The 571,964-nt window shown below is 40.4% G+C and overlaps 34 protein-coding genes across 65 annotated transcripts; 8 read left to right on the forward strand and 26 right to left on the reverse strand.

Moving 5' to 3' along the window:
* Window positions 1–17,696: 17,696 nt before the first annotated feature.
* On the reverse strand, window positions 17,697–24,870 carry hyal1 (hyaluronidase 1). Of its 2 annotated transcripts, none has more exons than XM_069145315.1 (4): window positions 24,782–24,870; window positions 23,554–24,464; window positions 23,376–23,465; window positions 17,697–20,012 (listed from the first exon to the last, which is right to left on the reverse strand). In XM_069145315.1, the coding sequence occupies exons 1-4, from the start codon at window positions 24,831–24,833 to the stop codon at window positions 19,686–19,688; spliced, it is 1,380 nt and encodes a 459-aa protein (XP_069001416.1). In that variant the 5' UTR covers window positions 24,834–24,870; the 3' UTR covers window positions 17,697–19,685. The 2 variants fall into 2 exon arrangements, with proteins under 2 accessions (XP_069001416.1, XP_069001425.1); XM_069145324.1 differs by lacking the exon at window positions 24,782–24,870 and adding an exon at window positions 24,592–24,612.
* Window positions 24,871–25,485: 615 nt separating this feature from the next.
* Window positions 25,486–30,976, reverse strand: hyal2a (hyaluronidase 2a). Its single transcript, XM_069145336.1, has 5 exons — window positions 30,956–30,976; window positions 30,757–30,839; window positions 28,605–29,577; window positions 27,994–28,083; window positions 25,486–26,600 (listed from the first exon to the last, which is right to left on the reverse strand). Exons 3-5 carry the CDS (start codon window positions 29,532–29,534, stop codon window positions 26,208–26,210), a joined length of 1,413 nt encoding a protein of 470 aa, XP_069001437.1. The 5' UTR covers window positions 29,535–29,577; window positions 30,757–30,839; window positions 30,956–30,976; the 3' UTR covers window positions 25,486–26,207.
* A 4,292-nt stretch (window positions 30,977–35,268) lies between these two features.
* tusc2a (tumor suppressor 2, mitochondrial calcium regulator a) lies at window positions 35,269–38,047 on the reverse strand. Its single transcript, XM_069145359.1, has 4 exons — window positions 37,936–38,047; window positions 36,807–37,047; window positions 36,079–36,199; window positions 35,269–35,978 (listed from the first exon to the last, which is right to left on the reverse strand). The coding sequence occupies exons 2-4, from the start codon at window positions 36,953–36,955 to the stop codon at window positions 35,913–35,915; spliced, it is 336 nt and encodes a 111-aa protein (XP_069001460.1). The 5' UTR covers window positions 36,956–37,047; window positions 37,936–38,047; the 3' UTR covers window positions 35,269–35,912.
* Window positions 38,048–38,315: 268 nt separating this feature from the next.
* LOC138195701 (ras association domain-containing protein 1-like) lies at window positions 38,316–50,870 on the reverse strand. Of its 2 annotated transcripts, XM_069145346.1 has the most exons (7): window positions 50,621–50,870; window positions 48,300–48,652; window positions 47,295–47,419; window positions 40,300–40,404; window positions 39,921–40,206; window positions 39,676–39,791; window positions 38,316–39,558 (listed from the first exon to the last, which is right to left on the reverse strand). In XM_069145346.1, exons 2-7 carry the CDS (start codon window positions 48,616–48,618, stop codon window positions 39,412–39,414), a joined length of 1,098 nt encoding a protein of 365 aa, XP_069001447.1. In that variant the 5' UTR covers window positions 48,619–48,652; window positions 50,621–50,870; the 3' UTR covers window positions 38,316–39,411. The 2 variants fall into 2 exon arrangements, with proteins under 2 accessions (XP_069001447.1, XP_069001456.1); XM_069145355.1 differs by lacking the exons at window positions 47,295–47,419; window positions 48,300–48,652; window positions 50,621–50,870 and adding an exon at window positions 42,455–43,016.
* A 253-nt stretch (window positions 50,871–51,123) lies between these two features.
* Window positions 51,124–56,556, reverse strand: zmynd10 (zinc finger, MYND-type containing 10). Its single transcript, XM_069145363.1, has 12 exons — window positions 56,458–56,556; window positions 55,588–55,696; window positions 55,353–55,469; window positions 55,219–55,272; window positions 54,936–55,073; window positions 54,734–54,822; window positions 54,496–54,590; window positions 53,110–53,282; window positions 52,510–52,635; window positions 52,271–52,392; window positions 52,046–52,171; window positions 51,124–51,744 (listed from the first exon to the last, which is right to left on the reverse strand). Exons 1-12 carry the CDS (start codon window positions 56,544–56,546, stop codon window positions 51,645–51,647), a joined length of 1,338 nt encoding a protein of 445 aa, XP_069001464.1. The 5' UTR covers window positions 56,547–56,556; the 3' UTR covers window positions 51,124–51,644.
* A 1,039-nt stretch (window positions 56,557–57,595) lies between these two features.
* nprl2 (NPR2 like, GATOR1 complex subunit) lies at window positions 57,596–62,792 on the reverse strand. Its single transcript, XM_069145377.1, has 11 exons — window positions 62,340–62,792; window positions 61,042–61,133; window positions 60,774–60,942; window positions 60,551–60,659; window positions 59,718–59,854; window positions 59,286–59,383; window positions 58,993–59,029; window positions 58,647–58,740; window positions 58,426–58,543; window positions 58,191–58,333; window positions 57,596–58,100 (listed from the first exon to the last, which is right to left on the reverse strand). Exons 1-11 carry the CDS (start codon window positions 62,415–62,417, stop codon window positions 58,033–58,035), a joined length of 1,143 nt encoding a protein of 380 aa, XP_069001478.1. The 5' UTR covers window positions 62,418–62,792; the 3' UTR covers window positions 57,596–58,032.
* A 506-nt stretch (window positions 62,793–63,298) lies between these two features.
* On the forward strand, window positions 63,299–70,729 carry hemk1 (HemK methyltransferase family member 1). Its single transcript, XM_069145390.1, has 11 exons — window positions 63,299–63,560; window positions 64,499–64,672; window positions 64,783–64,874; window positions 64,945–65,038; window positions 65,142–65,279; window positions 67,296–67,360; window positions 67,614–67,663; window positions 67,753–67,858; window positions 69,208–69,303; window positions 69,570–69,680; window positions 69,929–70,729. The coding sequence occupies exons 1-11, from the start codon at window positions 63,480–63,482 to the stop codon at window positions 69,960–69,962; spliced, it is 1,041 nt and encodes a 346-aa protein (XP_069001491.1). The 5' UTR covers window positions 63,299–63,479; the 3' UTR covers window positions 69,963–70,729.
* cisha (cytokine inducible SH2-containing protein a) lies at window positions 70,635–73,180 on the reverse strand. 2 transcript variants are annotated; one of them, XM_069145402.1, is made up of 3 exons: window positions 72,504–73,180; window positions 71,824–71,987; window positions 70,635–71,607 (listed from the first exon to the last, which is right to left on the reverse strand). In XM_069145402.1, exons 1-3 carry the CDS (start codon window positions 72,521–72,523, stop codon window positions 71,111–71,113), a joined length of 681 nt encoding a protein of 226 aa, XP_069001503.1. In that variant the 5' UTR covers window positions 72,524–73,180; the 3' UTR covers window positions 70,635–71,110. The 2 variants fall into 2 exon arrangements, with proteins under 2 accessions (XP_069001503.1, XP_069001511.1); XM_069145410.1 differs by having other exon boundaries at window positions 72,881–73,179.
* Window positions 73,181–80,192: 7,012 nt separating this feature from the next.
* Window positions 80,193–86,827, reverse strand: twf2 (twinfilin-2). The gene is made up of 9 exons (XM_069145420.1): window positions 86,486–86,827; window positions 83,488–83,666; window positions 82,695–82,790; window positions 82,462–82,566; window positions 82,285–82,299; window positions 81,930–82,055; window positions 81,620–81,770; window positions 81,229–81,350; window positions 80,193–80,840 (listed from the first exon to the last, which is right to left on the reverse strand). The coding sequence occupies exons 1-9, from the start codon at window positions 86,580–86,582 to the stop codon at window positions 80,673–80,675; spliced, it is 1,059 nt and encodes a 352-aa protein (XP_069001521.1). The 5' UTR covers window positions 86,583–86,827; the 3' UTR covers window positions 80,193–80,672.
* Window positions 86,828–87,784: 957 nt separating this feature from the next.
* On the reverse strand, window positions 87,785–92,144 carry wdr82 (WD repeat domain 82). The gene is made up of 9 exons (XM_069145433.1): window positions 91,734–92,144; window positions 90,745–90,842; window positions 90,002–90,068; window positions 89,773–89,872; window positions 89,524–89,640; window positions 89,270–89,425; window positions 88,936–89,005; window positions 88,482–88,624; window positions 87,785–87,989 (listed from the first exon to the last, which is right to left on the reverse strand). Exons 1-9 carry the CDS (start codon window positions 91,892–91,894, stop codon window positions 87,960–87,962), a joined length of 942 nt encoding a protein of 313 aa, XP_069001534.1. The 5' UTR covers window positions 91,895–92,144; the 3' UTR covers window positions 87,785–87,959.
* A 166-nt stretch (window positions 92,145–92,310) lies between these two features.
* Window positions 92,311–97,063, forward strand: glyctk (glycerate kinase). 2 transcript variants are annotated; one of them, XM_069145470.1, is made up of 5 exons: window positions 92,311–92,608; window positions 94,248–94,619; window positions 94,704–94,855; window positions 94,954–95,129; window positions 95,227–97,063. In XM_069145470.1, exons 2-5 carry the CDS (start codon window positions 94,264–94,266, stop codon window positions 96,115–96,117), a joined length of 1,575 nt encoding a protein of 524 aa, XP_069001571.1. In that variant the 5' UTR covers window positions 92,311–92,608; window positions 94,248–94,263; the 3' UTR covers window positions 96,118–97,063. The 2 variants fall into 2 exon arrangements, with proteins under 2 accessions (XP_069001571.1, XP_069001581.1); XM_069145480.1 differs by lacking the exon at window positions 92,311–92,608 and adding an exon at window positions 93,648–93,708.
* Window positions 97,064–97,444: 381 nt separating this feature from the next.
* tcta (T cell leukemia translocation altered) lies at window positions 97,445–99,740 on the reverse strand. The gene is made up of 3 exons (XM_069145491.1): window positions 99,066–99,740; window positions 98,934–98,985; window positions 97,445–98,073 (listed from the first exon to the last, which is right to left on the reverse strand). Exons 1-3 carry the CDS (start codon window positions 99,274–99,276, stop codon window positions 98,034–98,036), a joined length of 303 nt encoding a protein of 100 aa, XP_069001592.1. The 5' UTR covers window positions 99,277–99,740; the 3' UTR covers window positions 97,445–98,033.
* Window positions 98,942–105,904, forward strand: mon1bb (MON1 secretory trafficking family member Bb). Of its 2 annotated transcripts, none has more exons than XM_069145456.1 (6): window positions 98,942–99,013; window positions 101,066–101,160; window positions 101,261–101,845; window positions 102,311–103,103; window positions 103,710–103,857; window positions 104,529–105,904. In XM_069145456.1, the coding sequence occupies exons 2-6, from the start codon at window positions 101,082–101,084 to the stop codon at window positions 104,754–104,756; spliced, it is 1,833 nt and encodes a 610-aa protein (XP_069001557.1). In that variant the 5' UTR covers window positions 98,942–99,013; window positions 101,066–101,081; the 3' UTR covers window positions 104,757–105,904. The 2 variants fall into 2 exon arrangements, with proteins under 2 accessions (XP_069001557.1, XP_069001549.1); XM_069145448.1 differs by lacking the exon at window positions 98,942–99,013 and adding an exon at window positions 100,338–100,490.
* A 2,020-nt stretch (window positions 105,905–107,924) lies between these two features.
* brpf3a (bromodomain and PHD finger containing, 3a) lies at window positions 107,925–120,349 on the reverse strand. 4 transcript variants are annotated; one of them, XM_069145509.1, is made up of 13 exons: window positions 119,994–120,349; window positions 116,574–118,100; window positions 116,154–116,310; window positions 114,550–114,678; window positions 113,981–114,109; window positions 113,568–113,880; window positions 112,699–113,046; window positions 111,784–112,338; window positions 111,638–111,695; window positions 110,759–110,847; window positions 110,453–110,550; window positions 109,804–109,958; window positions 107,925–109,716 (listed from the first exon to the last, which is right to left on the reverse strand). In XM_069145509.1, the coding sequence occupies exons 2-13, from the start codon at window positions 118,079–118,081 to the stop codon at window positions 109,533–109,535; spliced, it is 3,723 nt and encodes a 1,240-aa protein (XP_069001610.1). In that variant the 5' UTR covers window positions 118,082–118,100; window positions 119,994–120,349; the 3' UTR covers window positions 107,925–109,532. The 4 variants fall into 4 exon arrangements, with proteins under 4 accessions (XP_069001610.1, XP_069001601.1, XP_069001615.1 ...); XM_069145500.1 differs by having other exon boundaries at window positions 114,550–114,681; XM_069145514.1 differs by having other exon boundaries at window positions 110,453–110,526; window positions 114,550–114,681; window positions 119,994–120,348.
* A 1,811-nt stretch (window positions 120,350–122,160) lies between these two features.
* On the forward strand, window positions 122,161–126,961 carry LOC138195847 (glutamate receptor U1). Of its 2 annotated transcripts, none has more exons than XM_069145523.1 (10): window positions 122,161–122,318; window positions 122,458–122,550; window positions 124,039–124,070; window positions 124,179–124,358; window positions 124,566–124,789; window positions 124,963–125,060; window positions 125,215–125,432; window positions 125,510–125,729; window positions 125,830–126,074; window positions 126,389–126,961. In XM_069145523.1, the coding sequence occupies exons 2-10, from the start codon at window positions 122,487–122,489 to the stop codon at window positions 126,491–126,493; spliced, it is 1,386 nt and encodes a 461-aa protein (XP_069001624.1). In that variant the 5' UTR covers window positions 122,161–122,318; window positions 122,458–122,486; the 3' UTR covers window positions 126,494–126,961. The 2 variants fall into 2 exon arrangements, with proteins under 2 accessions (XP_069001624.1, XP_069001622.1); XM_069145521.1 differs by having other exon boundaries at window positions 122,161–122,281.
* plch2b (phospholipase C, eta 2b) lies at window positions 126,638–137,429 on the reverse strand. Its single transcript, XM_069145527.1, has 22 exons — window positions 137,315–137,429; window positions 137,094–137,266; window positions 135,933–136,079; window positions 134,915–135,158; window positions 134,648–134,777; window positions 133,498–133,668; window positions 132,941–133,034; window positions 132,643–132,846; window positions 132,421–132,541; window positions 132,135–132,306; window positions 131,911–132,021; window positions 131,709–131,792; window positions 131,499–131,596; window positions 131,324–131,412; window positions 131,028–131,213; window positions 130,813–130,920; window positions 130,607–130,731; window positions 130,425–130,509; window positions 130,191–130,337; window positions 128,390–128,469; window positions 127,218–128,313; window positions 126,638–127,127 (listed from the first exon to the last, which is right to left on the reverse strand). The coding sequence occupies exons 1-22, from the start codon at window positions 137,419–137,421 to the stop codon at window positions 127,123–127,125; spliced, it is 3,777 nt and encodes a 1,258-aa protein (XP_069001628.1). The 5' UTR covers window positions 137,422–137,429; the 3' UTR covers window positions 126,638–127,122.
* A 1,782-nt stretch (window positions 137,430–139,211) lies between these two features.
* On the reverse strand, window positions 139,212–173,410 carry skib (v-ski avian sarcoma viral oncogene homolog b). Its single transcript, XM_069145534.1, has 7 exons — window positions 172,073–173,410; window positions 143,209–143,322; window positions 142,862–142,965; window positions 142,511–142,749; window positions 141,754–142,028; window positions 141,425–141,655; window positions 139,212–141,302 (listed from the first exon to the last, which is right to left on the reverse strand). Exons 1-7 carry the CDS (start codon window positions 172,964–172,966, stop codon window positions 141,081–141,083), a joined length of 2,079 nt encoding a protein of 692 aa, XP_069001635.1. The 5' UTR covers window positions 172,967–173,410; the 3' UTR covers window positions 139,212–141,080.
* A 2,340-nt stretch (window positions 173,411–175,750) lies between these two features.
* tmem51b (transmembrane protein 51b) lies at window positions 175,751–182,999 on the reverse strand. Of its 2 annotated transcripts, XM_069145564.1 has the most exons (4): window positions 182,729–182,999; window positions 182,318–182,430; window positions 178,346–178,757; window positions 175,751–176,943 (listed from the first exon to the last, which is right to left on the reverse strand). In XM_069145564.1, exons 3-4 carry the CDS (start codon window positions 178,741–178,743, stop codon window positions 176,490–176,492), a joined length of 852 nt encoding a protein of 283 aa, XP_069001665.1. In that variant the 5' UTR covers window positions 178,744–178,757; window positions 182,318–182,430; window positions 182,729–182,999; the 3' UTR covers window positions 175,751–176,489. The 2 variants fall into 2 exon arrangements, with proteins under 2 accessions (XP_069001665.1, XP_069001658.1); XM_069145557.1 differs by lacking the exon at window positions 182,318–182,430.
* A 286-nt stretch (window positions 183,000–183,285) lies between these two features.
* On the reverse strand, window positions 183,286–299,229 carry kaznb (kazrin, periplakin interacting protein b). Of its 7 annotated transcripts, none has more exons than XM_069145575.1 (18): window positions 298,689–299,229; window positions 298,478–298,563; window positions 277,775–277,932; window positions 250,578–250,803; window positions 213,815–213,922; window positions 197,977–198,168; window positions 196,326–196,462; window positions 195,119–195,289; window positions 194,064–194,244; window positions 193,771–193,904; window positions 193,299–193,422; window positions 190,522–190,712; window positions 190,272–190,390; window positions 189,628–189,859; window positions 189,312–189,413; window positions 188,619–188,785; window positions 188,251–188,344; window positions 183,286–187,116 (listed from the first exon to the last, which is right to left on the reverse strand). In XM_069145575.1, exons 2-18 carry the CDS (start codon window positions 298,551–298,553, stop codon window positions 186,955–186,957), a joined length of 2,574 nt encoding a protein of 857 aa, XP_069001676.1. In that variant the 5' UTR covers window positions 298,554–298,563; window positions 298,689–299,229; the 3' UTR covers window positions 183,286–186,954. The 7 variants fall into 7 exon arrangements, with proteins under 7 accessions (XP_069001676.1, XP_069001683.1, XP_069001699.1 ...); XM_069145582.1 differs by having other exon boundaries at window positions 250,596–250,803; window positions 298,689–299,227; XM_069145598.1 differs by lacking the exons at window positions 277,775–277,932; window positions 298,478–298,563; window positions 298,689–299,229 and adding an exon at window positions 258,054–258,108.
* Window positions 299,230–304,608: 5,379 nt separating this feature from the next.
* On the reverse strand, window positions 304,609–320,519 carry prdm2b (PR domain containing 2, with ZNF domain b). 3 transcript variants are annotated; one of them, XM_069145632.1, is made up of 9 exons: window positions 320,421–320,519; window positions 318,812–318,874; window positions 318,590–318,712; window positions 317,647–317,750; window positions 317,114–317,266; window positions 314,526–314,652; window positions 311,805–311,909; window positions 307,128–311,638; window positions 304,609–306,322 (listed from the first exon to the last, which is right to left on the reverse strand). In XM_069145632.1, the coding sequence occupies exons 3-9, from the start codon at window positions 318,702–318,704 to the stop codon at window positions 306,305–306,307; spliced, it is 5,133 nt and encodes a 1,710-aa protein (XP_069001733.1). In that variant the 5' UTR covers window positions 318,705–318,712; window positions 318,812–318,874; window positions 320,421–320,519; the 3' UTR covers window positions 304,609–306,304. The 3 variants fall into 3 exon arrangements, with proteins under 3 accessions (XP_069001733.1, XP_069001746.1, XP_069001739.1); XM_069145645.1 differs by lacking the exons at window positions 314,526–314,652; window positions 317,114–317,266; window positions 317,647–317,750; ... (1 more) ...; window positions 318,812–318,874; window positions 320,421–320,519 and adding an exon at window positions 313,965–314,154; XM_069145638.1 differs by lacking the exons at window positions 314,526–314,652; window positions 317,114–317,266; window positions 317,647–317,750; ... (1 more) ...; window positions 318,812–318,874; window positions 320,421–320,519 and adding an exon at window positions 313,658–313,882.
* A 10,263-nt stretch (window positions 320,520–330,782) lies between these two features.
* On the reverse strand, window positions 330,783–406,429 carry foxj3 (forkhead box J3). 4 transcript variants are annotated; one of them, XM_069145663.1, is made up of 13 exons: window positions 406,122–406,429; window positions 384,302–384,414; window positions 375,960–376,455; window positions 353,160–353,234; window positions 349,879–349,962; window positions 348,256–348,357; window positions 344,214–344,342; window positions 341,959–342,133; window positions 339,342–339,836; window positions 338,653–338,754; window positions 337,887–338,078; window positions 337,208–337,306; window positions 330,783–337,069 (listed from the first exon to the last, which is right to left on the reverse strand). In XM_069145663.1, the coding sequence occupies exons 3-13, from the start codon at window positions 376,278–376,280 to the stop codon at window positions 336,957–336,959; spliced, it is 1,887 nt and encodes a 628-aa protein (XP_069001764.1). In that variant the 5' UTR covers window positions 376,281–376,455; window positions 384,302–384,414; window positions 406,122–406,429; the 3' UTR covers window positions 330,783–336,956. The 4 variants fall into 4 exon arrangements, with proteins under 4 accessions (XP_069001764.1, XP_069001756.1, XP_069001777.1 ...); XM_069145655.1 differs by lacking the exon at window positions 384,302–384,414; XM_069145676.1 differs by lacking the exons at window positions 344,214–344,342; window positions 384,302–384,414.
* Window positions 405,220–413,241, forward strand: ppcs (phosphopantothenoylcysteine synthetase). Of its 2 annotated transcripts, none has more exons than XM_069145709.1 (4): window positions 405,220–405,362; window positions 410,963–411,500; window positions 411,589–411,692; window positions 412,268–413,241. In XM_069145709.1, the coding sequence occupies exons 2-4, from the start codon at window positions 410,966–410,968 to the stop codon at window positions 412,586–412,588; spliced, it is 960 nt and encodes a 319-aa protein (XP_069001810.1). In that variant the 5' UTR covers window positions 405,220–405,362; window positions 410,963–410,965; the 3' UTR covers window positions 412,589–413,241. The 2 variants fall into 2 exon arrangements, with proteins under 2 accessions (XP_069001810.1, XP_069001801.1); XM_069145700.1 differs by lacking the exon at window positions 405,220–405,362 and adding an exon at window positions 409,411–409,494.
* utp3 (UTP3 small subunit processome component) lies at window positions 413,041–419,048 on the reverse strand. Its single transcript, XM_069145688.1, has 16 exons — window positions 418,859–419,048; window positions 418,486–418,573; window positions 417,711–417,767; window positions 417,567–417,623; window positions 417,364–417,481; window positions 417,209–417,277; window positions 416,980–417,101; window positions 416,701–416,856; window positions 416,505–416,576; window positions 415,006–415,046; window positions 414,823–414,919; window positions 414,422–414,559; window positions 414,166–414,302; window positions 414,021–414,087; window positions 413,256–413,363; window positions 413,041–413,130 (listed from the first exon to the last, which is right to left on the reverse strand). The coding sequence occupies exons 1-16, from the start codon at window positions 418,873–418,875 to the stop codon at window positions 413,041–413,043; spliced, it is 1,434 nt and encodes a 477-aa protein (XP_069001789.1). The 5' UTR covers window positions 418,876–419,048.
* A 1,302-nt stretch (window positions 419,049–420,350) lies between these two features.
* Window positions 420,351–426,277, reverse strand: fam83e (family with sequence similarity 83 member E). 2 transcript variants are annotated; one of them, XM_069151972.1, is made up of 10 exons: window positions 425,781–426,277; window positions 425,072–425,218; window positions 423,128–423,252; window positions 422,912–423,048; window positions 422,626–422,779; window positions 422,254–422,313; window positions 422,082–422,132; window positions 421,762–421,987; window positions 421,469–421,672; window positions 420,351–420,784 (listed from the first exon to the last, which is right to left on the reverse strand). In XM_069151972.1, exons 1-10 carry the CDS (start codon window positions 426,246–426,248, stop codon window positions 420,602–420,604), a joined length of 1,755 nt encoding a protein of 584 aa, XP_069008073.1. In that variant the 5' UTR covers window positions 426,249–426,277; the 3' UTR covers window positions 420,351–420,601. The 2 variants fall into 2 exon arrangements, with proteins under 2 accessions (XP_069008073.1, XP_069008064.1); XM_069151963.1 differs by having other exon boundaries at window positions 422,626–423,048.
* Window positions 426,278–427,568: 1,291 nt separating this feature from the next.
* On the reverse strand, window positions 427,569–435,427 carry emp3a (epithelial membrane protein 3a (MAM blood group)). The gene is made up of 6 exons (XM_069145752.1): window positions 435,373–435,427; window positions 431,782–431,880; window positions 429,771–429,899; window positions 429,364–429,466; window positions 429,074–429,214; window positions 427,569–428,178 (listed from the first exon to the last, which is right to left on the reverse strand). Exons 3-6 carry the CDS (start codon window positions 429,846–429,848, stop codon window positions 428,003–428,005), a joined length of 498 nt encoding a protein of 165 aa, XP_069001853.1. The 5' UTR covers window positions 429,849–429,899; window positions 431,782–431,880; window positions 435,373–435,427; the 3' UTR covers window positions 427,569–428,002.
* LOC138196046 (coiled-coil domain-containing protein 30) lies at window positions 433,440–446,471 on the forward strand. 3 transcript variants are annotated; one of them, XM_069145729.1, is made up of 19 exons: window positions 433,440–433,856; window positions 434,479–434,652; window positions 434,752–434,872; window positions 435,284–435,471; window positions 435,696–435,791; window positions 436,212–436,377; window positions 436,717–436,788; window positions 437,405–437,520; window positions 438,852–438,950; window positions 439,251–439,349; window positions 440,107–440,226; window positions 443,351–443,442; window positions 443,542–443,668; window positions 443,859–443,962; window positions 444,198–444,339; window positions 444,800–444,936; window positions 445,117–445,234; window positions 445,931–445,986; window positions 446,078–446,470. In XM_069145729.1, exons 1-19 carry the CDS (start codon window positions 433,842–433,844, stop codon window positions 446,289–446,291), a joined length of 2,256 nt encoding a protein of 751 aa, XP_069001830.1. In that variant the 5' UTR covers window positions 433,440–433,841; the 3' UTR covers window positions 446,292–446,470. The 3 variants fall into 3 exon arrangements, with proteins under 3 accessions (XP_069001830.1, XP_069001823.1, XP_069001839.1); XM_069145722.1 differs by lacking the exon at window positions 433,440–433,856 and having other exon boundaries at window positions 434,237–434,652; window positions 446,078–446,471; XM_069145738.1 differs by lacking the exons at window positions 433,440–433,856; window positions 434,752–434,872; window positions 435,284–435,471; window positions 435,696–435,791 and having other exon boundaries at window positions 434,239–434,652; window positions 446,078–446,461.
* Window positions 446,472–448,213: 1,742 nt separating this feature from the next.
* Window positions 448,214–452,565, reverse strand: LOC138199778 (alpha-1,3-galactosyltransferase 2-like). Its single transcript, XM_069151984.1, has 6 exons — window positions 452,475–452,565; window positions 451,238–451,321; window positions 451,029–451,118; window positions 450,607–450,702; window positions 450,249–450,386; window positions 448,214–449,078 (listed from the first exon to the last, which is right to left on the reverse strand). Exons 2-6 carry the CDS (start codon window positions 451,240–451,242, stop codon window positions 448,394–448,396), a joined length of 1,014 nt encoding a protein of 337 aa, XP_069008085.1. The 5' UTR covers window positions 451,243–451,321; window positions 452,475–452,565; the 3' UTR covers window positions 448,214–448,393.
* Window positions 452,566–453,635: 1,070 nt separating this feature from the next.
* znf362a (zinc finger protein 362a) lies at window positions 453,636–467,271 on the reverse strand. 3 transcript variants are annotated; one of them, XM_069145782.1, is made up of 9 exons: window positions 466,989–467,271; window positions 463,129–463,192; window positions 462,079–462,280; window positions 461,288–461,413; window positions 457,743–458,070; window positions 456,733–456,957; window positions 456,339–456,417; window positions 456,043–456,201; window positions 453,636–455,949 (listed from the first exon to the last, which is right to left on the reverse strand). In XM_069145782.1, the coding sequence occupies exons 2-9, from the start codon at window positions 463,189–463,191 to the stop codon at window positions 455,830–455,832; spliced, it is 1,302 nt and encodes a 433-aa protein (XP_069001883.1). In that variant the 5' UTR covers window position 463,192; window positions 466,989–467,271; the 3' UTR covers window positions 453,636–455,829. The 3 variants fall into 3 exon arrangements, with proteins under 3 accessions (XP_069001883.1, XP_069001874.1, XP_069001865.1); XM_069145773.1 differs by having other exon boundaries at window positions 462,079–462,286; XM_069145764.1 differs by having other exon boundaries at window positions 462,079–462,319.
* Window positions 467,272–470,815: 3,544 nt separating this feature from the next.
* Window positions 470,816–474,218, forward strand: LOC138196079 (uncharacterized). 2 transcript variants are annotated; one of them, XM_069145803.1, is made up of 3 exons: window positions 470,816–470,867; window positions 471,501–471,650; window positions 472,946–474,218. In XM_069145803.1, exons 2-3 carry the CDS (start codon window positions 471,503–471,505, stop codon window positions 474,082–474,084), a joined length of 1,287 nt encoding a protein of 428 aa, XP_069001904.1. In that variant the 5' UTR covers window positions 470,816–470,867; window positions 471,501–471,502; the 3' UTR covers window positions 474,085–474,218. The 2 variants fall into 2 exon arrangements, with proteins under 2 accessions (XP_069001904.1, XP_069001895.1); XM_069145794.1 differs by lacking the exon at window positions 470,816–470,867 and having other exon boundaries at window positions 471,398–471,650.
* Window positions 474,219–478,696: 4,478 nt separating this feature from the next.
* On the reverse strand, window positions 478,697–514,837 carry trim62.1 (tripartite motif containing 62, tandem duplicate 1). The gene is made up of 6 exons (XM_069145815.1): window positions 514,800–514,837; window positions 513,027–513,570; window positions 492,168–492,263; window positions 487,861–488,117; window positions 485,598–485,713; window positions 478,697–481,685 (listed from the first exon to the last, which is right to left on the reverse strand). The coding sequence occupies exons 2-6, from the start codon at window positions 513,432–513,434 to the stop codon at window positions 481,135–481,137; spliced, it is 1,428 nt and encodes a 475-aa protein (XP_069001916.1). The 5' UTR covers window positions 513,435–513,570; window positions 514,800–514,837; the 3' UTR covers window positions 478,697–481,134.
* Window positions 514,838–516,786: 1,949 nt separating this feature from the next.
* tnfrsf1b (tumor necrosis factor receptor superfamily, member 1B) lies at window positions 516,787–525,809 on the reverse strand. Of its 2 annotated transcripts, none has more exons than XM_069145839.1 (9): window positions 525,540–525,809; window positions 524,094–524,199; window positions 521,471–521,596; window positions 521,193–521,351; window positions 520,639–520,732; window positions 520,306–520,565; window positions 520,106–520,186; window positions 519,852–519,910; window positions 516,787–517,862 (listed from the first exon to the last, which is right to left on the reverse strand). In XM_069145839.1, exons 1-9 carry the CDS (start codon window positions 525,588–525,590, stop codon window positions 517,185–517,187), a joined length of 1,614 nt encoding a protein of 537 aa, XP_069001940.1. In that variant the 5' UTR covers window positions 525,591–525,809; the 3' UTR covers window positions 516,787–517,184. The 2 variants fall into 2 exon arrangements, with proteins under 2 accessions (XP_069001940.1, XP_069001930.1); XM_069145829.1 differs by having other exon boundaries at window positions 516,788–517,862; window positions 520,106–520,192.
* Window positions 525,810–527,247: 1,438 nt separating this feature from the next.
* Window positions 527,248–533,090, reverse strand: miip (migration and invasion inhibitory protein). Of its 2 annotated transcripts, XM_069151995.1 has the most exons (9): window positions 532,821–533,090; window positions 532,077–532,279; window positions 531,488–531,593; window positions 531,298–531,409; window positions 531,135–531,214; window positions 530,913–531,039; window positions 530,069–530,165; window positions 529,582–529,695; window positions 527,248–528,588 (listed from the first exon to the last, which is right to left on the reverse strand). In XM_069151995.1, exons 1-9 carry the CDS (start codon window positions 532,999–533,001, stop codon window positions 528,460–528,462), a joined length of 1,149 nt encoding a protein of 382 aa, XP_069008096.1. In that variant the 5' UTR covers window positions 533,002–533,090; the 3' UTR covers window positions 527,248–528,459. The 2 variants fall into 2 exon arrangements, with proteins under 2 accessions (XP_069008096.1, XP_069008104.1); XM_069152003.1 differs by lacking the exons at window positions 531,135–531,214; window positions 531,298–531,409.
* Window positions 533,091–541,832: 8,742 nt separating this feature from the next.
* Window positions 541,833–562,208, forward strand: mmel1 (membrane metallo-endopeptidase-like 1). 2 transcript variants are annotated; one of them, XM_069145853.1, is made up of 24 exons: window positions 541,833–541,970; window positions 547,326–547,502; window positions 547,896–547,940; window positions 548,245–548,304; window positions 548,446–548,607; window positions 548,713–548,793; window positions 549,424–549,519; window positions 550,005–550,123; window positions 551,234–551,299; window positions 551,478–551,612; window positions 551,896–551,985; window positions 552,093–552,229; window positions 552,325–552,418; window positions 552,509–552,637; window positions 553,201–553,299; window positions 553,391–553,474; window positions 553,564–553,667; window positions 554,135–554,193; window positions 554,336–554,455; window positions 554,626–554,759; window positions 554,886–554,951; window positions 555,175–555,270; window positions 555,505–555,581; window positions 557,097–562,208. In XM_069145853.1, exons 2-24 carry the CDS (start codon window positions 547,346–547,348, stop codon window positions 557,194–557,196), a joined length of 2,310 nt encoding a protein of 769 aa, XP_069001954.1. In that variant the 5' UTR covers window positions 541,833–541,970; window positions 547,326–547,345; the 3' UTR covers window positions 557,197–562,208. The 2 variants fall into 2 exon arrangements, with proteins under 2 accessions (XP_069001954.1, XP_069001962.1); XM_069145861.1 differs by lacking the exon at window positions 541,833–541,970 and adding an exon at window positions 543,665–543,725.
* Window positions 562,209–562,870: 662 nt separating this feature from the next.
* On the reverse strand, window positions 562,871–571,167 carry prxl2b (peroxiredoxin like 2B). Its single transcript, XM_069145875.1, has 7 exons — window positions 570,973–571,167; window positions 570,082–570,286; window positions 569,784–569,835; window positions 569,382–569,445; window positions 569,190–569,265; window positions 568,036–568,154; window positions 562,871–563,133 (listed from the first exon to the last, which is right to left on the reverse strand). The coding sequence occupies exons 1-7, from the start codon at window positions 571,033–571,035 to the stop codon at window positions 563,107–563,109; spliced, it is 606 nt and encodes a 201-aa protein (XP_069001976.1). The 5' UTR covers window positions 571,036–571,167; the 3' UTR covers window positions 562,871–563,106.
* Window positions 571,168–571,964: the final 797 nt, after the last annotated feature.

Genomic DNA, 571,964 nt, shown 5'->3' on the forward strand with positions numbered 1-571,964 from the left:
CACAGCATACTAGATTTTCTGGTGAGACTCTCTCTTGGCAGTGCTGTTAGCAAAAGGCCAGTGTCCAAAGAAAGGACCTGGGAGATCCAGCACTGCTGAAAGCTTGGCTAATGTGACCCCGACTGGCTGTCAGTTTGATAACGTTGTTTTGTGAGTTCCTTTTAAAAATGTTACGATACAAATGTTTTAGGAGACCAATTCAATGATAATTGTTCTGAGAGGCTAGCAAGGGTAGCAAGGCTTCCAGAGAGTGGTGGGTAGACACCTACAGGAGCCTTTTGCTGTGGTCCATCCATTAAGAGTCTCTCAAAAGGATCCCACTGTCTGACCTCAAGAAGCATCCTCTGAAAAAAGTCTCCAACCAGCAAAGGAGCTTCACTGTAGTCTGGTATGAGCAAAATGTATAGCTAAAAATATTACAAAAGAATAAACATTTCATATGTGAGCATGTGAGCTATGTGGAATAACGTTTTCTAAAGTTACATTTTTCTGCCTTCACCTGTCTCCTAATTACATTGAGGGTCAATTTACCAGTTGTATCAGAAGGCTATGAAATACTTGTTTGAACTTAAAAAAAAAGTATGTTTTTGACCATGTGTAAGGGCCTGAATATACAGTACTCCCTGGTGGAGGCGTAAACGGGCAGCCGTGGACACCACAGACGTGCATTAGTTCTGTGTATTCTACTTTCTGATCCGCTTGGTGGGCAGATGACTATGACACACAGTTTCATCTTTTTCCTCAAGCTCTGCAAGTAATGTCCCTCCACAAATTGTTACACATTTGATTGTGTTTATATTGTTGTAAAGATTAATTGTAGAGCTGCAGGCTCTCTTCAAATTCAATGTCCATTTTGGATTTCTAGTATAATGTAGTTGCTGCGCAGACAACAAATTGGAAGTACTTGAATGTTTGGACAGAGCCAATGTGGACTGGTGTGGTGCGGACCAGAACCCAATTTCACTCCATGAATATATGGGTCTGGGCAATTGTTTGCAGTTGTTCCATCCTGCTTGGCGTAGACCTCCGGTTAATTTTAACTAATCAGCATGCGCCAAAACCGGCCAACACTGCCACCGTTGCAACTACCTACGGCAATTGTCCACCCAAGCGTTTTTTCCTAAGTACAGCATATTTCTTAAATTTTTTTTAATTGGATGCCAACAGCTTGATGAAGTGCTGACCGTTTAATTGCAATTTTTTTCCCCGCTCAATGACAGCTGAAAAATATTAGCACTGCGCTTGTTACTGTCACCAGACGTCCAATCATAGTGAAGGAGGGACGGAACAAACACGGTTAACCGCCGACACTGCTCGCTGATTGGTCCGCCCTTCAGAGTGGCTGTGCAAACTGTGCTAATAGATTACGAGTTCCCAGACGGTTATCACAGTGAAGAAAACTGAAGCTGTGAGCCACAGTCGGCACAGCCAGGCTATATGTAAACACCCTGACGATGAAATCTACATCACACAGACCCCAGCGGGCCCTCACAAACACCGGCTGAACACCGGCTTAATACTTTTGAATCATCAGAAGTGTTTGTTGGAGTTATGTGGTCTTGAAACTGCTTGTAAATGACACTTGTTAGTGCCTAGGCTTGTTAATTTACCGTGTCATCACGTTTACTTAAAATTCAATAGCCTCACTATTGGGGCCCAAGCAAGAAAAAAATATCTGGTGCTGCCTATGCTTATTGTATTATTGTGTTGGCCTTGTAAACTTGACTGCATCATGACCTTAAACCCTGTGATTGGCTGTTGTTTTACGCATGTCATTGCCTTGACGCACCTTTGACAGTAATTACAGCCTCATGTCTTTTTGAGTATGATGCTATAAGCTTGGCACACCTATTTTTGGGCAGTTTCTCCCATTCTTCTTTGCAGGACCTCTCCAGTTCCATCAGGTTGGATGGGGAGCGTCGGTGCACAGCCATTTTCAGATCTCTCCAGAGATGTTCAATCGGGTTCAAGTCTGGGCTCTGGCTGGGCCTCTCAAAGACATTCCCAGAGTTGTCCCGAAGCCACTCCTTTGTTATCTTGGCTGTGTGCTTCGGGTCGTTTTCCTGTTGGAAGATGAACCTTCGCCCCAGTCTGAGGTCCAGAGCGCTCTGGAGCAGGTTTTCATCAAGGAAGTCTCTGTACATTGCTGCATTCATCTTTCCTTCCATCCTGACTAGTCTCCCAGTTCCTGCCGCTGAAAAACATCCCCACAGCATGATGCTGCCACCACCATGCTTCACTGTAAGGATGGTATTGGCCAGGTGATGAGCGGTGCCTGGTTTCCTCCAAACATGACGCTTGGCATTCAGGCCAAAGAGTTCAATCTTTGTTTCATCAGACCAGAGAATTTTGTTTCTCATGGTCTGAGAGTCCTTCAGGTGCCTTTTGATAAACTCCAGGTGGGCTGTCATGTGCCTTTTACTGAGGAGTGGCTTCCGTGTGATCACTCTACCATACAGGCCTGCTTGGTGGAGTGCTGCAGAGATGGTTGTCTTTCTGGAATGTTCTCCTCTCTTCACAGAGCAACGTTGGAGCTCTGTCAGAGTGACCATCGGGTTCTTGGTCACCTCCCTGACTAAGGCCCTTCTCCCCCGATCGCTCAACTCTAGGAAGTAGTGACTGGTGACTAGACTGGTGGTTCCAAACTTCTTCCATTTACGGATGATGGAGGCCACTGTGCTCATTGGGACCTTCAAAGCTGCAGACATTTTTCTGTACCCTTCACCAGATCTGTGCCTCGATACAATCCTGTCTCGGAGGTCTACAGACAATTCCTTGGACTTCATGGCTTGGTTTGTGCTCTGACATGCACTGTCATGCAAAGGCTGTGAATAGTTATGTACAAGTGATTTTTATTTATTTTATTTTTTTTTTCATTTTTTATTTTTAATAGATTTGTGTAAAAAAAAAAAAAAAAAACTTTTTCACATTACCGTTATGGGGTATTGTGTGTAGAATTTTGAGGGGGAAAAAAGTATTTAATTCATTTTGGAATAAGGCTGTAACATAACAAAATGTAGAAAAAGTGAAGCGCTGTGAATACTTTCCGGATGGACTGTATGACGGGTTGCCGTCCAGCTCAGGAAGTGATATACTTGATAGATGTCCACGCATTTCATGCTGTCACTTGGTCACTAATGGACCAATAAACAGGATGATGGGAAGAGACGGCAGATGATGGAGTAAATGTCTCTTTCTCGCTCTCCTGCGAACATAGTCTGCGGTGTTATCACGCCTCGCTTCAAATCCATATTCCTATTATGGATGATAAGCCTTATGTCTCCTATTAGGGTCTGCTGAGCAATGACCCACCTAATAGTTAATGTGCGTTTGAAGCTGTAGTTAATATCTCCATATAACATTAGCAGTAACCTTATTAAATAAAACTATTAATGTTTTAAGGCAGATGAGGATGGATGTTAGCCTAAGCATCACAGCTGAAGTCCACTTGTCACATATTGATTCATGGTGAAAAAAGGCAGAAGGAAAAACTGCCTTCTATTCAATGAGGTTTGACCACGCTGAGGTGTGTGTTTTTATGTTTGTGTATTGTTGTGCGAGTGTGTGAGTGATGCAGCAAATTGTCCATTTGCAGTATATCCGATGGGCTCAGGGATGTCATTAGTCACAGCGTGCTCGTTCTCATTAAACGGCCCAGTCGCCATGGCAGCCGCACAAAGGCCAGCCCCTCCCCTCTCGCGCACCGAGAGTGACAGGCCAATTAGAGCAGAGCGCTGTGACATGCAGTCTGCTGTGATTACAGCTCCGAGGAGACAGGAGCCAAGCAGGGGACACCATACACTGGCAAGGTCCCAACAAGATCCATCTCCAAACAAACACAATGAGCCGGGGCCCTGGAGGTCATGTCTGCTCAGAGGACGCCATATCCTCATCCCTCCATTACATGTGGCACCAGCCATCAAGAGCAGTTGGCTGCCGTACCAACGGGGAGAGCAGTGCAAACTACACCACCCAGAGGGCTTTGGGTACACACCGGTTGTCCTCAGGTTGATTGTCCGGCATTATTCTGTGTTGGAGATCTTCATCACCTGTCACACACCACACACACTGCTTTGCTATAATCCTCTGCAGCTCTGTTTGCAGGAACCGTGTTAAAGACAAGTCATGGAGACGCAGCAGGAGACTTAAGAAACTATTCTAGTCTTCGCAATGATGGGATGATAATAGTGAGGGAAAGCGTGACACAAAGTGTGGCATCGGATTTGTCAGCCTCTTTCTAAAATGCATTGAAGGTATAACACACATGATGCCACACACCAAACAACATAACGGCTCATGACTGTAATCTGATGCTGAACAAAGCATAGTTTATACATTTAGAGAGAGAAGAACAAAATAACATAACAACATAATCAACTATCATCAGCAAACTGGCCTCTAGAGAATAGAATGTTGACTGAACAATCTCATCACAAGATCCATCTAGCTGCTTTGGAGCTTTTGATCACATCACATGATCTTCCTCAGCAGTGTGAAGTTTTCCCAGTTGTCGTGAAAGTGTAAAATTTACATTTTGAGGATTTATTAGTCATGTTGGCTTAAAAATTTAAGGTGAAAGTTCATTCTTGGGACCTTAAAACAAGAACTGACAAAACCGTCTCAGGAAATAGGGTCATTTAGTGGCTGTTATAGTGCTTTCCATTATAACGCACACATCTTTGTCAGCAGAGTGAAAGATCTTATTTCAATCTAAACTTTAAGCAAAATTGGACAAGAATTCCATAACTTGCTCAGAAAAACTAAAACTAGACAAACTGTCTGCTGAGGAAGACAAAAACATCAAGAACAGCTACCAAACAGATCTTGTGCTGAGATTGTTTTGTCAGCTGCTGTTTCCATTGTCAAGGCTAAACTTTCAAACTCTATATAAATAGAGCAATAGATAGAATAAAATACAGTCATAAAATATTGAAAACTGAAGGTTTATTTGCTTTTGTTGGGGCTTTTGACAATATATATGCTAAAACCTTCTTCAGTGATTGGACCTCGCTCAGGAGTCTTTAGGTGATTAAAGTACAGCCCTTCAGTTTCATGATAACAGTTTGACAAAGTGGTCAAAGTCATCAGGCAGGTGTCAGTGGACGCCTCCAGGAAAAGTTAGAGGTGTGCAGCACACATATGAAAAAATCTTTAACACCAAATCCTAAAACTGATCTGACTAAATTAAGTCATGTGTGTTAAGAAAAATTGTGTTTACCGCAAATGAACCACGAACTAAGTAACAATCTCAAAAATCTTTTGAAGTTTTGTTCTCTTTAGCAGCAGGCGATAAACAGTAATTGCAGCTTTTGAACTTTACTTCCCAGAGATCCAAAGTGTTGCCTGTGTGATGTCAGTCAGCTGACACTTGTAGGGAGTCTGTTACATTACTTATTCGCACGGTCTCTGGTGCTACAACCGTTGCCAGGTGATGGAAAATGTGTCTCTAAGTGTGTGCAGTCTGTAGTTTAACTGTGGACATGTTGGCAGTGACACCTGCTCATTCAGTTTGAAATAATGTAAATGCAAGGGCAGTCATCACTGGGCCACAGGCTGAAACTCCTGTTTGTTACCTCATTTGACGATAGATTGTATATAGACATTTATTTGTATGAAAATCTTGAAAATTGTACGATGTTGTTCTAGAGCTATTTGAGTCCACGGAAGGAGAAGGACGGGCCAGTGAATGGGTCACATGGACTGTTTTCTACCCATTTCAAACCAGTTGTCATATCCAGACATATCCAAAGTGAAGTCAGACCATAAAATAAGTCCATGGGTTGGTCTAGAAGACAATTAAGAAGAATATATATTGTTGTACTTATGAGGGCCAGGTTAGGTCTGTCAATAGTCTTTAAGACATGTTGTCCAACTATCCAACTATTGGAAATCAAATTAGTTTATCGTCTATCTGAACTGACACGCCACCGGGTTGAGTGAAAAGCTGTCTGTCATAAAGAGCAAGGGGAGTGGGGGGCACCATATTGATTAGTAATGGAGAAAATAATGTACATTTTTAGACAGTTTCTCCAGGGTGACATTCATAGCATCGCATTTCGTTGCTATACTTTGTTGATTAACAAGTGAAAAAAGAGAATGAAGAGCACAGCGCTCAGATCGGCTCACCTCCACACAGCAGGACAATCAGCGTGAAGGTGGTGTGAATGTCTGTTTCATACAGGTAAAGATGAAGGCGACGCGGACACCTTTTATCCGACCTCAGAAAGAAGCTTTCAACATGCAGGTTGGAAAGACCACAGATCCCAATCAAGAACAGAGTTTGGTACTTGAGTCACTTGATGACACCTAACCCAGATGTATTCGCTGCAAATGGCTGTAACATATTTGAATGCTCCAGAGAAGGCACGCTTGGGAACCTGAACCTTAGAGTATTTATACATTTGTGAAGAACAAATCTGATTGAACAGAATGGCATGAGAACAAAAATATCTACATGTAATACATGCTTGTTCACATGTACATGGAGAGAATATAGCAGATTTTAGCTGCTGCAGGCCATGTTTGCAGCGAGTAGAGGAGTTAAATGCCACTTAAAGCTTTTTCTTTGAGCCACAATAGAGAAAATAAAAAAAGGGAGAAGAAAGGAACACTTCGTCTGGGCAGATCGAGCCATCGGCCTCTCTCACTGCACATCTTTTATGTTTCAGAGAGAATGGTTCACTGCCTTTTGACAATAAAAGCCACGGGTGGAAAAGACACATAATTTTCTTGAGGCAATGCCGTCTTCAATTGCTAGCTCTTACACGAACATCCTCACAAAAAGGTAGAAATTCACATTTTGGTTGCAGTTCTGAATGAATTGCATTTCTACTCATACTTAAATATACAGATTTCCTTTCATCCTGAGGAGGCGGAGATGACATGGCAGAGCAGAACGGCTGCAACAAAGTAGTGATTTAATTGCTGGCAGGGAGAGAGAGAAAGCAAAGGCGGTAAGATGTTTATCGTGTTGGCGAATAGAATTACACCCAAACACAAAGCTACAACTACAACAAAGACAAGGTCACAAAAACCTATTTAAAAGTGGAGCTCATGGGAATTTGTATTTTCATTAAGCATAATGTGTTTTTATACATGTAAATCAATTCTCACTTAAAGGGTTTATTTTTTCGTGATTTTTAGGGTAATCAGCAATCAGACTGTTAAAACCCACATTCAAACTGTTGCTAAAGAAATGATTTTGTCAGTATAATCTGAAACTACAACTTCAAACAACAATCAAACATGTGACTGGTAAACATTTAATTTCTAAACCATGATATGCTACTGTAAAAGCTGCCACTCTTCTGAGGAGACTTCCCAGATGACTTTAGAAACTGTCTGCAGGGATTTTCTCCCAGTTAGACACAGGGCCACTGAAGTAGAAAACTAATAACAACTTTAACAAATGACACCATTATCACTTGTGAGTGAAAAAAAGATATTGACTTTGTATTTCATGAGAGTTGAATGGGAGTCTATGGAGCCAACCCCTAGCGGCACTCGGACGTATTACACTTTATAGCACTTGTGCGTTGGCTTCACTTTTCAGACGCGAAAGCTACAGCCACTTATATGCAGTCTATGGTGCCACCAAAGAAAACAAAAGAGATTTTTGAGATTGTAAATTAACTGCAGGATGGGATGCAAACTCTGATCTCCCACATGAGAATGAAGATTGCTAAACTGCCGTCTATCGCCATCCACACCCTTCCTTTCTGCCTCCCTTTTTTTTAAATGAGCAGTATGTAGGATTTAGTGGGGTCTAGCAGAGAGTTTGCAGATTGCAACCAAACTCCTTGCCTCATCATCTCCTTCCAAGCTTATAACTATAATCTATGACGGCCGCAAAACTAGTTAAAAGTGAACATAATTCTTCTGGATGCAGGGGCTCTGCATCCAGATGAACGGTTATCTCAATTACCCGTTATTATGCATAACACCACCTATAATGTATGGCAACTTATTTCATGATTGGGTTTAAAGAACATCTCTCTTTTATCTCCCTGTTTCTTTCTGTCTTTTACTCTTTCTCCCTGAGGACAGAATTGTGACTGAAATTTAAGATGACAGGACAAGGTGAGTGAGGGGAGAAGAAGCTCTAAGTGACTTTAGAGTAAGAACTCAGAGGGAAGAAAAAGAAAAGTCAGAGTAACACAAGCCTGAAGTGAGAGTTGTAAGAAATGTCTTTGAGTGGCAATAGAGCGAGGGAGTCTGGGGCTTTGAAAATGAAAGTTAAAGTTTAAAGAGAGAGAGTGACAGAGACAAAGAGAAAAAGAGAGGACAACAGTTGAAGGGTTAAGGGCGAAGTTGGAGTCTATGTGACAGTATCAAAGCCACAGGAGCAGCAGAGAAAAGCTGTTAACGGGAGCTCACCGTGCCTTAATCGATTGTGAACAGTGCTGCAGAGCACAGCCAATCACAAGAGCTCCTGGAGACTTCTCTGGGTTAGAGCACTTACACGCTGTCTGCCGCCCGATCACGGAGACGGTGCAGGGAGAGAAGAGTGAAAGAGACAGAAAGAGAAAGAGGGGGGGGAAAAAAGAAAAAAAGAAATGAGGATGGAGGGGAGTTTTAGTCAGGGAGAGGGAAAAGGGGGACTTCAAGATTTTGGTTTTGGTTTTTCATCTTATTGACCTTGAAAGCTTTTGTGAGGGAATATATGTTAGGAGTGAGTACACACCAAATGCCTATCTCTGTGTTTGATTATTTTTCAGCTGACTGTCCTTAACTTCACCTGGGCCTTTTTTGTAGATGACCACATATTGTACGCATGACCTTTACAGACGTGTCACATGGCAACAAGAGAAGATTTGGACACTGTAACAGCACGTGACATTTTGCAAAGAGCTTTTGAATGGACGAATTCATCAGACATAAAACTTCTGGGAAATCTCGCAGCATGTAAAAGAAACAAAACAGCAACAGATAAATCCTGAATACAACATCTGTGCTCGTCACAGAAAAAATTGAGCTCTACAAAAATCTTTCTCTGACACAAAATATGTAAAAATGTAAACAGATGCAGCAAAGCAGCATATATCATGTTATTATTTGTTTAATCTCCTATTTTGGAAGTTTTGACTTTGTGTCTTATTTGCTTCAACAACCCACAAAGCATCCATTAAAATCAGCAATTGACAGACTCATGAGACTTGAGACATAATTAACTGAATAAACCTTTAATGTGTCTTTGTGATGACTCCCGGACTAATTTTCATACAGCTTCAAATCTTCAGTCTAATTAACTTTGGCTTGCTGTAATTGGAAATTTGTAAATAAATGTTGTAACAGCAGAAATGACTCCATAAATTGGGGCCCTCTGTTTATTTTTGGGCGTGTTACAGTGAAATCCAAACAGTGTCGCGCTGCCCCGGCCGTGAACCCTGAAAGTGAGTGAATTTGTAGATAAAGCTGTTTTCAGTTTTGCAAAATATTTATGGTTGTGATCTTTCTTTCAGTATGTTGCCAATAACATTTACTAACTGTAAACATATTTCTCTGCAAAGCATGAAATAATCTACAGGGTAATGTGGTAACAGAAATGAAATATAACAGAACCATATGATCCAAGTTGGAAATAGGGCTGAATTTTGAGACACTAAAAATAGCTTCACCTGCAGACATTTCACAGGAAGTTAAAGGTTCAGGAAATAAATTGGGTCCAATCTGCTGTATCTGTCCAATTTATCTAATAGCTTTTAAATCTAAGTTTCCCTCAATGCAAAGATTGGAAATGAAAGAGAAATAGCCTCTTCTCTTTGTTCTCTGTACAATCATAACAGCTGTATTTTATTGGCTTGATAGTGGGAACTAGAGGAGAACAATGGGACTTAGGTCATGCTACTTGTTAAACAGAATCCAGGTTGAGTCACACAATTTGATCCTTTGATCACTGATAATTGATTACACAGCTGACAAATTCAAGAATGCACTTCCTGTTTTGATGCAATCTCTTCAAGCAGATTTGTATTGCAGTGATGTATTATGTTTGGTAATTGGGAAGACCAGCATTTTGCAATGAATATGACAATATGACACTGCCAGACTGAAAAAAAAATTAAGCATCACTCTCATACGCCGTTTAACGTTTGTTATCGCTTTGCTAAAAATGTATTTATGACCCATGCTGGAATCAGGCCATCATATCCTTTTATGAGACTGAGTGCAGTGCAGTTTTGTTAGGTAGAAGGGTTTTGGCCCACAGAGACTAAAGTCTATAGGAATAAAAAAAAAATGGGTTTGTAGTTCTGTGTTAAAGTAACCCCATTTCTCAGCTAACCATGAAGAGATTGTAAGAACTGTGGTCAACTAGTGTCTTCTGATATCAGTGGAAAGTATTAAGCATTAAAGAAGTTAAAATCTGACACTGAGCAAGTATAAATCCATCATAAAAATAAGAATACCTTGGTCTGGGCTGCTTTGATTTTGACTGGTCTCTTACAATCTAAAATGTTTTGTGAGTGCCTCAGTTCAATGGCAGAGAAATACCAAATCGCAAAAGGACTACTGTAAGGCAGTGGATTACAAAATAACATGCTTTACCTTGTTATTTTATTAGCGTAAGAGAATCCTATATCTGCTTTTCTAACTCTGTCATTTCTGTGGAACTCTTACACTAAAATATCAGGTTTCACGCAAGAAACCTGTGCTGCTATTCTGAGGTGAGAAATCCCATTATTTTTGCTTGACTGGCTTCACTCGTTAGTGAATAATTTCACCAAAATCATCAGTAGGAAACAGGAGCTGGTTTGCCAGATTAAGACATCAGGCTCTGTGTTGATAACATAAAAGAGCATTGAAGGAGGACAACACCAGAGACCAGCAGAGGAGGAGGGGTGAAAATTCCCCACAACATTTATGTTAGGTGGTTTAATTTTAATTTGGGGGTGAGTATGGTGCCAATGTCTACATAAACTTGTTTTTCAGTTACTCAACTGGATCTACAACTACACCTACACAAGTGCAGTGCCGTCAACTGATTTTGGCAGCACTTGGGGTTTACCAATTTCAACCCCGATTGAGGCTGATTTCCCACATTAAGCATAAACTATGACTCAGATCCATTCTCAGTGGGAATGTCGGCAAAATGAAGCCTCACCAGCTGATTTCTTTTTTCAACGGGTTGCTCCACCCAAAAGAAATAGTTCATGTGCAGTTTTCAGCTACAACATCTGCTATGAACTGCCATGAAGTGAGTGAGTTTGCAGAGCACTTGAGGGAAAAAAAAACTCAAACAGTCACCGTTTTATATTGCAAGCAGAGTGCTGGTCAAGGGCAAACAGTAAATAACCAGAGTCCCCCTTTAAATGTCAGTTGTCTAGGAAACAGGTGCAGAAATGGAGGATTTGGACAGTGGCTGAGCAACCCAGGAGCCTCTGTTTAGCGACGCCCATGAACAACAGCGTGCTGAGCGAATGTCACCCTGCTGAGCCACACTGCTCCACTGAAGCACTGAAAGCTGCAATTCAAGCAAACTGGGGGGGTTGAAGAGCATGAAATACAGCAGAGGGACCACTTGATGGTATAATCCTCATCTTCAGTATAATTCATGAAAAATAAATGTGAAACTCACAAAACAGGCATGATCAAACTGTTTGAAAGGAATAATTCTTAAAATGTTCATAGGCTTAGATAGGCTATTGAAAATATTCCTGCAGTTTACATGTCTTTAAATATGTCTTGGAATTAAAGGATGGGTAAATAATGATTAAAAAGTAAAATTTATGTTGTTGCATTCTTTGCCACCGGGTCCTGAGTGCGAAATTCTGTCATGTGGCTGCAACAGGCTGGCATCTCCTTGTGTTTTTTCAAAAGTACCGTCTCCAATAGTATATACTACACAAGCACACTTTTATCCCTATAGATGATGTTTAGCATTCACTAGAAAAAAAATAGACTTATGACTGCGCTCTGAAATACTGAAAGGAAATAGGCATCTTGGTGGAGACTTATTCACCATGTCTCTCAGCAGAAACACTATTCACTACTGCCCCCTGCTGTGACCATAAATGCTGACCTGAACCCTAATGGATCACATACTGCGAACACTCTCCAGAGGAGACTAAATTGTCCCACAAAAACGTACCTGGCAGTTGCGTGGCTAAGTACTAAGGTACAAAAGTAGCTCATTTGAACACATGCACAGGTTAAATAATTAATGAATTAATCTCAATGTTCCTTTACAAAGAACCTTTCTCCAAATCAGTCATTCAAAAAAATAGACAATAATCTTGGCTAAACAAAATAATTTGGACATCCTATTCATTTTCACCATCCCATGTCTAATACAACCTACAGGAGTATTTTACTAAATTAGAACCCCTGTTTAGGTTTAGGCACAAAAACCTCTTGGTTAGGGTTAAAGAAAGATCAAGTTTTCAGTTCAAATGATGACTTGAACCGTGTTGTATGTTTGAGTTATTACTTCCTTAAAGTTATGCAACCTTCATTGACATGGCAACAGTAAATGCAGTTTAATAATAATACTGATTCACAGTTGGTTCAATTTGTGAACCTTCTGAGAATTAGTTTGCTTTTACATTGACCACAGATCCGCATCCTTACGTCACTGTATACATCTCCACTTCCCCAGCAATGCTCATGCCAACTTCAGGCACAACAACATTGGTGGACTACAGCACATCTTTCGGTTGAGGACCACGGTGCAAAGGGACAGTTTATATGAACTGCATCGTTGAAAAAGAGGAAACAAATCCTTTTAATTGCGAGTTTCACCTAGCTCCAAAACACTTTTCCCCTTGAAGACAATAAGTTAAATTTAAAAGTAGGTCATGTTGTAATAAATATTTGAATTCTTTTTGAAATGCTGAGTAAACTTTACTTTTACTTTTCTGTCTATAGCTGTTGTCGTGATCAGGGTGACAAAAAATGGCTAAGGAACAATCCCTGCAGCTGCCTTTTTAAATGTAGCATAGTTTATGTAATGCAGATCTCCATTTGTCTATCCAAACTGACATCAAGGACACCCTGTGATCTCTGTGGTTTAAGAAAGGAGTTGGCATTGTCAGTTTCATAACTCATGACCCATAGTGACAGATACACATGTCAGCACTTCTGCAAACAGATCTGCATTTAATAACACTGACCACATCCATCTTTTCTCCCAACAGCCTTTCTCATTTCCTACACTCTTACCATTTAAGCACAAAAAAGAGCAGCTGAGAAATGTCAAGTGGATTTTGTTTTTCATTACGATCCATTTCTGTGTCACGTTTCTTCACATCATACATACTCTCATCTCAAACACAAGATGACCCAGCTTCTATTCTCCAGCCAGAGCTGATTAATTAAGGGCAGGGAGATGCAGATACAGTGGGACAGATCAGATCCTTGAAACTTTGCGGCATGCCGTAGTGCTGGTGTTGCTGAACTGTGGAGGCAAGATAGCCGGTGGGCATGACTTGGATGGGGACCTTTCAAATCCAATCGCATCGCATTGGTCCCCGTCCCAGCCTGGCCACGCTATCAGAGCAGATAACGTGCTCCAGTAAAGGTTACGACTCACCATGACATTTCTGTTGAGACCCAACAAACCCTTATTCCTGTGGACTAATCTTGAATTCATGTAAGTGCGTGGTTGTGCGAGCGCTTCCCTGCTGTGTGAGTGTGTGCATGGGCCCCCAACTCTGTTTATAATAAAAGGTTATGGAATAAAGAGAAACAGTTGGTAAATCAAAATAGAAGGAACAGACAGTCGATTAAGATAGTGAAATAGGAGTCAAGAATCCCATTGACTCACATTTCAAATATTTCAGGCTCAGAGATCATCAAGAGAGAGCACTTTCGAAAGGCAGGAAATGACTGCTGCAGCACTTTGTTGACCTTATTTATAAGCATGTAGTATAAAAATGGAATTGTTCCATGAAACCAACATCAGTGCTTTTTGTCTCTGGCAGAATATGAATTTATTTCAGGCTCACTATAATATGTTTTTTTCATGGAAATGGAGGAACTGAGCATTAGTCAGTTAAAATGCATGGCATGCTAACAGAAATCAAAAACATGATAAGACGACAATCATTTCAGTACATTATAAATCTGAAATAAGATTTTTTTTTTTTTTTTTTTTTTAAGCTTCATCTGAGCCCCTTTATCCATCATATGTACTGTCCGTCCATGCATGCTAAATCAAAACTCTCGCCGTGAGGTGAAAGAAGGCTCTCAGCCAAATCACTCCTAACCGTGAATGAGGAAGGGATGACCATAGGTTGAAAAGATGGGTTCGGTTCCAGTGTCACCATACTCCTATCCTCGTTGACAGACTAACCCAGCATCAGGGCGAAGCCTGAAATAGATACACCCATCCACTACAGCAAATAGTGATGTAACCACACTCTGGTCTGTCCAGATGTGAAAATGACACGTTTTGTAAACGTAAAACTTGCATTTGGACATAACATTATTCCAAAGAAAAATACATTTATGGAGGACGACCGAAGCACTGACAGATGTCTGGTGAGATGCTCCACTCATTCTCAGGCAGGCCGCCCCTGGATATCCTTGTCCACCTCTACATTGAGAGTGTCTGGAATTTGACAGAAGCAGAGATGGCGATCCTTGGCCAAACCAGACCAGATGTCCAAAAGTATGTGATCTTTTTGCCAGTTATTTAATGTTCATCATGGGGGCGCAGTGAAAATTTAAGCAATTTACATGAACAAATAGAAAGTCAGCTACCAAAGAAGCATCAGCTTTAAGACCCCACTTCCTACTTCTAAAACAGCATCCTCATCACTTGACATTCAAATTAAACTTGGTCAAAAAACAATTACAAGTCATTGTTGGTTTTCTGCATTAGATTAAATCTGCTATCCAATCAGCAATTTCCCTGCTGAGGTGACCAGTGTGACAGTCCTTTGAGCCACAGCAGTCTCCACTCTCATAACAAAAGCATTTTTCTTCTGAGATTCACTTCATTACCCAGACTAATATGGAGCAAAATGTTTATTCAAATGAGCCAAGATCAAATCCTATAAAATGAATGAGAAAACGTCGAAATGGATTATATGCTTGCAGAAAAAAAACCATATTTGAATTAATTACAAACTGAAAGGGCATTAGGTTTGAAAAAATGCTTATTCTTCTTTCTTTCCTCAGTTATTTTCTTATAATCTTGCATTTATTTATCATCATCATTCATCACTAACTAGTGTCATCAATATGTGTCCATGAAAACAGGGAATAATTACATTTCATCAGGATAAACATGACAGCAACAAGCACTGTGAGGAACCGATTGGCCGTTGTTTCAAGGAGAAGGCACATTGTGAGGTTTTGATTGGCCTCAACCAAAGGAAAAACTTTCTATTAGCGATTGATTGGGCGGTGTAATTTTCCACCTGAATGGTTCCTGGGCACACACAGTTATTGTGCGACTTTGGCAGGAGCCACCTTTGTATAGTCAGTGTGTGAATTTGAGTTTTATCTCTCTCCTAAACGATATTCTCTGAGCTCTGATGGGGTCTTGTGGGGCGAGGGCTGGGGTTGAGCACAGGGCTGCCTATCGCACGATAAGTCACATGTGACAATCTGTCAGGTCACCTCTCATCAGGAGGCAAACAGCAGAGAAAGCAAATCCTCAACGGCAATAACACACACACACACACACACACACGCATTACACTCTACACACAATGACATAAAACACACACAGGGATCAGTTGTTGCTGTACATACCAATGATCTTTTTCCTTACACTAATTTATGTGCAAATATATCGATCACCATAACCAGCTGCTGTGCCTTCAGCATGAAACACACGACTGCAGGATGAGGCCTGGTAGAGATTCAGCTAGTTGACAAGCAGCTTCTATGTGTCGAGATATCAGAGCTCCATTTAAGAAATAGGGCGCTGTGACCTGCCCACCTCTCTTTTCCTTTTTACGTCTGTATTTCAAGTCTCAATTTACTGCTCTGATTTTATTCACTTATATGGAAATGAGATAACATGTTATTCAAAGACTACTTTTACATCAGCTGTTACTCTTACAATCAGCTGCTGTTAATTTGAAATATGACCAATTTCAGTTCATACAAAAAGGTGCCATTTGCCAAATACATACAAAAGATTGTGTGCTGCTTTTTAACATGTTATAATAAAAAGCTGAATGTTCTTAAGAGCTTTCACGAAAGGAATAAAGTGAAAAAGACTTCAAACAGAAGAACAGCTACATCTTGTTTGTTTAATCTGCACAAAAACCATCTGAGGTTCAAACAAGTCAATGCTACTAAAAAAAAGAAGCAGTCAACCACAAGTCCTCCAAATTAACTTCAGAATGAACATTTTTATAGATCTGATGCCAGGTTTGACCGTATAAAAATGGTGTTTTAAGCCGAATTCTGAACTTACAGTGCTATAGTTTTAGGTTTGGCTTGGTTTTAGCCCATAAAACACTTGGTGAGTGACAGGGAATGATCATGATCTGGTTAGAAAAACTACTTTGGTAGGGAACCTTCATCATCATACATACAAAAGTAACCACTTGGTTAAAGTCGTGGAACAACTGCAGTCAAAATTAAAAGATACCAGTGTGACTGAAAAGAACAGATGTTTTGTTGACCCATCCATCTAAAACTAAAACTAAAACTTCCAAAGTTTTAGTGCCAGAAATATTGTGGTTTCCAATTGTAGTCTATATAGCCTATTATTGACCAATCATGTTTGAGTGGGTTTTGGTTGCATGCAGGTTAACAGTCCTTATAGAGACACAAGAGGCCAAATGCATTGGCTGAAATGCAACTTGGAACCCTCCAACTTTTTTTGTTTTGTTGGTTTAAACCAGTACAACAAAGTGTTAAATGGCAACTTAAGAAACAATCCAGTTGTAGACTTCATTCACACCTACTGAGTTGCAAAAAGACTATAAACAATGAACAGTGCATGGAAGATGAAGGGTTGGATATCCACTGGCTACACTAGAACCACTGAAATATTGGCTTTTGCCTCCGAAGGCTAAGTCATCGTCACACAACAGATAGCCGATGGGTTCCCAAATGTATTGTCAGCGAGACAGGTGTACTCTTGAAAATGGTGAACTATTCCTTTAAGTCACCATTTCAAGACAGGTCTCCTGCATTCAATAGCCTGATCAATGCACAACACTGTGGCTGGGGTGACATACACACACATAAATCATGTAAACAAGTGTGCATCAGATCTTTAAGAAACCTGATCAGAGAGTCAACTCCTCTGAAGGACAGACACAGAGCGTGACAAAACAGTTATTAAACTAAGAGCGGGCAAGACGATCTGTAGACCGAGCAGCAGGGAAAGGGGAGACGTGACCATGGAGGGGTGACAGAGCGAGACGCCAAAATGAAGAAATGCAGAGATGAGAGGATAGAGAAATAGAAGGCCTGCAAGACCTGACACGGGATGGGGGGAAAGGAGACGCCCACTCGAAGCAGATAAACAGATCAGAATGTCCTTCATTAACGTACACACACTGAGAGGTCATTTCCAAGTTTGTGCTGTCATTTAAAAAAGGCTGCTTTAAATGCATAAAACTCAATGTCGTGACATAATACCACACTTGAGGTCAAACTGATGTAAAATGTATAAGTGCAAGGTTTCGTGGTCTAAATTTCAAGTTTAACTGCAATATTGTAGCCTAGTGTTTTTTTTATATTTTAAACAAACACACTTGGAAAAAACAAGCTTATTAAAATCAACATCAGGCTATAATTTTCTTTATTTGGACAGTGGAATGTGAATTTTTGTTTGCCAGGTTGAAGAAAATAACAATAATAATGATAAACAGACTGTCAAGCAGCACTGAATGTCAATCAGTGCAAGAGCCCTCTTGTCAAGTAACTACAGGTAAACATAGTGTTTAAGATATATATATATATATATATATATATATACACACACATTAGATTTTGTCCTTGGTCTTTGAAAAACAGCAGAGCAGCTTATCTTATTCAGAAAACTCATGCACAATGAATTCTTAAGACCAAACTACTTTTTTAAAAGCATTGGCTACAGATATCTCACCACCACTTTTAAAAAAGAGCTTATCTCCTCCTCATTTCCTCACAATCCGACCAGTTATGATAAAGCCGGAAGTAGGAAACAAGCAGGGCCTTGTGGGAATCAGTTCTTCAAGTGCGCCGAGCCTCGGGGGACAGAGGAGGGAAATTACTATCAACGACAACAGTTTAGCAGTGGGGTTTATCAGATAAGACAACATTTTACATGCCACTTGTAAATCAATCAAGGTCACTTTATGCTCTCTTTGCTCCCTTGGTCCTGCGTTATTGTGGGTTGAATTCACGGTAGACACTCTGGCTGCTGCAGATTTGGGGTACGAGTTATCAGAATCTTACATAATGAGTCAAATATGGCTTTTCCTCCGCAGTTATTTGTCTCTCCCTGTGATTACATGCACCCAGAGTTCTGACCTTGATGTGCAGTGCCTTTCTTCTAATTAGCTGTCCCACAACACCACCTACTGGTTAGAAATAACATGGAAAAACTCAGCATACAAGGCAAGTGGTGTTTCATTGACAACTAAAATTCCAACATACATTTTATTTATACTCAACTATTATTAAATCACAGTGGAACAAGAAATGTTCAGACGCTTCCCTTTGGTAAAACTAACAATATAGACCATAAAAACATCCATTACCAACTACAGTCAAAATTGTACTCAAGTACAAAAGTATTATCAGTGAAATGTACTTAAAGTATCAAAAGTAAAAGTACTCCCGAGGTAAAATGGCTTTTAAAATGTATATAGTCACTGTAGAGTCAGTTAAAATACTATATGGGTAGATCAATCTTTATAGAAATAAATCATAATTTACTGGCTGATTGTATATTTTATATGAAAGAGCCCAAATCTGCAAAGTAACTTTGAATGTTAAATACAAGTACTTTACTTAAGTACAGTCCCTGAGTAAATGTACTTAGTTACTTTTTACATCTAGTTGCCTTGGCATCACCTTGAAAACAGGATTTTTATTTTTATTTTTATTTTTTTTTTTTATTTTTTTTTTTCAAATTAAGTTGTCTTTACTTTAAAACTAAAATCACCAACATAGTAATAAAGACTTTTTTCGAAGCAGACATTTTGACAGCACAAAACAGGAAAAGCACAGGTGTAAATAATAACATTAATGATGGCTTTATTTCATTATTACAGTAGGTGATGTAGGTCTGGGTTTTGGTATTGTACATTGTGGAGCAGTGTCATCGTTAATGTTAGTCGTTCTACCTGTGTGTTTTTTGCTATTGCTACATAGTGTACTATATAGTGAACAAAATCAACGCTGATTGGCCACTTGTCCACTATATAGTGTCCACTATATAGTGGACAAGTAAGCAATCCCAACACAGCATATAAAGAGTCAATATGTCTGCTGTGAAAAAGGTCTGCTGAAATTAACATTACCATCCTTCCTGAAATGTTTGAAGACATAATTCTCTGCTTTGAACACTTGTTTGTTTTTTCCCATGAAAACCTTCACTTAAACAGTCAAAATTTGACACATTTTTTATCAAAAAACAAATATAAAATGTATTAAAATAAATTCGCTGTTTATATTGAATACATTGTAAACAACATTGGTTAAACATCCACAAATTTACATTAATAAGAGATCTCATCAGAGTTGATTATTTCCCCACTTTGCTGCTGGCTCGTTCAAGAAAAGTCTCATCCCTGATTTGGCTCGGAGCAGCTCTTACCATCCCACCCGGGGTAACACTTGCACTGAAACTCAGACTTCATTACTTTTACCTGACGTGGCCGCATCTGTCCTAAGACTCTGTAGTTCTTCCTTCCCTCTGGCGTCTTCTCAGACACCACCTTCCACTCTGCAGGGTTGAGGTGGAGGTAGGCTCTTGAGTTGGGGTCCCTCCTCTGGCACCTTCCCTGAGAAGAACACATGGTCTGGCTGCAGAGAAGAGCCGCTGATGTTACATTAACCAGGTAAGGACCCAGAGTCTCATCGATGTAAGATTTGACAGCGTCACAGGTCGCCTGAAAAGAAACAGCAGACAATAAACATAAACTGCGGAGGATGTGTCAAAAAAAAAAAAAAAAAAAAAAAGCTTTTACACAACTTTTTTTCACTGAAATATTGATCATTACTCGTATGGATGACAACAGCTGATATCATAATTAATTTCCCAGAAGGTCAGATGTCATGCAACTTTGCTCCACAGCAAGGAATAGTTATAACAAGCCAATTCAAGATGTCTTCAGTGGTCTGAGCAAAAGCCATCTGCAGAGAAGCCACCTTCAAATTATACCGCAAGTCTGACAGACGTTGCACACTCTCACTCCCCAGTAGTTGTTTGTGAATGAATCTGGTGATATTATACATTTTTGCTATTATTCTTTAAAAAGCCCATACCCGACATCATTTGATCCATGTAGCTAAAAAAAGATCTCTGCTGTTGTTCAAAAACACAACAATGAGCCACATTGGGTGGCATGTTCTTTCATTACCATGAACACAAGCACTGTAGGTTATTATGACTCAGTCTCACAAACATCATCCTGCTGCCATAAATATTTTTAATCTGCAGTCTCCACCACATACCCGCTTTGTTCCTGTTTGAGCAATACAGTGGGTATGGAAAGTATTCAGACCCCTTTACATTTTTCACTCTTTGTTTCATTGCAGCCATTTGCTAAAATCAAAAAAGTTCATTTTATTTCTCATTAATGTACACTCAGCACCCCATGTTGACAGAAATAAACAGAAATGTAGAAATTTGTGCAAATTTATTAAAAAAGAAAAACTGAAATATCACATGGTCATAAGTATTCAGACCCTTTGCTGTGACACTCATATTTAACTCACATGCTGTCCATTTCTTCTGATCCTCCTTGAGATGGTTCTGCTCCTTCATTGGAGTCCAGCTGTGTTTAATTAAACTGATTGGACTTGATTAGGAAAGGCACACACCTGTCTATATAAGACCTTACAGCTCACAGTGCATGTCAGAGCAAATGAGAATCATGAGGTCGAAGGAACTGTCCAAGGAGCTCAGAGACAGAATTGTGGCAAGGCACAGATCTGGCCAAGGTTACAAAATAATTTCTGCAGCACTCAAGGTTCCTAAGAGCACAGTGGCCTCCATAATCCTTAAATGGAAGAAGTTTGGGACGACCAGAACTCTTCCTAGACCTGGCCGTCCAGCCAAACTGAGCAATCGTGGGAGAAGAGCCTTGGTGAGAGAGGTAAAGAAGAACCCAAAGATCACTGTGGCTGAGCTCCAGAGATGGGAGAAAGTTCCACAAAGTCAACTATCACTGCAGCCCTCCACCAGTCGGGGCTTTATGGCAGAGTGGCCCGACGGAAGCCTCTCCTCAGTGCAAGACATATGAAAGCCTGCATAGAGTAACTTTTTGGCGTTAATTCTAAGCGGTATGTGTGGAGAAAACCAGGCACTGCTCATCACCTGCCCAATACAATCCCAACAGTGAAACATGGTGGTGGCAGCATCATGCTATGGGGGTGTTTTTCAGCTGCAGGGACAGGACGACTGGTTGCAATTGAAGGAAAGATGAATGCGGCCAAGTACAGAGATATCCTGGAAGAAAACCTCTTCCAGAGTGCTCTGGACCTCAGACTGGGCCGAAGGTTCACCTTCCAACAAGACAAATGACCCTAAGCACACAGCTAAAATAACAAAGGAGTGGCTTCGGAACAACTCTGTGACCATTCTTGACTGGCCCAGCCAGAGCCCTGACCTAAACCCAATTGAGCATCTCTGGAGAGACCTGAAAATGGCTGTCCACCAACGTTCACCATCCAACCTGACGGAACTGGAGAGGATCTGCAAGGAAGAATGGCAGAGGATCCCCAAATCCAGGTGTGAAAAGCTTGTTGCATCATTCCCAAGAAGACTCATGGCTGTACTAGCTCAAAAGGGTGCTTCTACTCAATACTGAGCAAAGGGTCTGAATACTTATGACCATGTGATATTTCAGTTTTTCTTTTTTAATAAATTTGCACAAATTTCTACATTTCTGTTTTTTTCTGTCAAGATGGGGTGTTGAGTGTACATTAATGAGAAATAAAATGAACTTTTTTGATTTTAGCAAATGGCTGCAATGAAACAAAGAGTGAAAAATTTAAAGGGGTCTGAATACTTTCCGTACCCACTGTATTTGCTAAAAACCACGGGGTCCAGCTATGCAGAGAATTAGTGAGGCTTTTTAAAAATAAAACCATATGAGTATATATTTAAAAAGAATACCAAACCAAATAAAAATTCAAAGACACAGTTAAAAAAAACAAAGAAAAAAAACAAGTTAAAACATACTGGGACAATATAGTTCACCTGAGGGGATCATGGTGTTGTTGTTTTTAAATACATTTCTAATTTTGTGAACACAGAGTGATCAGGTGCAGACTAATGTGTATATCTACCAAACTTGTATGCAAAACTCCTCCAAAGTGTACAAATCATTAATTGAATCTTTTTAGAACATCTTTTAGAAAAGAAAATTACAGGAACATACATGAACATAAATCCAAAACATATACATTTACAGTAGGCTATAGTCAATGTTTAATCTGGCAATAGAAAAAAAAATAGGTTGAATAACCATTTTCAAATAACAGACTGCATATTTGAAAATCTTCAAAACCAGCGGTTCGCAGGAATAGAGAGAGAGAGAGCCCATCCACATGAGACTGGAGGCAGCAGGTCTTAAGCAAACACAACCTTTTGATGTTCAAAAGCAAGGTCTACTCACAAAAAGCTGTAGCTGAAGTAAAAGAAAAGGCAACAGAAAAAGTGGAAGCTGGGTTGTGCTGAAACTAAAAACACTGCAGAGTCCAATATACAAAAGGAACAAAATGCACCGAGCAAAACGTAGAACTGGAAGAACCTAAACTAAGAGTAAAACTTTCATGGAGACTGAAACATAAAGCAGAAATTATCCCAGTGGCAGACATGGACAAAGAAACAGACACAGTGAACTGATGCTGAAAGAGGGGAACACAGAGACTAAATACACATGGGAAAGGAGGACAATTAGGGACAGATGAAACAAATGAAGATGGGGGAGGCAATCCCAATGACAGAAAATGCATGAGAGGAAGTAACACAGAGTGTTCACAAAGTAAAACAGCAACACTACAAAGCAAAAGCATGACAACAAGTGTATTGAAATCTCTTCTCAATATCTGTCTAGTGTTGACCTAAAAATACCCGACGTCCGTTAGCTAAAGTTCCTTTTGTCAGATAATGGTCTTAATATAGACAAGTTTGCCAAAAAATGTCTATGACGGCTTAAATCAGGCTCACAGTACTATCAAAAGATACCGTGTGCACAGTTTCAGTAGTCCAACCAATGAGATACTGGACAAATCTGTTATTGTACCTGAGATTTGGAAAAGGCGTGGTCACCCCAAAGCACCACCCCTGCAGATCCTAATGCAGCAGTCTCTCCGATAGTGTAGACCAGGTGCTCCTGAAGGCCAAAAACAAAAGGTGAGCACAATGTTCGTACTGAATCATGACAATAAAAAACATTTTAAGTTCAAAAATCTGCTACTTGCCTGAGAGAGGAAATCTAACGTGTAGGTGTAGACAATGCGAGCGTAGGGGAACACAGGCAGTGCTGATGGAGTCCCCTGAGCGCCTGCTCTCATGGCCTCCAGGATTCGGTGGTGAGCGTAGAGGCGCACTTCTTTGTCGAGGCCTCGCAGCTCGAGGCTGAGGTAGATGTCAGGATACAGAGCGGAGGAGGCACTCCACAGCCAGAGCAGCTTGTCATTCCTTTTCATCTCTACAGCTGGACACTCCCCTGTGTAGTTAAAGCTTTTGTCATTGTAGTAGTTGTAGCAGTTGGGGAAGCCATAATAACCCCACAAGCCATTTGGTCTTGCATCGAGCCCCAGTTTCACAGTTTCCTCCATGAATTCCCTCCCAGCTCCCTCAAACTCCACCAGTGCTTCAGCGTCTACCTGAGCGGGGCTCCAGTCTGGATGCATCGACCTCACTACTGCTCTTGACCCCTTCCAGTACACCTCCTTACTGTCCCAGTTTCTCTCCCATAAGGGTCTCCAACTCTCCCAATCCACCACAGCCAGGCCCTGGAAATCCCTGTCAGGGATAAAGGTATGGATATTTTTTCTGGCAACTCTGAGGTGTTCATTGAGGCTGCTGTTCTGTGGCACCCCGCCGTTAATGGCCTCTCCTTGATTGGAGTACCTCGGATACAGACCCAGCTTTTCCGCATAAAAGATGGTTATGTTGTCACCCATGAAGGTTTGGTTCTGGTTCTGGACGATGTTGAACATCCCCAGGTCAAGGTCCACGCCATACTGAGAGAGGCAGTTGGCAGTGGGGGCGTTCCACACAGTGAGGAAAGGCACCTGGGAAAAAGATGATGTCGCAAACTGCAATCCAGAGACGAGACTGACCAGATTAAAGAGCAGCAGCCCCTCAGTATGAAAGGACCTCATCTCTGAAAAGAAGGAACAGACAGCGTTGTTGGGAAAGAGGAAATTGCAAAATAGCATTTTATCTTTAAAGTGTTTTCAGTTGTGTTACAAGATCAAAATTAAAATCAAACAAGGTCTTTCAGTTCTCACCATCTGCATTCAAAACCAAGAAGTTAGACTTTTGAACAAATATGTTGCTTTCTGCATCTTTCAGTGCTCCAATTTTTTTCCAGATAATCACACAGGTTGTTATGTAGCTACATTGGACAAAAATAACAAGCTATGACATACATATTGTGTGAAATTTAAACTTAAAGCAAACTTACAAACACTGACTTACCTAGTTTACAAACGGAGAGGGATTTTAGTGTGTGTGGTGTGGGTGCGGTCATGTGACCAAAAGTCTCATGATCAGGATAGTACGTAGGAAAAGAGGAAGGAAGCAAAAAGACAACCAATCCGAAAGATTTCTACCGACCAGTAATAAGAGACATGCAAATAATTTTGTGGAACAAGCAGATTTAAAGTGACAGACAAGTTAAAACATCACGTCATCATGTCTAGCTTAGTTTTTAATTTGTTTAAATACAAAAAAAAGAACATAGCTAAAAATAAACAGTTAACTGAGGAAATCTGGGAAGGCTCCACAGTTCCTTTATAAATGACTGTCAAGCAAAGCCATAATGAAGTCTTCCTCCTCCAAATTTAAATGAAGGCTTTGCTCAGCTCTTAAAAGTAGTAAAAAATAACTCTTGGTTAACGCCACCCTATAATTACATGGGGAAGGGGTATGAGGCTGCAGCCTGAAAAAGTGGGTCCCTCCCTGAGGACTCGCTGGCTTGGACTCCCCTGGCCAATGGTGAGTCACTGAGGTTTCACCCAGAAGCTTGTTTTTTTAATTACTGCAGACAACAAAAGCATAATTGTATTACAGTAAAACCAATATTTAACTTTAATACTTCCTTTGATGCGGAGAAGATTGTGCAAAAACATTTGGTATCCAACTCCACTTCTGTAAACCTTTCATGAAAGTACACAAGAAGCTTGAAAAAGAAGTTTATTCACTTTGACACAAATTTGAGAAAACAGCGTTTACAAATGAGAGGCATCTATTTCAGTAATACAGTTGATCATACAAAGAATCCAAAATTTTATTTTTAAATTGTGCTTCTGAAGTCAAACAGCTGCTGAAACATGAGACTGCTACTTTTGGCATAGATATGGTGTTTTAAAAGAAAACTAGTAGTCATGATTTGGACATAAAAATAAGAAAATATCATATAAAACACCTAAAAATACATTCAAATAATAAATAGTAATCGCCATAAAAACATTGGATGTCAGATGTTAAAAAAAAGATCAGGCACTTCAAATATATTTTGCTATTAGCAGATTTAAGTGCATCACTTCCACTTTCACCACACATCAACTCATTCATCACATTTACCACAGAAGCATCCTCTTGATGAGAAACACGGAATCTGACACCTTGGGAAACATTGACTGAAGGAAACTGAGAGCAAAATGTAAACAAGGTCATTTCTAGAAAATCCTCCAATGTTTATAAAAGGTTAAAATTCAAAAGCAAACATTACTTTATATTTTCCATAGTGTTTCTTATCAAATTTCACTTCGTGTCATCCATATTTTACAGCAACTGCCGAAAAAAAAAAAAAAAAAAAAAGACAACTCTCGCCATAAAATGACTAACTTTTCATGTCTTGGGCTCCGATCTTCGCAGCTGTGTCTGCCGTATGCATGGTGTATTAACAGAAGAGCAGGACAACAATCAGTAAGATCCCACACTGCAGAGATGATGCCGCAGGTTGACTCGCTCTTCCTTTCTGATGTAAAGGGTCCCTCCGATCGCAGCACTCTCCCTCATAGCCACTGTAGCACTGGCACTGAAACCCTGTATGAAAACTCGTATTCTCCACCTCGCCAAACGCACTGGTGACTGTCGGCTTGCCGCCCTTCATGACGATACTGTGGGTTACGGGGTTCAGATGCAAGTAAACATCACTGTCTGGATTTCTGCGCAGACAGCGGCCGTGAGAACCACACAAGGTCTGGCTGCATAGCTCCGCTGCCGTGGAGACGTTAAGGAGGTATTGACTCAGCGTGCCCCGCAAATATGCATCCAGGTCGGTGCAGCTCTCCTGGAGAGGGGGGGAAAAAAATTACACTCACTTTGTGGGGGTTTAACATTCTCACTGTCCCAATTTTTTTTGAACAGATTTAACACAGGTGTGAGGTTCAGGTGAAAAATCATTACAAATCGTTGGAATGAAACCACAAGTTTCTGTTTATTATTGAGCGCTCATCTAAAGTCAAAACGTGGTTATGATGAACCTCTATTTCATTGATTAGATCAAAACTTTTTTATATTTTCCTTCTAAAATCCCCCTTCACTCAAAAATTGTTTTTTCTTCTTGTTCCTGCAGTTGAATGTTTGGGATTCATAGAGCAGAAAGAGTTGCAAAGTTTAAAACTCATAAATGGGTCATAATTGTGCCGATTGTGTTCTTCTTAATGCGTCTTGTTCTCAGGTCTCAATTTTAAAAGAGATCTTTAGCTGAGACTTCCTGATTAAATAAAGTGTAAATGAAAACATTTCCATATTCATGTAAAAGGACGAGTCATTTCTATGCTTGACATGACACCGATCACTCGCTGTTACAAAGCAGATATTGACGAATGTGGAAGGATGTGGTCAATGTGTTTGCATTTAGGTTTCCTGCAAAGACCGACTTGTAACAACTGAGAACAAACTCTTCATGGCTGATTTCAATATTTTAGATTAACGGCCCAAAATAAGATTAAAGTCCCCATCAGCCTAGATGTGACTAAAAAGAAGTCCTTCAGACAAATGTCTCCTGTGTATCGAGGAACATCCACGTGACTTAAGTCGCTAACTGTGAACCGGAGCCCCGAGGTTTGGTATCAAATGACTGCACACATGACTGACAACAGCAGCAGGTCAAAATTTCAGATGGTCAAAAAATAAGCAGACTGATTAATGTATTTGTTTCATAATTGTTGGGAAAAATAGTAACTCATTGTCAGTGTGTAAATTAAGTTACTGTTATGTGTGAAAAGTTTCCGTTAGTCTATGTAGACAACTGTAGTTGAAAGGTCACTACTACATACACAAATCACGAGTTCCTCTCTTGCAACAAAGGAACTGGCTTATCTAGTTTAGCACACACATTGATTAAAAGCTAACATACTCATATAGGGTGCAAAGAGCATTGAACCCCTATGCACTCACGGTACACAACATGTGACCTTATCTATAGTAATGTAATCACATGATGTTTTGTAACCCCATACATACAATAAAAGGAGCAAAGAGGGAAGTCTGATTCGTTGTTGGCTGATGCCAGGTGAAGAGCTTACAACTCTAAGACCCTGCACGGACTTCCCTTGCTGCAAGTAAAACTCAGATTTGGTGCCAAGCCTTGTGTTTGTCTGACTGTGGGTTTGATTCTTATGCTATCAGCGCTATGTTACGGTTCTGAACCTAACAATAATTAGTGTTTTAACGCTTACTTTGCTGCTTGCATAAGCTGCTTCTCCCCACAGGATGATTCCTGCTACTCCCAAAGCCACGCTCTCCCCGATGGTGGAAACAAGGTCAGTCTGCAAAAGATGATACAGCACTTTACATTTCTGAGAGTACAGGTAAAACAAAGGGACAATACACTGATAAGTGACTGTACAACAGGGTTAGACTGTTAGCAAGTACGGCATCAGTTCTTATCTGTTCATTCCCCCATAACAAAACAGCCTATAGGGTGTTTAGCCAGATTTTCAACTTGACCAACACCCATCCTGCCTACTCGACACAAATGAACGACATGATAGCTCTGACTGCTACCAGAACAGGAAAGGACCGTGGCTGCCGATAAGGAAAATAAAGTGCTATAGCTCCATGCAGCATGCACTGATATAGAGGGTGAGTAGTTGTGTTGTATGTTAGAGGCACAGCGTGAATGGAAATTAAGCAACAAGATTCAGGAAATAAAAGTGCATAATGTGTGCTTAAGAACAGTTTAGTGCACAGGAACACAGAAGTCAGATTAATCTTCAAAAGAGTTACAAAGAAAGAGGAAGAGGATCCAAATTTAGCATTGGCAGTGTTTCTAAAGTTAGAAAGTCACCTCTGTCAGATGTTCCAGAGAGTTGGCATAGGTGGGCCGGGTGTACACAAAGACAGGGCGTGCCAACCCGTTGCCCGATGAAGCCAAACGCATCCCCTCCTTCACACGGTTCCGCACAAACTGGCGTCCAGATGCTGAGGAACGCAGCACGGTGCCCATGTAGATGGAGGGGAAGAGGGCCGTGCTCTCAGTCCACAACCACTTCAGCTGCTCGTTGCGTGCCACCTCCACGTCTGGACAGCGGCCTGTGTAGCTCTCCAGAGTGTACCTGTAGTCATGGTTGTAGCAGTCGGGGAACAGGTAGAACCCCCACAGCTGGTTGGGCCTCAGATTTTTAGCGTGCCTCAGCGTCTCCAGCATAAACTTCCTAGAAGACATCTCAAACTCCTGCTGGGCCACTTTTGTCACTTGTTCAAAGGGCCAGGTGGGGTTCTTCTGGCGTACCAACTCACGAGAATGTCTGCGGTAAATGTCTTTGCTTTCCCAGTTACGTATCCAGAGGGGACGCCACTCCTCCCAGTCAATAACTGCTAACCCTACGGCCTCTGGTTCACGTATATACCTCCGAACACCTTCTGGCATTTTCTCTAGGTGCTGCGAGAGACTAGCCACCTGCGGCAGTCCCCCATTTACCGGAGTTTCATCTGGCTCAAAGTAGGGGTACGAGCCCAGGCGGTCATGGTAGAAGATGGTCAGATTCTGTCTAACAAAGCCCTCATTGGGTGAGGCCACGATCTGGAACTGGTCCAGCTGAAAACGAATGCCGTGCCGCGGGGCACAGTCCTCAGTCGGGGCATTCCAAGCGAGGAGCAGAGGCTTTTGGGAATACAGTGGCCATCTCGTGGGCTTCAGTTCCAAAGTACAAAGGCCGTCCCACAGCTGAACAATCAGCAGCAGTACTCTCCAGTCAGACAGAGTCCAGTACAACATGTCTTCAGATGTGGATTGACAGAAAGGACTGTCACGATCTGCTCTACAATTCAGATTGAAATTCAGTTTTTAAGTTTGGTATTCTGATAGAGGCAGCTCCCAGTGCATTCATTCATTATTCATTATTCATAAAGTTACCATTTGAAAAAACAAATGAGTCATTAATTTCTGAAGGAAACATTGTAGGCTACTTTCTAGATTACATCACATTTATTTGACGGCTTTAGTTATCAAATCTTCATTTTAAAGATATGAAGATTTGACCCAAAAGACAATATAACAAGCTTTTAAAATGCACCACGTTGTTGGAGATTAAATTAGTGGTTTCCAGACTTTTCAGCTTCTGATGTCTTGCAAAAATCAGTGTGTAGTCATGGTCATATTTTAGATGTCAATGAGCTGTTAACAGCTACATCAAAAAGTTTTTTTCCTCTAAACTTCTCACATAGTTTAATTTCAATAAATGTTAAAATGATCCAGTAGCTCACCAAAATGTAAAGATTAAAGGAAAAAGTCCAAAAACTGTTTTTTCTTCTTTGCTCTCCCAATAATCATCTGATGACCCCTCAGATTTATCTGCTGTCCTCGTTTATAAAACTGGATATAAAGTAGGTCAAATTAGCTCCAACAAGCTTCTTACACTGATGCTTCAGCAATAATAATCTGATTTTAATCTGATCATATATAATAACAGATCAGTCAGGGAGACCAAACCATTCTTTAAACTACCATACTTTAACTAACTTTTTCTGCTAATACTTATGTACTTTTATATAAATAGGATTTATTATGCATGACTTTTGCTTGTAATGGAGCATTTTTACATTACTGTACCGATGCTTTTATTTGAACAAAGGATCTGAATACATCTATCACTGAAATCAATGCTGAAATCTCAGGCTGAGGTGATATATAATTTAAAAAGGCTTTTGTACTTTTTTAAATAGAAAACAACTTTTATTTCGTGAGACTTTAAATTGCCAAAAAAGTGACAATCCATGTGGGGTTTTTTTTCTTTGAGTAAGTAGGACAAAGTTTTGAAAAAGCATCTTCACAGTTATTTATGTACTGCACTTTAAATCGGTTCCCTTATAGTTAACATAACCTGACTTCAATTAAATTATAGTTTGAGGAGCCTTTTTTTTTTTTTTTAAGCCACGAATGAGCAAAACAACAAGGAAAGGCAATGCACTTCATTTTTCCTGCAGATGGATGAACTTACCTTTACTGGCAGACTGAAGAAGCATTACCAAAAACCAGAAGCCTGCAACTTCAAGCCGCGTTTTTGCGTCGCCTCAAAACAAACTGCAGAAATTAAAAAATGCCTAAATGTAAGAAAATGACGACGGGGGGGGGATTACAACGGCATGAGCAGCTATGTTGCTCTCCGTGGGCAGTAAAGTGAAGAGAAGTGAACTCACCCCCTGCGATGTTGTCAGTTGCGACGAGTTCACTGAACCGAGTGCCAAACTACTTTCAGGATGTTCCATTCTGAGAAGGGCGGGGGGACGACGAAAACAATAAACCGGAAATCCTAACAACTATCAGCTCGTGTTTTATAGCAACGTGTTTCTTCACCTCTAATCCTCACATAACCACAGGTATAACCTAAGCGGGAAGTGGCTTTGAGTCTGTTTCTCTTTTAAAAAAAACACGATAATCCTCGTGTGCCGGTGCAGCGCTAAATGAGTCGGTCCAAGAAGTTCGCCACCGCCACCGTGAAATAGATACAGCAAGGAGCAACGTCAAGATCCACACAAGGTCACAGCGGGCCAGTACGCCACCACACATCCCTAAAAATAAGATCATACCCACAAATGACCTTTCAGCTACATTACAGTCAAATAGAGTGTGTGGATAATATGGCATTTAGAAATTAGGGTGAAAGATTCCAGGGCCTTAAAACACCTGAAAGTATTCATGTAACATAGGCTGTTTAAATACCATCAAATAAGGAGCTTAAAAAAAAAATCTTTACTTCTACTTTAATTAACATTCAGGATCTCTTAGCCACCCCACTGTACTGATGAGATGTAAGCAGATTTGATTGTGTAAAGTGTAGAATAAGCAACCCCTTGTGATTTTTTTTTTTTAAAGTAAACTCTTAATTGAAATATCTGATATTCTGCACCCACTTCATACCGGTAAAAATAACACATATTAAAAAAAATAATAATCCCATCACTCGAGATTTTCAACATTGCTCTTACTTTGCCAGATAATATGTTCACACATGGCACCATTGGAAACAAAGTTTTTCAAGGTCTTTAAGCCTCCAATAAACAATCTAAATTCAAAAACAGAAGCAGGAAAAGTTCATAAAACTCAAGTCTGTTGACTAATGAACATAATAATATATGAAATGGTAAGAGTAGACTGGCACTAGGGCTAATGGTGGAAGAAGTATTACTAAAAATAGTAATAGTAGTACTTAGGTAGAAGCATTACATAAATATTTGAGTTTTAAAATGTAATGGCATTCAGAACTTTACTCAGACACAAATGGATTTCTAGCAACATTTAATACAAGTATCAATAGTGAGTAATCAGAGTAGAAATTGATGAATGAACATGTTCACAGTAATTTAACACAACCAAATATTAACATGTTTATTTAGCATATTGTTTGTTTGGTTATTCTACACTGGTGCATCATATGTTATAATGTGACCAAAGGCTTTATGGGTAAATATCTAAATATAAATATAAAGTCTTCAGATAAATGGGGTAGAGTACAAAGTACAATATTTGCCTCTGAAACACGTATGAAGCAGATGTCTAAATAAAACTACTCTGTGACCCTTAAACTGTACATGAAGACATGCATGTTGTTGTAATACACCACTGACTTCAACACTAAAAGTAATGTGTACACCCACAACTGTCCAGTTTGGAAGAATAACAAAACGTTTCCTTTGTATACCAGAGTAAAGGTCGTTTGGTTTCATTGAAGTACTCTTATGTTGGTAAGCTGCTACTTAAGTGAAAGATTACAATGTTTTTTTCCACTAATGCTTTGAGTGCACATCAGACAGTGGGCACCAGGCATCTGGCAGGCAGATGTCACTGTTGCCAGAGGCATATGTGATGACAGCCACTGGCAAAGGCTCATTGAAGTAACCAAGTACCACATTCTGTCCTGTTGCCAAGTACAGTAGATAAAGATGACAGAGGCCATGCACTGCACATAATTAACCCAATTTAACAACCAGGGCTGTGTTGAAGTAGGAAATCTGAGTGTAGACATACAGCTAAAAATGTTTCTGCCATGACCAATGAAACTGTTTCCTTGGCTTACAGTCATCCATGACTGCGTTTTTTTTTTTTTTTTAAAGTCATTTCTGTAAAAGTTTGACTTTTCCTTGAGCTGAAAGGTGTCCGAGCGTATGATCAGGATGAGATGGGGACCTGGAAGTTTTGAATGTTTTCCTGTGCCAGAATCCGTTCCGCTATTTGTTTTCAGAACTTTGCTGACTCAACTCACCATGTCATGAGTTTCTCTCTCTGTTCCTATCTGTTTCTCCTCCCCTTCTGTGTAGTGTTTAAGGAAAATATGGAGCAAGAGCAACCCATGTGAATGAGGGAGGGGAAAGGAACAAAGGAATTGCCCTGTTTCCCTTTGACCTGTGCCTCCAGAACATTACATCAGCAGAAGTCAGGGGGCTGTCAGGAAGTGAAAACAATGGCAGGGAAACTGGAAATACACCCTGACACCTTAAGTTTTTGTCCCAAACACTTTATGAATTGCGATGCCTTTGGATAATCATGAGTTAGTAAACTTGGTTTGATGAATTTCATTGGTCCAAACATCCAATGTGTATTAAGAATGAAGTGAAATATATCTAAAATTGTGCTATGAGGCCTAAAAATGCATTCATAAAGTCATAAATCGATGTGTAAAGAGATTTTGCTGCTTGTACCAAAGCTTACTTTCAGGAGGCTTTATGTGTCAAACAAATAAACAGGACATTAGAGTCACATTCTCTATATATGATTACTCTGTAACACAGTGAAGCATAACATAATCCACCTTTTAGGTAACAAGGGTTCAGTAAAAACTGCTGTTTCACTTTAAACCACTATAGTTTGTTAAAAAAAAAAAACACAAAAAAAAAAAAAAAACCCTGAGAAAACAATAATCTCTTTAACTGTTTATAATTCAAAGCTTTTTAGACTAGCTGATCATTTAAAACAACTGTCTCTGAACCACAGCCACATGGACAACTTTTCCCTGCACAAACACATTGTTGGCTATACATTAGGGAGCACATTGCAGAGATCAAAACGGTTGCGTTTAGTCATGAAGTTCATTACATCTTTATGGTTTTACAAGGAGAGGTTCATCTTTTTAATACAGTCCGGATTTTAAGCAAAACATCAAAAAGGCCAGTGGAGGGGAAACACATCAAAGTGGCTGACCTCTGGCCCAAAGAGGCACCCGACCACATTCCACACAATTACAGACACCAGAGAAGGCCTGCAGAGGAAGCCCTACCCATTTATTGTGGGGATTTGTCAACTGCGCAAGCTGAAATATGTTTATATTGTCATTAAAGTTTGATACTGTGCCAGCTGGCAACAACAACCTCAATTAGGCACGATTTGTGTCTTTTAAGTTTTTACCCAAGACGACATTTAATTTTATCTTCAGCCTTTCGGAAAGTCTCAGTATTATCATGAGAGGAAGGCAAGTAAACATACACCAGAAAACTAACAAAATTAGTCACAAACACAGTCAAATTAGAAAAGGTATTGCTTTCTGCCGCCATCTAGAGGTGACACTTTGCATTTTAAAGAATAATTTGATTAGTTAATAAGCACAACAACGAAAAAAGACACAGGCTTTAGTTGCACACGGCGACATCACAGCTTAGCAAAATAGAAATTCAAGAAAGCAATGACAAAAGGCTAAAAATAAGGCAGAATTGGAAGATGCAGGGTTACTCTCTGACAGTGGCGGCTGACCACATTTTCAAAACCATTTGATTGTATGGTCACGTCCCTGACTAAGGCACTTCTCCCCCGATCGCTCAGTTTGGCCGGGCGGCCGACTCTAGGAAGAGTCCTGGTGGTTCCAAACTTCTTCCATTTACGGATGATGGAGGCCACTGTGCTCATTGGGACCTTCAATGCTGCAGACATTTTTCTGTACCCTTCCCCAGATCTGTGCCTCGATACAATCCTGTCTCGGAGGTCTACAGACAATTCCTTGAACTTGGGCTTGGTTTGTGCTCTGACATGCACTGTCAACTGTGGGACCTTTTATAGACAGGTGTGTTCCGTAACAAATCATGTCCAATCAACTGAATTTACCAGGTGGACTCCAATCAAATTGTAGAAACATCTCAAGGATGATCAGTGGAAACAGGATGCACCTGAGCTCAATTTTGAGTGTCATGGCAAAGGCTGTGAATACTTATGTACGTGATTTTTTTTGTTTTGTTTTTTATTTTTAATAAATTTCCAAAAAACGTTTTTCACTTTCTCATTATGGGGTATTGTGTGTAGAATTTGAAGGGGGAAAAAAATGAATCAATTTAACATAACAAAGTGTGGAAAAAGTGAAGCGCTGCGAATACTTTCCGGATGTCTACACTGGAATGCACAACATGCCAGTTAAGTACAAAACAAAGGGTGATCACATAATCGAGTGGAAAGGTAAAAAAAATCAAAAGTAACAGCTCACAGGAAACAGAAGCCCACATAAGAAAGGATTTCTTGACTCATTTTCCAGCTCAGTAAACCATTTATTCAAGTATTTCCAACTAAGAAATCTGAAGTTATTTACAGTACATTATGTTCACTAGTGCAGGTCTGAGCTCCAGTAACTGAGACAAACTCAGACGTGACAATACAGAACATCACCGTATATACAGTAAAATTCACAATCCTTCGTTAGTCCTACCCTGTAACTTCTCGTGTCCCTCTTTCACACATTCACTCAGACAAAACTAACACATGTACACAGACACATACACAGTCTAACACTCTACGTCTCACAGAAGGCATGAACCATTAAAGCCTTTTTCACGTCATGGATGATTTTCCCTGCAAAAAACTCACAAGAGGAATACAACTTGGATCTGATGTATTCGCTATGACTGCTTACATATCAGCTGGGTAGTGGAAACACAACCTTTACCGTCACTACTTGTGTGAATGTTAAATTATGGATTTTAGTGAACAGGGCACTGTCTGAATTCAAATGTAAAACATTTCCTTCAATAGATCATTTGAAATGCGACAGGTCGAGTTTTCCTTTTTGTCTCCACACCAGATGTGCAGTGTCATCCATAGCAATTCGGACAGGAACAAGACATTGCTCCGAGGAGAGTACCTGAGGCTGCACCTCATGGTAGGTCAGTCCTGTGCAACTATTCACACCTCACAGAGGACGATGGGGAAATCTACATGAATACACGGGTGGTCCAGCTTCACAATACCCTGAAAAATAAAACGATCAATATTCAAAGCTCAGTCGGATTAACAATTTTGACAACAATAAAAAAACATGCTACATCATAACCACGTGTCTCTGGCTCACCTGTGGAATGAGATTTTTCTGGATCCTCTTCAACTTGGACTTTTTTCTGCCATTTTTTGTCACCACCGTCTCCTCATAAAATTCATGGGCAAGGTCGCCATCCTCATCATAATACAAAGAACTGCCAACACAGCAAGTGGAAATCTATTTCAAACTACATGTCAGAAGGTGTAGCTTTCACCAGCTCATTAGGTCAGCTCACCCAAAACACACACTTCCTTACTTACCTGCAGTAGCACTAAACCTGATAGTTTGGTTTTAGTTAATAAAATATATATAAATATTTAATGTTACTTTGCTCTGACGTGTGTTTTTTAAATTTTCCCACTGGAATTTTTTTTTTTTTTTTATCTGCCTTTTAAACCCAGGATAATCTGCACATTTAATTGATCCCAATGAAAGCAGACAGTGAGGTCTGACGCCCGTGTAACCAGTAGATGGTCTTCAAAAACACACAGAGCTGCTGTGGGAAACAAATACTTTGTTGTGGGCGACCCTGTGGCCTTTGGGTCGGTGCTATGACCATGACCCGTGTCCCCTGATCCATCCGGCCTGGGACCTTCGTTAAAAGTCACCATTCATCCCTCGCTCCCACCATTTTGTGTCATCTCTCTTACGTTCAGCTTCACGTTGATACAGAATACCTCAAATATGTCAGAAACATGTGATTTTTTTTTTTTGGGGGGGGTGGGTCAAAGTTCAACCATCTGGGATCCAGTTGTATTTACCTCCTCCTGGTAAAAACGAACGGCGTGGCAGTCCTGGGACCTTTGAGACGCGCCACAGACTGCTCGTTCCCATCGCTTCCCGAATCGCCTCCACCTCCGCTGCCTGAGAAAGGCCAGACACCTTTGGCTTTGGATCCGCTTCCTCCCATCCTCAGAGATAAGGCATAGTTTAGTCCTCTCAATTAGAGCTTTCAGTCTGGTTCGTGGCCAGATGCTCTCAGTTGATTACCAAGGCTAGGACCTGAAAAGTAAAAAGGTGCACAAAGACAGAACATCAATCAGTCTTAAATGTCACTGCCGCAGGAGGTTGCTGGTGATGGAGGTGATGATGGTGGTGGTGGTGATGGAGGTGGTGATATGATGGTGGTGGTGATATGGTGATATGGTGGAGGTAGTGGTGATATGGTGGTGGTGATGGTGGTGATATGGTGGTGGTGGTGGAGGTGATGGTGGTGATATGGTGGTGATATGGTGGTGGTGATGGTGGTGATATGGTGGTGGTGGTGGAGGTGATGGTGGTGATATGGTGGTGGCTACTTTAAATCTGCTGCAAGACACTATTTGTTTATTGACCTTTGCTAAATTATACACCGCAATAAATGCACGGATGCAAACGTGACTGTGTAAATTTACATGAAAACTTAACTCTGTAAAAAAAAAAATCCAGCAGCTCATTAAACTTGTTATTTATCAACGCCGTCAGTTTTATATCGCAACGCTACGTTGTGCTAACTTTATCGGACGCTAACCAACAAGGCCACAAATACCCGACATCATCCATCTGCCAGTAATCTGCTTCATAACGCCCAACATGTCGCTGTAATCATTCGGAAACGAAGCCCTAGTTTCATTTTTAATGTACGCCGTCATGTTGACCTCAATAAACGCGTTTTTTTTTTTTGTTCCCCCCCCTTTTATTAATGCGGTAACCTCCATGTGGCTCATAATAACGCGCTGACGGCAAACCAGCACGTTTCGGTGAGTTAGCTCGTTAGCTTCGGTCGCTGACGCAGGTTAGCTTTTCAAACAGCTCAACGATGCCGGTCAAGACGGGTCACACGTCCGAGGACACGGACGAGCCTCGTGTCCCCCACGGCTAGAAAACGGGACCCTGAAACGGGTGTCCTACCTCGGGAAACGCTGTTAAATCGACGTGCCCGGTCATAACTTCTACTACCAGCTACGCGGAGCTGGTGTGCCAGCTTGTGCTGTTTTGGTCCGGAGCGGCGGAGAGAGGGGCGATCAGCTGATCTGACCCGACGGGCGGAGACCGCGCAGTTAAAGTGACAACAACACGACGACACCACCTCGTTTCATTCACGAGAACCGGGGTCCTTCACCTGCGCTCGAGGGGGGGGCTTCGATGCCGGTGTTCCTGCGGTGTCTTGAGAGGCACCCGCGCACACTGGATGTCAAATCACATGAAGTCTTTATTTAACTCTACAATATTTTAATATTACTTTATTTCTGAGGGGGGGAGGGAGGGAGAAAAAAAAATGCAAAACTTGATCGACTTGGAAAAGTGTTTACTTAACACAGTGCACATTTGTCACGACATTCTTTAAAGATTTCTACAATGTGTGCATAGACTGACAAAACGGAAGTGAAGTGAAGAACATTTTGTTTAAAAGGACAGAATAAACAAAGATATAAAAGAAAAAGGAATGACAATCAGTTTCAAGGGAAACACACTGTAGAGCAATATTCATTCAAGATTCCAGTCAACCAGAGTGACTTTGACACTTGCTCTCCCTTGAGATTCGTAACTGCACACAAATGTCCACCACACATCAGTCATACTCACATATTGACAAGCAAAATTAAGAGTTGCACCCATCAGGGGTGTCGAGAGGACGTGGCAGACGTGCGGGCCCGGGTCAAATGAAAATCCAAAATACCTTTCAGCGACAATAGTGTTTAACTTTCTAAACAGGGTAAAAGTCTGGAAAATGTCAGTGAGGTTAGATCTTCACGGTGGGTTGCTCAAGATCAGACCGAAGGTGTGATTGAATGTAAAAGGGCAAGAACACCCCGTTTGACATGTTACCAATTTTTTTTTTCTTCTGGAAAAATAACAGGAATGGAACATGATGGGGTTTTTTTTTTTTTTTTTTTTGCTGAACTACTTAGCAGTGCTTGTTTTTGTACTGTTTCTACAAATGCATTATTGACACGGGGTTTATTTCAGGTCTTGAAACGGCAAAACCCTCACTGACATTGATTTTAGTTAAATGTTAAAGTGACAACGCTCAGGTACAGGATAATCAGATGGTACCCAGTAGCTTAAGACATGATTGGATTCAACCACGGTCTCATCTGCCAGTCTCTGAATCTCTCAACTCATTCTCTCAGGCACATCAGACTCTCCGGGTGTAAGGCACTTCTCATCTCTCGCATCATTTCACACGCACATTCGCGCTAGCTCTCTCTCTCGCTCTCTCTCTCTCGCTCTCTCATTGTCTTGCGCCCTTGTCTCACTCTCTCGTTCACCGAAGAGGTGTTTTGAGTTGTATTCTCTGGGATCTTTGGATGCAGCGTTGACCGGTCATCGTCGGGTGATTGTCCAGCCACGAGGTGCACGTCGAACCCCGAACACCGAGTCGTCTCAGCCAGGGGTCGAGCCAGCCAGGGCCTCCTGCATCTTAGTGCGGGCCAAAGCGTAGCGCTGCACTATCTGCTTGACGTGTTCCTCTTCCTCACGCTGCAGGATGCGCAGGAAGTTCTTTAACTCTGGCATGGAGAAGGCATGCCACTGCAAATGAGAAGGGGAGAGAAAAAAAAAGTGAATTACGAGCTTGTAAAGTACTTAAACTACTCATTTGTGGGACCCAAAGCATGGTTTGGATTTTCATACACATGTTGCACTCACATTGACTTCACCAGTTTCGTTCTCTTTGAGCACAAAACTGAGGACTTTCTCATTGGGCCCAGCCTGCAGCCGCAGACGAAGAGGACGCTCGTCATCAGAAAGCTTGCGAACATAAACTGGAGGAAGCAGGAAATAAAAAAAATTAAAAAATATATATTTGTTGTAGAACAAAGAAACCTTTATTTTAAAAGGTAAATAACGTGGCAGGAGTTCAAAGTGCAAACAACATGAAAAAGAAGCAATACCTTGTTCGTGACGCTCGCTGCGCTCAAACAGAGCAAACTTTCCAGGATTGTCCACGACAGTGAATTTTTTCAGTAAGGCCTCGATGACCTCACGAGCTGAGGTGCGTGAACTTATGTGCAAATGCTTGGATGCGTCCTTTGGCAGGTAGAAGGAGGTGCGGCGCTTCACTCCAGTGGCCCTCCTCCCTCCGGCATCCTGACCTCCCTTCTTTGGGGTTGGAACTGACACAGGTCGCGCCAACTTGAACTGCACCTTTATGAAGCCGGTGAAGGACGCATCTTTGTTCTGTTGAGAGAAATAAAAAACGTTTTTACACTTAATGAAGAAAACAGATTTAAATTTAAGTGCATGAACTTGTTGTGAATAATCACTACTCACCGTGTTCATGAACAGATTGCTGTTGATCTGAGCGTTGTATTCCTTCACCTTCTGCTGAATATCTGCAGCTGTCAACTCCTGCTTGCCCCCTTCAATTTGTTCATCCTAAAGGGAACAGTACAGAGTTACAGTGTTTAACCACCAGGTGTCAGTACTCCCCTCCAAACCACAACACCAGCGAGCCAGAAACCACAGCACAACACACAGCAGGGAGGAGTACAATGGAGAACATACATCATGGGTTAGAGAGTTTGTTACTTTAAAATTTTAGAGATACTTTACATGACCTTGTTACAAAACAATGCCAATCAAAACATGCTGCTGTTGTGTGATATTATGGTTCGTCTAAATTGTTGTAAGGGATTTAGAAAAAGTATTTTATTGCATAAACTTAAGATCATGAATAAGCGAGAAGAAGTGGCGGAGCTTTCTTGTAAAAGCAACTTTGATTTAAACAAACTCCTCTTCCGACAACATTGCTTGAAGTTTTACACAAGTGATATAAACGCCAACACTTTGGTTGAGGTGTCGCTAATTGACTTTCTGTTTGTCTCCATTATTTCTAATAGTCAACACCAGTTGCATCAGCCTCTCTCAACTTCCTGACAACGTAGCAAAGGGTAATGATGATGTCAGCTCTGTCCAATCCTGGACAATTGCGCTGATCCCTCGGTGTAGGAGGTCCAAAGGGAGGAGGGAGGAGGAGGAAGAGGGGAGTGGAGGGGAAGGGAAGGGAGAGGAGGGCAGGGGAGGAGGGTGCAACTTGCAGCTGTTTGCAATGGTTGTGACCAACGGCTCTGCACTGCATTCCTCAACTTGGTATTCATGTAAAAATAGCCACCCCTCTCAGACTCTCAAGAGTGGGAGACACAATGCCCTCCCTTGTTTTACAGGCACATCCTGTGAAGTCAGCTGCCTCATCAACCCCACAATCCCAGTCATGTTTCAGTCATGCACATTTGGCCTCCAGTATCTACATGACTGTTAACCTCAATTTGGGCTTTTGCTGTGTCAATCAATTAAATTGACACAAATTTATTTTTCATTCTACACACCAGCTAATTTTTCATAGAAGCAGGGGCTTCCAGAGGAAGATTGTCACATCGTTTTACATAAAATGTTACAATTCAGTTCTTTCTAAATTCTCTTTTGTCAAGAGATTAAATTAACTGTTGAACCCCAGATTGTTTAATAAATAAGTGGCAAGCATTAACAGAGCTTGGGTAGCATATAAATCAATGTCAAGTAGAGGAAGATCAATAGTCACAATCTTAGGCAGATTGAAAGGCTGCAGGCTTAATATGCTGCTGTTAACTAGTCAATAAATCAATGTGAGGGCCAAGTTGAGCTTTCCCATATGGTAGAAAAACAACATGAACAACAACTGTGCCTCTACTTGCCCAGAAAAGGAGTGGCATATTAACATTGTGTAGGATGTGCCAACAACTTCTTCTGGACAGAGATAGAGGATGGTGAATAACAAATATTTCTACAATAAACTGCACCCGTTTCTCGGTAAAGAAAGATGATACCCAAGTGGGTGTGCGCTAAAAGAAAATGAACAAATTCAAAAACATTCCATGACATCTGTGATTGAGAAATTAAGTGTTTAAAACCTGAGATGAGTCAGTGAATGGTGGGTGTTTAGCTGGGAACTTGAGAGGCGGGTATGCGTCACAAAACATGACATTTGGGTTTATCTCTGCGTGTTCTAACAAAAAAAACAAAGATAAGATGTGTTTATGTGCATACAAGGCATAAACAGAATTTCCCCAGTGTTGATATGCATTGTCATAAAGTTTCCGCAACTCAAGTCATAAAGTCTGTTTACTTAAAACTGGAGGAACCAGAACTCCACCCCTCAGTCGGCAAGCATCGTATCTGGTACTAAGGTGCCCTTGAGCAAAACCTGCAAGTCCCAGGAGCAGCTACGGACCAGGCTAATAAGCCACTGAAACATATACCTCCACAAAATGTGGATAAACTCCCAAGTTAAACCATAAAGCGACAGCACGAGAGCAGAAGTGTCAAATAACGCGAGATTAAGAGCTCCGCGAATCAGACATCTCCCCCCTGGTCTCGCTTCCCTTTTCAGCTGAAGTTGAGACTTTAATTAAGGAATAATAGTTCTTGTTCTAATCATTATCCCTCTCACCTGCTTAACACTGGCACTGACGTTAACTTTCCGGGTTTTGGGGAAGAACGATGTCCGGGCGGTGAAGTACTGCTCGAACTCGGAGTCGGAGTCGGAGTCGCTGCAGTAGCCGCTGCTGGTGGAGCTGCCCCAGGTCATCTCGAAGGAGGGGGTTTTGTCCGAGCTGCTTACCGCGTTTGTCATGCTGACTGCCGCTGAAATCTTTTAAACGCTAAATTCAAGAATCGGAATTTAACTTGAGACGACAAAACGGTGCTGGAATTAAAAGCACTTCTGGCTCAGCTGGATGTAGATTCACCGAATTAAACACAAGTCCCGGCTGAACAATTATCGGTCGCTGCCTTTATCGTTTCGTTTAACTAATCTCGCAGACGACGAAATGTCTCTGTAAAGCCTCGATGACGATCGACAAAATCTGACTGACTTTTTTTTTTTCTCTCTCCCTCTCTCTCCCTTCGCTGAGCTGTAACTACCGGCCACGTTTCCACAGTACAAACTCGTGTGAAACAGGATGTGTTCAGGCCCCCGCCCTGCCTGCATCGCTTCCTTCCTTCCCCCCGCCGAGGCCCCACCCAGAGGCGGTCAGTTGAGTTTGGAAAATACACAAAACGCCGCATCCGGCCCCGATTGGACGCTGAGAGGAAATGCCAAAGCCTTCATCACTTCCTCCCTCCTCCCTCCTCCTCCTCCTCCTCCCTCTATGGATGGATGATGTAGCCGCTTACTTCCTCTTTGTCATGGGATAATGAGGTCCTGTGGTCACACTGTACAAAACCTGGGTCAGCATGTGAGTTTTATTATTTACCAGCATGTGAAGTGTGCATGTTCAACTTTAAGTTTATGCACCACACATGAATTATGAAACTTAAAGGAGCAGTGAGATTTGCAACCAAATGGACATCCCTCATCTCATCCTCGCCTTTCAAGTGTTTGAGAGGCTCTGCCCTGAAACTTGCAAAAACCCAAGGAGCCAGTGTTTGGTTTGTCCCATTTGGGCTTCTGTCAAAAATGGTGGTGCAACTATAGACTGTAAAGTGGTCGTAGCTTCTGGGTCTGAAGTGAGGCCAATGCGATGCCACAAAGGTCACTAGGGGCTGGATCAAAAAGCCTCTGGCTCGAATAGACTCCTATTCAACTTCTGTCATGCAACACAATGGTGACATTTGGTAAATCTTCTGCTTCTGATTCATTTTCTGGTGGTCAATCTGAAAATATTTTCATGATTAAGTCGATATTAAGCCTCAAAAAGCATAATGTTTGGGATCTTGTCTTTGTTTGATTGATAGGCCTGGGATACAGTCAGGTTTCCACTTTAGTTATAGTGTCTTTAGCTTTTAAGTCAGGTCGAGTCTGGGGTTGCTCTTCCCCGGCTCAACCGAGTATGGTCAATTCTAGCTCCAAAGAAACAAAATGGCAACTGCCAAAAGGCCAAACTCCTGGTCAAAACCAATGGGTGGGGTCACAGTTGATTGCCGCTGGGGTGCGACATTGCTTGCTCTGTGGAGGAGGACCCACTCCCTCTGAAGCTATTAAGGGCGAATTCTAAGGTAACGAACATGCAACAATTTTTAAATGCGGGTGGTTACTTACAAATGAATAAACAATTATGATTATAATATTCCATTTCTGCCATAGATCCTCCAGAATCCTACACTGAACCTTTACAGCTGGGGTAGGCAGTTTTCTGCCCTTCACCCTCGGTCACATCTGACAGAGGCTTCTGTGTGGGTCTCCCGAGGTTCACAATGTCCTCCGCCAAGTTCGCAGGCGGGAAACATCGGTTTGCTTTGCCATACGGACATCACGGTCAACACCACTAGTGGCCCTCGGTCCCGACCAGGTGACCCTCAGTCCCCCATCATCTCCACCTAGGAACTTTTCTTTGAAATGACTCATGATTTGCCAAAAGTCACCGTCACAGATTAATATTTCTAAAGCGTGAATACAACAGGTTTTTCCTCATGTGACCTTGTCTGAAAAGCTTGAAAGTGTTAAAATCCCTATCTCTATCTGGGGGAATTGGGCCACTAGGTATCATGTAGGCATGTAGCCGAGAAGATACCTCTGATATACAACCAGAATCCCTTGATATTTAGTCCAACAAATCAATTAGTTGGGTGACAGAAAATTAAAGTGGTACTATGGTGATTTAGTATTAGACATCTACAGAAAAACAGGACCCACAAGAGGCAGAAAACAAAATGAATGCCAAGGTATTCATATTCTTAGTGCCTTGTAGACCCCTAAAGACTGGAGCCTATTACTCCCATAATGCAACTCAATTTGGCTCTCATTATCCCGTGTTCATGTCATATCTGACTTTGTAAAATAAGATTCTGACATTTTAAAAGCGCCCATTTCAACTTCCCAGTTGTAAATAGAACAAGGAAGCTCAGATTTTAGGGAAATGCCTGAAGCAAAACAAATACGAGCTTCAGTTCATACTGAATGGATATGGTGTTACATAATAGATGCACAGTAATTTAAACACAAAAGGAATCAATCTTACCTCAACTATCCAACCCCGGTGACATGAACACAGCATTAGACCATGTCTGCCTCCTAAAAGCCCACTTCTTTCCAAATCCTCCAGTTTGTAACACAGGCTTTCTTTTAAAGTGTTTTAGGTCTAAACTCAAGCTGACATAAACCAAGATAATTTTCTCAAACTTTAGAAAGCCTCTTTTAGATCAACAGAAGACACTGTACAATTGTGAGAGACTAAGTAAGTACCCCACATGACAATACACGTAGCTTCATTATGTAAAACCGGTTGGGTGCTCCTTTTATCAGTCCCTATTTTCATAATTAGTTATTTATTTGAGTCACTTTTTAATCAAAAATCCAAAATGTTTCTGTAAACATGTAACTTACATGTAGACATATTAGTTTTAGTGCCACAGTAATTCCTGGCCTCATATTAAATGATAATATATTCAATAAAAAACAGCTCTGGTACCAGATCAGTGCTAAAAAAAAAAAATAACATACAGTAATTGTTACTGTAGTTGCAGCCCAATTTTCAGTATTCATATGCAGCAAAAAAACAAAAACCTTATGAAGCACAGATGCGCTGACAGTATAATGTGACTAAAAAGAGCAGACTCAGTTCCAAGTTTATAGATTTTGAAAGATGAATCTGGCTAATTAAAACTGCAGTTAAGCATGTTGGTCAAATTTCTTCTAGAAAATGAATTTGTGGTAAATAGACAGTCCCCTTTACCTATCTGGAACATCCCACCCATAATGCATCCATTTAACTGACTCAAGTAATAAACACTCAGAGCAACATAAAACCAAGAGCTCATGTCCAACTGGTGAAGCTTTTATAAACATTTTAACCAGTTTTCCTACATACTGAAGAGCTGGTCACATCTTTGTCCAGAACAGTAGTGGCTACATTACAAACTTCTGAAGTGAGGGTAAGACTCAGCAGATATGTACTGGCACAATACTTTGGAGCCTCCTAGTGTGAACTCTTATGCATGCTGCTGCACCCAGAAATGCTCCACGCTGTTCTTAACATTGAGCAGGCTTCAAACTCTGGTTGAACCGAGTGTGAAACATTTTAAATGATACAAAGATAACAGAAGTTATCTTTGCTGAAATCTTTATGAAAAAAAAAAAAAAAATCTGCTATTTTGTTTGTTAGATTTTTTTTTTTCTTTGAGTCTTTTTTGTACAAGTTTGTCCTCATCAAAGATATATAAAAACACAGATGCGTTACCTATAATACTGTTTTTGGTTGCATTCTAGTCAGGTGAGGTAGGTTGAGGCCTCGGGCACTGCTCATGCGGACTCACTGGCAGGACTCACTGGTACGCTCCAATGTAGCAGAGCCATCATTAACATTGTTAGTTCTATCAGTGCTCTTCCTCCCACGTCACATCAGGGTTTTTGCTGTGTGAAAGGGTTAGAGTACGCACACGAAAGCTCATGCCCAAACAAAGTTTCTAGCCATGTCTTCAAACTCTTGCTGAAGTTTAAATTCACATTCGTGCTTTGATAAGCAACAGGCACTTGATAGAGAGAGAATAATAGCAGTTATCAAGAGACCAAACCTGCTGTTCTGAATAAGTACTGCTCTTCTCACCTTATGAATTATAATACTGTGGTTCAAATATGCCAGAGTAGGCAGTTTTCTTCTACTTATTTTGTTTCTGCTGATAAACCATTTATAAAAGGATATGAGATCCTCTCTGACCCCTCATCATTATTTAGCGCTGCATCCTGTTTTTCTGGGTAGGGAATATTAAAATTGTTTTGCTACTTGTCCAAGTTTATATAAATTGTGAAGATTGGCCTAAATCATGAAACTCCTTCCGTAGACAGGATGATACATGTCTGCATTTATATTATGTATAATACAGTGATTTTACATACTCCAATAAATATACTTTATGATAGAAAATGAAAAGAGATAAGATATCTTTGTTGTTGTGCTTGTTTTCTTGAATGTATAATAAACTGTATTTATATGGGTGTAACATCAACCTCAAGGACAAAACAGACTTTTCACTTCAGTGACTGAATAAACTGAAGCAGATCTTGCAAAATGTGTCATTGTGTATTTATTGACACGTGTAATGGTTCTTGTTTTTGACCATAAAGCAATTAATTTGTTCCCTAAAGCATTTCAGCACAATTTCCACGTGACATGCACAGTACAGAGGCCTGTAGAAGTCTGTATTTTAGGTGAAAATATGTTCTCTTGATATTGAAGATACCATAAAATTTCAGTAAACACTGACAACAACCACATTAGATGGTGGTCAACTCTGCATGCGAACTACTGAAGAATGACAAGTCAAGCACGCTGCCAACAAACAAAGGTACCTACCACATTCGTGTCTGTTTCTATGGTGTGCTCCACGACACATGTGTGGTCGGCCGCAGAGCCTCGTTCCCAGCTGCAGTCTAGGCGAATCAGGGCACGACAGCGGTAGTGGCACGTGAATCTACAATCTGTAAATTTAGAGAATGCTTGAGTTTAGACGAACACTGACAAATGACAAATATACGGTAGTATATAAAACGACAAAGTCATCCACAAGCAGTTGTGAGTGAGTGATTTTTTTTTTCCCGCTGGCCATTGAAAGCCACCACAGGTATTGTGAGTTTGGTTTCACCTACAATTGTTCTCTGTGTTTGTCTCAAAATATGGTGACAAATAAATTGAAAATGCTTGTTTACAGATGTACAAACAGCAATCACTCATCTGTTTAACGCAGCTGGGAAAACAAATATATTTTCAGTTAGAAATAAAATGTGTCTGATGACCACACGTTTAAACTTATTTGATATAAGTACACAAATCTCTATGGTTTTCAGTCATGGTCTTTTCAAAGACTACTTGCTAAAATCATCAGTATAAGGTTGTGTCCATGTTTCATTATGATGTGATTTGAAGTTGAAAGTATTTTCTTCTCCATTCTGAATGTTTTGCACAAACCACAGTGAATGATTGCAGCTGGTTTCAGTTGATCAGAAGGAAGTTAAAGGCTGCTGCAGCTTTGAAATGCTTCTTATGTAAAAGAAAAGCATTTAGGTGAGTAGCCAACCCCGAACCTTGACAATGACCAAACCAATAACACCACTGAAACAAATGCATGCATGTTAAGATACAGGAAAACATTTATGTTTGTGCAGTTAAATTTGTCAAGTTTCGTTTTAGTAAACAGGCTGAGCAGGATTATCTGGACCTGCAGCTACAATGGTGGCTTTCTCTGTTTAAGCAAAGTTCCTCTTTCTCTCAGTGTTGCTCTCATTTCTGATCAAGCATATGTACTGAAGCAGTCATATGGCAACACCCAGATGCACAAACAGCCTACGTAAGCCAACTCACTGACACACCGCAGGCTCTGCTTGTAAAAGCCCCAGATGAAGTCTCCACACAGATCACACCACGTGGGTTGAGCGTGGCTGCAGGGTTGGAAGTTGTGTCCCTCTCCCTTCTCCTCTGTGAGATGGGGGTCCAGGGTGCTGCTTAAGACTCTGATGATGCCCACCCGGCTCAGCAGGTCTGGGACCTTTCCCGGGCTGATCCTCAGGGCGTTAGTCCTCTCCAGACGTGGAGGTGAGCATGGTGAACGCGTGCCCGTCAGCTCGATCGGCTCTTTGCTCGACCTCAGGTCGCGGAGCTCAATAAACTCCCCCCAAGACATCGTGTCACTCAGAGCCAGGAAACCTCCATCATCACTGACAGACAGAAGGACAGACTGTAATAGAGTTCAGCCTGCCAAACACACTATTGGGCTCCTGTTTTTAACATAGAAAAAAAAATGTCGATTTTTGTGAGTTAGTCACAGATATCTGGAGCATTCTCTAAGTTGCTGTTAATGTTTAAAATGTAAATTGGCATTTTCCCATGGCTCTGCAATTACTATAAAATGCTTTTCAGCGTATGTTTTGATTTTTTTTTTACCTGACCACAGATTTTGAATATTGAATGCTTGCACAACCGGGAACCAATTGAAAAATAAAGTCTCGAAATATATTTATTATTACAATCCCCAATTGCAAATAGACCAAAGACAACATATTGTGTTGAAACTGAGAATTTTTTTTCGTTCTACGACAAATATATGCTTATTTTGAATTTGATGCCAGCAACGCGTCTCAAAAACGTTGGGACAGGCGCATGTTTACCACCATTTTGCATCACTTTTTACAACACTCTGTAAATGTCTGGGAACTGAGGAGTCCAGTTTCTGGAGTTTTGGAAGTGAAAAGGTGCCCCGTTATTGCATATGATATCATTTTATCTACTCAACAGTTCAGGGTGTATTTTTCATTTCAATAATGCGCCAATTTTTTTTAAATGGGTGACAGGTCAGGACTGCAGACAGGCCAGTTCAGTACCTGGACTCTACTACTACAAAGCCATAGAGTTGAAATACGTGCAGAATGTGGTTTGGCATTGTTTTGCTGAAATGAGCAAGGCATTCCCTGAAAGAGACGTTGTCTGGATGGCAACATATGTTGCTCCAAAACCTGTATTTACCATTCAGCATTAATGGCATTAACTTTTCCAATCTTTTGTTGACCCTGTCCCAACCTTTTTGAGACGTGTTGCTGGCATCAAATTCAAAAAGAGCATATATTTTTCATAAAACAATAACATTTCTTCATTTGAACACTTGATATGTTGTCTTTGGTCTATTTGCAATCACATTTGTTTTTTTGAGATTAGCAAATCATTGCATTTAGTTTTTATTTACATTTTACACAGTGTCCCAACATTTTTAGAAATGGGGTTGTATATACAGTGAAACTATTCAGATTTTTACTCAAGAAAAAAATAGACTTAGTTCAATTTTATCATACGCACACAAACAGTTCAAGTAAGAGCTTAATGTACTTTAAATATCAAAAGTGAAATAACTTATTATGCAACAGAATGCCCCATTTAGATTAGTATTTAATAGTAACGATGCTTAAACATTTAAACAGCATTTTGCTGTTATTGTTGGTCAATGTGAAACAAATTTCGATTTGAGTAGCCGGCTATATAATTGGCAGGTTGCTTTTAACATCATACTTAATAAACCGATTAGTTTTGTGTATAAAACCATAAAGTCTGTAGAGTAACTACAGCGGTCAACTAAATGTAAATGAGTAAAAAGTAAAAATTTCTCTTTGTAATGTATAAAAGTATAAAGTAGCCTACAACTACCTCAAAACTCTGCTAAAGTACAGCACACAAGCAACTGCGCTCATTTTCTACCACTGATCCTATGCGAGAATAATGCTTGTTCATTTTTACATATTTATTGCCTGAGGTCACAAAGCCTGCGGCAGCACTTCAGTCAATGTAGGCTATGAAGTGTTTAACTGTGCTATATAAATAAATTGAGTTGACTTTCCAAAACAGTAGAGCAGAAGTTTACATGATGGTTTGTCAGGTATAAGAAGCTGCAACATCTGCTACAGTAACAGGTAAAGCAGCATGACAGCCTTATGGAAAACCATTACTGTACCACATGTAAATGTACAGCACGACTTTTTCCCCACCAGTATAAATAAAACAAACGTGCATTTACTGGGGCACGGAGGAGAATACAATAGTAAGTCTGAAACAACAATCTTGGTATAGGCTACTATTAACCATGTCCCTTTTGAAAATCTAAGTAGAACCAAATCTACAGTATCTTCGGTCAAACTTACCCAGTGAGCGGAGAAAACAGCTCCGTGGCAGCCGCTTTGTCTCAAACTTTCTTCCATCCGAGGAGAAAAACTTTCCGCAGAGCTTTCCGACTGTTTCAGAGTAACGGAGGTGTGCAGCCTCGACTACATCTCTGGAAACAACCTATCATCACGGGCTGGCCGCAGTTAACCAAAAAACAAGGCCCTGCTTTTGACGGGAACATCAGAGTGACAGCGGTACCACAGCACTCCTCAAGACACTGCAGCCATCCGTTTTGTCGGGCTGAGCTGAAGGAGGAAGCGGACTATCATGAAACAGAGAGAGATGAGACTGAGCTGCACCGACATCCGGAATGTTTTCACATAGGGGGTGCTTCTGAGTCCGCAGCAGAGCCGAGTGGGCGTACAAAGTCCCCCATCCCTCTCCAACCACTGTCTTCAAAGCGTAATGGATCTCGGTTTCATTTACCACAGCCGTGGAATCTGTAAGCATGTAAATAAAGTGCAGCCAATCCTACCATCGGGTTTATTTCAGACTTCTCATCTGTCTTTTATGACACATCAGACTCTGCACAACGTCAACAATCAAAAACACTGACGGTAAATTCTGAACATAACTAGAGGGGATATTAACTTCGAAGAAATCCCTAACTTCTTCAGTGTCTCACTGTTTGAAAATACCTGCAAGGTAGAGAAAGTTATTCAACGAGTTTTATTCACTGCTGGTGTCATGAAGTGATTTGCATTTGCTCCCCCACTGTGTCACAGATCAAAGAAGTATAAAATCTGTCGACGGTGAAGGAAAGAAAGAGAGCTCCTCGGGCCCTTTCATGAAACAAGTAAACGCTTGAGTATGAACCTAGTAACAGAGCAGTTTAAAACTGTATTACAGTACGTTTAAAACCAAAAAATAAAGTCCAGAATCATGCATAAAGCTGTCCGGCATTAAAAGAAATGAGTGTCTATAGAAAATGTGCATCATACAGAAGCAGATTGGTTCTTTTATTATCTTGTAACTCGAGACTATCCAGTCCGTACAGTCTCCTCAGCTGCTAACGTGCAGGTCTCTCTGGATCTTCTCTGTGGCCTCGACAATGAGCTGGCAGGCTTTCTTGTGTTTCGGCCAGTGCTTCACCTGACATTCTCTGTAAAAAGCAAAAAGATGTTCGCCTTGTTTACATCAGCAGGAAAAACGTGAAAAATATGTGATATGCGTTACTGAAAAGTACATTTCCACACACTCTTATCTGTTTCCGAAATGAAAACTACTTTCAGCAGCTCATGTGAATCGTACTCTTTCAGTAATATCAAAAGCTCACGACTGTTTGGTAAGAGTTGGAGGACACGAACAATTCAATTTGAGCTTTGTCTTCAGGCTCGGCTCCCGCTTCCCTATGTCAGTCCAGTGCAGTGTTCACACTAGTGTTGGACCTATATCTGCCTCACCTGTGACAGTACCATTCTCCCTGGCATCGAGAGCATCTCTTTGTAGCCTCTATTCCACAGGATCCACACTTGGGTTTCTCGGGGAGTAAGCTCTCCATCACATCCAAGTTGTAGGTCTGGGCCAGTCTAGTCAAAACAAGCGATGATTATCCACTGATGCGGTGCAGGATTGAATCTCTTCTCCGTACCCTCACCACCCAGTTAGTCCTGTGTTTTCAGTATTACCTCCGGGCCTGCTGTCTCAAGTCACTCTCAGACGGGTTGAATGTTTCTTTGACTTGATACTTTGCTATTGCTTTCCACTTCCCAGAATTCTCTCCGACTATGTGGTTCCACATTTCTGGGATCTGTAAATAAAAAAAAAAAATTAAAAAAAAAAAAAATTAAAAAAAAAAAAAGGCTAAATGCACAGGAACGTACTCAGGTGTAGAGATTTGTGCACATTTGTGTGAGTGTGACTGTACCTGCTCTAAAATTAGCTCTTTTTTTGGAGGGGCTGGGTCTGTAACAGAAAGATGAGCGAGGAAACGCTGCAGTTCCACCAGGTTTGGCAACTGATCAATCAACACGTCTGTTAAGAAGCCCCGAAGCTGTGGCACATGGAGGGTAAGAAATAATGCAGCAGCAAGAATAACAATCTTAAAATCATCAGAACACAAGTTACAGAACGCATAAGAAAAAAAATGCGATTACAGGAGGATGCACAAGGCCCTCTGTTTATATAGTTAATGCAACAGGAAGAGGACAAGAAAGCTGATAATAGGAGGAAACTTCTTCGTCAAAACAACCTTTGGAAACTGAATCTGAGGTCTCACAAGGGAGGAGATTAGATACGATTTTGGAAGCACAATGATCTGGCACTCACACACTTCCGAAACATCAGTTTACGGCTTATATCCAGGAGCCACTTGGATGGAAGAGGAATTGATGGATTTCATTTAAAATCAGGTTAGACATTGAACAACTATACCACATAAGCAGACCAACACAAAGACCATAAAAAAAAAAAAGATTAAATCAGTCACGGATGCAAAGAGTCAGTCCACATTTCATTTACTGTTTACCTTGAGAAGCTGATTCTTGTTGAAACTGTTGAAGTCATATTTTCTTTGGCAGTCCTCCTTCAGCAGCAGATTGTAAAGGGAAAGCCAGACCTGACCATCTAGTTTAGTCATCTTTAAATGGTCCTCAACAGGAATCTTCTGCCATTTGCCATTAATGAACTTTTGTACCTCACCTACAGAGGGAGACAGTGAGCAGGCAATAGAATAAGAAATGATTTAAGAGGCAAAAAAAAATAAAAATCCTTTTTTTAACATAGACCTCTGAGGGATCGACTGCTTTTCTTTCATGGTCAGTTAGATGAGAAGATTATTATCACTGCCATGTTTGTATAGCAGTTAAAAGTTAAGTTACCGTCATCTGAAAAAAAAAAAAAAAGAGGGAAACATTGAGCCTGGTTCTGTCCAAAGATAACAACATCTACCTACCAGCACCTGAAAAGCTCTCTACATTATATCTTGTTGAATTTGCATAAACAAACAGACAAGCTATTTCAGCCTGTTTCCTTTATAATAAGCTAAGCTAGTTGGCTGCTGCCGGTCGCCTTATAGTAAGTAGAGTAGGCCTGTCGCGATCATGACATTTTTGTTTATGATCAACTGTCATACAAATAATTGCGATTAACGATTTAATTGTCATTTTCTGTTAGATTTATGGCACTATAATAGTGTAAGCCTAATCATAGTTTAATAATACACTGCGTGAATAAGAAGAGACATTTGTTGGCTGTGGTGTTTGACTTTGTTACTAAATCTGTGATGTTAATGTCCATAGATGCTCATCGAAATGTTGTCAGTTAAAGATTAGATGTTAAGTGCCTTGGGATAAACAGCTGGTGGTGCTAATTCTCCTTTGAAGGAACCATTAAATCACAGCAGAAGAAGGAGGTACAATGAGATGAAGTATTTAAAAGAGTAAATTCTCAAGTGGTGGAAAAAGATTTGGACATACTGATGGACATGGGAAATGTTCTGTTAGTTTCCTCCATTCATTCAGCGCTTTTTATAAACATGAATGGAAACGATTCAAACAACTGTGCAAAATGATGACAAAGCATTATTTCATGGCATCCTATATAATCGGTCAAAACAAATTCCGCTGCTTGTTTAGAAGAAAAAGTCCTCTGTTGCAATTGATCTGTCTACGTCCAGTCTATAATTGGTGTGGTAACCTCGTAGTTTCAAGCACTGAAAGTATAGATCTTTTGTTTCTTTCAGTAAGTATGTACAAATAATTGCAATCAGGCGATAATGTAATAATTGTAAGAGGTCTTTAGGAGAGACGTATCAAACTTTTCATCGAACTCTTTGAGAGAAAGTAAATGAGCGCATTTCCCACATTAGATGAGAAAATTTAAAGACATTTAACATGCAAGTGGTGTGATATACCTTCTCTGCAGCGACTCCACGGGCAGCAGTCAATCAGCTGGACCAGTACACAAGGCATGTTATGTGTGCACAGCATACGACTGATAACACTGATACTGTAAAGAAAAGCCAGATTAACTCATTTCGTCAGCAGCACTACGTTTCTCACCAATGTTGAGTGCGTGTTCATTTTTACTCTGGAAATAAAACATGATTTTGTCACATATAATTGTAAGTGAATTCTCAGATGCGGCTGTACCTGTCAGTGTGGTCTGTGATGTAGCGCAGCACAGATACGGCTTTCAGGGAGATTTCAAACTCCAGTACAGCGTTCTGCATCTGCAACTCCTTCATAAAGTGCCGTAATAGTGTGACTGATTACTTTAGGAGAGAGAAAAACTTCTGCAGCAGACTGAACAATGTGTCATTAAATAAAAGAGCCACAGATATCAGACTTTTACCTCAATAGAGGATACCAGCTTGTGTTGGTCATGAGTCACGGCAGCATCCCTGGTTGCTTCACTGGCCAGCAGGATGAGTTTGCGGTGGCAGTAATCCACCAGATCAAGAACAGAGTCATCAGCTGCCTCACATGAATCCTGCACAACAACGCACATGACTATTTCAGGATATCACATAAATCCTAATTTACAATCATGTCTAGATGTGTCTAATTTAATCTTTAATAAATTAAAATTGTGCGGCAAACAATACATCATTGGAGATTTTCGAGTACGTACTGACCTTATGAAACATTATCGTTTCAAGTAGGTTTATGATTGTGGCTTCATGGTGGATCTGAGAGGGAGATAAAACAGAACGCATGAGAAATGAGCGCTGCCAGCTGATCATCATTTTACATCTCATTTTACACTCACCACCATGTAAATGTGAAATGTATTCTTGGGATTGAAGTCCTGCAGCTGACGTAAAATGGGAAAGACTTTGCGCTTCCACACCTCGACAAGGATCATCTCATGTACCAGAACAGGTATCTAGAAAAGGGGAAAAAAATAAAAACCACTCAGCTCAGGACACTTGCTGGACAACTGCAGGGCTTGTCTAAATCCTACAAACATTTTGACATCATGTGTGTACGGTGTTGGCAGTCACCTTTCTGTAAGACACCAGGAGCTCCTTGACAAACTCATCATGCATGGCAGACGCAGTCAGGATTGCCTGCATATTAAGTTTCTCTATATACTCATGCTGTCTGAACCACCTTTTAACACACAAAGACATAAATAGAGTTGAAGCAGGGGTAAACACTTCACGAAGCGCTACGTGATGAACTGTCCAGACCCCACAGGTTGTCTGCCACAGGTCTATTTTCTGTCCCTCGAGGCAAATATAAAAATATCTGAAATAAGGATACCTCAGTTCTTTTAAAATGAAGGCTCAGAAATGTTCAAGTGTAGTGAATAACTGATTGTTAATTCAAATCTTGCTCATATATTATCCATCAATGTGTTTTATGTCTTATCTAAAGCAATTTCAGTTGCCTTGTTAATGAAATACAATTAAATAATAGTTTATTTATTATTAGAAGTAGGACAATATTCTCAACCCAAAAAGGAACATTTAAGCATTTAGTTATAAAAAAAACAAAAAACTTTGCAAATTAATTTAAATTCTCAGACAAGTCTGTGAAGTAAAATGTACAGTATACTAGTTTTTGGAATATATTGGAGTAGAAGTATAAAGCTGGATAAAATGGAAACACTCAAGTAAAGTACAAGTACTTTGAATTTGTACTAAAGTAGATGTAAGTACATTTAACTCGTTCCCAATCAGAAACGACCTTCTACTCAGCAAAGACCACAACAGGGTTTCAGCACTTTTGTGTGTTTTCTCAGGACCTAAATGTGTTAAAGTTTCTAGTATACATAGTACATAAATGTACATAATAACAATATACACCGGCTGGTACATCAACTTTAACTAAGGTAGCCCCTGCTGCTAACGTCAGCTGGTTGCTCTTACCTCGAGGAGCCCACTTCTTTGAGGGAGAAAGTTTCCAGACTTTGAACAAACCCTTCAGCTTCGACAGGCAGAATCACCGACGAATCCATTTGGTTAGAGATTACTAACCAAGTTAGAGATTACTCCACAGGATACCAGAGTTAAAAAAAAAAAAAAAAACCTATTAATTTCAATACTTGTACCGGTGAAGTTATTTGGGACGGTAAATAGCGTTAGCGGCACCTGTTGTTTCCGGCGGTTGTCATGGTTACTGTGAACTAAGCGCACGCGCACACAGCGCAGTTTGTGCTTCCCGCCATAGAGGGGTGGTAGATATTTGCCAATGGCTAAATCAGAGAATAAAATAGTATAACAATCCAGAGGGGACGGTGCAAGTAAGTGGATTCGCTGACGTACCTTGTAATGAACAAATAAAAGTACTGCATTGAAAATGTTCATGTTTTATCGGCTAAATTATTTTTTTTTTAAATGGCAGAAAATAAATATTACAAAAAAAAAAATAGCTGAATATATATATATAGGCTATCATTATTGATGCAATTATTGATGTGTGTAATGGGAATGTTACTGTTGTTAAATCATTTTGTGTTTTGCTGTATTTATTAACCCATGAGCCAAAAATATGTTTTTTTATGTGAACTTTTAATAGCCTATGTAAATTAGGGAATACTTGTCACGCAGCTGGGTAAATCCCCTAGTCAGTATATGGATTTTTAAACTGAAAAACATGAAATATCAACACTCATAAAATTACATCAAAACTGTATTGAAAGTATGATAGGAAAATGTAATTTCAAAGTTAGCAATATTTTTTTCCACAGTCTGATAACATCAGACCCTCTGTATCTACCTACTTATTTCAGTTCTACTCTCTGACGCGCTTTTTAATGGCTGCGAGATTATATTGAAGAGCAGATGTTTTGTGCAACATTTTCAAAAATGTTCAGTTTAATCCAGCCTGTCATATTTGGGATCCTCAGTATCTAGGATATTTATCTGATCTTTAGATAAATTTCAGCTTTGTTTGAATGCTGGTTATTGTACCAAATTTATTTCCACATTAATCAATTAAAAAATGTCAATGTCTGCAGGACTGAATTTTTGTTTTGCCAAAGGGCTTGTGACACAGCAGAGATAATCTGATTTATTGTGTTTAATAGAGAGGGACTCCTTTCTGTCTGATATTGGTTATGTAAAAGTTAATTACATCATTTTGGTTTGTTTCCACAGTCACAGCAATACAGATTAAACTGAGTATGAAACAAACAGAAACAGACATTTCTAGCTTTTGCTGTATTTAAAAATATACTGTATACGACCACATAGAGGGGGCTGATATATAGTGATTTAAGCCAAACTGTCACATTGTATTGTATACTCTTCTGAATAATATCAATAAGATTCACAGTGATCACTTGATTTAAACAGAAAGTTGATTGCTAAAAAACTAAGCTAATAAAATTACAAAACACTACTTCATTTTCATTGTTAAACTGAAGAAAACACTTTCTTTCACTCAAGGCATCTTTGGTTGAGGCAGCTTTGTATCATTCAGTCTCATGGCTTCATGTCACATCACTTCCAGCACACGACGATGTTGGGATCATTTTCCAATCGTTCATCCAACTCCTGGTAACTAATCCCTGTAAAATCAAGACAATGTAAGCAGACTTGTTTTCCACCAGCAGTTAATATTATGTCAGACAATCAGTATGGAGCGCTTCTGAACCTGCCTGTTTTGCAGCAGATCTCATCATAACTATGACATCCGGTATAAAGTTGAGGCGGCCTACTTCTCTCGTCGCGCAAAACCTTCACGGGATACTTCTGCAGCCGTCGAATGAGCGACTTCATCAATCCAAACTGGATCAGCCTCCTGCACAAACCCATATCACGCGCATGTAAGCTAATGTCACTCTGATCTGTGATTGAATCTTTTCAGGAACTGATAGGGTGAGCGACATTGACCTCTCATCAACTCTTTGAAGCTGCTGCGAGTAGCGGGAGCAAAGGTCTCGGACTGTGGTTCCTGGACTCAGACCACAATACAGCTGGAACACATCTCTCAAGCTCGCACGTTTCTGACCTGATAGTGATGGGGGGGGGGGGGTGGGGGGGAACAGTACAGTTAACGTCACACAATTTAGGAAAATGAACACTTGTGTTTAAGAGTCATGGCCTTCACTCACCCTGCTTGGTGACGTAGCTCAGGCACTCCTCCTGAATGGACTTGTTATCTATGAGGCTCTGGACTTTTGGGGTGGTGCAGTACACATTAGAGTACTACGGGAAAATAAGAGGGCACGAGACAACCACCAAAATGAATTAACTCTCAATTCTTACAAGTATTAAGATTCACAATAATTCCATTGAAACTGACGTTTAGTGAATTTAACTTTATCTATGTTCGATGAAGTACTGTCTTTTTCAACTAAGTGTCCCTAATGCTCATTCATAAGCAGCTCCACCTCACTATAGATACACAACTTGTAGTGGAAATTCAATGTGTTGTGTTGTGTAAATTTTATTTAGTACCTGGAATATTGATACCAATGTCACAACACCATAATATCTGTAAAGGAAAAAGTAGATTTAAGTACAGCTTAATATAGGTTTTTTTTATGTAGGTTTAAACAGCAACACAGTGGCTGCGTCACAAAGTATTACATCATTTGAAGCAAGTAAAAACAACAAAAATGGCTGCCTTCTAAAGTGCTGATGTTCCTCATTATTAAGAAATAAAATAGTGTCTTATCCTGACACATTTTCCTGTTGCCGGTGTTTGATCTTACTGTAGTGGAGTATTATATTTACGGCAATATACTTACAGGAGGTTCTGCACCGCAATACGAACAAGATTCAGCTCTACGTCTGCCTCAGCAGAGATTTTTTGGATGTGTCTAAATCCATCAATGTAGGGCAGGATCTGCAGTAAATGATATAAAACAGACCGGTATGGGTTTGTACTCAACTCCATGTCCTCAACTGCTAGATTAATAAGCAGTTTAATATATTCGTATGTACCAAAACATTTGAATATGTGCCTTTATTACAGCAGTAACACTGTATTGTACCAGTATTTGGCATCCTCTCCTACACTAATGCCTCCCTTCCATTCATGTTATAATAGATATGAAAAATTTTATACACAGCTGATAACAATAAGCGCTTAATCACTAATTTGTCCGCTGTGCTTCTCAGAATTGTGGCACGTGTCACTGGATATCAGCAGCCACATGCTGCTGACGGTGAAGGCCTACCTGTTGAGTGGTGAGATCCCACTGAGACTTAATAAAATGGTCTTTACACTGGGTGAAGACAGGCACATCGTACTCTTGGACTATCGGGGGGTCCTTTCGCAGCTGGATCAGCTTGAGGTGGATTGTGTTGGACTCATCTAAATCAGATACAGAAAATGAAAGGAGACATGTTGAAAAATTGCCTGGTTTTAAAATGGCATTTTTGATATTTTTGAGACTCAATGCTTTTTCTAAAAAGAGTCAAACACTCTTTCCAAACATTTTTTTTACTTTCTTTTTTTTTTCTTTTTTGCGAGGGATGAGCTTCTAACAATCTTGGGGTCTTGTTCCTATGTTACATACCAAACAATATAATTATATAGAAGTTAAGCTTTACAAAACAATAAACACAAAGCTTGAACACTGCCTTCATACAGCTAGTAAAGTAGTGTAACTAAATTTAACTTAGAAACAACCTGTTTATTAATGAGTTTCTGAAAAAAAGTTCATGTTTTCCAGTCTTTGCAGCACAAACTTCCAAAGCTATGTGCAGAGTGGTGCTGCTCTGTCTTTGTGTTGCCTTATATGTACTATAGGTAATAAATTAAATCGCCAAATTTCACTCAGGACCCCTTTTGGTCAGTGACTTTTAGTGCTACATCAATATCTTAAAAATTGATTGCAACAAAATTAAAAACCTGAAGATGATTCCCATACCTTTTTTTTTTACCACTTTATGCACAGGGCTGCTTGTATAAAATACATTAATTTTTATCAGCATGTATGTTAAAGAGTCAGATGGTTGTTTGATGCAGACAAAACTGGAATATACACAGTAAAACGCAAAACACTACCTATAGGTAAGGTGCAGGCTCCTGTTGCATTAAGTTCTTCTAACAAGGTGGACATTATGGGTAAAAGTTTTTGCTTGCTCTCTTCATTGGATATAAAGCCACTCTCCAGCTGCAACACAACAAGGCAGAAAAGTACAATAAAATCATCTCTAAGATATTTCAGTGAAAACAACACAAATATCAAAGCAATCACATGTAGATGCCACAATGCATCACTCACTACCTCCAGAGTCGTGAGGTACCCAGACAGCTTCTTGACAATCGGCTCGAGGGCACATGTGTTGGTCTGGGCATCGCAAACAAGGCCGAGGTTGAAAAGGAGTGCGTTTCGGCTGTACTTTTTATGCTCGATGCACACAGGACAGCCGATTAACTTTTTCCCCATCGCAGTGCTATAACAGAGATAATAAAAAACACAAGATGATGTTGAGTTTGATACAGGCAAGAAAACAAGACAAAAATACAAAGGAGAGCCGTGTTGTATTACTTACACCGTTATTAATTTGTTTTGTAGTTCTGGCTTGGTGATAATATAAACCTGAACTGTGTCAAAGAGCTCCCTGGAGATATATTCTTCTGGAACCTGTCAGGAGAGGACACAGTATATTATTGGGTTATATATATTTACAGGCCACTTTATTAGGTACAGCTGTTCAACTGCTCCTTAAAACAAATATCTAATCAGCCAACCACATTACAGACACTCATTGTATTTAGACATGTAGATGTGATCAAGAGGATCTGCCTAAATTCAAACCCAGCGTCTGAATGGTGGAGAAACAGACATCACCCCGATAAAGAAAAATCATCTGGTAATTGGAGGCTCTCTGTGTGAAAGGCCTTGGTGATGGCACAGGACAGACAAGCATGGCCCGGCTGGTTTGACTTAATACATTTACTCAAACAACCACTTGTAAAATCTAGGGTGTGCAGAAGAGCATATATTAATGGACAACACATGGAACCTTGAAGCAGATGGGCCACAGCAGCAGTAGATCACAACAGGTGCCGCTTCTGTCAGCTAACAGGAAACTGAGACCAGAGTGGGCATAGGGCTCAACTACACTTGCCAATGGAAGATTGGAAAAACGCTACCTGGTCTGATGAGTCTTGATTTTTGTGACATTTAGATGGTAAAGCCAGAATTGTGTTGTAAACAACATTAATTCATGGATCCATCGTGCCTTGTTTTAACAGTATAGGTTGTTGCAGATAGCAGGTTATCGTGTCATGTCGACTGAGACTGGTTTCTTGAGTTTACTGCACTCAAATGGCCTCCACAATCACCAGATCTCAATTTAATAGAGCACCTTTGGGATGTGGTGGAAGAGGAGATCACGAAGGTGCTGAGCACAAGAATCTGCAGCAACTGCGTAATGCAATCAAAATCAATAAGGACCAAATTCTCTGAGGGTTGTTTGCAGCACCTGGCTGAATCTATGCAATGAAAAACTCAGGCAGCTCTAAATGCCTACAGCTGTCCAACCTGGTACTACCAATGTGTACCTAATGAACTGACCAGTGAGTGCAGCAGTTAATACCAAGAGAATATATAAAACTACAAACCTGTTTTACAATGAATACGAATATTTGAATTACTTTGAAAATTCAAATAAACACAAAGAAGCTAAAAAAAAAAAAAAAAAATCATGTATATAGACAATCGTATGGTGGTGGCTATGAATATGAGTAATACAATTGTAGTCATTTTATTACAACAATCCCTGCTAAAACAGGTGAACTGTGAAGTTGATCCCCACTTTACCAAACATGATATCTGCACACTTACCTGATATGTTATTTTAGGGCCCAGAGTAGGATGAAACTCACTGAAAAATATACACTCGATGCGAGAGGTCATGCCCATTATAGAGGGTTTTTTTTTTTTTTTGACAATGCGAATTTATCAAGCGGTTTAACAACCTGGTTGGCTCTACTAACTTGAGCCAAATCGTTTCAGTTTCAGGTGACAGTCTCCTGTGTGTCTTCCCTGTTTATCGTCAGCTGCTAAATAACAGCACGGGTTAGCTTCCAGCTTTAAAAGACAAAATGGAGACCTCCTTCAAATGTATATGAGCAGTTCTGTCGTCGGACGACGGGCGAGCAAATGTGTTATTATTGGTTTAAGAAAAAAAAAAAATTGCTGTCGCCCTGATACTAAATTATTCAACAACTTGACACATCCGTGCAGAGTACACACCAGACAGAGGAACAACAATACGGCTGCCTTCAGGGACTCCCCGTAAATTATTGAGAGAAATAAGGGACGTCTTACACGAAGTTAAAAAAAAAAAAAAAAAAAGTGGACGTCGTAGCCTGTGTACCATGAAAAACTTTTGTAAAAACAAACAGCTTGTACAAAAATAGCACAAAATCTGCTGCAGGTTACGTAATTTACTTTTTGGTGCCGAAGGAAACGGAAAAGTTGTCCTCCAGATACTTAATGGTTGATGCGCTTGCTAAAAAGTGACCGCCAGCCCCTCGCACGATACACATTAACTCATCTTAATGTGATAATTTAGCTGTAATGTGCCGTGCAACTTATCTTAATGTGATAATTTAGCTGTAATGTGCCGTGCTTTCCAGCGCTATTTGGCTTTTTGCTGCGTACTATGCTGAGAAGTTTAATATTTCCCACAGTACTTAAATGCACCAAGGTTCACTAGAGTCAGTGCTGCGCAGAAATCCGCCGCATGTGGAAGCGTTGTGCGTCTGTGTCTGGTCACGTGTAAAAGTGTTTGCGCCATGTGTAGGAAACACAACTAACACTGACAACTAGTCCGATCACAGACAATGTTGCTTACGTTACATATACGGCGATAAAAGTAATATAGAAAGGGTGCTTATGGGATCACTCCCTGTTAACAGACAACTGCCCGACTCCATACAAGCTGCGCTGCTGTGAGTGCTGATAATTGAATGAGTACTGATGGTGTTAACGTTAACCATGTGGAGAAGATCGCTGTGTGCAAGCTTCAGAGGTTTTGGGTGCAGAATTGGTGGACCAAAGGTAACCGCTCGTGTAAATTTTTGTCTTAAGGAAGTGGACTCTGAGGATAGATGTTTTGACCACACAAGGACAAAATGACAACACTGGTTTGTTTATAATGAGTCAAAAATAACTGGCTGTAGCTGCTTCTCTGTGACTACTACTTTATTTTTCTAATTGTAGCAGTTTAATTATTCATATAACACACGGATCACATGATACCACAAATCATGCTTTTTTATTTTTATTTATTGAGCTTGGTTATGTAAAGAAAGGTGATGACTATCGGACTGAAAGTGGGGGACAAACTGGATCTAATCTGTGCAGAAATTCATTGTGAATACCCAGCAGCAGCCTGAATCCCTGACTTCATCAGCTACTTACACTTAACAAAAATATAAATGCAACACTTTTGTTTTTGCTCACACTTTTCACCAGTCAAAATAAGTCGAAGAGTTTTTCTGTGCACACAAAAGGTTTATTACTCTCATATTTTTTTTCACAAATTCTTTCTCAGTGTTTGAGATGGCTCACAGTAGTGAAATGAACATTCAATTTACAAGCCACAGATCTGGAGGAATCCCTGTCGTGGACTTGCCAATTTCACAATCTTTCAAAACTTGTGACATCTGTGGCATCGTGTTGTATGATAAAATTACTCATTTTAGAGTGGGCTGTGCAATATTCATGCTGTCCAATCAGCATCTTGTTGAATTATCTTGGCAAAGGTGAAGTGCAGAAATTTGTGAACAAAGTTTGAGAAAAAAATAACTTTTTGCGTGCATAAAAGACGTCATGGATCAACTCATGAGAGCAAAAACAAAAGTATTGAATTTATATTTTTGTTGAATCCAAATATGTGAATGAAAGGAGTAATAGGCTTGCATGTTTACAGTTGTAGTGGGAATTCCCCTTAATGTGGAGTTATGTAAAAATGATCTTTAATGTGATGCTTTTAGGGGATTTGGATCTCCCATGCTGTGCGTACATGCAGCGCTCCAGCTGTACCTGCAGGCAGGATCACAGCACTTCAGGCAGTGAACTTATGGAAGAGGTACTTTGAGGAGAAAGGTGTGACGGAGCCTGAACAGTCCAGCCAGTACATCGTCGCTCATCTGCTTGGAGCTAAAACTGTAAGTTGAAATTTGTTGAGCTCATTTGCATTACCTTATGAAATGTCTCTATAGCCGCGTTCAAATTAACTGCGTCTCTTCCTGTTCTTACATGCCATTTCTTTATACAGATAGAAAGTCTCGAGGCGGAGAGGTTAACAGACTTTCTCAGTCGGGAAAAAACAGAGCAGGTGTGGAAGCTCTGCACTAGACGTCTGTCTGGGTAGGTTTCTACTTAAATCTTTGTATAAACACCACACAATTCAAACACTTACTGTGTGTGTTTGGTGTAGAATGCCAGTGCAGTATGTGATTGAGGAGTGGGACTTCAGAGACCTTACGCTGAAGATGAGGCCTCCCGTCTTCATACCGAGACCTGAAACAGAGGTTGGAGTGGACAAAAACAGGCTGCACATGTGCACAACATAAAGTGATTCATCACACAACCAGAAATGTGGTATTGTTTTGTTTTTTTTCTTTGTTGGTGCAGGAGTTGGTTGAACTTGTGCTCACTGACCTGCAGATGAAGACTGAGACTCAAGCGGGTGCAGACACTGAGCTAACATGCTTGGAAGTGGGATGTGGCTCCGGTGCTATTTCGCTTAGTCTGCTGAAGAGTCTGCATCAGGTAAAGTTTGTGTTCCTCACGTGAAATAGATGTTAAGCCACATTTTAGCTAGCCGAATGGCGACAACAGTTGGTCGGATGACAGCCGTTGGTATTAGGTTACCCCTCAGTCCCTCTCACACCATCAGCAGGTCGAAGTATTCACTTGTCCGGTGAAATATCTCAACATCTCATAGGTGGTTTGGCAAAACATGTGCACAGACTTTCATTGCTCCAAGACTATGTGTGCTGATTAGTTTCATCATTTTGTGTGTAAAAGTTGGCAGGGGGCCTTCATGTTCTCCTCCTCAGGATGAACTGGAATTACTTTTAATCCTCTGACATTGCCTCTAGCACAAATAATGACATAATAAACACGTTAACACACTGCACTAACATGTTGGGCATGGTGAATATATCTGCTGATCGTACTCGTTAGCTTTCCCATTGTAAGCATTAAGCAACGCTGACATTAAGAGATTTCTTCACCAATTTGGCAGTGCTCTCTTCTAACAGGGTCAAACTGTTGATGGAAAGTTATTCTGCACATTGTACTTCTTTGTAAGAACCTGGTACTCGCATTACCCATAATGTAAAATGACAGCTTTAATTTAGTTGGCTATTCAGGGGTGATATACTAGCAGCTAATGTAGGGATTAGGAGGCGGCAGAGGTCTCGTAAACTCACTTCTTTGTAATGCCACACCTCATTTCAAGTTGTGGCCTTCCACCTTAACCAACGAAACATTCATCAAAGAGTTTATACAGCTTTTTATAGCAGCAGTTCTCCCCAAGGCCTGTAAGCAGACTTTGATCTGTAAAATCTGTGGCGTTACTATTTAACATTTAGCATGACTGAAGACCAGGGATCTCCAACCCGTAGATCGCAATCTACCACTACAACGCGACCCAGTTCTGAGTAGATCGCGGAATGTTGTTGAAATTATGTATTTCCATTGAAAAATGAACAAATAAACAATGATACAATAAACTGTCTTTTGTAAATCTAAAAAACTAATAATATAAGACTGTCAATACGAATGATTAAGAATTACAAGATTAAAGATTCAAGAATCACAAATCAAAGAATTACAAATCAAAGAATTACTGAGTCAATATATTTCAGTTGAAAGGACAGGCTCATGCACAGAGGGTCAGCATGGTGAGTCTGACTGCCACCTTCGGATACAGTCACACACACACATATATATATATATATCACCTTAAGTTAAATAGTATATTGTTATAAAAGTTTCTTGTTAAAACAACTTTCCATTTGTTTGGATACTGAATTGGTGACACCATATTACTGTGCCAACATAAACTGTGGTGCCTTTAGAGATGTTCTGTGCTGTCAGGTTGAAGATGAGTGTGAAGCATCCACATTTTGGAATTTGTAGCTTCTTTGCAGCAACATCTACATTTGAAGCATTATTCTGTCAGTCGGCTTTATTGCCCAAGCATGTGAACACATTAAGGATTCCTTCCAAGTCTTTACTAAGTATTATAAAAGTCTGAACAGACATGGACGTACACTGCCACTTAAGTTCTTGGTCAAGGTTTAAAACATATGAATATTGTAAGTTTTTTTTATTGTTTTATTTAGGCTAGACTAATTTGGTACTTTTTGGTACATTGTATTAGCTTTGTATTAATTTAGACATTTTAAAGACTAAATTATTTATTGCTTAATAGAAGATAAAAGTATTAGGTTAATTGCCAATGACACATTTTTTTTTTTATTAGCTATTCATGAAATACCCATGGCTCAGTGAAATAGCTTTGTGGTTGGATACACCATTTTCTTCACATCACAATACTCTGTACATATTCTCAGCTCACTGCTGATCCAAACATACTATCTACTGTCCGGTCATAATCTGATGCTTATTTTTCTTCTTTTATGATAATAAAGTAGTAAAAATATCTTCATTTTCTCGAACAGACAAATACAGCAAAAAATGAATTCCACCAGAGGTATTAGTATCCAAACAGTAAAGAGCAGTTTGTAAAGGTGGTGTTTGTTTCTCTTTCACCAGCTTAAAGCCTTTGCCTTGGATCAAAGCCAAGATGCGGTGGCTTTAACAACAGAGAATGCATTAAGGTAATTGCATCATATAGGATGTAAACAAAGTTCTAAATGTCTTACTGATTTGATATCGTTTAATACTTACAATACATGTTATTTAAATTGGGGCATGAAGTAATATAATAGAATTTGATAATGCAGTTTGATTAAACAAAAATTCTAACGTTGTAAAGTTGATTTGTCAGGACGTTTCTGTGTTAAGTGTCCAAGACGACTGTTGTTGTGGTTTGGTGCTATCTAAAAAAGAAAAAATGACTCACTTCTACAGGTTGAGGCTACAGGACAGATTACAGATTTATCATATAGATGTAATGAGAGGTAAGTGAAAAAAAAAATGAATTCTGTATTTTTGAAATGACAAACTTAAACACACTGATGATAAAAGGTTTAAATATGTGTTTTGTCAGATGCAGAAACTGTGCTGAGCCACTGTAGCCCCGTTTCCGCTTTGGTCAGTAATCCTCCGTACCTGTTTTCAGAGGATATGACAGCTCTGGAACCTGAAATTTTGAGGTGACTAAAATGCCTTCAGCCTTGAAAATTGACTTGTATTTTACCTAAATAAAATAATTTGTTAGCAAATATTTTACACATTCAATTGAACTATAATTAGTAGTTTAAAAATGGGACTGTATAATGGCTTTTTCAACAACAATAACTCCTCCAGATGAGTGTCTGTAACTGGTGTATATGAATAACTGATAGAAATGTTTAAGATATACAGTAAATAATGCATATAAACAAATCTTTGTGAATAAAGAAAGTATCATCAACTCATTCACAGGTGGATTCAAATTGTAAGAACATAATTCACAAATATGTCTTGAAGCATTAATTACCTGGTATGTTGTGCCTCAGACGAATTTATAGTTATGTAGAAATTTATTTTTAAAAAGGGATACGAGTTTCGGGGCTGTCGAGGTAAGCCCATTTTCCAGATGGAAACATATAACTTTAATAGACACAGAGGCACTCTGCCTTTGGAAAAACATCTGGGAATATGAAGATTAAGCAAACAAAATACTACTTTTCCTCTACCATTAGTTTATATATATATATATACACACACACACCTTGAGATTAATGTAACAAAATTAATTTACAGTTTATTACATCCACCCTCAATTATGAATTACACTATTGGCCCGAGCTGAAACAGCAGTTACTGCTTTGTGCTAAACTAGGCTACCGACCTGTTAGCAGGCCTAATTTAGCTGATTTTATTGTCTCGGACTGAATTTGGGAATTAATTTATATGTGTGCCACAACAAACTAAATTACCTCAATTTTGGTTAATCCATATCGCTATATTTAACTTAAGAAACCGCAAAAGAGTGGAAAACAATGAGCTTTAGCCATGGCTGGCAAACAAGCTGGCTTTGCTCATTTGCTTAAGTTCATATTTGATTTGGCTTTTGTACGTGCTGCAATTTTAAGACATTTTACTTGTAATTATACATTTCTATAGAATAAGTAAATTGCATATGCTCAAAAAAAGATGACAGTACACTCTGGCCATAACTAAATTTAAATTAAACAGGTTGTAAATGTATTGGGTTTTTTTTTTGGTTGTGTGTGTGTGTGTGTGTGTGTGTGTGTGTGTGTGTGATAGAAACCTTTGATCAACTGGTTATATAGACTGAATGGTAATGAGGGGGTTAAAATAAAATGATTTGGTTTTTTTTATAATTATTAACAAATTTAAAAAAAAAATATACATATTACATTTGATGTTTGTTTCAGAGTTACCAAAATACCAAGTAAAACTTATAAAAATTAATAACATAAGAATAAAACTTGTTTTTGTTTTTTTTACCATGTATGCATTTTAGTGATGTGTCATTACTGTCTGCTGCTCCCAGATTCGAGGACCACGCTGCTTTAGATGGCGGCAAAGACGGCCTCAAAGTGATCAAACAGATTTTGACTCTGGCTCCACAGATTCTGTCACATCATGGGTAACTGACCAATACAAACACACACACACAGACAAACCCACATGGGTTTAATTCCCAACGGTGGCGGCAGCTTGTCACAAGAACAGCATGTTCTGGAAAACACATGTATCGTGTTCCCTCTTTAATGAGTTAAGCTCTCTAAAAGACTTCCAGTGAATACAGTTCCAGATATGTGCCACTGCTCTCATCTCATTGCTTTTGATAAGCCTGTACTGCCGATTCATGCATTTGAATCCATTTCGTCTTCTTTTTCTGGTAAATAACAGTCGTGTTTACTTGGAGGTGGACCCCAGACACCCTCCGCTTATTCAACAGTGGGTGGAGGTGAATGTGGAAGAGCTGCAGTATATTGAGACGCGGCACGACATCACCGGCAGGTTTGAAAAACCTATTCATATCCGTGACCTGGAAATCATTAAATAATTTAGTCATCATCTCGCATGCTGTGATTTCATGATGATGTTGTATTCATGTACATCATTTTTGGCCATCACTGTCGATTTGATTTAAACTAAAAGGCTGCACTGACAAAAAAAAAAAATCTTCTGTCGTCTTACTTTGTGTTTCTTTTACAATGCGAGTTCAGATTCAGCATCTGTGACACCAACTTCATTTTGTTTTTTAGGCCACGATTCTGCATCCTTCAGAAAGAGAAGTAAAGCAAGGACCGAAAGCTGGATCAGGACTGGGGAAACGGAGATCCTATTACACTGGCTTTAGCTTAGGTTGCCGCGGACTCAGCTCCCCCACCCCCACTGAGCCACTAAGCACACACTCACACTGATTTGATCACTCAAAATTCCCAATTTGCACGAGCACATACAATTTCCATCTCACTGTTGCACTTTTAATCCGTTAACATTTGTGATCACATTCTGCGTCACAATAAAAATGTGTGCGAGACAGCACAAAAGCGGGCTCAAAGCTGAAGTTAATTACCGAGGCTTTTCTTAGAACCCTCCCTCTCAGAATCTCTCCCTCCTCCCAGGAAGCATTCAGTAGTTCTGTGAATCTGCTGATCAGCGGTCCTCCCCTTCGCTTGTCCACTCGCTGACTGAGATGCTGGCGGCACGCATTGTTGAGCAAAAGCATACACAATGTGGCCTTACTTCCTCACACAATCTGACTCTCTCACTTGCTTTAAGCTCAAAGTCTTTGTGTTTCAAAGGGGATTGAGGGCAAAAAAAAAAAACATTTCGAAATGTGTCACAAGTGCATTCATCATGTGGCGATTAATGCCGATGATGATGATGACAGCGTTTCCCTTTACCCTGTGACTAATAGTGGTATTTTAAGCATTACAGATTAATGAGAAAACAATGTAACGCAGCTTAGATTCCAGTTGGGTATTTTAATAGAAAAAGGTACACATGTAAAAAGGTACAAAAAATGCTTTACTGAGAAAAATAAAATGGTGTAAAAGGTGTCTCAATGGAATAAGCATACTTCTTAGCGAACAGTGTGTGCATCCAGAGGGATTATGGTAAAATAGATGTGGACAATTTCCACATCCATCATAAAATAGGTGTTGATTACAGTACTGCGTTCTGCTCACAAGTCTTTTTTTTTTTTTTCTGGCGTGCTTCGCCACCCAGTCCTCGACATATTAGTTCTGAAACCAGACACGTCAGTATCAACAGAATTTGCACATATTTTGTAAGCAACAATGTGACCCTGTGTCCAGTTGTGACTGGCCTCCAAATGCTGAAGCAGCAATCCTTTGCAGGCACAAAGGACCCGTGTGACAGTTCTTCTTTACCTTTAAGTCAGCTGAAATTCAGCCATAATAATGGATTTGCCGGACCCCTCATACCTTGAAGGGATAGTCGTGCAGGTAACGCAGCAGAGGCCTCGGGAGTGGTAGCTGGTCAGGGCAGTCGGTGTGTCTGTTAATGACGAGGCGTGTGAGGTGCTGTAGAGAGGGGAGGCTCTGAGGTTTGTACACGGCACGCTTCAGTTTTAGTACCACAGACGTCTCCTGAATTGTCCGCTGAGAAGGTTTCGAAGGAGCCGTCTCTTCCACCTTCCCCTCCTCTGCTTTCCTCTCTGGTCCCATGTAGTGCTGCACCAGACTGGGCACGCTGGGAAAGGACGACAGGTTGGGTCGGGCCGGGGAGCTGGAGTCGAGCAGAAACTGGGCCCCGCTGTACTGGATCCGTATACTTGTGGGTCCGCGGGCAGTCCTGACGGAGAGGGTCAGCATGTACAGAGGATGGCTGCTGTCCCGTACCAAAAAGGCTCCTTCGGAAGCCTCTTGAAGTGCAGCATGGGCCTGAGCTGCAGTCACAGCTCCCCAGTACCATCCTACGCACACAAATTCCTAGATATTAGTCACTGTGAACAGCCTGTCCTATCCTGTTACTGTCCTGTATGTGGCTTGATGTTTCACCAAATCATTTAAATTAAACCGCTTACAGCAGAAAATGAAATGTAACAGATGGTGCCTGTAACAGGTTGTGATTTTTAAGAATCGTATTTCTAGGAATCGGCGTGAAATGTGAAACACTTTTATTACTGTACCTGAATTCTCTAAATAGCAAAAGTTGCTGGCGATTGCGCGCAGATCCTTTGTGGGGTCCCATAGTGAAGGGGTGCTTTGAAGGCAAGGGGTAGGAGGTACTGTTCCTGCTCGCATGCCCCGGTGGGCTTCAGTAGACTGAGCAGTGGGCAGAAGACCTCTGGGACTGGAAATAAGATGGAGGATGTGGTTGAATTGACATAAACAAGCACAGCAGAAGAAATGATTACAGCAGGTCGAAGGTTTCCAAGTTGATCTAACCCTGTGAGAATATTTGGTCTTTTTCATAATATATAATCACATTTCTGTTCAGACTTGTTTTGGGCAAAGTTTTTTTTGTTTGTTTGTTTATCTGTAGCTCATTGGTATTGCTGCCTGAAAAATCGTAACTTCCCTGGTGAAGTAAAAAAATAGGAAACTGTGCCATATGTTAAAATCAATAACCTAAGTTACGAATAATGATGTTTTAATTAAGATCAGCGTTTAGTTTTGGTATTGTAGGCCTGCGTTTTGAATTTTCAAGACGACTTCTAGTTTTCACCTTTAGAATACGAACCAACTTTTACATATCACTTAACACAAATTAAGAGCGCATTACTTCCAACTACTATATTTCTTTTCTGCTGTGATTTAACACCCTCAAGTAAAGGAAAACAGAGAAACAAAGGAAAGGTCAACTCACCCAGCTACACAAAGAATCATGCTATTTTCTTGAACCCCCTGGGTTATAACCTGGTCAGAATTCCTCTTCCAAGTATATATGTAAAGAAAAAAAAAACCCACCTTATCTACTAAAAAAAGATAAGATGGGACATCGGGTATATATATATCAACAGGAGGCTTATAGGCGATAAAAAAAATTTAAAAAAAAAAATTAAAAAAAAGACACGATCTGTTTCGCGTATCCGATCAGGGTTTAGAATAAACCAGTAAAAATTAAAAGCAGGTTTGGTGTAGATCATGGAGAACTCCGCAGCAGCGGTTTGGAGTGTGTTCTCGCCAGAATGGGATCCGTATGTGTAAAGGACAGTGTGTAAAGGCTTGGCTTTTAAAATTTACCGTTTCCTAGAAGTCTATTCTGAGAACTTCACAGCACCGGCGGCTCTGACGTCATACCGGCCGCACCAACTCCCATTCCGCACCAACAGCCGCGGCTACGTCGTTTCGCCTCCTGACGGCTCGCGGCTCCGCTATTAGCGCCGTTTCTGGAGTCACACCGGTCTGTTTTTCCCGACTTATTCTCGGGATAACCGCGCAGAGCCTCGAACATTTTGTCGGGTCGCGTTTTGTGGCGCATCTCCACCCCCAGTTCCACCCGGCGGCTCCAGCCTTCGCTGAACCGGCCGCGCGCTCCCAGGAACCGCGCGGCAGCTTCTGCCTATCGGCTTTCCAGGAATAATTGCAGGGTTTGACTCCGCCCCGCCGGGCGGCCCTGACAGAGCCTTCTTTCTGGGAATTCACCGCCTCAACATTAAAGATAATAGGAATGCACACAGGCTATTTCCAGTAATATAGATTTCCCCTCAATTCTGGTGGAAAAACACGGCGAGAGGTTTTCTTGGGAGGACTGGAGTAATTATACTCTAGAAAACAATTTGTTATTGTGACAATAAGCTAAAAAAAATAATAAAAAAAAATGGGTTCACTCTACTATTAGGCCAGAGAAAATGTCGTTTTACTCACACTTTCTAATGGCTTACTTGTGCCGGGAGTGTGTACTGAAAGTACTTGCAGTTGCATTTGTGCTCATTTGATCTCTCCTGACATTTCTTTTCCAGGGAATCTATCGAATCTATCGCTTCCACATCAGCCTGTTTCTGTCCCAGCTGCATGTTGACTTGATATCTTGTTTATTTTTACGAGAATCAGGCCAAATAAGGGCCATTGAGGATGACAATGATGCTGTATTTATTGTTATAAATCTGAGGCACATCCTGTTCAGGGCAAAAGTTTTCAAAATGTTGCTTCCAACAATAGTCTGAGCCGTCTGTCTCTCACTCACACATGGTTGGAAACAAAGCAAGAACTAAAATATGTTGTATCATAATCATAACCATATTCAGGACAGCCTGCTGATCCCGAATAGCTGATTCTCAACTTTTTCCAAGAAATCCTGGAATGAGCTCCATTCTAAGAATTCGTGTAGATCAGATCTGTCCCACCTGGATGCAGTTAAAAAAATATGTTTTTGGTTTTCTTTTTTTGTGGCTCATGAAGCAAAAAGGAACATTACAATTACTTTTGTATGATTGGGTTTTGTTATTCATCCTAAAACCAGAAAGCCTGAAATACTTCTAATAAATGATATTTTTAAGAAGTTATATTCCTCATTTGAATGCTTGATATGATGGCAGTGTTTCCAATTTGTCTGCAATTTAAAGGCCACCAATCCTGGGTTGCATAATGCGAACAGGTAGTTTTGCCACACATTAAAGATGATCTAACTGGATAATGATACAATTTGGTAACTGGATAGCTCTTTAGGAGAGATTACTAAGAATTTTTAAGATTAAAAGTTAGAGTACGTGCACCACCCCACTTCCACCTTCCAATTGAGGTCAATTACTTTAATACAGATAAGTAATACTTTATGTTTTTGTGTGAAAACTTTTGAAGAGATCATTGCACTCACAACAGTTCTAAAGCGGGAGAAAGCCAGAGAAATCTGGGCTCTGCGCAGAGCTTCATGTGAATGTGGAGATCAGTTATTTCCATGGCTCATTGACAAATTATTTGGTTATTAAGTGTCAGCAAAAAGCAAAAAATGACCAGCAAAGGTATATAGAACCAAAACTGACATCTTAAATTGTCTTATTTTCTCCAACCAACAGTATTTAACCCAAAGAGATTCACTTTGAATTCACAGAAGACAAAGAAACCTGCAGATAAATTCACTTTTAAGAAGCCTGAACAAGAATAGTTGCGTCCTTTTTGTTAAAAAGATTACTTGAATGATAAATACATTTTTAAAAATGGTCATAGATTAATTTTCTAAACTGCAGCTAATTGTTTAGGATTAATTGTTTAGTTTTTATAGTGCAGAACTGCATTTCATACTTGCATAAATAGCCCAGGTGTGGCTTTGATTTCAATCTCTGAGAGTCCTTTATGCCAGACATCTTCCTTTGGTTATATTATAAATATAATTTGACCCAATATTCAGGCTGTACCTCTTTCATGTTTTTAAATTTGTGTCATTTAAACTATGCTGGCACAGGCAGTCATTTAATCAGTAGATAAAGTGATCATTTTATGGTTAGTGATCCTCAAATAAAAAGCAAAGGCGCTTTATTCATTTTATCTCCTGGTTTTCTGAGCAATCCGGTGACTGTGCTTTTTTTGCATCGTGACAATAAGATTATAAAGTTGCTGTATGCTTTCTGCTCAAGCCATGAGGTCAAACAACTACGTATGTTATGTTTCAAGGCAAAAATGCTTTAAAAACTAAGCTTTGAGGCTTTGCACAGAATGTCTATGTAGATCTCCCAATCTCTTTTCACAGAAAATACTTTCACTCTCCTGGTAAAGCAAAAAAATATCATTATTATTTTTCAACTGAAACCTTTTTTGTTTTATTTCTACAAAATCGAGTAAATAATACTAAATGACTTGTTTTTCTTGTGAATATGTGGACATATTACAGCCATTGTTTGGCCCATGTTTGCTCTGTTTCAATTCTACACTTATTGCCATTATATTCTAAGATGAAAAAAAGTCTGCCAGCAAAAATCCCTCTAACTGCTGCAATTTTGGAACAATATTGTCAACTTCATTGAATATTCTTGCTTCATTTTTGGTTTTACAATATCTTAAAGTTGTCTCACTACCCAGTGCACAGATGTATTTTATTAATAATACACTACACAAATCAACACCACAAATTTGCAAATATCTTGAATATAATCAAGTTTTCCTGTGAACACGTTACACGTCTAGAACTTGCTAGTAGAGTCATTGAGAGTGATGTCTTGAACACAGTGAAGAAACGCTGTCTTCCTCCAATGTGGAGGGAAAAAAAAGGTGATTCAGGAAGATTCTGGGAAGAGCGTCACATCCAGGAATCAGCAACATAAATTCATCCGTTGTACATCAAGGGAGAAAAATGTGTTTGTCCTCAGAGCTGCAGAGAACAGACCTGTGAAGAACTGCTGATCAGGGCTGGGTTCAACTGAAGAAAGTGTTTGTCAGCTGATATGAATTCAGCTGACAAAACAAGTCATGATGTGTCTTTGATCAAATCTGTGAAATGGTCTCCCAGGTTTTTTGTTTTTTTTCAGATGCATGTCGTCATCCGGCAGGACTTCAAATGCAGGGTTTAAATCATTAACAGGAAATCCATATATATATATATATATATATATATATATATATATATATATATATACATTGGTGCTATATTTTGTACAGATGTTCATGGTTTCTAAACTATACTGAATATCCTTTTAACTTCTCTCCCAGTGCCATTATCAGGTAAAAAAAAAAAAAAAGTACTTTATGATCACATAGGCCTACCTAATAACATTTGCATCTGCCTCACCACTAGCTTGTTTATTAATGGCAAATTTAGCATGTTTATCCCATAGTCAACATAGTAAACATTGTACCTGCTAAACATGAGCAAGCTAGCATTGTGTGTGGGTGGGTGCTGGCATGCTCGTGTTTACATTTAGCTTAGCCTTGCATTGACCATTTTCCAGCACTGGCACAGCACAAAGGAGTATGGTTTGGCTGCAATAATAAATCTCTCGGCTATAGGGGTAATAACACACGCAGGCTTGTTTATATTTCTTTAAATCTAATCACAGTAATCCATCAGCAGTGCTAAGCACAGGATGCAGCGATTGTGCTCTTGCCAAATAGTGTCTGGGAGAGGTTTTGGTGGAGCGGCATTAGGCGGTGGACAATGACTAATTCCCAGCCCGAGTGAAAAGAACCAAGCAGGCCAGCTTTATTGCATGATGCACACGTTTGTCAAAACTTGCCTGTTCCACCGTATAGGTCGCGAGGTCGGACTTTATTGTCTCTTGTTACGACAGGGATTTTGCAAATGGTAACACACAGGTCAGGGAAGGGAAGGCAAACAGCAACTGAAATGGTTGGTAAATGACAGGTTTATATACTCATTCCTCATCAAGTGACTCAGACTATATTGAACTTAAAGGAGCAGTGTGTCAGACTTAGTGACATCTGTTGGTGAGGTTGAGGATTGCAACCAATTGAACATTCCTCACCTCATCATCCTCTTACAAGCGTGTGAGAGAATCTATGGGGGCTGCGAAAAGCGCAAAAACTCAAAAGGCCCTCTTTGGAATCCACGTTGGATTTGTCCCTTCTTGGCTACTGTAGAAACATGTCGGTGCAGGACCGGTTTCCTGCACGTGGACGGGCAGATACCAGTCGAGCACTAGGACCCAAGCAGACAGGAAGGGAGGAGAGAGGCTACAAAGGGAGGCAGGAAGCTCACCTGGGCCTCTTTCCTGCACACCTGTGCTCATGCTGAGGCCTTCCTTCGTTTGGTGGTGATTTTGTCTCCAGGCACCTGCATGTTCCCAACTGAGGGGAAGGGCTTTGTTTCAGGCCTGGAAGTTCTTTTAACAGATACTTCTAAGAGAAGCCAACCACTGTTCTTTTCCCACCATTTGTTAGGTTTTAGTTTGTTTTAATACAAAAATGTTTGGGCTGTTTTTTTCTGTTTCATTTCTTTCCAGTGTGGTTGTGGTTGGGCTGCCAGGGAGAACAAAATGGTGGCAGTCTTTATGCATGTTTTGTTTGAGTTTCTTTTAAGTTTCAGCATATTGTAGTGCTGTTAAATAGTTTGGTTTCGCTCCAATTAGTTTGTTTTGCAGTGGCGTTTATTTGTTGTACACCTTATTTTCCACCAGCCTCCCTGACAGTGCTGTTTGGACCCACATTCTTTATTTCTTTGGTGGTTGATTTGATTATTTTTTTTGTACTAAATATAGTTATTTCAACCCCTTCATTATTCCCTGTGTTTAGTTGGATTATCCAGTACACTGGAGCTATGTTTTATTTTTTTATAATGTAATAAAGCTCACATCTTTGTCTACATCAGTCTCAAGTTCCAGTTTATTCTGGCCGCTGTGTATTATCACTTGGTCACATACAGATATGAAGGACTCATTCTGAGGTAATGAAAGCACAACAATTCTTAGTTTCAAGTGATTCAACACTAATGAAAAAATAACTACTATAATATGTTTTTTCCAGTTGGCCCAATAAAGCCCCTTAAATCCTACATACTGGTCCTTTAACCCCTTACATCCATTGCCTTTTTAAAAAAAAAAATTACTAAAAAAACTAAAAGCTTGGAAGAATTATGTTCGCTGGACTCTTACAGTGAAAATAGTACACAGAACAACGTGATTAAAAAAAAAAGTATGTGCCCCTACAAATGACAGACAAGGTAAGAAATAGGTTTTTTGTTTTTTTTCTTGGTACACACTCTTGTTCCAAATAAAATGAACTATTGAGGATGTGATTTTGGTATCTTAAAAGGTTTACACTGTTTGAATCACGAGGCTTTGTGCTTTCAAACTGTGCATAATTTGATTCCATGTAGGCTGTGATGCTACTAAAAATACAGCTGCAGGATTCTCACCTGACACGTGTATGCGCGTAACGAACGGGTTAAAGCACCATGGTGTCTGAGTACAGCCTCACAGCACTGATAGCAAGACAATAACCTCTTTGTTGTTGTTGTTTTTTACAATGATTACTAAATATTATCAACCATGAAACAACCATTAATCTACAAATCAGCTTAACTTATTTTAGAGATCCATGAGACCCAGCTAACAAATCAACTAAGAGAGAGCAGCCATTGTACTCAGGAGTGGTACAACCACTTCAGTATAGGACTGATGATAATTAGTACTAATCTAAAACATGACCTTAAGCTCCTAATCAAGTCCGTTGCGGGCCATGTGCTTGGTGGAGTTATGTGGAGGATATATCAGAGGAAGATTATGAAGAGAGGAAGTTTCGAGTATCCACACAGGCTGATCCTGCGACTGAGGTGACTGCAGTTGTTATGTGTGAGAAGAGCGGCTGGCAGTCTGTTTTGCAAACAAAAATCCTTATGGTGTGACATGTTTGCGGATTTGTGTGGTATACTCAGAGTTCACAGTCCAGAGAGGTGGCACTGCGAAGCAAGTTCAACATACCCGGGCTTTCTTTGCCTGAGCTGGCGCAACAAAGCGGAAACTCTCAAGTCAGATAATCGGCACTACGACGGTAGTTATCAGCTTTCTCTGTTAACTCCAGGCTTTCAGCTTTCACATAAAAGAGGTGTTTTGCAGCATCTGGCCAATCACAAACACGGACAAGTGTACTGACAGCAGAGCCACATATTTTAAAAACGAGGAGCAAAAATATAATTTAAAGAAACGTAATGAAGTTAAACACGCAATCCACACTGAAAGAAGCACAGTTGCAGCTGCTAAATGATAAAAGATGTGAAAAAAATAAATAAAAATCGCCGCCTGTGTGAATGTGTATCACCTTACCATAAAGTGCACAGGAAGATCGGACTAATTGTATGTACATAATTCATGAAATTAATGTATTATTAGATTTATTCTCATGACGTTAGTCTTATCATTTTACCTGCAGCCCGGGAGGTGTCAAACGAACTAAAGACCAAATAAGAAATACATATAAAATCATAATTCAAAGCGAGGTAGATTTATTTTCAGATCTTATAAGTAGGCAACAAGTGCAATGCTTTAGTGCATCAATCAATCCCTGATATCAGTAAAAAAATAAAATAAAATAAAAAATAAAAAATGAAACGAACCGTACCGAGCTCCACTGGATCTTCTCTGATTGGTGGGGACAATTTTCAGAGAGAACTGATTGGTCAGTGGGTGTTACTTTCTTACGTTTTAATCCGATATCTCCAACATAACCTGCTCAGGACCGGGTTAAGTTTGCAGCATAAGTTACCATGGTGATCGAGCCACCTTAAAAGAGGGCCAGCTCCGTGACACTGACAACCCTGGCTTTATTCTCAACATACTAACCCACTAATCTCGCTTCGTAGTACACCCCTCAGAGCTCCACGTGAAATGATTTTCATGGGAGTTCATTTATCACAGTGCAGTCTTTCAAAGGCTTTAACATTAAAATGTGTCATTGCAAAAGACCTTTGTTTATGTTGTTGGCTTGGGGAGGTTTATGCATGTACAGCTGCTTGTCTAATTCAATGCGTATTTGTGGGGCGATTTAATTATCTCGTGTAGCACGTCAATAAAATATTAACAGACATATTAATCGAGATAGCATCTCCACTTGGATTCAACTCTGCATGCAGCCTGGAAATATATACATCTATATTAAGAAGATCAAATGCCACAATATAAACAAACATTTATTTGGAATTTCCTTTCTCAGTTTTTTTTTTTCTTTACCAACATAGTTGATACAAAACTTGTACTGGAGGCTGCATACAAGGACTGAAACATTTGACTATGCATTTATAATTCAGCTCTGGTCTTTTATATTACAGACAGCAGATTTATTTAGTGAGTATGTGATCAGATTAGCTTTACAACAATAACATGGGCGTCTTTCTGCATTTCAGCCTGCTCTCTTTCCAGATTTCTTTACATGTATCTGCCTGATTTGTCATTGAAAGATAATTTATCAATTACATTTTATACATTTCCACTAAAAACACATTTGTTATAGTCTTTGAGGGATTCAGTACACAGAAACATGGCATAGAAAAGGCCCCTCTGTGCTTGTTTCTCTGGGACGAGGTGTTAGTGGGTCTTGAGAAATGAGGGCGAAGGTGAGGGACCTTAGACGCAAGGAGAACTTCTGTCCGCCTCTAGCTGTCCTGCATAGCCTCTCCACTCCCCTTAATAAGGCGCTTGTGTCCCCTTTTTCCTGCAGGGCCCCGGGGCTTAGCAAAGGCCTGTTTGTGGGCGTGCTGCTTGGGATGGACCTCATCATACAGAAATTCGTCTGTCAGTTCATCTCCATTATCGATCTCCAACTGTGTACAGATGCAAAAAAAACCCATTAATGAATAGATAAATAGGGTAAAAATGCAGGTGGGAAAAAAAAAAAAGTGTATTCAGAATTTAGGTTATCCCGCGAAATCCCACAAATATAAATAATTTTGATATTTCGAAGTGCCAGGAACAAAAAGTTCTGGAGAATTAACACTGAATCCTGTATATATCTATCTCTGTAGGTTTAAAAAGTAGCTCTGTATAAATATATTGGGTCTAAAATAACTTGACTCATCTTTTAAAAAGCACACCACGTGTTGAAAATAGACTTGACACGACCTCAGTATCCTTAATTGTAGCCATGACCCTGCATGAAACTCAGTTATCTAATGTTCTGTCCTGCCATCACCCCATCTATCCATCTGTTACCTTTTTAGCAATTTCCAAATGGTAATCTTTCTCCACTTCCTCCAGGAGCCGACTCTTGCAGCTGGAATACAGCATCCGCTCCTTAATGCTGCAGCTGTATCCTGGCATGGAGTATATGAACACTGTAGACAGGGAATAATTGTAAAGATTATAAAATCATATTTAAGAGATACCAAGATTATATTTGGGTGACTGAATGATTAATGAGGGGAAAAAAACATTAAAAAAATAAACTTTCTGGCTTGAAGTTATACGAAGGAAAACTGACTATGCAAAAACTGTTGGGCAGCAGTGATTTAAATATTCTGAAATGGTCCCATCAGTGTCTGTAATTCAGTTGCACAGATGTGAAAACAATAGGATTATCACAGTACAAGGATCAGTATCATACCAACAGATTCCAGGTAGTCTCCTTCGTGGGAGTGTTTGTAAAGGAAGAAGTGGTATCTGGGAGTGTCTTTGGGAACTCTGCGGGGTAAATCTCGAGTTTCTGTCGGGTTAGAGTGGACCAGCTCAATCGTCTCTTTCTCTACATCCAGCCTCTGAAACACAATGAATAAGCAGATGCCTATTATATCAACACTCCAGATGAAAACTGCTCCTGTTATTGGGGTTTAAGTCAACTTTATAGCCTGAGGCTGGACCAATGTCACTGTCATGGTTTCAAGAGACTGTAAGTTGAAATCAAGTCATAGGCTCACCAGCTGAATATAGTTGATGCATTTTTGGGCCAGCTGCAGCAGGGCTCTTTTTGCTGTCTCCTGTAGGGGAAAAGCCAGGCCCTGAAGTGTCTGGTGCTTGCTCTCCACGTTGATCTCTGTCTTCACCTGCAGGGGGCAGCAAGCAGACATGTATCTATTGTCTGTCTTTTCAAGTCTCTACAGGAAAATCCAAAAAGTGTTTAATGGGGTAATATAAGTTTTTATTTTCCTGTATTGTAGATATTAAAAACTGATCACTTATTACAACCAATAAATGAAGGTTCTCTCTGTGTCCGGAACTGTTACTGAATTCATATTGAAAACACACACAAACAATCATTATTTATCAACATACCTGTTTCACCCGGCCCTGAAAAGGCAATCACAACAAACAGTTACATTTCAAATTGTACAAGTTATATGGAAGACACAAGCAGACTTGGGCACGTGTTAAAAAAAAAAGAAGAACTAGCTCACATACAAAGCTATGTGCAATGATGTCAGCCCTGCTGAGGGCAAGCTGACCTCTTACCTCTGAGATTTTGATCTTTTGGAGCTCCTGCTCAGCTAATGTGAGGGGTGCAGGACCTGAGCAGGATGACACATGATGCTGGTAGCCCAACAAACAGATGTCCTCCTAGTGTTGCAAGCACAACAAGAGGCCCTTTTACGATAGGCACGGGACAAATGCTACTGAGGCATGTCCTCTCAGCAGAACAGAGTTTTGTCATTGTAAAGTGTGTAGTGAATTTAAATGGTTTTCACCTCAGCTGTGCCAAAGATCTCATATTTCACGTGGCCACCACCAAACTCTTTCTTCACTGTGGCCCGGGTGGCAGCATACAGCATCTTGTGTTTCACCTGCAACCGTCACAGAGGAAAATGTATGTAAATATCTAGCTGCTGGATGAAACCTATATACAATTCTGGTGAACAAAAAAGCATGAATTCACGAAAGAAATGTTAAGACACTGAAGTTGTGATGTGTTGTCATCAAGTTGATATTGGATAATCTGAGCGCGACACTGCAGGCATTTGACAGAAAATCAGATTTGCAATCTGGAGGTGTGGAGTGTGAAAGACGTGGGCCTTTACAAAAAGAAAGGTAAAAGTCAGCCGCAAATGATTAATATCAGCGGTATCAGGCCTCAGTCATAAAATCGCGACCCAAATTTTCACGTTTCTAGAATCTAAATTGAACTGTACACATGAAATGAAAAGGTAGGTTTCTAAACCTGCTTACAACGCTCGGATGAGAACTGCCTTCTACTGTGACGATGCGGTGGTCAATTCTGTCATGACAACAGAAAATGACAACCGCATAAGCGCTGCCTCATGGGAAACCTATGTTGTTCAAAATATAAGTGCAGCATCAGAAATTCCTGAATTAAAAGTCAGGATACTGCAGCATCATATTTTTTTTTTATCAGATTCCCATGACTCTATTGAAATGCAATACTAAATAGTTGGAATACCTCAAAATGTAGAAATTTAAAGCCAGTGTGCTTTTGTGACTCTGGTATGTGGAGCAGAATAAAAAATAAGTGGCATGTCTTACTGGAGACTGGTCAGGAGACCATGAGATGAAGATCCACTCATAGCCTAGTGCATTCTGGGAGTCGAGGCGGTACAGGATGTAGCAGGGCTCCTGTTCGTCCAGGAGGGGAAGCAGGAAGTGATCATAGTCCTGGTCCCAGCTCTGCTGCGGCTCTCTGTAAGCCCCCAGCACCAGCTGCTCTGAAAAGCAGACCACCATTCATCACGTACCTCCCAACCATATAATACGCTGTACATTCCCACTTACAATATGAGTCAGATAACCCTGGCATCCATGGACAGTCAGCCATGATCAGGCAATAATAGTTTACTTAAACAATAATTGTAATTTGATTATTATCAGCAATTGAACTTGTTCTTCTGTAGAACTTGTGGCTGGTTACTTATTCAATATCCTTTAGAATGAATGCAATTTACCTCTCAGGCATTTATTTACTTTGGTCTTTAAGTAATTACACAAACTATCTAGGTAGGTAGGTAGGTAGGTAGGTATTTACTTTATTAATCCCCGAGGGGAAATTTTTTTTTTTTTTTTTTTTTTGTAGGTAGGTATTTACTACATTTATCTAGCATGAAAGAAAAACTGCAACAAAACGGAAGAGTAGGAAATGGTTCAATTTCTAAGTCCAAAAATATCTCCATCTTGTTTTTTTGAAAAATTCAGAATTTATTTATTATTAATGTTTCTTGCAACATGGAGACATGTTGATTTTTCATACTATCACTCTGATTTATTTAATGTTTACTGCAAATAATGTGGACACTGAAGAAATCATTTCTTTCTGACGTTTGGCACGACCTGCACCACTTGGACTCTTATCAAGTCCAGTTCTGTATAAACAACTATAGTCTAAACACATGTGGTGACATACAAACACAAACTCGGAGCTTGGTCTATGTTGTCAAGAAAAGAAGATATAGTGTTATCAACCGTCACCCCTTTATATTTTGGCCAGCTACAGTTGGAACTAACTGATAATTCATTACTAGTATTTAGTCAATTAAAAGATTCGTTTTTTGGTCTATAAAATGTTGGAAAATAGTAAAAACTGCTCAACATTTTTCCCTGCAGTCTTTCCTAAGCAGTGACATGTTCAAATTTCAGACAGCTTATAGTGTTGTAACAGAGAAAAGCAGCAAATCATCACAGTTGGGAACAAGAGAAAGTTTAGGCTTTGTCATCAAAATATTTGCTTAATAACATTTAAAGTCACTTTTCTGAAGTCAGTCGAGAACTGTGGCGAAAGAAACAGAAGCCTCCTGTGTTAAAAAAAAAAATACTGCTGGATTAATTTCTTGACGAGACGGGTTAAATCTCTCTGTGGCACTGACACCAAACACTGATGAAACCCACAGAAAACATCACACAAAACTAAAGTCTGATGTCCTTGTGGGGTGCAGGGGGATTTCCTGACCATCTCTTGGGCAATGTTGCTATTTTGAGCCGCAACACATTCCAGCTCTGCACACATAGTTTCCATCAGCCATTCTCTGCCGTCTGTATAGGCCCACGTTCATATAAAACTGTATGTCCAGGACCCACTCGAGGTGCTGTGCGTTGTCTTTTCTTCCGCAGGTTTAAAACTAAATGGTATCATGAGACTCTCATTTGGGTGAGAGGAAGTGGTGCACCGATGCCAGCAGTGATGAATTCTATTTGAATGATCCGTTTCCTCTTTTGACACTGGAGCAAACATGAGCGTCTGGGCAGCAGCTATGGACAGCAGCCCGCGACCATGTCAAGTCACATGTCGCTCCAAATAGCCAAGTGACGCCACACAGAGATCAAAGTGCTTTAGTAAGGAAGTAAAAACCGACCAGACACCGTTCAGCAAGCTCGCCCGTGTTGACATTAATACTCCAAAGGTTAATATGATAGCGCAGTGCACAAAGATAGGGTACCAAAAAGTCCCAGAAAGCATCTGCCCTGAATCATATAACCAAAACAAGATGTAAACACCACGTGAACATTTTAGTCCACTTCCATTTATCAGCTACCTAGAAACACATCGCCTCACTGATCCTTTTTTCACAAGCTCCTCAGCTGACACTGAATGACCGCTCTCACACAACAGCTGCTACAATCCTCTTTTCTTACGTCACACAAAAGGTCTGTAGCAATTCCAGACTTGTTCCTGTGCTCTTGACCCCTTACTACACACTCATGTCCACTTGTATCTCCTCCTCACTAACTGTACAGCTTTTTAGTGAGCAGTTGAGCTGAAGACAGTTTAGGGTGCTGCCATTACATCGAGTCAGAGGTAAACACCAGTTGTTGTTTTTTTTTTATGGAAAATAAACCCTCTTTCTTTGAAAAGGCCAGAAGGTCATTTAAAAACATTTACTACTGATATGAAAGTATTTCCAAAATTCTTAACAATCTCAATGAACAAATATTATGTTTTGAGGGCTTTCTTTAAAATAAACTCTCCAAGGTTGAGCAGTTCCCAATTTATCTCAACGCAAAGGAGATAACCTGTGATTAGTCGTCACAAGTAGACGTTGTTCAGTTAAGGCCTCGAACAATTAGTCAATTAATCTTTTTTGTTTGCTAAATAATCCCTTGTTTTAGTTTCTCTGCTCGTGTTTAGAAAATATTAAGCTGCAATATCCCATTAAACACTTCCTGAAGTTTCCTTTAAGGACTTGGAAAGACAGGGTTTAGACTGAAAACAAGATATTCAGGCTTCAGGATAGTATGATTGACATTTTTTAATTTTCATCTATTATATACAAATTACTCAGTAATGAAAAAAGTTTGATCCCTAGTTTAATTTGAGTCAAGTTATTTACATATCAAGAACTTATTTCCCCAAATGACTCGAGTGACAATTTGTATTTTAACAAACTGGACAGTTCCCTAAAAGCTTGTGTAAAATGTTTTTTTTTTCCCCTCACAGTTGTGCCAGACTTACACAACGTCAAGTTATCATCTATCAACCCTCCGAGAGACAACTCATGTTTGACAGCTCCACTCTACAACGTCCTGGGTCACTCACCGTCATGGATGCGCACCTGGATGAGGCGCACCCCTCCACCTCTTGCCCTGGCCAGGAACTGCCTCAGCTCCGGTGTCACCACTAGTGCGAGGAACATGGCGGGTCAGCGGCGTCTTCCTCCCACCAGGGGCTGTAGCAGGGGTGTCGACAGACGGAGGAGAAGCGGTGGACAGAGATGGAGCTCCACAGCACCAGGCCAAATATTCAGTCTAGTCAATAAATACTAAAGTCCAAAAGTACAACGTCAAAATGTCCTTCACTTCAGATAGTGACTACAAGCAGTGTGCTGACCACTGAAGAGGAGGATCACTAAGTGTGTCTGGACTCACTGGTAGTGTGTGTGACAGTGAGCGACGGGACATTGCTCAAGTAACTGGGACGGTATCATGTGCACACAGAGAGGGAACCTGATCACTTCTCCCAAATTTAGCTACCAGTGACTGTCCAGGCCTGTGAGAAGCCCACCACACGTCAGGGCCGCCACTAGAGCAGGAGAGCATGATCTGCAAATATAATGACTAAACTTCTGTGTTAAAATTACCAATGTGATGCTACTGCCACAAGCAAATTTATTTACCATGTTTTGTTTGAGTGAAATACAAAAATTCTGCAGATTATGGATGACAAATTAAAAAAAAACTTGGTGGTAAAAAAAACACAAGCAGGGACTTAATCTAAAAATGAACCAAATTAGATCAAACGGAGCAAATTGCTTTGGAATGTGCATTCAACTATTTCAACTTGAAACTTCCTCTCCTCGCCACATGACGGCTATGATTGTCAACAGATTGTGAAAGGTGTTTTTGCCATTTTAAAATGCAGGCCACTCCTACAGCATTTTCCCAATCCGATAAACACATTTCAAAACTGATGAAGTGGGGTTAAAAATAGCCCATATTCGAATCATATGTTTGTACAATTACATTAAACCTGAAAGTCAACATCACTAAATCAAACTTAAAATGAACTATTCACATATAATAATTTGCTCTAATATATCAAAGTGCATTGGGACAAAATTTACTCATTTCAGAGGGTTTTTAATTTTTATATTCATTCAAAACAATTAGCTGTTAACTAAACAATTAGCTAAGCATTATAATCCTTTTGAAGGGAGGATTTATTGCTGGACTGGTTGTATTACACTTAATGCTTCACCTGAAAATGTTTTTTAATGTTGTGGCTGATTGTGTATATATACACTGGTTAAATCAGAAAACTATTTCATGGACTACAACTCTGTAGTAAAAATCTAACACATGTAATTAATCCAATCAACTCAATAATAAATTCAAAATGCACATCTTACAAAGAAACAGTTTAATGTTAAATAGAAATATAAAAAAAAAAAAAACCAATAGACAGGTAAACTATTTCTGCTAACTTCATATTTACAAATCATTTTTCACTCTTCCTGTGAGATCCACACAGAGCTCTCTCTGTGCTGAACCCTGCTGGTCACTCTGCTACAACATCAGTCATCGATGGTGGGGAGCCAGAATGCCTGAAAGATTAAATACAAAAAAATATTTTGGGTCAAATTTCAGTCACTATGTACACGTGTTGTACTTGAATACGTGCATGTGTATGCAGTCCCATATTTTTCTCAAATAAGTGGATTTAATTCTTCGTTTGTGACTAACCCATTTTTTTTTTTTCCCCCATTACATCCAGCTGAGTTCCATCCTGTTAACTTTCACACAGCTTTGTTTTTTTTAATTGTTTTTTATTTTTACTGATGTGATGTCTGGAAAAATTCACTGAGCACACGTCTCTCTCATGTCATGTTGTAACCCTCACACTCTGACATAGTGTACTGTTATTTCAGGCGTGTGCTGTTTTGAGGATGGAGGGAAGAGCAGCACAGTAACAAAACAATGTAATGATGCAAACAGAGGTAGTGACGTCACACTGCATTTGTCTTATTGGTACTAAATTCTCCACGGACAATTGAGATCGGCAGTCTTTTAAGGATCCACTTCCTCGATCCACTCACCATGTTGGAGCAGGCACTTGCAAACGTCATGAACTTGGGGTTGAACTGCAGGCAGGTGATCGGGCCCGTGTGCTTCCCGTCTAGTAACGCCACCTTCATTCCGCTTTCTGCGTTCCACACGTGGATCTTTCCGTCTTCGGAGCCTGAAATAAATGAACAAACGTTTGATAAAAACATAATATGCAGTGCTACATGACGAGCCCTGGCTGGCCTTCTGTCATCAGTGAGCTCAGAAACGGTGCATCTTCAGATGCAAAATATTTGCTCTGTAATATCACTCCAGTTTAAGAGTAGATTTTTACATACTTCCTGTCATTTGTGGCTTCAGTAAAATTCTAAATCAACCGTTTTTAATGTTTGTCATAAAAGTACTAATTAAGGCTTTGTTCCTCACATGAAATAATGTGGAAGGCATTGCCAAAATTAAGCAACAACAAGGGAAATCTTAACTTACCAATCATAACAAACTGAGAATCCGGCGTGAATGACGCCTCCAGTGTTACACCTTTACTGTTATTGTAGCCCTGTGGGACAATAAACAGCAGCGTCAATGAGCAGTTATTCTGTGAAAATATAATCTGTAACAGCGAGCAACATGATATAAAATGAACATTAATAGTCCCTTAGATGTTGGGAACCATGTCTACATTACATTAAATCATCTATGACTTTCAATTCTGCTGGATTTAAAAGACTTGACTATGACCAGGTCTTCATGTATTTTGTCATTTTCTTTAACATGATACATATTTTCCACACTTTGTGCATGGTAATGACTTGTCTCTTACCCCAAAAGAATGTAGCACAGCACCCTTAAAAGCATCCAAGATGCGAAGGGCTCCGCCATTAGTGGAAAGAAGAATGAGTTTGCCGTCATTACTAAACTTGAGGCCCGTCCACTCGCATGTTCGATCATACTGAAGCTTGAAGGTTGCAAAGGGACCCTATTGACGAGACAGAACGTGATTATTTTGTCAAGTTATTTACAGTCATCACGAATTTGCCTAATATACCAAGTCTCACACACACAAACACGTCTTACCTTGTCAAACGACCTCAGATCATAAAGTTTAACCATCTCTGAATTTATTCCGGCAGCAAAAATGAGACCCTCTGGATCAAAGGAACACACTGGCTTCCCCTGCAGGTGCATCAGGCCCTTAAATTTAACAAATGACAAGAGAAGGTCAGTTATCAGTTAACAGACCTCTATATCAATATTATAGTATAAATTAGATACAGGTGCAACACCAATGAGAGCTCACCACACTACAAGGAAAAGTACACTAACCTGGCAGTTTGGTGACCGCAAATCCCACAATCTGATAGTTTTATCTAGTGAGCCAGAAATAAACGTGTCATCCACAGGAGACATGGAAAGAGATGTCACTCTGCTCGCACACAAAAAAAAAAAAAAAAAAAAAATCAAAGAAAGAAAGAGTCAGGGGAGAGCAACTTCCAAGACGACAACAAAATCAAATCAAAATACACAGACAAACCAGCATGTATCCAGTTCTCACCTTTTGTTATGCCCAGGAAAGTAGCGGATGTATTTGTTGTCATGGAGGGACAGGTACCGGATCGTATCTTGTAGACAAAGAGCGACATCATTAAACCCGAGAAGAACATTAACCGTGGCCAACAGCAGCAAAACAAAAGCAAGTATTCCCGTGAGAAGAGGTTTACAAGCAGGTCTGATGAGTGGACTCAACCGTGGGCAAGGCAGTCACTTGTACAGTTAGCTCCTGTATGGGGCAGAATCACAGACCCTCAAACTGTACAAACAACTACCTCAGACCACAGCTAGTAATGTGACTCCAGTGATGCAGCAGTCGTCCACATTTGTACGGCACCCTGTCAACATCAAACCACTGGAAAATATCTCTACAGTTCGACCAGTAAAACATATGATACTGCTAGAATAAAATTGCTGAGACAAGATCATATCTGGAAACTTAATCTAATATTTCAACAAAAACCTAAATGCCGCCCTCTTCTGCATTTGTCTGAATGTATGAAACGGCTCTAGCTGATTGAAATGCACAACAAATACCTGTCCTCGTTTGCCACTATACTCCCATTACTCAATCAGGAACACAAGTTATCATATCATTAATGACATTAATGCACAAAATACATTATCTATGATATTTGATCCTGTAATAAATTGTTCATTCTGCCAACATACTTTTTTGTACACAAACTTATTCTTGCAACATAAACAAATAAAAACTACTAACGAGTATTTTACGCATCAACATACCATCGATTTTGTTGGAACTGTAGACCACTGTGTTTGCAGCATGCGTGTACCTGATCAGATCCACTCCATACTTTTTGCTGTAAAGAGTCCTCTTGGGTCTGCCATGAGTCAAAATTACATGAGAAAGGAAAAAAAACAACATTAGGTACAAGCTTTCCAATCAGATGCTATCAATCTGTTGTGACAAATATCGAGATGTTGTCACCAATTTTAGGTCATTCATATAAGCGCTGACATTTTACGACCAGCCTGGGTTACTAAAGCCAGTAAATTGATCATTTACAACACATTAAGGCAGAGCTACGATTTGCAATCATTTAAAAAAAAAAATTTGAATCACTGGACACTTTGATTGGGTTGAAAATTCATTCCATATGATTTCACAATTGACACATACACAGTCTGCTATCTTAGAGAACCAAAAGTATAAGAAAATACTCTCATTTAGGAAGCTTGAATCAGATTTATATATATATATATATATATATTAAAAATGGCTGAAAACGGTTAATCGATTATCAACGTGGTCGGTGATTCATTTCCAGTCGATCAGTTATTGGCTGACTGTTGTAGCTCTGTTCTGCACCATTTATTAATCCAACCTAAATGCTCTTAATGCCGTCAGGTTGGTTCAGTAGAAGTTAGTGGGAGTCCTTGTTTATTCAATGGTTTCAAACAACTCGAGCATTTTTTTTTTTTTTTTTTTTTTTTTTAAGAGCAAGGACAACTTCGAGCGACATGAGTGGACTATTATTCACCAGCACGTAGCCTAAGATAAAAAAAATAAAATAAAAAAAAAAGCGGACAAAATTGATGTTTTGCAGGCACACTTCAAATTGCAGGCAACAGGGTAATTTCAGGTATTTCAAATCCGGACCAAGTCGCTGCAGAGCAATAGCGCAGTGCACTAGGCCTCGCTAAACTTAGCATAGCGAGCAGCTAACGCCAAAAAAAAACAATAGGGGAGTAAAACAAGAAGTCGCTCTTACTTTCCCTCCTGGCAGTCGTACAAAACTAACGAGTCGTCGTCGCTACTGGAAATAATCGTTTCTCCATTCGAGCTGAAATCGAAGCAATTGATTTTGTCTGAGTTTTCTCGGAACACTTTAGCGACCCTGAAGCTCCGCAGCACATTGTCCGTCAGCTTCATGGTGGCCCGTCTGCGGCGCTGAGGGGAGGCAAGGCCCTCGCTGTACTTTAAAAAAAACAACCCAAAAAAAAAAAAACGATTTACAGATCTCACGTTTAGCGATGTGATCCACGAAATTGCTAACGGGTTTGTTTGTTTGTCCTTTTTTTTTTTTTTTTTACATATATAGATGTATAAATATTTTTTTTTTTAAAAAGAAGTAGAGTTCAAAAACAGCGAAGAAATCCCGCCTGTGGTACTTTTTTTTTTTTTTTTTTTTTTTTTTTTTTTTTAGCACGGCAGTGAAGGAGGGAGGGAAAAGCAAACGCGTTCTCGACGTAGTGACGCGCACATTGATCGTCGGACATGCGCATTGGCCGGAAATCACGAGACATGGCAGATACTAATTATCGCGATATTTGCACCTTATACCATAAACAGAAGCGCCGATATTTTAACAACAACACCCTGCTCTCCAAGGCAGGTTAAGAAAAAAAATAAAAAATAAGACGATATATTTTTTTTTGTTCTTCCCAGTCACATTTTTTCTCGTGCACTTACTTGATCGAGTCTGTCTTAAATTGTCCGAGGGGAAAACGCGTGTCTGCTTCCTCCCGAGTCCACCAGCACTTTCTGACACATTGAACAGCGTGTCATCAGCCTATTGTTTTCTTTCAGCTTGTAGGTATTGCTGCAGGCAGCAAAATGGACACAGGAGGACCAGTGAAGAAAAAGGTAATAGCAGCAGGGTTTTCCTCACAGAGAGGAAGGTCAGAGGAATGAACTAACTTTTTGGTTTGGTTTTGTTGAATGTCATGAAACGCTTCTAGGCTGGCGTCGTTTCGGTCAATGTTTCATAATTATAAACACCTGTTTGAAGTAACAGCATGATGTGATGTAATGTGTAAACAAAAATTCATAAAGTTTTTGGTTTCGTTTTTTCTTAAACATAGCCAATACAATATGTCTATTAAACTTTTTGTGGCTGCAGGAGTTCCGGGTATATGTAACTTTATAGCCTATTATAATAGCTACCAGGCTTTTCCTTGTTTTCTGTTCAGGTAACAAAGGTTGGGCAGTTATTTGACTAAAAACTATCATTTCCATGTCATTTTTGACTATTATCATTCCAATAGGCTGTTATTATTTAAAAAGGCATCATCTGCCATAACAATAATAACCATCAAACATTGGTAAAATGGAGCTTATAGTAAAGCAATAGTGGCTTTGGTGCTCTGAAAAAAAAACAAAAAAACTGGAATATCCATGTAATACATTATCCGGAGGATCAATTTAGAAATAACAGATAATGTCACCAGAGGTTTCTGGCTCATTTAGTAGGTGCGGTACCTGACAAATCAATATTATCAAAATTAGTGGTGCAAAAATCAGGTAAAAGTTTATAATCTGCTTTTAAGACTTATCTGACATGTTTACCAGTCATGAAAAGAATCTCTACTGTCATAAACAAAATGAGCATTTGCAGTATCTTTACATGCCTCTTTAACATGTTTGGCTTTCATATGGAGCATAAAGCTTTTGGCTGTGTACCTTTTTCATTATGCTGCAGCCTAAATGGCTCCAAAATCTGTCTGATATCGCGCTTATGAACTTCACTTTGTTCAATCAGAACTAAAGAACTAAATCAGCTGGGTGGTCAGCGCTTTCATATGGCCTGTGATCCTTTTAAGTCAATCATTAGACACAGAGTACACAGCTCCAGTCGGTGTCTGCTCCGATTTTTGCAAAACTGCCTCACTGCTGAGCTGGAGCACACACATACCAGGCTTCCACAGGAATACACAGCCTTTATATACCTTGTTCAAGCTTCACAGGTAGGCAGCCTCATAAGTCTTCGGAGAGCAGTTCTGAGGACTCAACATGGAAAATGTATTAACTTACTCAGGATGATAAAGGCAATTATGTTGGTGAGATTTGAGTTGACATAATCACACCGAAAGTAGGTAGAGATCTGAATACTTTCTTTACACCCTTCAAAAGTAAACCAACAGTTATGCATGAAGAAATGCGTTTGTAGTAGGCGTACAGCACCACCCACTCGTTTATTCCTGAAGTCTTCATATTTAACCAGACAAGCTACTAATCAGTGCAATGACTGAACACCATAAATGCTGTAATATGGTGAATTTGAGTCCACACTGCCTTGCAGAATGGTTCTTTTGAGTTGGTTTAGTGTGTACCATAATGAGGTTACCTTCTGATTTCTCTATATTTGCTGGAAGTGATCTTGAACCAACAAATACTTGTGAATGACTGTAGAATATCTGACCTTTTTCTTTTCTGTAATGTGGCTGTTCTGTATGTGGGGTCTTTTTTAAACTAACTTGGTTTTATGCTCACTGTTTTTGTTCAGACCCAGTGAACTGTCGATGGCCCGTGTTCTTTCTCTGTTCCGGCCTCTGCCTTTTCTGGTCCTAGCGGGCAGGAGAAAACCTACGTTGTGCAAAATGTCAATGGACTCAAGGGCACGTGAAGTGTTTGTAGCGGCAGTGGAAGCTGTGCAGCCAGACACGGTGGTCCGGCAGAGTATCGAGCGCAAGGAGGACTCAGTCACCATAGACGGTCACAAATTCACACTCAAACACAACCTTCATCTGGTGGGCTTTGGAAAAGCTGTGCTGGGAATGGCTGCTGAGGCAGAGAAGATTATGGGTGATCATTTAGTAAGAGGAGTCATAAGTGTACCTTGTGGGATTCAGCAGACATTACAGCAGCATGGGAAAGGGTGAGCAAATTCCTTTCCATTCCTTCAGATGTAAATGACTGAAAATAAGATTATCAATAATATAATTTCTTACTTCCAACGCAGCCATCTGTTGTTAAAAGAAAAGAGCCGCATCAAAGTCATGGAGGGAGCGAAACACAACTTGCCTGACGCTGATGCCCAGAAAGCAGCTGAGGTGATCAAGCAGTTAACCAGTGAGCTAACAGAGAAAGATGTGCTACTTGTACTAATTTCAGGTAAGAATTTCACTTTTTCTGTATTCTTTAAAAAAAAAAAAAAAAAAAAAAAAAATCCTACCTTAATCTTTAACACAAGGTGGTTCGTCTTTGTCTAGGTGGAGGCTCTGCACTGTTACCTGCACCCATTCCACCAATCTCGTTGCAAGACAAACTAGATGTTACCCGCAAACTTGCAGCTGCCGGTGCCACTATTCAAGAGCTGAACACTGTACGTCGCGCACTTTCTTTTTTAAAGGGTGGAGGGCTCGCACATCATGCTCACCCTGCACAGGTAATGGACTATTTCTTTTTTCAAACAGCTTTTTATGGAAGTGAAGTCATTCCAGCTTTGTACTTTGAATATCACTCGTCTAATCACTTCTTCACAGGTGTTTGCACTGATACTGTCCGATGTGATCGGGGACCCACTTGACTTGATAGCTAGCGGCCCCACAGTGAGGAGTGAGGTGTGGCCTGAGGAAATTTTGTCCATCCTTGAACGTTACAAGCTGCTGGACTCTCTGCCGGCATCTGTAAAGGATGTCCTTGGGAGACCAGGTCCCCGGTGGAAAGAGAATACGGACGAATCTGATACATCAGGAAACGTGCACAACGTTGTGATTGGCTCTAACAGCCTCGCCCTTAAATGTGCAGGTCGCCGGGCTCGAGAGCTAGGTTTCCGACCGGTTGTGCTTTCACCTGGAGTGTGTGGCGATGTAAAGTCTGTCTCCAGACTTTACGGCCTGTTGGCCCGCTTTGCCTGTTCTCAAGAGGAACCTCCTCCCGAGATTGCCGCTGAGTTGCTGAGGCTGGGGCCTGAGGTGGGTGTGGAGAGCTGGGACCTCTGCCGTACCATGCAGGTCTTGGATGAAGGGCGTACAGAGGGATGGGGAGCCACGTGTCTGTTAGCTGGAGGTGAGCCTACTGTGGAGCTGACAGGCAAGGGTCGAGGTGGTCGAAACCAGGAGCTGGCTCTGAGAGTGGGACTGGAGCTGAAAGGCCTGGAGCTGCCACCTAAAGGTCCTGTCTTCCTGAGTGGTGGCACTGATGGCCAGGATGGACCCACTGAGGCAGCGGGGGCCATTACTGATAGTAGGCTGTATGACGAGGCACAAGCACAGGGGCTGAACATCGACAACTTCCTTACCAACAATGATTCCTACACTTTTTTTTCTCATCTTTCTGCTGGACAACGCTTACTTGTACCTGGCCTCACCTGCACAAATGTAATGGATGTGCACATGCTACTTATTCCAGCAATTCCCATTAACATATGTTAATCCCAAAACACACCAAATAAAATTATTAATTGAATCTGGATTTTTTTTTTTTTTTTTTTTTTAAACCTTTACATGATTACTTTGTAGAGTAACTGCTTTTTTAATTTTTCGCACACATTTTTGTCCCATACCTTTAATGAAAAGGTGTTTCAGTAGTGCCATTAATGTCAAACAACCATAACTTAGAATGGCATCTGTTTTGTTATAATCATACCTTTTTTTCATTAATGCTGATAATCTTTTGTTAATCAACACCAAATACAGCTGTAGTAATGAGAGACATCTATGACATCACTATTTTCAAGTACAATATACAAATTTAATATCAAGTTATTTGCACAGTTGTATAATCTTCCAGCTTTGCTGCTGGTCTCTTCAGCTACTTTATCAGTTCATCTGACAAGTACTATGTACATCATTAAACATTTCTGTTCAATTTTCAACTCCTTCAAATCACAGATTGGTCCTTGGTCCCTTACCCTAACTGGTACCTCGTTACAAATTTATTCATGTATTTGTTCATATAATTTAGAGTTGAAATGCCACAACATGTGTAAATGGGGTGAATATGATTGCGAATAATTATGTTGTGACATATATTTGTATTTAGTTTTGATACATTTGTAAACATTTGTTTCCACTCAGGTGCAGGAGTTTAATTTAAATCAACTTAAAAAAAAAGCACAGGAAAAATCAAAAGGGATGGAAGCTTTTGACAGAAAATGTATCTCCCATTAAAAGTATGCAATGCTCCTTACACTTGAGGATGTAAGAAAAGAACTGCCTTTTATGCATCGGTCTTCCAAAGGGCCAGCACTTTATTCTGGAAATGGTAGTGATAAAAATAACCCTCTCCACCGCAAAGACATCCACGGCAGTCACCGTCATCACTCACTTACTCCTGCTGATGCAATTCAGTCTTACATTAAAAAATATGTCTACATGATCCTGTTTCAAATCAATTTATTTTCTTTTGTATGGTGGAAGAATGGAAAATTTTAGTCCTGTTATCAGATAACTGCTGTGTTCCAAATGACATACTTCCCTTAGTACACTAACAAAACATGTTCTTCCTGGTGTGGTGCAGGAATTTTGTTTTAAACTGTACACTGGCATTCTGGACTTATCGAAAATAACTGCAGCATCTGAATGGATCACCCACCGAAATATCTGCAGCTTTCATTATTTTACCCCAAAATTAACGTGTTTCCGTGCCCTCTGTTTAACACACTCAATAAACACAATGATGGCTTCTGTCCAGCAGCAGTAGTGGAAGAGAAACACTTTTGTATGGTGTTAATGAACAGTGACGACTTCCTCAGACGCCTTAATTTGAGAATTCTTTACGTCGGTGATCCTGCCCCTTCCCCTACATAGCCAAGATGGCGACCGCTCAGGGTGAGAAGTGTCCAGCGTTTCACACTTGTTTGGACCTTTTTGAGTGCATCATTCACTTACTTGTAGCTCACTGCACGTTTCTATTCTTGACAGTATGAATGCACATATGCAATTAGAATAGTGAGTGTTAGTAACGCTGCACATGTTTTCTTAAAGCCTGCCCAATTCAAACCTATAAATATTTTCCACATTTGTTCTGAATCCACTGGACCATGAAGCCAAATGGAATAATTCAGCTTTTTATGCAGAAGGTTCTGCTCAGTGATCAATGTTGACTGGCCAAAATAAATATTTCCTAAACTCTTTAGAGTTAAGTAAACATCAATGTAACACTGTTGATTTGTATATGAAGTGATAATGTTTCTTTGAGTGACTGGCAGAAGGTGAAGCCATCTTGAGACCATCTTCAAAGCAATGACGACAATAATTTACTCAGAAAATTTTAGTGTAAATTCAATATCTGGCAGGTCCAAACGGTCCAGCCTTCACTTGGACAATGTCCAAAGATCAAGGTCCTGTTAATCCCGATGAGTCTTCAGAGGTTCTCCTTTACTTTCCCTACAGGAATAGACAACAGAATGTAATTTTTAACAAAGCGATACAAAATTGCAAACCTAACATCATTCAAGTATGATCAGTGGAGGAGGACTTTCACATCTTTTAAAAGTACTAATGGCACAAAGTGAAAATACTCCACTGCAACTAAAAGTTGTGCATTCAAAATTATTATCATTATTAAGCACTGTCAGCAAAAATGACTTCCAAAGAAAATGCAGAAAATGGTCACTGTCTGTGTTTTACAATTATATATTCAATTTTTTGACTTACTATTACTACTGCTGCAGTATTGTCTGTAGTATTTGACTGCTGTAGCTATAATAATTTGTCCTAATTTGGACTACTTTATATACTTTTGGTTAGTTTAATGACATTAAATGTGTAACATTCTATAAGATCATCACACGTTCATAGTCTCGCTGTCCAAGTATCTCTGAGTCAACAGGTCAAGAAAAACAGCCCCTTTTTCAGCTTTGTGACAAAGTAATGCATCTTTCAGCTAATACAAGAGACAGTTGGTCAGTTATTCAACAGTTTTATTTATCTTAAAACAATGAAAACATTCTTAGCCCAAAGAGGAACACTTCAGTTTAAAGGGGGAAAAAGTCTCCTTCAAAAATCACCAAATTTGAAGATGCTGGAAATTAGTGTGGCAGCTTCAGCTCAGACAACATGTACCACTATGGTTATGAACATAACAACAACAACAACAACAACAACAACAGGCTCTAAGGAACTGAAACCCAGCCTCTGCCTTAATCGTAACTTAATCCAGACGGTAGCTTTTTGAGCACCAGACAGTGTGAGGTGATTAAAAACTACGCCATAGAAGCCACGTGACAACACGATCAAACACCTACCATCCACTCAGGTGAGGAGCTGCGTCAGGTGTGCCTCCGTTCTGTCCCGTCCCTGGACATCAACAAGACAACAGATTAAGGTAACGTTGCTTCGGCAAGCCACGTGTCACCGTAAAGACGAAGAGAACTCACCTTGTCGATAATACATATCGTTCACTGTATTGCCGTAGACTTTCCACGCGAAGTGTATTGCGATAAGACTAAAAATCAGCCAGCTGAGTAGGATTTTAAATATGGAGACTCTCATATCGTTGGCGAGCCAGTCGTTCACAAATTCGGAGAGAAAAGACAGGCAGCTGTCGGCGATGCGGGACAGAAATTCGAAATCCCACGGTTCTTCCATAGTGTCCGGTTACACAGTCAACGCCGCACGAATTGGTTGAGCTGTCTGGCCGTTGGGTAATTGAAAAGCCATCACTTTGGTTTGGTGGCGTAAGATATTCTGTGCGCCATTTCTACTGTTGCGATGTTTACGTGGGGAAGATCGAGGAACCGGAAATAACGTAAGTTACGTAGCCTACTGACATCATTACGTGTAGCGTCCCCAAACGCACCGAAACAGTTACATTTTTGCCTTAACTTGACTTTTACGCACCCTTTATGACAAATTATATGAACTGCTACTGCCAGCACAGAGGAGTAGTCCAGCTCGCAGCCCCTTTAATGAACTCTGCGTGCCCTGTGCAAGTCGGACAGTACTTTCTTGTACCTGTTATCCAGTAGTGGACTCCATCTTTTGAGAGCATTTTCGTGACGGTACCGGTATCTTCTGTATGACCTTAATGGTAAAATGCTTTGTCCGTTTAAAATCCCCACACGTCCACACTCGGCTCCATCTCTATGCTGCACTCGCTACCGCGGACAGTTGCAGTAAGGTGCGGATGGCGGTGTAGAAATATAGGATTTAAACGTTGGTTTAGTCCCGCAAGCAATATTTGATCACCCCCCCCCCACACACACCTCCTGACATGCATTATACTTATGTTGTATGACGGTATCATCGGCACACAATATATTGTTCCGCTGGATACGACGTATAACCACTTTCAGTTCATTCTCCCTAATATTCTGCTATAAGACGGTCACTATTACGTCATTATACGCACAGGGCACAAATGGGGCTGCCTCTTCGAAGCAACAACACATGTCAAAATGTTTTCTCTGAAAAGGCAGTTGACTGTCACTATTTTATAGTTTTGTTAAAGAGAGTCTTTCAATATATTGTAATCACTAAAACACTGTTGTTGTTGTTGTTGTTTTTTATTTCGGTTACCCTGTTATAAGTTACGGTATTATTTTACGCAGTGCCGGTGTGGTGCGTAGGGATGGGGATGGGGGGGGGGGGGGGGACTGGGTTGTTCCACAGAGGATTTTGATTGGCCAGCTAAACTTGTCATCAGAGATTCCGGATGTTGGCTTGTGGCTAGAGGAACATTTGTTTTCTGCTTCTCATTCCGGACAGCTCGTTTGCTACGAGGCTCTTATCGAAAGTTAATGTAGCAAATTAAATATTCAACACAACGTTTCGAAGGCACAAAAAAAAACCAACCCAAAAACGTAAGTGTTCGTCTTTTATCTGTCTTAATTGTAGATAACCGCGATTGACTCCGCGGCAACTGTTAAGCCGAGGCCACGAAATTGATCCGTGCGTCGCTTTTGCTGAGCAGGTGGTGTTAGCCGTGCAGCTCCAGCCAACATTTACCGAGTTGCGCAGGAAATCGCTGTCAAACATTTATTGTGACGTAAAGGTGCGCTTTTTCTCCCGCGGTGTGCACGTCGGCGAACATGACAGCGCGAACCGTTTCGGCAACTCCACTAAACAAACCTCGGCTGCCCTTGATCCGGCGATCGGCTGGAAGGTACTTTAGTGTCTGCGTCCATCCAAACTGTTGTTCATCTGTAGATTTTCACGAGACGGGAAGCTGCGAACCGGACTCACGATGTGTAGCGTCTGTTTGGTATGTTGGAGTTGTAAGCTCTCCTCAGTAATCATGTGACCCTGACCGCTGCTCCGGCACTGAGTGCTTTCTACTCATAAGAGACTTGACACGCGTGGTTTATCAACGTTCAGCTACAACCACTTAAATGCATTGGTTATACAGCTTGTTTGTTGTGATTTGTTATATTTCCAGTGACTGGGATGATATCATGGAGACGGACAGTCATCCAGAAGGAGAGGCACAGGAGGTGAAGATTTGCGATTCCCTGTCTGAGAGCAATCCAGCCGGTAAACAAACGATGTGGTGTTTCATTTAAAGCTTTTAATTGTAGTCTTCGTGTTTCAAATTTGACATCATTTTTTTTTTTTTTCCTTTTTGTCTTTTTAGCTGACACCTTGGCGACTTCTCTCTCGCTGCTGGGGAACCACATGTTTCCCGATCCGGTGGAGAGAAACGACAACGGAGACGAGGCTGCGAACTCGCACCTTACGGACGTTGCAGCGGAAGAACACCGTGTGGATGCAGAGCCCCCTTCCGACCGGGCGACAGAGCCGGAGACCGAGAAGACGGCCAGCTCGGCGTGTCAGAGCAACGGAGCCTCCCAGCCAGCCGACGGAGGGACTGAGGAAGCTGCCGTCGACAATGACCGGAGCGACTCTGGGGAGTTTGTCGTTGCGATGCTGGCCAAGGCCAAGCTGGAGGAACAAGGTATCGGCGTGAAGGGGAGGTCGTCCCCCTTGCTGGAGGCAGGCACCCAGGACTCTCCGGCATTTATTTCTCATCGTGAGGAGGATGTTACAGCCGACAGCTGGCGGCAGCACAGGAAGCACGTTTTTGTGCTAAGTGAAGCCGGCAAACCCATTTATTCCCGATATGGCAGTGAAGAGGCTCTCTCATCTACAATGGGAGTCATGATGGCGCTGGTGTCTTTTGTCCAAAGTGGAGATAATATAATCCGTTCAGTCTATTCAGGTGAGAGCGCAGCCGTTGCAATATTATTATTTATGTCCACTGGGTTCACAGGTTATCTGACTTTTAAAAAAAAAAAAAAAAAAAATATTTTTTTATATGCATTAATACGAGCAAGTGTAGACAATTTTTCATAGGATTTGGGGACCTAGCTTTCTGTATTTGTGACCATGATAGCTCTGGCTCACTAAGGAGGGAAAGATCATTATATCGTCAATTCACAAAAGGCACCGCATCTGAGACAAGCTCATGCAGTCCCGTTATGTTTTTACATGAACTTTGTCCTCAATTTAAATACGTTTTGTTATGAAAATGGCTGTCAAATTTACATTGATTTTCAAGTCCAGAAATGGCCAGATATTTACGACCAAAGAGCCATGAATCAAAGGCAGCACTTCAAGTAGACGTTCATTGTCGCTTCCTGTATAATCTTGAACTTTTCCCCATGTTTTCCCTCCCCTCCATCAGAGGAGCACACCGTGGTGTTCCTCCAGAAAGGGCCCCTGGTGCTGGTGTGCGTCTCCAGCAGTCGTCAGTCTGAGCAGCAGCTGCGCGGAGAGCTCCTCTACGTGTACTATCAGATCATCAGCATGCTCACCCAGGCCAGCATATCCCGTATCTTTGAACACAAGAAGAACTACGACCTGAGGAGGCTCCTCGCCGGCTCCGAAAAGATCCTGGACGGCCTTCTCAACCTGGTGGATTCTGACCCCAGCTTCCTGCTAGCAGCCGTGCACTGCTTGCCTCTCGCTTCCTCTCTTCGGGACTCGCTCAGTCAGATCCTGCAGAAAGCTATCACGCACAATCTTGTTTTCTCCATCCTCATCGCCAAGAATCAGCTGCTAACCATCGTCCAAGAAAAGACCGTCATCGAGGACACGAGGCTGGAGCCGGCTGACGTACACCTCCTGCTTAACCTCATTGGAGCCTCCTCCGCCTTTCAGGCCGGCGAGATCTGGACTCCCATCTGCCTCCCGCTCTTTAATCCCGACTGTTACTTTTATGCGTACATTTCCTACCTGGACCCTCCAGAGTGCACGGTTTGTTTGCTGCTGCTCTCGACAGAGAAGGAGGCTTTCTACGCTGTAGCTGAGTGCAAGAGGAAGATAGAGGAGGCCATGGTGGCTCAGAACTCCCTGAGCCTCATTGCCAAAGCCCAGTCGTACAGTGTGAGCCAGGTGGGCGTCTCAGACCTCAGACACTTCATGTACAAGCCCTTTGATGTACCAGACAACTACCGCCAGCTCACTCAGTTCACCAGGTGTGTGTTTATGTATTGTCGTTGTCCGTGCAGCCGCAGTAGGGCAATATATGTCTAAACTCGTGGTTTATGTTTAAAAAAAAAAAAGATAGAGTTTCTCATAGACTTTACTGTATGTAGACAAGTTATTGATATTTGTCTTCCGTGGTATCTCTTGTGCTCGTGATAAAACGGTATAAATAATTTCTTTTTGGATGAGAGTGAATACAAAAACATTAGGAAGTCCTTATTTCTCACCTTACTGAAACAAGGTTCAGGGAGAAATACGGCTGCGCTGTTGTGTTTACAAGTGGTCGAGTCCTAGTTGATATTGGCTTTAAAGTGAGACGGTTTATAGAGAAAGACATTAGAAATGGTAAGAAGTTCATACCGTCTCCCATTATCGGCTATTATACAAATAAAGAGTCCACCTATATTGATAATGATCTATTAAACTTAATAACTTTTCAGAACAACGTTACAATAATTGCGGAAGCTCCTCCCAATCGCGCGCCTTTGTCCCGCCGGTGTAACAAATTAAGTTCAGCGCGGTCGTCCCCTTTGTCTCCGTGCGTCACGGTGTTGTTGAACTTTGTATGTTGTTTTTTTTTTTTTCTTTGTGTGTAGCCCGGAGATGGAAGCCCCGTACAGCAGTGACGAGGAGAAGATGAGACTGCTGGATCTTTACCGCTACATGCACAGCCGCATCCACAGCACTTCACGACCCCTCAAGCTCATTTACCACGTCGCTGAGAGGGAGACTCTGCTGGCCTGGGTATGAGGGTTGGTTTATGCTTGTGTTCCCCTTGTTGGAGACGATCGACGCCACTCTCGCACGTCTGCTCCGTATGAAGCCGGAGCCGGGAGGCGGTGCACCCAGCTTAGCGCAAAGCCTGTAAACGGGACAAGAGCTAGTCCAAAGATTTAGCTGAGGGTGGTTTTACAGGGACTATTTCCTGTCATGGCAGAGTGACCATACAAACATAACCTGTTAATTAGTGAGTTTTAAAGAAGCCGGAAGGTGGATTTTTTTTTTTTTTTTTTTTTTTGCACAGGGCCAGGCTAGCGGTTTACCCACCGTTTCCCGTTTTTGCCGAGGTCGCCAGCTTCATGTTCATTTTGTACGCGTCAGCCTTCCCTGTTAATGTGGTCCGGAAACCCTGTTCGCATCAAGGTTTTCTCAGTCACTCTGCACGGTGGACCAATCGGCGACGAGTGGGGATAGTTTGGTGATAATGACATTTGGAATGAAGCATTCGTCTCTAAATGCAGTTCGGGCGATCGCAGCGGCGGTGCAGCTCGATGAAGCGACGCGAGCAGTCGTAGCAAACGGCTGACTTTCAGTAATTGAACAATGCAAAACGATACCGGGCTAATAATTATGCCGTTGTTTCGTGTTCTGACTCGTAATGTCTGTTTTTTTTTTTTTTCCCCTCTCCCCTTCAGGTCACGAGTAAATTTGAGTTGTACACCTGCTTTAGCCCCCTGGTCACAAAGGCCTGCGCCATCACTGCTATCACTAAGCTCCTGAGATGGATTAAAAAGGAGGAGGACCGTCTCTTCATCAGATACCCCCCAAAATATTCAACCACTCCAAACCCCAGCAAGAGCTCTCGAGGTGGCAAATCTGACCAGCAAGACTCTACAGATAATGGCTTCTTGTCTCTTCTATAGGACTCTTGTTAGTGCTGCAATGTTGGCTCCGCCTCATTCAACAATAGTTTGTACACTGGCTCCAAGGTATTTTTTGAACTCTCTTTTGACACTCGTTGGACTTGATAGACGTTGACTACTGGAATCAAACACTACATTTTACACTATTTAAAAAAAAAAAAAGGACTGGTCTCTTTGAAGCTAGTATTATTCCTTTACCTTAACAAGAAAGCATGTCACCGCATCACTGCTTTCGAACAGAAACTGTCAGCGCTAAACAGCATTAGTGCGTTTTAAATTGAACCGTGGTAAAACATAATTGCAATGATATTTAAATGTTTTTATATTGTTTTATTACAACGACAAGAGAGAAATTTTCCTCAAGGACAGTGAATGTATCGAATGTTCATTCATATGCTACAACTATTTGTTGTCTATTTCTTGCTTCCTTGTAAGTTAATACGGGGAGAAAAATTAACTTAAACTACCTTTTTCAGGTTAGGTCAGACATATAGTTTTTATGTCAGCATACAAAGACATCCTGATGTCACAAAACATAAAAAAAAAAAAAAAAAAAAATTGGAAGTGCGTTGTGTTTTTTTGGGATCGGCGTAAACTGGAATAACAACAACTGGAACTGCCAGAAGAGGGATGGGCCACCGTGAGTCATTCACGGCCACCGTGAGTCATTCAGGGCCACGAGTTCACAAATCGCCCTCTTATGAATCTGATCACTCATCCCTGTGAAAACATGGCGTTGTTTCATTACCCTGTTGATGTTTCTACTCAAGTGAAAACGAGGTTTCAGGTGTAATTTTATGTTACATTTTGTGCAGAAAACAAGTAGGAAATCCCAGCCTCATCACATCACACGATCATTGTCACCGTCAAGTGTTTTCCTTGGAAGAAGTCGAACCTTATCGCTGATTATCTGTCAAGCTAAGATGCCACAGAGCTCATGCAATGTTTTTCTGAGGATCGTTTGCGTGTGGTTCTCATCTGGCACCTAATGTCGGGCGTTCAGGTGACCTATCGTTTTCAATAATAGCTTTGTAAAGATGGACTATAAACAGTAGCCTCATCCTTGTGTCCTCTGAGGAGTTTTGCTGTCAGTTCAAGTCTTAAGAGTATGTCTGTAGTATTATGAAATAAATCCCAGGTTGCACAAATTTACAGTTGTCCTAATTGAATAGACTTTTTTTGTTTTTTTTGTTTTGAGAAATAACATTTACAAACAGTAACACTTGGTTTCTTTGTTGCATTATTTCAATAATTATTTTGTCAGTTCCCTTGAAATAACGAATTTGATCCTAATTCTAAGAAAAGGTAGACTTCCAGTTTAGTGAAATTAATGAATATTTACTTGGGTTTCAGTTCGAGTTATTCTTTAAAGGAAATATATCACAATCGGTACCACATCCCGAAGTTCCCTCCAGGAACGACGGGATATGATTGGTAAGTGAGGCACCCATCGAAAAAAAAAAAAAAAAAAAAAAAAAAAGCATTACCAGCATTTACCCAAGATTCAAATTGATGTCACGTCGTTGATCGGTGTCATGTGACACATGGTAAATAAATACTGTATATCGGTAACGGTTGTTGCGTAATGCAGTGTGACTCACGACAAAGCAGACGTCAACATTGTGTTTATATCCGGCATTGACTTGTTTAGTTCAGGTAATAGAGTACAAGTTCATGGGGGGGGGGGTCCAAGTTTGTGGAGTAACTAGTTCCATGTAAAGGTGATGCGTAATTAAATTGCAAACTAAAAGTAACTAATTAGTTACAGTTACTAAGCACAAATATGTAATTATATTAAAGTTGCTCTTCAAAATTTTGGTTGTTACAAAGGGGTAATATAGTTTTGGTTAAACTATAACACTGATTCTGCTGCTTCGCATGTTTGTGCGGTTGCAGAGATCACTTCCGTCTGGCGCTGCATTTATTTGGCAGAATGTGTACCAATTTTTCGCCTCGTTTTTTGATGCAGTGTTTGAATTCGCACTGCCTCCCGTATACCAATTAAATCAATGTGCGTCGCTCTAAGTAACTAGTCAAGTACGTTGGCAATATTGTTGGACAAGACTGGATTACAAGATTATGCGGGGAACCAAAAGGAGAGAAGAAAAACAACAACAACAACAACAAAACAACGTAATTTTTCAGCCACATTTGGAGCCTTTAAAAGGCCACAAATACGGACCAGGAGGAAGGTACAGCCATCATGAGCGAGCGTTACAAATTTCACGGCTTGATCAAAATCAGAGCCCGAGTTACGCAAGTTTTTTTTTTTGTGGGCGCTGTGTCTGTCGCGTCTGCGATTTTTTTTTTTTTTTTTTTTCCCATGCACATGACGCATGACACGCATGGGGATTTTCTGTTTTGGAAGATGGTAACGGAGGCCCTTAAAATACACCGGGACGCGCACGGAAGTGTTTTGAGTCACATTCGCATTTCCAAAGAGCAGAAAGTCCCCGTCCCAGACATCAAGTCACGCGCCCAACTTGGTGGTTTTTTTGTTGTTGTTGTTGTTGTTGTTTTTTTGGCATCCGCAGGGTGGTGGTGCGCCGTGATTTTGTCCTCCGCGCTCTGACGGTCAAAACAGCGAGTTCTACTGTGATGTTGTGAGGCGCGTGACGGAAAACGTTCAGTGCAGATGACTTGGAACTGTGGCACCGTGCCATGTTGGTTCTCCAAAATGACAATGCGTTGAAAATGCACACTAGTTTCTCGCTGGATTTGGCTCCCCGGAACTTTTTTTTTGTTTCCCCGGAACTTTTTTTCCTGTCCCCCCCCCCCCCAACACCCCTCCCCCCCCAAAAATAAAAAAAAAAATCACAAACTTTGATGCTGCTCAAGTTTCACGCGTGTTAAAACATCACAGACGTACCCGGACCCCTGCTCGCAAAATAATGTGTAACGCGGGGGGGCGGGGCTGATTTTGATGAAGCCACGAAATTTACGTACCCATTATAGTTATAGCTTCCGGCTGCTCCGTGCACGTATCATTTGCGCACAACAGGAACAATCTTGTTACTTATTAATCCATCTTTTTTTTTTTTATATATATATCGTCCGGACAATTTTATTGGTTGACATTGGCTTATTACAGATGTATCGTTAACATACATGTCGGTTGATGTGAAATCACTTTCATATCTTTTCTTAAAAACACGGCGCAACATGCACTTGTTTCAAACAGCATTTATTCTTGTGTGAGAAAATATTGTCTCAGGCAGATTATAGATCTTGCAGTACAACTGAAATGACAAGATCAAAAAAAAAAAAAAAAAAAAAAAAATCTCCTGTGCCACAGAGGAAAAACAAAAACAAAACAAAACTCATAGGCGATAACGGCCACTGCTGCCTACAGAGAAAAGGGTCTTGTGCCTCCTCTTTTCTAGAGAATATGTTCCGAATACCATCACTGTTACAAAGATCTACTTAGCATCGTACGTACATCTTTTTCAATATTTTACTTTTTAAATAACACTCTCGACTGCCACAAATTATAAATTAAAATCTAAACTTGATTTTTGCATTCCTTAAATTACTTCATGTAAGCCAATATAAACATACATTTACATATTTACAAAACTATACACATGCACTTTTACTACACTTAGGTTGTATACATATGTGTATAAGCTGTACACGCGCGCACGCACACACACGCACACACACACACACACACACACACACACACACACACACACACACAGGTTTTGCCACACATATGGCTCCCGGAGGCACCAACCCGACAAGTTTGTTAGAACAGACCGTTTGTGCTTTTCAAATCTTTTCAGCCAAGCTTGCAGATTCTTCAGTGACTGACCGCAGTAGACTTTGTCTTAAAAATTCTCTTTACCTCCGTAGTGGCTTCACATCTCATAAAACCGGGTAGCTGCACCGGGTACTCCGACATTCTAGTTACATATTACAGTTTCACAATATGGAAAAATAATTAAACATCTCTGGAGTCTCACCAGCGACACGTCATAGGTGGACTAAAAGTTCAAGGATGTTTGCACTGGCAGCCGTTTGGAAAAAAAAAACAAAAAAACATTCTTTAACACTTATGTTGTATCTACTGAGCAATTCTCAGAATTGTTAAATAAATGCAAACCTCGCCCAAACCATTCAAATGTAGAGACAGTTATGCTCCATTTGGGGCTGAGTTTTAAATTAGATGGAAGTAACAGGTTTGATGTAATCCCTGGAATTAAGGGTGGGCGATATGGCCCAAAAGGAATATTCAATACTGTATATTGATTCCATCTTACAACAAGCTTTTGAAGGCAAAAATGCAAATGTTTGTCCGCGGCTGTCCGAGCCAAACTTCCGTAGAGTCCAGATATGACGTGAACGTTAAGTGGGACTTTCATACTTCATTATACACAGTGACATTTTTATGGCAAATACAATGTAAATATGTTTTGAATCAAGACACTCCCTTTGACGATTAAATAATTACACATTTTCACTAAAGTCTTGACTCACTTTGGCCAAAAATAAAAACTCTCTGAACATATAGCGACAGTGGTTGTGTAAAACTTTTAAAAATTACAGAAATAAATGAAAAAAATGAATTTATGAAAGTCTTTAAGCACTTCGTTTCTTCCATTTTAAAATTGCGAGCAACAGTCTTACTCAGAAAACCTTCAAATACCATCAACTGTTGGAAATGTAATCCTTTGTTTTACTTTCCCATATTTTTTTTTTTTAAGAGCATTGAATAAGCTTCTATACGTTTAACCAGGCAGCTTGTTTAAGATGATCAAATCTTTCAAATCAAATTTATATAAAATTAGAGGGAGTGAAGTTAAGATTTCTTCTCACGTGATTTAAATGCACCATAGCCCGATCATATGCAGTGTGTACAGACTTGCGAACGCTGGGTTTCTTGCCTTCCATTAAGCGCAGTTTATCTATTGTGTCATCCATACCCAGCAGCAGCAGTTTGTTGCGAGGGAGCCATTGCCTGAAAACCAAGAGAGACCATTTTCAAAGTGACCAAGACTACTGGCAAACGGATTTAAAATTGCTCTCCGTCCTGTCTGAACCTTACCATGTTCTCTTGGTGTCGAAGAAAAGCACCAAGAAAAGCTTTTCGCCCTCTTCTGATTTTCCCCATTCACCCAGTTTGAGCACCTCCACAGGAGGCACTGGAATGGGGATGCCGTTGTGGAGAAGTCCTTCTTGGGGCATGTATGGATCAACAATCTGGAACAAATCATTTTGTCAGCTACAGTGCATCGAATAATTATTCTCTTCCTGTGGTTTTCCCACAGGTTGAGGATTTCCTTGTAGTGGTAGGTGGGGTGGGGGTAGGGGGGGAGGGGGTGACTGATGTTAATGCAGAGACTCATTCAGATTAGAGAGGGAGAGCATTTCTGAAGTTACAATTTACAGCTCAGTGTGCGAGTCTCTACTGTGTTTTGCTGTCATTGACAGTCTACCTCTGCTCTGCTCTCACGCTTCACTCGGACGAAGAGCGAGGGGAGATTGTCCGCTAGAAATTGATCGCGGATGGCGTCGTTCTATCCGACAGTTCCAAAAAAAAAAAAAAAAAAAGTATTAAAATGGGTCGGCAAATATACTCCCGAGTGCCGGCCCAAGTAAGGTTTATGTGTGGGGAAACACTGACCTTCTTCTTAATGCTTGCTCTGAAATCTGAGTATGTCCACCGTAAACCGTAAGATCAAATACATTCTCACCATTGCTGGGTATGATGGATATCCTCTGGATTTGGCCCAAACAAGGTCCAGTGGTGCAAGCTGGGTCTCACTATCTAAAGACAGAAGTGTAGACTTTCCTGTGAACAGGATATTCCAATATATTCAATGAATTTCTATTCATGACAGCTCCTGAGCCCAAACTGAGAATTTTATGGAACTATATTGCTCATGACAACTACATGTTTGTTTTTTGTGTGCAAATTCTTACATTATGCTTCAAGTAAACACACACAAAAAAAAAAGAGGCATTTAATTGTATTTTGATTGCCTTGTCATGATACACACCAGACCCAGAGATGTCTCCATTCTCACTGCTAGGAACTTTAGCCAAAGCAGGTTTACCCCGACTACGTTTGGGAGGGGAGGCACCACAGCTGAGAGGTGAGAAAAGCAAGAGGTGGGTCATTTTTCAGTTTAAGTACAATTTAAAAGCGATATAAAAGCTACAATTCAGTGCCTAATAATTTCAAAAACAATCAGCCACAAAGGAGCATTTGCATATTCTTATTCTAAATGAACTTTTTGTCTTCAAGGCTTGATTGTACAAATGTTTAAGTTGGTCATTTAAGGCTGATAAATACAACCTTATCATGAGAAGAAGCATGTTTGTGAGGTTTCATTTGCGTCTAAAGTTGCTATATAAGGCTGTTTGTTCCAAAGAATAAAAAAGAAGACTTTCACACAGCCGAACTTCAAAATCTGCTGCTGCAGACATAAAGGCAAATTTAGCAGTGTCAGCTGGGGAAGCGACAATAACGGAGATATTGGACGAGAGAACACTATAACACACAATAGGTGATGTTATACTGTTGGTACCACAGATGATGGTACCGGACAATATCTGTCTGCAGCTGTTGGAGCGACAAACATTTTTCTAGCAACTACTGAAATGCAGAAGTTGTTGCGCAGAAATATGATCTATAAATGCAAAAATTGTTTCGCATCGGGTTTGTTTTACACAGCATTTGTTGTTAATTTAATGAAGTCTTCGTAAGTCAAACAAACATGACTTTTAACAGGGATGGCTGCTTGTAAATTTGGATGAGAAAATGTGTGAATGTGAATAGCACTAATTCCCTGACATTGCTCGTACATGCCACTAAAGTCTGTTTGTGCGAGTTGTTTTTGCATGAGGGTCCATTGCGTCTGTGACCCTGCACTCACCTTAGGTTTGGGTCGTCATCATCGTGGTCCGCAGGGGAGTGCTTTCCATTTGTCAGGCCTAGCAAAACCACAAATGAAATGGTGACAAATATGGACCGGACGGGACAGTCGAATGTCTGCAGTGCTGCAATCTGTTCTGTCCTTACCTTCTTCTGTGGGTAGTGGAGGCAGTTTGACTGCTTCACTTTCTGAGCTGGGGCCTCTGGACCTCAGGTGGTGTGAGGAAGGAGAGGGAGGGGTGGGGGAGGCGTTTGGAGTCGGAGGTAAAGTGGTGATGTTGTTTACATTGGGTGAATTTGGGCTGCCAGGGGTGCTATCCAACCCATTGGTTTTATCCTCAGAGGATTTCCCGTTCTGCTGTGGGGGGGATTTGCTTTTGGCAACCCGTGCCCCATTCTTAGCTTTCTTAAACAAAACGGATGTGCGACGACCGACTCCAACCAAAGGCAGAGTCGGGGGTGTGCCCAGTGGTGTGACCTCATGAACAGCCTCTGGTTGGGAAGATGGCGTTTCTCCGACTTCCGCCTCGTCTTCACCATGGCTTTTGCTTCCACTGCGTGACGACCTCTGACGTTTGTAGGAGCGCCCGGGGGACCTTCGCCCTCCCGTTACAATGCCCAGGACTGGGGGCTCCAGAGGGGCATCTCCTGGGAGTGGCGACGATACAGGGCAGGTAAGCTCCAGCACGGGTGGAGAGTCATCTGGATCAAAGACAAATTTATTTCAGGATCATGAAAACAGCTGAAACCAAATTTCGATTAACCTTAGAAGTAATTTATAACTTAATATCTTCAGACATTTCACTGGTAGTGGCATTTACATTTTTTTTTTTTTTTTAAATATATCAAAAGTCAACCAAAGTAAACCAAATGTCTTTGCAGGCATGGTATTAGGAAATGCTCCTATTCGACGTGTTGTAGACGAAACAATAAAAAAAATAACCAATTATCAGATTAACTGATCATGTATTAACAGTACCATAACTTAAATAACTTAACAGTGTATTAAGAATGTCATAAAACCAAATGGCATAAAACAAATAATACAGAGTAAAACTATACCTGTTCCAGAGTTAGACACCGCTGTCAAAGGTCCATTATCCACATTTGTCTTATCCTTTTTCTTCTTCTTTTCCTTCTCCTTGTCCTTGTCCGCATCTTCCTCCCCCTCTTCTTCGTCTTCCTTTCCTTTGGCCTCTTTGTCATTACCATTTACGGGCTGGGCATTTTGCTGCTGCTGGTTCACCTTCTGATTCAGAGTGTTGATCTCTCGGCGCAGCAACCTAATGCGTTTGGTGCGGCCACCGCTGGTGCGCATGGATGTGACCACGTCCAGTTTATCCAGTAAGGCCTTCAGCTGCTCATCTGTGGTTAAGTGCAGCCTGTTGTTGGGGTCCAGGAGTGAGTCGACTGCATTGATTGAGAGAAAACAAAAAGGAGGAGAAAATAAAAAAAGAAGAAAAAAGAAAGCCAGATAACCAAGTGCAGCTTGTGGGTTATGGTCATGAAACACATTTTAGCGAAACGGTTAAGACCCAGCTCACCCACCCTTCTGATTTATGATCGCTCTAAAAAATTGTCATCATAAACCTCCTCACTCTTCTTCCCGATCATCGAGTCTATTCATTACGACATTAAACAGCGTTACAAGTGCTCTCCCATGCCTCCGGGTGAATGGAAAGTCATAAGGTTTTTGAAAGTAAAACTTATATGCTGGTTGATTATACAGAGGGTTTTCTTTGCGGTTGTGTAAGTATTGTGTCTAAAATTAGCGCATACATTGTGTAGCTTAATATTTGTTGTGTGTGACTAAGACTAACTTTTGTCAGGGTTTTCCCCTGGCACCTCAAAAACAACAACAACAACAAAAATATAACACTAGTTTCCCACCTGTGCTGTCACAATACGTAGTTCTCGTACTCTCAACTCACCGTCATCCCACGTACAGTGGTAGAAGCCGTGTTTGTTCGGAGCCTCTGGCAGGTGCATGCCAGTGCTGGGGTCCAGGCCGATGCTCTGAGACTGCCTGTGGGCATGACGCAGAATGGCTCCCCCCACCTCCCGCAGTTGTAAGGCTGCTCTGTGGAACATGGTGTCCTTGGAGTTGTACTTGAGGCAGTTGGAGATCATGAGGTCAAAGTCCTTCTCTAGGTCCGCAATGGAGCAATAGGCATGTCCCTCCAGTTTAGTGAACATGGTGGAGAAGTCCATGGGTTGGGAAATAAACTCCAGGTAATCTGGGACCTCAGTAAATCATAAAAATAAGAATGTCAGCTGAGTCACAGTAAAGCAACGGCAACCATGCTGCTGAATGTATTACAGACGGTTTTCTGACTGCACCAACCTCTGATAGGTTTACAGGCTGAGAGAAGATTTTGGCCATGTCCTTCTCTTGTAGTTGCTCCAAGGTGGATCGCAGAAGCATCAACGCAGGGGTCAACTTCAGCTCAAGAGCAGCCTGCTGAATTTTCATCTGAGAGTGATGATGGTAAACACACAGGGGAGAGAGAGGAAATACATGGTCACTGCACAAAGTTCAAATGAATGACAAATGCTGCAGAGAGCCGAGATAAAGGGTGCCTCAAACTATTATTTCATTATCAATTCACAACTGATTATCTCATTTGAATCATGAATCTTTTGGTCTATGAAATGTCAAAAATAGTAAAAACAAATGCCCATCCCAATTTTTCAGACATTATATGTTTGTTTTTTCTGACCAAAACTTTAAAAAATTTCTCAAATCATAGACCACTACAAAATAATCCAATGATATTTACACTCAAGAAGCTGGATTTTGGACAATTTCACATGAAAAATGAATTGATCGATTAACTGATTATCACAGATGTTGCAGAGGGTTTTCACCGTTGTTACAGCTCTAACATGCCTCAGACCTCCTCTTTAAAGCACCTGTTCTCTCTTTAGCCTCTCTCTCTTGCGGATGAGTTCCACCAATAGCCGGGCTCTTTCCAGGTCTTGTCTCAACTTTTGCCAGTATCGTAGCTCCTCTCTTGCAGCGCTCAGCTTCTCATCAGGCTCCTTCTAAACACGAAAGAAAAAGATGTCAGACTTCTGGTGCAGCTTTAAAATCCAGAATTAATGTCTGCTGCAAGATATTTCTGCGGCAGTGAGGAAGTATTATGGGCTCAGAGACCCAGGTTTGCTCCTGGGTCAGTTTGAGGACGATGCCAGGCTCTTATTGCAAGATTCATTCAATCTGTCACTCAGTTTTCCAACAAAAAAAGACCCAAAAAACCCAATAACTGTCAAGTCACAAGTCAAAAATATTTTGTTACGAAGCTAGTTACAAAAAAACAAAAGATTGGCAAAATTTCACACAAAATTATTTCATTTGCACAAAATACACAATTGCATCTGCAATCTGCATACTTTTTTTTATAGGTTGCCTTTTAAAACAATGGAGGAAAACCACCGCTCCACCCAGCTGGACTAGATAAGTAATAAGCGCAAACTCAGTAAAAGAGATTTACTTAGATCCACGCAGGACATCACTTTATTCTAGACCTATGTAGTATAAAGTGATATATTGTGTGTGGACATCTCTTCTTCCTGGCGTTTAAAATGATAAAAGGGAATTCTGTAATGAATTATATTTAAACAACTGTGGATAAATCTTTATTACCGGCACTTTCACCTGACAACCTAAATGATTGGGCAATAACTTAAAGTCCAATATTCGCCTCCACGGCAGCAGGACGTCCACTGCTAGAACCGTAAGACTGTGGCACCTACCTTTGAGGTTGCGGAGGTGTGGGTGTGTCGTGACCTATTTGTATGCCATCATGGTTGCCAGTTAACGTCATGTGCTCCCTCATGGAAATGTTGTACAGCTCAACACAGGTCATTACGTCAGTCTCTCTTCTACCTCCCCACTTTGCTTGATAAACAGTGAAATGCTGTCTGATCGCTGGCTTACGTGATTAGTGTGATGTCGGTTGGGGTTTTGGCAAAAGTTTATCCTTCAACCTTTTGGCACGGGCGCTTTTTGTCTGCACCCCATGTGGCCTCAACGCTCCATTCAAATTAATAAGTGGATGGCCGTTATTACCATGTTGCCTGGTTAGGCGTAGATGCAGCCCGAAGGGTTGTGTGGATTTTGCCGTCCATCTTAATCAGCCATCCCAAAGTGTGACGTCTGCTTTTATGTATGATTTCAGCACGTGAGGATACAAACAAGGTGTGTAGTGGTTTGGTTCCGGTGACTTGGCTTACACCGCTTAGAGCAGACTGGTTCTCTGAAGGCCTCATACTCTATTTACAGTCTTATCATGACAGTAAAATGTAAATGAGAGGGTTTAATTGCCTTATAACATTACACTATGGCTGCATGAATTTCTGTAGAAGTCTAAATAAATGTTTGACCCCCCCCCCCCCAATTTTTTTTTTTATTTCACTTAAACCATCTGCAACCTACTCAAAATGACCCAGCGACCCACTTTTGGGCCCCCACTCGCCAGTTGAGAACCAGTGCTGTAGATAATATCTCTCCTCACCTGTTCTGCAATCCTGTGGGCCTGTAGATGGGAATGGAGTCGGCGGATTAAAGGCATCCCATTTCGTGACTGTCGTTTCAGTAACCAGTAGTTATGAAGCCTCTGCATGAACTGATTCTTCCTCTGGACTTCAACTCCTGTGCAGATCTTGTTCAGCCTGTCGAGATACAACGCAACAGTTAAAGATTGAAACCTGTGTGGGGGATAGCAGTAGTTATAATAACACCACCACGTTGTGTGGCTTTACGATAAGGTCATTTAAAATATCAACGATTGCCTGTAAAATTCACTGGATCAGAACCGATGCAAGATGGCAAAAGGGTTCTCTTTGGATGGAGGAATATCAATGACAACTTTAATGCAACACAGACAACAGCAAAAACAGGGCATGCAAATTTTAACAATATGCAAATGTCACACCTGTGAGACGGGATCTGAGGCACAAGCAGCACAGGAACGGTGGAGCGACGTGTCGACCCACCAGACCCTTTTGTATTCTTCTTTTTTTGGCCTTTGGTAGCCTTCTTGCTTGGTGGCGAGGGGGGACTTTGAGTGTATGACCTTTGACCCCGATTACCCCTGCCCCCCACGAGCCTCCCTTCCACCGACTCATCTCCAGACCCGTCCCGCCTAGACCCAACAGGAGAGTGATGTTCACAGAAAGCAGTCTTCTTCACAGAGAAGGTGGTGCCGTTGACACCCATCTCCCGGACTGGATCGATCTTCATAAACAAGCCGGCCTTCTGGGCGCAAGTGACGTGAAAAGCCCTGTAACAGTTGGCTTTGTGGCACTGAATAGACGCACCCCTGCCTTTCTGCTTGCACAGGTAGCAGGTTAGCTTCCAGCGAGCGGGGGGGATGTTCTTCACCCCCTCGACGGGCTCCAAGAACACAGTGTTGGCAAAGCAAACCTCTGGGATCCATATGGCACAGACAACATGAGCCCAACGTCCATCACTTGTCTGTTTGAAGGCACCTCCTCGGTTGGGACAGAGCACACAGTCTACAGGGCGGGAAGGGGACTGCAGGCAGCAGCGGCACAGCCACTGGCCCTCAGGTACGTAGGGCACGCCGTAACACTCCTGGTGGACGGCCAGGTTGCAGATGTCACAGAACAGGATGACGTTACTGTTCAGACATTCATCATCCAGACAGACGCAGCAGAAGGCGTCCTCGTCCACGGCACTCTGGGACAGAGCCTGGCTGCGGGACTCTAAGATGGACTCCCTCTCAAGGCGGTCGATCAGCAGCTCAAAAGTGTCCGGAGATACAGAGGCATGGCCGTCAGTCACCCTCTTTTGGTTCACCATCTCCAGCCAGGCCAAGTCCTCCTCGTCCATGTCGTACTCGGCCACACTGTCCTGCTCCTCCCCGGACTTTTCTATATAGCGGTAGTAGGCTACTGGAAGAGGAGGCGCCTCCGAAGGGGAAACTGAACTCAGCACGCGGAAGGTGGGCTCAGGCAGAGGACTTTGGTGGGCCGGGTGCTGGAAGGAATGAGTAGATCCCGTGTGCTGATGGGAGCCAGACCTTTGGTTCTGGTGAGATGTATTTTTAACACTCCTCCTGGTTTTACTGTTTGAGGGCTTCCTCCACGATTTGCTTTTATTCTGTGTCTGCTCGCTGTTCTCCTTGTTACTGTTGCACTCAGCAATGTCCTGGGCCATCATCTCGTCTTCCGTAATAACCGGCAGAGGATCTGAGATGTTAATCCGATGGAGCCTCCCTTCTAGGTCCACTTCCACTATTTTCTGGGCCTGGGCGTACGTCAAAGTCTCCCTGGATGGGGAGAGCTGCAGTCTGTAAGGCGAGGGGGGCCGCAACTGGCCAGACGATCCCCTGCCCCTTCCTCTGCCTCTGCCTCGACCCCTACCCATGTTGAGTCCGCTAACAACTGTCTCGCATTCCCACTTCCTCACCTTCCGCATGGGAGTTTACGCCAGCTTCCTAACGGATAGAAAGGAGGAAATCATGTTTGATGCAATGACTCAAGCTTCTGTGTCAATACTGTTTTCTACTTTGTGTAATTAATTATCTACAAAGATTTACTATAGCTGCTGTATATTCATATGGAAAAGTATGAGAAAGATATAAAGGCTTGGATAGGGACAATGGGGTCTGCAATGTTTGTTAACGAGTGTCACATTGATCGAATGTAAAAATTCAAGCATAGTAAATCATCTGAAAAAATACTTGCAATTTTTTTTTTAATTCAAACTCTGTCTAGTGTATGTCAAAGGTTTATTTTACATATTAATCAGAAAAGTCAAATGTTAAAGGTGATTTTGGTGCCTTACTTCCTACAAATATTTTACTTTTGTCAAAGTAAGTTACGGTGCACTTCAACTGTATTGGGTGCTACCGTAAAATATTTGTTGTACATAACTAATTTAATATCAAGGTTATCAGGCCGTGGGTGCAACCATAAATGCTACATTTCAAATCAATATTAGCCATCGCTGTAGGTACTCTTATTGTGCCATTTCAACAGAAAAACTACTTAAGTAATACCATGAAAATATTAGAAAATGTCTCCAATTACTCCCTCATGGACTGGTCAATATACCATCGTTTAAAAATTGACAAAAAGCTGTCCCACATGTGGCTCCAAATGTGCAGGGTTTTCCACTGGTCACAGGGTAAGAGGGATTGTCGAAAACTATGCATTTTCACATAATTGTTGAATATCATAAGTACAATATTTATAAAAAAAAAAAACACATTGTGTCCCATAGGAAGAAAATAATAACAAAACATTGGTAAAGCAAAGCTTATAGCGAATTCATTTTAACTGCAATTTCCTCACATTTTCTCAGGCAGCACTCAAATGAGTATTTTTCTGTTTATTTGGCTGAAATGCTATGGGAAAAAAACCCACTTGGTTGTGGCCCTTAGGTGTTATAGTGGTAGGGAAAACTCTGAATGTTTGTTCTCCGTATGCAATTTTCACGCTGTTGAATGTATATTCCTGGGGTGAGAGAAGAATCCCAAAAAAACAAAAACAGTGTGGTAAACAAGAATTTCTAAAATGCTTTCTTTTATTCATTAATAATCCAAACAAATTGGTGAATAAGTTGTCCTAAAACCTTGTTGTTGTATTTATTTTTTATTCTATCAGTATGTCTGTGCTGTTCTTTATTCCTGGACAAAACAGTCACCGAGTAAAAGGGGTCAACTCTGGGGCTGCACTCTGAAATAACAGCATTTTAACCCTCCAAGCACTCTTGTATCACAAACACAACTCCAGTCAGCCGCGCATCGCATGCGGTGTAACTCAGCTGTCTCTCCATTGGTCCAATCAGGAGTCAGCAACACGGGCACCAGGTCTCTGCGACCAATCAAATGTTCGCACCGTGTTTTTTTTTTTTTTTTTTTTCCTCCTCCCCCCCCCTCCCACTCCTCCCCCCCTTGTTGCTGTGCATAGTTAGGTTGAGAAGCGCTAAATACCAACCCGAGTATCTAACATCTGTCAGCCATTTTAAGCGCACGACAGCGGAGACGACGCTCGCGTTGCAAGTCGATTAGCAGCCCAATTACACCATGCAAACAAAAGCAACCAGAGAGCAGACGCATTGTACTGTGCCTAAATGCGTAAATTGATATGCATGTACACATGAGATCACGACGCTGCAAATGTGCAGCGTTTCGGGTTTTGCTTCGTGCTCCGGAGACACCCCTTGCAGAAAGACGGGTCTCTTGTCTCCTCTGTCTCTCTCTCTCTCTCCGATGTGAGACACGCACACGGATTTCGTGTGACGAAACTACAGCTTTTTTTTTTTTTTTTCCGAGTCATGCTGTAAAATGCCGAAAACACCAGAGGTTGTTTTTTTTTTTTTTTACCTTTGTGCTGTCGTCCTCCTCCGCAGCGCCAAACAAGAATAAAGTGCACCTAGCTAAATGTCAGCTAGTGACAGGCTGGACCCGCCGAAGGCGGACATGCTAGCCGTTAGCTTAGCTGGCCGGTAATTTCAGGAGCGACAGCGTCATCTTTCAGCACCTCGCTTCTCCGCCGTGACTCCGGCTACACACATGAACTCGACCCGGTTTCATTGGCGTGGCTTAAACCTTTCTAACGACGGTGGTTAACATCTTGGGGACCGCAAAATCCCGAAGATATCAAATTAATGTACCTTGGATGAGGCTAAATATTCAGTCAAGATGGCTTGAAAAAAAAATACGCCCCTTTAGAAAAAAACAAAAAACACCTCAGCCAATCGAAACGCTCCGCTTCGCCTCGCGCTCAACGCGCACCGATATCTGATTGGTCGACGCGATAAAGCGAATTCATCAGACCGCGTCAGAAGCTCATCACAGACCGAACCGAGGAGAAAAACAACGGGACATTTATTGCGCGCCTTCTGGCTTCATCTGCATCTCCACCAGACGTCTTCACAAACCTTTTCTAGGAAAGATATGAAGACTATTTTATTTTGAATATATGTGATGTTGACTCTTTTGTGTGTGTGTGTGTGTGTGTGAAAACCCCACATCTGGTTTTGAATTTCATTTATCATGCACACAATTTCTTTAGGCCTTCTCCAGCTGAGTTGCCAAAAAGTGATGCCATTAGAAATATTGCAGCGAATCTTTTTAACCAGTTGGTGCAAGATTTGAAAAGTAATGATATGGGTTTGAAGCTTTCCAAAGCCAGCAAAGATTTTTACTAAATTCAGTACATTTACTGCTGGGAATAAATACACTTACAAATGACAAGATAATCATATATGCTGTTGCTCAGTTACAATAGAACGCCAGCTGGCTTTTGGTAAATGTATTACTTCCTTTGTAATCTGCAAAATCCAATTCAGTGTGCAAATCATATACTGATGAGATGATCGCTGTCTGACTCAGTTCTTATGGGCTCTACTTTCTCCAGGAGCTATAAAACACCCAGTGAACACTTTTGTCAGCTGTTTCTGCAAAAACTGTTCCTCCTGCCTAAACACATTGAAAGTATTCACTTTTTTAAAGCTATATTATGTTTTTCAGCCTTTATCGGAGCACATGTTTCCATTATGGCTTGAATATCTAACCTACATAAGTTTACAGGAATGGGCAGAGCCTACAAACCTTCTATAGTAGTTGTTAATGGTGAACACAAATTACAACAAAGTGAAACAAAATAAGGTCTACTGTGCTGAACAAGCTTATGTGCAAGCCATCTTTTTTGCTAAAGTTCAGAAACATATTCAGTTGTGACAAGAGTCTCTCAGAGACCCAAATGTGAAAAGGAGGATTGTACCAAATGTTGACTTTGTAGCTGCACAGGAGAAACAATCCCTCTACTCCTGTTATTTTTCTAGTTTTTATCTGAGCCATTGGATAGCTTATTCAACATAGGAATCCTCATATGTCTTTCCAAGGTCAGTGAGCACTCTCCGATAAAGATAATCAAGTAGGTTCTCTGCAAGAATGTCTTCTTTTGTTGTTTCCCTGTGTATTGCAACAATGCGGTTATCCTTCAGAGCTGCGTTTTAAAATAGTAATAAAGAGCAGAGAGTGTAATGCTTAAAAAGCTGAAGTTTTTCATCACTGAAGCTTTTAACTTTTCTCTTATGACGCACTTTTTGTGTTTTGTACATCTTTGTAACATCTCTAAGGCACTAAATAATACCTTTCAAAAAGGCCTGTGTGTGGTTCTCTTTATGTTATTTACATGTCTTTGTCAATCTTTCTACAAATGTAACTTCATACTTCTACTTCAAAACCTGCTCATTTATTCATGAGATATGTATCTCGTCTCATGAGCTTAAAATATCCAACTTAGTTTAAGTTGAATATCAAGCAACTAATGACACTCATCGTAACTACAATACAAGGATAATGTTACTATTCTGCCACAATCATATGCTTTTCATTCATTTGCAAAATCAGGGCAGTTACCCGAGTCTATAAATTTACCACATTTTATTCCATGGTGGAAGCTCTATGTTTTTACTTCGTGCTGCGTCTCTCCACCCCTTCAAAATTAGTCTTCATTCTCCACCCACAAACACTTCGTTGGCTGTCTCTTGACACATCTGAATCTGAACAACTTGGGTTCACAGTGCATCACAGTCAAGCTCTCTGGGGTCTGCCTGAAACTGATGTGCTAATCCAGCAGTTACATCTTGGACTCCTTTCAGGCAGTAAGGACTTTCATCATATGTACTCTTTGCACTTAATGTAAGTTTTCAAACTAATTTTTTTGTTGATTTGATTCAGGTTTTTACAATTTCAGTAAGAGAAGTCTTAATGTGTATTTGTTAACTTAATTCATGTCATCCATCTGATGCACCTTCAACTTCTAAATTCTTTTGTTCAGCTTGCAGGTTGCATAGCAAGAGAGACAGGATGGTGTTTGGCTTTTTGCTGCTGTGTTCTGGGTTTTTCCTAGACATGGGAATTTGCACTGCAGGTAAGAGACTATTTATTTATCCAAGGTTTGTAGTTATGTAGAGACAGCGCTAACACAAAGTCAATATAACAGAGTTATTAACGAGGCTTGTGTAAATTCAGATCTCGTGAGTGTGCACTGATGCAGAATATATGATTGACATTGAAAAATGTCTAAACAAAAAAAAAAAAAGAGTTTTGCTTCTGAACACGGATATTTCAAAGTTTGACCCGGTCACTGCATTTGTATCCAGTGTGGTGGCAGCTTGCTTTCTTTCTTTGCCAAATTCCTCATGTTGTCTCCGCAGGATTTGGTAGAAATTTCTCGGGCTTGACAAGACATAAATACATAAACTGTCAGCTCGGATGAATATCAAAGTGTGTCATCACATCCTGTCCAACTCTTGTGGGAAAACAGAAAAGGAAGCAAGCCAACCGAAAATCTCATAAAAAAAAAAGTAATAAATCAACTCTATGGAGTGAACAAAGACTCTGTGTTTCAAAGTGTCCAAAAAGTGACAGGGGCTTGAAGAGCTTGTATACGTGTCATCTTTTGAAAAGGAGGATCTGATGGTTGTCAGGATCACCCTGTGGTGATGGATCCCCGAGGCCTTGGCCTGAATTGAAGCTTTTGATACTCTTTGACTGCCCTCCCATCTCACAGTGCCATGGCATTGAGACTCCTTCAATTAACACACTGCTCTAAAAGGATTGTAAGAGTGCAAGCAGTTTTCAAGTAGGAGAGGAGAGTGGCCAGATCTCTAGGATACCGGAAACCCCTTTTGACCAGAAAGTCAATACACACACCCTAAATTTCACCTCAGACATGTCTGTGTGTCAGAGTGAAGTCTGAAGATGGCCAGTGCACAAAGGAATCTTTTATTCGGCTAAATTTAGGGTAAAACATCTGAGTGAAAAATTAACCCGGTTGTTGCTCTCTTACTCTAATGTATTCACATTATTTGTTGACTCCTCATACCGACCTTGCTTTTTCAGTTTTCACATACAAGATGAGTAGCACTTGTGGCGCCTTAAGAATTGGACAATGGAGACATCTTAGAATATTTTTTGCCCCAAAAAAAGACTGAAGAAACATTTACAATATCCACCGGCCCCAAGACGATCAGAGTAAAAACTGCTGCTGTACTTTGAATGTCATTAGCACCTGATTAGTTTAAAAGCACAAAGCCTCGTGAAACCAAACTATTTTAGTATACAGCAACAAAGGTTTCTCATTATTTTCACTGGAAGGGTTTATAGCACTAAAAGTCAAAATCATATCAACAAGGTAAGAATTTATATGTTTATAAACTATACATTTAAACGGTGCATTCTGAGGCTGCACGTAGACACAGTAATCCTTTGAGGATCACAAGGCTGCATTGTCTGGGAACTTTTGCACCAATCACCATCAGAAGAAAGTGTGCTGTGGTTTTGAGAAGTTTGGGAATCATTGATTAAAATGATGTTGCACTGACTAACTTGTTTCTTTTTTCCCCCTCAACATCAGTACAATCAGAAATGAGAATAACAACAATAAAGGTAGTTCAGTTATGTCTTTCATTCTGGTTTATATTGAAATTTCAGATCACTACAAGATTAAAGATTGCATACATTCCACTGACTCTTTACTTGCATCTTTTCTTTTAGCAAGAGCCATATACGATGTCCAAAGGTGTGCAACTGGAGGGCTTTTGCATGGACCTGCTATCTGAAGTAGCCAAGAAACTGGGCTTCAAATACAGAGTGCAGCTGGTGAAAGATGGTTCATATGGCAGACAGGACGAGAGTGGAAACTGGAATGGGATGATTGGAGAGGTGGTGAGAGGGGTGAGCAAACGAGAAATAGAATTTGGAGCAGACAAAAGGAGGGAAACACTCTGCAGAAGAAGTGAATATGTTAAGAGGGTTATTCATTGGTGAAAAGGAAATCAACCTGATGTTTAACCTAAAAACTTCAAGGAGTTTCTATAGAGCACATTACATTACATGTAACATAGTTTACACGAGCCAAATGTGTTTCTGCATTCCCTACAGGATGCAGACCTTGCTATTGCGCCGCTGACTCTCACTGCAGCTCGTGAGAAAGCTGTGGGGATGACCAAACCCTTCATGCAGACAGGAATCAGCATCCTGCTGAGGAAGGACATCTCAGAGGGAGCCGGCTTCTTTGATTTCCTGACCCCCTTTACAGCAGAGACCTGGGTTGGCATACTCATTGCCTACCTGGGTACTGCTGCTTGCATCTTTATAGTTGCCAGGTTGGTGATGAAAGACGTTTAATTTATTTTAGAAGGTGATTATTATGATTTATCTAATGAGGTTTATTTATTAGCTTCTGTAAATTGTAGTCTGTGAATATTTTGACATTTCTTGTGGCTGTGGAATACCTTTGAGTACGGCCACATTAATAAATTGTTTATGCAAAATGCAGGCTCAGCCCATGTGAGTGGAGTCAGCCTCAGAGTGAGGAAAACAGATTCAGTCTCCTCCACAGCCTGTGGTACACAGCTGGAGCTCTGACTCTACAAGGTAAACAGTAAAACCAGACACGAGCAAATGTGTTTGTCAGCACAATACAACAAACAGAGAGGAGAATCTCTGAATTTAATTTTTTTCCATATCTGCAGATTCTCTCCATCTTGTAGTTGCATTTTTCTTACTCTGTTTTTGTGTTTTGCTTCAGGCGCTGGTCCTCATCCCAAAGCCCTTTCTGGACGTGTCATCTGCAGCAGCTGGTGGTTGTTTACAGTTGTCCTCCTGGCTTGTTATTTCTCCAACCTCAGTTCCTCTAAAACCTCAGAGTCCAGTCACCTGACGGTGAAAGGGTTTGAGGACTTGGCCAATCAGGACATGATTGAGTATGGCTGCCTGGCAGGCTCTTCCACCCTCGCTTTCTTTAAGGTGAGTATTCCAGTCTTGAGCTGTGTTGCTAAGAAGGAATAGAAAATGCTCTAATTATTTTTCTTTCCATCATTCAGAATTCAAATAATCCATTGTACCGCAGAATCTATGAGCATATGGAGAGAACTAAGAGTTTTGTGTCATCCATGGATGAAGGCGTTCGGCGTGCAAAAGAGGGTGACTTTGCTTTTATTGGAGAGTCTGTCTCTCTGGACTTGGCAGTAGCCCGCCACTGTGAACTCGTCCGAGCTCATGAAGTCGTTGGCATGAGGGGATACAGCATTGCTGCCACTCTTGGTGAGGCTGCTCATTTTGAAACCTCATGAAATAATGAAATTTAAACAAAGATTTTGGGATGCAAAAATAATATCATGCTAAAACTGTCAATTTCCTCCAGGTTCGCCCCTCATAAAGAACCTCAGTGTGGCAATCCTACAATTGAGCGAGGCAGGAGAGCTGGCTTACCTGAGAAGCAAGTGGTGGGCCAGCAGCTGCATAGCAGACAAGGCCAAGGCTTCAGCTGTGCAGCTACACAGCCTTAAGGGGATGTTTCTGGTTCTCTCTCTGGGCCTTGGGCTGGGAACGCTGCTGGCTGTCCTGGAGCTCACCTCCAAGAGTCGCAGAAGTGCAGCAGAGCAGAAGGTATGCGAGCGCTTTCAAATCTCCTCTAAAAAAGCTGTGCAACTAAATCGTAGTAACTTAGCCAAACAGCTTTTTTGGAGCCCTACAATGTGTGTGCGAGTGTATTTACTCTGTAGAAATGTATGTTAATTTATGAGCATGAAGGCCATTTGTTATTGTTAAAGCAACCCTGTCATTTATGAACTGGATTTCACAAAATGTAGAAAACACAGCCAGATACTTACTAATGTAAACACCCATGTTCCACTGAGTTTATCAGTGTAATAAAATGTTGTGGTTCCCTGCTGTTTATTGTAAAAATGTCCTTCCCACAGAAGTCATACTGCACTGTTCTGACTGAGGAACTGAGTCTGCGCCTGAGGACCAGCAATGCAAACAGATCCCAGGAAAATGCAGATAAAGACAAAGAAAAAGCCTAAAACCAGTTTTGAAGCATTAACTGGTCTAAAAAGTGTGTTTCTTTTAACTTGTAGCTTTTTTTTGTCTCCTAGCTCTTTAAAAGTATGTTCAAATATTTGACAGGAACATTAACATTGTAGTTTTTGAACTTCTTTACTTCTTACTTTAAAAAAAAAAAAAAGATTTTAATGTAAAAACTCACTTTTAGTAAAATATATAATTTATTGATTTTTAAATACCAACTCTAAAGTTTCAATGAAAATCAAACAGTTAATCTTTATAAAAAAAATAATCATTGATTAACAAATAGTGCTCATATATCTGGTATTTTCTAACTCTTTACAACTCTTCCTCATGCTGTTTTTTTTTACAGTTGGCATCATGTGATTTAAACAATTGCTTTTTCAAAATGTTTTCATGCATAAAAACTGTGATGACTGTAAACATTCCAGCAGGACTAAAATAATAAAAACTGTCTAATTGTGTAATTCTGCACCATGTCTTTATCTAGAGAGAAAATTAGAATTGGTTCATGATTCGGTCCCCCTCATCCTCCTTATGACTCCTTTTTGTGGTTGTTGTTGTTGCTTTTCTTCTTATTTTTCCAAAGGACCTTGATGTCTTTGATGTTGCAAATATAATCTGTGATCTAATCTAAAAAAACAGAACAAAAGCCAGGGTTTCATACAGACTCTTAGCTTTTGTAATTGCAGTTATTTTTATTCTTTTGCAAATGTAACTAACCTTCTAGAAAAAGCGGTGATTTACAGCGGATCTCTCTCAACTTCTGGTCAAAAAGGGCTTTCATCTCCCTCTGCAGGGTGCCCTCACGCTGCTCTTCCCCAGCTGGCACACAGCAGGGCACAATCTCCAGGCTGTCGGTGCTGCTCCCACTGCTGCTGCTGTTGGATGTGCTGTCCGACAGGCAGAGACCATTGGGTATGCGTCTCACCTGGTTGCTGTGACGGCCATAGTTTTGCCCTCTCTCTGGCTGCCATTGGAAAGCAAGCTTGCGGTTTACCATTGGTGTCTGAGGAGAGGTAGTCTGTTTTCGAGGGCAACTGCGTGAGCGGGCCTTCGATCGTATTAGGGTGGACAGTCGGGGGGCAGTGGGAGTCTCCAAAGTTCGTCTGACCCTAAGAGGGGATGATGGTGGGATAAGTGGAGAGGATTTGGCTTCAGGCTGTGGCACGGGCTGAGGCTGAGGGAGTGACTCAGTCTGACTCTGACTCTCTGGTGGTTGCTCAGGTTCAGTTGCAACATCCTCGTCTGGCTCTGATTCTGGTTGCAACTCCTCAGATGGTTTAGGCTGCTCTGGTTCAAATGGCTGAACTGTCTGCTGCTCAGCACAGTTTGACTGTGGTAATTCATTAGGTTCATTCTCTAACTCCTCTTCAATTGTTGGGTTTTGGCTGTCAGGAGCAGGACTGTCAGGATGAGAAGCCTGGGAAGAGGTCTCAAGGTCGAAGCTTTCCTCCATCACACAGGGAGCAGCCCCAGTGCAGTGGGAGTCTGTGGATGACATCCGGCTGAAAATCCCTCTTCTTGTCTCTGGTGGTTCATGAATTTTAACTCTGTGTGCTCGCCTCACTGGCTCACTCATGGCTCCTTTGTGGATGGCAGCCTTGGCTGCTGGCCCTTGTACCAGAAAAGACAGTTCCCCAGTTTTGCTGTCCTGAGAAATGGTGTCCAAATCCTTGCGGAAGAAGAGAGCGCGTCCATCTTCTGAGGACAGGACAGAGAAGTCTAGAGACGGCTGCCTATGGTGACTCTTCATGTGCTTCTGTGCCGCTTTTTGGATGTGTTTTCTGGCTGCTTGCACAGCATTTGTAGGTTTCAGCTGTTTTACAAGGGAAGAAAAAGTTCTCAGATGAGGGTTAAAATTAGATCTGCAAGTTTATTTTGATATACCATACCTTTCCTGATAAGTCATTAATAGCAACATGAACAAAGATGGATGACTCTGCCATTCCCTCCAGGTAGATGTGCCGATAACCTAAAAAAAAGAACGAAGTAAGACTACATTTTTAAAATGTCTCTCTCCCTCAAAATGAGAATAACAATTTTTTTTAATTAAAACTGAAAGCAGTGATATGTGAAAAAAAAGTCATACTATAGCATGTCTTCAAAACATGACAAAAAAGTCAAACTATAGCATGTGTTCCAAAATATTTAAAAAAAAAGTCATACTATACCATGTCATCTGAGATATGAAAAATAAGTCATATATAGCATGCTGTCCAAAATATCTTTAAAAAAAAGTCATACTATATCATGTCCAAAAAGTCATATTTTGGATGACATGCTATAAGTATGACTTCCGTTGAAAGTATGGAAGCCAGCACAGTGGTGCAGCTGTCAGCATTGTTGTCTCACAGTCTAAAGGTCCTCGGTTCAATTCCCACGTAGGACTTTCTATGTGGAATTTACATGGTCCCTTAAAACTAATAACCTACAAGAAGAGTTTGTAGTCCATAATATGGATGACTAACTTATGCATGTTGTCATAATGTAAAACATTACATTCAAGCAAGAACATGCAATTCTTCACACTAGGTTCCAGGCCCCCTATCTAACTTATATGACTTTTAAACATGTTATGGAAGAGCAATCGATGGTGCAGTGGTTGGTGTTGTTGCCTTCCAGTCTGAAGGTTCCAGGTTTGAGACTTGCCCTGGAAAGGATGAAGTTAACGTCCCATATGAAAAGCCATGTCAAGGGCAAGAATGGAACCTGGAACCTTCTGACTGGGGGGCAACAACACTAACCACTGCACCACTGTGCTGTCTTCCATAAAATGTTTAAAAGTCATATAAGTTATATAAATCAGACAAACATGCAATTAAGGCAGCAAAATTTTGCAGTTACTACTGTTGTCATCTGACAATCAGGAAGTATTCAGGTCAATAGGGGGACTGGAACTCTGTCTGTGGAGGATTGCATGTTCCTGCTTGTAGTGTGACTTTGTCACATTTACGACTTCATGGATGATGTTTATTTTACATCATGGACTATATGCATGATAACATGCATAAGTTACAATTCACTTTTAGGTTATTACTTACACAGGAACATGCAAATTCCACATAGAAAGTCCCAGGCAGGTATCGAACCTGGGACCTTCAGACTGTGAGATGACAACACTGACAACTGCACAATTGTGTTACCTGCCACAACTTGAACGGAAGTCATACTTAAAGCATGTTGTCAGAAATAGCACAAAAAGTCATACTTCTTTAATGTTGTCCAAAATGTGATAAAAAAGTAATACTATAGCATGTCATCCAAAATCAGAAAAAAAGTCATACTATAGCATGTTGCCCAAAATATGGAAAAGAAGTCATACTATTGCATGTCATCCAAAATCTGAAAAATAACTCATACTATACCCTGTGGTCCATATTATGACAAAAATTCATACTATAGCATGTCTTCCAAAACATGACAAAAAAGTAATGTCATCCAAAATATCTAAAGAAAAGTCATACTATATAGCATGTCATCCAAAATCTTGAATAACAATAGTGTTTTTGCACCTTTGGAGCTCAGGCCATAATAATATCTTGAATAACAATAAGGCCCTAATGACTTGAGGGCATTGTCATTTTTTCTCATTTCAAAAAATATTCCATAAAAATTTAACTTCAAGCAGAAAAAAACATGTGAGTTTTAGACAGTTTTATTGCTTTACCAAGCACACTACAGCGTGATTTATACCTGGCATCATGCTGGTGAAGGCTACAGTCCTCTGTCCAATGAAATCTCGTCCAATGGGATCATGATCCCACACCTGGAATCGCACCAGGGCGATCTGTGGCATTTGGATGTTGAATACGAGGGTCTCCTCCCACATTGGGTTGAAACCTGAATGAATGAGAAGTTACCAAGACTGAAAAACACAAAACCTGGTGTAATATGATTTGAACTGCAAGATGTATTTTCTACACATACCATTATCATCCACCACTCTGGTCTGCTGCTTGGAACAATCAACATGTAGACCGATAATTTCAACTTCAACAAAGGGATCAATTATCTGAAAGGACACAAAGACAACCAGAACTTTAACGTTTTTTTTCAGGGTGCATCACCGCTGAAGCTCTGATTTTAAATCTACTATATTTCAGCCTCACCTCTCCTCTGTCCCCAAACATGGAGTCTTTGGGTTTGGGAAGTTGTTGTCCACTGATGATCTTCAGCACTAACTGAGTCTTTCTGTGTCCTGATAGAGGATCCTCCGACATGGGATTAAAGGCAGCTATGAAAAAAACAATAGTATTTACTACCTACTCACACAGGGGCCCTTGCCATTCACTCTGCAATCTGCCTAGCTACATACCTTTACACATGCACTTAGGCTTCAGAATATATCCACAGTTTCCATTGCTTGAGAACTTGGCTCGGTTCAGTTCAAGCATGCGACCTTCTGTTTGATAATTCATTGCAACTAAAATGAGACGACAACATGTACCCAAATGAAAAGCTGCTATGAATCAAAACAAACCCTCAGGGTAAAATTAGGCAGCATTTTACTTTCTGTGACAGTCTTATTACCCATATGGCATCCTGCGTTCCAGTATGGTTGTGGGTTGAAGTTGCTTGAATCCACTCTGTAGTTGGACGGGTAGACTCTCAGAAGCTGGCGCTGGTTGAAACGCACCAGCTGACCTGCATTCATCTGTAAGATCTGGTTCATTACGGTCTCGTTTAGAGATGATACCTGCCAGCTGTTTCCAAATGCTGCCCAACAGAGAAACACAACATCCTCAAGCAGCCATTCCCAAACGTTACAATGTACTGGGATATTTCTGGGATAGTATGATTTTTACTTGAATGAATCTTGAATTTACCTTGTGTTTCAATGCCATGCACACGGACAGATTTTGTGTACTTGACCAGGTCAGACAGAGCTCGGGACAGCCTTATTGTTTTCTTTTTTCTAAAGAGAATTGAAGGCATGCAATTTGACCTCAGACACAAAAAACTTTAGAGAGATAAGCTACTGTATGCAATGACAGGCCTTACTTAGGCTGGTAAACAATTTGGGTCCTCTCCCTGCTGCTGCTATAGTCCGATTCACTATCAGACATTGCTTTGTTTTTCACCCGCATTTTCTTTTTTCTCTGAAAAAACAAACAAACATATTTTAAAGCCAAACTAGTCTGAACTGTATTATTTTCATAATTTATACTGCATACATTTTCGTTATTTAAAGGAAATGAACAAATGGCTGACCTTTCTTTTGAAGCTCCTTATGATCGATCTGCCAAATCGTCTCTTCTTTTTAGGCTGACTAGTAGATGTGGCACTATTTCCATCCTGAAATAGTCAAATTGTAAACAAAGGCATCAATTAATCAACCAACCAATGAACCAATCTGTTCGTCCATCCGTTTGTCTATTCATCCATCCTTTTTTTTTTTTTAAGTTGAGTTTGCCTGTGAGTTAGCGTCATCATCGTCTTCCTCCTCTTCCTCATCCCCTGTGTCTTCATCAGACACATCACCCTCCTCAGCATCAGGATCAAGGTTTGCTGGCAGCTTCTTTCCCTGAAACCCGTAAGTCCATGTGTCACGTGGCTTGTTTGGTGTTCTGGATATCACTATCTACTGTGGTCAACTTGAAACAGCATGTAGCGTTGCATATCACAGAAAACTTTTACCTTGACTAAAACTTTCCCTTTCAGGATCTCAGGCGATGGCAGCTTCTTGCATTCATGCATGTTGACATTGGTTAGGTCCAGTTTGTCCTGCAGCACCTCTTTCAGATACTCTGCCATCTTTTTCTGCTGAGGTACAGTGCAGTGGTTCTCTATGGACAAGATCACCGGGTACCTGGGGGTGAGGTGATGATACCTGAGCTACTGAGCCAGCATGACATTCAAGCATAACACTTTTTACAGTATACAGACAAAATATATACCACTATCAGGACACAAAAGCACTCACTGTGATTTTGTGAAGGCATATTTGTTGATGGTTTCAACGACATCTTTGAAGAGAATTTTGGATGTCAAGGTGTACCCATGATGGATAATGGGCTCGCCATCTGGTCCATCCCAGCAGTCCACTGAGACAGGAGAAAGAAAGAGCAAAAGAGATGATGACTTGTCTGTAATGTCTAGAAATCACAATGAAGAATGCTGAAGTTCTAGTTTTGCAGGGTCTTACCCTCCACACAGCGACAGCCTGCCTGCAGAACATATGCGTACATTTCCACTCTGGACTGAGAAAGCAGCTGGTCTCCCGTCAGATAGGTGTTGTGTGACGTAGCAATGAAGTAGTTGCAAAGGGGCTGCGTCATGTCTTGGTTTACGTGATTGTGCTCAGGGTTGAAGATGTCGCCTGCGGGACTCCGCATGAAGTTGGTAAAACCTGAAGTCAGCAAAGTTTGAGCCAGATGTTTTATCTGATGTCATGTCTGGTTCAAGTGAAATATTATTGACGATTTGTTACAATGATCACGTACCATCAATACCCAGTACCATACGCTGGAGGTTCTCAGGACACGGCTCAAACTTAGCTACTATGTCAACGAGATGCTCTCTGGCCAGGCCTCGTATCTACAAATAGAACAAGATCAGTAGTGTTATCCACTTTTGAATCCAAAATTTTAGACATATGTTGTAGCAGTGTTTAAATGCCTTTTGCAAACTAGCAGCGGTAAATATTTTGTTGTGCATGTAGAGTAATCTAATAAATTCTTATAAAACCGCTGCCATTCAAAAAAAATGTTTTTGGTTAATGCTATTTCTCTTTTAGCTTCGCTGTGCAGAATGATGTAGGTGAAGAGTTTCATGGGAATAATGGACTGGCTTTCAACAATAAAAATGACAGTAAAGACACATAATGGAAAAAATGGAAAAAAATAACTTGCAATTGTTGAAAGAATGACAGCCATAAGTAGAATCAAAAATAACGTGTGATTCAATAAAAATCTTGAGGATAATAAGTTTCAGATAAATATATGCAATAAGTAAACTTTCCACCTGAAATGACGGCTCAGCGATTCTTTGTGATTTGTACCTTCTGTTCATTTTCCAGGAAGCGTGCAAGGCTGGGTAGATCCATGACTTCTTTCTGATTGCTGTAGGAGATCAAAATCAGGTAGAGGTCTCTGCGTGTGGAAATCATCTTGTAGAAGGAGCAGAATTCTTCAAAACCCAGAGAGCCCTGGTTCTCATCCGTGTCTGCTTCCTGCAGATAGTGACAAAAATATTTCATGAGCCAGAGATTACTCTCCCACTGAGAGTGATTTGAGATAACCACCCTGCCAAAGAAAATATGTACCACCATACACCTGGAGGATATATATCTCTCACCATCAACATACAGCTTCTTCACAGAGACTACTGTCATCATGAAGGGAGGCAGTGAGCTACCGAACTAAAGCAATATTACAGTGCAACTTAAGCCATCTGTGGTGGCCATATGGTCTTCCTGTTGCACTCTCCCGCAGTGTCCTGCCAAAATACTATATAAACATATTTGTCTGCTGGAACCATCACCATCTTTCTATCTGCTTCTCTAACTGAAATGATGTTAAGATCACATAGAGATTATGTCTCTCAAGCAAAGATCAAAGATTTTCCACCTTTTGTCAGTGTACCCTGTAATTCATTTTTCAGCCTGGTTTCTTTTGTTGCCAGTTCGTACAATACATTAACAAATCATTTGAGTACTTTCCTGTTGATGCTATATGTGTTTATTTTCCTGGTTTCTAAACATTTTGAGCCAGATGTTTTATAGCCATTTAATTGGCATGCCATGGCTCTACACATGTCAATGTCAATCCTTTTGTCAGTCAACCCAGGCTGAGATAACTAATGCCAAGAACGTTTGTACTGGAGGCTGTAGATTGAATCCTACTCCATTTGGTGATCCATTGACAAACAAGCAAAACAAAGGTGGTGAATGTGAAAATGGCATGCTAACATGCTAAACAAACATGATGACCATGCCAAACATTACCTGAAAAAAACATCAGCATTATGAGCACATTGTCATGCTGACTTCAAATCTCTAGCAGAATTATTTTGTTGTGTAGCACAGTTTGAATTATGTTTTGTAGCCATGTAGCCTGGGGGGGGGGGGGGGGGGGGGGGGGGTATCAAAAGTAATTGGTTATATCCACAGTCAATCTATTTCAGCGTGCAAAAAGTGGTTTTAATCTTACTTGAAACATCTCCCTGACTTTCTGCTTGGGTAAATTCACATTGAGTTTGTGCAGGAGCTGGTGAACCTCTCCAATGCTCAAGGTGCCATCCCCATTTTTGTCAGCCTCAGAGAAAGTCTGCTGTAACCATGTACGACTGCAGTTAAGGCTGAACCAATGCTTTAAGGTTTGATGATCAGTTTAATACAAAGTGACGTTCGATGTGAGTGTGTTATCATATTGTCCTTTGGAGATTAAACATGTGTGTAAGTGCTGTGTAAAGGATATTGATCACGGGTGCGCTGCCTCCGGGCCAAGCTGTCTTCATCACTGATACCAGCCATGAGGTACTTCAGCCCGGTGATCCAGGTGCGGGCCTCCTCTGAGTTGGTGGAGACCAGATCCAAGGACTTCACACGCTCGCCGTAGTAAATACTGAAGCAGCAGTTTGGGTCGAAACGGTTGTCTGCATACCGCCTGAAGATCTCTGACTTTTTCCCCTCACAGACCTCATGGATGGAATCGATAGTTACTGAAACAAGAAAAGATGGTGATCATTCCACCATTTTAATGGATTGATCAAAGTAGCCTAATCATTGAAACTATTGGTGGTTGTTTCCATCATTGAGGAGAGGGTTTTTCTTGTGATTCCTCGTTTTGTATTGAACTACTTGCGGATTTTGTTTATTGTTTATTTCAGATGTGATTACATTTGAAACCTGCATGCCAAAACTGCTTTGTTCTAATTCACCAAGTTATCATGCCATCATGATCATTTATAATTATATTTGCATAGGAAACTCAAACTAATCTGAAATCTGACCGCCTTTTCATGTAACTGAAAGAGACTATAGTCCTAAAATAACATCTTAACCGATAAATAACATGGGTAAAAACTTAACATGTAGGCCTAATGAATCAGTAATAGCTTTGACTCAATTGAAACCACAAATTGCTCTAACTTGAGGGGTCAAAACTCAACACCTAGAATGTTAAAGACAATCATAGCCAGAGACATAAAAAGGGGCACAATCAGGTGATAACATGATGTAACAATAGTTTAATGTTCAAGCTCAGTTGAACAGCAGCCCCAGAAAGAAAAGTAGGGTCAATCTCTTTATTCTTTTGCTCAATTCTTGTGAGATGGAAGAGTTCTACTGGTTTTACAGTAGTGAGCCTAGTGTCTTGCCACGTGATCAGTGCTGCATAACACGCAAAGCTACATCATCCATAAGAGCAGCCAGTTGATAGATAGGCTACATAATCAGAAATTATATTCTGTATTTTCAGAGCCGTGATCACTCACTTTTGGCCTTGTCATGTTTCCTGGAGGGCCGCCACCGGATGCAGGACTTGTGCTCGTCCAGGTAAAAGAATCGGACCAGTCCTTTCTTTTTCCCCTTCAGTTTGGTCATCTGAGTGCCTGTCTGCATGGTGCACATACACCTTTCCACTACATGGGAACACAAGGACACACAATTTATTAAGGGTTGTGTTCCTCTCTGTCAAGCTTGTTAGAAATCCACTGAGACCATCACATTGTCATTTATTTACAGCCGGCATCAGAGGAAGCCTGAGAATATCAAAAGTCCAATGTAATATTTACAAATAACAACAATTAAACCTGGATATTTTGGGGCCATTCAGTAAAATGTATCATGTTGGTGTCTAAGCTGGACCATTTCCAAGTCAGAATTGTCTTATTGTTATTGATGTATCTATTTAATATTTGAGAGTGCGGTGTTGTGATTATGTGTTGGAACACTTGATGACAACTTAAAAGGAATCCCTGAAGCAGTCACAATAATTAAAGGTTTACCATCAAGCGTTAGTTTATAAGATTATAAACTGCGTCACACGGATTTAAGATGCTGTTTATGTGTTAATAATAGGAGGAATTCTTTAAGAAGAGTATACATATTCCTAAACTGATCATTATCTAAAAAGCAACACCATTAACTGCAATCAGATGCATCACGGCGATCCAGATTGTTTTTCTAGACTTTTCTTTAACGATACTTTATGGAACTTTTGAAAGTTGTGTGCACAGTTATTATACTGAAACAAGATAAAATAGATTAAAAAAAAAATTGTGTGTTGTGAGCAGGTAACCTTTGTTTGTAATCTGAAGCTCATGCTTGTGACGTAACCTGGCACATCATTCAGGCTAATCCTAAAGGATTGTCTACAGTCCATATGCCAATTATCTGCTTCACTGCTTCTCTGTTTTGTTGTATGTAAAAAGTCCCACATTTTACAGGACTATTAGTAAGAAAAATCATGGTGGAGGTTTTCTATTCACAAGCCCTGTTTCACAAAATATCACGTTAATGTCGTATGTTTCCAGTTAATCCCCCCTTCAGTTTGGAGCAGATTGTAAACACTTCTGCTCAGCAACCTGTTGATACTTGGCAGTAACTTGACTATTTGAAGGCAACATTATATATTAACAGTGAGTGAGTCTTACCTATCTGACCCAGTCTCCATCTGGGTTGTGCGACCACACTGCCACCAATCCAGAAAAACTCCTCTGCGAGTCTGGAGATGGATGCTTTCTGCCAGAGTTTTGGGGAGGTCATAATAGACGGGGAGTGTGCATTCAGGGGGCTCGAGGCCTGTTTCACCTGATGAGAGGAGCCCCTAGGCAGCGAGGGGGAGAACATTCCAGATGACAAAGATCCCAAAGACTGAAAGGTGGTCTTCTTGGGTGACAGAGAGGACAGTGGTGGACTGCCACTCAGCCCGGGCGACATTGGTGCCATCGCTGGGCTGATGTTCATCCCTGAACTGTACATTTGGTCCCAGCTCTCCTGTCCCATTCACACCACATCAACACACCTTCCCCCTGGGCTATTCAGAAAGGTTTCTTTATAGTACAGCTTCTCTCAACGTCAGCATATTCTCGTCTTCCAGTTAGTCTTTCCACATGGGATCAGAGAACAAGATTCCCATCCGGTTCATTTCTTGTAATCTTGAGTCCATTGATCCAGTGGAGCAGCCATTGGTTCTTCTTTATATACTATTCGCACAGAGGGAACGCTCTCAGGGAGGAAGCGCACAACTTGTGTGTGTCTCTAAATCTTCCTCGAGCTGTAATCCTGCAGTGAAGCTTCAGCCTTGCTTTCATGGAGGGATTTTCACGCAACCAGTAAGCCTCTGAGGAAAGAGAATGGGATAGAAAGGGTTAATATCTTCGTTTAACTACACATAAGAGAGTCATAATCATTATTGAATACATTCTAGTAGATTTAATAACAGGGGTCTATGACAGACACTATTAGGATTTAAGGTTGGAGTCATTTGGCTACTAACAAGCTTGATGTGTCCTCACTACAATTGCGTGTAATGATTTCCCCCTAGAGGCAACTGTGTGACATACAATACCGTATATACTGTATATACCAAATGCTGTACATATCTACACAATATTAGGGAGATTCATTCATACTTAAGCCATGAAGGACTGGAATTACAACAAAACAGACATGTTTGATTTTGTAGATTAGACTTTCAGCAGGTACAGATTCATATCTTCATTGAACTGCAGTTTAAAAGTCTCACAACTGCAGTTGTTCACGTGACATTAATATGTTGATGTTCAGGTTTACAACCATTTTATCCTTGAGATATCATCATCCCAACTGATTGCTACCCAAACCCACATTTATGCTTCTGTATTTTTTGGAGTAACTCTATTTTTATTAAATGCATTACGTGGCTGATGTAATTCTTTTTTTATTATTAGGGATATATAGCCTAGAAACACATACTTTGCAGTAATAATGAAGTTTGTGTTTTGGTAGTAGTAGATAGTTTGCTCACGCGTTGTTCGAATCTCACAGAGCTATGTCTGTACGAAATTTTGTGAAGGATGTCAAAGTTTCATACAAATATGTGACTACGGGGCGCTATGTATCTAAACGTGTGGCATCCCCTCTCAAATAGCTCAAAAGGAAGCAGTGCATCTCAATCCTTTGTTTGATGGTTCAGATCCTGATATTAAAAACGTCTTTCTTTCTTTGTGCCTGTATTCATTGTCTGCAACATAATCTACTGGGCTCCTTGGTCCCCAATCATTGCTGGTTGTAGCTATGTTTGTTATTGTTTATATTGCATACACCAATATTTAAAAATGTGATTTGTCCAATTAAATGTCAAGCCTTCAATGCGAAATCGCATGTTTTGAATGTAAGATTTTTTTTTTAATGTGTTTTAATATTTTAATGTAAGAATTCCAAATTTACAGCCAGCAGCTCTGTAAGGCTCAACATTTAGCATGTTGCTTTGAGCTACATGCTGACATCAGCACAGAAAAATGCTTATAGTAACAATACTAGTATGCTGCTGTTTAGCAAGTGCATGTGCACTATCTTAGTTTAGTGTCTAGCATGCTAGCACTTGCTAATTAACACAGAACACAAAGCACATCTGCGGCGGATGGGAGTTTCTTTGATGTTGTTGGTATTTGGTCAAAAACCAAAGGACAGATCAATTTGTCTGACCAAGAGATGCTAAAAATACATGAATACACACACAAACATGCAAATCCAGTGTGTTGAAAACAAAACAAAAAGCTTCTCAGAACTCTGTAGGATTGATTTTGATTTTAATGGGTATTATACAAGTTTTCCAAAGGAAAAAGAAAACATTGAAACAAGAGGCAATTGAAACCCCACTTCCAAACCAAAACTACAACAGCATCAGCTAACAAAATGGATATTGCTATTACACTGTACCCAACAAATACTGAGCGAGGGTATAATGATAAGACATAAAAGTGTTTCTTGTCTAAAATATACGAGAGCACCTAAGGTTTAAACCATGAGAAGGTGTCATTTCTACTCTATCTGACGAGGGAGCTGCAGGTGCAGAGAATTAAAATCCTTTTTTCAGTTTTTGGTCTGGTGTAACACATAATGAATCAAATAAAAGAAGATCTTTTTTTTTTTTAATCAATGGAGGAATTATATTACTCTGTTGGTGTGTCAAACCTACAAAAACTACTGATAGGTCAAGCGCACAACTGCTGATGGTTTAAACCAACGAGTACATCTGGTCTGGTAAATGCCCCGTGATTGTAGTGATACTCAGGGATCAGCAACAATGAAACTGCAGTTTTGTAAATCCAAATATAGTCTTTTTTTGGTTTCAAGTAAGAGCAAAAAATAATATTCAAATCAATTTAAGTCTGGAGCAAGCAAACATACCATACCAACAAATATCTTATTTACAATATCATTGTATTTACATCAGAGGATACTGAGGGAAAGTGTATTCAAATTCAAAGTTTATGTTAACTTGTGATTTGAAAAATGTAACAGGGAGTACAATGCACAATGCAAGGTTCTTTCTTTAAAAAGTGCAATTCCTTTTCTTAAAGTAAAAAAATATATATCCATATTTTGTATATATGTAGAAATGTTGTTTATATAAACAGCAATTGTTGATTTAAGAGCCCTAAAACCAGTGACTATAAATGAATGCTTTCCGTTAATAGGCAGCAAATTATTGTAGAATATAAATTATTTTACAATACTCCATAGAAAATCAGAAGTACCGCATTTTAACATAAACAGACAGCTATTCAAGGTTTTTTTTTTTCCTTTTAGGAGTGTTTATCAACTTATAGAGTAATGTGGGCAAGAATTTCTGCTATTTACCACATGGTTTGGTTGCAAAAACATTACTGGAAAACAACAACAAAAAGTAACACATCCATAAAATATCTAAGCGTAAAACAGTGGTGGACCTGAGGGCCGCCTACAGAACCTCCAATACTTCAGGTTTATAAAATACAAAAGGTAGATAAGCTGGTATACATGCCTACATGTTTGTATATGGATGGTTTTGTTTCTTGCCGGTGGAATAACAGTGCTGCGCAAGCAATATTTCTTAAAAAGTACATCCTCTACACAGTTATAAAAAGCAAGCCGATATTGAAAGTAAATAGTGGTAAACGTGTGTGTCTTGTTTCCAGTGGTCTGCAATGACACCTTTGAGTGTACCAATATTTTGTGGCACCAAAAGTTTCATCATCAGCTCATGTTTCACCGGGCGCGACATGTTTCTTCCCTTCATATTCAAGTAGTGTTATGTAGCTATATTTGCACAGCTCAGAATAGCTTATACCAAAACAAAATCCTTGGACAGCGTCAGGTGTCAAACCGAGGGCTCTGACGTCACTGGAAAGATGTGTTCATCACTGAGGAAGTCTTTCTTAGTTTCACGCTCTCTAACATGCTCAGACATCATGCTACTTTCCAGTTCATTTTATAAAATTCATATTGTCGTAATATTGATCTATACCATATCATATTATATATGACAAATTTTTCCTTTACAGAACTGACTTTGTGTTTTGCTGAGTGTCTTTTTCCCAACAGGAGGTGTAACAAAGTCCTTGAACATGTCTCTTTTTTATTGAGTCTTTCTGTCCAGTTTTAAATGTGCAACTTTAGGATCCGTTGGTGGGTTGTGTGGTTTGTCTGTGTGCATCTGTGTCTGCGTCCTTGGAGTCTCCAGGAGGACTGCTGTTGGCCTGCAGGGCCAGCTGGGTTTGCAGGTCTTTAACAACAGTCTCCAGACTCTGCCGAGCTTCTCTCTCCAGCTGCAGTTCCTGCCTCAGCTGCTCGCGATCGGCCTCGGCCTGCTGTAGCTGCACATGCAACTCTTCGATCTACGCGACACAACCCAAACAGACAGCAGTCAGTGTAAATGAAACACAAATAAGGGAGAAGATCAGTGAACACAGATAAATACACTATTCTCTGGTGGTTCTGGTCGCATCTTATATCTTACCTGAGTTGAGTACTTGACCCGGAGACGTTCAGCTTCACAGCCTTTGTCACAAACTCGCAGCTGTCTCTCCCTCTCCAACTCTCTCTTAAGCCGCCCACAAGACTCCTCTGCATCCCTCATCTTCTTCTCCCAGTCCACACGAAGGCGTTCAATCTCCTTTCGCAAGTTGCGCTTCGCTTCAATTGCCTCACGAAGACGGCCTTTCTTGGCTACCCTCACAAACTCCAACTCCTGTAAAACCATTGAAGTTGTTACGTGTTTAATATTCAATGAAACAATACTGCCATTTATTTCTAATCACTGGGTATTACAAGTATTACAAGTGATACCTGCTGAAGGCTGCGTTTAGCTTGCACAGCAGCTGCCAGCTTCTCCTCCTGCTTCACTCTCATCCTGACGATCTCCTGCAGGACTTTCTCCCGGGCCTCTTTGCTGTCCATACCGGCATACAGCATCTGTCTCATGGTGTCCAACTCTGGGCAAACAGTCCCTGGCATCCAGGAAGGCCGCTCCTGAGCCCGAGCAACGCTCTGAGGAGTCAGAGTCTGAGACACACTGGTGCTGGCTGAGGGAGGTGAAGCCAGGGAGGGGGCTGGTATTGGACCTGTGGAGAGAGATTTCACATGATAAAGATGCCAAAGAAGCTACAAGAATACGGTTGTGTTTAATCACCAGCAAATGAGGATGTAATGTTGGGCTGTGACAAAGATTAGTAGGACGAGAAGAGAAAACAGTACAATACAGTACAAAAAACGAATTACAATTTCCTGTTCTTGTTTTCTGTTTTGTGGTCTAAGTTACCAACTCTATGCGAACCAGTCAGAAAAACGTGTTTTTATGGCTACATGACAGAAAAATGTGCAGGCAACAAATATTTCTCTTGCACTTCTTCCATTTGACACCAGGTGGCGAAGCTGGGCTTTAATCACTCTGAATCAGCTCTACTATGGCTCATTTCCAGTGAAGCTTACTGTGTGATAAAAGTTGGAACTAAAGAATCTGTGTCTTACACTGAATTGTGTAATGCTGGATTACTCGGTTTGCTTTTCTGATTATTGTTAAAGTAAAAAGACGGATGGTACTTACAATCATCACAGTCATCCACATCTATCTCTCCATCTGTGTCGATGTCATCGGCTCTGTTGGCGGTGCTGGAATCGGCCGGTTTTGCTGTAGGCTGTGCGTCGCCATTATGCAGCTCCTGCCTGGAAATGGCTGCGGGCCCCCTGCCAGGAGTGTGGCTGTCCTTGGGATGGACCGCAGGGGCCAGGGGAGCTAGTGTCAGATTGGGAGCAGCCAAAGTCTCCTGAATCTTTGAGCCATACCTGTAGAAAAAAAACACAAGTACATTTAAAGCCTTTAATTGGTAACAACGATGATATTCTGGTGTTCTGCATTTAAAACCTAAACTATCCCAGCTTTGTTCAGACAACTCACCTCTCCACCTCATTTTGAGGAGCTGGCTTCTCTTTTTCTGCTGTTTTAGGAGACCAGGGGCGGAAAGCAGAGGGCCTCTGTTTCAGTTGGACCTGTTTCAGATCCTGGAGCAACAAACAAAACAACACGCTTGTATAAACTCAGTAAACTACCACTAGAACATGAAATCAGCCATGACCTATGCTTTCAAAGCCCTCTTTATTTAACAAGGCCAAATGATGAGAGGTCATACATAGATGATAATGAAATGATTGAAGGAAAAACAGCGTATACGTCACTCTTTTGACCTTTAATCTTAAAGTCAACTCCAGTTTCACACCGACAACATAAAAACAAAGTGTACAAACCTTGTGTGCCGACTTTGACAGTGATTGTAACCACTCAGGTTTCCTGTCTTTGTCAACTGATGGAGACAGCAATTTGTCGAATTTGGACCTCTTGGTCGGGATCGGGCTGGGAGACTGAAGAGAGAGGAGAAAATAGACGATTAATCATCGCAATCCTCGTGGAGATAAAAGTGCAGATATTACATCATGGAGTACAGTGGATATTTCAAGAGCCCACAACTTCTAAAAATGCTACTGTATGACTGTAAATGGCATTATTCATAAGCAGCTTACAGATTTGTCAGAACATGAAGTGATGTTTTATAGTTCTGTTCTCCAGTAAAAGAGCAGAAGGTCACAGAAAGGGAGGAAATTATACAAACAGAAGAGAAGAGAAGAGAAGAGAAGAGAAGAGAAGAGAAGAGAAGAGAAGAGAAGAGAAGAGAAGAGAAGAGAAGAGAAGAGAAGAGAAGAAAAGAGAAGAGAAGAGAAGAGAAGAGAAGAGAAGAGAAGAGAAGAGAAGAGAAGAGAAGAGAAGAGAAGAGAAGAGAAGAGAAGAGAAGAGAAGAGAAGAGAAGAAGCCACACAGGGGCAAAAAGGATAGTAGATGCATCTGTGTAGACGTTCAGTCTTTGAGCATGTCTGCTTGTTTGTGTGTGTGTGTGTGTGTGTGTGTGTGTGTGTGTGTGTGTGTGTGTGTGTGTGTGTGTGTGTGTGTGTGTGTGTGTGTGTGTGTGTGTGTGTGTGTGTGTGTGTGTGTGTGTGTGTGTGTGTGTGTGAGAGAGCAGAGCTTTGAGCTAAGCAGACACTCAAGCTGGTCTGGCTGGCAGCCAGTAGGGCTACATTGCTCCCTGCCAGGCAGGAGAGGCGCCGTCAGGTGGAGCAGATCGACTCCCTGAACCACAGAAATATTGCAATACAGAGACAGAGGCAGACAGAGAGGAAGACAAATTAAAGTAATTGCACTCCGATCTGACAGACGATAGACGTGAAGCTTTCTGAAACAGTTGCACATTAACGCAGGGCTGTGCACTGTTCCAGGGAGATTTGAAAACCTGAGGAGGGAAGCAACTGCCTTTTTAAGTGTGCCACAAAATGCTGAATCCCACAAGCTTTTTCTTGGATATACTGAACACCTGTGTGTGGGACAGGACGATGAGATAGCTAACCACCTCAGCCCTCAGGTCTGCACTTGTCAGACAGAGGACATGTTTACCTACGCAGGCACAGAGGCCAGCACAGACCTGCCTGTCGCTCTCTTACTCACTACTATGACATCCTGCCTCCAGGAATGGCAAACACTCCCATCTCCTCATCTGTGTGTGCTATTCAAGACAAATGATTACTCTGTCTACCTTCAAAATCTTCAATGGAAAACACTGTAGGGTTGCGTGTATTTGTGAAAACCCTAATTGTCGCTTGATCACCTAAAGATGTAAATTGAAGACAAACTTCATTTCGCGAGAAGCCAGGCTGGTAATGAATCACTTCTCACAGATTTTCATACACGAAGCGAAGCCAGACTCTGCGTGAGTGTGTGCACACACAGCTATGAGTGGGCGTCGGGACGAGTGGGGAGGTGGGTGCGGGTGTAGACACGCATATGTGAGTGTGGGAGGGTGTATTTGTAAGAGTGAGTGTGTCTGATACAGTGTGCTCAAGGGTGGAGGTGTTAAGTCAGGTCTGACACCACATACCTAAAATACAGATTCTGGGTCTGCAACAGCAGTATCTACTACATATAGGTTTGAAAAAAAACTCGTCATTTGACTGGTTTTACGAATTGGAAATTGTTCAATAATTAAAAAAGTAGTAATTGATACGAGTCCAAATTTCACTCTTTGTTTTTAATAATTCTTTAATAAAGCTTTTGTTTTCTGCTTTTCACCATTTAATATCACTGAAAATGTACTGAATTGTTGAGATTTGGAGTGTTGCATGGACAAAACGTGTTCCTGTTAAAAGAAGAGCTGCAACATTCTGGACAAACCATAAGCATTGGAGGATGGCCTGGCTGATACCAACACAAAGGGCATTACAGTAGTGAAGTTGGGATGAGATAAATGTATTTATAACCCTTTAAAAAAATCGCTAAACAATAAAATGGGCTTGACCTTAGAAATGAGCCTCAGTTGGAAAAAGCTGGATTTGTTTTATTTTAAGATTTAATTTAAAGTCACTGTTCATTTTTACACACCGATTATTTACAAGGAACATAGGTCCTTATGAAGGGAATCACAGGCACCATATACCATTCTTATTTAAAGCCATCCAAGCTTTGATGTCCTCGAGACAGTCCAACAATGGTTTTAAGGGTTTGTATCTTTCTGTTTCAAAGGCAGGTAAATGTTAGTGTCATCTGCATAAAAGTAGAACAAGATGTGATAGTTTCTATGAATGGACCTGGGTAGCATGTAAAGAGAAAACAGGATTAACCCAGAATAGAACCCTGTGGGACTCCACAAGGGGGAGACGCTGAGGAGGATACAGAGTCACCAGGCTGACAGAAAACCTTCTGTCAGGCAAGTAAAATCTGAAACAACCAATAAACCAGTGCCTTGAATGCCAACAAAATGCTCAAGGCGACTGATGTTGAATGCATCAAATGTGGCTGTGGTGGAAGCTGATAAAAAATGATTGCAAACTTTTAATGGGTGCAGATTTAACGTTGTGAGCGGTTTTAAAACCAGACTGAAACACCTCAACAACACCATGTAAAGCATGTCTAAAACAGATTGGAACTGTATGAGTTCAACATTCTCAATTCTGTCTTTTTTAAAAAAGGGGAGTTTGGAAATTGGTGTAAAATTGGTGAGGACTGAGAGGAAGACCAAACTGGATTTTTTTGTTTTGTTTTGTTTGAACAGCGATTGCACTGCTTAATGCAGAACATTTGCTGGTACAAAAAAAAAAAAAATCATAATCATTGATTTTTATTCCTTGTTTTTTGTTTTCATTGTTAGGTTCTGTGTTTTTTTGATGATACCTTTATTTTGTCTCTGTAAAGCACTTCAGCCAACAGTTGTTGCATATAAACTTGTGCTAAGAAAACTGTAAATTACCTGTACTATTCAACCATCAGTCACCAATAAGCAGCATTTAAAACATTTAGGAAATTTAACTAAACTATAATGTAGTTAGACGTATACATATTTAATAATGTATTTGACAAAACAAACTAAATTTATTTGACAAATTTCTCCCCTGATGGCACCCACAGATGGAGACTAAGTATATTCAGCAACCAGAGAACCACATTGTAAAAAACAGTTGTAATAATATACAAATATGTCTTCATAACTGGTGGCAAATATTTCACATCAATAAACATTTAAAATATACTTACAACTACATTACTGTGTCATAAAACATTTACTCAATGTTTAATGCTTATTCATGTAAAATAGGGCAGGGGATTAAAATAAAATGTTCCAGAGGAATTAATAACTAAAATAAAACTTCATTATACAACTTTCCCTAATTTAATTCTGCCTGTACAACTTTAGGATTGAAGTTTTATGAGGTGTACATGACATGTTTGTCTGGTTACTCCCCTCACGTCTCACAGTCTTACAAATGTCACTACCTGTCTAACCAGTCACCGCATTACACACACACACACACACACACACGCACGCACGCACGCACGCGCGCGCGCACACACACACACACACACACACACACACACACACACACACACACACACACACACACACACACACACACACACTTACAGGCAAAGGCTACTGTTTTGGTTTTGCTTGCTACTGTAGGTTAATTCTTTTAACCTGGACCTCCTCCTGACAGTGTCGCTCTCAGCACTGGTGACTTGACCCCTCACCTGGCTGACTGGAGGCTGGTGGTGTACTAAGAACTGCTGCCCTTGTGTAATCAGACTCTGTAATTACTGATGTGACTTGTTTTCCTGACAAAGGATGTCTGCCTGTCTGGTACTATTTCTACTCTGAGGTTTGCAGCTCCAGGAAGGCTATGAGCACTAGACATAATAGAGCCAGAAAACAGACACTCCCAGACACCACAAGGGACCTGCTGGCTAAATATGACACTGACCTCACAGGAGAGCAGCCGCACGGGCTTAACTCACTACCACATCAGACATAGCATGGCCACGGAGTCATAACACCCTCCTCGCACATCCTACTCCCTTGCAGGTCCCACAGAGCCAGGATAAGACATCCATCCCTCTCTCTCTCTCTCTCTCTCTCTCTCTCACACACACTAGTAAGAGAGGGAGACTTCCTCTGAGGAGTTTGCTTTGGCCAAGTCCCCTGTGGGAACTGAGTCTTGAGTGGGAGGGGGGTGGGCCAGGAGAGGGGGACCACAGAGGAAGCACTGAGCTGAAGGAATGTATACTTGAAGGCCAAGTACAGCCTCCCCTTTCAAACTCCATTCAAGCATTGCCCTTTTCAACTTGCTATTGTATGATATTTCTTTGAGGTGCTGTAATGAGCGAGCAGTTCAAAGCAAACCTGTAGGCTAAACAGGGTTTAATGGCAGATGGGCAAGAGGAGACATGCTTTATTTTTTAATTAGTGCTACATAATGGCGTGGTAAATACAAGGATAAGCTCCAGCGATTTTCATGCTGGAATGGCAGATAATCACAGAAACAGAACACATTGCAAACATATCAATATCTGTTCCAAGAGCACAGCGTTTGACCTGTTTGAATGGTAATTTGTCGATAACTTCCTAACAAGAGCATGATTTGGATTGAATTGTTTTTTCTACTTGTACATGGAGCTAATCAACAATATGTGTTTACTTAACGCTGATGTAGTAATTCTGTGATAAAACAAGGACTGGAGGTTGGTGTTGAAAAAGGTTTTAAATAAAAACAAAGTCTAATCCCATCTTGATCTCGGCTAGCTGAGAGGAGCTTCAGCGAATACCACACCACATTAAAGGTTCAGTTTAGGCAAATTACAAAAAAAAAAAAAAAAAAAAAACCATCTTCCCACTAACCCGCCTGACATCTCTCCATTCAAATACAATTGGAATGGAAGGACTATGTTGGTCACATTATTAAAAAGATATATTTAAACTTGTCTTCAGTAATTGCATTCACAGAATACATTGTGAACAGTTTTTATTGGGACTATTTTCTCAACACACACTCCAGTTGCCATCAGGGCGAGATGCCATAAGAGGAAGTGGGAATGGAGGGGAATGTAAGAGGAGGAAAGAGAGCATGAATAGGTGTGTAAAAGGCAGGGAGGTGGATGAACGAAGAGAGAAGTGGTAGCACATTGGAGTGGGATGGATATACTGAGTTAAACAGGATGGGTTAACCAGGTATCAGGCTTAACAGGTGGTAAGATGTTACCATTACTGTTGAACTGCAATTTTTGAATAATTTATGTTGTTAGTATTATAATAACTTTTTATTATAAGCTAATAACCTCTAAGGTTTGTGATTACATAAACTACTTTATTTGTAGGTAAACAAAAATAACAATCTGTCTGAAAAGTACAGAAGGTCAAAGCCATGGAAGAACGATGGTCTGCAAACATGTGATGGACAGTTTTGGTAACTTTACTGCTCACCATCTTTTCTAAAACCTGTCTGATTGGGTGTTTTTCTCTCTTTCTGCAAAATACTTAGTTTGTTATTAGTAGTCTTATATTGGCATTAAGAACAATGTCCAAACAAGATATACCATGCTATTAAGTGAGCTTTCAGGCATATGCATATTGGCTCAGAATTTCACTCAGTTTCTAGTCTTAATGCTAAACTAAGCTAAACGAATGCTGTCTGTAACCATAAAAACATGAGAATGGCATCAATATTTTCATCTATCAGCAAGAAAGTGAATGAGTGTATTTCCCAAAATGTTAAACTATAACTTTACTTCTCTTTATGTAGTCAAGACATGTTAACAAGTCTTTCAACTGCCATGTGTTGCATCTGTTTTGGCACTAAAAAAAACTCTAATGAAATTATCAACAAACAAAACATGGGGAAGCACTCATCTGGTGAGACAAAAATAGTTTCCACTTCCTCGGGCAACGGTCATACAATACCAACGCACGCTGCATGATAGCACGGCATTAAGAAAAGTGCACAGCAACAAGACGCAACAGTTTCAGATTACGTCCTCCTTTCCCGTCCTAAACCCCTGAATGTAATCCCCAGTTAGACATGTGCTTAGTGGGGCGCTGTCTCACTCAAGGGCACACCAACTGGCACGGCTCACTCGGGAAACAGCCTTAGTTGGAAGTGAGAGAATACTAGTTTTAGTAATCTGATCCCTTTAGTTTGGTGTGGATGTTCACAGGGATGCCTTGAGCTCTCTATTCAACTCTCACTGCATAAATTGTATGACGGTCGCTTGATTTATATATAAAGCCCTGTGGTCACCTCGTAACAGCTGGGGGAAAATTATTGGTGTCTGCCCAGAATATCCCTGAAACCTCATCTCTGAAACCTCATCCTTATTCCACACAGATAGAGCACCAGCTTCCATTTCCCCGCTCTAAATCTTAGTTTAATTTATCAATTTACTCTGACTCTATTGTGTCCAGTTTGAGGGTATTTTGTTTATGCAGCTGAACTGAGCCATGGCAGTATGGTCGTACAGAGACAGACACAGGGCTTGGCATAAAGTCGGCATTACGGTAAAGCTTATTGGATTGTCCTAATTGTCTTTGGGATTGAGGCTTAATGAGGTCTAAGGTGGATGCAGGACAAGGTGCAATTCCTAAAGGATGGAAAATCTCATCAGATCCACATAGCTTGACACAGCTTTGCTGCACAAAAACAGAGCATTAAAACAGGGCTGTGAAATGGTCAACCACTATTAAAATGAGCTGTGACTGGGAGATACTACACAAGACCTTTGGGTAAATCTCAAAATTTGCTTTCATATTGTTATGCGTTATGTAATAATGCTACTTCTATACAACATGCCCTCCTCTGGTGAGTGTTACCTTGTCTGAATCAAGGGACATAAGGGTGTCATATGACTAACAGATCATAAAATCATCTGCAGCATATTTGTGATGTTAAGCCAATAAGATAAAACTGATTTGACTTCTTGAGGCACCAATAATTGCAGTTTTTTGGCCACTTGAGACATTAACAGGCTGTGCACACAACATGAGCCTTGTGTCACATTAAGAGTTTGCAATCCACATTTATTTGGAACTGAATTGTAGTTCCCTGACAAATTTAAGTCAAACATTGACATTCGTATTCTCCTTTTAGCTCTGTTTTGGGCTCCTCCATCTCCTAAGGAAACTATCTGACTCTTAAGCTTCTAAATGCTCTAGAGAGAGAGAGTATAGTCTTTTCTTACAGCATTTTGCTGAACAACAGATACATGCTGTGTCCACAAAATGGTAAGAAGTGTTAAAAAAGGATTCAAAATGGCAAAGTTGGGCACCATAACAAAACAATGAGCTGAAAGGCATCTAAAAAGCCACTCAGAACTGAAGGGAGTGGCAGATTTTCATGCAAATCTGGTTGTGCAATGCTAAAACCGAATCCTTTCACATACAGGTAATGTGTTTAACATGAATATAAAATCCCTTTCTTACCAAGTCATATTTTTCTTTAAGTTAAGAAGTTAAGAGAATATCTGCCAGCGCAGTAAGAATATTCAACTAATAATCAAGGTGAATCCAATTGTTTGAAGCATTTCTAAATATACATTTCATTTTCTTGATTTTTAGTGCCCAAATATACAGACATTGACTCTGAAAATGCTGGTCATTGTTTTGTATCAAGAGCTAAGGTTTTGTGGGCTCAAGTATTTATCTAGATTTGTTGCTGTGAAGATAAACTGTGGGTATAACATCATTCAATGCCAACATACAGCACATCCAAATACGGATTAAAACTATTAAGAGACACTGAACTGTCTATAATCTTTTGCTGACAAGTTTCCTTTCCTGTGTCCTCATCAGGAAAAAACCTGTTCCTGAAAGACGTGAATTGCCTGTGTGTGCAGGAAAAGATCAACTCGCTAGTGAGAGCAAACAAAAAGAAAGATTACTGTACTGCTGCGTGACGAGAAATGAATTCCATTTCAGGTCCAAACATGGCAACCATAACAACGGGACATGCCCTCCTGCCTTTCTTACAGTATGTTGACAGTGGTGTCTAAATCACTCCCTCCCTCAGAGGATGAGCTCACAGTGAAAAAGAACCATAAGTTATTTCAACAGACATGGAAACCCTAGACTGAAAGTCATAAAACAGATATCACTGCAGATTATATTTTATTAGCGTTAGCATGCTTGGTATAGTTGTGAGTTGTGGTATAGTTATCTGACAGATAGCTGTCTGAGCCGCCCTGCTGTACTTTAGGAACAAGAGAATTAACAGCAGGCCACATGATCTGACAGGAAGATGCACGGCTTTATTTACAAACCAATAAAGGAAGAGAAACACTCACTCTCTCCTGCACACTTGCTGGGACATACCCCCCCCCCCCCCTCCCCACACACACACACACACAATGCTTTTATGCTTCTATTAACATTTAGCACACTTACAATGTAGGAGCAGCTGCAGTGCTGACTAGGAGACCGGAGGGGATGGAGGTTAACGAGAAAGACGGAGAAAGAGAGAAAGAGCAACGACAGACCCTGCGCTTATCATTTAAAACCCACGATGGAAAAAAAAACAAATATTACAACTCATACTCCAAACACATTCACACAACTTTCAGGAACATCACAAATGTATGAAAGGAGTATCTGTGAGGAAATTTGCTTTGTAAATCAAACCACACTTTGGGTACAAAACATGCCACTGTAATTATTTCCAGTTTAAAGCAAACAAACAGAATATTTAGTCATCTAAATGCAGCTGTTACTCCTTTTTTCTTTTCTTTGCAGCTTCCATTGATTACAGAAAGAGCTCTGACCTAGCAGTTTTAGATGCTGGAATACACAGCGGTGATTCAGATTCTCTATGTGCTCTTGAATTGAATTAAGGGAAAGCTGTGGGAAAGTCTTTGTTGGGGCGACGAAAATGGTTTCCAGACAGGCATGTGAATACTCCCAAACACCTGAAATGAACAAATTCTTAATGCATCCCAGCTGTTTTTACCATTATTCCTGCATTACACACTAATCCATATTTTCTATAATATCAGAATATCATGCAGTAGTGTTGTAGAAAACTTTACAGCATATCTGTGGCTGTAAACGTGTGCGTGCCTCCACAGAACTTGATCTCTGCTGTGCAACGGTGCCAACGGCATCTTTGCCATGCAAGCTTAATCCCTTGGCATTACACTGACCCTCATCTGATTCTCTGCCAGTGATGCATCTTTGTGTTATAAATTATCTACAACCTTATCTTCGCTTAATAATTCGGGCCATAAATCACATTGTTTAAAATGCTTACAGACACTGTGTTCTATCTTTCTAACAATGAATAACGATGGGGTGATTTTTAAATATTAAATGAACATAGATCAGTTTGAATTGCTGAGATTATTTTTGAAATATTGGACGCAGAAATCATGATAGTATTTCTAGGAATGGGAAAAAAAAAAGGTCTGTTTTGTGACCAAAAAAAAAAAATCCTGTTTTGGGTGGGTTGAATTCATGTTTTTCTATGTAAATATTTGTCTGCAAAAACATTTTCATGTATTGCTGCATTTTTATTTCAACAAGAGGTTGGTTTTTTTTGCAAGTGAATTAAACTGAGTTTTATGATTGAGCAGCTAAAAAAATATCTCGGCCAAATAATTAAAGAATTCTTGGTATTTCAGCAATTTAGTTTTGCACAAAGCAACCAAGGTCCAAATAGCCTCTTCTGGTTCCTCAAAAAAGCATTTTCCATACAATTCAATGGCAACTATTCTTCTGCTCTCCTTGTCAGTAAAAAATATCCTGATCTTCATTTCCCCAGTTTCTGCCAAATACTGAATTCATATTATGGTTGTTTTCTCAGACTTGACAAAGACACAGAAGTCACTGTCATGGTTTTCATAGGCTGAAAAGTACTTTCCACTGTGAGTATACTCACCTTCATGTGCATAATTGGTAGACTGTCTCTATAAAAATCCTTTCAAAAAAGAAAGAAGAAAATAGGTATTTGTCGTGATCAAAGAGTAGAAAATCTGTGGGTTTGTAACTGCAGAGTAATGAAAGAAACAAGTGCATGTCTTTGGTTTATCACTGATAAAAAAACAACTCTATTTCTTCCAAGAAAGTTTGATGCTTTAACAGACCATCACCTCATCAGAGGTCTAATTCTCCAGACTGTAAACCCTAGTTTGTAAATAATAAGCACATCCCCACCTGTATGCAGGAACGCGTGCACTGCACTCTCACTGTTACCAGGCTCCCCCTCTGCCCCACAACAAGACAGCAAGTCCAGGGTCTGACTGCCTGAATTTTAATCCTGCAGATTAATACTAATGCTACGGCAAAGAAGGCAGAAAGACGATTAAAATGTCACTGGATAACCTCTCGAAAACCGAAACAGTTACAGCTCCAAATGCACAGACCATTATATCACTAGCAGTACCTGGTACTGGGCGACTCCTCTCCGCCTCCCTCAGAGGGCACAGACCTTGAAGAAGTCAGGATTGGAGTAGGCCGTGGGGATTGACTGAGGGGAGGTAGAGCAACTGCATGATGACTGCTAGTTAACAGGTCTAGACATCCAGTCGAGACTGACAGGCCAGCGAGACAGCCAGCCCTCCAACTTAATCACTGCATGGGATAAAACAGATCACTCTTGTCCCTAATGACACTTGACCCGAGAGCTTAGACAGAATTTTATTTGAATACATAACTCTCAATATATCACGTAATATTTGACTTTCCCTATCATTTTTAAACTTTTGTAAGATATTTGTCCTACATGAATTACATTTACATTAATATGTATGATCCTCAAATGGGATTTTTCTGGCTGTCATTTTGTTGTCTTTTCATACTGTTTCACTAAACTAGAATAGAGCTCGAAATATATTTTTTTAAGATCAAGATTAATGACAGAAAAGACAAAAAAAAAAAAAGAAAGAAAGGCTGTTGGAGCTGTCTTAAAGCCCAAAGTCCTTATATTATATTATTTATTATATTTTCAAACTGACAGTCCAAAACCAAAAGATATTTGGTTTATGATGTCATAAACAAAGACAGAGAAAAGCTAGAAGCTGGAAGTAGAGAAAGTTGGAAGTAGAGAAAGTTTCACAGTTTTTCTTGAAAACAATAAAAGATTATTAAAGAACTTGTTGATTGTTCAGCTTTAAGTTTTACCTTCCTTGATTTATTAGTCATTTTAGTTCAGCAGTTAGTATACAGTCACGCCACTGTTTTCATGAAATGAAATATTAGCTGTAAAAATAGAAAAAAGGTCATCTGACAACAATTAAACACAGATGAACAATAATATTGGCTTACTCATTTTGGGTGACACAGCACAAACATCGAGAGCGCCCGCAGCGATGGGCTGAGTTACAATATCTTCACAGTGGAAATCGTTTGGTAAAATGAGTAATTTAGTGTCCTTTTGAGTGAAAAAAAATCAATGTCATGACAATATCAATTTACAAAACACAACAAAAAAAATTTACATTTAGTCTCGAGTTACTCACTTAACTAATATGAACAGCAATGGGTTGCCACGTTTTCACCATCTCTCATTCATGGGTACTTGGGTGGCCAACTGCTATTTTATTCTCCACCCGGGTGATTATAAAAGGAGATAACGTCTGTCTGCCATGTGCGTCTGCTTTCATCCGCGTTCCACTAGTTTCATGTTGTGCAACAACCAAGTAAGGCATATGATTTTTTTACTGATTCAGACTGCATCCACTATCCTTTTCCCATAACTAACAACTGGTTTCCAGTTACTTATTGGGCCATTTTTGCCTCATTCTACATTGGCATACAGGCTGCCAGTTAACCTGCTTTGTTAATCACTCCATTTTGGTAACCAAATGTTGTTTACATTGCCCGCACCTGCTTGCCAGTAACTCATTCTCTTCTCAGTTCAGAAACCTTCTACTACTTCTGTAATAGACATAAGGTTGCCAGTTATGCATCCAGCTGATCTCATCATTCCAACAACCGCTGCATCCCCTGTAATAACTATCATTACAAAGTTGCAAGTTACTACAGTTATTCATTCAGCTACGTACTGCAATTACCAGAACCGGGTGGCCAGCTACTAATTTGTTTATCTCGGCACACTTAAGTAACCTTCTGCCGTTTCTGTTTCTGCATCTCCATTCACCTACTTTGGCCTTAATTTAATCAGTGCACACAGTTTGTGTGTTCACCAACGGGTTGCCACTTTCTCATTGGGTTGTTGGTGAATCTTTTCAGTGACAGCTCATCATTTCTGATAAAGGCACTGGGTTGCCGGTTAGTCAGTTGCCTATTTTCATGTCACTTTGGTAACAATCGTAACAAAATTAACCTGTGGTCTACGCCCAGTAGGATTCCCTTCAAGCACACCTGGACCCAAATATCACACACTGAATTTGGGTTTTATAACACCAGGTTTCCATGTTACATGGTAACCAATTCATTTGATGACAATGCATACCTGGTCATCACAACATAATTAATTACTCCCTTCCTTGTGCTCTTCTTGATGAAAACTGCCCGGTCAGCAACGAGCCAAATAATCCCAGCTCACTTCGACTCACCACTTCTATTCTCAAAAATGTATATCTATCCCAAAGACTTCTGCTCACTGCAGCCGTCGTCCCGCTCCTCCATTCAATTACACTACTCAGACGTTTCTTCTTCAATAAGCAATTCATTAATGTCTTTGTTGTGAAATAATGGAATAATATGAGAAACAATAATTGTCAGCAAAGTAAAACACAGCTAATTTCAGCCATAAACAAATCACAAATGACCATGTGACCAATGAGCCATCGAGGGCTGGGTATATTTCAAAATGCTCAGGCAGCTCACTTGTCAGCTGAGCTGCGGTTTGCACTGTCGTGCCTTCATGGTAACCCGAGCCACATGACCACATGCCCCCTGAGCAGCCAGTGGAGAGGAGGGCAGGTGGCAGGCTTATTTGGAAAGATGAAAATGGGATGAATACCAGAGGTTAAGAGGTGTGAGGGGACGGGGGACGGGGCGGAGGGGGGAAGGAGGGGGGCAGAGGGGGATTTAGGGGAGGAGGCCATAAAAGCTGTGAGAGGGCGAGGTGAAATTAGGGTCACTGCTCACTCAGAGTCCCATGTGATGTCATTTCACCAACACAGTATATATCCTGAGAAACTGCTCAGGAGCTAATTGGTTGAACTGAGGTAATAAATCCTGCTGAAATTTATAGATACCATCCTGATCATTCTGTTGAAATGCTGCCTTCCTGGTCACTAGGATAGAAAACCTAATCTCTGCTCCACCACTGTCGTTCCTATGATAATTTAAACAAAGATATTTGAGAAGTTTGAGAAGTCAATGCTAAAGACACCTTATGTGGCTTCTGAAAGCATTCTTTTAGTTTAATTGGCTTTGAACTTCTAATGCAGCCTGCAGCTTAAAAGCCTAAGATCCTATCTTTAAATACTGCACTACAACATATTAGGTATGAAAGAACAACCAAAAAAGCTGCAGTGTTTGAAATGTGCTAATGGTCCCATTCAGACAGGAAATGGTGAGAAGAAAAGAACTCACAATAAAGAGCAATAACGAAGCTTGACGTAACTGAAGAGAATTACAGATCCAGGAAAAATACAACAACAACAATAACACAAGAAAGCCAGTTGGTTTTATAAATGTTCAACGAATTAAATGCCAAAACAACATCAGAAATTGCGGCATCTGAAAATGTTCTGTTCTTCCTGGCATAGTAACAGTCTGGCTCAAACGTGCAACGGCCTCACAGTGTGAGTTTGTGTATACAGTAATATTTGACAGAGATCAAATAGCATTTCACTTGTTTCCACTTGTTCAAAGAATTGTCTGTAAGGGAAATAGGGGATAAAACACCCACAACATCCGCTCCTAAGATCACACATTCCATCCTTAAACACTAGTTTTGTTTCCCTCCTCCGTTCATAGGAAAACATATCTGCTTACAGAAGTAATTAGGTGAGAGGGCTTGAGCCTTGCAGCTTCCATAAAATGAATACGAGCACTCTAAAATGGAGGGCTGAAAGGGGTGGGTGGTGGACCGCAGCACCTCATGAATTCTGCAATTTGCCGTCTGTTTCTTCACTCTGAAAAATTCTTGGAAATGTCTTTTCCTGGATGATTTTATTGCACAAGAGCCTGTGTTTTTCTCCATGGCAACCACATAACAGTAGAGCCCAACTAAGCTCTGACTCAACAAACAGAACTCCACAAAATACCCATTTGAGCGCCAGGGTTTTCCCCCCTCGCCCAGCAAACCCTGCCTGGGACAGCTTTAAAACAGAGGTCGAATGATCGCATTGACTATGAATGAAGGCACATGCTGGAATTAATCAGAACCCATATGTGACATGCTACAGGAAATATGTGCAGGGAAGAAGGCTCGCAGGCTCCTGACGAGCCTCAGGTGTTGCATGGGTTCAAGCTTTTTGTGGACCAGAGCCATGGCCAGTTCAGTACAGTAAGACAGGCAGCAGCTGGGTACTGTTAACCTGCGGCAGCCCTGCTTAAAGCAACAGCAGGTTTAGAACAAATACTCCGGACTGAGCATTACATAAAAGTCTGTCTCTCTCTTGGTGGGCTGAGCTGGAAGGATGCAGGCACTTCGTGGCCCTAATGTAGCGGCTAAAGGGGAATGCCGGCTAGGGATTAGTGTTGCAGGCAGGCACAGGCCTGAGTGGAGGGCATGATGTATGTCGCTGTGTAATCTCCATGGTCTTTCCCCAGACAGAAAATCTCTGAGACCAGAGGTACTGCAGTAAAAAGTCCTTCAAAAACTCACCCGTGCTACAAATAACCCTGGAGAAGCTGCTCATGAATTGGTCAGTCCTCTTCATGATTTAACAATTCACATTTTCTAATTCACTCTAATTCACTGAAGGAGTCCTCCCACCTGTCCTTGAATCACACTCTTTGCCTAGTATGCCAAGAGAGGATTTAGTTCCCTGCTCTCTCATTGGTGAGCCGTCAACCTTCTTGTCTTGACTAGTTAAGGCCATTCCTATAAAAACAGGACATCTCCGCTAAATTGTAACTCAAGACAACAGCAATCGAGGCCGCAGTTTCAGCTGCTGTCGAGCAGCTGTAAGGCTTTTAGCATGTGTGGTTGCTCTCAGTCTTACAAGGCTTTCAGAGCTTTCACCCTTGCAAAAACACAGAATCAAATGAAATTATCCTTTTTTTTGTTGCATGTACGGTCATTGCAAAGGGGCATGGGAGCCTGCCAACTTTTCTCTTTGCCTCTGCCGTAGCCTGCTCCCTGTCTACCTTGTAGTGAACACAGAGGAGTATACCACAGGGAGGGGAGGCCCTACACAGGAACTCAATAATAACTTTCAGCAGTCTAGCCAGGAGGCTGGAAGCCCAGACTGCGGCTGTTCCCTTCTGTCCTCATTCCTCCCTCCGCATAGCCCCACGCTCCTCCCTTCACCCCCTCCTCCTCCTGCTGGCCTGTGTCTGCTCCACAGGACTGATGCATTCTGCAGACAGGCCAGCGCTCTTAAAGAGACACAGGCCACATTTTTATCCCCTGAATCACTGCAGTGGACGGAACCACTAAAGCAAGAGCAGAGTCCCTCATTACCAGCCTCTAAATCAAGGGCCAGCGCTTCCTTTCTTAATATCACAGACACTGACATGACACATAATGTGAGCAAATAAATGACCAAAACTATGTTGAAAGGCACTCTTATTATTGTCATGATAATTTTTGGAGACACTTCAATAAATCTAATAAGGATTTAGGAATGACAGTGATACCACTGAGGGTACTGCTATATAAATGGCTTCTATTGTTATACTAGATTACACTGTGGCATCTGCCTCGGAGGGTAACATAGAAACAACTGCAACAAACAATAATTAAAATCACTGACTAATCTGTAGATTTGACTTTTGGTTAATTGATTAATGACTAGTATAAAACTGCAATCATCAAATGTCTTGTTTTGTTCAACCAACAATCAAAAAAATCGGATTAGTCATTTTCTGTTCATGTTCGACAAGGTTGAGCAGGACTTTGATGATAAATAGTTGGCAATACATTTTCTATTGAGCCTCTAATTAATTAATTGCAGTCCCGGTGTCGACAATTAGCAGTTGTTTTTTTTTACTTTGGCTCAGTTTCTTTTTTTATCACTCAACCCCCTATAAGAGGTCAAAAGTTTGTCCTCATTGCGTGGAACGTTGCTAATAAATCGCCTAATTAATGCAAATAGAAAACAGCACCTCAGAACTTTACTGTGTCACTTTCTTTTTTGATCTAAAATTTCTTTCTTTTCCGCCTATTTTATGATTTGAATGGAGCATAAACAGTTTGTGACTGAGCAGAGCCATGTTGAGCGCTATACCATGGCAAGGAAACGATACAAAATTTAACAGAGCTGAGTGACACAGAAACCTACAAGGGCGTGCCTGCCAAACACGCTCTCATTTTTTTTTAGCTGTCAGCATATTTCCTTGCTTCATATACAGGCTGTGTGAAGCGGCAGAGGGTCTGAAATCCCAAACCTCATATTGGCGAGAGAAAGAGGTCAATATAAATATTTTTTTATTATGATCTGTACTCCTCTTTTTAATGGGATGGTTAGTATTACACAATAAACACATATGGTGACATGGAAAGGGTTTCACAAAGTAATCACAGAGTGCCATAGCCCTCTATTACCTAAATATCGGGAAGGGGATAAAGGGTTAACACGTCTCAACTGCAGCATAACAACAAATGAAATCTCTATGGGAGGTATCAGTGCCAGAGTCAGCAAAGCAGCAAAGTCCTCTGCAATGATAACCCCATTCTGGAAAACCTATAAGGCTGAGCATCCAGCTTCAGATGGCCCAGACAGCTCCAGCTCAGGCTCTTAAAAACTGGGAAAGAAATCATAACTGCGACTCTCAGGAGTGTCTTCATCCCTGAAATCACCATGAGAATCTCACTGGCCTCAAACTCCAGTATTTTCATGGCTTAACAATGTTGTTATTCCCACTTAAATCAGATATGCAAACAAAATAAAGCCACCACCTGACTACAAGGCTGTTTCTGGACAAAAAGAGAGAGCCTGGATCTGTAGTCACACAAAACAACTCACTGTTCGTTACTCTGTGGCGTGCAGGGCGCTTTGAGAGGGTGACGCATACCCAAACAACACCAAGCCATTGAATCACCAGTGTTTACGCAGCCTCATAATTCTGCACCATCTGTAGGACTCAGGTCCGATCTTCTGCGTAGCATAACGAGGGGACATACTCGCTGAGCTGCAGTCCTCTGAAACACTTTAAAAATACAGCAAGCTCATAAATCAAAACTTGGGTCTCTTGCTCAGAATATATCTTTATTCAAAGCGGTGATAACAACTTCACAGTGATGTCCTCTCCTTTGCCCTCGAACTCTGAACCAACCGTCATCTCCGTCACCTTACAAGGCAGATGCAAGATGAAAAAAAAGGCAATGAACTTCTGACCTGTCATTCAGACTGCAGAGGAAGCTTTGCAGCTCGGGGGCAACCAGAGTCCACCATCCTCTCTGTCTCTCCTCCCCTCAGTGTCTCACCCTACCATCCCATAAAGCCCCACTAAAAACCTCCTGCTCCCCCTTTTATGGCTGCCAGATGGTGGGGAGGCCTCCTTGCCTCTGGACTTGCCTCTCTAGTCTAGTAAAACCAGTTGACCTCGGCAACATAAAAACTGCTATTTATGAAAAGGCTTGGAACAAAACACACAAACATCCTGCCACTGAAACAATCCAATGCCATCTCATCTTCCAAAGAGCCCTTTTACAAGATGAGAGTCGGATATGGATGTGTACCCTTAAAGCGGGGTGGTGGTGAAGTCCAGATGTAGCGACTACACCCAGGTACATTTTTTTTTTTTATATGTGTGAAGGGGTTTTATTTGCGTGCCTTGGGTGTGAGCGCAGGACTTTGGCAGCGCTGAAAATTCTCCCTGAGAAACGGAGAAGCAAAACAAACAAAGCTGTCTGCATTCAGGTTGAAGCTGAACCGCAGAACCACAGTCTGGCCTGCGGTTCACGACATTCTGTTCCAGCTCTGACTTCATCTCAAACAAACACTCTCAAGACCTGTCCACCTCAGCCAGAGGGAGAGGAATCTGAGGAAAAGTTTGGATTTGAACTCCATTAACAAATCACACTCTCACACAGCTACGTCTCTGACCGATGTTTTCACCAAGTGCTGGGCAAACTCAAAATCTTTTCACTCACTTGTCACTTGTGTAGGAGTTGTGCCCTTTGACGGCATGCTAGGGCAGAGTCCAATGTTTGAGAGTGAGCCGGGTTGGGTGGGAAAGAGGGTTAAAAGGCCATAGATCGCCTTGTTAAAAAAGAGCAGTCAAATCAATAGCTTCTTTTTTTTTACTGCGAATCAATTTAAGTGATTATCTGCTCTTCCAATAACAACTTTCTTCCCCCTCTACTCACCTCAGATGCCCCTTCTTTTCTCTTCTTCCATTATTTGTTCTACCGGTTGGAATCTCCCATTTATGTCCTGCAATTCAACCTGACCTCCAGGCAACCCCTGGCATGGCTGGCTAAGCCATTAGGGTAGCTGTGTCTGTGGGTTATTAGTGTGATAAAAGTTTACTGTCCCTCCAGCCACTCTGCACGGCTGCTGCTTAACGCCTCTGAGGAACAAGTCTAGGGGACCTTTCACACAGCAGATTGGCCATGAGGGCATTTGGTCCGTAGGCCAAGTGACAAATACACCTAAGAGGGAAATAATTTATCCAGACAAGGGACACAGACAGTGAGGACAACAAAAAGAATGCAAGAGGCACCGAGCAAACCAGCCTACATCCAAGTGAGGATGATGAATAAAACTAGAGCATCCCCAGTGCGTTGGCTTTGTGGAAATACAGTATGTAGACAAGAGGGCTTAGGGGGGTGGTGGTTGTCTGTGCTATGTTTTCTCCTGTGCGGCAGAAGTTGTGGGCAGCCGAGCTAACTGCAGCCTCAGCACTTCTCTCCATATTCTCCAGTTTCAAGCCAAGAGAGAGAGAACAAAGGCAAAGAGCTAAGCTGCAGCAGAGGTAATGAGGACAGAGGCATGCAGCACAGGAGTGTGTGCCCTCAATAACGAACGAGTGCTGCTGCAGTCTATGATGGAGTCCTGTTGGACAGCATGAATAAAAATCCATGCAGCTGCTGGGAGCAGCCACTTTGCCTGACTGTAGTCTTCCCACAGACAGCAGTAACCGACTGACTGCAGCCCACCCCTTTTTACACTGCAGCTCTGTCTACCACAAAATGGAAACCACAGTGTGACTGGAATTTGCTTGGAGACACATTGAGATCCATGTAGCGAGGCAGTAAAACTCCATTAGAACTGTTAATTCCACAAAGATTCTTTGGCAACACATTTGTTTTTAACTTTTAAAATCTTTGCAAAAACAACAGTTCTTTCATTACATTACAGCAAAAAAAAAAGATTGAAATAAATAAATATCTGCATGACATTGAAAAAAATCCCATAAACACACATAACAAGATAAATCTGATACTAATGATGTACTGTCAAGAAATCAAGTAAAATGTGTCAGAAGGCAGAGCTGAGTTTTCACAAATGACACAAGCTCATCTCTGAGAATGACAAACACTGCGGGCTGTGGTGTGAAATATTTTAGGAAGAATGGTGCAGAGAACTGAGGAAATCCACATCATTGCTGAAGGAGAATCCCAATTAAACTTGAGGACGCACCCTTAATTCAAAGCATGTGCCAAAGTCTATACCCGACTCTCCAGCCCACCAGTTGGAATCAATAATGTGATTAAAAGGGAAAAACTGTTTGAACGGAAGAGTTTTACAGCAAAAATAAAACTTGAAATGGAAAAAGAGAAACTCCAAATGGAGTCCTCAAGATTTTGTATTCATTATGAAGTCCAAACAATGCTTGGCAATTTTTCCTGCAGTTTCCCCGTCTCACAGCTGAGAACATTTAAACCATGCATCCTGCATGTTAAAAAAAAACTAATTAAAGTAATTATTTGTTTTTATTAGTTATTTTTAACAGGTAAATATAAGTATTCTAACATTATTTAGCCCAAATGTCTTTAATTTGAAGTTGGATGCATTCCACAGAAAGGCCGTTTTGGCAGTTCTTGGCTGTAAAGCTGTGTCAGTGCTGGTCCATGCCAGCCCCACCCCATTAAGGCCGAACCCTGCACATCATGTGTTTCCACTTTACTGATAGGGTGGAAATGACCTCAACGCAGTAAAAGATGACAGGGGTGCTAGCGCTGTTCACCAGATGTGAGCAGAAAAAGAGAGAGAAAAAAGAGGAGGAGGAAGGGGAGAGAAAACCATTCGCCTGAAGAATTTACTGCAAACCCCTGAGGAGCCCTGTGATTGAGGGTTCAAGTCGAGCTTGCAGAGGTTCCTGGTGTATCTCAGCGGCACTCAGGGAGCACATACCCTCCTTACTGAGTCAGACACAGAACTACATACACACACACGCACGCACACACACACACACACACACACACACACACACACACACACACACACACACACGCGCCCACACACACACACACACACACACACACACACACACACACACACACACACACACACACACACACACACACACACACACACACACACACACACGGTCATGCATGTACGCACACACGTGTACATCCCTAAAACTCCACTGTCATTCCACTGCACCTGCTTGCAACACAAAAGCCACTTCCTCCCACTGTGTCCGGCCAAGCCCCTTTATCCCATTTAGTACAGCCTGCACCACAACAAAGGCAGAGAAATTAGGGAGTTGCGATGATGATAGGGCGACTAATCTCTTTGGAGGGACTCATTATATCAGCAGGCTGTACAGTTCAGCAGCTGAAAGGGGTGAATTAAATATGGACATGCAGAGATGGGTGTCTTTGTGAAGATGAGCACACCAACAATGTCCTGTTATTACCCCTGGAATAATTCATACATTCCATATGGGACAGATGCTCCAACCTGACTATCATCTCTGCGTTAGATTCAACACATTCGACTGATACAAGGTCACAAGTGGACTGATTATCTTAAATATGTGGTTGTTATGTGTTGGGGCAGTATTTTTCACTTCAAAACTGGTTGTCTTCATATTTTTTCTAGCCCTGCCTTGAGTGAAGGGTTTCATTAGATGTTGAAAGGTGACATGACCTTGCACTAAAACACATACTCCTGTACAGCAGATTAAGGGTGTTGGCGCCAAAAGGAGAAGTGATTAGTTTTGATGATAATCTGAAAAGCAGCTTGACGTTTTTTAAGATGATGTGTGTGCTCGCTCTTCTCTTGACACCGGCCATACACTGCTTAGGACACGAGGCTTATAACAGTCTCCTCATTATAGGATAAAGGGACACAGACACAGACAGCCATGGCCTGAAATAGAGCAGGCCATGGCTGTCTGTGTCTGTGCTCGTCGGCTGGAAATAAAGCCAGACGCTTGTCAACGCCACAAGGAAGGCAGGCTGTCCTTGCTAGGCAGCCGGCAAAGTGAGCACAGTGCGGGGCAATCCTGCAACTATTATACATCTGCAAAAAAGAAGGGGAGTGTGAGGAGGTGTCCTCAGCATGTGAGCGACCGTGGCCTATCTTTACGCCTGTCTATTTAAATGCAGACCCTGCTGGATTGATATAGAAAGAAAGAGCAGAAAGTGAGAGCTAGGTGGGGCAGGTGGCCCACTCTTTAACAGGATGCATTTGCAGAGATACAGTCCATTTTGCTTTTGAATGAAGCAATAAACAAGACTAGCAAGGTCAAAGAGGGAAAAGGTCCACCTGACCAGATGATGCCGTGGCAAAGAGTGACCATGACGGATCCTGGGGTGACTGTAATACTGAATAAATAACGTTCCCCCCTCACTGCAATAGAGTCTGCTAGGACAGCTGTGCTGAATTCATTTGATACGGGTGCCTGCTGACAATGCTGCATTGCTCCGTCTCTGCAAGAAAGCATGTTGAGCTGGTCTGAGGAGCACACAGGGGCTTGCAGCTTTTTAAAACACAATGATTGTTTTGCTACACAACCCAAAAGCTGTGACCCCTGTGAAAACCAAGGTATGTGAAATAAACCATGTTGGGAGTTGGTCGAATCAGAGTTGCACAGTATGCGCAGATCATCAGCGAGAAGACACAGTGCTCTTAGGCCAGATTTTGAGTTCTGATGGCACTGCAGATACATGAGATGACAGTCATCTGTAATAGCACACAGCGAAACAGGAGAGAGACAAAAATGTGGTTCCCACTCATGTGTTCATTTAGTGGGCTCTTGAAACCAGCCTGGAGGATAGTTATGAGGTCATCCTGACAAAGTAGCAGTACCTCCATTTACATCCATTTATCTCTATCTATCTATCTATCTATCTATCTATCTATCTATCTATCTATCTATCTAGCTATCTATCTATCTATCTATCTATCTATCTATCTATCTATCTATCTATCTATCTGTCTGTCTGTCTGTCTGTCTGTCTGTCTGTCTGTATATCTATCTATCTATCTATCTATCTATCTATCTATCTATCTATCTATCTATCTATCTATCTATCTATCTATCTATCTATCTATCTCTCTATAAACAAAGTGTAGATTAAAGATCGATGGTAAATTTTGATCTTTCGAAGCGAGACAAACATCCCTCACACTGCTGGAACAGCACAGTGATACATGTGCGGCGTACTGTATGTAGGCCAGTCTGAATACAGACTGATACAGCATGTGCTCACTACAGTGGAGGTGGAGATCTAAGTATAATGCAGTGTGAGGGGGAGTGCAGTAGGAGATCTCAGTGGAGGAGAGGAGGAGAGCCTGTGTCTGCATCTTTGTGTGTGTGTCCTACAGGGTCGAGGAGGTGTCAAACTGAGGAGGTGAGTGATAGTGGTGAGGGAGAGGAGGTGTCAGTCAAGGAGGTCTCGGTGATGGAGAGGGGAGCTTTACACGGAGCTGACCTGTGGGAGAGGTGTGTGTGTGTGTGTGTGATGCAGAGTGGAGGAGGACGAGATGGAGAAAGGAAAGCAAGAAAACAGCAGGAGGAAGATGAGGAGGAGGAGGAGGAGGAGGAGGAGGTGGAGGAGGAGGAGGAGAAGGAGGAAGAGGAGGAAGAGAGTAGTCGAGTCAGCGCAGAGGTCACAATGAAAGAGGACGGGCAGTGAATGGAGGAGGGTGAGGTCTCTAATGTAAGAGGTCTCTGCACTGTGAGGTCTGTGAGTATGTGTGTGTGTGAGTGTGTGTGTGTGTGTGTGTGTGTGTGTGTGTGTGTGTGTGTGTGTGTGTGTGTGAGTGTGTGAGTGTGTGTGTGTGAGTGTGTGTGTGTGTGTGTGTGTGTGTTCTGGCGCGCTTCTTTGAGCTCACCAGCCAGAGAGCACGAAGTTCTTATTTAGCACAGGAAGAGCAGCTCTGCTTAGCAACCACATGCACCCTCCAATCACAAGCGTACGGAGCAGACTATGACTGAGGATGAGTCCTTTTTCAGAGTGTGTGGAGTCTGACAGAGGCCTCGAAAATGTTGTGGTCCACGTTTGCCCACACGCAGAAACATATACAACACATGTCTCCAATGCAAACCAATTTTCCAGAATTGAACTTTTATGTCACCAGCCCACAGAGACAAAAGTACTTTCACACCCCTGTGTGTCTCCTCCGCTTCACCGTCTTCTGAACTCAGCAGAGAATTCAAAGTTAATCTAAACCATCCTAATCCTAAAATAAATTATGCATATCCCAAAGAGCAAGGGAGTCGTGTAAATCCCTAAAACATTCATTTTCCTTTTCCCACAGCCACGGCACGCAGCGCTGTACAGCAACTTGGCACTGCACCAGTTGCAAGTGAACCGATAGCAGCCCCCGATTGTGATCTGCCAGCCATCAAAACAGGAGGCACGAACAAGATTTGGACCAAATGCCGTCTGAACACTGAGCAGTCTGTTTGGTTTAGCTGCGTGAGCTAATCCTCCTGATAGCTTTGAAGGTGGTCGGTGGGCGGATTGTAGGCGAGAGCAGCATGCCGATTTGTCATATGGCACCAGCAGGGCCTACTTCTGCTCTGGCTGGAGCGCCATTAGCACATGTCCAATGTGGTCTAACAGTTCTGTAGCTTAGAGCTGCAGGTCAATAAAGGGAGACAAAGAGGGATAAATATTGCAATCCTGTTTGTTTCTCTTAACCTCTAAAGCCTTATCAGACAAGCACTTCAGTTGGTACTGTATGTGCAGTTGCACTGTTGGTTTCTCCATGTAATGTACTTTCTGTGGTATGTCCAATTCATGCTCTAATTACAAAATTCCAGAGGGACTGGCTATAAATTGTGAGGATGCTTTGAGTGGGCTAGAGAAGGAGGAGCAACGCCACGGCTGAGTCTATCTGGGTTCCTAAAAACACTGTCCAGGGAAGATGACAGTTTTGATGTGCACTATGGTCTCTGCATTCCAGGAGTTATGTAGGATTATCAGAGTTTAAACCCCCCCAGACTGCAGCAGCTTAGTAGCTCAGCCAGCAGCAGATGCAGACTTCAGGATTTCCTGTCTCCGCACCAGATGGGCCTGACTCTTAATCATAGAGCTGGAAATCAGGAGGTGATCGAGGAGGAATTGATGATGATTGTGGAATAGCACTAACTCAATACAGGCATCTGTTCTGCCACTAACGGACCGACTGACTGGCTTGACTGACTGCAGTCACAGCCAGTGCTCATCTCCTCCCTCATCTCATCATCACTGATCAACACTAATCATCTTCCTCCCTCACTCCAAGAGTTATACAAGAAGTCTTTCACACATTAGCACTGTGCAGTACCATGGAGGTTTAGAGAGGAAAGGAGCAAAACAATGTCCACATGAAATGATAAAAAATAGAAACAGGAAATCCTGTATGTCTGATATTCCAGAAATGTTTTCTTTTGTAGTTTTAGGGATTTCTGTTCATTTGCATGCATGTGTATGCAAATATATGATATATTTTTCAATAGATGCCAGGTTGTTCGAGAAAGGTTATATGATTAAAATAATTTTCTCATTTATCAAGGTTTTTTGTTATTCTTGATATGTAGCAAGATATAACAAATCCATAGTTATATATACAAAAAAAAAAGACGTTTAAAATTTGTTCAAGGCTAAACTCTTCATTTGGAGTAATCAAACCTTTCAATTTTTCAACTTTTGTTTACTAAAGTTCAGCTTTTCAGGAGTATTACATTTATAAAACAGATATTGAATAATAAGAATATTATGTTATAATGCTATAATCACAATATGATTCTGCTGAAAATCCATTAGTGACCGTATTAAATTATTTCCCAGGCCTGTCACTATCAGACATGCAGACACCACTACAGGCTCCACATTGTCTTCGAGCACATTACCAGAAAACCAGTGACATAGCAAACGCATAAGCATGGATTTCCCACCCTGGGAAAGGTTAGAGGTTACAGACCTATCCACACAGCACCTAAAGAAACAAGGCAGAAACAAAGAGAGACTGCTGCACTTCACAGCTTTTGAAAGCCCAGCCCCAACACAATGGAGGCGGCAGGTCTTTAGCACACATTACCCATGACAGAACCCCAGCTGACACTCTTTTAACATGGGGTCATCCCTGCCCGAATGGAGGCCACAACCCCTGGGAGCTCCTGACACCCCCTTTGCCTTGACACTCTGTCCGTACTTTGGCCGAAACGCTCTGGCCGGCAGTCACTGACGAGGTGATGGTCTTCTGGGGAGGGGCTGGTCAGTGGGGAGTGGGGAGTTGTTGGGACTGTGTTGACTGCTCTCAAAATAATTAAAGTCAAGGACAAGAGAGAGAAGGCCAGTAAAACACATGCTACAAACCAACTAAATTGTGAATTAGCTCCACCAGGAGCAGGATTGAGAAATATGCTAAATTTGAATCACATGTGACTCCCTCTGGGTGATGTGGGTGAGTTGGGTCTTAGCTGGCTGGGTCAGACAGACCATCGAGGACCAAAGAGATGCACCATGTCAGCTTTCAGGGCTTCCCAGAGGTCAGCAGACAGATGGGAATGGAAATGAGCCCGCAGTGAGCTCATTTTAATCTGGCTCACACAGCTGATCCAGTCATTACACTCGCCTGTTTACATGCAAACGTTTCTTGTATACTCCCTATACATAAAGACACCCACGCAGAAGTGCAGGTAAACACACAGTTACTAGATAATAACAGAGGTAGAGAGATTCTTCATTCATTCGTTCACTTCAAATCACAGCTCATAACCAAAACACATAACCCTTTAGCCTTCAGCACACACTTTGGTTTCAAGTTTGAGGCTAATTGCATCGAGTGAAGAGAACAACGGGAGGAGAAATGGCATAAATTGGCGTCAGTTGACTGGTTTTAATATCCATTCCATTAAGAAGGGTCTACGCAGTTCTCCAGAGTCTCCTTTTACTCTCCACTCAGTCAGATGATTGATCGCATTGCCCTTACTTCTTAGGGATTTTTTTTCTTGCAGTTAATGCTCAGAAGTATTTGACTTGGGCCTGAAGAAATAAAAAGGTTTTTTTTTCAATTCCAATCCTCTTTCTTGAAGATTTCCATGCTAATCAGAAAAGTTAATATTTAAATTATTACATGCAAGGTTTGGCACAATGAAGAAGGTCATGAATTGAATCAAAGTTCAGGTTTCCATACAATTTACAGTAATAATCATCTAGGAACTCAAACAAACAGCAGTAATTTGGTGATGTTGAACAGGAATTAAGCTGCAGTTGAGAGAAATGTTTGTTATCAGCGTCTTGTATATCCCTCCATTCTTTATCAGACAGCCATCTGGCCAGTGGACTGGACACAAGGGCATGTGATTGGATGGCGTAAAAAGAATGGGGGTAGCCCGGGTCAGTGTCTTTGGGGAAAGGTCAGAGGTCATGGCCCTTTGACAACACATGTCAAGGCCTGGCTCACACACCCTGCATCATCTGAATGAGAGTCTGCAGCGCCCTTTCTGCAATCTGCCCTCATCTGCACATTAGGCAAAGGGCTAAATGACCAAATGCTGGATTTGATGCAAAACAGACACAATGATTCACCGGTCCCATTCCCTCCTCTGATCCGGCTTCTGCTTTTGAGAGCAGGATGCAGTTTTCACTGGTTATGTTTAACTTTTGGGGCTCATGGTTTATCAATAAAAACTGGAATCCTTATCTCAATTACACTTAAAGCTCTACAGAAAACTTCAAAACGGCCCCACAATAAAACCCAAATCACTTCAGCAGCTTCTTCTCGCAGTGCAGCGTCTGCGCCAACCACATGTACAGTAAATGAGGAGGGAGTCTAGACAGATGATACAGGCAGAGGAGGTAACCTTTGAGGCTGTCTCTTATTAATAAAACAGTCTGACATTATAGGGAGGCTGAGGCAGACCGATAACATTGTGTTTTTATTTCATGGGTAAGCTGAGCCAAAGGCGGTCTTCAAGCCCCGGTCCAGCCTTTCAGCAGCTTGGCCTGTCAGGCTGATGTATGGGGAGAGTGCTGGTGTGCAGCTCCCTGAGGACCAGGCCTGTCTGCTAACTGGGACACGACTGACAGTGAACCACAGCAAACATGCACTGCCCCCTCTGCCACGCTCCCTCCACGATGCTCAGGCCCAATGTGTATCACACACACTGAAAGACTGCCTCTCCTTTTCGAGGAAACATATAACTCTCAGCTGATACATCACGACCTGCTGACAGCAGTTAGGACCAAAGGTATGAGACTTTTTAAAAAATAATTTCAAGGTAGATGTTTCTGGACTGTACAAAGTAGTTGGAGCATCCAGTTCATGGAAAAACATGATAGCTATAAATCAGCAGTGAACGCCTGTGAGTTGCATTCAGTACCCCCAAACACAAATCAACAAGACCTCCTCTTTTCTGTCACTTCTTCCTTATAGCCTATTATTTCAGACATGTTTCTATAAACCAACAACATTTTCCTTCAAAGTGAGAACTGAGGTTTCCCTGTGAGAAATTTCCCAGCTCCTGCTCCGACTGGAGCAGCGCCATGGAGATGCATCCAGAGATGTCCACTCATTAGCAGAGTCCCACACAACAGCTGCTCTGTGACGAAGGAACAGCCACCTCATCTCCTGGCCCTTTGTCCGTAACAAAAATCTCTGACCCACGCAAGGAGCCACAACGGCAAAAGACACACACACACACACACACACACACACACACACACACACACACACACACACACACACACACACACACACACATTTCCATATTCCAAACCTCATTAAACTCTTCTCCCCTTCCCCACCTTGTGGCACCATAATGTCCTCCTCTGTCCCCCTCTCCTCTCGCATCACACCAATAAAATATATCATCGAGACTTAATTTATCATAATGCAGATGCCCTTGGGTCACCCTGGGTGTGTGTGTGTGTGTATGGTGGGGGTTTAGATGATGGGATGGATGCTCAGCGGTGTCAAGCTGATGGTTAGAGGCTTCTGTTTCACCTCTGCCAGACATATATGAGGTGAGTTAGGCTTTATATGAGGTGTTTCATGGTGCAAAAGCAGAGACGGGACAGGCGCAGAAAGATATGTGACATGTGATTTGCATTATAACTCTGCTGGGGTGCTAAATAAGACTGGAAACATTTTGAAAGGATACAAACAATCATTCAAAAAAGACAGCAGGTATAATGAGAAGGAAGTCTCAAAATCAATGCTTATTAATGCAGATGAGGTATTAGGCCTGAGGCTGTTGAACTATCCACAGATGCAAACACACAAAATGTTGAAACATATTTCTGATGGTTTTAACAAGGTGAAACTGAACAGACTTACTCTGCAGGATTTACTGGACAGTTTCCCAGTCAGATCATATTTTCCTTTTAACTCTTTAAGCAGCTGCTCCAGATGACTCTTCTCCTCTTTTCCGGTGTAGTCCGGGTCTAAGAGCACATAAGCCCGCCAGTTGGCGGAGTCGAAGCCCCAGTGGACAGTCCGGTTCTCGAGTCTCTTGTGACTGTGGACCACAAACTTGTGAGGGGGGTACATGAGTCTGCAGTCCATGCATTGGATGCAGGCGGCAGCCGGACCGGTGTACAGTTCCGGGACAAACAGGCCTTTACACCGGCCGAAACATTCGTGATACACTTTGAAGCTTTTCTCGGTTCGCTCCAACTCCAGGGACCCCAACTCCTTGTTGCAGTGAGGAGGGTAAGTACCGCCGTAGATGAGAGCGTTGCAGAGGCGCTCAGCATCAGTCTGAGTGATCAGCCCGCAGGACGGTGCCGAGAAGGGCAGGATACCCACCACTTTGAGGATCTCCAGCTGGTCCGCCGTGCACCTGGAGCAGTAGATGTGCAGGTCGTCGCACACCGAGTTGATCTGCTGGAGGGAGAAATCTCTCAGGACGCTGTTGAGGATCTGCGGTAGGCACAGCCGTTTCTCTCCGCCGACCACGAAACAGGAGATGGGCTCCCGCTCCAGCACAGTCTCGCACCTCTCCGTGGAGCGGTCGGATGGGATAAAAAGTGGACCGGACATCACTGGGGGTGTCTGAGCCGGCAGGGTGAGCATCATCTCGGCGGATTTTCCATCTTTACCGAAGAGTGAGTCCTGGTGCCACCGAGCGGAGAACGCCGCGGGTCCACCGAGAGAGCGCATGGAACTCAAATGAAACTGCTTCAGAGTTTGTTGAAGTCCAGGATGGGGCTGAAAGCTCGTGCCCTCCATGTTGTCGCCGGTTAGAAAAGAGAGTTCGAAACTCAAAGTGAAAGCTAAAATTGACTTATTGGATCGGGCGTCCTCAGCATCCGGCTACACGCTCAATAACGCGCATATCCATGTCACCAGAGAAGCTTCCCAGCGCGTCCATTCAGAAAACTGACGGCTGCTGAAACATAGGGCAGTTCCTGTGAGCAGACACAATTAAACTCGACAACTCAGAGACTCAAAAGTCGTATTATCCAACGTACAATCACCGGGTATTGTTTCGATGCTCCTGCGGTTTTACGCACTCCTAATGTGCGCTCGAAATATGCCTCGTCTGCTCAGTCTGGCGTACTCTCAGTCTGTCTCCCCACTCCCTCAATGTGTGAGTCTCTCTCTCTCTGTCTCTCTCTCTTTCTCTCTTTCGCCCTCTCTCTCTCTCTCTCTCTCTCTCTCTCTCTCTCTCTCTCTCTCTCTCGCCCTCTCTGTTTGTTTGTGTCTGGTTCAGTCATTGAATCCCAGCCAGGAATGTGACTGACTCCCCGGGCTGGCTCTTCCCTCAGCCAGCTGTTCCTCCCTCTGCTACATGGCAGCTGCACATAAAAAAAAAAGGGGAAAAAAAGAAAGAAAAATCCTTCTAAACCGAGCTGAGGGTGGAGCTCTGGAAAACGGAGTTGATATAGGAAATATAAACACAGACTTACCTACTTCAAACGTATAAAGATCAGCACGTTTGTTTTTTCTGTTGCAGAAACTGTTTTGTACATTTACTGAATATATTTGCTGCTGCCTGAAGGTCAATCTGAAACAGCAGAAACTTGGAAACACTGGTACATGTATTACTGCGTTTTAAGTAGCCTACATATTTGAAGGACATGGACTTTACTTCAGTATTTCTATTTGATGTAAGTACACTTACTCAAGTAAAATAACATGGTGTTGTATGTGTCAGTTTATGCTTCTACACCACAATATTTTAGAGCAAAATACTGAAGTTTTCATTTAATAATTTTAGTTACTCCTTAACAAGTTTATTTATTGTGTAAAAACATGGAGAATCTGTAATTTAAATCTTGAAATGCCTAAACTGTGCATACAACAGAGATGAAACAACTAATTAGCAACAATTTAATACTCAGAAGTCATTTTTCATGCAATAATAGCAAACATTTAATTGTTTATGCTTCTCTAATCCAAGAAACTCCCACGTTTGCTTGTAATCATTTGAATAATTTGAATTTATGTTTAATAATTGAAGTTTGTACTATTGATTGAAAAAAAAAACAAGCACTATAGATGCCCCTTTGGGCTCTGGGTAATTGTGATGGGCATGTCCCACGAATTTCAGAATTCTTTCAAAGCTAAATATCTATTAATTAATCTAGAAAATAATCAGCAGATGAATTCATAATAATTATAATAACCAATAGTTGCATTCCCAAACAAAATAAATATGACTTCCACCGCAGTAAAATGGCACCTAATGCACAAGTAACAATTATAACGATAAAATGATATATATTTCAGTATGGTTTTAGTATTTTTAATAAATAAAGATTTGAACCACTGAAAGCCTTTATAATACAGCCGGCTAAAATTCATGACAAGGCCCATCAATTTACCTCCATCATTTATATATGTAATTCTTTCACATTGCATTTCCACTTGCCCTTAATGGTCTTGCTCTTTATCTATTCTATAGCAAATAACCCATTCAGATGCAATAACATTTGAGAAAAGATGACCGTGAGCTTTGCATTACTCCAATTTGGATAGTTATCATTTCGAACCACTGGAGGGAGCTAAATATTAACCAGAGACACCGTTTCTGTCCTTCTTACCTGTTCTTTTCCTACTCGCGTTCTCTCTCTAGCCACCCTCCCCCTCCGTCTTTGCTCTGACAATCACATACAAGCATATTGTAATCAACAAGAAAATAAGGTATTTGTTAAGTAAATAAATGTGAGGGCAGGATCACCATTTGTTATTTATGCGCAACCACTGAGAAGTCCACTGCAATGAACGCATGTAAAGCAGAAGCTGCCCTATTTTACTGCAACTATATGGTCTTGACTACAGTACCCGTCTGTCTGTTTGTGCTGTCAGTCAAAAGGCAAACCTAACCAAACGAAGTAATTTATAATCTAATAATAGGCACAAACTTATCCATATCAATTCATAACATTATTCTGATTGAATATTGGGTTACTGTGGGCAGTGCAATCGGGTCATTTTGCCATTTCGACTCCCCTAAACCTGCAAACTTTACATTTCCAAATGAGCGAGGGTTTGTTTCAACGTCTCAATCCACTATGTACCACAATACCCAATTCTATTAGAATAATAAACTTTGAATAAAAACATTGCAACTACTTTATCTATAGTAATGAAGTGCTTCAGTTGGCCTGTTTTCTGGCAAGTGTGCAATCAGACTAGCTCACAGACTAGCTGGTTATCTCAGTTAGCGCCCTAGAAATAATTTTTTTGTTGTTGACATTATTCAAACTTAACCACCGACTTTAGGCTTTTTTTTTTTCCTTCTTTTTTTTGTGCTAATGAGTCACTCACTTGCTCCTCCTCATCCGTCCTCTCTTGTCCTTCTCCTAATAACCATCTGAAAATGGAAGAATAATTTGCATTTGCAAATTAACGGGGCACCAACACTGCTTTCCTTTGTGCCCCTGTATTTAGTAGGTCTTTTTGTTTTTAAGTGATCTTAGCATTTGACAACAGGATGACTGAATGAAAGATTGAACTCATTTTCACTGACATTTTGTATCAAACATTTAAACAAATCTTGATGTGGTCTTCACTGAAATAGAAAAACATTTAATCACTGCCTTTCTTACAAATATTATAACAGTGGAAGACATTTTAACATTTGCAAAAGTTCTATTAAGCAATAAATGTTTAATTACTAATACCACATTACCAGAAAAGCCAATTTACCTCTGGTTTTACTATTGCAAAAAATCATTGTCTTCTTTTAACATCCGTGTCAAAACGATCAATTCAACCACTTTTTTTTTTTTTTTTTAATGTACAAAAAAGTATTCCCAAGCAAACAGACATTTAGCCTCATTGCATTTTTTTTTATTTTTTTTTTTTTACAAATTTCAAAGGGTTGTGATAGCTATGATGTTGAATACAATTTAATTAATTTCCCATTTCTCCCTTTAAATCACAAGATATGGTTTCCCAAACTTCACAACTAATCAGAAACAAAATACAGCAACTACATCTATTTTCTGTAAAGTGAAAACCATATTACAATTGTCTATTAATAAAACTGAAAGACTGTCCTATGTTTGACATAAGTGACAGCATGACCTTAAAAAAAAAACCAAAAAAAAAACCCTCAAAGCTTTGCCAATCACAAGCTTCAGGGAAACAGAAAAAGAGGTTCGCTTAAAATATTATCATTTCAGGAGTGCTTCTGCGTGGCCTCCATCATGCTGCTCGTTGCAAAATGTACCTACTTAATGCCAACCTTGAAAATGAGTTTTCAAAAATGTCATTAGTCCATTAAATCCGTGAGATATACACTCTACTGTAATTCAGACACCTTATTTTCATACTGTGGTGGTGGAGTGATGGGTTCAATGGTCACCGGGTTCTGAGTGGGGCTGCGGATTTGGATGCGGAAGTCCTTCAGATGCAGTTTGTCTGACTTGATTCTCCTCACTCGCAGGGGCCGCAGTAAACGGCTGGCCCGGCTACTGCTGCGGGTGGGCAGGCTAGGGTTTGATGTAAGGCCAGCATGTTTAGGTTGAGACTCAGCGGCAGGTTGAACGGGAGCCGGTGTGGGATCGTTAAGAGGGGTGTCCTCAATGGGGTTGCTAGTGGGCTCCGTTCCCTCGTTTTCCACAGCAGCTATGATGTCCTCGTAGGACGGCAGCTGCGAGATGCTATGGTGAAGGTTGCTCTCACGGACGGGGTAGTCGCTACTGCCAACAACCTCGTCATAGCTGGGCACGTTGTACGATGTTTGGTCTGGTGATCTGGAAAGGAATGCAAGAGGGGATAAAGCATTGTAAATGAAACATGAAAAATAATCATACTTACATGATCAAACTAATTTTTTGGGATCGTTTGGGTGCAGCTGCAAAAGGCTGTTCTAACAAGTAGACTTGTTAGTAAACTCCAACAGACACAATACTAGCATTCGTCTGGATCTCAAGTCTACTTTATGCTCGCTTTGCTTTGCTTTTTTTGTCTAAACCTTGCGGCCTGCTGTCGTCCAAAACAATTGAAGATTAGAGTCGTGAGAGTGAACCAAACAGTATTGTTGAAGACCACCAAACCAAAGCTGAAAGAAGGCTAAAAAGTGTTGTAGAGCTGAGGTCTTTGTGACAACACAAATGACCCCTTTCACATTACAGCTGATCCGTTGTTATAATGAAATCACTGATTATAGCCACCGGAACTATTTTTGAGACTCTCTCAATATTTCGACGTTGTATAAATTGAGTTGTTCCAATGTATTTTTGATGAAAAAGCAGGTCTTGGTGCTTTGTGAGGGGCAATCAAAAGGGTCAGAGATTACACCTGCTGCATATGAATGTTGATCAGCGCCATGACGTGCACAGAGCTGGGGCAAGCTATAACCTTCAATGGAAAGTATTTCAAGTTTCATCACCCGATCAACATCCGAGTTACATATTTTTTTGTGTCCAGTGGTATGTGCGCTTCTGCGATTCCTCCCTGCACTGGAATTTTAGACAGTGAGGGCACATTAAAGTTTGTGTAAAAGTTGCAGGAAACAGAAAGACGTTTTCAATGCGCTGTGAGTGAGCGTGCTGTCATGTCGGAGAAGCCAAACATCATTGCACCTCGGTCCAGAACATTTGTACTGGGTTTTTTTTCCCCTCAGACGCCTCAGAACATCCCACTAGAACTCGGTATTGACGATCATTCAAAGGTCTCTGCTGGTAATTCACAGAGTTTGACAAAAAAATTTGATGTACGCCCTCTGCTCCATGGAGATATCGCAAATGCCCCCGACCAGTGGTCACAAAAACATGTGTAACGCAGGTACTGATGTTGATCAAGCAACAAAACTTGGAATAGTTATTCACAAAGGTTATAGCTTATAGTATATTTCTTATCTGTGGACTTTATGTGATTACAATAAGTTTTCAAAAAAATGTTGGTGGCCTACATTTTTGTTTGTACCAAGTTTGAACAGTCCTGCACTCTGTATGTTGCTTTTAGTACCTTCATTAGTTCCTGGGTCAGTTTTTTTGGGGGGGGAATTCTACTACTTAAGGGGAAAGTTTTTTCAAATTTCAAGATGTGGAAAACAATAAATTGTAAGATACATTTCCCATTATTACAAGCTGGAAGTTGACAACATCTAAGAACGATCTGGGTATAAAAACGGAACCAAAAGTCATCACTCACGTCTGCTCCCCTACATGGTCCATTAAGGAGACTGCTGTTGCCACTGGCTGGTTACTTCTGTTGCGAGCTGTCCTCTTGCTCCTCACACCGAGGCAAATGGACAAGAGCAACATAATGACCCCTGCTCCAACTAGCACCAATGCTACTGATGAGGACTTTGTGCGTTCTGCATCCTCATCATCATCATTCTCGCTCCCAGGCACAGCGGTGGAGTTACCCGATGGAGAGCCATCACCGTCTATGGGTATCACAGTCCACACAATCATAACAATGCCCAGGGCTATGAGTCCCACTCCCAGGGCACATAGAGCATAGTGGGCACCTGAACCGGCACTCTCTGAGCTGGAGGATCTGTTTGGACGGTTGTTGCCGCCACAAATACCCCGACTGGAACACATACCTGCAGGACAAACTGCAGAAGAAAAAAAACAACAACACAAATTTGTCTTAAAGAGCTTTTCAGTCAGCACAACACAGGTCACCCTTCATGTTACACCTTTGCAGACTTCAGCAATTTAAGTCCCTATTGACATTACACTGTGTATTACAATGCGAGTTGATGTTCCAGATGTTATATGTCAGCTCTGCCAGGGTGGGAACGATCTCAGACAGTCCGTGTCACACTTCTAAAGACTTGACCATGACGTGCATTACACGAAAATAACCATATCGCCAAACTAAAACGCATATTACTATTGCAACAAAAGGTAAAAACCTCAGTGTGAGTGTTCTAACTCAATTTCTGTATCACTGTAATGAATCTAGCTCTAACTGTGAAGTAGTTCCAGCTGGTGTGTGCTTAAATCAGCAACATTTTTGAGGAGTGAGTGAGCAGCAGCAGCAGCAAAGCATCACGCAGGGTAACAAAACAGGTTATAAGAACAAACAACAAAAAAATGCAGCGAGGACCCACACATGTCTCAACAAGGCAAACATGAACCTGACAGGCAGTATCAGGAAGAGGAATGACACAAAGAGGGAAGTAACACAGTTGTCTTGGAGATGATGATAGTCTTTGGCAGCAGAATTCACAAATATATAATTCAGCATTCATTGTGTTATATACACATGGGAAGTTACAATCAAACCAGATGCATCAGATGTACAGGTAATAGATAATACCATGAACGCATTCACAATCAATTGCATATCCATACAACAGCACCGCCAAATGACTAATTTATTTTTAAGCTTATAACGTTATTTTTTGAAACACTACCGAGGTTGTTTTTCAGCTTTGGTATCTTGCGAGGCCATAACTAGTGAGCTGTACTTCTACATGTTCACATTTTTCAGTCCTTGTGCATGTTAAATACAAACCAAACAAACCAATTCTGAATTATTTTTCAACCGAGAATAATTTTTTTCTGAAGGCCTGAAAAAAAGGAAAAATACAAATAATTTTTTTTTCTGTGGCAGAGATACGCTTCAGGGGCTCCCAATAGACAATTTGGGAACCGTTGCTGCTGACCACCTCTTCTGAAATATCTCTACTTGAGTGAGATTGACTAACAATCAGCAAGTTTAATTAAAGATGCAACTGTATGAAAAGAAGCAACGTATTTGCATTTCTAAGTTTTCAACAAACTTGGTGCTGTGTAGGAATTTTTCTCTTTCCTTTGCACGATTTCATCATCCAGAGCACCTGCCTGAAGGTTTACATTGATTAAATCACGCTGAATTTAAACCTCTGGATGACGCCAGCTGAAAATAACTGACCTCTGGTCCAGAGTGATGGACATCAATCATTTGGGTGATTTTTCAAATGAAACTGATACAGTGATTTACAGTTATATTTACAGTTGAAACTACAAACATCATTTTACTTGTACGCATAGAAATAGATCAAATGTTTTCACTCATCTCTTTAGAGCAGGACACAGTAATATGTGAATACCTCAGGGCAAACAGATGAGGTCAAACAGAAAATCAGTGACTTGACCTTTGGTTATGACACAATGACAAAAACGTCATCAAACAAAATATTAAACTTATGAGTTAAATCTTTGTGTACCTCAGGTGTAAAAAGTTAAAAAAAAATGTATCATACCACTGGAGACTATTAAAACTTAAAAACTTTACACAGGAGTTAGCACAAATAGTTACAGGATTTTAACATGGTCTGTCAATGTGCCATGAACCATTCCAGCACACTGTGTTGGAGGGTCACCTTCCCTCATTTGGAAATTGTATTTTCTACATATTTGCCAGTGAAAATACATCTAATAAGCACAATAAAACCCAAGTACTGTACACACATTTACATGCAATCCTGAAATTTTAGTTGATGATGAATTGTCATATAAATATCTGTGATTAATAATTTGACTATATTTTTCTGTTCATTTTACTTTAACTGCCAACTTTGTGCTGCAAATCCAACAAATTGCCTTCTTCAAATTTATCTGTCTTTGGCATAAAACCAAAATGTGCTCAGAGCAGTAATGTGGTTGACCTTGCGGATAAATCCATGCCGTTAAATCCATGATGTCAATAGATGTTCATCGAAATACAGTCAGTCAAAACTGAAAAGTTTAAACAGATAAAGGGTAGCACACCGAGATGGTGTCATTAAATGATTGCCAGTCAAACCTCCACCGTGGAAAACAACATGTAAATAGAGATGGAAATGTGGTATTTCTGTTGGTTTCCTGCAGTTGTCTTAATTGTGACATATTACATACAACCAATTCAAGTAAGTAACTCAGCTAAAACCTCCTGTATCCGTCATTATCATACCAAAACTGCTGCTGTGTTTTCTTGACAAGATGATAACACTATTATGATCTAAAAGAGGATTTAATGTGTTTCAATCACGTCAGCAGCATCCATAAATTCAAACTAATTAGTCCAGCTGTTTACTCAGAGCAGCATCTGTCCTACCTGCTCCAGGTTTAAAAAGACAGTGAGAGCTTCTAACTGGTGAAATCAATGACGCTGTGGTATATCATGGTTTTGTCTTTGTTAAAATGTTAGTCATGTGTGTATGATTGATACTTACACCAGCACTGCATTGCATTTCCTAGTGATACTGAAGCAAGTGTGTCTTTCCTGTCCTGTGGACATTTTTTTTTTTCTGCTTCATGCCAGCTCAGCTTTTTGCTGCTTAATGGCTGTTTGACTTTGAAATAATGGCACACATTATGTCTGTGTTAAAGAGATGCACAGTAGCCCAACTATGAATAAAACCTATTGACAGGACTTCAAGTAATTGAATACATAATTCAGAGCTGGGTGATGATTTGATATTATTGTCTGTTGACCATAATAATTTAAAACTTTTGAAAATTCTGATCAATTTATCTTTAAATAGCCGCTGATAAAACAATCTGGACTCTTATAAAGTCTCATCATCCACAGTACAAAAAAATGTGTATGGCCTTGGTTGAGGTATTGGAATTAGCACATGGAGTGATAATAGTTGATTCACATTCACTTCGGTAAGCATTATGTGATCTAGAGCTGCGTTGATTAGGGCATGAATAAATTAACTGATTGACAAAATTAATCACCAACTATTTTGATAACCCGTAAATTCTTTGGAGTCCTTTTTTTTTTTTTTTTTTTTTACAATGGAAAATACTCAAACCATTTTAAATCGAGCTTTGTTAATGTGAATATTTTCTGGTTGTTTGTACTAAAACAATCAATGATTAAACAAGAAAAAAAAAAAAAAATCACAAAAGTGAATGGATATTGCAGCCTTAATGTGTTTTTAGTTGTCTGTAAATCTGTAAGAATTACGAAATACATACAGTGTATAATTGAGATCTAATTTCTGCTACATAAATCAATCACTTTGAGGATGTTTTTTCCTCCTCAGTTGCAGACATACATTTATGAATGGCAGATGACTGACTCGAGCAGAGTAACATGGACTATATAACTTTCATTTAAGGGCAAAATTAGTTGATAGTATGGTTCCACAGCGTTACAGTCTCCGAGTCTGTCTGACTGGATGAAGATACATACTTTCTGTTATCGTTTCATTTTTCTCAGTTCACTTTTCGGCATCTTGCAGCCCTGTCAGCATGTATGGGTGTGTCCGGTTCAACATAATTTCCAGCTTTAAAAATATGTCCTTCCTGTAACAAAGATGGACACAATCACCGCTTCTTAAAAGCGCAACTTGCAGGACATTACAGGCGCAGGTGGCTCAGAAATGCTGCGAATGTCTCCTTTCATTGTGTGTGAAGGAGGAAGGGATTTCAGAGGATATGTCCCTTCACAGGAACGACGTTATGGTCCCATCCGGACACAGCTCCGATTAAACACGTCATAACCACACACACACAGATAAACATTTAAAACCCATCTAAGAGCAGCGATTAAACGGTCTTAAATGGTCTCTCGTGGTGTAGGTGATTTAGAAGAGGGCCTTACCTTTTCACCGCTCAGTGTCCAAGGACTTCCCTCTTCATCGGTGAGTTACCTGAATCACGCAGGTGTTTCCAGGAAGACCAGAGGGGCGAAAGAGAAGGGAAACGCAACCATTCATAACCCGTCCAACTCAGCTTTTTTTTTTCTTTAAAAATCACAGGCGGGTTTATTCTAACAATGTGTACCACGGAAAACAAAACTAAAGTTGACAGGAACTTTGTACAAGTTGCGTTCGCAGAAACTTCCCCACTCCTGGTTGTAAAGTTTATCTGTGACCAGCTTCCTCTTGGTCCTAGCGCTGCTCAGGTAAACTTCCTGTGGAGACAAATTAGTGGGACAAGACCACGCCCACAAACAGATTTATTGAAATAAACTGAAATAAATTGCATTGTACAAAATAGCATTGTAATTAAGATCTTAGTTACGCCATGTGTTTTGGATTTAATCTTAATAAATTAAATTTCTTTTATCTTTTTTCATTACTGATTAGTCTGTTAGTTCATGTATTATTCATTTGATTTATACAATTTTCAAAAAAACATGGAAAAATCATCCAAATATCTCAGAGCCCAAAGGAACAGCTTTAATTACTTTTTCAGGCAACAGTGCAAAACCCAAATATCTCAACTTTACTTTTACACAAAACAGAAAAGCAGAAAAACCCCACGGATTAGTTGCAGATTGATTTTCTGTATTTCTGATTTACTGATTGGTTAACTGACAAATTATTTTATCTATAATTATCAATACAGATAACAATTACAAATCAAACTGTATCTTTACAGAGGAAACCTACTAATGTGACATGTTGTGGTCAAGCAACTCAAATTCTTTATAGTCGGGTATTATGGCTTCAAAAACATTTCAAGCCCATATAGGGTCCGCCATGAAGCTTTCAGGTGTATCAAATGATCTTCCTCAAAAGATAAAATGTTACATTTAAATCCAAATTTGAAAGACAATATGAGCAATAATGAGCAACATTCTTGAAACAATTTAAATTTTGAAAGCCTGTTCTGTACATTTTGAGGACAAATGGACCATCTTCATCTGCTGGGGAAGATAAACAAAAAAAGCTCCAGAACAGCTGGACCTTGTGGTGAGGTTGTTTTTGTCAGCTGTGTTTGAAAAGTGAAGAATAAACTTTTATAGATGTGGAAAAGTGGAGGAAAGTTCTCAACACTGGCAGTGGTTTGGATTTTATCTTGTATAACTTGCCAAGTATAAATGTTTAGCCTGTTATAATTATGTATTGGCAAATGTTACATCCTACTGTTTTGAAATAGTAGGCAACAGCCTTTCAGTCATGTTAGCTGCTGACCTGGCAGGCAGTGGGTGTTCAGTTGCAATCTGCAGCCTCACCACTAGATGCCACTGAATCCTACACACTGCTCCTTTAAGGAGTTGCGCGTGCAAAGCTCATTTCAATGATGATGTCTTTTTTGAAGTGTTCCTAAAAAAAAACCTCGCCTTTGGTGAAACATAAAGTTTGAAGAGAATCACTGATAAAATGTTAAAAAGAATTGTGATAGATTTCAAAATTCAAGCACTTATAACAAACAAAAGGTAACTTGCGAATTTGCAACCTGTTTTGTTGTATACAAATACACACAAATATTTCACAGGAAAATAATGTGGGTCTGGATAAAATTTGTCATTTTTAATTTGTGAATGTAAATTTTAATGCATTCTTCTTGAAAAAAAATAACAACACCAGGCCTACACTGTACACAACAGTTGACAATTATTCCACCTTTAATTTCGGCGTAATGAAAATCTCTGAGTGAAGCGATGCAAATGTCATATGTTAAAATGTGTGTTAAAAGCAAACAGTCCGTCCGTTATGCAGGTTTGAACTGGTCTGATCTTCCCGCTTTAACAACTTTGCTTTGGTGTCAGGAGGAGACGCCCAGAGAGCGGCAGACAAACCTGTTTTATAATGTTTGAATTAACCTCAGAGTTTCAGCCGCACACTTTGTGGCTCGCCACAAGTTCCAGTGGTAACATTTAATGAGTGTTTTCATGCTCAGGAACAGCAAACTTTGTACAGCTGTGTTACAGAACATGGTGAACGTGTACAAAATGTGCTATTACATTCTCTCTTGTTTTTATAATGTAAGGGCACAGAACTTTGCCATTTTCACTTATACAGTATAAACATATGGATGCCATTCACTTTTATACATTAACACTTTCATAACCCAACATTCAATTGCATGTTTTTATCTACATATCACTGGAGGATTTCGGTAAGTACAATTGTGTCATTACTTGCATCCACATAAAAATCACAGTTGATCACTTTAACTGAATGTAACACCAATGAAAAATGGATCATGCCAGCTTTCAAAAGTAAAGATAGTCTTGTGTGCTACAAATTGCTGTTTCATAAAAAATAGTACCTCTTGGTGGTAAATCAATTTCCGCCACATATTTCCCATCTTTTACTGGTGTCATCTCACTCATGTAGAGCTGATGAAATTATGCAGTTCAGGGCACAATCTTCACAATCAAACTTATTCAGGCTAACGTAAAGTTATCAGGCTAGTTTAATCTAGTTAATTATCATCCAGCCAAATTAGTTTAAGCATTTTGATTAGTTAATTCTGGATGAAGTTACTGTGAATAACAGTCCACTCCTTTTTTGAAGAAAAGGCAAAATGGGTAGAGAATTGAAACCATCATCAGTTTTTATATTATTAGCTGAGTGCTTATCATGTGACTTTATCTACATGAGGTAGGTGCTGGGACCCTCCCAGAATGCACCAGGGCAGTAGATTCACAGACATACATCTTCTTTCCTGTGTGATAAACATGAGATATTATGAATGTGCTCAGACTCAGAAGAGGATTATTTGGTAAAATTCTCTCTAATGGCCAACCATGAAAATTTTAAGAGGTGATCACAATCCTGCAGACGATGTCACCTCATTAAGACACAGCTTTAATTGCGTGAACAATTTTCAACAATGTGAGTTTTACAGTTACTCGTCTTAAATCTTTTAAACTGGATATCATACATTTGGGCTTTGCCGGTCTTTTAACTGTGAGAATCATTTGTTGACTTTGTGTCTTTTTGGCCACCATAAAGTAAACTTGGCCTGGTTCTAATTTACTTTACAAACTTGTATATTTTTTCATGTATACAGTATGCATTTGGTAACTCTTTATTATGAAAATTATATAGTGAATACTAAATGACTAACATGTTCTCATCCAAATCCTAATTGTAAAAACACTTTCATTTATAATCCAAACATGTATCTGAAAGTTATTTTATGGGCTTAATAGCATTTTGTTATATCTCCACCATCTGTGAGCATTTGTTCTATACAACATAACATGCTATTATTATTATTTTTTTTTTTTTTTAAATCTTGAAAGGATGCTATTTTGAATGATATCAAGCTCTTGTTCCTTGGTGGTTTGAGTGTATTATTTGTTACACAAAAGTGTTTCTGCCAAATAAATGTAAATTAAGAGTTTCACCTAAAACATCTGTCACGCGCCAGCCGTCAATCTGCTGGCACTTTTGCAGGTCTGGGCATCAGGATTTGTTGCTTTGAGAACAACTCCTAATGAATTTGATGACAAATCATTAACTTTTCAGTTTGGATAACTCAGTAATCCATTAATGAAGAGCAGGGCCCTGATCTCCTCAGACTAACAGCGGATATGTAACTCTACCATGAAAGCATATTATAATGACTATTTTAAAATACCTTTATCATAATTGTTCATTGAGTTACATCTGCACCAACAGCAAAATTAATCAACATGTTAAAAATAGTGTTATAGAACTGCTGTAAGGATTGTATTAGACATATTTTATATAAGGCATCAAAGGAGCACTGAATTCAGCTATTTTTGTATGTTATTCTTAAGCCTTCTCATCTATCATAACAGTAGGATTTTTTATTGATATATAAAACTCATTTGGATTATTAGGTTTAAAAAAATGAAAATGACTAAAATAATTTTCCCTTTCATTATATTTACAATAGCTTCATTAAATCATCCAAATTAATATTTGTTTTTCTTCAGAGTTGTTACTATGTTGGTCAAAATAAAACTATATTTTAATTATTAAATTAAGTGGTATACCCCTTAAGACATCTTCTTAAAAGTCCAGTGTGGCTGAGTGTAGGTCTCTCTCAGTAGTAAACAACTTCAGTAAAATACAATAATAATGTAAACAATGGATAAAGAGCTAGATGGCAGAGGCGGCTTCAGACGTTGGTGATTTCTACACTCTTGTAAGTGTGCATCGGGCTGCCTTTGGCTCGGGGAACGGCCTGAACCCTGGCCTCTCGGGGCAGAGAGCCACAGCTGCCATGGAAGCCCAGACCTCGCTCTGCAGAGTGGCTGTTTGCACGTAACCTCAGCGGACTCTGGAAGAATAGAAAGACAGAAAATGCAATGGGGAGTTTCTTTTAAGGCTTTGTCTTTCTTTTAAGAGGAGCATCCTGATGACGAAGTGTTTAGGATAACTGTAATCTCAGCATCCTCTCCAACTGGGAGCCTTTTGTGTGTGTTATCATCCACCTATTTCCTGTCAGCTCTCTTTTGTCTAATTTCTATTAAAGGGAAAAAACACTTCCTCGAAAGACAGTTACTGTCATATGAGTTTGGATTTAATTATACTTTGTATAGTATACAATTTGTTGTTATTTTACTATATAAAAAAAAGTTGACCTTACAATGTACAAACCAATTAAAAAGGTTTTTGAACAAGTTGAAATTTTTTAAAGGATCCTATCAAGTGACATGTTCCATCTGGACATTTCTTTACAATACATCATATTAAGGAGTAACGTGCTATCAAACTAATGCTGCCTCTGTAATGATGTTTGGAATACATTTTGTAACAGTTTCACTACCACTACTCTTTTATAGTGGTTAATATTGTTTTGTATTATTATACAGTAGTAGTCAACAACAGTGTTTGTATTTGAGCTCTCTGAAAACAGACACATGGGTATGCGAGGTTATTTTGCAGTCTTAAGCAATGTTATGTGCACCTATGTAGTATGTAAAATATACGTTAAAAATAGATACAAAGGATGATCGAAAATGATATATATTAAAAAATGTGAACAAATGTTGAGTAAAAATGAATTACCCAAGTTAGTGGGTATAATTTACCCTCACATTTCTGAATATTACAAACAGTAGGCACTGTAAAAGCATAGTCAGGAAGCTGTCAAATATAATGCTATGTTTATACTGAAATTATTGAACTCTATAACCAATGTCAGTAAACAGAAAGAAAAATTAATCATATAAATATTTGGTGTGACCACAGTCCTTATTTGCACGCAGTTTTTCGAGGTTCTTAGCATGATGGTTGTTCCAGCATCTCTGAAAGTTTGCCAAAGGTTGTATATAGCTCTTTATGACTCCAGCTGTATGTTTGGACCTGTCACCTTCCAAAGGGTATTGCGCGATCATAACCTTTTTAAAACCTAAAAATGTTTGCACAGTCTTTAGTATTCCAATGATATGATTACGAAATTAAATGATACCTTTGCTGATCTTCTCATCAACACCTCATCAGCAAAGCGGTTAACAGCCACAAGCGAAGAAGAACCCATAAGCTCTGTGCCCTGCTCTGCATTACTGTAAACACAAGGCATTAAAAAACATCCTCATTCATTTATTTGTTATTTTCATTGGGTAACACACACACACACACACACACACACACACACACACACACACACACACACACACACACACACACACACACACACACACACACACATTCAAGGGAAGATGGTGATTTTTCAGGATAAAAACTAACTGGAGTGAATACATTTTTAATATCATAACCTTTGCTGTGTTTAAAGGGAAATGAATGAACCCAAAGAGGGTTGAAGAGTTTTTAATCTACCTGTGAGGGACAGCAAGTGATTTCATCTCTTCATACAGGTGCCGATGCAGCATGTGTTTGTTGCTGGGGATCCCCAGAGCTTTGGCCATGGCATCTGTGTCAAACGACTGATCCAGAGCCATCACTGCACCATGAATCCCTTTACCCTGCAGATTGTCTGCATACTCCTGCAGAGCACAACAAAAAGGCAGAGCAAGAGTCACACTGAGTTCCTCAGTGTGCAGTGCAGCTGAGAAAAATAACTCTATACAGAGTCAAAAATGTCTACTTGGTTCAAAAGTAAAGTTTGATCACAATTAAAGTCAAACCATGACGAAGCCTTTTTTTTTTTTAAAGACAGAAACTATATTCTTATTTCTCCTTGTGGGGCATACAAAGTGTTTTAGTTTCTATTTCTACATGGTCAAAAATAAGCATATCAAGATATAGAAGACTAAAAACTGAAGAATCTAAATATTACTCTGTGAATGTAGACCCAGAAAAACGCTCATGTTGTGTGGTCTTTTACCCGTTGTAGTGTATACACTACAGTTTTTTTTCTGTATTTTTTCAGCGGGGTGAGGCATCAAAGCCACAAAGCTATCATTATTTTTGAGGGAGCCCTACAAACTCATACTTTGTGGTGTCGGTTACCAGTCTGGCATGGCGGGCTCCAGTGCAAAGGGGAATATCAACACTGACCGCCCCACCCACCTTGAGGTCTATGTCTCTGATCCACTTCATCACCCTGTGACATGTCCAAACTATAGGGTCCCGGTTTTGGTGCTCACATTTTGTCCGTCGTGCCTGCAGGGCCTTTAAAAGCACAACAAAAAAACACATGGATAATGGTGCAAACGCTGATGTGGTAGGGGCCAATAAAAATACAGAGAGTTCAGCGGAGGATGAAGGCCGGCTGAGATGATGCAACACTACGAGATTCTGTGAGCCTCAAGTTGCAGTGATTGAGGAATTAATGTTAAATATAACTTCACTCGTTCATCTATGGTGTTATGATCTATAGTCTGACCTCTTTATCAAAGTTGATCATCTGCAGGAGCTGGATTGCCAGAAGTAGACTCATCTGGTGGAACTGGTCGCTGATGTTAAGGAATTTCTCCAGGTCTCTGCGACTCAGAGAGTTCAGCACTCGTCCATCCACTAAGTGACTCTGGAAGGTTTGGGAGTATTGAGGCAGCCCCACGTCACTCAGCCATGATGTTCCAACCCAGTGATGGTCCATTTCCGATGCTTTTGACAGCCTGGAGGATGATCAGACACCACTAAGCAGTAAGTAAAAGAAGTATTCAGATCTTTCTTAAGTAACATTAGCAAAATTGAACTGTAAAACGTCTCATAACATGAAACAGCCCAACATCCAAAATAGTGCATTAAAGTACATAGGTTTTATTCGCAAAATATACTTACAGTCTCTAAAGTACTCAAATCCCTCCTTTGAGTGTTATACTGTTATATATTATCATTATGGATACTGATGCATTAATGAGTAAGTAGGATATAAATGTTGCAGATGGCTGAGATGAAGCTAAAACTGTACTTAAGGGTGGTTCAATTTGTAGACACATCAGATTTTATAGGATCATTGTGTGTTTTCTATTCATGTCCTTCTATACATTTACAGTATTTTTCAGTGTTTTATAGACTGTTACTCACCCCTGATCTCCTTCAGCTCTCCTGTAATCTTCGATGGCCAGTCTTACTTTCCTGCGGTGAATGGGATTGCTGATGCCAAGACCGAGCTCTAAATCCTCATCTGTCAGACCAAGCAGCACCTAAAAAGCAGCAACCCAGGTCTTTATGAAACAAGAAAATTATCTGAATATGACCATCTGATAACACTGAACCCTGCTTTCCTGCAAAAGACAAAAAAACTGCAAAACAACTGCATGCACCAAACGCGTACCTTGCCACTTTTGACGTTTTCAGAGCAGGCTCGGATGTACATGGGCATTCCCATGACAACCTCCAGCCAGGCCTGGACTGCACCTGCCCTCCACAGTGACATGCACGTGTTTCGAGTGAGCTCCGCCTGCTGGAGGCGGTCCAGCTGCTCCTCTCCATCCGACAGGCTTTGCTGTGTGAGGCTGTCAGAGTCTGGATTGGTCAGGAGAAGTTATGGCATGGCATACAGGAGAGGTTCAGGGTCAGAGGGATATGGAAATTAAAAAAAAATGACTCATCTGGAGACAATCTGTCAGCAAATCAGAGGGTATCAGAATAAAAAATACAACTCTAACCTCAGTGTGTAACAATACACAGCAACAATTTGGATGCTACACAGAAGTATCAAAGTGTTTTTTGTATATATCAAGAACAGAAATGGGCCTTTCTTCTTTTGGCTCTGCAAAGAAGGATCAATCAAGCCACTAGATGGTGCCAGAATGTTTCACTGGAAAGACTCGTCCACTGTCTTTGAATGAACTGTATTGTATGGAAATGGCTAATAAGGTTTACTTAAAAAAAATTCAAGGAGATAAAACTACATGGCAGAATCCATCTAAATTTTAAATTGTGTTGAAATTTGGTTATTTCTCTATGAAAGTGCAGTGGTGTTGGTCAGTTCTAAAACTACAATGTTTAGTAAAGATGTTAAAACACTAGTATCTATCTGATGATTATGAGGGGACTTAAGATAATGTATTAAAGACACAGGGATTATTCATACAACATCATGCTTCTGCCCATTAACCGCTCATCTCCAAGACAGGAAACACTGAATCATAATGAACCGACGAATCCAGGACGAACTCTGTATTCGTCTCCACATGCTGACAAAACGCTTCATGCAAATTCCAACATCTTTCCAAAGAGTCCTCCAAAAACAACGACACAAACTTGTATTTTCCAATGGACATGAGTGATATGAATAATCCCCAGAGTGCAGAAACAGACAGCTGGTAATCACAGATGAGGAGTTACTCACTGGCAGGAGAGAGTTGCCATTAGAAATGGCAGGAGGAGAGGGAGAGACACGTTAGACTGGGACACAAGAACAAGAATTACTCATGGAACAGAAAACTGTCACATTGGATGTCTTCAGTTACTAGTTTTATTTTTAAAATAAGATTTCATTTCAATTATATTTCATTTTGAAAATGTTAAAGCCTCCTCAACATCTGTCTGCAACAGCTGCAGCAGATAAATATTTGAAGTTACCTCTTGTTTGTCTCATTTTTTAAATAAAATACTTCAATAGATTTGATCTTTTATGCAACATTTCCTAAAGTACAAAGCATTTAACAGAGATTTATTAGTGCCACATTTGCAAGAAATGAGAAGAGATTCTACACAAAACAAAACAGGAAAAAAAATAAAATAAGAGAGGGGGACCATGCATTCAAAATGCAAGGAAAGATAACTCCATAAAAGGGGAAAGGTAACACAAGAGCAACACAGGATTGTGGAGATTATTAATTTGATTGGTGATGAATGCACGTCTAACCAAAGCAACACAGAGGGATCATGCATGTGTTTAATGCACATTCCTTTGTCTCGTGGGCATGTTAGAAAGCTCTCAGTAAGAAATGAGTCCGACAGAAACAATGTTACAAGGCTAGTGCTAACAGTGACAGAAAGATACGTTGATTGTTCAAAGATGAGTGTTAAACCTTTGGCACTTGCACATGGTTTTGACAGCAGGCGAGAGGTGTGCCAGAATATGCAGAATTTTCTGACATTTATTTGTTTGTGTATTCAGATCGGTACAATTATCTATGAAAGAATGACTCTAAAAACCCTTGTTGGACAGTTGTTAATTATAGTAACTCAGAACATTATTTTCATCATAAAAAGGATGAGGAGTCCTTCACAAAAAGCCTCCCTGCAGCCCACAGTGATACATGATGTGAATAAATTTCAGCAGATTGACTGTGAGCCAGCATTAAATGAACATGGTGACAATCCTGTAACAGCAATATCTCTCAAACAAAGTACCCTTTTTTTAAGGTCAACAGGCAATTTCAAACAACATAACTTTAAACTCCAATCAATTTTTTTTTAAGTCAATCGGATAAAACCTCCTTTTTCCTGGTAAGAAAGTAGCCTGAAAGACTGGGAATAAGAAAAAAACTAAGAAATAAATGTTGCAAAGCATGATAAAAGCAACTGTAAAGTAACAAAAACCAAATGACATTTACAGAAAAGACTAATTTCACAATAGCTCCTATTTACATATGAACAGCAGTCCTTCAAGTCTCCAGTTATAAAAAACATAAAACATTAAGACATTAAGGAAGATAATACAGCATAAACATGTCTACACATAATAATAACCCCATATATATATATTTATATGCATGTAAACATATATACATATGCATACATGTACAACTATAAATATATATCTAATTTACAAACATACAATTTTAGGGTAGTATACTGTACATTTATGGGGATAGCAGTCTCTTTTAGGGCGTTTCTTTAAAATCCACCTCCCCTCCCCCCTCCAGACAAACCCACAAACAAAACGGTCCTCACACACAGTTACAGCCAGGTGGATACCCACACAAACTGAACACACACACACACACACACACACACACACACACACACACACACACACACACACACACACACACACACACACACACACGCGCGCACAAACACGCGCACAAACACGCCCACACACTCAGTATCACCAGTCGGCATCCTCCTCTATGTAATAATCAGGGGTGGCTGTACCATCAAACAAGCCGGGGTCCAGGGACTTGCGCTGCTTTCCCCGAGCGAACACCCGTGATAGGGATCCCAGAGTCATCTTCTCCTTCTTCTTCTTACGCTTCTGGTCCTCCAGGTCCTCCATAGACTGAGGAGGGAGAGGAGAAAGAGAGCTCTGTTAAAGCCAGGCTGTAGATCCACATGTTATGAAATCTGCCCCGTTGCTCTCTTGATGAGAGTTTGAAGAAAAGACTGATGTTCTCCTGTGTGTACAGAGAGCTGTCAATCTTCTTACAAAACTAGGCAAGAAATACAACCTGTCAAACTGCAGCGATGTCAAAATATTGCTTTAAAAATAACTCCACCACCACAACCACAAAGCAGGCAGGCTGAACCCATCAGGCTGACAGAACAGAAGAAGACAAAGAGGACGGTGGTGCTAATAGAAGACTGTGGAGGTGTGATTACTCGGTCAAGGGGAACAGGCAGCTCTTACATTGCAGAGGGAGTGGGTCCGGTGACGTGGTGAGTTGATGTCACTGGGTGTGGACGAGCGGTCCCCATCAGCCGCAGAGGCATCAGAGATCACGGAGGGCTGCCGAGAGTGGCAGGGGCTGATCCTGACCACAGCTGAAGTGTCACACACACACACACACACACACATATTCACCCATATTGAAAAGTCCCACAGTTAGTATGAGAAACCGCCAGGAAATCCTCTTGTTAGTAAGCTGAGTCTGTAAAAGCAAAACCAAGCAGCATGAAGATAGGGTGGATAAGAAAGCCTACCCTGTCTGTCCGTGCAGTGTCCGTGGTAGAGGGTCTGTTGGCTCTGGCGGATGGCGGCCGTGAGCGGCAGGTCAGCCTGCATCACCCACTCCTGACTGCCATTCACCACAGGCTCTGTCGGCATGGCAAATGAGTGCCGTTTCGGTACGTCTTTTGTCAGAGTAGCCAGAGACTGCTTTGCCTGGGGGACATGTGAAAAACAGAAACTAAGTAAATAAAACAAACATTCCTTCAGAGTGCCACAGTTTAGCAGGACATTCGTGAGACATGCGGACAAAAAACTATTTAATACCCTGAATTTTTTTTGTCCAAAAAAAAAACCACTGGAAGCATCTGAGAGGGCAATCAGAGGGCATCAGTTTAGTGGTAGAGGAAGAGGAGGGAAGGGTAGATTACTGCCAGATGAAGCGGCCTTTGGGAACATTTTTGCCGCTCAAGTTAACAAATGGGAAACCTGATTGTCCCATGCAAACGTTTTCCAAATGGTACATTGTAGTCATATTTTGGCATTTTTAAATGCTTTTAATGGCAAGAGAAGAGAAGAGAAGAGAAGAGAAGAGAAGAGAAGAGAAGAGAAGAGAAGAGAAGAGAAGAGAAGAGAAGAGAAGAGAAGAGAAGAGAAGAGAAGAGAAGAGAAGGATTTTTCTTGTGGCTGGGTTGCTTGACAGCGATGCAGCTCTGGCACTGATGTGCCAACAAATCTGATCTGTGATGCAGCTTGGTGTGAGGATCTGTGGGTGGTTGTGTGCCAAGGGAGGAGAGATTAATGACACACAGAGTGACAACTGTACCTAGGAGGGACCGACACAGCACCAGAGAAAAAAGGCTTGAATTTTTTTCCTCAGCCTGGAGAAAGACTTAATGCTCTGAGAGACGAAAGGGATGAGGATATACAGCAGAGCAGCTTACTGCATGTGTTTGAACTGATATGAATACACAACTCACCTTGTTTGCATTTATGGCACACACACCAGATTGTGATGTTTAGGTGACAACATTGTGTTTGAAGTCATTCGGTAAATGTTGTTACTATGTCCACGTGCAGGGTGACTCACCATTGTGAGCTCAGCCTCCAGTTCTTTAATCCTGTTCTCCTTCATGTCCATCTGAGAACGCAGGATGTTGGCCTGCTCCGTGGCTTCTTTGGTCTGCCTCCTCAGGTCCCACTTCTCCCTCTCCAGCATGTCCTTCTCCTTCGCCAGGGCTTTCACTGCATCCTCACTCTCCTGCAGGAAATACACACACACACACACACACACACACACACACACACACACACACACACACACACACAGTTTATTATGTTAATTCCCTTCAAACTCACTTTGGATAATCAGAAAAGCTCCAAATATGAGTCAAGAAGCAAATCATAGCTACAGTCTGTGTTAAGATCTGTTGAAACTGTGTGTTTTAAAAAGGCTGATAGACAGGTAGTGACAGACAATCTTTTTTAAGAGATTTTAAAAATCTGATGACACATCATCTGACGGTCCCTTTTTTTCCACATAGACAAACATTTCTGATAACCGTCCTTTACTGTTATATATCTATATCATATTTTTTATATATCAATTTTTTGAAAAGGATATACTTAATTTAAGTAAACTGTACTATACTGTATGTGTGTGCAGTTACAAAGACATTTTAAAGTATTTTTTTCATGTACAGTATTTTTCAAGAATTCTAACATTTTCTATCATTACTGCTATGGATATTGTCATTGTTTATCTATATATACAGAGCAGCCTCCACTAATGGGTGTTGACAAAAACAGCTATAGTTGTTAACTAATATATGAATACAAAGTTACAACTGTTTACAAATGTTTATTAAAATATTAGTTAATGACTTTAACTTTTACTGATGGTACCCATCAGTGGAGGCCACTGTGAAAAAAGATAAACAACGACAATATAGTCAAACATTTAAAAAAAAAATTATAATTGTTGACAAATACTGTACACGAGTAATTCATGTAACTGCACATGAATAGATAATAGTTTGTTAAACCCTTTGATGTGTGTATACTGCTTATAAAAGTGAAGCAGTGGGAGTTGAATTGAAGTGTTTCAGATTTGTTGACAGTTTACAGTTGAAAAATAAACCTGTCACTGTACCCTGGAAGATGAAATATGTAATGGAGACATGACTACAAAATTACCTGAAATATGTTTTGGTATTTCTGCTGTGACATTTGTTATCGGTTGACATGGACATGTCTGCAAGAAGCTAATACTGATAAATCGTCCGGACTGGTGTTACCTTCCGATGCTGGTCATAGTTACGGATGAATTCCCGCAGCTGCTCCTCTCTGCTCTCCAGTGTTGTGTACAGCTGCTGCATCTGACTCACCAGGTCAGCTTTCTCCACTTTTAGACGCTTTCGGTCAGCTTTCATAGCTGCAGCACACAGACAGACACATTCACACACACCAGGCAGTGCATATTTTTAAATATCAATGCGCATTATAAAACTACATTTTACTGTCAGAATAATATAATATTTTACAATATGCTTGTAAATTAGAAACAAAGCTTCGTAATCGCAGCTGTGAGCCAGTAGGGGACACTGTGTCTTCTGTTAATGAGGGGTGCAACTGGTGTTTCTTGTTCACTTTAGAAAGAAAGAATTTGGGAACAGAAAATGATGTAATCATGACAATAGATAAGTGACACAGCGGCACTTAATCATTCATGCAAAAAACTGTTTTGGCCGTCATGTGGAGACTGTTGGCTCATCTTTGAGAAAAGTTATTGGAACTGATTTCTTTCAATTTTATTCTCTCACACAGATATCTTTACAGAAATGATGTAACTGGTCGGGGTCTTTGCAGACAAAAACAATAATAACGCTCTCCTTAGAGCCTGCGATCAACAGAGACACAACAGAGAGGCAAGACTGGAACCTGTATTTTCCATAACTATGCGATTGTGTCACTCAGTGAGCATTCCTCCTGTCAGCGTTCAGCCTCTTCATATTTTACACCCCACATTCAAACCGGTTTAGCAGCAATACACGGCAGTTTAATGAATGCAGTTTACCACCTGTGACTCTCCGAGCAGTGGAGAGAACCATGCAGGGCAGTATTGTTTGACTAATCTACAACTGCCTTTTCAGATTTATTCTTCTATTTTGGTTATCAATTTTACTCTCAAAGTTTATAAAAAAAGGATTGTGCAAGTGTTGCATAATGGCATGATTGATGGATATATATTAAAATGAGGTGAACCTGGAGTCTACTTGGCTGCTTATCAGGTCTGATGCTCATTTCTAAAACAGAATAATGTCTAAACATGTGCACACACAGAGTTATGATCTTTTTAATCACTGTTATTTTACTACTCAGTATTAAAACTGGAGGTCATGTCAGTCTGGAGGAGGAAACTTAAATCAATCAAGAAAATTCTGCTGAATGAAGTAAACATACAAATTGAGAACATTATCAATGTTCACAGTTGCAGAACAAAAAACACGAGAGAATAAGTCAGTGAAAAATGTATAGGATATAGACTTAATGGACATAAAAACTATTCTAATTCTAATTATTTGGCGTCCTATGTATCAAGGGTAGGTAAAGAACCCACAACTACTTTATTTGAATGTATAGACTAAAAATAAGTGAGTTTCAAAAAACCTTTGACATGAAGAAAAATTGTCTATTGATTTGACATTAATGAACAAACAAATTCTGTGTTGCTGGAAGATTTCTAGTTATACTTTTAAGTTTGATAAATATAGAGAGCAGTGCCAGACGTTTGTCATGACATGGAGATAGTGGCTGATTTTCTTTGGTGAGATAAAGTAGATAGTTTACAAGAGTAAAACTGAAAGCTCGGACGGCATGTAGCTATTTGAAACAAGAGGTTCTGGTGGATTAGCCGAGACAACAGGACGTCTGTGTTTGCCTCCTGACCTTGTAAGGCCTCCTTGGCACGGTCCAGCTCCTGCTCCTTGTCACCCAGCTGCACACGGAGCTCGGTGGCAGAGAGCAGATTGGCAGAGCAGCCTCCCTGGGTCTCCTCCAGGTCCTTACTCAACATGTCCTTCATTTGCCTCAGCAGGTGGACCTCCTCCTGAAGCTGCACCACCTCCTCACGCAACAACACTGAGGGAGAAAAGAGTTTGGGAATTTAAAGTATGCCGAGGAGGAATGTGGAAGGTAGGAATGTAGAGTTGTGTGAGAGGAGGAAATCAGAAGAGAGACAAGAGAGACAGATACAATAAAATAAAAAAATGTAATACATAAAATGTAATAAATAATTTGGAGTTTTGAGATGTTCTTTTACAAGAGTAAAACTGAAAAGAACATCTCAAGACTCCAAATTATTTATTACATTTTAAATCTAAAGAAAATTAGCAAATTCCAAATAGAGACGGAACAAGCGCACTTGCTCAGCTTAAAATTTTCTTTCGCAGCAGGCAATACACACTGGAAAAGCTAGATTCTGTTAAAGGCATTTGATTATGCAACTTGAATGCATGTTGCAGCAGGAGACAAGCTCTAACGTAGCTGCATTTGCTCAAGAGAATCTAAAAGAAATAGCAGGAAGGAGCTAATAACATTAGCCAAAGACAGAAAAATGTTGGTAAAAGGGGAAAAAGATACAAGAAAGACCAACAGGAATTTAAAAAAAAGCTAAATAAGCAGCAGGAAATGGGGAAAGTAATATTAAACACCTTAAATTAATGAGGAAGAGTTTACAGGAAATTATATAATAAACGAACACATCAAAGCCTTCCTTGATTCGCAGCGCAACTCAAGCTGTGGCCACGGGTGTTTTAGAAATGTAGTTAAATTGAGTGACAGACTCAGGACTGGGACTGGTGATGGCAGTGGACAAGTGAGAGACAGCAGTCTGATAAGACTTAATAAAATATAAGCAACACAGACTTGAGCTCTGCTCCTCGGAGCTGCTGTGTTTTCCATCCGTTGTGCAATACCTCCCAACCCTCAGGGAAAACAGGCAAGCAAACAGGAGGGGGAGACTAAGGAGAGGACACTGTGAACTGAAGAGTGAACTCAGCGACAATACTGTAGCTCATGGACACGTTTGCAAAGCCAGAGGACAGAAACGATGAAAAAGTCCAGTAAGGGAAACTCACACTGGCAACAGTGTCATAATGATTTATATTGCACACATAAGGGTGGAAGGTCTGTTCCAGTAGAGTGCACACTTTTATGAGAACAAAGAAATACGCAGTCAGCCAAAACATTCAACCATAGAACAGAATCTGCAACCCCAATGACAAATTTGAAGAATAGCTCAATGTCAGAAAAGGTTTGAAAGAGCACACCAAGAAAGAAACGTATGAATCAGTTATTTAATCAAGTTGTAGATGAGAAAAATAGTTTGATGAACAAATGGTTGTTTAAATGTCATTTACCAACTTCTCAGTGGGATACAATATCTTTGGGCTTTCAGACAAAACACTCAAAATTGTGACAGCTTGCTGACAACTTGAGCTCCGGGAAGTGGTGGTGATTTTTATTGCATTGTTTCATTTTAGACAATAAATTATTAGTTGGACGTCTAAACCTGGAAACTTGGAAAATGTGCATTTGTGTGATTTATAAGCAGTAGAAGTCTGCAGACAAGCTAGCGTGACCGGAGGCTGTCACGTCCTTTTTAAAGAAAAGCTAAACGTTTGATAGACACTATAGCCAGTGTATTTGTCAGAAGTTAGAAAAAAAAATAAAAAATTAATAAGTAAGAAAATAGTTTTCTGCTAAGTGTCCATGTCACATGTGCATATTTTTTAAAACACAAAAAGTATTCAAAGCTAAAAAAAAAAACCAGACTTTTGGTTTTAATAATGATTCCCATTGGAAAAGTGTCAATCTTCTGGGGACCACTACAGTACAAAACTTCATGGCAATCTATCCAATAGCCGTTGAGATATTTTGGACCAAAGACGTAGACTGACTCACCACCAAACACGGCCACCCATGGGCTTCTAGCACGACTTAAACTTTTACCAAATAAAACTGTCAACTTTTTCCTTAACCTTATGCAGATCACTATAAGACTCCATGTAAAACTATATAAAATCCAAGAGCAAATGTGAATGCAAGGAAGTGTGCATGTGTGTGTGTGAGAAAAAAAAGAAGAAGAGAGGGTCTCTGCAGGCTTGCAGCCAGTTGTAGTGAGGCTGCAGCAGCTCCGATAAGCATGGTCGGGACAGTCCATCGGTCTCTGTCAACGCAGGACTATAGAAACACACCAGGCAGCGCTGTGCTGCATGTGACAAAAAGAGTTTGTTTCCTAGAGAGAGCAATCTTTCATGGCCTTCTTGCAGCTTAAATCCGCTTATTCATCTGTTTACCTACAGGCTCTCCTATTTTTTTGTTACGGGTAGCATAGCTGCTGCCTTTGGTGAAGCTGGACAAAGTGGTGAATTTTTGAGGTGCTTTGTTGTGTTCGTCGTAATCCTCAACTCTAAAGAAACTGTTTAAATTATCAGCCGCACTTACTGTGATGTAAAGGTTGATCTGCTCATGTCATTAACTTTCAATTTACAGTAATTCTCAAGTGATCCAACCTGAACATTATCCTCTATGCTCAGCCTTTCTGATGGTTTTAACCTATAATTACGTATCACCACACATGCAACATTTGGTTCATGTGTTCAATGTGTTTTACTGTAAGTTAATAAGAAAAAGTATGAGAATTGTGTCTTGAGGGGTATTAACAGTGGATTTAGTGAAAAATGTGTGACTTCCAGAGAAATCAATAACACAATTTTCACAAATCCAATTTAGCATTAATTTTCAGCATCATCCTCTCCAATAATCTACGCAGACCCAAAAGCATCCAAACACAGAGAGGCTGAAGTATGCACAAATCGACGTGCACACTTTTTCCGCTTGCAGGTTTTCTGACTAAGATGGTGGTTGAAATCAAAACACAGTGAACTCAAGATTTTTCCATCTTCCCCAGATATGCGGCCAGTGTACATCTAAGAAATGAGTGAAGGGACACACAGAGAAGCTGCTTCATTTCATACTGACTGAAAGGTTTTGAAAGAGGTGAGCCACTGGCTGAACTTACAGATAATTTACGTCGACATAGGCTGTTTTGTAAGATCTAAAAATGCCATTTAAATTGACTGGAGTCAAACAAACTGTGCAAGACAGTAGCCTATAAGCTCTGAGCTTTGAGTGGTTACACAGTGGCTGAGCTATTAGAGTCCTCCCACATAAGAAGAGAAACCCACTCTTCTTCCTACGCAGCAGTGGAACATTCAGTGAACTTCTCATACAAGCCTCCCATTAGTGTGTCTGTCAAAAGCAGTCAGGAGCAGGTCACTCCCTATCCCTTTCCCCTGCATCGCAAAGCTGTCAAAAGCCAGCACACACACACACGCACACAGATACGCATGCACACACATATGCACGCACGCATGCACGCATATATATATATATATATACACACACACACACAGAGCTGAGGAGAGAGAGCAAATAGCGGCTGCAGGCTAATGATTAGGTTTGAGAGAAAGCAGAGGCGCTGGAAAGGTGAAGTGGCGGTTGGAAATGTGTTGATTGGTGATCACAGACCTGAACTAGTCTCCTGTGAACCATATGCAGGATTAAAGTGGCTTCATTTATACACATGAATGAACAAAGATGTTTAATGTGTTGGAATATTGAGCTCGGACGAGAAGGAAAATTTAAAGTTATTGCTCACTCTATATTAAAAGCATTTTCTGACTAACTACTCTCAGCGCATCAGAATTGGACTCGGTCTCGACCGGCTCACATCATTTAACAATGAATTTACTACCAGACAATTTTACAGCAAGTGAATAACTCACTGACAAACTCTTGGAAAGCCTCACTCAGCAGGTTTATCTCATCTGAACCTGAGCATGCAGGATTTGGGAAATTTTAAAACTTTTTTTTAAAGAAATCAGCCTTATATAAATTCAACGCTTCACCTGTTAGGAGTCAGTTTATTGAAATTACAAAAAGCAAACAACTGACAAGCAATTAAAAAGGAACACTTTTTGTTTTATTGACCCAACTTTTGAGATATCTGTGTGAAAAAGCACTGAATCAGTGCTTCAGTAAGGACTGCAGCTAATTTTGATCATCATTATCAATTAATTTGTGGGTCATTGTCTGATTCGACAATTGACTAATTATCTGATAGCCTACATAAAATGTCAGAAAATTATTTTTAAAAAAGTGAGTAAGTAAGTTTCTCAAGTCCAAAGTCACATCTTAAATGTCTTGTTTTTTGCAGTCTTCACTCCTAAACCAAAAAAATATTCAGTTTACAATTAAGTAAAACAGAGAAAAGAAATAGCTATAATGGGAAAGCTGCATTTTGGAAGCTTTTGATAAAAAATTATATCTGACAACAAATCAATTATTTAAAAAGTTACAAATAGTTTTTTTTAGGAATCAACAAATTGATCACTCAAATAATTTTTCCAGCAGAAAATAGTTTCATTAAAATAAAACTTCAACAGCAACATCTCTGTCTATAAACGATGTCACAGTTTCTCTGAATGACTGTTTTATTTCTTTGAAAATAGAAGGTAGAAATTAGCTTCAGTGAAAATTGTTGACGGTGAGGTCTGATAAGTAACTTGGGGGTTACCACATGTATTGGAGTAATTGTTTTCAGGTGAACTGACCCTTTAACAAGTTTGTTTTTACTGTACCACATCATAAAGAACACCAGTTTTATGAACCTCAGTATATTTGAAAGCAAAACCATGAAAGTAACATTTGTGAAGGGTATCAAAAATCTTTGTTGTGACAGCAGCCAACTGTTCTGTCCTGAGGAGTTACGATGTACATGGCTGTCACTTTTCCAACTCAGTCTCCCTGACAATTCATATCTGTGTAATTTTAGTCATTACACTGGATTCACTCTGCTATTTTAGTCCAAGACAAATCCAGGGGCGATGATGCTGCCTGTTCCTCTCCTCTAATCTCTCAGGTACAGTAACTGATACTTGGATAACAGGGTCACACAGCATTTTACGAGAGTATGCTGCTATAACTGTGCTGTTACAGCAACAACTTAACACACATTCACCTGTTTCATTTGCCCTCACATGGTTTCACAAATTATCAAATCATGGACGTTTCTCTTTCACGTCATCATTATTTCCGAAGGGCAAAATTTCTTCCAGCGACTTTGTTACCAGCTATATAACATACAAATTGACATAGAGTGGCTGCATGTCAAGACAGGAGGGCTGCTCATTGTGGTCCAACAGCTTTAACTATCATGAAACAAACACTGTTCAATATATGACTGCTATTATTCCTGCTGCTGTCTGTATGAGACAAAATGTTCAAAACTTCACCATGTTCCTATATAATCTCCATGAGCTTTCATTAAACCCTACTACATGTCCTACACATTATACAAATAAAACACAGAGTGTTGTTCCTCTACAGCTTTAGAATCAAAAGTTATTATAATCAGCCAATGTGTATAGGGGTTGGATTTGTCAGTTTCCACAATAACCAGGAAATACAGAACCAGGAGAAGTTTTGTTTACTCGCTGTTTTCTTCCACCCTGTCCGTTCCACTCGTTTTGGTGCACAGCTATAATATGCGATCTGTAATGCAGGAGAGGGGTTGTGTGTATGTGAGGAAGGTGTTCAGGGGAATTGGAGCTGAAGGATGAAAACGGTAATTGCTTTCTACAGAAAGGGCTGAGAGATGCTCTGCTGTAGCAATGCATGGGAATCAGCTAATATAGTAGGTCATCAAAGCATCATTGAATGGCACACATTTCGAAGCAGCAAGCCATCAACTAAGTAAACATAAGGACACCTATATCAAAGTTTTCATTAAACAAAACTGTAAACTATAAGACAAATGTTCACAGGGGATATAAAAACAGCAATATAACAAAAGCTTTTCTGTACCAGGCTGATATGAGCTGAGCTGTTTCAAACAGCCAGAAAAGTCTTTAAATTCCTCATCAAAGCCTCCAAATAAGCTGCACTGTCATAAACTCTTCTTGGTGATAAACTCTACCAAGAACGAACCAATAAATATATCAAAAACATTTTTCCCAGTACAGCGTCCTATACCCAGAGGCTTCCTACGAATTGAGAAACATTACATAAGCATGTAGCTGCATTGCAGGTGAGTGTGTTGACTCAAACTGTCAGTCTCCTTGAGGGGAAGCGAGCTAACTCTGTGTCTCTGTAACGACTTGACTGGGCCAAATTAGCTCATTTGTATGTTTGACCCGATGACACAACAGGTAGTATCTTCCTGAATTTCATAATCTCGGACTAATTTCCACTAATTAGTAGGGATGCAATTCCTCATCCAGAAAAAAACAAACAATAATCAAATCATGACCAGAGTATCAGAACCAAAATCATAAATACTGAAAACTATTGATGTAAACATTTTACAATGAGTATGATTATTTATTTATAAACTAAATAAAGCAAATAACTGTACTTAATATGCATTAAAATGTTGGTCCTTAGACTACAAGCAGCTGAGAATCCGCTGAACAAAAAATGCACTTCTACATATTTAATCTTCATATTGCACAGAGCATTAACTTGCTCCGCAGTTAAACTTTTTCCCCATGTCTTCAGTGTCCATCAACTTATTATAACTGTTCAACATTTTCTAAATCATCAAGCATTTATATAATTGAGTGGATGATGCAGAGATGAAAAGCCAATTAATTTCACTCCAGCAGCACATATACAGTACTTTACTGTGCAGTTTGGAAAATAAACACTGGAAGGCAAACAGGTGCTTTGGCATCATGTATGTAATATTGTCTAATCTGTTATGAGCACATACTCATCATTATGCAATGAAGTGTCTCTCTCGTTGAAGCTGGATTACTTGATATGTGATGGTGTGTGGGTGTTTGTGCAGCTTTGCTCCCAGCTGGCTATTTCTGCTCTGTATTATGAGGAGAGCATATGTCTGCTGAGCTCTGGCCGCCACTAATTACAGTATAAAGATCAGTTGAGGTTGTCATGGGAGAAGACAGCAGTGTTGGTCAGCACTTGATTAAACTCATTATGCAGCTGACACTGTAGCTTTGACAGATAGGAAATACACAGCGGGGATGTGTGCTGAAATAACTCATGCATGGCGTGTATCAACATAGAGCGCGTCATAAGCTACATCTTAGTAATATCTTTAGAGTGCTTCCTCATATGACAATGTCTGTCTCAGTAATATGAAGCTGATGTGCACAGACTTTCATGGTACCAGAGGATGCATCTCAAGGACTTTGGTGATGACCTGACATTTCCTCAAGCACCACATTTGTGATTTGGGGTTAAATGGGACAGCTACTGGATGGACAGCCATACAATCCGGTGCAGACATACAATATGTCACTTAGGGTGAGTTAATTTCCTCCAGTACTTAAGTTAATGTTCAAATATCTGCAAAACTAATGACATTCTCATCAGCCTAAACTACTGTTTACTGCTAATTACAAGATGTTTGCATGCTAACACGATAAACTTGGATAAGATGATACAAATATTGGCTAAATATCAACATGTTGTTAACGTGAATATTTTGCCATGCTGGCATTGTCGTTCAGATCAAAGAGGTCACGTGCTGAAGAAGAGCTTGTCAGAGCTGGTAGGATGACTGTAGACGCTTTGTCTTGTTACAAAATGAGGAAGTCAAGCTAACAAGCAGAATGAAACTTGTGCTTACAAAGCCCCAAAAAATTAATAAAAAAATAAACACATTCAGAGTTGTTCCTAAAGGAAACACGGTGTGATCTCTGAGCAACCTGTTTACTGCTCAAGACAAAAAGACAACCCAAATGCTGTTTCAGAATTTATGAATGAGAGCATCAAATCAGTTCCAGACCCAAATCTGACAAAAAGACAAAAAGGACAGAAAAGAAGACTAAGAATAGAAAGCTTCACAAATAAACACATTCAATCTGTCATTGACTCCCTGCTGAGTCTCAAATCAAGGGGAGGCCGGGTGGGTGGATGCTATAGGTAGGCTGCAGTGATTAGTGGGTTTTTTTCATAGCAGAACTATATTTAGCATCTTTATTGTTAATTTGTACTAAAGGCAAGGGAGGAACTTGTGCAGTAATGGAGCAAAGGTTGTATAGAGAGCGTGGGCTGTATAGAGTCAGATTTCACATGCTTTAAGCTACGAACAGCGCGCAAACACTGACAAGCATCTATCTTATATACCAGGAGAGCAGAAAGAGCCCAGAACTAACACCTTATTCCTGAAGCCCCGACACACTGAGACTCCGAGCACTGCGCTTTTTGCATCCTGGAAATACCTGTATGTAAGTGTCAGGTCCATTCCCCACTCAGGGTATTATAGTGCCTCTCTATAATCCATATAGCCATAAATAATGCATGCTGCTGCCTCTTAAATCTATCTGACCAGAGTATTCACCACTTAATGGTAATCCATCTGGGTCTGTAGATGAAAGATCACTCCGAAACATCAGGTCAGTACAGCTGTAAAATTCAAATATGTTGATGCTTAACCTACTGTACTGAAGAACAGATAACATGCTAACATGGATGTACGATGTTTGCCTGGATTAACTGAGTAGATCAAAATAAATCCAGTAAACATGAGGTCGTACATATTGTATGTTTCTATGTACATTTTAAATTATGTGTGTTTATATCTGTACAAGGGCACCCATGCATAGCACATTCAAGAGTTGATGTATTTGGACACTTGCAGTTTTTGTGATCAAGGCTCTGTGCTTCACATTCAAACATAATAATGGATACTACATTAAAGTGCCAATTTCAATTAAAAAAAAAAAAGTACTGTGTCAGACATATAGCCCTTGTCATACAAAGTACCAACGGTCTAAGAAATTCAACAGACAATAGCAGATGATTTGTATCTTTCCTTCAGCTACCTTCACCTCTTGTTTATTGTGGGGTCTTTAACTTTAGTTAAGTCTCGAGCAAGTAAAACACAGCTCATTCAATTGAGATTGGGTACTTCTTCACCCTCAAAAGTTTTTTGGCTGCTTAGGTCATATGTTTGGGATTGTTTTATTGCTCTAAGGGTTTTGATGCATTTTACTGAATCTGAGCCTACAAAACGCTCCCGTATGCCTCTGAATTCAACCTCTTGGTTTTGTTTGTGGTGAAATCTCAGTGTGCCAGCTCCACTGGCAGCCAAACACGCTCAAGTCATAACAGAAGCCCCAACCACACTTTCTTCTTTCAATCATCTTGACGGGTAGATTTCCTTTTGTCAGTCCATAGAACTTTGCCCTGTAGCTTCAGTTTCTTTTTGTATGTTTTTAGTTTTTTGAGGCGCACCTGGGGTTTACATTTTGTGTTTATTCCTGTGTTTGTGGTTACAAAGTCTTCTCCTAATCATTGACAAGGAATCGTGTGGGCTGATATCCTGGAAAGCATTCCTGATGTGCTGTGGAGTCATAAAGGGGTTTTTCTTCACCATGCAAATGATTTTCCTATCGTCCACAAGGCTTGATCCCCTTTGGCTGGCAAATCAGGAGCAGGCCTTTCTAGTTTTCCTGTGAACACATTTTGTAGCCAAGTGTCCAACCTATGGGGACTATGAGTAAAACAACTTGCGGTTGACTTCATGTGTTCAATTACTTTTAAACCTCAAATTGTTAGGCATTGCATGTTAAACGGGCTTTATCTTACACACAGTTGTTTCTATGTTGAAATAAACCTCAAATTAAAGCTTAGGCTTGGCTCATTATTGTTGTGTCAAAACTTCCAAATGCTTACAAAGTGGACAGTATATCTGTGCAAGTATCTATTGGGAACAGCTTCCATTAATTAATTGCCTGTGGGTTTACATTACAACTAAGGTCAGTGCAAGGATGCCAAGTCCAGACGGCTGTAATTGATTCACACGTTTATTATGTGCAGATTAGGCAGAGTGCCAAGGATGTGCTACTGAGAATGTGGACAAGGCTATTCAGATTTCTAATACTGTCAAGAGCTGTATTTAAAAAAAAAAAAAAAACATAACCTCCCTGTCACTTGACCCTGGCATCATTCACTGTGCATGGGTTTGGTTTACATATGGTGAATAAGCCAGTGATTAAGAAAATTAATCTGGCTGCCTTAGACAATCTGAAAAGGAGATTTATATTTATGCTGGCAAATTATATTAAGGTGACCTGCAGGATTTATGATCGCTGGATAACTCAGTTTTCAATTCAATAAGTCAAAATGACTTATGTCCCTCTAAAGGCCCACCATCTAGTTTCCTCCAGTTCTTATGGGTGTGACGTCTGAGCAGACAATCAATGATCTCAAGCTGTTTTGACTCAAATTCGGCATCAGTCTACCAAAAGCTCTCAGCACTGAACCCTCACACACTTTAACTGACCTACTATAACCTGTGTCAAGTGTGTGAGTGCAGGAGGATGAGCGGATTGTAGGAATAATTTATGTGACATTCCTGTGGACATTAAAATTTGAGGCTAATATATCATGCTGTATTTTCTTTAAAGAAATATTCGGCCAATTTGGGAAATAGTGTTTTGAGATGGATGTTAACCATATCTACCATATGGATGTGGTAAATAAGATGCTGGAGCCAGGCCCGGCAAATAGGCGGGAAACAGTTTGCCTAGCTGGGCCAAAATGAAACTAAATTTGCAAACCAGCACCTTAAAAAGCTCACAAATAAATGTCAAATAAACGGCAATTTATTCTCCAAATACAAGAGTACAGTTTAACCAAATCATCATATATGAAAGTCATCATCATACCACCATATCAAGGAACTGAAAAAAAGCAACCAGTGTCCTCATGCACTTGCAGATTTTATAATGATAAAAGTCGTGGACTTACATGCATCAAAATCTTAACACTGGATAAACACAAAAATTGAGCCATAGTATCTACACAACACTGGCTGACCAGTGTAATCAGCAAAGTCCCTGATGATGACCACTGAGGAGCAAAATGCTACAGTGTCTAGTCCCTATTATAGATCTGTAGAAGGGATTGAACATCTGTTACAAACAACAGGATCTAGTCTGTGGAGAACTGGAAATCTACATTAATTCATACACAATGTCCCTCATGTCCTGGGGCACGGCACAATAATCCCACAAACTGCATGTGGCACCTGTTCAGAAGCTGCTACTGAAGCTTGTGAGTGAAATTTTAAAAGCCTTACTGATGAGTATAAATCAAGTACAATATGGCAACAAATACCTGTTCGGTGCTTATTACCATTCGGTGTTATACTCGTAGAGATGATAAAGGTAATAATGGTCTGTGATGAGCTCAGCTAGCTCACACAGAGATCAAACAGACGTTGTGTCAAAAAAACAAACAAGATAACTTGATGCTCTGGATCAAGATGCACCACATGTTGTGTCTAATGGTTGTGGTGAAAGACTTTACAACAAAACTGAATATGACACTGACACCGATGGTACCATCTGTCTGTTGCAAAGCAGTCGGTCAAACTCATTACCTTGTGCAATTTTGAGCAGTGACCTCAGGGTTCAGAGTGCCTGAGCTGCAGTAGGAGTCCTGAAAATCACTCTGGGATCAAACTCATCTCTATTCATAAACCACCACGACACACACGAGTGCATATGAATGTGTAGGCACACACACACACAGACGCACACACATCAAAAACCTGTTCATGACATCTAAGCGAAGGATAAATATAATTTCCTCTACCTATGAAACTCACTACAAGTCAGATACCGATAGCTTCTCTTATCATCTTCAGTCAACCATAGTGCATTTTCATTTACTGGATAATATGTCTGGTTCTTCCATTAATCCAAACACAAGAGCCAACGTCGATATTATTGTCCGTCAGTAATATTTGCCCTCAGATTAAGTAAGCCTCAGTCAGTCTGCTGAGCTACTAACATATGTAATACTGCACAGTGTTGGACCAAACACCACATGTACAACGCTTGTAGGAGATTAAAAGATCATCCATATGAACATGTCATATGTAGGTCAGCATTTACTTCTTATCTCAAGTGAAACAACAAATAAGACAGGGAAATGGAATAGATTTGAATAAATCAGCCAGCCCCAACAGTGAAGTGCGGCGTATATATATTAGGTGTTAAATAAGCCTCAGTCAGATCATAGTTCATAGTAAATAAGGAATATTTAAATTAAGAGTGATAATAACACAGTGTCGATGCACGTCAGCCAAAATAAAACCATTGTTCTCCATATCTTATCAAAGTACAGTAATATTAGTAAGCTAGTATTTTTATGACATACTTAAAGTAATCTATATATTTATTTTATTTTGTTGTATAATATTGGATTAATATTGGCATTATGTCACATTAACATGTAAACAGGATTGTAATGTTGAGTCTGGTTGAGATAGGCCTTATTCTACCTGATGATCTGTTTATCAGAAACTTAATCATTAGCTGTTTTGATTCTGGTAATTTGCATTCCTCAGTAACCTTTAAGTTGTCTAGTTCCAGCTTCTTAAATATCAATAATCTCTAGTTTTTGTTATCTTCTGCGATAATAAATTTGGTACATTTAGGTTTGGGTTGTTTGTCTGAGAAAACAATCAGTTTAAGACATCAGCATGGCTTCTGGGAATTTGAGTCCCTCTGTACTGACATTTTATAGACCAAAACTTAAGTGATGACTCAAGAACATAAACAGTGGATTAAACAATTGTGAAAGTAATCCTTAGTTGTAGCCCAACTTTGATTTTCAAAGGACTGAAAATATGTTTTGAATCAAAGTCTTAACTTGGAAATTACAAATTAGTCCAAAGTACAAGTTTTCCATCTGATTGGGGACTGAGTACAAGTGTAAAGAAACACACAAAACTACTGGTGTCTGAGGTGCATTACATAAGGTAAATGTAATTTAAACCTTAGCCTACTATTGTATATATCAATATAATTGTATATAATCATTTCCATGACAAACAAGGAGAGTTTCAGAAATTAATCAGTTTTGTTGTAACTCTAAAATTCCGCTTATATAATAAATACAGGCAAGCACACACATCTCCACATGTGAACCTACGCAACGCCTGCTCAAGCCACTTTTATGGCCTACACACCAACACACAAACGACTGTCTATCTCTTCCGTCTGTCACTCACCGGCCTTCCCCTCCTCCTTCTCGGACCTCATGTCCTCCTCGGCTCTGCTTGGCTCCACTGTCAACTGTGGTGTGAGCTCTCATAGCAGGTGAAAAAAACCCTGAAAACTCACAAACACACAGACCAGTGCACACACCATTCAAACTCCACACACAGCACTGCCACAGCCAGCCGCTCCCAGCCCTGCTCACTGTGGCTCCACCCAGGCAGGTTACCAGGAAGTTGTCCCCCTGAGAGCCACTCAGCTGCCTTTCCTCCTCCTTTTCTTTCTTCCTTTACTCTCCTTCTCTCCCGCTTTCTGTTCAGCGACACGCCCAGGGGCAGCTAGGACAACTTTCACCCACGCCTACTCCAGCTTTTCATCTTTCCCCCCTCTGAGCTGAGGAGGTGGGGGGAGGGGAATACAAACTGCACCTCAGGCTTCAGGTAACAAACCAGGTGAGTCAGTGGAGCTCTCACTCCACCTCATGGCCGAGAGCTAGCAGAAAACACTGTGTACAGTTACATTCACTTGCTGAATAGAGAACAATACACCCTCTGTACAAAAACTATGCACTCCCACTGAGCCCACAATGCCTTTGTAGCCTACGAGTTTATTTTACTTACTTCCTGAATGTGAATGTGCATTTTGTCCAGAGGAGTTAGGAATGCAAACCCTGGATGTCATGTAAACGCTGCATGTGTAAACATCTAAATACATGCCTTTAAAATTGGATCAGGGGCAGCGGTGAAGTAATCTGAAATTCATGCTTCAAACTAAACTCCTTTACCACTACGGACTGAGATTAGATCATCAATATGAACTCTCCCATGTTATCTTTAACTCTCCAGGGATTCAACTGCTCTTCTGCTCAGTGCTGACTAAGGACCAACTGTGTCATATAAGAGTAAATGTGATTAAAGCTGGTCCAGTTTGCCTCTCAGGGCTTTTTAGGCCTGAAACCCTCAGGCAGGTGGTTTGAAGTAGAGATAGGGTTGTTGCAAATTAATTAATTCAGCATCCAGCCCACCTATATAAACTTAAAATGGAATTTGTGGTTCATGACCACTTCAGTAACACAACTAAAGTGTCAGCCAAATGTGTTTGTGCTCGTGTGAGTGTTTGTGCGTCAGAGAAATTTGTGTTGCAGCAGTTCAGAGCAACCACAGCATTTGTCCTGTCTGTCAGAGGTTGACACGCAGCGTTTTAGTTCCGTCCAAAGATCAAACGTGGTGAAACCAGATACTTGTCACATCAGGCAATGGATCTGTCAATCACACATTAACATTTCAAGGATTACTGCCAGGTTTATTCCCTCTGACAGATCAGAGCTGAGACAAAAGATTGCAACGATAGTTATCCAATAAAGGAGGATCTTCATTATAAGATAATCCAGATGTTGCACATGCATGTTTTTCTCCACTGTCCATTACTATATTCTATCATAGACCCAAAATATTAGAGCTTAAATAATCAAATTATATCCTGCTGCTTTTTACATGTCTGAAGAACTACAGTACTTTATATGAATTGGAAATTTTGACCAAATTAAGCACTTCCTAATTCCAAAGTCATACTATAGCCTGCCTCTCAGCTACGCTGTTTTTTTATTCACAGTATTGCTTTTATCCTGACACCTCTTCAGTCTGAAATTTTCCACTCCTCAGTGTCCTTATTCTTCGGCTTAACTCCGTGTATCACTATGTCATTCATTTGCTTTGCTCTCATTGAAGCCAGAAGAAATCCTAAAAGCCTTCTCTTTCTACCCTCCATTGCTTATTGCTTTCCCTTCTCACAGCTGCTCACGGTTGACCTGTCACTCTGCATTATCAGTGCTGGAGAGTGCTGATAGAGAGTCAGGATGGAGCAGCATTAAAATATTAGCTAAGTTACAGAGAGAAGAGAAGGAAGGCTGAAAGCCCTGGTAGGCAGCGGTAGAAGAAGGAGAATGAGTAGCTGAGGCCACAACTGTTACCGCTCACTGTTGATGGAAATGACGTGAAGTTTGCCTAGCAGCCTTAAGCGTGCTCTGCCAGCTTCAAGAGGCTTGACCGAATGAAAATATTGGAATTACAATTACAGCGTAGGCTTTCTTGTTTGATATCAGAACAACAGAGAATAACAGCAGTCATTATGATTAGAAAAAAAAATTGACACAAGGCTTTTTAATTCCTTTTGTGATATGTATACGTATTGGTCATTTTGATTCACATGGGAGAAATTGAAAGAGACTATTATCCTAAGCTACACAAGGCTATCTATAAAACATTTTATTTTTTATACTGATGGCGGTGGTGGAAGAAGATAAGTGGTCAGCACATTACAATACAACTTTAGTGCAATTAAGTTAAATAAAGATCCACTCAGAATACAGCAGTTTGCAAAGTGAAATGGTTTTCTCTGGAAGTCAGTCATGTTTCACACCCTAATACCAGCTCATATGGGATGACAAAAGATGTTTTTTAGTTGCAACTAATCAAAGCCTGCAGTGAACAGAAAGGCCCTCATGTTCAGGTACTGAGTCGTGTTATCTGATTGCTCTCTCACTCTTAGTCTTCACAGGTCTTCAATGTTAACCTCCCAGTCGAGCTGACAGTTCTGTGTCGTTTTAACTGGCAGGATAAATCACCATGCTCACTTCCTGCTGTCACCAAGGCAACGCCTTGTACCTCGAAGCAACACCGTACCTTTGCCTAGCGAGCAGTCTGGAGTGCCAAAGTCCATCAGGCTCGATATCTCTGTCGGGTAGCACATGTCTGTCACCATCGTCTTCTGCCTGTGATGAACTGAAGTTTCTGCAGGAGAGAGGCAATAATCACAAGTGTGATTTTACTGAATAAAATGTTTCGTAAAAAGTTCTTATGTTTGGTCATCAAAACTTCTTGTTCTAAATGTGAGCTTCATACTAATTGATGATTAATTTTGACATGAGCTTGTTGCAAATATGAATCTTCCCACAAACAACTGCAATCGTGATCCACAGAGCAATATTAACACACAAATGTTATTAGTATTGATGCATGCTTTTTAAATTATTTTACAATTACAATGTTACATACCCTCCCCGAACCCCACCCCCTCCTCCACCTACACACACACACACACACACACACACACACACACACACACACACACACACACACTGTTTAATATATACATATTTTTTAAATCTTTCATATACCTTTCCCCTTTCCTTTCTGTCTTGTGAGGGTAGAAGACTCTAAGTCAGGGGTGTCAAACTCATTTTAGTTAAGGGGCCACATACTGCCCACTTTGATCTCAAGTGGGCCAGACCAGTAAAATCATAGCATAATAACGCATACATAACGACAATATTTCTCTTTGTTTAAATCATTGGTGAAGGTTTTTGGATGATAAACCCTGTTTTAAGGTCTTTCTACAATAAACTAGAAACATAAAGACCAAAAACTCAGACATCAGCCCACTGTTTATCTGCCCCGGCTCTCCTCTGCAGATTCCCTCGCTTTGTGACGCGTTTGACGTCAAACGTGTCACAAAGCGAGCAGCAAGCGCGGCTGCCTGTGGCACCGAGCGCTTCTTCCTCCGGAGCAGACGTCGCATTTACGCTGTTTTTGAAGCAATTACTGGATCGATTAAAAAAAAAATAACAAAACGTTTGTACTCATAAACCTCCATATTCTCATAGAAATGCAATTTATGTCTTTCTGTAATTTTCACACTTAGCAAAGTCATCCGGCGGGCCGAGCTGGACCCCCTGGCGGGCCTGATCCGGCCCGCGGGCCGTATGTTTGACACCCCTGCTCTAAGTGCTCCAAACATCGACAGATTCACCTAATTACACTGATCAAGGACTCTTTTGAGCTGCAATACAGATTTTCTCTCCTCCTCTTATTATTTCGTCACTGAGGACAAGAAAAAAATGGATTGATGGAGCATATATTTATTTTTAAATCAAGATCCCCTTGTCCACTGACTCTACTCCGCTTACTTTTATAAATGTAAGTACTTAAAAAACAAAATGACTGATTATTAGAGGCAGCAATCTGCTCTTTGTATCTCCACTTAGAGAGTGGTTTTGTAGAGCAGGCACCGTAGCATTATAACAGCATTGACTTCGTTCTGAAGTGGGCTTCAGATCCCGCTATTGATCTGAGATCTTAAAACTGAGAGTAATTCTGCTGATCTTATACATCCTCTGAAGCTGCAAATGTCGGTTTTTATGCCAGATAAAGGTGTGAAGCCCCTCCTGTGTACATGCAAATTCAGTTTTTAAATTAAAGTGTTTTCTAGTTTAACCATAACCCTCATCCATGAATACTGCAATAAGCGTCTGCCCTCAGGTGCCTTTTGAGCAGTACCATCTGCACAACCACTCTTCCTCAACAATGATCTCACTCTTCTCTCCTAATCTGCATATTTTGACAGTTGCAATTTCACAACCGCATGGTATTTATCTAGATTACTGACCTTCCCTGTCCTTCTGCCCCTCCTCCGTCCTCCTGACCTGCCAATAACTGTTTAGGTGTTGTTAAGCTGACCTTTTCTTTGGTCCTTAATATGGAGATTGGACAGCAGGCAGACTCATGCCCAGCCACTCTAAGTCCTCTTTACTTAGCACCAACAATAATGAGAGAGAAAGAGAGGGAGAGCGAGAGCGAGAGTGAGAGAGAGAGAGCGAGAGAGAGAGAGAGAGAGAGAGAGAGAGAGAGAGAGAGAGAGAGAGAGAGAGCGAAAGACAGAGAGGATGAAGCTGCTAGCCGTGAGACAAATTCACAATCTATGCCAGCGCTTAGTTAAAGGTGTCGGCTCTTTGTACACTTCAAAATATAGCTGTCAAATACATAAATTTACAGGCCTACTATTTAGACGTCTTCTCCATGTGTGTGATTTGCGTCATGAATATGCTTCAGATTCTGTCTCAACTCATCTCAACATATTTTGGGTGTATGAGGTTTTCACTGGGTTAAGTGACCTCCCATTCCCTGGGGGCTTTGATTAGCCACAGTCCATTGTTTTTCAAGAGGGAAACACCCTGTAATTGTGTCAGTGCTGTGAATGTGCACTGAAGAGAGCAGTATATCAAACCATATCATTTCTGCCTGGTTGGACATCAACTGTAAGAGGTTAAAGGTTATGGAAATGATGAGACCAAGATGTGCAGGTCTCCTGAACAAACAGACAAAGCAGGGCAGACTACTCATAGTGACTTTAAACTGTAATATCTTCCAGAGTTTCTGTTTTCCTCCCTCACATCTCTCAGTAAAATATCGTCTGTGAAAATAGGACATAATTATTGGCCTCTAGTTTGGAAAAATCATATCAAATAGCAATTATAGTTAAAGTCAGCAGAAAACAAATACTTTTTGCAGTCAAAGTCACAAAAGACTCACGTTTTTTTTTTTTTAAAGTTACTTTTACATTTACTTGCATTTATTCTTTAAAGAAATAAAGAAGATATTGCTGCCAAATTCTGAGAAGTCTCTATTACCTCCAAACCTCGGAAGGAGAGCGCTAATGTTGGGTCTTTTACTCACAGTTGACACAGTTCTCTGCTTGTTTTAGCTTCTCTCCCTTTCTCTAGGTGAGTCAAATACATGTACTTTAAACTGATAATTTAAATACTGTTAAAGGAGCAGTGCGTTGGATTTAGTGGCATCTATCAGTGAAGTTGCACATTGCAACCAACTGAACACTTCTCATTTTCCCGTTCTAAACATGTAAGAAAATCCCAGTGGCTGTGAAACTTGTGCAAAACATGAAAAATACTCTCTAGAACCAGTGTTTGGTTTGTCCCTTTTGGCCTACTGTAGAGATATGGTGGTATGGTGGGCTTTTTGAAGAGGACCAGCTCCTTATGTTGATATGAAGGGCTCATTCTAAGGACAACAAAACACAACAATTCTTAGTTTTGTGTGATTCTCCACTAATGAAAACATATCAAACATCATGAATATTATACTCCATTTTTGCTTAAGGATCCCCCAAAAATCCTACACACAGGTCCTTTAAATGGGAATCTCTATCAAAGTGGACTATTAAATGGAATACCTTGAAAATATGGTATATTAGTGTGTGTGTGTGTGTAACGAAGAAAACTCACTTTGTAATACTGGTTGTCTGATCTGATCTTATTTCTCCATCAGAAAGGATGACCTACTTTTATTTAAAGGGCTCTGCACACGCGCACATACAGACACAAACACACATACACACACACACACACACACACACACACACACACACACACACACAGACACAAACACACATACACACACACACACACACACACACACACACACACACACACACAAAGTGTTGCCACTTGCTGCTAGTTACACCTCTACTGCGATTGGCGTTGGCACGACACTGAAACTTGACGAGGTCAACAAACTACACAAATCCAAGGGCCTTTTCAAAGCAGACATCTTGACTTGTTGTTGTAGTAACGCAGATGTTACTAATGGCATTATCAATAGCTCCATTCGGTGGTTCAAGTGTCTCATTTAACTTCGGCGGTGGGAGTATGTGCCAGCATGCACATTACCAGGACCCTGAAACTGAAGCAGCTGAAGCAGCTACAATCATGATCGATCGACACCTGTGAATTTCTTACTGTGACACGTTAACATGACTTAAATATATGAATGTGGGAGTACAAGAGATGTAAGGCATTTAAAGCACATTCACTATCTGTATTTTTTACTTGATTGTATAACCTAGTTGATGCTACAGATAGTCCAACCTGACAGTTTTTTTTTAACTGACAGAACGAGTCACCTCATTCGATAGAATGATCTATGCAGATTTTGAAACACTTTATTGCATTGGTAGATTATGAGAGGGAGGATGGGGATGCAATTTTAACAAACTTGCTTATGAAAGGTGACCGACAGCACCACTATATGAAAACATAATTCAAAAAACATTTTGATTGGTTATATGCAAACAAGTTCTTCATCTAGAGATGAATTGTCACCTCATTGTTTACCTTTTGGTAAAGCATTATTTTCCTCCAAAGGGAAAACAAGATATCTCATTCACCAAGCAAACCTATATTATAAATGTGCATTTTTTTTTTAAATTTAAGTTGAACTCAAAAGTGGTGATACATCTTTTAAAAATTAAAGCGACTTCTTTGCCAACGACAGGGTAAGAACAGAAAAACACAGCCTTGATAAAATCACAGGGGAAAACACTGACTAGTTATAGTATTAATGAGAATGTGCAGAGAGTGTGTGCCTGTGGAAACACCTCGGAGGTGTGGAAGGAAGTCAAAGAAGCTATTCGAACATCTGACACAACTTTCTCTCCTAACTAAGGATGCAAACAACATGTATGGTGCATGATCGAAAGAGGAGACAAGCATTCGGCGGGAGCCAGAGTAGGTATTCAAACAGAAAATAGGAGACAAGTATCTTTGGTGTGCAGACGGCTCATCTTTGCCCACCCTCAGCCAACCTTTAATTACGCTGGCATTGAGTCCATCATGCGGCAGACACATTCATTCCTGTATCACTCATCTCAGCGGAGAGGAAGAGAACATTACCACGCTACTGGGGAGTCACAAAGCCCTAAAACGAAGTCCTGCTGAGCTCAATAACACAGCTGCATGTGTTGTGTCATTGTGAGACACTGACACAAACATGTAGAGACACCACTTACAATAATTCATAATGACTGGACACACTGTGTTATTACCAGGTCGTCCATTGTGTGTAAAGGAGTGGGCTAACTTCAAGAGCTGACACACCGATCAGAGTAGATCCTACAGAACAGATGTTCATTGTAATGTTTAGTGTTTCCAAATATTCTAAAGCACTGAAAGGTTGTTGGTCTTTGTCGGGACAGGTTAGCTAACAGGCTTAATAGGAGTTGTGGTGCAGATTAAAGTACAATGATTTACTGCCTCTTCATAAACACTGAGGGGGAATTCCACACTAAATGCTTATTTGTGCTTTGTCCATGTACTTTACAGAGAGAAATGAGAAAAAGGAAAGTATTAGAACAACTGTAGTGTTTAAATCTTTAAATAATGAGAAACATAGCAAAGAAAATTATGTTGAAGTTGTCCGATGGAGCTGAGATGTTTTATGGTAAAATCCCTCTGTCATAATCACAAAATGTCCAGCCCTGAATGATTTAACCATTTCCTTCGGTACACAGTAATTATTACTCACTGGCATTAGAATAACCAGAGTTAAAAATTCTATTACTTCCTCTCATGTATTTAAATTGACGCAACATAATGTGAGAAGGATTTGAAAGACTATTTAAATGGATTTTCACAGCTGTGCAGGCTGTAATAAATTAACAAAGCTAAATGATGTGAAGCCTTTTGGGTTTCTAACCTTTGGCACAACATAGAGCCAGACAGACCCTGCCTGGTTACATAAGACAACGAGATTGAGGTGGGTTGAGATATTTAGTGTTTGAATATCTCACAAGGGAGACTGCTCATCCTTGACCTCAATGCTCACAGGTCACTTCTGGTATTATCAGGCACAGACACATGGAGCTCATCCAAATCCCAGTGTACAGAGCGCTGACATGACTCTCCCACAGCACTGTGCATTGCCACTGTTAGGTACCATTAACAGCCTAGTAGAATCTACGCAGGCTTGTAAACATGTCAAATAGTTATTTGACAAACAGCAGTGAATCACTTTGGAGGAGAGCTGACTTTGTATTCAACACAGGATTTACATTATAATAAAAGCAACTCAAGAAATTCTCCCTGGGGACAGATTGAAATTGAAACTACATGCTATACATTGAAAGTTGAGCTGTCACTTCTCTATTATACAACCCAATCATGCAGCCAAAACACTGAAGCAAAATGTCATTCCTCTAACATTTTACTTTGCCTGGAGCTAAAAATTGACTGTCTATTAATCTGTGTTTATAATCATCCATGACACAGTGAATCAATACTCCTGGCGCTCATATAACATAAGCCTGAAAGGCTGCTCCAAGGCTGCTGTGATCCATAGCCTCTGGATGCTGTCTGTGTGCTGCCATTAGGAGCACAACAACAGCCTGCCCTGAGGAAACACGGGCGAAAAAAGCCCCCACAGGGACACATCCATTACATCAATGAGGAGAAATTGCGTGAGGAAGATGAGTGTCCAGGGTTGTGCCTGGCGCTGCTCAGCTTAGAAGTCTGCAGGTTTGTTGCATTTCTCTCTCTCTAATGATGTCAGTGTGCAAGGACACATTTAAGGAAGGGTTTTAAGAAGCTACCTGCACAGAGATAAAGCATGCTAACAGGTACCCTTAAACTGTGTTCAGTAGTGTTGAACTGTAAATGCTAAATTTCCATTGCAGCACTTCAGGGTGGGAGGTAGAAAGATATATTTCAAGACATTTTTACATACCGTTCATTAGCTGTTGCTGTGCCTTTAATATCTCAGGATATATGAGGCCATTGTGGTTAAGTAATATAGTTTCATGGCTTTATCAATGTGATAATGTTTCATGATCTGTTAGTTATCTAATTCACTGCATCAGATAAAACAGACATTATCATCTGGTTATTATTAATCCATGACTAAGAAAATGAATGCCGCTTTTGCTTAAAGAAAAAAAAAATCTAAACCCTGCTGTTTTCTTTTTATTATCCTTTCTTTTCCTCCTAAAGTAAACTCAATTGATTATAAATAAAATTTACAACATGACAATATACAGTATATAAAGTAAAAAAATAAAAAAATAATAATAATAACGGGTTTTTATCCACATCACATAGTCCAAGTCATAAATATAAATTTGATTGTCAATTTTATATTGATTTATTTGAGGGGATGGGGGTGGGAGGCAATGTGTTTATTTAATAATAAAATGAGGGGGAAGAGAGCAGAGGAATGAAATGCAGTAAAGGTCAGCATGTCCCAGTAATCACACCGAGCATTCACTGCTCAGAGCATATGCACCCATACAATATAAAGTACACCCCAACCACTCAGCTATTGTGGGAAATTCATTATCTCAACAATAAAAACCATAACTTCTTTGGTCAGTATTTCTTGTGAGTAGTCAGAGAAACTTTTGAGTGAGTATCCTTTGAGTTACTTATTCAGTATTACAAGCCACACCTGCTCAAAGCAATAGCAATATCTCAGAGCTCAATCCTGTGATTAAACTGAGCAACGTTGTTATGTCAAAGTCAAAACAGCTGAAGGGTTAAAGAGAGCAGAAACTACCTCAGTTCATTATTCATGACAACGCCATCAGGAAAACAAGGTTATGGGTTGATGCCTAACCTCGGAGTCACCGGGATGATATAGTCAAACATCATATCACACTAACTGATATGATCTTCTCTGCTGGCTGATGAATAATCAAAGTGGTGCTGACCTGCCAAAGTGAAATAGCAAGAGACCAGAGCTTAACGATAAGCTATCCATGCACAGTTATAAGAAAACAAAAATCACATCATCCTTCATGCTGGCTACCTTATAGATGTAGACATAGGACAGATGTAGGACAGTCCACCAAACATTTGAAATCCTTATGATTGGTGGCTCAACTGGTGAAAAATGTGGAGTCGATTATGGTTCAGATAATAAATGTGTCTGTAACTCTGGTGGATTAGCTCCCGTCAGTAGGATGCTATTTAATCCAACGCGGCCTCCTCGAACAGCAGCACAAAGAGCTCAAGGTTCAGTTGGATTAGCCAGCGTCTGACATGGGTCACAGTGGTGGAGAACAAATTCCAAACTGCTGGTTTTCACAGTCTAACTATATATATTAGCGAATTCTCATGTAAAGAAGATATTTTGATAGCATCTCTAAAATGTCATAAATGACTCAGTATCCACACATTTACAAGTTAAAAGCACATGGACACAATATACTGCATGTATGAAGACAAGAACAAAATGCATGGAGTTACACAAACAAAAAAACAAAAAAACTCTCCTACTTACACACACATGTAAGCTTGTGTACATACATGCACACAGACTGTATGGCTCATCTGCTTGATCTTTGGGTCACAGCTGATCATTGCAGGGCACAGTCTGCCCTGCCATAACCCATGGGCTTTGCCGGACTAGGAAAGCTAGATGAGGACGGATTTAAAGCGTAGATTAAGCAGGAATATCTGCCTGGAAGAAATCCAGCCCTGACACAACAAAAAAGAAAATCCTCCAACTCCTTGTGCCAATGCTGTTCCTGCCTATAGTAAAAAGCTCTGATGACAGAAACAGGAAGGCCCGGCTCAGCTCAGGGACATTTGGAAAGTATGAGACATTTTGCTGACCTCTATCCCCTTTTAGGCCTGAGAATTGATTAACACTCTTTTCACAGATGCCAGTCCTGCCACACCTATCCCGGCTGCCTCTGCAGGCTCCCCGAGGCACCTTCTCTTTGGATAGCAGGACTGGGACAGAGGTCAAAGTAGGCATCATCTGTCTTAAGAAAGTCTTTGTTGTTAAGGTTAATTAACTGTTTGTGAGGTCAGGAAGGGTTCACAAGGAAAGAGTGATAATTTTAAAAAACCTGACAGTAATTAAAGAATGAAGTGCTGCAGAGGGAGAGCAGAGCTCCTTATCCAGGGGAAACCTTCACTACTCATCAAGCTGCATAATACAACACAGTAACACAACTCTTGGAGTCAGTGGTGGGCGTAACACACACAGAGGTTTTCTGCTGGAGCTGCTATGTAATAACTATAGTAAAAGATGCATAGTTTGAAATGCTGAACAAGAAAGAAGTTACTGTAGGTAAAGGTGTAAATAATAGAACTGAGACTACTATGTTCACCGGGCCTCCACAAGCCAGCTAATGATGGAAGGGCAGGATTCACCCACGCAGGAACCCATACTGTCAACTCCGTTAGGCCAACATACTGTCTTCAAACTGAATTGAATATAATCTGCAATGTACAACAGCTCAATACTGCAAAGCTTAACTCAAGCTATATATATGCCTGCTGGAGTGAAAATAACAGTCAACTCCGACGGCAGCACGTTTTATTGATTTTAAAAGATATAAGCTATTGTGGTGTGACATATCTTGCTCTTGTTATAAATGAGGCTTGCCCGCTACAGTTGCCATGACTGTCTATTACAGTTGCTAATTGCGGGAGAAAAGCAGAGAGAAAACAAAGCCATGCTGTGCTGCTGGCATCAAGCAAAATATGAAAAAAAAAGTCACAAGTGCTCATCTTGGAACCGACAACAAAGTCTCGAGCTATTAGTCAAAAATGTGTTCTCTTGCTGTGATGATACTCAAACTGGCAAGCACACACAGTCTGACAGATGTGAAAAATTTGTATTTATATAAAAAAAAAAAAAAATTCTAGCAGATCTGCCATCTCTGACTGTAATACTGTAATTTCCATGTAAAATGATGAATTTACTAGCTAAAACTACTGATATCAAATCTAAGTGATTCCTTAAAACTTCCCCGATTGCATTTTTACTCCAGCAGGGGTTATGAATATATGAATGTCTGATGCAGTTGTACTTTATTCTTCTTGAATTCATCTTATTTGTGAAATAAATGTCTAGGACAAGGAAACAAAGAAAACAACAACAACAAAAAAAGCAAATTCCTGTGGTTTGGCGATTTACCACAAATTTATGTTGCATGGAATGGACTCGTTTTATCAGCACATTGGTGATCAACTGGATTGAGGTCTGGGGACGCATTATCCCGCTGATAAGGGAATAATGTTACCATGAAAGGGTGTACGTGGTCTGCAACAATGTTCAGGTGGTACGTGTCAAAGTAACGTCCATAAGGTTCCCAGCAGAACGTTGCCCAGAGCATCACACTTGCCTCCGTCAGCTTGTCTTCTGCTTGTAGCGCTTTCTTGTTGCCACCTCGTTCCCAAGTAAACGACGCACATGCACGCGGCCGTCCACATGGTGTAAAAGAAAACATGATTTGTCAGTAGAGGCCATTTTCTTCCATTGCTCAATGGTCTGGCTCTGACGCTGACCTTCCCACAGCAGGTATTTTGAGCAGGGGACAGGGGTCAGCGTGGGCACTCTGACTGGGCTTCAACCCCATAGACAGCAAGCTGCAATGCACTGTGTTTCTATCAAAGGGTCACAGGGTTTTCTGCAAATTGTGCCGATTGTCTGCTTTCAACACATTAACCTCAACAAGTGACTGTTCACCTGATGCCTATATGTTACAAGTGCCATTGTAACAGCTCAACCCCCTGTTATTTACTTCACCTGTCAGTGTTTTTGTTGTTGTTGTTCTGGCTGATCATTAAATAAAATTGACTTGACTTAAAGGACATTTTCAACTCTTTCTCACGGTGATAATCAGGTGCCCTGTACAGTCCATCCGGAAAGTATTCACAGCGCTTCACTTTTTACACATTTTGTTATGTTACAGCCTTATTCCAAAATGGATTAAATTCATTTTTTTCCTCAAAATTCTGCACGCAATATCCCATAATGACAAAGTGAAAATAGTTTGTTTAAAATTTTTGCAAATCTATTAAAAATAAAGAATGAAAATATAACATGTACATAAGTATTCACAGCCTTTGCTCAATACTTTGTTGAAGCACCTTTGGCAGAAATTACAGCCTCAAGTCTTTTTGAGTATGATGCTAAAAGCTTGGCACACCTATTCTTGGGCAGTTTCTCCCATTCTTGTTTGCAGGACCTCTCAAGCTCCATCAGGTTGGATGGGGAGCGTCGGTGCACAGCCATTTTCAGATCTCTCCAGAGATGTTTAAATGGTTTCAAGTCTGGGCTCTGGCTGGGCCTCTCAAAGACATTCACAGAGTTGTCCCGAAGCCATTCCTTTGTTATCTTGGCTGTGTGCTTCGGGTCGTTTTCCTGTTGGAAGATTAACCTTCGCCCCAGTCTGAGGTCCAGAGCGCTCTGGAGCAGGTTTTCATCAAGGATGTCTCTGTACATTGCTGCATTCATCTTTCCCTCGACTCTGACTAGTCTCCCAGTTCCTGCCGCTGAAAAACATCCCCACAGCATGATGCTGCCACCACCATGCTTCACCGTAGAGATGGTATTGGCCAGGTGATGAGCGGTGCCTGGTTTCCTCCAAACATGATGCTTGGCATTCAGGCCAAAGAGTTCAATCTTTGTTTCATCAGACCAGAGAATGCAGTTTCTCATGGTCTGACAGTCCTTCAGGTGCCTTTTGGTAAACTCCAGGTGGGCTGTCATGAGCCTTTTACTGAGGAGTGGCTTCCGTCTGGCCACTCTACCATACAGGCCTGCTTGGTGGAGTGCTGCAGAGATGGTTGTCCTTCTGGAAGGTTCTCCTCTCTTCACAGAGCAACGTTGGAGCTCTGTCAGAGTGACCATCGGGTTCTTGGTCACCTCCTTGACTAAGGCACTTCTCCCCTGATCGCTCAGTTTGGCCGGGCGGCCAACTCTAGGAAGAGTCCTGGTGGTTCCAAACTTCTTCCATTTACGGATGATGGAGGCCACTGTGCTCATTGGGACCTTCAAAGCTGCAGACATTTTTCTGTACCCTTCCCCAGATCTGTGCCTCAATACAATCCTGTCTCAGAGGTCTACAGACAATTCCTTGAACTTGGGCTTGGTTTGTGCTCTGACATGCATTGTCAACTGTGGGACCTTATATGGACAGTGTGTGTCTTTCCAAATCATGTCCAATCAACTGAATTTACCACAGGTGGACTCCAATCAAGTTGTAGAAACATCTCAAGGATGATCAGTGGAAACAGGATGCACCTGAGCTCAATTTTGAGTGTAATGGCAAAGTCTGTGAATACTTATGTACATGTGATTTTTTTAGTTTTTGATTTTTAATAGATTTGCAAAAATTTCAAAAAAATGTATTTCATGTTGTCATTATGGGGTATTGTGTGTAGAATTTTGAGGGAAAAAATGAATTTAATCCATTTTGGAATAAGGCTGTAATATAACAAAATGTGGAAAAAGTGAAGCGCTGTGAATACTTTCCGGATGCACTGTACATGTTAAAAGAGGCTTTGCCTGCGGTAATCAGTCCTCCTATTCATACAGAATATGAATCCGTTTCTTTCTAATGTGTAGGTGATGGGGGACAAATCCAGAGTCAAACATTTTCTAAAACCACAAACCAAATTTGTGACTTTGGCAGTCTGGCAAGTAGATATCTTCTAATTGTACAACCTTTTAACAATAAGATTCCCTCTTTGTTCTTCCCCAGGCAGCTTGTCCCTGTTCCTGTGGTGAAAGGACCATAACAAAAATTGGAAATTAGGTACTATATATAATATACTACTATATATTAGGTAATATCCCAGAAGAAACACCAACAATTAGAGCAGGAATCCTTTAACCTATTCCACTTGAACTACATAATAAATGTTGATAGAAAAGGGACATATGAGTGTGAACGATACAAATAGAAAAACAAACTTGGAGGATGAAATATGTTACACAGAATTATATTCTTCTGGTGTGGTGATGAATCACCCATCTTGGAGGTGAGTTTTACAGTAATAGTGAATGAAAAATGTAATGAAAAATGACCCTGTAAGCTACACACACACACACACACACACACCATGACTTCTACTCACAGCAAATGTTACAATAGATGCTCAAGTCTTTAAGGCCACTGCCTTCTTTCTGCAGTACCTTACAGTTCAATAAGAGCCTGAATCAGCTTTTCACTCAGCAGTATGCACCGCTCAGAATGACTAATGCCTCAGCGCAGGCCCAATCTCGAGAAGGGAGTTTACCACTTACTCCTTTTCTTCCATATCAAAGAACTGCAAAGAGAGGAGTTCCTGTATAGCAGAGCATCCACACTTAAAATGTAACCACCCTCTCCTCTCTGTCATAGCTGCAGTCTACATGAGACTGTAATTAGTTGGATGTCAGTGGAAGTGGTAATTAGCATCCCTGCTAAGTTTTACAACTTAACCACAGTGCTTCATGCACATGTCATGCACACCACAAACTGGGTCGCTCTTCTCGACACAGTGCGCTTCACAAATCTACCAATTACTGAAAATGTACATACCTGCAGCTGCAGTGTAAACATTTGTTAATTTATAAGGATGGTCTCTAGTAAGTGTCGGAGAGTTTGTTAAAAGAAATAATGTTCTCATTATCCTTACAAACTTCTCCCACTTCATGTTAGATGAATTAGATATGGCAGATTTTATGTGATAACCCTAACTTTGGAAAAGCATATCCTAAGGTATCCATCCATATACTGTGGAGCAAACTGTGAATGTTAATCCAACAATTACCCTTAGGTAGATTCTCTTCCTCCTCCCCTCTCATCTTAGCCTTCTCAACAAGTTTATGTAAGTAAGTATATTAAATATAGCACCTTTCACAGACGAATGACACATAACAGAAATAACAGCAGAATACAACAAGATTAAAAGCAACCTAAAATCACAGTAGACAACAACAGACCACTGAAATTAAAGCACTAGATATCAAGAGGTGAGACAAAGATCAATCTGAAAAGACATGTCTTAAGACGTCTTTTGAAGGCGTCAACTGACACTGCCAAACGTAGATCGAGGAGAAGAGCCTTCCATTATGACACAGACTGAGATCAAGATCCATTACAAAGAGTGTGATAAGCAACAAACGTACATAATCATCAGACGCCTATGGAGGCGCCTTCATTCATGTGTGCTTGATATACATGCGTTACATTGTGTCCGTTGTCAATTACTGTTGCAGGGTTTATTATTCCAGTGTTGATATTAGTATTGAAGTAGCATTAATTGCAGCACAGTAGTTCAACAGGATACATAGGAGAGACATGAGTAAGTCTTGTATTTATATGATATCCTTATTTTAATGTAAACTTACAGGCCCTGCACATCCACGTAAACCCACTTGTTTTGACTGATCAGACTGATTAGTTTGGTGGAACTTTGCTGTCCCCCCATATGGATCAATTTTAGAAATTGTGTCGCTGTTTCACAATTTTTTCAAGCTACTGCAGTATACTGATTCATTGATATCAAGGAACACGTCTTCTATAACATACTAGCAGGGCAATTCTTCAGTATTTTATCATAATCTACTCTGCAGTCCTTGATTCTGAGTCATTAAATGAATACTCGTAAACTAACTACACATTATGCCGTAGGTACTTCCTTCTTGCTTTCCTTCAACATTCCTTAGTAAATACTGTGTGACTTGTCGTAAAGTATTTAACACATAAACAGTTCAATTAAATGGCATCTGCATGTAAGGGAATTCTAATTCAATGTTTGCTAATACAATTTAGTGAATAATGGTGTGGAAACAGAAACCTCATTTGGGAGAGAGGCCGACTTTCACCAGCAGCAGAGGAATGTGAGGAGAAAAACAATTTACAGAGATAGTATATGTCAGTGGTGAGAGATGAAAATGTGAAAAAAAAAAGAAATAATCTAACGTGAAACTTTTACGTCCGAGTTGAAAGAATTCATCTCATGAAACTATGTCTTTTTGGAAGACAGAACAACCTCCTCAGCAATGGTCCGAAAAACAGTGTGATGCAAGCTGTTGTTGAAGGTTTCTGTTCCAAAAGCAGATACGTCCATTGTTTGCTGTTTATGAAATAAGGACAATGTGGTTTGTTAGAGATGTGCTGTTGTATCATTATTGTGGTGCCATTCACAGTGGTATTCAAGTTTACAGACAAGCATCTTTTTATCCTCACTTTATTTGTTCGCCTGCACTGCAGGCTGCAATGATAATTACTGATAAGAAGCAAAGCAAGCAGGCTCCTCCACCTTCACTTGTCCAGGAAGCTGACCTTTTGTGTGAGAGAGTATATTGAAAATGCAGACAATAGCCTACTGCCGTAGTGGTCCACTGAGTGATTGATGTCATCTCATTAGCTACAGGAGTTGAAACTGCTGAGAGCAACACAGTCTGTCTTTCTGCGTTTGTCAGTGTGCACACTCTTTACCCGCTCTCCTTTTCATGTCGCTACCAGCGCTGCAATAGTGCAATGAGTCCAACAGCCACTCCACTCCTTCTCTGCCCTCTCTCTGCCTGCACCCTCCTTCATCAATCAACCTCTTCTCCAAGTTTTAAAGCCCCCAAGTCCCTCAACTCATCTAGTTCTTTCTCATAGGATTTTTCTCCTCATGATTATTAAGATTCCTCTCCTATCTCTGTACTGTAACTCCTGCAGTGATAGATATTCTCTCTCTCTCAGTCTGTCACTGTTTCTTCCTACGCCTTTAATGCCCCTCCACTATCTCCCTCCTTTTGGTTCCGCATCACTGATCACCGTTCGTTCGATCCACTGAGGCTTTTTCTCAAGAGGGTAACTGCAGTAATAAGACCAGAGAGGTTTGGAGATGTGCTTTGCTGGCGCCCTGCAAAGCAGGCTGTAACAGAGGGCCATAAAGTCAGGAATAATTTAACAGAGTCAAACAGGAAGAGCACGAAGACAATGAGAAAGTCTATGAATTCAACTTTTTACAAGAAGAATTATAAACGTTCACTTTGTTTTCCTCATAATTTGTGCATCTGCTTAGTGAGACCACTGTGGAGTATCAGCATTGTAAAATCACTGTTGCTGTAAATAAAACAACTGTTTAACGTTCCTGTGTCTCCTCGAGGCACTGCACTCTTAGGAGACAGAGTTGGATTGACTGGAGACCTTCATCAGTTTCCTCTTCCTCCGCTGTGTTGTCTCATTATTTAATGAACAGTCAGCTCATATTCTTACGCCACTGTTTTGCTTCCTATTTGCACCATATTTCTGGAGGCAGACCTCCCAAGACATTCCTGAGAACCTGGCCAACCTCATACAGTAATCTTTTTTTCACTTTTAAAGAGCCAAAGAAAGTTGCTATTTTCAAAACTAGAGATCATCTTACCATGAAAGTTACTATGTGAGATTTGTCTGGGGTAACGTCTGCTTGCTCTTGTGTGGAAAGGAAAATTATTTTAGAATTCACAGACAGGAAAATCTGTCTCAAATGCCTGACGGAATTTGTAGTTATAACTCACTGAAAGAATATGAAATAAATTTTATGTGCCATTATTTCTGTTGGATATGATAACATTTTATCCACTAACTGCATGTTAAGATTCAAGATTCAATTCAATTCAGCATTTATTTACACTCAAAAAGAAACAATCAGAAATCGCAATCCTTTTTCACTGTGCCAAGTTTTAAATTTAAAAAATGACAACTACAGAAGCAAATGCACAACTCCTCTGCCAACCAGTCAAGCTGGAATTCTGGGATTCTGATAAAGGACAAACTTGCAGCAATGACAGTATAGACAATGCTTCACAAACATCTCCAACCCGACAAAACATGTGTTACAATCACAGTTTCAAATTGGATACCCAAGACTAGTGTCCCCACTTCAGTATCTGACTGAATGTGAAATATTTTTGCAACCTCCCCCTCTGTTCCTGAGTTGTGGTAATGCATAATTTTTCAGAATTTACGATGTCTCAGCGAAGTTTACCTTTGAACTTTTGGATATAAAACATAATCACCACATTATTTTTATACTTTTAGTTATTTGTGTGACATTTTTTCATAATTGGGTTATGAATCCTTGAATTATGGCAAGAAATGTGTTTTGTGAGATTCCCATGACCTTTGACGAGCAAATTCTCATCAAGTCATCCTTGAGTCCAAGTAAACATTTTTGCCAAATTAGAAGAAATTCCCTCAAAGCGATCCTGAGATATCAAATTCGAGAACCTGAGACAAACAGACTCTCGTTCAACGTGAAAACATATGCCCCTACCATGCAGAGACATTAAAAAACAAAAAATATGCAAATCTATCAAAACAAACTGATATTCATTCACTCGTTCATTCAACCTTTATTTATACTCGAGAAATCATTGAGGGTGACCCTCATTTACAATGACATAGAGTCATTTACTGAGCAAAGAACAAATAAAAGCATTGGCAGTGATCACAGCAATAAGACAAGTTGACAGAGATAAGATATACTTAACCATTTACTGTCAGATGAAGGAAGATTAACCTGAAAGAGGAATTAAAATCAACAAAAACATAAAATAAGGAGGTCATATAAGAAGCATTAAAATATAAGTTATATAGTTTCAGTAGATAAAACGGAATAAAGTACAGTTATATAAAACAATTACAAGTACAGGTTGGAGATTTAAAATCAAGCTTTGGAAATGTGTGAAAGGAGTAAGTGAATTGATTTTAAAGAGATTCTGCAATTTGTTCCAGGAGTCAGGTGCACTAAAGTTAAAAGCAGACTTTCCCAGATCAGTCCTAACATGTGGAACACGCAATAAGAGCAAGGTTAGCAGGTCTGATGAGGCCCGTCTGTGTATACGAGCATTTCAGACAGGTAACAGGGCAGTTTTCCAATCAGAGATTTATAAATAAAGAGATGCCAGTGAGTGTCACGTCTCTGTTGAAGAGAGGACCATCCAACCGTATCATATAGAAGGCAGTGACGGGTATTGTAGCCGTTACCTGTAATAAATCTTAGGGCGGAATGGGAGACAGCGCCCAGAGATTTAAGTGGTGAAGCTGATGCGTGTCTATAAATCACATCACCATAGTCTAGGTTTGACATGAAGACAACCTTTTTCCTACAAAACATGTGCAACATGGTTTTGTTTCTATAGAGGTAGCCAACCTTTTGTCTAAGTCTGCACACAATATTATCGATGTGAAATTTTAGTGTGAGTTTTTCATCAATCCAGATGCCAAGATATTTATATTCTATGATTATTTCGATTGTAAATCTATTCAAGGTGGAAATATTAAGATTATTGTAATATGTGGATCTGCTTCTGGAAAATAACATAAACTTTGTTTTGCTTGTGTATAATAGAGGTCTTATATCTTAAAGAGCTTGCCGGAGAGCAATAAAAGAGCACTGCAAGTTTTCCACTGCCACTTGTACAGAATAGGCACAGCATTGTGTCGTCCACGTACAGATGTCCACGTACCAGAGATGAAACAATATTGTTGATGTAGATAGTAAAAAGAACTGGTCCTACAATTGAACCCTGTGGAACACCTTTTGTTACTGGTAAATACTCAGAGTGGTGGCTTCCCAGTTTAACATCTTGTTGTCTCTCTGATAGGTAGTTCCTGAACCAATAACATATATTAGAGTTGAGTCCAATATTATGCAGCCTCTAAGAGTATGCAATGATCAACAGTATCAAATGCTTTTGACAGATCAACAAAAGTGCTGTAAAGTGCTTTTTTTTTTAAATCCAATGCTGATGCAATGTCGTTTAGAACCATAGTAACAGCAGTTACAGTACTGTGGCTGAAACGGGCTCAAGATGGAAGCTCTGGACAGAAATACCTTTAATTGATAATTTATTAAAGATTCCAGGAGTTTTGAAAGGCAAGGCAGTTTGGATATGGGTCTGTAATTGTTAAGCTCATCCCTGTCACCACCTTAATGTAGTGGTGTAATGTGAGCCATTTTCCAGACAGGAACTATGCCAGAAGCAATGGAGAGATTGAAAATATGGGATATTGGTATTGTGATTATTTGGGCTGAAAGCCTGAGGAAAAAGGGATTGTCTTCTCCAGTGCACTTCCTGGGATTGATTGTAAGGAGAGCATCTTGGACTTCATTTAGGGAAATGGGGTTGGAGGAGAACAGAGGGCTACGAGAATCAGTAGCCAATAGTGCATTATCGTAAATTGGAGAGTGGTTTGAGCCCCCATTTTCAAAAAGGTGACCAGCTGGTATAATATGTTTATTAAAAGCTAGGCCAATCTGTTTGTGGTCAGACAGTAAGCAGTCATTTGCCTTGATCTGAATGAGAATTGTGGAGAGGTTTTTGTTATTAGTGTTTACGGCCTTCCAGAAGTTGGCAGGATTTGAATATGAACTTGAGACTAAGTCCAGAAAGTACTCTGATTTTGGCTTTTCTCACTGTGGATGTGCATGTTTCTTATTTTTCTAAAAATAGAACATTTCTAATAATAATAAAAAAATATGAGAAAGACTCAATCAAAATCATCAAAAAAAGGTTTACTTATTTCTATTTATCAATTAATTTTGGTGAAGAGAACAAAGTAAAAAGCTTCACAGTTACAAGCAAAATGGGTAGAAGGCAGTATTTTGTAAATACTGAGGTTAAAGTCTTAGAAGTGTTTGATTCGCCTTGAGCAAAAAACAATGATTATTTTTTGTTTCTTTGAATTTTATACATTGATTTAAGTGTTGAATCTTATTTTTTTCAAAATGTAAGCTCTTCACAGTTAATCTAAACCCTACTTCAATTTCAATTCCATAATGATTTTAAGTTTGTGGAAAAAATACAAAATCCCTTCACATTGACATACATTTCACACATATTATATAAACTCACCAACAAGTGCAAACTGTAACCTTCTCCTTAAAGCCTCCAGACAATCAGAGACAATACCAAGGACATGTCATCCGTGTCCTCGATGAGCTACAGCCCTAAATTATTGCAGGTGAATGGAGCCTCATGAAAGTAAAACTCCATTATTTGCTATTGGAGCCTGTAGCTGAAAGCTTTCAACAGATTGAGTTTAATAATCTCTCGTTCTCCATGTGGAAAGATAAATATTCTTTATTTGCCTGCTGTTTGTTCTGCTCTAGGTATTCTTTATGATTGTAAAGACATGTTGGAACCATGTTGTTTGGTGATTCCACACCTGAAATAAATGAATTGGTTGAAATAAAATAGTATGATGCACACTGAAAGAGTGCAGTAAAAAATATGAGCAATTACTTTCATTATTGTTTAATAGTTTGACAATTTTATTGGTTGACTTAATTACTTGATTCAAAACCAACAGATATTCTATCAAAATACTGTCCGAGCAACAAAACAGAATACAGCAGTAGTTCCTCAAATTTGAAAAACTGGATGCAAAGACTGTTTGCTATTTTTTCTTTATTAAATGACTTAAAGTGATAAATTGACTCATAAAAATCTGTTAATTGTCTGTAAATTGAAGCAGTAGTATGTCTTATCCCAAACTATGCATTATATAAGCTATTTTATGGCTAACATGACTGAGTTAACCTATCAGATGCCGGCTATGAAGCTGATGTAACTGGCCACACTTGCACACTGCCATCTTCAAAACAAGAAACCGGGAGAAATTTATCGTCCATTCTCGCTCTTTGGCATTCCTTCCTACCGGGGTTGCTTAGTAACAGTTGTGCCGGCAACCTTTGGTTAAAATGTTAATCTTCTCTCAAGAAAATGTTGAGGAACATCAGAGAAAATAGAGCCTCTGAATAATACAGCATGACTGATGAGTAGAGGGTGGAAGGGAAGCCACCAGACGATTGAAGTTAGGTATTAAAAGACAAAACTCTTCATAAGTCCTGCTCAGAAGCCTCACGGTCACCATACACAACTCCCAACTCTCATTAAACTGTACAAGCACTCTGAGCTTTCAACTGCTGTCCTTGATAGACTGAAGCCCTTAAAATTAACCTACCAAGATCTCACATATAATCTTATTTGAGTAACTTTTAATAATATTCTTTTTCATATTCTACCCACGCTGCTGTTTGTTATGTTTCCTACTACTGCTGTATTTTTCAACATCCCCCTCACAAGTTGTTTTGAAATATTAATTTTTGCTTTCTCTGCACTTTTATACTCAGGCTAAGAGATACATGTACACTGTATAGAATCTATATACAGTATATATGATGGACAGCAGCAGCATTTTCTGCAGTGTTTTATAGTGGAGGTATGCAATCTCACACAAAACACTGCTTCAGCTGATAAAAAACAATGTCTTTATACTGTTAGAATAAACAACAACCATGAGTGAATAAAAGCAAATAGTTTTATTTCACACATGCTAAACAGTTTTCTTCTGAGCAATTAAAAAAACTTTAAAAGTATTGATCAATACAGTACATGAAGCAGGATAAAGAGCTAGAAAAAGAAATAGTTGGTTTGCTTAATAAATACTAGGCTTACTATGACAAAAACCTAATGTAACTCTCCCGTTAGGTGAAACTGATAAAGTCTTTAATTTCCTCTTAAAATGTATATTGTTTTACAATAAAACAAGACAAAAGGACAAAAGACATCATACTGCGTCTATAACTACATCAACAGTTTATTTGAGTCATTTAAAAAAGGATGAAACGGATTCTGCCTAAGTCCTTCCAGCACCTAATTGCTCTGAAATAACAAAGTCAGTGGGTGGCTGCCCTTTCTTAATTTAGCCATCTTTCATCTCCGTACCTGATCCTGGCCCAGAAATGTCAGGGAAGCAGGCAGCAGTTGGATCAGCATAACACAAGCCACAGCTAATTTTGTGCACAAGAATGTCAGGAAATGGCAAAGCCTAAAATCTCATTAAAAATCTATATTTCAACAGATTTAACAAATTGATCACAACAGGGCACACGCTGATAGTAAGGTCAGCTGTTTCTAGATTGCATCATCAAGAAGTTGGATCCACAGAAAAGGAGGCACAAAGAGGAACTGAAGCCTCAGTAAGCTCCTCAATATTGTGTCAAACTGTTGTATCAGTACACTGAGCAGTATCATATTATAATTCACACTCATCTACTTCCTGTTGTGTGTCACAAACTTAATTAATTTAAAATTTAACATCCAAATCATGTGCATTCAGCCATATCCACACACACATACACGCACAGACATTGTCCCTCAGAACAGAGTAGAAGCTTTCGGTATCAGATGTCCACATACAGTATTGCTGATCACAAGGTTAAATGATAGCATGGTATGTATATCCATGCATATCTCATTACAAGGCGGTAGCAACACAACCTCAGAAATCAAAAGTTACTGCACTGCACCTGCATGACAGTCACTGAGGTCAGAGGTGGATAACAGCTGGTGCGCGTCGAGCATCACTACATTTCTGACCGTGGCACGAAATGTAATGCATTGCTGCTATACCTCCATTTATCTCAGCCCCATGCATTTCCCACGGTATACAGCTGGGCCGCAGCATCTTCTCAGTCCTCAACATGAATGAAAAATCCATATCTGTCCTTCCTCCTTTCCATTTCCTCTTGCTCTCCTAACCGTTTTGCTATTCCTGCAGCATCAGTTTACTGCTCTGAGGATCCCAGATGACGGATGGGACACAGATTACCGTAGGGATCAGTCTACAGCCCTCCCTTTACTTCCATCCCCCATCTACCCGCCTTATCAACAATGGTAATGCATACCACCATGGCACGGTCTTGCCCACCCCCTGCTGTTCTAACCCCCCCACAGATCTTGCTCCACCAACAATCCCAATATGGCAGATGGGGCCCTCCTGCACAGGCCAAAGACACTCATAGTTTTCTGGCTTACAGTCTTTCCTAAGCCAGAACCTTCACCCTCCAGCTGTGTAATCAGACAGTTGAAGTAGACTGTATTAGAAACCTAATACCTGATAGTGACACAGAGACATATGTAAGGCCCAAGACAATCTTGGTGTAATCCTTGGATATCAGCAGTATTAAAGGATTGCATCCCCTCCACTTAGAACATGCCGTACTGTACAGGAGCAACAATGACTCCACTTCCTGTCATAACAAGAGCACATTTGAACACGAACATGAGGCTCTCATTGAGTAACAGGCATGTTAACAGCCACTTCAGCATCTCACACCCCAGTTCCCAGTTGGAGAGATCAAATGACGTCAATAAGCTGTCTCCCCTGAGAGTAACTAACGTGTGCTGCAGCAACTATACAATGTGAGCTGAATATATTTTCTCCTCATCATGTCTTTATTATTATTATTCTGGACATTCATTTGTGAACACACTCCTACCCCCTTAAGTGTTTTGAAATGACAAAAAAAACAAAAAAAACAAAACAAAACATTACATGACCTCTCCTGTGACGTCTACTTTCCAAAGCGTAACTAAGACACACTACCCTCCAGAGGATTGGCAGGTGTAATGCATGCTTTGCCGTGATACTGGGCTGTACATTTAATCTCCATTCAATACTTACACTTCAGCTTTTAGATCTTCACCTTTTAATAACAAAGAAAACTTCTTCAGCCCATTTTCTCCACTCTTCATGCATTCCAACTCACTTCGTCTACACTTCGAATGACATTTCTTCAGCACTTTCTCAAGACTTTCCCCAATTATTTCAGCACAAAATCGTTGTATGTTCAAGCTAAAAAACCCACAGCTGCCATTATGAATGAATCAAACCAGAAGTCCGATGACTGGTGACAGGAGCTATAGACCTATAATGTGCATAAAGAGGAGGTTGGGGTGGATAGATGGGTCAACAAACCAATAGACATTAACAAGGGATGTTTCAATTGCTCTTCTTCTCTTGTTCTTCTGGGCAGGTACAAACAACATATTTTGTCTTTACTTTGGAAGACTTGTTGCTTCCAGTTCATACTTCTTAAACCAACAATTTTACCTGAGTCAATACTTCCGTTTAAGCACAAACTTCTCTTAGCACTTCCATTTCAAGTACCATTTTGTAATTGTATTTTGTTTAATTGCCACTTTGAATTGAACTTGTTTCCATGCTTCAGTGATTTCAACAATTTTTTTGTTTTAGCAGTCAGCACATTAATTGCTCTGGAAGAAAATATAAAGTCTATTGTATTGTCTATATTAAAGTTCCAAAATTTTATCAGAACAATAGACGTGGTGACATCTAGAGCTCGTTTAACTTTCGTCTCTGAATGTAACCACATTACAGTGTAACCAAAGAAATCTGATAGAGATCCCCGAAACAACAAGGCTTTGGGTTTGTAAGGACCCATTCAGCCAACCACGAAGCCAAGGTTTCTGTCAGCTAAACGAGGAAAAAGTCAGGAGCCATGTCTGGAGGAACGAACCAATTAGTTCTCTCTCCACGGCTTGTCACCTGACAGTCTGCTCATCCACAGCCTGATGGAAGGGCCTCTTCAGCCTGCTCGCTCAAACCAATTAAGGTCTGGAGGTGTATTACCACACACTCATTACCTGTCTCTCACTGTGCTCTGCTGCTCTTCAGATGGCGGCTCACTGGTCTGTCAGACCAGTCCTTTTAAATCTTCTTGTCTGTTTCATAATTTCTGTGTTCCTGACTTTCTTTGCTGTGCTCTACATTCTTTCCCTTATCTGTTTGTCTCTTTCGTTTTCCCTCTCTCAGAAAGAAATAAAGGCAGCAACCAAAAATATTATCTCATCAGCAGACCTGCAGGGAAAAGCCACTGTAAATCAGCTTGGACATAGGTTACAGTTTAGCTTATACTCAGCATACAAACAATAAAAATTGTAGGAGCGTTTTTGTGAGCTCACGGGAGTTAAAAATATGGAAATGGCCTACAGTGCCAAAAGAAACAATGCAGAGATATCAAAACTTACACAAACAGGGACAAAAGACTTGCTTCTCAATATTTCCCTTCGCTGTTGGCACACAGAACAATAAAACAAAACACTCAGATGTTGCGGTACAAAGGGCTGAACTGTTGTCACAGGCAGAGTGTTTGTATGGCCCTGCTTAAGCTGTCCAAACAATTTATCCGTGTGAGATGGATGACATATCTGGAACAACCCAAATTCCCACATTCCCTCTTGCAAAACATGCTACAAACCATAAACCCCTCAGAAATGAGCTGCAATTTTAGAGCATACATTTTGAAGTCAGCTCTGAGATGCCTGCAATTTCCCCCATGACAGTAATGGTGCTGGGGAAACAAAAAGAGACTATTCCTCCACAGCAGCTTAAGGCAGCAGGACTGTGCTGTTTCATTTCAACAAGAGTACCTTATGTCATTTCTGTTTCACGAGAACACTCACAATCAGCATTACACACTGATGTAAGTCTATTAAAGTGAAACCAGCACTAATAATTATTGTACAGGTCTCCTGCCCTAGGTACTCACTTGCCTTTTCATTTATTCATAAAGGCAGCGCAGTGTGAGCACAGCCCACCGAAATCCCTACTGCGCTTGTGTTAACTTGTTAAAAGGTCAAAACACGACTAATAAGGAAAACTTGCATTGATTAACAGGAGTTATTGGTGGCTTGAGCTCAACAGAAAATACCAGGACTTCTAATTGAGTCCAGATGGAGCAGTCAGTGAGTCCTCTCAGGCAAGCAGAAAGCTTGCAGAGGCCCTCATTGGTAAGTGGGGATTTTTAGATTTAGGCTTATTTTTATTTATTTATTTTACCCTTATTTATTTATCTTGCTCAGCTAATTACGTCAAACATCTGCCATGAAGTGTTAATTATAAAATAGATATTACCCATTTTGTCTGCTTCCTTCACAAGGGTGTGTGGATTTACACACTTAAGCTGTGCTTTTGTCGTGTGATTGTTTCACACCTGATTACTTGATGTATGAGTAGTTTACTGTTAAGTTAGCCTACTTGTACATTGTCTACTATTTGCTACTTTATATTTCTGCTCCTCTACATCTTACAGAGAAATATTGTACTTTTTACTCCACCACAATTGTTATGCACGTGTTGCTGGGTTCTTTTAAATTTGAGAATTTAGAAACACAAAATATGTGATCATGTTATACTGTAGAGGTTAAAATTTGCTTCAGTTCTGCCAACATTCAAGTCTTGCTTACCTAATAAATTAACTGAGATGATTGTGTATAATGAGTACGTTTACCTTTATTTTCCTATTTTTTGCGCTTTCACTTAATAACATTGTAAATATAAAACTAATTTGCTTTTGTCTTGAGTAAATTATCTGAGTCCACTACTCCACTACTGCTGGTGAAAGATTCATTTTTCAACGTGGTTATCATGTGACATCAGTGGAAGCATTTTCATAAAGAAAATGAACAAAAGGGGATGACAAAAAAATGGCTAACATGGTTCAGGTACTCTGTGATGGTAATTGGTTAACAGCAGCATGACAGAAATCGTCTAACCACCACCTCGGCTCTTTCTGGAAAAGCAGTCGCGTTTACCACACATTATGCACTAATAACACCATAATGATGCCACTGTTAGTACAGTGCTGAGGCAGTGTGCTTTATGGACTGACCTCAAAATCAATTCAGCAGCACACAGGATCTAATAATGGAGCCAAGTCAAAAATGTCTCTCCTCTCCTCTCCTCTCCTCTCCTCTCCTCTCCTCTCCTCTCCTCTCCTCTCCTCTCCTCTCAACCTCTTTTCTTACACCTCTAAAATGTACCGTGTCTCTCCTCACCTCTTGTTTTCTAGGTTTTGCTGGACAGTAAACTATATACGTTCCACCTCTTCTCCTTCAGTCGAGTCTTTAGACAAAGCAGCAGATATTCCGCCGTCACTGTGGTGCACATTAACCTCATAAGGGGAAAGTCATTGAGCCTGTCAAAACTGCCCCACAATACCGATGAAAAAACACAACTCTGGGCCAACAGGTAAACTTGACTGAGTAAAACATGCCAGGTGACTGATCCTTCCACAGCAGACAAAAGTAATGGTCCAACTGTGTAGTACTGTGAAACTAAATGCCTGAGTTTTCTTCTCATTATTGCGTCTGGTGTGCATAATTTGGAAATAAGGAGGTTTTGCAGCAGGGATGGAACAGTAGCATACTTGGGGGTTTGGGAGCACATTCCTGGACTGAGAGAGTAGCTGAGTCTCTTGCTGTGGTTAATTAGGAGGGAGTCTGTGGGAAACCCCTGAATCTGAAACCCTCTTCCAAAAAAACCCCACACCACTTCAAGTATTGGTGGCCATGTTGAATGGAACTCATTGTTCAGGAGCCAGATAGGAAGATTCCATCGCCTGCATCCAGTCGTCGGAGCTGTCATCCCAACTATGAGAGGGCCAATAACAGAGAGTGTTTGCGGTAATAATATCAGAGGACAGAGAATGGAAGAGTAGGAAGATGGTAATGTATAAAAGGGACAACTGATTATTTTACTTGTCAATGTGAATTTACTAGTCACAACTATTGCTTAGCTGTTGAAAACAAAGCTTGTTTAAGTCTTGGAAAAACAGCCTTAACATATCTACGGTTATCACTTTGCCCGGTTGATATATGCATAGGAGGGGCAAATGAAATGGCACAATCGAGTTGCATCAGATTGGAGACAAATTAAAGGAAACACCTGAAGGCTTGAACCCAAGAGTGAGGGGACCGGGCTCTTTTATGCTGTTGGGGACATTTTTCTGACATAGTTTGGGTCCACTTGGGGCCATTAGAGGAAAGGGTCACTACAAATCAACACAAAGTTGTTTTGCGTAATCACCTTTATCCTATGATGGAACATTTCTATCCTGATGGGTGTGGTCTCTTCTAGGATGACAGGGCCCACATCAATAGGGCAAGAGGCTGTCACTGAGTGGTTTGAGTATGAAAATTAAGTTAGTCAAATACTGTGGACTTTGCAGCCACCATCTCAACCCAGTTGAACACCTATGGGAGATTTTGGACCGACATGTTAGACCACCATAATCAAAGCACCAAATAAGGGAATATCTTTTAGAACCATGGTGTTTCATCCCATCGTTAGATTTGCCGAGACTTTTACATTCAATGCCAAGGCACATTGAAGCTTTTTTGGCAGGATGTGGTGGCCAGACATCCTAATTAGACACTATATGTTGTTTTTTCCTTTAATTTATCACCCATCTGCATCTAAGCTCCTGCTGCATAGTAAAATATATTTTGAATGTTCAAATGTTGGGCAAGCATGAATTAGGGTGCCTAAAAATCCCTTTTAACTGGGACACAAATTTAAAAGTCTTAACCGTACAAAGCAACTCAGCCTGAGGTATATAAGTGCTATCAGGGTGAAAGGACAGTAAGTAATGTACAAAGACAACCAATGATGGGGACAAAGTTCCATGCCCAAAACATACAATAACACAAGTATTTAATGGCCAACCAGCTATTTGCAAAGTCTGTTTTCACTGCAGATACATCCAGATGCACCAACACCCATCAGATGAGAAAATGACATTCCACTGAATCCAAAAGTGAATGCATGAATCACAGCAGCAAGGAGCCATAGAGATTAATTTATTTTTGTTATGCATGAAAACTGACATTATGTTGATACAATGTCAGCAACGGCCTGATGGAAGCATTAACGCGGCTTTCTATATTCTTGGCTTATCCTATTAGTCTAAATTGGAACCATATACTGTAAAGATAGAAAGACAAAAATGCTGAACAGAATAAAAACTGCTGATTGTTTAATTTCTAATTTCATTCCAATTTGCATAATTCTGGACAAAATGGCCTACAGCAGTTTCACAGAGTAGCCTTTTTTTAGATTAGATTACTAATACATTTGTAATTGAAATGCCATGATCTGAAATAGATTAGCAGGTTTAATTTGAGCTTGTTTTCATTGAGGATAAAGATGTATCCTAATCTTTAAAATAACAATGAGTGTAATTAATCTGTGCGTATTGGAGATTAACAGGTAGTTAGTAATCAGATCCTTTTATGTGGAAAATTAAGGTTGAAAATAGATGCTTTTTAGGAAAAGAAAGCAGTCTCTGACAATTGATCTGACTATCTTTTAGCTGTGAGCACGTTTTAGAGGCCTGGTGATAAAGATGCCTCTTTGAATTGGCTTTTTCTATAATGGGAATGCACAAAAATGCTTCTCATAATACAAATACAGTTTGGAAAACAGCTTCCTGTCTCCTGGGATACCAGTTGAGCACAGATGGTTTGAGGTAAAAATTTAGCCAGACACTTATTGTAAACAAAAAACAGATTTACAGGAATGCATATACACAACCCTAGCTACAGAGACAGTGTTTTTCTTTTTGTGTATATGCCTGGGAACACAGGGTACAGTAATTGGCGACCTGATAAATATTTGTGCAGGACCTCCTCAGCTGGAGAAAACAGAGAGGCATGCTTTCAACACTAATGCCTTCAGGCTGCACACCAAAAATAATTCAGGGATGGAGCCCACTTTCATGCTTGATGTCAACATTTCAGGGGGCCTGGGGAGATGATGATGATGCGTCAACAGAAACATTAAAATGTAATGTTGTGCTGTTTTGTAATAACTCGCTAAGGGTTTAAACTAGAATTTAACAAAATAAACTGTATAAGTATAACAGAAATGTTTACTAAAAACAAGCAAAGTTAGATTTATAAAGGGGAGTCAGGTATTGGAAAATGATTGCTTCCCAATATAGTTTTACTCCAGACACAGAGCCAGATAACGTTCAGTCAAAAACTCTCACACTTTAATGTCGTGTTTCGTCAGGAGTATGTAATCTTATTTGTGAAATCCATCTCCTCCCAAATGATGAATTCAAACACTGAATGAACGGATTCATTTTAGAGTAATTGGAAACAACCTGAGCAGCAGGGCTCTGAGGATTGCCCCAAGAAACTAAACAGTGAGGCGTTTTGCAGTGTGAGCCATCTGTTGTAGTCTGGGAGAAGCAGTGTGGAGACCCAACATGGAAAGATAATTACAACTACTACATGTGGACATTTATTCTGATAAGGGTGCAACAAATTATGTTTTTTATCATCAATTGTTTTCCTGGATCAACAAAATGCTCATGGCAAGTTCTGTAAACGCAATGCATCACGATTTAATGATGACCTGCTTAAAATGCTGGTTTTGTCCCACCAGATACAAAACTCAAAGATCTACAGGTAAGAGTAAGCGTAAGAAAAGAATTAAAAAAAAAATACATCTAGAAAGTCTGTGACTTTATGTTTGGCATTTTTGTATAAAAACATTCAAATCTAAATTGTTTGGCATTAATTTCCAATTGATAATCAATGAACTGCCTAATCATTTGATCTCTAAGCCTGACATAGCTTTATGTGATGATTCAAAGACTGGAGAATAAATTTGCGGCAGACTTGCGATAGTACATATTTATGCATCATAAAAGCAGCTCTTTGGTTAAAATTCTAAACTGATATGGACATAAGACTAATGTAAAGTTTGATTTTACATCCTCCAGTATACCCTGAGATATGATTTTATGTTTCTGTTGAGATAAATGATAAATATGATAGTTTCTTGATTTGAGGATGTATTTATATTTATGTATATGTGTTAATTTATGGATGGGTGTCGAATGTTCAGGATGTCTTCGGCCCATCAATCTTGTTAGAGGCCTGCATGAAGCTGATGATTTGGAGAAGCAGAGAAGTGTTCTGCTTATCCTCTGCTCTGCTGGAATGTCATGCTTTGCATCCTCTGGATACGGTTGGGGGTGGGGGAGCGGCGGGGTAGTTGTTCTGCACTTCTTCAAAACTTATTCTCCTCCATGCCTAGTCCATTCTCTACTGGGAATAGATTTAAACTGCAACCAAGGCAACAATATGTACCAGCAGCAATAAAAAGTCTCCGCTGCTAAAGCAATGAGGCATTTTAATAGGATGAGCTGAGACTGTTGTGAAGGCAACCAGGCTTCCTCTCCCTCGCTGTCTGCCTCTTACTCTCTTTCTGAGAGTTGCAGTTGTTTGAAGTTTGGACTCAACAGGGATTTGGATGATTTAAGGTGAAAATGACGGGCTGGATGTGTAGAGTGGAGGCTTGGGGGAGACGGGGGAGTTGGGTTCTTAAAGTCTGATCATTATCTGCGCCTCCTGTTGTGAAGCAGGCACCACAACACCCAGGCAGCGGCCTTGAAACACCCCACTTGGGAGAATCCTACTAAACACTCTGTCAGAGCTCATTTCTTTGTCTCAGCGTGGATGTACAGTGAATCTCTTTCACTCATGGGCCCAGTGTGTGTCATTAATGGAGACACATCCTCCACCACATTTGAGTGTGCTGCACAAGGCTTCAATCCAACACCTGTTCTATCATCGAACCTCAGCCTTCTACCAAGTACACCGTGTCTTCAATACCTCAGTAAGAGCCAAGCAAATCCTCTTAAGTGAGCTGCTTGTTGCAAGTTTCCTCATCCTGGAGCTCCAGTTTGATCCTCTCCAGACACCCACGATACAGACCAAACATCTAGTAGGTCCATAAAAGAAAGCCAGGAAGTAATATTTCACTCAGTCCAGGACATGAATTTTCTACTCTGACAAATGGTAGTGATAAACATAATAATGAAGTTATTAAAAGTTTTTAGGCTCTCATTTTCTACAGTCAGTTTCTTTCTCCAATGAAAAAAAATACAGAGTGCTTTTCTGAATGCAAAGTTATGATGAGGGCCCCATGTGACGGAAATGAACGAGAAAAGTACTCTAAGAAGAAGAGATAACAGTGAGAAATATACTCATTAGTCAATTACTCTCTCTCTACTCCCCGACCAATAAGAGCCACTCTCACAATGTGCTCTTAACCCAAGTCATGACCTAACACAGGAAATCCATTTTAAATGCCATTTTCATCCAAAATCATCTGGGAACCCAAAAATGTTCAGAGCCATTGGGAAGGAAATAGTTAATAAGCACTTTGGCTTTCATGGGTATAATTAGCATACAGAGCCATATCAGTCGCACTGATAGGAATAATATCATCTCAGAGGTAGAGTGTCATACCGGAAAGCAATTCAATGCTCAGTGTCATGATTAAAGTAGTCTTCAGTTCTCCTTGAAATGGCTTTCACCAACTCGTTCTGTGAAGTTTCATTCAGATAAAGCTTGCCTGGAAAATGGAAGTGCAGAGGAATGTTTGTTGGAGTTGTACCCTGTCTTAGAGTTGATGTCTTTCTTGCAGCTCCCTTTGCTGGTTCTGCTCCATTGCCTGCCTGCCTGCCTGCCTCCCTTTTTGCTGGCTCATTCTCTCCAAGGTGGCAATTTACAACATGGGCTGCATGGTGATGGCACTGCAGCCATCTGCCTCCCAAAACCAAGGGAATGCCGTCACCAGCTGGTGTCCAGGGCGTCACTTCTGTCACCTCTGCTAATAGACCTATACGACATACTGAGGTCAGCTGTCACTTGTCACCTTTGACCCTTCACGAATGCTGCAGCATGAAATCAGTAACACCTTCCAGGTAAACTACTACTGCTCCCACTGACAGGGTACGCTGCACTGTCAGTTCATTATTGGGGCTTCCATTCCATTACGAAGAAAAACAAATAACGACAGAATCATTATTTATTTAAGGCCATTAACAGCCTTAGTAGAACAAAGGCCGCCAATGTGCCAGTAAGTACTTTTAAGCTCTGTTCAATTATTAACGGCAGACACTCAACTAAACTTGAAAAAATATGGAACACAAAATATATCAAACACTTAATGAAAAAGGGCTTTAGGTATGAAATAGTTAAACAGCAAACGTTGCAATAAAGCTGGGTCGTATTACTTGAGGGTACAGGCCAACTGGCAGCATTTGTTTGCTCATTCATTGTTGGCATCTGTCATTTCACTTTTCCTTGTTTTCAACCTGTTTTTGTTTTTTTTTACTTTTTGATAGTTTGTATTGATTTACATATTTTGTTGAAGTTGTTCTCAGCTATTGATATATTGATCTAGTTACATAATCAATATAACAAGTGAATTTTCTACTTGCAAATCATCTTTCAGCAAAGTCATGCAACAAATATGCAACAAATTCCTATTTAAAAAAAAAAAAAAAAATCTGTTTAACATCATTTAAGAGTTTAAGTCTTACTATTCATCAAGGCCTCTGTGTTTGACAACATCACTGTTTTCATCTTTTCCAAAACTAAGAGCATATCCATCTGGTATTGGAGTCCCTGCTATGCTGTGATTAGTTCTTTTACTAGAGGAAGTCTGGTGTGGAAGAGAGGGAGAAATGTGAGGGGCTGCCTCTCTGGCTATTGTTTGGACACAGTTTCTCTCACACTGCATTGACCACAGACAGGGCGTGGCTGAGGGAGCTCAGGCGGGGAATATGGTGGGGGGTGTTAGAGTGGTGGTGTATACAGGGGGAAGCTTACAGCACAAGGCATACTTGCTCTGCATGTGGACAGCGAACAGGAAGGCGGGTGGTCCCTGGAGAGTGTTATGGAGAAATAGAAAGAGAGTGAATGGGATTTTACCCCTGGAGTTTGGCGCTGCGTTCCCAGCCCTGCTCATGTGCACGATGAAGTAATGAGAGACCTGGGCCTCTGACAAACTCAGGCCAGATGGGGAGAGGATTCTTCTCTACAATTACTCTTCGGCAGAGAGCATTAAAGCTAGAGCAGCTTCTCCTCTACGGAGAAAAGATAATCACTGGTTCTTTTAGAGAACACTTAATCAACATGCATGACTTACATAATGCCGTACAGTTTGAAGAGAATGTCTTTTAAGGTTTCCCCTGTGTTATCCTCCTCCATCTCTGAATACAGTATCATAGTATTCTCCAATGTCTCACTAGCAGCTAAAACAGAACTGCGAAGTTGAAGGAGCTGCTGATTCTCCTAGGTATTTGTGTTTGAAAGATTACTTTTAATTATATTTTTAATGTTGCTTCACAACATTTCGAGATTGAATTTTAGTTTGTTTTTTAAGGCACATTAACACACAATAGTGCACTTTGAAGAAAATGTTGCAAGAGTCTCTTCTACAACACTATAATGCCCATTGTTGTTCATGGTTTAATTCTGTTTACACAAATCCAAGTTTTTTTCTGTAAATTCAAAACACACTGTCATTGCACTTGGGAAACAAATTCACAGCTATAGTTGCCAGTTTTACACAAAAATGACCCCAAATCTGAAAGTGAACATATTTAAAATGCTCAAAGTTGTATTAGGTCTCTTTATAGCTTCCTGTTGTTGTTGGCAACAAACGTGAGATCATTTTTCACAACAAAGTTCACATTGGTAGTTGTAGTTGACATATAATCTTGTACTTTGAGATTTCTATCAATCAACTAAATATTTTAAAACAAAATTGGTCATATTTTGTTCAGTCTGAAGAATTTCATCCATTTCAAAGCCCTGGAAATGTTCCAGTTGAAACTCACCAAACATGTCAAAACTTACTTTTGCCTCTGTAACCCTGAATGTTTGAAATAACTTCTTTCACTTTGTAAAGCTACAGTCCTAACCATAACATAAACTATAAAGTGAAAATGTATCAAATCATACATACATCACTGATTTCTCCGGCTACGTTTATCACATTGTTCCTTCTTTTTAAGGCAGCCCAGGGTCAGCCATAGTTCCCATGCTGTATGACTCATTAACAGCTGCCTTATAGAGAGGCTTATGGATTAGTATCGGCAGATTCCCATGAGTCTGCAATGAGCACTTTCTCATCGACCGATTACAAGGCACTGATCTTCTACATATACATAAGGTTAGCCCACATTGATTTTAGAGGACAACATATTTCCATGCAGCTTCTGTTCCCCAACACAAATTGAGTGCAAGCTTAATGCATGTTTTTTTCCTCACAAGTCACTTAGACATTAGGTGTGGCAGCGATGCAGTCGATTGATGCGGAAACATCAGCATCGTTTAGGAATGTTAAACAAGGTCTTGACATCGATGTGATGGATTAAGAAGAAGGGCCAATAATAAAAGGTTCCCATCACCCTGGCAATGAATACATTAATGTCAATAACTTAAATAAAAGTAGGCACATCGTGTCTAACAGTCAGCCAAAGACCTTGACTCTACTGTAATCTAAAATGATAAGACATACAAAACAATCTCTTGTAAACAGGGATTTACTTAGCAAAATTAAACAAAATATACAAAAGAAAAAGATAATTAAGTTAATCCTGTTTCACTGTGTATCGTCTGGAAGTTTTGGGTGATTTCATCTATTTTCCCTAGAAGTTAGTTCAGTAAGCTGGACTTCAAGAGAGACTCCAAGGCCAACAGGAACAGCAGGCTGAAGTGCTGTGTTTATGAACTTATTGGACATCTGTCAGAGATGCTATTGTAGCTCCACAGGGAGGTGAGCATTAGCAAAAATTCAGACATTTTGGCACAGTGTAATTTATTTACAGGAAGACAGTTCATGCATATTAAAAAACCTGCTTTGATCCTGCATAGGGCAGAGCCAACAAATGGACAAACAAGCAGCCTGGCCTGGAGAGGGATACACACCTAAAGAACATTTAATCTCCCTAAGCCACTGGATGCTGGTGCTGGCTCATCACACCCCAAACTGCCTAACCCGAGAGGTCTCTCAGACAAATCATCTTAAACTTAGAATCTTAAAAAACGTGTTTAAGCTAAGCGGGTTTCAGCCTCAACCTTTTTTATGCAAGCGTGGTAAGAGCTTAGCTGTGTTAGTTTCTTAGATTGAAGGAAAAGAGGGAGGTGGAGGACTGTGTGGCTGCGTTTGGTTCATCAGTCACCTGACTGCAGGCCTGGCCTCTGGGAACAGGAAATATGACATCACTGCCCTGGCATTCAAGAATGTGGGAATGTCTGGCTGCCTGTTAACACGGCTCGGATGAGACAGAGAGCAAGCTGGATGGACACAACAGATAACTCACTGAGTTATTCCAACCCCAAAGACTAAAGACTATTGGCTGCATTCATACTAACTTTAACCCTGTGTTCCAAAAGGGAGCCCCCTTGCATTTGAATGGGAGCATTCTGCTGACACAGTCGGGCTGCTGATGCAGAGGTAAAACACAGAGGCCTGTAAAAAAGTTCAACCAGATTCATCTTTTGTCATGATGTCATCCAACAAGGTGCTGAGTTGACCAATCAAATACTTGCAAGCACATAGATTACAGGTCTTTGTTTCTCCATTTTCACTGTTTCAGCAAGCCAAACAAAAATATTCTGTTGAAAGTTTGTAATGACTAATCAGTTGCTGATTAGATGACAAACAGAGGTAATTTCAGATCAGTTCACACATCATGAATACAAGATTTCCACTTCACTTTTGCTCCAGTCAAACAAAATAAAACTTTTCATTAATGAATCCAAGATGTCAGCAATATAAAAGTAGCTTACCAGAATATGTCGTAAGAAGGTATAATTAGACACAGGCCATCATCTTATACAAGCAAAAGCAAATATAATGAGATAGAAATTGCCATCAAGCGTTGTTAGTCATGCAACAACTAAATGTATTTTCTTTTAAGCTTCTTCATGGGCTCATTACTTATAGCAACAAGAGGGATATTAAAAAGTATACCATGAAGCCAGAACAAATTATTTTGAGCCAATGAAGCCACAGTAAGCAGTCCCATGAAAACCCCAGTTTAGAGCTCATTCCTCATTCATCACATCTCTTTCCCAGCTAAGTGATGGTGCCATGGTGCTGCCAGCCTCCTTCAGAGATGTTGGCATACAATTTCTGGGCGTAAAGCACAGTCTCTCTACGCACACTCGCTGCCAGACTCAGGGAGAAAGTAGAGAAGGAGCCAGAGCGGGAGGGAGTGCAGCCCCAGAGGAGCCCAGCTGCTGCCTGGGAAACCAAACCCTGACTGACTCTGGCCCACGCTCTCTAACCCCAACCCCTCCTGTCTAATAACAACACTCAGTCTGCCTCTTGTTCACTATCCTTTCAATCTGCTGACTTTTCCACTGTCATTCCCATGCTGAGTTTAGGGGAAAATAAGTCAGTGGAGGAACAGTGGAATGATATTAGTCACCCCGCTGCACATTCTCCGAATACTTCCCACTGTTGATTTCAAAACAGGCACACATGTTCATGTTCTCACTCTCATGCACAGAGCAGCAGGGGATTATATGTGAATGTGTACTCATTCACACATGGTCACATACATGTACGTGCTGTGACACTCACCCCTGCTGTGACACTCACCCCGGTAGTGGAGGCTGTCATCGTGGTGGATGTGCGGGTGGTGGTTCTCCAACGCAGGGGGGCTGCTGGCACCCAGCTCGGCCAGTCTGCGGCTGGTGGCAGACAGCTCGGAGCGGAGGTTGGTCACTTCCTGACTGGCGGACTGGATGGCCCCATCAATCCTCTGTGCCAGCTGTTTGTTGTCTTCCATCATTTTAAGGATTTTCCCCTGAGGACCAAATCCACACAGAGCAGCATGGTGTCAAGAGGAGCATTACAGGGGGTGAAGCCAAGACCCTCTCCTCCTCCTCCTCCAACTCTTATCCCGTTCTTCTCCTCCTCCACCTGTGCTTCTTCCCTCACAGTTTACTTCGCACATAAAAAGAATAAAAAGAAAAACAAAATGAGAAAAAAAGCCACCGGTTCCTCTTTTGCTCTGTGCTTAGCAGTACAGAGTTGATGTCTACCTGTTACTGCATGAAGAATAATGTCTGTGTGGCCAAGCACTACACAGTAAGAGAAAGCATGTGTGCACAGGGCAAAGGAGAAGAGAGTGAGTGAGCGCGGGAGAATGAGAGGAAGGAAGAGAGAAAGCAAAGAGGCAGAGAGAGAGAGAGAGAGAGAGAGAGAGAGAGAGAGAGAGAGGGAGAAAAGACAGAGGAGGAAAAGAGATGCAGCCCAGCAGGCGGAGGGGAAAGTGAATGCTCCCGCCGAGGAGAATGTGCTGCGAGCAGCTGCTCTCAGAGAGGACCCTGCACACACTGAGATGACATGCAGCCTTTTAAATGGACTGTACCATGTGCTGGAGGACCAGGGGAGAGAGGGGGTGCAGTTGGTCTGAGCAGCTCTCCAGCAACTCTCTCTCTCACTACACAGTGTGGTGTGTATCCCACACCCTGTGGAGTCTGTAATGAGTTAGCAATTGGGTCTGTAATAGGAAAAAAGTACAGATTGTTTCTCCCTACTTCTTCCTCTCCTTATGTCCCCACACTCAGAGCTTGGCAGCAGTATTGAACCCTTTGACAAGCACTTGTCAAGCCCGCTGTATCTTTTCACTTGTGCTCCCACTTTCCCTTCCTCCCTCTCACTCACACACCCGCTGTCTTTTTGTCTCTCTGACCCCCTCTTTTTTCAGCCATTATATATTCATCTCTTTGTCCTGGGAAAGCTCACCCCCACATCAGTGGAAGGAGAAGGGGGCTGGCATAAGGCGCCCAAGGGGAAAACATTTCAACTCTCGGAGCAAACTTAGCAAAGGACAGAGCCCTCTAATGGGCTAAACACAAAGAAAAGAGGCCTGGAGAATTACAATCGAGCTGTGGCAAGAACATAGTGGAGCTTTACTTCTTTGATCAAAAACAGTTGAAAGGATTATATTTCAGTTTATCTGTAGGCCCCGTAAACAAACGCCACCACCATCAATTCTTATTATACAGCGGAAAAATTACATCACACACACAATAGGTTAGAGACAGGCGGCTAGATTGTTCATCTTCACTTAAAACAATCCTGAATGTTGCTGAGCCATCGCAACTTAAAATCTGCATTTGACATTTTCATTTTCCAAACACATCCTGTCTGGCAAGAAACTGAGGCAGAGGAGTGATACATCACTCAGATACTGTCATCTGAGGCTCAGATGATAACGGCTCAATGTTCATTGGTATTCACACAATGGCAGAGAGAGACAAACAGAGATGGGACAGCAAACATGTCGTATTAACAATCAAATGAGACACAAAACTTGTACGTTACTCTGGTAGTTCGTTCACTGCACACTGCTTTATGATGAAGTCTTTACAGTGTTGGTTTTATGGATTATGTCTGCGTGACTATTAGCCAGCCAGGGCCAGCATTTGACTCTGCTATTGTACTCTATACAGTCAGTGTAGAGCACATTGTTGAGTACGACAACACTCTATAGACCCTGAGACAAAAGAGACTAAGGATGCTTGAAAAAAATCATTGCAGATAATCCTCCAAATCAATGAAGACTACTTTATGGCAACATTGGTTTTACAAGAGTACCTGTTAATGCTTTCCCCATAAAATTTTCAGCATATATACCTCCTGTCAATATCTATGGCGAGAGCGGCAGAAAGAAAAGGGAATTGATTACAGAAAAATGAAAGGCACACAGCGTTATTCAACTACAAAAGTTAAAAATCATATACCTTAAAGACTTTTGAAACAGTGAACCCAAGTAGCACTTCCTCCAGATCATCTGAAATGATTATTCAATTAACATTAGTCTGTCAACAGAATCTTTACAACCATTTTGATAATTGATTGACTATATAAGTCATCAAGTAAAAATGCCAAACACAACTTGCTGTTTATCAGTGTTTTATATTAATGTGAATGCGGGAATTGTTGAATTGTTGGGTTCCTTTGTATAATGTTGTAAAGTTCTGTTGCAAGGACTTAAACATGTTAAGTGCTCTGTAATAACTTGTGTTGTGATTTGGTGCGATATAAATTAAATTAAATTGAGTTGAATTTAATTTAATACCTTTCTCACTATTTATCAGACAAAGAGAGCAATTCACTTAATAAAAATAGTCATCAAAAAAAACGATTAACTTTCCATTTCCATGCTCCCATTGACAACATTAATCATGTTCACCATCATATTTTAGCAGGTTAGAACGCCGACATTCGCTAATTACTGTAGAAACAAATACAAAGTGCACCTGAGGCTGATAGGAATTTGGGCACAAACTAAAGTGCTGAACAAGTTAAAATTTAGAAAAGATGATATCAACGTTATTAGGATTTATACTCTGGGCAACATCAATCCCCAAAATTCATAGTAATGGCTTCTGCTGTCATGGAGAACTTTTCATGAAAAGTCCAAAAGACAAAAAATGTCAACCTGCTGATGGTGTTAGAGGTAAAGTTAAAGAATTGCCAATGTAAGCAGGTGTAATGTCCTGGAGACCATGAATGTCTGCACACAATTTTGTGGCACTATATGCAGTAATTTTCAGCCAGGCTAAAAAATGATAACTTACAGACCTTGAAACATACAATGTAGGGTCATATATAGAAGAGCGTCTTTTGTTGCATATCTCTGTCTCCTCTACAGCTTTCTACATATGTCCTCTCACTCAGGTCTCTTGTGCGTAAAATCGTTTTGCAGTGTCTGTCATAACGTCTGCTGTTCAACTCACACAAGCAGTCATTCCCAAACAGGACAATTATTACAGTCACTAGAGTAGAACTACAGCAGCTGGCATATTTGATCACATGTTAGCAGATCATTATCATCGTCTAGACAGTCACATCCCTGCCCCCGATTGGGGTGATTTGTAGTTCATCAGCAAAGGACAAATATAACACGGTCTGTGACACAGGGCAAGGATGAGGGCCACCATCTCCCGTTCCTGTTGGGTTCCGTTATTCCAACATAATGGTTTTCTGAACCAATGTGAGAGCAAAGTCTTCCTTCGTATGAAGTCACAACCACAGTCTGCTTTGAGCTATGTGGAGCCAGGCTTTCATGCACTCGACATTGGAATGCGAGGAAATGAATGATTTCAGGGTCAAGGGTCGCGGCGTGTCCCAGATACACATCAATAACCAGATAAATACTTTGAGGACACATAATTGTGCCATGTCCAAAACACACAAAGTCCTCCTCTGTCTCTGCAACTGGACTACAAGCATGTATGGCCATGGCAGAGACCTTGCAGGAGCTTGGCTAACTCCCTTAAATGACCAGTTCTCCAATTAGTGCTTCTTTGGATTTGGCTCCTTTTTCCAAACTTGGCTCAGTGTTTGTGTTGTTAGTTTGCTCAATTGTTTGATGCTATTAATGGGAAGTTTAATTAAGTGTGCCGAGGGTGTGCAGTTAAAAAGAGGTATTGATAAACAGTCACCATGACTGTCTGCCTGGGTTAATTGAATATCGACTAATCCTCCACACACTGGAATGCTTTCCATTTTTTCCCAATAACAAAGTGATATAATGCTGTGCCCAACTGTTTATGCAGGTTTTATCAAGGGCTTGAGGAAAATATCCACTCCACTCTACTGGAGGTGCAGGTGTAGAAAGGGAACAAGTATTTTTAAGGAGGTGTGCTAGGAGGGGTGTTTTGTCATCTAAATTATGTGTTTATTACTCTGTGCCTGGGAATATCTTCTCCTGAGTCATGAAGAATATGGCAATCCTCTTTCATGGAATAATTTCCATCTGAGTGATGCTGTGAGAGCAGCAAGATCCATTCAGGATGCAGAGGAACACTTGACCTCAGCAATGTGATGGTCAAGGACTCTTCCCACAGAGCTGTCTGGTGGCACACAGTGCAGGGTTAAGGCTTTCACATCCATAGGCGTACAGTTACTGAGAGGAGATGTTTTTCACTTTAAGGGGAGAGTCATGAAGACACGCTTTACAACCAGACTGCTGTAGTAACATCTCAGCTAATGGCTATCCTCTGGTACTGAATAGCCTGGCATCACTAGAGCCAAATTCACTTTGTGAATAGATAGTCTGGCCACGCTCCATTGAGGATTGTTTCCACTCGTTGCATCGTAATGGTCATAGACCTCGAGTTAATTCTGAAACTATTGGAGCAGCCCTTAACCAATCTGCATTGACCTCCATATACTGCTGCTGGGTGCCAAAACTCACAAAGCTGTAAACAACACAGCTCCTCACCTGATGCAATCAGAGCGCAGTGGCATGTTGGTATTGCATACTTTTTTCATTTTTTAAAAAAAAATTTAGTTCTTATTTTTGCTCCAGCTTCAGTTGCTTAATATTTGGTAGCTGTTTGTGTCACTTAATTGAGCTGTCCCATTGTTGGAACTCCACTTTGAAACAAATGCTTGACTTCAACTTTGTTGCACTTAGCCACCCTCACTGGTCGCTGATTGATCCGCCCTTCAGAGTTGCTGTGCAAACCTTATTGCGAACAGGGTTTCCAGACGATAATTACAGCAATAGCTGAACCTGTTAGCAACAGGCGGGCAAAGCCAGGCAAGGCACTGAAGCTCAAACTTTATAATTTAAGGCTAACCACTAAGGTAACCAATGATACCACAAGGTCATAACTTCACTTAAAAAAGGTGAAATTTGCATGAAAGGAACTAAAAAAAACAACAACAACCTATGCATGCATTTTGAGAAACATTAGCATTTGTTTAGAAACAAATTTCTCTCTTTTATATCTATAAATTATTTTGGGGTGTCCACCACTTTCTGAGCGGAGCGTCCTGTTCTTTAGCTGCTCAATGCTCCACTTTGCTCATCACGTTTGCAACTTGTCCAAAGCGAATAGCACACAGTGGAGTTTTGGGGCTTTTTTGGATAAAACAGGTGTCAACCGTGGCAGAAAACAGTGATGTTATGAGAAGGGAAAGTGAACCACTAAAATAAAGTTGCTGGAAGCTAATCCAAAAAGTCTGAAAAACAATGAGCTGAGAAAATGAGAGTAACTGCAGAGATCAGTGATAATTCTCCACGGGTTAATTACATTAAATACATAGTTATTTGATACCTTGGTAATATAGAAGATATTGATCACTGTCATTTAGGCCATTGCAGGAAATGTTGAAGGTCTGTGCTGGTCCGGCTCTTGATATGAGTCATACCAAATCTGTCACTGGATTAGCCAAAACAGACATTCCCAGCTGGGCATTATGAATTGTATATGTAATATAATTACATATATTATGACAAATGATTTTATCCATATTTCTCTGACTACATCCTATCTCCACAATATTCTCTGAGAGGTGACAAAGCCTCACATCTCACAACTGATCATTGAGACAGCATATGTAAAAGAGATACTTCTAATTTGATTTCCAAATCATTGTTTATAATTAGGGAAGATCTGAAATCTGAAATATTTGGGGTTCATTCTATGTTCAAGGAACAATAGGCCTCCTTGCTTACTTGCCAGTGAGAAGGACAAAAAAATGTCTTCAAGAAATGAAGTTAGGGACCAGCTCTGGAGAGCTTTTATACATCAGGATGCTAACATTACATGTGTTTATATATTCCAGATAGAACTGAGAGTATGTGTCAGACTCCATACAGAGCTGCTCTGAATCTGAACCTTTACAGACAATCATTCTGGATTTGTAAATTTCAGTATGTCAAAATATTAAGTCTGTAGGGGGACTGAAATGAAACAGCGGGTTTTTGGACATTTTATCATGACAAAAAAAAGGCTTTCTCAGTACAGAGCACAGTCTGCCAACATCAAAGAGTACAAGAGTTTTCATCCTTTACTTGCAGCCAGGTTAATTGGCACCGCATTTGGATTTTACTTTGTCTCTTTGTTGTCAGTATGGTGGGTGTGTGTGTGTGTGTGTGTGTGTGTGTGTGTGTGTGTGTGTGTGTGTGTGTGTGTGTGTGTGTGAAACAGAGGGGACAAAAAACAACAAAGTGTTGCGTGAAATAGACAAAACATGGAGTTTGAGTGAGTATGTCTTTATCAAAGTTGCAAATTAAAAGTGTTTACCGTGCCAATACCCCTTGTATTCTTTTGCCAACATTTAGGACAAATAAGGCACTTTGGACAAAATTGGCCTCTTTTAGTCTATTTGAATACAACACCAGTTTCACACAGCAATAAGGCAGCAGTGAGACATTTGAACACTGTCCTATGGTGGTTGATACAGAATATGTGTAGTGTGTTGCTATTTTACTGCACAGCAAATGTGAATTGTTTAAAGTGATGCAACATAAAAAGACCATCAGACATGTCTGACAGAACAGAAAGAAGACTGCCAGTTATAAACTATAGAAAGCTGAGTTTCTGGCTGATTTGAATGCTCTTACAGAGTGCAGATTTACTAAATGGAAATAGCACAGTTGGAGGAAAAAGTTGGGTATTTATGTCGGTGCAAGTGTCAAAGAAAGAAAGCCTTTTGCCCCAAGTCGTGGCACACAGGGACAAAGAGGCATTGATGCAGTAAACTTGCAGAGAGCGGAAACTCAACGTTTTAAAAAATATATTTTTGAATGTTTTGTCCTTTTACTCCTTCTCTGTCACTCTCTTTGACTTTATACCATTCTTGCTTCACAAACTTTCAAGTTAGTTTATGAGTTAGTTAGGAGCTAATTTATCCCTGATGAGGAAAATCTGACAATCTGGCAAATTGTCTGTGGTTTCACCATACAGCAAATAATCATGAACAACAGATCACATGATTGTGTGTAATGTGAAAGGTATTGCTTGTGGTGACAAACCTACAGAGACTTATTACCTGACTGTAGTTCCCCACAGCTCTGCGGAGCGTCGTTTAAACTTATCGTCTTGGTTTTATTTCCCACAAATGGCTGTGTAGGTTCAGTATCACTGCTTTCATCAGTGTTGTTTTCAGCCACAGATGTTTCAAGCGAAAAAGTTTTGATGAACCCACTGTATGCTACCTAAGGACGATGACTTAAAGTAGGCATTAAGAAAACTTTTGATGCAGTGAACAATAGGTACTCAGAAATTAAATGAAACAACTTCTCACCAAGCTGCAAACAGGCTTATGTCCATAAATTGTATGTGGAAAAAAAAGAAAAAGATGGACTCCAGGGTCTGAAAAGTGAAGCCGATGGGGAGGTGCCTTCAACTGCAATAGCACTGAGATCCTCGAAGGATTACTACTGACTCACCCATCTACATCATCAGCTTCTGATATTGCCATGACACAGTGGTCTCTACTCACTGGATGCAAGTGTTGGGTAGTAACTAGTTACATATAATTCTAATAAAAATGTATGTAACTGTAATCATTTACAGTTAATAAAAAAAGAAGAAGAAATTTAATTTCAGTCACTATTCAAAATGTTGATTACAAAAAGGGTAACAACTGAATATCATAATTTTTTGTAAAACGCTTAATTGCAAAATAAAAATTCATTCTGTTGCTTTTCTGTCTAAATCTTAACAGGCTCCATTTATTTAGCAGTATATGCGATCAAATTTTCATTCTTGATTTTGATTGGTTCTCTTGTTTGAAATTGCACCGCCTCTTATCTGCCAATCAAATCAATGTGCATTGCTCTAAGTAACCATGGCAAAGCAGTTGGCCATGTCATCGGATAAGACAAAGAGGTATTTAAAAGGGGTCATTCAGTATTATTAGTACCCAGGCCTGTTGATAGTTCCATCGTCACTCAGCATGGAGTTGACGTGAATATAGACTTTGTTTGAGGTTCTGGGAAAAAAAAATTCTAAAGATTTTGCTGCAGTCAGTTGTAATCTACATATTTTTTTATTTTTTTTTGGTGGATGTTCTTCAAAATCAAAACATTTTAATCCAATATAAGGCTACATTGAAAAAGATTTAATAAAAGTTTGACAGTAATCAGTTTTGAGTACTGTTGTGAGGTTTACACCGTCTAGTTTACATTTATTTGATTGTTTTTCATTTTATTTCCCAGTTTAAAACATTTGTTAGTTAAGCAATCAAATGTAAGAAGTTAAATTACTTTAAAACATAAATTAAAATAGTTACATTACCTACTACATTATTAAGATGGTAACTACTAATCTGTAACCTATTACATTTCAAAAGTAACTTTCCCGACACTGCTGGATGCACATTGAAAGCTTCAGATTTGGGGCTGAACAGTGAAAAGCAACAGCTCCACCCCTCTTGTGCAGCTTAAAGTATAGCAACTCTGATCCCTGAAGCTTGCCTATGGAAGCTGAGATAAGACCTGGAGGGAAGCAACTATCATCTGCTGTCAAACTCAGCATGTCTGTCATCCAAAATCATCCCCAAGTTACACTCCAACTCCTTGCTGCTATGTCCTTCTCCCATCACTGATAGTGTGGTAATAATGAACAGTTTGACAGCCTCTCCACTTGGAGATAACAGTCGACAGGGTTGCGTATGAAACACTGCGAGAGTATCAAGATAAAGGCTTGTCTTCAGAACTCTGGGGGAATCGAAGGGAGAGAGGATGCATAGTTGTGGGAATAGGGGTTTGGTTATGATGAACATTAACACCTGAGGGATTGGAAATAAGACATCTGATGACGACAATAAACATGAAGTTTTTGCACCGTTTCACATTCCTTCTCTCTACTGAGACCCATTTGGTGTTTTGCCTCATTTCCCCTCAGTCTCACTTCTGCTCCCTGCTGACAGTTTTCTGCCATTGCTTCCTCTGCCAGTGGCCCTCAGAATCCATTGCAAGGTCACATTCACATTCACACTCTATCCCAGTCATACTCTTGACTTCGGACTGAAAAATGCAGGAACGCAGAGGTGACTGTTGCGGTTAAATCTAATGACGTACAGATCAAGGGTAGCTCACAAACAGAGCCAGCGTTGATTCAAAAGGTGCACGTTTTGCACTACCTTACTCCGATATAAATGAATTCCTCATCCCCCACCCCCATCACTGCTCTGTTCTACAGGAGACACAATTACACAGTGATGCTGAGAGACTGAGAGATGTGCCAATAGATTGCAGGTCAGATGAGAAAAGTAGTTGACCTTGTTAGTCAACATAATTAAAGTGTCATTTGAATGAATCCAAATAACGTGGAATCATTGGAGTATCTATTGAGCAGCTATTCAAGGATCCGTCTCTGAGCAGCACTACAGAAAGATATCTCTCAAGGTAAAATGTTTTACTAAAGCACACGGAGAACCTTATCCATTGCCAACCCTTCCTCCATCAATCTCTCTTTCTTTCTTTTCTCAACAGCAGAGTGATTTTCAGAGAGCAAGGTAGTGGAAATCACTCTGACAGAGCTCTCCCTTTTGATTTATAGTATACGTTTAGTTATTTATTGGCTAATAACAGCGGGCTGCTGAGAACAAGTTTGAGTACACCTCCAGAAGACAACTGGGCAAGCCTTTTATAGACAGATGACAGGGCAGGGCTGCTGTTTAATGTTTTCTGTGAAGAGCAGAGACTTTGCGAGAGGGTTAATTTATCTCCAGTTATAATTATAATTATAATTATGATTATTAAAATCAAACATAGGCATGAGTGGTTTTGATATTCTTACCTACAGTGTATTTACCAAATTATCAAACCATTCCTTTGCCACATCTAGTGACCAGCATACAGTGGGGGAGGCCTCTGCAGTCTGCAGTAAAAAATTGAGCTGAGACCAGACAGGAATTTTCAGCACCAAAGAAGACCACTGCCAGATTTACTGTAGCACTGCAGGCAAAAAACTGACAGATAGGATTGGGGGGGAAATTATGTGCAGTACTGAGGACAGATTAATCCATATCTGAGAATAGTTTAAGTACAGTGAATTGATAAGGAGCTTATCCCCCTTGTTGGTGTATGTAGAGGTACATTCACAGTCTATTGATTAAGACTCATCTCATGTGTTCCTACTCGAGAGGACAGCTCCAATAAATAGCAACACCAGAGACAATGATCACTCCATCACTGCTTTATCGCTGTCCCCACACAGCTACTTTGTATGCATGTTAGTACACTGTACAGTTTTTCCAATTTGTTCAAGTCTAAGTGACATCCTCAGTCTGCCTCTTATGCAAATAAATGCATAACACAAGTAACTTTCATTGTCCAGTAATTGTCTCAGTGACTTCTATAAGCTCTAAATTTGTGCACAAGATGACATAAAAAGAATTTTAAATATATGTGTTTTAAATAACAACACATCATAAATCCATGTTTCATTGTTATAATAACAACCCTGTGGTACCGCGAGAATTCAAAATTGTTCCCAAGAAGTACAAGTCACCATGAAGAATTACCATCTCTATTTGCTAAAGCTAATACAACAAGATATTAAACTCTGTCGAACATGTTGAAAAATGAGCAACAGGGGAAGCGGAGAGAAAGATAAATACAGCAGAGAAATGGAAAGGCACAGAGACAGTGTGAGAAAGATGAGGTTGGAGCCAAAACATGTGAAGTTGCAAAGTCATTTATTATATTTCAACATTTATCTCTGAGAGAGAGAGCCTAGTTATCAGAAGGACTAAATTGAAAGACATTCAAGCGTGCAGTAGAGTCAGTATAAGGAACACTGATGACCAGGCCTGCACAAACTCTCTCAGTATTCCAGGCTTAGCATACCGTTCTGCATTGAAAGCATTTCATGCACATATACGTTTACGCACACATCTGTACTCCCATACATATGCACACACAGATAGCTCAAACATTAAAATGCAAAAGCAATTAAATTCAAGGCACAACAGTGCCTAAGAAGTGCCAACCTGACAGAAGGACTTTGATTATTTTAATTAGAGCAATATGGCTGACTCATCCTTGAAAATAACTGAAGAAAGAGGAGGTTCATTTTCCTGCTTTAGACCCTGACTTCAGTTAGAGAGTGCGACTACTTTACACTTTTTGCTTTAGGGTGAAGCACTTATGCAAATGTGTTTAGAGAGACAAACTGTGCTGATGAGCCGCTTTTATATAATGTCTTTTATTTAATAGATCCAACTTATTCTAATTGTAAATGTATGTGATTTAAATGTGTTTAATAAGCTGGCTCCTGCAGGAGCTGGGAATTGCATTAATCTGCATGCTAAATTAGTTTGTCTGACTCCGAAACTTGTCTGGCTCAGGGAGTTGAGCTCTTGTAAGGGATTAGAACAAGGCATTAATACTAAGATCCATGGAAAGCAAAACAATGCAATGTTCCTTTCTGTTTCTAAAAATGCTGCATGTGGGCAAGCTAATTACCATAGTATCATTTTACATGCTGAATAAATTAATACACCCTGGGGTATGTACCCAAGCAGTTTCCTTGCAGACTTGTCCCTGTGTGTTTACTGTCCTAGATGACTAAAGTTATTGTACATGTAATTTTGTTTTGTGCACCTAATACAACTTTGTATGCTTTGTATGCTTATCCATGTCAGGGAGAGGAGATGAAGATTAAGAAAAACATGCAGTCATATGAAGTAAAGAGGAACTGCAGCAGGAAGGAGGATGACAAAGAGCATTTGTTGATCACCACAGCTTAAAGCACCAATCAACTGTAGTTTGTTTACTGAGGATAATAATCATGTTAAACGGCATTTTTTTCCAAAGTTTTAAAGACCACCTTTCATTATACAAGTCCTTGAAAGCTTGATGGTCATTCTGCTACTCCCTGAAGAGACATCTCATGGCTAAACATAAACCACAGATGAGGTAGAGAGGCTGGAGAGCATATTGAAGAGCTCTTACAGTTTAAATACACAGCCACAAATTTGGTTTGCAATTCCATTACCTGGGATAAATATACAAAATGTTCTCCTCCCCTTACCCTGCTTGAATGTGTAGACTGTCATTGTAATGTCACTTAAAATCTAAACAATGTGATGTAATTACATATTAGAAACACCTGTATTATATATTTATATATGCATATATGTCAATAGAAGTGCAAAGTTGTTGCTGAGGTTCTATTATCATAATGTTGCTCTCTTTATTTCTAGAAATAAATTTGCCATTTGAGCTTTACTACTTCCCCCCATTATATTGTCGCTGAAACAGAGGTTTTGTGTACTGAAGCCCACATGTACAATACTTAATATTTCTTAAATAACAATTAGCAATATAATCTCAAAGTATATATAGTTATCATGTTGTAGTGTATAATTTAGTTATCGATTTAGGGCATGGATGAGGTTGGGAATATTGAAGTAATATTAAGTTCTTTTCGGAGTATAGAAGATTAAAATCAAACGCAATTGTATAGGTTTGCTTTGAGTCCAGTGACATACAAGATTGGATCATCAGCATACAACTGGGCATTACAGAGCTGAGTTGAAAAATATATATTGTTTATGTACAGAATAAACATCAGTGACACAAATATCAATCCTTGAGGTACACCACGTGATTCAAGACCATCACCAACAACAGGTTGAACAATGTTGTATATTTGAGAGATATGATATATGATATGGGCAAATCACAACACACTGCAGACAGCAGGCTGGACTACACCTACAGAAGACAACTGGGCAAGCCTTGGATATAAAGATAAAGGGACAGGGCTGCTGTTTCACATTTTCTGTGAAATGTAATGACAATCCATTCAATTGCTGTTTGAGATCTTTCGGTCGGAGTGTAATTGTGGGTTGACTGACAGAGGGATCAACATTGCCCTCCACAGACCCATAAAAACATAATCCAGGAAGCATTATGTTTCTGTGATTGGATTTATGCTATGTTTACTCTATTTGCAAAGTCTAAATTATTAATAGAAACAGATTGCACTGTATTACAAATAGATTAAAATCCTCCTTTTATGTGAAGCTTACATTCCAATGCTTTATTTAGGTTTTCATTCATTTATGCTTGTATGCACTGACTTTTTCTTTTATTATAGCAGGATTTGAATGTTTAACACAGTTTAAGAATTTAAACAAAACTAAAAGCTGTTTTAGCCATTCAGAGTAACTGTTCTCAAACTGTTCCACTTTAAGTTGATTTCCAAAACAGTTATGCTCCAAATCAAATGTGGATGTCTTGCTGGAAACCTGCTGAGCTTCATTTTGAAGGATCCTGTTAAGATTATTGAACTGTATAATGTATCCTGTAATGATTTAAACTCTGTGTCTCATAGGACTTTAAGTAGAATCATGGGACCTGAAAGTAAAGAAATTTGCATCTCATTTTTTTGACTGCCATTGTTTACTGCAATATTAGGAAATATTTCTTGCAATATTTCTTGAAAATATTCTTTAACCATTAAATGATCAAATACAGGGAATATTAGCTTCAAACTTGAATCCCTGGGTTATTTTTTGTTGTACAACAGAAATATTGAGCCTCTCCTTGCCTCTAATGAACAACAATTATTGCAATTTCGAAAGGAACCTGCCTGGCAGTTTATGTCAGAGTTACAAGAGGACAAGCACTGTGTTAAAATATCTTCTGTGGAGTTCATTAAAATACCATCTGCTCACTCCAAAAAGCACAAAGATTCATGACAGAGCAGAATGGGTCTCCAGAGAATTGTAAAAAAAAAAAAAAAAAAATTGCAGAAAAAGATTCAGTAATCTGGCAACAGTTGTATTAGATGGTGAATGATTATGCATGCTGGTAGGCTTTCAGCAAAAATCCCTGGAAACATGTTCTCACTGAAGCAGTCAAACTGCAATAAGTGGAGCATCCAGGCAAAGCGTAGCACCACAACCAGCCAGCACCACACAACAACAAAATTACACATGTGAAATAGTAAAAGAATGTAAGAGGATTCAGAGAAGGGGAATTGTAATCATACTCATGAATACTAACAAGACTGGAAAACAGCAAAATACCACATTGAGAACATAATTCATTAACACAGCACAATCACACCAACTGCTTTCATTTTAGTAATAGGCTTATAGAAACACATCGAAATTGGGTTTTCATTATGAGCGTTTGTGTTTGACATTTCTGATCCCATTTCCTGCATTTACACTTCACCGTGCTTCCTCAGTTAATCTTGCCATTTCAATGTTTGTGGCCGTTTACGACTATAACACATCTTCTTCACAGGAGCTGATGATATGCAGCAGAGAAGTGTTAATATGTGAGCAATATGGTAAATTGAATGAGAAGCACGTGGATTAGGGCTAAGTATAGCATAAAATAGAATATCATGAATCCAGAGCAAAAACAAACGTATCTAAATTAACTAAATATGAGAGATTGAGGAAGAATATTCACAGATTTAATCATTCAAGTCTGCACTTATACTTCAAGTTGTTACTGTATGCTCTTATACTGTAGGTAATATAAGATTATGTGTATGCTTCACCCGCTAACTGTTGTAGTATCGAATTAACTTTTTACATGTGTGTATCTACATTTTCTCTCATGTTTACTTCATGACAGTGTAATAACAATTGCTACAAAGAAACAGTTAACCGGTATATGATTAAGCTTACTTGTCTTGCATTATTGGAAAGGAAAATATTAAACAGCTTTCCTCAACCTTCTCAAAAATGCTCTTATCAAGTCTTGTCTGATAGTCATATACTTTTGCAGAAAGTCGTACTTTCTTAAAACGAGTAAAAAAAAAAAAAATTCTAAGAATTCCAAAGAATCAAATGTCATTTATTTACTTACACTTGTTACAATAAAACATCAACTCTAAATATCTTATGAAGATGTTTGTTTGTTGTCTTCACAGCCAGCAAACAACACCCACACTAGAAACACACAAGAAGATATAAGCAGACCAAACAATCCCAGGCAGACCATTCAGCATTCGAACAGTTGTAAATGACAAACAACCACATTTTAAAAAGGTGCGCATACGCCATGTAGCCCTCCAACACATAAAGAAGTTGTATTCATTACACTTTCATTCAGTTACTCAATAAAAATAGATATTAACATTTAATGTGCATGCTGGTGTGTGTAATCTCATTAGGGATATTCTGTAAGGGGGAACATTACATTTGTGTAAGTCTTAGTGAAATGAAAAATGACAATATTTGACAATAATTAATTATTTTCTATATATAAATTTTTCCCGAACTCATATTCAATTAGCTGAATAATTTGGTTTTGAATTATACCCCACTTGAGCATCATAAATGATTCAGAATCAATAAAATGAACTCAACGGTAGACGCAAATTTGCAATTCCTTCAAAGAATAAAGTCTGAACCAAACTATGTCCAACAAGAAGTGGACATCAGTAAAATCCATGAAAAAGTCAAAAATAACGTATTTTTGATTTTGATGGATTTCAGCAATTTGACCTAATCTAAGGGTCAATTCGGTGCTTTGTGTAATGACCACCTGATGGCGTGCTCTTCACAGGGCACTACAATGGTGAATCAAGTGTGTCTGGGCTCAAGAGACAGGTGATGGGTAAATGGACTAATCCTGAGTACCAGCGCGAAGGTCTTGTGGTCTATAACACCCTGCTCCTCCTGAGCCAGATTTGCACGGTGGGATTTAAGCCAAATACCCTCAGCGTTTAATTGTATTACTCCAGATTACATGACCAGATTACAAGGCTGTGAGGCAGCAGATCCTGAACACTGTACAGTTTACACGATTACTATCAGAAGGAGCAACCGTTATGACCCAATGATGTGATCTCAAATATGCTTTCTGGATCTAACTATTATGTATTAAATTACTTTACTTGTATTATTTTACTACCCTGACCATGACATACAGTAAAATAGAGACTGAGAAAACAAACAAAAAAAGACATGTTTTTAACATGTTATCGAATCTCATGTTTAATCTGAAAATCCTATGTTATGTAAATTTGAATACAAATTATTTCCACGCTCTATAATAATACATATAGATTCATATTACCTCTATTACCTAAATGTCTTATTGTGTTTTACCACACAATTTTAAAGTTCAAAAGAAACAAGTGAACTCATCAAATCAGTCAGTGACCAACTTAAGGTGCAGCCGTCAAATCTAAAAACCTAGGAGTGTGTTGGTTAAAAAAAAAAAGGTGTCTGAAGCAGCTCCTCAGTCCTCAGAGCAATTGCTTCTGGCAGGGAATCAGATAGAAAGGAGAGTCATTTATATTTCTTGCAACGCCCCACGAGCTGTGGAGGCAGGGAGCATTTAAATCTCTTCTAAGGTCAACAGGAAACTCAGTGGCTTTGATAACAAGTATCCCATCTTTGATTCCCCACTCTTCTCACCTCTACAGAAATTCTGCTTTTGATGAGGGGTTTTGCGAGAAGGTTAAAGTAAACAAGATAGCATGGACGACAGTGAATTACTCTGTTTAGGAAGCTGGGCTGTCGTGTGGAAAAAGGTTGAGATAAGGGAAACAAAAGGCACACCAATGTCGCTCGACGTTACATTAATGTTTCCCCTCATGCCTGCTCTGCACACAGTGGCTGATGTTTTCTCATGAATTATTCATGTTTCAGTTCAGTGGAGGCGACTCCGGCACCACATGGAAGCTCACCTTAGGCTGAATGCTCAATAATGGACTAATGGATCAGTTGGCGTTTTCTTTTCTCTGAATGAGTCAAAACACAATAAACTCACATATCTGCTGTGAAAATCTCTCCAGGAACTTTAAGCTTCCTGTGGTTGGCAGAGAAAGTCACAGGAGCTGCCGCTGCCCCGGCTCTCAGGCTCCTGCATAGGTGAGACACTTATCCACATCAGCCAGACACAAACAACCCCACAACAAAAGCCTGCAAAGTGTGCAAACTCTGTCTGTCACTCAAAAGGAGATTGGCAGGGAGAGGGGCTCTTTCATACCGCCCAAACTCCCTCTGAAATTGAGGTGAACACCTCTGATCTGCAGAGAGATGCGTGTAGTGATCCAGATCAGCTTTGTGACAGTGATCAAGGTTTCCATAGAAACGTGGGCACCCCAACTACACCAGACTAAAACATCCTGAACTGCATCAACAGATGGCTTGTGGAAAAGCTGAAGGATGATGAAGTCTCACAATCTGGCATGCATCATTTCATCTGACAGAGGCCATATTGTCATCTTAAAATATCCACAGTAAAACTTTGAGCAGCGGAATTACACCTTCTTTGGGTACAAAAATAGCATTTGTGTCATCGGATGCGAGATTACCGTCTGTGTCTATTAATGTGATGGGGTCTGGGGAGCAACGCAAAATGAATGCGTCTCCTTCGTGGCATTTAAAAAACAATCTCATCCGTCATGCCATATCAGGACATTCGAATCTACACTGTCATTTTATCCCTGCACTCTGGTTTGCCTACTCATCAGCTGCGGCAGACGTGTTTTAAAACCTCCTCTGCAGTCAGCTCCGATACAGTCGGTTTTTATGTGTATTCATTAATCTTTTTTGCTCGCCCGGTGTTTCTGAGTGGGTAGAAATGTGGAAACAGACGAATACCATCGGAAACTGCTGCTGTTAAAAAATAGCAACCCTAGCTCTTTGAAGTCCAGCCCACTTCAGCTCGAGCTGTAACACAAAGGATGTAACATTAAAATAGATTTAAAGGATTAGGGATGGACGGATTTTCATACAATACGGTAAGGGGGGGAAAAAAAATCTCTAAATGAAAAATGAGATGAAAGTTTCAGTTTCTCCAGCATGTTCAGATAATAACGGCTTCTTTGTGTCCAAACACCCAAAGATACTTATAGAACAAAGACAGCCTTACATGAAGGGGATCTGATAAATGATAACCTACTTTTCCTGCAGGCAGTGAGACTCAAAATGGCTGAATAGAAATAACAGAAATCATGGGTCGATTTCAGGATAAGGGTACACTTTTGCTGCAATCCCTCGACCACCTTGTCCTCTTTTTATCTGCTTCCCTGCCTATTTCTCTTCCTCTGTCTCTCTTTTGTTGGGTCAATACTTTATTAGTTCATTAGGTAGCAGATCTGAACTGATCCATTTTCTGAGCTGCAGCACAACCCAAACCTTACACCCTGGATCATCAATTTAGCCTCCCAATCTATTTTACTGTGGGCTTGATCTCATATTGCTCCTTTAATACCTCTCAAGTCAATAATGAATCAAGTTAGATCTGCCAAAATTGCAACTGAAATGACGAAACTGGTGGCTTATGTCTCTGCCAAAATCAGTTATGATTACAGGTTTATATGAAACTTTTCAATTACATGTTCCCTCATTTGTTGCTAAGCTTTCTTTTAAACACAGTCTCTATGTAAAGATTTTTCCTCTCTGAGACTGTGATGCTGCAAAGATGAGGGAAAAGATAAACTGTCAGTTAAAATGCTGAGTATGAAGAGTGCTGTATGAATTATAAATGTAAATAAACACATTTTCACTCGACTTTAACTGTGGAAACTAAAGTTCCCATTAAAAGATGATGAAAAGACAAAACGACTTCATAGAGCGCAGACGAGGTTGTTAGGAATGTCATTACTTTTGGATCATAAACCAAAGCATTAAACAAATTCCCACTTTGACCTGATGATGGCGCTGAATGAAAACTTAAAGGATGACCATATTTATTACAGCTCAAAACTGTCCAGATAATTTTTTTTGGACAACCCATCCAGTGGATTCTGAGATATTTCGCACATTTAAAAAATTTCACAGCATTGTAGGGACGCCTAGTATTAAATTTTTTGCTGATTTCCATTGTGTCAATATTTTTCAACTCTAAGCCAATTGCCAACATTAACACATACACATATGTTTTTGCATCTAATTGCAGAGAACCTTAAGTGTCCTCTGTGGTGAAATTAACATATTATTATGCCTGCTCTTATTGTGATGGCCCACTGGCAGAATCAGATACATAATAAGATGCTTGTAAAAGTTCACTGGGTAAAATAAGAATACTATTTCAACATGTAAAAAACACCATATTTAGTTCTATGTTAGATTTTATTTCAAACAAAACTGTTTAGAGTCATCTTACTTAATCAAGCTTGGATGATGCTTCAAGGGACAATCCTGACAAAAGTCACAAGTCCAGAAAAATCTGACCTGTTTCACAAGTTGCAAAGGCAGTAAATGTAATCTGTCAGCAGGGACCATGTGAAAGTAAAATCATTGTACAGCAGTAACGCAATCAAAGCCAGCTAAAAGAACATTATTATTTAGGCACAATTACAGCGTAATTTTGATCAGTCAGTCCTACTGGCAGAAATGTTCATTTCAGGCTGATGCCAATATTTCATTTTAAAGCCCTTATCGACCAATGAAGATGACATGCTGATATTATTGGGCATCCCTACATTCCATTTAATAGTTTTTTACAAAACCCCTAAAATATGAGAGAAGAAGTCTTGGCACTGTCAGTGTCAGCAGATTTCTTCCACCGGGATTCATAAATGTCTGTAAAAAAATTCCACTGTAATACATCCAATAGTTGCTGAGATAGTTCAGAATGAACCAAAGGGGTTGACTGAATGACTGACATTACCAGCCCTGGAGCAATGCCACTAACATGGATGAAAAAAGAGAAAGAGCTGAGCAAGATGTGCAGATTCACAAACTTCCAGTTAGCAATTATTCTGAAGTAATGCTGCGTAAGACCCTAATGAAGGCCAATGTGCTGACACAAGTTGGCATATTTTTGACTCATATCTCTTAAAGTTTTAATTTTTTTATTTTAATTATCTGCCGAAGGGCCTGGAAGTTAATGACAATAACATATTACTTTCTCTGTTCAGTTCTCTGGTCTGAAGTGGAATGGGCCACCCAGCTATTCTCTGACAAGGCTAGAGAAATCTGTACGGAGCCCCCTAAGTGTCACAGTGGAGATTTATTTTCTCTGGTATGATCCACTAAGAAAGGCTGAGCAGTATTATGATACTGTGGATTACCACTGGTTGTATCCACAGCGTACCTTCAGCTGTGGCTCATTAGGCACAGCAGTTAAAAAGACAGCTAGAGGAGTCAGTTAACCCAGCCCTTTCACCATCTCCTGCTGAGGCATATTGAGACAGACTTATGACTGTAGGATGACATAGCTGTCACTGTAGCTGTCGCAACAGCTGTAGGTTGGCTGTTACTGGCTGTGACACATACAGTGTACAGTATGTACATATAATACGTCTAAAACTAACTACATGCAACAGTTGTGTGTTTAATTGACATGGTCATGCATGCAGTCAAACTCTGAGTAATAACCAGATCCTGGCACAGCAGCTGCAGTTGGGATCACAGCCAGTGGTAAATCCTGTCACAGCTCAGCCTTTTTAAAATAAGGCAATACATGCATCATGTAAAGTATCACAACATCTCTTTTCTCTGTGGTATATGCTTAGTGTGTCTGCTTAACTGGCAGTACATTGGGACTTCATATGAGCGAGAGGAAATGCAGAATTAGACCAGAAGAAAACTCCCTACTTTGACCTGTAGGGGGCTCCAGAAATCTCCTAAAAAACGGGCACTGAAGTCAAGAACTTGAAGTACCCTGCACTGTTTGTACGGAATTACACAGACTGACTTTCTGAGACTGAGAGCAATACAAAGCTGAGTATTTGCTGTTAACTGATCTACTGTCCCAGATTGAGAACAGGACTTTGAATGAAAATACACTTGTTTGCTATTTCTGGAGAGTTATGGTAAGCAGTGTCTTCTCTGTCATGACATCATCAGGCCACAATTGTAGCCCTGCTGACTCCTTAACCAAAGTAGCTAATGCAGTGCAATGTTCCAGTACATCAATTCACAGCTTCCACACCCACTGAAATGCATTTGATTAGTCACCCCAGCATAGCAACGGGGACATAAATAATGCATCTGTGCAAATGACAAATGAGGCAATCAATTCTGGGACAGCATTCAAAGAGAAACTATTCAAATCCCCTCTAAATTAATTTTCTGCCTTTTAGTGGCCGTAGACTTGAAAATTTAATGCTGAATTCATCAGATGAGATGTTTTTACCCCAACTTCCACAAACTAAAATCCTTTGGTGTCATAAATGTTTTTAAAAGATATGCATAACACACAAAGCATCAAGGTTGGGTGACTGACAGGAAGCCTGGGAGAGTCCTTTATTCTTCCAATGCAGCAGTAAAAGTCTCTCCAGACCACTGTCAGTCCTAAATACTGGACAGAAGAGTGTCTTGGTAAGTTCCCTCGCCTGAGCTGCACAGAGAACAGCAGGCACTTAAAAACATCAGACCAGGTGTTAAAAGAGTAAAAGAGAAGGGCTGGATTAATTTCATATTCCATCTGACAACGGTAACACTACTCTCCATGAATGCAGAGCTCCTCTTGATGAGCAGAGCTCTTCTCGGATGAGATTACACTTGATTTTGACCTCTGAGGATCGGAGAACAAAGAAACCTGATGCATAATTTGGCCACAATTATTCTGTACATCCGTTGCAGCTGGACTGATTATAGGGAGCCTGAAAGTTCAAACCTGCTACTCAGACAAGGTGAATTAAGTAGAGACTACGGCTGAACAATCAAATCTAAATCTAGTATCAAATCTAGTTATTGAATCCAAATTCTGCATTGCCTTCAGCCTTTACAAGTAACCAAAGTCATAAATCAGCTCAAAGATTTCTAATCAGCCTGTTTTGTGAGAAAGCAGAAACACTAGCTCCTCCAAATTAAATGACTAAACGCATTATTGTCTGTGCCCTCTACAACAATGTTGGGCAGAAATGCATTACTTATTTAAGCAATATTACACAAGAGGGTGTACACGTGATTATTGATATGACAGTGATGCGGTCAGGACCGAGGCGCTTGCCGTTTCCATGACAATATATGGGGTATGACTAACAACTGGAAAACAATCAGTCATGTCAGTAGAAGTGAATGTAAAATATGCTGTATTTGCCACTCCAGGAAGTAGTCCGACCTTTAGCAACGACGTAGCAACAGAGGTGAGATCTAGTCTGTTTTATTGCTTTCTAGAAATCGTTTCTCAAACTGAATAAGTACAGCACATAGAAACACTAAACTGCTTAGCTCGCTCAATCTTGTTGTAACTAAGATATCCGCTGAAAAAAGATACCAATACACTCATGTATTTTTTTTATATTAGCCCCGTGTCATGTGTTTGGCGCCGCTATCATTTTAAACGCCTGACTATCTGTAGTGTTATGGTACGGGTGATCGGAGCGACAAAAAAGGACCAAAAGAGACCCGATTTCACGAAATGGGTCCTATAACAAGTAAAACAACATTATACTGCATATTATATGAAATTCAATTCCAATTATATATTCCCATTCAGAAGGGTGTGGTTTATGGTGATTTGAGCACGTTCCAAATGTACAGTTGACCAATCAGATCACTGGATCGGAACTACTTGTTCTATAATAAGGTGTTATAGAAATGTGTTTTTTAAGCATGGAGTTGAGTAAAGGATTACGATCTGAAATTCAGGAATGAAATCATAGTTACTAATACCAGTAAAGCTCCTTTGCTTTGGTTGCAGAGGCTTGTGGTTGGGTCGGTGGTAAATGTTTGTAATTTCATTGCTCTTATTAGAATGTGGTGTGTTCTTGGTTGAGTTGTTAACATGGCCACAGGTATAGCTCTACATTTAGGAGTTACCTTCTGATTATAGATCAGTCCTCTAATTTGTAGGACTGTCTGTTTGCTAAGACTAACTGGCTTGTTTACTGGCATTATGCATATTTAATAGAAAAGATGTGAGAACGTTTATCATATACAGAACAGAACAAAAAGAGCCTGTGGGGAATTTTTGATTTGTGATATTAGAATGAATAAATCAATAGACCTCACTTTATTGTGGTGTGGAAGATTTGGCGTAATGGAACATTACTTTACAGCTGAGTAACTAGTAAAGTATTGTAATTAAATTTGTTCTGTGTAGTTGATTACAGCCCAACACTGCTGTCGAACAACACACATAATCTGGTGCAGTTATAAGCAGGACATCATGTGTCTGCGCTATTCCAAAAATATTACTAATCACTGTGAGAAAATAATACTGTCAACACTGTGGTCAAGATTAGACACAAAAATGAATGGATTAGATTAAGTAGTACATTAAATATCAGGAGCAGCTACAGTCAAGGTTTAAAAAAAAAAATGGCAGTCCTTAAACATCTACAGCAGTAAAATCCAAAAAGCAGTCCATATGTGGTCCTAGAACAGCATTACAGAATAAAAAAAATTGACATCTTGCAAACAGTTTTTGGCTGAAAACTAGGAAAAGACAATTAATTAATATTGTGTCTCTTTTCCTGGTTGTTGAATGTTTTATACCTCATAAAACTGAAGGCCAACATTTTGTCATAAAAAAACAAACAACAGGCAAATGTTGCTACTTATGGTAAATTGTCACATTAATCTTCTGTAATCTAAATCCATTCAATTTGATTGATTCAAGCACAACAAACAAATCCATGCTTGTGTTTCCAGTTTCGGTGATGTCCAGCTGCCTTATCCAACATGGAAACCAACAAAACAGAGTCCCATGCCATGTCTCAAATGTATTGATAAATACTGATTCAATGCAGTGTACTAATCATCCTACTGTAACAGAAAATGATACAGTACTTGCAAAAATTTGTGTCAATCAAACCATGACATCAGAATGAAACTGAAAATGAAACTTCTGAAATAGACAACAAAATATTTTTACTCGGATTTCATATTTTTATGTTGTTGTTTTCTGAGATTTGCCTAAAGCTGTAAGCAACATTTTTAGCTGCAACCAGCTTGTCAACATCTTTTGTGCATTGCATTGTGGGATAAAAGTGCTCTTTGACACGATATTCAGAAATCGAATATATTTAGTATATAACATGTATTTTGAAGCTAATTGTAGCCCTGGAGTAAACAAGCATTTCACCATAGCTACTGTCAGTATCCCCTGGTGGTTTTTTTTGTCCTCTTGACAGTTCAGAGCAACAAGCCTCCAGCTGACAGAGGCCTCCATTTGACAGCCCATTGAAGAAAAAAAATAGGGAACATGTAAAGGCTGTGGGTGTACCGTCTGACACAAACGAGGCCAACAGGCAGAGGAATCCGTCATGCTGACTGGTGTCTGAGCGCTTCACTTAACATTGAACTACCAGCAAACTTTTTCTTTTTTTCAAATTCAACTTCTTGGGGAGATAATCGTCGCTCTATCCGCAGCTGAGGTCCCTACTCATCCATCACCTCCCATGGCTACAGTCCTGACTAACAGGAAAAACAGACTGCAGGCTAACAATCTTTCACTACAGCTTCTATACCACTGAGTTGAGGTGAAAGCAATGGCCTTTTGCTGAATTACCTCCCTTTTAATCAATGACACAGCGCCTGAGAAAATATCTCCGGGAGAATGGCAGGAGAACTCTGTATCCATCAAGTTTGCAACGGTGCTAATGGATGACACCAATGCATTGCTATGTCAAGATTCTTCAACCATTCATCAACATGTAAAAGGAATATAAATAAAAAGATGAATGGTAGCCACACTATATAGATGAAATATCATTCCATCTGAAGCAGAGCTGAGAGAGGAACATATTTCATTACTTTGCTATGTTTTCAAAGGAAAATTAAGCCACAACATATTTTTTGCTTTACCCTAAAGACTAAAAGAGGACATGAAGCTCTGGAAGTAACTCGAAAGAAAAAGCAGCCAAGAAGAGGATTAACAAGAAGAAACCCTCCCCATTTTAACTGTAGGTTGTTCACTGCATCGATGACGCTGGCAACGTTTTCACAGTGTTGGACTGGGTGTGCTGTGGGCAACAATATTAACTCTTTGGATTCAGTCCTGAGCAGATGTCACACTAACATGTTGTGGGAAAATAGACGTACTCCTTCCTCATTTTACTGGAAACTTTTAAGTGAAATATAGAAATTCACATACAAAATCATGAAGGTATGAAAGAGTGAGAGGAATAATGAATACAAAAAACCTGCCACCTAACTTGTTTTTGATACACTTTATGCAAAAGTTGGGATTTTTGAAGCATCAACATCTTGAGTCTTGAGTCCACTTTAAATTGTAACAAATATAAAGGTATAAATGATGTTAAAAAAAATTCTATTCACTTTCAGAAATAAAATTCTATGAAAACATGAAATAAGGAGGTTGTGTTTTTGATGCTGTTTGTTTGTTTGTTATTAAACAGGATTTTTATGAAACTCGGTGGCAGGGTGTAGCATGGTCCATGGAACAACCCATTGAATCTGTATCACAGATCCACAAATTATTTTTAACTTCCATTAATATCGCAAGATACGACATTTGGCCCATTAAATGCCATACATCCGAAAATCAAGTTGATGGCAGGAAAGATCAATAGTGACAAAACATCGGCCACCGTAGGAATACGATGACTCCATGTCACAATTCACATTCATAGATACCAGTTGTCTCTACGTGTCTACATGCTCAAACCTAATTACAGCACTGGCATGGTTGCAGTTGCAGATATGCATATCATAGAATAGCAGCATTGGCTTGGCGGAGGTCTGTGCTTTCTGAGGGAACGTCCTGTTTATTTATTTGGTTGTATGTTAGCTTAAAATGTGAGAAATTCAAAATTTTGAGTCTAAAAGTGTGGGTGGCACTGATATAGGATAACAAAAAAGACTTCTAATGAGTTGGCTTTAAAATGAAAGCAATTTAGTTGTAAAGAGAAACTTTCATTTGACAGCCCAGCAGCCAGCTGGAAGGCAGGCCAATTAGTAAATTACAGGGACTGGTTCAGATGATGGCATCTATCTCATCCTTATCTGTTAGTTGTTTACCTGCAGATCTAAAATTAGTTAACAATGGCAGCTAAATGGCTGATTTCTGGAATCAGGTGCATTTAGGAAAGCAATTACTGTTGATTGGTTACATAATTGTTTGTGTTTCTAAAGTTGAGGTGAACAGTTTGAACAGGTGAAGTTACTCATACATTTGTTCAATCAGGTCTCGTTTAAGGCAGTTTAACACAAGTCCGTATTTCTTTCATACTGTACAAATAGTACTGTAAGTATTTCGGAAAATAATTTTTTATTGAAATGGATAAACAAAACCCTGAAATTATTTTGAAGTACAGAATCAAAAATGGAAATGGTTGCTTCATTTTAATGTGTTGATTTTTCGAGTATTAAATCGTAACTTTTGCCAGTGATTTATGGATTTTGTTGTCTATGCTGCACTGTGGTTCTGGCTTATACCGGTTGTGTTTAATCCAGTACCGGGCCAAAGCGTGTAATACACTCATCAGTCCATTGACGCGTACTGTTTCGGTGCCATGCTTTGCCCCTCGTAGGTGTGAAAAACCACATGGTTAAGTTTGGAAAACAAAACTACATGAAAAGGGGTTATCCACAAAAACCTCAAAAACTTAAGTCACATGACCTTTATCACATGAATTTAGTCACATGACCTCATCCTTCCCTGGTCATACATGCGTTTACCTTTCACACCAAGGCAAGGCAAAGCATGACACTGACTGTATTCTCTGGAGGACTGACAGGTCTATCACATGCTTTGTCGTGAAACTAGACATTTATGTAAGCATGACATAATAATAAAAAGATGAACAATTCATAAGTTCATCAGTCTGTTGACCAAAGGCTGATTGAGTAACCAAAATGTAATTCAGAACAAACTTAAACCAATCAGAGCTCGGACCCTCACCTGACCACACTGAGAAGGGGGAAATGAGGGCTGAAGGTGTGAGACAGCTGTGCTTGGTGAAAAAGGAAAGTTTCTTTAGTAGTATTCGGTGAATTGTTCCCCTGTCTTGCATAAGGAACTTACAATTATCTATCTGTAACTATCCCAGGTGCATTATCCTTCCTCATGGGCTGAACATTATTTGTAGTCTTTCTTAAGAGGATGTTAATAAGAGGGAAGAGCATTTACTGAGTGACCTTTAACCCTGTTGAGAGTAAGGAAGCTGTACCTGGGCATCCATGAGCAGGTGTCTCATTAGAGTCATAGACTTCCTCAAGGTATCCCTCTCTCCTGGCATGAAGGTCTCATCCTCATCAGCCAGGCTACAAGGTCGGGTCACCATGAACTGAACAATCTGGTCGTTCAGGCTGTTCAGAGACTGGACGGCTGTGAAAGAGATAAAAGTGAGTTGAGACGGTGAAAGGTCAAACCACATTAAAACATGGCAATTAATTTAGATCAACATGTAGATCAAGGAGCTCCAGACAGTCTTGACATGCTTTATTTTGCCTCTCTCACCAGTGGGATTTTCTGGATCAGACGTGTGTGATCTAAAACACTTCACACAACTAAACACTAATCCTTCTTTCAGGCAAGGGGGCATCATTAGGCTAAATCCATTACCAAGACACTGAAACTCACAGTCCATCCATTACATAATCCGTTCTGTAATGGAGACAGTCCCAGTAATAATGCAAATTTGTTTTCCCACTTAGAAACTATATTGACACAATGTGCGGTTCAGAAACTTCTTAGCGAGAGGCTGCTCAGAGGTCTCCATAAAGCTCTCTGGCCAGTGCCTGTGGGTGTTAATGTGAAAATATCTTGTAAACACCAACAAATTTCAGTGAAATATACTCATTTACGAAGACATTTAAGTAATATAACAGTTATGTTGTCAGAGCAACACACCAGACAGAAAAACATTTACTGTATGAGCTTCACTACTCCAACTGTAACTAACAGATTATACTGTTAATTATTTCTACAAACTCATGCTGTGCAAACAAACATTGAGCAAAGCCAGAACTTTACTCTGGTTGAAATCTAAAAGTTCCCAGAGATGCCAAGAACATCAGCCTATAGTTTAGGAAAAATCTGTACAACATGGGGTAAAAAACACATACCATAAAAACATGAAGGCTTTATGTTTCAATTAAGAGTTACAAGTTAATGCTGAAAAGTGTATGCAGAGTGGGTTAAGATTAGTCTTCTACCCTTGAAAGAGTATGTTTACTTTTTTCAAGTTTCTTTGCTATGCTTAGCGGAGGCATAGTCACACAGAAAAGAACCAAAAGATTACCTTATCTGAACAACAAAATCCAAAGTGATTAGAATTACAGTGATGGAAAACAGAAAAAAACCCAGCAAATCCTCACATTCAATGAACTAAATACAGCATTTGTCATTTTCTTTGCAAATGATCTAAACAGTTATTTTAACCAAAATTATTGTTGTAGAGTTGAAATGATTCGCAGATCATCATAACCTTTCTTTTAAATTAAGAAAAAAGATGATAAAGATGAATTAATATGTTTTTAAAGGAGCCGTGTTTTGGATTTAGTGGCATCTAAAGTGGTCAAGTTACAAAACACAATCATTCTTAGTGTCAGGGGATTACACACCAACATAATTGTCAATATGATATTACATTTCTGCCAATAGATCATCTTAAATTCACTGAACCTTTAAGTTAAAAATCAGTTGTTGGTTTCTGACTCATTTATGATAGTAAATACATTCCTTTGACTTTTTGACTGTTGATTTGACAAAACAAGTGATTTAAACAACTTCAGCTGCAAGAAATCATTACAGATTTTTTTTTTATGATATTTTCTCAACCAGACAATAATCAACAGATTAAATAATAATGAAAATAATCGCTACTTACAGCCCCTAACTGTATTTTTTCTGTCAGTGAACAACCTATAGTGTAATTAACTAATCCGAAATTTTGCAAATATTTTCTCAGCATTAGTCACGACGTAGAAGTCAAGCTTCACTTTCTCGTACACACCACTGAGCGGGCTAAGAGGTCAATTTGGGCAAAAGTGACAGAGCGACTGAGGCAATGTGTGACTCAGTGATGACAGTCAAGGTCGACTTTTCAACAGAATGATCAAAGATTTATGGCCACACCTTCCAGCCTTCTCTTGAACTGCAGAGGTACGACATAGAGAGGCATGTTTACGAGCACACAGCAGCCCTGCAGGCAACGAGGCGTACATCAAATCAGAGCAGGACGGTTGGATGCATGGAGGGGAAAATAAAATGTTTACGACACATGTTGACGACTGGATTCTAATTTCACATTCAACGTTTACAAGGTGTACCTCTCTGCCCCAAAGACTGCCAAACACGTCGGGTAATGGCACGCTGCTGCTGAAAATGACATGCTGTCAAGCCGGGAGAGCGGACACGCCCTCCTCTCATCTCTGCTCCACTTTAAATTTTTACCCCACACATTGTCACACTGTGATACATGATGAAGGCGACAGGTGCCTTTCTACAAAAGCAGTGTTGTTTTCGCTACCCTGAATGTGTCAACGTGACATATCATGAGCAAAATGCCGCAGCTTTTGACCAGGCATAAAAACTATCAGATATATGACAGAAACATCACATACTGCTGCATTTTGAATTTGTTGAACCATTTGTAATAACTGATTGCCTCTCACTCGTGAAATTACAAGCTGCTGACACGCTCTCTTCTCCAGGCCGCTGACATCCCTGATCAATGTTTGACGGCGGTTCAGCTCTGACGTGTACATCTGCAACTCTCCAACATTTCCACATTTAATATTCTTATTGGAGCAAACCAGACAAGGCAGCAGAATAGATATGAGTGCACAGCAGTTCCCTGCCAAGAATGTGCAAGTGAGGAAACAGTCAAACCATGTTTTCACATTGCTGATCACAATCAATAGCTAGTGTAAGTATTCAGCAAGGCCTGGTGCAGCTCCTAATTTGAGAACTCTATCATTGTATTAATGCAAAGATTATGTCAGAAGGGGAATCTGCTGCTATGAATCAAAAAGTATTTAAAAACAAGCAAAAGAAAAGCTGGCAGGGAAACACAAAAAGAATACATTTATAAATCCTTACTGAATATCATCCAAAATATTCTCAAAGAATATTTCAAGGTTGTAAAAGTATAGTCTTATGAGCTACACACAAATACAGCATGGAAGAAACTATAATACAGTAAAGTTAAATGTAAAGTAGTTGGATACCAATTTTGGTTTTGTGCCTTTTTCATTTAAACATCCTGTCTGCCACTGAAAAGCACCAAAAATATTCTGTTTTAAAGTTATATTTCAAAACAATATAATGGTCTGCATGAATGAGGGATTTGGTGAAATCCAACATCAGCACTTTGTTTGTTTCTACATGATGTGTAAACAGTTTGTTACCATAAATAGAAAATGCTCAGTGTATGTATAAAATGTCTTCAACACGTCCAGGATTTTATGTCTAAAAGCCTAATTCTGGAGCATTTTTTTGAAAATGTGCACGTACAAGATTGGGTTTTGTATTTTGTATGAAAAGTAAAATGTACAATCATTTAAATCAGAGGGATATTGTAATTTTTTTGTGAAGCCCACTCCTACATACAGGTGGCTGCTGGGAGATGTGGACAGCTCATTACAGTCTTTGAAGCCACCCACAAGAGCAAAACAACATCAACAATGAACTCTAATGAGGTATGTTTGTGGTTTGTCAGCCAGTACAGTCTTTGTGAAAGGAGTATATAATATGCATGAGAAGAAAAGAAGAAAAGAAAAAAAAACAAAAAAAAAACAGCTCACTCATAAAATGCTGTCCCAGCTCTAGGGGGAAAAAAAACCCATTCCAGTTTCTGTATAGTTTATTTGTTACTATGTGAAATCACCAAAAATATGAGCAGGGGAGTTTTATAATGCAGATGTCTGAAATACAGTCAAATATGCATTCAAATGGGCTCAGTGGTCTATCACAGCAGGAGGTGTGATGAGGAGAATATGAAAATGACTCTTTTGCTTCTGCTTTCCATGGGAGACGAGCAGTTACAGTAGCCAAAAAGACTCTGCCAAGCCAATTTGAGGAAGCTCCAAAAACGTCACAAGGATGGGTGAGTCTGTAAGAATCTGAAGCAATCCCAACTGGAAGAGCTCGGCTACATTTCAATTACACCAGTGCCAGATAAATACACAACACAGTCTTGCGGAGGGACACTGAACTTAAACCAGGACTATAACAGCATCTCCCACACTCAGGATGAGAGCGAGCAAATGTTTATAAGGAAGCTTTGCAAAACATGCCACTGTAAAGTTAACTGCAAATGTGTTCAAGCGCAAGGATTTGGACAGATCCATTATAGCTTAAAAAAAAGTTGATTTTGCATAGAATACAAATAACTAGACCCCTCTCTGAGTCTGACAGCATCAACACGGGGCTGTAATTTTCTTGTTTGCCTCATTGTGCTGCAAGCACTATCTGCAGGAGGCTCCAATCCACCCGCTGACTGAAATTGGACACTTTTCCCCCAAAGAATACTCTGAAAGCGTCTCAAAATGTCTGGACACAGTGTCTCTGAAACATATAACAAATCAGATGGCTGTGCAGATCAATAAGAACACCATTTGTACGGCCCAGACCATAAGTATTTGGACGATTCAATATGTTTTTCTTTCTTCAGTCTGAAATAAAATTAATCAATAATACTTTTATGTTCCAAGACTCAGCTTTCAATTGAGTGGGTTTACATCAATATAGAACTGTGAAGGAGCGACATCCTTTTTTTTTTTTTTTTTTTTTTTTTTTTTTTTAAATCACATAGAGCCTAAACTTTAGGTTCGAATAGTTGAAAAGCCTTTCACGAAGCAATCAAAGTGACAGAAATCTTTGACGCGTCATTGTTGGGAGACTGGCAACACTACAAGTATGAGCCGGACCGATCATCGTTCACATACCTGACTCTATATTACCGGGGGTGGGGGTCAAGAAGTTGTCAAAAATGTGCACTTTGTCCTGCTATTGGTCAACGTAAATGAACATGTTGTAGAATATGCCAAACTAGGTAGGTAAAAACAAAACAATTCTGACATGCTGTATCTTCGCAGGGGTGTCTAGTGGTGTCCCAGATGCCGCGTCGCTGTTCTTCAAGTATGTTACACTACAAGACTCGTTTGTTGTTCCCGACGCTCGTTTGGGACCGGACACTGAAAATCTGTCAGCGATGAATAAATTATGTCAAAATTAGGTTGAACTTGTGTAATCAGAGCCCGGCTTTAATTACCTCATCTAGTATTTTGCAGAAAATCCTTCGACCCACAGACATAAACAGTCACTTTGTATCTTTCCCAGTAATAATCTTCCAAGACCTTCGTTGCGGCGCTTGTTTGTTGCGGGATCTCTATTTTAACTCTGGTCCTCGTCACGTGGATCGCAGCTCAATCGGATTGAAATCAGGTGATTCGCTCGTCCAGTTAAAGATATTCCACCTCTTCACCCTGAAACGCTCTTTTGTTGCGTCTGTCGTATGTTCAGGCTTGTTGTCGAGCTGGAAGTTGTCACGTGAGGTTTGATGCTCATCTGTACCTCTGCATTCATTCTGTTGCTTCCGTAAAATGTACAATCACCAACAGATGTCAGTGTGCCAGTTTAATTGGTAGCCATACATACCCAGGCAATAACACACGCATGGGACACTTTGGGCTCCTTATTTCCTCATTTTCAATTTTTTTTTGTTTCATCAGTCCAGAGAACTTATCTACACAACCCTGGTTTGTTGTTGTATGTTTTTACAAAGTACAACCTGTCCTTTCTGTTTTTGAGGCTTGGGTGACTGTTAACAGGGAAACGTGCATCTACATCCTGGAGAGCATTTTTGACTTGTCGTCATAAAGGATTATTTCATTCAGCAGGGGAATATGTGTACATTGAGTGCATAATTGTGACAGTGGATTTGGAGTAGGAGATTTCCCAGGACAAACTGCATTTTTTTTTTTTTTTTTTTTTTTTTGCTGTCATGTTCCCACAGAACTAAAGCTCTGAGAAATTAGAAAATCTGCCCGGAACAATCAGACAGACTGGAAGTAAAACAGACTGCCAGGCGTCTCTTCTCTGTCCACGCAAGAAAGTCCCTCAAGTCCACATTTCATCCTCATTTCCACAGTTCCCACAATGCAACAGTCATGTTTTGGCTTGTTTAGGTACAAAACTGTGTCAGATATAAACATATCTGCATCCAGACAGTTATCTCAATTCAATCAGTTCCAGAGAGATAAATTGAACATACTACTTTACTGCTTATAAGAATCATCAATTATACATGTTTAAAATATGTAAAGTAAGATTTTAACTGTTTTAGTTACTAATACGTATATGAAAGGTAACATCAAGTCAGTGAGTTAATGTGTTCTCTTTAATACAGTAATAAAATGAGCAAGTAAAAAGTGTGATATAATGTAATAGCACGGTCTACAACCACACTAACAAATGCTGTAACCTGTCAGCACTTTGGCAAAATGCTTACGTCTGCACGGTAAAATGTTTACCATGAAATTACTTTATGACAGTCTCTTGCAGGTATAATTTTTTTTCACCGTCTTAGTTTAGCATTATAGCATGCTAAAATATGCATATTGTTACAAAACACACAGTATAGCTGAAGCTGCTGCGACTCGGTTCATTCAGCGAGTGAAACTGTTAAAGATAAGACAGTGAAGTCCTTGAGGGCAGCCTGGAGGAAAACATCTTCACAATGAGGCCTGCAGGGCAGAAAAGTTTTTAGCTCTCCCTACAGATTCCCCACGCTGCAGTTTCACCATACAAGACCAGATCAAAATTTTAAAAAGAAGTGTAAAAGCTTTCCTTTGGGAACTCACAGTTTTATAATAACCTCTCGTATCCAAAAAGGGCTCTGCTGGTCAAATCAAGGATTCAATAACCTGATGCATACAAACACAGGAATAATTTCTTTAGTCCAGACCAATATGTAAATTAAAACAATTTATGTACCAAATTCAAACCACCACAGAGCAGAGTGTAATGTAATCACTTCTCAAGATTGCCTGCAGGAGCAAGAAAGCAATGAATAAAAACAGATGAGACTAAAATCTAAGCTCTAAAATGTTATGGCGACACCACTGTTCTCCCAGACCAAAGAAAGCATTTATTTTAACTCGGTTTTGTTCTCTGGGTCGATTGTCATGAACTGTTGCTAAAAAGATATCCAATAACATCACGTTATAGCATTACGAGATTTTTTTTTTTTCCTATTCCTGCCCTGACAGTATATAAGGTTAGAGGACTTGTGAAAACAGATTCAAGAAAAAAATTATTGAAATCGTGGAGGTCAAAAGATTTTCCTGACTTTTACTCCATATTATCGGTCAAGTTCCAAAATCCATGAACTCTACATATCTCATAATGTTTCTCAGTGGCCTATGAAATGAAAACACATGAATGCCGCCACTTTTCTAACTCCACACCTCCCATTTTGAATGCAGACTTTCTGTAAATAATTTGTAGTCTTGCGGCATTTTAGACACCAACCATGACATCTGTAATATTCCTGGTTTAAACCCAGAGGGGGATCTTAGCTGCATGTCACTCTCTATGTCTCTCTCACCTCTGTGTCCTGTTATGTCTCAACTGTCTGCTATGTATTATTAAAAAAAATACTTGTGAAGTCCCAAAACTACATAATCACAGTGATTTTATTTTAAAAAGCTCTCTCTAGAACCACAAAAGACACTGTGCAGCCTATTAATGCAGGCTGAGTGTCATGAAAAGTAAACTGAGCTGCAGCTGTAAAAAAAAAAAAAAAAAAAACACCTCTTAATGATTTCCCTCATAATGGAACTAAAAGGACAAACCCAAACTGGAAAACAACTCCCAACAAAAAGCATGTAGAAAGGGGCATCATGCCAAACCGTGAGGATCAGCTCAGACTCACATAAATCATTTAGGTTATGATGCAATGTTTGATTTGCATATCTGAAAAATACCAGCTACTGGCTAGCAGATCAAACACTTCTCTCAGCTTGGGACATCAATGCTAAAGCTTTCGCTCCCAATAATCTCCCACACTATCCTTCAAAACAGCATCTCTGCAGTCTGCACACATCTCTAATCTATAAATGTACAGTATGTGGGATAAAAAAATTAAAAAAATTACAAAAGGTTATAGGTAGCAGATGAGGAAAAACCCTTTCTAGCACTTTGGGATGGAGCGAGCTGAATCGCACTGTGACAACAGGTTCCTACATTACAGCATGAAGCTGACGGATTGTGTGGAAGCCAAAACTGCAGGAGGGATTTTATTTTGCCCACAGCAACATTGCCACCACCTGGTAGCTTTGATGTATGCTGCAAATGATGTAATGAAAATATCCGTCTCTTGGCCTGAAAGGTTGCTTTTTAAAGGAAGTGGTGTGTGTGTGTGTATACATGAGTTCGGCCCTTTAAAACATCTGCCTCTGCCTCCACGAGCACGGCAAAGAAGCTGCCTTGGAGAAATGACGCCAAAACATAGCACATTAAAGAGGCAAAAAAATATTTCAATTATTGATTACAGCCAATCACATGGACCTTTCATCTGTATAAAAACTCCAGGTTAGATTTTTAACATTATCAGTGTTAGTATCTCCAAAGAATAACAGCAATCATCTCCAGAAAAAGGTCATCTCTGATCTTTCCAAATCTTGTTACTGATGTGTGATTAAAATATAGTCCTTAAGCCCTCTCCACTATGTAGAGGGTGAAGTGCCCTTCACTGATTTTACATAACTTTGATTGGTGTACCACCCAGTGTGACGCACAAGAGATCAGCAATGAGCAACCTGAGTGTTACTTTGAGTCAAAGTCTTTAGAAAAACTAATCTCAGGGGGAGTGTTGAACCATTGACTGAACATAAAAGTCTTCGATGGCCCTTTGATAATATGCCTAAGGCCGTCTCTTCAACACCTGATGTAACAACTCTGATAAATTCCTCCACGCAGCCGAGAGAAACACACACACACACACACACACACACACACGGGTAATTAATTTACAGAAAAGGAACAGCGCTCAGTGACATCAGGTGCAATTGTCTGTGTCTGTCTTTACAGTCGGGGTAAACACTGCTTGTAATGGCAAAAGGAGTAGGTAACCACCTGCTAGATCAGAAGGTCAGGGGTCGGCAGATAGACTGAAAGTTTCCTGAATCTCGGGGTTAAAGATTAATTATTGTTAGCATCCATAACAAGTCTTTGGTAAGACCTCAATTCTCTTACAGAGTAAAAATAAGTAAAGCCAGGACAGATGAAAGTGAAATCCTCCCTCAGCTTCTCTTATATAATGACTCCTCGTTGTTGTTCAGTGCACTCTAGGAGTTACTGTGTTTTGATTTATACTATTGGTGTACCCACTTTACTGTAATCTGCCTCATCTACTTGTACATCAGTTAGAAAACTTCAAATATCTCCCAAAATCACTTTGACAAGAACAGGCACAAACACGTCGCAAAGAGCTGTGTGGGAGGAGAAAAATAGCATCGGTGACAGGCACAGCTGCAACAGCTGCAGAGAAACACAAAGGCTTAGGTTCAACAAAACACATCGCTGAATGTGCTTTGTGTTCTTTTAAGATTATTGTCAGAGAAATTGATACATTTTCTTCATATAAATTAAAGTTCTCCATTTGAAATTCACCATTAATATATCAGATAGCTGACAAAGTTACTGCCAAAGTTGTAACTGTGCTGCTAATGTCCCGACGCAATGTCGACATTTGGCTGGTTATCCATAGGAATAAATAAATATGCCGCCCAAAATGGACCCAGGAAAGCAAGGTGCATCGCTAATAGCTCCGACCTTAAGAAGAAACTTTGAAGATACAGCTGACAGACAGAAGAGAAGAAACTTCTGTGAATCGGCTGAGATGAGGAAGGAAAATCAGGATCATCTCGTCTCTTTACAGTCGGGGTAAACACTGCTTGTTAGAGCAGACCTGTGTGAGCTCAAACGTGACATTTCAAAATCCGGAGGCTGCACGCTGGAGTGCCTTTCGAAAACCGGGGCAACATGCGGCACCGGTGACAAGGCTGTAGCCAATTAGGACTGTTTGTGAGAGAGTGTGTGAACCCGTTGTTCAGGAAATATGAAAGTGGGTCAGAGCTGAAGCCTATCTTTGTACAATGGCAGGTAGCACACAACTCACAAACTTGAAATAAGACAGATGGGGATTAGATGGCTGAACTTTAAATTTGCTCTAATGTAGGGTGACAGTTTTGAATCCATTATCATTATCAGCCACTTTGATGTTCGAAATTCAGTTTCACAGCAGGTTTCTAATAGTTGAGGATCCACTGAGTTCAGACCGCAGGTATTACCACTATCATTCATTAACACGTTTCTGTGCAGGTAAACAAATCCTGAGTTCAAAGGCACATCAACTGAACATATTACCAAGTTAGACAGTCCTGTGTGGAGAAAACAGTTGCCAACACATTTCTTGGGCTTTTTCACTTCCCTCTCACATCAAAAACTTCAAACTGGGCTCACTCCATATTCACATGGCTGCAACTCGTGAGCCCGGAGAGGAGAGAGCTGAGCGCTGTTTAATGATGCTGAGCATGTCTCTCCAAGTACATGTCTGTGGAGGACAGCTCCGACCCAAATGACATCAGAGCGGTGATACAGAAACCACTTGTCATAATGGCTGGTCTGACGCAGTTGTGAAGCTGGACGGAGCCAGTGCTTCTGATCTGTAGTGTGTGTTCAACGTCTCTGATCTCAGCTCTCTGTGGTGCAATTCGAAAAAGCCAAAGGGCAGTCACAATAACATAACAGATTCTTGTAAAACTGACTTAACACAAACTGAATCCATGGAGCAAACTTATGTGATGTTCCGCATACTAGCGGGGATGTCTCTGATCTTGTCGGAGAAGGAATGATAGTGATGGTCATGTATAACATTTATGATCTTGTGGCCTTGAGCAAAGATAACGATGCCAATGAAGCCACAAGTCATACTAGCGTAGACGTAATACAGGTAGAGCAGGGGTGTCGGGTGTGAAGCCGCTGTTAAGCCTTCCAGAGGTGTCGTGGGCCTAACTCCACGAAACACCAATGACGTGAGGTGCCAAGTTGACAACCCCATTAAGAGACTGCACACTCCCACATAGTTACAAAGGCCTTGTATTAAGTAGTGTCTCACGTTGGTGTATGAGCATAGCATGCATAAGTTAGCATAGCATCCTGTGAATTAGTGAGGCATTTGATAGGTTAAGACAGGTAGTAACATTGAGTCAGTCGATGCTTGCCGTGTTATTCAGTATGACACTTTGTGTGTACGTTAAAACAGACATTCATTTACTATATTTTTGAAGCCTTCCTATACATTGCCTGCGTTCGTTGTAACTTATGATTTGCCTGCGTGTGATTTTCCAGACAGTTCCCAGTTGGCATATGAAATCAAATCAGGGCAGACTAACTGAAGAGGAACACAAAGAAGCTATTAAGAAATACACTTCAGAGCTGAAACTAATCAATTAAGTAATTAGTCCATTGACAATAAATTCATCTAAATTCTGATAACAATGTATTTGTCAATGTATTTGTTCAAGCAATAATTACCCCAAAAAATTAATGGTTTGAGCTTCACAAATGTGAGAATTTGCTGCTTACCCATTTTATATCACTGTGAACTGAATACTGTGTGTTGGTCAGACAAACGAAGACTGTAATGGCTGTAATGGCCATTTCATTTCACTCTTTTCTGTGATTATAAAACATTATCTTTAGTTGCACCCATTGACCGTATATAAAAGGGCTGCACCATTAATAAAGATGTTTGTCATAATAAGAGTCCAATAAGTAAGTGTGTACTGTGTATACCATATTCACTGTAATTTATAATCCTACTAATAAGGGATGCTGTTTTTCCACTAACCAGTGCATTTGCATTGATAAATTGAGGTTTATTTTTGTCCCGGGATTGCAATCTAGTGGTTAAAAAGGCAAAGTCGGTGGAGCAGTGTTACTTAACCTGCTGGACGTTACAGTGCATTGGGAGGCGAATCACAGCTGTAATGTGTCTCATCAGATGAGCACAAACGGTGCTGTCATTGACACAAGTGCTTTCTGAATCTTTTACTTTAGCTGCTCTGCATCAGTCTAAGACGTATTGGGGTATGAGGTGCAGCGAGAAAGAGACGTCCCTGCCGCACTGCTCACTTATGTAGAAATCACCCAAGACTTTTGTGAGAGCATTAAGTGTCTGACATGGGACCTCAGTGAGGCGCTGGCTCCTGCAAGTTTGGTGTTAGTAACAAATCCATTAACAAAAGTAGCAGCTAATATAATGTGACGTGACATACTATTGACTCTTTACCCGCCTTAACACATATCCAGGAGTCTGTAAAGCAGGCCCTGAGCCCGATAACAGTCAGGTGGTTGGCTGGTTAGTTAATACATGGTGACATTAATACACTCTTTCAGCTGGCAAACACATCATTTCACAGCCTCCTTGTAAACTCCCTCCAACAGCATACCGGCGTTTCCTCAGTGGGTTTCACAATTACACTTTCCTTATTTAAAAATTCTTGTGATCCAGTCTGCTTTAAACCCAAATCATTTCTTACATCCAAACTCAGTAGACATCTGAAGAAACTCTTGGCATTAAATATATTCTTCCTTTTGTGGCATAACTTGGTGGAAAAGCACATGTAAAGTCAATCGTCTCAACTCCCACTCGTGATTTACAGAGCATGAATTCAAACACAGCTCTGCTCATTAGCTTTTTCACTGTCAAAACATCACTGAACTTTATGCATTTTTTTTTAGAAAAGTGTGCGACTTTTTCTCATCTATAATTTATAGACATGATCGTTAAGAACCACAAAAACATTGGGGGATATTTTATTGGAAACAAAAGGCTCAATTTGAACTAGAAATCGCTTCTATGGTCATTAAAATGTTCTGTTCATAGGTAGATAGGCAGAGAGACATTGCAACAAAAACTTGCATTTTAACACTGAAATACACAGTGTACACTGTCACTCCCATCTGTGAACTGCGTGCCCTGTATGTTAAGGCGACGCACCCAGGAGAATAGGCCATATTTCATCACCATAGGAGCGGCGGCACTAACTACTGATGCATATTTATACAGACACCGAGCACACCAGATTCTCCTCAGGATTATTTTATGCAGCACATTGCTGTGGTGCAGTGACTGATAAGGAGGGGGAAGTCTGATGGAATAGGATAGTATTAAAATCATGCTGAGCTGTATAACAAGGTTTAACCACTTTTCAGCTCAGGTATTCTATTTTAGCTGCAGTAAGGTGAGAGCATTTCAAATACACTTTAAAAAAAAAAAAAAAAAAAGAATTTTCAAATGTATTGTTTTCTGTAATTTTTCAATTTGAGTGTTGCGCTGTGGGTGTTGACTGCTTTCTTGTTCCAGTATTCCGCTCCTTTTTGTTTCTTTGTTTGCTCTGTGTTGGATTGTTTAAAGATTGTGAGACAAATACTGATGTTTTAGGAAGCAGCTCGGCACTTGTAAAAGTGTAACAATGGAGGAGAGGGTGTTAAAAAAATTTAAAAAAAAAAAAGAGGCCAGAAGTACTGGGCATGGTGAGCCAGATACAGTATGCAGAGTCAGCACTCAGGCAGAGGGTTCAATGACGCAGAAAACACAGCAGGGATGTGAACGGCACACTGGAAGCTGCACTCCAGGTGTACGAATGTATTAATACCATTTTTCATCTGAGCAGCTTTGTGTTTTGTTTTTCTGTCCAGCACCTGATTGTGCTAACATGTATGTGTTTTTACCCTGTTAGACACTCAAATATTCACTCAAATCGACAGTAGGCACATGCAGTCACAACACATGTTGACAAATACTAGTGATACACACACTAATCATACGGACGTCAAAATGAGCAGGATTAGCCTCTCGGTAAAATCCGCTGTTGTTCATACCTTAAACACTCTCCTGGCAGCTCGGTGTGCACACGGCAGATTGAGCAGTGACAAATTTAGCTGCTTTAAAGTGGTGGAGATGAGTGACTATTAAATCTGAGAGATGTGTTCGCTGAGCGCACAGTATTCAGCTTATGTGCATCCACTTAAAATTTTGCAATACCCTCACTTTCCTGTGAGTGTGTGCAAAAGAGATACAGAGAGACAGAAGAGATTAAGAAAAAGAGAGCAAGAGGCAGAGCAATTGAAAGTGCTAGAGACTACCACAATCCTTTAAAACAATGCAGCAATGTATGAAATGCCTTAGAAACAGCAAAGCACTTTGTCCAGAAGATCTATAAAACACAACGTTTTGTGGGGCTGCAGCAACCACCAGGTCGAGATTTGTTTAGCACAGTAAAGTCAAAAATTATGTTGTTATTAAGAAATATAAAATATATAAATCATACATAAATATAGGACATTGACACGGTAATTTTGGAGGCAGTAAATGGCAGAAATCATACAAAAAAATACATGTTTATCTTTAAAGGTCCCATTTGGAATGATTTATTTTTTCCGTTTCCGTTTTGATTGTAAAACAGGTCCAGCTGCTCTGTAAACACCGTGAAAGTGTCAAAACACTGAGTCCATGGAGAGAAAAACACAGCCTGTATTCACCAGCTGTGCTGTTTGCACTTCCATAAGTTTGTGATGTCACAAACTCACATTAATCTCACATGTCCACCATTAGCACTGCCCACTGTCCAAGTTCATGTGATAAAGAAAATATCAAGTGGTCATTCTGTGGCAAGCAAGCTACAAGACAGAAGAAAACCATTGGTTGGGCGGGGCTTACATCACTTTGAAAGGAGTCAGCTAATCAGAAGAGGGGGTGTTTGATTTCAAGGTACCTTAACGACACAGACACTGAAAAGTCTGTTCTTTGTAGGGCTCCAGAGGGAAGCTTTAAAGAGATGTAAAACTATAGAGATATTTTTTGCAATTTGAAATCACAAAAATCTTCTTATGGATAAGACAAGACTGCAAATAAAACACCAGAAAATTAAAAAAAAAATATGGGATCTTTAAGTAACTCTGTTAAATTGAATTCTTAAATTCAGCCCTATAACAATGTAGTTGGCCATCTTCACCTTCTGCCTGTATGAAACCAGACACACATTCACTGAGATAATGTGGTACACAGACAAGGAATGTGAACCCCCGGGTTCACTATAGTTCCACACATTTAAGAAGAGATTATCACATTTACTTTATAAGTTACTTTATAAGTTTACTGAAGTTTCATGAATATTTTGATTGATTTTGTACAATATTCACGTTCTCAAGATGACAAATTTCCTCGAGTTCACTTTCCTCTAAACCTCTAAACATTTACTAAACTAAATTGGTACAAAATTTGTTGCAGAAATATGTGGTTGGACGTCATAAAATTCAACTTCCATTCAGCCCGAAGCACCGCGTTCTCCCTAAACCTCACAGGGCCTCTGGCGTGGCTGTAGTCTTTCTGCCTCTATAAAAGAACATCCAGAGTCAATTTTCAAATAAAGGAAAAATGTCAAAAAGATAATAAAAGAAAACGCAATATCAGAATCTTGTAACATATTGCTGTGGCTGAGGATCTCTCTTGTCATGCTGTCAGTAACTGGTCAGGAGTCAATGAAGCTCAACATCTCTTAAATACAGTGTCTCCAGTCAGTGCAGAGACTCCTGTCAGTCAAGTGAAACAAGTCGCTCTCCTGTCAAAGACCTGACTCTTTGATTCTCTAAGCGAACACCACAGTCAGTGAACTCCCATCGGTTTATTGATCATCATGAGGGAAAGTGTGCTAATGAAGATACATGGGATCCCTGCCCCCTGAGGAACTAAGGGCCACATGCAACAAAATGCAAATGATTATACACAACAACAAGGTTGAAATTCAGCCCTATGTAAGATAATAAACACATTTTATGAATCTAATTATATTCTACCAACAAATAATTGACTTTCGATCAAATATTTACAGTAGCTTATCTGGAGCTTTGCAGCTGCACTGACCTGCCTGAGCTGCTGCTGTAAGTCAGGATATATAACTGTCTGATAAACATGTGAAGTCCGCTCTACTGAAGTTCACAAATCCAATGTGGGGATAAGAAAAGGGAGGGAGATCTAAATTAGGCTTGTATTGACCCTGAGGAAGTGATTTTCAGTGCTGCTGGGGATACTAGGGAATAAGTAAGATCAATAATGTAAGTACAAGTATATAAACCAGTATGAGGGACATTAGGAAAACTCAGCAGTGGCCGTATACATTGTTTGGACTGTATATTTAATAAATCTGATTCTGCTTTTACGGAGGAAAGGGAAAAATAACTTTTCATTTTATCTGGCAAAAATTCTGGTTGCTCTTAAGGGATTAGTCTCAGCACACCTGCACTAAAAGTGATTCAGTAAAAGAAGCACTTAAATAGCCTTTCTCTCTGAATTATATTACTATTAGGGTCAATGGCTGGCAACACTGGAGTGTAAGAGGGATGAGAACATTGGCCATAAGCAGAACCTTGACCTTCCTTAGCAGAGACATGAGGATGGCTCCACACAAGAGGGACAATGAAGACATCCAGAGTTATAGGTCTCTGTGGACCTACTCTGTGGATGACGCTGCCGACAACCCTACACTGTGCCTCTCCTCACATCACTTTGGTCCAGTGGAGCAGAAAGGTGACTGAAACCACTGCACTGTCAGGAAACGGCCATTTGGGCAAGAAGACGCCAAGCTTGAGCTTGCAGGGATTTGTGCAAACGCAGTGATAGCACACGAGGCTTTTTTTTTTTTTTTTCGTGTAGCTGTTAAACCTCCTGAACTTTTTGTTGCAGCAAGCAGTTTGAGGGCAAAAAAGTAGGACAAAATGTTGGTAAAATTAAAAGCAAAGATAATGAGGAGGGTGAGGAGTCAAAATGTAGTGAATAATACATGTAGTTCTCAGAAACAGAGGCTTCACTTGCCATTTACTTAGGGCAAATTTACAGTTGTACCAAAATGCACAAGTGGGGAAAATGTTGTTAGGAGAAAAGGACAGTCTTGCTCCAGTTTTGCTTTACATATGTTGCCTGGGAACATATTAGACAAAGCACTTCACACTTCTGCTGCTCTGCACAGGAGGAGGGATTTCATCTCTAAAAGGCTGCAAAGGATAGAGCACATTTAATTTTAAAATGCTGCTGAGCTTGTATACTAAAAGCTCTTGTTCCTCATCATAACTCCATTTTCTCACAGGATGTCATTCTTTCTTTTGTCTGTATAAAAAAAGTCATTTGGCATAAATACTTCAGTTCAATACATCAAAATATAACACATCAAATACAACACCAGCCTGGAACTCTGATTTGCGTTATCTGTTAGATTAGCGTCTCTTGCTTGTGCGTCCACTGACAATTAACCCATTCTTTGTGGCCCCATCAAGCAGAATTTGCAGGAAGCAGAGAGTGAACACGCATCGTACCAAACTCTCTTGTGGCGTTTTAATGCTAAAACAAACACAATGAGTTGAATGAAACAGAGAATAAACCAGAAAAGAAGAAAGTATGCCTTTTTCTACGTACAAACTACAAACTGCTCATTTTTATGACATTTTTTTAAGTCATTCAGATATTGTATAGTTGTGCCTCTTCAGGCCTCTAAAGCACAGCATAACCAAACTTACTTAAAAGAGGACATCACTTTGGTGAAACAAAAAATTTGGCCACCTGGGCAAATTACATATTTTGTTTAGAAAAAAAAGTAAATACCGCCAATGTAAGAGACATGAAAAATGGGCTTGAAAAGTGACGCTTTTCTTCAAAAGTTTGTGCACTGTTATTTTTTTCATTTTGTCAACTTAACTAGGTAGTGACCCAAACTTTAGAATCCCTACACAACATGTTTAATATTTTCAATGTTCAATCTGTGAAGGCCATTCCAGAAGCTTCAAAACGCAACTGACTGCATGATGTTTGCAATCAGAATTTGCTGATATTTAGTGGAATCCTCATCTGTGCTACTGGCTGCCACACATTCACAAAGCAGAATATTTCCACCCTAATTCCAAACAGTTGGCGAGGTGTTCTTTTCATAAAATTCTGCCCCATTTTTTTCTCCAAGCATACCTCTTGTGGTTTTGGTCCAAAAGCTCAATTTGAACTTCATCTGTCCACAGAACATGTTTCAAAAAGACTGAAGGACATGTTGCTTTGCAGAATTCAGTTATTGATTTTTGTGTTGAGCGTTTCCCTTTGATGACACTTATATATCAACCTTGTTTGTGGATCAATGCTGCACAGTGGAACAATACATTGCCACTCCTGTGTCAGCTAAACCTTCCTGCAGTTTCTCTGTAGCCACATTGGGGGGGGTTTGCTTTTCCTTTCTGCCCAGAAGACGTGCAGTTTTTCTCAGAAAGTTTTCTCAGTCTTGCAGATGTTTTCTTAGTTTCCCTATTTCTTGCTGCTACGATATCTTTTCATAGCCTTCCTCTGGTCAGTGGGCATCAAATGGTTTAATTTTCAGATCCTCAACCAGTTGCCTAGAGGAGCCCATGGTGTTACCACAATGTTTGAAGAGTCAGATAATCTATGAACTTTGGATATGTCATCAGCTGACCATCTCTCGTCGCAATTCTCACAAAGCCTAATGTCATTAACATTTGAATAAAGGGACATTTTTTTTTATGTTTGTTTGCTGCACATACTTCTTTTCACTTTAAAAATCAACAAAACGTATCCAGGGGTGCTCTTATTTTTCCATGCAACTATATGCAAACAGTGATTATGGGCCACAAGTGGCTAATACATCACTTTAAAATATCACAAGTCAACATGACTGAGAATCAAAGTATATTGTTTATATCTATTGCATTTAACAGTTGTAGTCTTTGTTGACTGTGTAATAATTTCACTATACTTTTTTAATACATTTTGAATATTTTTAAACTTGCATGCTTTTACTTTGAAGGAGAGACTGTCTTCGCTGTCAGCCATGAGACAATGTAATATGACTCTTAGCACTGACACACCCTCTTCTTGTTTTACCTCCTTTTATACTGTGATGCCCTGCAGATAAACTGACACAGGGCGCATAAAGCCCTGTGAAACATGCATTCATGCAGATTAACATTAGAGTGGTGTATGTGAAGAATTCAGCATACATTTGAGCACATATAACTTGCATTATATGTTTGACATGTGCTTTGCACATGCTGCTAGCACATCCTGAGAGGGTCACTCTCTCTGCTTGCCGTAAAAACATGAAATCCGAGAGACACGCAGCAGATCAGCAGCGCTCCAAAACCATTCGTTTCCTAAAGATGCTTCCAGCACTGTGCCCGTTTGAGGCTGAATAATAAGTAGGGCCCTTCAACCTTTCAATAGCAATATGTTCCAATTAACACAGTATCAAGCAAGGAGATACATTCAAACAAAGCGCATTATTCATAAAAAGGGCAAGAAGTGGGTGAGGAACATCAGCAAAGACAACAACAATGTACTCTGCATGTTTATCTCCTCAAATAAGTCCATGATTTAAGATCCCTATAGATGAAATCCTGCAACCAGGCTTCATTAAGAAACACGGGTTGAGAAGCATGACTTTTCCAGCACAGGAAAATGAATGATGTGTTTCCATTATTAGCTCCACAAAGTGCTGCCTTGGCTGGGTTCTTCTTGATAGCACTTGCTTCTAAACTCCAACCAGACACTCCTCTCTCCATGTGGTAATGATGAGAAACACAGGAGTTGAAAATTGATGTGACAAAGTAAATGCATATGATGCAACTCTAAAGGCAGCTTTATTTTGATATCCGCCTGGGCTCTCCTTATTATCTTTCATAACACTGTGTGAAGAATCACTTTGCATTTACGACCGAGTGGAGGCATCAAAGGCATTAACTAAGTTCTCACAGCACGTCTCCATGAGGAGAGATACCAGGCCAGATGAGGAGATAAGGAGGAAGCAGCTGACACTTTCATTCTGGAGACAAGTCAATCTCAGCTCCTTTTTTCCTCTTAGGGAAATATGTATTCTGACCATGCGCATTACATAATAAGATATCACTAAAGTATGCTTCATTTGCAGCGCTCCAAGGTTGTGTTCAGTGTTTCTATGGTCCTGAAAATCTTGATTGATTCAGTTTTCAATAATTTAGCTATCACTCTGAGAGCCTCTCTGATAGTGTCTAATCCTGTCAGGCTTAACCATACTAAAACTGCACCTGCATTACAAATATACTGACAACTAGAATCTTTGTTATTGGTGCTCAACCTCATAATAAAAATGTCAAGATCTACTACTTAAAATACAATGAAATTAAAAGAAACATGTAGAAATGTTCTTTGCTAACAAACCTTTATAACTGCTCTGTTACTAAAGGAACAGAAAGCAATTCATCCTTGTGTTCAAGTCCCAGTAAAGTGCCCTTTTTTGCCTAAATTCAATCCCCGGCACAGCTGAGCCACAGCCCCAAGCTCATCCAGAGCATTGCGTGAAAATAATGTGCTTTTGTAGCCCGCTTCTTATAACACAAGGCTACAGAAGTTAATGCATCCAACACAACCCTCAGAAACTTGCTGCACTAACATCAGGAACATCAAATAGAATCACAATCACACAATCTACTGAGGATGAAAAAAAAAAGCCTTGAAATGGTTCTTGACCTTTACACAAGCAGGCGCATCTGAAAACCCTCCCTTACTAAATAATATAACCCAGTTTTTATGATGTGTTTTTTTTTTTTTTTACAAACTATGTTTTGTCACAGTAGCAGACAACAGATATTTTAGCTATAATACTGCAAGAGATTCATTGCACCTCTTAGAATCACCTGAATTAAAATGGCAATAAAGCTGATGATGAGATCGTAGAGAAATGCTGAGGGTGGAGATCATTTGCGCTGACATGCGGGATGCAGCTGGCTAATGATTTTTCAGGAAGCATGAGGTGTAATTAAGGCTACTCACTGGATTGCATGAGCTGTCCCTGGCGTCCAAACACCTGGGAGAAGGTGGCATGGCTGCAGGTGAGGGTGTCCTCCATAGCTGTCCCACTGAGGAGAAAGAGAGAGGAGAGTGATAAGGGAAGGTCAGCAACACTGCGTCACAACAAGACAGGAAAAAGAGGAGAATGTAAAAGAGAGTGGGGAAAAAAGAACGAGTGAAGAAGGAGGCTTGCCTGTAGTTGCAGAAGCTGGTGTGTGTGTGTGTGTGTGTGTGTGTGATCTCTAGTGATGACCACTCTCCTCTGGACCTGTCCTGCTGCTGCTGCTGCTGCTGCTGCTACTGCTGCTGCTGCCGCTACTGCTGCTGCTGCTGCTGCTTCTGCTTCTGCTGCTGCTGCTGCTATTGCCGCCGCCGAGGAGCGAAATGCAGTCCCTCGCTGCTCACACCAGTATGAGCAGAACTGCTCGCCGCACAGATAATGGGAGGAGGTGTGCCTGCCTGCTTGTCATCATGTAAGTGTGTGCGCGCAAGGGAAAGTTCTCTGAACGTGCGCCTGTGAGAGCATTTTGGTATCCATGTGCGAGGCAGAGTAAAACAGGGTGGTGGAGCAGGTAGCGGAGCTGTGGGCACACTTGCTCTGCCAGCACTCTTATCTTGTGCTTCGTCTGTACATGCTGACGGTCCTCTGCGGCTCCAGACAGGCTGCGTGGAAAGGAGGAGGAAAAGAGAGGGAGAGGCAAGGGGGTGACTGCAGCATCCACAGCAGGTAAAAGTAAACCCTCCGCGCAGCCCTCTCAACCTCAGTGTAAGTAGATGATAGCGTCTGTCCTCTGGGCATAGGACAGGACTGTTGTTTTCTGATCTCTTTGAGTGTGCCCCCTTTTCACTCCTCCCACCCCCTCCTCCCCTCTCTACAGTCCTCATTTGCTGTGCCTCAGCAGTAACATCTCTCTCGCTCTCTCTCTCTCTCTCGCACTCCTGTTCTCTCTCACATCTCTCCAACCCACCCCATGCAAATCCCCTCGATCCATCTTAGAGCTCGGGCCGCTGCTGGGAAACAGATTCTAGCAAACGAGTGCTTCATCTTCCCCCAGTGCTGAGGGAAAAAAAAAAAAAAAAAAGGAGGATGAGAAAGTGGAGGGGTGGTATAAAAAGTGAAAAGTAGGGCTGGTACAGCCGGTAGTTTCCAGAGGCTTCATCTTGAAAAGGAATTGTAGAAAACTGCCGAGTATAAAATAAAAATTAGCTCCCACTCGACTGAAAATATAACTCCTATAAACTTCTACTTGCCTCACTATGTGGTGCAGCAGCTCTGGCAGCTGTGGTGAAGCAGTGCCTGATGAAAACTGAGATGTACTGGCATGTGTGAAAACACCTACCACATACTGCAGCAAAGAGTTACACGAAGGTGTCGTAATGAAAAATTAACGATACCACAGGATCAAATGGGCATATGGTACGGGATCTTAAAATACCCTCCCAGCCCTTGGAGGCACAGTTGTATTGTACCCAGTATTCAACGGTTGGCATGGAGACCTCCACCACGGACAAGACTGACACAATTATTCCAACGTATTATCACAATCATCTTTACATTGTCTAACCTCTCTGCCGCTTGTAAACTAGCGTTAAACAGTCAAATTTCCTCCCAAGCCCAAAAAAAAAAAAAAAACTTTGCCAGGAAACCCATTGTCATGGAGCCATCTCCCACACCGCTGCTCTGCAAGGCGAGCTCACTGGGGACCTGACCACAGAACTCACATCCTCGCATCACATCCTCCTGTTTTGAAAGGGAACGGCAGGACACTCAGTGGACCACAGTGGGACGGAGGCTCGATCAGCGGGTCGACCCCAGCAGGTGCTTCTGCAAGTAAAAAGACATAACGGGAAGGCATGAAAACCGTGCCAGGCATTTACAGCATTCAAAGCAAATAACAGTAAAAGCATACTCGCAGAGGAGAGGGTTAACTAGCCATTAAACCATAAAGTTGGAAGCAGCAACAACAATCATGTGGCTGCATGCAGACACGACTGAAATCTGCAAAATGCTAAGGTCAAACTGAACGCTGGCATTTCACAAACGATGAGAAGACTCGAGGCACGACTTCACTTTCAAATCTTAGAGACTAATGCCCAGCAGAATAAATCTCCTCTCCATCTTCATCAGTTTTAATGCTATTCTCTTTGAACAGGAACCAGGGGCATAGTGAGCTTCTCTAGGAGGCTGTATATTGTCATGTATGAGCAGCTGTAATTCCCGCCCACTGTGTCTCTTGTAGCTATGTCAAAAGCAAAATACAAGCTTACATTTCTAAAGCTTGGATTTGATAGATCACAATAAAGTAGATAGTGAAATTCAATCAAATCATCAAAATTGATTTGAATTATTTAATGATTTATCAAAATTGTTGCCAATTAATTATCTCCAAAAATGCCAAGAGGTTGAGGAGAGGATCTACTCTATTTTATATTACTGTATCAAAACTGGTACATTATATTGTGTATTGATAAATGTCAGTTATATTTTTGAGCTATGAGCAAAGCAAATTTAGGACCATGTTATCAGCAAAGTGATAAATAAGAAATAATCACCAATTTGCAAATATCAGTAATTATCAATGATGCCAGAAGGATTTCGATTTAGAATATTTCCGTAGAAATATAACATTGCCTGAATGTTATATCGTCTAAAAGGGTTGTTTTTTTTAGACAATATAAGGTGGGGAGCATAATAGTAAAGTTATTGTCCTGTAACGACTGTGTAACTACACTGAAAGTCAACCTCTCATCGTTTCTGCCACACTAATCTTTGTGACAATTTTTGCCATGCTGCTGGATCTGTGGAAGGCCGTGTCAGCATGCTGTTCGATCCATCCACCACACTGATCCAGACTGAAATATTTGCACAGACATTTATGCCTCCCTCAGGAGACGTTGCGATGCCCCGACTCTTCTTCCACCAAGTCAAAATTTCAACTCTTCCAATGCTTGCCTGCAGAAGTAATGACATTCCCAACACTCACTGCAGTCAAATCTTAGCATGCTATGACACTAAACTAAGATGGGGAGCAAGGTACATATTATGCCTGCTTCTACCGTGGCCGCTAAATACTCTGAATCCTGATCGTTTGGAAGGTGCGGATTAACGTTTCGTAGCCATACAATTCAACTGAACACCTATGGAGCTGAGGTGTTTGCCTTTGTAAACTAACGCACCAGTATGAAAGTGTGTGAAAGACAATAACAGATGACATTGAACTCACCCTTACTGTGTATCCACCAACAACAACCACAAAAAAAAGATAGGTAGCCTCACAGTACTGATGTTATTTTAAATGTGTATCAAGTCCGAGTGAATCTGGAAGTCCAAATTAACTAGTGGGAGAAAGAGTTACATCAATGTGGATGTAAATAATGTTGGTGCTGATTCTGAGAAAACAAAGAGAAGGCCCTGAGGAAGAGCAACCAAAGCTGTGCAGAAAAACAAAAAGATTTGAAAAAGTCATAGGTAAGTGTTGATGAGAGCAACAGAGTGACAGTAAACGTGTTGGATTTTATGCCTTTCGAGTTACATAACAAAACAGTTTATCCTGAAAAAAAAAATTCAAAATAATTTGGAGATTCATTTTTTTTTTCCTGAGCAGCAACTGTATCAGGTCATCCCCACATTACAATTACACTTTCTTTCTCAAGTAAGCGAAATGTTTTATTACATTTTATTGTTTGAGTAAACCAGCTTTAGCTTGCCTTATTCCCGCAAATAGATGCTTGCCCTGATCCTTCTGCATGAGGTAATTGATAGGTCGAGTTTGGTAAGTGTTCTACTCTTCTACATCCTAAATCTGCCTCTCTGGCCGATCATAGTCTATTTCATCAAGTCAGGCACAGAGTTGCGTGGAATTGCATTTTTATGAATAGAGCTGAAGCACTGTACACAGCAATCAAGAGAGAGTGCAGTGATATTTCACCCTGACAGCATGAGTATGGTGCAGCACTCTTCCAAGTTCCCACCCCTCCACGAGCACACACGCACGCACGCACACACACACACACACACACACACACACACACACAGCTGAACACCCATAAACTACATGCAGCCATAAACTATACCAGCATGGCACCGGGGCAAATAAACACGTCTCCCCATCGCACTGAATAAAGGAAAATCCGGCCTGTGGATCAAATCCAACACACAGATTGAATTTAATTCATAACCCCATCCATCAACATGATGACCCCATGTGTTCTGTGAGAATTGAGTCCACCAGACATTACAGGTCTTCGGCGAGTTTGTTTCCAAAGCTAGGAGCACATTTCCGTTACACCGCCTGTCCGGCGGGCTCGATAGCTCATTAAGGTACGCGAGTGTGACGGATGGGGTCTGGCCAAAAATAATCTCAGCAGATGCACACGAGCCAGATGAGACCTTGAAAGGTATTCATGGGGACGCATGCACCATCAGAGCTTCTTTTGTCTTCTATCCAGGTCAATAAACCCTTTTTTTTCTTTTTCTTCTTCTTATATACTGGATGATGTTCCAGAAACCAAGTTGTATTATTAACCTTATTATTTATGTTATTTATTTATTATTTTGTTCGGGGATATGTATATTTTTAAAGTTGCTGGAGTGGATTCATTTATTATTTATCAACTCACATTCTCTATTTTGAAAAGATACAAAAAAAAAAAGGCCTTGAAAGATATGAGGTGTTTATGGAAGCCGAGAGTCTATAATAAACACACACTGAATTATTAATATTTTTGCATCTGATACTTATCCTAAGTTATATTTTCAGTTTTCAACACAATAATAATACTAAAAATAAGATGTAGTGTTCTTCTTTACGTCTGGTGCATTTCCAAATGTGTATTCATGTTAATGTGTGCGCCTGGCGATAAGGGCTGGCGGTGGATCGGATCAGCGGGAGGGACCTTCTTGCCTGTGATTGGTTGTTACTTCGTGGGCGGGTTGGGGTTAGGGGCCAGTTAACTGTCAGTGAAAAAAAACAAAACAATGCCTGCCGCCAAGAGTTTGGAGCATGTCTCCAACAGCAATCAGTGATGAAGGAAAGGTTTGCTTTTTTTAGATTCTCGTTTGTTATAGTTAAAAAAAAAAAAAATCTAACACTTTTAACGTGCTGCTGCTTGAGATTATAACAAACATGTAGCACTTTGAATTATTCCGAATATATTACGATTGTGTGCACAATACAGAAGAAAACAGTCCGTCTGTGACCTACGACCAAATCAGTTACAGCGATCTGACCGGTATCCACAGGAAAATATAACTTTATAAATAATATTCGACGTTGCCTACCTCCCAGCTTAACACAGTGGTGTTTAATCAATAAGCTCATGATTCAACCGAAAGAAAACTTGACATTTAAGAATATATTCAGCGGTTTTAAAATCGGACTTGAGTAGTTCATTCAACAAAGCGGTCGTGTCAAATGCGACATTTTGATAAAAGTTCTGAAAGCACGTTATAAATCTTTTCAACTCTTTTTCAATTTGCTCCCCATTTCTGTGCAGTGACACAAAACTATACAGCAGAGGTGAGAATTTAAGGTACTGTATGACTCGCATATCAATCTCCCTGACAAGTGAACTGCTCCCAAAATAGGTACAGATCTAGCAGCCACGAGCAAGCTGACGATGGCCATGCCCCCCCCCCCCTCCTCCACGGTAGCAGCTTTCTGACCTGTGGAGTCAAGGCAGCAACTTAAAATGTGATTTATGTGAAGGACCACCTTCTATCAAACTCAAATAAAATGAAAACTAAAATTCCCTGCCAAACCATAAGTGGAAAAGGCAATCAGCAAATGTAATATAGAGAACTTTATTACAGCCGCAGTGGCGGGGACATCTATTATGTTAAAAAAAAAAAAAAAAAGTTCTCTATGTAAGAGGAGTCAGACCCACTTGTGAGTGCAGTTCATCACATGTTCGCTCTGTACACCCACACTGCACTTCTGAAGTCTAATGTTTACATCAGTTGTCGTGTTAACATTAAAGCTTTTTTTTTTTTTTTATATCTAGCTCAACGCCAAAGCACCGTTCCCGCCCATTTAATTTGTATTTTAATCGTACCCACATAATGGAGAGCTATAACTGAGACTCTCGTAAACAAAAACAATAAAAGCTTTACACAAATTGAAAAACTTTTCTTTTATTATGTCAATTACAGCAATGTTTTACTTGAGGTCATTTGGGATTTTTGTCTTTGTTCTTCCTTAAATACATAATCTTGATGCTGAAAGGCAAAACATGAAGATTTCTCAAGGAGATATAAATTAGTTTCAAATCATATTGTTCAATTTACTTTCCCATAACATGCTACAAGTGTTGAAGCACTGCCCGTGTGTTTGCTATCTCTGTGGTATAACTGGATATGGTCGAGAGTGAAAAGGGGGGTGAACACTGGAGAGACTATGAACTAAAAATAAGAAGAAGCTTTTCATTAGTCGGGCCATGATAATATTTTCATCATGTGCCGTCTTACCAAATCTGTCAACTCACTGAAACAAAGATGACTCAGAAGAAAATCTTTGTTGCATTACTGCAACATGGCTTTCGAATGAAAAGCGACACATGAAACAATTTTGCACACGTCCACGTAGAACGAACAAAAGCAAAAAAAAACAAAAAAAAAAAACAACCCCAGCTGTGTTCTGAATATCTTACTTTCATGCATTTTGGCATATAAAAGTTGGCTCATGTATCGTTGTCATGTGTCAAATTGTTTGCCGAGAGGCTGTCAAAATAACATCCGAGATTAGATAAATGATTTGCTCCACTTTGGGGCAAAATACATGACATTTTTTTTCCAAGGTTTACATAAGCCAATCTTACTGATCCAGCTAGAAATGTTGGCAGCTTTTTTTTTTTAAAGTGCTGTAAGAACACTGGGCCGTATTAGTGATATTAAGAATTATTTTCAAGACGGACATTATTTTAAGGAGACTACAACATCATTCCTGTCATTTTGCGACCGGAATTATCTGCTAACACCCAAAAAAACCAAAAAAAAAAACCAAAAAAAAAAACAAAGAGAGAGAGCAAGTAAAAACATGACACATACTTGAGATTTAGACTTACGGAATAGCTGTCAGGCTGCACATCCAACCATAATCATACACATACTTACCACACGCATATACAGTGTTCCTGAGGACCAATTGTTGCAGTAAATAACTGCCATTTTCATTTTTGTTTCCCAAACAAAAATATGCCGATAAGATATACTCTACAATATAATGACTACAAAAATTTAAATCAAACATACATACTTTGCAAATCATGTATAAACTGAAGTAGGTGCCCATTGGGAGAGACATGGGAACTGGCTTTATCTAGGTTTTAGTCTATTCAGCACATGCATCAGAAGACTCTGGAAACATCCAAAAAATCTAAACAACCAAATGGGGGAAGATCTGGAGCAAAAGAACTAACAAGTTCCCCTAACCCTAACCGATACATGATTGCCATTTGCAGGATATCAGCTGTCCAAAATAACGGCACCCTAATCTTACTGTTTTGGGTCAAGTAATGACACATTTTGAATATATTAAGTCATTGTCATTTACAGGTTTCTTTTTTCTTTTTTTTTCTTTTTTTGCAAGGCTGGCTAAAAATCGAGGCTCAGTTCAGTTAATAATATAGATGGAAGATAAAAAGAGTTCCCTCCTTAAATCCAGCAAAGGCAGTTGAAACAAGCAGACTTGACTTGTTTTGAGTGAATAAAATCACCACAAAAGGTCATCCTCAGTGCCTTAATGAGTCCAGAGTGTTGCCTGTTAGGTAAACACCGCGTTACCAGGAAGAGCTCGACAACGTCCACGTGGCTCACTTCATCAGCACCTCCTGTAACATACAAGTTGACAAAATTAATCAGCAACAATTCCGATTGTTTGTGACATTTTTAAAACAAATACGAAATGAGACCTGTTTCTCGCCGTGTTAAAATTATTGTCAAACAAGTATCTTTGGATTTCAGGCTACTGGTTGGAAAAAAACAAAGACTTGATGTCGTCACTTTATAATCTGAGAAATTGTTTATCGTTAAAATTTTTAAGGACCTAGTGGTTGAGAAATAATTGTGAAAATAGTATACAAAATTTAAAAAAAATTCACCATCAGTTGCAATTCATGAGGCTGTATTATCTTCATGTAAAATAAAAAGGGAAAAAAACCCCACTCATAACACATGACATATAAACACAAGACTGTTAGAAATACTTGTTTGGCCAATATGTAAGTTTTTAAAAACCAAAAGTAATTTTTCTTTTATAAAAGTATTTCCAAAATGTCAAATTTTCAGGAGCCTATAACTTGTTTTGGTTTTTTTTAGCTTTGTGAGAGGAAATGTTTTTTGATATTCCAGGTAATTGTTTATTGGCTAATTTAAATCATTCCGTTTCTCTCAGAAACAAACAAACAAAACAAAAATCCCCTAATTTGTGGTAAAACACGGTTGTTAAAGTGGCTGAATTTGTCGGTACTCTGAGGGAGTCACTTTAGAAAAAAAATTACAACCATGTCTTTGGCGTTTCTGTTGTCCAACGTCAAGTAACAGCCAACGTATACAGTGACACCAATACATCTGCAAAGCCCCAGTTTACATAGACATAGACAAAGTAACCAGACAAACAAACACAGGATATCTTACCTGAGTCTCTTTTGGCTCTTGAACTGTTGGTTCCTCAGCTTTCACCTCAGCAGGAGGCGCCGTGTTGGCCATCTGTAAGCTCCTGGTGACGGGGCCACCCACTCGCTCCCTCGTTCGGAGGGAGAACCGTTCCTCTTTCTTCAGTTGTTGTGGTGGTGATTTGGCCTCTGCTAATCTCTTGGGCGCTGCCTCTTTGCCCATTCGCTGCATCCTCATGGTTGGCCGTTGTGCAGTGTCACTGGGAGTGTTCAGGCCTGAAAGGGTGGGAGGTAGAGACTGAATCTGGCCCTTCTTGGTTTTTTTGCTGGCAGAAACGAGTGCTGGGAACGAGGCAGGTCTCTTTAGTCGGGCCGTTGTAGCTGCGTTTTTTCCTTTGCTTGCCTGGAAGGATTCTGCGTCTGCTGCATTATAACTACGCGCTCTGGTCTTTCCCAGAGTTTTGGACTCTGTCGCTATTTCAGAGTCCAAAGCTTTCTTCCGAAGACTCGTGCTTTTGTCGAGCGCAGACCCTGCCTCTTTTTTCACCTCAGCGAGACCTTTTTTGCCCTTTTTCACAACAACAACAGGCTTCATGGGACAGCTGATTGCCATATGTTTAGTCAGACTTGCAGGATAAGTAAACTCCCGACTGCAGTGGGGGCAGACGTTAGAGGCCTGCTCTTCTTCAACTTTGGCAGTGGCCTTCTTTACAGTAGTGGCAGCTTTATTTTTAATTGCCTTCTGGACCAGTTGGTTCTTTTTCTTGCTGAGGGCACTCATTTTTGTTTTACCAGTATCTTGATTAAAGTTAAGTCTCTTTGGCTGACCCATTCTACGGAAAGCACTCTGGCCTGCAGCGGTTGCTGTGGGTGACACGACTCCGTTTGGACTCTTCACTATTTGCTTGAGGGGGATGGGATTTTTCTTAGGAGTGTAACGCTTCTTATCACTAGCATTGGCACAGGCCAATATGTGCTTGTGCAGTTCAGGCATGTTGTCAAAGCTGTTGCCACACTTGGTGCAGCGAATGGCAGTGCTGAAAGTTTGCGGTATGTTGTGGGTGGTGAAGTTTGTAGCCGAGGCCACAGAGCCAGCATGGGAACGGCTATGATAAGGAAAAGGCGGTGGTTTATAACTGGGGTAGTGTTGGTTAATGCCAAGGCGGACGTCGGGGCCTTTAGGCTTCCCTCCTTCTGAAGCCATGATCTTTATTGTAGTGTAAAGCTCCTCGTTGGGGTCCTCTGTTCCATCATCTGCATGATTACCATTAACATCAGGTTCTTCTTTCGCTAAATCCGAGTCACCGGGTGGAGCATTTTCAACTATCATCTCTGGTGCTGGTGCTGGTGTTGAGGGACTGCTTTCCTCTTTGGCTCTGGATGGATCTGTGTAATTTTGTGGCCTAAGTTTGCCACTCTCTACAGTAGTATGTGAACATGTCTCATTTGGATGCAGATCCTTTTGGTGCTGCTGGAGGTTACAGAGAAAGGCAAACTCTTTGGAACAAACGGAGCACACAAAGATCTGGCCCACTCCGTGCAATGACGTCCGGTGAGCCAGCAGGGCCGGGGCATCACCGAACAGCTGAACGCAAAATTCACACTTGAAGGGCCAGTCTGCAGCGTGCTCTGCGATGTGTCCACTGAGCTCTTTGATGGAGTTGAACGGCTCCTCGCAGACGTTACACACAAAAGTTTTGCAGTATGTCAAATCGACTTCCTCTGCCTCGGAGGTTTTATCCGATGGTTTATCAGGAGCAGCAGGCTGAGAAAAGTTAACGCCATCCTGAGGTGCATGATTCATAACTGACAAGTCATCTACACAGTGCTGAGGCTCTTCTTTGATTTTAATCTGAAGGAGAGACGGTGACACGAGCGATGGGGATGAATCACATGATGCAGGAGATGTTGAGGAAGGAGATGATTCTGGTTGGGATGATAAAGAGGCAGAATTTAACGATTTCTCTGTTACTGAGACAATGCCTTGGTTCAATTTGCCATTTAGCAGACTGTTGCAACTTGTAGTGAGAGAAAAATCCTCTTCTGTAGTGGGTAGATCTACTGATGCAGACCCAGGAGGGCTCGATGTCACCTGAGGAGGAGTGTTTGGAGAATCCAGTGGCTCAGAAATACTGTTCTCCTCCTCCTCATCTTTGCTGTCCCCGGCCAAGAAATTCTCCTCCGAGTCTAACAGGGGCTTGTGTTCAACTGATCTCGGAGACATTTTTGGCGAGAGGACAGGAAGAGGTCTCAGTGCAGACGAGTCTGAAGGCTGAGAGAGGGGAGAGCTGGGCATGGCGGGTGGAGATGGTATTGTAGGTGGTAGTACAGGAGGAGGCGGTGTTGGGGACGTCACACTGCAGGTGCCAGGTGAGGAGGGATTCATGGTGACAGGGGTCAAAGAGGGTGGAGATGGGTGGGCGGACTCCGATGCAACATTTGGAGAGCGAGAATGGAAACAACTTAGGTTTGCCAAGGCCAAGGGGCCTTCCTCGCCTGGCACAGCTAGACCAACATACTCATTCATTAGCACCTTTTCAAGCATACTGGTGTTCGGCTTTCTCTTTTTAACTAGTGGCTGCGGTGCTGGGTTTCCCTTTAACTCGGGCTCAAGGGTGGTCTTCCGATGCAAACTTAAATCAAGAGCTGAATCCCCGAGCACCTTGTTTAAGCTGTCACTTCTCCTGCTGACAGAGTTTGACAGATCCAAGGGCTGCTGATTACAGGAATTCCCTCCTGCACTTGAAGAAGGCTGGCCGTGCATCGCATTACCAGCAGGGCTCATGTTGTCCCCATCATCTTTGTCCTGCAGGCTGTCGGGAGGGGACCCGCTGTGGCTTTCCAGCTTTGGCACCTTAAGGGTGTATGAGCTCACTACTTCTGTTTTACAGCTCTCCGTTTTACATGCAGGACTGAGCTGTGGAGATGATGGGGGAGAGGCTGTTCTTCTTTTAAACTTTCCTGAAGCCCCTTGCAGCGGCGTGACTGACAGCGGCGAGGCCAGTCTATGGCTTTCTGTTATCAGGGCAATGGTTGATTTCTGAAAGTCTTGTGTCTGAAGGAGCTGTTTGAGCTTAGGCGAGAGGTAAACGGTTTTCTCTCGCTGAAATGCTGCTGAATCTGCAGCTTGCTGGAACAGTCCTCCCACCAACAAGTTAGACGATGAAGATGTAGAGGACGACGATGAAGATGACGGCGTTGTTTCTGTCTCCACCTTAAGGCTGGGAACGAGCGGGGGTGTAGATGTTCTCCTTTTTGCCATGGGCTGCCCAGTGTTGGAGATTTGCTTGGCAGCACTTGTTCTACCCTCCACCTTCAGCGCTTGACTGATCTGATTCGGGCTGATTATGACCGTGTCCAGACCCAACAGGGCCGCAGATCTCGAGTCCACCTCTATCACCTCGCAAGTGCTCACCGCACTGGTGGACACGATCTTGCCATCAATGTAGAAGCTCAAATTCTCGGAGATGTTTTTGGATATGTCAATGGCATAGTCGTCACGGTCTGCCTCATCTTCTGTGTCTGCACTGGGCACGTAGACGGGCGGAGGGCTGGTGCTGGGGGACTGATCGGGCAGCTGTTGCTGCGCTGATGCCTCTTGCAGCAGCATGCCTTTCCTGCGGACTCCCTTTGGTAACAAGTGCCGCTCGTGTATTCTGCGTTGGTGTCTCCGCATGTTAGTGTGTGTTCCAAATGCTTTATTACAATACTTGCAGGGATGGAGTTCCTTTGACTCCCCATTTTCATCCAATACAAAGGGACGGTCGGCAAGAGGCCCTAACTCCTTTCTCTGCATCTCAGAGTTGTGCAGATGTCCTCCTGTAAACTGGGACCCTATGGCTATATAGTGAGTGTTTGGGTTGGTGCAATCAGGACTTGAATCCTGCTGCACCGCGGGACCGAGTAGACCGGCAACTCCAGCCAGGGAGCCGGGCCTTTTTTTAGACCCACTCTCATGCCTTCTCTCATGCCGCCGCCGTCCCACCTGTGAGCCAAAGGACTTATTGCAGTACCGGCACTGGAACAGTTGTGCTTGCTGGTTGGTGATGGCATGAATGTGTATATGACGCTCCAGACCCTGTCTGGTGGAGAAGTGGCGTTCACAGTGCTGACAGGGATACGAGTCTCCTTGTGGATCACCCTCCATGTCACCATCAGGGTCGAGGTCAAGATCCGGATCCACCTCTGGTTCCTGTCCTACAAGCGATGAACATTCCAGCTTCATCTGTGAATCCTTATGGCTTTCTTCACCAGCTGTTAGCGATGGTCCAGACTGTTTCTTTTGCATTGAATCAGCCATAGCTGAAAGCTGAGCAGTTTGGTACTGTATTTCATGTGGTTCTTCCAAATCGTCGCCATCTTCCTCCTCTTCTTCTTCCTCTTCCTCCTCCTCACCATTTCCCTCGTCCGCCAATGCTGCTGACATGTCCAGCACGTCTTTATAGTCCGTGCTTTCCAGGGGTAGGGCTTCCTTCGGTTCCTGCGAGGGGCCTAAAGATGACGGCCGCTCATCCTCCTCCTTCGCCTTCAAACCTGTAAACATGCGTCAGAGTTATGTTCTCCCAAACTATTTCAGGAATTCCAACAAACAGTTAATACTTTAAAAAATACTAAATAACTCTCCAAAGACATGTTCAATTGAAAAGTGCTTCAAATATATTCATTTAGATAGACTATACTTGGCAATAAGACCACCTACCTTCTCCCCCACCCCACATCTCCTTGACAGTAGGTCTGGTTCCACTTGTTTTCTTTAATCCACCCAAACCAGCCTGTCTGACTTTTTCTGGCAGCTTTCTTCTGGCTGCAAATGCAAAAACACACATCACTTTGTGTCAAATTTGATCAAAACACATATTTACAAAGGAAACGTGTGTAGAAAAATGTACAATAGCTTGTTGCAATATTCTTTGTTGCTGTCATTTCATTTTCCTCACAACTATTTAGTTGGCAGAAAGTTGCACAACAAAGCATCAATAACAGACAATGTAATTAAACAGATATTAGCATGTTAATATCAGAAAATAATTTCTTCAAAAATTACAGGGCTGTAGTTTGAAACACATTTTTTTTTTTACAAAATAGTAGGCTTTATATTTGTGGCAAACTAATTGTTGTGACCAAAACGTTTTCACTTTGTCTACCAGGCAGGCGGGCACACTTACGCCTTGAAAACTTAATAAAGCTATTTAGGTCAAAAGACCTGTATGATTTTTTTTTCTTCATTGTAGCAATAAAAACCTATAATTTCTACGTCAAAACTTTTTTTTCAGCCAATATGTTCAATTTACTACAACAGAAATCTGGTTTGCACCCCACATGATGCTTTTAAGAATTCCATTACAAGTTACCGCTTTAAATTTCTAAATCAAATGTACGACACAACCTCGCAACCCATCATAAAGCAACCTTACATTTTATTCATAAGTATGGGCTTGCATGCGTCAATTGTATTACTATGAACATTGCTAAATAAGAGTCTTGGTCAATGCCTAAAGTGAGTTTTAGAAATTCTAGGCCTTGTCTGACCCGGGAGGCTTCCCTACACCTCCATGTCACTGGAGTGTGTTGGCAAGGTCACCCGACCTGGCCTACAAAGCCTAGTTCATAGTCGGGAAACACATGCTGCAGGTCAGTCATCTGACCAGCATGGTCCGAGGCATTCTGCTAAACCTTCAGCAGCAACACGACTACCCACACCTTTGTATAATCTTACTGGCACCGGCCAGTTCTGTTTTTTTTGGGGTTTTTTTAATCCAGCAGTCACTGCACAATCAAACCGAGCTTCGTCATACATTAGTTAAGTCACATGAATGATATTTAATGTTCAGATAAAACTGAAACAGGATAGCTATCTTTGCAGTACAATACAGGGCTGCCAAAAGTCACAACACTGCAGCACACAGAGATGACAAGCTGGAGGGTTATTGCCTATAGACGGTGTAAATTGGGCTCCTCTCACACAAAAAAAACAAAAAAAACATCTTATGACGTTGCTCACTGTCATAAAATATATTTTAATATACAATATAACTAACAAATAATGTTAATTATACGTATGCAACAATGTAATTGCATATTAATAGAGTTAAAAGTCACCTAAAGACATCTGTGATAAATAACATTTGATCTACACAGGCCTATTGTAATATTATGGCAAAGGATATGATGACTAAACAGACCACGGTAGCTCACATCACACAGCAGCCACAGTACGTCTGCATTTTTAATCACTTTTTCTTCTTTGTTTCCCTGCAATGAATTTTACACATGATGCACTTTTCTTTTTCTTTTTTTAAATGGAAATATCACGTTCAAACTTCCTGCAGACACATTTGAATCGCCAGCACATAAAGCAGCCGATGTACGTTTCTTTTTCGTTTTGAAACGTCTCCCGAGTCGCAGCAAGGTTATAATCCCATCAAACCAGAATATAACAATAGATCCGAGCTTGTTGTAAATGGCTGCCGTCGTATTGAACAGTTCATCTTATCGATACGAAAGAGTTTGTTGTTGTTGTTGTTTTTTTGGTGATAGTAATGTCCTACCCACTGTTTTGCCATCTGCTCCTGCACACCGAGATGTCCGGTGCGCTCAGACCTAGCCCCCCGTGTAGCCTCATGCTAAAGGCACGCAACACCCGAGTCTTGACAACTCGATGAACTGGTTCTTCTGGACCCAACAAACCCGATTCCAAAAAATAAAAATAAAAATGTAAAAAAAAATACTCTCCCCCAAAACATGTACCCGCGATAACCTCCAATACCTTGCGCGCACCCCTCCACCACCACCCACCTCCACCTCCACCACCTCCTCCTCCCCGGACTAGTCGGATGAGGCAGCTTTAGCTTGAGCTAACCTGCTAGGCCATCACCAAGTAAAGAGAGGCTCGCCGATGGATGGCTTTTCACGCTGCTTTGAGGAACTCGGGGAAGGTCACATCCTCGACCACGTCCGGACCCCGACGAGGGAAAAGCTGCTCAAAAAGTTGCCCGGACACTCGTTTAACAGCTGAACTCGATATTTTTGAGGCGACGAGTTGGCTAATTGGTCGTTATTTAGCGCTAAAAAAAAAAAAAAAAAAAAAAAAAAAAAAAAAAAATCTGCTAACACGGACGAGTTTTTTTTAAAAAAAAATTTTTTTTAGGTCGGCGGTGGAGGAGGTGGTGGTGGAGGTGGAGGTGGTGGAGGGTATGAAAGTAAGAGGAAAAGCCCCACACATCGCAACGCTTTAGCTCCCCCACTAGCCTTCCTTCAATTTGAAGCTAGCTAGCTCGGCCACTTTACAACTTCGACCCGGAGACCAATTCGTGGCCAAAAGTCGGGCGTCGCGCGTAAAGCGCGCAAAAGCAAAACGCGATCCTCGGAAGAGTCGAGCCGAGCTCGAATGTTCATCACGGTTAAATGAGTGAGGCCTCACCTCGCTTCGCCCCGGGTGAATTTTTCCTGCTCAGACTACTGGCTCTTTCTTCCTCCAGTGCAGCTGTTATCTCAGGGTTGTCTTCCACAGTGTACCACACCAGCAGCTCCTCTCCCGGCCCGATAGGCTGCAAACGACGAGAGATGAAGGTCGGCCACCAATCACAGGCCGGCTTGCTGAGAGGCAACAGGGATATTTGGGCTACCGTGCATCTAATCTGTTTTAAGGGTTGAGGAATTTGACAGCGTTTTTTTTTTTGTTGTTTTTTTTTTTTTTACCCGAGTATGCAGAGTACATGTACGCTCTACTTACCCGGCAGAGTATTCTTCAACTCGGGTCTTTTCAGCTGAATCTTATAGAGCATAAGCATCGTGAAATGCACTGTGCAGTGTGTCATTTAAAACTGATGCACGAATGCATTATTAAGTAGTGGTAAGCCACAAAGTTCCTCAACTCCTGTATTAAAGTGCAATTTTAAGGTGGTTGTACTTCATAATTCAAAAGGGAAATATTGTAGCCCGCTTTCTACTCCACTACATTTATTGGACATGTTTAGTTACTTTTAAGATGAAGAGCTTAATACAATACCACTGTCACACGATTTCAAAGTACAACACATCGTTGCAGATTAAATCAGTGGAAGACAAAACCTTTTGTTTTCTGACATTTAACAAAACAAAGGGTTTAGTCGCGGTCACATTTCAGATGTCTCGGTTGTTCACAGCTCCACCAAACACCGAATTGTTCCTATAAACTAATCACAGATAAGAAGATATAAATCTGTCCACCCCACACAAATAATTATGTAAAACTATAGTAATATTTTAAGCAAAATGTATTTCTACTATTACATTCGAAGCACTTAATGGTCCCTATGAGTGATTTATTATTGGGATATATTATGTTATTAGATTAGTGATGCTGATGCATGAGTGTGAGAAAAAATATTTTCCTGTTGGACCAAGTTTGACCATTTCATATACAACTCAGAGACTGTAATCTTCAAGAATTATTTTATAAGCGCAATATAATTTTCAATGTTAAAATCATAATGTCCAAAGTAACTTGTAACTATTCCAGCGCAATAGTGAGTATAACTGTCAAACGTGTGTGTATGCACAGTCTATCTAAAATGTTAAAAAAAAAACTGTTATTAGCATGCCATGACATTACTTAACATTGCTAGTTTTTTCCCACAAATTGCATCACTGATGTATTGTGTGGTACATTTTGGTTTATGTTGATATAACAAATAAATTGTCGCCAGTTTATTAAGGGTTTTCCCCTTTTTTGTTACTCTTATTTCTAATCTTTCACAGCACATCCGATCAACTTCAGAGGCACCAAAGTGTGCGGCGGCACCTCAGCTGAAAAATCATTGATCAAGGATGGTTTTCAAAACTTGTTATACTGTATTTTTGCACATAGGAGTGGTTATTTGCGCCATTGTTGCTGCACTGTGACTTATGAATACCAACAGCTGTTAAGTGATAAACTACGAGGGCATTAAAACATTTTTTTTTTAAAAATCAGAGAATGTTCCTGTTGCACTCAAACTGTGACGTGCACCGAGCAGGGAGAAACTATAACCTTCATGAGTAAATTACATCGCTTGATCAACATCAGCACCGGGGTTGCTCTCGCTTTTGAAAGCGTTTTGCAATTTGAACACGGACTTGAGCCGAGAGCACACGAGGTTTGTGTTAAACTCCGGGAATCAGCAGCCGAGACCCTTAAAATGCTCCAGAAAGCCAATGACAAAAAAAAAAAAAAAAAAAGAAAAGCAATGAGCCTAGAGAGGTGTTTTGGGTGGCTTTGATGTCTGAAGAGGGGCAGAACATCACTGTCCAAAACTAAAGAAGGCACATCCAGGTTGGGGTTTCTTGGACATTTGCGGGGTTGTGCACCGTGAATTCGTCAACACAGACCTACTGTGACGTTCTGAGGCATCAGAGGCAAAACATTCAGAGCAAACAGCCTGAACTGTGGTGAGGTGGCACTTTGGTTCTCCAACATGACCGCTCAGTGTGTAAAAAGTTTCTTGCCTACAACAATACAGTCATTTCCCCCCCACCACTTGTTCAATTTGGCTGCCTGCTGCTTTTTCTTCTTCCTGTTCCGCAAAAATTTGACAAAAGCTTTCATGTGCGTTCTCTGCTCAAGTTTCAGGTCCACGTTCAAATCGCAAATACGCACAAACCACTACACACAAAAAAGTGTAACTCAGGTGCTGATGGTGAACAAGCTATGTAACTTGAAGTCCTTACTCACGAAGTTTCTAGCGTCCTCCTGCTTCGGGCACATTATGGTGCTGCACTCCGTTCGCGCGCAAAAAGAGCAGTCTCTAAACTTTTTGGTTGCCCCTCATATACACATCCAGTTTGTCTCTGTAAAGACCGAGAAATGTATTATGAATATAATCTGACGTAATTGTGATTCTGAGATTTAAACAATGTTGCTGCGTACCTGCTTTCCAAAACAATCCAACCCTAATGACTTAATTCATCCACAAATTCACATATCTACATTTCAGTCCATGTACCACTACATGTGGGACCTGTTGAGACGTGAACGTGCGTTTAACCTACCTTTAAAACTTTGTAGTAAATGGCTCTGTTGATCTCCAGTGGGAAAAGATTCTGCTCCTCACTGGAGCGAGCCCAGTTAACGTACCGCAGCCAGTTGCCCTTCACGGGGTCTGTGGCGTCGACACATATCCAGCCCCGTGCTGGAAAATAAACCTACAGGACAACAGTACAAAGATGACATTGTGAGAAATAGTTATATTATACATATATATATATGTAGGTATATATGGTTTGAAAACCTGAACGGGGTCACCTCGGTCAAAGTGGAATCTGAAAAATGTGTCATGTAATAAAAAAAAGTCAACATTTTGATCCAAATAAGAAGTTGTACGTTGAAAAATTCCAAATATTTTGACTTGTTGTCTAACTTCTACAGCTGACAGGTGCCTTTATTTACTCTTCTGAACTGTCGATGATATACTTGATAAAGAATGTAGCTGGGCTTGTTTTAGCTACCGTATGCAGAGACTACCACAAAAGGTGGGTGTTACGCATTTTAGGGAAAGGAGCCAACAGAGCAGCCTGAAACGTACCTCCCACATGTAAACATTACTGGTCACCTGGGACCTTTTCTTCTTCTCTCCAACAAATGGACCAAACCTCTTGCCTTTAGGAATGACTTGTGTGGCCCAGACACCTAAAAATACAAAAAAATTGTAAAAAGAAACACCTCATACATGTCCCATCTGAGACTTATATAATATGACATTAAAATTTCTCAGTTTATAAGCAATTTTGAGTACATTTAGAGAAAAGTGCCACAAATATATACGTATAAAGATATACAAGATATGTTGTGCTTAACTTTGAAAGTGGTGAAACTCGGCCCTAACCTTAGTGGTGTGGATCTGTAGGACTCTCAAGATGATATTTATAATAAACCTCAGTGTAATAATGTTTGCTTGTTCAACACCAGCCTCTGTTAAATGAAGATACTAATTTCTGCACAGAACAGATCTGTCTAAAGTCAGGGGTGATAGCTCAAATGTGTATTTAAAAAAATGAGTTCCACACTGCAGATTTAACAGCAAAAAGTGTTGCAGTCCTCCAACTTTGTTTTTGATTGTTTTGTTTTCTTGCATGTTTTAAATTCATATATCTGTCTGAAGGATTATTTCGGATCAAGTAAGTCTAGATCGTGGGTGTTTACCTGGCTTCTGGAGGAATTTATCCGAACAGGCTCCTTAAAAAGGAATATAAGTGTGTCTGAGGCATGCTGGAAAAATACTGAAAGCCTTTTGATTAAAGACGCAACTGGCACTGAAGTACACTTTTGTTTACATGATTTGTCCCCCAAATCTTTGAATTTCATTTCCCAGATCAGCCTGGTCTCACTGAGGGTTTACAATCATTCTCTGCTGAAAGTCATATTCAAGGTTGTACACCCATGAGAAGCAAATATAAATCAACATATTTCCGGTTTTAGCAAATGTTAAAGTTGCAGCTATGAAAACAGAAAAGAGACTGACTACTTACCGATGCGGCTTTGATTTATAGCAGAAGGTCCAAAATTTAGACAGTCAGGCAAATCTTTCCACACATGAGGTGGAATTTCATCCAGAGATTCCACCGTCCCTCCAGTAACAGCCATGACCAACACTGAAGGACATGAAGCAAAAATCTTTCATAACGAAAAACATCAAACCTATGGCATGTTGTTATGGTCAAATTAATCTTCAGTTTTACATAAGATTTCACCTGTTGAAGGGAGTTACCACGAGATAGTCGGCACCGTGTCTCAGTGGCACCTTATCACATGAACTGTAACACAGAAAGTAAGAGATTAAAAGGCTTTCGCACACTTAATGCTCCCAAAGTAAATTTATTACCAACTGCATTTCAGCAACAGCAACATTATGTTTTTGTATAAAACCAAGCTGTAACAACAGAGAAAAGCTACACTTATATTGAAAGTATTTCCATAGTGATTCTGGCCTGTGCAAATTCATGACAAGAGGCAGCTGTGCCCGTCTCCCATCATGAATGAAATGAGAGTTGTGACATGCAAATTTAACATCAGATAACAGTATTCTGGAGATATTTCCTTCTGCCTTGTTAGCTTACAAACCTCTTGAGGATCTGAATAATTTTGCAGGTAAACTTAATAAACAGACCTGCAGTACATATGAGGTGTGGCCTGTGAATTCATTCAGGCTGCATTTTAGGGCATGATGCTTTCAGTGTGTCAAAGTTTTAAAATGTCAGAAGTACATAATGCTCATCACAGGTTGTTTTGCCCTGAGATTAGAAAAAGTATTTAATAAAACTGATTAAAAAAAAAAACATTATGCAGGTTTTAGTTGTTGTTCTTTTTTTTGTCTGAATGCATGTTATGTTCACATTTCTCTGATAAAATTACATCTATGAGAGACCTCATTTATTCATTCAAGTTTTCAGAAATGTACATGGTATATAAAGCAGCAACTCCTTGTAGTTGAGAAACTGGAACCAGTATGGTTATTTTTGTTGGCTTTAAAATGATTATCAGAGTATTTTTCAGATACACTTTTCTGTCAGCTGTGATCTCAAGTGATCAGTTTATCAAGTTTTGGCTCAACTCATGTTTCATTTGCATAATTTCACTGGCTCTGCTTTGGTCACTTGCTATTCCTCCCCGGTGACCGAAAAGCCATTTAAGGACAACAATAAGCTGCTCACCCATGTGTTGTGGGCTGGGCTTACACAGCATACTAAATGCAATATAAATATATATATTCCATACAGTTCAGTTGCTGATATTTTTACTTTAACGACTCTTACTTGACAAAATAATGGTGTTACATGATCTCAATGGCAGATAAATGACATAGCTGAGACAATCATCGTCTACATTGTGGTACTCAAGCTCAGGCTAGTTGATGTCACCTTAAAATAATGGATAAAATGCATGGACTTTTTATTGTTCATTTCATTTAAATAATTAAAAAAAAAATTAACTGACACTGCTGTGCTGGAATTGTGATCAGACAGGTTTAAATGACTCAATGACGCTGAAGTTAAAGCAACAAACAGAAAGAGAGAGTAGGCTACTGCGGGTGTGTGCGTAAAGCGGAATTAGGAACGTTTCGTCTCGGTTCATCACAAAAAGTTGATAAATACAAGCGAATGTAAAGCGTACATCACAGCGCCTGAAGGATGCAGTTTATAACAATAAACCGTGTAGGCAAACCGTCCACTCCCCCTTTTTCTTCCCGATGCTGGAGTAAGGTGGCCGATGCGTTTTTCTCCCTCAATGTTTCCTGTCATATAGGGTGTTTTTTTTTATTATTATTATCATTTGGCTCAGGATACTCATACGCGCACTTACCTGCTTTATCTGACCGGGGACTTGTGATTTTTGTGCTCTACCTGCTTTCAATCTGCTGAAAATGGCGGATGGAGGCTTGAGTCGGGAGGCTTTTCAGTAACTCGGATCGTGGTGTGGTGTAGTTGGGAGAGGCAGCCTGTCAGACCTGTATACTCACCCAGCAGCGACGGGGCACTAATGCTCCAGTCAGCCTGAGAGCAGGGAGGATTTTGTAGACGACAAGAGGCTCCCTGGTCGCCTCTCATGCATGCAGTGGCTTAAGTCCTGTCCACACTGCAGCCTCACATTAAATCATGCCAATTAAGTGCCTAGATGCATGTGTGAGCAGAGAGGGCCTGCAGGCTGGTGCCATCTGTGTAGCCATGAATAGCCGAGGAGAATTCCATAAAAGCAGGCAAATGCAGTCAGAAAGGTGCTATTAAAGTGTTCTTTAACTTTTGTAGTTTTATTTCAAATGCTTTGCACATCCTTTGTTGTCATTTGTGTGATGTCAGTCTTTCCCCTTAATAATCCTTTTTTTTTTTTACATTTATTCAAAAACGCATACAAACAGGAGCTGTTTCAAACATAATTAATTTACGTGATTTAAAAATATATATATATATCAGAAAATTTTAAAATTAGTGTTTGACATTGAGTAACTTTTCAAAAAGCAGAGATGATCCTGTCTTGCAAAAATATTTGTTTAAAAGCAGATGTCAGTAAGTTTATTTTGAGTCTAAAATGACTTGGTGTTAAGAAATGTTCTGCAGCTTCAGTAGTAGGCTAGCATGTAATGCTGCTGTTTTCAATACTGCTATCCTTTTGAAATAAAAGTCAAAAGGTCATTGATGGAGGAGTAAAAGACGAGCTTTTACTTGTCCAGACTCTAATTCAAAATCAGAGCTCAGTGCAAACACTGCATTGAATAAAAGTCCATGTCTAAAAGTCCTCTCTAGAAAAAGGTGATTCAGATATAACCCTCAACATCATAAATAACTTTTTATTGAACTATTAATAAGTGGTGGGGTGTAAATAGTTCTTATTTACACTCCAACACTTGTCAATATTTACTCAAGTATATCACATTTTTAGGTACTTGTACTTTACTTGCGTATTTTCCATTTGATGCTTCTTTATACTTCTACTGCACTACATTTCAGTAGGAAATATTATACTTTTTACTCTACTACTATTAAGATCATTTGTCTCAATTGATAATATAAAAAAGCTTTTAAAGTACAACACATTGTTACAGAATAAACCAGCAGTTTTCAACCTTTTTTTCATCTTAGTGTTTTTATGTCTTCATTTCAAAACTTGACAGAAGAAAAGTTGCAGCAAAGACTAAAGTTCCAGCAGCTACAGTTTCTTTTGTGCTAGCCTGTAACTTCAGCCTTGTAGTGTAGTAATTATACTGTTTCTCAAAGGGCAAGTCAGGTAAGGAAGTCCAGCCATCATTACTCACAGCTCATGTCTGTGGCCACTAGAGGCTGCTGTGCTACCATAAACGGGTTTTACCAGTAGCTACAACCCTGTGACAATGTGACTGGACAGAACAGGGTTGGTGTCAGAGCAGCACAATATCTGACAACTGAGTATTGGCTGACTCGTAACACTTGTGAGCAGATGTGTTATCTGTGTGTTTGGACTCTGGAGATCTTTCTGTGGCCAAATTGACTGTCATCTCTGCACAGTACACATGAGGAACATGTAAAAAAAAAAAAAAAAAAAAAAAAGTAAGTATGTGTCTGATTTTAGTGTGTTTTCTTACACGAATAACAGGTTACACTATTCCTACTGTTAATGAGTGTTAAAGAAAATGTGTTATAGCTTCTTAAGGCGGGACCTCATGTCACATTATGACACACAGTCAAAAGGTTCTTACTCTGTTATTCTGCACAGCACTCAACACTTTCACTTTCTGTTTCCTGACTTTGACATTTGTATTTATTTTTGAAATATCCCAGTAATGCTGTTACACAAGAGCAATCACATTGTGAGTCATTCGTGGCCCGCCTGATCTACGTCTTGGACCTCAGTCACCATCCCACAACAATATGTGCTGATTCCTGTCCTCTTTTTTCACAAGCTTTCACCTCCACCACCCGATGAATACCACCTGCACCACCCCGATGACCTTCCCGTGTCCACCACGCTGACAGCTGTCACAGGACCTTCTGCTTTTTATGACAGCTTCAAGTCTTTGTGTCCATTAACTTCTTGTGTTCGCTTGACCATTAATAACTCGGACACTCAGATCTACCAAAAGGAAACTGAGAGAGTCATAAGGAGGTATTGTTACTTTCAAAACACTGAATAAACACAATTTCTTATGTACTGTATCTGTTAGTTTATCAACATGGATATCTAAAACTGAATTTCAAAAAGACAATGAACTTTACATCGTCAGCAAAGTTCACATAAATACTGTCAATAAAATTAAATATAGAGACAGATAAATATAAATATAAAGATTTTAACAGACAAAAAAAACAACCCTGTCAGTTACAGATAATTCAATACATTTATTTAGACAAACCTCAACTATCAGGGTGGCTAGCAGTCTTTCTGGAAGTTTTAGGACTGCTTAAACACAACAAACTCATGGTTACACTGAACAAAGGGCAAAACAAAAGTTAAAAAAAACTTCTGGTATTCTTGTTCTACACTTCAGTATCAAATGGTCAATATCCAATATATTTGTTATTGTCCAACTAATTAAGAATTTGTAAGGGCTGATATACATCGTGATATTTAATCACATAAACATAAAAAGTTGCTGCTTGGTATATTTTGCATGTATCAAGTACAACATTATATAAAAAAGGTGTAAACTTGTCAGAGCTCTGTGGAGGACAAACTAGTGGTGCAACCCGGTATCACGGCTTGATGGTGACAGAGATTTCTGCCCTGCATTTCTTTCTCTTAATGGTAGGCATATACATATTCAGTTTTCAGTCTCCTCTCCTGTGGAACAAGCTCCCAGTTTGTGTTCGAGGAGCAGAAACCCTCTCTAGCTTTAAAATTAGACTCAAAACGTTCCTTTTTGATAAAGCCTATAGTTTAGGCTCAGGTGGACTTGAACCAACCCTTCCTTATGCTGTTATAGGCCGACGCTGCTGGGGGACCTCGTCACACGCTGAGCTTCTTTTCTTTCCTCCTACTCTTTAACTGACTTATACCTCACCATCTTTTTCTCTTCCATAGTTTTTGCTTATTGACTGTTGTCTCCATTCAGTTCCCTCGCTCGCGTAGTTTCTGTTCTTTCTTTTGCAGATGTCCGGTCATGGAGCTGCATGTCTCTGCCCTGCGCTTGTCGTCTCCACCAACAGTTCTTCTCTTGTATCTCTATGCTGTCCTTTTCTCTCTCTGCTCTCCTCTCACCCCAACCGGTCGAGGCAGATGGCCGCCCACGCCTGAGCCTGGTTCTGTCGGAGGTTTCTTCCTGTTAAGAGGGAGTTTTTCTTCCCTCTGTTGGAGGTTTTTCTCCCTTAAATAGGAGGGTTTTTTTTCCCTCCTAGCTTATGTGGGAATTGTTGAATTGTTGGGTTTCTCTATAATATTGTAAAGTCTTGCTGTAACGACTTTAATGTGTTAAGCGCCATGAAATAACCTGTGTTGTGATTTGGCGCTATATAAATAAAATTGAATTGAATTGAATTGAATTGAATACAATTAAACATTATCTGCAATATTGGCTGATATCACTCGGGTTGATTTATCGGCCTGGCTTTACTTCTCATATAAAGTTTTACTCCTTGATAATTTAGAAAATGCCTGTTCCAGTTTTAAGAAGTCTCTGTGTGTGATGATGACTGCTTTGTGTGACTAAATCATCTTGATGTAATTTCGTATAACGCAGAACACCGTTTGAGACTTTTATTTGGAACACCGTGTCCCCTTTAACATCCTAAAAATATTGGCTGCGTGCAGGATGAGCCGTTCACATGTAGCTGGTGTTGCAGCATGCCAGAGTGTGATTAATAGGGGACCTCTCCGTCTCATGCTGCATGACAGAGCCGGAAAACTGATAGGACTACTTGCACTTCAACTGTATGTAGGACAAGTGGGGTGGGGTTTAATACATGTGGTGTAATGAAGTGTATGTATCAGTGGAAATGTACAGGCTGTACAGAAAGAACATTTGGTGGGTAGAGGCTGACCCATGTTCATGGTACATGCAGTAAAAATTATTTTTAATGACGATCAAACAAAAGATTAACAAGCCACAAGTGCAAAGTTGTCACCATCCATACATTTCAAAATCAAAACATTGTCAACCAGTCAGAATATTCATCATCATCTCCAATACTTACATTTGTATTACACCACCACTATTCTGATATATCCATATGTTTTATACCAGCTTGTGATCGCCTGTTCATGTTGCTAATCTCGACATGTAATCACCATCCGACAGCTACAGCGATAAGATCAGTTGTGGAAAGGTTACCCGCGCACAATGTGCAGTTACTTCTACTTGGCGTGAGTATTTTGATTATCCTACAACACTTTATACTTGTAATTCACCACATTTCAGAGTAAAATATTGCATTTCTTGCTCAACTGCATTCATCAGACAGCAATAGTTACTTCATAAAATAAACTGCCCAATAAAGTCATATGATTTTATAACGGTTTAATTCAGCTCAGCTTCACTCAACAGAACATGGTGTTTACATATTAATGGATCACTCTGCTGCTGAGTGAGTGGTTTTACCTTTGATACTTAAGGTATATTTATATTAAAAAAAAAAACCCTCAATATATTTACTTAAGAGAACAATACAGTGCAGCATTTTTACTTACACTAGAGAGGTACTGATACTTTTAGGCTGAAGATGTTAATACCTTTTCCAACACTGATTCAGCAACAATTTACATGTTTCCAATTATTTGGGTGTTGATCCACTCTCTGGCCAGCCAAACTTTGGAGAGACTGGAGTGTCTCAGTCTTAGTTTCCTTCAGCCAAGATTAAGTGCAGTGAAACTTCAGGTCATCTTTACTCTAGTGATCTTTACGTCAGTGTCCTACAACAGAAGAAAGAACTGTCAGTGCAAGTTACAGTAAAATATGTTGTTTGTTCATGCTATCATTCATAAAGGCTTTCAATGATTATTTAACAGCAGGGATTTCTGTGGTTTTCCATCAGCCTCAGCTGTACTTTATGTGCAGTTTTGCATGTTAACAGGTGAAAAAAGTGTCACTGTGAGTTGATGCATGCTGATGTAGTGTTCAGCTCAAGGAGCTATTAGACTTAGACAAATAAATAATAATAATAATAAATAAGGATGTTTGTTGTTGATGCTGCTCATGTGATGAATATTTAAAACATTAAATATATGAGGCCAGTTTTTTCTGGATTCAAACTTATTAAAATCTGTTGTACTCGCATGTATTCACCGTAGTTTCTTTAGTGTGGCCATCCCAATGAATCCAATTACGATAAAGGACAACAGTGTGAGCAATGCTGCGCTGAGCACTGCTCCTCTGTTCATTTTGATCACTGAGACCAAAAGGTTATTCATTTCAAATATGATGCTATAATTGGTCCTGATTATATCTTAAAATGTTTGAATATAGCACAAGAAAATGGTAACTTTTCAGGTTAGCGGGCCTGCTGTATGATAAAACAATAAAATGTGACATAACTCAGAGTCTGATTCTTACCATCCGGTTCATCTTTTATCAGTGTAACTGCAGCTTTGTGGGACCTGATGATTGTGCCACCTTCCACAACAGCAGGAAAAAGTGCAATGTCTCTATCAGCGACAGCTGGTGCACGAGCAGTGACAGGTTCAGCTGGGGCTTCAGTTATAATCTCTGTTGCAGCCACTGGGACTTTCTCAACCGGATCCAACCCCTTCTCTGTGGTAACAGTATCGTATGGGGACTCGGTGACAGGTATCGTAAGTATGACTAGATCCTCTAAATCACTCCCCTGAGAATCCTCTTCCTGGACTGGAAGAGTATGTGACTCTACGACTTCTGCTTCTGTGTGATCCTCTGGACCATCTTCTTCTGAATCGTCCAGGGGAATTATGAGTATTGGGTCGTCTAGAGCTGGTTCCTCATCTGTAGGTTCAACAAGAACTATGACAGCAGGATCCTCTGGGGCTGACTCTGGTGCTGTTTCTTCCTGACCTTCACCTTCCGTCTCAACTTCTGCAGGAACAAGGACAACAGACTCCTCTTCTTCCAGCGTACTCCGAAGAGTTTCTTCGTTAGTAGCAGGCTCCTCTTCAACGTTTTCTTCTGGCACTATTTGGACAGGCACCTCCCCAGAAACATTTTCTGTTGCACCCTCGTCAGTAGCAGCTGCTTCTCCTTCTACTGCCTCTGAGGAAACTACGGGGATCGATTTGTCTACAACATCCAGCCCCTGGTCTTCCTCAGCAGGATTCAAAAGAACAACGACAGCCAGATCTTCTGACTCCTGTGGTGTTGTTTCTTCTGCAGCAGCTTTCACCTGACCTTCCTCTTCAGTCTCAAGTTCCACAGGAAAGACGACAACACACACTTCTTCAGGTTCTTCGGGTTCTTCAGGTTCTTCATCAGTAGCAATATCTTCTTCTCCGTTCTCTTCTATTAGAACAGAGGCAAATGCTTCTTCATTTGCATCTTCCTCTAGCGTTTCCTCTTCATTGGTTTCGGAAGAAATGAAAGGGACGGTTTCTTCTTGTACCTCTGCATCCGTCTCTTCTTCAGCAGAGTCCACAGGAACAACAACAACAACAGCATCCTCTAAAAATGACTCTTCTGGTGCTGTGTCTTCTGCAGCAGGTTCCACTTGAGCTACCTCTTCTGTCTCAGGTTCTGCAGGGATGACGATAACCGATGTCTCTTCTTCTGGTGTACCAGGAAGAGGTTCTTGCGAATCAGCGGGTTCAACCTCTGTATTGTCATCAGGGTCTATTAGTACCGTTGCTTCTGGAGCATCTTCATTGTCCTCTGACACTTCATCATATGCAACCACTGCAGGAGTAATGGGGATTGTTGCTTCTGGAGCCAGATCCTCCACGTCATCGTTTTCTGCAGACTCGCTCTCTGCAGACACCGCTGGGGCTACCTCCACTGTGCTGTCATCTGGAGATGCTTCTTCAAAGGCACTTTCTGCAGGGACAGTTTCCTCCTCTGAAGATTCTTGTGAAGCCTCAGCCAAAGGCTCCTGAGGTGCTGTTTGCTGAGATAAAGCTCCATCTGGTGCTGCAGAGACCAGATCTTCAATTAGGACTGGTTCCGGTTCTTTATCAATAACTGGAATGACTTCTTCAGCAGGTGGTTCCTCGGGCAGCGGAACTGCTTCCTCTGCAACAACTGGAATGTGTTCCTGCTGAACTGATTCTTTCCCCTCGACTGGTGTGAGGTCCTCTGGACCTGGTTCTTCGACCACTGACTGAGCAACTTCAGTCGCTGAAATAGAAGTCAGATACTGAATACCACCTTTATCTGATTCACTATTGCATCTCCAGACAGTTGGTGATCTCTAAATCAGTCAACATACTGACCCTTTTTTTAAAAAAATGTATAATCTATCTAAGCATCAAACAAAAACGTTGACAATTTGACATAATTTACCTTCAGTAAAAGGATTTCTCAGTAATATGATGTAAAACACTGAAGCCTACTTTGAAATATCTAAAAATGCCCATTGAGCCTATATGGATCTATTTATTTGTTTTTAAAAGTTAAATCAAAGATATGTGACAGTGGTAATTTAAAAGGGTCTGAGGTTGAGAAAAAGTGTAGACATTTTCAACAAAGGGAACTTTCCACTGAAAATGGTGCCGAATTCAATTACGGCAGATTATGTAAGAGTTCGGTACATCTCCAGTGACCTGATGCAGACAAGGACTTGCATAGCGATCCAAGTTTAGTCAAAATGTCTGCACACTAACAAGTGCAGGTGTGGGACTGAACAGGCCCTGAAAGTATTTTGAGATATAGAAGCTCGGATGTTATTCACATCCGAGCGTTCAGGCACAGAATTTCTATTCTCTGCATAAGGGGTTACTGGGGTGAGTTTCCAAACATGAATGCATGTTTTTATTATTCACAGCTGAATAATACCCAAAGCAACATTTGCCTTTCCCTTTCTTAGATTCTGTTGACTCACAGTCTACATGTTATGTAACATCGGCCACAGGTTTGCACCAACATTTTTGCATACTTCTGAAATATATCTCTGAATTAAGTCAGCCTGATCCAGGTTATTCTAATAAAGCAAGAAATATAATCTCAGTAACATTTAGAATTAGGTGTACTTGATAAATAATAGTGTAATGTACCATCAGGATAGTATTTCTCAGTATTTTACACGTGTATAGCCAAATGTGTAGTTTTATAAATGCAATTCCTCAGTAATACAACAAAGAAGCACAACATAGATATCGCTATAACCACACTGAGCCTCATTTCTATGTATTATGACTGATTTATGAGTCTGATCAGAGATTAAAGTAACCGTCATAGGAAAGAAGTCGAGAGGAAATGTATGTCTTACGTGTCGGTGCTGATGAGTGCAGTTGAACATTCAGGATCAGGATCAGCAGTAATAAACAGGAAGCTCTAAAAGTGATGTCCATCTTGTTAAAGTCCTTTCAGTCAACCTGTAATAACTCCAATACTGTGATCAGACCGGTTCGCCCCCCCCCCCCCCCCCCCCGCTGAACATGAATATGCTACAGGGGTGAGTCACATGTGTTGAGTCAGCGTGGACACATGTTGTGAAGTGTCGCACCATATGGAAATATCAGAAGGTTGCTCAGAGGGCCGTGGGGGTGACGGGAATCCTCCTGAGATGTGATCGCATGGAGTTCTGTCACAGGACTGCACACCAGCTGTTCATCTACCGTGGGTCAAAACTCAAAACAGTCTCAGTACTTTGTTCATACATTCCTTTAAAAAAAAAAAAAAATTGAATTTCATATCTAAGCTTTAAACACCAGTTGTAATTTGCCATGTTCATTTTTGTTTCTCTTTTTACAGTGAAGTTCTTTGCTCTGTGATTGCAGTGGCAGGCAGAATTACCAGCTCATCCAGTGCATTGAATATTTACTTTATAATAATAATAATAATGAGCTTGATTTGTATCGCACTTTTCTAAACTCAAGTTACAAAATATTTCACATTAAATAAGCCATTAAAACAAAACAAGTGAATTCTAGAAGCACAGCGATCGTATAAAACAACCATGAAAACAAATTAAAACAGGGTATAAAAGAAATAAGAGTTGATCTCTAAAATCAACTGAAATCAGCAAAGGCTCTCTGATAAAAGTACGTTTTAAGAAGAAATTTAAAAGATGTCACTGACTCTGCAGACTTTATTTCCTCAGGCAGCTCGTTCCATAACTTGGGGGCTCTGACTGAAAATGCTTTGTCACCCTTATTTTTAAGATGCGTCTCCGGAACAGATACAAGTTTTTTGTCTGAGGATCTCAGACAGGCGTATATGGAACAATCAGGTCAGTTCAATAGGAGGGAGAGGCTACGAAGTGTCTTAAAAGTCAACAGTAAAATCTTAAAAATCAAGTCTGAAACATACAAACTATGCCAAGCAAAATATTTTGAAATTATACACTTACCATTTCAAGGAGACGACATATTTGTTTTTAATCCTTCCAATAACTGAGGTAGAGCTTGAAATATAATAAACTTTGCCACACATCAATTCACAGAGGATATTCCCCCCTCTCACAATCGCACCAAATTAAGCTGCTGGTGTCTCCACAGTCTGGGCAGGCTTCTCACCAGTGGTTGCATCACATGGTTTAGAAATGCTAAGAGGTTTCTGCGTTGTTTTAAAAATGGCAGTCGTGGGTATTTGTAATAATATTTGCCGTGAACCAACTGATAACCCTGTAATAGTTACACGAGATGTAATTGCAGCTTGTTTACAGTGAGGAAATAAGAGGGGAACAGGGAACGTGTATTCATGTGAATATTCTGTGAATTTCTCCTTTTCTTTTTCAGATGCGTTACTGAAATTATGAAATTGTCTCGTTAAGAGTAACAGAAATCTCTACAGGAAAGTCTGCTCTATAGTGGTACTCCAGGTCAGCAGAGTCAGTGACATCTTTTAAATCTATTCTTAAAACAAAGTTGTATTGGCGAGCCTTTTCTGATTTTTAAGTTATCCACGGAAATGTACGGCTTGTTTGATCTTTTGCAGTTTCTTTTGATTTCTAGGTTTGTTTTTGTGTGAAGCACTTCGTTTGGAAAAGTTTATAAATAAAGATGATCATTATTATTATTATTATTACTACTGATATATTATAATTTACTATGGGCTTTGGTCTTCAGGAAAAAAGCTCCAACAGCTCATTATTCCACAGTGAAGTTACCATATTTTATTTCTTTAAGTGCCATTCATGCATATTGGGGAAGGGGGTGGGGTGGGCGGTGGTATCGACAATTCTAATAACACTTGAGTTATTTTACAGCACTAAACGAATACAAAGAGTAGCTGTGTTACCTCATTGGACAACAAAAGTAATAAACCGTGCAATAAACAAACAAACAAACAAAAATAAAAGGACATATAGGAGAAAAAAATTACAAGAAATGACAAAGACAAAATCAAAAAAACTGAAAAATAAAACACAAACCAAATATATATTATCAACACTGAAACACTGAATGTAGAACCATAGTACAGGTAAAAGGTAGTGTCACACAAAAAGCCAACGCATTTTCATCACATATATACAATATAGATATATACATACTGTCACCCTCTGATTGGACAATAACAAAATACTCTATTCTTTTCCCCCCTCCTTTCATGAATAAGACCCACCCTCTGCCTTGATACCCCACCCCCAAGAGGAAAAAAAGGGATGATTGAAAAGACATATATGTACAAGCACAACAACACACCAGCACTGAATAAAACAGGCCCCAATCAGCAGTAGATGTTGGCAGTTCTCTCCTATATTGTAACAAGACTTTTTTTTTTTTTTTTGTAATCTTTTTTTTCCCCCACTTATAATAATAATAATCTCTCTGGCAGGTACATGTCCAGCGGTATTTCAAAACTTAAATTGTCATTTGGAAAAAAAAGAACTTAAAACTCCCACAAGCGCACGCACGCACACACACGCACACGCACACACACACACACACACACACAGATGGACATAATGTAAAACTGTGGTTGTCATCCAGTCATTGTCTTCACCTTTTTTTTTTTTTCTTTTTTTTCCCTTTTAGCCACATCCATTTGCTCCAATCTTTTGTTTTCCCTGTGGGCTGATGTGCTCATATAGTAGCTTGTGTGTTCACGGCCTTCACCCGGAAGAGCCGAAATGCTTCACCTTCACACCAACCAAGGACTCGCAGGATGTTGTCTTATTTCAGGTCCATAGAGTCCTAATGAATACGCACGATTTTCCTTTTCGCTGCTGTCTTCAGTTGCAGTCCTTTGGCCCACACTCACCCAAAAGAGTCTCGATTTGGTTACCTCAGCTGACTAAGTATCCTGTCTGATTATGAAATCCTGGCAGTTGCATAAAACCTTAAAAAAAAAAAAAAAGAAAAAAAAGTAATTGTTGACATCCACAGGTGAGGCAATCTTCCACATACAGTGGACACTTGATAAACGGAGAGACAAAAACATGGCAAGAAAGAAGCAGAAGCGGACAAGTATGATTGGCAGGAAAAATTAAACAAAACTATTAGCTGAAAATATAAAAATGAACGGCAGTATCATCGGTTCAAAGAAGAGAACTTGACTTCTTCTGCACAGTGCAGCTCTGGACAGTTTAACACAAGGTTTACAGTATAAAACTGGGCTGGTTGAATAACTTCCACAATGTCCGATAAAACGACCGTGTGAGACTTGAAAGTGCCTTTTCTCAAAATAACAACATTATTATGTAATATTATAAAATCATAAGAAAGAATCCATGATTGTCATCCAAATATGAAATAAAAACTACACCTACTAAAGCCCATAGAAGCTAAATTGTCTTCACGGAATTGTTTGAACTCTTGGGTTGGTATGAAATCTCTTTTGCTTCCTCGCTGAGAGTTGGATGAGAAAATTGAAGTTTCTTTCATGTCTTTAAGGTGAATGCGAAGCCACAGCTGGGAGAATGTTAGCTTAGCATAAGTACTGAAATCTGTAGGGTAAAAATATTTCATGGAACAGCTGCAGCGAGGAACTGACAACATGTAGCTCACTTACGTTTTTTTTTTTTTTTTTTATTCAACAAATATAAATGGATACAGTCTTTTTTTTCCCTTTCTTGAAGTTAGTTGTCGATGCGTAATAGAATTTGCATTGTAAAAAGGGTCGGAAACAACAAACTGCAGCTTCAGCCGACTCTTTTCTTTTTCAAGTCTTTCTTGCTTCTTACTTTACTGTTTTAGTAAACTCAACAAAAGATTTAATCACTGACCAATGGCGCCTACTCGCGGGAGACCCGAGAGAGGCCGAAGACGAATGGTCAGCGTGAAGGTTTGGTGGCGTGAGAGTGCGCTGGACAACTGAAATGAAGGAGAAACTGATCGAACTGCGGCAGAAGAAATGTCTCCGCATCATGTCAGTGAACCTTCCACTGGAGGACTGATACGGAGGGATTTTTTTTTTTTTTTTCCCACCTCTCTTAGCGCAAATTGCACTGCATATAAACAGTGCAAGCTGGCCGTCGCCTTCCATGTTTGTTTTTGTACGAGAGCATGTGACAATTATGCCACAATACAAACCGAGCGTCAAGGCTTCACATAAATTGAGAATATATTGTGTTAATAGGGGAGCTGTTCAGGGTCTGCCGTGCAGGTTTTGGACACAGAAAGGCTCGTTGTTTCCGGTCTTTATGCTGAGCTGTGCTGACTGGCTGCTCGCCGCAGCTTCGCGTTCACCGTGCAGACATGAGAGTGGAATCAATTTCTCGCTTAACGCCGTCTGAAAGCCAATATTTCCCAAAATGTTGAACTATTCCTTTAAACAAAGACACACAGTGACGTAAAAGCAGCGCACTGTATACATACAGTTCAGCAATATTGCAGAGAGGAATCATGTTTATTGTCAACTGTGGCCAATGTTCCAGCTGTCAGATAGTTTGAGTGAAATGATGAATAAGTGAATAAATGACTGAATTAATGTGTGAGATTAGCTTTCTAGATCCAGGAGGTGCTTCGCATCTTAAGATGGGTAAGTAAACAAAAAGTGTGCAAAGGGCCTTTTTTTTTTTGTGTTTTTTTTTTGTTGTTTCAACAAAGTGTCTCTAAAGTTCAGCACCTGTCTGACTGAGGAGCCACTTGTTCCAGGACACAACGGACAGGTTTCCAGAACCACTGATCTCCCTGCTCTGTGCTTGAGAAACCCTTTCACGAAAACGCCCGTCTCGAATCGAGTCTTTAATCACTGTGTGCATCTGCTTTTGTGCTCATAGATAGCAAAGAGATGATTGCAGCCATCAATCATAGCCTTAAAATTACAATAAAACCAAAACACACACACACACACACACACACACACGTTCAACCAACACACATACACTCTTTATGTACTGTATAAGGAGTCACATTTCTTATTCTGTTGTGATTGTATAATAGCAAAATCTTACACTATAATGACAAAAAAACACATTAGGCAGTTAGAATCTGATCTCAATAATTTAAATGTCAGAAGTGATAATAAACTGCTGCGGCATCAAAAACGCACTTGGATGTATCTGGATGCAACTCGCTCAAATCAGAGACACTTGTGCCTTCTTGACGGAACTAAAGTTCAATAAGTGTATGTATGTATGTATGTATTGTATATTCTATTGATCGTGAATCAGCATTAATTTGTATTAATTATCATGATTATGACTTTCTTATCCAGTTGCATTGTTTTAAAGTCAGTGAGATTTCAAACTGTTCCATATGGACTCTTTATATTTTACTTTATCAGAGTAATTGTTTAAAGGACTAGTTCCACAATCTGAGAGATTTGCACTTTATTGCGAGAATTAGATCAGAAGATTGAAATGAAGTTACTCCCCGCAGCTCGTTAGCTTAGCTTCAAATTAAGAGAATTAAAACAAGAGGAAGAGTTAACCTGTCTCTGTCCACAAGTAACAAAATCTACCTTTCTGCATCTGTAAAATTCACTGATTCACGTGTTACATTTCTAGAAAATCACTGTGTAGTAGTCTTGACACAAAACCCCTGTAAAAACAGAACTTGCTGTTTTTACAGCACAACCGTTAAACACATTAAATGAATGTTATGTAATGTGTTAATTATGGACGTTTAGAGGCTCAGGCAGGCAGATTCTGTTCCTTTAGGACAGAGCTGGGCAAACTTTTCTCTCTGTTTCTAGTCTTCATGTTAAGATAAGCCAAGAGTTTCTGGTTGCAGGCTCTTATTTCCAATATTCTCAACTAAGTTGCAGCATCAAAGGAAGAAGCACATTTCCTAAAATGTCTTAACTATCCATTTATTAAAACAAACCTCACTGACTTAAACAAAGGCTCTGTTGCAAACTGGAGCCCAAACCAATGTTAGAGTTCTCAGGTCAATAATTAGCTTTTGTACTGATGTATTGTTTACATGAACAACATTAATGGATATTTCCCTCTTTTATTTGTTTATTAAAGAATTAAGATTATAAGATGCTGGATGGCACACTGGAGAGTTTATAATTTACCAATCAGTGACCTGTGGTCCAAAAACTGTGTAAAAGGTCAGGTTCCTTAATGATCCCAAACACGTCTTTAAAGCGGTATTTCAGATTGTTTGAAGTGCGGTTGCATAAGGTGCTTATCCAGTACCAGTACCTGCAGTAGATGAGGGTCGGCAAGTTCCCAGTTTGGAGAAGCGTGCAGCTGTGCCGGCACAGAAGGTTTGACTTTGGCATTGGTTCGGATCCAAACTAACGTGGTGAAACACAACCAAAGTCACACAATAACACAGGACAAACTCATCGAGGCTGCAGTAGACCAGCGACTCCTGTGTTCTGCAAGGTAAAATAACTGGTTTTGTCAAAGGAGTCTTGTGGCTTTGACGAGAGCATAGATGGATATACCAGCTCAAGTTCCTCGTCAGAAAAGGCTATCTGATAGCAAAAGTAAAACAGTGAAAGTGTTCTAAATATAACGTACACTTAAACTGATGCTGATTTTTGTCAAGGTGAATTAAATATGTTTTGTTCCCGACCCCATCTACAGCAGTATATTGCTCAGCTTCTGTGTCAGTACTTCTACAAACTGGGGACGTGCCGACCCGCATCTACAGCAGGTATATACACTGACTGTGGATAAGTACCTCATACAACCCGACTTAAAACAAAATGAAGAATCAATTTAACATTCCAGTGCTGCAGCTTCCTGTTGCTGATTGGCCGACACATACGCCAATACTGATACCGATAATAATCGGTAATTAGCTATGATCAGCCAGTAATATCCTCTTGCCTATACATCGATCAGTCTCTGGCAGATTACTTTAATAATTTTGAAAGATGATGTCTTGTTTAATGATCAATAGGCTGTTTATCAAAAAATGATGAACTTTACCATTAAATGTGAATTTGTCTTTGACATTACAACAGCTTGTGATTGGTGGAGCAAGTATCGATCAACATGATGCACACAGAGGACCTGAACCTCACGTTACTTTGGGTTGAATGAATTTGAAAAAGATTCAAATGTCAGACTTCCCTACTTTCATCTTCTGATTACTCTCATCCAATTCATTCATCTTGAAGTGCTTGAGACAGAGAAATAGGAAAGAAAATCGCTGCACTCCCATAAGTACTCTATTGCAGTGAGCATGATCACATTGGTTGGCTATAATGACAGATCACGATACGTTCTGTGATCTCACTCTCTTTCCGTCTCCTGGTTTGTTTAATATCAAGCCTGCTTAAACATTTAACACCCTGTTCAAAACCTCAGTTTTTGTAAACCTAACTTTACCACCAATTCAGCCACAGTGGCGCCCACTTCCTCCCAAAAGTGACCAACGAGCACCATCACATTACTCACAGAGACGGCCTGTGTTTCTTAAAAACAAAAATGTCAGAAACAAACAAAACAAAGTTAAAAAAAAAAAAAAGAAAAAAAAAAAAAAAAAAAGAGAGAGAGATAAACTCATCCAAGAGGCAGCGGAGGCCAATGTCAACACGAGAAGAATTACAAGCTGAACACGTCGCTCAAATCACATAACAGTTACGGAGCAGGGGGTCGGGAGGGAGAGGGGTTCGGACTTTGGAAGGCTGCTCGCTAGGGACGGGGAGAGGGCTGTCTGAGGAGCCGAGGAGCATGTGGTTTAGACGTGAATGAGTTCTACTCGTCTCTGGACAAGTTTGTAAGCAATCACTTTAACATGTCCGACTAAATATGATTGTCTTCAAAGTAACATTTTTTTAGCAATGTTTTGCTTCTGTAAAATTGTCAGGACTCTGAAGTCTGTGTTTCTCCAAAGCTTGTCAAATGTTCTTCTGCATCCCACCCACAGTGGCCTCCTCCACCTGCGGCCTTTCGGCTCAGCCCGGTTTCCTCTGGCTTCCACCTCCTCTCCTCGCTCCCGCCTGTTTGCAAAAAGGAGGCCTCGGGGCTAGACAATGGAGTCCCAATCAAAATCATCCTGGATGTCGTCGGCTGGCATGCGATGCATCTGGAAGTTTCTGGTAGGTATCATGTGCTGCTGGTTCATCTGTGCATGGTGTCCTGAAGAGAGACGGAGAGAAAGCAGAGGAGAGGGAGAAGAAAAGAAGAATTTGGTGAGTGAGTGCATAAAAGAAATTGCACAAGAGTTGTCATTATAGTGATCGTTTTAGTCATGTTTCTTCTGTGTCTACATGTCACCTGTCATTGTGGGTCCTGCGCCGCTCATGGGGGGCATGTGGGGATATCCTGGAGGACCCATCATGGACATGCTCTGTCTGGAGTCCATGTAGAGATTTCCTGATGAGAAAATCAAAGCTTCATTCAGCCATAATTAAACAATTACCTGTTCAGACGCAGTAAGTAAGTTATTCATCTAAACATAATTAGTCTTTAGAGGGAGGAGGACCTGCTGTGTAATTTAGTATGCAGTGTCACTTAACAGCAAAGAATCTGTTAAGTGTCTCAAACTGCCAAAAACAACATGTAAATTTAAACAGTTGCGATGTGTTTCAGGTCTGGGTACAGAAGTTTGTTCATTTTATAGCAAGACCGAATTGCTTCTCTACAATTTAGTATGTCTTGTTATTTAGATACCACATTTTGATACCTGGACTCTGAAACCTCTCAGATAAACACGTATCTGTTCGCAAACAAAAATACATCATGAACACACTGACATTTCACAATTTAACATTTATATATTTTACGATTACATAAAAAAAGGAAACCAAACCAGACAACACGGCAACAGAGCCTTCATGCCAACAAATTTCCAGAGACATTACGTAGATGAATGTATTCCCAACAGAGGTAAAGATTTGAGTTCTGTCTCTTCATAATAATATATCACTTAAGTGATGAGAAGCGGCTGTTCTACCTGTGTTGAGGTGCTGGCTGGGTTTGTTGGTGTGCATGGAGCCGTGGCAGACAGAGGGCTGCACTGCCCCCTGTGGCTGGATTACACCGGTGCGGGCAAAAAACTGGTTGATGGACGAGCAGAGGTCCGCGATCTGGGTGGGTTCCAGAGACCAGTTGTTCAACTCCGCTTGTCTCATGCTCTCTCTCAATCCTTGGGAACATAAAACACACATTTAAGCATACAAACACCAGAGTAACGATGAGACGACTTCTCTGCTCCAAAATGCCTTTGTGACAATGAAATGTATGAAACTGCACCACGTAATATAAATTTAGTTAATGAGAAACTAATTTACAAACATGAAGCAAAAACTTGGCTGTAATATATATTCATTATGTCAGTAACCTTCAGTGTGATATTTAAAAAAACATCCTACCTTGCAATCCTAGACTGTAATTGGATAAACTGACCTGCTGAGCTCAGTGTTTTGGTAATTAAACTTGAAGGCAGTGTTATTTAATTGAAGAGCTCAGTTTAATTAAACTCGTAATCAACTCCACAGTGTCAACACTTCAGCACTCAATCAAAAGCTGGGGCAGTCCTGTACCATCAGCTCCCAGCTTTAAATGTTTGCTTCTTCTAATCGTATATGAGAAGGCATGAAGTAAATCTGACAGACAAAGCTGGAATCTTGTAAAATCTTAATCTTAGATAAATACGATTATTTCAGTACAATTTCCAATTGCAAGTGCTATGAGATCTACTTGTAGTGTCCAAACCGCACCTTGGAAAGGTGAAAGGTCGACATCAGCCCAGTTATAGCTGCTAGCAATACGACAGCTTTCTTTCAGTGCATCCAGATTTGGGTACCAGTCAGACAGTAAACCTGCAACACACACACAGCACACTATCGGTAACATTACAACATAAGAGATGAAACTCAGGTAATTTCGGTTCCAAGTTCATTTCTGGAGCAAATGCAGATTTAGTCCTAATTACATCTTTCAATAACTACTTTAAGTGTTTTTATTGTGGGAAAGGCTGTAAAGTCAGATGATTCCTTTTTTATTGTAGTCACAGTTTTATAGCTGTGCAGCCAGTCTTGCAGTGCCAAATGAATGAGAAGGTAACACCAAATAAAAAAAAGAGTTTACAAGCAGTTAAAGTACTGTGGTGTGGCCACTAGGAGGAGCCAGACGACTCTGTAAAGCCTGCAGGAGTCGCAGGCTTCGGCATTGCTTTGTTCTCAACAGCACAGATAATAAATCAGGTGCTGGTTTTCTGTTTGGCATCTAACACACTTCCTCGAAGCATAATGTCTCCAAAAAAAATAGAGGAAACCAGATGATTCAGCGGTAAACAAGTTGTCTTTGCTCCAGCTGACATGCGTCTGTGTGATGAACAGGATGAAGAGAAACCGACAGGCGACAACGCTGGTTCACGTGAAGGCGGTGACAGACAAGAGGGTCTTACCTGTGTTGCAGGCCATCTGTTGCTGGGTAGGATGGGGCTGGTGGGAGAGGCTCTGGTGCTGCTGTCCGTGTTGAGAAGGGTGCTGGCTGTGCTGCGTGTGTTGGGAGGGGTGTGGCGTGTGTTGCTGCGGGTGCTGGGCGTGGGACGGGTGCTGCGATGGGTGCTGCCCGTGCTGGGAGTGCGCAGCGTGCTGGGGGTGCTGTTGGTGCTGCGGGTGCTGACTGTGTTGGCTGTGCTGGGCGTGTTGGCTGTGTTGGTTGTGGGGGCCACCGTGCTGCGAGAGGTGCTGTGCGTGGGGCGAGCCGTGGCCAGGGTGGGCTTGGGCAGGATGGGACAGGGGCACTTGGCCACTGTTGGCGGAGTGGCTGTTGGGGTGGCTGTTGGGTTGGTTGTTTGACAGGCTGTTTTGAGTGCTAATGGTGCCGCTGGGGGAGTGCTGATAGGAGCAGGAGGTGTGGGTCTGCTGGGAGGAATCTGACGGTATGCCCATCAAACCTACGAGACAAAACACATCAACACAAGGCCGTAAGAGAGCTGAGATGAAGAGTCAATCACGGATTCATCAGTCAACAAGTAATTAAGCAAAAATGTTTGATAGGGATACAAATTGTGATTATTGACATCAAATTATTCTACATATTATTTTCTCAATCAATCAATTATGTATTTGTTTATAAAACGTCAGAAAACATTTCCCAAAGCCCAAAGGGACATTATAAAAAGTTTAGTGTTGTCTAACCAACAGTTCAAACCACCAAATATTCAATACACAATCAAAGAGAAAAAAAGAAATCGGCAAATATTCACACTGAAAAGGCTGAAAGAAGGAAATGCTTTGGCTTGAAAAATAGCTTAAACAGTTAATTAATTGTCGAAACTAATCGTGAAATTTTATTTGAATAAACTTGTTCCCGTTTCTAAATTGTATTTGTTTCTATTCTCAGTTTCTTATTCATGTAAATTGAATATATTTGGGTTTTTGGAACATTAGTTATTACAGAACAATTAAATTATTGATGTCACCTACCTTGGGCCCCAAAAATTACTTAATCGAAAAAAATAATCAACAAATGAATTGACAGTGAAAATATCTTTCACTGCAGCCCCAGCTGCTCAAATGAAACCACTAATTCCAACACACGCACACAAACATGGTTTCTGAATGAGCTGAAAAAGTACTAAGCATTTCAGCAGAAACACAAGCATCATGTAAAAAACAAGCTACTTAAGGCAATCTATCTTAACATCTTACAGTAATGGGATGTGGGCCTCATGTGTTTAAGTAGTTCTACACTTGAGACCGACCAGCTGCCATTTTGTCATATCCGGGAATGACTCAGCATTGGTAGTGATTCTGACGTTCATAAGCTTGCGTTTACATCGTCTTCCTCTATGGCTGCACAGCACTGGATTGTCTTTTACAAATTCATCGCGCTGCCACACAGCTCTTGAACAGACATGACTGGAGCACGAACATCTGCACACCCAACTGCAATCATCTGAGAGGCGGGGAGTGGTCTTAAGAGGCACTGTCCTTCACAGCTTTGGCACAGTAAACCTATTTCACTGGAGTGCTTTTAGAGCTGACTGTGGCCCTGCACCTCAACAATCGCCACGTAACACTCACTGCAGGGGTGACAAAGGTGCATCTCTTATCGGCACAGAAAGCCCATTGTCCAACTAGGGAAATACAGAAAGCAATTAACGCGGCACCAGAATAATAATGCGAGCTCATTACCTATTATCAAAGCCAGTGAATTAGCTCACTGTCTACAGCGGCAGAGTGTGAAATCCTCTAGCTCGATTATTTACGCTTTTTAATTGCAAGAGCTTGTCTGACTAAGAGATTTCACTTTTATGCGCATAAAAAAAAGGTAACAACTTTCAACTAATGAAACATAGATGATAGATTAAAGGAAAGGAACTCTTTGAAAACATTAGCATGAAATGCATTTGATTTGTAAAAGTAGGTTATGCACAGAAAGCTCAGTCTACTTTGCTCACCACTCACTTGTCAAGTGTTCTATGTTTATCAGTCAATCAGATTACGAGCAAAACCGCTTTTTGTTCTGCAGGGACTCAGCCTTTTGGAAAGCTGTGCTTTATCCACCAATATGTATTATATGATACAACTTCCCCCATTCATTATGACAAATGAACCTCAAATCCAACAGATTTACTGAGGACTTGGGCTGCCTGTAACCTCTTCCACCCTCCCGGTGAAACACTGCAGACACGAAAAAAACCTTTCAGACGTGACAAGATGTCAATACGGTAACTTTCATGTAGTGTGAAAAATTATAAGTAGACTATTATCCATGAAATAAAGGCAGTAACATTTATTTACATCCTTCAATAAAATATTAAGACATGAACTGTTAGACTCCGTTTTTGAGTTTTAAATGAGGTCTTTTCTACATTTCTTAGGCAAAGATTATGAAAATACAAGTCAGCCTGTTAAATACCTGCTCACTTCTTAATGAACCTCATTAGCGCCAGCTGTTTGGAACAAACTGTAGAAAACAGTAGGAAAATCTTTCTGAGATCCTGGTCTGTGATAAGTGAAGCTTTGGCTCTCTATCAAGGCTCTACTTGATGCTCCGGCGAGGCCACTCACCTTGTTGGCTGAAGGACTGCTCAAAGACAGACTTGTAAAGGCTGCGGAAGGAGGCACTGAGATCTTCAAATTCTGAGAACAGGAGCTGCTTGTCCCTGTCTGGCATGTTGTACTGGGACTGGGGGGGCTGCTGGAGGCTCATAGACTGGGACACCGGCTCTGGGTGACTGGTCACCTGATGAAAGGAAGAGATAGACAACGCTAAAGAGTTAAGCAAAGGGAGTGAAATGAGATTGTGTTTAATGTTTAATTTGTGAAAGACCACACTCGCTAAGGCTCTGCTACAAGTACAAGTACACCACAGACTACAAGGACTACCAATGCTAAAAGAAGCGCACTATAGTGTTTGAAAATACACATCAATTATGCATACTTTTCAAATGTACCTGCCGTGCTCGTCTGGTCATGGAGCCACAAAAACAGAAAGCAGAAAACCGCTAGAATATTTAGCGCAAAGCGGTTGTCAAACACAAGTCAAATATATTCGGGACGGTTTGATTCTTCTGAGGAGCAACTGTAACAGTGTTTACTTCTGTTTGAAGAGGTGTCAGTCACAAAACATATAAAGAACAATTACACAAACCCTATTAATCTAGGTCAGTGCTTACCGCCTTGGCTCACACGGCATTAAGAGAGCAACTCAAATGGACACAAAGCCAATACTCAGGTGGCTAAGCAAAATGTATTTAAAACAAAATCAATAGCAATACCTTGTACAAATAAGCAGCCGTTTTATCCATGTACTTGTGTGGGCAGTCAATGTTATGCACTGCCCCTGGGTGTAACACAGCAAGAAGTGTTCCCTCCAGCAACGAGCTTGTCTACGAGATTCACCACAGCAAGGGCAGCGATACAAAACCGTCGCTACTTCACAAAGTAGGACCTGACCTGTGCCCACTGTGGGAAAACATTACAAGAGAGGTCATGTGCAATTTTTGATCATCTTCTCTTTCCAATATGTGGGCAGGCTGATGAAGTGCATTGCTCACAGGCTGGCTTGGGTAAGAGTGAAGAGGTGATAATAAAGCCAGAGTGTTTACTGCGAGCCGCTTCTTTGGCTGTGTGCGTGAGAGAGCGAGAGAGAGCACATCCATCAGGCTGAGCCGATCGATGCCCAGCGCCTGGAGCAGGGAGCACTCTAGGATGCAGGAGGACCACACCAAAGAGGGGGCATCTCTGGTGGGAGGACATCAGAGGAAGCGCTTCTCTTTGTCTGGCTTCCAGGAGCGTGCACATTTTTCTCTGTGTCTCTTAACCCCCTTCCTGATGTTGTACTCAAGCTCATGTCCACCCTGAACCTCGGTCTATTGCTGTCTACAGCTGGCTCCTCTGAAGAAAGCCTCCTGGGGCTCTATGATCAGATGAAATATGGATACGGTTCACTTTCTGAGTCTGGCAGTGTCTCATTTTCATTCATTTTGTAACCGTGGCGCCCCCACAGCTTAGAAGATGTGGATAAAATGGGAATTCATCACTTGGCTTAAGTGTTTAGTGCTTAAAACAATATCAATAACACAAAATGTATATAAATATCCTGTTACAAATATCCAAGTAAGAAATGGTTATGAACTGGAACATCTCCAGAAACCAAAAATACTATCGCTGTATACTCTTTACTCTCAAACAGAACGGCAGGAGCCTCGGTTATTTGGCAACCAAGATGCTGCGCTGGCACCTGTGTTACTTTGTCTGATACAGATTAATAGGTGCAAATACACCAGAGCTGATCCATTCAGTTCAGCATAACCAAGACACAAGCCAGCACAAAGTTACATTCGGTTTAATGGGGTCAGTTAGGGCTCCATTGCTGCAGGTCTTAGGTCTTTGTGTCAGTGTGTCAGCTCTGATCGTGTGTAGCATCACAATCTCTGCAGAAGAATTTGATTTTTTTTTTTTTTTTATACGACAGAGTGTTTGACCGATGCATATATTCCTCCGGTTTTTCCAACAACAAGCATCTGTTTGGCGACTCATTATGCTGCTGCAGGTGGACTGTAGGTGTTCTCCCTTGTTTTAGGTCTGTTTGAGTCGACCCGATCCTGTCTAATTATCCCTTGGTCTTTTTGGGCTGAGGCTCTGGGCCCTTCTGGATTGGGTGTTTTTCTTCAAAGCTAATTTATGCATGTGCGATTCATGGCTGATTTTCCAAGGGTACATTTCTTAAAAATTTCCAGGGTTTTGGAGCTGTGAAGACCTCTAAAATATACTCATCACTGTAGTATTACGTCCAATGAAAGATCTGTCTTTATTCTTACCGGTGTATAGCTGTGCACACTGCCCACACTGTTGAGATTGACGGAGGCCAGACTCTGATCAGACAGGCTGTTGTTAAGGCTGCTTCTTGGACTATCGCTCCCTTCCTGGTCTGTGTTGTACAACGCCACCTGAAACACATACATGTGCATTAACTTTCATGTCTTGCATACACACACTAATTACTGTTATCAGTGTCACCTCAGCTCCTGTAGAAGGAAGGCGGAGCATGTCATCGTTCCTGGGAGCCAATGGGTATAGAGAATAATGTTGGTGTATATTTAAACAATATAATTTCACATGGAAATGTAAAGGCTGAGGATGTGTACTGTATGTGCTGCATGCAATGGCATGTCACGATAGCAAAGTACTATTTCATTTTATTGAATGTCTGTGGGAGACACAGGGTGCTGCTCAACACCCTCCACAGTCACTAAGAGGTTCCATCTGATTGTGTAAAGATTTCTGGAGACAGCTGAGACATTCCCATCACTAAAGGTCACACTACTGGCGATGTCAGCCACATCTGCTCACCAAGCGCAAATCCGTTTGGGACAGCTAACAAAGGATTTTAGTGAAGCTGAGACACTGACCTTTCAATGTAGGAGCGAAACTAGCCGAAGCACTTCAGGACGACAATCTTAATTATCGTCTAACAAGGTTTAAGTCCTCCCACCATTCCACATAAAGTGCGCCGTCAGACAATTAGGACAATAGTAAGAAGAGCAATCCTGATAATGAATTTAATGATACCCACAGAGAATAGCCCACGTGCTGAGTTTTCTTTTGTGAGAGAGGAATGGCAGCAATGCACTGATGGTGTTTCAGTGGAAGAAGGCCTGTCATTCTAAGACTGGTGTGTGCTCATGTGTGTGTGTGTGTGTGTGTGTGTGTGTGTGTGTGTGTGTGTGTGTGTGTGTGTGTGTGTGTGTGTGTGTCCTTCCATGACTGAGTGCAGCATGGTGGCTCCTGCTCATCACCCTGAGTGGAACAGAGTGGGCTCTGTGCTCAGCACAATGAGACAGCAGTTGCAGTAGCCTTCAGGCAGGCAGACGGTCCCAGCCCTGCCCTGCCCAGCACCCTTCCTCTCAGCAGCAGTGGACTGAAGCCTCTTGTCTTTCTGCTGAGCCGCAGCATGCTACCACGGAGGCTGCAAGGAGGTGAGGAAACTCAGGCAGCCCTGACTGCTATCTCAGCTCTGACTGATTGGTCGGATGACTAACATGCTGGTTTGAATCCAGGATACAGAGAGAGTACATCTGATCATATTAAGCCCTTAATATGGAGCCTGGCTCCTATACTGGGAGAATGAGATAGAAACACAGTGATCTTAAAAAAGTGAGAGCGCAAAACCTGAAACCAGGCAATATTGCTCAAGACAGAAGGGTGAGGTGAGGGGGGGATCAGGATGGTAGTAAGAGAAGCTCATTAGGCAACTCTAGCCTTCCTCCACTCAGTGTGGGCTTGGCTCCAGTGTTCATTAGCGTGAAGGGGAACTCATTGTGCAGCTAAGTTTGAAGGCTTAAGCACGTCTACAAAAGCACCTCTACAATGCTAATCAAAAACAGCGTGCCACAGAAATATAAATGTTATGTGTAATGGAGTCATAAAACAGGCTTTTAGCATCAAGTCTCTCACCAAAATCTATTTTTACTCAACCGAGCCATAAAGAGTGATGATTTAAAAACCTTACTGCTCTGTGGTTTACCCAGACCCCCCCCCCCCCCCCCCCCCCCCCCCGAGAGTCCCCTGAGTGAAGACGCCCACTTGAACACGCACAGTCACAGACTAACACCACCCAATTGCATCTCACCCACATACACAGAAGCATGAGGCAACACTATACAAACACACACATTTCTACAGCTACGGATGTGTGCGCAGGTAGATTAACACACACGAATACACACAGACAGTGGCAAGCATGCTCATACAGGCAGCAGCTCCACAGTAAATACTGCGTGTGGCCAGCAGGCAAGCGAGTCAGAGTTCTATTCTTAGCAGTGAATTAAGTAAAAAGCCAGAGGTGTCTTTTACATGGGGGCCTAATCTGGAGCATGAGACATGGATTATGAAATCAAAGCAAGATTGGGCCAGGTGTCTCCAACAATGCCAGCCAATGTTCAGCACAATCCCTGTATGCCGGATTGAAGAGACAGCCATAGAGAGAGGAAGGAGACAGAAGGGGTCTGAAAGACAGAGAACGAAGGAGACAAAAAAAAAGAAAAAAGTCCAACGATTCATTAGCAAGCATAATTCCAACAATCCCTTCTTTCCCTCCATCATCACACTTAAATGCCAAAGTTTCATCACATTCACGGCTGTGTTCAGGACTGCCTCAGAAAACAGCCTTTGGTGGGGGAGAGGACAAAAAGTCTGAGTCAATGTGAGAGAGAGAGAGAGAAAAGGAGAGGGGGACTACAATGAGGAATGTCCTACAGAAGAGAGAAAGAGAGATTCTTGCTGGTTCAGTAGCCTTCCTGCCAGCTTCTCCCATTGGTCTATTGGAGAAGGCGGGAATGAGGGAGAGAGACTGGAATAGAAAGAGAGAGAGAGAAAAACAGAGAGAGGGAATTCCTGTGGCTTGGCACACTGCACTGAAAGAGGCGTGGCCTGTCGTGTGTTTACAGTGTAAGACAGTGAGAAACAAGCTCTCTCCGAGGAGTTAAGGCCTCAGATCTGTTGCTATCTCACTTTGTCTTCTGTTCACTTCAAGTCTCTTTCCGAAACAGTTTTTGTCACAATCAAACGAACAAAAAGAGACAAGTCAAAACTACCTTTCATCAGCTCTGAACTCACACAGTAGACGCCTTTCGTGCTGTTTTAATGTTTTCTGCTTGTTGCTCTTCTGAGTTATTTGACTGGAGGTATTCGTTGGCAGGAGTCCAGATTTAACTGTCAGCTCTTAACATTAGGGCTTTATTATGCAGTCACTGCTGGTGGAGATTGGCGCTGTAGAAAGTGCTTGTTTGTAGCAATCAGAGAAAAAAGGGTCATCTTTCTCCACACTTAAAGCACATGAATCTGTCTGCCATAGAAACATGAAAAATTGCTGTTTCTGTTCCCCACAGAAACAGCCTCTAGCTAGGTGTCACCGATACATTTGTCAAAACAAGCAGAAACACTCTGTAACATACTCTACCACACATGTGCACACAAGTTATAACACAAGCAGACATATGCTGCTCAGACTTTTGCCTCATACTCAGAGCACAAGAGACCCTGTCTCTCTCTCACACACACACACACACACACACACACTAACTCATCTTTCCTATGAACACCCCTGTTCACGGTAAACCGTTTTTGTAATGCTTGCGGCAAATGAATAAGCGACTCTTGTAGGCTTTTTAAAAGTACTCCTGAGAGCTGCCCCCACTGGGCCCAGAGGATGAGAGCTTAAGGTTAAAAAGCCTATTTAAATTTCAGAGTGAGCGGCACACTCACAGCTAACAGCTAGCAGTCCCTGTAGCTTTGCTCTATGATGTACAAGTGTTTCCAAGCTTTTACAGATATTAAAAAATAAAAAATAAAAAAGTACTGAGAGCAGACGGAGCTAGCAGCAGGGGCGGTCACCTGTAGTGTGACCACAGAATGAGAAACAGGACTCTGGGCATCAACCTCTACTTCAGGTGCGGTACAGAAACCACATGCAGCATATCTGGTATTCTATTGCAAGTGTTCAAAACACTGTGTAAGGTCTATCGGGTTGCCAATGCTAAGTATCAGTGTGAGCATCATATTTCCGCACTGAAGATAACAAAAGCCTGCTGCCTGTTGTTGTAGAGGAAAAAAGGTACAGCAGGGCAGATAGTTGTGTATTTTAGTGTGGGTTGCAATGAAGAGAAGCTTTAGGCACATGAGCATATGCTTGTGTGGTGTGCGAGTGCGTGTATGTGTGTGCCTGTATCTCCCCTCAACAAGAGTGCTCCTCTCTCTGTGGGGAATAGTGCTGTAGGTGGTTGGAGAAGTGGGTGGGGTCAGGGTGCAGCCGTGTAGCCAGGTGTGTGTTGGAGCTGGAGGCTGGATGGCTGGCTGTAGTACCTTGTTAGTCACAGTGTTGATTGCCAGCGTTGGAGAGGCACTTCCAGAGATCATACACTCCATCCCCAAAGACTCTGACTCCAGGCTGTACGGCGTGGAAGCCTGTGGGGGTTGGGGGCGGGGTGTGGAGGCAGAACAACAACAACAACAAAAAGTCAACATAATCCAATTATTAAACACATGAGGTCCCACTACTGCAGGTTGCATGGAACGACCTGTAGTGGGTTTCTGACAAATCTTCTGCATCGTACCAGATACACATCCATCTGCAAGATCCTCCAAAATAAAGCCAAACTGCTGTCATATGGCAGAACAACACCTTTATTTAGGTCACATTTGAACTGTGCTTTCGGAAAAGATGGAGACAGCCCCATCCCCATCCTCACCTCCCACCCAAACACTCATACAGCAGGCGCACATGCATGCCCTCGTCTTGCAGTATAGGCACACTGTTGTGAGAGATAACTCTACCATGCCTGTCTCCCAAAACTGCTTACTGTAAGAGGATTGGCTGCCAACAATACCATTTTTAATTCATGATAAACATAAATGAGATTTCACAAACTCTCAATTTCAATGTCTGAGACTCTTAATGGAATGCCTTGCAGGCAGACAGAGTCTCAGGGGGGGAGGGGTTCAGCACGGAGCATGTGTCCTACAGACAACACAGTCCTCACTTGGTGCTTTCTTTTGTGTCACACTCAAATCAACAGAGCCGCATCAGTAGAGCTTTAGTTAAAACTGCTGGTACAGCTGCTCAATAAAAACAATGCACTTTTCCTGTACCTCTACATTTGCTGTAGGTAAAATCTCACACCAGCAACAAAGCAGTTTGTTGAATGGATGTGATAGTATTTCGATGCTGTAGGGCGACTACAGTAACAGCATTTTAAGTTTCATGCAGTCTCTCTGTGCGGCTGGTGTATGTGTGTGGTGGTAGAGACAATGGTGCATGAGGGCAGGAGTCTCCCTCGCCAGCTTAAGAGAATCTCTCCTCACCGTAGCCTCTGGTCAGCCACATTGTGGGGAAGGAGGAGACAAGAGCCCATTGTGTTGGGATGCCCAAGGGCCAGGTCAATCTGAGCGGCTCACTAAAAACCTGTGCCGCTGTACGTAACGCTGGACGAAACTCATGCATAATTAAAGACAAAAGCTTCCCACTCAGAATAGCCGGCGCACACAGTTCTGCATTAATTGATGTTTGTTAAAAAAAAAAAAAATGAGTGCAAAATGTAATGTATGTAATGGCTGCCTGGGGCATCGTTTATTAATAAGGAGCCCACTTCATGACAGGCTAGCGAAGCAGCATGGAGAGGCAGTTACATAAAGTCTGGATATGAACTCCTGCTGAGTCTGTGTGCGTGTGTTTGCATGAGTGTGTCTGCATGTGGTAGAGAAAGAGTAAAGGGAAAGTGGGAGAGAAAGGAGGGGAAAAAAAAGAAAATAAAACTGAGGCAGAAATAAATAGATGGAGATAGATAGACAGTTACTTTATTAACCCTGCAAGGGGACATTTTTTCACTAGAGAGGTAAAGGCACAGAAAAAAAATTCAGAACCAAGTAGAGATGAAGGCGGAAGCTTCAGCAGAAGAAGAGCCGAGTCTTTCTCTCGTCAAGACTCACCCGCTCTCCAGACCGCGGCCTCTTCTTTGGCCGCGTAGGCAAGGCGTCCTCCTTTGGGTTGGTGTCGATGGCCCAGTAAGAGCCCTGCAGACAGAAGAGAGACCTGTGAGCTGATAAGAAAAAAAGATTTCTCACATGACATCACTTGGAAGTTTGCGCTGGATCGTATTTGTTCCTGAATGGCTACAGCACATGACACACAACTGTAATTTCGATGGTTTGACTCCAGCGTGGGACCTCTGTTACATGTCCTCGCCCACCACCCGCCTCCCTTTCTTTCCTGTTTGCTTATCAACTGTAAGCTGTCCAATAAAGACAAGAAATTGGCAAATTCGAAATCTGGAGAAAAAAAAAAATAAAAAATCAGGATTGAAACATTTCCACCCTGATATCACCCGGACAAAAATCCCATCTTTCTTTGGCACTAACATATATCTGCAAGTAGAACATATTTAAAACTCAGGGGCCTCATCTGCTCTGCTGAAGTCTATCGTATCAGACAAAGCATTTATTTGAGTTGATAGCTGTGTTTAGAGTTTGTGTGATGTGTGGGTGGGCTTTGTTAGCAAGAAAGATTTGGCTCTTCCTCCTCTGCGGCTGCTCCTCAATGAGAGTCTGGTGAGGGCAGCTGGTGGTGGTGAAATGCTAAGCCTTTCCTGGAGCCTCAGGTACCGAAGTCAGAGCACTGTTGCCAAGGGTGAAGGATCCACAGTCTCAGCCCAGCAATCGAGGCAGCACTAGCCCTGCTGTGTTGCTTTCTTTCTAAGGTCTGCGCAAGGCTAATCGAGGAGAGAACAGTTGGGGCTGGCTCTGGGGCTGCAGCTCGTAATTCCACAGCCAGGCTGCATTATTTATCTTTGCATTCGGCCCCATTTAATTTATTTTTCAATGGTGTTCCTCCTCGAAGCCAACAGGAACGCAGCTTACAGTTGTTAAAAATGAGATTTTTTTTTTTTTTTTTACCCTAAGGCCCTGCAAGTTCTGAATTTATTTTTAATATTTCATATGACCCACGATAAAATCTCAATTGTCAAGAGAAAGTGAGATCAGGACCTTTAAAATTACTTCCTTAGCAGAGAGAATAATTGATATGTCCATAAGAAATTCTCTGAACAACTGGAGAGGCCGTAGAAAAAGCTGTATCTCAAGTATCTATACAATAACTGCTGCATACACAATGACCTGCTCTCGTTAAATGTAGGAAATCTGTTATTTTCACAGCTCTTATAAACCACTAAAGCAATTGTTACAATGAAAATCCAGGGTTGGCCTATATTCGTCAGGGGGTTATAAAATTATAACTTTTAATATGCGTGAGGCTTTGGGGTCAATTAATATTTTCCTCAGAGGGAGGAATAATTCACAGCACGCTCAACATAAGATGTTGAAACATCACATATTGATGTAGGCTACAGTAAAATGCAGCAGAAACCTCATTATATACCCATGTTTTCGATGAGCTTTCGCCCAAGAATATATGTAAAGGTGAGACACGTTGTCTCTACATGTGATCTACCTCCTTTAAATGCAGGGGGTAAATGCAGGGGTACAGATACAGATGTTACAAAATGAAGTGTCACAGACAAAGCCGGGCTGGGTGGTGTTTCTTTTAATTAGCGGGGGGAAGAACACTTTAAGCTAACTCTCATGGGATGGGAATTTCTGCATTTCCCTACACCCATCCCCAGAGATTTGGCAGGAAAAAAGAAAAACATATAAAGAGTCATTAAATTATTCACAAATATACTGCAACATAGTGAAGCAATGCCAGGCGCAGTGTATCCTTGGAGTCTGGAGCAACAACAGAGCAAAGCTACAATATTCTCTGCAGTCATAAAACAAAGGCCACGGTACAGAATTCTTTAAAAAAAAAAAAAACAGATCCTGATAGCAGATATACACTACCTGCTCTCTTCCACTAAATGACGCAGCTCATTTTAATACATCACCATAAATTATGTCATCTGCTTTCCCTTTTGTATGTAAATGTGGGGACGATAAACAAAAAAGTACAGCAGTTATCCTTGCAACGCCAGGCCGAGACATACGACCAATTAAAATGAAGATTATTAACAGTAGTCTTCACAGGCAGCATGTCCTGCCTCTGAGGTAGACAAGGTGTGTGTGTGTATGTGTGTGCACAATACCAACTGTCATCTCTTACACCATCTCGGAGAGAGAGACAGACAGAGAGCGACATGACTCCCCTATCTCATCCAACCAGCAGTTCTCATATTCCTGCCACATTACAATATTGATGCAACATATCAAGAGCGGCTAGCGCCTCTTTGAAGTTGTCTTCGGGGGGGAAGGGAGTGAGGAAAATTCCAAATTAAACATTAAGGATGCGAGCATGTTGGCCATGCATTTGGAATGGGATCCATATAGCAATAGATTATTTTGTATTTAGTGGAGCAGCTCCCAGGAGTGTCAATATCAGAGGATTACAGCAAAACATGAAATTAGCATTCAGTCCCCATCCTCTACACAGCTAGGCGTAGCTCTTCATGCATGTGTTGGTGTGTATGTTCCTGTTTGTGTGTAATTATTTGTGCGGTTCCCTAAGCATATGTACCATGTGCTCTGACAGTGCCGTGATGATATGTGAGTGAGGCTACATATGGCCAGACCTATGCACACCATCAGAGTAAATATAGGCCAACATAGGCCCTTTCTTCATGAGCAACACGGGCCAACGGGGGGAGGCAGCTCATCAGGTTGATGTCGCTAGAGATCGGGAAGCAAATCGGGCTGAAGCAGCAAATGTAGGAGGTCCTACTGAGATTCAAATGTCAAATTAACATGCACTATACATCTTTTTACAGAGAAGAAAAATGGGAACTGAGCAGGAAGCAAATGAGGTCTGATTTTCGATTTAAATACTTCTGGGATGCCAGATTCTGGAAATGACCTGACATTTACCCGGTTATGGCCCCATCTCCAGTATTTCACTTTTTTTCCCCTTCAACCATATCTGCTGGTTCAGAAAACTAGTGTCTCCTACATTTGTGATGCAGTTTTGTGAGGGTGGGAGGTTCATAATAGATTACGAGCATTCCATGCATTTCCAGACTGTCGGAGTCCTGGCAGCCGTTCAAAAGTAACATTTTTCTACCAGAGATAGCATGACACTCACCACAAGAATGTTGTAACAGTGAGCTCTGCCAGCTCAGGGTGCTTTAACATATTACATTAGTATTTTCCTTTTTTTTTTTTTTTTTTTTTTTTTTTTTACAATTGCAAGCAAACTTATCTGCTTCAATGATGTTTTAAAGTCTCACCTTTCCTGGGTCATCTTTGGAGCGAGGCACTTTGAGAAAACACTTGTTCAATGACAGATTGTGCCGTATTGAGTTCTGTGGGAGAAAACGGAGAGAGAGAGAGAAAGGTGGCGACGTGAGTGAAAATATATTAAAAATCACATTACACAAACAAGTCTGTAACTCTGGAGAGCAACACTGCCAGCAGCGGCTCGGTCACACAACTTTTTGGCATGCAACATTTAGCCGCAGCTCCTGTCATATGGGTCAGCTTGTTTCACTGACATCAGGTCTTGCTTACAATTGTATTAAGATTTCACTCTGTGCACAAATATAGGAGCTTAATTTTTGACCAACGCCACCAGGAAGCGATATCTTTCATCAATGTCCAACAAACTGCATTCTGGTTGCACAACATATTGAATTCCGCGGGTACCAAAAATAGGAGCCAGAAGGAATCCCACACTGGGATGGCTGCTGATAGCAGGGCCTGATATTAATTAATGCTTCAGCGGGCTCCTGTGAGGGCAGGAAATAAATTATGTAGATCATTCTGAAAGTTAACTCATTACAGTGTTACAAGCTACTCCACAGCAGTGAAGAGGGAGGTTCATCCAGCTGCCTGATAGGGGAGGCAGGGTGGGCTGAAGTAGCCACAAGGGGTGGAGAGCGATGCTCCAGGCCAGGGTTAACCAGCAACAGCAAGGCCCTCAGAACCAGCTGGAGCCAGACCAGCTGAGGGCTTAACAAGAGCCAATGGATGCACACATTTCTCCACTTCACTTTATGGAGTGGTATTGACAGATGGACACACTAAAAAGCAGCAGGATTCTCTGATGAGTTTAACGGATGCAAGAGGTAAGTAGAGACACAGAGTGAAAGACCCCCAAGTGCAAAAGATGGGAGCTCCTTGTTTAATATTTTAGACAATAATACCACAAGAGGGATGATAATGACAGCCTGGTTTTAGTGTTGTCAATCTGTCGGGTTGACTCATTCTAAAATACCAGTGCAATTCATAAGAAGTCAAACACTGTTCTCCAAAGAAAGTACACAGGAGGAAACTGGTGTCATGGCCAAAATAATTCTGTTCTTGTGCCAGAAGGAAACATTTTCAGAAAGTAAAAAAATCTTATGAGTATCAAGCAATATCAAGCAGCCTTTAAGGCAGGAAAGGCTGCTCCTTTCTACACAACCGGCACTCTCCAGCACATCCATTGCGTTCCTCCACCTCTGGACTATTGGCTGGTCCATCACTCCAATGACCCTGTGGTCACTCGTCTCGTCGTCACTCTCCTCAGATAAGGCTCTACACTTCCCTGACCCTGCACCGGTGGAATGAATTTCCCACTTAAGTCAAGACAGCAGGGTCAAAGCCCTTGTTCTGCCACAGGCTGAAAACTGAACTTCTCAGATAACACCTTGACAAGCCATGTTTGTATTCACTATTCGGTCATCTGAAGCGTTTGCGCTGCAGCATTGGAAATAGTTTTAGTTGTTTGTTTAAGTGGGTTGCACTTCAAATTTCTTGAAGAAATCTCATTCTTTCCCCTGTCAAGTTGGAAAGCATTTATTGTAAATGTAAATGTTTGGACAAAAGCATCTACAGAGTATGAATGTGACGTTTCCAGGTTAGAAAAAATATCCAGAGAAACGTCCTCGCACCCGAATCAGCCTCCTCTACCCTGCTGTACCTCTGGATGTTCAGCATCGTCTTAACAGTCATCGTTTCACCAACATACGGCTTAAGAGGGTCATTAAATGTCTTTCCTAAAACTGCAAAACTCTACATTCTTATTTATGAGGGTGACAATGGACGGCAGAAAAATGTAATTTTGTAGCTGACATAAATTCAAGACAATAAACAGCTGCCCAGCGAGATAGCAAGTTTGATGTGAAGATTTTGGGTGGAGTATCACCTGAACTGAGGAAACTGAATCCTTACTGACAAAAACAACTGTGCAGAGAATGGTAATAGGAGACACAGGTCATATGCAGGGAGGCAGTCTTACATAGAAGACGTTTATGAAAAATTTTCAAATAAAAAAACTCCTTAGTCTATTTGACTAATTACCATTTTCATCTTCCAGTAATCCATCCGTTATCATTTCTATGAACAAATTACTCTTTTAAAAATTTTTTTTTAGATCTACCAAAAAAATGTCTAAAATAAAAACATCTTAATCCGAAAGCTCATAACCCAAAGATTCAAAATAATATAAAACACAGAGAAGAAAAAATGCTCACATTTTAGAAGCTGGAAACACAAAATATTTGCCATATTTGCCTGAATAATTGGGCAGGTAATTGAGTCATCGACCAACACTTTCAGTTAAAGTCTGGCTAATGTCAAGTCAGAGGGTTACATTTTTATTTTTTTAAAATAAACTATCAGCTGCTGTTACACATCAGAGCAAATTCATGGAAAAATGTAAAACCACAATATATTTTGGTCACACTTATCGGATCGTCAAAACTAGACACCAAAGCACTGAGGCTTCCAACTTTATGTGGTGTGAATGTGAACTAGCCACGACGGCCACTTTTCGTCCAAGTGAGAACGTACACTACTATGATGCAGAAAACCATAATCTGCCGAATCAGATCTGAGAAGTCACATAGACTTGACGTATGTACCAATGCATGCTCTGTGACAGTGATCTATTGGCCCGGGGGCAGCACGGGTTTAACTGCTTGACCCTAATGTTGCATGTTTAGAGATACTGTCTACTCTCAGGCAAAAAGGTGCTCTTTCCAGTCTGGCTTCTTTGCACAGGCTGCAAGTGACAAAATCATTATTCAAGCCTCATCCTTTTTTCTTTTTTGCTGCATTTTGTTCCTTGTTTTGTCATAGTTTCAACATTACTTCAGATGAATAAAAGAATGTGCATGCAGAGTGTGATCATGTATAGTGGATAGAGACAAACAGATAAGAGGCTCTCAATTTAGCCAGCCCTTGCTACTTTAAAACTCCGAGACATGTCAAAAAGGGGAGAGTCTGAATGGAAGGAGTGTGTGATGCAAGAAGCTGTACAATGTCGCACACACTTCAGTACCATTTTTTCCCCCTTCACAGCCTCTTTGTGCACATGTGTGCCACTTGATTCCAGGCGGACGGACGCAGTTAAACTTGCACAGAAAGGTGGCTCGCTCCATTAAGGACCTTCTGCTGGGCCTAAATCATTGATACAGTCAAGCAGCCAGGGCCTGCCCCTACATCAGAAGTTTACTTTTTAATGAACTCTGCCCGCCTGCTTTTTTGTCCTCCTGAAAGGCCCTGTGCCTGCGACATCCCATGTTGTGTCCTCTTTACACTGCTTTAGACACATATATGGTGTGAAACTAACAGGCTGTGGGTCATTTGTAGAAAAAGAGATGAACCGGTGCGAAAAGCCGGATGTTAAAATATTACAACAGAAGCAGAGGAAGGAAAATAAAAACACAAAAACAGTGACAGTCACTGCATTTAATACATCATAGTGTATTTGCTCAGTAGAAGAGAAAGCAGAGAACGAGACAAGAAAAGGCTGCTGAAAGATGAAGGCCAATTACTTTTGGTTAAATAAATAATATGTCAGTATTTGAGCAGCAGCTCCTAAGATTTACCATCCAGGTCATTGTGAATAGAAGGCGTAGCTTTGAGGCAATAAGTTAGTATAAGGGTGTAAGTGGATCTACAGTAGAGGGAAATGAAGTAGGTGGAAGAGGTCAGAGGGTGTTAACAGTTGTACACAAAGTGAGTCAGACAGAGCTCACTGCAGGGGTCCTGCCCAAGTGCTGCCCAGCATCTACCTGCAACCCCCACAGAGCACTTCATATCCAACCTCAGCACAAGCTTGCGTGTGTGTGCGTGTGTGTGCGTGTGTGTGTGTGTGTGGGTGCGTGTGTGTGTGTGTGTGTGTGTGTGGGTGCGTGTGTGTGTGTGTGTGCATGTACGTGGGATGCCTCCTACAGACCTAAAAAAAACACGCAGACACACACACACACACTGGAACGTGTCTCCGAACAAATGGCGGTGATTTAACACACCAGGACAGCAGTGGAGGCGTAAGCAGCTCCGCCCTCGCTGCCCCCCCCTGCTGAGGAGTGCTGGAGCTCAGCAGAAGTGCCGCCAGGGGAAAGTAGGTCAGGCTGACCTCTGCGCTCGGTGTGTCAAACGTTCAGAGTGAGCTAAAGGGACAGGCCATGTCAGAGCCCTGTTCCTCACAGCTGGGGAGGAGGAGGCGCCCCGCGCACATGGTCAGGGACCCAAGGGAGCGAACGCGGCATGCTGGGACAGACATGTGTATGCACACATACCAGTTATGACATGGGGACGAACATCAGCAAGAGAGGGAGAGGAGGACTCCCACTGTGGTCCAACGTGAACAAATCAATGCTACTGAAGGTTCCGGACCTTCTCACTTTCTCACCGTCTTTATGCAACTTTATGCCTCTAGACAAAAAGAAAAATAAAGTGTGCGGGGGCTCGAACCAACCAACGCTCTGCCCACTCTTTTATTTCCCACAACTACCAAAAAGCAACAAAGAGGTATTAGTCCAGTTTTAAGTTTACCTGAAGCTGTTCCTCAGACCAAGTGAGAGTCTGAGATGACCTAGAAGTGCTCTTAAAGTGTTTAGATTAAACTCCAATGGAGGGGAACTTAAATGCTGCTGGATTTTCTGCCTTGTGATCAAAGTGTTTTCCCTAGCACTGCAGTGTGTGGGAAAATAGGCGGGAGTAAACGGTGTCAGGAACCAGTGGTTAAAACATTACAGTGACCTCCACTACAGGAGCTGCTCATGAAGGCAAACATTTAGAGGAAAAATTATTCCTTCACATTTATATAAAAAAAAAAAAAAAAAAAAAAAAAAAAAAAAAGCAGGTCTCAGGAAAAATACAGCACCAAAGCAAGTTAAGATTAGTTTAGGTAACATTAGGTATAACCATTCACAGTATCTCTCCCTCCTGCTTCAAGTTGATCCTTTTTTGTATAAAAAAAAAAAAAATTCACATTAATAATCAAATAACAGACAGAATGCAGGGCTTTTAGAGTGGGAAAAACAGCGATGTAAAAATACATTCAGGACTGTTGCCACATCTAATAACTTGTGTGGAGTATCTTTACTCTTAGAAGAGGGGAGACTGACAAATCAGGCAAACCAAAGTAAACACTCCTGCATGGAAGATAGGACCTTAACCTCTGACTGACCTGTCAGCAAGTCTAAATGATGGGACTATAAAAGACTTGAGCTATTAGTGAGATAGATGATAGAGAGCTGTTCAGAAATACAGAATTGTAAATGAATGGTTAGGTAGGTTAGGTAGTTACTTTATTAATCGCCAAGGGGAAATTGTTTCTGGAATGGTGGATAGGAGAGGAATAACTGGTCAATCAGCGGATGAGTGAAAGAAACATCAGCCAGACAAATGGGGAGAGAGACAGACTGACAGGAAGACCTTACAGCCGGCTACTTAAAATTATACATGTTAATTGTGTTAATTAACATGTATAATTTTGACAATATAATGAGCTAGAGGTAGCGCTTAAAAGAGAAGCAAATGTCATGGTAGACAATAGTGAAAAAGCAATATTTGCTCACTATGTGAAAATTACTTAATGCAAGGGAAAAATATCATTATGTATTTCTTTCATTTCAGCATTTGCTGCACGTTAGAAGACTGCCGCATTTTTTATGTTTCCAATCAATATCATGCCAATAGCGCCGCGGTGTGCCATGTGTCGCGTGTCACGTCTTTGCCGTTACAGGAACCTAATTCTGCTGAAAAAAAGAAGTAATTAAAACCACATTTCAAACAAACAAAACAAAATATAATTTCTGAACAGAATTAGAAAACGCAAAACCTAACAAAAAAAACCAAAATCTACACATTCAGCCAACAAGGCCAAAATTAAAGCTGCAAAGATGTTTCAATCACCAGAAAATGTATCTGAAAATATATTGATAATTCATAAAGATAGAAAGAAAGAACTGAGGGTAGAACAGAAGCTCACAATAAAAGAAACGGGAAGTGAATCAGTACAGATACAGTAGCATGCACGCGCAAACACGCGCAACACACACACACACACACACACACACACACACACACACACACACACACAGGTAGATTACTGTATTTTTAGGCCTTTGTTATTTCATATGGACCTGGTGACATGCCCACCAACACAGAACATACTCCTCAGCCTCGGGGATCTGCACCGAGGCCACGGAATGTAGCACCTTCGCTGTCTATTTGTAGTGGGTGTGGGAAGGCATGTGGGATGCCACAGCATTTGCTCAGCAAGGCGCTGCTTATGAAAAAAACGTTTTAAAAAAAATAATAATAATAATAAAAAAAACATGCTTGGCACACTCAGGTAGAGAAAGGTACATTTTTACAGGTGCAATCGGCAGATGATTTAGCTTCCTGTTAGAAGAGCTGTGACCCCTAAGGCAATCGGAACAAGGCTCTTCTGATCGATGGGATAAAAACCTCCTGTGTGACGCCAAAGCGAGACGCTTTTTTAAACACTTATAACCATTATCGCCTGCTGACTTTACCACACACCTTTACCACCTTTGCAGCTGGGTGAAAAAAATAATCACATCAAGAGCCTATTAAAGACATATTTAATACTATTTAGCACACATTAAAGTCTTACTGAGAACAGTGACCGCCCCCCCAAAACTGATACCACACCGTCAGACGCCAACACACACACCGCCCAGCACACCGCAAAGCTCCCTCGAATCTTGCAAAGCTACAGAGACCTAAAGCCCACACTCAAATACCAATGAAGTCAACTATAACGATTTTCAACTTTAATTTTTTCTTACCATCTTCAAAGGCATTTGATCTGCCTCCCTTGGCATCTCGTAGTAATGTGTTGGCATGCTGGGTTTTAAACCCCTTAGTCTCTGATCTTTACTCACTTGTATGTAGTTTTAATAAAACATGAACAGTTTGCTTGCCTGCTGCAGAAAAACACATGCCAAGGTGAAATCTGTCATAAATATAATAACCTGTTACTCCGTGCGAAGAGCGCTCTACGTCCATGTTCACAATGCAATGATAAAGGAAAACAGGCACAAGAAAATTGAAATAATGACTAACTTTTGCTATCTACACTCAGGTCATCTCGTGCAGCACACTGAGGTATTATAGTAATTAAAACTCTACTGCCACTTCTGCAGGAGATGACACTATGGGGAAATTGTATTTCCTCCCGCCCCCCTCAACAGTGAGCATTTGGCTAAATTAAACTCATTTTTCATTGGTGGACTCATAAAATGAGGCCAATAGATGCAAGACAGAAATTAGCTTGATAAGCGATTCAATGTGTAGAGTTAAAAAAAAGAAAAAAAAAAGACATGTTATCAGGAGTGGTAAGAACAGTGACAGCAACAAAATGCTTTCAGAACATGTACAATGGTGACATGTTTGGACTTTAAGAGACCTACAGAGACCAATTAATGAAAGTAAAAATAATGGTGGGACAAAAGAAAAAAAGAATCAAAGCTGTCAAAATCTGATTGAAACTACAGGGGAAGCCAATTTAGATGACAACACAGGCCACTTGTTTGCGTCAGCCTCCACAGGTGTATTGTTTCCAAAAGGCTAAAGCGCCATACATTCACTCTGCAGGAGAGGTAAAGTGTACAGACAGAGGAGGCTGCAGTCCAAAACGTTATTCATCGGCAGAAGAAAGCAGACAGATGTGTAAAGAGAGACATTTATTTCAAAAAATATTCCAAAAACATGCACCTCAGGACTGTGCTGACAGGTCATCATTGTAAATGAGAATTGGTTCTCAATTGATATTACCTGGTTAAATAAAGGTAAAAAAAAATAATAAAAAAAAAAAAAAATTGAGATAACCACAAACCAGCCAACAGATATCTACACAGCAACATTAGATTATTCCTGATAACCACAACCAGCCACACTGAACCGAGCTGCGTACGGATTAATTAACCACTGTCAGACCACACACGTTAACGAAAGAAATTTGCAAACACAGTAAAAGTGGACCCTAAGTCTACCTGCTCATTTTAATAGTATGAAAACCTCTATAATACGTAAGTAAGTAAAGCAAACCAACTTTATCTGGCAAGTAATTTTGTTGCGGTTGATCCAAGGATACTGCATCCTATAGAGCTCAGACAATAGGCTGAGCCATCACAAAACCCCCATAGTTCTCTAGTGGCATATAAGAAGTTTATGAATGCTGCACCAAGGATGTTCCCTTTTCAACAGAAGCAGTGGGGTTAGAGACCAAAAGCTCCAATATAAATGTTCTGAACTCAATCTCACTCAGGCACTTGCACCCACATTCCCTTTTCTAACTGTGTTTTTTTTTCCCTTTAAGGCTAACCCTGGAAAGAACCTGGAGAAATTAAAGTAAAAAAAAAACTAAAAAAACCAAACTTCTGCATTATTATCTAGGTGCACTTGAGGTTACAGCCCTGGCTTGAATGCTACATTTGAAATTCGAGCATTCCCCTTATAAATTGGGAGGCGGTCACCGCAGATTTGAAAAAATGTGGGGGGAAAATTCACTTAAGGCGGCACTGAATGGCAGGTCACACTATGACAAAAGCCCTGAGCCACTCATATGAGGCCTATTTGATCACAGCCCCTCAGAGAGCTATCTGTCTTTGTCTCTCTTTCGTTTTTTTACTGATATTTGTACCTCTCCCACTCAGTCTCACTCGCTCGCTCGAAACTAAACTGCACACATTCAAAGCGCCTCGTACAACCTCTGGTGTTGGTACACTACTGCACAGTGCAGTGTGCAGAAATCTAGCATGATTCCATTAAGTGGATTATTTCAGAACATCTCTGACCTTCGACAGGGTTATCATTGGCAATGAACCAGGAAGAATTCAGACGAAATGATGATGGGCCAGAGCTCTTTGGAAATTGGCAGGATTGAGTGATAGCAAACACTATTCAACAGTAAACCAGTCAATACAACACAGTAGATTAGGCTGGGAGGCAAAGTTTCAGACATGGCAAGATTAGAAGATAGTCACGGAAATAAAAGTGTGACACAACTACTGCAGGAAATCAGGAGTCAGCCTCGTGTGGGGCAAAGCCAGGATTGTCAATTTTGTGTTTGATTACACTGAACAAATTGGAATGGTTTTTTTTCATACTACGAATGAGAAAATAAGGCGATCAAGAAAGTACATCTCTTTGTTTAGCCAAGGCTCAACTATGCCTCAAGCAATTATCTTAATCAGTATATTTTGCTTGAAGTTATCTCTAAATAATCCATCTGTATCTTGAAAACCACACCAATTTAAGGATTAGAACTACATTACTTTTATACTTAAAATGACCTTTTCACCGTTGTAATCATTGCATGCATTCATGTGTAATTATATTCAAAGGTAAAATCTTTTATAGTTGTCTGCTTATGGAAACTGCTGGTAAGTTAGCTCTGATAATTAAAGCTTAAGATAATACATAGATCTAAATTGACCCTCTGTCTCAATGGTTGGTAACAGACAACTGTTTTTGTATTATTACAAAATAAATACCAAAAGAAATCATAAAAACTAAAATTAGAGAAGCCTGCTAACAGCAGTAATCACGTCCTTGATTTTATGGGGGGATGCAGGAGAGCTGTAGTGATGGTATATTTTATGTCACCGTCACAAAAGTGGGCTCTGGCTAAAATCCTGTGTGTCTATCTACTCTTGTCACACCCGGTGCCTAAAGTCATCACAAGTTATGTCAGCCTTGAGGAAACTAAAATAATTGACACGTTCTCAAACGGGGAAAAAAGATGTAGCACATAACTGTATGCTTGGTCACTCGAGAGAAACAGGGAAACTGGTAGAGAACAGACTGACAGTATCGGCAAAGACAGCCGCCTTGCTCAGCGCTGTAAATTGAGCGTAGTTCTCTGAGCGACATCGGCTCGCACTCTTCTCCTGTGCTGCACAGGGCTCTTTTTCTCTCCCCTTCCTCCTCCACTGCAGAGGCAGCACAAGGCCATGAAAGATTGGAGGCAAAGTGACGTCCTCCGGTTTATCCTCCCTGAAAGCCTTCGCATGCTCTCAGTTCCACATGAGGGATCTGATGAAAGCCGTTTGTCAGTACGCCACTTAATTATCAGCCAGAAGAAGGGCCTCTGATGCTATCCTCTGACAATGGCTCACAGCAGCCTGCTGACTACAGTGCCCACTAACAATGAAGAACTGACTGTAGCTACTAATGGTGACGGGGTAGTGCCAACTGTCCATTTAAGAGATAGACAAATTAAGCAACGGCACAGAAAGCCTTTTGGGCGCTTCAGTGTAGATTCTTTTCTTTGCAGGCTCAAGAAGAAAGGAGCACATTTTCCATCTGAGTACCAAGTCTGTAAAATGCGATGTTTGGAAGATGAAATGCAAAACAGAACAAGTCCTACTGAAACCACATTAGATCAAGCGGAGGAAAAAAATGGAGAGGTTTTGACCTTTTATTGTTCCTGCATGTGTACACAAACATGATAGAGTTTATGCTGCTGCTCAATATGCACATTATCATCAGACTGCAAATAAATAAAATGGTCACAAGAACTCCTTAACCTTATGTTTGCATCGTCAAATTCTTTTGACTATCGAGAAACAAAATCAACTGCAATGAAATACCACTATTAATTCAAACGCGGTCATTCCATTTTTAAAATATAGTTTAAATTAGAAACTCCTCCGAATAAAAGACTCATTTTATAACAGAGAAATGGCTGGCTCAACACTTTGCTTCTGAAGACTCCTTTTGCCTGGTATCAGAATCAGTTTCTCCTACAGAGCCAGCCACTGAGCACGACGCTATTAACCTCAGCCTCCACCACACCACGACACTTGAAATTGTCCAGCACCGATGCCAGCGCTCCAGTACTATCATCCCAGAAAGCCTTCTCTCTAAGCTGCTAAAGCTGCAGGTACCCCACCCCGTCTGCAAATGAATTACGGACTTCCTAACCGGCAGGAAGGAACACGTGCAGTTTGGCATCCACCCGTCTTGCCCCTCTCACCCCAAACACAGGCGCTCCACATGGTTGCGTTCTCTTCTCATATCCATGCAGCAAAAGAACAGCTCCTCCACCTACGCCTCCATCAAGCTGTCACATTTGCTGAGGACACCATAGTCCTAGGACTTATCAAGGACAATTACGACTTGGACTACATAAACACCGTGTCGCAGTGTGGTGTACAGAAAACAACCTAATGTCAACTCAATGTCAATAAGATGGTGGCGATGGTCGTGGACTTCCAGAAACGCCCACATACAGTCCGACAGAGCCTCCATCGAGAGTGGCCTCCTCTCCCCCATCATCGCATTATGATTGCAAATAACTTGTATATATTTTTTCTTTATTATTCTTTTAAGGCTATTTTATTCTCGTGTTTTTTCCCCCACTATTCTCATGACTTAAACTTTGTGTGCTCTTTTTATGATTTCATTCTCCTATTTTCTTACTCTGCTGCGCTGTATCATCAAGTTCTATTCCTGTGTCCATTGTATGCCCGGCGAATGAAGTGATTCTGATTCTGATTTGATTAGACTTGGCCTGAAGGCTACCACACACGCTGAGAATAAAGTAAACCATTCACCATGATCCATAATAATCTAACCTGATTCTTAGTTTTTAATTTGCAAAGTACATCACTGTACATGACATGTCCATGACAGACAAAGGCCGATGACTCAGTATAACCTTGGACTCCCCATAGTAACTGTCTGCATGGAGCAAATCACAAAAGAACGACGAGGAGCAAGGCCTCATTGTTAACCACTGCTCTGACTTACCGAATAAGCCGAAGAAAAGCTTTCCTTCTAATCTATGTATTAGATTTGATTTCCTTGTGAAAAGGAATCACATACCAACCCTACAGTCCATTAGCCAAGTTAATGCCGAGCTGCCAGACTTGCTGACCCATTAATAATACATTGCAGTGGTCAAAAGAGGCCAGACACCTCCGTGCACCCCTTCATCCCTCTACACGGCCACATTAATGGACTAATTCAGATGCAATTAACTGGTGGGGAGAGGCTGTGGCCTTGCGGCTAGTGGAGCACAGGCTGAAGGGCTTAGAGCCAGGGCTTGGATTATAATCACTGTGAGCACACACATGAACACACACGCTCACAAAACAATTTACATACTACTAGAGAGAAGCCAACACAATTTGTAGCGAAACACAATGTAGCTTTTACCGTCAAATACCGGGGAAAAAAAGCGGCCTTTTACACAGCATGAGCCATTATTAATAGAAAAATATAATAGCCACTTTAAACACCAGGAACGCTTTTATTCTGGAAGGACCTTCCTTATGGCAAATTTGCATGAGGTGACAAAGTGTGAAATGCTTACACTGCCCTGTGTTGCAATTCCATTGGTTTCTTTTATATGTTTGTCCATTACAGCAAGTTCCATTCAATAATGTGGCTGCGGGAACCTGCTCTTTGAGATGTGACGTTGACAAATGAGCAATTACAGGAGCGATACTCACGAGTCACATTTGTGGCCAGCATGACCCGCGATTAGCCCTGCTGATGCTGAATGTGAGATGCAAGAGCTGTGCCTGTCAATACGGGCGCCTCGGAAAGGCAGCGTGGCCCATTCTGGCATGTCATCCATCACTGGTTCCACTTGGCTGCCACAGCTGTGTCACTGTCCCCCTTCTCACAGACCGCTGACCCCACTGAGGACGCACCAGCAGGATGATCAAATATCGCTCAGGGATAAGAGACAGCCATCCTGCTCCAGTGACAAGGCAGAGGACCAAAAAAAAAACAAAAAAACATTTCCTACATATTCTCTGCCAGTGACATCTTTATCAATAAGATGCCGTTAATGGCAGGCAGCGGAATCATGTAAAGACACATGGCTGCTCGCCTTTCAGTCTTAAAAAAAAAAAAAAAATCCGGGATTGGAAGGAGCAGAGTGAAGCCATTAGCTGCAGGAGACTGGCACAGAAGGTGACTTGGGTTAAATAATTGCTAGAGAAGAGAGAGGGTGGATGAAAACAAAGATGAAATGGAACAACATTGGCCAGACTTATTCCCACGATAATTACTTGCCATGCAGATTTTATCAACATGCCAATCATCTGGGCCAGTCTACTCCTTTTAAAATTCCTATCAGATGTGAATGACCTAGAGTCTGGATGTAAGACAGCATGGCTGAGCTCTCAGTCACTCTGAGCGGCTATTCATTGGAGGGCATACCTCAGTCAGGCTACAGACCTTTGACCATATCAGCAGTCTCAGGTTGCTCTAGACCTTTTTAAAAGATCTTTCTCTAGCCTCTGCTAATTAGTCCTGTAGCCTCTTTCCCTTTCATTTAAAAAAAGGAAATGCTGTGCGCAAGCTACGGCGCAGGCAGATAAATTAGCTGCGAGCTTCACAGGAGGCAGCCGTTCTTCAGGGAGAGCAGGCTATCTTAATTATGAATATTATTAATTACATTAAAAATATATATATATATATATATCAATCATTCTTCCTAACACTAAAAGATAATTGTTAAAATATTGGTTCCCTGAATGAGTTGTGGAAATTGTCTTTTGTATACAGATGGAGCCAGTGGATGCAGTGGCCGCTTTAACCCAGTTTAGATTAATTGAACAGGGCAGATTCTGTGTTGAAGGCGGATTTCAAGGACTGCGCTCTATTTACAGCATGCACAATTCATCAGCATATCCCTCTCCTTTTTACTCCTCCTTGTCGGGATACAAACCAGCGCGCATACAAGACGCTATGTTAAAAGGCACAATCTGGGACCCCAATGTAAACAAGAGGTAACCTGATATTCACACTGATCAACCATTATTTCACTATGCCACTACTCAGTCTGACATGAACTTCTCATTAGTATTTTTCTATAAGGGATTTTTTTTTTTTTTTTTTTTTACCCTAATCGATCACTAAACTAATGATTCCAGCTGTATGTACATGTTGCAAATTTATTGAAGGGCAGCATTTGATATCGAGAAATTGCTTCTAAAATATCACACACGGAAATGTATCCCGCTAGATGATAATAACAGCACACGTTATAACATTATCACTGTTATAGCGTGGACTAATATCAAAGAAACGGCGTTTATTATCTTGAGACATGTTGCTAAGGCAGTTTATTGAAGTCTGTGCCGGCTCACCAAGCTTGTGTTTACTGGACCCTTTGAGCTACCAGAGAGCTGCTGCTGGCTCAAATTGGCCAACATATTTAGAGGAGTGATTATACCGTTAACGTGCTATTCAAATAGTCCCATTTAATGTGTGGCTAAAACAGCGAATGTTACCAACTACAGACTCACCTGGTAATGATGTGATGTTTTTGTTGTGTCACTGCTATTTAAAAGACAATAGAGCAGACCTTTTCAAATCACCATGAAATAGTGCCTTTTTTTTTATGCAATCTTACAATATAATGACTTGAGGAAGTACAATACAAAACAAGCATTTCCTCAAAAAAATTTAACATTTTCATATGTGAATACCTGTAATTAATTCAGTTATATTTACTAAATAACTGAATGGGGTTTTGATGTTCACCCTAACAGCACTCCCAAGAATAAACATAATTTAAACAAGGGTGAAAATACTGGCTATCCTGATTCATTTTCTGAAAATGATGCTGTGGAAATATTCATAAGGCTTTCCAGCAATATTAAGCTTTTACTGTAAATAAGTGCAGTAAAAACTGCACTCTGCATTGCACAAAGGCGACAGCCCACAAAGCAGATAGAGGGAAAAGTCCACTCACTGAGAAAATGAAATGCAGTTATTGTTGAAATCTTTCTGGCCACAGAAGGATGACTGAACATTTTCTGAGCAGCTACCTATGGCCCTTCATCTTCCCCTCTGAAAAATCTACAAACTAGCTAATGATTTTTCCAGGTATGAGTTTTTCTGAAATGTGTTTCATATTCCTTGCAGTTCATAACTTTAACTGTGTCACTGGGGGTGATTTCCTAACCCAACAGCGTATCAGACTACAGATGTGTGACAAAGCAAGGCCAATGCCTGCTGTAGGTCCCCATCTCAAACACAACATAAATGGAAAGCTCTGAAAAAGGACATAAAAATCGAGATCCTAATTGTTTCCCCAGTTATTATACCATTTATGCCAATCAGCTAAATATGTCAGGCTACAAATCTCATATTCAAACCTCTATCCAACTGAGACAAAGGCCAAACCTTAACTAACTAGGGAATAACAGAAAAACTAGCTATCCAACAGACCAAAACTACAGAGAGATCGTGCTGCCTTGGCCTCTTATATTTCTCCATTAGAGCATGCTTCAACAATGCAAACTGATTAAGTGTTGGGTTCTTTTTAAAGCCTGGAGCTGTGACCGAAACTGCGTGTAGAGATCAACTTCTGTCATTGTCCAGTGCTATCTGCAATATGAATGACTCTGACACAACAACGTGTCCCTTTCTGTAAGTCAGGTATCGACTTCCATAGATCTCATTATCACGGAGGAGGAAGTTCACTGGATCAATTGATGACTTTTACAACTAGCTGTTGCATCACATCTCAGTGAGCGAAAAGAGCAGATGGGTGGGAGGTGTTAGGGTTAATGACGGTTTGAAATGATAACAGCAGTCAAATATATAGTGGATGAATTGGGCGACCATTGCCTTGCCTGTCAAAAAGACAGCTAAAGTTTCAAATAAAATTGAAGCCAACATCTCTACACAGGCCCGCAGGCCACATGAGGAAGCGATAGGAGCCTCAGGCCTTTTATGTTCTGCACTGCAGTCAGCACTTCACTCAGCGGAGTGTGGGGACAGCAGCTCCTGCCAAAATGTATCCATGCCAAGTCCTGCCAGCTTGCTCTCCCCGCCCACTCTAAGGGCCAGAGCGTGAGCGGTGGGGCGCCGGTAGGCGGGTGCAAGGTGAGGCTGGTGGGCGGGTGGCCAGGCTGGAGCTTCCTGACACGGGAACCCGCCTCACAGCAGGATCAAACTGGCTGCCGAGTGAATCACTACCCCTCCTACAGCCTGAAAAAGTCAGCGCTGGGCCAGCATGCAGCCACTTCTGCTGTCTCTACAATTAACAAGGAATTCAGAAAAAGACAGCGCAAAAAAATACTGCAGCATAACCTCATCACTCATCAGACTGCGTCTTGGCCAAAGTTAATATGACACTGGACTAGAAAGGAAACATTTCTGAAGTGAAAAAAAAAAAAAAAAAAAGATAACTTTGGAATTTGGGTTTGCACATTACGAAATGAACAGAGTATAACTCTAAATATGTATCAGAGCTGCTGAAAAATTCAGTATCAGCAAAGCTCTTAAAATTTAAATGCTTGCTTTACGGTGTAATAATGATACAGGCTAAGAAAGTAAATGAAGTTATCGGAGTCTGGCACCGAAGCAATTTTACACTTTCAGATTTCAGGCCCTGCAAACCTAAGCTTGAGGTGCGAGATAGGGGCAGGAGGCACGAATGCTCATACCTGACCAATCTTATTTAAATAAGCAACAGGAGCACGGATTTTGAGCTGTGGCTAGTAACTAGTCAGAACCAAGAACATTATCTCCAGAGTAAATAATGTCCTGGAGGACCAGTGGCTACCCAAATCACTTCTTTAAAAAATAGAAAACTGCTCCGGGCTGCTTTTATTAAGCCTCAGATCCAATGGGAAGTTGAACCTTTGATCTGTTTAGGGTGCTGTGTATTTGCATTTTATAATGAGATCAAAGCAAGGTCCAGGGCCCCTGCAGAAGGGAGCTCTGTGCCTCATCTCTGTACACAACGATTTACAGACCAAAGCTATATTTCCCTGTTAACAAGATCATGTAAGAGGTATGGACCTCAGTGAAAATGCAGTGGGATTTTCAATGTTTGTTAGGCAATCAACACTAGCCTACATTCTGTTTCAACTAATTTTCTTTAGTTGTACACAGGTGTGAAAGAGAAGAAAAGAAAAGAAAATCATGCCAGTAGCAACAATCTCCTCAACAGTTAAAGTTCAAGAGCAAACATTTCAAGCATTTCTAAACTGGTTGAGAATTGCTCCCGATTTTCTTTGGCATTCTTCACCTGGAAGAAATGCAGAGGGGAATTTACACACTTTGCCTGAAGTGAGCCTGGAAGGAGCCGGGAGAAGGTTTGAGATGAGCATGGAGGTCAACATTTCAGGTGTTTTTTTCTTCTCTTTTTTTTTTTTTAAACAGAAAATATACCAGAAAAGAAATCAAACAAACTGTCACTCTGTCTCTGCCTGAGCTAAGGTGAGCAGAGTCTTATTTACTCAGACAGGCTGGAGTTGGAGCTGGGGATGGGACCTCACATAGACAGCGGTCTATATGCTTTATTCATTACATCATAATACCAAAATAATATATTAAATCAGTATATTTTATATATATATATATATATATATATATATATATATATATATGCAATGCACTAAATTGGAATTAAGTGCATTTACCAGTAAAAATGAGTTAAGTCAATATTAAAATGTAGAAAAGGGAACTAATTATTATAGCTAGTTAAATGTATTTTCAAAATTTTAGGTTTTCTTGCAACAGCAAGAGTTAGTGAATTTTATTTAAAACGAGTTTGCATCACGACACGTCTTTATTCTGTAAAAGAAGAAAAAATCCACACCCATCCTTCTCATGAAAAGAAGTACCGTCTGCCTTTTAAAATAATGTTCAAGCAGTTACATTAAAATTTTCCTTTTTTTTTGGCTAAAAGCAAGAAAGAAACATCTCATCATACTGTAATAAAAAAAAAAGAAGCTTGTAATTTAATGTCGGAAAATAATACACACGGATCCCTTTTTGACACGGGTGAACCATCACTGAAATCCACTTAAGACTCTAAAATGTTAAAAAGGGACCAATCTGGTGAATCAGCGCTTCAAGTAATTTGAATAAAATGTGGAAAATATTGTCGATATATTGTCGATCAAGAGTGTGCTGCTAGTGTTCCACCATACTGCCCACCACGATGCATGCAGGTAGATGTTGACTGGGGGGGAAATACCCACTCCTCTGCATCACCTCCTTCAAGTGTCTTGACAAGTTTGCAAATCATTTATGCAACATTTGCCCCACAAGCAGACGTAGCGAAAGTGAGAGCGCGCTGATTTGTCATTCATGACATGCAAGACATGAAGAGAAGGAGCAGATTCGAGAACTTGCGACCACTGACTTGAAAACTATATTCAGCACCTGTTCCATTCAGTCAAATACTGTTCACACCAAGACTCCACATTAAAAACAAAAACAAAAATTCTCATTTACAATTTAAAGAAATTACATATTCACAAAAATCCAAATATATCAATATCAAATCCAAACCATGCACTGAATTTTCCTATTCTTAAATAATGAATGTCGCCCAAAGTCAAGTCTTTGAAATCCTACAAGTATCATCTTTGCTAAGCGTTGCTGACAGGGAGAAAGACACAGACTTCTGACCTTGTGGGTGAGGACTGCTCCCATTGACCTTTTAATCTCAGAGGAGTCATCTGGGCCGGCTTACATTGCCTGTAATGGCTTTGAAATCCAACAGATTCGTCAACAAATATGCGTTATGACAAAAAAGACAGTATATTTCATTATAGAAAAGAACAGCACTGCAGGCGAGAATTTATAAATTTCTTGGAAATATGTGTTTAAGAATCCTGGTATGTGAAATATCTTGAAGCAATCTGGCAGATCTTCAAAAAGCAATGCTTTACATGCAAAGAACAGAAGGACAAGGAAGCTACAGTATACGAGCTGAATCATGCACAAGACTCCTTAGACAAACCTGCAAAACATGAAACAAAAGTGCCTCAGAGAGCCAGACAGGGTGTTAAGAAAAGCACCAACTAATTGCTTGCTCATAGATGCCGAGCACATTTTCTGCACTCTCGAAGGCAGCGTTCACATTTTTTGACCTTGATGAATTATCTGCTTTTATTGACAGCACTTATTGATATTTTTTTAAAAGCGCAGGCTAATGGAGTTCTATTGAGATGATTAAATGAGTTGCTGGTGCCCAGATTAGCCAGGTCTCATCTCACAGGCACAGCTTGCATTATCATACTGAACAGACGCATGCGTGCGTTGAGTCCCAAATTCCTGCGACTGACATCTCCAGGGGAACAGAGGAGCGATGACTACATCCGACCTACATTCACCCCACCCCGGCATGCCTGCTTCCAACTAATTACACACACACAAACATGCCTACTCAGCCTCACTATAGGTGGATTCATTTCATAGTAATAGCCACAGTGCTGGGAGAATGTTGCTGCTCCATGCATATTAGAGAATCAAACCATTTCAATTAGGTATTATTCTTCTCCCAAATCTCTGAGTATCTCTGGATTTTAAAGCCAAAAAGCCCAAAAAACTGAACAAGCTCCAAGTGACCTCCTGATGATTGGGGGAGGAACCTTTCCTAAGGCTTGTGCACAGGCTTAGATGAAAATATCATTTGTGTGATGGGATGTGAAAATTCTCCAAGCACAAAAACATTAGGAACAAACCTAAGGCTATTGCAGCTTGTTCAAATGCCCCAGGTATGGAAACAGTAATATCGGATTTCATTTCAATGTCTTATGCAATGACAAGATTTTATACCTATTGTATATTCATTATTTCAGTAGTTTAGATTCTCAGAAAATCTATGGCAGGGAAAACACCCTATTAACAAGAATCAAGGAACAAAAAGAAATTGTGACGCAGGCTCCAAGTCCATGAGCACATCTTGAAACCGCTCTTTCAGTGTTTCCTGCGCTGTACAGCATCCTGGTTAGAGTGATGTGGTTTTTCACACTTTTGAATGTGAGGGTATTTCTACAGTTGCAACCCACATTTAGGCCAGAATCTGATGATCCGTGCAAGCTTTTACTAAACCAGAAAGTGCTTGAAGAGCGTCAGTCTCCACCGACGCTGACTAATTAAACTACTCTCGTACAAACGACATCATTCTAGTTACGTCAAATCTATATTACACCTGGCACTGAAAAAAAACCTTGACTTTCCAACATGTTATATTTAGCGAGTTTTATGTGGTCGCTGAAAATAAATGATAAATCCCCCAAATTCCACGGTATCTAAAATAAATAATAAAAAAGTAATTATGTATATACATATTGAATACTATGTATTATACTGTGTACTCAAGACTCACAATTCTAGCAAAGTGATTTTAAAACAAATAACCTCTTTGAGTACTGCTGAATAATCACACTAAACCTTTCAGAAACCTCTCTATACCAAGTTTTCACAACAACTATATTGCTGTAACATAACCTGCTGTATGATGCAAGGTCTACAAACTCTGTGATATTGAGATTTTGTTTTCTGTGGACTGAATCTTGCATTTAAAATGTGGCTTTAGCCTTGCCTGCAGGCATTTTGTCCACAATCACAATCACTTTGGCTTTAGCCACATCTAAAAATCGTGTAATTCTAAAAACACTACATATGATACCTGCCCTTCTTTAAGTTTTTCAAATCTAAAAAAGCAACTGGAATTTCATAAAAATCTCTAAAAATGTCATGCTATTTATGATTGTTAGTCTTTTTAGAACAAGATTTTTTTTTAAATTTTTTATGACATAACCGCATCCCTGTGTTTTTTTTTTTCTTAAAGATGGGATAAACTCGCTCTTGACTACAAAAGAACTAAAAGACACAGTAACAGCAACACATTAAACGAGCTTTGGTGAGTTAATATCATTTCTTCCTCTCGGCTGTATCTGGTGGAACTGTAACTCAGTGGGTAGAGCAAAGCGTCAACCCTGCCAGCACCATCAGTTTTGATTCCCACTGAGGCCTCCCACTCTAAGATGTATAAAAAGTATATGCAATCACAGTGCTTTGGATAAGTGTTAACTAAATGCTCTCTGTCTTATCTACAGTTATTTTAGTTGAGCAAGTTAGTAACGCTCTCAAATATACGAGTCTGTGAACACGTATAGAGACCTGAATACACTCTCTGGCAGACGAGTACACGAAGAGCTGCAGACAAAATGGACACATCGATGTTTCTTGGACTTTATCAAGTTTGCCTACATGCACAGTAGATCAGTGTACACAGGAACATTTATTACTAAACCCTGGGCATTGTTGCCCATTTGATAGCCTTTGTACTGTTTTCAAGTTGAATTGTAGAGGCACAGGTAGAGACGGACCTTTGGTCTGCATGGCAACAACAAATTGGAGGTATGCGGATGTCCACACAGAGTCAACACCTCCGCGCGGACTCAAGCGGACTCTAGAGGACTCTCGCGTACTCGCAGACGCGGAACTTATAATTCCAGCGTAACATTTCACCACTTCAGTCCCCCGAAATGATAATTTACTCAGAGCTGCTCTCTGGATAAAAATAAAAATGCGCAGTTTCTAAGCTTACCAGATACGGAGTGACCACGAATAGATTCGTTAACAAATCCAATAACAAAGACCTTGTACTAATACTAAAGAAGGAAGGTGGTATACAAAATGCAGAGCTAACATCAATGTTTGGAGACAATGCCTGTAACGTAATGCAGAAATACATGCAGAGTGACAGCACATATGCTGCTTTGCGGCTGACAACTAAATAAGGGATGCTGGAGGTAAAAGAAGAAACAAAGGTTGCAAAATAAAACAATTCATTTCCTCACTAAAGGCCTTGCCACAAAACCTCAAATCAATCCATTTATAATAACACATGCTTTCTCATCTCCAGCTCACCTACTCGCATACACACGCACACACACACACACCTCAAAACAGCCTGTACACACGCCAGATCTTGTCGCCCTAGGAAATGGGCTTCATACATCTTGTCTGACTGCAATAAAGCAGTGCCTAAGATTCTATTTCCAATAAACGTCGACTGATTGGAAAACTCATTCTAATATCAATTTCCATCTGGGCCCTTTAAAAGGCAATCAGCATAGCTTCATCTCTGTATATCATGGGCTCCTTGAGATGATGACACAGCACTGGCTCTCTCCTTCTACATAATGGCCTTCTCCTATCAAGGCATCTGCAATGAATAATACCACCCATGAATGGGCTATTTAGACTGTGTTCGCACAGATAGGGGCCACTTCTCTGAATATTAATCCAGGGTTTTACACTTCATATGGTTCTCTCAGGGCTGCGCCATTTTTCATTCGGAGGAGTAAGGCACTTTGTGTGATTTGGCACACTCACAGTTTTCTCTCGGAGCTTTCTCAGAAGTGACAATGGCGATTACCAATGGCATCTCACTTTATTTATGATTCCCAGCCCCCGTAAAACAATCATTTGGGTCAGGGAATATAAATTTTAACGCTTCTACAAATGCTGACAAAAGCTTCTCACAAAATGTAAGGTCAGAGGAGGTATCAACATGTGAATACACAGAATACACAAACTGACAAAAGGTCAATCAATTAAAACTAATTTTCTATATTTTCTGACATCAAATCAGAGTGTCTGCTAAAGCATACCTTTTGTGATTTACAGTATTTTTCTTATTGCGAACAATTCCCAGAAAAAGACAAATAAACAACAATGAATTGTTCCTATTGACAGTACTTACTGTGCCCAAAGTCCGATTTAGCCGATTCACCCTGTGCCTTATCACTCCATTGTTGTTCAAACCGTATTAAAACACAACAAACTTGTGCCTTCCAGGAACTATTTTCAATTGACTGAGAAAGCGATCACCATTATAAGTCTGTTTGTAAGTAAACTACCATGTCCATTTTTTGTAACCAAGAAATATGTCACTAGCAGGTAAACTAAAAGCCCAGCTACAACCACAATCACTATGGCATTTTAATAAACATTTTCCACTTGCATAAATGAAGGCTATATGTCATTTTTTTCCTCACCTTCCAGCCACTGCCCGCCTCCCTGTAGTAGGGAAAGTTATCACAGATCCACTGGTAGATCTCGCTCAGTGTCATCTTCTTCTTTGGCGAGCTGTTGATAGCAAACGTGATAAGACTGGCGTAGCTGTAGGGAGGCTTTCCATCCTTGTGCTGCTGCACCTCTTCCTGGTCCAACGTGGTGTTAGGATCCAGTAGGGTGCTCTTCTTGCCCATGCCTGGCCCGTGGGCATTTTGGGCATCAGCCTTGCGGATGGCGGCCTGCATGGTCAGCTGAGGAAGCCAATCCATGGAGGTCAGGCTGCTCTCCAGCTCCGACGTCATGGTGACGGCAGGCTGGGCAGGAGGGGGGTGGGGAAAAGGTGGCGGTGGCTGCTGTTGGCGCTTGGTGACTGATGGAGAGCGGACCAGGTGGGGAATAACAAATGACGACGTGAGGGGATGAAGTCAGGGCTCCCTCAGCTCAGGGCATCAGCATAGCATCTTCTGTGGGACAACCCTAGAAAAACAAGAAACAGACATGTCTTTATTAGTCAACTAATCTTTGTTACAAGAAACAACCAAACATTAGATATAAAAGTTACGTATATCAGCAGTACAGCAGAGTACGAAAAAGAAATGCAAGTGACGCAGCAGCTCTGCGGAGTTTGCCCGACATGTAAAACCAAGTGTCGCTGTAAGTATGCTTATACTGGCTGTGCAGGAGATCACAAGCCCACCACTTTCTCCACCACTTGCTGCTCTCAAAGCTGACTCATAGCTGGGACTCCATCTGCACACAGAGAGTAAATGCCAGGCAATTGTTTTCACAACTGCCAGCCAAATGGGGGAACGGCTCAGGAGGAATTCCGACTCTCTTGAGGCTAGTAAACCCCGTCTCCTTTCTTCCCTGCCTGCCTGCTTCCCCTGGCTCCACTTCCTCCCCCAAACGGAGCCTCTGCCGTAAACAAGCCAGCTAGTGTCGTCTTGCAAACTGTTCTCAACGCTGTGTGTGTTGGCCTCGTTGTACGGAGCGCAGCCCGCAACAGCCTGTTTCTCTGTCCCTCTCGGCACACTGCCCTCCCAGTCTTAAAATAGACGAGCAGAGTAGAAAGGCCTTAAGTTACTAACGTAGGTGAACACGGGTATCGGTGAAGAAAAACAAAAAACAAAAACCCGAGCAGGATGACAATGCAATCTGGCTCGGGGGGGGGGGGGGGGGGGGGGGGGGGGGGGGGGGGGGGTGAGAACAGTCGAGAGAATGAGGAATCCTCACCAAGTTGTGGGGTTTTTCTCTTGACTGAGCATGCTCACACGTGTGTGTGTGTGTGTGTGTGTGTGTGTGTGTGTGTGTGTGTGTGTGTGTGTGTGTGTGTGTGTGTGTGTGTGTGAGCTCGAGTGTCAGGTTGGGCAGAAATACAGTCTTGACAGCACTCAATAGGTCAAATACTGTATGAGAGTAATGTGGAATTGTACCAAACGGTTACCATTATTTAAACTATTCAAATGTATTGGAGAATAATTAGAAAATTTTGCTAAAAGTAATTTAGTAAATTGACACGTTTTCATGATTACAATTTAGGTCTTTTTTTTTTTTTTTTAAGATATTAAAAAAATATCAAATCTATTGGTAGACAGTTTACATGGAACATTTGAAAAATTTGTTTTACATCTGTTTACTTTATCAGAAAGTAAAAAAAAAAAAAAAAAAAATGTGTATGGGACACAGAAAAAAAAGAACATAATTTTATGAACTTCTGATGTCGATATTAGATGCAACAGGAAGAGTAAGAAATTCCTAAATTGGGCAAACTGCTTTGGCGGCAGTTGGTCAGAAGCAGTTTATGGTTGTCCCTTTCAATTGATCTCTCACAGCGGGGGTTCGCTCGTGCACAGCAGCCAATTCAATATCTGCTATCAGTGTAGACAGGCAGAGCAGATGATGAAGGCATTTTCACACATCCAAACAGAAGTCAGAGAAGGGAAAAACCAAATCCATCTGCGGGAGATCATTATTTGAGGAAGGCATTGGTTCCAACTCTTCCCTTATAATCAGGGTAGGGTTCCATAAGGCACTGTTAAGTTGTTTTTTTTTAGCAAAACACATTTACATGTTTTTTTTCTTTTCAATTTCTTGTCTTTCTTTAACGTGATACACTCCCTATAAAGAACGCTTTGAGTATCCAAGTTTTCCCCTTTCAGGCTTTAAGGCGTGGATGTGATGGAAAACAGCAGCTTGTGTCACCTTGAATTAATGTCAGGAACAAAACCTTTATGAAAAACTAAAGTTTGGAGTAAGCTTCTCAAATCACTCTTACCTTTGGCTGACTTTTAAAGCTTTGCGAAGCGAATTTAAAAAAATCTGGTGTCGGGTGAGATACCCAGCAGGTTATCCACTTTCAACTGTGTTTTTGTAGTCTTCTTTCATTAACACTGGTGTCGTGATTGTTCCAAGCTCACAAGGCTAAATGAAAACAAAGAAGGTATGAAAGTCACTCTCCCACCCTCTGCAGTCATGAGCACACCGATAAATAATCAGGCCTGCTGACTGACTGTACTGACAAGTGAGTCAGACTCATGGTAAAAAAAACAGTTCCTCATCACAAAATCAACAAATCATACACAAGGTGTCTCCACCCTGAAACAAAGGTGACTCACAAACTGATTTTCTTTTTTGAGTAGAAAACAACTGAAATATAAAACAAATGATATATTTTTTTTAAATATGAATCTACATTAGGGATTGGTCATGATTTTCAAATCTTTTCAAGTCATAAAAATAAAAAAAAAAATGGTACATACAACTACCATCCTTCCTTATTTCCCCCGTTTTTACCAGGTGGTGGAAATTCACCTAAAAGCTGTCTGCCGGCCGCCATTATAGAACATATGGAGAGGAAGAACACGTTACTGCCAGACTCCAGAACTTTGCCAGGCAAAGACTGTGTGGCGTTGCGAGATTAGATGCCACAGTGCGAACAAACGCACGGAGACGTGCAGAGACAACTGCAGCCATCAAAAGTTCTGTGAGACTGTGAACCTCCTTCAGCAAATGAATGAGGCTGTGGTGCAGTGCAAACTCTGCAGGTAGAGATAGCATATAAATCTACCACAGCTAAGCACCGGCATTAGAGTGAAGCGCCGAGCGGACGGTCCATCCATTGATCAATAACCCATGGCCAAGACGAAGTGAGGCTGATGTTGGACGTGCTGTAATCTCAAAGATGAAGCTAAAGGCATGCTTCTTAACAGATTTGTCCAAAGGCGATCGTTTTCAAAGTTGGATGACATTTGTTGAGCCGGTGTTTATGTGGGGGGAGAGAGTCTCTCTTCCTCTTTTTGTGTGCATGCGGTACGAACAGGTGAGGAATGCCCATCCCTACTATACATATCATTATCTATTTAAATAATTGCAGTATCATGCAAAAGCTTCATCAGCTCACTGGGCCTTCAGGACAGATTTTACATCAGTGTCATACAACCACCAAAAAGTACGAGCAGCCACACTGAAATAAGTTGCCCTGTAAATGTAATGCTGAGATCAATTCAGTTAATAGCCCATATCAGTAAAGGATCGCCCCGCCCTTTAGGTAGGGTTGTAACTATTATTTTAATCATCAATGAATATGCTGATTATTTTCTTGATTGATCGCAGGTTCTATAAACTATAGGAAAATGCAACGGTATAAAATTCCAGAAATAAAAGTTGTCATCTTATTTTAATTTTTTTGGGGATATTCTGTTTACAATGATAAAACAGAGAAAGGCAGAAAATCCTAAAATGATATGCTAGAAGTGGATGATATTTCACATTATTGCTTTGAAGTTTTTTAAATAATAAATTTATATTCAAAACTGCAGATTATTTGTCTGTAGATCAACACATCAACTGTTGAGCGAGCATTAGTTCAATACAAATAATTTGGACGATTAAAGTTTGAAATACTCCAAATGTATTAAAGGAAACACAGATTTAGAGTTCCTCATTTTAAACTGTCTCCAAAACTAAAATAACTGTGAAAAAAATGCTAAGCAACGTACAATGCATTATACGTTATCTACACATCTATTCCGTGAATTTGTGTAATTACAATTTTATTTTTGTTTGGTCCGAGACCAAATTGGTTACATCATGTGTAGTGTTTCTAAAATGTTGTCCACCCATGCATCTTCATCGTACTCTATACTGTATAATGCAATGCAATCAGAAAATACAGCAGGAGAACAGAATATAGGAAGCCACCACGTGGATTGATTTAGGTAGGTGTAACTGATAAACCGGCAGCTCAGTATGTGTGCAAGTTAACAGTTGGAGGTCTTTATGTAAACTAAACCACAGTCACCAAATGCACAATATAAAGGCTGGCTGGCAAAGAGGAAGCCTGCCGAGCTTTCTGGTGGCCGCCGGAGATAAGTAGACTGAGGCAAGGGTTGATGAAAGGCACTCCGCCCGATACATGGAGACACATGCCATTTGACCCTCCTCACTAATGATCCAGCTGCTACATAATCTGCAGGGCCAAGATGGTGTCTTAATTAGAGAACCTTGGCCTGTGGCAGCAATGATGAAGCACAACACAAGCAGGCAGTAAGACGGCCCCCCTGCTGCCTTCATTACCCAGGTTGTGGGACATTCAGAGCAGGGGCAAGCCCCAGCCTGCTTCTGCGTCAGGGAGGACTGTCTGAGTGTGTTCACTAACGGGTCTGGGGGTAGGCAGAGGTGTGCTCAGGAGGCAGCAGCAGTAGGAATGGGTGTGAATGGCACAATGTAGCTGGCGTCGGGCCCGGCAGAGAGTCGAAAATGCCGATGGTGTGCATCCGAGAGGTTTGAGAGGTCGAGCTCTATGATTACGAGCCCAAGGGAACAGACTGCGATACCACACACATGGAGCCGCTTTGATCTTTCTGTAGGAAAATGGGGTTCCGTCACTGTCATCACCGAAAAAAAGAAAACGTCTTTCTCCCTCGACTTTAATTTGTTTTCAGAATGGAGCGCTGGGAGTATTTTCGAGGGCTGAGAGGGAGAAATGGATGGTCAAATTCATTCTCTATTCAACACTCAAAGTTTTTTTGTCCTCCAGGGATTAATGGCAGATTTAGTTCTGAATGAGAAATTGAAAGCATTTTTTGAGACATCTTAATTTACCAAATTCTTGACAGGACTTATCAACAGTCCTGTTGCCCACTGAGCACTGACAGCAAATCAGTGATGGTGTTTTGTGTCTCAGCTACTAAGTCTGAAGTGGCTCAATCAAACTGACAGCATGGCTATTATACATGTGCCAGGCTCTCTTTTATTCAACAATCCCCGATGAGGCAACAAACGGAGTAACAACCAGGGATTACTCAACACAACAGAGCTCGTCAGCTTCATCATGTTAGGCAAGTGTGTACTGAGATGCAAGTCAGCAAGTGCGTCATAAAATCAGTGCTGTTCCCCATCTCCACTATTGCAAAATTGATGTCTGTACTTAGCAAGCCCTTAAAATTTTAGTACCCCTAACAATGCATGCCTAAGGTGGAATTAATATTTCAACTGTGATATTGCTGCAGTGAATGGCACTTAAATATCCTCAACATTTGATATAATGAGGAGTAGCCACCTATTTAATTCAAATTCAGAAATGACGGAAGATTGATAAATATATATATACATACATACATATCTGTAATGTCATTAGCATACTCATACAAAGGGCTTGACGGATAGTCGAACAATGTCTCAAACCTTCCCTCTCTGACATCAGAATTGTGGAGATACATTTTTCACCTTTCCAGAAAAAGACCACATCCACCTCACGCAGCAGCTGGATGTGTGAAGGCAACATAATAAGCAGTGTTTGAGCTCGTTTCTCTCTTAATCTCTCGCTGATTGTAAATACAAACAAGAGCAACACAATGGAAGTTTTCAGTGTCAGAAAGTGTGCGCTGTTTGACCCATTTTCATGCCTCCGCCTCCTTTCTTTTATGGCAGGCTTTTCGCCTCACCTTCAACTGCAGCCTCTTGGATAACCTATGAACGGTTTAGCCTTTACATGTGGTCAGACAACACGTATGAATCAGTTCATTTGGACCATAAACTCGTGCAGATGTTTAACATAGCAACAAATGGGGTTTGGATATCGTTTTCTTACGCAACCAAGTTTTGCTGGTGATTTTGAAGATTCAAAACCGTAACTAAATCATTTAAAGTTTCAAAAGGTCTTGGATAATAGGGTTGGGTAGGAAATTCTTATCGCCTCATATAATCACAAAATATAATTGTATCATAAAAAAAGGTGGGTTCATGGGGCCATGTCTATATATACACAAGGTGTAACTGAAAAGTGCGGAGACTGTTCCACTTGCGTATGGATAGAGCGCAACACAGCAATGTGCCTGGAGCAGAGGGAGGAATATCTTTCATATTTATTCCAAGTTATATCAATTGATCATCAGCACCCGTGTTACACATGTTTCTGTGACCAGTGGTCTTTGGGCATTTTCAATTTTTGCTATGTACCTAAAGCTTGACCAGAGAGCACACATCCAATTTTGTATCAAACTCAGAAATTCTGCAACAGACACCCCTAAAAAGCTTCAGAAAACCCACTAAATGAAGCAATGAGCTGGGCAACGTATTTTGAGCATTTAATAAGGGGCAGAACGTCCCCGTCTAAGACCACAGAAGGCGTCTGAGAGCAAATGTATGGTGCAAACAACTTGAGCTTTGGTGCGACGGCAGATGGGTTCTCCAACATGACAACACGCCACCTGTTGAATGAGCACAACTTCAACAACACATTAGGTAGTGGTAGTTCATACGCAAGAACACTTTATCGCTTTTACTGGATTACTTTTAATTGGAAATTATTGTAAGTGTAAACCAGAACGTAGTATGTTGTATTTGGCGGCGTGTGGGATGAAATACTTGAAGGCAATATCTAGTGTTACTGTTATTATGGTGAGCCCTTCCACGTAATTGTTAAGTTATTGTTAGGGATAGCGTATCATTTTCTTTCCCTACAGTTTGGGATGCGATGTGACTGGTTTTACAACTTGCTACAGGAAAAAAAAACTCATTGTAATTATACTGTTTCACATTTTAATTGTTTCATTGCATCTAATTTTTTCCTGTGACAAATCTGTTTTCTAACAGTCTCCCTAAATATAGCATGTAGGTAAGCTTTTCCCAAAGAATACAGGTTGTTCCTTACAGCTCTGTATTTTTCTGTATTCTATAGTGCAATATGACAATCGCCCTGCAAAGACCAGACACCTGCCAAAGTAAGTTATTGATCTTATGTACCCAGTTTTGCTTTTGTCAAAATCACGTTATAATGCATACTAGTAGTTGAAAGCACAGTAAACATCTAATCCTTCAATCACTTGTGAAACCACGAAACCTAGAAAATCAAAATCAATGCTTTTAAATTGAGTATTTGATGTAAATAATAATGGCAGCTCCAATGCCTCAGATTTCAAAGAGCAAAATGGAAAAATATCTGTCATTACTGAAAGACAAGCATCAATTCTCAAACCACTGGTTCAAGAGTCGAGATAAACTATCCATAAAATATATATAATAACCTATAATGAGGTCACTTTACTATTGTCACATACAACCTCCACACTAATGAATGAAACTCACAGGCAAGACATTCTGTAAGAAGAGGGAACTATCCCGACTGAAGCAGAAGTACAGGAGGCATACTAAAGGGAAGTAGGTGAAGCAAAAGCTTTAAAAAAAAATAAATGGTTTTACTACTTGAATTATAGTCCAATTCTTCTCAGTCAAGAGAAAAACACATTAACAAAAAAATCAGGTTGCAGTGCATTCCCAGTGGGGAGCAGCCGTTAAAGACAAGACACGACACCCCACGGCAAATGTCAATCAAGGATAAATAGTCTCACTGAAACAAACATCATGCAAACTAAATGTTTGTAATCTGCCATTTCTGCTTAGTAATGTAAGTTTAATAAACCTGAAAAAGATTCATGATCTAACAATACGTTTCAGTTTACCTTTATGCTGAGTGCGGATAGAGAAAATGGGCTTTCGCCATAGTTTCTGAGCACAACACACGGGCTTTTCTCCTCAACAGATATAAGGTATCATTTCCATATGGCTTAATTGGAAAGATGCTTGAACGTGACATTAAGTGTAAATTTACATCTTCTGGGTGAACAAGGCACTAAAGTCCTGGAATAGTGAAACAGTAGTTTGAATATTTGGAAAATATTTGCTATCTTTTTGAGGGATTGATGAGAAGATCCGTATCGAGCTAAATCGAAGGAGTAATTAACCTAGTTTAGCGTAACATCTGGAAGCAGGGGGAATAGCAAGCAAAAAAAAAAAAGCCTGCATCCTAAGTTCGAGGTCTTGCCTGTGTCATTAGGAGTTGGGTCGGAGGAGTTACATTTCCCAAGACGTCAATCGATTGATTTGAAGTTTGCCTGAGAAAATCCTTGACCGTCCGGACTGCTCACCGCATGCAATCTGTGTAAAAACAACACAACACAACAAAAGGCACATTGCATTGGTTTGTAGGGACATGCAGGGAACTGCTGCTTCTAACCTAATGAACAGCAATAACTTAAGCATTTACACCAAGACCTTATGTTTGTTAAACATGGAACTACATGCGAGAGAGGTTGAACAGCTCTCAATATAAATCATTAAAACAGCATATTTACATTGCTATAGTATAGTTTTGATGCGAGTGTATTTAGTGGTGACACTTAACATAAATCATGTAATATTCCAATCTGAGCAGGTCCCTTGGTCAGAACAGCGGTCTGATTGCACCCTGTGTTTAACGTAGAGATGTCACGAGAACCGCCGGCACTAAAAGTTCTGAAACGTGACGCTAGTTATTCTTCTAGAGAACAATCGAAGGTACTGTAAAAGCCACAGGTACTGGAGATACTGTAAAATAACAACAACAACAACATGTGCAGCGACAGTTCCACTGCAACTTGTGGGGAAAAACACCGCAGGATTCATGTCCGGTGGTATTTTACGTGCCGGACAACCAAAAGCCAGTCTTTCGAAGAACAGTAAACACTTATTTAAGCAGCTGAAGGTCAGGCATCCTGATCTGTAAAAGAATTCAAGGTGAGCGACTTTCAGTTATTCACTATTTATTAACGTGTCGTCAAAATCTTCATGGTCTCAAATGTTACTGTTTGCAAACAGCTGAATCTGATGTAGCAATGCTCCACATAAAGTTCATAAAGGCTCACGTTAGCAGTGCTTATAAATGCAATTGAAAATATAATGTATGTGATTGTGCGTGTGTGTGTGTGTCTGTGAGTGTAATAATTTAAAGATTTTCACCAATGATGGATTAATTTCTTTACTATGTCTAATTAATTCAAAAATTCATAACACTTGAGTCAGTAAATGTTAACAAATACATGATTGTGTTTGGGATACATTGTAAACACACTGGTAATGTGATATTTCAGTCTCATTATTCATTCTTGCTAGATTTTGGTACCAATATTTCTTGAACTACATGATGAATACAATGGCAACATGTTCAGCCACTTCTACAAAAGAAAAGCATCCATCCATCCATCCATTATCTAAACCCCCTTTGTCCTGAACAGGGTCACGAGGGGGGACTGGAGGATGCAAACTCCACGCAGGAAGGTCCGCAGACCGGAATAGAACCCAGAACCTTCTCACTGCGAGGCGACAGTTTCCACCGCGGCACCACCGTATACCGCCAAAAACAAAAACATTAGCATTTTTAATTTCTTATGCAAGTTGTGCTATGCCATTTTGACTTCAGTTTGCCGATTCATCTAGATGTATCACTGTATAAAAAAAAAGAAAAAAAAAAATTACACAAATTGACAAAGATGTATTCATACTATTTTATAACAACACTCCACCACAGTTAGCCCATTTTATTTCCGACCTAGCACACCTATCTGCGTACTTGCAACAACTTCCATCCAAATACCTGTGCATTACTGTCATCATTTCCTGTCTGAGAAAAGAGTCAGCTATTCAGCTCACATTCTCTCTCCCACTTGCAGATAGAAGACTGTTGATAGGTACCAGACCAGTGCTCTCCTGCACTTATCTGCAATTTCCGCGATTAATCCCCTTTTACTGCAGTCATGCATCCGTCACGGGGAACACTCTAACAGCATGTGTCTGCTCAGCTACACAGACGCAACCATTAAGACTTGTGATGACTGTAGTGCCGTTGAGCTACTTCAGAGCTGCAGACGTGATGAATGCGGCATTAAAAACAATGTCACTTACAATCAAACAGACCACAATAAATATTTACAGCGCTGATTGGTAAATGCCGCCCAGACTCTGGAGCGTGTGGACGGAGGGGAGAGGGAGACACAAAGAGACGAAGCAGGGGAAAAGAGAGAGAGCTCATTATGGCAAGAGTCTTGCTGTAGTGTGATGGTAACTTGGCAAAAGGGAGGGGAATCGCTAAGTGTGCTCCCTCTGTTATGCCTGAAGATTTGGCACACGCAGTCACAACAACAACAGTGATGTAACCTGGTAACAAGCCTTTGGCATCTGTACTCTCGACCGAAACCCGGGTCATACCTTCCATATCAACGGCCATATATCCAGCGTGGGAGAAGCCCTTGTTTTCCTAGAGATTGCAAGGGGGATAAACAGGGAGGGGTGGGAACCCTGCTTACCTGCCCTTCAATCAAAGAGAGACTCCTCACTTTTTCCACCCCCTGAGGCAAAGGACTTAGAGAGTTATTTTTGAGGTCTCTCAAACTAAAATAACGGTGCGTCTGAGTATTGTGATTGCGCGTGAGCTCTGTAATAATGCAGCGAACAACCCTAAGCCTCATCTTCATTAAAAAACAAAAAGTAGGTAACAGCAATGCCAAGGCAACAGCTTTTAATGTCAGTCTTCCTTCTCAATTAAAGGCTTAATGGTTCCGCTGAAACCACCCCCAGGAAGAAAGCATTAATAACCCAGTCCTTACTTGCATTTTTAGGATGTGTCAATTATCGCTTCACCGCTCACGCGGCTGAGCACATTGTTCAGCCCACAGCGGAGCCGGCCGCCAGCCGAGGCCTCTCGCCGCTTACAGAATGTAACGAGTGTATAGGTGTCCATAAGTGTAATATGTTTTGTAGTGCGACCGATGTGTCAGTGCTATTAGTAGGCTACGTTCTGTTAAAGTTAATTTTTAAGATGCAGGAAAGCAGCCCCTCTTTGCCGTGCTCGTGAAAAAGAGAAATGACATACACGCTCTTTCTGCTCCCCTACTCCCTCGAACGCACTTCGCCTGTGGTTGAACAAATCAAGTACGTAATTATTCTGCCAATCAATCGGGGAGCGCAACTGTGACTGTGGGGCAGTTCAAACGCTGAGGAGCGAGAGTTGTCAAAAAAAAAAGCTAAGCTAAACCCTGAGATCCTTTAAAACCCACCGAACCTTAAAAAGGCAAGAGAGACACCTTTGTCTTATTTAGTCGGTGCCAAACAAAGGGACGTCTTTTAAATGTGTAGTAAAGAGAAAAAACATCCAGCTGCTGCGGACAAAAAAAAAAATAAAGGCACCCCTGCCCGGCCTGGCGGAGGGACAGAGGATCAGAGTAGTCAAAGATCTGGGGATCAACTGAACTGCTTCAGGCTGTCTGAAGAGGCCACAAAGCGAGCGACAGGAATTGTAAACCCTGAATCCACACAGAGCCAAACCAAGGGAGAAATGTGAATAGATGTAGCAGTTTTACATATTAGGTAGATGCTCTCAGCAGTTAGTCACGTCCATGTTACGTGTGTGGTGGGCTGGATATGCAGTACATTCAGATAGAAAGACAGAGATCGGAGTAGATCAAGCACAAAGCCCCTCAGTGCAGGTCAATGCAACAAAAAAAACCAAAAAAAAAACCCGGACAACATTCCAGTAATTGAAAAAGTATTTTTGGTGAATCAGCGTACTCATCAGGAGGGGCTTGTCTCTCCGTCCTTAACAGCTTGCCTGGGAGGTGGCCTTTGTTTTGGAGGTGGAAGGGGTGTCCTGACACCAACCATGCGAACCCAATTACCCCAGTCCCACGGCCTGGGGGCCCGCATTAACACAGTCCCCCTGGGAGGTTGACTCCATGCCAGCCTGGCAGCCAGCAAGAAGCTGCTGCTGAATCACAAATAGACCACTTAAGGCATTGGCAGACCCAGCATTTGGAGCCAATCTTAAGGGCCTATCCTCATCTGCATTGGCTAGATCAAGTTCTATGTTGATATTAAATACTCAGCCTGCAGTGAAGGACAATGACCTTAGGTCTTCTGCATGGGATATGACAGCTATCCCTTTTCCACAGAAACCGTATTACCAGAAAAGTCTAGTTCCACCTAAGAGCACAATTTTTCTCTTGTCTCTAGTTGTTGAATAGACAAAAGAAATATAGTCTGAGCCGGGACTGAAACTTTTATCTTAATACATAACAAAAATAATCTTCAAATGAATTAACAGTGGAAATTAACCCTGAGTGACAATTATGTGTTACACAGGAATTTGACATCTGCATTTAACCCATTCGTGACTAGTCAACACACACACACACACACACACACACACACACACACACACACACACACACACACACACACAGAGAGTAGTGGGCAGCTGCAGCTGTGGCGCCTGTGAAGTTGGGAGTTAAGTGCCTTGCTGAAGGGAAGGGAAAAGGGCTCATTCACTGCCCCCCCCTCTTTTTTTTTTTCCATTGCTGGTCCAGTGAATCAAATTGGCGACCGTTACCTCTCAACCTCCCAACCACGATGACTATTGTGGCTATTTAATTCTGATCGGAATACTGTAATTTGTAAGAGAGATTTTCGTTGAACTGAGCAAGCAGCATGGTTTAATGTGTCCACATCGCTCCCCCTCACAAAAAAAAAAAAAAAATCACGTATGAGCACATTATTAAGTGGGACACAGGCGTGTTAAAGAGAAACCAGGCTAGAATTAGCCAAGCATGATTTAAAGGAATTACCTGAGTGGGCAACGCTTGTTCTGAGAGTGCAACACAGAGCAGGAATCAGGTCATGAAATTCAAATTTAAAGACAGTGGATCAGCATTGGCAGCTCTAAAGCTGGAGCTGAGAGAAGGAGCTATGACAGCGGTTACACCGAGACGGAGCACTCGCTTTCAAACCCAGTAAGTACAAACCAAAAAAACCTAAATTCAAACAGAGCCGAAATAGTTTGAGGTTTTGGTTTGTTTGATGTTCTTCTCACGTAAACCTCAAAATCTTCTTCATTTAGGACGGCGCTGGAGCTGGAGTTATAATTAAACCCATTTTGCTTTTTAATCAATATTCAATCTCTCAGAAATAATTAACAGCATATTAAAGAGTTTACTGCCTGACGGAGCTGGATGCCTCTACATCATTAAGCTGTTGAAGCGCTGCTCTTTGACTCCTCATGTCCCATTTCACTGGTTTAGCGCGCCTCCATACAGGCTCTTTAAAATGCTCCTGGAGTCATACTGTACCTGCAGATAATAACACAGCCCAGTGATAACGTGCAGCATGTATACTCTCCCACTCTCACTGAAACATGGCTTTTCACATGTAACATGTAAACACTTTGAGCTACATTAGTGATTGTGTACGTGACAAACGTAAGGTGTATTATGCGGGTTTACTGAACGCCAAAGCTTCACAGGAAAAAACAAAACCACAATGATCGAGGTTTTTGGGGCATGTAGCGGAGAGGCTGCCACCTGCCATAAATCTGTGCCCTCCCCCCCCCCCGAGTGATAATGCACGTCGCGTTGGAAGTTGCACAACAACATGGCTCAGAAAATATTAGCTGGATTAAAAGTCACGGGTCGATAGTTTCTCATTTTCTTTGGCCCCTATCTTCAACATTACTAAGACATTGTAGCCACAAACAGACAGGAGGACGTGGACTCTGGAATTACAATGCCAAATAATACGCAGGTTAAACAAATCAACAGAGCATATGTACACGCAAACTCAAAGTCAAGTGAAGCCCGACCAATCAATATATTCACAGACAACCATAACAGAAACGGATTAAGCAGTGTTGCAGAAAATAGTATGAAAGTACTGCAATCAGCTGTTGAATTTAACCAACACTGTCTTACGTCACCAGGGCTTGTCTTTGTTTATACGAGCTAATACATTCCTTGGGCATTCTCCAGACGACTTCCATGGTAATTTGGGGGCAGCTTGGTTTTCGTCTACTGCTGATTAAGGAGAGAGCAGTGGAGTAAAACATGAAACTGAGGCTGTCTGCAGCCTGACCAGGAATGACTGACCCGGAATTTGTGTTCCTACGGAGCAGACAGCCGTTGGTGTCTATACCTGTTCGCTTCACCTTATTCCGTTCCAGATCATTTCAATTAATTTGGTTTCCTGGAGACAATGTTGCTATTTACCCGTGTGTGTGTGTGTGTGTGTGTGTGTGTGTGTGTGTGTGTGTGTGTGTGTGTGTGGATAAGAGGGGGAAGGGAGCAGCAGTCATTATTGGTTTAAGCTCTGCAGTCAAAATACCTTACTGGCAAAGAAATTGATTCATCACTTGTGAAGTTACTGGCTTACAAACGCCACAATAGGTCATTGCAAAACCAGAGGATTTACCATAATACACAGACACGTGAGTTAGGCCTGGAGTCAAAAGTTTTGGGCTTCCACTTCGATGGCAACTCAAACGTATTTGGCAGTTTGCCTCGGGTGCCATTGAATAAAAGCTTTTCGGCAAATAATGGTTTTACTACTTGAATTGTTTGAGCACAAGTCACAAATTGGCTAACAACAGTCAGATCCGACAGAGAACCAAGAATAAAGCAAAAACGCGACTTTTGTGATGTTTTTCCTTCTGAATGTTGTTGAACAAAAATAAAAACGACAACAAAAAAAGAATCAATATCGTTAAGCAAGAATTTACAGGAAATGACAAGACTGCTATAAAGTAGTACTTCTTAGAGAGGATGTTTTCAAGCAGCTGACTTAACGATACAGTATGAAGACAATGCCATCCTCAGCAAATGAATAACCCATATTGTATTACATATTACAAAAGTTTCAACACTAAACTCTCCAGAATTTACCATTTTAATCTGCATGTCACAAATCAGCCCAGATGTCAATATTTCAAAGTGAAACTAAAGCTTAAGCTCCACACAGCAAACATTTCAACTATAAGGAAGGGCAAAAGACAATTTATTTGTCAGTGAATAAAGGCCACAGCCACCTCAGACACCACGAGGAAGTCCGATGATGTTCCAACAGAGCTCAACAGATAGCCCAACCCCGAAGCAAAGAGCTCCCTTCAGCGTGAACAAGCGGTGTTGTCAGACGTGCAGCCGGAGACATTTGTTCTACGATTGTGAAATGTGGCGTTTCCAATGTGGAACTCTAATTTTAGAGGAGGAAGGGGAAGGAGCTGTGTGGGGTAGCCGACATTTATTCTTCGACTCTGCACTCTAGCACATTTTGGCAACGATGGGTTAACATCAGATACATCAGAGGAATAGTTGTTCAGCAACACTGACAAATCCATTGTTATGCCTGTCTATTGATTCCCTGTGTTCCATGTATAACACGCATTAACAAACCCAAAGATATTACCTGCGGTAAACCTGGTTCAGCTTCAGTCCCCGAAGAGTCTCTGCTCCCAAAGCATTACTTTCCAACCAAACGCTTGGAGTTCAACTGCAGCACTGACGGGACAGTAATTGCTTACCAGTCAAACAAAAGCCTCAGACTACAACAGCTGTGTATAGTACTCATTCTGACGGCAAAAACGCCCTGATTGCATCAATACATGTACAAGAAGGGGAAATGTAATTCAATCTTAGTGATGCTTAAACAACAATGACTTGAACGTGGCTGACTTTCAACTATTTTAAAAAAAGAAAGAAAAAAAGCTCAATAAGCAGGTGAGCCAAAGAGAGCAAGTGAGAAAAATGAAAGTAAAACGCATTCATTTGCCAGTTTATTCAGTGTGATTACATTCTCACACTAAAAAATAATAACCAGAAAAAAACTGATGCCTTGCCTCACTTGACTTTCTTTTTCCACCTCTGCACATCACCTTTCCAACATGTTAGACAACCACGCATTACAAGGAACAAAACAACCACACGGTTCTCATCCAGACAAAGCCTTTTAATCCAGTATCTGCCTAATTTGCCTAATCTTCATGGCTCTTGAAATGTGGCAGAAAATGAATGAAAGGATCCTTTGTTTCCCCGAGTTAGTTTTGGACTTTTAGAACCAGGATCTAGGATCATAACTAGTTACAGGGAGTTAGGACCCCATGACATGTTGTAGGTCTCATCGCATGTGAAGCGTCTGTTAGCCTCCAATTGATCTCCAGAGCTCATCAACAGTCTTGAGTGCTTTACATTATTGGAGGGAAAAAGGCTAAAGCACCCCAACATTGACTGGGGATTTAATTATTTACGAGTGAATGAAATTACACTCGCGCAGCTATTGGACAGACTAATGAGGTTTATGATACACTTCACAAACTGCAGCAACGATAACAGGTGAAATATTCCTCAACCGCCCTGTATTTACCTATCTTCATAAATCATTTGATGTAGTATCCAGTTCAGGGACGGTTAAACTATCAACAGAGGGTAAATTGATCATTTAAAGAATCTTCTCTAATTATTATTGGGTTTGTTTTTTAACAGTGAAACTGTTGGTGTAATTCTTCCTATCACAAAATACGTTCAATCAAAAGGTTTGTTGCCGTGATAAATTAACATGTTACATCATTGTTGTCAGCTGTAAAACTCCATAAACCTAAGAATTACATCAACAAAAGGCATTTTAGGATGCTACAGTTTCAGCAGCACACAAAAGCCTCATTTCATGTGCTAAAAGTAATGATGATGAAGCAGTTGTTTTTTTTTGTTTTTTTCTCCATTTCACACCACATCTTGCTGGTGTAAAAGATAAGGCTAATTAACGTGACACCATTTGCATCTTTACCTCTGTGTTTCAACAGCTAAGGGAAGAGTGCAGCCACAGCAGGCTAATGAATGTTTGATTTGAGAGGGAAGACTTCCTGTCACTTCCAACACTCCCGACATAACCCCTCTCCTAAACCCCTTAAATTCTCGTAGCCTGCTATCTGGCAAGGAGTGTCTGCGTCTCACCTTTTTTCCTCCACCTTCCCTTTCTCCAGTTTAAATTCCTGAGTACATCCCTCTCTCCTCCCCCCTCCCCCAATACCACCACCACCACCACCACCACCACCACACAGGCTGCGCTCATTACAGCGGATTTGCATGTCTGCTCCAGAGCAGTATGAGAGGAGATGAAACAGAACTCCCAGTGGCTGCCTCTGCAGAGCTTCACTCATCTGACAGAAAGGAGCTCCACTTTGGGCCCCAGACACAGCCAGCAAATAAAATGCAGGCTTCTTAAAGGGGCCATACACAGGCACGTACACGCAAACAAACACGGAGATATTCCCCTGGAAAAAAAAAAAATGTACACTGCACAGTATTCAGTTTAAATATATCTATATGCAGGAAATAAATTGAAAAACACAAGGCTACCTTCCAGCGCATTGCTCCCCTCCTGCACATTACTGATCACGAGCTCAACCAGGAAGGATGAGGCTCGAGTCATGTTGCCGTGCTTATCAGCCTCCATTCCTGCCGAGCGATCGCGCACCTCAGACTAATGTCATCTTTTTATGTGCTCGTCAAGATCTCCAAACCTGTCCATTGGATTTTACCACAATTCATTTGAGACAGTATGAATCTATTAAAATATTGATTTGCTACCAATTTTAGGATTTAGTATGTTGTATATTTGCGCTATAAATGATAAGTCTGTCATTTAATTAGTCATTCTACAGAGAATTGATTGCCAAATATTGTAAATGAAGGGTGATTCTTGTGAATGTCTGTTCTGCTGGTTCCACCTTTCAAAATTGGAGGATTTGCTGCCTTCATATCATTTTAAATGAAGTATCTTTGGGTTTTTCCAAAGCTGGTCAGAAAGATAAGCAATTCAAAGACATCACCTAGCACTTTCACCATTTTCACCACAAATTAATTCATATAAATTCATTTATAGAGAAAATATTGATTATTTGGAACTCCAAGTGATGATGTTCCTTAATAATAATAGCACTTAAACTACTGGGATACACATTAGTTTAACTTCATATTGTGTGCTTATCTAAAAAATTATTGTGATACTAATTTTGTTCATGACGCCCCACACTCCAAGTGGGTTGAGCAGTACTCGTAAAAAAAAAAAGTTAAAAACAAAACACATTCAGATACCACGCACCGATCATTGCTGCAAAATCAACCATGAGCATGATTAGTATGCGAGCTTCTTGGCCAAGAGCAATGAGTAAATGTCACATGCTTTGCAAAAAAAAAAAAATTTCAAAACCACAAAAATAGGCAGAAATAAGTCCATGTTTCGTTTTTGGTCCTTTTCAAATTAGGTGCTGTTGTTCAGGATGACTCACTTGGTGAAAGTGGTGCATCATGTGCCACGCAACATGAGTCACTGTGAAAGAGAAGGGCAAAATGTCCTGCACCATACCAACTCCTGATCTGACCTCGAGTGGTTCCCGCTAACCACGGGCCGCACTTTAGTAAGGTAGACCGAGGCTCAATGGAGAATAAAGGCCATTCGAAAAAGAACTGTTCAAAGTTATTCACATCCTTCTACTTACAATTTTTTCGACAAACATGAACAGTGTAAAACACAGTTTGACACAATACATTTATTGCATCACATAGAATGACGGCGAAAAAGAAAATCCTACACAGTCTGCTCTGCGTCATAAGTATTGAGCTTACTAAGCAGATAGATAAAATAAGGAGAAATTACAAATGAGAACATAGACATTATTTATGTTTCAAGAGTTTCAAATCCATTTTCTTATTTGGACAAGAATAGATATGGGTGTAATAAGAGATAAACTGCTGGATTACTGTATTTAACATACGCAACGAGAGATTATTGCATTTAACACCTATTATTGTAACACAATCTTCTGACAAAAACTGTCCAAATTACTAAGGAAGGGTCTGCTGAGACAAACCGAATTATTCCAATTAAATATAAATACCAATTATAAACTGGAGATTTTCTGACAGCAGACTGGTGGCACAATCTGTCACAGACAAATATATGAGGTCAAAATGTGTTCACTGAGATTCAGTGTATTTCATAAAGTTGTTGTTTTTTTTGCCGAGTTGGCACCGTCCCCAAGCCCATGGTGGACGGGACGGTGCTGGCATCTTAAAAACCCTACTGCCAACAAATAGCCCATGTAAAACCTGCTAATTCAAAGGAAACTTCATTCATATTTGCCATTCCTTTCTCATATGCTGGAAATGTAACTTTCTTATTAGGCTAGACATATTTACCCACAGTATTTTTCTGATAAGTATCACAAGAAAAACCTACTGTATGACTACAGGATTACAGTTTTAACTTTGTCGAAATATTAAATCCAATTCTAAACGTTTCTTAGCTCAATTAGCTATATATTTGTTGAATGAGCGAATCTGTTGACAACAAAAACAGAGTATCTGCATTTTAGCAAACAAATTGAAAACCACTGCAATCAATGAACAAAGTGGTCAGAATGGCGATCATAACTCCAGGGGACAAAAAGACATCAAATCTCTGCTTTATACTGATATGATAATAGACTTAGTGCAACCAAAAAAGTCAGCGGACCCACGAAGAAGACTGGAAATTAGCTGCCGGATTGTCATTTTATGAGCATCTCTACCATGTTCTGCACTCCTTTGCCTACAGTCTCGAGAGTGATACACAAGACCACAACATCTATGCAAAAACTAGAAAGACAACGTTGAAAACTGTACTATAGTTGTGGCAAATCATGCTGTCACAGCCACAAGTTAAAGATAGATAAAATGAAGTGTACAATAAAATCCTACTGACATTATAGCCCTACAGTGGCTGCAATAAATGTGTCTCCAAGGCATGAAATAAACCTGGTCTCAAAGTCATATATTCACTTGAAAAGAAAAAAAAAAAAAGGGATGACACTGGTGGGGCTGCCCCAAAAACAGTCGACCAGATGATAGTCAATGAGAAAAGTCTGGTTAGTTGAAAGGGGGAAAAAAGTGTTTTGGGTCATACTCACATTGTATCACCACCACAGGCAGTGGAGCAGCTAGAAGACGAGACATTATGAACACCAAAGAATAAATAGGCTTCCTGTCAAGTCTTTACTTGCAATAATGGCTTAGACTATGCATCTGTGCCCTACTGGGATAGACAATGAAAGAAAAACAATATAGACAGGAAAATGAATTTGCTGTTAAACCCTATTCTAACAGCTCAGTGAAATATCGGCCCATCCATCAACACTAACTCTCAAACCATTTCCTGATGCCCCAAAATAAATACTAAGTAATAAAATATATTATTTGTCGACTATTGATTTAAATGAACAACTATTAGTCAACTATGAGAATACTTTGTGCAAGGCAGCCTTTGACTGTAGGCAATAGGTAAGACAGTAGTCACAGCCACTTGCCGATGTGTTCTAACAAGTTATTAACTCCTCAGTTTTGTTTGGAAAATAAAATGGGACACTAACTGTCGCTTTGTGTTCATTCTGCAGCACCGTGCGACCTCAATGACTTCTACTTGAAATGCATTCATGTTAATTCAAATTCATTCCAGCTTTAATGTTGATTTTGCATGTCCCAAAACGCATGTGTCAATGAACCACGCATTTGCTTTTCAGTCATCATATGTGTGGTTTAATGACAAATAATGTGCAGAGACAATGAATTGTTTTGAGTGTCCAGATTTTGTGCTGGAGTTAGTAGGAGAGAAAGGTGAACTGGCAACAGTAGCACTAGTGTAGATCTATAACCCTGCTTCTTGGTACATGTGCAATATTCCAGCAAACCGCACAACCAGCAAATACAAGTACACGCTTTCGTAGCAGACCGAGTATATGCAATAGTAAGTACGCAACCGAGTAGGTGTGCTACTGGACTGAGAGATTTCAAGCTGGGGATTTATAAAGGCACCAGAGGATTTCATTGAGAGCAAAAGGTCTGATAAATCAAAACAATGAAATCAAAATGCCAGAGTGGCGGTTAAAGTGGTTCACCACTGGGACCTCTAAGAAAGAAGCAAATACATGCCAAAATTCATTGGAGGACAGACAAGATAAAAAGGTTTACTAAGGCAGTCATTTCAGATGACTAAACAGGGATTATCAGGCAAAAACCCAAGCAGCAATCAGCATTAACCAAAGACTTGATAATTTGTTCCTCTCCAATTATAGTCACTTTATTCAGAGCATGATTTTGACTTTCTGTGAGTGGACTGGCACAAAAAGGCAGAAATCGGAGTGGTGTGAGCTGCCTGCAGAACTTGGTTTGAGTGTGGCCCATACAGTGCACATTAAGTCATTAAAGTCGCCATGCTTACAGGCCCTCCCTAACCCCCCACAATACACACCAGTGACTCCCCAGCACTAAGCCTTTCAGACCAAACGCTGCTCTGCCTTCTGCATCTTAATAAGAGGAGGGAAACCAGAAGGGAAGTGAAGGCATGGCAGTCTTTAAGAGGAAGCCGAATAAATGACTGAACACACACCCCGGGGCGGGCATGCTGGGGGTTTCCAGGAGGTCGGAGCAAGCGGGGCCAATCGTGTCAAAACGAAGGCGGCAGACTAAAACAAAACTGACATATCAAAGAAGCCAAGCCTTGTAGAAGGGAAAAGAGCAGCTAAGACAAGACATTCAGCTGCACAGCTTGTTTCTGCATCAATACGAGACAACACAACCAAAGAATGGCAATTAGCGATTAAAGTGGAAATTCCATCTGCTGGAAAGTGACATCTTTTTCCAATCAAAATCAAGCTAAAACCATGTCAGTGATCCTATGGCCTTTGATCCCATCCTTCTTTTCTTTCCAGAGGTAAGTAAACTGCAAACCATGCATTAGACAGACTGCTTCTGTATCCAAACTTTAGCTTCTGTCCTAATCCATGTAACATATAGTAGACACTGTTCAAACTTTACCTTGACAGTGCAGCCAAAACTCTATCATCACTAAAACAAACTGACTAGGCCTTGAGGCGGTTTTCACTGATTCAGCAGATACATGCTTCGTCTACTTGAAGAAACTAAAATCTCGGACAACCTGGATAAACTGGGAAATAGCAATATAAACCCACACCGGCATAGCAGCATCATGAGAGCATTTAAATGAGTTACATTTTTTAAATTGGTTTGATGAGAGCCAGTGTGGCCTTAAACTCAGTTTGCTTCTAAAGAGATAACAAAGCTCAACTGTTTACTATGAATCTTATTTGCTAGTGATAATAAAGGGAACTCTCTGAGGTGGGTGCTATGCTGACACAGCCTTCAGGTACTTAAATCCAAAAATGGGTGCATTAAGTGCATTTTAATTGATTTATATTTAACCAGTGTATTGTCTTGTGCAAAAAAAAAAAAAAAAAAAAAAAAAAAGAAGTAGTCTTCTGGCACACAGAAGACATAAAAAGTAGGTCACTCAGTCTCCTGTGAGTCATAGGTTTTGGCATGTGACCAAGAGGAGCAGGTATGGGAGAGACAGAGTTACAGCTGGGAGAGGCCTAATGGTATTCTGATCTTATTTCATCAGTTTAATAAAGATAATTAAGGTTACTTACAACCATGTGCATTTTGTGGTATAATATGATATTAAGCCAAATTGAATGCATATGTTTAGGGAATTTAAAAACAGAAAACTGGAGTCTTACAGACTTCACTGTATCTGAAATTTATACACCAAAAATGATATTGCAGCTAGGCCTCCCGAGGAACATTTGAGCCCAGTGACTGCACGCAAACTCATCTACGGTCTTTTTCATTCCAGAATATAAATTTCCTTCGGTAAGGCAGAGACAGATTTCTCAGATTGCAGGTGCAGTCTCATTTGTCTCCAGAGCCGAGGCCCCGGGCTCTCCTCCAGGGCCAGAGCACCTTGGCAGAGTGGCTGACTTGTGGGTTTCAGAGCTGGGCCTGAGATCTCTAAACAGCCACTTTCATTTTTTTTTTTTTTGAAGGCAGGGACCGAGTCTGGTCAAAGCCGTCAGTCACACTGCCTACCCGATGTACACGCTTTGAGCCCTGCAACCAACACACTGATACTTTCTTAATTACGTTGGGCAACTGGCAAAGATCACGTCGCCTCAGCCACCGAGCCCCTCCTCCAGCTAACCTCTCCACCCTCTCATTCATCCACCCTGAGGGAGAGGCATGCAGGCCAGAGGAAGCATGACTCATCTGAGTAACAAGATGCATTCTTCTGAATTCTCCACAGACGTGTTGTTTGCTAAGTGAGGAGCACAGGAGAGTGTGGCGCAGAGAAAGATAAAGAAAACGAAGGGAAGACACAAAAATGAAACAATTTCCAGCACACTGACTACGTGTGAGAGCAAGAGAGAGAGATGGGGTGGGAACGACGGGGCAAGAGCGAGTCATTACTTGTGTGGGTTTCCTGGTCCACACAGATCAACATTTCCTCCAACTCTACCGAGAGAATCCTTGGCTTCTGTCAGGGATTTTCTGAATCACAGAAGGAGACTCCAAGTACTACATGTAAGGCTAATCCATCAGGTTTCACAGAGAAAAAGGCAACAAATGACGACAACAGAGAGAGGTTCTGACGTGCGGTCCCGCTGACCATGCAGAGGATAGCGAGGCGCAAACAAAAAGTGTTTGCCTTTACCATTGAATCTAACAGATCCACCATGGCGCTTTCAAACTAACACCACATCTGCAAAACTTGGCACTCGCCCCTTCAGATCATGAGCCTCACACACACACCACATCAGACAGTCTCCAACTTCTACATGAAGCTATTTATGGACCTGCCCACATTAACATTGTCTGAACTCACAAAATAAATAGAGGAGCTATACACAACTTACAGTCTGATCAAGCAGCATGAGACTGCTGAAATGCACTCAGTCTTGTGATTTCATGACAAATGATCTGTCTACCACCAGTTTAATGAGTATGAACTTGAGTGATGTGCAGTAAACTACGGCCTCAAGATTCCACTGTTCAACCTTACTAAGCAGGCTTAGGACTGTGGACTTAATTAAAGCTGACCTTTTCTGACTTTCCTCTCAGAGTCTGCAGATTGACATTCAAACATGTGATAAATTCTTCACTGTTAGTTTATTGCTCGGTGTGAGCACACTGCACAGAGTAAGACAATAAACCTACGAGGGCAGACACAATTGCAACTTGCAGAGGACACTTCCTTTACAGATATTAATCCTGTTGCAGTGAACCGGCAAGTACTGTTTACAGAAGAGATTATCCCACCAATCATTGCTGACCATTCTCAGCGGTTGAATTAAGTTTCTCTCGGAGAATGTGACGCACTTGGGCACCGGTTCGGCAGCGCATCTTCGTTTTAAATCTGTAGCTGACGAGACAAACCTTCCTGTCTTGTCAAATCAAGAATTGCAGGTGCAACCTACAGTGTTTTACCTTTGCTGAACGAACCACTGCCTCGCCTCGCAGAGCACACATGATCATATTCAATCATGTCTGGTTCATGTGAAACTCTCTACACGTCATCGCCATGGTATCGCCGCGAAATTATCATGTCATGCATGCAGTCCACAGACAGTAGCTGAAGGTAACATCTGGGAATATCATGTTATTAAATTGTCATTTCTTGAAGAGATTTTAGTGCGGGAAATGTTTCCAACATTTGTTTGATCTGTCATAACAGCTCTGTGGCTGCTGATATGCAGACAAAACTGCATTATTTAGCCGCTTGTTGTTGGTATTTCGTTTTTAATTTTTCTGCTGGAAATTGAGAGTGGGCCCCGTCTATTCCATCATAAAACGGTCTCTAGGCATGCTGCCTTTTTACCTGAAAGTGAATTCTATATCTGCCACAGGAAGAAGTGGAATGATTAAAACGGATACCAAATACTATGATAAAAGCTCCGCTCTTATTACTTAAGCTGTGTCAGCTCAGCAATTTCTTCTTGCACACAGCACGGAAGTCTCCTAAGAGTGTGAATTATATAAGCATATCAATTGCTACTACTGAATAAAGAAGAAAAAAACCTTACACTGACACTGAAGGCCTATCAAAACTCAAGGACAAAGCATACAATATAATGAATCTTTAAATCCTTCATAGCATGGAAAATCGAGCCACTCTTATTCATTTAGGACTTGGCTATTCATTAGCACCTAAGTACAGTCAGTAAAATCTCAAATGACACAGCTATTACTTACTCTGACATCTTTTGTTTTATATGACATTAAGCAATGCATTAACTCCCTTTTAATGCGGTTGATTTCATTCACACATCTAGTACACCACAACTACACAACTTCTGTTCATGTAACTCCTCCAATTGCTACAATTAATGAACTTAATGCAAATATAAGATCAAACCAAACACTTCATAGCAGAATTGCCACAAAATGTACGAGTCTTTTCGTGACCACTTGGCTGGAATGAGTCACCGAAACCACCATGCAGTACAGCAGTTGCCAACCCCCCACCCCCACCCCACCCCACCCTGTTCTCCCACACTTTCTAAACTTACCCAGCCAGCTCTACAGCGGATAGAAGCTCCCATGTAGAGAGATAGTCCCTGATTAGTCAGACTGGGGAAGTAAACGGATAAACACTTTCAGATAGAACATGTATCTGAGCAAATGTGGCGATAATATTAGGCAGCGAGCCAGTTGAATTAAATATCACATGCTTGCCTCACTGATTCATGTCTACATCCAACTCCAAGCCAGGACATGAATTGGAGCATATAGGACTAGTTCACTGACAAATTCAACTCAATAGACTGGGTGGAGGTGGGATGAGGAGAACTAGACAGTGTATTGCTGGATGAATAAAAAATGAAAGTGTATTGCTTCAGTAAATTCGTTCTCTCCATCCCGTGAGGAGGGTGGGTGGTGAAGGGGTGGGGGTGATGGTGGTGGAGTAGAGGCTCGTTTGAAAACTGAACCAGTGCTGCATTCCCACATCCACCCGTATCCAGCGAGGGGCTCTTTAAAAATTCATTAATTTACAGCAAAAATAGATTAAAGCACCCAGCTGAGCAAAACTAAAAATTTGGCTCCTGAATAACATTAATGATAAAACATCTCCCTCAACCCCAGGGGGTTTTGCCTGAAGAAACATTACTGGCTTTTTTCACCTTACAGCACCTTGAGAATAATTTATTTTCAATCATTACTAAAATAATGCATTGCTAATTGTCATTTTTAATTACGCTTTTCTGCGGATGAGAAAAAAAAGAGCTGAGCAAAAACCTGCAAAAACTAATTAAAATCCATCCAAGGATATGCCGTTCCCATGATGCCATGCCAATGCCATTCTATTCACGATTTGAAATCTCAGCTACAGAGACTCAATGACAGCTGCTCCAGGCCCCCAAAAACGCCTAGAACTGCAGTTACAGTAATTGCTCTGGCCAGCACTAAATGAGGTTCACTTAAGTGCAATTATCCCCCTCTGATCTCTCACATAAAGAGACTTCTTTAACATGGAGAAGTGGGCTCACACAATGTGACTGCAAACAAGATTCAAATTGGAATCAGGGAGGCATTTCCAGCAGATGAATGGCTTCATAGCTCATCTGCATTCTAGTGATGCACGGCGTTGCTAATGAAGACTGAGCCAGTCCCTCCTCACCAACACGGCTTCCATGAGAGCAGAACTTCATATTGGTTATAAGCCGAGTACGGGGAGCAATTTATAACAAAAACTGTCCAGTCATTTGGCCTGAGCCGCATTACGGGACAGCCTAGCTTCCACGCAGAGCAAACAGCTGCTGACACGAGAAGGAGGATCCTGTTTTTTCACCCTTCCAAGGAGAAAAACTCACTGAAGGACAAGATGATGGGCGATGAAGTGAGGAGAAAAAAAAAAAAAACTCTGACCTAAGATGACTTCACATTCCAGAGCAGAGAGAAATTGAAACAAGCCAACTTTGGATTCAGACCAAAAAAAAGTAATCGTAAATATACTAAACAAAGGCCTTTGACCCACAGCATCAGCAGCCCTCATGAATAAATTGCCATCTGCCAATCGCATAACACAATAGGTTTACAACCTGAGGGGTAAGATCTGACCGTCTAATAGGGGTGGCAACAGAGGGTACCTGTTGGGTGCTGTCCAACTACACAGGGTGGTGGTGGTGGAGGGGCTGTGATGGGCACTCATGTTGCCACAGGCTCTGCTGCACCAGGAGTCTGATAACTGCACCTCATGGATGGCCATTTGAATAATCACTTCAACAAGGGGAGAAACTAAAAAGCCTCTCGGTGATGCCGGCTCGGCACAGGGCCACATACTGAATTCCAAATGAGGAGACTGTATTCAAAAACTAGAAACCTGATCTAAATTCCCTTTAATTTACTGGCTTCCTGACCCTTAACACGTATCCAGATTCGCCCCATACCGAGTCATTAGTCTACCTAATCTATTAACAATACACTATAACCCACAAACTGAACATCATCTGCGAAACAGCGATGCCATATCAATATGTCTTTACATTTATTCAAAACTCCATGTTTTCTACAAATGAGGACAAAGTATGTTTTCTTTAGAAGCGATAGACGAATGCGCGCAGAACACCAGAAGACCTTGAAGAGGTCGGCGCCGTGCTTTTAAACCATGAAGCAAAAGACTTTTCAAAGACCACTGCGGGTTAAAACCACTATTTAAGAGAACCTTAATCAAATTCTCCCATTCGCATTCAAAAAGGGTAACGGAGAGAATCAAAATAAATGTGTGATCTCTTACTTTCTTTAGTCCATCCCTCAGAAAACTGATTTCTAAAACTCACCAGCTTTTGCAAAGTTTGATGTGAAACAGCAAATAAAGTGCTTTCTTATTACGAAGCCTATAAACAGCCTGAATGCATACGCGGGAGCCCGTAGGGCTGAGCCTGCACAGCATCTTCTGTTGTGAACAGAAATGAATAATCTCATTGCTTATACACTAACAGAATCAAACGGATGCTATAAAACTGCTTTAAGGAGAAAAAAAAACTTCATAATGTGGATGCTGCGATTCATACTTTTGAAAGCAATCTGTAAAAAGCACTATTTAGTTGTACTTGAGGTCGTTTCTTTCATCAGACAGCGAACAGCAGCAAAACGTTACTTGTCAATTTCAATTTTTCCACTGCTGCTAATTTATATACAATTGTTTTTAATCGACATACTGCTGATAAAAACAACGCTGTTTGTAAAAAAGCTTTCTTTCGTAATGGACCCGAGCGTAATGGATGTCATCATGGACCAAAATATGGGCAGCTCAGGAGCTGAAACGTCTTTCAGATTTGGACTGAGCTTGTACACGGCAGTGAAACAACACTCAACATGAACTTTCCACGGAGCTTCTTGAAACTCCGAAAAACCGAAATGACACTGGCAGGATGAAGATGAAGCGACAAATAGACGCACTCATTTCGAGACAGTATGCTGAATGAAACTGATGTAGCTCCGCTTTACCTGGAAGGAGCAACGTGAAAACCAAAACACCATGTGTCCTCTACAGCTGCATGCACAGATAGCCTCGATCCAGACGGCTCTGTAGGCCTGCTATTTAAAGGATGGGTGATTAAGAAGCAAACCAGGTCTGACCTTTGATTGCGGGTGCCGACTAACGCTATGGGCATTTTGTTAGTTGAAGCATAAGGTCGGGCAGGGTTGGCAATTTACAGTGTTTAGCTTTAGTCATAAATTCAACCTTTTCATGGTGACTTTACGGCAAAAAAAAAAAAATTGAGCACGAGGGTATACGATTATTAGACAATTATCAGCTCCTCATTGCCAGTCCGTCATTAAAAATAACACCGTGACTTCATTGATTAAAAAAAAAAAAAAACCTGCACAAGTTGACAGCGGGGCAAATTAGGAGCTCAGTCATCCATCCTCCAATAAAAGGCCGTCAGGATAAGGCAAGGACACCGGTTTGTATACAGCTGCACTCAAATACCACAGCGTGATTAACTAATCAGTGTATGCACTGTGCGATCCCAAAACCTACTAGTAAAAAAACCTCAAGGGGGAGGGGGGGGAGAAAAGCACGCCCCGGGAGATTTCTTGCACACAGGACCAAATATTTAACCAACACCGTCTGTGCCATCTCAGGACAAAACCAACAACAGAGAGTCTGGAGATGGAAAAAAAAAAAAAAAAAAAAAATCAGCAGCGTGAAAATCCATCCGAGACATGTTTTTTTTTTTTTTTTTTTTTTTTTTTGCACTTGTTGATCGTCCAGCCGCATGACAATCCCGCCATTCAGGTCGAGAGGTTTCACATACGAGGATCGTTATTTTATTTTTTATTTTTTTCTTTCTTTCCTGGAGGAATTTAATAGCCGCCTGAGAAACAGACGATTGACAGACGAGAAAACACACTGCAACAGCTGTGAGTCAAATACCGCAAGAGCACGCAGGAAAAGCCAGATGACACTGTGGGGGCTTCACACACACACACGCACACACACACGCACACACACACACACACACACACTTCACGCTTGGACACACAGCGTCTCACGTACCAAACAGCTAGCTAACGATAGCTGTTGGGAGGGCTTGGGATAGGTCATTATATCCACCTAACGCGAGGGGAAACACGCACGCACACGCGCACACGCGCACGCACGCTTTACTCTGGCCCCGGAAAAAGCGCCGACAACGCTTCTGCTAAAGTTAGCCGGCTACCAAAACTGGCTAGCTAGCTGTCAAAGTTGCCCTGTCAGTTGTCACCGGTTGCACGGCGCTGCTAGCAGGCTAACGCAAAGAGCTGTCAACTTGGGGAGAGTTGCACCAACGCGGCCGGGGGTGTAACTAACGCCGACCGCGGCGGCGGGTGGCGGTGGTAGGGGGTGGTGGGAGAGAGAGAGAGAGAGAGACACACACCGACTTGGCTCTCTGAGGGAAAAAGAAAGAAAAAGAAAAAAGAAAAAGAAAAGGTGTCCCGTCTCCCCCCCCCCCCCCTCTCTCTCTCTCTCTCCACCTCCCTCTCTGCACGCCCCGCCACGGCGAGCGGAAAAGCCGTGTCTCGGGGCCTTGTTCACCGGGATCAATCCCCGCAACTTCAGCGCAGCTCACTTCCCCGTTAAAGTCGTCCGTTTCGCGGGGGCCTTCGGTTCAACTTCCATGCCCCGCGTCGCTCACTTACTCTGGGTGAAAAGCTGCTGTGACGGCGCGGCTCCCTGTAATCCTCACGGTAGTTTCAGAGTAACTGTCTCCCACCCCTCCTTTTTCCTTCCACCTCCTCTTATTCTTCTTCTTCTTCGGATAGCGGTGTGTCGTCCCCCCTCCTCCTCCTCCTCCTCCTCCTCCTCCAACAGTGTCCTCTGCTCTTGACGTTATTGGTCCTGTGCAAAAAGAGCCGCCGTAGCCGTGTCTTCGCCGGTGTGCCTGCGGTGCCGTGGCGTCCCTCCTCAGCTTCTCTCCGCCTTCTCCCGTTCGCCTTTCTCTCGGCGGCCGAGCCAACATCCGGGACTCTCCCCCCGTCCCTCCCCCCCGTCCCTCCTCCCCCTCCGTTTGGGTTAAGTGCCCGGAACTACTTTCACATACGACGACGCACATGAAGGCTTTTTTTTTTTTTTTTCTTCTTTCTGTTTCTCTCGCCACCCCTGCCGCCACAGAAACTAGCGCGCGGTCAAACGCATACGCCCGCAGTTGGAGATAGCACCCACTCACCTCAAATGATAAACTAATCAATAAAATGGATCTATTTAGAGAGCGGTGTGTGGGGGGGGGGGGGGGGGGGGGTGTAACTCAGTAGGCAAGACATAGCCAAATAAAGACAGAAATGAGAGGACACAATATTATTGATATCACAGAATAAAAGTAGAAAAGGGGAATCTGATAAGATAAAAAAAATTTTAAAGGGTTTATAAGTCATTACTAATAATTGTATAACTCTTTATTTGAAGGGTAATAAGTCATTTACTAATGACCTAGAATTACAAACCATTACAAAAAACAGGTTTCCAGGTTGTGCAACATCCATTAACCGTGTGTAGTCTGTTCTCTCTTTTTTTTTTGGTTTGCAGTTATTCAGTCTGCAATCCATTCATATAGCTATTTTTGTGGAGTTTACACTTTCTAATGAGCCATGAAGTCTGCAGTTAGCCTGCATGTTATTAAGTTGTTATTTAATGTTTAAATTCTCAGCAGATTATTCCAGAAGGTAAATCGTCTTAAAGACATTGTGTCCTGCTGCATGAGAAAAACCTACCAGATTATTATTTCAACAACCTGGAAGTTGTTTTTATTATCTACAGTTAAGTATTTATTAACCATTAATAAAGCCACTAACTTTCAAACCCTATATAAAGGGTACCTTAAGTGAGACTTGCAAGAGAGACCCAAATGCTGATGAAAAAACATCAAAGATTCAGGTTCATAATTAAAATGTGTAGCTTTTAGGGGTGTGTATTTTGAAGGAAGGATTATATATTCTGTGTTAATAGAAGCATTATTACTTTTGACTCCACCAGAAACTTAAGAGGTTACTAAGGCTATTGCACAGTTTTAATTGTATAGACCATAGATGCAAAAAATATCCCTTATCAAAGCACTTTTAATGCAGCAGTATGTCCCTGACTTCCCAAAACCTGAGTCTAAATGCTGATAAATATATATATATATATATATATATATATATATATATACTGAATGGACTTTGATGTGTTAAGTGCCATGAAATAACCTCTGTTGAGATTTGGCGCTATATAAATAAAATTGAATTGAATTGAATTGAATTGAATTGAATTGAATTGAATTCATTCATCCTTTAATTCATCCTTAACCTATAGAGTTCAATTTAAATAGAACAAGTTTTAAAAGAGCATATTACCCATTATTTACCATCATGTCTAACTTTCCATTATGCAATGTAAATTGCACTTAAGGTTACTTAATAAATTCCAAGAGAAAAATGACCAAGGATATGTCCTCAATGTCCTCGGTGGTATTGTAGTAGTGAGTTCTTAAAGTCCTTGTCCAAATTTTCTATTCTTCTCTATAAACTATTTTTATAAGTTCTTATGCAAAAGTATTGTAACAGGCTACCATAAAGGCCAATATTTCTAAGAGTTTAAAATATGCAGGCCTATATTTGATTTTTGCCACCATAGGTCCTTTCATTCAACTCTTTCTGTGTGTCAGTTTAATAATTAGTATACCAGCTCATTAAAAACCTGGACAGACTCCTTTTTTTTATCTATTCAAACAAAAGGTAAGAACGAGCTAGGAATTTGTCATTTCTTTTTTACTAACGTGAATTCAACACAGAGCTCTGAAAGTGATCAGGCTAATCAATGCAATCAAACATTGCTGTAAAGGTAGCAACCACTCTGATTGTCTATTCAGCGGTGCAACAGCGCCTCTTATGGGTTGATCACTGGGACTGCTGCTAATACAGCCTCAAAATGTTTGGTAAAACAATCGATAATCTATAATCAAAACCTTTACAGTAACAATGACTGTGCCCCGCCCTTCAGCTGTAGCGTGCCCCCGTAGACCTAAACAGAGTTTCTATACAAAGATCACTGACGCTGATAAAAAAATTTAAAAAAAAGCTTTATAATCTGACGGGTATTTCGCACAGATTTTCCGATGTGGCTTCTGCAAATGTTCCTCAAGTTTCACGTCGCCTTTGATCCCTTACAAAATATTTCATTTAGCAAAGCACTCACTGACTTATAATATAAGTTTGTCCTTTATTAACTTATAGCCAAAAGAAATAAATAGGAAATGAATAAACTGAAAAAAGAGCGTAATTTCAGTTTTGTACTGGTCTAGTTTATAAATCGAACAACAAACATGACTTTGTATGAAACAAGGGTTACAAGTAATAATGATGGAACACGTGATCACATAGTCAGATATAACAGAGGAAACTAGATAACATATCAGTAATTTAGACGTATTCACCATTGTATTCTTTAATTTTATACCTGCAGGTTTAGATATAAATCTCAATGCATGAGAAATTAAAATAGATTAAGTTTTCTCCCCTCAGAAAACTTGTGGTTTAAATTTACCCGAAATTAGTTGTCCGAATGTGCATCCATATCCATTTCAAGCATTCTCGAGAAACGGAACTTTCAATTAATGCAGTTCCTAACCTTATAAAACCAGCCTATTTATAAAGATCAAAACGAGTCAGAAGATCAACATCAAACAATTCAAGTTGTGTCTTTGTCTCAACACGAGCTGACTCAGTGGGGCAATCCAGACAAAAGATAACCTTTTAGAGAAATGCCCCTTGTTCTCTTTGAGTATGACTGGTGATGTTAATGTGTCGCAGTTTCACACCTCATGAAAGTGAGAAATAATTGACTGCTTCAACCTGACTCAGATACCGTGTTAATGGTAATACCGTCTACGGCCACAGGTGGCGCTGACGGCTTTATACTGCATTTATAAAAACCAAAGAGTTGAGCTCAGTGGTTTCAGGAAGTGAAGTTGTTGTGGTGGAGAATCATTAAACAGAACCACCGCACAATCCCAAAGTTGGGCAGTTTGCAATTTTCTCTGTAAGTATAAAAGACGTCGTTTTTGTTTCATTTAAGCTTCCAAGTCACGGCGGCAAATTATTGAACAAAATAACGTTAAACTGTTTGATGTTTTTGTTTTCCTTTTTGGACAAGAGTCTTACCTGCTCCGTTCCTCTCACATGTCTTATTACTAAACATAAAAAAGGAAGTGTCCATCTTACTTTGTTGTGGATATACGGATCCGGGGTTTCCTGTAGCCTGTCCGCTAACCACAAGAGACTTTTGCTTTATTACCAATGTTAAGATCAGGGCTCAGGAAGTTCCCTCCTGCACATCGCGAGGCTTCGGTTTAAAAGCATTTAAATTACTGTAATAACAAGTACTATAGACATAATGAGATTAAAAGATTATTGATCTGAATCACTCGATTTTTAGTGAGGCAGTTTCAGAGAGGTGTTGATTTGGTTTTGGAGGACGTAGTTTGTGTTGCTGTTGAACTGCACTGTGTTTTCCCATAAACAGGACATGGCACTATATCGACATTATATTGATATTGTGATATGAGACTAGATTAGATTAGATTAGAGTTATAGAAATAACTTCATTGCATTCTGGTCAACAAACCTATGGAATCAGTTTCTTCTTCTAATATCTACTTTTAGCATTTCTGTATTGCATTTTCGTTGAACTCGTTGTCTGAAACATGCAGATTAGGGCTGCAAATAGAGTTTATTTTCATTATCAAATTAATCTGTTGATTATTTTCTTGTTTATTCAGTTAGCTGTTTGGTCTTTAAAAAGTCATAAAATGATGAACAAATTTGAAGCAGTGTTTCCCAAAGCAGCAAAGAGCAGCAAAATGACTTGTTTTCACCCGACAAACAGTATTCAACCAAACGATGCTAAGTTTTTGATCATGTAAGATGAAAGGAACCAGAAAATATTCATATTTAAAAAAAACCCGATTAACTGAATTTCAAATTAGTTTGCAAATCTATCTGTTGATCAATTAATCAACTAATCATTCCCGCTCTAACGCAGATACTGTAGTATTGGCATTACATTACTATTGTTCCAATAATCTCCATTATAGTATTCTTATAATTATTGTTGATGATTATTGCACTTCCATAATGTTAATGGACATGAGAGACAGAAAAAAAAAAAAAAAAGATTGAATCCGTTGCACCAGATGAACATATCTAGATTTTCTTTGTCTCTAATGTTTATTTTGATTGCAGGATTTAATGCCGTGTTTCATATGTCAGCAGCTGCGTCTGCTTTCTCCTGTATATCCCTTTTTCCATCATCATTATTTTCTTTGACTTTACAAAGCTCCCTTTAGACCAACAAAACACATTACAAACTGGTTTAACTGGTGAACTAATCTGTTGATCTGCAGAATGTGTGGATTTCCCCTTTTAAAAACAAATGTGACGGACGTCAAGTCTCTCATCACTCCTCTCCGGCACCTTTTTTCTTGATGACGTCCCTTCTCTCTCATCAGGTGATGGCCGAACCCAGAATATCTTCTATTGATGGGAAGTTAGCCGAAGAATTTGCTGTTCCCTCCCATGTTGAGGAGGTCAAAGAGAAGATGGCTGCTTTCGCCGGGTATCACGCAGCGGCAGGTCGCAGGGTGGTTCTCATCACGTCAGGAGGCACCAAAGTTCCCCTGGAGTCCCGCACTGTTCGCTTCCTTGATAACTTCAGCAGCGGCAGACGAGGAGCCTCCTCAGCAGAGTATTTCATAGACTCCGGCTATGCTGTCATTTTCCTACATCGGCATCGCTCCCTCTACCCCTACACGCGCATGTTCTTAACCATAAACATGCTGGATGCCCTTCAGTTCAGAGATACAGAGGGAGCATCTGGTAACACTGGGGAAGTTGTGGTTAATCAGCAGGTGCTTCCAAACATTGCCAAAGTGTTGAAGCGATACCACGAAGTGAAAGAGAGCAGACTTCTTCTTCCCATCGAGTTCAGCACTCTGTCAGAGTATCTGCATCTACTCAAAGGAGCAGCCCAGGCGCTCAGCACAATAGGTACACATTATCAATCATTTATTTACAGGTTGAAGTTGTGCTCCTGCTGGGTTCAAAATCAGTTCTGAAATGTTTATTCTGCACATAGGATCAAAGGCCATGTTTTACTTGGCTGCAGCAGTGTCGGATTTCTACATCCCAGCCTCCGAGATGCCTGAACACAAAATCCAGTCTTCTAATGGACCCCTTCAAGTGAGTGAAATAGGAGAATAAGCAATGCTGTGCATGGAAAGATTCTTTTTTTTTTTTAGCCGTGCTAATGGCTCTATGGACAGCAATGTCACGTGATTCACCACTTTAGTCAAAGCTGAAATATCTCAAAAAATGCCTCGATGAATTGGCATAAACAGATATTCCGGGGTCCCATGTGGACGAACCCCAATTATAATAATTCCATAAATATCAACAATAACATGTATTAGTTGCAACTTCTGAATGGATTGCAAGGAAATGTTGTACACAGTCATGTCCCAAATTGTTATCATGTTGGTATTCCCTTTTTATCAGCCACCTTTATCAGGTCTTCATTTTTATTTCTCCATTACTGTTGTGATTAAATACCTGGAGACCTTACATCAATCTTTAAAGCCTTAACTATACGTTGTGCTAATTGGAAAACACATCAAAAATGAAGATGGTGAACACACCAAAAATACTGCATAGCTGCATTTAAGCATGCTTTCGTTCTTGCTTTGCGGCCTCTCAGAGCTGCTAGTAGACTCCAAGTCTTATTATTATTAAGAATACTTTTTTTCCCCCCCTTTCAGCTCAGTATGAAGATGGTCCCTAAGATCCTGTCTCCCCTGGTGAAGGACTGGGCACCTCAAGCATTTGTCACATCCTTTAAGCTGGAGACAGATGCTGCCATCCTGCTGGACAAGGCTCGACGGGCTCTGGACACCTACAGGCACCAAGCAGTGGTGGCCAACGTGCTGGACTCTAGACGGGGTTATGTGGTGGTGGTGACCCAGGACACTCAGGCTGAGCTGATCCTCACTGAGGAGGACGTGAAGAATGAGGTGGAGATAGAGGAGAGGATAGTGAGCAACCTGACATCAGCACACAACAAGTTCATAACCCAACCGTAAGGTTGACGGTATTTATCTGCTCGTCTGAGTCACCGATGGAGGCGTCAGTGGTTGTGTCCGTGCTCCGTCTCTGACCCTGGGCTTCAGTTTGACTTAAATTCCTACATGCCTGTTCTGCTGACCAGTTCCTGTATGTTCAGTATGTTGTATGGCTGCACAACCTGAGTAATAACTAGCTGTAAACACACCATGCCATCCATGTCTGTTTCACATGTTATAATACTCTTCAATGGGATAAGATGCAAATTGTGGACAGATTAAGATGTTTATTCAGTGCCTGGTAATACCAAGCAGAAAAACATTGAGGTTATACAACAATGACTTACAGTTAAATAATTGGTGACATGCTTTACTATAAGGCTGACCTATAATAAAAACTTTAAATTACAGTCCGTCGGTATTTTATCAATCTCATGGCTTTGCTTGGCAGCATGTTTTGGACGCACCGATTGTTACTTAAGTTTGACGCTCTTCTTGACGCCAGCACGAATACCAGACTGCTCTCCGCTGTATCTGGTCTCCTCCTTACGAACCTCACGGACCTGGTGAATATCAACAACAGATTCATCTCAGCAATGTTTGACATACCTTTGATTAGAAGTCAAAGCTTTATGATATACTTCAACAGTGCAATAAATATTTTCTCCTCCTTGTGTGGGATACAAACCTGGCCCTTTCTGCGGATGTTAGCCCGTCTGAACTTCTCTCTGTGCTTGACTCTGGGATTACGGTCGATTTTCTTCCTCTTTGGTGTGAGCCCCTTGTTCTTGGCCATCTGTGGAATACAACATCATTAGAATAACTGTTAAAAAAAACAACCAAAAAAAACCAAAGTCTGACACGGCATGCATTAATAGTGTCTTGGAGTGCTATACATTGAAGTGTATTTTGGAAACAAACATACACACACATATATGTATAAACATACATATATATATAGCAAATAATGATTATTTAAAAAGACACGTGAGCAAGGATGAGGAAAAATCTTTTTGAAAGCTCGCTCTGATGTACTTGTAGATTTCAAGAACATCAGGCAGACTTATGCAAATGATATATTTAAAGCCGTATTGTTGAAACAACTGCATATCCACTGTAATCCATATTCTTGACTACACAAACAGACCCAGCGGGTGGCACTCTCAAAGACCAAAACATTACAAGACAGTCCACATACAGTGAAGAGAAAGGCTTCCGCAAGACTAAAAGCTGAAGTTAATCCTGTTTATAAAATGTAAGCCCGTATAAATGATCAATTCAGAGTTGTTTAATTCCCTTATGGCCAACTAATCAGCGGGAGGAACTACTGAATTTCTGCCAAATGTTTATTGTCAACTAGTCTGATTGGTGTTCTGTTATTCATCCACAGTCAACACAAATTCCGGACTGAAAATACGAATGTTTCAGTGTGCGAGCGGTCATCACTCAGTACCTGGTAAGTGATTCCTCTCTTAGCATCTGGGTCCAGCCCTTCCTCCTCATCAGCATTCTCCTCCAACCTGCAACAAATTTAGAATTTATCAGACCTGCAGTTGATTTTGTCAGAACTGCTGTTAGAAGACTCGAATTAGACTTACTCTTCAGCCTCTGGGTCGTTGCTCTTCCTCTTCAGTTTCAACCGCTCCTCCACATCTCTGTAGAAACGCAAAGCTGCTTCCTCGTCCAGGTCAGAATCGGACTCCTCTTCGACCGCAGGATTAGTTTCTCCAGAACCCTACGTCCAGTGTGGATTCATTAGTATTCAAGTTTTCTGTTAAACATTAGCAACAGCTTCAAAGTGAGGATGGCGATGCCCTAAAAAACAAACAAAAAAAACCCCCTCAAACATCTCACCTTTTCCTTTTTACTGGAGACTCTGGTCTTCTTGCCCTCTGCTTGCTCGCTGGTGTCCTTTTCTTTCTTCTCACCAGCCAGTAGTTTGTGAAACTCTGGCGCAAGCCGAGCATCAACTGCACCGAGTTCGTTGATGAGCTGCAAGCAGGTAATAAAGAGTCTGTAAGACGGAGGATTGTTTTGTGATTTCCTTTTGTATGCGTGTCTGAAGACATTTCATGATCCCGTGTCCCATGACAATGCTATTTTTATATTACAATATTACAGTCAATGCGGCCGGGGTATGCAAAAAGTGTCACAAATAAAAGACTGCAAGGTTAATGACTATACACTCTTGACTACAGGGTTTGTTAAATGTGCTTTTGGAATAGCCCTGTGTTAATGTCAGCGTGTGGACTTGCATTTCTGTAGGTGAGCAGTCTTTCGATCACGGGGTGGTGGTGAGCAGGGATTCGTTTTGCTTTCAGCACCAAGTAGAAACTGATGTTTGTGCAATAACTGTTGAAGAAGAGAGTCGGGAGTCATTCACTGACCGACTGTGACGTGACTGTGTCACATGTAATTACAATTTAAACACAACTTACTTGAGATAAAGTTGCTGTTTTGTCTTGAGGTAGTCAGCTCCCTTCAGAAAACAAAGTGTCAATTGTTCAGAGTTACATACTGGATTTCCCCAACTGCACAGCATCATCAACATCAACAACCGCATTTGCACTACATTGTACATATATATATAAAGCCAGTTAAGCATCACTGTGGTGGTTGTCGTTTGTTTTATTGTTTTTATTGTAACGTATGTATTCTTTTCTTGTTTCATCTTTTTATTTTGCACACCGTGGGACTGTGAGAAACAATATTTCGATCTCTCTGTATGTCTTGTACATATATGGTGGATTGACAATAAAGTTGACTTTATCATGTTTCTTGCTACTCCAACACATGTCCAAGCTACACAGCACCAAACATTTGTCCCTTATGTACTCTACAGCTACACAGAAAAAATATTACTAATTTTGATGATTCTGTACTAATACATCAACATACTACATTATAATAAAAAAATCTTAAAAAAAAGAAAAGAAAAAGAATCAAATATGACACCTCAGTCTTCAAGGAATCTGATCATGATCAGATTTCAGAGTGAATATACACAACAATGGCTCATACAGCCCCGTGTTGAGAGTTATGGGAACAATAATTTAGTGCTGATTATAAACAGGCGATAGATGGTATTGTCGTACAATACAATCCTGCTCATGCTTTTCGACTGAAGGGTCAACATTCATTCAGTCAGGGTTTGGTTGAAAACACCAACACCAGATGTCCTGAGTTGCCTTGTAACAATCTGATCTAGAAAATAGCATCTGTGTTTCTACCTCAGTGATTATAGAAGTAAAATCAGTCTCATGCTATTTTATGGTCTGTTCATCTATGATGAAAAATTAGAGACACCTATATCAAACTTCAAATTCACCATAATATTTTTAGGCCACTATGGGAAAGCAAAAAAACAAAACAAAGTGTGATAACAAAATTGACATATCACCATCAGTTAATGCAGCAAACGTTTTAATGTTTACGTATTTTCAAATCTACCAATTAAAAAGCAATATTTATCCTTCATGTGGAGTTTCTGGCCACATTGCAAATATAAGTCCAATATTCACTTTCATTTAAGATTTGGTCTCTACCAACCAAAACATCTTGCTCTCGAGGTGCTAAATGCTGAATGTTCAGCAGCTGGCCGCTCTCTGTGTCTGTCAGGTAGTGTACAGTGGATGTTAGTGCTTTTTCACTGAATACAGTTGCCTGTTGTGGCTGAAAGCGGCGCTGTGAGAGCGGTGGGAGGCGGATCAAAACAGCATAGTTGAAGCGGTACAGCCAAACAGTGAGCTAAAACTAACTTTGAAGCTCTACGTTGCTGAAGGGAGCTACAGACTCTGGGTTTATCACAACTAGTGATCTCTTCTACTTTGTCAAGTTGTTTGGGGACTTTTTTGTTGATAAATATACATATAAAAGCCTATATAATAATAAGTATGGCGACAAATTCACAGATAGAAACGTAGCGAGGTGCCCTCACCTTTCCTGGTGGGATCTTCCCGTCCTTGACCATTTGTACGAGGGGCTGCAGCTCATCCTTCAGTTCAGCAAGCTGCACACGTCACAGAAACAGAAGCATCTCATATAATTGACATGTTGATCCTGTGGCAACTCTGTAAACATCCAAAGGCTCTTTAAATTCAAAGTTGGTTGTGTGTTCTGCGTGCGTGTCTTACCTTTGCCTTGAAGTCCTGAATGAGTTCGAGCAGCTCAGGGGATTCCTTCTTCAAAAGCTTCATTTTTTCCTTCTGAGACATCTGCTTCAGGTCTTTCACAATCCTCTCTTCTTTTTCTACAGTCTTGCTTTCATCCTTCTCCTCCACAACAAATTCCTGTATTTAGGCAGTCATGTCGAACAAAAATAATTCATTTAAAAAAAAAAAAAAAAGTCATCATCATCATCACACAATGAGTTAACTGTATGTGCTCTTGGGAGAGCTATGATAAAAAAATACCTGAAAAAAGTTTAAATCATAATCCTCCTCGCTCAGATTTTCAGCTAAACGTTTCTGGATACTTTTGGCCTCTTCTTCTTCCTCGTGCTCGTCAGCCTCCAGCTCCTCTTGTGATTTCCCTTCTGTAATAACATAAATAAAATGTCGCATGAGCAAAAAATCTGCCTCACGGGCGAGAAAATAATCACAAATTGCCTCAAATATAAAGCTGGGGATGAAGGATGCTCACTGGTGGTCACGTAGTCCGAGTCATAGAACATCTTCTTCTTGGTGCCCCACGCCATTTCATTAGGAAGATCTGAGGAAGACAACATACCTTTAGTCAAACAGGCTATTTCAACAGTAGAGCAAGCACTCAACAAAAATGTATAATTTTATATTTACCTTCATCCTTTTTCCCCTCTAGATCACTTTCCATGTCTGTTCCCTCTTCCTCAATTTCTCCTTCTTCCTCCTCCTCCTCCTCATCTGATTCAGAATCGTCCAGGGCCATCACTTCCTCCTGTGTAATTCAAATGAGCTTGGATTTGTTCATGAAGGGCATTCATTATCTGGGGTTAAATACAAGCAAACACATAAACCATCACCTCATCATCCAGGTCCTCTTCGTCGTTCTCCATTTGAACACCGCGCGCGAGAAGTTTCTGTGGCAAAAACACCCCAGCAGAGAAAGTTAGAGAACATAACAGCAGCAGCGTTCACTCACAGAACAACGTACGAGATGAACTCACTGCAATCTTGTCATCATGAAACGCATCGATTGTGTCCTTCGTGTAATTTGACGATTTCTGAAAAAGAAGTAAGGAGACACTGTTAAAAATAATTACCTCAGAGTTGATGTGTTGACGGATGTTAAATGGTTAAAAGGGCTTTTTGATGCAGAATTGGCAGACCAAGTTGAATCATGGTCACGTTGGCCCTCAACGTCATTCATTTCATCCGTGACCGGTCATGATGTTTTGGTTCATCGCTGTACATATCGTCGAATAATAGTTTTTATAAGCAAGTAGCAGTTTTAAGCGGTGTAAATCCTGAACTTAATAACATAGAGAATCAACTTTAGCTAACTTTATTATTATTTAATGACTAAGGATTGTTTTGTTTTTTTATGTCACACGTGCACTCCTCGGTTGGTCCTGGTACACAGTGTTAACTGTAAATACTGCACACTAATGGTTAAAAAAAAAAAAGTCAATCCTTAAAAAGTTTAGGCAAAATAAATCTGAGGAAAATGCAAAGGGAAAAATAATACATGAATACATTTTGAAATACATAAAACGACAACTAACAAGGAAAATGTTAAGAGAAGTAATTCAATGTAAATAAATACAAAAGCAAAACAAAACAGAAACATCCACTTATGTCACATTATCTCCATTACATGAATTGATGCCAACATTTATTCTTACTGGGTTTTTTTTGAAAAACAACACGGACAGAGGCTGTAGGAGCCCATTCTCTCAGCGGAGTGAACTACACTAGCTCTGTAGACAGGAAACATCTGACCTTATCAGGGACAGGCATGTTCTTGTAGGCTTCAGGGTCATCTTCATCATATCGCTCCGTCTTTTTTGGCCTCTGGATTTGTTTACCCCTAAAAGTAACAGAGGGGAGACAGAGAAGGGATTATATATATTGAGATAATATATATATTATCTCTTTGCCCTGCAGCATTCAGAGATCAATGAGACACGTGAGCGTCCTGGACCAAAACCTACGAACTTGCAAGGAGTACGGTAGGTAGAGGTTATTACAGCACGCTAACTGTTTATGACCTCCGAGAAAATACAGAAAAGGACTGTATTACAATTTAAAGTGGATAACAACAACATTAACGCCCACGCGCTGATGGATTTCAGCTGACTTTAGCCAAACTCACCGTTTTGCTCGAACCATGATGGAAATGAATTAAGCTGGCCTTGGTCAGCAAACAAAACCCCCAGAGCTATAAAGGTATCAAAGACGCCAGTGATTATAACTGCCGATTAAACGAAAAGAATACAGTCCAGGTTGAGATGAACACATTTGATTTCTACAGCGGTTACCATGTGCTTCCGTGATTTCGTCTACTTTTTCAGTGGAAACTGCGATCCGAGAGGAACCGTGAAGGACGCACACCGCCACCTGCTGTACTGGAGTGGGAACGTTACCACTATAAGTGCACAAGTTAGTTAGACTGTATATACAAATGACACTCTTGCAATTTAACAATATAGATGAACCAGAAAATTTACTCGGTGGCTGTTTTCCAAATGATTTATAAAAATAAAAAAAAAATGCTGTTTCTTTAAAAAAAATAAAATAGGAAGAAACTAGATTCTGTAGGCTATCTGATGATGATACGTGTTTGTGAGATGAAGATTGTTCATATACTTGTGGGTATTAAAATCTTTTTTTTTCTACAGATGTCTGTATAAATTATAAATTACTTGAATCTTACTGCAACCCCGGCCTTACGTTTGTCTTTCGGTTTTATAAAATCAATAACAAATAACACATACAAATGTTTTTTTTTTATTTTGTAATTTTGGGTATTTGTTATGTTAAAGCTAGTCTGTGGCCGTAATATAGTTTATTTGTTCTCCATTGTTCATTTCACAATGTGAGCCAAATACGCTCAATCAAAAAAAATAAACCAGAAGTTTTATTTACTGTGTGTAGACTGTATGTGTACACTGTACTAACACCAGAGGTGCAGGTATAAAGGTAGGAGGGTCACTGTTGTGGTCAGGTGTTTGACCCGGAAGGGCAATTGGATCTTTGACCGCTGTGGCGCTAAAGTTTGGATGTCGTGCTGTAAATTTTATTTTACGCAGTGTGGAAACAATAAAAAAGGGTCGTCACATTGCAAACGACGGAATGGCCTGCAGATTCCCCACTCAACATAATGCACCACAACAAGTAGCTGACGTAACATCAAGGTAAGTCCAGCACATCTCACTAGCTTGAAGATACTTAATTACCACACAGCATTATGGTTTCTGAGGTTGTTGGTTTTTTTTTTCTCACTCTGCCAGGATTTATGGCAACTTTCATGTGTCTGCTGTGTTTTCTATTTATTTTCCTGAGCCTACAAAGTGTGACTTTAAAGGATGTAATTCTAAAAAAAACTTGTTGCACCTTTAAAAAAACAACAACACCATTCATTAAAGTGCCAGTAATCCTTCAAAATGACATGACCTCTGTGTCCTCAATGTTGGCTACGTCCCTGCTGTTTGTTTCTACAATAAACCTTTTACACACTGTCTATAATATGTCTACATGTCTATAATCTCTTCTTCTAGTTGAGAAACTACTGGATGGCATAACTCCAATTTTGCAGCAGGCATTCAGAGATTAAAAACGGTTGACACTATTCATGGTGAGCAGCATCAGAAGTATTTCATTTATTTACAGCATGCTGTTTAAGTGAAACGTGATCATAATCAGATTCAGTAGGACGTCAAATCAACAGTGAAAACTTGTATACATTATGTAACAATGGTCTTATTTTCAGAGTCACTGTCTGTTTTTGGTTTTTAGTTTTCAAGTAATTAACACTGCAGACGTCATATTTATCCACCGCTGCTGCCAACTGCCTTTCCTCAGTGACAGAAGATGTTGTTCAGATTTATGCCGCTCCTTATTCCTGTTCTCCTTCCCTCTCTGTTATCGACCTCCTCCAGTCTATGCCGGCAGCATGACTGGCGCTGCGGGGCCTCTCTCTGGCCAGAAAGGTTCTTGGAGTTCTGTACAATGCAGATTTCACCTCTTCGTTCCTCCTCTTCATCAGGGCTAAAGCAGGTGTCACGTAATATGGGTCCACCTGCCCAGGAAACACAGATTGACAATAACAGTATCAAATATTGTACAGTTTTGAGGGAATGGCACATTATTTGAACATTTAGAGCATCTACAACAATGAATTGCTTCTCAAAAAGTAACAGTTCATGCTTGTTGTTCCTGACCAGGTAGTCGCAAGGTGATTAAACAGATTAAACACTTTTGGCCACTGCCTTATACATTTTATATAACCTGACAAAAAAGGATTTACTGCTACTCACAACTCATAATAGCTATGATGTGGGATAGAGAGTCACAAGTTGACACTGCTTCAGTTTAAGGGGCCACAAGTCAAAAAGGCAGAAAACCACTGCTTTTTTTGATTAATACTTCATAAAGTAATATCGACATTACTTTTGATTTAATAAATATAATTTATCAATATTGTGAACACCAACTTTGTTTTGTGCAGAGGTGGATATTTCCAAAAGTAAACAAATAAAAGCCACACTGTCCTGATACTTGTAGAAAAAAAAAAGAAGAACTATGTTTATTCATTTTCAAATGTTTGGGTGAAACGACCCTTTATGAGTGTTTCTTCTACTGAGATGCATTAAAAAAGTAAAATATCTCTAAGCACCAAAACTTTTCTTTTGGTAAGAACTGTCTTGTCCTCCATCACTTTTTCAGGCATATAATTAAAACAGATCTACACACTCAGACTGACCTTAAACCTCGGCACTGGGGCTCTGCTCTCATCATGATTCGTATCTGTGTTGTGCACGCTCAGCTCCATCGCGGGCCGGGTCTGTTCCGACGCTGCGTTTGATCGTCTACCGTGCAGTCCTGGAGAACTACGCTGTATCCTCTTCATTATGTCACTCAGAGAGCTGTAGTTCTCCGACTGCGGCACCCTCAAGATCACAGGTCTCTGAGGGGAAAGAGATGCATCTCAGTTTCCCCGGGGGCTTCGTATTGAGATTAACACGAGTGTTTTGACAGCCAAGGTCAGTTACTTACTCTCGAAAATGGTGTGTTCTCCACTCTGGAGCTGTTTTCATCTGTTCTGCTCTCCTCTTCCAACACAGACTTCCTCACTGAGCGCTCTCTTGTCTCCGTGGAGGAAAGTTTGTGTGTCGGCTCTGTGGCTTTATCGTCACATGTTGTTGTATTTCTGTCATGTAAATTTGAGTTGTTTTCTTTGGAGAGTTGCCTGGAAACGGCTTTCTCTATCGTAAGCTCCAACCTACAGGAGAAAAAAGGATATTTTTTTTATTTATTTTGGATGACATTTTAGTATTAATTCATTCTGTGTGTCTCCTTTAGCTTTTTGATGTCACCTTTTCATTATGTCTGTAGTTGCCCGGTCTGCTGACACGGGCTCTTTGTTGCTGTGAAAATATTCAAAATCCCAATCAAAGATTGGATTAAAAGGAGAGAAGAAAAAAGAAACAAAGAGATCTAACTGTCTTTAATGAGAATTATGACAAAATTGGCGGTAACAATGCTCACTTGAAAGTTGTTGATCTATCTGAAACACCGGTTGTCGCTGGAAAGGCTGTTTCATGTAACCTACCGTAAAAAAAAAAATATTACCAAGGACGTGGAACCAACCTGCAGCACTAAATATTAAAACTACACTGCTCTCCACAGGGGAAATTACACAAACAATGACAATATTCTAAAAAGATGTTTTACTATTTTGGTTTAAGTTTTTGCAAGACGTGAATTGTAGTTGAAAACTAAAAAAAAAAACTTTTCTTAAAGCATACAGCAAAGTTGCATTTGTGGAGATGGGAATTTTAAATATGTCCCCTCAATGCTGTATACAACTTTGAGGTATCACTAAGGATGTAAACTAACGTTTGGTTTAGTCAAGAGTACCTTCTCTCCAGCAGTTGGTTTCCATTGTTGGTGGGTCCTTCCATAATGGGTTTATTTTCCTCAAACAGCATGTTGGGCTGCTGCGGCATTTCCTTGACCATGATTTCCTCGTGTTGCTCAACAGGGCTGCGGTCTCTCTGAACAACACCCATCGCTTCCCAGTCCAGGAGGAAATCAGCAGGTGGGGATGGAGGGTGAGTTATCTCAGGCTCCAGAGAGAGCTGTTTTTGGAACCTAATATCTGATAATTCCTTTAGCTGACAATGAGGCACATTTGCATGGGTACCTGTGACCTTCCACGTGTCAGGCACCGGGAGCGACGCTGCAAACAGGATTCTGAACTCCCGATCAAATGAGTCAACGACTGGTCCACTTAAAACAGTGATCAGCTGCCGGTGCAGGCGGGCGTCCGTCCATGTGAGGCTGCAGAGTGCAACAACAGCTTGTTATGTCAATCTGTGTCACGTGTAAATGAGAAGAGTTAAAAGGCAAGTGTGTTTACCTGTAGCTGCCATGAATCACTGTCTCTAAATCCACCAAGAGGAACTTGTCTTTCATTTCGCCGACCACTATTCTTCCTGCTCTCGAACAAAAGGTTTTCCCTCCAAGAACTCGGACACGCATGTTCTGTCAGATCACAGGTTCAAGTTGAAACTCAATATATTACACTGAAAATCGTTTAGCTGTGACAATATGGTCAGCTTGGAGTTGCATTTAATATCTTGCATCATACACAAGGATCATAAACTGGACCAATATCACGTCAGGCAGTACTGAAAGTAAAGCGGTGTATCCCCTTATAGGATGTGTCTGTTATTGAAATGCAACCTGCCGCCATTTTTAGAATGTTGTTGAGCCTCTCTGAAGAAGCCGCTCATACTACTGTGATTAAAATGGACGTAGCTTTGTTGTGCTTCATTTTTGTGGATTTAAATTTGGCAGAGTTGCAGATAAGAGTTTTTAGAACCGATTCAATAACATTAGTACTGACTCATTGTTATAAGGTATTATTTACACCCACAAGCCATAACTTTAAAACCAACGTATAATACAATAGCCCAGCGATAAATCCTCCTTTCATAAAAATGATCATGATCAGTTGCCATGCAATTTGATTAAGAGGTACTGATCTTATTCATTGTTATTTTGAAGACTTAAATGTGTTATTATGTTGAACTGCTCTGATTTATACTGAGAGGAGTTCCTAATATTTTGTCCCTAAAATTGAAATGAATTGAGTTGACAGAATATTAGGAACACCTCTCAGTGTAATCGAGTACAGTCCGACAGCAACACATATCACAGTCTGACACACCTGTCTCACTCAGATTAAATAAAAAAAATGAACATTATGATCTTCATGAATAGAGGATTTGTTGCTGGGCTGTTGTATTACGCATAATGCTTCACCTGTTAGTGGTTTTAATTTTTTTTTTTCTGATTGTGTATTCTCTAATTTAAGGTTTATTATTAGGTGGAATTTTGTTTTAAATTTTTTGCTGAAATTTTTCAAATCTCCCTTTGGCCTGGTGGTGGGGAAAATCAGCCTCATTATATTTCAAATTTCTCCCGAGTGTCTCCTGTCCATGGAGCCCACAGTGGTTCGCTTTGGCCATGTTGTTGTGGAATTTAGGTATCGATATTTTTTCCACTTTTGTTTTCTATACTAGTTGGCACATGTTCATGAAACACATGTTCAGCTAAGTCTGATTGTAGTATCATTATTTTTTGCAGATGTGTAGTCTTAAACCGAACTGAAAATCTGATCCAGTTATAGAGCTAGAGGAGAGGTCAGGGATTATCAGAGTTATTGGGCTACATCATCTGGGAACTATAAATGTCTGGACCAAATTTGATGCCAAAAGTGTGTGGGCTTCATCCTCTCAGGCCTATGAATCCATGTACACATTACATCCAACAGAGATATTTTGGTCTGAACCAAAGTGTTAGATCAGCCAACTCTGCCATCCCTCGAAGTCATGCTGAATTTTTTTTTTTTTTTTTTTTTTGCATCAGATTCTTTAAGATTGGCAAGCCAAAAAAGATTAAGAGGTTATTTTAGATAATTTGACACCTCAAAATTTGTACTTCTGCTCAGACATGCTTATCTAAGTCAAATATATACAGCGTTCATGAAAAGAGATTTGTTTTCCATTTTGTGCTCAACCTCAGGCGGGTTTTTCATCCCTTGCTGAATGCTGAGCAACCAGTATGTGTGGGTAAATTTGCATGTTACATTCCTAACATAAGCATGCCAAAGTTAAAAAAAAAAGACACACTCGCAGTTTAAGAGATGCCTCTAAAGAGCACATATGCAGTGTGTCAAATTTTTAACGACTCTGATACATGTTTACTTCCATCCAGTTAAACGGAACCTAACTGCATAATATGCTAATGTGTCATACTCAAATATCAGGTGTGTGCTGGTATGTAGGTGTTGACTCACCGGATGCCTCAGCCTGTTGAGCGTAAAATTCTCCTGAATGGACCTTTGGTTCAGGATAATGTAGACAGGAACACCCCGCGAGGCAGCGTAGTGTAAGTCACTGATTATTGCACCATCTGTCAATCTGTCTGTCACAATGGCAATCACCTGCACAGCACACCAAATGTCACTCAGCCTGTAATTGGTTGGTTACTGAGAAAGAGAGACACTTTTACAAATTTTAACCTGTAACTCTGAAACTAACTAAAATATCCTACTGATTATCCGATGGAAGAAAAGAAGAAGAAGAAGAAGAAGAAGAAAAAAAAAGTGTCTGACAATCGTCCAGGTACTAAATAAGTACAATTGAAGAGGGGACTACAAAGATCATGATGTTTTAGTGCAAATTCTTATTCTGGGAAAAAAAAAAAAAATGTCCTGCGTTAAAATGTATTACTTCACAGTTAAGCTGCATTTTAATGGAGCTGTGTAGGTTTCTTCATGTCTGACCACACTATATACTGTCAAAGAGTTAAAACTGAAGTAGCGCATTATATTTTGTTATTGTATCATACATTTTTTTTTTTTTAAAGCAAAATCTTAATTTGCAAACCAGCGATTAAATAAAACTAAACCGATGACACAAAAAGTAAATTTCCCTGTTTGGTGTATGAAGTCTCACTTAGCGCTCATGTACGTCACCTCTTCTCATATGAAATGATTTGCGTACTTGGCTGGCCTTTTGTAAGTGTCGTCTGATGATCTCTCTGACAGAAGGATCCCCCTCAGCTGGAGGACTGGTGTGGACTGTAACGTTTCCCGTTTGCACCCGTTTGGTGTCTCTTTCAGGCCAGCCCAGGTCCAGGTCCGGGGTTGGCATGTCTGAGTGGCAAGGGAAGTAGGTGTCAGGGAAGTCCTCCATCTCTGAGCTGCTACCCGCTCCATTCTCCTGTTCCACCTGTGGCCGGTTATGACGATAGTTCTGAGCCCAGCTGGTTATCTGGCCGACCTCCTCAGCGGATAAGAAGCAGGCGGAGTGCTTGGTGCCGACGGAGCTGTTGAAGGCCTCCGGTCCGGCGCTCAGGAGTCTCTCCACTGCTTCCCGCTCCCTCTCACAATGGAGGAACTCTGCGCAGGACTCATCCACCGGCAGGAAAACAACATTCTCATCCAGACTCTGCTCTTGGAAGTTTGACATAACTTGTGCGTCTCTGGGAATAAGTGCAACCTTTCAAAGTCCCCGACACTGACAGCAGCTGTGTAACGACAAGACCGCCCCGGGCCAGCTGATGCCCCCTTTCAATCTAACTGAAGTGATGACTTCATGCATTCCTTTGGAAAGACAGTCACGCTATTTCCATGTTAGAAAGAGCTGTCCAGGAACACATCCAATATCTTGACGTTGCCGACAGTCTGTTTTGACTTCACTCCTTACTGAGAAAAAGCTTTAAAGGCGTTTCATTTTCTGCAGCGGCCTTGGCCCCGAGAAAACAAAAAACAAAAAATTACGAGTTTAGATGATCAGGTTGTCTGTCAGCTTAAACAAACAAACAAAAAAACCACACACACACAGGCAATCAACACATTGTGATACTCACCTCCTGGGCAGTTTAGTCTCTCAGCCTCGAGTCTTCCATGGAAGTTCTGAGACGCTGTGCTTCTTTCCGTGTCCGCTCCCCTGCCTGTCATCTAATTTGTTGTAACCCTTCCACTCCTTCTTACTGACATTGTTCTCAGATTCCAGACATTCTGTGCAGGTGACAGATCTCGTCCCTGCACGCGCGCATGCACGCACGCACACACACACACACACACACACACGCACACACACGCACACACACACACCACACACACACACACCACACACACACACACACACACACACACACACACACACACAGAGTACACCCACTCAGGACCCTGCTTTATCTCATTATTTCAATGCAGTATCTAAATGAAGCCACACATTCTTATATTTTGGTTTCAGTACCTACACCACCCTAAATGTGTGAGGTGTGTGCTGAGTAATATTTCCACGCATTATTTATCGAACAGGCTGACATTTACCTGCCAGTTGTGTTTTTTGGACTGGTCCAGCCTGTCAGGTAACATCTGACATCATGTCTGTAGGCGTCAGGTGCAATCACGGCAGTTTGTTTTATGTGTCGGTGTAAATTCTTTTGAAAGCTGTTTACGCTTCTGCAGCAATATTGCTTCTCTATTTTGTAGAGAGAAATGTGAGCAGACTGTAACAAAGTAAACAACGAATGCCAAATATTGATGAGGGATTAAAAGACAAAGGAGAGGCACCCTTTCGCAACCACCGTGTTATGCCGGAGGATTGCACCTGCTCCGTGTCACAGATAAAGCCCTCTAAGGCAAAACACAACAGTGGTTACACAGATTTAACCCCTTTAAATACAGAAATGATCTTCAGCACAGCTGACGTGTTTCACCATTTGGTGACAAAAGTTCATAACATTGTTCACAAAGTAGAGTTTAATTCTATTTTTTTTAATGAGCAGACATATAAACTGTATACAAAATACAAAAGCAAGTCATTTGAGCTCCACATAATAATCAAACCCATTGAATAAAAACAAGTTTCCACTAATCACCTGAAATTTCTGTCAGAATCCTTCATGTAACAAATTCATATGAGCTTTGCATCTCACTGCATGACTGGTTTAAAGTTATCATGATCTGTTTCCGTGTGACGGCGCTCACAGCACTGTGTTTCTGCCCGACATGCCGTCATGACGACTAAATGTCCAACATGCCGTGCAGCAGGCTCGGGTGGAAATTGAGTCAGAAAAAATACAGAACTGTGTCATTTAAAGAGTTATTTCATTCTCGCTTCTTGTTTCCTCGTGTGTGTCTACTGTCAATTGGAAAATAGTGGAAGAGAGAGAAGAGCATCACGCTCTTCATAAGAGGTCTCCATTTCTTGGCTCACTGCTTCTTGCGCAGGTGGACGTACAGTACTCCACTTACGAGGAGGAGAGGGACACATAGCCACGCCAGGATGAAGCAGTAGCCAAAACGTCCTTTGTTCAGATCCCTGGAGTCATTAAAGATCTCCTTTCGGTGGAAGGTGAAGATGAGGCAAGCGGCGAAGTCTGTAAATCCTGAAAAAGTCACAGGTAAAAAAAAAGGTTTCTGCTTAATGTATTTTTTTAACGACACATAGACAATGCCCAACTAAATATTTAATAAATTAAAAAAAAAACAGTGTTGAGTGTTGTTACTCTACATTTGTCTCTTTCTTAACAAACTCCTAATGTGTTAGTCAGTTTCTCTGACTTTCTTTCTGCCTTCCCGACACTGTCTGTCACACTCGGCCTCGAGCTGACCGTTTCCTACTGAAGATGTAAATCTAAAAGTGAGCCACATATTTAAAGGCTTAATTCTCAAAGACAGAATGACATTGCAGCTTTTAGTCAAATGCTACTGAAAGAAGAGTTAACGTTGCACATGTTGAGGACTATTTTCAGCTGCAGTTTGACACACATTTGTCACTAGGCAGTATTTAGAGTAGCAGGAGGGCAGCGCTTCAACAGGCTCATTGGTGTGCTTTTACTGTAATAGAGTTTGGAAATAAATTGATGTCTGTGGCACAGAGGTATAAGCTGCTTCATATCAGGCTTTGGCTACATAGACGATGCTTTTTTGTTGGCCCCGTTTATTTCCAGTTTTGATATTTTCATGAGATTTGTCAACAATGAGAAAATGACTATCTGTTGAAACTCAAACCTCCATTTATACAGAAGGATATGGGCATGATTTAAAAAGAATATATAGCAAAGATCGAGAAAACAAGCTGTCATAATTCATCACATCACACCTAGTTGTGAACAACTAGTTAAATTGCCAAAAGAAAAACTGAAACAGCTGAGTTATCTTAGTAAAACATTTTTTAAAAAAGAAACTTTTATAGTCCTAAAGAAAGTGAAAATGTGAAATGCTGTCATGTTGTCCTTTTCACAGTTTTATTTGGATTAAAGGAATAAGCTTTGAAGAAACCTGCAAAGGCCTGACAGAGGCCTGTGAAGTAGAAGAGGCCTCCTCGGGACATGGTGAACAGCTGACCCAGAAAGACCAGGAAGGAGACGGAGGAGAAGACCACCGAGAGGACCATGAGGGCCTGGATAGACTGCAGCCAGTCTGGGAGAACAGCGCACAGAATGAGTGTCAAGACACTGCAATACAACTAAAAGCATCAGGCTGCAATATCCAGTCATGCAGACGTGCAACATATGAGAAAATCAACAAACATGTATCCAGAAAACGTGACAAATAATTCAATAATTTACCGCTGTCACTGGTAGCGGCGCACAACCAGGTTTTTGTGTCATTATCATGGAAGCAGTTATACCAGATGTCTGTGATTTCTGAGTCTGTCCATATCCACCAAGACTGCAGGGAGGAAAGTGGAAAGAGTACAGGAGAAAGATGATTTTTTTTTGTTGTTGTTGTTGTTGTAGTTAAGCATGATTTAGAAATGAAAAAAAAAAAAAAAAATGCACGATTACTGACACCTTAAAAGACAAAGGCACGACGATCAAAAGCAAAGTGAGTATGTTGACGTGCAGCATTTTTGTGTTTAGTTCTTCTTCGTATACAGTAATACCACAGACTGCAATACATAGAATAACAGTGACATCTGCTGTAAGAAGTGGGGAAATATGAGTCAAAACATCGGTTTGCACTTGTATCTCACCTTCTCCAGGGTGGCGATGAGGAGCATGGCCAAGGTGACCAAATGGAGCACGGTTAGGAATACGAGCAGGAAGACCATGGCTATTTTTTTAGACGTGAGGAAGAGCTGGTGTCCCGTGTACAAACAACCCTGTGATGTTTTTCAAGAAAGATAAAAGAATTTTTTTTTTTTTTTTTTTTTTTTTTTAATGATTAATAGATTTTTATAAATGAATCACTAAATAGACTGAACAGTGTTGCTGCCAGAACTTAAAAAGACCATCATTCACCGCTGCTAAACTTCCCTTCTTTGTCATTTCAAATGGCCAGCAGATTTCAGTGGCGTCGATCAGTGGGCTCTCTGCCTTGTGCGGAAACTCTGCCCATTAAACAAGCCACAAGCATGCCAGACAGAAGAGGGGGGACGGGGGGGTTCACTGTATCTTCAGAGTCTGTCCAGTCTCCGAGGAATACATCAGATCATCGGCACCCTGTAACCTCTATAAACAAACACGCGGCCCACCAACGGTCTGACTTACTGTTGTGTCCTTTTTTCTAAATCTGGATACAACATATAGGATGACACTCTGTTATCACATTCAAGGTCAGAGGTAGAACGTGTTGTATTTAAGTACGTGTACTCATGTTCTGTGCTTGAATACAATTTGATTTCCCACTCATTTAAACAGCAGAGGGAAATTTTGTACTTTTACTGCATTTACTGTATTTCATAGCTGTAATTACTAGTTACTTTTCAGATCAATATTTGATGTGTAAAATGTATGATCACTTTATTATGCTTTGTTTTACATAGATTAGTCTATTCAACTGCACAAATTACTTCTATACCAGTAAAACATCAAAACTGCTCAAATGTACAAGTCAAAGAAGTAATACATATATATGATGAATATTAACACTCTGAATTGGTACTTTTTGCATAATGAGTACTTCTACTTTAGATCCTTGAAGTAAATGTTTCGTCTTTCACCACTGCTTAAGGTTCAGCAAGTATGAAAAAAATACACAAATGTATTCACTTTTCAAAAAGTTTTAAACACGTTCCCCGATTTTAAATTACAGAAGGCATTTCTGTGAAAAGGTTGCGAAGTGAAATGGCAAAAACTCTGATTAATACCAATGAATGACTCAGTATTAAAACCTAAGTTAAGACTTGAATGTACATTTTAAACAACAGTTACAACAAATGAGTTGAAAATGACAACAACTGTTATAATTCTATCTCTTGAATGACTTTTTCCATTATAAATATTTGTGATGATGATGATGATGATGATGCCAGCACAAAGAGGAAGTCACATTATTAAGTACGACTCTGTAGTTTCAGTTCACTAAAGCACAACTGCTAAAAATGACTAAATACTGATTATTGAAAAATTGCTTAATTAAAAAAAAAAAAATATATATATATTTGTTGCCTGTTTACAGAACAAAATATATAAGAAAAGAATTCTCCTAAAATATATATTTCATTTTGACTGCTTTATTGTTTTGTAGCTAATTAGAAAGGGGGTTATGCGCAAATTAAATATGTTTCTATAGTCGAATCAAATGTTTTGACTAAAATATGAAAACTGTTCATTTAAACCATTTTCAAACTGACATGCTCGATGTTCACTTTTACATTTTGTATGTCCCTGACTGTTTGGGAGTTTGTATTGTTTGTCACCCACTTCTATCCATAGAGGGAAGTTACTGTTGCTATTGACTATTCAACAAGGCATGCGTTGACCACATCTGTATTACATAACAGTTCGAGGTACTTGGCACACAGAACTAAAGTACAGATCACAGAAAATGAAAGCATATCACAATGGAAGAACACAAAAGCCTCCTCATTAATATTGAAGCAAGACCATTAAGGAGTTTTTTGTTTTTTTTAATTTTTATCTCCTGCATCACACAGACGCGTTAGTTTCATCTGACCGTAGCTGCATGTGTCAGAAAACTCAGGCACGTCGTTGCTGTGTAATCCAACATAACCAAGATTTGCTTTTGGATGGAATTCTTACCTCAAAGCCTTTGCATCTAAACCCTTGAGTGATCCTCTGATTTCTGTTTCCTTAGTTTGCTGCTCTTTCTCTGCTGTTAGAGACGTTTTACATCCAGAGCTTGGAGAGAAGGGGACAGAGGAGGAATGTGGAGTTAGATATAGGAGGAGTTCACTACACCCATTTCCTCAAAACCTTCCCTGCCCTCCCCCTCAAATGTGTGGTAAGGACCAGCTCAACACCAAAAATAGCATTCCTCCGGACCCGGACCAACACGACATATTCTCAAAAGCTGTTTTGCAGACACCCAATCTGCACTGATATGAAAAACAAAATACGACAAGACGGTCTGCATATTTCCATTAGAGGCTGTGTTAGGGAACAAAAAGAATCACACAACTGAAACATATTTATCAGAACAGTAGATGTGTGGGCTGGCAATGGCTGTATTTTATAAAGACACATTTTGCTTGCCGGTGCTGCACATGTACTCATGCTGTTCATCCAGCTTTGAAGTTTGGCATAAAGAACCACCAGACTACTCCCTACAAGGCAGGAAATCAGAGCTGATAACTGCCCACTTTTGTCTGTAAACTGCAGGAAATCTCAGACCACCCAAGACACAGCACACAGAGTTTAGTCCTAAATTTAAGACGATATTAACTTGTATATAAAATCTCCTTTGTAAAATTACACTGGCTTTGCTAGAAATAAACTTTTTTTTGCCTTACGAGGGGAGGAAATTTGCCTCACCCTCAACGCAATATACACAGTAGAAGCAATACAATGCAATACAATTAAAACATAAATACACAACATACTTCACAAATTATCAGCACTAAAGTTGTTTATGCGTAAATGTTGATGTGGTCATTCTCAACTGAGTAACTTGTAAAGCTTTTTGTTCCTTTTTTTTTTTTATTGTTCTTAATAGCGTTACAGTATATGGTTGGATCCCAAATTCTTCTATAATAAGCATGCTTTATTACTGGCAGCTGCAACAACAATGGATACCTATACCAAACTACAGACAAATATTTGATTATTTAACCTATAAATAGTGTTTGTGACCGTGTTTTAAGTAAAAGTAACAATACCACATTGTATTACAAGTAAAAGTCCAGCATTAAAATGTCACATACGTTTTATTTTCTTTGAGTAGCCTATTTCTACTTTGTTTTGTTTAGTTCATCACAGGTCTGCTTGGCAATTGTTACATATTTTGTATTGAAGTACATTTTTGATTGATTGAGGTGGTGCTAATTTAAACTATTTTGTACTGTTGAGCCAGTGCAGTTTATTAAGCTCATCATTGAGCAAAAAGTCGCAAACATTTTTTTTTTTTTTTATTAAATAAAAGTTCTATAACTGTCAACTAAATGTTGTGGTCTCAGAGGAGAACACTGCATTCAATTATAGTGGAGTCGAGAAGGGGTATAAAGTAGAAATTAAAATACTCAGTACCCCAAATTAGTAGCCTACTTTCAACAGTACTTGAGTAAAATCATCTACCACAGATTATTCAATGAATCAAAAAGTTAAAATGAAATGGTTTCTCACAAGAATGTCCGTGTTTACTGATGTTTCGGAGTGAACTTGAACTACACACGCTTTTAAAGGTCTCCCGTAACGCCTTCAGGGACCCAGGGACAACTAATAATCTCTGTGCGCAGTGAGTGTTTTTTTTTGTTTTTTTTTTACAAGAACCACCAGCTGTCGAAGCCACAGGACGTGATAGGACGTTGCTTTGTACATCCCTGCAGTATTAAAGACGCGTTAGGTTTTACTCCTCTCACTGGTTTGGATATAAAGTTTGGAGTATCTTTTTTTTTTTTTTTAATCACAAAGTTGTTTTTGGGAGTGCAGTAAACGTGCCCATCTTTGTCACGTATCGTTATAACCATTGACCGCGAAAACAAACGGACTCGTTTTTTACGGGACTCTGTTTGTGACTGTTCTGTCTCGGTGAGAGTTGATGCTCTGAGTCCGTGTTGGACATTTCCACTGGAAAACGACAGAAGTCGGAGGCTTGAATGTGACTGTAAACCGCGGCCGAAAGCTCGTTTGTCACCGCTGGACAAATGGATCAAGCAGAGGTACAGAAAACACGTGAACTTTCCCTCGCAATAGCGAATTGATATTCAAACAGTGTGAGCCTGTCATCATGTTCTTCTGTGGTTACACCAAAAAGAAAGACGTACTGTGGCTACACGTTGTTTCCTACTGAAACCTACACAGCGGGAACTTTAAAATAACATTCGTGGCTTTCGGAGAGTTTGGCTGCAGAGTTGAGGGGATTATTACCGTACATATAAGACAAAGTAAGTTATTATTATTTTTTTTTTAGTTTGGTTGCTCAGTTGTTCCAGGTTTGAGACCGCCACAGATGCACAAGGATGCACAAGGAAGGGGCGGTCGGACGGCGTTGTCAGCTGTCTTCGCAGAAAGAAACAGCTGCTGCCCCAAAAATACGCAAACAACTTCAGCCAAGAGACGTGCCCGTTATGTCGAGAGTTGGGAGGCGCATTCACGCGGTGTAGAAAAACACTTGTTACTCGTTCATGTCTTCTGCTTCTCTGAAGTTGCAAAGACGCTCTTAGAATGACAAAAAAAAAAAAAAAAAAAAAAGAAAAGTTCACATTTGGATGGAACTGATCATCCGTGTTTGACTTTGCCAGATAGATGATGGAACTGATCACCCGTACTTGTCACCGACAGGAGCTGCAGCAGGTGGCGTCATGGTGCAGCGGGGAAGGCCTTGCTCCCGGCTCTCCCCGGGAGGCTCAGCTGTGTTTGATGTGGCGAGCCCTCCAGCACACAAGGAGCCGTCTGAGCAGTGTCACGGGGGATCTGGAAGCCCACCGCTCTCAACACTTGACAGAGATGGCAGAGGTGAGTCGGGAATTGTAAAGACGAGCAAGAATAAGAGAGGGCCTGGGGGTCTGTGTCTGTCAGGCACCAAGATATTGGCTTTTCTTTTCGGTCTGCGAGGTACGCAAGTCGTTGGAGCAGATCCGAATCTTCACAGAGCACAAAGATGTTTTGGCTCAGGATATTCAAGATGACAACGATCGGCTCATGGAGCAGCTGCGGCGTTTGGTGTCACTTCAAGGTTGGAAAGCTTTGCCTGTACACCACTCACAGATTTGAATAGTCCGAGGGTAGAGACAAACTTCTTTTCATGCAGATTTATAAAATAATTGTATTTACCCATAAATGATACTTATTTAAAAAAAAAATAATAAAAAAAAATAATGGAGACGTTTTTGTCTCATTCACTCATACACACATCTGCTTCCTTCTTCTTTTATAATCCTCAAAACGATTTACTTAATTATGCTCAAATTTGACCAATAATACAAAATACATTTTTCAGGTCAGGTCAGGTCAGTTTTTTTTTTTTTTAGAATTGTCAATCCAAATACAGTATATTTCAATTTAACTGCCTTTTTTTTTTTTTTTATAACAACAGTCACCAAATTTTCAGTAGTAAGCAGGACGTCTTCTTCCTTTATTGTGGCAGACGCCCAGATAAGCGAGGTGGCTAAAATGCTGTACCAGCAGGGTCTCACAGAGCTGGTTCACAGCAGCCCCAGTGAGCAGGTGGCTTACCTCCTCGTGGAGAGGGCTTCCCTGCTGGAGACGAGTGATGGAAACACAGCTGGCCTGATGAGGACAGAAGCACAATCGTTAAACACCAGTGCACGCCAGGTTAGAGGATGACTGTCCCACGATGGGGTCTTCTTCTTCTTCTTTTTCTTATAGCATCCATAATATGCTGAAGATTGATAAAATACACACAAAAAAAAGTGACTTTTAGCTTGTCACTATACCATAACTCAGTTTAATTTGGATAATGTATATATTTTAGTATGTTTCAGATTCGTTGGTTTTGTTGTGTCGGATTGTGATTGTCAACCGATGTTATTTCACAGTCTACCCACAAGGGGGCACCACGTCACGGGCAGGGCTCGTGGAAAAGACTCTTTGGACTCCACAAAGCTTCACAGAGCAAAACCACTTTTATTCCTGTATGTATGTATTGTTAGTGCACCGTGCATCCCATTAAGTACTAACATACACTAAAACTGCATTCAGAACTGATGCTGACTTCAATTTTTGTACAATATATGACTTCCAGGTATCTTTTTGCATGTTTACTCCAAACCCTTGTTCAGCAGCACTCACATTAACCACATTAATCTATTTGATTTTTATGTTCCAGTGTTACTAAGCTCTGTACAAGCACAAGCTAGGGACCTTTGCATGGCAGAGGAAATTCAAGACACGACACCTCTGATGCGTCTTGATCCAGTGTGATTCTCAAGGTGTCCCGTCAGTTTTTGCACGACTTTCGGAACATTCTCGCTCAAATTCGTGCCGAGTTCCTTTGAGAGCATGTCACTCAATTTACTATCTGCCATTTTGTAAGTTGTTGCGTGTCCCTGTAGGCGGAGGCCAGACACTCGGCCGGCCAGGAAGGTACTTTAGTGAGGGAATGTTCCCGTCTGGAGCGGGACCTGGAGGAGGGCTCCCGCCGGCTGGCCATGGCCCACAACGAGATCCGGCGTTTGACCGACGAGCTGGAGTCTGCTCATCTGACGCAAAGAGCGTATGGTGAGAGATATGAATCAGCCACTAAAGATGAAAATTCTTAAAAGTGATTTCTCATGGTGATTACACACTAGCCTGCTTTCACAACTACCTCTGTTTTTCCTCTCGTTTACTTTATCCTTAAACCAATCAGCCATGATTGCAAGAAACAAAAACAAACAAAAAAAACACCACTTTCAGCTCAATCCCTAAAAAAATAATAATAAAAAAAAAAAACCTTACTGAAGTTCAGAAGTTATTTTAATGTCACAAAATGCCCAAACAGATTTAACAACTTTTGTGCAGAGAAAAGTGTGGAAGTGTGATTATTTTAGCATGTTTTTTTTGTTGTTTTTTTTGCAGAGCCTGAACTGCAATCCGCAGAGCAGGAGGTGGAACAACTCAGACAGGAAGTAGAAAAACTGAAGAAATATGGTGAGGATTATTTCTTTGATATGTATTCTACAAGCCGTTTTCAGAATGGTTGCCAGCATCGTTTTGGGGGCATGTACTGTTGAAAGGATATTGAGCTGTGTTACTATTTTGTATCCGGGCTCATCCTGATCAGGGTTCATTGTCCCAGCATGCACGGGGTGAGAGGGCGGGGTACGTCTCGCACATGTTGCCAGTGTTTTACAGTGAAGTTCCCTCCACTGCAGCTCTGCAAGGGAACACTGTTGGAGAAACACAAAGAGGAAATGTTGTACGAAAATGAGTGTAAAGAGCCTCACGTCAGCTTCAGATATACTTTGGAATGTAGTTTTGCACAGAACGGGTGCTGTGGATTTAGTTTCCTTTCACTGGAAGTATGCTCGTCAGGATCTTTTATTGGCAAGTATGACCGTGAGCAACGCTTACAGCAGATAGTCCAGACTTCAAAAGAGTGTGTACAGACCCGTGTGAATCATGTACAAAAATAAACCCTTCGAAGTGTTTTGAAGTTAAAATACTCAAAATCGCTTTCACTGACAAGAATGCATGATAACACTGAACTCCTTAACATGTATTATTTATAATCTGATGAGTAAATGATCTGATTTCATCTCAAAAGAAATAGTGGAATTGCGAAAGGCCAAAGAGCTGAATGATGGTCTTGACCTTGAGATCAGAGCCTTGAGGAACAGGGTACGCTCACTGGATGCTGAGAAGAGCTCTGTGCAGCAGACGGTAAGATTCCCGCTGGAAGAAATTTGGTGAGAAAACAACACTGAAGAATTTTGATTTAAACTTTTTTTTTTTTTTTTTGCAGCAAACACTTTTGCATTGAAATTGGAGAATAGGATTGAATTTATAATTTCCCCACATACAAAGCACACACTTCACTCAAATCTTTGCTTTTAGTTGGCAGGTCATTATAAATTACATGTAATTATTGCCATCATTTGTGCTAACGAAGGACAAAGTCAGACATTTCAGCCTACGTTGTTAAAGCATGTGGGCCCGTATTTAAAGTAGTGGTAGATTGTACTTTTGGTGATTCTATTAGATCTGTGTGTTGCAAAGCTTATTTAAGACCTAAACAAAGTTCACAGTTATGTTTGTACTGTAGTTCTTTTTTACAGTAAAATGTTCATTATTTTGAGTCTGGAAATGTTACAGTATTAATTATAATTGTTACAAAAAAGAATCTTAGTTTTTCCTCTATGCTTTTTTTTCCCTTTATCTTTAATATCTGAGAAATTTTTTTAAATTTATTGTGGGTGAGCAGTGCATGGTGTTGACGTTTACACTTACACTAGTGTATAGCAACCAACCCATAATGCGGTTACCCACACGATTTGACTTTAAGGGGCGTGCCTACGACTGACACCTGTTATGAGCACAAAGAAGGACAATAACTATTGTCAGCAAGTGTCATTGTGTTAATCGTGTCCGTTATGACAACTAGACATTAACCAGGACAACAAAACCTGTTCCCAAACACATCAGTGATTTCTTAACACATTATGTCAATGCTTGAGCAGCGTTTTATCCTCCACAATTGGTTGAAAAATTGCAGATAATTTGTGTCACCACAGCCACGGTGCTGGATTCCCATCGCGATGAGTGAGCCATCGGGGACATCGTCCATCAGCCAAGCCCTACCTCCAGTAAACCACAGGTGGAGGTTGGAGGGTGTGGTCTGTGCATAGAGAATTACAGGGGCTTTATTATTAATTCATGGCGTTTGGTTAGGCTTTATTTTCCTTCTTGTTTGTGGAGACAAAGTCTTCCATAAACATTCGTAGTGAAGCCGGCGACCGTGTCGGTGCAGTCGCTAATATTTACGTTTGCGGTTTTGACCTTCTCTCAGTTCAAGTGCGCAAAACAACGCTGTAGGACGGCGGCTGATTGGTCTGACTAACAAGTGATCTGTCCTACGGGCTGCAGATCTCCGTTTCAGTCTCTATATATCAGCGGGAGGAAGAGGATGGAGGAGTGATCTGATGTGGACTTGGCTCAAGCAAATGCAGTAATTGATACTTTTGATAATACGCGTTATTGTCTATTTTTCTCAGGTTGTATCGCTGCAGGAGAAGGCAGAGCGTCTGGAGTCAGCTCTGCAGCAGCAGCAGCAGCTCCTCACTCTGCAAGTTCAGGCCAACGAATCAGCCAAAGTACGTCAACCTCAACAGATGTCTGAACATCTCATCTGACGCCGAAACAGTCGGCCCATCCCACATTCAGTCTTAAACTGGAGTTGAATGTAACTCCGCATCAAATGGCTCATGCAAATATCAGAGACATTATTTTCATTTTCATTTTCAACATTGATGGCAGTTTAACGCAGGGGAAAAATACACAGTGTAGACTGGTGACAGAAAGACTGATATTTCCTGCTAAATCATCGGTAGAAACCTCCTCGTTTTTGTACGTGTTGAAAATGCACCGTCTTTTTTTTACTAAACTCGCTTCAGGCTCAAACAGCAGATCAGGCACAGAATCACCACACCTGCAGAAATGTGCAAGACAAACTCACTGCACAGACAAGACACTTCCTGGAAAAAGAGGAAACTGTAAGTTATTACAAATAAAAACACACTCGACTGGGAAACTTTGGCTGGTTATCATAAAGAGTTTGTTCAGCTGTCAAACCTATACGGTAGCTATTTTACCATGGCTTCTTTATTTCAAACAAATAAATGTGTAAAGTTTGATTTGACAAATACTTCAAAGTGATGTGGCCTTGATGTATCAAATGATCTTGTCTTATGAGACAAGGGTTGAAGGAATCAGTTATTATCAGTCAGTCAATGTAAATAAAAGAATATCAGAGGTTAAACACTGTATATGAATTAAAATTAAAAGATTAATGGGCTTAAATTGAAAGTGCTTATAGACAAGACATTTATTGTTTTCAAATATTTACAGATATTATATATATATATATTGTGCGCTTTCTGAAACCGTAAAAACAAGATGCCAAACAGTGTGTGATTGAATTGTGCAGACTAAGTTGTTTGGTAGCTGATGTGGGACAGTATATTTTGAAATAAATCATTTTTCAGTATATCCTATTCTTTGAAATTGGTTCTTTACTGTATATAAAATGTGTGTAAAAACCACACACTGAATTCCTTTAGTTTGAGCGCAGTCAGATTTAAAGATGTAAAGTATTTCCTAATAACCACCCAGTGAAAGTCGTCGTGCCTTTTTTGTCATCGCGCGATAGCTCCCAGTTAAACCTCCTAAAATAACTTTCGAATGTGGACCTTTGCCACCGCAGACGTTTGGTAGCTCCGTGAATCCTTGTTATGTCTTGAATCTCTGCAGAAGGAGGTGGAGCGGCTGGAGTCCTCCCCGCAGGAGGAGCAGCAGCAGCAGCAGCAGCAGCAGCAGCAGCAGCTCGTCACTGTGCAGCTTCAGGTTGACCGAGCCAACGAGTTAGCTGAAGTAAGTCCCGCTGCACAGATCCCCGAGCATTACAAGCGTTAGAAGTTCACAGCTGTCTTCAAACAGAGCAGAACATTTAAGTCCGTATCAAACAGTTTGGGTAATCTTCATGTGACCCGCGCAGGGTTAACAGAAGACTCAAATGTGCTCTCGATTCGTAAGGGAGGTTGTAAGGAGATAACGGACAATAATCACCTGGAGCCGTGGGGTTACGTTCAACTGCAATGTGTAGTAAACTTTAACAAACAATAAAACATTAAACTATTTACGCTCACATTTTAGGTTCAACATATGCAATACTTGGTGCATTTAAAAGTAACAATAACTGCTCAGCAGCTCGCAAACACAACACTCATGAACTTGTTCTCAACATCACAGGTGATGAAAGAAAATTGTCTCTTTAGCGCAAAAAGTTTGGAGTTTCTTTGGATCCAAACGTTTAAGATGATGCCGTGTTGAGGTCGTAACAGTATTTTTTTTTTTAGTCAGATAGGTCCAGTCAAGTCAGTTTAGTACAAAAGAGAGCTCTTACCACACTGGTGCACTCGGATGAAGGGACGGACGGTCTCCTCCGTAGAACAGCAGGTGATCGTGGTCCGACTCCTCCGGGTTAAAGGAGGCTCGCCATCTCCTTCGTCAAGGAGAATCCAAACCTAAAATCTACAGGGTTTTCCAGGTAACTCAAAAAACCTAGCCTGTATATAAACAAGGCTGTTACTCTACGGGATCACTAAATTCAGTTCTCTAAGGCCTTACTGAAAATCGCATCCAAAGTAAGATGGCGCCGCGCTAGCGGCAGCCTGTTACAGCAGCCCCCCCCCCCCCCCCGAGTGTGTTTTGTTTTAAGTATTTTTCTTTCTTTCTCCTCTCTTCGGAGTTGTTGTTTTTTTTTTCTTCACGCGTGTTAAGTAAACGGTCAGACAATGGACCGTAATTTTTCCACTTTTCTGGTTGGGGGCATTGTTATTGTTTACTTGCGTGATCAGCTGATCGCGCTGAGTAGGCCTCTGCTGCTGCTGCTGCCCGGAGTGAGGCCTGAGATCCCGGACGAACTTCGGAGAAGACGTCGGGGTTGCAGAGCTGGAGCTCAGCTGAAGGCGAAGAGGAGGAAATGTAAACCGGCGGTACCGGCGATCTTAACGGGGAACGTGAGGTCGTTGGCCAACGAGACAGACGAGCTCGGCGCGCTGGTAAAGACCCAGCGGGAGTACCGGGAGTGCAGCATCACGTGTTGCACCGAGACGCGGCTGCACTCCCATTTCCCGGACCACAGCGCGGCCGTACCCGGCTTCAGGACCGTTCGGGCGGACGGAGACGTTGTGCGGAGCGGCAAGAAGAACGGTGGAGGGATTGCAGCCTATGTGAACGAGAGGTGGTGCAATCCCTGCAGGACTGCTTTGAGTCCACGGACTGGGATGTGCTGTGTGGAGGACACACATGGGGAGGACATCAACAGCATGACGGACTGCATCACAGAATACATCAAATTCTGTGAACACACCGCCGTACCATCCCGGACTGTACGCCGCTTCCCCAACAACAAGCCGTGGATCACCAGTGACCTGAAGGTGCTTCTTAATCAGAAGAAAGCAGCCTTCAGGTCTGGGGACAGGGAGGAGCTCAGGAGAGTGCAGCGCCACCTGAAGGAGAAGATGAGAGAGTGCAAGGACTCCTACAGGAGGAAGCTGGAGGCCAAACTCCAGCAGAACAACGTGAGGGAGGTGTGGACCGGTATGAAGGAGATGACTGGGTTCAAGGGGAGAGAGAGACAACCAGGGGACTCCCTGGAGAGAGAGACAACCAGGGGACGCCCTGGAGAGGTCCAATGAGCTAAACTGTTTCTTCAACAGGTTTAGTTCACCACCCTCATCTGTCTCCTCCACACCTTACACCTCCCAAACACCTCTGCTGCCCCCCCCCCCCCACTCTGCCCCCCCCCCTGGTGAGCTGCATCCAAAGGCCGTGTCTATTGGCAGCCGGGGTTGTCTTCCAAACATGCGTTTCACATGGGGAGAAACCTGCGACGTCGTTCGGTAGTTTTAAAACAAACATTACATTTTATCATTGGCACGAGGAGTGCATGACGTCACAGTATGGCTGCGATATAAAATAGGGCAACACGAATTTAAACACAAACGCATAACACCGAAGGACAACTGAGCTATGAATCATACTTTTCCCACCGGGGATATCAATGCAGAATGGTGCTCAATTAACTGCAGCTTAAAGCTCTGACTAACACAACCGTAAATACAATACAACGCCAAGTTCACATATCGGCGAGGAGGACACCGACGGACAACGCCAGCTTCTACAGTTAGCCGCTGCAGCTTAACTTCGCTGAACTCACCGAGACGCTGCCAAACGAGGTTAACTCCTGGCACACCGGTGTTTGGACAACTCCCGTCTCTTCACAGAAACTCTCTCAAAAGGTCGACTTATTGTTCACGCAATTTTTTTTTACTGTCCCGTGTTTAGCTGAAGAATATCGCGGTCTCCAGCTGCGCTCAGTCAGACGGCTACCTGGAGGGGTGGGACTTAACCTACTCCTCCAATCAGAAACCTGCATTGCCAGATATAGCCAATGAGAACTACATCTGAACAAAGTGGCTTTGATTGACACTGTGTTTGGCAAATAGACAACAACAAAGGAAACATACTATAACCCGCGCAGTTTTACGACTGGGTTACACCTACTGTCTACTATATCTGTCTGTAAAGGAAACCTGTTTTTTTTTTTGTTTTGTTTAGTTTTTTTTTTGTTTTTTTTTACTAAACACAACTGTATTGCTGATTCAGTCTTTTAAAAAATAATATACCTTTAAACTTTGTGTCATACACCTTAGCCGATATAACTCGTGAAATAATGCTTTGCTCAATACATTTCTTGATACTGTCATATAAATCCAGGGTAACTGAGGTGATACAGAGCAATCAGACCTGAAGAGATTTACAACATAAACTCAGTGTGACATACCTTTTGGAGAAGGAGTCACAAGTGAGTGAATCAGTGTTACAAAAGAATATGAAGAGGTTCCAGTTCATTACATTTATTGTATATTTCTAAGAGAAATGCATATGTTTCCTACTGCAAGATGTCAAATCTTTTTTCTTTTCTTTTCAGATACTTTCTCTTCAGCAGCAGTTGGGTAACTCCCACAACAATAACCTCATATCTAAAATATGCATTAAGGAAAACAACCTCCATGATCAAAAGTAGGATATCTACCCTTTTACCTTTCATGTATGTGCATGCCACCGCTCAAGTTTGCAGTAAGACATGCTGTAAGTGTGTGTCCATGTCTGGGTTTGAAGGCTGTGGCAGCAAAAAGAGGCAGATTCAAGGGCTTGGGAAAATACTCACTCTCAGCTGGAAGACTGCTTCAGGACAGAGGATAAAGAGCTGCACACACAGCTGTGCAACGAAAACACAACACATGGGGTAATTTCTTTTGTCAGGACAATGTCTGGTTACACATTAAAACTTATTTTTGTTTTTCAGTATGCCTATTTACATGTACTGGAGAGCAGAAACGGCTGCCTTCCATGTATAAAAGCTGTGAATGAAGTTGAATGTGCCAGAGTCTATCGCAAATTTCTGCTCCTACTGAGGTTTTCATTTTGAATTGCAGGAGTGTCCTGATTATCAGGAAGTAATGAAGATCACCCAAGATGAGTGTGAGACACTGAAGAAGGAAATCTGTGAAACACTTCAATGTCTTGACAAAGAGCGAAGGTAACCGTGCCATAATGTCATATTATTATACTGTATATGTTGTATTCCAACTGTTCAGACACTAGAAAATACAGCATTCTTTTAAATTTATATAAATGTGTATGTTTAAAAAAATACAAGACTTTTATTTACCTGTAATGTATAATATCTCATTGTTTTCTTTTGCCACAGTGAAATCCATTTTTTACGTCAAAAACAGATTTAATGAGTCATGTCTTTGTCCATCTGCTTACAGTAAATACCACGAGATGAAGGAAAAACACAAGGCAAAACTGTGTCGCGCCAAACAGAAACTTGATGATGAAACCACGTGGCGTGATGAAAAGATAAAAAGTCTAGAGAGGAAGTTATCTTTGTGTTCCCATTCACTAACAAAGGTGAATTTTCTCCTTAACGCAAAACAAATCAGGATGTTTAAAGTCGCATAACTGAATTTCAGTAATTTCAATTCCGTTTTCAAAATATATCTTGTCTTATTCCTTATGTTGTGTTTTCTAAATAACATGAGGCAATTTACTTGTTTGGTTTTTGGATGCATTTGGTGGATCACTAATTGTTTCTACCAGATATCGGTTACAGCTTTTCTTCCCTTCTGCAGCCAAAGTATGTTAATATTTTTGACCAATGAAACAGGCTGTTGACGACTTCTTTTTAAAGGTGACGATGCTCAATTACTAAAGCATCTATAAGGGAGGGTGCTGCTGACTTATAGGTGATTTGTAATTTCAGTACTGACACAAGTTTGATCCTACATTTCGCTCTCAAGTGTGGTGATGGTAAATGATGGTGATATGATGGTAAATGATGAGTGTAATTCTCATTTTTATTCATTTCCAGGAGAAAGAGCTTGTTATCAGCATAACTGTGGAAAATGAGAAACTACTCTTTGAGAGGAGGAGGCTTCTACAACAGCTGAATGAGGAGGAGCACAACAAAAATGACAGTAATCTAGCAGCGTCTTTGTCCAAATTCAGGTACTGAAATTACTGACATTCAATGCGAGATAAAACACCTAGTCCACACATTATGCACATTATATTCAAGGTGAAAGTGTTAAAAAGGAAAAGTTGCTACTGAAGCTATATACTCAAATAATGTACATTTACGTAGTATGTCATAATTAACATAAATGAGACCTTTATTTTGTTTTGCAGGGTGGATTTTTTAGAGATGGAAAACAAGAAACTGGGAAACAAAATGTTCCATATGTCCAACCAGCTTTCTGTCCTGGAACGCAGCCTGCAGAACATGCAGTCGCTTCACTTGGCTGAGGTAACAGTTAAATCTTTATGCACATGCTGTGATGTGGAATTACTGCTTCTCCAGGTATTTTTGTCATCTTTCAGTAGATAGATAGATAAGACTTTATTCATCTCACAGTGGGGAAATTTAGTCATCACAGCAGCATAGAAACACAGTTATGAAAAAAGGTGCACACAATAAGAAAAAAATTACAAATATGTATACAATAAAAAACAAGATAGATAAAAATAATTTATTTAGAAAAAGTAAGACTAATGAATAAATACACACACACATACACAAACTTATATACCACAAAAATAAATATAACTTGGGATGAAAAAAAAGTGCCAGGTGCTATGACATACAGTGCTACATTATTTTAGGCTGGTGTTGAACAGTCTGACAGCCGTTGGGACAAACGCCCTGCGGTAGTGCTCTTTCATACACTGAGGGTATGGCCAATATAAAGCTGATGTAACTCAACTGCCTTCCAAACTATCATATGAAGGACTAGGAAAAGTAGGTAGGCACGCTAGTACCTGAGAAGCTGTATTGCCTTAAATACACAAGAAAACAATGGATTGATTGACAAACACTGACCGACCCACGCTGCTGTTTTTAGAGCGATGCCGTCTTCTTTACTTAACACACACAATAGAGAATGCCCCATTTATTTTCAAAATGATATAACATGAATGCCATGTTTTTATTATGTTTAATTAGGAGCTTCAGAAAATGTCAAATCACCGACAGGGTTTCACATCTCTCTCTGTGAAAAGGTAGGTCTGATCCTGATTCCGAACTTGATCAAAATGTGTTTGTTTGGTGAAATAAAACACCATCAAATCTGTGGGAACTTTTTGTCCCCAGCGCAATGTGTCCGGACCTGTCTGAAGTTAAGGCCTTATTGGACACTACACACAGCAAGCAGACTGATAAGCCTCCTTCCCCTCTCTACTGCATCTCTGGGCCCTTGTGTCGATCAGCGGAGATGGGCTACCTGAACCTGACCTCCATGCAGAGCCACCCGGACCGCTCAGGTCCTTCGACCGCGCTCAGCAACTCTGAAAGTATGAAGTCCTGATGTTTCCTCTCTGCAACTTGAATATACTGTACGGAAGCTACTTTATTAAATGAATAAATAACAGAATTTAATTAAACTGAGTTTGTAGTACATTAATACGAACCGACCGAACCCCATCAGAATGACTGCTCACAGGTAAATCTAATAGATTCTACATCTATTTGTCAGCTAAAGTTTCACACTTTCCTTTTATTTCAAACTGTAAAGTTACAGTTTTATTTTGCATAAAGAATGAGTAAATTAATGAAAACTGAGCTAACAGACATTTAAGAGATTGATGCTCAACTAAACAGCATCGGAAAAACAAGAGCTAAATAAATGGCTTGAGAATTGTTGCTGTTGTAGAGTCTTTGAAGTGCAGTGATGTCAAACCACAATGTGTTGCACAAAGCTAAAGGAACTTTTGCTTAACAACGTCCTTTAAGGAAATCAAACCACGTGCTGCATGGTGGTCTGACCTTTATTCGATTGAAGCTTGCAGCATTCACCAGTCTTTTACATATTGTCAGAGTTTAATGATTGTTATGAATACCCTCACCAGTGTTAATAATTGCTTGTTTTTAACAGAACTGTCATTGTTACAATTGATAAATTGAGTTGAATGTTCTTTTTAAAGGCACTGTCCCTAAAAAAAACCCTCTCTGGAACAAGGTGGTTTTAGTACAGTATATTGTATTTTGCCTTGAAACAGTCTTATAAATGTACTTTTTTTGTATCATTCAAATTTAAAAACAAAAACAAGCACAGCAATCACTGTTGTAGAAAGGCATTCAATGTAGGCATGACAATGTATGAACCTGTCAAAATTGCTACTTAAAGCATCAATACATCAATACATGCATACATGCATACATTCAAGTAACTTGAAGCATCAAGCACCAAACATTTTCTTAAAAAGTTCTCACCAGTATATGAATACATATATATGTATGTATACATATGTATGTATATATACTTTGCCTATGTATATATATATACATGCATACATACAAAAACAGAACAAGGTCATAAAATGTTTTTAACGTACATGAGCAGTATGAGATGCAACCTGCAAATAAACAGGAATCTTAAGGTTTATTAATTATTGCATTGTAAGTGCAAAATAATATAGATTTCTCAATGCAGACAAGTGAAACTTAAACCTGATAATTACAGTTCATTTTTTACATGAATTTACAGTTGTATTTTCTGCTACCCAAGCTTTGACAGGGTTCAAAACCCAAGAACCTGGAAAATGAAAATTAATGTGGCAGTTGGTCCTATCTCTAAGCCCGCCAGCTAAATAAAAAACAAAGATGCCAATCATGCCGTGCACACTCTACCCGGTAATACTTAACAGGAGCGCAGAGATGGGATTCTACAGGGTTTCCTATGGCATGTCAACTGCCCACATTTTAATACTTTTTTTTTTTAAATCTAGGGATGACATATCTATCCATCTGAAATGCTAAAAGAAAATGAAAATCTAAAACAATTCTAAAATAAATATTATTGTGTATTTGATATCAATACTGTGGCTACAGATGAGGAAAAAGCTAACTGCCTTCCTCAAGAGGAAAGATGGACATAATCAAGTATTTTACTAACATAGAAAATTCCCTGTCAAAATAAAAGAGATTTGTTAATTTAATTCAGGGTCAATCAATATTGTTCATCAGAAAAGGGGGAAGCTTTAAATGACATTTGGATCTACTAGTGCAAGACGGTCGAGGGTTTAAAAATGCATATACATCAACTTAGACAGTCAAACAACACAAAAATGAATAAACTAGAACGTTATTCAGGTCATGAATAAACAATAACAATATATATAAACAGCCCTGTGATAGACTGGCAACCTATCCAGGGTGTACCCTGCCTTAGCCCAAAGTGAGCCGGGATAGACTCCAGCCCCCCCCCCCCCCCCTCCCCCGTGACCCTGTTCAGGATAAAGCGGGTATAGATAATGAATGGCCGGATATATCAACATAAGTGACAGAAACACTGAATACATTATGTTACCACTTTTGCTGTTCATGACATGTTTGTCAAAATATTTCGGTTTTTGCAATTAATGAAATATAGATGGTGATTATGCAGATTCGTCCATGCGCCAAAGCACACTAGAGTGTGCGCAGTGTATCGTAATGTTTTGCTGCCCACAGTAGTCGGGTGACTCGAATGTCACGCCTGTAGCCGATACTGGTGTCCCAGCAGTACTCTGGTGAAAGCACCCTGCTTGGTTTGTGAAGCCAGAAATATTTGTTTAGATGACTCTCATCGTGCCACAAAGCCTCCACATTATTTTGTTTATCCTCCATGATGCTTTGGTAGCAGGCGTCAGCCAACGCCTTTATGCTTCTCCACGAGCCTCCAAAGATGGCAGCGTGGTAGTAAAAATCCCCAGTTTCCATGTACGCTTTGGACTTTGTGTTATGGTCATAGGTGAATAACATTTTCGGAAGGTGGTAGTAGTGGGCGTGAAGCAAAGCAACCGAGTCTCCCAGAGCTTCTGAGCCAAATCTCCCAGTAAACACCTGATCCACATCGAAGCAGAAGATGTGTGTGCAGTGGTAGCGAATGTCCAACTCTATCATGTCCGATATTGTCTTCATTCGCATCATAGAGATGTCCTGCCACCTGGAGTGTCGTTCCACTTTGATCACTTTCAGGTTTCGCCGAGGGCCAAGCTTGATGTTCGGCACCTTCTCTGGCATGTCCGTAAACACGTAGTATGACACAGGCAAACCCAACATGAAGTGATTTTCTGATGAATTCAGGAAAGCCTCAAGGTAAGCGTCCAGGTACCTGTGGTAGTGGACACAAGACCAGTCAGATGTAGACCATTAAAGCAATAAAGTTAGGTTAGGTTAGGTAGTTACTTTATTAATGCCCAAAGGGAAATTTTTTTGCTACAGCAGCACACAGGAAGTTGTTAGTGTCTGCTACATTGACAGATTTCTGTCAATGTTTTCTGAGTTCTCCTGGTTCCCGAGCCGTGCTGGCAATGCCTACATGTACCAGGATGCATTGCATACAAGTCTCTGCTCTTGCAGCACCCACTCAAGAAAAAAAAAAACAATAACCAACCAGACGATACTGTTTTCAGAGAAAAAGATAGGAAAGACAGAGGTTATTCATCAGGGAAGATACTGGTATTAAGCATATTCTGTAATGTTAACAGCTAATGTAAATACAAACAACACCACGTGTTGAAAAAAGTGCTTGTCCGACATTGCCACGTATCACCAGTCTCACCCACTTTTTGGCCAAAACTGGTGACAAAAGTTTTCATTCAGTGGCCCTCTGATCTCTCTGCCCTTGTTGGTTTTAGTTGTATTTTCCAGTTTATCCGTAGTATTCTTTCTCTTTGATGCATTTCTTCAGCCATGTAGTCTGGCTCAAATAAATACATTAGCTAATACACTATAAAGTTTATCCCCCATACATAACATCTTCTCATATTTTGGGAGGCCATTTTTTGCTGTTGGAAACGAAATTAGTTGTAGTACAAGTTTCAAGAACAAGGTTTTGTTTTGTGGCAGGATCTAGAGAAGGACCCCTACCTGCTAGCCAGACAGGTTCATTAACCTGTAGTTCTTTTGGCCACCAACAACATTGCTGTACATGTCAAATGGTGGCGCTTGGCTAGTGCTGGACGACCAACAGGTTTTTTGGCTGCTTCCCAGAAACACAGAAAATTGTGTGTATTGCTTAAATTGGCTACATTTACTTTCAATACAGATTGGACTCATAAAAAGTGGTGAATTTGTCATTTAAGGCATGGCAACAGTTTATGGAAACAGTTATAGCATTGCAATCACAGGCGGCTGTCCCACACTGTTCACTGTCATAGGTACAGGGATGACTGACAGGTCTCACAACTTATCTAAATACAGCAACAACAAGATAGAACACTTTTGAATAGTTAACCTAACATGTCACCCAGACTGTTACAGTATTAATGTAAAAACTAACCTGCCCACGGCAAATACAGTGAGGGCAACAGATGATTCTTTCTGCTTGTGCATCTGATCATACAGGTAAGGGTCAAACATTCCCTCCCAGATGATGGGGGCGTTCCAAGTTGTGCATGTTTGCACATCTTGTCTGGACCTGAAACAGAAGAAAACCATTTCAACACATAGAATGTGGTTCAGCAAGTATTTCAAGTCATTCTGTGGCGGTTATAAGCTTCTTCTCTAGCATTTTGGCCATTAGTTACCATATTTGTAAGAGCTAGGTATAGAAGGGAGGAGTGGATCTGACTGAGAACCCGAGGACCAAATGCATTTTGACTGTGTGAAGCCAAAACTTCATGTCTAAAGGGTCTTACAAAAGGTCTAGGCTGGCATCAGCGCTGTTGTCCAGAATCAGGATCTTTGCACTTTCCAAACGGCATTTTCCCATCGGTAAGACACCTATTAAAAGTCTGATATAAAAACACGTCATAGTTTAGAAAAATAAAAATCACATTATTGTATGGTGATATAATGTTTGCGTTTCAGGTAATAAATGGATCTATGCTGAGTTGTCAGTTAGTATGTGCACCCGGCTGAAGCGGATGGTTCTAGTTCGACAGTCCTGCAATGAATTCCAAATTTAAACAATGTTCAGTTTTTATTGAAGCTGTTCAAGGGGTTAGTCATTTAATCCTACTGTCAATTCAGCAACAGTTACTGCAGGACTGTTGTATCAGATTGCATTAAACTGAGAGTAAACATATTGTATCTATTGCACATTTCTTTTGTTACTTGCCTCAAACATGGTAACGTGAAGTAGAGCGCTCCGAGCACAGCCGGAACGCAAAGCACGCATTTTAAAATGCTCTTCACCTTCTGTATGTTTCTGCAGTTATACAGTCAAGACAAAGTACAAATGAGCAAATGTTTCTGAGCGCATGCTCAGAAAGTCATTTGGCACAAGAGTATAAACAATAAAGTACTTGTATGAACATGTATAGTTACCCCATAGTTGGAAAAAAGCTGGTGTTCAACTTCAGTATAACATGAACAATGACAAGAGTGTTAGTAGCCAATCAAATGGGAACTCTGAGAAAAGAGGACGACATGCTTTACTCTTTTTCAGTACAATTCAACAGAAGTTATTTTTTCAAATTCACACAGCCCTAAGTAGGACTGGGCAGTCACTCATATTTGTCATTGATTAAATTTGCTGTCTTACAAATACGCAACTAAATGTGTATTTTGGACAAGTACAATAGCCCCAAATCTCAAAATTGATCAGTATTTAACTGGAAATAGAAGACAAAATATCTAATGTTGAAACAGAAATTTATATTGTTTTCTCAAAAAATACAGCTCATTTTGAGTTTGATGCCAGCAACAAGTTTCATTCTGTTTTCAATTAAATATCGGTTTAGTTGATTTGCATATATATATGTATGTAAAAAATCTCTGTTTGGTGTGTAGCTGATTGGCATCTTAAGTGTGACCCCAACTACACACTGCTTTTTGTATGACAGGAAAAGCCAAAAACAGGCTGGAAACCACATATTTAACTTTGACAATGTCTTGTATTTTAAATATATACATATAAAAAAAGCTTTTTATATTAAAAGTAGGCTAACTAAAGCTGTAGTGGAGTAGGACGTGCCAACAATATTTTCCTCTAAAATGTAGAAGAGTGGAATATCTAAAGTTGCATTAAAGAGAAATACTCAACGACAAAGACCTCACATTTTTTTATTATGTAGGCACGTTATGTAGATGCACTTGGTTAACCTACTTTCCACCGCTGCCCACAGCCAAACTGGTTTGTTTGTCGTATCGCATGGAGGCTCAAGTTAGGTCTAATGTTTCAACTGTCTTTTGATTCTCTGGTGGAGTTACCAGAGAGATCAGGTTAGTTAACATACTCTGAGATCATGTGTCATTGATTAAATGAGAAAAAGACACAAGTGTAAGCAAGCAAAACATGTAGGAACCAAGAGTCAGACAAATACCCTAATCCATGTTTGTCAAAATAATATCAGTAGTTTCTTAAATTCCTTGTAACGTTGTCAATTACACCTCACCAAATAGATTCATTGTTGTTCAAATTAGAAATTGTACAGTTTATCCTGTGTTGGTGTTATTTGACACATCCCACTAAAATCAAACTGATTTAGTTTCATACCAACATATGTTATTGAACAAACTGTACAAAGTCTTAAAAATGAGATAAAATGTACAGATAACTCACCTTTCAGTTTCTGTCACCTGTAAATTTCAATAACTCCTCTAAAATATAGCCTCGTCAGATTCAATGATTGCAACTACATTTTGGGTAAGGTTCTTCCATAAGCTCGGTCGGGCAAACTGTGGACCCGCCCTGTCTTCAGGTTGAAAAGATCCTCAAAAAAAGGGAGTGGCTCCTCTCTGTGATTCAGTTTAAAGGTAAAGCACCCATGGTTTCTCATATATTCGTTTCAGTTTCCCTTGCATTGGTCTGGCTGCTCGACAAGGGGCGATAGAAGAAACGCAGATATCATCACACTGATGGCTGCTGCCTGTGTGCTCTCAGATACCTTTAGTTTCTTCCATCTGTTTTGAAACTGCTCTTCAAGTGCATGTTGTAAGGGTCAGAAAAGACAACAATTAAAAAGGAAAATAGCATTTTAAATTAGCTTTTTTAAAATAAAGTCAAATTAGTTTACTGACTAACTTCAGTTTAGAAGGTACAAAAAAATGAAAACTACCATCAATTGATTTTACGCACAGTCACTACATTTAAAAAACAGTGTGATTTAATGTCAGCAATGTCAGAGGTGCAAGATACATTAAACACCCCTGACGACTGAAACTACGTACGCACGCAGACAGAAACATGTTTCCATCCTTGTGAAACCACACTCATGTGCACGAGCCAAATTTCCAGGCCCACCATTTGATATAGATGGACGTAAACACACCTTTTTTGTTACGCATCCATATTTTTACCTGTTCTTACAGTGAGTCTGTACCAAAGTGAGTTTGGAGATAAAATGACAACTGAAACTTGACTTGACTAGGTGGTCAGAAACAACTCCAGTGGCTAAAAATGTTGGAAAACACAATTACTTTTGAGGTAGTCTTTATGCTACTTAATACTTAAGTATATTTCAGAGGACATATTGTACTTTGTGCTCCATATGTTTAACAGCCATAATTAAAGCTACTTTTAGATTAAGATTTTACATAAACTTATAGAATAGTGCTGTTAAAGATTAAACATTTCTGGTTTGTGACCTTCCAAATGAAGTGTGCAGTCAGAACATCTTATCACGTTTCTGATGTCAGTGACTTGTTTCCGAGCTCCACCAAAATACAATTCCCCTTTAAACCTCTCACATGGTTTAATTAGTATGACTGGTGGAAGCCCAAAGACATGATACTTTTTATTTCAAAAAAGAGGAAAAAAAATATTCAGAGAAAACCTGACAATGAATGCAAAGTTTTTCAAATTTAGTTTTCATCTTTCTTCTCTCATGAATCATTTCAAGAACACATACATTTATCTTGTGACCTTTTAGAAGGTCCTGACCTCTAGGTTGGACACCACAGCAGTAAAGGGATGAAACACTCTAACTGTTTATAAAGTAGTTAAAACTAGCAACACCTGAACAAACTACAACAGTAAAATGATGTTTACAGATTGATTTATCAGTATTAACAACGTCAAACATCCTATTTTTCAATGAGTATTTTTTACTTTTGATAGTTATAGTAAGCTCTTTATTTAGTCTGTTTACATAAAAATGCTGTGTATAGTCTGACACCTTCCTGTTTAACTTTAATCAAAAGGACACCACATTTTATCTCTCACTTATGGATGGCTGCATGCAAATGCCAGTCTGTCTGATGGCACACACGCTTCCCTTTATCACTAAATCCGTCTCGTTCTTTACTGATGGGAATGGAAACATTATCCTTGTTTCTCTCAGTAGTCGACATAAAGGTGAGAAGCAAGATGAGTCCACAGTTTTGAATTACATTTTCTGATAAACACACCCTGTGGGTAGGTAGGTTGAAATTACAGCCTGTGGCACCATTAAATCATTAATAATTACCATTAATGATTCATCATTTCATAATTATCTTAATAATTTAAGCCTGTTGAAGAATCCCGCTTTGTCAAAAATGCATCAAAACAATGTCTGCAATTTCAGAGTCATCTAGTGTGTGACAGAGTTTCAGATTATTTGCATACAGGGATTGATTTGTTCATTTACAGATAAGAAAACTAATAAGAAACCCATAATTATATAACTATTTATTATAAAATGGGTTGACAGTTAATATAATATATTTACAGTTTACATCATGCTATGACATAAAAGGCAAATGTAAAGTGAACAACAGAATGAACCATTGAATTGTAACAAAGTTAAGGCTTAAATGCATATAAAATGGCAAAGAATTAATTCATAAATCAATGGAAAAAATGTAATATCCAAATAAGGTTGAAACTGCCATCACATATTACAGGTGGAAACCCAAAAGAGGAAGCTCATTGTTAAGTGTTCTCCAAGAAAGTAACATGTCTGTCTGTGTGGCAGCAGCAGACCAGTTTTGCAAGTCATTTGTTTATTTGCACACCAAATTAAATTAAATGCAAAATACTGCAAGTGCAGCATTTGTTGTAATACACAAAAACATGATCATAAATATAAATTTGGCAAGATAAATGAATATAAACCATATTTTCAGTTTTAACTGAATTTTAGAAAAACACTTTTGATTCACTTGTAGCGAGTTATTGAATGCAGAAGCTCTCACATTCATTGTGTCAAAGATTAAATGCAGTTTTTCAGTGGTTTATTTAGTGTTTTTTTTCTTTTGTGAAATACTTTATACCAGTGCTCCTAATTCTGCACTTTTAAAACTTCACCCAATTAAACTGAGAAATGAAGGATTGCCTTGAGCATATTTTTCCAACACTGCAAAATTAACACATCCGTGTGATTATGGGACACTCATCCTGGTCACGGTGAGGTTGGCAACAGGTTTAAAATAACTGCAATACAAATGTTGAAACAGTATCAATGTGCACATTATGGCCATGTGACTGATGAAACTTGGCAAACACTGACATGGAAAGTGGCACAATATACATGAACACACATTATATAAGCATTCCCCTTTATGTTAACTTGGCCACCCAGCTAATGGAAGACTATTACTGATGCAAATATATTTTTTTGCAAAGACTTGAACAAAAAAAGTATAGGATAAAAAACAAAGTAATCCATGAAACACAAAAAGTTTAAAAAGATTTTCCATGTAGCTGCCTGGAGCAATATTTTTTTCCTGTGACGTCACATAGAAAAAGAAATTTTAGGCCTGTCGTTTTCAGGCCTGAAAGTGCTGAGAAATCATCTTTGGATGTCCCCGATAATACTATCTGGTCAGCGAGAAAGGAAAGGAGGATATACTCATTAAAAGAGCACCTCTTCACAAAATACTGGCAATCTGGCACATTTTTGGAAACCGTTTATGGGTTATGGTCCATCAGAGGACCAGAGCGGCGTCATCACAGGAAACGTCTCTGATGGGAGGGCAGGAGACAGGACAGAAGTTCAGATGAGGGAGATCCGTATAGGGATGGTGGGAGAATCTGTCCTGTGCTGAGGGGAGTGATGGGACACCACATGTTCCACCATTGTGTGTTTTGACATGTGCTTCATAAGATACGTCTCCTGGAAAGAAGAAGAGGAAAAATACATTTAGATATCATTGCTGCAGTTAATCCAGTTTTAAAAACTGTAACTCCACTTGGATTTCCAACTTACTGAGGTGTACGCCCGGCCGCACATGCTGCAGCAGTAGGCTTTGGCGTTTTTGATGGCGTGTGCAGACATATGGATCTGCAGCGAGGCAGAGTCTGAATAGGCACGGTAACAATTGGAGCATTTGAAGGGCTTGTCTTTGTTGTGCTGCCTCTGGTGAGACTTCAGCAGGAAAAGAAAACACACCGAGTTATCTTCGGGTAGCATTGCAGAACGTGTTGGTTCATATTCTGTCATAAATCCAAGCAGTGTAGGACCGTGCGGTGAAACAGGCAGAGGAGAGAAACATTCATGTTTACCTGCAAATTAGAAAGTTGAGTGAAAGCTTTTTCACATCCTGGGTGAGCACACTTATATGGCCGATCGCCTGTGTGGATTCTGAAACAAGAGAGGTGAAACATGTCAGACAGGAAGCTAAAAGACAAGAGGAGTAGACTGAAATAATTTTCTTGCACACAATTCTCAGGACAATACAAACTAAAATTGATCGGATCGTCTTTAAATTTACAGTTTGATGACTAAACACGCTGGAGGTTTGTTGCTCCTTTTTTTTTTTAACAGAATATTGATCTTGTCACGGAAAAAGTAAATCAGGAGTGCTGAAAAGTACAAAGGGAGCTACTGACCAGAAAAGAAAAACAGCCTCTACAAGTTAAATCTGTTTACACATTACAACTGTTTCAAAGGTCAGACCTGGTATGCTGCTGCAGGTGGGAGAGCTGGCGAAAACATTTCTCACAGTAGGAACAGCGATAAGGTTTGATGCCCAGGTGTATGCGAAGGTGCTGCGCCAGGTAGGATGCGTTGGCAAAGGTCTTAGTGCAGTGAGGACACTTGTGAGCCTTCGCCTCTGTGTGCGTTTTGGAGTGAATCTGCATGTCAGACTTGGAGAAGAACGTCAGCGGACAGACTTTACACCTGTATGAACGAAACGGTGAAACAGGGGTCACACATTAAGAAGCTGCACGGAGGGACGAGTGGATGGACACACGTACACAAGCACACACGGTGCCTATACAGCATTTTCCAGGAGCATTATTGAAAAATATCAAATGTGGCTCTCAATTTTTAAACACAATTTCTTCCTGTCTGCACATCTGTTCTCTATTACAATTTTTTTTTTTTTTTTTTTTTTTTTTTGTTGAAACACAGAAAATACAGTAAAATGCCACAATTCAATAATAATTACACTTTACACTGAATTACACTGATTTCATGGTAATGGTATGACAATGGTATGATTTGGTCACTAACTAAGTCACTATATTAAACACGAAAGTAGGCCATAATGAAGATGCATGTCCATAAGCAGTATTGACAAGGACTATATATCCGACAGGATGCCTTTGGCCCCACTGTATTTTATTCTTTATTATTTGATGCTTCGCATTAAGTATTTAATTTATATCTTCACAAATGTTATGTTCCAGTAGTGCTCTGTTACCAATTCTGTTCTATATGTTACAGCTGTGTATTTAGATCTATTTAATTCTTTTCTGTAGATTTAATCACTGTATTTCCTCATTTTTAGAAATACAGAGGGAGATTTGAAACCATCTGTATCTACTGAACTCCTACATCTGAAGATGAGTTAAAGCCACCTTGGTTACCTTTATATGAACGAAACTGGTTAGCAACACAATTGATCATGAAGAAATGAGAGAGAAATAAGAGTAGTTGAATAAAAAAATGACTTTTCTTACCTGTAGGTTTTTCCTTGTTTTGTAGTGATGGTGACACAGGACTGGTCGTTGCCCGAGGCTAGAATCGGGTAGGGCATCACCAAAAGAGACGACCCATTCTCTGCCTTGATCTTCTTACGCCCTCGTTCCTGCTTTGGCGGAGGACCGAGAAGTCCCACAAGTCCCCCGTTGTTTTTCCCAGGCTCCATCCCGTGGCACCCGGCTAACCCTGAGATGAGGTGAGGGGTGGGGGCTCCACCCAGCCGGCTGTGGCTGCTTGATGTGGGCGTGGTGGGGGTTATGATCTCTGAGGTGTTGAGGTTGCCTGTTCTCGATGCGAGCGCCACACCTGATGGGTGCAAAAGTGAAGACAAGGACATGATTGCAATAAATTATCACTGGGGGGGGAGGGGGACTTAAATTACCATTAAAATACAGACGAAAAGAAAAAAAACTGATATTAATCCTAAAAGGATAAAAAATAACATCACAGAGAGGATAATGCTGTATTTATTTGTATATATTTCCTAAATTAGAGGTCCTTATATCATGAATATTGCCTCTTGAGGGGATCAGACAGATTTGAAACGCATGATAGAAGGATGCATTTATACGTAACTGTGTAGATCAGTGATTTCCAAACTGCGGTACGTGTACCACTGATGGTATCTAGGTGCCGAGCTGCCAAACACTAGTGGCCGAAGTCCAAAATGTTGTCATTTCCTTTAATATTATTACAAACAACAGGTTTTGAACACACATCACAATGATTAAGCTAAATAATTAGCTTAATTGTTTGATTATTTTAGAAATTTTATTTCCCTGTTAAAGCCACGCAGGGGTGAACATAGCATAATGCTAACGTTACCTTGAGACAGTCCAATTCTGACTACTCGGTCGATAATTTTACAAAGTGATATGAGTAGAATTTTGGAACGGCCAGGAGTTTTTTTTTTTTATTAAGTTTATTGTGTTAAGTGACAACGCTGAATGTGACAGGTCAAGCAAACCATTCAATTCCTGAAGAGCAATCAGAGATGGCCATTCAGCCACCTAGTGGCGCCACTTCGAGCAAGAGATGTAAATGTATTCTTTGGTTTTGAACCAGGTGTTGTTGTAATTTAGCCATTTTGTTTTATGATAAAATTAGTCGATATATGCAGTAGGAAGTGGTGCTCAGGAAATTTAGTTCAGTGCATCGCTTTGATCACCTCTGGAATGGAATAAAAGGAAGAAATTATTTTCCAATTAAAAGTCAGCTTGTGGATGAATTTATTAGAAAGTGTCAAATGTTGCAGCTTTTGAGATGACCAATTTACACGTAAACCTGAAAATTAGATCAAATTGCCATTGCATTCATCAAACTCCTCAACAACTCAGAGATCTGGAACCAGATACGTTGCATATCCTGCTACAGGACAGATTCATAGTAAAGGAGTTAAACTGTGAAGTGACATAAATGTGATGATACACCACTTCAAAAACAAAATCTGTGCAATATAAATACACTGTGCAATATTACAATTATTATGTCTGTATATATTATATTTTTTTAGTCTTTAGTTAGTTATATTTTAGTTATTGTGGATTGTACTTTTTCCTAATCAATATTCTTTACTGTACTGCTTATTTATGATACTTTTGATATATTGTTATTTTACTCTGTCTCTTCTTTCCACTATGCTGCTGTAATCCTGTAAATTCCCCCACTGCGGGACTAATAAAGGATTATCTTATATTATCTTAAATTATGGCTGCAAAAAAGGCATTGCCCTAATAGCTAACGGGACATCAGACTTTGATATGTCAGTAACTGAGAGAACTATAAAGTCAGTTAATATGACAAGGGCAACTGTATCACAAATTCGATTTAAAAAGACAGCTCACCATCAAACCTGCTGTCAAAGTCACACTATCGCCTTCCTGCTGTGTCCTCAGAAGCTGCAGATGAAACTGCACCTGTGGTTTAGTCTGAATCTGATTGCTGTTTTCTGCAGAAATCTCCTACACTCCTCTAAAGCTCACTCTTTCTGAAGTTTAACTTTTTTCTCTTTAACCGTGTATTTTCTCTCTGCGATACCAGAAACGGAGTTACTGATTCTTCGTCAGAAGTAACACAATCAAATAAATAAAAAACATGATGATGCTCAAATGATGCTGACACACATGCACAGGGCGGTTCAGCCCTCCAGTTTAACAGCAGTTTAGCTGTGGAGTCAGCATCCGTGTCAGCATCCGTCAGCTAAACAAATGCTGGACAAACAAGCACTTTTATAACAAAAACCCAATAAATTGGCCACTCCAAATGGTGCCCAAACTGCAGGAACGGATTCAAGCATGCTCTGAGCTGGAGGAATCATCAGTGTTATCGGTTTGTCTGTGTTGCTATGCTGTTACCATGGTTACTGTGGTCTGCAACATTTCCACAAGCGCCAGGCGATATGGACAAAATCTCATAACACGATATTTCTAACGAAATATCTCTATCGAAAATACAGGGATATTGTCGGGATGACTTTCAGTGCTTGCATTTTTGATAAACAATCATCAGTAATGTGTATATAATGACCAAGTGGGTGAAATAAAATAACAGAACAGGTAGGAGTTCAGAAAATTACCTCACCTTTCTGTAATACAGCCTTTAAAACCAGGAAAAGACAAAAGTAATGCCATATCACGATATTATAATATCCAAAAAGAGTATTTCTAGTCTCATCTCATGATACGATATAATATCCATGTATTACCCAGCCATATTTTCTACTACTGTTCACATTCCCATATATTTATGCACGAGTCAATAGACATGAATGATATCCTGAGGAGTGATTGTGCGTGCACAGAGCTAGTTATATTTGACCTGATGATATTGTATCATTTTAAGAAATTGCCTCCCTTAATTTTTTCCTTTCTGAAATTAAATTTGGACTCAGGCCTGTCTACCTGCACCATTAAGTCTTATCATTTTACATATTTCAATCGAATGTAGATGATATCAGAGCACATTGTTTCTGTTAAGCTCTCCCGCAGTATAAATAAGCTGTCAAATATCTTACATTAAAACTGCTCTGGGAATGGCTCTAAAAAACACACACAGGACAAACTGACCACAGTCCCTCCTTGCACACACGGCACAGATGTGGTGATTCAAAAATTCAGATTAAACCTTAACCTTTTTTTCATCAAAAATAGTGACACCTATGACATTTCTGAAATTATTAAAATGATCAGACCTCTAATAAAACGTCATTAAACGAAACTCTGTGACCTTAAACCTCAGTTAAAGGCTGCAGGACACAGACACCAGGTTCAGACTAAAGCACGGGTGCAGCTTAAACTGGACACAGTAAGTGATTGTGTGGCTGTCGCCACATAAACCTTAAAACACAGCTAAGATAATGACAGAACAAAGGGGATGAGTAATTCTAGTGTATATTCTATCTCTAGACATACAGTGTGCACCTCATGTCCAAATCCTGTAGTCCCTAAAAATGAATGAAACTCAAAACCTGCAGACTTTGACAATCTTTGCTTCCACGACAGCCAGCTGAGAGCTGCATGGTTACCTGAGACGTGATTTGTCCTGGAAGGATGATCTATGAGTTGACGCAGATGCCAGTCTTCCCATAATCCTCTGGCTTTTATAGCTGCCTTATCATCCAGATTTAAGTTTACATCTCCCAGAATACGACCTGGTAAAAATGGAAAAAAAAATTACATTAAAATACAAGTGTACACAACACACAAATTTACATCTTATGATACCAGGACAAAATCTATTTATTTATTTTATATATTGTGTCAAGATGATCTTAAAGCAATATAATAAGGGGGAAAATTACAGATAGCTGGTACCGATTTAGACAATTTGGTCATTGTTTCACCAATAAAGACTAAAAAAACAATAAAAATAATAACCAGCACAATAATCAAATGTCACAAATGATAACACACACACACACACACACACACACACACACACACACACACACACACACACACACACACACACACACACAAACAGTTGATACAGACCGTGCAGTGGAAATTTCCTGAATGACCATTTTAATACTGTTTGTTCATAATGTTGACTCCACATGGTACAATGGATACTTTACCCTGCACATCTCTTTAATTAGCAGAAGTGTTTGACGGTACCATTCACAATTCCTTATCTCAAATTTAGAGACACTGAGGGCAGTTCACAATAGACAAAGCTTTCCTGTATGGACCAATATTTACACAAAGCATCTCGTGCTTTTTATTGGTGACCTCAAAGCTTTTCCCAGCTGTAACAACAACCTGAACAAACACAGTGTTTGCTGAGGAAGCTGGCGAGCGGACAGAGTTAAAGTACCTGTGACTGAGCTGGAGGCGGGACGGGCGTGCAGGGCGATATCAGGCTGAGAGGGGCTGTGGCCGTGGAGAATAGGCATCTGCAGGGCTTTGGACATGCCGTGCTGGCCGCCTTCCGTCTGGCTGTGGGAAGCCAGTAGGGGCTGTTGGGAAGGGGCTGAGGCAGTGGGCAGATGTGGCGGTCGGATCTTCTCCGCCATCAGCTGCTCCTTGATGTTATTGATCAAGACTAGGTTATCCAGCTGACCGCCAGGAAACAACATTTGTGACAAGAGAACAGCCATCATCAGTTGAGTCAGTGTCAGTTTATGAGGCAACGTTTCCCTCTAATGGCTGATACACGACATTGTAGCCAAAACTTCCCTTAATAAGCCGATGATTGTATTTACACAGGCTTCCTGCCTTTTGACTTGAAAAGACATCTGCCTGTGAGTCCATCTTTTGTTTTTTCTTTCTCAGATTTGTGTTATTTTAAGAATTTTTAGAAAGGTGAAAGGGTCCTGTATTTCCATTATGCTAAGGTTTTAGAGGCCTCAGTAGGTAGTAGCCAGAACTTTAGAGAAAAATCATTGAAAGAAATGAATCATCTGATGATCCTGCCAGACTTCCAGGATGGGAACCAGTATCATTTTGAGAAATACACTTTCACTTTTTCCAGATGAAGATTCAGAAGAAATGATTGATATCCACTCTTATATCTGGACGCTATCTATGTAGCCAAGGGTAGCAGATGGTTAGCTATTAGCTTAGCATAAACGCTGGAAAAAAAAAAAAGGGGAAAAAACAAGACGGGCTCTGTCCAAATATAAAAAAACTGCTGGCTCTGGCCTCATATTTAGCAGCCAGATATCTTCTCATGTTACCCACAGCAAGAAAGCAAATACGATTATTTCTTGAATAGTCAAACGAGTGCTTTGGATTACGATTTATTTAAAATCATCTTAAAAAAAAAAAAAAAAAAGTTAAAATATTATAAGAAAATGTACAATCACATAATTTCACAGTCTGGTGTTTGTGTGGAAAAACAAGTGTGAATACCAGAATCACTCACCTGGCCCTGCATGGCAGGAGGTGGAGGCCAAAAATATGGATTGTTAAAGCGGGGTTCAGCCATTCTGAAATAAACACACAGCACACAGGATGAAGGCAGCTTCTCTATCGGCGAAATGCTAATCAATACAATTAGTAAGCACATATAGATGAGTGTTTTCTTTTAATGTCCCACTTAATGTTTTCTTAAGTACATAGTTGTAATTTAATAAGTGTAACTCTGTTAATCACAGTTTTTTTTTTCCCTGACTGAATCTAGTTTATCCGAGGTTAAGAACCATTGTTGTAAGATATTCCTCAAAACTGTGCCCTGTATATTTATGTGTGGGTCTGCTGTTAGTGTAGAAAACAGCGGTTGTGTCAGTACCTCTGCACCCAGACAGCAGCTGACTGTTTGATGTGATAATCAGAGATAATTTTTCAGCCTTGTGATAGTGTATTTTCAAAGGCATTCTGTATTAGTGTTTCTGCTTGGGAGATTTCATGTCCTGGGAGCATGTTTCTGAACAGCCACGGTGAGTGAAGTCGGCAAGAAATGTGATGTCAAATCCGGTAGCTTTTTCTTAGGATTTTCAACCACAAGTTTGCATGATGGGCATGCTGCCTGCAGAGATAGGCCCTCACGTGATTACAAAAGCCAGTTACGGAACTCTTCAAAACATTTTATCAGAGAAAACAGAAATGGTAAAAGTGATGTGGCTCTGATCCTAATCTGCTGTTCTCTGTCTCCTCCTCGATATAAGTAGCCCTCAACTGCTTCAGAGTCGGGCGGAAAACTTTGCAGCCACTCCGCAGAGTGAAGAAAGACATAAATAACGTATCCATTATCAGGAGCTGAAAGGTCTGTTATCCAACTAAAAACTATATGGAACAATTTTACTGAAGAGGATGCACAGAAATCCCAGCCTGCACTTACATGTAAGTGACACAGTAGTTATTTTTATATATTTGCCTCTCATCTCTGACTGTGATGGCACAATGAGACCATGAAATACTCTTTTAAACGAGACTATCTGATTTGCATAGGCTCGAAAATAAGAACAATGCTTTTCCACAGATTGTTTGATGGACAGAAACATTCCTATTTTTAAGGCAGAGAGAGAGAGAGAGCTGCTTTCAAGTTGTGATCTGAAGGCCTTTCTTTCCACAACTTCTCTTTTCAACCCTGTATGAAGTTCTTTAAAAAAAATTTTTGCATTGCATGCTTTGGCACACTTCACCATTCCTAAGTCTGTTTGGCTTAGCAGAGGCATAACAGAGTCCACATCTGCAAGCCAAGAGAAACAAAATGGATACGTCCAGGGGTACGAGCGTACAGTACACCCCACAAAATATTTCTCTAATGATGCCAGTGGGGCTCAGTTTCACTTCCTGAAGGCTTTGTGCCTCGAGAGAGAGAGAGAGCAGGCTCGGGAAAGTTTCACTGCTGCTGGACATCGTTGTGGCACTTTCTGAAATGACACTGAGAAGTCATGTGGCAGCGAGGTACTTGATACGACTCACAGTTCCTTTTTGCTGCTGTGTTTGATGTGTGTTCTCTTCAGACCTTACAGCAAACTGCCAGTCAGCAAGTTAACATTTGCAACCTGTAGAGCAGGATCGCACTGTCTGACTGACTTAAGGTCCGCTTGTATCACTTTCACCAGAATGGTGTTTTATATTTTGAACACAAATGCAGCTGAGCTTTCACAAGAAGTTCTTTGGGTTATAATTATTTCCAGGAGGTATGAAAAAGACTGATGCAGGTGCTTTAGAGAGGAGCTCAGCATCTGGCACAAAGATTGCTTCACACTACTTTTCAGAGCAGCAAATGACAATTATTTCCATGATCAATTAATATGCAATCATTTTGTTGATTAATGAAATAATTGCGAAGTCCATAAAATGTCATAAAATAGTTAAAATTATAATTTCCTACAGTCTAAACCCCAGAAATGTTCATTTTGCCATTGAAGAGCATCAAATTGTCACATTAAGAAGGTGGAACCAGAGAATGTTTTGAGAAAAAGAAGAAAAGGAAAACATTAAGTGATAATAAAAAGTTATCCGGTTTCCTGTCGTTCAGGATTACTTTGGTAACATTTTTAACTCTACCGCTCAAAACTTTAATCAGTTGATCAAACTAAGTTTTGGTCCCTTTTTTTTTACAAAAGTTGTATTCATTACAAAGTAATTAAACAAACTCACTGGCAAGTAAGAGTTCTTTACAATAAGCTGTCCCTTTTAAATGGTTTAGAGTTGTGACTAATGGCTTTATTTACAGTTAATCAATAATGACGTAACACTTAAATAAACCCCTGTCATTTCTGAGGATGTGTTTATGAAAGACTGTTCTTAAAAAAGGCCATTTCTGTTTGTTGTATTTCAAAAGTAATGGATGCTGATTTGTTCTTTTCTGGCAAATACGGGCTGACTTGGCTGGACACCTAACTGAGTAACCAACTATATCGGCTACATGCCATTCAAAATAATAACTACTGAGTTGTCAGGTAGTGTGATATATATTTGACTGGTTAGACTGACCTAACAGAACAATAATTTGTAATAATGTACAACTGCAGACTTCAAGGATAAACCCTCATTTACCTATATGTTAACAATTTCTTAACGTACAGGTTAACTTTTGAATGTGTAAATAGACGCTTTATGACTTTTTTTGAACAAGAAAATCCACGAGTATTCAAAAATAAACTACTACAATTTATATGAGCAAATATTATAAATATAGCCTTATCTTACAAAACAGAAAGGATAATAGTCTTATCAAAGTCAATATATAAATAATCAGTCAATCATTCATGAATAAAAAAAACAACTTGTTACAACCTTTAAAACCTTTGTAAAGGTGCATTTTAAAAGAGTGGGGTTAAAAAGACCTATTAATTAGAAAATAATTGCTATCATTACTTAAGGAGATTGATCGATTTCTGTGACGTGTTAGAAGCTATAATAATCCTACAAATGGTTAGTAGTTAGTCTGGGTCAGGTACTGTGACAGCGGTGTGCAGATCCAGTCCATCACAGGCAGAAAAATATTTTTAAATCTCATTATTTCAGCTTCAAAACACGTCATTGCTCTGAGATCGCCTTTGAAATAAAAGACAACTCATCGCTGAAACTAAAGTTGGGGTTAACTTTTCTTATTTTGGACCTGCTGTGCTGAATTATTCCTCTATTTAGAAACAAAAAGAGACAGAGGCTGATGTGTAAATGTTAACCTGGGCAGCTTTAAATAAGAGCATTTCCTGCACACAAAAACGATCCTGCGCAGCGCCTCGGTCTGTCCGCCGCCTCTCCCACATTCTCAGACAGTTTATTAAAAAATTTTCAGACAAAAGGAAAACAAAAATGGCAGCCCTGTCTTATTTTTATAAGCACCGGACGCCATATTCTGCAGATCCGAATATTATAAGCAGATTCTCCGGATGTTATTAAACGCCGTAGCGACGCGCCTGCATGTGGCATATTTGCATTAAGCGTACGAATGATTGTTTACTTTGATATGCAGGTTTGAATAGCCCGGCTAGAGGGGGAGAAAAAAAAAAAAAAAAAAAAAAAAAAAAAAAAAAAAATCCCTGACACTTCCTACAACAATCATCATGCCTTTGGTGTATGCTCTGCAGCTCGCGAGCCGTAAATCCAAACGTCGATGAGGATACACGCGCGTTATGAAAAGCTTTTAGTTGCTCGGCAGCCGAAAATAAATCATTCTTTATCATGTATGCGTTGCAGATGCTCTTTTTTTTAATTCTAACTTTTGCATGACTTGAATAGAAACGGCGTCGGAGCGGCACAGAGCAGCTGTGAGGGAGAAAAGAGGAAAAAATGAAGCAGAGAATTTGCATCGAGTCGCCAACATACCTGAACCAGCGATGGGAGAAATATTTTATAAAGGATTACTCCTCTTTTCGCTCGCTCTCAGTCGGACTTCAAACCTTCCGGGTCGCCTGCTGTTCACTTCTGGGTGCTGCAGGCGAGCAGTTTTTCGGTGTAAAAACACTGCGCTGGAAAAAATGATGTTTAACCCATTTTCTGGCTTCTAATTTGAACGCAGCTTATTTTTCTTGCAGATGTTGTGGCGCGCGCTGTAGCGTTAGATAAATCCGTGCGTATGCATGGCAAGTTCATATTTTAATAAGGGCAGTACCGCACAGTGACTGCTGGGGTAGTACTATATTATTGCACGTGAGGCTCACTTTCTCTTACACGCATCATCCCTGATTATACTCTGAAATGAACACGCATATAAAACGTGTTTTATTTTATTTTTTTCCACCAGAGAAAGAGAGAGAGAGAGAGAGAGAGTTTAAACATTAAATGTGTTATAGTGGGGATTGTTGCATGCAGGTGACATCTTCACGGTCTGTATAAAAGCTGCCTGTCTGTCCCACATCATCATCACAGTCATGTGCAGTAAATATGAAGTGTAATCCTCTCAGCAGCAGCTTGACTGCTAATATGCTCTGTGCTTAGCTCAGCAGGAGATGGCACTGCTGCCACAGCTCAGACCCAGAGAGCTTCAGCTGATGGCCAACATGTTGCCTCATCACAGCTGAAAACACGAGATACTCAAAAAGTAGCACTGACATGGTATAGCCTACTCTAATATTTGTTATAATCATTTGTATAAAAATGTTTAATAATTGGTTGATACACTCAATTACAAATTTACTTGGCATCAATTCAACTTGATGGTTGTTTTGGAGGTTATTGTCTGTGATTTTATATTATTCTACTGTATGTAATAGTATACAATAATCCACACTGATATCAATGAAAGTAAGTTCAAATTTGATCAACTGTTCATCATTTGAAAACACAAATCCTCACAGTTAAAATAGTGTAAATCATTTTAAGATACCAGAGTTGTAGCTGTGGTATGGTTGATTTTGTAAAAAGTAGTTTCTTACCTTTTTCTGTCTTCTGCAAGGACAATTATTTGTGCATACTACTGCGCACAATGCTTGCAGGATTTTTTTTTTTTTTTTATCTCTTTTTGTAAAAAAAACATTGAAAGCTGAATGTTGAAAGGTTAGTGCAGTAAAATTCAACAGTAGCATAAATTATAGCCTCCATAACCACAAAGTTGAATCCCCCTTTAACATGTTTTAACAAAAACTAAGTTTAATGGAGGTAGGATTTATTGCAGGACTATTATATTAGACAGCATTGGTGAACCTAATAAACGAGCAACTGTGTTTAACAGACCATTCAGTTTCCATCGTGGTAAGTGTCATCATCAGCAAAATAGTGGACCTGTTGTCATCCAAATTGACTTAAGGACTAATTTTATTGCACTAAAATAACTGAACTCTGAAGTCAATTGATTGTTTCAAGTGATTCTAACAAAATTCATTAACAGATGTCAGCTAATGTCTGCACTGCTGGTTTCTTTCCTGCATTGTTATTAGAATACGTGGTGTTGGCACACACGCACGCACGCGCACACACGCACGCACACACACACACACACACACACACACACACACACACACACACACACACATTCAAATAAATGCTCACATAAAATGCAAACCTCTGCAGGACTCCATCTCATATCTAATCTGTCATTAGGATTTATTTATCTGGCATTTTTTGTGAAAGAGTGTGTTACTTATTCATAAATAAGTTATTACTCTTAAGATATGTAAGAACTTGCTTTTCAAATGTCCAAGTGTGTAATTTTCACCTATATTTGTCCTAAGGAGCATCCATCTTTAGAGTCCAGCAGTAGTCTGCCAACATAGAGGGGCTTCACTTTCCTAGGTACTGCATTTCTATGTCCATGTGAGTGCACTCTCACCTAAAAACTATGGGTGACAGAGAAAACATATTCACATTCAGTATGCAAAGATACACAAGAAACGGGTATTTTTCATTGGAGAAAGTCTTATAAGCAGTGTAATTAGAGAGGAAGGGCACACATGGAAAGCAGTACTCTGTCAGACTGCAGATGGCCATTACTTGGGCTGAAAGTAAATGTGATCAGTTTACATTTGGCTTAAAAAATACTATTTATGAGATATTTCAAACCTTGTGAAGGAAAAGTAAACTGATAAATGTACAAAAACTTTAAATACACTGCTATTTAGACACAATTACAATGTTTCCAATCATTTTACGTAATTTCAAGAAATTAATTTCTCAGCTTCTTATGTGCTTAAACAAGGTCTGATGAAGCAGTTGTTGAAACCTCCAAAACCCTGGGACAATATTGTTTTTAGAAATCCAGAGACAAATCACAACCGGCATGCGGTATATTGCTTCTTCCAGCAGCATTATAGCAGAGAAAAAGTCAATAAAACATATAACAAAAGTGTGGTTTGTTGACTTTTTTTTGAATCAATAGAACACGCAGGACATGTTTCTGACATTCCTGTTTTTAACAAAGCTTCACTGGGTGGCGTTTAAACACATGAAAACTGCAGTTAACACTTAATTAAACAGGTATTTTTCATTGAGATTTGAATCTTTTTTTTTCAGGAGGCCCGTGTATGAGTACAAATAGAAAAGTATAATAAAGATGTAGACAAGGACTATTTAAACACAGAGCTACATGCATAAAAAGAGTTTTCGATCATACATGATCTTACTGAGCAGGTCAAATTTCTCTAGGAATGGCAAATATTCCGCTTCCTATTTTTCTGGTCACCTCAAGGACTTCTCGTAAACATTGGCTTTAAAGTTCAATAAATAGTTACATTTTTGACTTTTTGAAAATGTTATAAACTTCCAATCTCATCTTTTAAGCCAACATGGACCAGAAGTCCTGATGGTCGTCAGAAATGAGAATGAAAAGTAAATTTTTCTGAGCACCATCAGGACTTCTGGTCCATGTTGGCTTAAAAGCTGAGATTGGAAGTTTAACAACAACAACAACAACAACAAAAAAGTAACATCTTTCACAACTCAATCCATCTACAAGGCAAATTAAAAAACAGGTTCTCTTAGCCCATTTCGAATATGAGGCACAACTCAGGTTACAGTAAACTATCCTGTGACCTAAAATCACAATTACTGTATTTAGACATATCCATAGAACAGAGGTATTAAGGCCGTTTTCCCCCGGAAAGCCTTGTAGATAATGAATATGCAGTGGAAGTCTATTCTGTTGGTTAAAAAGGAACATCCCGTCAATAACTAAAGCAATACACGGTCATTTGTGATTCATAAACGCAAACAAGTTCAAACAGAGCATTTTTAAATCATGAATCTATTTTTCTGTACTTGATATTAAACTTGTAAACAGAATATACTGTGGCATCAGCTCCTTTACAGATATGTGAGCTACAGTCTAATCCTGCTTTATAAGACAATGTGTGGACGTGTGTGTATTTTCACGGAATCCTTTGAAATAACGTGAATTTGCATGAGTTGGGTGTAACACAGAATTGTTGGGGCACTCCCACTGAAAATTAAACATCTTCTATGTCCTTCACTAATATCAACAGGGTTTCTCTTTACACATGCACAAGTGTAACTTTGCATCTCTCACTATTTGTTGGTTGTCGGACTGGTTTTCTTGTCTGTGCAAACAGTGCCACACCTTCCGAGACTCACATGTCCTCTCACCTCCACAGGCCAGGTGCAGGGAGCACAGAGGAGTGTGTGGGGGGGAGCCGGGGGGAGGGGGAGGGACATTATCCCCGTGAGGGTGGAGCAAAGGAGGAGGTGAAGAAAGCGGATGAAGCGCTTGAAGCTCGCATAGACATGTTGCTCTGTGGGCTCCTGTGAGCACAGGTAAGAGCTAATTAACTTCATGACAGGTTTTTTTGGTTTTTACAAAAATCTAGATTTATATTTTTCTGTTACATGTTTAACGTGAATGATTTTTAAATTTCTTCTACAACCATGAGATATAGAGATGATGGTAATGTTTTTAACGGCTGAACCAGTCTGATTACAGTGTCATGGTCATGAGGTGGATTTATTTATTCCCAGTCAGGTTATAACAACACAGTCTGCGCACACAAGTCTGCTGTATTTATCACATTACTACAAGTTCCATTTGTTTACTGCAACTGTTAGAATATCACTTTTGAAATGAATTTAAATGCCATGCACGCTGACACAGGCAGACAGATGAACTTATTCCTGAGCTTCTCCATTTTAATCACTTGTAAACAGCCATCTGGTCCAAGGTTCATTACTAACGTACACAATGAAATATTGATCTGGAAGCGCATGACAGAAACATTCACTGGAAGTGGAGTGATGATTATAAAATGTGATAGAATCTGCAGAAGTATTTACCATTGTTGGGAGAGTTTACTGTCAGAAAGAGTGCCTGGCATTCCTCAGATCCCAAACCCTGAGGCAAAACAGAAAACCTGTTTTTTGATATGTGGGCTCGCATGTGTTGTTTTGTTGTAGCCATGGACGGTGTGTTGGCGAGAGCAGCGGCGTTGTGTGTATGCAAACTGGCCTGCAGTTTTCTCTTCCTGCCCTCACTGGCTGCCTCTTACAGTCCCGTCAGCTTCTGCTGCTGCTGCCTCTTGATAGTCACCGACTTCCTGGTCGCAGGTGAGGACATGACTAGGCGTACTATCTTGCTCACCACAGTGCTCAAATCCAGTGTTTTTTCTTTTTTTCTTTTCGTCAGACGAGCTGAGAATTCAGATCCTCCACTTCAATAAAAGCATCAAAACTAACAGCTCTCAGTAAAAGTCCTTCATCCACAGTTTTACTTTAAGAACGTTTTGCTGGTTATACTTAAATACCTTTACTAAAGTATCAAAGTCAATGTACTAATTATCTGAATGGCCCATTTCCTGTTGTTTAGGAGTAATTTAACTCTCCCTGAATATCTTATTTTTGATCTGACTTCCAGTGGTTTAACATCTCGCCTCTCTGCAGTGATGGTGGGTTATTGTTTGGTTATTGTTCAGACTTTTGCTAAAAAAAACCAGCAAAGGTAGTTTTGCACAACTTCAGCCTCAGCAGGTCTCAGTCGTAATAACTCAAACTACCTGTTCGGGTGTGGCTTTTAATCTTTCATAATGTATTATATCTAAATGGTCATTTTAACGCAGGTTTAGTTTGCAAAATCAAATTAAAAAATGAACTTGTAACAATATCAGTTAAACGAAGGATAGCTTCAGTGAAAGTATTAAGTTGTTCAAATAAATACTCAAGTAAATTACCTCAAAATGCAATTTACATTAAATACAGTACAGAGTAAATGTACTTTAGAAATTTTCCAACACTTAATTAAAATATATTTTAAAATGTGTGTTATTTAACACTATTAATGATACAATGGTGGACATTGTTGAGATATTTTTTACAGACAGACCTGTGGACCTGAGACAACAAATCAATTAATGGTCTGAATTAACAGCAACTAAATGATTGCCGCAAGCAACAAGTTGCAGCTTCTTAGTTTGAGGATTTGTTGCTTTTCTTTGTCTCTGTGATTGTAAACTGACTGTCTAATTAATTCAACATAAGTCATCTTTGGGTTATGGAGTGTTGTGCTAACAAAAACATGATATTTTAAGATGTCTTTTGGAACTTGTTTTTACAATTTCTTGGCATCTTACAGCCCAAACTATAACATATTATTCAAATTTATTGACGATAAAAGGAACTGTAAGTTGCAGTTCCACAAGATATAAATCCACAAGATATCCTAAGGCATGTTTTTTATTTATTCAGTAGGTGTGGGTTGAGTATCATAATGGAAATATTGGGATCCAGTGTTTTTGGAGCAGGAAAAATGGGGATAGGATTTTTAACTGATATCACTATAGTTTCTTGTCATTTTTGTTACTCTCCAATCACTTCTAACTCACTGACACTTTGTTTTGTGTTCTCAGTTTTTCTGAGTTTTCTTTGCATCTTTGAGCCCTGGCTGACTGAACTGAACCCATCAGGTGATGTCATTGCCCTGCGCTTCCTGCTCTTCCTCAGCCACATATATGGAGCGGTGTTGTTCCTGACCATCCCTCTGATCGCTGTGGAGACTCTGATCAGATGTTTGGGGCATCAGGCTGCCCTCGCTCACAGGAAACAGAGTCACGCAGTGGGCACTGATGGACAGCATTGTAATGTTGGGAAGGTAAATGTCGGGGACGAGGAGGAGGAGGAGGAGGAGGGCAGCAATAGCTCAGATGAAGATAAAGACAAGAGGGTGTCCCATATTGTCGGCTACCTCTGCTGCCTGTCAGTGTGGTTCATCGTCACTGTCGATGTCAGGTGGCAATGGAAACTGGAGGAAGTGTGGACTGCTGCCTGTTTGCATACAACCAACTCCCTTGTCAGCTGTCTGCCCAACCTGCTCAGCGACATGCCCCGCGCCATGAATCTCTGCTGGTGCATGGCCTTCCTCTTCCTCCTCCTCCTCCTCCTGACAGGCCTGCAGAGACGATACGGGGCCCCTGCACCCACGGAGAGGACGCACAGACAGAGACCTGAAGTTTACAGTAAAGGTGACGGTTGCCGGCGAGACCTCATTCCAGAGTCGTCTGCACCCTTCAAGCCTGTGAATCCTGGGACGTCGGTGTCAGAGCTAGTACTCTGTGTTGACCCAGAGAAAACAGAGAGCAGCTGCACCGTTCACAGAGCATATTCCTGGAACAGCGTGCAGATGTCGACACGTCACCATGGAGACTTTGTCCTCATCTCCCCCGAGTGTTTGTCTGGAAAGAGGGGGGGACAGGAGCACGAAAGGACAAAGAGAGGTATACCTCTGACATTTATCTCAGAGGAACACGTGGACTCGCGGCACAGCAGCCAGTGTGGGTGGCCGCAGTGGGGTTTTCCCTGCCTCAGGGTGAATGTAATGATAGGGTTCGTGAGTGCACTCTCCATTTTTGTGCTGCCTTTCCACCTCAGCGTGAATATTCTTCTGATCAGGACTATAGAGACGCTGCTGGAGCTGTGCGTCAAATCTCTAGTTTTATCTGCAGCAGACACAAGAGACACATCGAACCCTAACATTGAAAGACTTGTTTAAAACAGGACTCGTGGGAAGAAGTGGAGGCTGATTGGTGGCAGTTTGCAACAGGATTGTCAAATTAGTATTAAATTGGTGCAGACAGCAGGTCTACCTGTTGACAGGTCTACCGGTTTGAATAGAGTGTACATAAACTTTTCTGAGCAGTTATTTGCATGTGAGGAATTATATGTGGAAACTTCTGAAAGGTGATGAGGAGGCAGGTTGAGGCGTGCTTTTGATGGAGACATTAAACCTGACTGGAACAGATGGCTGGAAGGCCTTTTACTGTTCAGAGCGTTAGGATCTGCAGCTATTTGTCAACACACAGTGGGTTATAAAACAAGTTAAAGTCTGCATAAAGCTGTCTAAAAAGAAATACTGAGTAATTTGAGGGCACACCAGATTCTTTTGTTGTTGTCGTCTGTACTCTTAAATTAGTTGTTGTTTTTTTAAAGTTGTTTTTGTATTTCAAAATTCTCCAAAGTGTCTTTTATCCATAGAACCCGAGGTTGCTCAGATTGGCCTTACAGATTTCTCATTTTTACTGAATACAGGTTGGAATGTTTTTTCAACAGAAAATTTCAAAAAAAATGTATTCGGGCTTGAGCAGTTCATCGTCTCATGGGCTCTTGGTTAGGAACCACTGAACTAAACAATATAAGTGCATTTAAAGTTGCTAAAACTGGCAACACTCAACCATGCTAAATAACAACAAAAAAAAGAAAAGAAGCTGGCTTGGCTCCTTCCAAAGGTACCAAAAAGTCAATCAGCCTACCAGCGCCTTTAAATCTCACAAATGAACATCGTTTCTGTTGTTTAATGAATACAAAAACCCTGTTGGTGACTTGTTTAAGTCTCTCGTGGTTGTCGGGCACCAAGTTGGCCTACTGCTAATAACAAAAAATAGTTTGGTACATAAAACCGTGGATTAGCCTAACAGAATATACAAGGTGCCGATAAGTGAGCTTTAGAGATATTGGTCGGCAGATGTTCTTACTTTCAAACAGAAAACTGTCTCGCCATGTTTAACAGACATCCACCAGTGTGGTTAACGCTCGATACAAAAAAAAAATGCACAAGCGTATTTCCCAAAACTCTTTCTTTAAATTACAATACTTGGGGCCGGTTTCTCAAAATACAATAGTTACACTAATAGTCAGACTTCAGTTAGACTTATACATTTATTTAACTTTTGACCATTTTAAGTCGGACATGGCTGTCTGGAAAAACCGACATTAGACCTTAGCTCCTCCTGCTGCCTCCTTAACGAATTTAACAGTTACAGATATCTTACTTGGAAGAAAAATGACACAATGCAACGACACAAAAAGGAAAAACATTAAAAAAAAATAATTAAAAAAATAATAAAGATTTGGATATAATATGCAAACTGCTATCAACTTTTGAAAAACTCTTCCATGTCGTTGTTCCACAATATTACAAGCAGAAATCATGTGACGAGCCGTCATATTTGATTTCTTTTTAGCAGCTGATGTCAGGTTTTAGTTTAGCTTGGGCTACATTCATTTTTAGTTTACGTCAGACTAACCTAAGAAAATGTTGGACTAATCTCTGCAGACCAGTCAAAGAATGGTTTGTGCTCGAGGTTTATACAGCGCCTTTAAGATGATACAAATAAATATATTGTTATTGGAACTGGAGAAAATGAACGTAAGAAAACAAGCCGCTGAGCCACTCACGTGTTTACGGACGCCTCATCAAACCTGCACAGACAAGTGTGGCAGCTCAATCCCAGGTGAGCAGGGACACGTGTGAACACCAGGGGGCACTCTGGTACAACAACGACACACACAGTAACAGCGGATGTGAAGGGACTCAGGAAAAAAAAAAAAAAAAAAAAAAAAGTTTTATGTAGTCTCACCTTTGATTGAGTCACAGGTTTGCTCACTTCTTCTTTCAAAGTGTGGTTCAGAAACTTGGGAGCTCACGCTGACTTTGGCAAGATTAAAGGAGGCCACGTTCCTCTGTGTGTTTATTACAGACAAAGGTTTAATGAGTGCAGAGGCTTTGTGTGTGTTTGAGGATTGTATTTTAAATTAGGGCATGATGACATTAAGAGGAATAGTTGCTTTAAGTTTCCTCAGTCAAAGTTGTTACAATTCAGTGCAGGAGCCGTGCTGCACTGTGGTTTTTTTAAAAAAAAAAAAAGATCAAGAACTGCTGGCTATGGTAATATAAGAGTTGAGATAATTTTCTTCCTAATTGTGTTAAATTTTATTACTTTAACAAGACACCCACACGTGATTTAGCTGCTCGCAGCCAGATAACTAATCACACAGGACTTCTTTCTTTTCTGCTTTCAGTTTCTGAGGCAGGATGAAACCACATCGTATTTTGTAGATGTTGAACGGAACACATTTCATTTAATAAGGTCTGGACTGCAGTTTGTGCTTAAATCAAAGAGAGAAAATACTGGAGTCTACTAATTTAAACCAAAGAAAAATATAGGGGAAAAAAATATTAATGTACATTTAGCTGAAACTAATCGTTTATTATTTATATTATTTTACTATTGTTTGATTAGACTGAATAATTGTTTAGCCTATAAAATATCTGCATACGGTGTTTCTCGAATCCAATATGTCTTCAAAATGCTTAAGTTTGCCTCAACAACGGTGTTCAAAAGCAATAAAATAGTTCATGTAGAAGAAAATCACTATAACAAGAGAAAAGCAGGAAGCGGGCACTGTTGTGAATTTGTGCTATATAAATTACCTCAATTATTAAATATCAGAAGGGTTGGTGGACTAATCGAGAATGTTTTTTTGGTTAAGTTTTCACTTAAGAGTATGATCACTAGCCTAAAGTCCTGTTTAATTTGATATAGTACATAATCATGTACTGTATAATGATACAGATGATAAATCTGTTCATGCCACCGCCATTGTAACTACATTTCTTGTTCTTTAGCAGAAAAAAAAAATGAAATGATGACAAAAGTGAGCCCTCATTTCTGCTTTTCCCATTACTTACAAGATTAAAAAGCTTCCTCTGCCGCCTCGGGAGGGCCACATCTGACTGGAATCAGATACGGGTCTCTCAAAGGAGAGCTCTGTGACTTTCTAATGGACACTTTCCCCTCGGGTAAAACTGCCTATTACAGGATGGACACCTACTTGGATAAAAATGTTTCTAATCACAGGAGTGAGCAGAGAAAAGTACCCAGCATCAAAGCTGAAAATATGAAGCCACTTGTCCCGAGGGTCTGCTGTGAACGAATGTCACTCGGCTTCAAACCGCACAGTTTGTTGGGGGAAGAGCTGTAATCATGATGCAACTCGACTCAATTGCTTTGGAGGGTGGGATAATAAAACAGAGACGCTAAAAGTTACAACGGAAAAAAAAAAAGTACGACTTTTTGGGTTTCTGACGCAGATCCTAACTCAGAAGTTCACTTTCTATCATGATTTCAAAATATTCTGCAGTTTAACAACCCTGCACTCAGATGTTTCACAGATGGCAAATGAACAGGACGTGTTGAAGGCTGGGGCTCACTCGCAGTGAGGGAACACTGAACTCCGGCAGACGTCTTTTTTTATTCATCATGTGTCACACGCCAGAGACTCCGACGATGCCAAAATAGGGAACAGTAATGAAAAGAGTGCGCAGCCTCCCACCTCTCTGCTGGAGAGCTCGGCAGAGCTGAGAGTTTGGCACAACTCAACTAAAGTGTCTGGCATGAAACTCTCACTGAACTGGAGCAGGTATTAACAAGCAGAGGCAAGGCCTTCCTACATTTCAAATAGGATCCCTCTGCCTCCCAGATAGGTTTCATTCTGAGGGCTTCAATGCGTGACCTATGTTGATATTGTTTTCATTGTAGTGCGATCGCTCATGTTCACTCTCTTAATTACTCTCAATGAAACTTGCACCAGTATTACATCATGTGTGTCCTCTACAGCTGTGGTTCACAACGACTTTCAGCCTGTGACCCTTCAAAATGAAGTTACGTTGTCACCCCCGTTTCAAGGGTAGTTTTATGAGCCATGAGCACTTGAAGAGCGATTTTTTATCCCCAGATGGTTTTTAGCAACACTAGCAGAGACTTTTTAGATGGAAATGTCCACTAGCTTGATTTTGACTCATATCTCTGAACCACTTTTAGATTAATTACTTTGAAATTTTGTACAGACATTTGTGGTTTCCAATAGATGAAGCCATCTGTCTTTACCTGTATCTAAGCAGTCTTTCAAGCAGCTGTGGACTGAGTGTTGTTTTGAAAAGATTTAACAGGCCTGAAGAGATAATACCACCCAGTATTCATCAAGAAAAGCAATAATAAAAATGAAATGAAATAATAATTACATTAATTTTTTTTAGAGCAGATAAAAGCTATTTAAATTTGCGCGACACGGAAGCTGTTTAACACCACATACTGACTGTGAAGTTTAAGATCGACATCGAATAGCACTTGTTTTTTGAACGCCATTATAAAATTCATTCATTCATTCAGTCTATACTGCCACACAGTGAGGTATACAGATTTATAGATTCCCTGAGGTGAGGTATCAGAAATTATATCGTGCGAGAAAACAACTGCATTCATTTGCTGCTCTCCAGCATTAGCGTTGATGCACATTGAAGTCGAGACAAACTTAACGAAACCGTCTGATTTTCGCAGTCATTTATTGGACATTAAAACATTTTCCACAAACCTCCAGCAGCAAAAGCGCACTGGAGTGTGTTCACACAATGATGGGTGCACAGCGGCCATCATCAAAAGACACAATAATCATTATAATCAGTAAAAGTGTCATAGTCATCATCGTTACTCTCATTTTTAACCGTAAGCATCACCATCACCAGTAACCCAGCACCACCTCACAATAATCTCCTTCTTAATATTCAAACAGAAAGTTTTAATGGAGCAGACCGCACTGAGGTCTGCCACGCAGCAAACCCGGGGTCAAATGTTGCTTTAACCTGCATCAAGCAGCAGCTGCGTGTGAATTATTTTGTAGACATAAAAACTACCGAATACTAAAGCGATTGTCTGAACCGTATGTTGCTCTTTATTATTCTCACACATTACTAAATACACCCACAGAGCAGGTTCACGGAGTTGTCTGGACACATTTGGCTGGAAAATGAGCTGCGCCAGGTGTCGCTCAGGACCATTTATTCCGTCCGAATAACTCGCAGGCTCCTGCTGATCTGTGCAAGTTAAAACAAACACCAGGAATAATTTGCAGATGCTCACAATTTGACCCCAGTTTGCAGCGTACTGCACGTTAAGGAATCACTTCCAACAAAAACGAGGGCACTGCCCTGATTTTCTTTTAAAATGGACAACACAGACGACACGCATACAAATGCAAAGATGTACAGTGGCGAAGGAAGGTCAAAGTTTTTTTTTTTTTTTTTTTTTCCCTCTGTGAATTTCCAAGGAAGAAAAACCTGCCGAGTTCTACTTGATCCCAAAGTATTTTTGAAATGAACACTAGGGCATTGCACGTGTTTGTTTGGAGGGCCGGACGGGCTTAATCAACCACAACCAAAGCTGAACCAGGACGTCCAAAACATCCCCTCCTCCCCCGCCCCCCCCCCCCCCCAACCACACACATCTCTCGGTATGTTGGACTTGGCTGAAGGACAAGAGCCTCTTAGAGCAGATTCTGCAGGACTTGTGTACAACTCATGATAAACAAGAGCACTTTAGGCACGAGGAGCGAGAACACAAACATGACTGAGCCTCAGAGGATTTATCAGCGGTTTCATCATTGCGTAACGCAGCAGCAGCCTTGGGAACGCCAGTTGCGGAGAAATAACATATTTACTGCTTGTCCATTCATCACCATTTGCAATTCCCCAAAATATAACGGCTCAAAATCATTTCCATAAATGATGTGATTTGAAATAAGAAAGAACAGTTGGTCTCTTGTAGTCTCTTTTGACTCCTCAGATTTTCACATCTGAAATGTTCTGCTTTTACAACCAGAGGTCTCTGCCTCATACAATTACACGCTAGGATTTAATATTCATTTTCTATCGAGACAAAGGGATCAAACATCATGACAGGAAGCAGAAATGTATTTAAATCCAACACTTAAATGGACAAAAAAAAAAAAAAAAAAAAAAAAAACACGGGTGCAGTGTTAAAAACATGAGCCAGCACGATGAGAGACTTACTCCTTTTTACCCTTGATGCTTTATATACAAGTCTGACAATCCTTACTCCACCAATAGCAGCATGTTTCTGCACAACCTCCCCCCCCTCTAAACAGACCTTCCGCTGGGCAGCGGGTAGCCCACTCCTCGTTCGTTCGTTCAGTGTTTTAGGTGATGCGGATAATCGCTGGTGCACAAAGAACGGGAGCTTTCCTCGCAACGCTAAAGACTGCACAGACACGTGTGGATGTGACCGGCAGGAGAAAACTAAGGTCGCAGTCTCACAAAGAAGTGGAAAGGGCCAAAAGGCTCGACGGGTTCGGAGTGGACCGCCGGCCGACCGAAAGCCGAAACGGGAGCAGAGTGCTGTCGATCACGGTCCACAAACAAAGCTAAGCCGACTGTACAGCACAGAGAGGACGAATGACCGGCCTTCACTGTCCACTTGTTTGGACAGAGCGAGGGGGACGGCGAGTGTGACGAGCCTGTCGCTTTCATCCGGAGAGCAGCGGCCCCTGGGAGTGTGCAAGGTAGGTCTTAAGACAGTTACTTTAAAAAGGGAGGATCACTTTTTCTTTTTTTTTTTTTTTCTTCCATTGCTGCCACAGACCCCAGAGGAGCCCGGGGGGGGGGGGGGGGGGGGTCCCCTCGCCTCCATTTAGTGTCATCTTTTCAATTCAAAATGCAAAATCAGGCTGAAGTGCAGGCTGTCACTGTGTGGTCGTTTCAAGTGAAGGGGAAAAAAAAAAAGAAAAGTAACAGCGCAAGTTTTAAGAGCAACATCGAGCACGAATTCCTAACAGTTAACTGAAAGAGAGAAACATTTCAAACACCCTATTAAACATTTTTAATTTCTTAAACATCTTTTGAAACACACGAGCGCTCTGACGGGTGAATCCGGATGAATCCGTCAGAGCCGAGCACAGACGTGTCGAGCTCCTAAAGGCGTACAGTGTTGATGCGCAGTGGCTGCACATTCTTGCCGTTAGCGTGACTCTGACCGGGGCTGAAGTAGGGGAAGACCTTGGCGGGGAATTTCTCCCGGTAGGTGTAGAGCCAGGACATGTCCTCCGCGTTATAGAAGATGAGCAGGCCTTTGTGGTAGTCCAGGTACACCCCCACCTTCTCCAGCTTGCTCTTGACGTTGAGGCGGGTCCAGGGCTCGGTGCAGGCGCTGTACTGGTTCCCGTCGTGCATGACGATGCAGTAGAAGCCGCGGCTCGGCTGGATCTGGATGCTGCCCTTGCGACTGACCGTCTCGTGGGCCACGCCGATCATCCACTGCGTCTTCTCGGACACCATGACTTCCCAGTAGTGAACGCCCGACACGAAGCCTTCTGCGCCCAGAACGGACACCTCCACGTCAAAGCGGCGAGGGGAGTCCTGCAGGGGCTGCGGATGGAGATTGCCGTAGGCCACGATGGTGCAGTCGTCTGAGAGAATCAGTCTTTGGTGGGCTGTGATGGGGTCGAGGGTCAACGCTGCCGGCACTGAGGAACAAAACAAAACGGAAGGCGAGGGAAGAGACGCTTTTTACACCGATAGTGACTTTACTTTAGATTGAACACCTTAGAGAGAACAGCGGTCCAGATCTGAACGGGTTAGTCATAGATACGAATATAAGAAACCCCCCCCCCCCCCCCCCCCCAAAAAAAAACAAAACAAAACAAAAAAAAACCCCAAACACATCAGTATGTTTTGACTCAGCTTGGCCAAACAGAAAAGTGAGGACAGCAGTGTCATTCTCTGCATCTCATTTATCGGTGTCATGCAGCTGCAGTGTGAAAGGTTTTATGCCGAGGCAGTAAGTAAATACCATCCAGGCTCACTTTACAGGAGAGGTGGGGTCGAGGTGATGAATGGATCTCTGAAATGCTCCCACGGATTTGGTCACAAACTGCCGTCTGGTTAGGAAACGTGCACCGATGGCTGCTTCGGTTTTATTCGACCAAATTTTGATACACGGTACAGCACTGTGCATAAAATATTTTAGATTCTTATCCACCGGGAAGGCCTTTGATCAGTCCCAAATTTATTCTGCAGCACAACAACGACCCCAAACATAAACATATAAATACATCAAGACCCATCTTCAGCAATGAGAGGAACAAGGAGTCCGAGCCCGACAGAGCCTTGACCTCAACATCGTGGAGTCAGTCCGGGACTGCATGAAGAAACAGGCAGGAGAGTCTTTTTTTTTTTTTTTTTTTTTTTTTTAAGTCACAGTGCCGATAAAACTTTGTATGTATCTAAAGTTATTTGATAAATCAAAACAATTCATGGAGTGATTTTTGGGAAACAGCGGAAGTATTTTTGACATCTGACTCACAGAACAGAAACACTTCAGTTTTAGCCCCATCGACTACGATGGGAAACAAAACTCAGTTAATCAACTATTAAAAATCAACTAACCAAATAACAAAACTCCGCTGCAATCTTGTACGGTACATTCTGCTGTCAGTGAGCTGTCCTGTACCTTCAGTACTGCTGGCAAGCCGATTGCACTCCAAGACACCACTGGAGGTAGGTGAGAAAATATTGTTTTATATTTTGAGTATTTATATACGCTCACTCAAAATATAAAACAATATTTCAGTACTGCCACAGTTCGAGGAGGTAATCAAAGTCATGCCCTGTGGTAAAAGATGACTGATGGCTTGTTATTATACGGCAAATCCAACAGCTACTTTCTTATTTCAGGAAAATGAAACGTGTGCAACGTGTGTGTGTGTGTGTGTGTGTGTGTGTGTGACTGCGAGTGCACCATCATTTATTTTTTATAATCTGTTTTTTTTTTATCATTATGTGCAAAACCTTCTAAGTCTAGTGCTCTCCTAAGTTCGATAAGGTGGCTCAGTTTGAGCAACATGAGACCACGCCAGGAGTGCAAACAATACAGTGAAGCAGTAATTACAGCGATGGGAGGAGCAGCTTCAGATCAGGCTTACAGGCCTGGAGGAGGAGGAGGAGGAGGAGGAGGAAGAGGAGGAGGAGGAAGAGGCCGCTTCTCGGTGCAGTTATGTGGTTTTTGGGAGGATCTGCAAGTTGTTAGGGAAGCATATGAGGCTAAACAATAAAGGCTTGATCCTTTGCTTTCTTTTAAAAGGAGATTCAGGAAAGAGTGGGAAAGGCATTTATATCTAGTCCCTCTGTATTAATATGAGCCGGGATAAACGGAGGTGAAGTGTCTGGAGGACGGCCAGTGGACAGGAAAATGCCTTCTCCAGTGTTTGTTACAATCTGGCCATTAAAATTTCATCACCTGAATGCCTCTTTGTGTAAGATGAAAAAAAAAAACATGGAGGCGTACACACGTCGGAGCAGGTTCCATTTCTTCTGCTGAACATGAGACGGAAGGGGGGGGACAAACCAAAAACAACAGCACAGCTCTCCGGTAGTTATTCCCGCTAACCCGTCAGTGACAGCGAGCAATGAGGGATGATGGGAGGAATGTCTTTGTTGCATCTCTGGCAACTGCTGGTGATGGATCGTAACCAATTGTTCCATTTGGCAGCCAGTCAAGGGAGGCCAAGAAACCGCCTGGCCTCCCCTCAGCCGGCAGCAGGCTGAAATGGAAGAATTGATTGAGGGAGTTAAAATATCCCGGCCACATTATTTTAAGTAATCTTCTGTAAGAGAGTGATGGCTGTGGGGCGGAGGGAGCGGAGCTCGTCTGAAGGACATTACCACCTTTCCAGGTCAGATCGCCAACAAAAGAAGGAAGCTCAGAAGCATCGCAGCATTATCAATGCTGGTACACTCCATACAATTATATTATTAACTTGATATGCTACGATTAGTCGATTAATCAATTAGCTGATTAACAGGAAATGAACAGCCAAATCTTTGATAACTGATTGATCGTTTTGAGTCATTTTTTGGGATAAAAACAAAACTTAAATGTGAATATTTTCTGGTTCCCTTCGTTGTCCATGATGATAAACAGATCATCTTTTGGTTTTGAACTGTTGGTCTGAACAAAACAAGACATATTAAGCGGCACATTTGGGGAAACGCTGGTCAACCAAACAGCTAATTGATGCAAGAAAGTAATGAACAGGTTAATGGATAGAGGAAATAATTGTTACTTGCAGCCATATAGTCAACCTATATGGCATTTTGGATAATATAGCTATTCACTTTTTTTTTTTTTTTTTTACCAAGAGTGAGATGAGACAGTTGATATCGTTAAATATAAAGCTACAATAAAAAGGCAGTTAGCATAAAGGTTGGAAACAGGGTGAAACAGCTCACCTGGCTCTCGCTGAAGGTAAACAAATCCACCAGCCAGCTCATCTAAAGTTCTCTAACCGACACATTATAACTTGTTTGTTTAATTTGCACAAACACCAAAGTGTAAACAACAATTTGCAGTTCTATTGTTACAAATCAAAACCAATAAACAGACACCAAAAAAAAAACTGGTGTGGTTTTTGCCCAGTTTCAAATCAATCCAACAAACATGGTGTAACATGTAATTGAGGGATCTTTGGGAAAGAGCCAGGCTGTTTGTTTCCCATATTTTGAGAAGCTAACCTAACCATCTTCTAGCTATATCCTCATATTTAATAACAGGACACGGCAGTGGTATTGATTTACTTATTCGAGTCTGGTCAAGAGAGCAAATAACCATACTTTTTAAATGTGTAACTCTTTCTTTAATGCCTGTGGTGCTTTACACTTGATTCCAATCTTTATATTCGCTAACCTACATGTAGGGCTGAGTAGCGTTCAAATTGTTTTTAATCTATCTTGACTTCGGTTCCTGAACAATCCTGGTCATATCATATATCAATTTCCTAAAATCCATTTTAACAAATAGATAATTAGAATTCGCATTGCGGTACAAATCTTTAGTTTTAATGCAGTTTAGAGGGGAAGAGTGTAACCCAGGTTATTTTCTGTAGCTACAATTCCCAGATGTCCCCGAGTGGATGCCACAATTTACTGATATTCTCTGAACGCGGGTTGAGATCGGTAGACTGTAGCTAGCCGGTTGCCCACAGAGATGCATCGGGTCCTCCCTCGGTTACTGCAGGGCACACAGCTAAGTCAACTCAAGACACAAAATTACTCTGAAAAGAGTGAAATAAGGTGTTTTAACTTGTGATTTACTGAAGTTAAAAACGAGTGATTTTATCTACGCGAGGCTGCGTATGGGAAACGTTGTGGTCTCACTAGCGCTGATAACGCAGCATAAACGTAGAAAAGTTATGCTTTTCAAATAAAAACACGTTAGTGCGGATGTAGCTTAGTTGTTTAAAATTTGGTACCGAAAGACACGGCATTTTTCGATACTAGATAAAAACTTTAAAGCAATTTTACCGGTGCCATAAACGTATTGAATGTTGATCCACATGTCTGAGTGACGTACATCTCACGGTGTAGACGTGGTAACATACCTGGTGAAATGTCCTGGAAGAGTGATTTCCATATTGTGTACTGTAAGGGCCCCATGTACTTGGAAGTCGGGAAGTCCTCATACGTCAGATTGGTCTCATGTATCTTCCCTTTAATCCTGGGACAGAGAAACAGATCAATAACAGTCTAAATCTAATTTGCTGCTTTTTTTTTTTTTTTTTTTTTTTCCATGTAGTGCTGCCTCTTGTTCAGCCCACAACGTCGATCCTTCACCGAGTTAATCTGGTTTGTGCATTTGAAATGTGCCATCATTGACATTAAACAGCTGACAAACTGCTTTATAAATCTCGAGCCACAGTGATCAGTGACTCGGCTCCAACACCGTTACAGTTTGATTGAATATGAGCGCCCACATGAATCACTCACTGCACTTAAATAAAGGTTAGAGTTCAGGTAAGACATTGACTGGGTTGGTTAACACATTGAAATCCCCATTTAGCTAAAAGTCTTTAATTATGTGTGGTTTTCAAAGGATAAATTGAAATTTAAAAAAAAAAAAAAAAAAAAAAAAAAAAAAACATTTTTGAGGTTCTTGTGTTAGTTGTTCCTTCATTTTCTTATTGGTCAAATATTAAAAAAAAATAAAAATAATATATATATATATTTCTGAGTGCTTTTATTATCAGAAATCACACTATTTTCTGTTTCTTTATAAGACTTAAATATTTCTACGGCTGATCTGATCAAAGGTAGCTCGATCTCAGTCAGCAAGAAGTGCATGTTTGCAGTCTCGTCATTTTTCTCTCCATTTCCTCCTGATCAAAGGCTGCAGGTGCGGAAGGAGGCTATCAGTCCTTCCTTCTACTCGATGACAACTTTTCTGAAATCCAACCTTAAAGTTGAATTTAAAAATGCTCTTGAAACTTTACTACGCCCTCATGTGCTGTTAGAAATATGTCACATCACTGAAGCTAAAAGAGACTCTTAACTGCTGTTTCACTGCGACTTTAAGGTCTTTCCCCACAAGACATAATAACACGTCCAAATGACTATAATTTGTAGAAATCCAGATGTGTGACTAATGAAAGGAAAAAAACAACATAATGAGTTGGTTTGTAATGATTTAAGCACAAAATCCATAGCACATGGTGCAACTGTATTAAGCGCGTGTCCAAAACCACTTATGCTAGTTTAAACATGGATAAAGTAAGGTGCATGAGTCAACAGGGCTATACTTAATCTCTTACTTAATCAAAGGTGTGGTTTGTGCGTAACATAAAATAAAACAAATGGAGCATCATCTCCCATTCCCTTTGAAAGCCAGGTGCTCTCGCAACCTGACGGATTAGTATCATGACGGCGGATTTGCCGAATAGCAGGAAAGAACTCTTCTCTCCAGAATAAACGGATCTGCATGTGTACAGATTGATGCTTTCACATTGTAATCTTTGTATTTTTAAATCTCTCGCATGTTTGGGTTGCCCGTTTGCACGTTTCCGTGTCGGACAAGCCGAGTGTAAGAGCTGTGCACAACAATGTAGGGGCATATCAGCGTCTTAATAAACCTTTTTCAATACTTTTGCCTTTTTGGATATTGTTAACATTTCTACATAAACCTCTTTAAAACATGAATCTGTTAAACGTGTTGCCTTTTGGGGTTTTAAAAAAAAGTAGCGAATGAAAACAAGACTTTATCCATTCATTTGATACTTGACCTTTTTTGATTCTCAGGGCTACAGATGCTACATTTCAGTACTCTACTAATCTCCTGGGACTTTTCTGTCTGATTGAAATTTTTTTTAAATGGCCACAAAATCTGCACAAACCATTTCCTCTCAAACAATAAGACATTGGCCACCTGTAGCTTTAATTAAATAATACTTACGCCAAACAATTTTGGCGTAATCAAATTAAAGATATAGTGATGTTAGAATCTGTCAGTTTCACCAACTGTATAGCAAACCTCATCAAGCTGCATTAAGATATTAAACTGTTCAATTAAATTGTCCTCAAGTCCCCCTCCCAGATTAATATACAGCTGGTGTATTTCAGGCCTAATACTCCATCTGTTCAGGGATTAGCTAATGCTGTTGCTCAAATCTGTACTTTTCTCTTTCAGCAGCCTTTGCTAGCACAAGCACAACACACATTTGGCATGTTGGGAGGTATTATAATACAAGTTTTTCTGCCGTTCTGCCTAAACTATACCTAATCCTTCTCAAAATACATGTATTTATAACAACATTTTCTGATTGGACTACGGTGATGATGCCGTCAAGAGAAAACGCAGCTCAGGTGAAGCACCTCTCAGATGTGACGGCTACACCCTCCAGGAAGTCGTGTCGCCCCGTCTCGTTGAGGCGCTCCTGCAGGATCTGGATTCCCTCCTTGACATCGCGCAGCTGCTGACTGTAGCGCTGGATCTTGTGCTCGATGTCAGCCAGCTTGCGAGCCGTGTCCATCTCCAGCTCCTCCAGCATGCTCTTCTGACGCTCGCGCAGGAAGCGATGAAGGCGCTCGAAAGCATCCCCGATGGTTGCACGCAGGCTCTTGGCCGAAGACTGGAAAACGGAAACAAAAGATGAAACGGCAAACGTCTCTCGGCCGCGCGTTTATAAACGCCTGTAAAACAGTCTCAATACTGTAGTTAGCGGAGTTGGTTGAGTGTTTCAGTCATAGTAGCCAAACTCTTAATTAGACATGGGTCAATTATTCAAGGGTTTACACAGTACTCTAAAGTGTGTTAATATTACATTAACAGTCATTCATCGATTCACCTTTCACATGTATTGATTTTAAGAGGCTCCCTGAGAGCAGTGTTTGTACAACCCTTCATGGAGAAAATAAAAAAAGCTTTCACACCACTGAGGAGACACATGAGTATACTGGAGCAGAAATAACCTTAAAAGATGACCAGGAGGGGGCACAAAGGCCATCCGGTGTGGGAAGCCAGATTACAAGACCGGCGGAAAGGCAGAGAAAATCTGAAGCTTTTAAAGTGACCGGAGCAATTTACGGAGAACAGAAGCCCGGGAGCTAAAGAGTTGAAGAAAATGATTTGTAGCTCCGGAGGGAAAATGTGAAGCTGGACATCAAAGAGAATTAATCATCTACGTGTGAGCAGTCTGAGTGTCAGAAAGACAGAACAGAGATGTGTGATGTGAAAACCCTGCAAAGATTGCTCAGAGGTGAGCAGAAGACTTTCAGTTTGAAGCATCTCAGACCGGACAGTTAGACATATAATTAAAACTTTTCCCGTGACTGTTGTCATTTTAATGAAAAACCTGAACTTGTGTTTGTACACAGCTTCAGAAGATATCCCATTAAAATGCAACTCAGAATAATTAATTAATGACAGTAATCCACACCAGAATTTCAGATGAAACACATTTGTATGAAACGTCTATGAATATTTCGTCAGAAGGGAATTTCAGCCGCTCCTCTGATCTTTACAGGGGGAGCTGGATTTAGGAACTGTGATCTGTGGTTTAATTACACTCGCCTACAAATTCAATCAATCTTCTTCTCCCAGCAGGCCTGTTTCTCTTCTTCTTTCACAAGCGAGGGACAGGTATTCTCACTTTGCCTGTGAGAACCTGTTAAGATGACGATGTCTCAGCAAGCATGAGAGCTATGACATTAAGGTGGGCTGCTGCAACACAGCCCTCCTGCATAGTTAAGAGTTGAAAAACTGATGGCGTGGAGGAGGAGGAGGTCTGCAGCAGCCCAGCTATCAGTCACACTGACTGTTTTGGCCCAGCAGGCTGCGATGGCACTGAGAGGGAGTCTGCAGCCCTTGGAGACAGCAGGCTGGATACTTTTCATGGCAGCATGTGATTATTAAGTGAATCCCTGGTGGGCGCATGAATAGGACGCAATGTCTTCCCTTCAGACGGAGACCCTCCACCGGCACACACGAGCCAAGGATTCAAATTGGAGTGCCAAGCAGCCACGTATTAGTTCAAATGAGAGCCGAGCTGCTGCAGTGAATTGTTCGCCATTTTATTACCAGCACTGAGCTCCAGGTCTGTTTAACAAAAAAGGTAAATTCGAGCGGCAGACCAATGAAGCAAATGTCCGAAGTGCCAAACAAAAACGACAGTTCCTCGAATGGCCACTTGAGGCTGGCTCCAAACGGGAGTCAATCCTCATCGACACCCCCCCCCTCTCTCTTTTTTTTAAAAGGACCAACTTTAAATCTGAGATAAACATGTTTACAGCCTCGTACAAATTCGGTTTTGGTTTCTATAATTTATTTCTAACAGCTCAACGGGGTATGAATTTTTAATGACTCACCTGTATAAATAGTATTAAGGCTTAAAGTTGCGTTTAATAAACGAGGGGGACGTTTTGATCGACAGGTGGGTGCCCTCAGTATGAAAGCTGCTACCTCCAGGTTTTAGCTATCGACTGTCTGCCGCAGCCCAACAGAGACTCTCCGCAGCGCTAGTTTCAGCAATCAGTCTTCATTTGGACCGTCTCAACTCCACCTTTTGGCCCGACTCCCGGCTGATCAAAAAATAAGTCCATTTTTTAATTACAGTCTGTGGGGGAATTTCACTCATTTTACAAGGCAAAGTTTGCTTACAGGCTTTAGGGAGTACAACTGCATGTGTGAAAATGTGTGGTGTTTGTGGCTCCACCATACTAGCCTACACCGTAACCTACAATCTAACAAAACAAGGCATTAATGCAGGGAGACAATTCATTGTCAGTTTCCTAAATGTATCGGATGAATACAGTCCCGGTGTTACCCTCTTTCAGGAGGAGCACTCACTGCCAATGGATATAAATCTAACGAGATCAGCTCATTTCCAATGAGAAGTGGGGGCAGCTCCAGCAATTAGAGTGAGTTGATGAATTGGACAGGGCTGACTGGCTGGCAGTGAAGTGTCCTGCAGTGCAGAACTCGTTCACAAAAGGTGAGTGATGCAGTAACATCGGACAGCAAGTAACAAAAAAAATAAATAAATAAATAAAATACGAGAGAAAGAGAAATGTACTCCCTAAATGACAAATACCGCTGACGGCTGTGACATCGCCAGAGACCTTCCCCTGGTCAATAGCTTCAATGTCACTACTTGAGAGAAGAGAGACGTGTGTGTCTGTGTGTGTGTGTTTAAAACAGGTGACATGAGGAGCCAATGCTGATGGTTTGATGATTAAAACAAGGTGTCGAAGAGACGCTCAATAAGCCAATTTACGTGTTGGAATTTAACAGTCAATCGAAAGCAGTTAAGAAGGAATCTGGATAATCAGTGACTGAAACACTGCACACATCAAAGGCAGGTCTGCCCTTGATGTTTCTGCTCACCGACACGTTCTTTCTTTACGAGGGTGGATCAAAAAGTTCAGCTACTACCCCCTTCGCGGGTGGATAGTGTGCAACACCACAACGTGCACAGAGCAGGGGGAAGCAGTAACTTTTGGGAGTTTTGTGTCGAACTCAGGAAATCGGCAACAGAGACCTTTGAACGCTTCAGAACGCCCGCAGCAATGAGCCGGGCGAGAGGTTCTGAGTGACATTGGCGTTTCAAGATGGGCAGAACGTCACTGTCCAAGACCGGTAAAGACACGATTTTCTTCCACATTCGCGGGGTTGTGCACCGTGAATCTGTCCACCGGGGTCAGACTGTCAACACCGAGTTTTACCGAGACCTTCTGAGGCGTCTGAGGGGAAACATTCAGTGCAAACGACTTGAACTGCGCCGCGATGGCACTTTGTTCTGCAACGTGACGACGTGCCACGTCATTGAAAAAGGAGCAAGCTTCTCGTTCACAGCAACAACATTTTTGCTCCCCACCACTCGCTGGATTTGGCTCTTTGCTACTTCTTTCGATTCCCCAAAAACTTGAATGTGCGCTCTGCTGAAGTTTCAGGTGCACGGAGAATTCGCTATCTGTAGATATCTGTAGATATCCATACTGTCTGTTCTGGCTGGCGCGTTCTGGCATTTGCTGGTACATACCTAATAACTTGTTGAATCAAAATGGTTGCTACACCACATGCGCTCTTCTTCCCCGATTAATCATTCTACCTATGAAATGTCGAATAATAACATATAATAGCCGTCACACGTTCCCCAAGCCCAAAATGATAATGTTTTATGACTAATTGATTGTTTAAGTTGCTTTGTTATTAAAGCAAACAAGCCAAAAAAATAAATATATATATATATATTGTTAGCTCTCAAATGTTAACATTGAACTGATTTGCACACATAACTTCGGGTACATTTCTATTTCCAACTATTCCAACGACTGTTTAGACTAAAGGATAAGGTGAGAATTAAATGACTTATTAATCGCTTCTGAAAATAACTGAGTTGCAGCTCTACAGAAACAATTGTATTATTACTAGATTGATAAACTGACAAACTGTTTCATCAAAAGACCAAATTTATAATTCATGCTGAATTATGGTGGATGTATTTTGTTTTCCAACAAAAATGACGAATGCAAATTTCCAACTCACCATTTGAAAAACCTTTTACTGACTATATTGATAACGAAAATGATCTTCAGTTGCAGCATCGGGGAAAATGGTTGCTGCTGGTGCAGCTCTATGAAAAACAAAAATTTTAATAAAAAAAAAATAAAAAAAGAAGTACCTTGGTCTCTGTGAGTTGTCTCTGCAGGAGCTGCAGGGCCTCGGTGTGTCCCCTCTCACTGTCCTGCAGGGTGGCAAGCTGCTCCTTCATCTCCCTCTGCAACACAAACAACAAGACACAGAGCAGCGACTGGTGATTAGACTTGTACATGACAGAACAGCAGAGCTAAATTCCATTAGGAAATGTATTTGGAGGATTTCCCTTCAATTTGAAACACAAACCTTCTGCTTCGCCCCCGTGATATCTCAGAACCACGGCCTCTTACGTTAAGTTAATGCTAATACTGTTGGCAGGCAAGCATTTTCCCCTCCTCTAAATTGTATTGTATTATTTGTGTTACGAGGCTCTATGATTGGGTATGAGGCAGTAAAGATTTAAGCCTCAGCTACGAAACAAACAAGCCAGACGGAGAGCGAGATATGAAAGGGGTAAAAATGAAATCTCTGGAGATGCTGGGCGCCGTCAGAAAAAAACTGGGTCTCATCTCTAGTCAGGCACATGCTGGCAGAACCCGCACCGCTCAGCCACCTCCGAGTCTCCCTACAGCAGGAGGGAGGCTCTGCGGGAGCAGGCTGGGATGGCTCCTGTCACGAATGCTGCAGAGTTTTAAGCAAGTCCCCCGTGCCAACAACACCGGTGTTTTATATTTGAACACAAAAGTGGCCTAGCTGATGTACTCCCTTAAGTATGGACTTCCATACATAAATGAACACTCAAAATCTGACTTGACTTATGAACCGAGATAAATGCAGTCGAAAAAAACCCCTCCCAAATACCTCTTTCGGTGACACATTTTGGCAAACAGAGAAAAAGCATTCATAGGGGAATCACAAACTTCTGTTACTACAATAAATAACTACATTCAAAAGACCCTTTTTCTCAAAAGGATAAAAACATGCACGGCACAATGGACCTGACTTTTGTCAAACGAATTTGATTGCCGTTTTAAAAACCAATATAAGCCTGTGTGTAAATATTATAACATGAACTTTCACCGTGGCTTTGTTATGAATTAAAAGGAAATCAAAAATAACAAAGCCTTTTTGTTGGAAAACCAAAACTGTTTTCATGCTCATTGAATTTTAGTTTATCAACACCCCTCCCAAAAATGTAAACAGACAATTGTGCTGAAATTTGACACAAACAGCTACAAATTAAACAGAATGTGTGCACTGGTTGAAAAATGGCATAATTTCCTTTGGTTTGATTCAGGGGAAAAAAAAAAAGATCTAAGGAAACATCCTGACACAAGCTCCATTTATTTCAAGCCCCCCCCCCCCTGATAAGCCACCCTGCTGCCTGGTGTATTTGCTCAAGTAACCCGCGCGTTGCCTGCTCTGTGATCCACCGAGTGTCACCTCCTCTGAACACCGACTGCAGCAAAAATCCACCAAATGGAACTGTCAGCTTAGCGGGGCTAATAAAACAACCATCACTCAGCTCCTGTGTGAGGCTGAAATGAATGCCAAACAGATTTTGTCTGGCAGAAGAAGAAAAAAATCCATATCATTTTACAAGGAATAAAGAAAAAAAAAGGTGAAGGTACCGGTGGAATGGGAAAAAAAAATAAGCATCTATTTGGGGGGCGCTTGATTGTTGGCAGCAAAATTAAAAGGAGCGAATGTAAGGCTGTGGTAATGAGGCATGTTTCATCTCAAGGACAGCAACGGAAAACTATAGTTGGTGCAGAGGGGGAGCGTGACTCTCCATGTTAATGATAGTAAGTGCGGCAGGCTCGGCAGGCTCTCCGCCTCATTGCTACGCGTTTTTCTGCAGCAGGTCAAAGGCCGCTCCTCCCACACAATGAGATAGACCGACACTGACAGAGAAAACACGTACCTCCACTCTTCTGCTGCGCACTGGCTGACTGATCAAGGCAGGGCAACTCTTAACTGTTGCTGCCATCACTCACGATAGATGGATGTGTCAACATAAGCCCACGCATCTCCGATAGCCCCAAATAATCTGCCGAATGCTTTTTTTTATTAAATGCATACAATTATAGATTCACATTGTTTGGGAGTCTTGCATCATCCTCTGCATGACTAACTGGATATATCCACCCTGTTCCTGTTACTTAGGAGCCATTAAAAATCAAATGCACCGGAGAACGTGTTAAACTTAATTCAAGCTGCATTTTAGAAACAGCAAAAATTAACCTTCATAAACTTCTAGCCCCTAAACCTCCTCTATAACGTGCAATTACATAATCCTCTTAAATCTTCCTGGATGCGAAGACCATGCTTTAAATGGAGATTTTCTGTCATTACATTTCCAACAGAAAAAAAAATACAGCCGTAGTGTCCATTTCCACCCATGAACGAAAAGACAGATCTGAAATTGCTGGAACATATCAGTATCTACAGAAAAAGTGTGCACGATGACAAGAAAGCCTTTATTGTGTGATAAAACAAAAACAAACAAATGCAGGTAGATGAATGCTGGTGTAAGCAGCCACTCTTACATCGAGGTGTGCGTGTGTGCAGGACTGCGGTTGTGTGTGTTTTTCCGTGTTGTGCGTGTGGAGGTGTCTCTCCTGTCCATCGAATCTGGCCAACACAAGTCTGACATGACATTTCCCCAGGACGTCAAGTTGCAGGAAATAGGGGTCACGGCTGGGGGATTATAAATCTAAAACTCATTTCATCCCGCTGTCATTCCCTTCTTCCTCTTCCTGTCCTGTCAGGTTAGCAGCTCTTGGGTAGATATACACTATACAAGTGGATACATTATTAAAACAACAGTGTTTCTAAAAAAAAAAAAAAACTGTGCTTGACACTTAGAATTCTTCAAACTTTTCTTACAGCTGCGAGCTTGATTATATTCAGCGGCGCGTTCAGGATTTAAAGAGCGTTATTGCGAGCCTCAACAAACAAAACAACATACAGTGTCGCGGCATGAATAATAAAAAGCTGGCAGAATGGAGAACTTCCTCTCGCGCGCAGACAAGAGTCGCTTCCAGCCATTTCATTCAAGTGAACCGACAGAGATGAAATGCAACAAAAACGTGCAATTTAATCTTCTCACTGGAAGACGTACAGAATGCAGCGTTAATTACAGTGCAATCTTATTTATCTGTTTATAGTTAGGCAGCCAGGGCAAACTCCAGTAGAGGCCACAATAACTCAATGTGTTGCAAGCGACTTTCATAAGGACAGTTTGACATAACCTTCATGGAGCTGAGGGTGTAATTCTGTCAGGTAGCAGACAGGGTGGGTAAACAGGACGTCAACCAATGACACAGCAGTGAACACACCGCAGCCATCACAGTCAGCCAGTGAGCTTTATGGGCTCGTTGTAATGTTGCTATGACCAGGTCAGAAATATCTCGTCTTTATGCGCAGTATAAAAATCACAATGGCAGCAGAATGCTGCGTGCTCAAGGCTATTTGTGTGGACATTACAAAGGAAGCTATTGATGTGGAGGTAAAGACAGTAGTGCAGTGCTGTATAGTCTAGGTGAAATATAAAGCAGCTCCTCCAGGAAATTCAAACCCTGAGATTAAAATAATGAATGCAAATGAAACCAATCTCTAAAATATTTGTGGAAGCCTGCAATTGAACAGAATTCCTGTGATTTCTCAATACTCAATTGAAGCTCTGCAGGAGGCATTCTGGCACAAAGTAAGCCTTTTCCAAACAATTGTTGCTTTATTTACAAAATCAACCCACCTTAATTAAAGGGCTGGTTGACCGGAAAAAAGGTGGCCTAAGTGTATAATTTTCTAATAATCATTCCCGTTCAAACAAGTTTAGGAATTCTCTGAAAAATAAGGGCAAGTGGAAAGATTAAACATCACTGCTCATGTAAAAGTAACATGATACAAGCAATCGGAAATAAAAGGTCAGAAAAACAGTAAACAGAGAAAGGAACTGAGGTAAATGTTCTGCTAGTAGATGAAAGTGCTGCATTTTTTATTTTTTTTTATAAACTAAGTTCAGGTGAAAGTTCAGAGCAGTTCTGCTCATCAATAGTTCATCCTGATGATGACCTGATGACAAGCGACAAGCCGGTGTGTGGTCCCGTCTACACGGTGCGAGGACCCTTTCACAGCACTCAATGCCAGACCGAGTGCAGCCTGAAGACACTGACGCCGGCTGCAGAGAGAGAGAGAGCTAAGAGAGGGCAGCAACTACTGATGTCACAACCGCAGGAATTCTCGCTGCGAGATGACCTTTGTCCGAGGTGCAAGATATTTTAAAAATATTTCGGACATCTCTGACGCAACGTTCTTCTCTAAAGCTGCTAGGCAGTGCAATATCAAAATGCAGACCAACGACCTCTGGGATTACAACGCATTGTGTCAGCACAAAGCCGTTTAAAATGTTTCCTTACCAACCAAAATGTTCTGTTACAGCAAGAGCAGGTCATCATTTTAGCGAGTGAAACCGTAATACTTGTTTACATGAGCTGTGTGCAAAGTTAATGTTAAACTGTGGGCCAAAAGACTTAAGGCCAATCATATAAATGGTTGGATACACCCGTCTGTCTGGGGTGACAGCTGTGTGACCTCTCCCTCCCCCCTCTCTCTCCCCCTCCCCCCGCCAGCGCCAAAACAAAAACTAGCACACACACAAAAAAAAAAGCAGGAACACAAAAATGCTGTCTCAGGCTGTAAACTCTGGTGTATTTGTTCCAAGACATCAAATTGAGCGCAAGCTGTGCCTTACATTCCAGAGCCTGGTTTTCCTCTAGCGTCAGCAGAGCCTGCAACCTCTCCAGAGGGACGAGTGCGTCCCAGCAGCCTGAGCTCAGCCAGCAGAGCAGGCAGAGGCCAGCTGAGCTGACTGAGCAGGCCTGCCAGAGAAGGCTGGAGGACAGAGACACTATTCCCGTCCAACATCTGTCCTAGTGAGACAGAGGCACCCTGAGCGGCCTGGATACTAGATGGGTGTGTGAGCAACTATTTCAGTTTGGACCGACAGAAGATATAAAAGACGTTTTCCCCTTTGAGCTTAAAGTAAATCCTTTTTAGTGAGAAATTATGATTTCCTAACATTTATATTGCTTTCTAAGCAATTTACTGAAAAGAGTAGCTTAATCGATTAGTCATTTAAAAGAAAATCAATTGCCAACAAATTTGATAATTGAATAATCACATAATATGCATATCAAGTAGAGCACCACCAATACCAATATGAGGAAGTATTAAATAATTAGTATAATTGGAAAGTAATTGATTATCTTTGGGTACTGTACTGTTAGTCGGTTGAGGTAGATGATCGCATACCTCCGAGTTTGATTTGGTTGGGAGATTTCTTCCTGTTAACAAACAGTTGTTGCCCATGTGGCGATTGTTGAATTGTTGGGTTTCCCTCCTTAATGTTATTGGGTCTCAACTTTACCGTGCCAAGTGCCCTGAGATGACTTGTGTATATAAATAAATGAAAGTGAAATAAATTAGTTGGCCAAAACAAGCCAATTTGATGACATCACCTTGGGCTGTAAGAATTTTGATTTTATACACCTAAACAATCATTTGAAAAATAGACAAAATAAAAGACAACTGAACTGTGTATAGTCTACAAAATGCCAGATGCCACACCGTCACTAATTCTCAGATTCAAGGGCAAACTGAGTCCTAAGCCAAAAAAGAAGTCACAAATCCTCACATTGGTTTCTCTGGAAACAGCTTGAAAACGACCTTAGTATTAATATGGCAACATTTTAGTAAGTTTTTCACCAATTGACTGATCAACTAAATGTTTCGGCAATTATTTTGATCTTTCTACTGTCTTTTTAATTTTACATTGTTCAATATTTTTGATTTAGCTGACAAGCTGTTGACTATTTGACAAAAATATAGGACCTATTCTCATCTGTGATGACCCCCTCTCCTACTACTTCTTTATTACCAGCAACATTTAGTAATAGCAGTGAATTGAGTGGAAGCGCTGACGCTGGCGGCCTCCGCCAGTCCTCTGAATATAGGACACGTCATGGAAATGATGAATGCTCAAAGGCTGCTGCTCCACTTCCTGGAGCAAGGAAGGGCACAGCGTATGCAAATGTATAGCCCCACATAAGAATAGCCAAGAAAAAAAACACATCACTGAAAATCAAATCTAATATATGAATCACTCAAATGAAAAAAGATTAATGGTGTTTAAACTGATAACGAAGGTCTACGAAGTGTACACACTAGGCTGAGGGAGGTGTGGGGCATCACCAAGGCAACACAGTAGGTGGATGTGTGAGGGTAATAAGGAAGACAAACAGATCTCAGACCTATTGATGTTAAGTCTGATATTCTACACAGTATAGGACAAGCCATTAAAGAGGAGCAGGGGGATGTTGTTGGCAGTAGAGTGGAAATCAGAGAGGTGTTGCTTGATACCAGCGAGTCTGCTGCTTGTATAAAGTCACTCAGCAGCCTGACAGAAACTACTCAGTGCTTCACCTTCAGCCCTGAGGCTTTTATAGCTCATCTCCTCCTGACTGATGAGCACCACTAGCTTTTGTACAGATATGTAAATAGGAGGTCCAAGATTTAAACATTTTCATAGCTCAAGTTGGACATTTATTTGACAGACAGCCAGTTTAAATGTTTATAAGCCTTGTGCGAATTTTCAGAATACTTATCTCTGCGGCAGCCAGTTTCAGTTCCTCTCTGAAGAACTGCTGTATCAATCAGCCCTGTCAGGAGCAAGACGCTAATCTCAGAGAAGGCTATACATCATCTCAACAGGCAACTGATGGGGAAAAAAAAAACATTAACATGCTATAAAAAGAACAAAATCCTTCTTTTGGGCGTTTGGAATGATTAAATCGGAGACAAACCACAAACTTCTCAAAACTCACTGACTTCTAAAATTATTTCCAAATAAGGGGAACATGGTTGTGTAGAAAACAAAATGTTTGTGTGTGTAAACAGAAGTTGTACTTTCATCAAAGTGGAAGCAAAACCTCATTCAAAATGCCAAAGGCATCTGTAATAATATCAGAAAACTAAAAGCTCAGCCTAAAGGTGTGCCATATCATATCGTTCACCAGAATATCGGTATAATTTGTTTATGATTAAAAATAAATTATTGTGATAATGGCTATAATCTGACTTATGCAATGTGACGGTATGACGCACGTTATGAGCGTACCATTGCGTACAGCAACGACAAGCACGGCTGAAAGCGGCTCCACAGTGGTCGCTTATTACGAGACGCAAATTCATTGTGAAAATATGGGTCTGGCCATTTTCCATTAAGGATTGTTTCCACTCGTTGCATTATAATGGGCGCAGACCTAGGGTTCATTTTGAAACAATATGTTGCGCGTCGAAATTCCACCGCCGCCATTGTTGAAACTACTAAATTGTCACTGCATTAAACAACCCCCACTAGAAAACCTGTCAATCAAACAAATACCCCCCCAAAAAAATGCCAATTTTTGAGGCCTAATATCTGATTCATGATGAGATCATTTTTAGATGGACTAACACAAAACTAATAAGAAAGAGTTACTTTGATTTTGACTTGTCAATACATATTTATTGACTTGATATTTCATGAGAGGATATGTTAGAAAGAATATCCTGAAAATGACCCTCGTAGTTTGTATGTTCCCTGGGTGCTCCGGTTTCCTCCTACAATCTAAAAACGGCAGGCTGGATTAACTGGTGCCCCTAAACAACCCATAGGTGCGAATATGAGTGCGAATGATTATCTGTCAGCCTGACCAGTAACTTGTCCAGAGTGTAACCTACCAAATGTCAGCTGGGATTGTCATGACCCTCTAAAGGATTAGCGGCCATTGCAAAAGGATGGATGGACCTGCAGTGGTACAATTTCATGAGAGTTTACAGCTTCAACTTGTAATTTCACAGTCATTTCCACTAGAACTTCCTGTGTTTTAGCGTTAAACTATTTCAAATGTTTTGATTGCAATGTTTCAGCAAGTTTCAACAGCTGCATCTTAAAACTCCACCTGCAGACACCAAACAAACAGAAACGGAATTAAAATGCAGCACAGTTGATCTCTTTTCTGCTGCAGAGTGCCTTCACTCTTTGGCCACAGTGGGTAAACACACCCTGAAAATGACCCTTGGATATGTTTGACTGCCAGCGGATTTTCACCACAACCAAACACGAGCTTGTGTCATCTTTTGGAAAAAGCTTCTTAGGATTAGTCAGACCTCCAATAGTCAGCATGTTGTTAATATAAAACCATGTAGTACGTGTCAGGCGCACAAATCACCTTGTGAAAAAAACATGATTTGGTTGCACGCCAGCCCGCACCACATGACAGGGATGACAAACGGATCTGTTTGCCTCTACTTCATGCTTATCAGCATGGGTGTGACTGCTGTAGCTGATGTGTATGCATCGTACAGGCTAGAGCTCGCCAACAGCTCCATCTGACCAAATAAAGTGTGTGCCTGCTTCTCTTTTCACTCAGTATTCCTGACATCAAATAAATATTTGGTAGGTACACCTCTTTTGATAAATCACACTGTAAAATAACTGTTTCTGTGGACAGTAGCGGTACTGTCGCCTGAATTCTAAGTATAACCTCCAGTCAGGTCTGCATGTTAGTAAATCCCCCGATGATTTCCAATAATCGACATACTGTAGCCCGGACCATCGTATTAAAAAACAAAATGCTTGTGCAAGGAGCAGCAAAATATAAAACCGTTAACAAATAATGCACATCATGTTTGTACAATAATGACCAGCTTCAACCCACACGGGTCTTCAGCAGGCACACACAATGTTATACATGGAATCTGCTTCAGATGAGTCTGCAGGCACCGTTTTACTCCTAATTATAGAGAAATTGAGGCCATGTAAAGTAAAGTACAGTGTACTTTGTTGTGAAAACAACACATGAAATAAAGAATAAACAGTCAATTGTTTATCAGTACACTTAAGTAACCACCACCTCAGAGAAAGAAAGTCAAACACCCTTTTTCCTGCTAGTTTCTGTCTCACTTGACTCAGCTAGACATTTTAATTTCCTAAAAAGGGTTTCTTTCAGAAATATTGAAAAACAATCGGGTTTCTGTCTGTATGCTCAGGCCAACATTAAATGTACTGCAATGTGAGCATTTAATTGCTTTAACCAAGAATAAAAACCTTTTTACTGTTCATCCCTAATGAGACCAAAGAGAACTGTAACTGCCGAATGATCCATTTCTCATTTTATTTCTGTAGTGACAGGATGCTCAAATGTTACTGACCAGTAGATACCAAATTAGACAGAAAATCAATTTTTATTTATTTTTTTGGCTTTCAGAAAGATTAAAAAAATTGAAAAGGTTCATCTTTTAGTAGATAAAATCATTTTTAATGTCTGAAGGGAAATTACAGTATTGTAGCAGGAGTTCATATAAAATCACAAAACACAAGTAACTTACAAGGCAGATGAGTCTGGAGACAAAAAACAACAACACAGTATTTTGTCCAGTTATGTATATACAATTATATGCACAAAAATAACTATGCTCGATAAAATAATAGAGGAAAATAGAATTCAAGATGTAGTTCTAACTGTGTCAATTAAAAGTAGAAAGTGCACCGCTGCACAGACGATGATTCTCACCTCCCGGCACAGAGGGAATTCGTTAAGCATTGTTATTGTGGTGAGCAGGAATGACTTCCTGTAGCAGTTCTTATTAAATCTGAGCTGAAGAAACCACAGACTGAAAACTCTCTGCTGTCTCAACAGTAGTTTGTGCAGGGGATGGGATGTGTGGTCCATTATGTTGAGCAGTTTGTGTGACATCCTGCTCTAAACAACCAACTGTGTGGGCTCCAGAGCTGCAGTCCTCAGGATTGTGGACACAGTCTGACAGTCCATGGAATCAAGCAAATATTTTACATGGCCTTAATGCCATTTTAAATGAAACAGTATTATTCAAGCCACCACCAAAATGTCTATGAGTAAAGGTCAAATGAACTGTTGATTGCATAACATGCTCAATGACTGTATTTCAATAAAGGAGTTTTCTCGTTCACTTCAAAAGATGGCGCTGTGGATAAGAAGTATGTTTTCACTTGCATTTTCTGATTAAACGTCCAACACCTTTCACAACACTTTTGATGCTTGAGGAATGCTTACCTCTTTTGCAGCAGCAGTTATTATAGGTCACTGTGGATAGGCGTGCCTGCCTATGTCCCTAAACTGTAAACAGCTGCTACTGGAGAAGGAACTGCTGTTAATTATTACATTACATTCAGCTGATGCTTTTATCCAAAGTGACTTACAACACACCGATGGTACATCATCGGGAGCAATTTAGGGTTCAGTGTCTTGCTCAGGGACGCTTGGGCATGTGGACAGGGGGAGCTGGGGATTGAACCACCAACCTTCCAATTAGTGTGCAACCCACTCTACCGACTGAGCCACAGCCTCCCCTTAATGTGCAGAAGGAAGGTGAAGATGAGTAGCGGAGCAAGACAATACAGCTGGCTGCTCCTCACTGACTAGCCTGAACCTTGCTGACTGCCGTAAGGTACATTAACAAGGTCTAACGATTCCTGGCGATTTATAGTTAAACTGGCCAAATATTCCATTAGGAGTTAGCTAATTGAGATATCAAACTGAGGCCAACCCGGGGCAGTACTCCAAAACTTGGACTATAAACTTGCCACAGTGCAGGTTTACTTTCAGAGAGTGTTTTCCATTCAATAGATAATGATTCAAACTGCGGTTAACAAGCGTGGCTCTCACAATTCTGATAATGACACATCTAATCCAACAGCTAACACTGGACTGATCACGTGAGAGACAAGCATCCCCGCCTCTCTGCACCTGGGCTGCGGTGAGAAGGTTTGAAGGTAAATAGAGATGCCGCTTGACTCTCTCATTGAGACAAAAGAGGCATTCAACAGGTGAACATCTCCAGGCTGCTTTGGATTCCCTCCCAGTGAGTGCTTAACCTGATGAAAAGGGGCCAATTAATGCTTACCATGTCTGCACATACACAAAATGCCGAGTGGATCAGTGTGACGGACATTTTGACAACAAAATGGACGGTGGTTTTGCAGAGAGGCTGCGCGAAGACATTCACTGTTCCAAACCTTTACAATCCATCAATAAAAGAGCGCGACAACACACTGAAGGTGTGAAACGCAGGTGAAAGCATGTCGCCACCCATTTCACAACTGTAGGCCCATTGTCCGCAGTTTTTGTGAAATAATAATGATCACATGTAGCCATGAGAACAATGGAGTCGGCCCATTCCAAGTCGCTACGGTGCTTTGATTGGTGTCAAAACAACACGGGGAGAAATTCTAAATTCCAGAAATCCTGTGCTACAACCACCCACTGTGCTTGAGATAGTGAGGAAGCTCCAGCAGCCTGACGTGTGCCCTAATTGTAGTGTTAATGCAACTGCATGCGCCTCCACTTTCTGCGTTCAAAGTCCACCTTGGTGGGTGCACGCAGACTCGGAAACCATGAACTGGCCTTTACTGATTGAGAGCTGAAAATGAGGACACCTATCAGCATTAGGTCTAATTAAATCATCTGCAGCAAATCACGGACACGGAGAATTACAAGAGATTACGGCCCCAGCCCGGACCCCCCCCTGAGAACAATGGCCTGTAATCTGCTTCAATTCCCCAGCTAATCAAACCAGGGCTCAGAGTCTCACGGCTGCAGGGAACAGCACTTCACATCCACCCAAATATCAAACTGACACAGACAAAACTAAAAGCAGAGAAGTCCGAATACTAATTCCTCCACGATCACTCACCACTCAAAAATGTGTAACGTTATCGTCTCTGCCTAAAACCATCTTCCTCAAATCGTCATTTCAAATTCACCGCCCTTTGAAGCCTATTTTACCTCCGAGTTTGGAGTTATCGTATATACACACACAACACCTTTCACTGCGGGTCTTTTATATTTAAGGTAATCTTTATTGCAGTGTCACTGGTGTGCAGGCTGCTCTCCCTGCTGATCTGCCTCACGTTAGGGAGACCAGGGCTGAGCATTAAGCCTCACATTAAGCCGCAAAACTTTCAGGACAGCACTTCCCTTTTCAGTCACCAAGATGACCAGAAAATCTCCCTTCCTCAGTGATCCTTCCTCTTCCCTCTCTGGCCTGCCAGACTAGTTCCAGCACGCATGGCACTCCTGTGACCTGGCGGTTGAACGAGCTGATAGGTATACGAACAAGTACTGCTGTCGTACCATGGATTTAAACACAATGAATCATCAGGAAACATGACCATGTTGGTAAAGGAGGGGCAATTCAATCTAAAATCATTTGCAAGTGTGTCTTAAGTATGGTGATTTGAGAAACACCTGTTAAGCTTAAGAGGATCCATAATGTGCATTTTTCAATCATTAAGTTACTTAAAAGAAACAAGGCCCTCGTCTTTTAACCACCTTTCACCTAGATGTTTTCTATCTTTCACTGAAATGTGACATTTTTACGCGGTAGAAACACATATGGCACATTGCAAAATCGACTTCTCTGTACAGAAGGCGTACATGAACATTTCTAATGCACAACAGATGTTACAGACATCTGACTCACTTAACTAAAGCACGAGCCAAAGTAATCATCTAAACAAGACAAAATGTTCTGTGCGATGGACGCCGCACCAGCTCACTTTTTTTTCAATCAATGCAGCTGTTTCTGTGGTAATCTAACAACAGCATGAAGTAAACATGCAGCCTGGCTCTCTCCTACCTCAAGCATCATGAGGGGTATCGGTAATAAGTGCAGCACAAGCTACCGCCTCTCTCTGGATGAGGATAATATGCCAGGACTCCTCTAATGGAACATGACTGTTCTGTCTTTCCCCATGGCTCCGTTTCTGCATGAACGAAGCCTCACTGCCAGACCACCATGACTGACCGCCAAGCTGGACAAACTCATTTGTTTGGGGTGGGTGGCAGCGTGGTTTGAAATTAGTGGGTGAGGGGGCTGGTAATGAGTTTCCTCAGAAGAACTGGTTACCACAACAGATATGTGGCACTTAATAAACCACATATTACAGAAAAGGGAAGAATATAGAAAGAGAAGACGGGGGGGGGGGGTGACACGGGGAGAGAAAGATGTAGCTACTAGAGGAAGGGAGAGCAGACTGAGCCGAGCCACAGGGGAGATGGCAGCCGTGGGTGCCCTTGAAATTGCCTGACTCATTACTGCAGCAGCACGGCCATGCGTGGTGATGGCAGGCTCAGAGAAAGAGCTCTCGGCCAGGCGTTGACAGTCGGAGAGTGAAAGACAGCCCTGTTTTTTTAAACCACCAGAGGAATACTTCAAAGGCTGACATGCTCATTCACCATTATCAAACATTGCCCTGCATTAGAGCGAGGCAGACGAGAAAAATGCTAATACATTTTCATGACTAACCCCCTGTTTGTGGTCTGATAAGAAAAGAATAACTAGGTATGGGAATGGTGTTAATAGAGAAAAGCGCACAGGTGTATCTGGACACTGAGTGACAGGTCTGTGTGGGTGACTCAACAACACAGTACAATCATTTAATTCTTCTGAAGCGTGGGGTTTAGTCAAACTGAGACCAGCATCACTGCACAACTGCCTGCTGTTATTCCTCATGCACATATTGTCCACAGTATCTATAGTCTCTGGAACAAAGTTAAGTCCCCAAATATGAATGGATAACCAGGGGCTGCAGTCTATTCCCCTTCTTATCGAGTCTTAAACCGCTGTCAAGTAAAGCGGAAACAAGTCCCGAGGGCAAATGAGAGCAGGAAGAGTCTGTCCAGCCCTGCAATGGTGTGGTTGCACACAGCCCACTGACAGTCTCCATCATCACAAGTAAAGTACAGTGGTTGCTGTGGCTTCCATTTTGTCCTCCACAGGAGTTGACTGCCAACTTTAGGCCACCGTGGGGTGATAATAAGTGCATAGCGCCAACCAGGGTTGCAGCAATCTGGCCAACCTGTATTTAGGATGGCGCCAGTGCTCTAGCTGTAGCATGACTACTAACTGTAATCTCATCACCTTTAAACACGTTGGTATTATTTGCCTTAGCATAAAGCACATACTTTACCGGGTGAGTGAGTGGTGCTCAATAAATAACCATGTCTGGCCTCACATTGTTTTTTGTAAATCAAATATCAGAGGATTAAAAAATAATGGTTGTATAGAGTGTATACAAAAATTGGTTATATAAAACGCTGCTTGTGGCTCTCCAACGTTTTATTTCTCAAGACGTTTGAAATAATTTGGCATTTAGAGTTCTTTCTGTGCTTGTACATTAGGTCTAAATGGTGTTCCATGCCGTCGCATTGCTGGAATAAAACGGCTCCTAATCAGAATGCATTAGTTGCCTGTGAAATCTCTGCCCCCTGAAGCAAATGGCAGAGCCGCAGACAAATCCTCCTCGATCCCACCTTAAATGTCTTTTATGGGGAGAAGTATGTGCAAGAGAGCAATTATGGGCCGGGTAAATGTTTGCCAGATGTGTGTGCATCACCATGCGATGGTTAGGTGCTGGATGTGTTTGTGCATTACAGATTTGCCCACAGAAGCATTTACGGGGGGAAAGGATGCAAATCAGCAGGAGGTAAAGCTCTCAACACAGCAACAAGACTCAGGGCCTGAGGTCAGCGCAGTGACATGCCAGGCTAAGGAGATTACATCCTGCCACAGACTAACCAAAGGCTGCACTTGTCACTAGACAGTGGTCAGCCAAAAACACTGTTAACACAAGGTTAAGGCGGCGGTGGCATGACATACAAAACATGTTTTTGTGACTTGGGAAATATGAACTCAAAGGCTTTAAATACTAAAAATGTGTTCTCGGGTGCATACATCTTGAAATCTGTGAAATGATCTATTTACAGGCTGAGTGCTACTCCTCATGTGTGTCACAAAGACTGCATAAATGGACAAAATCTCCTGGTTTAAAAAGTGAAGCCAAGAGCATCAACTTCTCTCATGAAAGAAAAAGTCAACAGGCATTATTATGTCATTCATTTAACTCTAACCTTTGATCAGTGTTATGGTAGTTCTTCTGAAAAAATAATAATCCATAATTAATGAGATATTAGACCTTAGGGAGAGCTATGTTTGGGGGCCTGTCTGTTTGATTGACATGCCTGTGGTGCAGTCAGGTTGCTGGTATAGGTGGGCAGACTTAGTGTCCTTGGGTTGACAGGCAGATCTAGTGAGATCCATCACCTCCCCAGCTCATCTGACTTATGGTCACTCCTGGCTCCAAAAAAAAACCAAGATGACGACAGCCAAAAATGCCAGACTCCAGGCGTTAAGAAAGGGTGGGTTGCTGCTTCGTGAGTCACCAAACTTTTGGTTTATTTATTCTACAAATCTTATTGAGATCCAAGTTGCAAGAGAGAGATCAGAGGGAACAATCTGGCAGGCTCACAGCGGTTACGGGTCAGAATGCTCTCAGATTTCTGGATTTCATCATGATGACCCATTGTAGGGTTTGGTCCAAACACGTGACCACTGTAGATGTTGAAATTGGATTTTGTCATCTTGAAGCACTGATTGTGAAACATTCATCTATGTTCTTCTGTTTTCCTGAGAAAGGTGTGTTAACAAACAGGTGATGGAAGACATGCTGATGTCAGCCTTTTCCTCTACGCAGGTGATGGGGGGGAGGGGGAGGGATGGTGTAACTAAGCGGCAACCAACAGGGACGTAACACATTGGTTTGTGAACTGCCGTTATGAAGCCTTGAGTTACAATTTTTGCCGTTGCCTTCTTGCTATTTTTGAAGCCAAAAACAACTGTGTTTGAACCAGACGGAGGGGATTGAGCGGTGGATCTGACTCGATCTGATCGGGGACCAAAGGACACTTCGCACTCCCCACCGATAACCATAACCTGACTCCACCACAGGCCTGTAAATCAAACACGCACGCTCCCCCACAAATGCCACTTTTGAGGCCTCATGTCTGATAAATGATTAAGATTATTTTCAGATGGACTGCCAGAAAACTAATAAGGGGTGACTTCAGCGATTGACACCATAATGACGTGCGGAAAAAAATGTATTGACTTTGTATTTAATGAGAGAGGTTGAATAGGAGGTATTGCCGTTTAAGGCCCTTTCGCACTATTTTTCAGGTCCAAAAGCTACATCCACTTTTATATACAGTGTGTGGACGTAAACGTAAACAGAAAAACTGCTGGGAAAATAGACTAAGAGTAAACTATTATTACTCTGACAACATCAATATGTTTTTCTTTTTTGCCCCAAGAACAAAATCATGAGTCTCCACAGAACAATTGCCAATTTTAAGTAAACCACGGAGGTTCTCCTTCCGCTCTCTCAACAAAAATAAATAGGCAGAGGAAGACAGAGTTAAAGCCAGTCCTGAATTTCACCTGCCAAGCTGCAAAACAATTGAACACAACGTGGCCAAGCTTTGGCTCTCGACCTACCAAATCCTTTTCCCCTCATTTACAAACTTTCCCACCCTACAAAAACTCGAAGGTTCATTTTAAAGAGGCCACAGAGCTGGCACGACATGTGCCCCTCTGGCCCAGATAGTCAAAACAGTGGAGCTGATTGCTGCTGCTGCTGCACTTTAACATTTCCTCACCCTGTTGTTTTGGCATTTAGTTAAGCATCATCGAGCCTCGTGGTAAAAGCGAAGTTTGTGCCTGCAGACATAGCTCCCACACATTTGTTTTGATCCGACACACAAAGACAAAGAAATAATTGGAAAACTTAAGTTCCCTAATATGGCTGGGCATTGCTTACATGTGCTCCTTCCTACAAAATGATTAATTCAGAGAATAAAGTTCAGCTGCGGTATACACATCTCACAAAGAAAATCTATTTTGTGATCTCAAATGAACATAACAGAAAATAATTGCAACACCATCTGCTGCCTCTTTCTGATGTTTGTGTTTGTCTGGTAAGGATGAGACATTATGTAACAAACCACCCCACTTGTAGATGTAAAACGGCGAGTGTGCCAAGCTCATCGTGGGACAAGGTTGTTTCCGATGGGGCCTCTGTGTACTCGTGCTCTCTTTCAGTATTGTGGATCTGGGAAGCCTCCAAGGCTCCTGCCAGAATACAAAATGCCAGATCTCCGTCTTGAAAAGAGCTCCAAGCAGAGGGACAAGCTGTTGTCCAAGAAAAGAGAAACATCTTGTGCTGTCCCTAATTACTTCTGCTCCAAGATTACACAGTTTTGACCTTTCTCAAGCTTCCAGCACAGAGCATGATTTGAAATTGAGGAGGACAGCACTGATGTTCACAGCTCTGTTAATTATATTTAATGCAGAAAGAAGAAAGGATCAATTGTAGTTCTGAACTAATGACTATGTTTACATGTAATCAAATAATAAAATGAGTTGTACTTGTACTATTTAATTCCATGTTTACATCCTTTATTTAATACTCACTAACACCTTAGTGGTACAAATTCTTTGTAATCCAATTTAACAGTTCTTCCAGTTAAAGAGAAACTCCACCGATGTTACACGTCAAAGTATTTTTAGTTTTTGTAAAAAAAAAAAAAAAAAAACAGTAGAAAACAGCCATTTGTATCAACAGCAGAAGCTGTACAAAGTTTGATAAATGGCCTCAATTGATGCCATTTGAGTCAGTTGAAGACAGTTTGAAAATGAGAAATTCTGGGAGTTGGAAAGAAGTGGATTTACTAGATCTCTAGCTCGCTGCTCATCTCTGCTTGAGGCTCGCTGCTACTAACAAAACACACAAAAATCTACAACTAATTGAACTATTTTTCAATTATGGTAAATTGGAAAGATTTTAAAATACGAGATCATATGAACGGTTGTCTGGATCATGAAATTTAGTTGTCAATTACTTGTCACATATATGTTTGAGATTATTTTTTATTATATGCTCCTATTTTAGCCTAACCCTAATCATAGTTTACTAATACACATATCGCTTATGGAGAGGAAGAGCAATTTAGTGTTGCTGAAGATTGGAACATATAAATAAAAATAATATATTTGTTTATCTTTGTACACAAAAATTGCACATGGCAAATATGACATAAATAATTCCTTAAATATAAAAAGCTTAATAATGACATAAACAGAGAAATTACTGAGAAAACGGGTACCAAAAATCAACATATTAAAATTGACTATGGTGGTGCTAATTCTCCCCTCATGTGCCATTAAAGCACAGCTGAAGAAGGTGGCACAACAAGATGGCGTCATTAACAAAGCAAAAGTCAAACCTCACACGGTGGAAAACAACGAGAAAATAGAGATGACATTTCTGTTAGTTTCATCCAACTGCTTTTAAACAGATGAAGGGGGACGATTCTAACGATCATGCAAAATGACTGCGGTCAGATCAAATATTTGCAATCAGGTGATTATAAAATAATGGAGAGGCCTAATCACATGTCTGATATTCAGTGATTGTGTCTCACTGGTTCAGACAGAGCTTCAGATATATTCTAAGCAGAGTGTAAGAGGTTGGTGTCATGAACAGTCAAAGGCTCACGCCATCTCACTGAAACAGTCTGTGCAGCAAGGAATGACTTTGTATTGTAGCAATCAAACAAATATGTACAGCGAAGATTATGGCATAACGTTAAACTCAAAGCTGTTATTTGGTCAAAACTGCAAATCCAAAAGCACAGATGATGTTCGTGTGACATCCAAACCAGCCTGAGTGTCGGTCTAAGCTGCAATGCGAGAATGTTAACCCTTAAAAACCTCACAGCTGATTGCTAACCATCAGTTCCTTATCAGAAACTTCACCGTGCTGTCTGGCAAGAAAACTGGAAACCAAATGTTTGCATAGTATGTTACATGGAGCAAATTAATATCTACATTGGTAACGGCAGACATGAGAATTGAGACAGTATATTACACTGGAATGTGTTGCTGTGCATACTGGAGCAAAGAAGGAACAGGATTAGGAGATTTGTTTCACAGTTATTGGATTTTGGCTGCGTGGGAATGGAATTATCCAAACAGTGAGAAGAAAGCAAACACTGAACCGTTCCTGTTAATGTGGAAATCATGACTCGGTGTGAACACGCATGACACATTCAGCTTAGTAGGGAAGTTCATATCTTTATAGTCAATGCCAAAAACTGACAAGTAGCCTGGATCTAAAATGTAATCAATTAATGAGGTACTGAGGAGTTATTTTTCCCTTTATTTCAACAAACACGTGTATCTGCTGGTGCATTGAAATATAATTCCTTGCAGAGTCAAGATTTCTGAACTGTAACAAACCAAATTCCCTTTAATTTTTAATTTTAGAGATAACAGGAAAATGTGGAGAAAAATAAATGGGGGTTGACATGCAACAAAAGCACCCTACCAGACGTAAACTGTAGATGTTGCACGTCTTCCAATTTATCTAAACGGGTTTGAAAATATGATCAAATACAGTAGATTATTACTGTCACAGTGATGTGCAAGTCTTTGTACTTTTCCTGGAATTTTTCCAGGAATTACATTTTTAATTTAAAAGAGAGATTTACAAGAGAGTGCGACACGTATCCCTCATCTATGACAGCTTAATCCCGAACAGGGTCACAGATGGGCTGGAGCCTATCCCAGCTGACTTTGGGTGAAGGTGGGGTACACCCTGGACAGGTTGCCAGTCTATCACAGAGATACACAACCATTCACACACTTATGGTCAATTTAGAATCACTAATTAACCTAACACAGCACAGGAGCACAGGGAGAACATGCAGCCTCCACACAGAAAGACCCCTTGCCTCGGGTTGAACCCAGATCCCTCTTGCTGTGAGGCTGCACTGCTAACCACTTTATTTTACTATGCAAATGTTGTTCAGATTTTGGGCCGAGTTTTTGATTGAGTAAAATCATCAGCATGACATGAAGTTGGTGATAAACAACACGGAAAAAAAAAGCAACAAACAAATACACTTAGTGCACCCATATAATGTATGCCTAAACCCAAAACTCACAGCTCATGGCATTGATTAGACTTAACTCATCTCTGTTCATGAAAATTACATATTTAAAACTTTTTCCAAAAAACATAATGCCTTAAAGTGGTTTAGATGTAACTCAACATGAACACACGTATTTATGAAAATGCAAAAAGTCCTCGCCTCTATCTCTACCCACCACTCTGCCTCTTGCCTTCAGCTTGATGATATATAAAGTCCCACCTGGCAGGTGGAGGTGATTGGTTCCTAAGGTGTGATGTATGAATCTCTGGCTGTGTGAATCAGTGTTTTTGAGACTGTCAGGCTGTCATAGCAGTCCCAAAGGGGAAATGTTCAGCCTTGGCGTTGACTGCTTATTTTATTCGCAATCAGTCTTCTCGCAAATAATTTTAAAAAAAACTCCCCATCGACATGTTAACAAGGTTAACACCTTCATTTTAATTGGAGGTTTTTTTTTTTGTTGTTGTTGTTTTTAAGTGTCTTTAAAACACACACATTAAAAAAAAAAAAAAAAAAAAAAAAGTCCAGTTGAGAACACACTTCCACTTTCCAATTAAGTCCAATTCTTTGATGTTCAAAATTTCTTTGAATTCACCTAAGGTGACACCTTCCTTCAGCTTGAAGCCCTTTTGCAAGTCATCCCAGGTAACAGGCTGCATACCTAAACATCTTTTCATCCAGTGCAGTCCACACCACAGAAACGAATCCACTGACCTCTGATTGTAACGAGTTACAAATTGGAATCTAATTATGATCTTAGGTCAGTGGAGTCATGCAGGCATCAGGGAAAATTAGATATGTCTCATTCCTAAGCACCTGAAATACTCATGAGCACAGCACCACAAAACCCCCAAACTGCTTTAGTGGAGCTGCTCTGTGGGAGCAGAGGACTTCATGGTGAACTGATTGGGCAGCTCCCGTGGGGTGAATGAGTGCAACTGCCTGAATGTGATGCAGAGTGCTGATGGGTTTTAAGAAAATGCCAGCCTCACCCTTGCTAATGAGCTGTGAGTGCGTGCGCTACGACTGACCTGTATCTCTTCGTAAGCCTCGTCGATAGTGGTCACTTGGTGCTGCTCGTGTAGCGCCGGCTCGTCGCAGAAGAAGCACACCAGACTTTTGTCAGTGAGGCAGAAGAGCTTGACCTTCTCGTGGTCCTTGCAGGGATAGGAGCTCCTCTGAGCGTTAAGGATGGCGTCGAGTGGGAAGGCCGAGTAGCGCTCCACAATGTTGGACAACTTGAGACTGGGCGAGAGGAGTGGATCGGTGAAGGTCCTCCGGCACTCGGGACAGTCCCGCGTTCCGTGAGGCTCCTGCCTGCTCCAGTGCTCGGTGATGCACTTCCTGCAGAAGTAGTGCTCGCAGCCGAAGCTGACGGGGTCCTGGTAGATGCTGAGGCAGATGGAACAGAGGAGCTCGTCCTTCAGACAGCAAGCCATTTGCAAAGCCAGGAACTGAGCGGCATCTAAGAGCGCAATGTTCTGGAGATGAGTACACTTGGTTTTAATCTGTGAGTGACTGCCGTGTGGGAGTTGACAAGACCTTCAGGAATCTTAGGATTGCACGTTACTGTCTCTGTTGAAAAACAAGAAATAACAGACAATTTGCAACAATGAGATGCAGCTAATTTTCAAACAGACAATAACAGGCATCTGTCGTAGCTGTGTCCCACTTCACACTGCTAACATTGGCTGAACAGAGGTTTAAAAATAGAGTTATAACAATTAGTTGTTTAATTGATTAGTTGACAAAAAAGTTAATGAAACAAACAACAATTCTGATAAAAGCTTAGTCCGGGAGAAACAAAATGAAACCTAAATATTAGCTCTTGTTTAGTCTTATTTCATGACACAATATATTTGCGTTTTGGACTAAATAAAAAAAATTAAAAAAAAATCTAAAAATGTTGTCACTCTTGCTTGACTCTTTTGTATACAGTCTGCGATCTGGTACCGCACGAGAGGACCACAATAGAAAAAGCCAAGGCACAAGGCTTTGGTGTATTTTTTACTCTCAACAATTAAAAAAAAAAAAAAAAACTATATACGAAGTGTGTCAATTGTGATCAGCCTGTAAAGAGGAGGCAGAACTTGCAAAGTACCTTCATCTTAACAGTTGAGCAAAACACTGAACTCCATTTTAATGCCATTTAATTGAGCCGACATAGGAGCAGCAGCAGAAACTTGCTTTCACTTTGTCAGCTTCCTCCTTACCTGAAGAAACATCTGAACATATTGATTTTCTTACGAGAATACTTTTTTTTTTTTTTTTTTTTTTACATTTTCTTTCTCTTTGAAAGGGAGTTTTTATTTATTTACTTCTAATCTGCTAACTGCCCGCACAAGCCAACCAAACCAACAGGCACACACCTGCAGCAGTATTATCTCCGCTGCTGTCTTGCCGGTGTTCAGTTTTAAATTCCCTTTATGAGGAGGGGGGGGGGGGGGGCCTTTCAGCAGCCCCGGACTGAGCCTTTTAATTCAAACCACCATCTACCACAAAGTATTGGGCCAACACTTGTGCTTAACACACACACACACCATTTAGCCGGTTTTATCCACCTTTGGTCGCTAGCTGGATTTGTAAACATAACCGAGCCAGGACCACGACACCACCGACCACAGCGGGATGATGAGAGGAGGCAGGGACGCAAAAGAGGCGCAACACTAATTAAATAAGTTACATATCGAAAGGTGTATTTTGGGAGTCTCACGTGAGACGTAAAAGTATCTTAATGTGACGCTTCTCAGCAGTGGGAAGGTGTAAAACCGGAGGAAACAAACAAAAAAAAAGCCTCAACTCACCCGGCTCTCCACAGCGACATCAGCGGCTCCAGTGCAAGTGTCTTTCAGGAAGAAGAGCAACTCACAGCGGCGACAGATGCAACCAAGTGTACTGAACGATGGGGGGGGGGGGAGGTTTATCAAACATCGTTTTTACAAGATGCATACAGTTCGTCCAGGGAGCCAGTGCAGAAGTTAACCCGAATTGATCAATTCTTAATTTATTAATTTCCATGATTTGGTGAGGAGTACGAGTGTTAAAAAAATAACTACGTAAAAGTTTCACCCCCTCTCTTATAATAAAGTGGTCCGGACTTCCTCTCCTCTCTCTTCTGCCGCTGCTAGTTGATTGCAATTAACAAATTGTCCTTTTATGCAGTTCTTTTGTTCCCCTGTTTTTGTTTGTTTATTTTATTCATTTATTTATTTGTTTGTTTTCTATTCGATTGGCTCGTTTTGGTTATTTGTTTGGTTTTGTTGTATTCATTACCTTTTAATGGTATGATCTTTTTTTTTTTGCCTCCTGTTTTCCTAAATGTTTACCAGTATTGACGTTATGTTTGACTATTCTTTGCTTCTCTGTAGAGCACTTTGTAAACTCTGTTTTTAAAGGTGCTATATAAATAAAGTTATTATTATTATTATTATTATTATTATTATTATTATTATTATGAATACACTTAGATACACTGACATGAAATAAATCATTTAACTTAAAACATTTTAATTCAGGAACTGCCCATAAAAGTGAGTACCAGAGCTCGTTGAGGACGTTTTAAAGAGCCGAAGGAGAGGGTTGTCAATGGCTGCAGTGTCCCCCTTCAGCCAGCTGGTGTCAGGAGCGACCGCAGAAAAACACTCCAGTTCTTCCAGTGGAGGTGACGTACACTACTGGAGGGAATCAAACCATTAAACTAATCACTCACTCATCATGCTGATGGAGGTTTATGGTTATGGAAGAGTCAAAGGTGAGTTTACAATGATATTAAAATCAAACAGTTCAATCAGTTCAATTTATTGCTAATGAGGAACAGTCCGAACACAAAAAAAAATATGTGCAATATAAATACACTGTGCGATAATACAATTATTCTGTCTGTATATATCATATTTTTTTAGTCTTGAGTAGTTATATTTTAGTTATTGTGGATTTTACTATATATTATTCAATATTCTTTATTCTTTACTGTATTACTTATTTCTGATGCTTTTGATATATTGTTTTTTTTTTTACTATGTCTCTTGTTTGCACTATCCACTATGCTACTGTAATCCTGTAAATTTCCCCACTGCGGGACTAATAAAGGATTATCTTATTTTATCTTATCCTAACCCTTTATTTTCTATGGCGAGGAAGGGAAATACGGTTACAGTATAAGGTTAATGGTGAGTTGAGTGAGGAGGAGAAGTGGGCAGTCAAGAGTATGTAATAAGATATGTTATTTTGTTGCATTGTGAAAGTTGTATGCTCTATCTTTTTGTAATCTAATGTAATGAACTTCATACAGTTATAAATGTGGCATTGGTATCCAAAAGGTTTTTGGGGCCACTGTACAATATACTGTACACTTTGAGCATGATGAGGTGTGATATTTTAATAAATTTAAGTAGCCATTATCATTTCACACAAAATGTACACATTGTTTGCTAATTGTACACAACTTTGTAAATTTGAAATCAAGTAAAACAAACCGTACATTTTATGATAGGTTTGAGATATAAACAAAGTGAAATATCCCAATATAACTGACCTAATACCTTTATATCGATATTGTAGGGATGACTGTTTGTCCTTACACAATTTTTGTGCGATTTTTGATAAATACTCATCAGTAATGTGGATATAATAAATTAGTGGATAAAGGCAAATAACAGAACAGCTAGAACAGGCTGGTAAGTTCAGAAAATGACATTACTTTACTTTAAACTAAAGGAAAAGACAATTATGCCATATCAAAATAATACAGTATCCAAAATGTAAGTCAATATCTAGTCTTACATCATAGTACGATAAAATATCTTATGACCTATTTATATATTTTTATATGGGATAAGTTGTAGTTTGGGTAGCAATTTAAATACTTGTAAAGATAAGAAGGTTTCTGTGTTATTATTTGTTATGATGACTGCAGACGACAGGTCATCATTTTCTTGCCATTTGTACATGCTATTGCTTGGTAATCACTAAAGGAAAGACAATATTGACATCTTTATTTACAGTACATGTATACATATAAGTACATATAGTACATATAAACAGACTAAACAACAGTTAACAAATTTAATATGGAAACAGAATACGTGCCATACCTTCAGTACAAGTGCATTTCATGAGCTTGTCAGATTGTTTTCAGTCTTGTATCATGAAATAGAAAATATTGATCAGTCTTTTAGTCAAATGACTTTTCATGTACTGAAACTGTCACTCTCCTGCACTGACATCAGCGACTGTTTGCCATCTTCTTGCTGTGGGGTGCTAAAGGACGCCTCTTCCTCGCCAAAGGGCAGTTCACAGTCTGCTTGCATCAGGTCTGTGGGCATGAAAGGCGATGTCCCACAAGACCCGTTCCTTATATTCAAAGTGATGTTGACATTGAAGAGGGGGCTGGTCGTCACGGGGCTGGTGATCTGCAGGTTGGTGGGCTGAGAGGAGGACTGTGTGAGGCTGGTGGGCTGAGAGGAGGACTGTGTGAAGCTGGTGGGCTGAGAGGAGGACTGTGTGAGGCTGGTGGGCTGAGAGGAGGACTGTGTGAAGCTGGTGGGCTGAGGAGTGACGGGCTCCATGTTGGACTGTAAAGTCATCGGCTCCGACAGAGCAGAGTAGGGATTGCTAAGTGCTGAAGTGGACTGTAAAGTCATCGGCTCCGACAGAGCAGAGTTGGGATTGTTAAGAGCTAAAGTGGACTGTAAAGGGCTGATGGATTCATGGCTGCTGTGACCATCTGCTCTAGTTAAAGATTCAGTATTGTTACTGCACTGACTGTGGCCACTGCTGGCTTCCCCTCTCTCCAGCAGGTATTGTCGTTCTGGTACGGTAACTGTGAATGAAGTCACCTGAGGTTCCTTCAAATAATTCTGACTGATCTGCAATCGGAAAAAATACAAAGTATTACTTTCAGGTTTAAAAAAAAAAAAAACAGTTCCCCTTATGTTGGCCTGTATATCGGCCGGTATCAGACAATCGTGAATTTCTGCAGTGATTAAAATATATTTGGATGTACTGCTGTTGACAACATCCATTTATTAAATCAAGAGGCAACTATTAGTGTCACAAGACATGGTCAAAACCAAGTACATTGAAGGAAAGTGTCTGAAACACGAAAGGGCTTTTAATTTAAAATGGAGGAAGTTGCAGAATTTTGGCCGATCAATGGTGACTTCAGCTGTTGTCTTCTGATAGACAGCAGACAATTATGTTGCATTATGTGATTGAATATTGGATGGTAAGATAAATTCAGCTAACCCTCAACATGTTTAGGAGGACAGTTCCATAATCCACATACTTAAAGTAGGTTCTTGGGTTCAACTAAATTGGAGCCGCAACATGAACAAGACCTCCGCTGTTAGCAGTAGCACTAATATTAACACGCTGCTCCCAGCATTCGAAGCTCTGCTGTGTGAACGTCTGACTCTGTTCTTGTTCTCTTTTGGAGCCAGGCCTAAATTCCTGTCAGCTTAATCTAACCATAATTATACTGTCTGCAAACAGGGAAAAGTAGGCAGGTGAGAACGGAAACAAATGACCAAGGAGTAAAATGTGGAGGAACCAATACTTTGTACCAGTGAGTACTGGCCCAATTTGAGCACTGAATACAGTTGTTCTGGCAGACAGTTCACTGGGAATGTATTTTTGTATCTTTATTATACAAGCAAAAAAATAGTTTTAAAAGCAAATTTCTTGCGCTGCAATAAAAATCCAAGTTTGTAAGCAAAAATATATAAACTGAGAATAAATTATTTGCATAGCAAACAACTTTGCTCTTACAGTTTTGTTAGTTTTGGTCACAGAATTGAGAATTTTGCTTATGAAACTAGACTTTTTGTCTGCAAGTTGAGTTTGGATCTAGTGGGCGGGTGTATGGTGGTAGGCTGCCCGCATTTCCAGCGGCACGTACCGTCTCCGACGTAGTTAAAGTTAACAAGACTACATGTGCAGTTTTCCACAAGTGGTGCTGATCCTTTCAGTGACATGTGCTGCTCGTTTTTCACCGACACAAACGTTTCCTAACAGGCTGCATCTTCATCCAGCGGGATAGGAAACAATATGTACCGGTGGAAATACGAGCAGCATCCCGCTGTGTGTCCCAACTGAGGCGATCAGCATGCTGATGGCATTGGCAGCATGAAATATAACCAAAGTGAAAGCTGTGCTGCCAAAGTTAAAAGCGTTTCAATAGAAAAAGATAAATATAACACAAACATAACTCCATGTAGTTAAACACAGTCCTCTCCTCGTCGGGTGTTTACGGAAGCAGCGGCGTGTCTCCAAACTTTGTGAGTCTGAGACAATATACCAATAGAAACTCCGTCTCCAGCAACTACATCCAACTCAACTCGTAGGCTTTTGACTTGAGAGCAAAGGTTTTCAATTTGCAGCCAGAAAGTCTAGTTTCATAATTTTATTCTCAGTTTATATATTTTTACTTACAAACTTGATTTTTTTTTTTATTGCAGTGCAAGAAATTTGCTTTTAAAACTATTTTTTTTTTTGATTGCATAATAAAGACACAAAAATACCTTCATAGTTCACTTTTATGGTGCCTGAATTGTTACGTTTTTGTTGAAACTGTAAATTAATTTATTACAGCAGTTGCAGTTAGTGGTGGTGTTGTAGTGGACTGCATTATAATCGTGTTTATAACATTCTGCCTTTAAATGGAAAGGACACAATTTTAACCCCTCTCAATTCAATGTAGTTGAATAAGAAGAGGATTGAATTTAGGCATTTTCAAAAACTGAACATTATAAACGTATTCATGGCAGAGCTCTTGTTTTGAATTTACAATTTACTGTAGAGGTGTAATTCATAAATTGAGTGTGTATGCAGACAAATACGAAAAAGCCGAGACTCACTTCATCACCACTCTCGCAGTTTCCATTTGCATCCACTTTCGGATGTAGTTCTGCAGAGTCTAGGAAAAGAGAAACAGTGATGGCAAGTGAGGTCGTGAAAATGTGATACAAACAGTGTCTGATAAAGATGTTGACCACCATTGGTCATTTTTATTCTATATTTCAAGTTGAAGATAAATATAATGTAGAAAAAAGCATAACTTTTACACAAAACAAGAATATGATTTATGCACTTCTTTGCAGGATGCCGTTACCTTTCATCTGAATTCGTTTACAAAGGAACAGCAGCATGAGAGTGATGAAAAATAAAAGGACTCCAATGACACCGCTAACGACTGCAGCTAACAGAGAGGTAACAGACACAGAAGAAGAAAGAGACAAAGACATTTTGAAACACTGCTCATACTTCAAAGTTTAGTTATGATTGTTTAGAAACACCAAGTTAGTCAGTTACCCAGTTTACTATCAGATTCTGTGGTTGGTGTCGGGCCTTTTGTAGAAGAGTTCAATGCTTCCAGCAAAACCAAAGCTGTGACAGACTGTGTGGAGACTCTTGATCCATGTGCAGTCGTCGAGTCTGAGTTTGCTATGACTGTACTCATCACTGTACTTGCAGGTGTAATCGCACTCTCAGCGAGTATTGTTGAGGGCTGTCTTTCACACACAGTGTCTGAGGTAGCATCACCTTTTGTAACAACAGCCCTCCCAAAACAGCTGCAGACAATAAAGAAAGAGGTCAGAGTGAGATACTCACAGCTGGATACAAATGTGTCCCTCCTTCACTCACCGTGTATGCGGCCTACAGGGGTCAATAGAGGAGACGGTGTTGGAGAACGTCCCATTAGTGCACCTTTCACACCTCACGTCTGAGTTTGCCTTTCCTGACAACAACACCCAAACATTTCCCCATTATAAGTCACATTTCATTTCATGACAGCCATTTTGCTACTAATATTTACTAAATCAAACATGTTGTACTTTGGATTAGACTCATAATTAAGTCTTACAGTATACTTTGTTGGTATAATTTCTATCAATGTCATGAAAGATATGATGCAATTAGTTATATCACATAGGTATTATAGAATGTATAATAACATTATATGTAAAATAAATGGTAGATTGAAATTCAGTGGGACACAGTTTGTGTGAACTGGCCGTTATATTGGGGTCCACACTATTAAAACTGTAATTCTATTCAAATCTATTTGCACTAATTGAAGGGGTCCCTTATGGTAAGAAGATGGCACATCTATAACAAATGGCTTATCTTTGCATTTTAAAGTCAAATATTTTAAAGATCACATGTAAAGTATACTGAAAGATACTGAAAGCCTGTACCTGGCACAGAAACTCCAAAACCAGCTCTGCATCGTTTGTACTTTTTACAATCTGTGCAGTACGGATCATTGAAATCCAGGAGGCAGTATGTCCCAGGCTGGCACATGCACTTGGACCCTTTCGTAGAGGAGCAGTTCTGGGCATACTGCAGACCCTTGTCTGATTAAATACAGAAATATATGTTTTGCTAACATGGACCATTTGTGAAAATGTAAAACAAAACAATAAATGGATAAATATAGAATATTAACATGGAGATTAACAGTACAGCTACTGACCTGATTTGCATTTAGTACATGAGAAGCAGTTTGGTGAGTAGTTCCAGCTCTCCATGTACTGGCTTGGTCCACATGGTTCACATACACTCTCACTGGTTTCAGAGCATTCTTGTGCAAGTCGGTACCCTGTTATAAAATACAGTCAGTTATTATACAGTTACTCATAAAATGCAATGACAAAGATGAATAATGGTGAAATAATAATAATAAACATTTTTCATGAAGCAATTTTCTGAACAATGTTACAAAGTGCTTTGCAAAAAGGAAATAAAATGAGGCAGATAAAATTAGAATAAGGCCAGAAGACATTACAGGAAGAGAAATACAATAAGATGTATTAGACAATAAAAAGTCATTAAAAAAGTTGAAATTAAGACTGAAATAATATTAAACATTTTCAAAAGCTTGCACTAAAGTTTATAGGTAGAGCTTTAGTGTGTCTGATTTCAGGAGGCAGAGAGTTCCGCAGTGTGGCGGCTCTGATAGGTAGGTAGGTAGGTAGGTATATACTTTATTGTAAAGTATATATATATATTTATAGCAAAGGCCTGATCACCATAGTTAACAGCTGCGACCTGGAAGTAGCCAACAGGGCTCCGTCTGTGATTTTTAATGGCCAAAGGTAAAAAAAAAAAAACCTGTTGAGTTTTGTAGCAAGGCCATTTAATGCCAAAATTTTAGCAATAACATTTTTTAATCAATCAAAAATCCAACAGGGATCCAGTGTAGAAAGGTAAGCACCGAGGGAATGTGACCATACCTGTGATTATGAATCCATGTGTAAAATACGTTGAACATGCATTTTATAATGACGCAATAGCTGTGTGACTTCACAATTTTCACTAACGGAGGAAATCATAAAAAGTTAAATTTCACATTATTTTTCATGCATTTTCATTCTACATTAGGCTGTATGTGGTCATCTGGGCTTGACTTTGTTCTCCTCATTGTATGATCACATTTCTAAAACACAGCACAGTCAACAATGAAATAGTGAAACAGGAGATGTGTTGTTATTATATGTTTAACTAGCATGAAATGAAACACATTTCACAGCCAATCCAAGGTTGCTACCCTCGCTCACTCAATACATAAGTGGGATGGAAAACAACTCCACACTGAGTGGGAGAGATCAGATTAGCAGGCACATGAGATCAAGTTATTACTTGAGCAGGGATGGAGAGGACAAAGCTGCTGAAAAAGCTTCCAAGCAAAACTGCATTCCTGCCCTTCACGACCCAAATCATGTTGTCACAACTGCTTTTCAAAGCCAAAACACAGCATCACGTATTAGCTACAGTTGTAGTTATGTATAGTTGTATTCCTCTGCCAACCAGTCAAGTTGCAGTTGACATCCATGTTCGTCCCGACTCAATACTCGACATTGTGTCAACTTGGTTTGACACAATGTTATATACTTCGTGTAGTGAAGTATTTGAAGGAGTCTGTATTCGTTAACATGCGTGGCCATTATGTCTGATTCTGATAGAACACATAGTTCTACCCATGACAGTAGACAATGCTCTAAATATGGATCTTGCAGCAAAGAAGCTACAAATTCTGAAATGTGGATGCTGCACGCACATCTTCAACATGACAGCACAGAAAATTTATACAATCAGCAAAGTTTCAAGGTGAATACCCAAGATTAGTGTCACCAATTCAGTATCTAACTACAGGTTCTGTTCTGTTCCTGAGGTATGGGATCACATTCATAGCAATGGGACGGACATGAAGTAACCACAGAAGGGTAATCAGTTCATCCGAGTAAACATTTGTGCCACATTTCAGGGTGTTCTCTCAATGCATTTCTGAGGCACGGAGTTCACAATAATGGGATGGATGTGAGGTCTTAGTGACCTTTGACCACAAAAATTTTATCAGTTCATCCTTTCGTGCTTCCAAAACAAAGTTTGTGTAAAATATAAAGACATGCCTTCAAGGCATTCCTGAGCTATTGTTTTCATGAAAATGGCAGGATGTGAGGTCATATTGATGTTGACATTGGGCCTTTGGACATCCAAAACTTAAACAGTTTATTGTAGAGTTCAATTGAAAATCTGTGCCAAATTTAAAGACCTTCCCTCAAGGCGTACCCTGAGATATCACATTTAGAAAAATAGGGCAGACATGAGGTTGCTGAGACCTTCACTTGTGACCTCTAAAATCAAATCAGTTTAAACTTGGGATCAAGGGAAACAATTAAATGTGCTCTGCATGCAAAGAAAAGCCTGTTCAGCCTGATACTGCATTTTCATTCAGGTTTCATGAAGTAGGTGCTTCCTCATATTAGGTGTCCAATTTGTTTGGGCAGCATAAGAGGGTGAGACAGAGCCAGCGAAATTCCTCATAACTTATCTGCTAACATCAATGGATGGATACACAATTGTGTACTCGCTTTGTGTCCTTGTCTCAGGATGACACAAGAAAAAAAATGGCTTAAAATTGTCTTCAGCTACAGTAGATGTTGCTTATCTTTGTCCACACTCAAGCTTTTACTGACATGTGTCATCAAGAAGCTTTTATCGTTTCTTCTACTGACACAGTGTCTGACCACTGGTATATACTATTGTGAAATTTAGAAAAATTGCAGCCCTTGCTGAGTTTACAGGATAGCACATACCAGGGTGGCACTTCTTGCAGCACAGGTTAGAACTATCCAGCCAGAACTCTCCTTTTTTGTCGTGACAGTTTCCATTTGAGTCCGCCTGATATGGCTGAGAGAAGACCTATAGGAAAGAGAAGGTAATTAATTTTCTGCTTTTCATTTTGAGATTGTCAAGAACATAAAAGCCTTTTGTTTTAACCCTCTGACACACAACCTATTAGGCAGGTACATTTTATGATTTTGGTATCTTTTTGCAACCCATTCACACATTTTTCTTGTAACTGCATCTATACTGAAGGACTTTTTTTTTTTTTTTTTTTTTTTTTTTTTTTTCATTCAAGCTTAAACCAAGTAATCATCATATTTTCAAAACCAAAAAAATTGTCATTGGCTGATAAGGGAAACATTGTGACCAATGACTATTTATGTTTTTAAAATATGTTGAATAGGAGCTAAAAATGATGCTGACCACCCACACCTGCTCCCACCTTTTCCTTCTAGTAATGCTGCTGGCCTGAGCTGGAGACTTGGTCAAACAAGCAGCCTTTGTTATAATTTGTACAAGGTTTATTCACCTGTAAAGTGTCTCTCCTCTCTGTGGGGCCCTCTAAAACTAAGCACTGCACAAATATTATAAACAGCAAACACAGTGTTGGAACACTGAAAGAAGTCATGACACAGTAGCTGTTCATACCCCTGCCCTGTGTGAAAGACTTGAAAGAGCCTCACCACCGTGCCCTCCAATGACTTCCAAAAGTAAAAATATGCTGACTGCAGCCTTGTGTTTCTCGTATTACAGGAAACGGAGGCGACAACATAGAGGCCCTCAGTTCCAGAGCACTGAATTTGTGTGTGGTGTGACCGCCAACATTACAGGGCGTGATGATGAACATGTTCTGTGAGACTTCATGAAATTAATTGCTGGTAGTTTGGCAGAGAACATTGTGTTGTTTCCTTTTTCTCTTGGCTGCATGCCTGAACTAACTCATTGTCTTTAACCAGAAATGCAGTGATAGTGGAATACAGTAGAAAGAATTGCAGCAATGAGACATTCAAACTGAAACCAACAATTCATACCACACCACAACTTATGCAATAAAAACTCACAGAGTGTAACATTGTCACATTGAGGACAAAACATCAAAACATATATAGTTGTAGAGGGACAGTTTCAAAAATGTTTTATAAGAAATAAAAAACTCCCCTTTGACAACTTCAGGACAGGTGACAAAATTAGACAATATACAATTTACATTTTAGAATTTTGACACAAACATAGTTTAGATTTTTCTTAAAGTCTGTTTAACGTCACACTTTCTGGAACTAAGTCATATAATAGATTCTATAAACTAACTGTTGCCATTGCATTTAAGCAGTGTGTTGGTCATCGGCTGAATCCCGACTGTCTACATTCCCTCATAAACACAGCGTGACTGACCTACACACAGACACAAAGCCTACCTTGGAGATTTGGGCAGTAAGCAGAACCAGCAGTATAAGTATGTCCTTCATTGCTTCTTTAAAGCAAATTGCAGAGGGGAGGACACAGCAGTGTTGTTCATTACATGGGGGCGGGTCAACACTGTGCAAATGGGAGAGCGATTTCCTTGAACTGAGTCAAGTATTTGAAGGAAGGAAATGAGCAGGCAGACTGTAACCCAATTTCTCTGAACTTAGGTAAAAAACTAGAATGAGGTTAGACAGAGTTGAAATAAGATCAAAAACTTATGCTGTACAACCACACATTGATATATATCTATTATTTACGTCCAGCATAAACATACTTTGAAGTTGTCTTTTTTTGACCTGTCTCTGGTCTGTAAAAAGAAATTCCCTCTTGTAAGTTATCACATTTACCTGATTAACAATAATGTAATTCATGTTCCTTAGTTTGATACTGATAGACAGAAAAACACTAATGTTAAAGTAAAAACAGACCTCCACAAATATAAAATACAAAAAAACAGAAGTATTTACCCACTTTAACAGAGCACACCTAATCCATTGATCGATATGTTAAATGGAGATCACCTCTGTGTGGAGACATCATTTTAATCCTAAAACAGTAACAAAATCTTCCTGGATCAAATTATCTCATCATATCATTCAGTGTAAATGAACTCGAGTCATATGGAGGCTGTAAAAAAAAATTCAACTGTGCGAAAATTAGTGCTGCTCTGTGTCTCATTTAATGTGGGTGGGTTGATGGTAAATGGGCAGTGCTGACTTTTTGGCCAAAAAAAATGAAGTGGATTCACATTATTTTCTCTTCTTGTTGTTTATTTGTCCAGATGCTGTGCAGTTGTGAGACCAGCTTGGTGTGCAGTGGTAACTATAATAGGTTTGTTTTAGTTATTACAAAATTTCAATAATCAGGGTATCGACCTAATTTACTAAAGAACTGACACATGCGGCTGGGTTTCTATGCTGTTGCAGGCTATTGTAGCGTAGAGTCACATAACAGAGGTCTTTTTGTTCTGTATTAGTGATCAAGAATCCACTTTTTCACCAGAAACACAGGTTTAGCTCTCGGTGACTGCTCGTAGTTGGCTTTGCTGAAGACTCTGAAGCCTGCCAATTTCACCTCCATTTTCAGATGGAGGTGAGGTTGTCTCCCTTTATCGTAATCTCCTCCCTAATGACTGCTTCATTGTAGTCAAAACTTATCTTCAGCTGCATGACTGCATCCGCTCATTCTGTGCCCAGTTTAATGCCCCTGTGCTTCACTGTTTGTTCCTGTGTGAAAATTGACATTTCACAAGAAAGTTTCCCCTCCCACATTCTCAGCGTTTCTCTGGTGCTCAATACAGCAGTAGCAGCCCTGTTGTCCATTGCAGTCTTGCTATAGTTTATCTATATTAAATTACTTTTGTCATGTTAATCTGAGTATATTTTAAATATGACACCTTCAGTTTTTACCAGAGTATGATACCACTGTATAAGATGTGAGCAGTAGAAGTGAAGCCTGTTTAAAATGGCTTAATGTTTTGGCTCACTTTATGAGCATCGATTTTTGATACTGAACTGATGAGTAATTTCTGTAGTTTTTAAATAACAGACTTGAAACTTCGAGTTAGGAATGAACGTGCCGTCTGCACTTATTTTTTCATGTTGTTACTCTCACTGTAGTGTCAACCGTGCTGACATTTCAGATCAAAAACTGTGTCTATTATTCAGCGTCAAATCCTATTTATTTCCATGGCAACTAATGGCTGCCTGAAGGAAGAAAAACAGCCTATGTCACATTTTTATTCTAAGTGGTACAGAAATGGTTGATAGTAATCATGAACTAAATACCATACATTTTCTGTGAAGTTCAGCCTCCGACCACAAATCTTCAGTGTTGGATTACAAACTACACGTCATAAAGTTGTAATTTGAGGTAAACCGTGAGGACATGACACGGGCTTCAGTTGCATTACTTTTCTTGACAACTCTTTTTACCAAAATCATATTACAAAGCCACATCTCACACAAAGCTTCCCTGTTGGCCCGGCATCCCAGCTCTAAGATCACAATTATCAGTCTGCCTGCCAGATAACAGCTGCTGCTTATTTTTGATCATTTCATCGAACACGCCCCAATACATTTTACAATCTAAGTTCTAAAAAGACATTGGCCTGCAAGAAACAAACTGGAAAAACAAAACTGTCATTGGTGGGATTGTAACAGCGTGTGACGTTAAACATAGGTGGTTGTGGTTTCCTGTGCGCTACAGCTCCTGTACAGTACATCAGCCGATGCCTCTGGTTCTACAGTGCTCTCGGTCCCACAGTAAAGGAAGTCTTAAAGGTAGTTTAAAAACAGAAGTAAGCAAGAATCTGGTGGCCAAAATAAACAGCTGAAAAGGGAAACACAAACTCATGCCTGACAGACAAAAATCATTTCGTGACTTCCTTAAAGTTGTAACTAAAGTAACTAACAAACCAAGTGCAGATTTAACCTTTGCTATGTAATCCTAAAACAGTTAATGTGTTCCCTTTTCGCTGTGGCGTAACACTAAACTCTTGCTTCACATCCTTGAGGCTTCACAGTCACATGGAGTATAAATCTGTTCAGGCTTTGACTCAGATGAAAAAAAATGAACTAAAATGTTCAATAACGTAGATTAAACTATTTAAACTGTATCAAACCAGAATGTTTTTATTCACACAGACAAATATATGGCATAAAATTTAGATTTTCACTATATTCTTGAAAATGTATTATTTAATTTTCCAAATAATCTAGTTAAAATCAGGCACTTAAGACCAATGTACGTTTGTTTTCTATAAAAACATCAAAATAAATTAATGCAAATATTCATAATAATTTTTTTAAAATCATTGTGAGTGGTGACAAATGGATCTACAATGATCACAAAATAGATTTAGATGGTTTGTCAGCACACAGGGTGATATGTGCTCCCCAGTTTTCTCTTTGGGGAGAAGTGTTGAAAGGAGTGACGAGCCAGTCGAGACACATCCAAGTTTTGGTCGTGGCTGCTGGACACTTTGGGTGCAGACAGAGCCTGAAAAGTAATAGAACCACCAGTTAATGTGTATCCTGCATATTGGTCTCCAAAAGTATGTTAATGGTAGAGTGAAATTGGTGTTACACATTTTACACACTTTACACATTTTAAAACATGGCAAAAAGTCACTACACACTAAATGTCATTGTACACAAATATCTCACACTCACTGACTACTTTATGAGAAACACCTGTGCACCCGCGTATTTGTGCAATTATGCAATTAGGCATCATGTGGCAGCTGTGAAATTCAGAAAACCATGAGTTTAAAGGTTAGGAGCGTCAGTTAATGTTCATATCAAACATCAAAATAAATAAAAATGTGATTATAAATAGTTTCACTGTCACGTGATGGTTTGTGACAGACAGGTTGGTTTGAGTATTTCAAAAACTGCTGACCTCGTGAGATTTTCATGGACGTCTCTGGAATTTGCACAGAATGTAATAAAAACAGAAAACAGTCAGTGAGCAGTAGTTCTGCGGACAGAAAAGCCCTCTTGAATTCAGAGAAGACTGGCCAGACATGTTGGCGCTGACAGAGAGGCTGCTGAAACTCAGATAACCACTCGTTGTGGCCACAAAAGCATCACCGAATGCACATGATATCAACTCTGAGGGCAGGTGGGCTACAAAAACAGGGGACCATGTCCTCTGAGTGGGCACCGGCTCACCAAAACTTGACAGATGAAGTGGCAATCAGTCATCATTTGAATACCACAGCATGTCTTAGGTTTGTGGCGGACCACATGCGTCCTTTGATGTGCACAACCGATCATCATCTAATATCTACTTCCAGCACGACAACCCGCAATGTCACAAAGCAACAGTCGTCTCAAAATGGTTTAATGAACATGACAAATATTTCAATGTACTTCCATCGTATTCACTGGTGCTCCTAACAAACTGCCTGGTAGGCATGCTTAATATATATTGTATGTACAGAATATACACACCACATATATATACAGTAGTAACTCTGCAGCGTCTCACCTCCAGTTCTTTGTTCAGTGATGAATTCTTTGTATTCAGACTGCTGCGCAAGTCGAGGCTGCCGGGTGGTGGCAGGGTGCTCTGACCTGTGTTTGACCAGCCTGACAGACAGTGCTGAAAAGATACAAATAGATCCATGAAGATGAAGAAAATCCAGATCTTATCCTGTTAGACGGTTACAGGGGGTAGAGTTGATCCCAGCTGCCCCTGGGACAGAGGCGGGGTTCACTCTGGGCAGTTTGCAAGTCAGTTACATAGACAGACAACCATTCATGCTATCATTGACTCCTATGGTGAATTCAGAATCGCCAATTAAGCTTTCCTGCATGTGTTCCGACTGCGAGAGGAAAGTGGGGAGAACATGCAAACTCCACACAGAGAGGCAACAGATGGTCGATTCAAAACAACAATCTTATCGTTGTGAGACAATGTCTAATCAGTCAAATCATGCAGGGATTTTGGTCACTTGAATTCATGTGTTACTCACTGATGGTAACCCCAAACTGTCAGAGGGGTCAAAGCTGCATCGCCGGTGAGCTTTGTACTTGTGAGGTGGAAGGAGGGTGGTGCGAGGGACGCTGACCCTTAGAATTAAAAGAGTACGAAGATAAGTGAGAAACTTGAAAAATTCTATTGTGAGGTGAAAAAAGTTTGTTAGTGACATATATTTTGCTGCACTGTTGATATAAAAACATGACTTTTATATCTGTGGTTGTATCAAAGGAGGCCAACACTGTTACACATTAACCTGTGCAATGATGTGATGCAAAAAACACTTTCTCGGTTGAATTCCCAGAGAACTGCATGTCGCATACGTTGATATCACAACATCAATTTACTTCAACCAAGTTTTAGACCAAGGAACCCAATTTTGTTGAGTAATGCAAAGTGTCACTAGAACTGATCACATATTAGTTGCTATCAAATAGGGAAAATTGCTGGAAAATAAATGTGAATCAATTGAACTCGACTATTCCTATTGCTATTAGAAACTTTAACCTATTTCATTGGAAACCCTAGAGGATGCCTCTTACCACACGTTAACTTAGTACAGGCATTTTTTTTGACAGCATTCCTTGATGAAATACAAGTAAAGCTAGAAACAGTACAGGTTTTAAAGGTGTAAAACATTAATAGACTGAAGAGAAATAACACAGGGTCTCGGTCTCCGCTGCACCGAGGCGACTTGTTGCCTCCTGTATTCACACGGGAGCAACAGAGTGTGTCAAATTAAAAAAAACGAGTGTGAATGTCATTCTGCCGGTGCCGATTAAGTGCTTCATTGTTCATAAGTGGTTTTAAAACACAGTTAAAGTGCACGGCATCAGTACCTGATCAGAGCTGGTTCAGACATAGTGTGAGGGTTGGAGGATTTCTGCTGTTTGCACACAGGACAGCTCTCGTGTGAGTGGAGTGGGACGGGGAACAGTCTGCTGTTAATCCTGTAAGAGAAGGTACCTGGACAAAAGGTGAACAAGCAGAGACAACTGTTAGTTGAGTCTATAGTGAAAGGAAAGGGAGAGTGGCTCATTCAAACAAATGACCCCTCTTACACTGATGAGTGTCCATGTTAGCTTCTGGGTCTTTCTTGTGTGTTAGCGGTGGTGGGATTGGATGGTTTTCCTCAACAAATCTACGAGCAGAGTCAGGTAATTGTCATTTAATGAAGCCATCTTCAATCACGGGTTAACTTGCAACACAGTGAGAAGCACTCACTGGGCTTGTGCGCTGTGGACACACTCGTCTTTATTGAGCGATCGAAACACGCGCAGTTCATTGAAGAACTCGTCAGAGCGCTCGATCAGGGAGTCCTCAGCATCCAGGACTCCTGGCAGCGTGAAACAAACATCCACTTTCAGCAGTCCATGTGATGATTATGTGTGACAGACAGAACAATAAGGTGTACCTGCTATCCAGTCATATCCGAGTAAGGGCTGCAGATGATGCCTGTCAGAGGCAGCGATGTCTTCACTTTCATCAGTCTGAAATGTCACTTGACTCAGCACCTCTCTCTACAAAAGCAAACAAGTAGTGCTATTAGTAATAAGCATGTTCCTAATTTTAGATACTGTCCACCTTTTCACTGGTAAGTGAGCACACATCATGTTGTTAATTTGGGAGATATATAGTTTACTCAGGAATAACTATATAGTTATAGAGTTTAACCTCCCAAAACTGCTTCAAAAATCAATTTAATCTTTAAGAGCTGTATAGATTTGGCACTTGAAGGTGCAAAGTTTGATATTTCCTGAATCATTTCCTACACTTTCTTACAGGTTGAAAGGACTTTGAACAAGAAAAAGATTGGCAATAACATAGATATTGTACATTTGGACACATGCTGCCATTTTCTGCTTCACTGAAATTTGATTATGTTGAATGCATTTTGAGACAGCTGAAGAACATCTTTTTTTTTTAGGTGTAAAAAGAACACCTTCAAATGAGGTCCTGGGGGTTTTCAGTAACATTGCGATGAGTTTTAGGGAATAAGTTACCTGTTCTTTGCTGTGATTTACCAGACAGGACCTGGTGTCGAGTAGCCCCGCGTCTCGTAGTCTGCTGTCTACTCGAGGATGTCTGTGGCTGCCTTTCAAGAGGTCTGGTGCTGTTTTATGTTCTGCAGTTCCTTCACTGTGTTTGAAAGTGAAAGATGGTATGGAAATAATCTGCTGGATGGCTGTTGGTTGCTCGCGAGTATCTGACGAGGACAGAGACGAACACAGCAGTCATTCAATCAGTATTTTATTTATCACATGCTCATCACCGGATGGCAGTGAAATGTAAAGTGACAGCGATGTGACAAGGCTGCGCAACATACAACAACAACATAATGTGCATATATCTATTCAAATTACAAGAAAATGTAAGTATTTAATTTTCCTTTATTTCATTTTTGATCACATAGCAGTAATTATGTAAAGGTGAAATTATCATGTGGCCAAATGGTCTTTATCTCCTTTAACAACTGGCCAAAAAAACCGATTTGCTGTGAAAGTTATTTACTGACAAAGTACCTTCAAATGTTATGTAGCAATTGGCAATGCAACTGCTTTATAACGACGAGAGTTTTTACATGTGTGCTTGAGGCAATTGAACCTGGGTTTGCAGCTGCAACACATGTTTAACATCGTATTTCCCAGCTTTGAGTTCAATTTGATGTGGTCAACTTCACAGCAATAACTATTTCTTACTCTGAGTTTTTAGTGCATTTAAAAGTTTAAACATTTTAATTTAATTACCGGCAAATCTCACGGAGGGCTTGGAGAGGGCTGCCCGGGCAGGACCGCGGTCTCCGTCGGTCAGAGTCACCATTTCTTCATCCTCTCTCTCCCTCTTGCGGCTCATCTCTCTCTGCTGCCTCAGCTGGCTCAACAGATGTTTGTTACGTTCTCGCAAAACGTCCAGTCGATCTGTGGACATCTTTAACACAAACAGTGAGTGTGTTAAAAAAAAAAAAAATCACTTTTATCTCGATGTAAACAAACACGGAAGTGTGCTCCTTTATGTTTTAAACCAGAATCCACCTAACAACCATAACAACGCGTTGACAACGGAGATTTGATTGGCTGTGGACATTCTACCCATGATTCATAGCAACCGTCCGAGGTTTTTCTTAAAGTGACAGACGCGAGTTTGAATAAAGCTTCAGGGCGGCGTGTTGAACAACAGGGGGCGCTATATGTTATGATCAGAGACCATGAGACACTGCTGACAGTTTATGGTCCCAGTACAGAGAACACAATGGTGGAAGAAGTGCTGAGATCCTTAAGTAATTGTATAGTTACGAGATTATAAATCATACTGCATTGAAGGATAAGTCTGGTGTTCCTATTTGTTTCCCCCCTTATTCAAAAATAATCAGCCATACATTGTAAAACCTACCAAAATGTCTATGTATTTGATTTTTGTAAAATTTCAGCTTGTATCAAAAAAAGATGTATCAAAAAATAATGCAATTGTCTGGCCCATGTTATACTGTTATAGTAATATGTTATTGCTACTGATGTGTTGATAAATGTGAGCAGCATTTGAATGCTGCAGCTGGTCAGAGTGGAGTAAATTGTATTCATTTGTTTCTTGTGTCGTTCCCCTTTACCATACAAATGTTTTTTAGTAGAATCTCAAAATTGCTCTTATGTTTAGTATTTTAATAAATGTAGCCTAATTTCCATTGTTATTATTAAGAAGCACCTTGATTAATGTAAAATATAAAATATGTCTCTACATACAAAATATGTCATGTCAGGTCAAATTAATTCAGAAAGCCCTTCAGAATGCATGTTTTAGAGAACAGAACAAAAACTGAGCCCAACAAATAAGTGATGCAAAAGAGTTGAATTCAAACTAAAGCTCAGGGTAACAAAAGAAAATAGACTGTTGAGGACGTAACAAGCCTTGGTAGCCTAGTTGAGCCTTATTATTTTGGTCTTCGTTTGCAGTGGTGCTGCTGTGTTATATTGGGATGTCTTTAATATGTTTTGCACGCCATATTTACAAAACTGAATGGGGAAGAATGTTAAAAACACATTTCAATATAATGCAGCCTCATTAATAAACATAAATTTGAATTAACACTCCTCTGTAAGTCTTAACAATAACTGGTGCTTAGTTGCTTCATAAACGTACAATAAGTGTTTGCACAACTGTATTGCATTCCAGTTTACAGGTGTACCTAATAAAGTAGCAAGCAGATGTATATTTATGTGTAATATCAAATATTTTCATCAACACAAGCGGTTTGGCATTTTTGGTCCCAAATGTATGTAAACCCAGGTTAACTGATGGTTTTGGCCCCCTGTTGTAATGCAACATGCCACAACAAATGAACATGCACCTGGAAATTTGTTTGCTTTTTAAACTGCAGTTTTTATTGCAGTAAAAATAAAAGAAAAAAACAATATGTTAATAGATCAACATGTACATTTTCACTTTGAAAGGACAACCTGTCCTTGTAAAAGTGTCGACAGTGGTATTCATGCATTCTCTGCTGGTTGGCTTTTTGACATTACTTTATTTACATTAAACCTGTCCATCTGTGGTGGCAGTAATGACAGTGTTTCAGGGGTTGCAGGGTCACAGCCATAATCATGTGCCTGATCCCCTGTGGAGCAAATGGTGTGGAACTGCGTGGGTAAGCTGCTGTTCAGTATTCTTGTCACGGCTCGTTTGCACTGAGAGCTGTCCAGGCCAGTCCAGTATGATTAGCTGACCACAGTGGTGTGGTATTGCACCTCATTATCATTAAACGTTGCCGGTCATGAAGTCATATACTCCTCCCTGTCTCTCTAATCGCACCCCCACTGTTGGGCTCCAAGCAATTACTGCCTGCCGCCAGAACGCTTCATTGTTCATTAGACACAGATAACGGACACATCAATAACAAAAACAAAAGAAAACGTGGAAAAACAAGAAGATCACCGAAGGAAAATAATTCTGATGTCATTATTTTAAGGAAACCAACAATGTGTTGAGCAGAAAGGTGGTGCAATTATAAGAAAATGTGTCCCATATCCCAAAGACACCTGTATATTTGTCTTTACGTCTTCATGGGGATCATGTTGGTGTCCTGTGCTCTGTTTAGGTATCTGTAATGATGGTCTTATAATGTATATTTATGTGGCTTATAGACCTCACTTGGAAAAACAACCTATCACTTTGTAAATAAAGAAAGTATCTGTAGTCTAAATAGTTCTACAGCTGACTTTTTGAAACTGTATGCTGACACAACAATGGTATAAAACTATATACTTTTATAATTAAAGAGAATCAGCAATCATTTTAATGTCAGCCATTTCAAATAATTGAAAACGCTTTTATTTGAACAATAGTCATCTGCATACAAGAGTGAAAGGTAGTGATTAACACTCTATTTTGACTTTTTTAAAATATTTTTTTATTTATTTTAGCCAGGTAAAAACATTTTTGAGATCAAATCTATTTTACAATGGTGACCTGAACAACAAGGCAGCCAACTTATATGTCATATTTCAAGGAAAATAACATCAAATAAAATAACATGGAAAACTTGTCATAAATAAACTGCATCACAAGTTGACATAAAACGCTGTAGAGGGATTGTGTTGTGCCATTAATGTGCAATAATGAGGTATGTGCAAGGCTGACTCCCAACATAGAGCAATTCCACTATATGTAATATGTTATAATGCAATATGTATACAATAATAAGGATAGAAGAAGTTGCAATAATAATGGTGTGATGTAAAAAAAAGTGACATAATAACATATACAATGTCCATTAAGTAACCCTCATAAAAGGTGAATTATTGTTTTCACACTTGATAAATGGAACTGACATTTTAAGAGGTGATGGTAGAATTTTGTTACCTTTGGACAGAGCCATGCTATCTGTTCCCCTCTGTTTCCTGACTTTATGCTAAGCTAAGCTAACTAGTTGCTAAGCAACATGATGTGAATCCACTGGATAAGATCCTCATCCAGTTCTCCAGCATGGCCAATTGTGCAATTAGAGCTCAGTATTCATGGCAGTCACAGATGTTTCTAAACGATCAAATCAAACCTAAATCATCAGTAACTATTTTCCAGAGCAGATTATAATCCCTGGTGCAATGAGTCTGTTGTCTGAGTTTTTCATTAGACAATGAAAATGATTGACATTTAGCTCACCAGCTTTGAGTCAAGGACAAAGAGATGGACACACTAAGACAAAGCAGTGAAATCTGATTTAGGTTGAGCTGTTGGTTATACTCAGCTCAAATCAAGATCCCGCTGAGTAAATATTGTTTTAAAATGAAGTGCTCAGAGTTTCATTGTCCATGCGGTATAAAAGTTTGACATGACTTTACAAAGTATGCCTGTTAAAACATAATTCTACCCTTATCTTCAGTTGAGCAATTATCCAGGGAAACAAGAGTTTGTGGTTACACAAACCACACTGTGTGAGGGTTTTGAAAAGAAAATATGGTATTGCCACATGATCCGCTGCTTGCAGCTATTTCTGCTCTTTTTTTTTTGTCTGATTTGAAAAGTCTCTTGACTCCCCTGTTGCAGAGTGGCATATGAGAAGACAAAGGAAAACAACCCAGAGCCAAGGTAAACATCTAGCCTGTGTGTTCTGTGTGCATGTGTTTTGTTCTTATAAACACATGGGCCATTTGTCCTTTTCAAAAGCAACACCATCTCCCAACAAGCCTTTCATATTTTCCTGGAAAGAGGCATCTCCACATAAATAAGGCTGCGATTGTGACAAAGCGCAAGAATATAATGGTAATTTCAAAGAGTGGAAAACCAGCTGATGGAGAGAGTTCAAAGAGTCTGACTGAAGGGGTGACCAACAGGGTTGGTGAGGGGAAGTGTTTTTTGCTGATGAAGAATAAGAGAGGGTCGATTGTCCCTGCTGCTCTAGTGATAGCGCTAGATGCCATTAAGATAAGGAAGATTAGACCTGCCACAATGTTGTCCTGTAGCTGCTACAACCTTAGAGACAGGTGGAGAGTAACTTCACCTTTTCAGTGACCAGGGAAATTGAATCATTGTCGTAGTGGAGTCTAAAACAATGCGCCATATCACAACAGTTCAGCCATTGATTCACCCTTATGAAGATATAAATGTTCAGTTTTGATTGATTTTGTCAATGAGATATTAATTTGCGGGGGAGAGGGAAGTCTGGGCCAACTTGCTTGGCCTGCTGCCACCGCGACCCGATCCTGGATAAGCGGAAGAAGATGGATGGATGGATATTAATTTAATTATATGTTTATTATTGAGATTATACTTTGCAGTGGTGTTGAGTTGGACTACATTATATAGAGAATTATTTCTTATTTTTTTCCTCCACAATTTCAATCAGTATATGAGGACGGAAGAATTATAGAAACACATTTTAGTTTCATGCTGTGCAGAACAATAACACCACTAACTACTAGCTCAGAAATAAATTAGGAGAATTAACACCTCTCATACAAACACTGGAAATTATAAGCTTGGTAAAGAAAGAATGGTACAGAGCTGAGTGTTTTTAATATAAAAGTTTGGAAAGCAACTAAAACTAGAGCTACAAATGTGACAAAGTAGAAAGTACAACATTGTGCAACTAAAATTACAGCCTCATTTTTGCATGCCTCTGCCAACAATCAAGTTGCAGACATCACATTTACAAGAATAGGGTGAATTCCAATACCACTGATGGCTTTAGGGCCTGTATCCAAAAAGACTGGCTCCATACACTCCCATTTAACTTTTCTCATGAAATACAAAGTCAATAAAGGTTGTCCTCAAGTGATTAAGGTGTCATTCACTTTTTCTGATCATCCTGGTATATCTGAAAATGATAACTAATTAGATGTTAGGGCTCAAACAGAGGTATGTTTGGGGGGGTGTCTCATTTGATTGACATGCCTGGGGTGTGGTCAGGCTTCCTGTATAGGTGGGCGGTTGCAGTGTCCTCCGAGTCCAAGTGAACATTCGTGCCACATTTGAAGAAATTCCCTCGAAGTGGAGCTATCGCATTTGCAATATTGTAATAGATGTGAAGCCCCAGTGGCATTGACCTTTGACCTTTGAACTTAAAAATTGTATCAGTAAACCAAAAACATAGTGCACCAAGATGGATGTTGCTGGCGTAAAAGAGGCATAAAAAACTATTTAAGTTACATTAAGTTTAAGACTGTTTGTCTGAATATAGTAGTGCTGTCTATTTCAAATTAGACAGACTTAATGTTACTCTCACTGTTATTTTTTTCAGATTATTTCAGGGCATTTCATCTGTTTTACAAAATCATTTAAGGAAAAAATTATTTGTTCTTGCCACTGTCTCTGGGACGCTGCAGATAATATTCACAAACAGAGACCAATCAAGGAAAAGGCTTTTTAAAGAGCAGAAATCAGCGCATGTGCCATCTATAATATACTTTATATTGCTGCAAGTTAACGGAAGGCCGTAAGCACAATACATATGCAGATAACAAACATGTACAGAAAGAGAGAACAATACGAATACACACTTAAACATTTTTTTCGTATTGCAGGGTCTGCAAAAGTAGATTACTCTCTAATTTTAAATGGCCTGTTAATATTTTTTTTTTCTCCCAAAGAAAAGCAATTATGCCCGGTCATGCTTGTGTTTTGTCTGAGGAGTGAAGGTACCAGTGAAAAGTCTTGTTCCAGCCATTCGTATTTTACCATGTTACAGACACGACCATCTAGAGGACACTGATTTGTGGGAGGAGGACAGAGACAATGAGGTTTGCTTCATGTTCGGTTCCTCAGAGTTAGTCAGCAGCAGGACCTCATTTTGGGGCTTTTATGTCAGCGCTGTGCTTAATGGCCTGTGTGCCATCTCTGAGGCCTATTAAAGACATGTGGTAAATCAACAGAGGAGGAACATGCCAGTTAATCACAGCCTTTGTTTCAGGCTGAGAGAACACAATGAATCTAACTGAATGCCACTGAGCTGACGAACATTGTATGAGGACAACTAAAACTGTCATGTCAGACAGACGGACTGCCTCAGCAGCCACCTGTGTAGCAAGAATCAATGCCACTATCTCATCCAATCTCTGTCTCTCTCAGCAAACCATCCTCATATAACCACTTTTTTTTCTCCTCATGATGGCTTGGTTTTAGGTGTTAAAAACTAAAATTTTCTGAGCCGATTAAACTCATGCTGACTGATGCCTAATCCAACAACATTTAACACGGGACGTATACAGGGAGAGGGGAACGTAAAGCCTTGATTGCTTCTATTGTCACACAGCAAGCTCTAAAATGTGTCATTTTAGACAAAACAGAAGCAGTAGAAATGAAAAACTGCATGTTGAACGCTTATTAATTAATCCATCTTCAATAATTACAAGCTGTTTCTTGTCTAGGTTGTCTGAAAGAGAATAACATTACCATTTGATCCAAATTATGCAACACATATTTAAAAAAAATAATTTATAGGTATTAGAGGATTTTATTTTTTTTTGCCAAAAAATTAAAACTGTCATTCTACAACAACAACAACATTCTCCTTCCCTCTTTTTAGTCTGAGAGTTTCCAAGCACACATCATATTTTCTGCCACAAGCTTTTAGCAAAGTTGAGCAGCCTTCTCTATCAAATACGTACAGTAGCATTCATCAACAATAGCCTAATTAAAAAGCTTTCAAGTTTGTTTTTCAGATCCACTAATCACTGAGACAGACCAGTATTTGTTTACGGCCTCCGTGAGAACAAGCGGGCTTACAGCACATAAATCTCCAATAATCGAATTTGAGGCTCCTTACTTAAATGTAATTAGACTGAAAACCGAGGATATGTCTGCACCCAAGTATATAACATGCAATACCCAGACTGGAAACTGCAGCAGAATAAAAGATTTGATGAGAGAAAAACAGTTTGTGGGTATTATTACAAAATGGAACATGCAACACAAGCTGACAGAGCAGAGAGCAAAAACACAACTAGAAAAAAGCAAGGGGTTGTGACTCCTGGAAATCTTACCAGCACAGCATAATTCAGAGTAGAAAGTGGGGATGAAAAGAAAAAGCATGGTCAACCAAAGTAGCCGACCAATTATGTTTGTCTACTCTCAATCGAAGCTCAAATGAAGAGAAAGATATTAGTCATAAAGATTTATTTCTGTAAACAGGGACTAAGACAAAACAGATTTCATTTAGGATATTCAGAAGCATAAATGTCAATTTTTCACACTTTTTCGCTCTTTGTAACACTCAAATGGACAGATGTATGAGACCTCTGTTTTCAGAGTACCCACCTCCGTGCTTGTGGGATGACTTCATAGTTCAGAGGAAAGATGACCCAACACTTTTATGCCTGATTACATGTTCTCTCATGGCCTTTTCTGTGAGTAAGAAATGCATCTCAGTGCTCTCCTGCAGGAATAACGTGTAGATTTTACCCAGGCAGTCAATACACATGTACTACGGAAAGTGAATAGATTAAAATCATGATGGGTTTGGAAAATATATCTAAAATGCATACTTCTGGACCCTTGGTAGAGTAGGTTCTCTGTAGGATTATTATATTAGTACTTAACCTTTAATTGAAAACAGGGTTCAACAAATTATTTTAGCTTAAGTATACAAGACATCAGTGGTAATACCTCCAAAACACATGGATTATACATTAAAGCATTTACAAGTATCCTTAAATTATTATACTTAATAAATCAACCTCTGAATATCAGTGACCCTAATTATCAAATTCAAGATCAACATTGAAGTAAATTAATTGTACATTTGAAGTAACAGTTGACGCAATGAATATACGAGAGGAAACATTTTCTGCTAAATAAAACCCATGAATAAATTATTAACTCAGGGCAAATCCCAACTCCCCATCGTGTTGCACTCCATCAGTCATGTTCAATGAATGTATCCCCATTACTAATAAACATCTTTGCCAGGTTCCTCTCTGAATTAAAATGATGCCGCATGTGAGCAATAATCATATAAGGGCATTTTCAGCGTACATTCTTTTATTGGGCGGGGGGGGGAGGGGGGGGTTGATCGAGATCTCCTAATTTGTGAACTCTCTTGTCCTTGGTAGCAACAGCAACACCTGAGCAACTGGGTGTTTACGGACATCGGCCAAACACACCGTGGTCCCCATTCTCTCTTTATTATCAGCTAATTAGTGTGGTTAATCAGGCTGATAATGAGCCTGGGCGCCATGCCATTTCAATCTGACACCAGGCAAGGGTTCAGACCCCTACCAGGCGCTCCACGGGCATCCGAGACCTCCCTGAAGTTTAGTTTTCCTAGACGCCAAAGGACAGAGGGACGTCAAGGGCATCAGTGGTGTTTGTTTTGATGATAACTGGAGAGTATAGATCTGTAGCCTTTTGAAAAAAAAGAGGTTTAGATACACTGTGTTGCTGGATTATCTGTCAGCGGAGTGCTTCAAGACCATGTTTGTCTTATCTCCCAGCAAGCTTTCCAGATTTTTCTGCTCTTTTCCGCTCAAACAGCTGGGGACACTCCACAGTGAGAAAAATAAATTGATGCTCACTGTAACACATCCAGTATCCTGTTGACCCCTTGGATACGCACTGACACCCATATCAACCTCAACCCTTCATATGTTCCTAACGTTTTTTTCTTATCACAGCCATGTAATTAAAAACAATCCAGTGCTATCAACTCCCATCTGCCTCCTCTTCCTCCCTCTCTTCTTCCCTCCCTCTCTCTCTCTCTCTCTCTCTCTCTCTCTTACCCTCCCTCCCTCCCTTTCTGCTGCCTCACTCATTCCCTGAGCAGCACACTGAGCTGGATAACGTCTCCTTCAACCCGCAGCACAGACTCTTTTCTCTACACACCAGCTCTGAGTGGATGCTCAGCAGGGGTGTTTGAGATATTAGCGCGCTGTGGGGGAACGGCTCAGGGACCTCTATCATCCACCTACAAGGTAAGCCTCTGGATCCTTTAGATTACATTCCTGTTTGCTGTCAAGTGCCAAAGTGAAAGTGGTTAAAGTTAGCCACTTGAAACTGCAGCCTTTAGTTATCACTCATGTCAGTCCCATAACAGATTTACAACATAGCATTCACTTCGATTCCAAGCTGTTCGCACATCTTTACATGCGGGGAAAAAAAACACCATCAAACACCTGAGGACATGTTATCAGTGTCCAAGTGAATAAGACTGTACTAAGTGTGCAGATTGTTGGTGCAGCCAGACCTGTGAGTTAATTCTTGTTTTGTTTGGAACACAAAGTTTAGGGAAGAACAGTACCAGTCACTGAACAGTTCTAATGTGCTTAAAACAAGTAGACCTGAAAACATTTAGCACAGATTAGTCTCAGTTTCACAGAGGGGATCTTATTTTTGACACACTGAACCACTGACCTGTTAGATTACACCCATAGCCCTGGTATGTTAAGACTTAGTTTTATGCATCATATAATGTGATTATTCCGTCACTTACTAGTCTTGTTGCTTCAGAAACTGATTTGAAGTCAGCAGAGGTGTTCACCACATGAGGGAAAACAATCTTAACTTTAAATCCTTAAACTGAACTCATTGATCAGTGTCACACATCAAATCAGTTGGTTGTTGCATTGATGCTCTTCTCACTGCTGACTGAGTGTACCGTTGTGTTAAATATATAAATCTCTCCTTAGGGTTGTTCTTCGTTACCTGTGTGCATTCACAATGTACAGAAATAAAAGCAATATGGCTTGCGCTCTAACAATTTTCTACAGATGTTGGTTCTCTACGTTTGAACAGAGTAGAGCAAAAAAGCTGCCCCTTTCTACTGGACCGGTGTGTGGGACTTGACATTTTCAGAGCTGTTAATGAATGTTATGAGATTAAGTCACTTTGAATTTAATATGCTTTTAAAGTATTGTTTTCACTCACTCATTTTGTCTATACAGTGTGTTGTCTTTATTCTGGTTTGTGTTGTTTGGTAATTTAAGGTTTAAATGCTGCTCTCTTGAGCCAAATCTCCCCTGAAAAAATAAATAAATATATATCTCAAGACGTTTTTTACCTGTTCAAACAGAAGAAGAGAACATTGGAAATGTCAGCTCAACTGTGACAAGCAGTATTACGCTTCATTGCTAAAAGCCAGTTGATGCAACAGTCCAGTTGCAGTTACTGTAGGTGTTTTCTGAGCTGTGACCTCTTAAAAGAATGCTCATAAAGGTTTAGTTTTGTACTAAAGTGAACCCTGTAATGTCACGGCATTATGTGATTTCTTAGTATAAAGTCATTTGAATCTTTTAACTGAACAAAACAAAATGATTTGAATGAACAAAGATATTCATCATTTTCAATGGTAACTCTGTCCCTCTCCCACTCAGCAGTCGGTTGGAAATTCAAAAATCACTTTGCTGATTCAAATAGTTTTGTTGAGTTCAGTTTAAAGATTTGTGGTTTGTTTGCTGATTTTCGCAATTCAAATGTAGTTCACTCTAGTAAGTAAATGCATCTCCGTTGAGACGTGTTGATATTCAGTGCTGATTCTACTCGGAGTAAGTACAGTATGTTGCCTACCATCAATTGCGGTATTAAATGTTTATGTGGTCAACAGCTCTGCAGCCACCTTTTTGCAACCAAAAGCTAAAAAGCTTAAGCACGAGGAAGTAATGCACTGCGCTCTGAAGTGGAGCTCCACTGCTGAAAGCAAGTGATTCACTTCAGTGACAATAATGTTTCAGGTTAGTTATCTCACTTTGAAAATTCTCTATTAAACATTTGTTGTGGATAATGTTGTTTACAGAAGCTTCGTGCTGAGTAAATTAAAATTATAAACAGAACTATTATACTTGGTCATATTGTATATCATATTGAGGAAAATAATCCAATATATCATATCTGTGAGTAGCTAAAATGTGAACCTTTGCTTTCAGCATGGTTTGCGGCTATAGCTGCAACAAAATTTTCCAGTACTGATAATCAGTCCTGCGCATGATCTCGGAGAAATTCAGTCCATTTCTTTGTACGGATCAGTTTCAAGTCTGCGACGTTGGTTCCTCACTTGAACTATTCACTTATTTCTTTTTAACCATTCTTTGGTCAAACGACTTGTGTGCTTAGTGTGGTTGTCTTGCTGCTTGACCCCATCTGTCTTGATATTCAGTTTACGGCGAGATTACCCTTTCGAATATGCCAGTATAATTCAGAATTTATTGTTTCATCAGTAATGGAAAGCAGTTCAAGCCTAGAGGCAGCAAAACAGGACCAAACCATGTTACTACGACCACAATGCTTCACAGATGGGATAAGGTTTTTATACTGGAAGGCAGTATTTTTTCCAAATATTATGCTTTTCATTTAAACCAGAAATTTCTATTTTGGGCTCAATTGTCCACAAAACATATTTCCAATTGGCTTCTGGCTTGTTCTTGTGATCTGTGGCAAACTGCAAATGGGGAGCAATGTACTTTTTGGAGAGGAGTGGCTTTCTCTTTTTAACCCTGCCATGCACACCACTGTTATTCACTGTTATCCTGATGGTGGACTCATGAACATTAATATTAGTCAGTGAGAGAGAATTTAGTTGCATAGACATTACCCATAATTCCTTTGTGACCTTGTGTACAAGTTCATGCACATCTTGTTCTTGAAGTGACCTTTGTGACTGACAACACTTGACTCTTATTTCACCTTCAAATTAACCTAACGCTGAAGGTTCACATGCTTTTACCACTCAGATATTGGTTAATTTTCCATGATAAATAAATGAGTATAATGTTTTTATCTTATCTATGTAATTGGGTTCACTTTATGTAAGTTTATACAGAAATATAGAAAATTCCAAAGCACCACTGTATTTGTTGTCAAATTTGCAAATACAATATGAGCTTCCTTTCTCCTGTCATAAGTTGCATGCCTCCTTGATTTAAACAAAACATGATAGTCAGTAGAGTTAGTGCATATTACTATGCAGAAATAAAACATGATTTAATAATCTTTTAAATTCATCTTTAATTTTGTAGACTGTTATAAAACCCATGAAGAACAATTATATTATAAAAACATTAAAATAAAACAAAAAAAATTATAGATGCACTCTTTGTTCAGATTGACAAACTGCTTCAGTCATAATAAAATCTGCCTTTATCATAACTTGAATGTCTAAAATATGTTTAAAATTTCAGATACTGTTCACTGATATGTTGGGGTTTCTCTGTTTAAACCTACTGACATTTCTAAGAGGCTGGAGTTTCTGTATTGTTCCTATGATTAGAAAAATCCTTATGTAAGCCATTTCATCAAGGATTAAAAGGTTTAAGACTCATTGTCCAACTTTTAATTCCAAATCCATTTTGCGGTATTGAGCTGGAAATGAGCCATGGACTTGATATTCATGTTCTCTATTCGTGTTTGTTTGCATGCTACTTTAGATATTTAAAACATAATTCTGTCTGTATCCTGTTAGAGAGGGAATGAACATCAACGGAACGCAGCTATCTGCTGCTTAAAGATGTAAATAACTCTTTGTACTGGCCAGCAAAATGATGCAGCACACTGCACATCACTGCACAGTTTTCCATAAAATGAGGCCTGCCTATAATGCATTATAGCCAGATTGTGCCTCAGAGAGTGTTTCTGTGGAGTCTGATGCTGATTCGGTCTGCGGATGGCAGTGAAACTCTAACAAGCCCCTGTCTGCCCTTCATCACCGTAGTGCCAGATATGCGCCCATGAGTATTCATCAGGAAGGGCTAATGGGGCACAGCAGTGTGAACCTCTGATTTACAGCCTGTTCCCTGTCAGGCCTAATGATAGGGCAATGGGGATGGTTATGGAAGAAACAGGTGCTGCAGAGTGAATAGATGCAAAGTAATGCTGCTGAAAGCCATGGGTGATTGTTGTTTTGTCCCCTGCTCAAATGCTCATTTGCAATATTGTGTTCACGCGTACATAATTATTGTGCATAGAAATTAGCTCTCTTGAAGTGTGTGTGTGTGTGTGTGTGTGTGTGTGTGTGTGTGTGTGTGTGTGTGTGTGTGTGTGTGTGTGTGTGTGTGTGTGTGTGGGAGAGGAGGGGGGAGGGATGGTGGAGGGGGTAAGGTGGGGCCACATATTTCAAACAACAATGGTGAGAGTAAGTAAGTTTAATGGAAAATGTACCGTTTTCCTAATTGTTTCCAGCATGAATGGCACATTTAAAATATATAATGACTCTCTCTCCCTGCTAGCTTACCAACATATGGAACTCAATGATAAAGCCAAATATAATGTTTGAAATGAACTTCCATGATGTGCAAAATGTCACGAGTATAGTAAAGTTCTTAAAACAGGTGTGCTGCAGGTGGTCCATTAATACAATAAAATACTCATTTTAACAACCAATGCATTAATCAGTGACACATTAGGGCCAGGCCATATTCAGAAATAGATTGATTGATGAAAGACAGGTACCAAATTACCTCTACAAAATAGATAATAAATCATATTGATATCGGCCTGCTGCAAAAGTCCCGCAGTCTGTTTGTGTCTTCTATACACTGTGAGAGACAGTGTACTCAAGACTCATTTACATCTAGCTTATCTAGTGGCGACCTCATGTCACAGACCTTTGTTTTGGAACAGATATGTGATGTCAAATCAAGCAAACTGTGTTTTTATCATGTTGGGTTGTTTCATGTAAAGGACTAAAGCGCTAAATGTATCCCTTGAAAAATGTGTTCGTCACAGTCAGAAAACAAATAAACATAACATAATATATTATTCTGATAGTGCATATCCCTTTAATTAAAATGTGACTCAAAACAATTATCCTGGTTCCCCTTTTTTTCCCACCCATTTGTTGGAAACTCATGACATTTTAATTAATAAATTGGCAGCAGAGTAAATCAAAGCAAGAAAATTGAAGTAATTTATTTATGTATATTCATAATTTTGGTTTCCCCCTCTGATTTAAATAAATATGTGTAGAGGAGATGTAATTCCACTAGCTACTTGCTAATTGCATTGAAACTATCAGCAATTTTTTAAGGTGTGAAAGAAAAACATTTTTGCGGATTCAGCGGACTCTGAAACAGAAAATAAATGTTTTCTATCACTTTATAAAAGAGTACCAAACTGTGTTTGTGCAAAAAAAAACAAAAAAACAGTTTCACAACTCCTGTCAGTGAAGTTGTTGTAGGTGTTCAGCAGTTGAAGCTCACTCACCGCAGGTCAGCTGGCACAGTTTACCATTGGATGACTGCACAGCCCACACACACACACACACACACACACACACACACATGCTCAGTGGTAGCTCTCTGCCTGGACCATCCCACACTCCAACGGTGTCTTTTCCACAGAGCCGGCAGTCAGGAGGAATATGGGCAAATCCGAAAGCCAAATGGACATCATGGAGAAATCAAGTAAACCTGGGAAGCGTCATTGGACTGTTGCAGAAATCAGTCTGTCCGTGCTGCTGCTGTTGGTCAGCTGTGCCTTGGCCGGGCTGGTAGTCCTCTACACGTCGGCTGTGAAAGGTAATGGCTCTGTCAGGATCACTGTGGAAAGAACCAGATATTACAGATGGCAGCAAGTGATGGCAGGTGTCTCCCGACTCTATTTCACTGTCAGCCAACATTTGACACTTGCGATATCTCCATAAAATGACCGCGATCTGCTTTTTACAATACTGATGCACATATGTCAAACTTTTGCAGTTAATATGACACTAAAATTAACAAAATAATGCTATATTTTCAAGGGGAAATCTTTTATTTTTGTGGGCTTGCAAACAAAGTTGCAAGGCTACATTAGACTTAATTATATATTCTCCTGCTTGAAATCAATAAAAACAATTGCAGAAATCATTCAAATTTAGAATAAAGTCATCCAGACTGTCTAATGTGTTCTTGAACCTGTTTTTTTCTCAGAACAAACAAACAGGCCGAGTTTGTCCAGGAGCTCAACAGGGCAAGGTGAGTCTCTTTAGCAAACTGAAGACAGGATGCACTGTGGTCTTAGCGGGTTGGCATGTGTCATGCTCCAGCATGTGCCTCTGATAGACACTGTAACACTGTAATTCTCTTTACTGCCTGATCAGCAGTGCCGCACAAAAGTGAAACAACACAGTCTTTGCTGACATCGACATTGTCTCTCACACACAAACCACAGATCTAAGCCACTTAGAATAAGCTCTGTGATTTACACAGCATCGTCTCTCCTGTCCCAGTTGGAGTTAAGTCCATATTTTTTCTCATTATTGTTCACACATTTTTGCAGGCCAGCTGTTTCGCTCCAACCTCAGCAATGTGTGCACAACAGCGGACTGTGTCACTGCAGGTGAGGAGAGCTGCTTTTCCCTCTGCTCCCCTGCTGTTTTGTTTTGCAAACAAAGTCAGTCCATCTTAGACAGAAAACCACATGCTTTACAACCCGATGTGAGCCTTGACCATGCTGTCCTTCTTCCCTGTGATCTTAAAGCTGCTCGGCTCTTGCAGAACATGGATAAGTCTGTGAAGCCTTGCGATAATTTCTACCAGTACGCCTGCGGGGGTTGGCTGGAGCGACATGTCATCCCGGAGACCAGCTCCCGCCACAGCGTCTTTGACATTCTGAGGGACAAGCTGGAGATTGTCCTCAAAGGTCAGCTCGGGTTTTGTCTTTAGTGGTCAGTGGGCCGCAGTATTCGGAGCACATGAGGGGGCTTCATTTAGAAAGGACTTGTTTGCATGTGTTTTGTTGTTGCAGGTGTTCTTGAAACAAAGAATGAAGAGGACAGAGATGCAATCAAGAAGGCCAAAATCCTGTATAGCTCCTGCATGAATGAAAGTAAGACACGCTTTACTATATGTCTAATTATTATTATTATTATTATTTATTTATTTATTTCAAAAAAAGAGGCTGGTCTTCCTCAGGCAGGGTATCCACAAGGTTCACCAGTTTAACTTTAGAATTTTTAAGACCTTAACATTCAATATTGTCATGATCATTCGAAGTAAAGTAGAAATGTACGATGAGAACCCAGTAGGGATGATTTGACATACAATTATTCATTATTGAGCCCATTATTTTCAGTTCTTACCAACTATCCATTTCAGGAATTTCTAATGATCTAATTTATTGAATTAATGGATAACTGGCATAAAATGGTTGAATTGATTACCCAGTCACAATGATTAATTCATTTAAGTTCAATTTAGTTTTTGCTAAAGAGGAGAACTTGCCTGTTGAGTTAGTGAGTGCTTGCAACAGGTCTGATGCAGCTAACTAAAGCTACGCAAAACAGGATTGAAAAAAGCCTCCTGTCCAATAATGCTTTCAGTTGTAATGTTTCCTGAGTTCATTCTTGATTTTTTTTTTTCAGCTTTTTTTCCAGCTGCATATTGTCTTACCGTGTGAAGAGTAGTCACATCACAGCGTTGTTAAATGTTCTAAGTCGTGCTTGTGTACTATTTGCAGGCCTCATAGAGCAGCGTGATTCGCAGCCCCTCCTGAAGCTCATTGACAGCATCGGAGATTGGCCCGTGGCGTCAGAGGACTGGAACACCACAACAGGTACTGAAGCCTCTGAATATGGTCTAATGTCCTGTCTATACAAACAGGAACGTGAGCGCATGCAACACGTCCACACAAACGAGCACTGTGCCTCCTCATATACTAGTGTTCACACAGAGCTGGTGAAGCTATATTTGCACCCAGTGAATTGCTGAGTATAAGCTTTGTTGGCGGGATCAAGAGGCCGGTCGAGCCTTTTCAGCTGAGCAGTCAGGTGGGGAGTTTGGGAGGGTGAAGCGTGGGTAGAGGAGCATGTCCTCAATCAGGACTGAATGATGCTTTAAATAGCCTACGCTGCTCTTCCCCATCCTCTTGACTCTTTCCACTGTAATTAAATGTAATCATGGACGGTGGCTCAAACAGAATTAGCCGCGCATAGCTGCATCTGAACACAGAGACTTCTGCAGCCCACCATACTGAATTTTGTTTGTTTGTAGCGAAACAAATGTTTTTAAATTGAGTGCTTATTTCTCCCTTAATTGCAGAGGAGGCGTGGAGCCTTGAGGACACACTGGCAAAACTTACCGCTCGTTTCCACAAGAAGGTTATGCTGGACATGTATGTGTGGACGGATGACCGAGACTCTCTGCGTCATATCATTTATGTGAGATGATAGTTTATCCTACACAAACAAATAAAAGTTATTATAGATATGGCTTTTTATCATTATCAACAAAGCCAATGAAAAACAAAACAGGTCTTCTTTTTTTTGGGAGGGGGGGGGGGGACTATTTTCAGCTGCAGATTAATATGTATTTATTGCTCTACACAGCATTTTGGGCAAAAGGACAGAGCAAGTAGTGAGATTTTTTTTTTTTTCTAGGATGGTGACAGACTATTTTACACTGACCATGCCATGATTGAGTTTCACTGTCCCCTAATCCTGATGCTAGGTTGGTGCTAGATTGGATCTGTTGTAGGGATGCACACTTTGAACTCTTTGCTGCTGTGGCTGGTTGTTTCACTGTCAAGCAACTGGTCCCTAACCCCAATGTTGACCCTTCCACAACATTACAATCAATCACAGATATATGCAAGCTAAGGCATTAACTCTCTCCCTTAAGGCAAAATTAATCCGTCACTATCCTAGGACAAAAAAAAAGAAGGCTTCATTGAAAAAAAAACTACAATAGTGATGCTCATGGTAATGAAGGCATGTGTCTACCAACGCAACATTGTTTTTCACTGATGTTTTTATTTAGGCACACTAATAGCATGGCAGTGCCAAGCTACTATTTTGGTTTAGTCTGAAATATCTCAACAGCTATTTGATGGATTGCCATGAAATTCGTGGTCCCCATTTAATCTTCTTCTGGCTCAGTTAATTGCTTTGATTTAGGACCAAATACCTGCAACATTCCCACTAATCTCAGCAAATGTTGGCATGCTAATACACCAAACTGAGATGGTGAACATGGTAAACAATATACTTCCACATGTTTGCAATGGCATTATGAATTTTGTACAGAGATATGATCAAATATGATTTAATATGATTATTTATAGATTGCAGACTAAAAAAAAATTACAATCTGCAACATGGTCCCAAGATGTTAAAACAAAGTCAAGCCATACAATATAACACTAAACAATTATTAGTTTAGTTCAGTCCACTGTTTTTTGACTGTTAAAACACATAGATGTAAATATCATAAAAGGTTTATGGGAATGCAAAAATGCATAACTGCTGCTCTTATTCTTGTATTTTGGTTAGATTGACCAGCCGGGACTTGGAATGCCCTCCAGAGACTATTACTTCAACGATGGAAACTACAAAAAGGTGATGCTTTAAAGGAACAGTTCACCCAAATCACAGAAGAAATTATGTAAATAAAAACTGTCCACAGTGAGGTCTTATTTTTTCAAATATCCTTTTCAATTAAGTGGTGCAAATATAATTTCCTTCAAATCTATTGTTCTAAAATAAAAAAGGTAATGCTTATGCAATTTTACCATAGGTTCGAGAGGCCTACCTACATTTCATGGTTTCTATTGCGAAAATAACCCGAGAGGACAGGAACTTGACTCAGGATGATGACAGAGTGTGGGAGGAAATGATGCAAGTGTTGGAGCTGGAGATTGACATCGCCAACGTGAGTGCCAGCCACAACAGGAAATGGGACTGTGGGATGAGGGCAAAGGAAAATTAATAATGACAAGATGAAAAATTAGCACCTTCTCTGTGCTTCCTTTGAATGAGAGAATCAGGTCGCATTTAGTGTGGACTTTATAGATTAGGCAAGCTTTAACCCATCCTTTTTTTTTTCATGCCTGTCAAGAGCATAACAAATGGGCCTTGCCTGATGACATGAGAGAAAAATGTTAATATATAACCAAAACTCAGTTTATATAATTTTTTTTCCTGTTGCTGGACAGGCTACATCACCAGCAGAGGAACGCCAAGATGTCACTGTTCTTTACAACAAGATGACTCTCGGTGAACTGCAGAGCACATTTGGCCTTAATGTGAGTGCGATTTCAGTTCTTTCCTGTGTACTACATGTTGAATGTGCCAGCAGGTCAGAGATTTCAAATAAACTGAATGAGGATGTTTTCCCTCTTTTCTCTTCCAGGGTTTTAACTGGACACGATTTATTCAAGGTGTGCTGTGGGGTGTGTCCATTGATGTGGAGCTGGAGGAGGAGGTGGTGGTGTACAGCTCTCCCTACCTTGAGAAGATGAATGACGTTCTCTCCAGACACAGTGTCAGGTCAGTCCAAGAACGATATCCTGATGAAGATTAAATTATTACAGAATAGATACAAAGCCGAATAACAACATATTAATACTCATTAATGTTTGCAGAACTATGCAGAACTACCTCACATGGCAGCTCATCATTGACCGAGTCAACAGCTTGAGCCGCCACTTTAAAGACGCCAGAGCCCGTTACAGAAAGGTCCGATGAGCAGGACAAAACAGAGCAACACTATTTAAGATTTACTTGTTCAAAGATAAAATAATGGTTTGCCTATGTTTGTATGGTCAGACTCTCTATGGGACCACTGTGGAGGATGCTTGGTGGCGAGAGTGTGTCCGATACGTCCAGAGCAGCATGGAGAACGCAGTTGGAGCTCTGTACGTGCGCGAAACCTTTGCAGGAGAAAGTAAACGAATGGTGAGTCTAAAATTAACCTTGAACATAACAGAAACGAGTTGTCCTTTGAGCATTGAAACCTGTTTCTGTCGCAACAAAAGTGTATGTAAAACTATGACACGCAAGCTATAACACAAATGTTGCATTGCTGTTGGAAATTTGCAGAATGACATGTATTATGTACAAAAAAACAGATCCTGAGGTGCCAGGTGTCACTTTTCAAGCACCAAAATGCATTATGGGCCACCAAATGACATATTTATATACTCTTCTGACAGTTTAACACGTGTTCTTTAGATACACAAAATGTATTTTCTGTTTTACCCAGTACAAAAAACAAATGTATCAGAAAACCATTCAATGCGTTGAAAATCCATTTCAAATTGAACTGGTATGCATCATGTCAGTAAAAAATTGCAATTATAATTATTCCAAAACAATGATGAATTCATTTGGTGTGATCTGAAACGCATTTGTCAGAGCAAATTGTATTTAATGCACAACATTGGGTATGTGTTATGGGGTCTAATGCGAGTCTATATCAGACTGATGTCACTCGTTTTATTGGTGTGAAATGTTTCCAGGTCAGTGACCTCATCAATAAGATTCAGAAAGCGTACGTAGAAACACTGGAGGAGTTAAGCTGGATGGACACTCCCTCGAAAGAGAAGGCGAGAGAAAAGGTATAACACAAGCAAAGTTCGTTCTGAGAAAATCAGAAGGGCTCTCCAGAAGATGTGAGGAATTATGCTGTTTGGTCTGCATCTCTTGCAGGCCATGGCAATCAAAGAGCATATCGGCTATCCAGATCATATTCTACAGGGGAGCAACCAGAAGCTCGACCAGGAATACGCACATGTAAGTTCAAACTGAGTCACGTTACCTGGCAACAGTGTAAATAAGTAAAACGTGCGTTTATCGCAAATTTCACTAATTTTTCTTATCAGCTAAATTTTAGTGAAGAACACTACTTTGAGAACATCCTTGAGAACCTCAAGTCTGAAGCACACAAGAGCCTGAAGAAGCTCAGGGAGCCTGTTGATCCTGATTTGTAAGTGGTTGATACATCACACATTACAAGCTGTCCTTATCAGTTAAGTCAAGTTTACGGTCGCCATGTTTGGGCTAAAGTGGAGAATATAAAACGTCATCCAGGGTGGCAACACAAACCTTTTAGCTGATGTTGATTACACCAAAACAACAAAGTCAAGTCATACAAGTTGGCTTTATCTTTCTGTTTCAAAGATAGTAAACAGGAATGTGCTGATCCCCCCCAAAAATATTTTCTAAAATGGATACGGTGCATTTAATGCCCTGGTGCTGCTTTTGGAGTCACAAGAGAGATCTTCTACGTCCAAATAAAATGACACTTAATCAACATTGAAAGTGAATGTTTAGGTAGCCTAGATTTTTTTTCATGGTAAAAAATTAGCTTTATGCATTGGATTGCACAGCTGCTGTCTGTAACAGGAAATACAGGTCAATGCTATTATAAACTTTATGCCCATCATTCCTCAGGTGGATCATCGGTGCTGCTGTGGTGAATGCATTCTACTCACCCAACAGAAACCAGATAGGTAAGGCTCAATGAGACCACTGGCAGCATCTGTAAATAAATTAAATGTGTTTTTTTGTTTTTTTACGGGAATAGTCACTCCTCATTACAGCACTGCAGGTACCTATTGTGTTCTCATTTCCTACTTGTTTTTGTTTGTGCAGTGTTTCCTGCAGGAATTCTGCAGCCACCTTTCTTCAGTAAACATCAGCACCAGGCTCTTAACTTTGGAGGAATAGGAATGGTTATTGGACATGAGATCACACATGGATTTGATGACAACGGTGAGAGACTGGGGATTCATTGTTAGTGTTTTCAGAAACCTAAACTTATAAATACAGTTTGTAGTTTGCTGTCATTCCACAGTAATAATTTATTTCAAATTTGTTTTTAACAACAATTTACCATCATCATTTTTGGCATACAGTACTTAACGCACTATGTTTCTTTGCAGGACGTAATTTTGACAAGGATGGTAATATGCTAAACTGGTGGAGTAATTACTCTGCTGAACACTTTAAAGACCAGTCACAGTGCATGGTGCAACAATATGGCAACTTCAACTGGAAGCTCGCAGGTGGACAAAATGTAAGCACCTTGTGGCATGTATGAAATGAGAAGGTTTTTTTGGATGTCATACAAAGTTTTAAGTGACCACCAGAATGAGTGTTTTCATGATGGTGTGTGTTCATGGTTTTGTCTGCGTGATTGCAGGTCAGTGGAATCAGCACTCTGGGAGAGAATATTGCAGACAATGGAGGTGTTCGTCAAGCATATAAGGTTGGATGTTGGCTGTACAAAACCACATGCCAATATTTTAGCAGTAATGACTAACTCCAGAGTGCTTATAATAAACTTTATGCAAGTCTACAATCGGTTTTAAGTTAGTGTGTGTGTGTGTGTGTGTGTGTGTGTGTGTGTGTGTGTGTGTGTGTGTGTGTGTGTGTGTGTGTGTGTGTGTGTGTGTGTGTGTGTGTGTGTGTGTGTGTGTGTGTATTTACAGGCTTATCTAAAATGGGTGAAGATGGAGGGTAAAGAGCCTCAGCTACCTGGTCTAGACATGGATTATAAGCAGCTTTTCTTTCTCAACTTTGCCCAAGTAAGTTATGAGCAAACATGTTATTCTTACAGGTATCATTTAAGCAGACAGAGGCCAGATAATAATTTAACTATCTGAGGTTGCGAGCCAAAGTTCAAGATGAGTATTTTTCAAAATTAGTAATAATAGCTATATTTGACAAGAAATATTAATTTGGTCATTTTTAAAAAGCATTTGCAATGTTAACTATCTGCAGAAAAAAAAGATTACTGATATAACTTTGTTCTTTTCTAGGTGTGGTGTGGTGCTTATCGGCCTGAGTATGCCAGCCAGTCGATCAAGACTGACTCACACAGCCCTTTAGAATACAGGTAAGGAGCTGCAGTAGGGTCAGATGATGATGAGGATGTTTAACTACAAAGTTGAGCTTCTATTTAAAAAAAAAATTATGTAGGCTATATCATATACAGATTATTATTTCAGGCAAAGTGTTTTTCTGTCGTAAAACATGTCAAGTAAAGGTCTTTAAGTACTTCATTATATAACTGCTGATTTAAGTAACTTTTCATTGGCAATATTAAAGCCTTAATCTACTGTTGGTCTGATGTAAAATGTTCAATGCTGCATTTCCATTTTTAATTTAAATATGCAGTTAAAAAAAAAAAAATATGAACAGTAATAAATAATACTGGGATGCAGCCATCTTGCTGCTAAATTCACTAACTTTTGTTTAGAAGCCAGGATCTTTAGTAATTTATACCATCTTTACATTGCTGGGCTGAACTCAGGGTTGCTCATTACATTATCAGTTAGTTTGAAGTTGATCCATGAGATTCACATTGATGGAGGTGTTCAGTTGTTTAAAATTTCCAAACTGAATACATTTAAGAGAGACACTGGTCATTTAATACAAACAGTTTCATAATACTTTTTTTTTTTTACCATATTTTTTTTTTTTTTTTAAGGAGTCACTTGTAGTGATAAACCCACAGGATTATCTTTCAACCCTGCCATTCCCTTCAGTGACATGGCGCTTTATATCCTCTTTTATTGTTTTGGTTTTCTTACAGTGGACGGTTTTACTGTTTTATTTTACTGTCATTGTTCTGATTAGTGTCACTTTTGACTGGAGCAGGCATCCGTTTTCTGTAAAAAAAAAAAAATAAGAAGAAAAGCGCTCTAAAATCCCACTGATACTAATGGTAAACAGACAAAGTTTGCGGCTACCTGAAGAAAAATGGCAGAGAATTTAGCAGCTAAAGGGCCAGATATTTTTGACAGGTGTTAAATGGGACCAAAAACAGAGTCAAAAGTAGAATGAATGTTGGACTTTGACCTACCAGGTTAAAAGAAACATGACTCCAAATGAATGCTGATATTACTTTGTATCTGATGGATGTATAAAAAAAAAAATAGGTTTGCTAGCGTGTTAGCTGTTTCACAATAAAAGTGGAAATTTGTCACAACTTTTTAATGCTTCTCCTAATGCAGTAAATAAAATTGAGATTGCAGGTGTAATTATTGCCGTTTCCAAAGTCACAATCACTAACTTAAAATTTAATTTAACCTCATGATAATACTCTGGATGGACTGACAGAGCTGGATCACTGTTCGTCCAGCCTCAGAGCAGCCACACAGCTCAAGCTGGACGTGTAGCGTTTTGCCTCATTAAATTCAAAGATTCACTGGATTGAAAGTTTAAGCCTAAAATTCATACAAATAATTTGTTGTATAACTCATAAACATACCTAGATGAGTGCAGCTAGATTTTATGATCCAAATGAGGACTGGGAAACTGGACTCACACTAAAGCAACACCCCTCTAACATTCTTAACATACTTCAGCTTTTATCATCCTTAATGTTTTGTTTTTCTTTTGTCCCCAGAGTGCTTGGGTCGCTCCAGAATTTCGAAGCTTTCTCAGAAGCTTTTCAGTGCCAAAAGGGCAGTCCAATGAACCCTGAGCTGAAGTGCCGTGTCTGGTAGAACCGCTGACATATCCATTTCTTGACATTGGCAACTCAAATCAAGAGAACAGGCTGTACTTTAGCCACAGAGACATTCTGTCTATGATTTATTCCTGTTTATTTGGGGCCGAGTGATGACACAGACATGTGCATATACAGTACTGGAGATGAAATTAAAATGGCTGATGTGAAATGCCTGGACACCCTCGTTTCAAAACTTGAAACATATATAGTAAAAAGAAGGAAACTTGCTCAAGTATCCTCCCAAGTTTGAAGCGTTGTCTGTTTGAAGGAAGTCACTTTTGCTGTGTTCCACAAGAGATGAGGAGGGGGTACATGAATGAAAAGGCTACAAAGAAAACATAAAACCTTGTGAAAAGGTTAAAGCTCATATGGCTGGCTTTTAAATCCTTTCCCAACCTTTGTTGAACTAATTCTTTAAAAAAAAAAAAATCTCTTTTGTAGATCTTTATGATTAATACATTGACAACTGGCACTGAGTAGCCTCTGTATCTTTTGTCCGATGTGCTATTTTCAAGACATTGTGCTATTTCAGAAGGAATAATAGTGAACAAATCCACCAGAGACTGAAGAGTATGAAATGAAAGCCGGGGACTTTGCTGAAGTAGAGCTACAATAGAATTAGTCACACTCTAAGAGTTTTGGTCATTCAATGTTGCATGAAAACAAATTACCTAAAGACTTTAAGACTGTTAAATCTCTGCAGCTTTAACCTTAAATTAACATTCTGCGAAAGCTGCAGCTTTCAGCATTTTTACACTTACAGAGTGGATACATATTTAAAATTGACAGAGCTATGTAGTACTTTTTGTAAATCTTTGTTTCTCAGTTTCTTTGCCATGTTCTGTGAATGATTGTTACTCCATACTCACTGCAGAAATGTATATGTATGTTATGACAGTTAGTCGTAAGAAACCATATTCCAGATGTTTTGAAAATTAATGGTGGCCTGGTAGTTTCTAGCCAGTGAGAAATACCCAGCAGTTGTTGGAGATAGAGTGATGTAATATTGATATTACCTGCATTTATGGTCACTCTCTGTTTTGATTGTGGTCTGTTTATATCATAGTTGTTTGTTTGTTTGTTTGTTTGTTTGAAGTCAGCTCCCTCACTTCCTCTGCTTCCACACACATCACCTTTGATTTGGTTTTCTTAGAGGTTCCCATGAGTTCCTAACACATAGCATGTGTCAGATGACACGAACCTACAGTGCATTTATTTAAAAATTAATAATGTACACGTGTATGATATCTGTGTATTCTCATTTAACCTCAAATAGTTATTGATTTATGGAACAACTGTTCTTTCCATTCCCACAAGATCTCCCGAGAGGAGACTTGAACAGACAGTGATAACAAGACTTTTGGCCACTGGGCAGAGCCAATTACATGCCAAGGGGGAGCGAGAAGAAAACCCCTCAGATACACTCGAGCATGGACAGGCAGCAGATGAAGTGGTTTGCCTTCTGATCTTGCATTGATCAATGTCGTGTCAGATGAAAGGATGGAGTGCAGTGTGCTGATGCGTGGTGACCGCTGTAGCCGATCCACAAACCCGAGGGCAGACACACTGAAGAATGGAGTTGGTCATTAGCGAGATGGCCAGGGCCAGGACTGTTATTTTCTACCTTTATGAACAAGTAATGATAGGGGAATCAAAGCAGAGCAGACCCTCATAAGAGAGGATTGACACACTGGCTGCAGTAAGCCACCATTTTTGTGCTGAAGAGCGCTTTAAAAGACAGGCAGAAAAACAAACAACACGAACCGGATTTGAATGTTTGCTATCACTGGCCACATTTAGGATGCCTGGGTAAACTGAACACGACTGTTAGGTCTCGACAGAGGCTGCTGAACTGAATGTGCATATTGAAGCTTTATACTCTCAGTCTGTCTCTCAGTCTTCACATATTGGCAAATACTGTTGTGTTAAGCAGGTTGGGAGAGGACACATTAATGAAAGACTGTTTTCTTCAGAACCCAAGTGCTGATAGTGTGCTGCCATCCTAAACAAATGTTTAACATTTTGGGAATTACACTGACTTGCTTTCTGCCAGAGAGCTTGATCGTTAGAAAATGGACCACTCTCAGATCTGTCCATTAAATTTAATAGGGAACAGCTACCGTGGCTCGGACCAAGTGTAACAAAATCTCCCTTGATTAGGTTTAGGAAAGGATTGTGGTTATGGTTAAGTTAATAAACAGTTTTCTTTTTCTTTTTTTTTTAAACCACAGCAGAATGTTTCTGTATTAAGTCAGACCTCGTTTTGTCATTGCTCAGCAACAAATAAGACTCATTAGAGAAAATGGAAAAGTAATTTTCTGTGGTGGATGGAGTACTACACAGGCAGAAAAAGGCTGAGGTTATCGCAGGGCAGGTGGGAGTGACAGGATCTGAAATTCTGGGAAGGTTAGTGATTGATTTGATTGTGCTAGAACTCCAACTCCCTCCACCAATCAACAAGGCTGGATCCACAATGTTATGCTTAGTCTGGCTGACAGAGGCTCTCATGAGGCTGCAAAACTCCTTCTAAAAACTGGTCTGAGACAGTGTCTCTCAGGAGGCTGTGCAGGCGGAAAAAAAGAAAAACACGAGTCTCACTAATGAAGGATTGCTTGGGTAATGGTACGAAGTGCACCATAGTGTGAATAAATGGTCGACAATTGTAAAAATTACAGTGTTACCATCAGATTTAGGCAGACTGTTGACAAAGTCCAGGGAAATGTGGGACAGGAAAAGGCTGCAGGAGCACAGCAGGGGCCTCGTGGAAGACCTTGGTCTTGTTTGGAACAGATAGGGCAGGCAACCACAAACTTCTGCACATCTGATGGGCCACCAGAAGTGCTGATGGGGAGAGAGAGTGTGCAGATTGGCAGGCCAGGAGGGAGGTATGGCGCCACTGGAAAACTTGAGAGCATAGGTGAACTGGGACAAAAAGACAGCAAGACAGTAAGGGTAAGGTTTTGCCTTCTGCTTGGTGACCGTTCTGACGACGGTGTGAGGGAAGAATTCCCTCTGGTTCTCCAGGGGTGTCCGGTGTGATGTTTTGTGCCAGAAAGATGGGAGAGAGCAAAGTTTAACCCAAACAGAAAGCCCACCGGGCCAGGAGGGAGTTCAGGTGTTGGACCGAAGGGATGCACCCCATTTTCTCATGGTCATTCAAAACCACCAAAGGCTGCTCTGCTGCCTCCAACCAATGTTTCCATTCCTCCGGGGTTGCTTTAACAGTTAGTAGTTCATGGCTGCCAGTGCCAGTTTTTTTGTTTTTTTTTCTAGTTGTGAGCACAACACAGAGAGGAGCATCCCCACGCTGAAATCTGAAACGTTGACCGTCACAAACCAGCAGTTAGGGTCTACAACGGTGAACATGGAAGCAGAGGTGAATCAACTAACTTGTGGACACCCGTAGTCTTCCTGGAGGACCAGTGGTGGTGCTGTAACCTTGGCCAAAACCCTGGAAGCGTTTGCTCACGGGGGGCTGGAGTGGCCGAATTGGTGAGTTGACGAAATGGAGTGAGCCAGCTTTAACCAGATTTACGTTCAAGGGAAGAATGCGTCCTGACCATCACAGATGCTTGTCACAGAGAATGCAAGAGGAGCTTCCCTACATTTGAGCAGGCCACTGGGATTCCCATGCTTGCAGTGATAAAAGCTGCTGACGCTCACTTGTGCCCCGCTGAATTAGCCTGGTATTACCAGACCCAAATTCACTGCATGAAAAGGTAGTCTGGCTACGCTCCATTGGGGATCATTTCCACTTGTTGCATCCTAAAAATGGGCACAGACCTCGGGCTAATTTTCAAACTAATGGAACAGCCTTAAACCAATCAGAACCATAGAACATGTCAGTAAATTTTTACTGACATGTTTTTTTTTGTGAATTTTTATTTTTTTTAATTTTAGGCATTGCTCCCAGTGCTGCTTTAATTCCTTGATGTTGCTAGCTTTGCCACAATTGTTCGTATCGCTGTAGCTTTACCACCACCACAATTGTTGGAACTACATTTCAAAGCAAACGCTTACAAATCACTTGAACATTCTCGTACTTAGTCATCCCAACTGGTTGGTCCGGTCTCTAGTGGGTGAGCTATCCTTCATGTGAACAGAGTTTTCAGGCTGTGTGCAATATTCGGGTGGAGCCAGGCTAAGGTTGAATCCCGTAAAGCATAAATTCAAACTGAGAGAAGGGTCATTTGGACAGCTTGAGTGAGATTTTTTTTTTTTTTTCACTAGAGGAGACAAAGTATTTGGTGACAGTGTGTACCTTTAGAGGTGCTAGTTAGAGGTGGCTTTGAAAAGGCAAGCTATTTCCAGCTGTTGTACTAAGATGAGCTAACCAGCAACTGACAGTAATTTTATATTTAACAGAGAGCAACAAGAGTGGTATTAGCCTTCAAATAACTCTCTCCCAGAAAGCAAATAAGTGCATTCCCCTAATTGTCAGACTATTCCTTTGAACAACAAGGCACAAATATCATGTCTGATAGAAAGAAATTCTGGAGGCTAAATCATGAGCTATGATGCAACATTGGGCTGCTGTTAGAAGAGCAACAGGTTAAACTCTTTAAAAAAAGAAAAAAAAAAGTTTAAAGTGCACCAGTTTAAAGTTGCTAACTGAACACCAAGGGTATATAAAACAAAATGTGTTATTGTCGATACTTGATGTTCTACACTTCAGAAAATCTGATTTAAAATCAGGTAAGAATAAAAGAAAAGAAAAAAAAAAAAGAGTACCTTTCTTACCTTGGTTTTAGATTCACATTTTCTTAAATTGTGAAATTGTGTCGTTTTAAAATTACCAGCCAAGTACAAATTATTTTTTGCCATATATGAACATGTATATCCCTCAGAGGAGTTTATTTATCTAAATGAATATTTATGAAATAATGTTGTTGCTTTGCAAGAATTCAGATGTGACAGATGTTTTATGAATGTTCCTGCTGCTATGTAATTATCTAGACTGCTATTTTTGTGACTCAGATCTGTAATCATTGCCATTAAAGTGACTGTCTCAAATGGTGCGATCTCAAGGCTCTCCTTTGCATGTGTAACATAAATTTTATATATCTAACTAGTTGCAGTGTTTAGCTAGCCCACAGTTTCAGTAGTGACACATTAGCTTCTAAAAGGAAAGAGGCAGGGTTATGATGCAGCAATACACTGAATGAAAGAACAGTCTTAATCTGAACACTTATCATAGTTCTGGGACATTTTGTCCAAAGATCTGCTGCAGAAATAAAGTAAATTTATGAAGTGACAGCATTACAATTACAAAAAACAAGGAGGTTTTAAAATAAAAATTTCTAGAGCAAAGTTAGATATGCTTGAAGTGACACAATCAGCCAATTTCAGCTTTAAATACACGTGAGGAGAGAAAACAGTGGGGTGAACTGATGGAGAGGAGAGGAGAGACAAAAATCACAACCATGGTGGTGTGAAGTCCAATGATTGAGTTCCAAGAATTTGTAATTATTATTGAACAATTCGTTTTGCATGAAGGTAGAATAACTCTTAGTAATGTCAAACAGTCCTATTGAAACTCTGCACATCTGCATGAAGCTTTTCACCAGCTAAAGCCAAGTATTGACTTTAATATTAAATGATGCCTCAAAACGTGCAGAGGAATGTATGCACTTTTAAAGCATGGTGTAAGAAAAGACACAAAAAGGCAATTTACTGGAAATTACATTTAAAAACACCAACAATTATTCAATTAATTGCAATGGAGACGACAAAGGATAGCTCCATATAGCTTTTACAATAGATTAAAAAAAAAACATGTCACAGAAATCCCAAGCAATCGTGATATTGGAATATTAGAAATGGATTAACATTCATTTTAACATTTGAATAACATTTGACTTTCGAAACCTTCACGACTGTTCATGTACAATTGGCAGCTCCAACATCACCGTGTACAAACGTCATCATTGCACTGCAAGAGAAGGTACACAAGTTTAACATCAAATAATGAGCTTCAATGATGTATTTATAGGGTGTCTGGTCAAAAAAAAAAGGTCTCTGTCATTAATGGCAGTCAGAAAAACTGTTTGTGTATAAAATAATGATTGATCGTTAATATCAACACTTTCATACAGATTATTTTCGGCAAAACTTTGAATGGAAACTCCCTTTATAGAGGGGCAAGTTTTCTTCTACTAAAGAAGAGTAGGCTCCAACAAAAACAGAAACCTTTGTCTCTAAGGAAGGAAGATTTTTGCTAACCTAAACTACAAAATGATCATTACATATCTGCAGCAGGCTTGAAAGGATACTGATCAATGTGGTGACTTAATAAAAGTTTCCACTTTGCGCTCTAAAGTAAAACAGAAGTCCCACACAGTGTTTACTGCTTAGTGATGGAGTATAATATCATGAGAGGAAACACAGGGCATTTTCATTTCGATGAGCACCAATATGATATGTCTTAGAGAACATTATATTTAATATGTGCTCAAATTACAGGGCTAAAGTTTTACTTCTACACAGGGCTTCAGGTCTGCGCCAGTCTGGATGTTTAATATTCTGTTTGGAATCCTGGAGCTCAAAAACATACTTTAACAAATTTATACTTACTAACTTGACTTATATTTTTCTAACTTTTTTTGAAGTCTGCTGCAAAAAAATCATCCCTTATTTTATGTTTTTGAAGTCCTCAACTGTAAAATGTTTTAACACAATCCATGTCCATTTGTTCTGCCTCTTTCACACTTTAATATATATTTTACTCAACATTGAGTTAAAAAAAAAAAAAAAAGGTCAGGAGAAATAAAAATAAAAAGACAGGAACAAATGTAGATTTTGTGATTATTATTTTTATACTTATATCAGTGAAATCTGTGGGACTCCAGACATTAAAGAAGTGAATCGAGTGTTAACAAATTATCAGTCAAGCTGCCTAGAACTGCCTAGACTGAGTATTTGATAAAAGAGCTGAAAGGTAAACTGGTCTCCATCTTTAGAAAAAGGGCTATTAATGACCACGAGTGACTTTCTTGCTGGAACCTGCTGGAATGCTGAAAAGAAAATATTCAAAGCCAAGAATAGCAGATCCTGCAGCTACACAACAGGGCCTGGGTCACGACTTTCAAAAGGAGAGCAAACAGCTTTAATCAGAAATCAGTGCTACATGTTGAAACGTTATTTCTTTAGAGCGATATATTCCCTTCACTTGAACATAGCTCCAACAGATACACATTCACTCAGCTAATTTAGTGTTTACATTAAATAAGACCACAGCTCTCTGACCCATCTTCATCATCATCATCTTCATCCCTGTTGCCTTGCCATTTAGTTTAGAGCTTAAATGGTCAGATGATTTATCTATTCCATGGATACAAGGACCTATAATCATTTCACCACAGTTACTGTTACACTATACAAAGCTGCATATGATGACATGAAATTGCAATTCCTGGGGCGTTGGTAAAAAAAAAAAATGCAGCAACAATTTATGTATTTAAAATCTTAATTAGTATATCAAAATAATGCTGCAAAAAAGTGAAAAACAATTTTAAAAATTCAAGAGAAAAAAAACAAAAAAAAAAACCTTAATAAAACGAATGAACAGAACGATTTTGCAAAAACACTGTGCAGTCATGCAGGTCACAAAAAAAAGGGATCAACAGCTATTTTGACAATTTTGAATGACTGTTTATGTTTCTAAATCAGAAAAAGATAATATCTGTTTGCAGGTCCTCAAATGTTTTTCTACTTGGCTCTGTTTCACTGTAAATCTTTGCATCTTTAAACCGTCTGTAGACAGCCTTATATACCGAAACAGGATGTTATACACCATTTCTTGTTTGTGGTGCGTTCATATCATTGCTGAAGTTGAGACACAGATTATTCTTATGGGAAATCTGGACCTCGAGACACTGATAAGAGAGCTTGTTAAGGAGTAAACGGTGTCTATCAGATGTTTGAACAGAGAACCTTTACTTCTTGATTTAAACTGGAAAATCAGTGGAAAAACCTTAACCTTAAAATCGGATCAGCCGATGACCTCACTGCATTAACAAAGCTTCAACTCTGTCAGAGCCTCTTATGTGCACTCATGTTGGCTAGCTTGTGACTTGCACTTGTTGCTGACATATTTTGACCCCTTGGAGAAAACAAGGTCTATTCTGTTTGTGTGCTGCAGATGACATCTGTTGTTCGTCAGACTGGTCATGGGGACACATTGCAGCAGTTCTGACATGGTGTGTTTCATGTGAAGCGAGCAGCAGAGCCAGGAGACAAAAATGTTAAAAAAAAAAAAAAAAACAACAACCACGTGCTGGATATCATGGGTGTGTCGAAAACCCTGATGGTCAAAGTACAAACCCGATAATGCTCTGAACTTTAGATATGAGGTCCATGATCTGTAGGCAATTTGTTTTGTAATATATATATATATATATAGATAGATAGATAGATAGATAGATAGATAGATAGATAGATAGATAGATAGATAGATAGATAGATAGATTAGATAGATAGATAGATAGACTTTATTTATCCCCAAGGGGAAATTTTTTTCGATACAGCAGAATTTGTAGATACGTGAAAGAAATGAAATAACAGTAAAAAATATTAAATATAAAAATGCACAGTATATACAATAAAAAAAAAAGTTGTTATAGTATAGAACAAAATCTACATTTTCAATTGGAATTTCTATTTTATGGTCCTTTACATACTGACACCACAGACACACAATCAAAAATGTGACTATGTCTAAACTATTCTCTAATTTTGATGTTGCAGTCCTAAATCTCTTTACCTCTGCCTTGCAAATATTAGCATTACTGAGTTTTAATGCAGGCTTATCTTATATCTCTTGTGTTTTGCATTTGGGTTTTCCACACGTTGATCTCCATTAAGACTGAAAAATAAATAACTACATTTTATGCCTGAGATCTATATAATGTCTCCTATTACAACAAACTCACAAGAAACTTAAAACATCTCAAATTCGTTACCGTTTAAAACTGTTTTTATAGCCTGCATATGAAATATGAGCTGCATGCGTGTTTCCAGTTCCATAAAAACAACATTTGTTGCACTGTAGCTGTGCCCTAATAAGACGAGGGGTGTTCTTACTTTTGAAAAGTTTTTTAGCAACAAGAGAGACATTTTGAAAATAAAATTACTACTCTTCACGACAGGGGTTACATAAGAAACCAGTCGTAACTGTCTGTTAAATACAAGACTACAGCCAGTTTAGGATAAAGAGTAGCCTGGTGCGAACCAGAACCCAATTTCACTCTGTGAATACATGGGTCTGAGGATGATTCATCGAAAATTATTTGCAGACGTTCCTTCGGATACCAATCAGCTCACGCCGAAACCGGCAGACACTCTGCCACCACTGTAATTACCTACCGTATCCACCAAAGTTTGTTTTCCTGAGCACAGCGTGTTTTTAAAGTTGATTTTAATGAATGCCAGCAGCAAAGAAAACTGAACCTGTGAGTCACAGTTGGCGTAGCCAGGCTACATAAAGAGTTAGAGAGTAGAATGCAGAGGGAAACGGCTAGCTTGGCTCTATTAAAAGGCAACAAAATAATCAATAACTAACACGTTACATCACCTTTGTTTAATCCATATGGAAACCAAAGTGTAAAAACATCACTGGTGAATATATTGTGGGGCGGGACCCGTAACTTCCTGCAAATGGCCAAGAAATAAGAAATAGTCCTGCAAAACTTTCACTTTTACACCTCAGGCTTTTGTACAGATTAAACAAACGAGATTTAGAGTGTTCAAATGTGAGCTTTAAAGCCTGGCTGTGTGTTACCTTAAGCTAATCATCGCCTGGCTGTGACTTCATATTTACCTTACAAACAATGAGTTGCAGCTCCCGGCAGCAAGGAAGCAAATAAGCGCATTTCTCAAAGTGTTGAACTATTCCTTCAAGTAAACAACGTGTTTGTCTTTCGCGAGTCGCTTGTACTGTTAAGAGTTAAATAAATATCTGCCGTGTCCTTGTTTTGGTTATTCCTATTTATCCTCCACACATGACAGGCTGTTTATTACTATGTTTCTAAGTGGTAACCAATTTTTAACATTGGCATGACAACAACAAAATCGCTAGCACTACACTACAAGACTACATAGCAGAATTCAGCACAGCTTCAACAAAAATGTTAAAAACACAGTTAAAACACCAAATTCATAGTTATGTTAAAAACATGCACATTCTATCTCAGACTCCAAAATAAGTATTTAAATATCTGGCTCTTATGTATTATGTGCAAAGACGTTCCATTGATAATGGATAATAATAAGACATGCTAAAACTAGTCATACCTCTATCTACATGATAGTTTTATTCTGTGCAGCTCTGCTGAAGCTGCATGATGGTCTTTGTGACAAGAAGATATAGTGTACCAATGTTACCGGGTTTTCCCAGACTGTACTACAGTACTAACATGGTCTGGATTTCTACAATAACTGCTGTGTGTGTGTGTGTGTGTGTGTGTGTGTGTGTGTGTGTGTGTGTGTGTGTGTGTGTGTGTGTGTGTTCAGAGACAGAAATCATCACTCAAGTTTGAAAAGGTTTTCAGGCCTTTGACACAGACGCTGACGGACCATGAAGATGGTGTAATAAGTGTGAAATTGTCTGTGAAGAGGCTACTCTGATGCACGTGTCTCTGCTGACGTAAAACAGAGTCATCTGAAAATAAAAGCCTGACCTATAGATCAGTCCAGTTTGCTCTAACACACAAAATTTTACTGTTTGCTTCTATTCTTTTTAACACTTTATTACAGAGCTAAACGATGCTTAATTCATTCAAAGGTTATTTCCTCACGTTATAAAAAAAAATGTGAGGAAATGTATGGTATGTCTTACCACTGGCTGCTGTCCTGCTTTTGCTGTAGTTGAGATAGCCAGGGCCTTAGAAATGTCCTCCAAAGGAACGTGGTCTCCTGGTGAATCCTGGATAAAGTGCAGTAAGACCGTTTCTCCACCTTTGCAATGCAGAAAAAAACATTGAGAAGATCTCATTATGTAAGCAACTTGTCAACTATATCCATTACAAATCAAAGATTATCACGGATTTGCTTTAATGAGACCTAGAAAATGTTATAATATAAAGTACAGTGGTCTCTTCCTCACTCAATTTCTTTCCAAAACTATTTAAGAAAAAAAAAAAAAAAAAAAAAAAAAATCTTCTTTTGTGTGGGTAGGTGCTCCAAGAGAAGAAACGTTGGGCCAGAAGTCCCCAGAAGAATTTTTGCAGGAGCCAAAACTTCTAAAATTGTGGCGAGTTAAAGGACAAAGTGACCTGTACATTCCTCTTCATGAGGATAAGCTGTCTCACCACACCACCACAGTGAGCATCAGCGCACCAACAGAGTTAGATGTTGTAAAATAAATCATTTCGGACCACGTATCCCCACTCAGTTAGAAACTCCTCTCCTTTTTAACGCAACACAGTGTTTTCTAGTGGTAGCTCTATACCCTTTCCATTTTACGTAACTATTTAGGAGGAATACAAATAAGTATCAAAGTAACTAGACTTTCGGTGTTACAACTCAAAAATGTGATTTCTGAGTGGGTAGTGTATTTTTCTTTATTTTGAAAAATATTTTTTTATGTGCTGTCCCAATGTCTTTTTTATTGTTCTTTGAATACCACTCTAACAATAAATACCCATAAAGGTAGTTTTTTGAAAACAAATGTCAATATTTCCATCCTTACACTTGTGTGAATGTAAGAAATAAAGAAGCAGGAGCACTGATACAGAGGTTGAGTGCCTTACAGAGCTGATTATGACCACACCACATCGACGTAATGCAGCATTGCCCTCTAGAGGAGAGACTGCAAAAATGACATGTTAACTTTCTATTTAGCTGCATTTAAAGAAAAAGGGGAAACCTCTCCAGTATCAGCGCCATACCACATGGTCATTTACATTCTGAATATCACTGTATTTTTAATTCACTTATACAGACAGCAAAACAGGCTGACTGATATCACCCCCGGGTGTTCACCGGATGTACCTTTGGCCACAACGAGCATGCCTCCACTCTGGAGCAGATCTCCTGAGAAGTTTCCCTGGATTCCTCCAGCACTGGCCTGAAAGCAGCAGAGACAACAGGCAGTCATGTCCATCTGTGTGTCAGCAACTTTACCGCTGCTCTTGACCATAATACTTAAAAAGAAAGAAATCATTTAACTCTGAAGATATCTACCTTTGAAGCTACTTCTCGTACTTTCTTCCCCAGCGCAGCAGGAACGATGCTTAAAGCTGTGTACCTGAAAGAAAAGAAAAGAAAAAACACAGTTTCAATTAGAGAATAGCAAAAAAAAAAAAAAGCTACTCTTTTACAATTGATCGATCAATGAATCGGTCAGTCATTTACTTGATTTGTTATCTGATCTGTAAATGCCAATTAAAATTGATATAATTGGACGACAGTCCGAAATCCAAAGACATCCAGTTTATTTACTGCAATCAATTAATTAATTAATTAACTGTTGCAGCTCTAAACTGATTACAGTGATCATCTTTGACCAATTACATCCATTAAAGCAGCGCAAACTATGATTAATACTCTAAAAAACAAGACAAAAAATGGATTTACTATACTCACCGTTTGAAACCCAAATCCTTGTAGCTTTTCTTTTGTTCGTCCACATAAATGGCTAAAAACGAAAGATGATTGATTGTTATTTTACAAACATACAATGAAACTGGCTGCTAATCAGCACATCTGAATCCTCGTGGCAGTCTTTCTGTTACATAGCAGACATCTGCAACAAGGTTCCAGTGAGGGATGTTACAGTGGAAGCAATGTAAAAAGAAAACTTTATTTTCTTCTTTACCATGTTTTTTTTATTTCATGAAGACAAAATTGTAATATTTTCATCAGATGAGTAAGTGCTGCTTACATCCTTTGAAAAACCCTCCTTCCTTGAAGTCCTTGAAGCCAAACTCCTCTGGTCCGATGCCCACCAGTGCTACTCCGCTGGCCCTCAGGTCCGGCTCTAGTTTGCTGATCTCTGATGCCATCCATCGACACACCTGGCAGCCAAACCTTCGTAGGAAGAACAAGACCGCTGGCTGGTCCTGCCACAGAGACTGGAGCTCCACTGTCTGAAGCACAGGGGGCGGAAAACAGGTGACACACAGGAAACATATGGGAAATAATTGTAGCTTGATCGTGCTTATGCCGTCACATATTTTCTGTAAAATCATACACCATAAATTCAAACAGTGGAATGTCACATAAATCGCAGGATAGCATATAAATCTCTACTGAGAACACTTTTATTTTCTCTAGCATTTCCACATCAAACCCAATCTTGTTTTTACAGTAATGATAACAGCTCCGGTGTATCTTAAGATGTTGTTTCAGCTTATTAATTCTAATTAGATTACTTATATATATATATATATATATATATGTGTGTGTATTTTTTTGTTATCTGTTTTAATTCAAACTGACAAGCTTTCTTTTGGGCATTTTGGTCAACGTATACTGTAATATAAATAAAGTGGCTTGGTTCTACGTGAATTCCTATCAGATCATCATAATGTGACACTGGAGGCGTTATTAAACAGCAGCTGTCTCAATGCTGAGAGGTAATTGCAGGTTTAATACGGTGAGTCTCAGCAGGGAGCACGTCTCTTCGGGGGAACAAGTCGACCTGACAACACGGTCTTCCTTTCAAACAGAGCACCTTTTAACACAAACCAACAAGCCAATCACACCTGAAACAGAAGAGTTAAATGGCACAGCTGTTCATTTAGCCTGTTAATTCAACAGCTTTGTAACTCACCTCTCCACTTTCAGCGTTCTTCACCATATTCTTTCCAACTTGAGCAAGGTCGACTTTTGCCATTTTCTACTTCTGGCCCGCACGCATAAAATGATACCTGTTTAACAAATTCAGGTGAGACGGGAAGTACATGCAGGAGTAAATATTTTACAGCGATTGTTTCTGTAACACCCGTAAAACAGTTGCAAAACAACTGCATCCTGATACTCCCATTGAACACTACCCTCCAATCAGATTCTTCTGATACTGAAAATTAAACCAATCACAGAGCGCTTTGAAGAAACGAAGGCGGGACTTAGTACGGATCACTTTCAGCACGTGCATCCTATTACAATCTTACCCAACTTTTTTTTTAATATAGTATTTTTTTTTTCCCTTAAGAAAATTGTCTGCTTACACCGCAAGTGAATATTTAGATGATACGTTTTAACTTGAAATCAAACTGGCGACTTAATATAAAAAAAAAAAATTAAAAAAAACAATTCAGTTATTTATGATGTAGGTTGCATAAACTGCAGTACAGGTGAGCTCAAAGGTAATGGGACTTTATTGTATGGGCTTTTGTTTGCTCTCTCCTCTCAACTACATCTGCATTTTATAGCTGTTAGTTTGTCCAGCTGTCTGTTTTCTATTAACCAGTTTTTCTGCTCTGAGATACTCTGTATTACGCAAGCAAACGTAAAGAAAAAAAAAGAAAAAAAAATTGTACATTTACTTAACCTGTAAACAGATACATTTTTTAGGTATTTGTCTTGTATTTTCTGCGTCTAGTTCTGCGCCATTCCCAAAAGAGCAATTGTACGTTCGACTGTTGGCCACTTATCTGTGCTTTTGTGGGTTATTTTAAGGATAAATATTTTTTATCGAACATTTAAAAAAAAAAAAACATGTGTCCATATTAAAACAGAAATCATTTCATGAAAAATGATCAACCTTGTGTTTCAGTGACAATGCATTTATTATGCCTTTATGCACTGTTTCCTCCTCTCCTG

The sequence above is a fragment of the Embiotoca jacksoni genome, unplaced genomic scaffold (assembly GCF_022577435.1).
Source record: "Embiotoca jacksoni isolate LCO1_2020_lvr unplaced genomic scaffold, fEmbJac1.0.p SCAF_1, whole genome shotgun sequence".
Classification (NCBI taxonomy): Eukaryota; Metazoa; Chordata; class Actinopteri; family Embiotocidae; genus Embiotoca; species Embiotoca jacksoni.

Excerpts from the sequence above, each read along its gene's own strand:
- hyal1 (XM_069145315.1), bottom strand. The coding sequence starts at position 24,833 with ATGACCGCACCCACACCACACACACTAAAATCCCTCTCCGTTTGTAAA. Across the intron at positions 24,465-24,781 it reads CCTCTCCGTTTGTAAACTAG|AGATGAGGTCCTTTCATACT; the intron begins GTAAGTCAGTGT and ends CCTTCTTTTCAG. Across the intron at positions 23,466-23,553 it reads CGTTAGATTTCCTCTCTCAG|GAGCACCTGGTCTACACTAT; the intron begins GCAAGTAGCAGA and ends TTTGGCCTTCAG.
- hyal2a (XM_069145336.1), bottom strand. The coding sequence starts at position 29,534 with ATGTTGTACTGGACTCTGTCTGACTGGAGAGTACTGCTGCTGATTGTT. Across the intron at positions 28,084-28,604 it reads CTCTGGAACATCTGACAGAG|ACTGACCTTGTTTCCACCAT; the intron begins GTGACTTTCTAA and ends CATCTTTTGCAG. Across the intron at positions 26,601-27,993 it reads CAGCTTATGCAAGCAGCAAA|GAGAGCTGCACCGACCTGGA; the intron begins GTAAGCGTTAAA and ends CCCCCTCTCCAG.
- tusc2a (XM_069145359.1), bottom strand. The coding sequence starts at position 36,955 with ATGGGAGGAAGCGGATCCAAAGCCAAAGGTGTCTGGCCTTTCTCAGGC. Across the intron at positions 36,200-36,806 it reads TTCGTTTTTACCAGGAGGAG|TTCTTTGTATTATGATGAGG; the intron begins GTAAATACAACT and ends CTGTGTTGGCAG. Across the intron at positions 35,979-36,078 it reads AGAAAAATCTCATTCCACAG|GGTATTGTGAAGCTGGACCA; the intron begins GTGAGCCAGAGA and ends TTTATTTTTCAG.
- LOC138195701 (XM_069145346.1), bottom strand. The coding sequence starts at position 48,618 with ATGTCTTGGGGGGAGTTTATTGAGCTCCGCGACCTGAGGTCGAGCAAA. Across the intron at positions 40,405-47,294 it reads TAGAAACAGACACGAATGTG|GATGAACAAATTGAAGGGGG; the intron begins GTAGGTACCTTT and ends TGTTCCCTTTAG. Across the intron at positions 39,559-39,675 it reads ACGAAACTGGTGAAGTCAAT|TGGCATGCCTTCTCCATGCC; the intron begins GTGAGTGCAACA and ends TCTCATTTGCAG.
- zmynd10 (XM_069145363.1), bottom strand. The coding sequence starts at position 56,546 with ATGGATTCGTCGGTGATTCTGCCTGTCGAAGCTGAAGGGTTTGTTCAA. Across the intron at positions 55,273-55,352 it reads CATTTCACATTTACATGGTG|ATCCACCATGAAGCCACAAT; the intron begins GTGAGTGTAAAA and ends TCTCCCTCTCAG. Across the intron at positions 52,636-53,109 it reads ACAAGAATCAGCTTCTCAAG|CTTCGGGGCTTCTTAACAGA; the intron begins GTAAACAGTAAA and ends CATGTGCCACAG.
- nprl2 (XM_069145377.1), bottom strand. The coding sequence starts at position 62,417 with ATGGGCATGACCTCTCGCATCGAGTGTATATTTTTCAGTGAGTTTCAT. Across the intron at positions 61,134-62,339 it reads GCCCTAAAATAACATATCAG|GTTCCAGAAGAATATATCTC; the intron begins GTAAGTGTGCAG and ends CTCTCCTGACAG. Across the intron at positions 58,334-58,425 it reads CTTCAAAGAGTTGATGAGAG|GAGGCTGATCCAGTTTGGAT; the intron begins GTCAATGTCGCT and ends GGGTTTGTGCAG.
- hemk1 (XM_069145390.1), top strand. The coding sequence starts at position 63,480 with ATGGTGTTAACGTTAACCATGTGGAGAAGATCGCTGTGTGCAAGCTTC. Across the intron at positions 64,875-64,944 it reads TGCACTAGACGTCTGTCTGG|AATGCCAGTGCAGTATGTGA; the intron begins GTAGGTTTCTAC and ends TGTTTGGTGTAG. Across the intron at positions 65,280-67,295 it reads TGCTGAAGAGTCTGCATCAG|CTTAAAGCCTTTGCCTTGGA; the intron begins GTAAAGTTTGTG and ends CTCTTTCACCAG.
- cisha (XM_069145402.1), bottom strand. The coding sequence starts at position 72,523 with ATGATTCTTTGTGTAGCTGG. Across the intron at positions 71,988-72,503 it reads ATGATTCTTTGTGTAGCTGG|TCCCAGAGGTCTTCTGCCCA; the intron begins GTGAGTTGACCT and ends TCTTATTTCCAG. Across the intron at positions 71,608-71,823 it reads TTGCTATTTAGAGAATTCAG|GATGGTACTGGGGAGCTGTG; the intron begins GTACAGTAATAA and ends TTGTGTGCGTAG.
- twf2 (XM_069145420.1), bottom strand. The coding sequence starts at position 86,582 with ATGTTCCTCGCACTAGTGGTGACACCGGAGCTGAGGCAGTTCCTGGCC. Across the intron at positions 81,771-81,929 it reads GCATCAACTATATTCAGCTG|AGGCTGGATGTAGAGAAAGA; the intron begins GTGAGCCTATGA and ends ATTGTGTTTCAG. Across the intron at positions 80,841-81,228 it reads ATTTGGAAATTGCTAAAAAG|TTGGAGATCGATAATGGAGA; the intron begins GTAACAGATGGA and ends ATCTGTACACAG.
- wdr82 (XM_069145433.1), bottom strand. The coding sequence starts at position 91,894 with ATGAAGCTGACGGACAATGTGCTGCGGAGCTTCAGGGTCGCTAAAGTG. Across the intron at positions 89,006-89,269 it reads CTGTGCTACATTCTTTTGGG|GGCTACAATAACAGTAAAGG; the intron begins GTAAGAGACAAG and ends ATTGTCCCACAG. Across the intron at positions 87,990-88,481 it reads CAAGTGCCTGCTCCAACATG|GCATTCTGGCTCCCCACCAT; the intron begins GTGAGTGGATCG and ends TTAATCTTTCAG.
- glyctk (XM_069145470.1), top strand. The coding sequence starts at position 94,264 with ATGGCCCGTGTTCTTTCTCTGTTCCGGCCTCTGCCTTTTCTGGTCCTA. Across the intron at positions 94,620-94,703 it reads TTACAGCAGCATGGGAAAGG|CCATCTGTTGTTAAAAGAAA; the intron begins GTGAGCAAATTC and ends CTTCCAACGCAG. Across the intron at positions 95,130-95,226 it reads ATCATGCTCACCCTGCACAG|GTGTTTGCACTGATACTGTC; the intron begins GTAATGGACTAT and ends ACTTCTTCACAG.
- tcta (XM_069145491.1), bottom strand. The coding sequence starts at position 99,276 with ATGGAAGAACCGTGGGATTTCGAATTTCTGTCCCGCATCGCCGACAGC. Across the intron at positions 98,986-99,065 it reads CGATATGTATTATCGACAAG|GGACGGGACAGAACGGAGGC; the intron begins GTGAGTTCTCTT and ends GTTGATGTCCAG. Across the intron at positions 98,074-98,933 it reads GCTCCTCACCTGAGTGGATG|GGAAAGTAAAGGAGAACCTC; the intron begins GTAGGTGTTTGA and ends CTATTCCTGTAG.
- mon1bb (XM_069145456.1), top strand. The coding sequence starts at position 101,082 with ATGGAGACGGACAGTCATCCAGAAGGAGAGGCACAGGAGGTGAAGATT. Across the intron at positions 103,104-103,709 it reads CAGCTCACTCAGTTCACCAG|CCCGGAGATGGAAGCCCCGT; the intron begins GTGTGTGTTTAT and ends CTTTGTGTGTAG. Across the intron at positions 103,858-104,528 it reads GGGAGACTCTGCTGGCCTGG|GTCACGAGTAAATTTGAGTT; the intron begins GTATGAGGGTTG and ends TCTCCCCTTCAG.
- brpf3a (XM_069145500.1), bottom strand. The coding sequence starts at position 118,081 with ATGCGGAAGGTGAGGAAGTGGGAATGCGAGACAGTTGTTAGCGGACTC. Across the intron at positions 113,881-113,980 it reads AGCCTGTAAACCTATCAGAG|GTCCCAGATTACCTGGAGTT; the intron begins GTTGGTGCAGTC and ends TGATTTACTGAG. Across the intron at positions 110,848-111,637 it reads GATGACGACCCAAACCTAAG|CTGTGGTGCCTCCCCTCCCA; the intron begins GTGAGTGCAGGG and ends CTCACCTCTCAG.
- LOC138195847 (XM_069145523.1), top strand. The coding sequence starts at position 122,487 with ATGGTGTTTGGCTTTTTGCTGCTGTGTTCTGGGTTTTTCCTAGACATG. Across the intron at positions 122,551-124,038 it reads CATGGGAATTTGCACTGCAG|TACAATCAGAAATGAGAATA; the intron begins GTAAGAGACTAT and ends CCTCAACATCAG. Across the intron at positions 125,061-125,214 it reads TGGAGCTCTGACTCTACAAG|GCGCTGGTCCTCATCCCAAA; the intron begins GTAAACAGTAAA and ends GTTTTGCTTCAG.
- plch2b (XM_069145527.1), bottom strand. The coding sequence starts at position 137,421 with ATGTACAGTTCAGGGATGAACATCAGCCCAGCGATGGCACCAATGTCG. Across the intron at positions 135,159-135,932 it reads GAAACATGACAAGGCCAAAA|TAACTATCGATTCCATCCAT; the intron begins GTGAGTGATCAC and ends TTCTTGTTTCAG. Across the intron at positions 131,793-131,910 it reads ATGATGACGCTAACTCACAG|GATGGAAATAGTGCCACATC; the intron begins GCAAACTCAACT and ends TGACTATTTCAG.
- skib (XM_069145534.1), bottom strand. The coding sequence starts at position 172,966 with ATGGAGGGCACGAGCTTTCAGCCCCATCCTGGACTTCAACAAACTCTG. Across the intron at positions 142,966-143,208 it reads TGTCAAAGTCGGCACACAAG|GATCTGAAACAGGTCCAACT; the intron begins GTTTGTACACTT and ends TTGTTGCTCCAG. Across the intron at positions 141,656-141,753 it reads CTAAACGCAGCCTTCAGCAG|GAGTTGGAGTTTGTGAGGGT; the intron begins GTATCACTTGTA and ends ATGGTTTTACAG.
- tmem51b (XM_069145557.1), bottom strand. The coding sequence starts at position 178,743 with ATGTGTTCCAGTCGGGGTATTTGTGGCGGCAACAACCGTCCAAACAGA. Across the intron at positions 176,944-178,345 it reads GACCATGTAGGGGAGCAGAC|ATCACCAGACCAAACATCGT; the intron begins GTGAGTGATGAC and ends ATTCCTTTCCAG.
- kaznb (XM_069145575.1), bottom strand. The coding sequence starts at position 298,553 with ATGGAGGACACCCTCACCTGCAGCCATGCCACCTTCTCCCAGGTGTTT. Across the intron at positions 277,933-298,477 it reads GGGACAGCTCATGCAATCCA|CCGTCCAGTCTCTGAACAGC; the intron begins GTGAGTAGCCTT and ends TCTCTTTCACAG. Across the intron at positions 193,423-193,770 it reads GGACCCACTCCCTCTGCAAT|TCTATGGAGGACCTGGAGGA; the intron begins GTAAGAGCTGCC and ends CTCCCTCCTCAG.
- prdm2b (XM_069145632.1), bottom strand. The coding sequence starts at position 318,704 with ATGGCTGTTACTGGAGGGACGGTGGAATCTCTGGATGAAATTCCACCT. Across the intron at positions 317,751-318,589 it reads TATAAATCAAAGCCGCATCG|GTGTCTGGGCCACACAAGTC; the intron begins GTAAGTAGTCAG and ends TTGTATTTTTAG. Across the intron at positions 311,910-314,525 it reads TTCACCCGGGGCGAAGCGAG|CCAGAAGAAAGCTGCCAGAA; the intron begins GTGAGGCCTCAC and ends TTGCATTTGCAG.
- foxj3 (XM_069145655.1), bottom strand. The coding sequence starts at position 376,280 with ATGACGTCGGAGCTGGAGAGCAGCCTGACCTCCATGGATTGGCTTCCT. Across the intron at positions 353,235-375,959 it reads AGGCGGGCAGTGGCTGGAAG|AACTCAATACGGCACAATCT; the intron begins GTGAGGAAAAAA and ends TTTCTCCCACAG. Across the intron at positions 348,358-349,878 it reads GGCCGCGGTCTGGAGAGCGG|GCTTCCACGCCGTACAGCCT; the intron begins GTGAGTCTTGAC and ends CAACCCCCACAG.
- ppcs (XM_069145709.1), top strand. The coding sequence starts at position 410,966 with ATGGCCGAACCCAGAATATCTTCTATTGATGGGAAGTTAGCCGAAGAA. Across the intron at positions 411,501-411,588 it reads CCAGGCGCTCAGCACAATAG|GATCAAAGGCCATGTTTTAC; the intron begins GTACACATTATC and ends TTCTGCACATAG. Across the intron at positions 411,693-412,267 it reads CTTCTAATGGACCCCTTCAA|CTCAGTATGAAGATGGTCCC; the intron begins GTGAGTGAAATA and ends CCCCCCTTTCAG.
- utp3 (XM_069145688.1), bottom strand. Across the intron at positions 417,102-417,208 it reads CTCGGACTACGTGACCACCA|AAGGGAAATCACAAGAGGAG; the intron begins GTGAGCATCCTT and ends ATGTTATTACAG. Across the intron at positions 414,560-414,822 it reads GACTGCTCACCTACAGAAAT|CTCATCAACGAACTCGGTGC; the intron begins GCAAGTCCACAC and ends ACCTGCTTGCAG.
- fam83e (XM_069151963.1), bottom strand. The coding sequence starts at position 426,248 with ATGTCAAACTTCCAAGAGCAGAGTCTGGATGAGAATGTTGTTTTCCTG. Across the intron at positions 423,049-423,127 it reads GTGATTCATGGCAGCTACAG|CCTCACATGGACGGACGCCC; the intron begins GTAAACACACTT and ends TGCACTCTGCAG. Across the intron at positions 421,673-421,761 it reads AGAACACACCATTTTCGAGA|AGACCTGTGATCTTGAGGGT; the intron begins GTAAGTAACTGA and ends CTTTCCCCTCAG.
- emp3a (XM_069145752.1), bottom strand. The coding sequence starts at position 429,848 with ATGGTCTTCCTGCTCGTATTCCTAACCGTGCTCCATTTGGTCACCTTG. Across the intron at positions 429,467-429,770 it reads TCATCGCCACCCTGGAGAAG|TCTTGGTGGATATGGACAGA; the intron begins GTGAGATACAAG and ends TCCTCCCTGCAG. Across the intron at positions 429,215-429,363 it reads CGCCGCTACCAGTGACAGCG|ACTGGCTGCAGTCTATCCAG; the intron begins GTAAATTATTGA and ends CTGTTCTCCCAG.
- LOC138196046 (XM_069145722.1), top strand. The coding sequence starts at position 434,443 with ATGATGGAACTGATCACCCGTACTTGTCACCGACAGGAGCTGCAGCAG. Across the intron at positions 435,792-436,211 it reads GCAAAACCACTTTTATTCCT|GCGGAGGCCAGACACTCGGC; the intron begins GTATGTATGTAT and ends GTGTCCCTGTAG. Across the intron at positions 438,951-439,250 it reads AGGCCAACGAATCAGCCAAA|GCTCAAACAGCAGATCAGGC; the intron begins GTACGTCAACCT and ends AACTCGCTTCAG.
- LOC138199778 (XM_069151984.1), bottom strand. Across the intron at positions 450,703-451,028 it reads TTCACGTTACCATGTTTGAG|ACTTTTAATAGGTGTCTTAC; the intron begins GCAAGTAACAAA and ends TTTTTATATCAG. Across the intron at positions 450,387-450,606 it reads GATGCCAGCCTAGACCTTTT|GTCCAGACAAGATGTGCAAA; the intron begins GTAAGACCCTTT and ends CTTCTGTTTCAG.
- znf362a (XM_069145764.1), bottom strand. The coding sequence starts at position 463,191 with ATGGCTGAACCCCGCTTTAACAATCCATATTTTTGGCCTCCACCTCCT. Across the intron at positions 461,414-462,078 it reads CGCCTCCAGCTCAGTCACAG|GTCGTATTCTGGGAGATGTA; the intron begins GTACTTTAACTC and ends CATTTTTACCAG. Across the intron at positions 456,202-456,338 it reads CTCAACTTTCTAATTTGCAG|TCTCACCAGAGGCAGCACAA; the intron begins GTAAACATGAAT and ends TTCCTGCTGAAG.
- LOC138196079 (XM_069145794.1), top strand. The coding sequence starts at position 471,470 with ATGTGGGCTCGCATGTGTTGTTTTGTTGTAGCCATGGACGGTGTGTTG. Across the intron at positions 471,651-472,945 it reads CACCGACTTCCTGGTCGCAG|TTTTTCTGAGTTTTCTTTGC; the intron begins GTGAGGACATGA and ends TTGTGTTCTCAG.
- trim62.1 (XM_069145815.1), bottom strand. The coding sequence starts at position 513,434 with ATGGCTTGCTGTCTGAAGGACGAGCTCCTCTGTTCCATCTGCCTCAGC. Across the intron at positions 488,118-492,167 it reads GACAACTCACAGAGACCAAG|TCTTCGGCCAAGAGCCTGCG; the intron begins GTACTTCTTTTT and ends TCCGTTTTCCAG. Across the intron at positions 481,686-485,597 it reads CTTCCAGGACATTTCACCAG|TGCCGGCAGCGTTGACCCTC; the intron begins GTATGTTACCAC and ends TTTGTTCCTCAG.
- tnfrsf1b (XM_069145829.1), bottom strand. The coding sequence starts at position 525,590 with ATGAAGGACATACTTATACTGCTGGTTCTGCTTACTGCCCAAATCTCC. Across the intron at positions 521,352-521,470 it reads ATGTACTAAATGCAAATCAG|ACAAGGGTCTGCAGTATGCC; the intron begins GTCAGTAGCTGT and ends GTATTTAATCAG. Across the intron at positions 517,863-519,851 it reads ACTGCGAGAGTGGTGATGAA|ATCAGTCAGAATTATTTGAA; the intron begins GTGAGTCTCGGC and ends TTCCGATTGCAG.
- miip (XM_069151995.1), bottom strand. The coding sequence starts at position 533,001 with ATGTCCACAGATCGACTGGACGTTTTGCGAGAACGTAACAAACATCTG. Across the intron at positions 532,280-532,820 it reads GCCCTCCGTGAGATTTGCCG|ATACTCGCGAGCAACCAACA; the intron begins GTAATTAAATTA and ends TGTCCTCGTCAG. Across the intron at positions 531,215-531,297 it reads GTCCACAGCGCACAAGCCCA|ATTTGTTGAGGAAAACCATC; the intron begins GTGAGTGCTTCT and ends CTCTGCTCGTAG.
- mmel1 (XM_069145853.1), top strand. The coding sequence starts at position 547,346 with ATGGGCAAATCCGAAAGCCAAATGGACATCATGGAGAAATCAAGTAAA. Across the intron at positions 548,608-548,712 it reads GCTGGAGATTGTCCTCAAAG|GTGTTCTTGAAACAAAGAAT; the intron begins GTCAGCTCGGGT and ends TTGTTGTTGCAG. Across the intron at positions 549,520-550,004 it reads GGACTGGAACACCACAACAG|AGGAGGCGTGGAGCCTTGAG; the intron begins GTACTGAAGCCT and ends CCTTAATTGCAG.
- prxl2b (XM_069145875.1), bottom strand. The coding sequence starts at position 571,035 with ATGGCAAAAGTCGACCTTGCTCAAGTTGGAAAGAATATGGTGAAGAAC. Across the intron at positions 569,836-570,081 it reads AGGAGGGTTTTTCAAAGGAT|CCATTTATGTGGACGAACAA; the intron begins GTAAGCAGCACT and ends TTTCGTTTTTAG. Across the intron at positions 569,266-569,381 it reads TACGAGAAGTAGCTTCAAAG|GCCAGTGCTGGAGGAATCCA; the intron begins GTAGATATCTTC and ends TGCTGCTTTCAG.